Here is a 556,522-nt window from a genome sequence, read left to right as displayed (position 1 = left end):
CACAGAAGAAAAATCGACCCCTATCAACGCATTTTTATGCAGTGCTACAGCATCACATGTGCCATGGGAGAGCCCTGGGATGCAGAGCAGCTCTGGGACGTGCTGCTGTCACCCTCTGGGTGGGCAGCCCGAAACTCAGCACAGCCCCAGCCCTGGGGTCCCACAGGAAAACCTGGAAAAGCAGCAGAGCGCTGGTCCTGGGGAGCATCAGAGGAGGCAACAGATGGTGAACCTTCCTGTGTGATAAATATTGCAGGAGAGCTTGGATTTGCCTGTGCAGATGCCTCTCCACAGGCTGGGAGCAGGGCTGAGGGCAGCAGTGTATGTGTGGTTTGGGAATGGCCATGGAACAAAGGTGGAGAGGCCGGGAACACCAGGATGAGCTCCCGGCAGAGCCCAGCCTTGAACAGCGGGTTCTGTTGGTGATGGTGCTCCAAGGAACACAAAAAATTCGGGAATGAGGTTGGGATGTGCTGAGCTACAACTGTCCCAAGTAGAAAGGGAGAGCAGCAGCCATTAGTTCCGAGCAGCTGGCAGGACACAGATTCTTATGGAGTCATGGAATTGCTGAGGCTGGGAAAAGCCCTTTACGGTCACCCATTCCCCCAGCACTGCCAAGGCCACCACTGCCCCGTGTCCCCAAGTGTCACATCCACACAGCTTTTAAATCCCTCCAGGGATGGGGACTCCACCACTGCCCTGGGCAGCTGTGCCAGGGCTGGACAACCCTTTCCATGAAGAAATTTTCCCGAATATCCAATCTGAACCCTCCCTAGTGTAGCTTAAGACTTTTTCCTCTTGTCCTGTCCCTTGTTCCCTGGGAGCAGAGCCCAACCTTGCTCCACCCTCGTGTCAGGGAGTTGTGGAGAGTGAAGAAGTCCCCCCTGAGCCTCCTTTTCTCCAGACTGAACAACCCCAATGGTTTTGACCAGCCCAAGATGACTGTGAGTAGCATCACCTGGAGGAAAATTCCCAGGTGATGTTCCAGTTTCCTTCCCAGCAAGGTCAGCTCTCACCTGTCTTCCCAAAGGTTCCCGGCACCTGCTCAGAGGGGCTGGGAAACATTTTGGGTTCCCTGCTCTCCTGAGAGGCTTCCTGAGGAGCAGGATCACAGATCCAGGTCTGCACTGGGGACGCTCATCCCTGTACAAATGCAGGAGAGACACCTGAGAGGTTTCAGCAGGAGCACATTTGTGCCAAATCCTTGGGAAAAGCCCTGGAAATCAGGGACCACGGATGTTTTGGCTCCCAGCACCATCTGGACAAGAGCTTCCCAGCGAAGGAGGGACTGCAGCGAAGCCAAGCCATCAGAAGGAGGCTGGAAGCTGCCCACTCTGCCAACCAAGCTGCCAAGGATTCGGGGCCAGGAGGGATTTTCTCCCTGTTGGAGCAAAGAGATCCTGATCTTCCATTGATCAACGGGGCTGGATCCAACAGGCAAAGCAAATGAGCTGGCAAAAGCCAGGCTCCGTGAGTTCCAACAGTGCCACAACAGGAGTGGGATTTGGGGGGAATGAAGGCCCAACAGGGACAATCCCCACTCTGTGACATCCGTGAGGTCTGTTAATGCCACACCTACAAGCAGGACTCTTGTGGGAGAAGGTGATGATGAGGTAAGAGACAGAGGTTGACAGCACTGACATGGAGTCAATGGTCTTGAAGGTCTTTTCCACCCTTAATGATTCTGTGATTCTCCAGTTGCTTTCCAAAACAAGGAAATTTCCAAGCTCAATGGCTTTGGCCCAGTGAATAGAATAAATTTTAAAATAAAGCAATTCAGCACTAGTGTGGTTGAAATGTATTAGCGCTGCTGACAGTGCTAATAACAAACGTGATTATTCCAAAGCTCCCCCAATATATCAGGGAAGTGAAACTGCAGAAATTGGCAACCCTTGGGCATTCTTCTTCTCCACCTGCCATTAAATCAATTTGAAGGTCCCATCTCAATCTATCAGAATTAATTATGTGCTTTCAGGCAGCAATTACTGGAAGAAGTCCTTCATTTTGGGGTTGTTCCATCTCCGTACCCACGGCAGCAGGGGCACGCAGGGACCAGGGTATTTGGAGGTGGATTTTGCATCACTCTGGGGCTGCTTTTGCTCTGGAAGGTCTGAAGGTGCTCCTGGACTCTGCCCAAAACAGGGCACTGAGCATCTCTCATCCTCAGCAGGAATGGACTGGAATATTTCAGTTGTCACAATTATGAAGTCCAACAGCTTGATGATCTCAGGGCTGACCAAAAGTTATTTATTGAGGGACTTGTGCCTCTTAAACCTCCCTAGAAGTGTTCCAGACCACACTGGATGGAGCTTGGAGAGGCCTGGTCTCGTGGAAGGTGGAATGAGATGGTTTTTAAGGTCCCTTCCAACCCAAACCACTCTGTGATTCCATGGAACACTGACAGGCTCATTAAGGAGCTCTCTGGGCAGCCTGGTTCTCCCTGCACACACCACTCCAGCAGAAGTGGAGTCATTCCTGCCCAGAAAAAGTCCATTCCTGGTGCACTTTCAACCCATGTCATGTGCTTTGGGGTTTTTGTTGGGTTTTTTTTTTAACTCCTGCCTATTTTTTTCTTTTTTTTTAAACAACCAAGTTTGGAAAGTCGCAGGAAATCAAAACAAGAAATTGCTGACAAGTGTCCCACTGTAATTGAGTGAGAACACAGAGCTCAGCTCTACAGATTCCCAGAAATACAGGCCAGATGTGGCTCTCCACGGTGGCTCAGCCAAACCACAACCACTGAAATGACATCCCTGGGACTGGGAAACTTCCCCAGCGTCCCTTCCAGCCACGCACCACGACAGCCGGTGCCCAAAAAACGCCCAGCCCAAGATTTGGGAAAACACAGAGCTGGCAGCAGAGCCTGGAAGGGCCCTGTCAGTCCCCAGTGCTGAAGGTCTGCAGCAGGAATCATGGAGTGATTTGGGTTGGAAATGACCTTCAAGATCATCTCATTCCATCCCCTGCCATGGGCAGGGACACCTCCCACTATCCCAGGCTGCTCTAAGCCCCGTCCAACCTGGCCTGGGACACTTCCAGGGATCCAGGGGCAGCCACAGCTTCTCTGGGCACCCTGTGCCAGGGCCTCAGCACCCTCACAGGGAAGAATTCCTTGCACTGCTCTTCCATATCAGAGGGACAGGTTTGGTGGCCCAGGCAGTGTCCCAGCACTGGTGCTTTGCCTCCCAGCCCCACAGCATGGAAATGGGGAAGGAGGGAATTGTCCCCTGCCCTCTGCAGCCTCCCATGGGCCATCACAGCTCCCGCGTGCCCTTTGGTCTGTGCTGCTGCTGGGGCTCATCTCACCAGGATTTAACTGAATTTGTGAACTCTGCTCTTCCCAGATGGATGGGAGAGATGTCCACTGACCCATCTGAGTGGCTTTTTAAGCTGTAAGAAATCCAGGCGCGTGGTGCAGGGTGATGGTTTTGCTTCCAAATTAAACAACGGAAGAGCATCTACTGGTTTTGATAAGTTTTTCTCCCAAAGTGGTTCACTGAGCATGGCGAGGAGAGGGGAAAATCCCTCTACACCTCTTAAAGGAGGAGAGAAACGCCTTGAGGCTCCATCACCAGAGCCATGGCGCTCCAGATCTGCCACGGGCTGGCACAGGGATCATGGATGTGCAGAGGAATCTGTTTGCAGAAAACACACAGGTCGGGCGAGGCTGGGCAGATCCTGTTGGTGAAAGGACCATCTGTCCCCAACGTGTGATTTGTACCAACCTGATGGTGTTTGCAGAGCCAGCCCAGCTGCACTGCTCAGCCATCTGCTCTGCAACAGAGGGGAGGGAGGGAATCCATCCCCCCCTAACCTCAGGGTTATGTTCTTCATGTTCAACACTGGAGAAGAAAACAAAGGCTGTGATTTGAGGAGGCTGCATCCACGTCCCCATCTCCATATGGAGCTCCAGGGCAGAGCACAGCCTGGCTGCTGGGATTTCAGGGCCTGAGGGATCACTGCAGCCCCACCACGCCACTGCAACCCTCCTGACGGGGGTCAGACACTCTGGGTGCCCCTGAAGACTTTAATTTGGAGTATTTGACCATAAATAACCCAACACTGTCCAGGTGTCCCAGCTGTGGCCTGTATATCCCGTGCCATCCTCACTGCCCTCAGCACCGGCGATGGATGGAGAGCTCAGCCTGGTGTAAAGGATAACCAGGAGGTGCTGTCAGGGCAGAACTTTCCAGCATGGAAAAGCTGGAAACAGACTCACTGGAGCAGGTATTGACCCTGCTGGGCCTTTTCCCCATCCACAAGCCAGTGCACCCACAACCCTTCCTCCCTCATGGCCCTGGGCAGTGCCTGGTCCCATCCCAGCCTGGAGCTGTGTCATCCCTTCCCCAGCTGTGTCCTGGGGGAGGGACAGTTCCAGGAGCTGCCTCTGAAATGTGACCAGAAATGTTCCTCTGCAATCGATGTGTTCCCACTTTCCCATGGTTTTTAGGCAGCTGGATTTAAGTGAGGCAGAGGGGGTCATGTTTTCATAAGCTCAGGTGTGTGCATAGGTAAGAAATCCAGGCTTTGGGTGGATCTAAGGAGGTTTTTTTGCAGTATCTCCAGCCCAGCAAGGATGTGGAGCTGTTGGAGCAAGTCCAGAGGAGGTCACCAAGTTGATCAGAGGGATGGAGCAGCTCTGCTGTGAGGAAAGGCTGGGAGAGTTGGGATTGTTCAGCCTGGAGAAGAGAAGGCTTTAGGTGACCTAATTGCAGCTTCCAGTGCCTGAAGGGGCTACAGGGAAGATGGAGAGAGACTCTGGACAAGGGCCTGGAGTGCCAGGACAAGGGGGAATGGCTTCCCACTGCCACAGGGCAGGCTTAGATGGATATTGGGAAGAAATTTTACTGTGAGGGTGGTAAGGCCCTGGCCCATGGAACAAGATGGTCTTTAGGGCCCCTTCCAAGCCAAACAATTCCATGATTCTATGATCAGACTTTGCCCACACCAGGATTCTGGGAAGGTGGGTGGTTGCTCCTGGAAGCTCCTCGAAGTCAGGCAGGGGTAGTCCAGGGAATCCCATTTCTAACGTGGGCATCCACTCCTCTCCACCTGCCCTGGCAGGTACAGGGATGCCTCTTTGATTCCCAAAGTTTTCACAACCTCTTTCTCCTGAAAGACCTGCAGCTCTCATCTAAGTAGAAGTTCCCAAACCAGCAGTGAGGTCTGTGGGTAACACCATCCCTCTCAGAGCCAAATCCCTTCCCTGCAGTTCCCAGGGGCTCCTTCCCCGCTCTTCACTCAAGGAAAACCTCCTGCCACCATTATTGCTGTTCTTCTTGCTGAAAGACTTAACTCCCTGTACAGCAGAGAAGATTTATTCCCTGTATTCCATGGGAGAGATTATCTCCAGCTGCTATTATTCCCTTATCAATAATTCACCGTGCAGCCACACTCCGGCTCATTCCCAACTGCACGAGCAGCCAGGAGCGATCCCAGCTCCTCAGATATTGCTGATGCTCTCAGCAAAGCAGAGCACCACAAATGAGTCACACTCTGGAATCTTCTCCTTCCAGCTTCCCATGCAGGGGAGCAGCTCCACGGAAGGGCTGCGAGCCCGTGGCGTTGAAATAAATCAATAAAGGGGAGATAATGAAACTCCATATTTCAATCTTAGAGGAGGAGCTCGTAAAAAGGGACTCTTCATGTGGGAAATCCAACACAATGAGGTGGTTAGAGGAGAAAAGCAGACACGGAACTGTCTGAGAATACAGAGCACACACCAAAGCCTTGATCAAGACTCCCCCGTCAGAAGGACGAGCTCCTTGCTCTTCCTATTTATCTCCCACAGGATAACAACTGTGCTGCAGTTTTGGGATTAAAACAGCACCATTTCACTGGGTTCATTTATCCCATACAGTGCACAGCACATATGCCTCATTTCCCACTGGAGAGATGAGCATCGGGATCATTGGGATATGCGATCCGGCCTCGGCACCACCAGCCTCCCATCACTGATTGGAACTCCACCATTAGGGAGATTTACGGCTCTGAGGATGCACAAGTGTCATCCGTGACTAAATCGGGCACCGGCTGTGAGAGGAAAGATGATCTCCCCCTTCCCAGTTGTCACTGGGAAGCTCCAAAAGCCACAGCTTGGATGAGCCGTCTCGGATGTCCGAGACATCTGTGCAATCATTGACTGAACCTTTAATCGTCCAGGCTGGCTTCACTCTGGAACACCAGCTCAGGGAGCCAAGCCAAGCAGCACTTGAGCACTCTTTGATCCAGCCAGGTGGATCTGCCTCCCAGGGATTTATTGGCACATGGAAGAGATGCCTCCCGTTTCTCTCTTTACCTGCACGTTTCAATGTATTGCATCACAAATCACATGATCCCAGAGTGGTTTGGGTTGGAAGGGACCTTAAAGCCCATCCCATTCCATCCCTGCCATGGGCAGGGACACCTTCCACTAGCCCAGGCCCCATCCAACCTGGCCTGGAACACTTCCAGGGATCCAGGGGCAGCCACAGCTTCTCTGGGCACCCTGTGCCAGGGCCTCAGCACCCTCCCAGCCAGGAATTCCTTCCCAATATCCCATGTAACCCTGCCCTCTGGCAGTGGGAAGCTGATCCCTGTGTCCTGACACTCTATGGGACAGCAGGATGCTCTCCAGGGTGCTTTGAGCAAGGCAGAGGAAGAGTGGTAGGAATATAGAAGTTTGGAGAAGGCCAGTGCCACCAGCACCGGGTAAAGCTGAAGAAACAAAACCCAAAAGGTTGGAATTCATCTCTCCTAAAGGGGCTATAAGAGACCTGGCGAGGGGCTTTGAAAGGGGGCCTGGAATGACAGGACAAGGGGGAATGTCCTTAAGCTAAAGGAAGATGGATTTCAACTGGATGTTAGGAAGAAACTCGTAAGAAATTGAAGTGCCCAGCAGGGAAGTTGGCTCCAGCAGCTTATCTTGAGCCTCCACTTATCGCTGCGCTCGGACACGCTCGGACAGGCTAATCCAGGAGGAGATGCTGCAGTACCCAATGCACTGCAGGAGATGACAGCAGCTCCAAGCTAATGGATAAGGCTAGAGACGGTGTGACCAATGGGATGAATCAATCAGAGCTGTGCAGCTTCAGGAGAAGAGAGAAGAGGAAAATAAAAATCAAGGCTTAGAGTTTTTAGCCCCTGGACTCAAAGGAAAGGCAGATCTGGGGCTCCCAACATAAAAACAAGTCCAGGACAGGCCACGGAGATGCTCCAAGGGCTGGAGCCCCTCTGCTCTGGAGCCAGGCTGGGAGAGCTGGGGGTGCTCACCTGAAGAAGAGGATCCAGGGAGAGCTCAGAGCCCCTGTCAGGGCCTAAAGGGGCTCCAGGAGAGCTGGAGAGGGACTGGGGACAAGGGATGGAGGGACAGGACACAGGGAATGGCTTCCCAGTGCCAGAGGGCAGGGATGGATGGGAGATTGGGAAGGAATTCCTGGCTGGGAGGGTGCTGAGGACACCAACCTCATGGTACCTGTAGCATTTTGGGATAGTTGAGCTTTCCTGGATGGTCACACTGGGGGCTGTGAGGGGAGATGGTGGCTCTCCAACACTCCAGGATGGAGGAAGGCTGGAGGAAGATTCCCTGGGATTTATCTGCTCTGTGGGCAGGTAGTGAGGGAAAGATGGAGCAGGGGCAGCCCCTGGAGTTGTGCCAGGGCTGCTCCCTGTGTGGATTTGTGCCAGGTTTTCCTGCAGGCTGTTGGCAGAGGATGGAGCCAGCACGTTACGAGTGCTGCAGCACTCGATGCCCAGTGCTGCTGTGTGTGCTGATTCCAGCCCAAAGCTTGGGAAATTATTTCCCTCTGGGCTTCTCCCACCTCCTCCTGCCCTTCCTGCATCCAAGGGCCACAGGGATGCAGCTCTGTAGATGCTGGATACAGGAATGGGGTTCACCAGCGACACCTGGGGATGGCAGCACCTCCAGAATGTGCTTTCAAAAATCAAAATAAAATTTAAAAAAAATTTAAATCACTCAGTTAAATCGACTAAACACATACAAAGCCCTGAACTGATAGCACTTAAAAAGAGCAACCACCTCTCCTAAGCACAGCTCTCACTCACCCCAGGGAGGGAGAAGTGCCAGAAATCACCTCGAAAGCACATTCGATTCTCAGTGGAAGGAATTCAGCTGCTCTGCTGATAAGCAGCCATATAAATCTGTAAGCTGGAGAGGTAGATCATTAAGGGGAAATGTTTAGAGAAATTAAATCCTTTTCTGCTGCTTCTTATGCTAATAGGGAAAAGCAAGCTGATTTGCAGGAGGGCAACATTTAGCAAAATCAAATTCATCAACGTCCCCATCTGTTCCCGTTCTCGTGCTGACTTTGTCAAAAATCAGCTTTCCTTCAACCAACACCCGCGTCACTTGGAGCCAGTTCTGGGCAGATTTGTAAATAAAGCACTTCTGCAAAAAAATACAGGGGAAAGGCCTGATAAATAAAAATACATGTTGGGATTGAAGGGATTGAGGAGGTGGCCAAGAGACTAAAGGGACGGGGAATGACTAATCAGCCCAGCTGGGAAAACAACCCAGAAGCCAATGGAGAGTTAATGATACCAGAAAGGGGAAATCTCCAAAACAGGATCCTGCATCTCTGCCCCAGCTGCTGTTGTTGCTCCTGGATGAAGCAGGAGCTGGAAACAGCTCCATGCTGGAGCTGCTCTGCGTGCAGGGACCAGCAAGCTCCTCCTGCAGCTTGTGGGGGTCTGGAAAGTTCTCCTAAAATGCCACAGAATCATAGAAGAGAATCACAGAATGTCCTGAGTTGGAAGGGACCCACAAGGATCACAGAGTCCCACTCCATGTCCTCCTGTTTGTTATGGGAAGCAACACTAAGCTTGTTTGTGATGCTGTTCTGCCTATTCCCAGTTACTGGAGCAAACAGAATCAATACAGTAATTTATGTCAATGTCACTATGAAGAAAGTCTTGTCTCAAAACTCAGCAATGAGGGATTTCACAGAGCCATAGAACTGTTGGGACTGGAAATGACCTTAAAGCCCACCCAGTCCCACCCCCTGCCATGGGCAGGGACACCTCCCACTATCCCAGGCTGCTCCAAGCCCTGTCCAACCTGGCCTTGGACACTGCCAGGGATCCAGGGGCAGCCCCAGCTTCTCTGGGTACCCTGAGCCAGGGCCTCCCCTCCCTCACAGCCAGGAATTCCTTCCCAATATCCAACCTAAATCTACCCTCTCCCAGCTTAAAGTCATTCCCTGGGTCCTGTCCCTCCATCCCTTGTCCCCAGTCCCTCTCCAGCTCTCCTGGAGCCCCTTTAGGCCCTGCAAGGGGCTCTGAGCTCTCCCTGGATCCTTCCCTTCTCCAGGCTGACACCAAACTTAAGTACCAAGGCTGCCTTCCCATATTCTCCCTCCGAGGCAGGATTATTCCATGTGCTCCCACATCCCATTTATTTGGCGATGTGACGCATGCAGGCATTTTCTGCCGCATTTCCAGCAGTGGGAATTCCAGGTCCAAGGTGGGCACGTCCCCATGGATCACACTTGTCACATGGCATAGCCCAGGTGGCATCAGGTGGTTGTGCTCCCCCAGGACACCCAGCAGCAGAGCCCAGCCTTCCTGGCAGCTCCGGCAGGGATCCCGCTGGGACACGCACGCCAGGTGTGGGCACCGAGCGGATTTGGCTCCCGGCACCGCGGCAAACAGAGGGGAAAAATCCCTGACATGCTGCCCTGAAGAGAAAACTGGGGTTTATGTTCATTCACAGGGCAGAAAATCCCAAGATCTGCAGCTGCAGCTCAGGCAGAGCCCCAGGGCAGGACTGGGCTCTGCTCACCACCTGCCCATTCCAGAGCCTTCCTTCCCCTCCGAGCCCTGCACAGCCACAGAATTCCAGCAAGGAGCACACGCAGACGAGCCCAGCTCTCCCTGGAACAGCCAAAACGCTGCTCCTGCCCTGGAATTCTCCCATCTCCTGCCCCACAGAGCCAGCACCAGCAGCCTGCTGCCTTCCCAAGCTCCCTTCTGCACTGGCTCCCTCTTCCTGGTCCAACACCAGACTCAGTGGGAAAAGTCAGAAGGAGCCCGACAGAGCTGGGCAAAGGAAATCCCAACAGGTTTTGAGGATACACCTGTGCGTGACCTGCCATGGAAGACAGCGTGCTCTGGACAGCTTCCATGGAATCGTGGAATTGTTGAGGTTGGAAAAGCCCTCTAAGACCGTGGAGCCCAACAATTCCCCCAGCACTGCCAAGGCCACCACTGCCCCATGTCCCCAAGTGCCACATCCACACGGCTTTTAAAGCCCTCCAGGGACAGGGACTCCCAGCCTGTGCCAGGCTGGACAGCCCTTTCCATGAAAAAATTTTCCTCAATATCCAACCTGAACCTCCCCTGGCACAACTTGAGGCCGTTTCCTCTCATCACGTCCTTTGTTCCCTGGGAGCAGAGCCTGAATCTCACCTGGCAGCCCCCTCCTGTCAGAGAGTTGAGCAGAGCAATAAAGTCTCCCCTCAGCCTCCCAATGTCTCATTGTTCACTCCAAGGCCTGGAAGTCCAAGTGATGATCTCAATCTCCACAAAATAAATCCATCTGTGGAAAGCATAAAGGAGAAGTTGGAGATTTCCCTGTGCTGTCGTTACCTCAGCCAAGCCTCATCCCGCTGCCAGGTGCCTTCCTGCTGCACTTCCTCTGGCTCACCTTAATTATTCATTTCCTGGCATCCTTCCACTCAGAAAGGTCTCACCAATCCATAAAAACTGCTTTTTCCATTTGTTTGGTCCATGCCATTGTGGGCATCCACAGGGTCAGGTGACACAGCTGAAAATATTTACATTTCCTGCTTTTACCACCCTCTTTTAAGCCATGAATTAACTTCAGGTGTCTCTGTAGAAGTGAAAATTCCTTCAGGGAAGCACAGATCCCAGCAATCCTTCTGTAGCATCCCCACGTTGCCACCACGTGGCCGGATGGCTCCTTTCTCTTCCTCTCCTCCTGGCCACTCCACCTCTTCCACAACTCTCTGGAGTAAAGTTGGAGCAGACCTTTAGGAAACGTGCTCCAAAACTCTTTAAAAAATATTTAATAATAATAATAATAAAAATCTATTTAAGCACACCCAGGCTGGAGCAGATCTGTTTGGAGCAGCGTGAGGAGCATTACCTATTAGTCCTAATTATCCTAAACTCCTAATTATCCTAGACAAAAGCAAGGAGTGATGCCCCGGAGCTCCTCCCGAGGCAGGAAGAGGGAGCCCCACCTGCACATTCCCCACCCTGACCTGCAGCCAGATCCAGCCCGAATTTCACCAGGCTCCACCCGGCTTCTCCCTTTCCTGGGTGTGCGGGAGACAAATGAGGCATTTCCAGCGACCGCAGGAGGGATTTCAATCAGGAAATTTTGCAAAAACACCGATTTTAAAGGTTTCTTTATGGTACCTCTGACGAGGGGCTGTGCTGGCAGGTTCTCCCTCGCAGCGAGGTCTCACTACACCACCCCACGGTGGTTGGAGTTTCAGTGCTGGCTGCAGAATTCCAGCGGAGCATCCGAACCAACAGCTCTTCCCCCGGGGCCAGCAGGGTTTGTTGTTGCCTCTCCTGCTTAAGAAAACAGGCAGAAAACTCCAGGGAAAGCTCAGATCCCGGGCAGAGGGGCCTTGGCTCCAGCGATCGTTCCCCACGGCGCTGACAAAGGGATGGATCGGGAAAGGGATGGATCATCCTCGCTGAGGGCTCTGACAAGTGATGCATCAACCTGACAACTCCCTCAGCAAGATGTCACCACACCCATCAGCCCGACTGAGCTAAAAATACCGGGATTACACCCAGAGGGTTGTCCCTGAGCAAGAGAGATTTCAGGAATGTTTGGCTTTTGTTCCTCGTCACGCAGGGATTTCATTGATCGGTTCTCGTGTTGTGGCATCGCGGCTTGCAACAGATCCTGCAGCACCTAAAAAGCTTTGGGAATTCTGGAGACAGGCACATGTGCTATCCTAAGGTGGAGGGCACATCGGGTGTCATTCCTGCTCCTGGGCACACACAGAGCCCACAGCAAAACCAGCAGGGAGGGAGGATTCTGTGTAAGACCACACTTCAAATACTTCCAAAATATTTGACAAGGAGATGAGAAAAGGAGGAAGATAAGGCTACTTATCCTTGGAGAACCATTTATCCCAGAAACCCAGAATGGTTGGGTTTGGAAAGGACCTTAAAGCCCATCCCATTTCACTCCTGCCATGGGCAGGGACACCTCCCACTAGCCCAGGCTGCTCCAAGCCTGGCCTTGGACACTTCCAGGGATCCAGGGGCAGCCACAGCTTCTCTGGGCACCCTGTGCCAGGGCCTCCCCACCCTCACAGGGAAGAATTTCTCCCTAATATTTAATCTCAGTCTGTCCCTACTAAATCTACTTCTCCAACCATCTAAGAAATCAGATCCTAATCCAGTAAACAAAGTTCCTCTTACTTTCTTCATGCCCAGGCTCTCCCCCATTGCCACAGGAATGGGAATACCACAGGGAAGGGACACACCAACTGAAGTTGGCCTCTGGGAATGACATCCTGTATCCCTGTGATTCCAGCCACAGGTGAGAAGAAATCTTTACTCTGAACACACATTTTCCTTGAGCCTTGATACATCCACATGCCAAGGAACTTAAAGGAAAATCTGGAGAGAATCTTCCTGAGGAATCAGTGCTCACACAAAAGGGGGGAAAAAAGGACACTGAGGTCCAGGCTCAGCAAAACAGACTCTGGAAGGAAAAGCACAGCTAAGAAAAATATTATCTTTAATAGTGAGTTTGCATTAATGGTTTCTCATTTCGGACTCTTAAAACTCCTCAATAGAGACAAAATTTAATTTAGAAAAAACCTTTTAGAGACACACACATTTCACTGGTGCTTTCCCCCCCCTCTGATGTTCATAGGGATCTCAGAACCTGCCCTCACTTCAGGACATCACTCACACATCAGCCACACCCACCTCAACCCCTCCTGCCCAGGGATTCCTCCTGGCTTCCAGGAACGCACCTGGGGAAGGCAGAATTCCTAGGATCTAGAAGTTATCCTTCTGGATCTGCCTTGCAGTGAATCTCTTCTAGAAAGTCACAGAATTAATCAAGGTAGGGAGTTTGGAAGGTAAAGAAAAGCTGATCCGAGAGTGGACAGCAGGGAATCAGCCACAGAATAAACTCAGGGAAGGGCCAAAGGTGATGCTGTCCAGGTCAAACCAAGAATTCCACATGATGCAAACAAGGAACAAGACACCTGCAGGAGACAATTCCCTCTTCAACCTTAAAATTGAGATTGTATTTGGTGTTTCTAAACCAGTGCTGAACACTGAAATTTCTCCTTTCCCATCAATCATCATCACAACTGAAAACACTGATTTCCAACCCAAACCTGCAGCTGCCTTTGGCAACCTGGGAAACACCAACTGCCAACAATTCCCAGTTGTTTCTTTCCCATCAGGCAATTCCCAACCATTTTAATATCTAAAAATCCTTCAGTTTGACTCTTCCCTTGGCTTTTTCCTTCTGCCATTATTTCCTGTTGGATGTTACACACTGAGTGGAAGAGGAGGGGGGTGAGGTTTGTACGAGCATCCACCGAGTGCCTGTGGAATTCTCTGTTCCTTACTCCTGCTGGGGAGGAACTAAGAGCATTATTGCACTTTTCCAGGAAATTCCACACGTTCAGAGCTCCCAGACCCTCAACAGCCATTCCCAAGGGCAGAGATGGAGGGAAGGGAAGGAACAGGGAGCGGGCTGGCTGTTCCTCAGCAGTACTCCGAGCATTCCTTGTCTGGATTTGTCCCCTCCCCAAGAAGCCTCTTTCACTTCAGAGCTCCCACAAATTGGAATTAAGCTTCCCACTCCAAGATTAATCCCACAGTGTCGATCCCTTCAGCTGCTGGGGTTGGATGCAGTGTGGGAGGGCCAGGGGAGGGGCCCATCTTCAGCTCCAACAGCACTCGCACGCATTTTACGCGACTACAGAAAACAGTCGCCCAAAAAATGAACTTTAAACATCATTTGTCAACTCCAACCTACTTTTTTTGCTACACAAAACCACATTTTATTACCATTTCTGGCTAAGCCTGGCATGAGTGAAAGCTCCTTCCCAAACCATTGGAACCATCTACCAAAATGAGGTACCCAAGCCAGTCTTGACTAAAAAAAAAAAATCACTCAGTGCAGCTTTAGTTTGAATTATTATTCAAACCTGACTTTTCTTGAAAACTTAAACATTCTTTTAGCTGCAGGGTTACACTTTTTATTCATGGAAGCAGCTGTTTCATCACTAAGCAGCAAGATCCTGACCAAAAAATAAAACGAAACCAACAAAAAGACACAAACACAGGAACCCAAAGCTGGTGGTTATTTTTTTACTTGAAGACTCTCCAAAAAACAAAATTATTGTTACAGGTCATTAATTGATGAATGAATCAAATGAATCAGGCCTGGTCCAGGTGGTGATATGGAAAGGGCAGTCTGCTTTTTACAAAACTGATATTCAAGCAACATCAAAACACACAAAGGACAGGCTCTTACACTCAGGTTACATTGCTCAGCCTCAGTAAACATCTTTGGAATAGAGATTTTAAAACAACAACAACAACAAAAAAAAAAGTCAAGGAACTTAAATATTCACAGGACAAAACCATAATTATTATGGAAAATATGAAGGGTGAGATTAGCAGAGATCAGCAAACACAGGCTGCCTGTGGATAATCCAAGCAGGAGTTGCACACAGAGGCCGGATTCCAGCAGCTGGGAACAGTCACCTCTAAGAGGCAGCTCTGGGGTTTGGTTCTGTGCCTAAGGCAGGGAGAAGTGAGCAGCAGGCAGAGGTCAAAAGGTAAATTAGGGCTGGAAGTTCTTGTTCAACCAGGAGCCCACAAGTACAGCACAACAAAGGAAAGGCTGGGTGTTCTTTTAAAATGAAAAGTCAGCCAAAAGTCATCAGGGGGTCCTCTCTATATTGCACCAAGTTTGGTTGTAACTGAAAAATCAGAAACCCCTGCACTTAGAAAAGCTACATTTAAATATATCCCACACGGAGTGAGCAAAGACAGCTCAGCTTTTAAAACAATTCAGCGCTTTTTCCTACCAGCTCCAACATTTCTGTCTTCTCCAGCCCTCTCCAAACTGAGAAATCACCACTGATCAAAGGCAGTGCTACTACTTCTGCTTAGTATTTATTTATTTATTGCTTCATTTAGGAGTGACAAAGGCTGAGAGATGGAAACTTCTAGAGAATTTAAGGCAATTCCACAAAACCAACACCTTAAGGGCATTTCTGGCACACAGTGGTCTTCATTCCAACACCAGGAGAGGTTTTATCTTTAAAAAAGGACAGGGACACTCCGATTTTAGCCAAAAAGACCCTTTCAAACATCAGTTTATCTTTCTAACATACAGCACTGAAGTCAAGTCATTCCAGAGCACCAATGTAGAGAAAATAAAAAAAGAGAGAAGTCAGATGAACAATTAAAAAAACCCCCACTAAATAACTACAAATAAAAACTAAAAAAAAAATCTAACTACAAATAAAAACTAAAAAAAAAATCTAACTACAAATAAAAACTAAAAAAACCCCTAAATAACTACAAATAAAAACTAAAAAAAACCCTAACTAACTACAAACAAAAACTAAAAAAAAAAAAACCCAACTACAAATAAAAACTAAAAAAACCCTAACTACAAATAAAAACTAAAAAAACCCCTAAATAACTACAAATAAAAACTAAAAAAAACCCTAAATAAGTACAAATAAAAAACAAAAAAACCCCTAACTAACTACAAATAAAAACTAAAAAAAAAAAAACCTAAATAACTACAAATAAAAACTAAAAAAACCCCCCCTAAATACCTACAAATAAAAACTAAAACCTCAAAGTTAAACCGACAAACAAAAAAAATACCAGACACAGGCTTGTCAAAAAAAAAAGTCTAAATGTGCTCAGTCTTAGGCTCATCCTTCCCTTAAAAAACTTCGGAATTTAGTTTAAAAATATGGAAAACTCTTTACAACACTGGTCCAATGGGCATGTGCATTCTTTTTATTTCTATACAGAATGAAAACAAACACCATACAGACAAGAGTAAACCACACCTTTTTTTTTTTTTTTTAAAGAAAAAAATTCAGGTTTAATGTTCCAAAATGGTTTTGTGAAAACGTGGCGGGGGGGGGGAAAAAAAAGCTTCCGTAAAAGAAATAGGAAGGAGTTATTTCAATTTCAGGCCAGGTACAGCCTGCATGGATTTGCAGCAAGATTTGACTAAGAAATGATGGATTAAAACCAAGCAGAGTGCAGCTGGCACTAAGGAGGAGGAATGGAGAGGATTTGCACAGAGAACCCTGCGTGTAAACTATTCCCACGTGGAGTCACAGAGACAGACAAGACTTCGAGGTGCTACTTGTCATTTGTTCCTAGAGAAAAACTACTTTGCCAAGCAGCTCACAGAGTTTTCTACAGCCTTTTCTGGAAGAAATTGATGCAAGCAGCAGGTTTCTGGTCAGCCAGAGAATCCCACTACGGAGCGCTTGTGCTAAGTTCCATCAGCTCTTTGTAAGAAAAAAGGTTGGGGGGGTTTGTAGCACTCATTGTCATAGCAAAAAGCAGTTTTTGTCATGATAAAAGCCTAAACCAAAGGAATTTTAGTTCCATAACTAAAGGAACTCTTCCCCTCAGCATTTCTTCAGGGCACAACTAGAGATTCATACTGAGAAAACAGCATAAAAACAGGGAACCCTTTTGGAATGCTGCACCAACAACCCGGTCAGTGCATTTTCCTTGCTAATGCTCCCTTAATGCAACGAGTACTCTGGGTTACATTCTCTTCAAAATAATCCCTAGGGAACAAGTCATTCCAGAAGCCACAGCAATCATTCCTTGGCACTTCCCTGCACACAGACAGGAGAAGTTCCAGCCATTTGCAACAGCAAGTTTTCCTTTGGAATACCTGATGCCTTTTTTTTTATTATTATTTCCTCCCAATTCATGACATGCAGCAACGTTACCAAGCCAGGAGTCATTTTTCTCTTCAAGCTGAAGGATTTGACTTTGATCTCCCTTTGAGTGGATGACTCAAACACTAATCTTGATGCAAGTGCAGCTAAGACTTCTCCAGTGGAGCAGCAGTGGGCACTGGGCGCTGCCGGACACCACCTGGTGACCAGTCTCTCTTGCTCCCCTCCTTACCCTCTGTTTCATCATCTGAGATGTCTCCCTCATCTTCTTGTTGCTCTTCATACCTATTTTTCAGCAGCTGAGCTGACTCTGGACCTTGTTTTCCTCAAGGAGAAAGGAAAAATACACAAATAAATACCACTCCCAAGTAAAATCCACTTTTTAAACATCACAGGCAAGCATGGCAACACTGAGAGCTCCACTCAGTTCTCTCTCCCTGCCCATGTGGAATTTCGTGTCTTGCAGGTATGAAAATGCTCTCAAAACACTTTTTCTCTCCCTATAACCAGTTTATTAAAAATACCCCAGCTTTACTAAACAGAAAATCCCAACCCACTCTAAACCCTAAGGGTGAAGCATCAATCCCAAATGCCAAGTTCTACACTCGGCATCACATCCTACAGACACCAATATTTCCTTAATAAGAATCTTTTCTACAAATGACATTTACCAATCAGTTTCACTGAATGAAGTTTGCTGTGGGCTTACTTGACTGAGGGTGGAGCTGTGGTGGTCTGTGTCTTTTGGAGGGACACATGCAGTCTGCCAGGAACACCATCATCTGAAAGCAAAGAAATCCAAGCTGAAACTCCCAAACATTCTGCACGTTGGCATCATTTAGGCTGGAAAAGACTTTTAACATCGAGTTCAGCTGTTTATCCAGGGGGTGGATCCCATCCAGCCTCACACTTGGCGTGACCATTTCCCCTCGGATTATGGGGGTTTCATCCTGCTCCCCATCCCTGTGTCCCAGCTCAGGATACCCCAAAACCCCAGCCCAAAACTGAGGTGGAGGCAGCACGAGTGTAACACAGTTACTCCCAAAGGCTGCACTTACAAGTCCCAGGACCATTCCTAAGAACAGAGTTGCCAAACCAAAAACAGCATAGGAGCCCCAGACTGGTATTCCAAGATTTTCTGTTAAATAGCCATGGCCGTGCTGGAATTAAAGACAAGAAAAGCATTTCAGGAAGAGCTCAGCATCATACTGGGGGGATAAAATGAAGAAGAGATGTAAGCAAATACCCTGATCCACATGGACAACTTGAACAATGCTGACATGCTGCTCATCCTGAAACAAAGCAGAGAAGAGTAACTGAGAACTCCTTTAAATCAGCCTCAAACCTGTGTGAAACAACCTCAGCTTGTACATGGACAGCCATAAATTCCCAAATTCCTTTAATTTGGTTCTGCTGACACATGAATTTCAAGATAGTTTTATGTTCTAAGTTCCATCTGGACCAATGGTCAGTGAGAAGCCAGCTGGAACTCTAGTGAAGATATTAAGGATGAAGCATCAGGAGGTTTTATTAAAACAAAAAATTAAGCTATTAGAAGAAAATCAGGTTGTAAGAGCTGAGAGATCTTCAGACACTTAAGTTTAGTGTCTGAATACAGAAAATAACAGAGACCTTGTTAATACTAATTTAATACCCAGTTTCACACATTCCTTGGTGTGGGATAATACCTTGTAAGAGAACCACCCTCACAGCCAGGAATTCCTTCCCAATATCAAACCTAAATTCCCCTCTGACAGTTTGAACCCCTTTTTCCTGTTAGTTCCTGATGGAGAATCCCTCTGTGACTTCCTTGTAGACCCCTGCAAAGAGTGGAAGAAATTTCCTAGGATTTAGCTGGGCAAACCCATCTCAGTGCCACAGAAACCACACAACTTCAAGGGTCAGCAGGTTACCTACAAGAGTTTAGGAAACAATGCAGTCACCAGCAATCACTTTAAGCCTTAAGGTAAACCTTGCTGAGGACATCTCTGCTATGGTGACAATGTTCAGGTCACCTGTGCTATGGTGACAACCCTCCCACAGCTGAGGAAGAATTAGGACACCCACCCACCCACCACATTCACACAGCTCCTGTCCACACAGAGCTGGGAACAGGGAGCAGGACACACCTCAGGACATCTGGCAATAAATTATTGCAAAAACCAACCCAAAACTTACAGGAAAGAGGAAGGACCAAGCCAGGAGGACACTGGTTCAATGGATTTCCATTCCTCGTCACTGATGAAATTAATGAAGGCAGCTTTAGTCCTTGCTCCCTGGTATCTCCTGAACTCTCCATCTTTGCAGCTGTAAAACAACACCACCACCACCAAAAAATCCTTTATTTTATATGGTCCAATATATGCACCAAGCGCAGCATTTGTTTCCACCCAAAAAATTCCCTCCCATCACCTTGCCTATTTTTACATCTTCACTTTTTCAGTGTCAATTCTTTTAGCTGATATTGCCTCTGAAATATTTTCCAAACACCTTGACTAACTCCAAGTTATTTCCAGAACACTGACTCCATGAATACCTTGGCTAGCTTTAGGCTGTGATTCCATAAAAAAAAAAAAAAAGAAGATAATGATCTTCCTTAAGCCCTTGCCACACACCTGCACTGAAGATCAACCTACAGAGAAACAATTGCAAAACAGAAACACCCATGAAAAGGCAGAATAAATAAGGCCTGAAGGGAAAGGAAAAGAAATCATCTGGCAGCAAAAGGTCACAGCAGGTGAGACAGTGGCTGTGTCAGTGAAAAGTAGCTCCCATTCTTAAAGAACATAATAAATCTCATTTATTTGCCCCCCAGAAAAAGGAAAAAATGCCCATTCTCACCTCAAAAAATCTCTGCTGTGTTGAATACTTACTGATAGATAGTAGGGAGAGCTGTGATGATAAATCGTCCACTTAACCCTATAAGAAAAGTTATTTTGAGACTATTTTGAGTATGTTTATGGAAAAAAAAAAAGAGGAAGGAAATGTTGTAACACCCCAAAATACAATGGCATCCCTAGGTATCAATCTTTCAATGAAATCCAACACAACCTTGTGCATGTCAAAGCAGCACACACAGTCTAAAAAACGTCCCTGGATGAAGAACAAGGAAGTTTATCCATGGGGAAAAAGAGAGATCCAGGGATAATTGCTCTATTGGACTGTTTTGGCTGTAGCTCTTCAGAGAGAGACGCTCTCCTTTGCACACATGATCTGCAGCCTCCAGCAACCTTAAGGAAAATAATCCAAGTGAGGAAAGTTTCAAAAGTGATTCTGTAGAAAGAGATCAGCATGGGGAAAGCCACATTTACAAATCCCACACAGACAGGAGAGTTTCAGCAGGGGGAGAGCAGATTGTCTGCACTCCCTTCTACCAACCAAGGGAAGGACTGGAATGGCAAGGCTAAAACCTTGTTTTTTGCTTAAAAAGTACAGCAAAAAATCTTCTTGATATCTTCCAAATCGTGCTCTGGAGAAAACCTCTAATTCCTTTTATCTATTATAGTCTATCCCTTTTATTTATGCTATTTATTCAATTATATCTATTTTATCTATTATCTGACAGTCTCCTCCCTGTGAGGGGAGCTGGAGGTTCCTGTGTGAAACCTGGCACAGGGTGCCCAGAGAAGCTGTGGCTGCCCCTGGATCCCTGGAATTGTCCAAGGGCAGGTTGGACAGGGCTTGGAGCAGCCTGGGATAGTAGAAGGTGTGGTAGGGGATGGAATGGGATGATCTTTAAGGTCCCTCCCAACCAAACCATTCTGAGATCCTATTAAGCAAGATTAGGCTGTTTAGTCACACAGCAATGTGCCTTTGGTAGAGATGAGTAAAAGACTTTTAGTATCCCTATTAATTCTGTTTGCTTCCCAAAAGCACACACTGGAGATGAGCACCCCCAAATCCCTCAGCACCCCGAATCCCTGAGGGGGTCAGGAGCCCCCTCCAGCCCCTCTCACCCGGCTGCTCCGTGACATCCACTTTGGCCACGTTCACCCCCAAGTCCTCTCCCCACTCGGCGAACTTCTCCCACTCGGGCTGCAGGTTCTCGCAGGCGGGACACCAGGGCGCGTAGCTGTGGGAGCAGCACAGCCCCGTCACCACACACCCCACACACATCCCCACAGCCCTCCCCGGCAGCGCCGCTCCCCACTCACAACTCCACCATCCACTCGTCCTGCAGCAGCTCCCTCCACATCCCGTCCGACAGCACCTTCACGGGGCTCGGCCTGCCCCGGGCGGCGGCCGCCAGCGCCAGGCACAGCAGAGCGCAGAGCGGAGCCCTCAGCGCGGCCCGACACCGCCCCAGCGCCGCCATCTTGGCCCCACCCTTCCGCCTTCCCGCCACGTCACGGCCGGGCCCGCCCTCAGAGGAGAGCGGGGGAGGCGGGATCGGGGAATCCTGCAATGGCTGGGGTTGGAAGGGATCTTAAATGCCGGCTCGTTCCACCCCCTGCCATGGGTTGGGATACTTTCCAGTAGCCCAGGGTGCTGCAAGCCCCGTCCAGTTTGGCCTGGCATAGTTCCAAGGATCCAGGGCCGGTTGGGCAACCTTGTGCCAGGGGCTCACCACCCTCACACAGGGAAGGATTTCTTCCCGTATGTCGTAAATTTCCCTTCTTTCAATTTGTACCCATTTGTCCTTATCACAGAGTCATTAAGATCGGAGAAGATCTCCGTGCTCGGTGAGTCCAAGCTGTGCCCGATGCCCACCTTGTTACCCAGCCCAGAGCACTGAGTGCCACGTCCAGTCGTTCACGGGACACCTCCAGGGATGGGGACACACAACACCTCCCTGGGCAGCCCCTTCCAATGTCTCATCACCCTTTCTGTGAGGAAACTCTTCCTGATGTTCAACCTGATCCTCCCCTGGCCCAGCCTGAGGCCGTTCCCTCTCCTCCTGTCCCTGTTCCCTGGCAGCAGAGCCCGACCCCCCCGGCTGCCCCCTCCTGTCAAGGACTTGTGCAGAGCCACAAGGTCCCCCCTGAGCCTCCTTTGCTCCAGGCTGAGCCCCTTTCCCAGCTCCCTCAGCCACTCCTGGGGCTCCAGCCCCTTCCCCAGCTCCATCCTCTGGACACTCTTCAGTCCCTCAGTGTCCTTCCTGAACTGAGGAGCCCAGAACTGGACACAACACTCGAGGTGTGGCCTCACCAGTGCCCAACACAAGAGAGGAATCACTTTCTTAGTCCTACTGGCCACACTGTTGCTGATATAAAATCACAATCCCTACAGTTCCTGGTGAACAGTCCCTCTCTGGCTTCCCTGTTGGCTCTGGCTCCTTCAGATAAGGAGGTCTCCACACGACCTTCTCCAGGGTGAACACCCCCAGTTCTCCCAGCTTGTCTCCATAGCCGAGGTACTCCAGTCCTCTTTCAACTTGGTGGCCTCCTCTGGACTTGCTCCAACAACTTAGGTGAAGAAATTCCTGGATGTGAGGGAGCTGAGGCCCTGGCACAGGGTGCCCAGAGAAGCTGGGGCTGCCCCTGGATCCCTGGAAGTGTCCAAGGCCAGGTTGGACGGGGCTTGGAGCACCCTGGGCTAGTGGAAGGTGTCCCTGCCCATGGCAGGGGGTGGCACTGGATGGGCTTTAAGGTCCCTTCCAACCCAAACCATTCCATGATTCCATAATCTTTAGTTGCTTATGGCAGAAAGTAACAGCACCTGAGTGCTTAATTCTCAAGCAGAAGTCAGGAAGAAGATCAATGTTAACAAGCAGACAAATCCCACATCATCTCACTCCTGTCTCTCCGAACCTGAAGCATTTCCAGGGAAGGAACCTCTTTTTTCATATGCACATACTTTCTTTACCACAAATTTTTTCCCAGCTCCCGCTCGGGAGCAGCTGTGATAATGTCACCTTTCCTTTCCTGCCTGGATAATTTCTTTCCCTCCCCCCTTTGCCATAATTTCCTATCCCACAGTTCAGATCCTTGGCAGCCATTGGGCGGTGCAGGAAAAAAAGAATAAATCAGCATTTGGGGTTTTTTAAAATTTTATCTTATTTTGGCAACTTTTCTCTGGTACAACGTGTATGTTCCTTTCTCTAGGAGAACAGGCATTATTAAGGACTTGTTATTCATTGATTCAGCACTCAGGAATAAATCACTGCTTGCAGCACTCTGCTGACTGCTGTTTTAGGCATAATTGAATTTTTGAAATGTGTTATTGATAATCCATGAATATTCCATTCTGCATCAGCAAATGCAAAGAGCTGTCTCTGGGTAACGACTGGACTCAATGATCCTAAAGGTCTTTCCCAACCTAAACAGTTCTGTGAATTCTGTGATTATCCCTGATAATTTGAGATGTGGTGAGGAATAAGTGCATTAAAGTGTGCTGGGTAACCATGTGTAAATAAATTTACCACTGTGAATAGAAAGATTTCTTCAAAGGCACACCGAGCTCCCTGTGGGAACAGCTTGAAAGACCCTGAAAATTATGACTTCATACCTCCCCTGCTTGGTTCCAGGAATTATTTTAAGTGTAATGACTGCTCTGAATTACTTTTATCTCCGTTTTTAATATTACATTGACATTGCCTTGTTTCTTTGTATAGTTTTGAGAACAAGAAAGCCTTGACCTTATCTTTGAGGCATCTTCCTCCAGCCTGTTCCCCTCAGCCCTCCCAAGCTGACAGGAGAAATATCTGCCTCATCTGTCAAGGCTCACAGCAGAATAAAGAGAGTTAATAACCAAGTGACCTCAAGAAAGAACCACATCTTTCATTCTTTCCTTCCATGTTCTTTTTCAGCGCTGCCACACAGAGGCAGAGTTGAGGCTGCTTCTAAAGGGAAAGAGTGAAGGAAGAAAATCCTTTTTGGTTAGAGATTACCTGGATTTCCTGCTGGGGACACCCTGTCACTTTTCAAGGTGTTAACATGGAAGGCTTTTTCCTTGTCCAAGAACTCGTGGTTTAGGTTGTTTTCCTAAGGTAAAGGGGATTTTCTGGTCAGTTTAAACCTTGCCACCACAAATGGATCAAGGTTGGGGTTACAAAAACACCACCACCAAAGAGTCTTTAAATTTCATGAAAAGAATTGTCCATTTCAAGTGAGCACTAGTGATGCACAGCAAGAAGCACAAGCCCAGATAATTGTTTGACAGAGGGGAAATTATGAATATCTTAACCAGGTCTAGTGGAAGGTGTCCCTGCCCATGGCAGGGGGTTGGAACAAGGTGGATTTTGAGGTACCTTCCAACCCAAACCATTCTAAGATATATTCTCCTGACCACAGAGCAGTTGGGTTTTGATAGAGGATGAAGGATGATGAAATAAGAGAGGCCTGTGTCATCAAGAAATCATCTTGATGATGTCTGTGGCTCATAAAATCAGATCCCACAGGTAGGAGTGGAAATGGAAAGCTTCCTTTGGGCTTTGCTTTCTTTTGAGCTGAAAATAAAAATAAAAAGACTCGAACACTTGAATGCCTCGATGTTGTCCCCAAAGCTAAAGCCACAGAGATGAACAAATTCTCCAAACTCAATCCATTCTGTAAGTGCTCAAAACCACTTCAAAAAATTGCACACCAATTGACTCACTGGGTTTCTTTTTTGCAGAATGTTGATTCATTTATATTTAAAATGTGAACAAATTGAAGCAGTTCTATTCTTCCTTATTTTATCTTTCTTTTTTTCTCCATTTTTTAAGCACCTTTACGTGTCCTGAGGATGAGCTGAACACGAAACCAGATGAACGAGCTGCAGGAGCCCAGCAGTTGCCCACCTGGGGCTGACCTTTTGAAGGACCCCTTGAAGAGAGCAGAGGGTTGGCCAGGTAATGGTTCCAAGCTCTGCAGTCCCTGGATCAGGTACAGCATCAGAGCCCTGACCTCATTCACAGCTCCTGCATTTATGAAATGCCAAGAGATTATGCAGAGAGCTTTCCTGAGTGTGATCATGTGAGGCAGGAGACATGAAGTCATTGTCCTAAAGCCCAAGGTGAAACCAGGCTGTCCCAAAATGTCCCAGCCAGGCCTGGAGCTGCATTTTGTAGTGCTGCAGGAAGAAAAAATGATCCTGGGTAATTTTTTTAGGTGGTTTTGCTAAGGTAAAGGGGATCTTGTGGTGGGTTTAGTCCTTCCCACCAGCACAGAAGCACAATTTGATCAAGGTTGGGGTTACAAAAATACCAAATGTCTGTGAATTTCATGAGTTGTCCAGTTAGAGTGAGCTGTTTCCTGGCTTCAGTCTTTTGGGAAAGTTGGCATCTAGAATTCCACTCAGAGCAGTTTTCTGGGCATCAGCATTAAAAAAATCAAAGTCAAGATGTAATTATTTCTCTGCAGCTCAGGATTTCATTCCAGGAACTCGATCCATACACCAGTGCTCTTTTCCTACAGAAAAATCCTGTATTTCACAGGAAATAATTCACCCTGGCCTGCCTGGACTGAAGCCCCCCAGAGGTGCCAGTGACTTCTCAAGAGCCACACTGGGCTTGGTGCATGTGAACATTCCCCACTGTCCATGGCTGGGAAGGATTAACAGAATCCTCTCCTCCTGCTTGGAAAAATCCCACTGGGAAGCACATTCCCATCCAACAGCCCTGTTCCTTCTGCTCCACGGCACCTGAGCTGCCTCAGCAAAGTTTCACTGTGTCCAAGGGTTCAGGTTTTTGGGAGCAGAGAGTTTCCCATCCTCAGCTCTGCCTTTACACAATCAGTTTGCTGCTTCCCACTTTGGAAAACCACTTGGAAGACCTTGGAATTATTCTCACAATCCTCTCTGCACTGAGAAACCCCAGCAACTGCTAATTATTCAGTAATTAAGTGTCTCTCTGGGGTCGTAATTGTGAGTGTGGCCTCTCCCTGCCTCTGTGTGCTCGTTAGGTAGCAGTTTCCTCAATGCCCAAACAAATTCTCTCTCTCCCATTTGATTGGATTACAGAATTGCTTGAAACTCTGTGGAGATGATTAGGAGAAGTGTGGTCCTGCGCAGGAGTTACCATGGGAACTCAAGTAGGGAGAGATCTTTGTAAACCAGAAGTCAAGCAGGTTGTGTTTCAGACAATTAATATTGCCTCGTTCATTTGCTTTAACTCTTCTGTGCTCTGTTCCAAAGTAGTTTTTATCTCTTTCTCTGTATTAAATTCTGTGTCACGGAGGTTCTGCTCCCTTGAGGATTCATCCCTTGTTCTCCTGCAAGGCCACCTTGCCTTCAGCTTCCCCTTTTGCTTTGCTTTTTGGGGCTGGGGACATCTCTGGGGGCATCCAGTGGGATTTGGTGTGGGATTGGGACACACGTGTGGGGAGAAGTGTCAAGGCTCCCATCCTGTCACTGCAACCAGGACTGGTGGCTGGGCTGAGCAGCTCTCATTGCTTCTCCTGCATGAACCCCTCTGCTCTCTTTTCTAACACCTTGGACTCCTCCAATCTTCTTTTCTTCTAATTCCAAGTTTGGCACTTTAGGGAGGAGCAGCTGAGAACTGTCCCAGTGCCAGTAGCTGTCCCTCTGCTCTCCTCTCTTTCCAAACCCTCTTTTTCCAGCCCCATCCCATCTCCTGATTTCTCTCCCACCTGCCCTTTCCCAGCATCCTGCCATCCTCTGTTTCTCCCCTCACAGCACATTTCATACCTTAAAAATAATTAGCAAAGGAATGTCCTTATTTTCCTTCAGACCTCTGCCTGGCTCTGTGAGCAGGAGGAATTCCCCTACCAAGGGAATTCAATATTCATGTCTTTAAAAAGCAAGCTCCTCCTCAGCCCCCTCCCCTGTGTGCTGCTGACCTCCCTCCCCATGCTGGATATGAAATTACTCATTTTCCCAGGGGCTGATCCATCACTTTGTTGTTTCAGCTCCTCACAAACAATATTTCTGTCCAACCACAGGCAAAAGCTGAGTTCAGCGTAAAACTACTTCGTTTTCCAGCTGCTGTTCAGATCACAGGGCCTTAATCCCCCTTTTTCCACCATCCCACCTGCAGCCACACTTCATCACCTTGGAAAAAGCAAGGGCCAAACCACCAAATTTCCCATTTCTAATCAAAATCCAAGAAGAGTGAGACAACCTCAGAGGACCCCGGGGGAGAATTAGCATTGCATGAGGCAAACCTCCTCCTTTCCCCAGCTCCAGTCTCCGACTGCTGAACGGATTTTGGCAGAAACCTTCCAGAATATTTGTTCTGAGGCAGCCTGGAATACGTCAGCGGGCGAGATTTCAGCTCAGGGAGATGAGAAGAGACTGGAAGCACGGGCTTGCAGTGGGAATTGTTGGGCAGCCAGAAATGGAGGTGTTGGCACTTCCTCTGCCGATTTTGCTGCAAAATATGAGTGTGCAGAGCAAAGAACATGGGCCGAGGACCCTCTCACACACCCACCTGAAGAGCCAGATTAAAAGGACCACCTCCTGCCCTCCAAATCCTTCTTTGTCCAGATAGAAATCCCTTCTGACCTGCTGGTTTTCCATCCCTTTGCACCAGCCTGAAAGATGCTCTTGGTTCTGGGAGACAGCAAACGTTGTGCTGATTGAAACCCATTTTGCTGTGTTACAGTGACAAGAAACCTGTTGCCCTGAGGCCAGCACAGGAATCTGCCTGAGGGTGTCCAGAGACATGGACGGGGAGATGATATTAAGACTGTTTTCTTGTAAAATGTCACTTTTGCAGGAGGAAGGTCTGGGCAGGTATTTTTGTGCTGATTTAGGAGCTCCAGCAGACAATACAAGCATGGGCCTTGTCCAGACAAGACCAAAAAGAGGCCTTATTTAACTCCCCAGTCCACAAAAACATTCCAGCTAGGCCCAGTTTCTATCCCTAAAGATCCATGGGGCAGGGGAGATGTCAGCACACCTTGCATTTCCCTGTCACCGAGGAAAAGAAAGCCTGTCTAACCTGAGAAGCTGGAGAAAGAACCAGAAAGTGCTTATTGTGGCCAGTGCTCCATGTGGATGCATTCTCAGACACCTGCAGACCAGTCCCAGCCTTGTGCAGGCACAAAAGATCAATCCTGGGTGTTCACTGCAGTCCCTGAGGCTGGAGGGATTTTTCTGGGAAGCTGGTGAGGACGTGATGTTGCTTTTGAAGCCAAAAATAATTCTTTCAGATGACTTAATCTGCAGCAGGCCCTTTGTTGCACTGTAACAGATGATGCTGACGAGAGGCAGGTCACGACCTTCTGGAAGATTCTGTTGGATTATTAGATCAGATTAGATTAGATTATCTCCCTGGATATTAAGGTCACAAGGGAAGAGAGGGATAGGCTGATTTTCCATACATCCCCAGGCATCCAGGTGCTTTTCACGGGGGATCACCTCACTCCTGCTTTTCTTTACATCCCTGTTTAATTTACTTCAGCCTGCTCTGTCTGGGCATTGATGCCAACCTCTTTCTAGCCATGTCCTCACTGCTGGGATCAAACCCACAGTGCTGGCTGGCTGCTGGCAGAAAGCCTGCTGCTGCCTCATTTTAAAAAGGATTTTAAATCAAATTGGTATTTTTCTCTTTAAACAAGACATCTCAAATGGAGAGCTCAGCTTCAAAGAATCAAACAGAGCAGCACAGAAAGAGCTCCAGAGCATCTGAGGAGGCAGAGAATGACACTCCCGACCCTGGTGAGGCCAGCAAGGCACACAGAGCTTCCAAAGGCTTCGGCTTTGAGCACAAGGGAACTTTTCTCCTTGTGACTCTTCTATTTTCCAGCAAAAAGAGAAGCACAGTGGTAGCATGGCAAGAGAACAATACTGTTCCTCCAGAAGGAACCGTCATGTCCAGCCAAATGTCTCCTCATTGACACTGCTGGGCTCGGAGTCAGGCTCACAAGAGGATGAACAGCACATCGTGATTTTCCATTGAAAATTCTCCCCCACTTTTCTCCCTGGAAAGACCTTCTGTGAGTAGCCCCATTGCTGACTGGTGCTGATGGATATTCGCTCTCCTGGGCTGGGATTAGGATGGCAGGAACTTGCTTGGACCCCCAAAAATAACTTGCCATCCAAACTCCCTGAGACTGGAAGAATTTAGATCTCACCCTGGATTTATTATTTACATTTGTTTTTCCTGGCCACGTGATTTTGCCTTTATGCAGTGGGTGTGCATTTGCCACACTTTTTCTACCAGACAGCTTGTAAGGTTTGCTAAAAACTTCTCCTGCTATTTTTGTCACTAATATTTCCTTTGACGCCGTGGGGATTGCAGTCCCAGGCCCCGGGGAGCTGCGAGGCACAGGCTGTGATAAGGATGGACGTGCTGGCTCATTCACAGGAGGGCTTTTCTTGTCACACTGTCCCTTCCTCTGCTGCTGTCACTGAAGGCCCGAGGGGTTACACTGAGCTGCCTGCAGAGAGGAGCTGGCTGAGCTTCATGTCCTCTGTAAATTCTAATGGAAACCTATTTTCACTAACAAAATATGGATTTATTCGCTCCTTTGCAATAAAAACAGAGTCACTTTAATCTGCTTTCAGGGCATAATTGAGTCAGTGACTCTGTAATAAGAGCTCAGGCTCCTGTTCCTCGGAGGGAGTACTCTCTGGCACATTTATCCATATTCCTGCTGGGAAGAGCCCTGAACGACCTGCCCACGCTGTAACTGCTGTGTGGGCTTATGCAAAATGTTCCTTCACCCACCATCCCTGCCTGCCTCTGCCTTAAAATGTCATTGAGAAACCAGCCCAGAAACCAGAATTAATGGAGAAACTTCTCTGCCAGGAGTCTGCTCCAGCCTGGACATGCTGACCTGGAGGTGGCAATGCCAAATGTGCTGCAGAGTTTGAAAAGTGATGGGGATGTTGGTTTGGGATTCAGAGGAAAAGCATGGGGACATCTGGTTATATGAGTTCATAAAGTCAGTGAATGGTTTGGGGTGGAAGGGACCTTTAAAAGTCATCTTTTGTTATGACTTTCCATGGACAGGGACACCTCCCACTATCCCAGGCTGCTCCAAGCCCCTCCAACCTGGCCTTGGACACTTCCAGGGATCCAGGGGCAGCCACAGCTTCTCTGGGCACCCTGTGCCAGGGCCTCCCCACCCTCACAGCCAGGAATTCCTTCCCAATCTCCCATCCATCCCTGCCCTCTGGCAGTGGGAAGCCATTCCCTGTGTCCTGTCCCTCCATCCCTTGTCCCCAGTCCCTCTCCAGCTCTCCTGGAGCCCCTTTAGGCCCTGAAGGGGTCTCCAATGTCTCCCTGGATCCTTCTCTTCTCCAGGTGAACACCCCCAGCTCTCTCAGCCTGTCAGAGGAGCTCCAGCCCTTGGAGCCTCTCTGTGACCTCCTCTGGACCCACTCCAACAGATCCGTGACTTTCCTGTGCTGAGGACCCAGAGCAGGATATGATATTCCAACATGGTGAGTGTAGGACTCCTGCCCCACAGGAACAGAAGATGCAATGATGGGAGAGAGTCTGGAGGACAAACATCAAACACAGGAAAAGTGGGACCCAGGGGTTCCTATCAAACATCTAAATCAGAGGCTGGAGCCAAGAGGAAGTTTGATAAAATGGGTCCATAAAGGAGCAGCTTTTCCTAGCACTCAGGCTTGCCTCTCATTTCCATTGATTTATGCTTTTCCTCACATCAACAACAACCCCTTGTGCTGTTGGAACCAAGCTGAATCTCCAGACAAGCAAACAAACAGGCAGTAAAACCCTCCCCAGGAGAAAGGGGTTCATTTTCTGGGTACACAACGCAAGGCAGCAATGGCAGGAAGGGGAACTGGCACTGCCATGCAGCTGAACCCTGCTCTTTAGCAAAATCCATCACTCCTCTCCCCTCTCTGTGCCTGAGCAGTCCCAGGAATGCAGCACCTCCTGCACAGACGTGTCTCATGCTGCCTCTTCTGCTGCAGCATCTCCTCCTCGCCTGTCTGCCGCCTGCAGTGGGATAAGTCAGGTTTAATCACTCCCAAGTCTTATTCATCCAGTGTTTGTGGGGTTGCAGCAGCAATTTGGTGCAGATGGGTAATTCCTGAACACTTTAAAGGTGTAGATTTCACCAAGTTCATAATAGAATTATAGAATTATAAAATCATGGAATGGTTTGGCTTGGAAGGGACCTTAAAAACCATCTCATTGCGCCCCCTGCCATGGGCAGGGACACCTTCCACTAGACCAGGTTGCTCCAAGCCTCATCCAGACAGCCTTAAACAGGTATGAGATGGCAGGGGGATGGTTTTAAAGCAGAAAAGGGTAGATTTAGGTTGGATATTGGGAAGGAATTCCTGGCTGTGAGGGTGGGGAGGTCCTGGCACAGGGTGCCCAGAGAAGCTGTGGGTGCCCCTGGATCCCTGGAAGTGTCCCAGGCCAGGCTGGACGGGGATAGTGGAAGGTGTCCCTGCCCATGGCAGAGGATTGGAACAAAATTACCTTTAAAGTCCTTTCCTAACCAAAATATTCCATGATTTTATGATTCTGTGTCCTTAGAGCCCCTTCCAGTACCTAAAGGGCAGCTGGAGAGGGACTTTGGACAAGGGCCTGGAGTGCCAGGACAAGGACAAATGGCTTCCCACTGCCAGAGTTCAGGGTGAGATGGTTTAAAGCTGGAGATTTCTGGAATGAGAAGGGGGGAGGAGACAGCTGGGACCCAGCTGTGGGAACAGCACAGGGCACAGGAGAGCTGAGAGCCCAGCCCGAGGTGTGACATCCTGCTTTGTCACCTTGTCACCCTCACATTCCCAGGCACACGGGGCTGGTTCCCTATGCTGGCACCGGTGTCACGATCCCCATCCCGTTGTTCCGCACGCAGCTCCCCGTGGAGAAAATCCACCCTAATGAAACGCTTCCCGCACTAATTGGATTGCCACTGCAAACAAAGTCATTATGCTGATTGTCCTTTGCTTTTGGAGATGAGACAGTGAGTGGCAGCTCTCACTCCTGGATCCCTGTGCTGCAAAGTCAAGTCAGGAGAGGAAGAGCTGGTGCGTATGAGGTTCAGGAGGCCACCAGCTCCAACTGTTCTGCTCCTGCTCCAAAATGGGGCAGGGGAGAGGCTCTAAAGTGGACAGGGGACTTTCCAGGAGCATGTCCCAGCTGTGATGGCATTCCCAGTGAAAGGAAGGAGACAGATTTGTCTTTACAAACAAACTGTGGGTCTGCTGCTAGGTAAAGATAGATACAGAGAGATGAAAGAAGCAATGGGAAGAACCATAAATTCCATAAGAAAAGAAAAAGGAGGGTATACATTAGAAGGGAGTCTGTATTAGGTGATTTGGGGAGCCTGTACCTCTCAGCCAATGGAGAAAGAGAGGGAAATGTGGCTGGGAAGTTAGGATAAATAGGAGGCTGTGTCCTCTAACAATCTGAGAGACCCCAGGGAAATGCCCCATGGCCTCTCCCTTTATTCGAACAAAGTTACAGGACTCCTCTGTCTCCTTTTCGGACATAAACCTCTGGTGTTTGTGGATTAATTTTCCTGACACCAGGCACAGCGTGCCCTCCCAGTCCTGGCTGAGTGACAGACACTTCCCAATCTGTGGCTGGAGAGCTGCTCAGGGAAGGGCTGGCTGTGTTCCCTGCTGGGAATGCAGAGATCTCCAGCTGACAGGAATGAATGGTGGGAGAAGGAGCAGGGGAAGGATGGGTACCAAAGGTGTGTGTCAGCAGCAGAGGTGGGATCAGACCCAACCTCCTCTGAGCTTCCTGGTTCTGGAGATCTGGGCTGAACTGGTGCCAAAAATCTGCTCCTGCCTGGTGGAAAAGAGGTGAAGGCAATTTTAGGACACTCTTGGAACAGCCACAATTCCAGCAGGGCTTTGTCATCGTGGTTTGATCAACAGCACATCTCTGCCTGTGCCATCTCCTCCCCCTTTTGTTTTTCAGGTTCTTTAGTCACACAGGGAAATGTCAAGCTTTAAAAAAACTCACAGAACCAAATCCCAAGCCCAAGTGAAAAGGAAAATGCAGCTGCAATTCTGAGGTTGCCTTTCAGGTTCGCTGTGACTGAAATCCTTCCAGCAGTGCCAGTAGGCCACAGGAGGACAAAATGCCATTGGAAATCAAGGTGCCTGGTTGGATTTGGGACTGGTGAAATACACAGCACAAGAGGAAATGGCCTCAAGCAGCACCAGGGGAGGTTTAGGTTGGATATTAGGAGAAATTTCTTCATGGAAAGGGTTTTCCAGCCCAGGGTGGGGCTGGAGTCCCCATCCCTGGAGGAATTTAAAATCTGTGTGGATGTGGCACTTGGGGACACTGGGCAGTGGTGGTCTTGGCAGTGCTGGAATAACAGCTGGACTCAATGATCTTAGACCATTTTTCCAACCCAGATCTGATCCCAGTTCCCAGGGAGGCAGCAGGGAGCTCAGTGCTGGTTGCCATCCCAGCTCTGGGATCAGTCTCCCTCTTCCCTTGTGTGCCCATGGCCAGAGGCCAGTGGGAAGAGCAGAAACCCTGGTCATGGCCAGCTGGCAGCCAGCAGGAGCTTCCCAAGCCCTGTGGTGCCAGAGCACAGAGACAATTTCTTCCATGTCCAACCCAGTGCTGCGAAGGACCATGTCCCTCTGGAGCTGGGGCAGAGCCAGGCTCGCTCCTGTGGAAGCAGCACCCATGGGAAGCAAGGCCAGCCCTGGGAAAGTTCAGCTTGGGAGATTTTAGTGGCTTAGATGGGATGTGGGGCTGTCCAAGCCCAGTTTTGACAATGAGCAGAAGCAACCTGGATATGTTGTGTCCTTATTCCGGTGCTGCAGGAGCCTGTAGATGCCCCGACACAGCAGGTACAGCCACTGCCACTCCAGGACAGCTCTCCAGTGCTGTGACAGATCCCAGTGTCCATCTTCAGCCCCTCCATCTCTCCACAAACCAGTGCAGCCAGGATGGGCTCATCCACATTCCATCCACTCTCCCCACCAGCAGCCAGATGGGGTTGGGAAGCGGGGCTGGGTTCAAGCTGCCAAAAGGCAATGCAGCAATGCCAGGAGGAGCCTTTGAGGAAATCTGGGATCCCAGCCACTGCTGGAATGCTGCGCCTGGGCTGCAGTGTGACATGTGGAGTCCCTGTGTGAGGTGAGGCCATGGCTGGGACAGCACCTCCCTGGTGCACTGTATTCCAGAGCCTCTGGGCAATGTGGAGCAAACTGGGGAAATCCTATCCAAAGACCTTTGGGAAAGCCAAAAGTTGGGAAAACAGGGCACGGAGGGGAGAATTCTGGAGACTGTCCCAACAGATAAACTGTACAGGTGAGGAAACACACAGCTGCTGGGAGAACACCCAAGGAAAAAATCAAAGATACTGTCCTGCTGTGACAGCATCATCCTGATCAGAGGGAAGGAGCACCTCTCCTGTGAGGAAAAGCTGGGAGAATTGGGATTGTTCAGCCTGGAAAAGAGATGGCTTAAGAGTCACCTAATCACAGTCTTCAGGTACCTGAAGGGAGCCTACAAGAAAGATGGGAGAGACTTTTGACAAGGGCTTGGAATGACAGGACACAGGGAATGGCTTCCCACTGCCAAAGGGCAGGGATGGATGGGAGATTGGGAAGGAATTCCTGACTGTGAGGGTGGTGAGGCCCTGGCACAGGGTGCCCAGAGAAGCTGTGGCTTCCCCTGGATCCCTGGAAGTGTCCAAGGCCAGCTTGGACAGGGCTTGGAGCAGCCTGGGACAGTGGAAGGTGTCCCTGCCATGGCAGGGGGTGGGACTGGATGGACTTTAAGGTCCCTTCCAACCCAAACCACTCTGGAATTCTGTGATCTTAAGCAGACAGCTGGAGACATGAACCACGTGCACCACAGGATGAACAGCGTGGCCATTTCTCTGATCCTATCCAAATGTGGCTCCTAGTTGGGAACTGCCTGAAAATTTGGGGGAAAAGAGAAAGTTTAATACCCACACCATTCAACAATGCAGAGGCAATGCAACCCCACTGTGCTGTTCCCAGGGGGGAGAGGAATGTGCTGGAGACCTTTTTGATCTAATAAAAGCAGTGCATAATGATACCCAACGGCGAGGAGCTCGAGCCAGAGAAAAATTCTGGCTGGAAATGAGATGCACATTTTTAGGGGAAGGAGATGAATCACTGGAGCAGCCTGCCCTGGGATGGGATAAACGCTCCAGCACACGGAGCCTCGCAGCCCCACCTGGATCTCAGAGGGAGATGTTTGTGAGGAGCTACTGGCCGTGGTTGGAGCACATCAAAACCGCTGCCCTGAAATCCGGGATGTGTGTTTCCCATGGAAAACAGTCCTACATTGGATCACAGGTTTGGGTTGGGAGGGATCTTCAAGCCCATCCCATTCCGTGGGCAGGGACACCTTCCACTATCCCAGGTTGCTCCAAGCCCTGTCCAGCCTGGCCTGGGACACTTCCAGGGATCCAGGGGCAGCCACAGCTTCTCTGGGCACCCTGTGCCAGGGCCTCACCTCCCTCACAGCCAGGAATTCCTTCCCAATCTCCCATCCATCCCTGCCCTCTGGCACTGGGAAGCCATTCCCTGTGTCCTGTCCCTCCATCCCTTGTCCCCAGTCCCTCTCCAGCTCTCCTGGAGCCCCTTTAGGCCCTGCAAGGGGCTCTGAGCTCTCCCTGGATCCTTCTCTTCTCCAGGTGAGCACCCCCAGCTCCCCCAGCCTGGCTCCGGAGCAGAGGGGCACCAGCCCTTGGAGCATCTGGGGGACAAATCTACACAACCCTTTCTTTTTCCGTGCTCTATTCCCATACTCTGTTTCCCTAACACTTCTCCTGGCTCCCCACACCACACACCAGGATGTTACCCCACACTTTAACCCATGGATTTGAAAAGAAGGGGCTGTGTACACCCAGTTTGGGTTCAGTCGATCACCAAGCCACGCCTCTGTTTGCTCAGTGGCCCAAGATTCCAAATCATCACATCTTAATCCAGTAGAACACGGGCCCAGGGAATACATTTGTAACACTGTCACTTAATTTATTCACACAATCAGATTAGTAAACGAATGTGTGCCAAGCCCTGTCTCTGTTACAGTCCATGGATATTTCTCCCTGCATCTGGATGTCTGACAGTTTGTTTACATGATCATAGACATGAATAACTTAAATTATTTGGCTTAGCACCCTGAGCAGCCTCTATTTTAGCTGCCTGCAGTGGAAGCTCCCAGTGAATTTTAATAAGCCATTAACAATGTGTGCAGGATTTGTTGTTGTCAGCGGAAGGACAGGGGGACAGACACTTGCTGAGGGGTACAAAAGGATTCATAATTTCTTTTCCTGTATAGTTGAGCTGCCTGGAAAGGTGGGTCATCCCACAGACCCTTCCCCAGCTCCTGAGGGAACAGCTGTGCCAGGGAGGGTTAGGTTGGATATCAGGGAAAGGTTCTTCCCACAGAGGGTGCTGGGCACTGCCCAGGCTCCCCAGGGAATGGGCACAGCCCCGAGGCTGCCAGAGCTCCGGGAGTGCTTGGACACCACTCCCAGGCACATGATGGGATTCCTGCAGTGTCTGTGCAGGGCCTGGAGTTGGACTCCATGATCGCTGTGGGTCCCTCCAGCTCAGGATATTCTGTGGCTCTGGCAGTGGGGCAGGAGCTGTGCTGTCACTTCTCAGCTTGCTCTCTTTGAGGAGACTCATGAAAAAGTAAAAGAATCATGGTCACTGCCCAGTTCTCTTCCATCCTCCTGGCAGGTTCCTCTCCAGAGCTGGCTCATGTTGCCCACAATCAGCGGTCTGGAGTTCCCTGGTTTGGAGCTGAAGCATCCAAGCCATCACGTGAGTGTCACTGGGCCTCTGCCAGCAACTGGGTTCCAGCAGCTCCTCAGGGCCTTGCTGCAGCCTTGGGAAGCAGCTTTGCTCCAGACTCCTGCATGCAGGAGAGTTTGTGGCCATGGGGAGCCACATGTGGTGGTGGCTGAGTGTCCTGAGGAGTTATCTGCTCAAAAAGAGAGAAAAGCAACTCCAGATGTTCAGCCCTGGGCTGGGATCAGGTTTGTGCTGTCCCAAATGAGGGAGAGGCACCAGCAGCACATCCCTGTGCTCAGGATGGAGCAGAACTCCCCCTTCCCAGGCAGCTGCCTGTCCCCCAGTCTCATCCCGGTGCCAGTGTCTCCTCCCAAGAGCAAAGATCATGGGGAGATCCCACATCCCACAGATCCCGGGACAGCCAGCAGCCCCCAGCTCTGGGGGTGAACTGGAGCCCAGCACCAATTAAAGGGAACCCCAGCTCCCTCCTGATTCCTTCCCTGCTCCGTCCTGTGTGGAGCTGTAATTAGGAGGAACATGGGCTCGATTCCAGCGTCCTCCCAGGGGGACACTCCGTTCATGTGGTCCTGGCAGCTGGCAGGGAGTGCTGGCAAAGCAGGTTAATGAGGAGTGACAGAGCACGGGTGGGTGTGGGAAGGGCTGCACTGGGAGTTTGGGTTCTTCATCCCATCTGATGGGCTCCAGGAGAGGCCACGAAAATCATCACTCTATGCTGGAGCCAGGCTGGGAGAGCTGGGGGTGCTCACCTGGAGAGGAGAAGGCTCCAGGGAGAGCTCAGAGCCCCTTGCAGGGCCTAAAGGGGCTCCAGGAGAGCTGGAGAGGGACTGGGGACAAGGCATGGAGGGACAGGACACAGGGAATGGCTTCCCAGTGCCAGAGGGCAGGGATGGATGGGATATTGGAAGGAATTCCTGGCTGTGAGGGAGGTGAGGCCCTGGCACAGGGTGCCCAGAGAAGCTGAGGCTGCCCCTGGATCCCTGGCAGTGTCCAAGGCCAGGCTGGACAGGGCTTGGAGCCACCTGGGCTAGTGGAAGGTGTCCCTGCCCATGGCAGGGGGTGGGACTGGATGAGCTTTAAGGTCCCTTCCAACCCAAACCATTCCGTGATTCTACGTGCAGGGATGGCAGAATTTGTCTAATGGCCAGATCAGACAGCAGCAGACCTGGAGGACGGGATTTCAGACAGAAAGGCATCATAAAAAAAAGGGATTCTATTAGAACATCTCACCAGGGAAGTTTTTACCAGAGCCAGGGGACCGTGACCAGCACGTGGGGAAATGACCCACACAGTTTTCCCCAAGCCCAGGAGCTCCTAAAAAACCTTTTACAACCAAATCCTGACCTTGAGCAAAGCCACATCTTAACCTCACTCCTTCCTCCACCCCAGTGAGTGCAAAGCAATGTCCCAGCGGGAAAAGCACCCACCTGGACACAGGTGACACTCGGGGACCACATCCGTGGTGCCAGGGGGTGTGAGACACAACCCCGCCGTGGCTGTGCCGTGCCAGCCCTGCGGGAGGACAGGCAGGAGGCTCAGAAGGAGCGGCTAAAACGGGATTTGCGCACTCTCCTATTTTAGCAGTGCTTTAGTCAGAGCAACACGTACTTCCCGGATATTTTTATCTGTTGCAGTTGGGGAGCGCATCTTCGGGAATGCGGCTCCTTACGCAACATCCCCAGCACGCCGATGTCCCCCAGCCCCTGGGGGCTCCATGCTCTGGCTTCCCGTGCCTGGAGGGGGATATGGCGAGCTCGGGAAGAGCCTGGAGAGAAGCAGGAGCGGTGCATGGCCTCGCTGCTCCGTGTTAGAGGAAGGAAGCACCTTCCTGGTGTTTGTAACCTTTGGAATTTGAGGTGTTTGCCCCTGCAGAGATGGTTTTGGAGGGGATCTTGGCAGGAATCATCCTCCACATCGATGGAGAAGGAACTACTGCTCCCTGAGAGTTTCCCTTCACCTATAAAACCCTCAGGAATGTTGACAGAGCCACCTGTGACTTCAGCCTGACTCTGGCTTTCCCTGCTGCCCTTCCAGAGCATCCCTGGAGGTGGAACCTTCTGCTGGGCCCCTTCCCTTTCCCTATCACCATATTTTTGGCAAGAGATCAGCTGAGCTGCCTCAGAGGCAGGCTCAGGTTGGCAGCCCGTGCAAGTGCAAATGTGGATGGAAAATGGGGTGTTTAAGAATTAAAACCACCACCAGTGGGGCCTCTGACTTATTCCTCTGCCTGGAAATTAAAGCTTCCTGGGGATGCTTGAAATTTGGCCGTGAGAAGTAATTTGTCCTATAAATACAGTGAGTCAGTGAAGCTGGGAATTGTTGTGTGGAAGAGCTTTCTTACCTCCAGAGTCATCCTCTTCTGAAAAGGCAAATGTCTTGTTTATTCCTATCTTGGATAAAGGGTTTTCTTTAGCTTATATTATTTCCTGTGAGTCAGGGCACCGTGTAAGGTTGTGTCATGCTCCAGTGGGTTATTTATGTGAGGGGTAGATGATGACAACCATTATTTGGGAATTAAGGAATTGTATTTAGTCCCCAAACAGCTTTCTTGCTGCACAAAGGCACAAGCACAGCTGTAATGAGCACCAGGAGAGAAGTTCCTCACCAGGGCTGCTCAGGGCTAAAGAAACATCCTAAAAATTGAATTAATGGCCTGTTTTGAAAGCCAGTGTAAAGGTGATGGAAGCCATTTGATGCAGAGCTCAGTGGCCCACAGAGTTTTGCCAGACCTTGGGAAATATTTTCAAAATTCAGACTAAATGAGGGCAATTTATGAAGTTTTTAAAAAAACATCAATCCTCTGCATGAAATGTGGGATGTACCAAAAATGTTGCCCACAGAATCTGTGGCTGCCCCTGGATCCCTGGAAGTGTCCAAGGCCAGGCTGGATGGGGCTTGGAGCCACCTGGGCTAGTGGAAGGTGTCCCTGCCCATGGCAGGGGGTGGAACTGGGTGGGCTTTAAGATCCCTTCCAAACCATTTTGGAATTCTATGAAAGCTTTTCCATTTTTGTTCTGTTTAGATAAACACTGAGGCTCCCCTTAGCTTACAGGAATTTTTTCCACAGCCAGGCAGCATTTGCAGTGCGGGGACATCTGTCAAAAATGATTCATTCCTTCCCCTCCTCTCTCCGCTGGTGTTTTCCTCCCAGCTATAGTAATACTCATTTTTCTCTCTTAATCTTCCTCACATTGCTGTGTTTAGGGTATTCCGTGCCCCAGCAGGGGGTTGGTGAGGACAGAGATGGGTTCCCCCTCACATGGAGGGGGACCAAGAGCATGGCATGGGGACATGCCTGACAGCCACCTCCTCTCCTGGAGAGCACAGAGCCCTGGAATCCTGGAATGGTTTGGGTTGGAAGGGACCTTAAATCCCATCCCATTCCACCCCCTGCCATGGGCAGGGACACCTTCCACTAGCCCAGGCTGCTCCAAGCCCCATCCAACCCCACCTTGGACACTTCCAGGGATCCAGGGGCAGCCACAGCTTCTCTGGGAACCTGTGCCAGTGAGGTGACACAGCCAGCCTGGCACTGCCTGCAGCACTGTGTGACTGGGCTGGATGTTCCCAAACCAGCACAGACCTCCTCCATTATTATCACTTGGAGTTATGCACAAGAATGCTCCAAGGGCTGGAGCCCCTCTGCTCTGGAGCCAGGCTGGGAGAGCTGGGAATGTTCACCTGGAGAAGAGAAGGCTCCAGGAAGAGCTCAGAGTCCCTTGCAGGGCCTAAAGGGGCTCCAGGAGAGCTGCAGAGGGACTGGGGACAAGGGATGGAGGGACAGGACACAGGGAATGGCTTCCCAGTGCCAGAGGGCAGGGCTGGATGGGAGATTGGGAATTGGGAATTGCTGGCTGGGAGAGTGGGGAGGCCCTGGTACAGGATGCCCAGAGCAGCTGTGGCTGCCCCTGGATCCCTGTGAGTGCCCAGGGCCAGGCTGGACATTGGGGCTTGGAGCCACCTGGGACAGTGGAAGGTGTCCCTGCCCATGGCAGGGGATGGAACAAGATGAGCTTTAAGGTCCCTTCCACCCCAAACCCTTCCATGACTCTCTGATATTTAATTCCCCTCGGCCCAGCTTTGGAATCCACATCCCCAGAGCCCCTTGCCCCACGCTGGTGCGAGGGTTCAGGGAAGCAGCCTCTGAGCTGATATAAATAGGGAGCTTTTGGCTCCTGTTTCCAAGCGCACAAGGCAGAGCCGGCTTTGCTCCATTCCGATGGTGCTCAATTTTCCCCAGCTCGGTGACAGAGAAGACAATGGAGAAGTTCTCAGGTGCTGGGATCCATTCTCTGCCTGCCTTCGCCTCGGTAATTTCGTCTGCCCACCTCCTGCTCCTCCTCCAGCAAACCCCCGCCCCCGGGCACAGATGGAGCTGCAGCATCCGCCAAGGAGGATTGGGAGAGAAAGGGAGCTGGGAATCTACTTCTCCTACCTGCACATCCCTCTTGGAAAGCGGGATGCTCTGAGGAAAGATGTTTGCACCGGGCCTTGCAGCACAACAGGATGTTGTGAATCCTCCTGCACTCCCCACCTCTCTGCTCCATCCCATTCCTTCCCCAACCCTGACCACATCCCACCTGAACCTCCATGGGGTCTCCAAGTAAACAGCTCAACCGAGATCCAAGTCCCTGAGCCACCAGAGGTCACTTGGAGAAGGGTCACTCATTCCCTTTGTGTTCACTGCTGGACACACTCCCAGCCCAGAGCTCACCACCCATGGCCACTCCTGTGTTCTTAAATGGACACCGCTCCCGTTCCAGAGCATCCTTCCCAAAATCACTTTCCTTGTTCAGTCTCACTCCAGCAGCTGCTGCTTGTTTCGATTCCCATTGCAGATGGGATCATTTGATCTCCAGATTTCTCAGTGCAGCCAAGTCAGAGCTTGCAATTTCCTTTCAGCTGCATTAAGTTCCTGCATAATTTTCAATTCACTCCTCTTTTGTGGGGGATGAATAGAGAAGGGTGTTCTCTGTCAAAGAAGGTTTATTAAAATGCAAATAAACTTCGAGCTGAAGGTCCATTTCCACTGAAAATCACATCAACAGGGAATATTAAATTGGGTCACAAGAAGAGCTGAGGAGCAGAATAAGGAGGGGACAAAACATCTCTCCCACTAAGAGACTTTTATCTGTGGCTTAAGTCATCACCCCAAGCTCCAGGTAGCCAGAGCTGGCATTTCCCATGCCAGGTGTCCTACTTGTCTCCTTGGAAAAGTTCAGGCCAGGTCAGCCACTTTTGAGGAAGGAATAAAAGCTGAAGGGAGGGTGGACACGTCCGTGGTGAGGACTCTTGGGAGCCTTGCCAAATCCAAGCAATGGCACCTCCCCATCCACGGCTGAAGCTGCCCAGAGCTGGCACCCAACAGGCTGAGCAGGGTGGGAATGGCCATGGATTGTCTTCCAGGGGGACTGGAGGGAGCTGCTGGTGATGATGAGGAGGGAATGAGGGAGGAAGGGACCTGAGAACTCAGAGGGGAGCAGTCTGCATGTTCCCAGCTTTCCCTCCCCCCATCCAGCTGCAGCAGCACCTCTGACCGAGGTCACATCTCACCAAGGACCACCAGTGATGCCCCTGGAGCAGCACCCATCTCCCACCAAAGTGCCTGGAGAGAGACTCTGGACAAGGGCCTGGAGTGACAGGACACAGGGGGCAGGGATGGATGGGAGATTGGAAGGAATTCCTGGCTGGGAGGGAGCTGAGGCCCTGGCACAGGGTGCCCAGAGCAGCTGTGGCTGCCCCTGGATCCCTGGCAGTGTCCAAGGCCAGGCTGGACATTGGGGCTTGGAGCAGCCTGGGACAGTGGGAGGTGTCCCTGCCCATGGCAGGAGTGGGACTGGATGGGCTTTGAGTCCCTTCCAACCCAAACCATTCCAGGATTTTATGATTCTCTTTCATGGCACACAGACCCAATTCCTGCCATCCCAGGTGCCCACTGCCCAAAATAACCCCCTCAAAGCTTTCCAGCACCCAGTCCTGGAGGATCCACAGGGAGGAGGGAGAAGGGACCACATCCTGGGAGGGTGGGAGCTGGTCTTTGCGGGGGATCCAGCACAATCCCTGCCTGCAGGGACATTCCCAGCACTGCTGGCCCCCAAGGAGCCGTGTCACTTGTTGACTGATGTCCCTGTGGCCATCTGCAGCCAGGGAGGCCAAAGCCGTGACCAGAATCCATCCAGGTTGCCATGACAGCAGGAACAAAAAATTAAAAAAATATAAACAAAAAAGGACAAAACCCCAAATCTTGGGTATGGCAGAAGGAATGTCCAACGAAATAAAAAGCCAGGATGATCTCAGTGCTAACACAGACCTGGTGGAAGCTCCTGGGAGAAGAGGGAGGTGTGTTGGCACAGGGGTGGATGATGGATGGATGCAGAGCAGTCGTGGGAGGAGGAGGAGGAAGGCGGGCGCAGCGTTACCAGTTTGTCACTCTCCTTCAGGGAGGAAAAAAGCCCTTTAGAGCCTTATGGGATGTCTGGATGAGGTGGAGGCACTGCCACAGCCCAGACACTCAGAGAAATTCCCTTTTTTACAGACAGGAATGCTGCACTGTTTCCTTGTTCTTTCCCAATCGCTTGTGCCTCACCACTGGCTCTGGACAGCCAGTGATTGGAAGAGCCCAACAAAGTGGGTTTGTTCCTTACCTGGGCTTTTCCAAGCTCTAAAAGGACTACACTGACTCATTTTCATTCCCTCCATTTTCTTTTTCAGGTTGATTTTTCCAGTACTGTTCCCCACACCCCTCTCTGCTCCCAGCAGTTCTGCACTGAGACACAAAGTCATGGAATCACAGAGTCCCAGAATGGTTTGGGGTGGAAGGGACCTTAAAGTCCATCCCATCCCACCCCCTGCCATGGGCAGGGACACCTTCCACTAGCCCAGGTTGCTCGAAGCCTCATCCAGCCTGGCCTTGGACACTTCCAGGGATGGGGCAGCCACAATTTCTTTGGGCAAAGAAGTCCACAAACCTTTCCTTTTCCTGGCATTGTAGCAGCCCTTTCAAATGGAATGGTTGGGGGTGAAGTCTCCATACAAATGATGCCCTTTTTGATTTGCTGGAACAAGCCTTTGGCGTTTCCTTCCGAAAAATCAAAGCCAAAAGCAGGGAGGAAGAGCAAGAGTCTTCAGAAAAGTGTCCAGCAAATCCCATGGAGCACTGATGTCCTGGTGTCCACGTTTTCCTCTTTCCATGGTCCAGACCTTGCATTTCCCTCAAGCTCCTTGAGGAAGCTCAGGCTGGAGAGCTGCCTCAGCTCCAGGGAAAACGGGGAAAGGTTTTCTTGGAGACAGCTTGATCCCTGCATCAGGGGACTGTCAGGTGGCATTCCCTTGGCAGAATCCCAAGGCCTGGAGGTCTGTCTGCCTGGAGCAGCACCCCAGCCAAGGAGTCACACAGCTCTTCTCTCCTAAAATCCTGCTGGATCGCCAGCACAGCAAGGAGCCTGCAGGAGGGAAGTGTCAGCCTGTCACAGAGAGGGTGCAGCGAGGACAACTCAGTTCCTGTGAGGTGATCCAATAAAATGGCCCAGAGGATGTTTTCTTCCCACATCCTCTCCTCTTCACCTACTCCAACATCTGCCTTCACCATGTCTGAACCAGACGGGATGCACCTCTTCCATCCCTGACTCCAGGCTGGATGTTTGGGTGCTGGACCTCCTAAATGCACAGAGAATGTGCCTGTGGTTGGCATTAACCTCCCCAAAGAAGGATTTTCCACTTTTTTTGGAATTAACCTCGGCATTGGAACAGCGGGAGGTGGAAATGGTGTGTGAGAGCAGCAGTGCTGGATATCCATGGACACATACTGGTGAGCTCGATGTTGTCCCAGGATGTTTCCACTGCCACCTGGGATGAGATCAAATCACAAAACCATGGAGTATCTCAGTGTGCCAGTTCCTCTCTGTTTTGCCCTTTTATTGAGATTTAAAATGTGACTTTGCCAGCCAGAGGTGAGTCTGCAGGAGGAGTGGGCCGGCAGGAATGGGAACATGCCTGGTTTGCTTCCCTCACATCTCCTCAGCGCTTCCACCACCACCTCCTTGATTCATCGGAACGTGTCACTGCACGGCAGCAGGCTGCTGGCAGCACCCACACGAGGGATCCGTGCTGGGAACGGGGGGAGACGCGTCGGGAAGCAGCGATTCCTCTGGGAGGGGCGGGCATGGGATCAGGGACAGCGATCCCACCCAGAGCTGGAGCATGGGATCCACCACCCCATCCCAAAGGGGCAGCTGTAGGGTTTGGGAAGGGTCTCCCTGCTGCTGTGCTTGCCACAGCCTTCAGTTTAGGAGCTGTTGGCTCTGTGAGCATATCCATATGGAAGGGTTGATCCTGTGCCTCTGGCACAGTCTGGCCACCATTGTGGCTTCAGGTCAGGTCAACTTTTGTCTGCCAGGACCTGACACCCAGCCTCCAGACCTGGGATCTGAGGCTGTGTGACCCTAGGGAGAGGGATATCTCTCACAGCACCTGCCCAGGACATCCTGCCCTTTCACCCTTGTTTTCCTTCTGGAGAGAATCCACCTCCCGTGCTGGAGATCCTGGAAGAGAAACACGCGGTGGCATGAGCAGCAGCAAACCCAGGCCAGGCTGGATGGGGCTTGGAGCAGCCTGCTCCTGTGGAAGGGCAGTGGGTTGGGACTGGATGGTCTTGAAGGTCCCTTCCAATCCAAACCATTCTGTGATTCCAGTATTCCATGAAACTCATGCTGAGGAATGGCAGCACCTTCTGCTGACCTCGACAGGACATTCCCAGCCTCTGGTGAAGGCTCTGCAGCAGGGGGAGTGTCCTGGAGCCTGGGCTTCACCTGAAGGCCACTTGGAGCAACAGAAAAACTCATCCTCTGGGAATCAGCCCATCCATCTCATCTCAGCTACCATCAGACATCCACCATGAAGACACCCACACCTGGGCAAGTCTCCCCAGGCTCCCTTCCCGAGCCCCTGCCCGATTTCAGCTCTCCGATTTAGGAAGAGGTGATGGAGCCCTTGGACAGAGGCACCAGTCAGGGCTGCCCCCTCCAGCAGGACCTGCACACCTGGGAGGGAGCCCCTAAAACACTCCCGGTGTGTCCCCCCTCCAGGCTGCCTCACACAGAGCTGCCACTCGCACAGGCAGCTTTCCCAGCAGCCCAGGGTTTGGGTTTAGTGGTTTATTTAGTGGTTATTTCGAGCAGATGGACACTGGCACCGGTTTCATGAGTGTCCCTTGTCACGCCATCACAGCAGGTGTTAAACAGCTGCTCCGAGCACCTCCAGCTCATTCTCAACGTAAATCCCGAAGAGCACCGGGAAGCGGATTGACTCCCAAAGTTATGCAAAACATCTAACATGGAGACAATCTTCCCCTGTCATTACTGGAATGTTAAACACCGTTACATAATGATTACAGATTCCAGGTCAGATCCTCCATACGTCACGGAAGCATGGAGTGTTTTGACATTTATGGGAATACTTCTTATTTTTAGTTAGTTTGGTTGCCATGGCAGCGAGAAGAAATCTGCACCAGACTCAGCTATACATTAGATTTGAGCCTCCCACTTGATACATCCAAAAAAGTTTTCAGCTGCTTTCCCCCAAAGTTGTCAGCTAGAAGCTGCAAGGGGTGGAAGGAGGCTTGGAAAGAAAATATCCCACTCCATCATTTAATGGGAAAGCTGCTCCTGAAGGCCTCTCTAACACCTGGGTGACTGCAGGCACTCGTTGGCAGATCGAGTTTTATTATTATGTTTCGATATAATTTAGATTTTAGAGTTTAGAACTTCGGAATTTTGATTTTATTTTAAGGTATCTCTGTACTTCAGAGGTTAGGAGATCATTTTGAACGAGCAACTTTCTGCTCAAAGGAAGCAGAAATTGTCAGGAAATGGGAATATCAGAGAATCCCAGAATAGTTTGGGTTGGAAGAACCTTAAAGCTCATCTTGTTCCACCCCTGCCATGGGCAGGGACACCTTCCACTATCCCAGGCTGCTCCAAGCCCCATCCAACCTGGCCTGGGACACTTCCAGGGCAGGTCAAACAAGCCTTGAGTTGTTTGTGAAGCCACAAAATTTTGGACAAAGCTTCCTTTTCAATGCTGAAGACACAGGGAATGTCCTACCTTCAGCACATCTGAACCTCCAAATGTTCCAGCTGAGTCTTTGGGCAGCAGGGAAAGGAGGATGGAGACAAACCCAGCCTGTGGGAGGAAGGACAGATTTTTCTGGTGGGATGAGTTTAATGGTGCTGTTCTCCAAAATGAGTCACAGGCTGGAGAAGTGGGGCATTAATCCCAGAGGAGATGAGTAAGTGGGCAGGCTGGTCAAAGGAGCATCACAATTTAGACTTGGAGCTCTGCTCTTCCCATGTATTAGCAACGGTTTCTGCTCTCTTTCGATAAAAATCAGAAATTTTCCACCAGCTCCTGGGAGAAAAAAAAATAAATAACTTAAAAATAAATGATGACACCCTTGAAAGTAAGCAGCACATTGAGATTTACAGATTTTTTCAGTACATCTCACTCTGAGGCATCATTTGAGCTTTAACTTCTCCTCTTCCACAGTCAGACATCCCCAGATCCTGGCGTCTCGCCAGCCTGCTCATATTTAATGGAGCAATTTTGCCACCTTATTTTCAGAAGTGATTTCCAGGAGATGTTTTTGGGAAGCATTATCCCCATGGTCACAGCTGGAATTCCTCCAGGGAGAACAACCTCCTCTGACACCTGCGGGTTTATCCTTACCCTGTGCTACCAATTAAGTGCAGGATTTAATAAGCAAAGCGTGTGCTCAGCGATTGTAATTAAAGTCTGATAGAGGAAAAAATCGTTAAATATTTCAATCAGTTACACAGTTAATGTTGCCATTAGGGTTTCTCAGGATACAGCCTCCCTGTGCCAGGGCAAGGAGCAGCCTTGGACACCTCCAGAGGTTTTTGGGAAGGCTTTGAGCAGTTATGAAGCTGGGGTTGTTTCACACCCACTCCGTGTGGGTGGTGATGAGCTTTGCTGGTGTTGCTCATCAGCCAAACAAGCCCTGGGTGTCATTGTTTGGGAAGCAGAGAGATCCCTGAATCACAGAGTGGCTTGGCTTGGAAGGGATCTTTAAAAGCCCTTCAGTCCCACCCCTGCTGTGGGCAGGGACATCTTCCACTGTCCCAGGGTGCTCCAAGCCCCATCCAACCTGGCCTTGGATACTTCCAGGGATCCAGGGGCAGCCACAGCTTCTCTGGGCACCCTGTGCCAGGGCCTGCCCACCCTCCCAGCCAGGAATTCCTTCCCAATCTCCCATCTAACACTCTGTCGGTTTATATCCACTCCCCCTTGTCCTGTCCCTCCATCCCTTGTCCCCAGTCCCTCTCCAGCTCTCCTGGAGCCCCTTTAGGCCCTGCAAGGGGCTCGGAGCTCTCCCTGGAGCCTTCTCCTCTCCAGGTGAACACCCCCAGCTCTCCCAGCCCTGCTCCAGAGCAGAGGGGCTCCAGCCCTCGGAGCATCTCCGTGGCTCCTTTGGACTCATTCCAGCAGCTCCACGTCCTTCTTGCGCTCAGCCTCTTTGCCTGCCTCCTACACAACAGGAAAAATTCTGAGTGTTTTGCCATTGGGAAGCTTTCCTCTAACTCCCATAATCCATCTAACCCCAGGAAACCTCATCCCTCTCCCAGGCAGCTGCAATTCCCTGCCAGCAGTGAGGCAGCAGAGCTGGCATCGCCTTCAGCCTGCAGCAGCTCTGAGTGATGGGAAGGAACCTGTCCTGGGCAAAGGGAAACTGATTCTGGAAAACTGGGCATCAAAATGTTCAAAATGCTCAAAAACTGGAAGGTCTGGCTACAGGCACAAAGCATTTCCTGGATCCCTCATGTTGGTGACACGGAGATACAATGGGCAAAGATGCCACCTGCATTCAATGAAGTCGATTGTCTAAAATAATCTGGCACTTTTCCTTGCAAAGAGGAGACCTCAGAAACAAATGGGAAGGGTTTCCAACTTTCTGAGCTCCTGAAATGGTGCCTGGGGTAAATGATGTCAGCAGTAAGAAGCTCTGAGGGTCGCTCTGGGAGGCAGTTCCTGCCAAAACTCAGGGAGACCTGGAACCTTTCTAGGCATGCTGCCAGCATTCCTGACGATGCTCTTGGCACCAGAGAGGAGAGTGACCTCAGCACCTGTCCTGCTTCCAGGAGCTGGCCCCAGTACAGGGAAATCAGGATATGCTGAAAGCTCTGGATGACCTGAGGAAGCAGGACAACAGCGGGGATGCGGATTTCAAGGTCGTGCACACAGGGACTCACAAACAAGGATTTCTCCCGTCAGCCAAGAGCTCATCCATTCAAAATGATGGAGGAGGAGGAGGAGAAGGAGGAGGAGAAGGAGGAGGAGGAGGAGCAGGGTGTATTGGTTGGTAACAGGAGGAATTGTGATCTGCCAATGTCTTGGAGTCATAAAAAGGCAACTCCAAGCTCTGGCCGCATCCGCTGAGATGTTCCCAGGGGGCACAGGGAGAGTCTTCCAGCACAATGGGTTCTGCAGGAACACCAGAGGCTCCGTGGTACCTCCAAGCAGGAGAGGAAACACATTCCCAGAGCCTGAAGCAGGTTTCCCACATGGCAGTGGAAGATCTGCTTGCATCACACACCTGAGGCCTTTTCAGCAGCGTGGGAACACCTCTGGGAAGGCTCTGGTGCTCCCAACCCTCTCCTGTGAGGAACTCTGAGGCCTTGTCCACTCTGATTTATCCCTTCAAGGTGTTGTGGGTGTGGGATGAATAAAGAGACTGCAGAGTTATTGTCTTGGTTCATTCATCTATTTTATTTATGAGCTCTAGACCAGCTCAGATATTTATTATGATTCACCAAGAGGATCCAACAGCACTTAGAGAGTCTAAATGACTTTAATTTATCTCAGCCCAGCTGTGGCTTCCACACTCTCCAGAGCAGAGGTTGGTTACAACAGAGGATGCACCAACAGCAGGAGATGCAGCTGCTTCTACAGCAAGAAAATTCAGGAGAATTTTCATCATGGAAAGGGTGGTCAGGCGTTGGAAGGAGCTGCCCAGGGAGGTTTGGAGTCCCCATCCCTGGAGGTGTCCAAGGAAGGACTGGATGTGGCACTCAGTGCTCTGGGCTGGGGACAAGGTGGGGATTGAGGTTGGACTCGATGATCCCAGAGGTCTTTTCCAACCTCAGCGATTCCATGATTCTGTGTGAAGGTGAGGCTCCTGGCAAGAGCCACACGAGAAAAGCAGGAGCCAGCTGAGAACAAGACAATTTCTCCATCCCTTCACTGATTGTGGCCATGGCAGACAAACGAATGCTGAAGCTGGGTCAAGTAATTATTGCAGGTTCAGAGCTGTGCAGCTCTCGGGGCAGTGACAAGTGTGACAGCCGTAAATAAAACACAGCCAGGGCGTGAGCAGCACTTGCTTCTCGCTGAGGGCTCCAGCTGCAGTGCCAAGAAGAAAACAGCTCAATGTTTATGGCCAAGGGTTGCTTCCAAAGGCACTGGCTGCATTCCTCTTTCTGCCCATTTCCATGATCAGCGGGATCACTCCAGCAGAAAGGGCAATCCTAGACCTGCCAGGGTGAAAAATGGCCACAGGAAACAAGAGGCAAACAAGGAATGATGGTTTTACTTCAGCAAAAGGGCAGCTCGAGGAGGGAGAGCAGGGAAAAAAATGACCAGCTCTGAGCAGAGACACCAACAGGGAGCAAATGAGGAATGTCCAGCACAGCCCAGGGAAGCCACGGTCAATATGGAGCCAGCAGGAGCCTGAGGAAGCAGAAAGGAAAGAACAAAGCACACCAGAGTGGAAAAGAGAAGCACTCAGAAAATCCTTTTCTCCTTATCACTTGTCCTTCCTTATCAGGCTGAGAAATGGTGGTGCCTTCCTTGGGCATTCCAGCTCTTGGGCTTCCCTCTGCCTGAATATCAGTGTGGGAGCTTGCAATTGCACCTGCTCGCTGAATCCCAGGAACTGCATGGACCCCCTGGAGAGGGGAAGGAGCCCCTCAGTGTGTCCTGCCAAGTAGGGGACACACAGCCCGGGGTGCCCCCCAGTACTTTTGCCATCTCCACCACCATGGAAATGGGTGCCATGGGCAGGGACACCTCCCACTAGCCCAGGAGGCTCCAAGCCCCGTCCAGCCTGGCCTTGGACACTTCCAGGGATCCAGGGGCAGCCACAGCTTCTCTGGGCACCCTGTGCCAGGGCCTCCCCACCCTCACAACCAGGAATTTCTCCCTAATATCTGCTCTAAATCTTACCTCTTTTAGCTTAAATTCATTCCCTGTGTCCTGTCCCTCCATCCCTTGTCCCCAGTCCCTCTCCAGCTCTCCTGGAGCCCCTTTAGGCCCTGCAAGGGGCTCTGAGCTCTCCCTGGAGCCTTCTCCTCTCCAGGTGAACATTCCCAGCTCTCCCAGCCTGGCTCCAGAGCAGAGGGGCTCCAGCCCTTGGAGCAGCCCTGTGGCTCCTCTGGACTCGCTCCAGCAGCTCCACGTCCTTCTGATGTTGGAGTCCCAGTGCTGGACACAGTCCAAAGCCATCATGGGAGGCACAGAGCATCTGCACCAACAGGCAGCCCCAAATGTGCGCACAGAGAGAGGGGAATAAGAGATACTACAGAGGCATTCCAAGCAATCCTATTTTTCCATTGGCTGAACAGGGCCCGCTGTGCCGCTCTGTTGCCAGGAGAGTTTAAGACCTCAGCCGACCTTCAGAGCGAGCAGGGTTGAGAAGCAAAGCCACGGGAACCCCTCGGGGCCCCTGTCCCCGCTCTCCAGTGGCGGATCGTGTCCCCACGGGGGCGTCCCAGGCTCAGGGACCGCGTCCCGCTCCCCACGCAGGGCATCACCGCACCAGCATCCCTCCGCTGCGATCCACGGAAAGCCGTAGGATTACCGAGCGTGATGCGTTTATCGCGCACGTGGGGCTACTCTCATAATTACAACTACAGCCTCACGACCGCATCCCTCAGCAGCTCCCTTGCCACCAGCGCTCCCAAAGTCACCTTGTGCGGTCAGAGGGGAAACCGCAGGAGCGCCCCTGGATCCCGGGAGAGGGATGCTGCGGGCACCGCTGGGTGTCCGCGGGGAGGGCGGGGGGCTGTAGGGCGGGAAGCCCGGGGGTGCAGTGACGCTTCCCGGGAGCCGGGGGAGGGAAGAGGAGCGGGAAGAGCAGCAGGAAGAGCAGCGGGAAGAGCAGCGGGAAGGGCCGGGACAGGCGCTCGCCCCGCACCGACCCCGCAGCGCCGCCGCAGCCCCGAGCGCAGCCCCCGCACCGGCGCCGCGGGGCGGGCGGGCGGGATGACGGACAGGGGGATCAGCCAATCACAGCGCGTAGCGCACCCCCGCGCCGGCGGGCGGGCCAATGGCGGGCCGGGGGGCGGGGCCCGGCGGCGCGCGCGGCGGCGGGCGGCGGGCGGGCGGCAGTCGGCGCCGAGGCGCGGTGCGGTGCGGGTCGCTCCTCTGGCTCCTGCCGCGGCCGCTGGAGCCGCGCCGCCGCCCTCCCTCCCTCCCTTATGGAAGAGATGGAAGAGGAGCTGAAATGCCCGGTGTGCGGCTCCTTTTACCGGGAGCCCATCATCCTGCCCTGCTCGCACAACCTGTGCCAGGCGTGCGCCCGCAACATCCTGGTGCAGACGCCGGACTCGGAGTCTCCGCAGAGCCGCCGCGCCTCGGGCTCGGCCGTCTCCGACTATGACTACCTGGACCTGGACAAGATGAGCCTGTACAGCGAGGCGGACAGCGGCTACGGCTCCTACGGGGGCTTCGCCAGCGCTCCCACCACGCCGTGCCAGAAGTCCCCGAACGGGGTGCGCGTGTTCCCGCCGGCCGCGCCGCCGCCCCCCGCCGCCCTGGCGCCGCCGCCGCCGCCGCGCAACGCGTGCCTGACCTGCCCGCAGTGCCACCGCAGCCTGGTGCTGGACGAGCGCGGGCTGCGGGGCTTCCCCCGCAACCGCCTGCTCGAGGGCGTCATCGACCGCTACCAGCAGGGCAGGGCGGCGGCCCTGCGGTGCCAGCTCTGCGAGAAGGCGCCCAAGGAGGCGGCCGTGATGTGCGAGCAGTGCGACGTGTTCTACTGCGACCCGTGCCGCCTGCGGTGCCACCCGCCGCGGGGACCGCTGGCCAAGCACCGCCTGGTGCCGCCGGCCCAGGGCCGCGTCAGCCGCCGGCTGAGCCCCCGCAAGATCTCCACCTGCACCGACCACGAGCTGGAGAACCACAGCATGTACTGCGTGCAGTGCAAGAGCCCCGTCTGCTACCAGTGCCTGGAGGAGGGCAAGCACTCCAGCCACGAGGTCAAGGCGCTGGGAGCCATGTGGAAGCTCCACAAGGTGAGCCCCGGCTTCTTCCAGCAGCCCCAGCCAAGTCACCTTGCCCCACACGTTCCATCTTCCCCAGCTGGCAGGGTGGGAGCATCCTCACCCATCCTCTCCCATTCCCTGTTGCACCCTTGCTTGAGAGGAGCGCTGCCCCTCGGCGTGGGGACATTGGCATCGTGCAGATGATGCTCCCCGTGGCTCCCCAAATCCAGCCCTGCCAGCTGGACCCCGCAAGCCGAGGACCTACCAAAGGAGCTGGCAGGGCCCGGGGGCGGGTCGGGGACATCTGCGCCGCAGAGCTGGGAAAGCAACAGGGAGCGATGGGTTCGGGAGGAGGAGGGAGGCGTGAAATCCACCGCGGGGCCGTGGGAGCGGGGAGCCTTGGGGTGCCACCTCCTACCGCACACGGAGTCACCGGGAGGAGGAGGAGGAGGAGGAGGAGGAGGGGTGGCAGTGGGCAGCCAGGAGCCTGTCCCTGAATACCGATCAGCTGCTCCCGAGCGCACTCACTCCCACACGCCTCCATGCTGGAGGAGAGGGTCCCAGCGCTTGAGGCAGGGATGTGGCCATCATCAGCTTCGGCTCTATCCATCCCTCTCCCTCCCTCCCTCCCTCCCTCCTCGCACCAGTGACCGAAGGAACTGGGGCAGAAGTGACTGGGACACGGGCGGACAGGGCACAAGGGGATGGGCGCCATTCCTTGGATGAACATCGGCATAATTGGCCCCCACTCCAACAAACTGGAGCAGGTGGGGGGACCTGTGACAGGGAGCTGGTGGGGGGGTGACCTCCCAGTGGAAGGGACTGGGCTGGATCACTTTCCAGGAATATCTCGGGATGCTCTGGCAGGTTGTGTGGCAGCGGTGCCCATCTCTGGGCTGCACCCCGAATTGGGTCAGTGGGTGCATGCAGGGACAAGCTGTCGCTTGTCACGATGCCCCAAAAAGGGAGGTGACCTCATGATGCTGTGGGGAGAAGGGTTTGGTGGTGCTTGTTGCTGCTGGAAGGGGCTTTTCCTGACCCTCTTTTGCTGGGAGCGGGAACAACTCCTCTCTGGATTTTCCGTGCTCTTATGGGGATGTGCCAGAGCAGTTTGGTGCCCCTGTCCGTGTACATGGGGTGCAGTCACTGATCCCAGAATTGGTGGCATCCAGCTGGTGTGGGATGCCCAGGAGCAGCACAGCACAGGGAACTGGGGACTTGCTCACAGGAGCACAGGGAGGCAGAGGATGGAGTCTGGATCTTGTGATGTGGAGCAGGTGGATGAGAAGCAACAGGCAGAGATTGGAACAGGGAATTCCACCTGAACGTGAGGGGGAATTTCTTTACTGTTCAGAAGCTGTGGCTCCCTGGAAGCATCCAAGGCCAGGTCAGATGGAGCTTGGAGCAACCTGGGATAGTGGGAGTAGGGTTGGAATAAGATGAGCTTTAGCTTTTCCTTCCAAATCCCTCTTCCCAGGGGAGAGCTTTAGCCATGCACTGTTTCATTGATGTTGCTGACAGATGTGGAGCTGTAACATTATTTCCAATGATGAGTTTCGCACAGTTGCTCTCGGAGTTTTGGAAATTGGACAGCGAAGTCTCACTTGCCTTGGGTGAGCTGTTTCTGCAGGGGTTCACTGGTGTTCCCTGGTGTTTGCTTGCTTTTTAGGGAGGCGAAAAGAGTCTGTGGAGTTAAATGTGGTGTTAAGGAATAATAGAAGGAGTACAGAATATTCTGTTCTATAAGAATAGAAGGATTTCAGGAGCAGAGCTCAGATTGCTCCTTGAGATGCCATCCAACAAAATCAGGGGAAGAGGTTATTCACCTTGATTTTTGTTACCAGAAAAAATAAAATACAATGAATCAATGGCCATGATTTCCAAGCTTGATCCTGGTTGGGACTGGGAGTTAGGAACTGAACCACCTGTGGATTGGAGTGGTGATCCTCTTGCAAAAGTATCTGGTGTCATTTTTTGAGGGGACAGATTTGCTGAAAGGGCGCCTGTCCCTTTTTTAGCTGATTTTTTCCCTGTGATGAGCAGTGTAGTGATAGCTACAGCTCAGCTCACAGGAGAGGATCATGGAATGATTTGGGTTGGAAGGGATCTTAAATCCCATCCCATTCCACCCCCTGCCATGGGCAGGGACACCTCCCACTAGCCCAGGCTGCTCCAAGCCCCGTCCAACCTGGCCTTGGACACTGCCAGGGATCCAGGGGCAGCCACAGCTGCTCTGGGCCACCTGTACCAGCCCCTCCCCACCCTCCCAGCAGGGAATTCCTTCCCAATATCCCATCTAAACCAACCCTCTTTTGGTTTACACCCATCAGCCAGCAGCTCCTGAATTCTCTTGTGCCATTCCAACACCTCTTGGTGTGAATATTCTTTGGGATGCTCTTCCCTTCTGACCCAGGGAGGCTGTGATTGTCCCCACAGCCTGTGCTGACCCCAGAGTGCCTGGATGAGCTGTTGTTCCTGAAAGCAGCAGCCTTCACGCCTCAGTAGGTGATTGCCAGGCCCAGGGCAATCCCTGCTAAGTGCAGCGTGCTCCCCTTGGAACCAGATCCAAAGGGCTTTTGCACAGGCCTCTTCGGGAACTGCCCCAGTTTTCCCTTTCCTCTCTGAGGTCCTCCCAGAGGATTGTTTAAAACAATCTGTGCTGAGGCACAATCAGTTGTCATTCGGGGAGCTGGGATTTCCAAGCTGGACACAGATTGTGGCAAATCCTCTCTCTCCCTGTCTTCCTTCCAGGACAGTTGTTGGGAGCGGGGTGAATATTGAGAGAAACGGGTTTTTAGTCAGAATTGTCCCAGTTTTGCACAGATGTTGCAGCTGTCTGGGTTTTATCCTGACAAGCTGGAATGCTGCTTGGCGTGCCAGAAGCAGGAGCACAAGATGGAGCTGCATCATTTATTCCTTGCGCATCCGAGTCCCTCTTGTTTTTTGCTGGAGATGTGTGGAGAGTGCAGGCTCAGCAGCTCGATGCTGTGTTTTTATGGACAGATGGATGCCTGGATAGATGGGTGCATGGATGCATGTGTACAAATACAGACGGACTGGGAGGAATCTCCAGGGGCTCTGCTGTCTCCCACAGCCCTGAAATCCCACCCAGTTGATCAAACTCGGTCTGAAAATCATTTTACTGTTGCTGGCTCAGGTTTAAAAGGTCTCCCAGAAGTTTGTGGATTCTATAGCAGATTTAAAGCAGGTTTGAAAGGTTTTTGGGTTAGGAAATGGAGAGACAGTGATGCAGAGCAGTCATTCCTGCCTGTCTCTCAAATACTGAGTGTTACCCATCACTCTTGTGTCTGATTCTGCTCTGGGAGTCCCTGGCACTTCTCACCCCGTGGCTGGACACCTCCCTGGGCTGGGTCACGCCTGCCAGAGGCTGCTTTTGTCTTTGCCATCCCTATCCCAGCTGCTGCAAAGGTGAGCCTGCATTTACCATGCACAAAACAAAAGCTGAAGAGGTCAGGGGTCCCATGGTGAAAATCTTCTGCTCTTTCTGGGCAGTGTAGGAAGAAGCTTCCCTCTGCTTTGGGCTGGGATCACAGGGTTTGCCTCTTCTCTCCGCTCTCATCCACATTTCCTTTTGCTTTGTGCATCCAGGGAAGGGCAGCAGAGCTGGTGAAGGCTCTGGAGCACAAGTCCTGCGAGGAGTGAGGTGGAGTCCCCATCTCTGGAGGGGTTTAAAAGCCCATCTCTGGCACTTGGGGACACGGGGCAGTGGTGGCCTTGGCAGTGCTGGAGGAAGGATCAGACTCCATGGTCTTAGAGGGCTTTTCCAAACTTAATGATCCCAAGATTCTAAAGCAAGACTCCAGGGTTGGACCACTCTCTCCTTGAGGAGGAGGTCAGGCACCATGTCCAGGTTCTCTTGGAGAGAAGCAGGAACAGGTCTCGACTTTAGTGGAAGGTAAACAGTGCTCTCTGTTTTAATTTTACATGGGATTTAACTGCCCAGCTTGGGGCTGCCCAGGCTGAAGACACAAACTCTCCTTGGATTGCAAACCCCTGCAGCATCCCTGCCAATCTCAGCAGAGCCCAGCCCTGGGAATTTCCATCCCACACCGTGTGGGGTCAGCAGTGATGGTCAGCAGTGATGGTCAGCAGTGATGGTCAGCAGCTCACTAGCACAGGTGTCACCTGGAGCTCAGCCCCTCCTGTCCCAGCACAGATGGGATGAGGGATGCAGGTGATTCCTGTGAAGAATCAAAAATCACACACTGGGAGTTTATTCCAGCTCGTTTGCACATGTGGGAAACACTGCCAGGGCCTCTCCGTTTGTGCCCAGGGGACACCAGGGATGAGCAGACAGGGTTTTTCCGTAGCTCACTTGGCCAGGGCTCTGTGCTGGCTGCCAGGAGAACTTTTGAGGGGAGATTGGGACACTGGGAATGTGCTGCTCTTGTGTCTGTGGGAATTCCTGTAGCCCACAGCGCTTGGGGAAGTATCCGGGGAGTTGCTGTCTGACCAAGATCTGTTTGCATTCGCAAAGTAAAATATTTGCTGTTGAAAGAGGAGCAGGGAGAATCCTTAATGCTCTCCTCTGCTCTTTCCCAAGCCTTGGTGTGATGGCCTTCCTGAATCCCACCACCCTTTTTCCATCTGCAGCAGCAGGAGCCATCCTCTCCTTCTCCAGCAGTGCCCAACAGCCTTCCCACCTGCTCTGTTCTTCTGTGGCCAAATCCAAATCTGTGGCCAACAGGCTGAGAGGCTTTGAAGTCAGAAAAAGCAAAGAAATGTCAGGATCTGGAGCAAAAATCTGATGAGGAGCAGCTGGGGAGGCTCAGCCTGGAGAAAAGGAGGCTCGGGGAGACCTTCTGAGTCTCCAGAACCCCCTGACAGGAGGGGGCAGCCAGGGGGGTCGGGCTCTGCTCCCAGGGAACAGGGACAGGAGGAGAGGGAACGGCCTCAGGCTGTGCCAGGGAATGGTTAGGTTGGATATTGGGAACATTTCTTCATGGAAAGGGTGGTCAGGCATTGGAAAGGACCTCCCAGGGGAGCACTGGAGTCCCCATCCCTGGAGGGATTTAAAAGGTGTGTGGGTGTGGCACTTGGGGACCCGGGACTCAGTGATTTAAAGGTCTTTTCCAGCCTAAACCATCCCGTGAGTCACAGCAACTTGTGCCTGCCCGGGATCAGAGGCGATGCTGCCTTCTCCTGTGAATTTATGTGGGTAAAAGCTTCCTGTCAGGCAGCTCTTTCCCCTGCACTCACTGCAGTAAATGGAGTAAGGAGCAACACCCTGCTAGTGTGGTACAGCCAGTTCTCCAAGGGGCTCTTGGAGCCCAGCAGGCAAGAGGTGACCTCTGGGTTATTTGCAGATGGAAATGGGCCCGGGGTCATCTCCCAGAGTGAGTGTAAATCGCTGCAGCTTTTATTCCATTCCAGTGGGAAGTTTACATTGGATATGAGGAAAAAATTCTTCCCTGTGAGGGTGGGGAGGCCCTGGCACAGGGTGCCCAGAGAAGCTGTGGCTGCCCCTGGATCCCTGCAAGTGTCCAAGGCCAGGCTTGGACGGGGCTTGGAGTAACCTGGGACAGTGGAAGGTGGCCCATGGCAGGGGTGGAATGAGATGAGCTTTAAGGTTCCTTCCAACCCAACCCATTCCATGATTCTGTGTCCAAAAATACACCACCCTGACAGAGTGATGCTGTGCTGCACCATCTGGCTCAGGCTCTCCACAGGCTCTGAAGCATCTCAACAAGCAGCTGGAGCTCTGGTGGGGTCCATCTTCATCCACAAGGTTCCTGCACACTGTAAATATCAAACCTTTTCCGTTCTCTCTGCATCTTTTTCCTTCTCTTGGCCACTTGATGAATGAAGGAAACCCCCCCCTGGATCTTGCTGCGTTTACTGTGGTGCATTCACGAGTCAGGTGATGGGGGGGAAAAAATCAGCCCAGGGACTAATTCTTGTCTCTCTTTCATGGAAATCTCGGCAGTATCCATGCCCAGAGATTCCCCTGTCACCATATCCCTAGCCTGGAAAAGCAGGAGAATTAGGAAGCAGAGCAAACAGAGCACCTGGTGTTAAATAAATGACTCAAGAGTGTGGAAAGGCTTTGCTGTTGATTTACCAGGCTTCACAGGATGCTTTTGAAGAGCTGACACTGGTGCAGGGTGGATCTTTGTTGGGAAAATGTTCTCAAGAGCCTTTGGGGCTGCTCTGCATTGCTCATTCCTGCTCTTCTACGTAATCCAGCACCTAGAAGTTTAGGTTTTTAAAGGGAAAACTTTGCTTGGTGTCACTTAGAGAACACCAAAATGGGTTGGGTTGGAGTGGACCTTTAAGATGATCCCATTCCACCTCCTGCCATGGGCAGGAACACCTCCCGCTATCCCAGGCTGCTCCAAACCAAATCCAGCCTGGCCTTGGACACTGCCAGGGATCCAGGGGCAGCCACAGCTTCTCTGGGCACCCTGTGCCAGGGCCTCACCTCCCTCACAGGGAAGAATTCCTTCCTAACATCTCATCTAAGTCTTTTGTCTTTTCTCCTCTTGCCACAACCTCTTCCCACATGACCACAAAGTCCTGTCTGGAGTCCTGCAGTGTGCTTTCCAGCAATCCAACACATGCCCCTGGGAGTCATCTCCCTTCCCTTTCCTGAACTTGGAAGGAACTTGCAGCAGCCCTTGATTAACTTGTGTTGCTCACACACATTCATTTAATGCAGAGTGCCTTCAAATTGCATGGCTCTTCCCAGCTGTATGAAAGAATAATTAAAGAAGAACTCAGCTGAAACATAACAACTCTCAAAGCTGCTCTTTTGTCAGCCTTGGTCCTTGCTTTGTTTGTTCTTGGGGCGAGGTTTTTTACCTGTTAAATTGGCTTATAAATAAGCCAGCTCATTCCCTACTCATTCAGCTCGTCCTGCTGGGATGAATTGGATAAATATCTATGTACAGCAAGCACATAAGCCAGAGAGAGCTGGGGGTATAAATCTCTGGTGACCCTGGCTCAGGTAATGTCCTGGAAGGAGAGGCAGAGGCTGGTGTGGAATTGCTGTGACGAGTAAAAGCTCTCAGGGTGGGTTTCTCAAATTCCCTGGAAAGAGCAGGATTGGATGGTTTGGGGTCTGGGACCACCACTGAGGGGTGGATGAGGGTCCTACCAGGTGGCCATAAATAGGGAATGTATTAAACTCTTTACCAGGGGAGACAGAGAGATAGAAATAAACAGAAATGAAGCCCAGCTCTCACCCATTCCAGTGGCACTGATGCCATGATGGTTTTTTGCCTTTCCTTTTATACCCCTTTTATACCTTTTTATAACTTCTGTATTCTTAGTGTTTCTTAGCCTACATTCTTGGACTTATCTGTCAAGCTAAGAGACTCAACATTTTAGAAGCTTTGTAGCCAGGGATCAGTGTGCCCCAGAGCCCAAGGTCCTCTCCAGAACACATTCTGTAACCTGAGATAGAACCATCCAGGGGAAGGCTCCTTGGGGAGGGGGGCTCACTTGAGCCTCTCATTGGGGAATCTTTGATAGATCTGCTAATTAGTAACACCTCTAATGTGATACCAGATCTTTTGGGGGTGAGCATTTTGGTACATTCAACCTGGACGTGGTGCACCTAAAGATCCTTAAAATAAATACAAAGATAAAACCCCTTTTTTGCTTCTAACCATGTTTGATTCTTGGTTTTAAAACCAGGAAAAGGCATCAGCACCTCCCTGATTCATGCAGGAAGGGAGACCAGAGCTGAGAACAGCAGGTCAGAGAATTCACCTTTCCTATTGAAAGGAAAATTTTGTTTGCAGTCTGAACCAACTCATATTTTGCCTTCAGAATTGGATGCAGCTCTGGGGACAGCCTGACCTGGAGCTGGCTGGGAAAGCTCAGCATAGGCTCTGCTCAGAGCAGAATTTTTAGGGAGAAAGAACAAGACCAAGTTCAGTTTGAAATTTTCTTGAGCCAGCACCTGGCTGGAGCAGCAGGTGAGGGCAGAGGGGTGACTGTGAGGGCGATTCCAACCTCAAACACCTCAGGCACAGCACGGACTGGGGTTTGGGCCACGTTTTTGTATTTATTAGCCATTAAATTCCCCGTGTCACAGAAATAGAGGGGTGTTAATAGGAGCCCGCTCAGTGCTGTAGCAGCAGAAATTGCCCTGGGAGGGATCTGGCAGCTGAGGGATTTCCCATCAGTGCTAATTACCCTTTCCTCTTCACAAACCTTATAGGAGTTGATGGATTTTTTTTTTAAAAAAAGCTGGGAATTGGATGTTAATAAGGCAGGCATGGATGTTGCCTGGAGTGCTGTGTGCTGGAGCCACAGTTGCCATTCCCGAGAGGAGCGGCTCGGATGCGCAGCTGGGATGACGGGAGCACGGCTCCGCAGAAGCAGATGCAGCAGCAGCGAGCCACTGGAGTGGAAGAGGATGTTTGTGACTTCCAGTGCCTCCTGTGGAGATCCCAGCCTGAGTGCCCTCACTGGGGCTGCTGCCTCCTGCTTGCTGTAAAGCCTAAATACCTGGGAAATACCAGTTAAATTATTTGCACCAACCTTGAAAACGTGGAGAATCTTCCAACCAGTGATCCCTACTTCGTTTTTCTTTTTGGGCTTTTGGACCCTTGCACTTTCTTCTGGTTTTTTTTCCCTTGCTCCTGGCCCCTCTGGATGTGCATGGGCAGTTCCCTCCCTGTTGCTGTTCCCTGTGGCAGGATTGGTGTGTGTGTGAATTAATGATGGGTTATGGCCTTGCCTTCAGCTCGAGGGGGCACAGTGCATCCACGGCATCATTCCTGAAAGCCTGTGCTGTGCAACTGCTTTCCACCTGCAGCTCTTGGGGTTTTCCCAGGTGAAATCCCTCTGTTTTCCCAGATAACCAGTGCCCCTTGAGTCAGGATGCATTAATTCGCTGCATCTGTTAACTTCACCATTTTTCTTCTCCCTGCTTCCTCTCCCTGGAAGTTTTCCAAGCCAGGCTGGACAGGGCTTGGAGCACCCTGGGATAGTGAAAGGTGTCCTTGGTCGTGTCAGGAGGTGGAACAAGATGGGATTTAAGGTCCCTTCCAACCCAACCCGTGCTGGGATTCTGTGATTCCCAGCCCACACTGACTGCCCAGGGTCTCTGACCTGGGGGCTTGGCTGTGCCAGTGGGATTCCTGCTTGGGAAGGACCTTTCTGTCTGCAGAGGCAAACTCAGAGGTCTGACTGTGATGCCAGGCATTTTTAGAAAAACACCCCACTCAAAGCAGGTTTCTCTGGTTCTGTGCTGTGGTTTCTCCATCAGGGGATGTAAAGCTGGGAGAAGGTGAGGGTTGTGCCAAGCTTTGAGGTGGATTATTCCTAACAAGGAATAATCCATCTCAATTCCTTATTGATTTCAAGGCACAGACACTGCTTTGGGGGTAGAGCCTCTGTTCCCTTCCTGTCACCCAGAACACCCAGGGATCCAGGCTGGAGCAGGGGAGGAGTGGGAAGATGCTGGCAGGTGCAGCCCTGGCTGTTTACACTTCAGCAGGGGAGGCAACTGTGGCAGCATTTCCCTGAGGATGCTGGAAAGGGAAGGGGTGGGCTGGAGATCAGTTCTCCCTGCCAAGGATTTGCTCCGTCCTCCTGGGCAAATAATTGCACAAAGCCCCTGTCTGTCCTCTCCCAGGAAATGTGTGTTTAACACCAGTTCCCTTCCTCCAGCCCAGCAACCCCACCACGGTGGGGTGATGGGAATTCCTAACGGAGCATGTGGAGATGAGCTGGGAACTTCAAAAACACTCGTGGAGGAGCTGTGAGGGCTGGGTGAAATCCCCTCAAAGGCACAACGGGAGCATCAGCCTCCCTCCTTGGGAAAGCACTTCCACCCTTGCTCCGACCCAGACTGAAGTCACAGAGGTTTGAGGGTGTGACTTCAATGCTTTCTCAAGCTGGGGACGTCTGAGATGAGAAGCTGGGGAGAGCCCTGGATGTGCAAACAGCGCTGGCTGAGGGCTGGTGGTGTCCCTTGGCTCCGCGACAGATGCCACAGTTCCCCTGGGAACTCAGCGCTCATTCCTTGGCAGGGTACAAGGCAGAAGTGCAGAACAAGCTTCAACTTCCACGGCAAACACGCTGAAGCCTCGGCCCTGCTGTCTGAGGGAGCAGCCACAGCGTTTGTGATTGTCCCGGCGCTCATTCCTGGCTGCTCCTTTGTAGTTCAGCCAACTCCCTCTTTCTTGTGCCATTTCTGCTCCCCAGCCAGCTCTCTGTGAGGCTGTTCCCTGAGAGGAGCAGCAGTGGTGGCTCACGTCACGCTGTCACACCGAGCCCACGCAGCCCAGGCGTGGCTCAGGCTGTGCTGTATCCATCCTGCCCCAGCGCTTCTTCCATCCTGACATTTTGTTCCCAGAAAATGGGGACCTCAGAGGGCATTTGCTGAGGTCTGCGCCGCCAGCAGCCCACACCTTGGTGAATCAGAGCGAGAGCTCAGACACAGTTTCTCACCTCTGAGATGATTTCTCACCTCCCCCGGAGCACAGCAGTTAAAACTGGTGAATATAGGATTTTTTAAATTTTTCTTTTTCATTTTTTAATGTTGCCCTCTGGCAGCGGGCGCTGCACCTTCCCCCTGCCCTGCTAGTGACAGATGCCAGCCCAGACTGAGGGGCAGGGAGGTCATTTGCTGGGATTGGCTGTGGGAATCGTGCTGCACTCCTGGAGCTGTGGCCAGATGAGCGAGCACTCGATCCATCTGTGGCTTGGGCTCTCCATTGATTTCCTGCCGTGGTGCCAGGCTGTCAGATGGGGAAGGACAGGCCACAGGCGGCTCCAGGGAGGATCTTTCCTCCATTCCTGGCTGGCAGGTGCTTTGCCCACATCCTCGCCAAGTTGCCAGCTGACCACTGCCTGTTGCAGCAGGTTTCTGGCTCGTGTTGCCATGCTGTGCCATTTGATTGTGCCAGATGTGGCTGGTTGGGCTGGGATGTGATTCCTGGATGAGCTGGGAGCAGTAGGAAGGTACCAGAGGAAGGCCACCGTGCTGGGCTGCTTTAGCCTGGAGCAAAGGAGGCTCAGGGGGGACCTTGTGGCTCTGCACAAGTCCCTGACAGGAGGGGGCAGCCGGGGGGGTCGGGCTCTGCTGGCAGGGAACAGGGACAGGAGGAGAGGGAACGGCCTCAGGCTGGGCCAGGGCAGGCTCAGGGTGGACAGCAGCAGGAATTTCCCCATGGAAAGGGTGCTCAGGCCTTGGCAGGGGCTGCCCAGGGAGCTTTGGAGTGCCCATCCCTGGAGGTGCCCAAGGAATTCCTGGAGGTGGCACTCAGAGCTCTGGGCTGGGGACAAGGTGGGGATTGAGCACAGCTTGGACTCGATGGTCTTGGAGATCTTTTCCAAGCTCAGTGATCCCAGGATTCTCTGGGATGTCTCATCCTTGTGGGAAGCCTGGAGGAATGTGCTGCAGGGTGGAAAGGGGGGAGAAGGAAAGGGGAAAGGAGGTGGGATCCCACCCACTCTCAACATTCTCCATCCCCACCTCGCAGGGCTCCAGCAGCTGGGAGGCTTCAGGGGCAGAGATATTTTGTTCAGTTTGTTCCAGACAAGGTTGGATGGGGCTTGGAGCAACCTGGTCTAGTGAAAGGTGACCTCAAACATGAGCTGTGTGTGAGCTGGGGGAACACCTCCTGTGCTTATGGGATGTTTCTTCAGCCGAGGGGGAAAGGTGGGATGCTTTTATGGAGCTGTTGCAATTCCTGGGCTCGTCTGCAGCTTGGCAGAGGCAGTGATGGGAGGGTGATGCTGCCCAAGGTCATTTGTGGCAATTAGCACAGATTGTCTTCGAGGGACCTTGTGCACTCAGCGTTTGGCGCCTCAGTTCATCTGGTGATGCATCCAAAGGAAAGTCAGGGAGTGATTTATGTCACGACTGCAGCAGGCTGTGTGTGGTGGGATAAAAGCCCTTCCTGCCATATGCCACGGGTTTAGCTTCAGCAGAGCTGGGAATTGTTACGTGCTCATGAATCATGTCAGGTCCCAGAGCTTTGGGTTTCACAAACCTGACGGTGACCCCAGGAGGGAGGGACAGACTTTGTAGCAGGGCCTGTTGTGATAGGACAAGGGCTCATGGTTTTAAACTAAGAGAAAATTGATTCAACCTAGATTTAAGGAAGAAATTATTTATTGTGAGGGTGGTGAGGCACTGGAGCAGAGAAGATGTGGCTGTCCCATCCCTGGAAATGTCCAAGGCCAGGTTGGACAGGGCTTAGAGCAACTTGGGACAGTGGAAGGTGACCCTACCTGTGGCAGGAGATGGAATGAGATGAGCTCTAAGGCCCCTTCCAACCCAAACCATTCTGGGATTTATTCAGAATTAACATCAGATAGGTCGTGGCTCAGTTCCCTCCCAGTGAATGTGTTACAAACAATAAAACAAGCGTAATTTAAAACAAAACCTACCCGTGGGGTTTGTATTTATGCAGCCGTTCCTGAAGAGGTCACATCCCAGCAGGGCTCCTGAACCCAGGAAAACATCCACTTGCCTTGTACTGCCCCAAAATACAGCTGATTGAAATTAAATATAATGAAGGTTATGGGGCCAACAGCATCACCTGGTGAGAGCATGTGCTGCACATGGAGTTCAGGAGGCCTGTGCTGATTTAGCCTGATTCAAACTCCACTCTAAAACGTTCCTAAATGTACTTCCCAGGGATCCAGAGCAGAGTTTTGTGCCTAATCTCCATCTCTGGGGAAAAGCTTTTAACCTTGGTAAAACATTTATGAAATCAATATTTATTTTATTGCAGCCATTTGGTCTAAATAGTTCACTTGGTTTGGGGTCTCCGAGTTGATTTGCAGTTACAGTGGGAAGGAGCCAGGAGATCTCTGAGTACAAGTAATGTCACCAAAGTGTGTCCAGTGTGGGATTTAAGGCCTGGTTCTGCCTCCTTCATTTCTCCTGGACGTCAGGAATATCTGTGGTAACTTGAAGTGATTGATTCCTTCAGCGTGAGGTTGGTGGAGTTTGACTGGGAGCATTTCTGTGCAGTTGGTAGGTAATTTATGTAACACTTTATGTAACAACTTGCTGCCTCCACCATTCTGTGCGTGCATAAATACATCGACCAACGTCTTCTGAAGGAGAATATTTTAAAAGCAAGGTGGCTGTGGTGGCTGCACAGCTCTGCAGCGAAAAATAGGTATTTATTCTGGGGCAGGCTTGATCTAGAGATGGTTATTTTTGATGCCTGTGTTCTGAGTGGCAGATAATATGGTCTGTAATTAAATCCATGAGACACTGATGGCCCTAGATGGGATATGGACATAATCCAAAGGCTGGAGCCCCTCTGCTCTGGAGCCAGGCTGGGAGAGCTGGGGGTGCTCACCTGGAGAAGAGAAGGCTCCAGGGAGAGCTCAGAGCCCCTTGCAGGGCCTAAAGGGGCTCCAGGAGAGCTGGAGAGGGACTGGGGACAAGGGATGGAGGGACAGGACCCAGGGAATGGCTTCCCAGTGCCAGAGGGCAGGGCTGGATGGGAGATTGGGAAGGAATTCCTGGCTGTGAGGGTGCTGAGGCCCTGGCACAGGGTGCCCAGAGCAGCTGTGGCTGCCCCTGGATCCCTGGAAGTGTCCAAGGCCTCTTTAGGGTTCATCCTGGGGCACACAGCTCCCACCTCAGTGGTTTTCCACACTGGAAGTGCCCGTGAGAGCTCGGAACTCAGGGAGCTGTTGGCTCCTGGTGCTGCTCCGTGTGCTGGGAGTGTTTCTGTTGCTTTGCTGGGAGCCCCTTCCCTGGGCTTGAGAGAAAGATGGGAAGGACAGGCCTGGGCAAGCTTTGCTTAATGAGCTGCTTTTCCCTTCTGTATTCAAAACTGGTTGTAAGTTTAAACAGAAACACATTTAAATAAGGCAAAGCCTTCAAGGGAAAGGAACAGGCCCTGGCATTCCTGTGGCTCAGCCTTCACCTTGGAAAAGCCAAGGAAAAACTGGGAAAAGCTGCTGGAAAAAGCCCAAACTTCACATTTTAGAGTTCTATACAAACCCCTGGTACTCTGTGACATTCGTGTGCAGACCCTTTGTCCTCACTTCCCTCGTGAGGAGCCACCAGAGGCTCCTGGCAGTGCCAGTGCTCCGAGGCTGGAGGTGACAGCCCAAGGGCTGCCCCGGAGCTGGGCAGGACAGACAGGACAAAGGGCAGCCATGGGACAAATCCAGGCTTGTCCCGTGCCTCTGGATTGTCAGTCCAAGGGGTCATGGCAGGGACACTCAGGCTGACCACCTGGGAGCTAATTAAAGCTCAGGGCTAATGAGCTCAAGCTCAGTGGGCTAATCCCTCTGGGCCAGGTCTGCTGTGCAGCCAGCTCTGTGGGGTGGGCATCCCACAGATGGGATGAGAGGAAACGGCCTCAAGTTGCACCAGGAGAGATTTAGGCTGGATATTAGGAGAAATTTTTTTCCCCAAAAGGGTTGTCCAGCCCTGGCACAGCTGCCCAGGGCAGTGGTGGAGTCCCCATCCCTGGAGGGATTTTAAAGGCATGTGGATGTGGCACTTGGGGACATGGCTCAGTGGTGGCCTTGGCCTCCTCAGCACCATGTTCTTTTAGAGCTGTGCCTGTGGCTCCTTTCCTCCTTAGCCTGGTTTTTCTTTCTTTTTTTTTTTTTGTCTTGGAAGCACTTTCCCCTAAAAAAACCCCAAACCTATTACTGAAGTAAATGTGAATTATCCCCCCCGCTCCCATCTCCTGGTGTTTCCTGGATTCTTCATTTCGTCATAAACGATCGTGACTGATTCTGTGAGCCCATTCCTGGCTTCCCTGGTGACACCAGGATGTATCACTGCTCCAGCACTTCGGATTCCCTCCAGTTGTGGGTATGGAGCCCCCTCGCTCCTCCTTCTCTGCAGAAACACTGACAAGTTCTTCATTACTTCCTAACTAGCCAGACATCCCTTCTTATTAAAGATTCATTTCTTTAAAGGCAGTCATTATCTCAGCTCTTCCAGGATTATTGACTTATTCTTCTTCCTTTTTTATTCATGGATCTACAACCTTCTCCTCATCCATCCAGTGCAGTGCTTTCCCTGCCTCTCATCCTCCTTTCCCTGCACCCTTCCTGATCTCCTGCTGCCTTCAATGCTTTTATCACTCAGTGCCTCTCTCTGGGGTTTATTTTCCTTGGGAATCTCAGTGTAGGCTCCCAAAGGCCACTTCAGAACATCTTCTGAGCTCCAGGGAGTGGGATTTCCAAAGAGAGCTTGGGTTTGTTTGCCTGAGGTCACTTCCAGCCCCCAGCCAGAGGAGGAAAAGGGGCCTGTGAAATTCCTCCTGCGCCCTGTCTCTGGTAGGGCTTCTGTTTATTCTCAGTCTAGGAATGAGGTGTTTTCCCATCTCTGTTCCCTCCGTGTTTTGGAGTCTCTCTAATCCAGGCTGGATTTATGGGTATCTGCAGCACTAAAAACAATCTGGTTGCTATCACATTTTGGGATTAATCCCAAATCTAGCCCTTTGCAACCTGGGAGGCTTGCATCCAGATGTAGGGGCTCGGAGCCCAGTGCCTGGAAGAAGGAGTTAACAGAGCAGAAAAGCTGAATTACTGTGTTTTTCCTGTGATTTCCTGCGTTTGAGGTGAGAGCTGAGCTTCCTAGGTGTGTTCTCCTGCCAGCATCCACCCAATCCGGCTGTGGTGAGCGGTGCATTCCCGGTGCTCCAGTATCCATGGTGATGGGAAGGATTTCTAAAGCCCTGCTTTAAAGGGAATGTGAAATCCTGGTCCTTGGACCTTCCCTTTGGTCTCTTGCAGAGAACTCCCAAGGGCAGAGCAGGACTGAGTGAAGCCCAAGGGGTCTGGCAGTGGCCCTGCTCTGCTTTGTCCCCGCAGTGAAACCCCAGTGGGTGACAAGGTGGGAGCAGCTCTGCTCAGGCAAAGATGTTCCTGGCAGGGAAAAGCTCTTTTTTTTTTTTTTTAGTGACACAGCTTTGGTCATAGAAAACTTCAGATTAGGAGGGATCTCTGAGGGCTTGAGTCCAGCCTTCTGCCCAGAAGCAGCAGCAGTAACTGAAGGAGAGTTTTCCAGAGGGATTTGAGTCAGAAGGGACCTTAAAGCTCATCCAGTGCCCCCCCTGCCATGGGCAGGGACACCTCCCACTGTCCCAGGAGGCTCCAAGCCCCATCCAGCCTGGCCTTGGACACTTCCAGGGATCCAGGGGCAGCCACAGCTGCTCTGGGCACCCTGTGCCAGGGCCTCCTCACTCTCCCAGCAGGAATTCCTTCCCAATATCCCATCCATCCCTGCCCTCTGGCAGTGGGAAGCCATTCCTTGTGTCCTGTCAGCTCTACTGCTGAGATCTCCATGTCTCTCAGGCTGCCTGGAATCTTCCAGAGGCTCCTGGCTGAAAACACAGATTTGAAGTGATGCTCTCCGGGGACCATTTCCTATCTTTCCCATCCTGTTGGAGGGGGAAGAAATGAAGCAGAAAGACCAGGTCATCCATATTTTCCTCCTTCCTCCTCCTGCTGCTGCTGTGTGACTCCAGCAATCTTATTGAAAGCAGAAAGCATAAAATTAGTGATAATTAGCTGATGTCCTGCTGCTGAGATATTCCAGTGGCTGTGCTGAGCAGGTGGATAAATCAGCTGGGCAGAGCTGCCGTTTCCTAGAGATGTGAGGGAGAGCTCAGGGAGGCTGCTGGGAATGCTCAGGTCCCTGAAATGTGTTTTGCTGATGGCTCTGGGCATCCTCCTTACGCAGAACATCTCGGGAGGTTCAACGTGTGGCTTTTGTGCTCAACAGGAGCTCACCGGTGCACACAAGCTTTAAAGCCCTGCCCAAGAGCAATGTTTAGTGAAACACCAAAAAAGATGTTTTAAGAGAGCCCACATCCTCCTAAAAACGTGTCAGGGAAGCGGAGAGAGGGGCTCGCTGTGTACTTGGAGGTCAGGTCGGTGGCGATGGATTTTCCTGAGGAGGTGATGATGGTGATGGTGCACAGGGATTTATTTGGTCAAGTCAATGGAAGGGCTCAAAGGAGAACACAAAAAACACCCCAAAAAAGGTGCTGTGAGCTGTCCTGGATGCTGGGGAAATTCATGTCAGCCCATCCTCATCTGGAGGTGGTGGTGTGGGGTACCCAGGGATGGGGGCGATTGCAAACTGTGGTGGAGAGCGGCTGGAAAATGAGACCTCAGGGAAAAGCCACAAGCTGGGCATGCACTGAGAGGAGAAAAGGAGGTTGAAGAGGAGGATTGGGGTGGTCCTCAAGCCTCAAGCAGGCTGGTGGAGGCTTTGTGTTCCCATGGGTGCAGCAAGAAGTTCGGCACTTCAATCCTAGCAGTGGAAATGGGGTTAAATTTACCTTTCTCCCGCTTCGGGATTGGGAGTTGTGGCCTATGGGCAATGGCCTGAATAGTGACCCCAAATACCATCTCCTTCCACAGGGGTTAGCCAGCGTCCCATCAGGAATGGGAAGGATGGCCTGAGGCTGATTTAGATTTGAGCCAAGGATGGAAATGACCAAGTGCAGGCTGTAATCATAAAATCACGGAATGGTTTGGGTTGGAAGTGACCTAAAAAATCTCCAACCCCTTCCATGCTGATGCTGTTCCACTTCACATCCCAGGCTGATTTTCACCGTGGCAGATGGTTAAGAGAAGCAGCCAGAAGGAACACACACGGAATTCCACATTTTGTACTTTTGTAGGACTTTGCATGTGGCCAAGGTAAGATTTGAGTGGGAGAGGAGAGACCTTTGGTTTGGCTCCTTCCCTTGGGAAAGGCAGACAAGTTTTTGGGTACAGCAGCCCATCCTTGGAGGCTGCAGCACCGAGGATTCATTAGGAAATGCCAGGAGATGAGTGCAAGGCCACTTTGTGGGGATGCTGGAGGATGTTTGTGCTTCCTCCTGTCCAAGGGAAGCTCTGTGTATCCACAGCCGAAGGGAATGAGATGCCATCTCCCATCTGCGCCTTTGAAAAACCTCCCTTGAGCTAAATCCATGAGTAAATTGTGTAAAATCTCAGTTCTGGGCAGCAGCCAAAGAGGCAGAGGGCTGTGAAATGAAGAGCTGTTGCTCAGGGGCCGGGCTGGGATCTCAGAGAGCTGTGGTTTGGATGGCCAGGGACATCCTGCACAGGGGTGCCGTGGCTGTGGGACCTGCCTGGTGACAGCCAGGACATCAGCCTCCTGCTCCTGCTGCCTGCAAGGTGGGCTTTTGCCTTTGTGGGAAGCACCTGAGGCCTCTTTAGACTGAGTGCCCACCTCACTGCCCCAGAGCTGGCACTGGGAGAGGTGCCCAGTGTCACACTGGTCACCTGTGGCTGAGCAGGGATGGATTCCAGAGCTCCGGGATGCCACATCAGGGCCAGGTTCAGGAGGAAGGGGCTTCACTGAGCTGCCCTCTGTGGAGGGACTTCATAGAATCCCAGAATGTTTGGGTTGGAAGGGACCTTAAAGCCCATCCAGTCCCACCCCCTGCCATGGGCAGGGACACCTTCCACTAGCCCAGGGTGCTCCAAGCCCCGTGCAGCCTGGCCTTGGACACTTCCAGGGATCCAGGGGAAGCCACAGCTTCTCTGGGCACCCTGTGCCAGGGCCTCACCACCCTCACAGGGAAGAATTCCTTCCATGTATCAAACCTAAATCTTCCCTGTTTCAGCTTAAATCCATTCCCCCCTATCCTATCCCTCCATCCCTTGTCCCCAGTCCCTCTCCAGCTCTCCTGGAGCCCTTTTAGGCCCTGGAAGGGGCTCTGAGCTCTCTCTCCTTGGAGCCTTCTCCAGGCTGAGCACCCAACTCTCCCAGCCTTGATGGTCACCACCCAGCCAGTCACAGCCATGGGATGTATTCCTTTCCCTTACTGCCTCGGTGACTGCTCAGAACTGAAGAATCCAATACAATTTGCATTTCTAGGCAATTAAATGTCAAAGCAAAGTCAAGATGCTGGCGAGCTGTCAAGGCTGTTTATGGCTGTGCCTGACTCCAGCACCCAGATGGTAATTAAAGGCTGTAGAACAAGACAAAAGGATGGTCAATACACTTCCCTGCAGGAAGAGGAGTTGCCCCACAGGGCTCTCAGCCCTGGGTTAGGGCCAGGACTGGAAAAAAAAATCATTGTTTATGCAGTTAATCAGGTTTAAATTTAACTCCAAACATTGTAATCAGATTTAAAGCCTTAATGCAGTAATGGGATGGGAGAGCTGAAGTGTGAGCAACCACCGGAGCGGGGAGGCACTAATGGGATTGGAGGCAGATGGAGTTTTAAGGCAGAAAGCGCCAGATCTGCAGTGTGCACATCCCTGGGTGTTGGGCAGGGCCTGGACCACAAGCACTGCCTGGATGGAGGTGGAGGAGAAGATGTTGGGCCCTCACATGCGGTGGTGACCACATCTGTGTGTTCCCGTGCTAATTATAACCCAAAATGTGGGTGTGCCCATCCCCTAACAGCCTCATGGCCTTGTTTTGTCCCCAGCACCTTTATCCTGTACAGGACGCAGATCTTCACCCCTGAGATCACACCCTAAGTCTTTGCTTCCGTGTTTTTTTCATCCACCATGGAGAAAAACAGGGTCTAAGGAGGCAGAGTTTGCCTGCTGGGACTTCCCTCACCACTTACAGCAGCAGCCTCCAGGTTTTTCAAAGTAAAAAGATGCAGCACTGGTTTGTGTCCTACAAACCCAGCAGGACCCAGCCCTTTCCCTAGCACTGACCTGACTGGAAGGGGTTGAGGTTGGAAGGGGTTGAGGTTGGAAGGGGTTGAGGTTGGAAGGGGTTTAAAGCTCCGTGACCTTTTCTGGCAGTCGTTCTCCCCGTGCTCGTTTGTTCTGCATAAGTAGGAGCATTTCACAGCAATCCCTGAGGAGCTCATTTTCTTCTGGATGAACTCAAACCCTCCAGCATTCCTTGGGCCTGAAGGAGAAGGGAGGTCAAGTGGAGCCGTGGTGTTTTAGGGAGATGACAGCAGGTTGCTGAGGAAGAGAGAGGGATTTGCTGCCTCCAGGATATAATTAAGGGTGGCCATGTCACCATCAGTGTTTCACATCCTACTTCTCATGTCATGGGAATCCTTGGGAAGAGCTGAGATGTTTGACCATGGCTCAGTGTTCCCTGAGTGTTGTGTGGGAGTCTGCTTTGGTGTTTGTCATGGAGAGAGGTTGCTCTCTCTCTAAATCTTTTTTTTCTCCCTAAATTCTAAATCTGGTGGGAATCCATAGCAAGAAGCACAGAATGGTTTGGGTTGGAAGGGATCTTCAAGCCCATCTCATTCCAACCCTCTGCTCATGGGCAGGGACACCTTCCACTGTCCCAGGCTGCTCCCAGCCCCAATGTCCAGCCTGGTCTTGGGCACTGCCAGGGATCCAGGGGCAGCCCCAGCTGCTCTGGGCACCCTGTGCCAGGGCCTCCCCACCCTCCCAGCCAGGAATTCCTTCCCAATCTCCCATCCAGCCCTGCCCTCTGGCACTGGGAAGCCATTCCCTGTCCTGTCCCTCCATCCCTTGTCCCCAGTCCCTCTCCAGCTCTCCTGGAGCCCCTTTAGGCCCTGCAAGGGGCTCTGAGCTCTCCCTGGATCCTTCCCTTCTCCACGTGAACACCCCCAGCTCTCCCAGCCTGGCTCCAGCCCTTGGAGCATCTCTGTGTCCCTGTGGATGGCTGCAGACACCAAAGGGATGCGTGCCAGCAGGGGAGGGATGGGCAGCTCTGATGGGCTGTAACGAGGCTGTGGGAGGAAGCAGGGAGATCCTTTGGCTGGAAAAGGCACAGTGAAGATCCTTCCCAAGGAACACGCAGCTCCCTTTACCAGCTGTGCCCAGCATGTCTGGAGGAGCCCCATGGTGGTGGTGGCATTGTCACTGTCCCTCGTGGCTGCCCTGAGGCACGGTGGCTGTCGTGTGGCCGGTGGCATTTCCGAATCACCCCGCACTCAGCTCGTTTGCTGTGTGCCAGTGCCACCGTGTTCCCAGAGATGAATGAGGCTGGGGACAGGTCACAGCTGAGCAGTGACTCCTGCAGCTCCCTCCCCCCTGTGAGGCTCAGCCCAGCAGTGTCCTGAGCTGCTGGAAATGCTGGGAGCTCTCCTGGATCAGCACCCACGGCCACATCCCTGGGGAGCTGGGCTGGTTCTTGGCTGGAGGTGCTTTACAGGCAGAATAAACACAGAGCTGCACCTCCACTGCTCTCCAGAGGAGCTAAGGACACTCCATCCTGCACACACTCCTCCTGGATGTATGGAAAGGGATGTTTAAGCACTCCTTGCTGTTCCCCAGCCCTCAGAGGGAGCAAAGCCCTGCATGGTGAAGGGCAGTGCTGTGGGCACTATCACTGCAGCCACCAGGGCTGTTCCTGGGCTCCTGTTCCTCCTAGGCTGGAGTTTGGAGCCCATTTCCCTCATGGCTGGGACAGCACACACCCCTCTGCCCTGGGATGCTCCTCTGTGTGGGACATTCCCACCAAGCTTCCTTTTTCAACTGCAGCTGCTGCTGGAATAGGGACAGGGAAGTGAAACGAGCAGGGCTGAACCCATCCAGAGAGGTCCGGAAACAAGAGAGGGGATGGGAACGTGTCCAGCCTGCTGAGAGCTCCCTGTGCCCTCGTGCCAAGAGAGGAGAATCGCAGAGGGGAAGGATGGAGCACCCAGTCCTGCTCAGGGATCCTTTGGAAAAGGGGCGGTGGCAGAAATCTGTGGGTGAGAGCAGAGCAGGGCACAGTGATCACCCCACAGCTCCATCAGCGCACCCAGCACTGGGAGAGCTGGCCTGGATGCAGCTCCTTGGGGATGGGCTGCTCTGGAGGAGGGTCTGGAGTGGCACCACAGAGCTGCACTGAGGCTTCCTGCTTGAGCTGAGAAAATTTTGGGGTCAGGCCTGGCTAGAAAGGGTCGGTTTTTGTCAGAAATGAGGGGAGTGTGTAAGTAGGTGTCATCTGAAGGGAGCTACAAGAAAGATGGAGAGGGGATTTTTTTATGGAGTGACAGGACAGGGGGCAATGGATTCACACAGACAGAGAGTAGGTTTAAATTGGGTATTACGAAAAAATTCCTCCCTGTGAGGGTGGGGAGGCCCTGGCACAGGGTGCCCAGAGAAGCTGTGGGTGCCCCTGGATCCCTGCAAGTGTCCAAGGCCAGGCTGGATGGGGCTTGGAGCAGCCTGGGATGGTGGAAGGTGTCCCTGCCCATGAGCAGGGGGTTGGAATGAGATGGGATTTAAGGTCTCTTCCACCCAAACCAGTCTGGGATTCTGACATCACTGGGGCTGCCTGCTGCCATCAGGCACATCCTGGCAGATTTCCTTTCTTGGGAATGATGAGGGGCAGGACACGTTGCAGACGGACATCCAGGACAAAACACCCAGAAGAAGAGCCTGTTCTGAAGGGAACCTGCAGACATTTGGCTTCCTGGTGCCCTGGAAAGCGAGATGCACCTTACCCAGAGCTGCTGGCCTTTGCTCCCCTTGCCAATGTAGAACCAGCCCTGAGGAAACACCCAGGAGAAACCCAGGGAGGTGGGTTATTGCCATGGAGTTACCCCCTGGGCTGCTGCACTGCTGCTGGGGAAGTCAGCACACAGCAAATATCAAGAGCGATATTGCTCATTAGTGCCAGCTAATCAAGGCAGTGGATCCAGTTACAGTCAGCCTCAGGAAGCAGAGGTCAGCTTCGGGAGGAGGTCAGAAGGACCTGGCTCATCAAGGAAGATCTCCCCCATCTCAGGCAGCCACGGAAAGAGCACTCCTGTTGTTCTTAAGAAACAACAAATTCCTTGCTGGGCTTTAATTACAGAGAAAGGCCATTAATGGAGCTGCATTTCCTGAGCAGGCTGCTTAGCAGCAAATCCCTCTCAGAGCTGATCTCTGCTCCTTGTGCCATTTTCCCTTCACTCCTAAGCCTCAGAGCCCTGGATTCCCCTCACCACGGTGCAGCAGACGTAAGGGAATAGGTATTAAAGACTCAGCTCGTGTCCTGAGCTCCAGGGTCAGCTCCAAGGGTTCCCTTTGTTTCCCTAGCAATGCCCTCTGGGGTGCAGAGCTCGTGTCTCCCTCTAGGTCACCCTCCCAGGGTCCAGCGGTCACCTCTGGCTCAGGTGGCCACTGGGCCAGTGGAGTGGCACACACGAGAAATCCCAAGCAGCCACCTCCAGGGACATCCCAGGGCACAGCAGAGAGGGAGCTGCCTCTACAGGAGGTTTGGAATTAAACAAGGGGCAGTGGAGGAGGCTGAACAAGGAAACTGGATCAGAAGAACCTGGAGCTGCTGGAGCAAGTCCAGAGGAGGCACAGAGATGCTCCAAGGGCTAGAACCAGGCTGAGAGAGCTGGGGGTGTTCACCTGGAGAAGAGAAGGCTCCAGGGAAACCTCAGAGTCCCTGGCAGGGGCTCCAGGAGAGCTGGAGAGGGACTGGGGACAAGGGATGGAGGGACAGGACACTGGGAATGGCTTCCCACTGCCAGAGGGCAGGGATGGATGGGAGATTGGGAAGGAATTCCTGGCTGGGAGGGTGGGGAGGCCCTGGCACAGGGTGCCCAGAGAAGCTGTGGCTGTCCCTGGGTCCCTGGAAGTGTCCAAGACCAGGTTGGACACTGGGGCTTGGAGCAGCCTGGGATAGTGGAAGGTGTCCCTGTAGGCTGTACAGCTGGAGCTGAGTTCCTGGCTGCCACCTTGCCCTGAGCTATCCCATGAGGAACAATGGGAAGGAATTTATTCCCACCCTGCTTGCATGAACCAGCCCCTAGCAAAGCTGGGGGCCTTCTTGCCAGGGCTCAGATCCCAAAAACAGCCAGACTCCACATGGATTTGGAATTCTCCTGACCTGCATTTCCACCCTGTTGTGTGTGTGCAGGCCTGCAGCAGCTCCTCTCAGGGACACAACCGAATTGTCTCTCCTAAAACATGGAGAGTGAACCTCATCACCAAGTCACCCAACAAATCAGTATTTGTAGTTTTTAGTTCCTCCCCTTACCTTGTTTGCCCCTCTCTGTACCCGTGGGAGAGCAGCAGCTCCCAGCTGAGTTTTTCTCAGCATCCCTGTGACAGATCCTGCAGTTCTGTCTGTGCTTTCAAAGGGACCTGTGTCGGGTGTTGGCAGGGAAAAGCTAAGATCGTTTGCTGTTGAGCGTTAATGAAGCAAACCAGGGATTAATTGGACAAAATCAAAGGGCTGTTGCGAGGTGCTTACATTTCTTCTCCCTAAAAATCGAGGTAAAGACTAGATCCTATATCAAAGCAAGGACAGAGAATCTTTAATCCATCCCCACAGTCAGGAGCAGCCCAGGACATTCCATAACTCCGGTATTTGTTCAGTCCAAGGACCAGGGACAGCCAAGAAAATCACAGGAGTGATCCACAGTGAATGTCCCTGAGGGCAAAACTGGCCTCTCTCAGCTTCAGCCAATCTGGAAGGTTGGACTTGATGATCTTGGAGGTCTTTTCCAACCTTTAATGATTCAGTGACTCATCAGGTTGCAAGGAATCATCCTAGAGCTGCCCTTTTCCAGGGGGATATGCTAAACCAAGCTGGATCCCACTGCAGTGCGTGAGGTGTGCAAGGTCACTGGTGCTTCATTGGAATCTGATAACTTCATCTGGTGTCTCCAGGGTGTTGGAAGGGTGTTATCTCTCAGGCCACTTACTTGGGTTTGTCTCTTCTGCTGGGGACTTTTGCGTGCCTGGTTCGCCCCTCAAAGACGTAGCATAAAAGAGCAGGGGTGCTGGAATTTGGGGGTTCTCCTCATCCAGGCCTCTCCCAAATCCTGCTGAGGAACCACTGCAGGCTGCAGAGCACCAGCTGGCCTGGCCTGGGAGCCAGGGAATGGCAGGTTCAAGTGAGCACAAGGATTCACAGCAGGAGCAAAACTTTTTGCTGTTCATTTCAGCACAGAAGAAGCAGCGTGTGACCCGTCCCCTCAGCATCGCACGCACTCCAGCCAAGCCCTCATCCACACGGCTCCTAGCAGGAGGTCTGGAGGCCAGACTTGTTCTTTCACAGCTCTGACATAGCTATTATATGCCTTTAAATCCATGCCAAGAGAAGAATTGCTGGTTTTACCCTAAATCTCCTGCTTCCAGCAGCGTCCCCAGTGCAGGCCTCGGCAGCCAAGTCCCAGCGGGGCGTTCTTAAAACATTAAAAGTCTCCTTTCAGGGAGGACCCCCAAAACCTAGGGCTGGTCAGGGTGTGGGGTGAGGGGCTCTGGGCAGCCAGCTGGGCCTAGGCAAGGACAGATGGATGACAGACATTGCCAGTGCTGCAGGATTGTCACTGTGACCAGGCTGAATAAAACACTAAATCCAGCATGGCCCACAGCAAGGCTGGGAGCAGGCAGAGCACCGTGCCTGCCCAGGGCCAGGGAATCCCACATGGGAGAGGCAGTGAAAGGGTTTTAGTAAGGTCATGCTTGAAAAGAATATATCCTTGTTTTATTTCCAGGCTGGAGCTTTTGAATCAGTTCTGCCTGCCGAGGGAATACAGGGCCCTTGTGTCTGCCTGAACAAAGCCAGGCCGGGGCCATCTGTGCACCCCAGTGACAGCTCGTCGGGGCTGGGGGCTGCAGCTCTGCCTGGGTATTGCCAGCATCACCTCACAGGAGTTTAGGGCATCCTAAGGCAGCAAAAAAATCCCGCAGACACGGGGCTTGGGTCCGGAAATGGACACAGATTTAGCCACGTGTGGAAGGGGTTGGTCAGGGCAGGCATCCTGGTGACATCCAGGCTCCTGTGGGACAGGCAGGTGTCCACAGCTCTCTCTCCCCTTTGCAGGGACATTCCAGGGGCTGCTCCTGGGGATCTGGCCATGCCCAGCTCTCCCCAAATCCAACCAAACACCCGCAGCTCCTCACTGCAGGGGAGGACGGGTGCGAGGTTTCACCTCGATGAACAGTAACTCTGGTGGGAATAAATAAAAACCACCTGGGCTGAGCTGATAAAGCCTCCAAATTCTGAGGGATTGGCAGTGATTTCTGCTCTTTGCTGTTGCGTTATCAACGTTATCAAAAAAGTAAGTGGCTTTAACAAAATCCTACCAGCTGGCAAGCATCACTTCGGGTTTGGGGTTTGGCATGGGGCAACCCCCACTGCACGGCCTCCCCCAGCTCTGCCTGGCAGAGGGGGTGGGAATTTTTTTCCCAGCTGAATTCCCCACTGCCTTCGTCCTAGCTTGGTCCATGGTCCCTTCTGGAGCAAGATTTCCCACTGCCAGCTTTGGGAATGTGAGTTTGCTGTGTTACTGCACAGGGATGGGGCAAAGGGTGGGAAACAGAAAGGAGGGGGCTGCAGGAGGACAATTCCCTGTGCACAAAACACAGTCTGGGTCCCCAGGGGTGCCCTCAGCCCTGCAGAGGGGTGAGGGCTGATGCTCTGCACCCATCCTGCATCCCAAACCCACCCCATCCCTCCACTGTGGAAAGGATGGGCTGGGGGTCCTTGGGGAGCTGCACCTGGGTGTCACCACCACGGAGGTCACACACCCCAATGTGTCCCCACCTGGGGTGTCCTCCCTCCTCAGGTTCTGCCTGGGGTTTTCCCAAAGGGAAAGGGCTGCATCCTTCCCCCAGGAGGACCCACCAGTTCTAGGATTAACAGGAGTGGGTGTAGTGGCATCCCTGCCTTTTCCAGAGGCACAGGGGCTGCTCTGCACAGCCTGGAATTAATTCCCATGGCAATAATGTTGCCCCCAAGATAATCCCCTGTACAGATGCCTGCCCCAGAGATCCAGGCCCTGGGGAGGATCATCTGCTTTGCACATCCCAGCTGCTCTCCAGGCTGGGCAGGGACAGCAGGAGCATCCAGCCCAAGGCACACTTCCCTCATGGAGCTGCTCTCCAGGCTGCTCCACCTGAGGATCTACATTTCATCTTCTTCCTGAACACCCCAGATTCCCCAGCATAACTGCAGTGAAGGAGGAGGAGAACCAAGGCCACTGTTGAATGCAGCAGGGGAGTGGGATCCATTCCTGAAGATTCCTTTTTCTCCTGGAGTTTGCACCCAGGAGCTGTGCTCACAAACCTGGCTCTGTCTGTGTGTCCTGATGACAAATTCCTGCTCTTCCTCTGTTGCTTGATTTGCAGCTTTCTGGCAGGCTGGGAGAACATCCTTCTTGTGGGAAGCCAGGAAAACTGAGCTGGAGCTATGTCCAATGCTCAGCAGCAGGATGATTGGAAGAGGGATAATTCAGACCCATGGCCTGTTCCTGTCACCTGTTTTGGCTCAGAGTTACAGATATCTGCAGCGGAGATCGTAAAATCACAAAATCATGGAATGGTTTGGGTTGGAAGGGATGTTCAGGACCATCTCATTCCATCCCACTTCCACTAAACCAGGTTGCTCCAAGCCCCATCCAACCTGGCCTTGGACCAGAGAGCCGGAGAGGGACTTTGGACAAGGGCCTGGAGTGACAGGACAAGGGACAATGGCTTCCCACTGCCAGAGGGAAGGGATAGATGGGATATTGGAAGGAATTCTTTCCTGTGAGAGTGGGGAGGCCCTGGCACAGGGTGCCCAGAGAAGCTGTGGCTGCTCCTGGATCCCTGGAAGTGTCCAAGGCCTGGCCCCTGCAGGATCCCAGGACACAAGGAGCAGCCCCTCCAGGATCCCAGGACATGGCACTGTCTGACCCCTCGAGTCTCAAGGGCTAGGTCAGCCCAGGCTGCAGCTCCTGGTTTCTTTCCAGAGGCAGCCTTGAATCCAAAAGTCAAGCTCTCGTGACTGGAGCCAAAAGCCAATTAGCAGCAGTTTAGCTTCATCAACTTCCTGACTGAATGCAAGTTTTAATTAAACATCCCATTTTAATTAGTCAGGCATCACGTACAGGGAGCTGGCCTCAAGATTCAAAGGCTGCAGGTCCTGTGCTTTAATTAAAGGAGACTCGCATGAGTTCAACTCCAGCATCTGTGACAGCTCCTCATCCTTTGGAGGGCAGGAGCAGAACAGCTGGGAACAGCTCCTTTCCCTGCCAGGGTATTCCTCTCCTCTTTTACTTCCACATGGATGCTCCAGTGGAAGAACTGGCTGGGAGATGATTTGGTTGGAAAGAGTGAAGAAACAGGGGCTGGTTGCAATGCTTGGGATGTCAGAGCAGGTACTGGGCTCTTGGTGTGATGCCAAGAGCTCTTTTGGGGTGAGGTTTGGTGTTGGTTGACGGCAGCTGAACACGAGCCCAGGTGTGCCCAGGTGGGCAAGAAGGCCAAAGGCACCTGGCTTGTACCAGCCATGGTGTGGCCACAGGGCCAGGGCAGAGATTGTCCCCTGTGCTGGCACTGCTGAGGCCTCACCTGAATCCTTGGGTCAGTCCTGGGCCCCTCATAACAAGAAGGATTGAGGGGGCTGGAGCATGTCCAGGGAAGGGAACAGAGCTGGGAAGGGGCTGGAGAATTCCTGAGGGAGCTGGGAAAGGGGCTCAGGCTGGAGCAAAGGAGGCTCAGGGGGGACCTTGTGGCTCTGCACAAGTCCCTGACAGGAGGGGGCAGCCGGGGGGGTCGGGCTCTGCTCGCAGAGAACAGGGACAGGAGAGAGGGAACGGCCTCAGGCTGGGCCAGGGGAGGTTTAGATTGGATATCGGGGAAAAATCTCTTCATGGAAAGGGTTGTCCAGCCCTGGCACAGCTGCCCAGGGCAGTGGTGGAGTCCCCATCCCTGAAGGGATTTCAAAGCCCTGTGGATGTGGCACCTGGGGACATGGGGCAGTGGTGGCCTTGGCAGTGCTGGGGGACAGTTGGGCTCCGTGATCTCAGAGGGCTTTTCCAACCTCAGCAATTATGTGATTTTATGATCCTGCCCAGTGCCAGAGCCCGCAAACGAGCTGGGGTTTGAAATGGGAGCAGCTTCCTCACCCCTGCTGGTGTCCAACCCCAGTGAAGTTCAGGCTTTTCCCGGTGTTCCAGGTGCAGCTGTCACACCCATCCAGCACCCAGTGCCTCCGAAAATAACAAGCCCAGCTCCCTCCTCACCTCCAAGTCAGTGTGGATGAGCTCCATCACTGGCAGCTGGGTTGTACAGGAGGAAAAGCAGAGCAGTTCCAGCGACGCAGAGTTAAAATGATGCTGTTCTCTGTTCCTTGGAGCCTGCTCAGCCCTGCTGAGCCCTCAGCCCATCTGCACCGGCTGCTCTCATCCCTGTGCTGGGACAAGGGAGAATCAGAGAGTGACAGAAATCCCTTTGTCAGCCGTGCCTGGGAAGGAGGAGGGTTATGGAGCTATTAGTGAGCACAAAGAGGGGACAGATTCTCTCCTAAGTGCTCTGGGGACAGAGATTTAAATGCTTAGCTGCCATTAATGCTAATGTGAATCAGAGGTCTCTTCTTACTGCCCTGGAACAAGAGCATTGAAAAAAAGAGGGCAGCTTTCCGCTAAGGACAAATTCCCTTGATTTTAAGGCGCTGGTAAATGGGATTTTTCTTCATTTCACACTCATTAATTCCCCTGCCTGCTCTAGTTGAGGGTTGGGCTCAGCTCCACTCCAGCACATGGGAGCTGCCAGGCCCACTAGATGATCCCCTGGATGGTGTCCCCAGAGCAAGGTTTCTGACCCCAAAAAAGCCACCATGATTTTGTCGTCACGTGGAGATGCCAAGTGCAACGTTCCAGTTTTTTGCAGAGAGGGGAAGTCCTTCCAGCATGTGTCAGAAATACTGACAGATCTTGTTTCCTCTGAAGGACTCCAGTGCCTAAAGGGGCTCCAGGAGAGCTGGAGAGGGACTGGGGACAAGGATGGAGGGACAGGACACAGGGAATGGCTTCCCAGTGCCAGAGGGCAGGGCTGGATGGGAGATTGGGAAGGAATTCCTGGCTGTGAGGGTGGGGAGGCCCTGGCACAGGGTGCCCAGAGAAGCTGGGGCTGCCCCTGGATCCCTGGAAGTGCCCAAGGCCAGGCTGGACACTGGGGCTTGGAGCAACCTGGGATGGTGGAAGGTGTCCCTGCCCATGGCAGGGGGTTGGAATGAGGTTGTTTTTGAGGTCCCTTCCAACCCAAACCATTCTGGGGTTCTGTGATTCCTCCTGAGTCTCCCACTTAGATCACACACTTGTGGGAATCCTGTGACTCTTCCATCAGTGTCTGGTGATTAAATCCATCTCGGAGCTGCCAGACTGCCTGGCTTTGCTCCAGGGGTCACGGGAGGCACCTGTAGGAATTACAGACCCAATCCATCATTAATTCCCCCCAGAGCCTCTGGTTATGAACGTGGTAACAGCCACCAGCAGGACTCTGCTTTTCTGTGGCACCTGGTTGTGGATCACATTGTCAGTGCCCTGGATGAATCCACCATGGAATTCCTGCGGATCCCGTCGGGTGCGTGGCATTAATTAACCTTGTTAATGATGTTTCACAGCCCCCAGCAGGGTGGCTCTGGCCAGGAGCAGCAGGGGTGCAGCAGGAGGGCTGGGCAGGTGTTTGTTTCAAAGGGAGTGAGTCCAGGAATGTGTTTCCACTCCGGGAGAGCCTCAGCATGAGGGGGACCCATCCTGGAGATGGGGACGAAGCCAAACCTTGGAGCTCCTGTGTCCAGTGAGCAACCTGTGCCCACCTATATGTAGGAAGTGGCCTTAAAATTATGGAAAAATTACATTTTTCAGACAGATGATGCCCCTCCCTCACTGGCACTGCAGGCATCAAGAACAGCCAGAGCAGAGGGAAGGGCTGAGCTGAGAGGGGGGTATAGTGAGACCACAGGCAGGGATGCTCTGACGTGATGAGCCATCTGTTTTTGGGAGGCTCCAAGCTTTCTGCACCGTGGGAGCAGTTGTGCTGTGAGTCTGTGGGGAAAGAACTTCCACGGACAACACACACAGGCACCACAGAGCTCTTACTCAATTTAAGCCCATTTTTAAGAAGCGTCCCCATTAGGAAAGCCTCAAATAATTACGTTGATCTAAAGATCCCCTTTATGAAATTCATGTTAATGGGGAGGGCGGGGGGGGAACCTTCTACAGACTTCAAAGGAAAAAAAAACCAACCCAACATGCTGCAATTTTAATGAGGAGCTTGTAAACATAACCAACCCCTGCTGATTTTTTCCACTAATTGCCTGTGTTATCAGGGACCGGGGCCCTGGAGCAGAACAGCTCTCAGCAAAACACCTTGCTGGGCTTGGGGCATCTTCCCAAACCCAGCGGGGCTGGAGCCGTGTGGGGGCTGAGGAGGGTGATGGAGGCTTTGGAAGAGGCAGGGTTGCGTTGTCCCTGCGGGGCTCTGACCTTGGCTGGGGGAGGGAGGAGGGATGGGGGGACCTGCTGAGCTGACTTAGCAATCCCATTTTTATTAGAGATGCATTCGCTGATTAGCTCCACATCCTAACGACTCGGGCGCCATAAATTACAGAGGAAATGCAGGAACCACTTGGGTGAGATTAACATCTCCTGGGGAAGCAGCAGCAGCAGCCAGGTCATTTTCTGGGCCCTTATTTTCTAGACCATTAAAGGGTTGCCGCTGGCTCTCCTCGGCAGCAGTGCTGGGTTTTGTTCTTGATTTCAGCCCAGCAGCACCTCAGCGGACCCCTCTGCCATCTCACTTCCCATCTCCCACACTGGCACAGCACCACTGGGAATGGGAGCCAGCCCAGTGCCCACATCCTGATCCCAGGAGGGGTGGGCACGGTGGGTTTTTGGAGATTTGGGGACATCAGCCACCTTCCCAGCTCCCTTCTGTGTCTGCCACAAAGAAAGATCCCCCCTCAAAAGCCACGGGGTGTTTGCAGCTGATTTGCAGCCCACAAAAGAGGCAAAACCTCTCCCAGAGGAAAATCATTGAGGGTGATTTGCCCAGCTCTTGAGATAATCACTCCTGCTGGAATCACGGCACAAGGGGAAGGTCGGGAAGATTCCTGAGTGAGTGTCCGGGAAGTGCCGTGAAAATGAAAAAGCTTTTGATGAGCATAATGATTGTTATTACCTCGTTCTGCTGCTGGCCGGGTGTTCCCACCCCAAAGGGAGAAGGAGCAGTCAGTATTTTGCAGGAAGAACCTTCTCTCCCTTCGCTTTCAGGAGGGTGTGGGTGATTTTCAGTGTGACTCGGGTGGCCTGGCCCGTGTTCCCAGCAGCCGTGGGTCACATCCTACAGGAGTTTTGGTGATGCCCTGGAGGACACAGATCCAGGGCAGGGAGTGACTGGCTCACTGTGAGACCCAGGGTGGGTGTGGCTGATCGCCCAGGGAAGCCCGTGGAGGAGGTGGACATGGAATATCTCCTTCCCGAAGCCAGGACATCCATGATGATGGTTAACCCTCCTTCTCCTCTCCTTGCACTCAGAGACACACGGACACCTCGGCGGGATGCAGCCCACCCCCAGCCCAAATCCCACACAATCCAGGGGGGTGGATGAGTCCTGGGCATGGAGATGACCTTGCTCTTTGTTTGTCCTGCAGAGCCAGCTCTCCCAGGCCCTGAATGGTTTGTCAGACAGAGCCAAGGAGGCAAAGGAGTTCCTGGTCCAGCTCCGCAACATGGTGCAGCAAATCCAGGTACTGTGTCTCCAGGCTGAGAAACTGCCCCTTCCCACCAGGATGAGCCATCCTCCATCCCTTTTCCCAAGCTTGGATTGGTGGGTGCTCTTCCAAAAGAACCCACACCTCACTTTTGATATTACCCCCCCTGAACCCTCCCCAAAACTGCTGCTCCCGGCGTCGTGGAGGGAGCAGCAGAGTCCTGAGCCCTTCCCATCTCTACCATGGGTAGATCCAAACCTGTTCCTCGCCTGCCACCACCACGTTTTCCACGATCCAAGGCCGTAAGGATCCCACATCCAGTGCTATGAATTAATTAGTGGGTGGCAGTGGTGCAGCTGCACATGCAAGAATGACCCGTGTGGCACCATTAAAAAGGAAAATCCAGTTTTCCAGCTGGACTGGGGACGTCCCCTGGGCTGTGACTCCCTCTCTGCCCCACAGGAGAACAGTGTGGAGTTCGAGGCCTGCCTGGTGGCCCAGTGTGACGCCCTCATCGACGCCCTCAACAGAAGGAAAGCCCAGCTGCTGTCCCGGGTCAACAAGGAGCACGAGCACAAGCTGAAGGTGAGCCTGGGTGGTCAGAGAGCTTCCTGCAGGGTTGGCACTGGGTGGGAATGAGGATTGGGATGCTGTTTGTTGGGGAGGTCACTGGGAAGCCACTCCTTTTCCACATGAATTCCATCTTGCTGCAGGTGCCCAACCCGCTCCCAACGTGTCCCTGAGCAAAGTGTTCCTTCCTCCAGGTGGTTCCCACTGAAGTATTCCATTATTGGGTTCATTCCTAGTCCTTAGGTCAGCAGAGCCGTGTGTACAGCATGGAAGACGACTTTGTTCACGTCCCATGTTGCTCCCAAGCTTCTGGAATGATCCCGCAGGATGCTGAGTGCTCGTAACTTCTGCTGAAGTCCTGGGCCACTTGGTGTCACGAGATGTCACCAGGAGCAGGGCTGGCTCCCATTTCTGTGCTTTCGTGGCCTCGGGGGGGTGGTGGCGCTGAGATTTTTGGTGTTGGGGGAGCAGAGGTGCCGCTCAGTGGGAGCTGTGGGAACGGGCTCCTGGTTTGTGCCGTTCCCAGTGTCACCACGTCTGTCCAGCTGATTTGGGGCTGAGAAGGGAGGGAAAGGACCAGATCTCACCTGGGAGCAGTCAGAGGTGCAGCCATGGCCAGAATTGCTGGACAAGGTGGTTGCACCCTGGCCATCAGTGATGGGGTCCAGCTGAGGGGTGTCACACCCACATCTGTGATCCCAGGGTCCCTCTCCCGAGGTCATTTCAGTGTTCTGCCTGGAAACTTCTGTGTCTCTTGACCTTGCTTTGGGCCACCCAGGAGGCTCCCAGAGAGATTCCTGGAGCTGCCTAAAACAAGAGAGAAGGCCACCAGTCCTCTCTGAGTGCAGACCATGGGCAGCACGAGGGCATTTCCACGGGGAGAGGGACAATGGCAGCTTTGTGGGGCCGAGCCCACCATCAGTGCTCATTCCCAGCAACAAAGCACAACCCCAAAGAGCCACGGCACAGAGGGGACCCCCAGTGCCTGGTGGGCTCCCCTTCCCTCATCCCCCTCGGGCCATGGTTAATTAAACTCTCACAAAGCCGGGCAGCACAAAGCAATTTCCCTGCTCAGCACAACCCCGGGAGGCTTTTGGCTGGAGGAATGGATCTGCATCCCACTGCTTGTTCCTGCTCCATCCATGGATCTGCATCCCATGGATCTGCATCCCACTGCTTGTTCCTGCTCCATCCATGGATCTGCATCCCATGGATCTGCATCCCACTGCTTGTTCCTGCTCCATCCATGGATCTGCATCCCATGGATCTGCATCCCACTGCTTGTTCCTGCTCCATCCATGGATCTGCATCCCATGGATCTGCATCCCACTGCTTGTTCCTGCCCCATCCATGGATCTGCATCCCACTGCTTGCTGCTGTCCTGTGGCCTCCATCCCGCCCCATCCACCCTCGTTATCAGCTGGGCTTTGTCATCAGCCAGGCCTGGTCCTTCAAACAAGAAACAGCCCCTGGGTTCCTGACTGGACTCTTAAATCAGCCCTGGAGCCTCCCTCCCTGAAGCTCCTGCAGTTCCACGTGCCATGGGAAGGGCAGGAAGGGCTCTGTGGTGCCCTGGTAGATCATGGAATGGTTTGGCTTGGGAAGGACCTTAAAGCTCATCCAGTGCCACCCCATGCCATGGGCAGAGACACCTCCCACTATCCCAGGTGGCTCCGAGCCCTGTTCAGCCTGGCCTTGGACACTTCCAGGGATCCAGGGGCAGCCACAGCTTCTCTGGGCACCCTGTGCCAGGGCCTGCCCACCCTCACAGGGAAGAATTCCTTCCTCATATCTCATCTAAAGTTCCCACTGCCGTGGGTGAAGCTGCAGTGATTTACACTGAGATGACCCTGGGCCCATTTCCATCTGCAGATAAGCAAGAGGTCACCTCCTGGCCTGTGCTTCATGTGGAATTGGGACCCAGGGTGAATCCTGCAGGACCATGGGGCTTGTCCTGGGTGATACCCACATCAGCACAGGACACTTTTGGCCGCTGACTCGGGCTGGGAACTTCACCCCTTCCCACAGAGGCCCATCCAGAGCCTCCAGGCCTATCCTGTGTGTCCACTTGTCACTGCCCTGTCCTGGAGCATCTCACCCGAGGAGGTGAGTGGCCAGAGTGACCAGTGAGCCTTGGCAGTGGCCAAGGAGCCCTTTCAGATCCAAGCTGGTTGCTCCAGCAGCCGGCAGGGAGCCGCAGGGTCCTGGCTGCTGTCCTGGAGCCGCTTTCTCCGTGGGCTGCTGCTCCTGCCCAGTGGGATATTGGCCATCCTGGCACCGTGGCAGGCAGGAGGAGAGGCACAGCAGGGGACAGAGCTTGCCCCTGGCATGGGGCCACGGGCGCCTCTCAGGACACGGCCCAAGTTCCCATCCCAAGTTCCCATCTCCGTGTGGCGCCTGGATTTGGGGTCGGCTTGGCTTTGGGACTGACCTGCTTTGTCCTGACACACATTCCGTGGAGGCAGGCACAAATCCAGGCCTGACTCTGGGCCAGCACTAATTACTCCAGAGCAGGGAGAGGCTTGTGAGGACACGAACTGGGAAGGGACATCTCCCTGCCTTTCTCCAACCTCCCACTGCAGTCGGATTCAAGGCTGAGAAGAACCTGGGCTTTAAAAAACAACATCTGGAGCAGCAGTGGGGCCAGGGGCCTGCTCCACCTGCAGGACAGACCTTCCTGTCTGTCCTTCTCACTGCTGGTCCCGGTTTTTAGAGGAGCAGTGGGGTCTTTCCCGAGGGATGATGTCCTCCAGCACAGGCAGGTTTGTGCAGGGGACACAGAGGCTTCCCTGTGGTGTTGTCCCAGGAAGAAATCTCTCCTCAGCCCACCACACACAGACTGAGCTCTGGGTGCACCTCCTTAAGCTCTCAGCAGCATTATGGACCATTCCAGTCGTTTTCCAGCCTTCAGGCCATGGGATGCCTTGGCTCCATGATTTCTCCAGGCTGCTTTGGCTGTTCAGGAAAACAGCATTTGCCACATTTCCCAGGAGAGCAAATTACGTAGGAAACGCTCACCAGGGGCTCCTGTCCATGGCACTGGATCTCCAGAGGTGAGATGCTGCTCCTTCTTCAAAGGTTGCAGTCAGGATTTTCCAGGGGAACTCAGTGTTCCTGTTGGATCAGGTTCCTGGTGGTAACAGCAGCTCTGCTTTTCCCAGCTCCAGCCTGAGCCTCCTCTCCCGAGTCACCATGGAAACACCCACCTGGAAAGCTCTGCTTGGGGGATTCAGCACAATCAAACCTTGCCAGGATCTGTCCTGATGATTTTTCCATTTGGGATTTTTCCATCTGGGTGTGCAGCTCCGTGGTGGAGCACAGCAGCACCTGGGACACCACCTTCCATCCCCACAGCCCTGCAGGTGACCCAGGGTGAGGAGGCTCCTGTCCTCCACGTGACATTCCCAGCAGGATTCATCCCAGGCACTGGGAAGGTTGAGTGCCTTGAAATGTTATCCACCCCAGTACTAAAAGAGAGGAGGAAGACACTTAAGTAGAGCTGAGCATAGATGTTATTGCCTTCCAGGAGCTGGATTAAAATTAAAATGTAAATTATAGTCAATGTCATCTCGGGAAGAAAAGCTCTTGAAAGAACTGTCCTATTTTAAGGTCGTGGTGAACTGCTGTGAGAGCACAAAACCCCCTTTTTATAGGCTGGAATTAGCAGCCAGGTTCTGATTGTTGCTTTATTTAGCACCTAAAGGGGGGTAAAAATGGTATTTGGTAAAAATGACTACAAAGAAAATGTGTGGAGCTTCCCAAATCCCCTCAAAATCTGAGCCATTGAAGAGCCCGGCTGGGGTCAGGCTCTTCTCCCAGATAAAGGGGAACAGCCTCAAGTTGCTTCAGGGGAGATTTAGATTGGATTTGAGGGAAAAGTTCTTCATGGAAGGGGTTGTCCAGCCTTGGAACAGGCTGCACAGGGCAGCAGTGGGATCACCATCCCTGGATGTGTTCAAAACCCATGTGGATGTGCCAGGTTTTCCTGGGAATCTGGTGAATCCTGCGAGTCCTTCGAGGCCTCCCGAGGCCGCCCCTCAGCCCAGCACAGCCCCTTGCATGAGTCCAAGGCTTGAGGAGCTCCCAGATTTCCCTTCCAGCTCTCTCCATCAACAAACTCTTCATTACTGGGGTAACAGGGGCTCCCAGGGAGCAGAAATCCCTCATGCATGAGGAGAATCCCAGGATTCTGCAGCTTAAGGCCACTTGGAAAACTTTCTGGCTTCACTGACCTTGCTGGGTTTAGACCAGGCCTTCAAATGTGTGGGAGATGTTTAGGTCTTACTTCTCAAACCTTTAATTTTACTAATCAAAGTCATTAAGTGTGCATCCCACTTCTCCTTTAAAGCCACAAAGCCCCACTAGATTCCAACCAAAGATCCCTCTTTTTTTGCCTTAAAAACAGTTCGGTGCTGGTGAAGGCAACGTGGATTTCTGCTCTTGGCTTTTGTGCTGTAGAGATGCTGAAATTACAATGCTGTTTTATGGCCTGGTTCTCCAGATGGATGATGCTGGATCCCTGAGGGGATCACAGAGTTAGAGAAGGGCTGGGACAGAGCTGCAGCTTTGGATTCACCTGGAACAGGCTGCCCTGGGCTGCCTCCCTGTGAGCTTGGAGTGTTTCCAATGCTGGAGACTCCACAGCCTCTCTTTTTCTGGTCTTTGACCACCTTTATAGAAAAAGAAAAAAGCTTTTATTATGTCTGCACCCAGCAAATGCTGTTTCCTGGAGACTGGTGCCTGGCTGGAGGGAGCAGATGGCAATTCTGCTGGAAATACTTGGAAAGCACCGGCTCCGACAGGGAGAGGTTCACAAATTCATTATCCTGGCCAAACCAGACAGAGATTTAAGCTGCAAAGAAGATAAGAAGATTGTCTCAGCAATCCCATCTTTGCTGCCTTCCTGGCAGCACGTGCATTTCCCCACAGAGGGGTCTCACGTGAGCGAAGGATGCGGCTTTTCCAGGCGTTCCGGCTGGGATTCCCATGTTCCCGTCCGCAGCCCAGCAGGCAGGGAATGCAAAACCTGGCTCTGGCTTGCTTGGTGCAGTCAGGATGTGCTCTAACAGCAATGTTGGACCCCACAGACTGGTTTTATCTCATGGTCTGCAGGTGGGAGACCCAACATCCACACAGCCAACAACAACAATCCTTCCAGGAGCAGGACAACCCCCAGCCCCTCTCTCTGAGCAGGAGGGATCAGATGAAGCCAAAAGGCTGCTTTGAACCCCCGCTGCACCTTCTGGCTCCTGCCCTGAAGGACTGAGCAGCCCTGCTGGGAAAGGAAATCCAGGGGCTTGCCCTCTGTCAGGAGGGTCAGGGTAGGAGTAGGATCTCCAGGACCAGCTGGTGGCTTTGCTTCATCCTTACAGGACCTAAAGGGGCTCCAGGAGAGCTGGACAGGGACTTGGGACAAGGGATGGAGGGACAGGACACAGGGAATGGCTTCCCAGTGCCAGAGGGCAGGGATGGATGGGATATTGGGAAGGAATTCTTTCCTGTGGGGGTAGGAAGACCCTGGCACAGGGTGCCCAGAGCAGCTGTGGCTGCCCCTGGATCCCTGGACGTGTCCAAGGCCAGGCTGGACATTGGGGCTTGGAGCAGTCTGGGACAGTGGAAGGTGTCCCTGCCCATGGCAGTGGGTGGGATGGGATGGGATGGGATGGGCTTTAAGATCCTTTCCCACCCAAACCATCCTGGAACTGCACTCAAGTGTTAGAAACTGGCATTCAAGGAACTCCCCACTCTTAACAGCAGTGTTGGAGGCCAAAACCAGCATGTGCAGGTCCTGCTGCACAAAAGCTCCACCTCAGAGCCATCCAGCATCTCCAGAAGCCTCTGGCCAATGTCCTGGTCCAGAGGAGCCATATGGGAGCTCCCTCTGGTGCCTTGTCCACCCTGCACACGGGGTGCCCTGGCTGCACCCCTGCCCCAGCTCCCGGGCTTGCTGCAGCCTCCCTCTGCCACAGCCTGGAAACACCAGGCTGGGATTGCTAAAATCAGCCAGGAATGGCTGCTCCCTAAAAATCTGGAGCTGTTTTGGAGAGTGCTTAATGGCATTTCACAGGAGCAGCAATGTTGTTCCAAGTCTCCCAGGGAAGAAGGGACAGGACAAAGGGAAGCAGCCTCAAGATGCACCAGGGGAGGTTTAGATTGGATATTAGGAGGAATTCCTTCATGGAATGGGGTGCTCAGCCCTGGCACAGGCTTCTCAGGAGTCTCCATCCCTGGAGGGATTTAAAATCCACGTGGATGTGGCACTTGGGGACGTGGGGCAGTGGCAGCCTTGGCAGTGCTGGGGGGAACAGTTGGCCTGGATGGTCTTGGAGGGCTTTTCCAGCCTGAATGAATCTCTGCTTCTAAGCTGCAAGACTGGTAGTTCTTTTCTTCCTGCTAGGTGATTAAGTAGAGGTGATTAAATTTTAATTAAGCAACACGTGATGGCATTGATTGCTCTGCAGGAGCCACCCCCCCTTTGAAGCCCAGGTTCCTTCACCGCAGGAGCCTGACGTGCTTCCTTTGCCCTGCCCATCCCTCAGACAGGGATGCTGGAGGGATGCTGGCAGGAGGAGATGCTCCCCAGCCCAGGGTGGGCATCCAGGAGCTGCTGAGCCTGTGGAGCAGCAGGCACTGAGCTCCCAGGAATGTTCATCCCTATTTATTGCAGCTTTTCCCATCCCGCTGCAGCTGCAGAGCTCATCCTCATTGTAACACTCCACGGAGCTGCACAGCTTTGTTCAGTGCTAGTGGAGAACTTTGCACAGCTTTTTAAAGCTCTTCCAGCAGGAGAAAATAAAAAATCTTCCATGAGCACTTGAGCGCATCGCTCTAAGAATAAAATCTCTCTTCCCGAGCTGCTCAGCCAATATCCTGCAGCAGAAATCCTGGAGCTGCAGGATTCAGTGTGAAGGAGCAGCCAGCCTTCAAATAAATCCTTGTGGCATCCAGCCTGAATCCTTTTCCTCCTTGCTGTGCTTCAGGGAAGGTCAGCAGAGCCCTCAGGCACCAGTAAACCACAGGCTTGTGCTTCTCTGCTGGGATGCTGGAATGTGATCCCTTGGGGAACCAGCCATGGGTGCAGGAAGTGCCTTAATGTGGAGCCTGGGCAGCCCCAGGCAGAGCTTGGATTTATTGATTTATTTATTTATTTCTCTCCGCTCCCTGGCACTTCTCTCCCTCAGAACTCATCCCCAGCCAGTGGAAAAGATGAGGGAATTCTGCAGCGTGGTCCATCTCAGCTGATGAGCATCTCAAACAGATCCTCAGGGATGAGGCTGGGGGAGTGGTGTGTTCATTCCCCTTGGAAACAGCAGCTTCCAGGGTTGCTCCTCATCCAGGGCTGTTGAGTGCAGCTGCCCCAGAGCCAGCCCCACGAGCTGGCTGCATTCCAAGGGTGGATAGGGCAGCTGTGGATCTATGGAAGTTGGCATTTGCTTTGCATGGAGCTCACAAGCTGCCATTTGGAAGCTGGCTTAATTAAAGACAGGGCATGGAGCTGCCCTGCTGCTTTGAATAATTATGTGTGTTAATGATTTGGGGCTAAACAAAGCTTGTTGGAATAGGTTGCCCAGAGAGATTGTGGACTCCCCATCCCTGGAAGTGTCCAAGGCCAGGCTGGATGGGGCTTGGAGCAACCTGGGATAGTAGGAAGTGTCCCTGCCCATGGCAGGGAGTGGAACAAGATTAGTTTGCCATTGGAAGGGACCTTAAAAACTTTCTGGGATTCTGTGTTGTTGTTCACCAGGTTTTGAAAGATCTGGAATTCAGTGTGTGAGTCTTGGCCAGTTCTGCCTTTCCCTGTTCCCTTGAGTCCCTGTCACCTTGCCTTCCCTGTCCCCTGCAGGTGGTGCGGGACCAGATCTCGCACTGCACGGTGAAGCTGCGCCAGACCACGGGGCTGATGGAATATTGCCTGGAGGTCATCAAGGAGAACGACCCCAGCGGCTTCCTGCAGGTCGGTGTGGGGGAATGCTGTGCTTCCTGCACAGCCCGGGGGAATGCAGCAGGGTTGGGGGCTGCTCCAAGCAGGATGGACCCAAAAAATCAAGGCTCAGCCTCTGATCCCCCTCCATATCCACAGCAGGGCAGGAGCAGGGGCAGGGCAGGGATATTTCTGGAAGGGAGGGTTGCAGCAGGGATGGTGCATCCCTGGAGCAGGGATCACAGCGTGCTCGTGGCTCTCCACTGAGAGACCAACACACAGCCCTTGGGAGCTGCATCCCACCATTCATTCCTGGGCTTCCTTTGGCACTAACCCCTGCCATTAAACAGCACCCAGCGCTCCGGGGATCCCTCTTCCAGCCGAGCCTGCAGTGAGGAGCGATGCTGGAAACCACAGTGACATCCCAGCCTTCGGCAGCCGGCCTGGGAGGCAGAGGGAAGGGGCAGAGCGGGGTGGGGACAAGGCATGGGGCTCATCCCACGGCAGCTGAGGCTGCTCCTTCCCTGCAGATCTCAGATGCTCTCATCAGGAGGGTGCACCTGACCGAGGACCAGTGGGGAAAGGGGACGCTCACGCCCCGCATGACCACGGACTTCGACCTGAACCTCGACAACGCCCCTCTGCTGCAGTCCATCCACCAGCTCGACTTTGTCCAGATGAAAGGTAAGGATCTTTCCAGTGCCTTCCCAAAGCTCAGCTCTGCTCGTGCTGGGAGCTTCCCTGCAGCTCATCCCAAGGGAAAGGGCAGGAAAGGAGTTTCTCATCTTCTCCCAACAAGACTGGGCACTCTAGAGCCAGAGTTATGCCCCTTCCTGTGTGTTTTGCATCCCTGGGCCAACCATCTGCCTCCCAACAAGACTGAGCACTCTAGAGCCAGAGTTATGCCCCTTCCTGTGTGTTTTGCATCCCCGGGCCAACCATCTGCCTCCCTGTCTTGGATCCCTGGGTAGTTGTGTGCTGGACCAGGGTGCCAGGAGCTTGGCTTTGCCTGGAAAAGCACTCCTAGTGCATTAAAAAGTTACTAGTGCATTAAAAAGTGCTCTGAAAAAGTTATTAGTGCATTAAAAAGTGCTCTGCAGGTTGGGACCTCTCTTTTGGGAGCAGAACAAGGCTCTTCCCAACCCTTTCCTCACCCCTCCATGCTCGCTCAGTGCTGAGCAGCATCTGTCACAGACCAGATGTCCCTCCAGACAGAGCCAGGTCACTTAACCTGGGCTCTGCCCTCCCTCTCCTCACCTCACTGTTGGTTTAGATCACCATTTTGGCTTTCATTTCCTCGCCGTTCCCCGTTCCCTCTGTGCTCCTTCTCTCATGCCACCGAGAGCTGCTGCAGCCCATGAGAAATTTGGGATTTGGCAAGCCCAGGGAAGCTGACAAAGGTGCAAAGGGGCTGTGACAGAGGGAGGCTCAGGAGGACACTGGACATGGGCTGCACCTTCAGCTGCCTGGAGCAAGAGCCACCAGCTGCAGGTCTGGCACTGCCCTTCATTCCAAGCACGGCTGGAATTCCTGGCCCAGGAGCTGTTTGCACCCACCAGGGTGTCTCAGTGGCCAAGGACACGAAGGATGTTGGCCACACACATCCCCTGTCACCACAAGGAGCGTCCTCAGCTGATGGCCCCGCCCCGCTGGTGCTGAGGAGCTGCCCGTGCCTGCTCATCGTTAGCCGGGCTGTTCATTTGAAATGTCAGGAATATTTTTGGATTGCAAACCCATGGAGGGCTGGATTGCTGGTTCACACTGCTGTCTTCCTGCCCTCCCTTCCTGCAGTTTAGCCCAGAGGGTTATTTTTAATTAATAAGAGCAAATCTGCTGCTGGTTCAGCCGCCCACCCTCCTCTTACCAAATCTCCCTCCTCCTCCTCCTCCTCCCAGCTCACCCTCGCTGTGCAGATCAGTTGTTGGTTTTGTAGGCTTGCAGAGGAGTGGGTTTGGATCCCAAATCTGTGTCACAGCACTGGGGGAGGGAGGGTAGCACCGGAGGCCTCAATAAAGAGCAATGAGCAGTAGGTACAGGACATCCCACTGCCAGCCTGGAGGTGCCTGAGGATTCAGCCCAGGAGGTGGAGGAGTCACAGAGGGTGAATGCTGAGCCTCTGCCAGCAAGTCCAGCTTTTTCCCAGGCATCCATGGCTCATCCCTGTCTTGTTTGGGTTCTCCATGTCTGGCTCTTGTCACTTCAGGCAGCGAGGATGAGGAGGGTGGGCGAGCAGCTCTGTTGAAAGGTACATCAGTGGACATCTCCCTGTCACACTGCCACTCTTGCCGAGCTTTTCAGAGCAGGAGTGGGCTGGGGGACACACGTGGAGCTGCCTATCACAGCAGAAAAAAACCCTGGCGGTCCTTTCTGTGCCCTGTGCAGCTGATGGGAGCCAAAGGAGGTACTCAGCCCCCCAGCTTTGGTGCACTGAATTTATTGGATGGAAAAGCAGGGCTGTAGATGAGTCCAGACCCAGCGTTCTGCAGAGCCTGAGGGAGAACATCCCAAGTTTGGAACTGGCTGCATGAAAGGTCCAGGCAGCTCAAAACAAGTGCATTGTGCTGCCATAATGCTCCAAAATTAATTAGAAAATGGGAATATAGAAGAAAAGCTTCACCAGGCTGAAGGGGTAGAGGAATTTGGTGGAACTTGGTGGGAGAACAATCCTTTCTACTTCCTCCCCCGCCCCTCGAGCTGCCTTCACACCGAGGCAGTAAATACCCCTTGGATTTCTCACCCCGTAGCGCCCGCAGCTAGGGTTGCACTAATTGCACTAATTGGTGATTAGTCTCCTCCCCAGTGCCGGCCCCACCCATCCTGCAGCTGGAGGAGTGCTGCACCCACAACAACAGCGCCACGCTGTCCTGGAAGCAGCCGCCTCTGTCCACGGTGCAGGTGGAAGGATACATCCTGGAGCTGGATGATGGCAACGGTGGCCAGTTCAGGGTAGGTGCTGGGAGCCAGTCCTGGGGAAGCCCCTTCCTGCTGGGAAGGGGATGCTGCTGCCTCCAGTGGTTCCCTGCCACGAGGTGACCACAGAATTTGTCCTCGTGCTTCTTTGCAAGTGCCCTCTTCCCTGCTGGGGTGCCCAGGGAAGCGGATGGTGCAGACAGGCTGCAGGATTTTGGGGAACAGGGGTGCAAACGCCTTTCCAGTGGCCAAGATGACTTGGAAACACAAAGAACCCATCCTGAAGCTCTTGTTGCCCAGAGATGCTGTGGCTGCCTCATTCCTGGAAGTGTCCAAGGCCAGGTTGGATGGGGCTTGAAGCAATCTGGGAGAGTGGAAGGTGTCCCTGCCCACAGCAGAGGGTTGGAATAAGGTGATCCTTAAGGTCCCTCCCAGCCCAAACCATTCCATGATTCCATGAAGCTCCATATTTTTTGGTTGCTGAGTATTTCATGTAAGGTATGCTAATGGCCATGAAAGCCTCCTGGTTTGCCAGCTGCCAGCAAACAGAGGTGTTTAAGGCCTGAGGGCTTTTAAATTGCTGTAATTACACAATTAAAATATGATTTTTCTCTGATCCGACACGCTGATAATTATCCTGGTGTGTTCACATCCACTGAGAGCAGGCACAGGGACCAGCTCATTGCACTCTGAATTTATCCACAAGGAGCTCAGGCAGGCAGGAGCCAGAGCAGAGTTGAGGTACAGGAGAGGTGACATGGGTGGGACCTGGGGAGAAGGGAGCAGGAGGCTGGGGGTGGGGACAACAAGGTCAGCGCTTGCTGCTGATAATATTCCTTCCCAATCTCCCATCCATCCCTGCCCTCTGGCACTGGGAAGCCATTCCCTGTGTCCTGTCCCTCCATGCCTTGTCCCCAGTCCCTCTCCAGCTCTCCTGGAGCCCCTTTAGGCCCTGCAAGGGGCTCTGAGCTCTCCCTGGAGCCTTCTCTTCTCCAGGTGAACACCCCCAGCTCTCCCAGCCTGGCTCCAGAGCAGAGGGGCTCCAGCCCTTGGAGCAGCTCCATGGAGATCTCCTCTGGACTCGCTCCAGCAGCTCCACATCCTCCTGATGCTGGAGCCCCAGAGCTGGAGGCAGAGCTCCAGGTGGGATCTCAGGGCAGAGCCCCCCTCACCTCCTGCTGGTGCTGCAGCCCAAAGCAGCACCCAGGGACAAATCCCGTTTTGCTCAGCTTTAGCCCCATCCAGCACTCACAGGCCTGCCCCGGGGAGCAGAGCAGGGTGGGATCCTGTGCATCCCCAGTCCCTGGGGGTGTTTTCCCAGCCCTGGCATTCCCTGTGGTTGCCTTGCAGGAGGTGTACGTGGGCAAAGAGACCATGTGCACGGTGGATGGGCTGCACTTCAACAGCACCTACAGCGCCCGGGTCAAGGCCTTCAACAAGTCAGGAGTCAGCCCCTACAGCAAGACGCTGGTCCTCCAGACTTCCGAGGGTAAGGAATCGCAGCAGATCCCGCCCGGCGCGCTCGGACTCGGCTCAGGACACCCCAGCTCGGCTCCACTGGCCCTCCCTGAGCACTGACCTGAGGGGAAGGGACCACCACCTCCCTCAGGAGCCTCCAACAGCGCCAGAATCTCCCTCTCAGCCTTTTCCTTTGCAGGGGATGTTCTTTGGGGAGGTGTTTAAATTCGGGGTTATGTGACACAGAAGGGAAGCTCAGGTATTTTCAGTGATCCCATTTAGGCAAAACACTGCCAGCCTTGCTCCTGAGGGCTGTGCTTGGCTGCACGGTGCCATAACCACAGGATTCAGCCCCTGGCAGTGCAGGACAGAGAGCAGAGGGAGCGTGGAGCAGTGTGGGTGTCCTTCCAGAGCCAGGGATGCACAGGAGCCCCACAGCAGCGTCTGCATCGCCCCCACAGCCACAGGTGCTCAGAATATTAAACACCCCCTTGCAGGCTGCCACGGAATCTCCCTGCCTGGCTTTAAGTACATTTGTCACACCAGGCACTTAATCCATTGTGGAAAATTGGTTTATTCCTTGACGTGCAGGTGGAGAGTGGCAGGGCTGGCTCCGAGCTGGGAGTTGGGAGCAGCAGGAGCTGCAGCTATGGAGGAAGGGATCAGCGCCCACCAGCACGTCTGCTGCCCCACAGCCAGGCACAAAACCCTTCTTTGGGAGTTTTCCACGCTTGCTGGAATCCCTTTCCCTTGCTCCCAGACGAAAATCCTCTTTTCCAAGCCGTTTGAGGATTTTTTTCACAGCAGCATCCAGCTGACTGGCAGCTGGGATCAGAAGGGAGCACACACAGCTCGTGGGGCTGCTGGTGGGGTGGAAGGAGGGTGAGAGCTTTCCTGCCACAGAGCAGCCCTGGGGGCTTTGAGCAAGGAGAAAAACGGGATTTTTGCTGAAAAAGTAGAAGACAAAAGCAGAGCAAGGCTATGCAGAGTGTTTCTCTTGCTGCCAGCAGGAGATAACCATTCCAGTTTGGAAAGGGCAGGAATGGGATTCATTCAGAGGTAGACCGGACAGCAAAACTGTGACAAACTTCTCACAGGAGAGGCAGGGATGTCAAATCGCAGCACAGAGGCCTTGGCACATTTGTCAGACACATCAGTGCCTGTTTGCAGACTGAGCACCAGCAGCAAAGAAGCTGCAGAAGTTCCTCTGGAGATCCAGGGATGGGACAGCCTGGATCCAGCCCCGTGCCAGGTTGGCCAGGACTGCTCCCAAAGCCTGAAGGTCAACAGCTCCCACTCCAGCCTTGGCAGGAGACAGCAGAGCTTCGACTTCTCATCTCATTTGTGTCTCACACGACACATTTGAGACACAATTTCCTCATCAAAACCAGCTGGGCTTTAAGTTCTCAGCCAGGAGTTCGCAGGGTCCCCACTATGATCTTCCCAGCTCTGATCTCCTCTCAGAGGTGTTCTCACTGTCGAGCCAAGCTCAAGCCCAGCTCCAAAATATGCAGGAATCTGGGAGAAAATAGCTGCTTGTGGTCCCAACAGGGCCGTGCTTGGGGTCTGTGCTTGGTCTGTGCCACCAAGGAGAAGTTCTACTCTCCTTGGCTGCATTCATTCAGCCTTTTCACTTGAATGAGCTTTTGCATTTGTTATTCCAGCACGAAAGAAAGAGGGAGAGAAAGTCAAACGGGCCTGGAGCATTTTGTGCTCTTAGAGGCTGCCTGAGCTCTTTTGGATTCCAAGAGAAATAAATCCCATCTGTGCCTTCAGCTTCCGGATATCTGAGTGACTTGTTGAATAGAGCTGCCTCGCACATCACAGCCCTTGGTGAGGCTTTTATTCCTGCTTTTACAGCAGCATCAGGCCTTTTAAGAGCTATTTAGTCTGAAGTAGGCTTAGCTTTCCCCTTCAGCTGAGCTCTGCAGCTTCCTGCAAAGTGGTTGTGTGGGAAGAGAGGACAAAAGAGGGACGGGCTCGATGTGAAGAGAATATCTCTCTGAACGTGGCTGTCCTGCTCTAAGTGCTTGTGAGGAATTCTGGTGTTTAAGGGCTGGTCTGTAGTTGTGGCCCATGAGATCTTCATCTGCAGCCTGTGGAAGGGAACTGGAGCCTTTCTTCTGCCTTCCCTGAGCAGAGGGTAGTGAGGAGGAAAATGTCTGGCAGGGCCTCAGCATCTGAAGAGAGCAAGGATGAGAAGAGGGGAAAATTGTGTCTGGGGCTCTGCAGGTGGTGCCTCTGTGGTCCTGCCCAGCCAAACAGCCACAGGGAGCCAGGCAGCACTGGTGGAAAATCCCATGGGAAGGCAGCACGAGCACGAGTCTACAGCAAGAACATCTTCCCGTGGTGAGAGGCATCTTCTGCTCATCCCAAAGGAAACTATTGCAGGTCACTCTTCAAAGCTGGTTCTTGGTGCCACCAGCAGGACAAGGTGGTTCCTGGCTGGGAGAGGGTCTGTGTTCCAGAGCCCTTCCCGTGTGCTGGGGCTTCCCAGGGGTGAAATCCCTGTCACCAGCACAGCCAAGGGGCAGCAAGGGCTGAAGGTGACGTCCTTCCCTTGAACCATGTCCCCTCCTGAGCTGATGCTGGGCTGTTCCACACCATCCCTGGGAGTGTCTCTTGTCCTGTCACATCTTAGCCAAAGGCTCCAAGGCTCTGCCTTAACCTCCATTTCTCCAGCACCTGAATGAAGCTCAGCTGCAGGCTGGGAAGTGAGTCTGGAAGGAAGTTTCCAAGGTGGCCCAGGGCACAGAGGTGTCCCAGAGCTCGGCTGGTGGCAGCACTGCTTGGCTGTCCTCACCTGGGAGACCTTGGCTCTCTCCCAGCCTCCTCCTCCTCCCTGAGCTGGGCAGCCCCTGCTCTCCTGGTCTTGCCTCATCCAGCAGATTTCCCAGCCTCTGGCCAGTCTCCTGCTGACCTCTTCCCATGTTCTGTCCAGCAAGCTGGACGTCAGGATGAAGGACCAACTCACTCTGGGTGGAGATGGAAAAGAGGAGCTCAGCGGTGCCTCCCAGGCTTCTCTCCAAGCACAGAGCTTCCACCTCCCTTCCCCAGCCAAGTCAAGCACCAGAACCTTTTCCTTCAAGCCCAGCTCCTCATCTGGAGCCCAACTTTAAATTCCTGACCATCCATGGAGTGACCCTGAGCAGCAACCAGGGCTTTTTAACCAGCAGCTTTTGGAAAGGGGGAACAACCCAAGGGGGAGCAGCCTGCAAGGAGCTACAGGGATGTGAGGGGCTAATTAGGGAGAGTCATGAGCACAGCTGCTCGTGGTAGTAGTTCCTCTCGCTCTTAGAGGTTAGAGCCCGTTCCTCCCTAACCCTGAGCTCTGTTTATTGAGTGTTGTGCAATAATTTATCTCCTCTCACCCCACTGACGCCCTTTGCTTCCTCAGCCTCGGCCGCAGCAGCAGCGAGTTGCAGAAGTTACAACCCACCATGCAAAAAAGAAATGTTCCCTTTTTTATGTGTTGTAACACAACTCCCAGCTCAGTCCATACTCACAGCCGAGCTGGGAAGGCTGGGGATACGGTGTGAGTGCGTGGATGGTGGATTCTACACTTTCATGTTAACATATCCCTGGAAAAGCTTAGGGAAGAAACTGCAGGAGGTGACTGTGGTAGCAGGGAACAGAAATGACCCAAGGGGTTCCCTCTGCTCTGACATTTTGCTGTGAATCCCACGAGTTCAATTCTTGCTGTAAGGCTCAGATGTGTTTTGACAGGTACAAAGGGATACCAAGAACACAACCTCCCGAACAGCCCTTGAGTAAGGTGGGTGCTTGGTGGTTCTTAGGGTGATAGAGCTTAGCACAGCCCTGCAAAATGCCTTTCAGTGTCACCAGCTGGGTTCTCCACCCCTGATGATTGTGCACAAAAGGGTTTGGGATGTGTCAAAGCACGATGGGACGTGTGCATGGTAACCTGTGAATTTTTTTAGGTGCCTTACTGTGAAGAGGTGCAGGACCCCCCTTTACAGACAAGCCAGTTGAATTTGTCACGCTCACAGGGGGACACTTGGGAAGATGAACACGTTTTCCTTGCTGTCAGGCTGCCCTGAAGGGTCTCGCTGGGCTGCCCAGCACCAGACATTCCTGCCCTGCTGCCGGAGCGGGGTCCCTGCTCCTCTTCGAGGTCCGGCCCGGGCTCGGGAGCGGCGCTGCCCAGCAGAGACCCCATTTCTGATCTGTAGTTTGCATTGATCTTACGTTTAGACACGCAGTCAGAAGAACAGACCCTCCCTTTTCCAGTGCCTTTGGAAAGATCGCAGCTTCGTAGAATGAGTCCTTTCTCCTCCACCCTTAATCTACAACCCAGCTTCTCGGGGAGATCCTACTTTGAGCTAAGATCTTCGGCCCACCAGCTGAGCTTGCATTCTTCCTTACAGTCCCTGAATTCAGCCGGTGAGCTGAGCACCTCTGGCGTTGCCTCTTGGTCTGTGCTTCTGGGCATCTCCAAACTATTTGTTTGTTCTGTTCCGTTGTGTTTGTTTTTCCCATGACATGCGGATGGCAGCGAGAATTCTTTCTGTTTGTCAGGGGCCTGCTCCTGCCCCCAAGGGGGTGGTCGGTGGTGTGGTTCTCCTGGGGTGTTTCAGCTGTGCCAGAGTGGGCAGTGTGAGGTGTAGGGTGATGGAGCAGCACAGTAATTCCTTACCTGGGTGCTGCTCTTGGCAAGACTGACGTGGCTGAACCCTTCGGTGATCATAAATCCCAGAATGGTTTGGGTTGGAAGGGGCCTTAAAGCTCATCCGCTTCCAACTTCCTGGTATGAGCAGGGACACTTTCCACTAGAAGATCCCTCATCTCTAGTTTGTATTGAGCTTGTTTCAAGGGATAATCAGAAAAGACATTCCCTGGGTGAAACCTGTGGAAATATCCCTGTGGTTTCCTTTCACTATGAAGATTTGGTGTGTGAAATTAGTTTGGTTGATTAATTCTAAATCCCCCCCCTCTTAAGAAAGAAGCAAGTCTGGGTGCAGGCAAGGTCTAGCCCAGAGAGGTTGTGATGCCCCCCTTATTGGAGGTGTCCCAGGCCAGGTTGGACAGGACTTGGAGCAGCCTGGTCTAGTGGAAGGTGTCCCTGCCCATGGCAGGGTGTGGAATGAGGTGATTTGTGTCCCTTCCTACCCAAACCAGTCTGGGATTCTGTGATTCCAGCTCACAGCCTGGCTTAAGGCCTGGAGACGTGGGCTCTCTTCCGCTCAGCTTTGAGCACTGGGCTCGGCTTTTCCAAACCCAGACGTGATCATTCCAAAGCCGTGTTTCCTGCGGAGCAGAGGACACCGCTCCCGTGGTTCAGATCCGTGTGCCCGGAATCGCAGGCTGCGGTGGGATGTAGGCAGGTCAGGCAGAGTGAGGGATGGATTTGGGCAGCCAGCGAGGAGCCACAGGCACAGGGATCTCTCAGAGCTGTTTTCTAACCAGTCTTTGCACATCTTCTGTTGCTAAAGATCCTGGGCCCTGATTCTTCCAGCACTCTGGATTTACACCACTCCAAAGGCGTTAATTCCCGGCTTTCTCTGGTGTAAGCCCAGGAAGAATCGGGGCCCCCGATTGTTTGATTTCCATCCCATAACACGGAATGAGGAATGCTGCAGCATGACCCTTGCCAGAATAACCGGGGGGGCACCCTGCAAATTTTCTTTTCTTTGTGCTTTTTATGTTTGATTGCTCATCGTGCTGCTGTGAGCTGATGGCTTCCAACGCTGTTTTGTTACGGACGTTCCTTCCTTTGTGTCCGGTGTTCCGGGACCCTTCCGTGCTGGCTGTGAGCGATACCCGTGTCTGCACCATGGACCTTCTGCAGCCCCACTCTGGGGTGGGGGGACAGGGAAAAACGGGATCCTGAACGCCAAAACAGGGTCTGTGTGTCCCTCACGAGAGCTTGGAGCAGAGAGATGCGCAGAGACCTGGGAAAGCGAGGTTTGAGTCGGAACACGGGGCAGGATTCATTAAAGCAGCCTCAGGAGGAGCCTCTTGGCACAGCACAGAGCACAACCACAGCCGGGTGCTTTCCCACCAACACCCAGGGCAGCAGGGGGAAAACCAGGCACAGAGCCAGGCAGGGGTGGCCCTAAAATCCAGCACCCTTCGTGAGCACCCTCCCATGCAGCACCAGCACGGGGCTTTGTGTTGGCATCTCCTCCTGGTGAGAACAAGCTCCTGGATCAGGACAAGCCCCTAAGTCAGGAAAAACTCCTGGATCAGGACAAGCTCCTAGGTCAGGAAAAACTCCTGGATCAGGACAAGCCCCTAGGTCAGGAAAAGCTCCTGGATCAGCACAAGCCCCTAAGTCAGGAAAAGCTCCTGGATCAGGACAAGCCCCTAGGTCAGGAAAAGCTCCTGGATCAGCACAAGCCCCTAAGTCAGGAAAAACTCCTGGATCAGGACAAGCTCCTAGGTCAGGAAAAACTCCCGGATCAGGACAAGCTCCCGGATCAGGACAAGCTCCCGGATCAGGACAAACTCCTGGATCAGGACAAGCCCCTAGGTCAGGACAAGCTCCTAGACCAGGACAAGCTCCCGGATCAGGACAAGCTCCTAGACCAGGACAAGCTCCCGGATCAGGACAAGCTCCTAGACAAGGACAAGTTCCTGGCTCAGGACAAGCCCCTGGATCAGTCCCCAGCTCCCATGAGGTGCTTGCAGCCCGCAGTCAGGCACAGGAGCAGGAAGGGCACCCCAACACATCCTGCCCATGCAGCTGATGAAGCTGCAGCCCTTTGGTGCTAGCAGGGGTCTGAGCCAGCTCTCAGCCCCCAGGGATCCCCTTTCCAGCTCCACTCCCACCCAGACCTCACACCCATCAGGAAGCAGCCTGGCAGAGCTCAGTGGTCCCTCTCCACTGGACTCACCAGTGGCTGCCCTTTCCTCAGTCCCTGTCCTTCAAGGAGTGATTTTTCAGTCAATTTAGAGAATTTTTACCAAGCAGCCAAGATACTTCACCAAGGCTAAAATTTCCTGCCTCCTTTCCGGAGAAACGCTGAATAATTGGGCATCCTGAGCAGTCAGATTTAAACAGTCCACACTCAAACTCCCAGGCTGTGCTTGCACCCCTCTCCGTGCCCTCTGGCTTTTAATGAATCAGGTCTCCTGTGGCTGCTGGATGCTTAATTAACAATGAAATGCTCACAAGTGTTTGTCAGGAGGTTGTTGTTCCTTAGCTGTGATGTGTGAAATGTAGTATCTCTTTATAGGATGCAATTTTGACACACAAGGATCGCCTTACTCCCAATTAGGCAAGTATCTTAATTACAATTAACTGGCACCTCCTGCGTGTTGCTTCATTCTTTTTGCTTTTTTACTTCGGCGACTGAGCAGCGTTTCTTGCTCGTACCCTGCTTGCAGAGCACTCTCGGATGTCACAGAATCATGGAATTGTTGAGGTTGGAAAAGCCTTCTAAGATCATCAAACCCAATCATTCTCCAGCACTGCCAAGGCCATCACTGCCCCGTGTCCCCAAGTGCCACATCCACATGGCTTTTAAATCCCTCCAGGAGTGGGGATTCCACCACTGCCCTGGGCAGGAGGCAAATCTGGAGAAGTTATGATTGCTGTAAAGGCATTTTAAGTTTTTCCCCCTGTATGGTTTTAAAGAGAAGCCTGAGATCAGTGCTCTGGAAGTGGCCCTGTGATTAAGAACTGATCCTTCTGCTCTCCTCCTCTTTTAAACTGAAAGAGGAGAGGGTTAGATTGGATATTAGGAAGGAATTCTGGCTGTGAGGGTGGGGAGGCCCTGGCACAGGGTGCCCAGAGAAGCTGTGGCTGCCCCTGGATCCCTGGAAGTATTCCAGGCCAGCTTAGGGGAACCTGGGCTAGTGGAAGGTGTCCCTGCCCATGGCAGGGGATGGAATGGGATGGTCTTTAAGGTCCCTTCCAACCAAAACCATTCCATGATTCCATGATTCTCAGTACATATCCCCGCTCATTAAGGCCACGTGAACGTGGGCCAAATGCTGCGGATGCAATTAGCCCCTCTGCAGCTAATTAAAGCAAGGTGGCTGCTGCTTGCCTGTCCTCTTCAGACTTTCTGCAGGGCCTGTCCTGCTCATTCCCCCAAGAGAAAGACCCTGCAGCCCTGTGGGATTCCCTCCTCACCCTGCACCCACCCACATCCCCAGCCCCTCTTCGCACCTCTCACCCCACCTTGATCCAAAACGCCGACAGATCCATGCTCTGGCTGGAGTCACAGACAAGCAGGAATGGTTTCTCCTTCTTTCCCCTGCCCGACCTGACGTGCTGTTTTCTCTCCCGCATGCCTTGCCCTGGGAATGACCACAGTTGACATTAAAAAAATGGTGGCAGGTACGGCACCCCCGTGTGCGGCGCGGGGAGCGCGGGGCGGCCGCGTGCATGGGCGCTGTCTTGTGAAACGTTCCAATAAACCAATGAATCCGTCTCACCCGAGTGTTTTTATTTTTCAAGCCGTCAGAGTGTTTTTGTGGATGTGTCAGTTGACGTTTTCAGCTGGAGGAAACCACCTGGGGAACTGGGCTGGTGGCTTGTGAATGAATCCCCGTCCCTCTGTCTTGTCGAGGACGTGACACTGTATCTGTCAGATTTGCAGAGCCGTGTGCATTTAAACCAGCAGCCCTACGGAATCGTGGAGGTTTTGGGGCCTTTTCCAGCCTTCCCATGAGTTCTTGTCTTAGGTGTGGCTCGTTGCTTGGCAGGGAGGTTTCTTGGTGTGATGTGGTGTCTCTGTAAATGAAGACCTTTGTGTGTGCTTTTGGTTCCCAAAAACAGCCCTTAAATACTCACATGGAGTTCATCTGCTGCTCCTCGGTCCTCTCCCCACACTGACCTGACCCTGCAAACTAAGTAACACTTGGTCCTGAGAGTAAGTTATGTTCCAGGCCAGGTTGGACGGGGCTTGGAGCAACCTGGGATAGTGGAAGGTGTCCCTGCCCATGGCAGGAGGTTGGAACGAGATGGGCTTTAAGGTCCCTTCCAACCCAAACCATTCCATGATTCCATCATTCTGTTAGAGCTTGGAGACCTGGTGAGGATCACGTCTCCTGCAAGGGCCAAATTTTAGGAGACCTTGAGGATCCTGCAGGCTCACGAGCCAAGACATTGGGAGCCACGGAGCAGCAAGAGCGAAACTCCTCCAAGTCCTGGCCGTAAAACCTCAGCCACAGTGGCAGCTGCAGCCACAGGAGCTCAGAGCATCCCTCCGTGGTGGAAGTTGTCCTCGGTGGTGGAAGTTGTCCCTCAGTGGTGGAAGCTCCGTGTCCTGCATGCAGCATGCCCTGTCCGTGTCGCTCCGCGCGGCTCCGGCGCGTCCCCACGGCGCTAACCCCGTGTTGTTTGTGTGTTCCAGTTGCTTGGTTTTCTTTCGACCCCGCCTCTGCCCACGCTGACATCATCTTTTCCAATGACAACCTGACTGTCACCTGCAACAGCTACGATGACAGGGTGGTGCTGGGGAAAACGGGCTTTTCCAAAGGGCTCCACTACTGGGAGCTGTCGATCGATCGCTACGACAACCACCCCGACCCGGCCTTCGGTGTGGCACGCATCGACGTCCTCAAGGATGCCATGCTGGGCAAGGACGACAAGGCCTGGGCCATGTACGTGGACAACAACCGGAGCTGGTTCATGCACAACAACTCCCACACCAACAGGTAGGTGGGCTGGGACAGGATCTTCCTCCCGGACACCACAGCTCAAGGAAAAGCCCATGGCTTTGCCAGTGGCACCTACAGGGATGACATCAATCCTGGTCACCTCTGTTGGAGGATGTGCCCTTCCCCAGTGGGGATCAGGCCCTGCCTGCCTGCTGCTGGCTTGCTCCAGTGTTCCTTCCCTGTTTACCACCACTCTTTCCATGGTGACTCTTCCTGTTGGCATCCCCTTCCCAGTAACATCCAAAGCTCTGCAACCCCCGCAGCAACGTTTGCCTCGACCCGTGTGCCACAGCTCCTGCTCGTGTTCCACATGGGACTGGGGACTTGGCCTGGGGAGAGCATGGGGTCACCTTCCTGCAGCCCTGAGGGCCATTCCCTGATGGATCAGCAGGTTTTGATGTGGGTACTGTGGCTTTGCTCTACAGTTCCACGTGCTTTCCCCCATGGTTGTGTGGCTGTGGCTGCTCTCAGGGTGGCTTTTCCCTTGGGGACATCATGGCAAGAGGAGAGCAGCTCCATGGGAGGAGAGGGTAGAGGAGGAGGTTCCCAGGGAATCACGAGCATGGCTGGGATGGGAGCAGGTCATGGCCTGGCTCCTGGGTGAGCTGTGGTGTTCATCATCATCAGTCCTTGAGCTCCATGGCCTGAACCCCGAGCCTGGAGCACGGGGGACATGGAACCACCGACCTCCTCCTCCCACAGAACCGAGGGCGGGATCACAAAAGGCGCCACGGTGGGAGTGCTGCTGGATTTGACCAGGAGGACTCTGACATTCTCCATCAATGAGGACCAGCAAGGGCCTGTGGCCTTTGAGAACCTGGAGGGCCTGTTCTTCCCCGCCGTCAGCCTCAACAGGAACGTGCAGGTACGGGCTCGGTCGGGCTCTCTGGAGCAGGGCGTGACGCTCCCAGCAGTGGGAAGGGGTCACCTTGCTGTCACACTGCCCCTCCTGCTGCTGTCACTGCAGTTGCTGCTCAGGAGCAGGAGCAGGAAGGTTTTCGTGCAGCAAGGGCGGCTTGGAAGGAGCTAAACTTGCACCCTAAACCACCTGTGAGTCTCCAGGATCAGGACAGGCCTCCCTGCAGCCACCAGCTCCTCGCTCCAGGTTTCTCCCTCAGGGCTGCTGAAGCACCAGGGTTCTCCAGCCCTCCTGGGGGTGGGGTTTGATAACTGTGTTTGGTGATGCTCCCCAACAAGAGCCTCTGCAGCTCCTACGGCTCTCCCAGGACCTGGATGGGAGCATCACCAGGGAGAAGAGCACCTTTTAGAGCCTGTTTTCCATTTTCCCTCTCTCCCAAGCTCTCAGCTCTCCTGAACATCACCAAGCGGTGACACCCTGAGCAAATCCGGTATTTCCATCTTTCATTTCTCTTCTCACTGGTCACATCCCTGCTGTCCCTCTGTCTCAAGGAATCTTCCACACCCTGGCTTTGGCACCTCCCCCCTGCCACTGCCTGCACCTCCAACCCTGCACAAGTGCCCAGGCACATCCAAGGACACGTTGCACATAATGGATCATCTCAGGGTTTCGAGCATTTGGCAGGGTCTTCTGCAGTGGGTGTCAGAGCTGGAGAGGGACTTTGGAACAGAGCCTGGAGTGACAGGATAAGGGAATGGCTTCCCACTGCCACAGGGCAGGGTTGGATGGGATATTGGGAAGGAATTCTTGGCTGGGAGGGTGGGCAGGCCCTGGCACAGGGTGCCCAGAGAAGCTGTGGCTGCCCCTGAATCCCTGGCAGTGTCCCAGGCCAGGTTGGACAAGGCTTGGAGCCACCTGGGCTAGGGAGAGGTGTCCCTGTCCGTGGCAGGGGGTTGGAATTAGATGTTGTTGGCGGTCACTTCCAACCCAAACAATTCTGGGATTTTATGATCACCTCTGTGCAAGGGCAGAGGCACCAAGTGGCCTCTCTAAATGAGGGATCCATGGATTAGGACATGCTCTGCTGTGTCTGTCAGGATCCAGGGCTTACTGCGCTGTCGCCAAGGCAGTGACAGTTTTCCAGCAGCACTGGGACAGAGCTGTGTTGGGACCATCCCAAACTTTGGGAGCATCCTTGCCAAAGTGTGCCACCCCAAGGGTCTCACGGGCAGGGGAGTCTGCCTGGCTTGGAGAAGGGCTGAGAAATGCTTAATTAGGCAACACTAAGGAAGCCCATGTTGTCTATGCTGGGTTTAGGGGTGCTGTATTAATTTGGTGTGATAAAAACGTCCTGCTGTGTGCTGGGTTTAATTCCTGCCTTAGTCCTATGCACAGCCATGAGGGACAAGGCATTTCTGGAGCCCCTTGGCTTTGAGAGTTCCCTGGGCAAGGTAGAGCCTAAATCCCCTGACAACACAGAAATCCCATGGGATGCTGATAAAAGGCTGCTAATTAAGCCAAGCCATTTATTATGCTTCTTCAGAGGTATATGACTGATTGAAAACAACTCTAATTAGGAGGGAAATCACTGCATTTTAGACAGTTTTCTTTAAATCTGTATGTGAAGGGGGAAATGCTGCTGCTGCAATAAAAGGAGGAATTGTGCTCTCCTCCCGAATGGAAGCATTTGTGGAGGAAACTGAATTCCCCCTGTGCCACTCACCAGTGCCTGTGTGAGCACGGCCCTGTCCCCACATCCTGGTGCTGCTCAGCTTCCCCACCACAAAGGTCCTTCCTCCCACCAGCAATCAGCCACATCTCCTCCACTGTCCCTGTCCACTCTCTGTCCCCGTCCCCACTCAGCTCAGGCCCTCTCCAAGATCTCCTGTAATGGCTTCACTGTCCTTCAGGCCCCCATCCCCTCTTGTCCATCCCACCTGCACAAAGACCCAGCTCCTGCCATGTCCCACCTCTCTGGCAGCCAACTGTGAGATATGTACACAGCCAGCTGGGAATGTTTGGGGCTTGGTACCGCTGGTTCCAGCAGTCCCAGTTCATGCCAGCAGCACAGAAAAGTGAGGAACAAACCAGGTGCAGCCACTGCCACAGTCCTGGGGACATCCCTGCGTCTCCGTTCACATCCTGCCTATCCCCAGTGCTGCTCCTGCCCTCCCTGGGGACAGTGTGCCAGCTGCCACACCACGAGCTGTCCCAGCAGGCACACTGGGACACAGCTGAGCCCCACGTCTCTCCTTGCAGGTGACGCTGCACACCGGGCTGCCGGTGCCTGAGTTCTACGCTTCGCGCTCGGCCATGCCATGAGGATGCTCCCGGAGCCGGCTGCCTCTTCTCGGGATGAGAGGAGCCAGCCTGTTCCCTCCTACAGGACAAGGCCGGCCTGCCCAGCTGCCGGATCCCTGCTCGGCCTCCGGGTCCTGCCCGCTCGCCAGGTCCCTGCTCGGCCTCTGGCCGCAGACGGGGAGGCAAATGGGGAAGGACGATCCTGGCTCTCGGCTGTCTCCGCTCTCCGGCCTCCGCGCTGTCCCGTGTGTGTGCGCTTCGCTCTTTAGCTCTCTTTGGCTGATGAAGTACCTAGGTAGCCTGAGCTGTTCTCCTGTGTCCGCTTTTAGGTTTGGTTTTCCTGATTTGAGTTGGGGTTTGGGGGGGGGGGCAGTTCCGTGTCTCTTTCCCCTCCCGTGGGGCCGGCCGGAGGGACCCCACCACGGGAACGCTTCCGCCCACGCCCGCCTGGTTACTTTGCAGGATATTTCTTTCCCCTGTGGCCTTTCTTGCAGAGCACCCTCGGTCATGTGTAGAGGTGGGTCCTGGATTACCAGTCAGTCTCCATGTCCTTACCAAAACACCCCGCTCTGTCCCGTGTCCCCCTGGGGCGTCTCTGTGGGGCAGGGGGTGGCCATCCTGTCCCCAGGTGCTCCGGGTGCTGGCAGGCCCTTGGTCGGGTGCCAAATGCCCACGGTGGGTTCTCCAGGGCTCACCCACACCTGGGTGCCAGCACACGCGCCACAGCCATAGACCGGAGAGTACTCGCCCGGCTCTTCGGAGATTAGTGTTTATTTTTTTATAGTTGCCATATAAAGCCTAGCCTTAAATTCAACTGATAGTGTCCTTCCAATCACCGGAGAATTCATTCTGCAGTGAGGGTCTGACAGAGAGCCCGGAGGTGGGGATGGGATGGGGAGGAAGGAGAGCTGGCCACAGCCCTGCCACGCACTCAGGAATACGCGCCTGCTGCCGGCAGCAGTTCCCGTCGGCCTCCATTCCTTACTTGACTTTCTGGTAATTCAGAGGCAGGAGAGGAACGGTGCCAGCCCCATCGCCGAGCCGAGAGCGCCTGCATGCACGTGTCCCCTCGCTTCGCTTTGCGGTCCCTGCGGAGCCGGGACGGGCAGCGGGATCGCTGCCGGCTGCGTGCCAGCGTTCCCAGCCTGGCCGGAGCACCGCGGCTCCGGGTGGGACGCAACGGGAGCGCCGGCCCAGCAGAAAGACAAGTGTAAATAGCCCATTCCTTCCCGGCGTGCCCTCCTCTAGGACAGTCCCGTTCACTCCCTTGTTGCTCTAGCATTAAGTTTTCCTAATTTATTGGATGGGTGCTATCTCGTTGACTCCCACCGAGGAGTTCCCCCCAGCTGCCGGAGAGCCACGTTGCGGGACAACGCCGGGCAGCTCCTGGGTGGATTCCTGAGGAGCCCCCGTGGCCGGCTCACCTGGGGCTCCTCTCTCAGCCGTCATCCCCCGTTCTTTAGGGTGTTCATGGTGCTTCTTAGAGTCCCAGTGATTGTAAGACGTCGTCCCCCCGTTGCGCGATGGTAGCTGCACACAGCCGCTGTACTGACGAGAAGTGTCATGTTTGCTGTTCTAATAAAGGACTTTTACGAGAGAAGGGCAGAGCTTCCAGAGCATCTCTGTGCTTCAGTTCCCATCTCATCCCCCCTGGTGCACATCCCTCACTGGCCTTGTCCAGAGACAGCAGCAGAGAACGGACAGGACTCAGTCAGTGGGAGGGAGCAGGGCCAGTTGAAGAAATTCCTGGCTGTGAGGGTGGGCAGGCCCTGGCACAGGGTGCCCAGAGAAGCTGTGGCTGCCCTGTCCTTGGAAGTGTCCCAGGCCAGGTTGGACAGGGCTTGGAGCCTGGGATAGTGGAAGGTGTCCCTGCCCATGGCAGGGGGTGGAATGAGATAGATTTAAGGTCCCTTCCAACCCAAACCATTCTGGGATTCTCTGAAACCCAGAGCTGTGTCAGCACTATGAGATGACTGAGGGACAGGGCGGGTCCTGTGCCACCATGTCCCCTTCCTGGCACAGCAGCACCCTCTCCCTGTGGTGATGCCTCAGCCAGCAAGGTCATGGAGCAGCAAGAAATAGGAGCTTCTGTTTCCCACCCTGTGACCAGGAGGTGGCCCAGGAGGGAGATGGGTCACTGTGTTACACCCCTGGGACTTGTGGGGAGCTAACCCAGGCACAGCCAGGAACCCCAAATCCAGCAGCCCCACATCCCACCCATCCTTTTCCCAACCCTTTCCTGAGTAAACTCCATCCCTTCATGAGAAGTGGTGACAATTCCCCATTCCCAAGATGGGTACTGAGCTGGGACAGTGGGAGAGGGGAGGGTGCAGCTCCCAGCCAGGGCTCCCCACTGTGCCTGCAGCCCATCAGCAGGGAAACTGGGGGGGCTGAGGGGTGACCCTGGGATATAAGGAAGGAGAGGGGAGTGAACCAAGGCTGGATACAGAGTACCATCTCCCCAGGGAGATGAAATAGAGGCAAAAATGCTAAGGGAAGAGTGGAGGGGGAGCCATTTCCAAGGGAACAGCACGGACAGTTCTCCCAGGGCCGTGAGAAGGACCCGCTGCTGGGATATCAGTGCCTGCTCTGTTTGCCCAGAGTGACTCAGGAGAGGTTTTCAATGTGCAGCCTCTGAGCTCATCACGGGCTTGAGTCCAGGGCTACAGAAGAAAATGCTAATGCATGAAGTGCATCTCAGAAGGATGCTTGTTCCTTCCAGAGAGGGAATGTGCCCAGGACACCAGAGATACAGGAAACTGCATCCTCCCTGCAGCATGTAAAACCAGCCTGTAAGTCATGTACAGCACCGGGAACAGCCCAGGGCCAGAGCATCCGTGCCAATAGGACAAGGGGGAATGGTTTTACACTGACAGAGGGGAGATTTAGGTGAGGTATTGGGAAGAAATTCCTCCCTGTGCGAGTGGTGAGGGCCTGGCACAGGTTGCCCTGTGGCTGCCTCATCCTTGGAAGTGTCCAAGGCCAGGTTGGATGGAGCTTGGAGCAACTTGGGACACTGGAAGGTGTCCCTGCCCATGGCAGGGGGTGGAACTGGATGATCTTTAAGGTCCTTTCCAACACAAACCATTCCATGATTCTGTGATTCTATTACTCTCTGGATGGAAGCCTGTGCATGGATCTAATCTAATCTAACCCTGCCCTCTGGCACTGGGAAGCCATTCCCCCGTCCTATTACTCCAGGCCCTCATCCAAAGTCCCTCTCCAGCTCTCCTGGAGCCCCTTCAGGCCCTGCAAGGGGCTCTGAGCTCTACCCGGAGCCTTCTCTTCTCCAGGTGAGCACCCCCAGCTCTCCCAGCCTGGCTCCAGAGCAGAGGGGCTCCAGCCCTTGGAGCATCTCTGTGGCTCCTCTGGACTCGCTCCAGCAGCTCCACATCCTTCTGATATAGGACCCCAGGGCTGGAGGCCACTCTGCACGTGGGGTCTCACCTGAGCAGGGCAGAAGAGCAGAATTCCCCTCTCCCCTGCTGCCCACCCTGCTGGGGATGAGCCCAGGACAGGGAAAACACAGCCTGGAAAGCCTGCGGAGCCATGGCTGGAAGAGAAGGAGAGGAGGAGGAGGATAAGCAGGAGGGGGAGGAGAAAGCGTTGCGTTGGAAGCTCATATCGGATATTTTTGCCCTTGGGAGGAACCGGAGGCAGGGCAGGGCAGGGTCCTAAGGGCAAGGCAGGACACTGTGGGCGGCCACGGTGCGGGAAGCAGCTGGGAAGAGCCCGGAGCCGGGGGGAAGAGATCCCACGCCATTTCCAGAGGGACTGCAGGCGGGCAGAGAACAGTGAGGAGACGGGAGGGGAAAGGGAGGGGAAAGGGAGATGCTGCGGGGGAGGGCGGGAGGCAGTCGGGCAGGGAAGGACCGTGACACGGGGAGGGGACCGTGACACGGGGGGGATGCCGTGGCACGAGGATGGATCGCGACACGGGGGGGACACATTATGACACTTTCCGGGTTTTCCCTGCGGGCCCGTCGGGAAGCACCTTGCTTGTACGTGTTCCAAGAGCAGCTGCCCCGCGGGCGGGGCCACGCGTGGGGCGGTCCCTGCGAAGGGCAGTCGCTGCGTGGGGCGGTCCCTGCGTGGGTCAGCGCTGGCCGCGCCCGGACCGCTCCGCTCCGCCCGCTGCGGGTGCGCCCGGGGGCCTGCGGCTTTCCCCCGGCTCCGCGCCCCCTCCTCTGCACCGTCCCGAGACACCCCCTTTGCACCTGCCTGGGCTCCCCCGCTTTGCGCATCCTTCTGAGACCCCCAGGATCCCTCCCTTTGCAGACTCTCTGTGCCCCTGGAGGTCCTTCCTTTCTTTTGCACACCCCTCTGTCCATACCCGGGACCCCCCCTCCCTTCGCACACTCCTCTGTGACTGTCGGGGTTCCCCCTTTGCACACCCCTCTGAGACCCCCCCCCCCCCGGCCACGTTCCTGGAATCCTCCCTTTGCATCCCCCCTCCGTGCATCCCCGAGATTCCCCCCTTTGCATCCTACTCCGTCCGACCCCGGGGTTCCCCCCTCTGCTGCCCCGGTGGCGGCCGCCGCTCCCGCCCCACGCGTGGGCGGCCCTTTGCGGGGCCCGTCCCCATCCCGTCCCCTCCCGGGGCGGTGCCAGCGCGGGGCGGAGGCGGAACGCGGCGCCGGAGCCCAGCCCGTGTGTCCGTGTCCCCCCTCCCCGTGTCCCCGCAGCCCCGCCGCGATGTCGCGGCCGCTGTCGGACCAGGAGCGGCGGAAGCAGATCAGCATCCGCGGGATCGTGGGCGCCGAGAGCGTGGCCGAGCTGAAGCGGGGCTTCAACCGGCACCTGCACTTCACCCTGGTCAAGGACCGCAATGTGGCCACCCCACGCGATTACTACTTCGCCCTGGCCCACACCGTGCGGGACCACCTGGTGGGGCGCTGGATCCGCACCCAGCAGTACTACTACGAGAAGGATCCCAAGGTGGGAGCGGTGGGACATGGGGGGAGCCCCTCCGTGCAGGGCGGGGTGCTGGGAACCCCCCACGGTGGGTCCTGGGTTGTGGCTGGGGTGGGATCCATGGGAACCCCGGGGATGTGAACCCTCCCTCCGCGCTGGAATAGCGGGATTGGCGGGGCTCGGTTTTTCGTGGATTTAGGGCTGTTCCGGTAACTTTTTCGAAGAGGAGGGACTGGACTTTACCAAACGAGGCCACTGTCCTTTGCTTTGCAAAACAAACAGAGCGCGGCTTGGCCGGGAGCGGGGTGCAGGGCATGGGAACGCCGTTTGTTGTCCCGCGGCGCCGGCGTGGGTGCTGTCTACCAAAACCAACTCCAAAGCCTTCCCGGGGAAATTATTGGAAAGGCTTAAAGGCACCCGAAGCCAACCACAAACAGGTCTTGTTTAACACAAGTGATCCCAAGCGTGAGAGATCCGGTTTGTGCAGGAGTTGCTGTGCTGCTGCTCGTGCCGCTGGCTCGCTCCGGGCTCTGCCGCGGGGGGATTAAGCCTTAATCCCCCTCCTGACACCTGGATGTCCCTGTCGGCATCAATTTCCTCCCTGCCAGCGCCTCGCTGGGACCGTGCCAGCCGCGATAGCTCAGCACTCCCCCGTGTTGTGTAGGGGTGAGAAAAAGGAGCTTCTTCCAGGCTTTGGAGCCGGGACTCTCCCGTCCAGCCGAGGCGTGCTGGGTGCTGTCTGCCTGGAGTCGCTGCTCCCAGCTCTGCTGGAGGGAAACCAGGAATCCCAACGGATCCTGCGCAGCACATCCTGCCCGTGGCAGGAGCGTTGGAACGACACGATCTTTGTGGTCCCTCCTAATCCAAACAATTTAGGACTCCAGGATTCTATCCCACCTCCACTCCCGGCCCGACCCCGCGCAGGTCCTGGGGAAACGTGTCGAGTCAGCGACTTCCCCCAGCCTAAATCCTTCCTTAAAACCTGCCGGTGCTGACGCCGGCGCACGGCTTACACAAGGCCGGACCGGCCGCATCCTGTGCCCGCGGTGTCGGCGGCAGTGTCCCCTGCTCCAAGGGGACAGCAGAGGAAGCCCCATGTCCCCGCAGCCACCGCCTGGCCCCGGCAGCTCGCTCGGTTTTCCGGTGGCTTTGCAGCCCGGAGTGACGTGAGGAAACAGCTCCTCTTTAAAATTTAACTTTGTGCCGCCTCCGGCGTGCGCGGGCCGACCATCCTGGAGCTGTCCCCGCTCTGGGACAGGGCAGCGGGGCTTGTCCAAATAAAACAGCCTCTTCCCAGTTTGGGAAAGAGCAGGAGAGCAGGGCAGGGGCTGCAGGGCCACCCAGGAGCCACAACCCTGAAATTCCTGGTGCAAACCACCCTGCTCTGTTGAGAGCTGGGTTGTTTCCTGTTTGTTTTTGAGATATCACCCAATAGCAGCTTTTGGAGTCCAGGGGAGCCTCCTCCAGCCCCGGGAAAGGTGACCATGGGGTGGTTTTCTCTTCCAGAGGATTTACTACCTCTCCCTGGAATTCTACATGGGGCGGACGCTGCAGAACACGATGATTAACCTGGGGCTGCAGAACGCCTGCGACGAGGCCGTCTACCAGGTGAGCATCCCACGAGGGGTGAGGACATGGACTGGGAGGGCTCCGTGCTCTCCAGCTCTTGGGAATGTCCGTGTTTTACCACACCGGCTACAAACCACTCCCTGAGCCACTTAGGGAATAAAGGCTGCTCCAGAGCCTGCCCTTGAAAGGCCAGGAGCTGCCCAGCCTGGGAGCTGCGTTCTGGGGAATGCAGAGGGATCCCATGTCCTGGAGGGAAACTGGTGGTTCTGTGGATGAGGCTGTTCACATCCATGTCAGTGGCAGGGAGGAATGAAACCTCGAATTAAGCCCAGCTGGGTGCTTGGCACCAGGTGGCACCGGGGTTACCAAAGGGTTTTGGGTGGCTCCTTTTGTCCCCACCCTGTCACCTCTTGTGTCATCAGAGGTGGCCAGAGCGGTTGCACAAGAGGAGGAACAGCTTTTGTTCAAACACTTCAAAGGAGAGGAACTTACTTTTAGGGGGTTTTTAATTTTTTATCCCCACTTGTTGTGACCAGGGGACGTCAGGGCTGGGCAATGGACCAAAGGTTTCCAGCTGAGCTCCCCGAGGAGTTTTGCATAGGCAAAACCACTTCCTCCTACAGCATCCTAGGCTGGAAAATTTAAATTTCCCTGGAAAAGGGGTGTAGATGCTTCTCACCCTAAAGGGTGATGCCTGGACTTGGGAGAAAGGGCACTGGGTGCCTGTTCCAGAGGACGGAGGTGCTGAGGGAGCTGGAACACTGCACTTGGATCGCATCCCCAAGGGATGGGGGTGCTGGGGGAGCAGGCACACGGCACCCAGGTGCCATCCCCAGGGGATTGGGGTGCTGAGGGAACAGGAAGACAGCACCCAGGTGCCTTCCCCAGGGAATGGGGGTGCTGGAGGTGCAGGAATATTCCACCTAGGTGGCTGCCTCAAGGGATAGGGGGTGCTGGGGGAACAGGAACCTGGTGCCTGCCCCTGCAGGACTGCAGCCATGGAGAGAGGGAGCAGGCCTGGAAATAAGCCCTCAGAGCCCTTGGAAGTGTCTGGGACCCCAAAAGCAGCATTCTGTTTATAGCTGGGTGCTCCCCACCCCCAGATCTTGCCCATGGCAAGGTCAAGGGTGTGAATGTCCCTTGTAAAGCCTGGTGGAGTGACTTTAAACATGGCAGATGACCCCTGACATGGCACGGATACACAGCTGAGGGGGAGAGAGAGCAGCTGCTTTGGGTTCAAATCACAGTGTCCCACCCACGGGGATGGGTCTTGTGGAATTGGGTGCCTTTCCAGCCCTCCTGGAGCCCACCTGCAAGGGAGTGTGTGCCAACAATGCCTCCCCTCTGCGGGGCTGGGCACCCTGAGAGTCTCCAGCCCCTCTCTTTCTTCTCATCTGTAGCTCGGGCTGGACATGGAAGAGCTGGAGGAAATCGAGGAGGATGCTGGGCTGGGCAATGGTGGTCTGGGCAGGCTGGCAGGTGAGTGAGCCCCTCCTTGGCACATCGCTGAGGGTTTTGCATCCACTGTGGGAAGTACCTAATCCTGGGGGGTTATTGCTCCAGCCTTTCCAGCACAGAGCAAGGTGCTGGGTGGCTGCTGGCCCTGCCTCCTGTCCCTGTGGGGCCTGTGGCTGTCCCAGGGAGAAGAATCCATCTCCCAGGGATCCAAGGGGGGCCCAGCTCACTGCTCTCCTCTCTCCTGGGCAGCCTGCTTCCTGGACTCCATGGCCACGCTGGGGCTGGCAGCCTACGGCTACGGCATCCGCTACGAATACGGCATCTTCAACCAGAAGATCCGGGATGGGTGGCAGGTATGGATGGAGATGTGTGGCCCTTGCTGTCCCCTGGCACAGTCAGAGCCCCTGGTTCACCTCCTCCCCCTCAGACTGGGGTGTACAGACACTTCCCCTCAGCTTGGAGACTGCTGCTGCTGTGATATTTAAAATTTAGCAGATATTTTCTTGAACAAATTTAACTTCTTAAACCAGTGCAAGCTATAAGCATCCATCCCTCATCCCCATCCACAGCACATCCTACCCAGGGCCACCCTGAGGGCTGCTCCGTGGCTGCCTGGAGCAGGTGAGGATGGAGCAGTTGTGTCTCTGCTCCTCATGGAGCAGGGGTGGAAGAGGCTGGTTTGGAAATGGAACATTAGCAGTGCACTGAGAGAAACCTTGGGTTTGTCCCCATCCCCATGGAAGGCACCCAGAGTTCAGGGTGGTGCCTCCAGGCTCACCCTGCAGTGCCAAAATCCAGGTTTAGGGCAGACAGACTCCGAGCATCCTCCCCTTTGCCGTGTACAGCTGGAGCCTTTCCCAGCCATCCTGCCCCAGCCATTCTCCAGGTGGGAAGATCCCCGGGGCTGGGGGACCCTGTCACTGCTCCGGGTCCCTCTGGCAGGTGGAAGAAGCCGATGACTGGCTCCGGCACGGCAATCCCTGGGAGAAGGCCCGTCCTGAGTACATGCTGCCCGTGCACTTCTACGGCCGGGTGGAGCACTCTGCCTCTGGTGCCAAGTGGATCGACACCCAGGTAAGGGCTGGGGACAGGAACATCCCTTTCATGGCTTGTCCCGTCATTTGGGGAGCTCTCCCTGGCTGGCTGCACCCTGGGAATGAGTCCTGCAGAATCCCTGCCGGGAAGGTCGGGCTGGGATGGAAAAGGCAGTGGTGGGGCAAGCTGGGGAGGAGATGGACATAGGGATGGGGATGGGTTTGGCTGCTCCACATCTGCAGCCAAACTCTCCATCTGTGGAAGTGTCCAAGGCCAGGTTGGAGGAATCTGGTCTAGTGGACAGTGTCCCTGCCCATGGCGGGGGGGTTCGAACTGGATGGACTTTAAGGTCCCTCCCAACCCAAACCATTCTGGGATTCTACAAAATACCAGAAGCAGCTCCAGCAGGTCTGTTTGCCATGTGTAGCCCTAAATTAAGCTGCTCCTGACCTTTACAAGCCCCTCTCCATGCCTTGAGTGCTTCTGGCAAACACCAGCCAGCAGGCAGAGCCAGAGGGGTGTCCCCGTGCAGGGGTACCAAGCACATCCCCATCCGTGCAATCCCGCTAAGGTGGACACCACCCTGAGCTCAGCCCTGAGCAGGAGGCTCTGTGGGATGGGAGGGCTCCAGGGGGAGCAGGGGGGAATCCCAGCCCAATTCCAGCTGCCATGGGGATGCCACAGGTGGTGCTGGCGCTGCCCTACGACACCCCCGTGCCCGGGTACATGAACAACACCGTCAACACCATGCGCCTGTGGTCAGCCCGCGCTCCCAACGACTTCAACCTGCGCGACTGTAAGTGGGAGCTGGCGGGGTGGGGAGAGGTGAGGGGGCCCCACGGCCTCCTTATCCCTCCTTATCCCTCCTTATCCCTCCTTACCCCTCCTTATCCCTCTGCTCCTCCCCAGTCAACGTCGGGGACTACATCCAGGCCGTGCTGGACAGGAACCTGGCAGAGAACATCTCCCGAGTGCTCTACCCCAATGACAACGTGAGTCACAAAGTTTTAGGGAGTCCCTGTTTTAGGGATGGATAAAGAGTGCCCAGATGGAGGGGGATGGGGAGCAGCCCCTCCCTCCAGGATGCTGCAGAGATGTTTTTAGTTGCGTTTCAAGCTGCCTGCAGTGCTTGGATGAGGGTTGCTGCCTCTTACCAGGATGAGTCTGTTCCCCTGAGCTTTGCCTGGAGCGAGTGGGGATGAGCAGGTCCTGCTGCAGAAATGTTCCTTGAGTCTGAAAATGCAGCATGAAGGCAAACTGCTGAACACTGCTGGTGTTACCCTGGTTGCCCTTTGCAACCCTGGGACCAGAGGTTGTGCCTCAAATTGCACTTTGCACCCCAACCCTCTTGCTCTGGGAGTTCTTGCCAAGCTGGCACAGAGATGTGGTGGGATGCACAACCCTTGCCTAGCCACAAACCAAGCTGTGGAGCAGGACAAAAAAATAGATGGGAAGCTCTCCTTGCCCTGCAGCCTGTTTGGGGCAGGTCCTGATGGTGTTTTTCCCATTTAATCCTCCTCCAGCCTTCCCAGCTGGTGAGGAGAGCTGGGGACACTGCAGCTCCAGTGGTGAGGTTGTCTTCTGCACCTCTTCCTTTGCAGACCAGCAGGTTGATGTTTTGTGCTGCATGAACAGTGGTTAAATCCTTGTCTTGGAAATAGCTCCTGGGTGTTAGAGCTCCTATGGCTTCCCTTCCCATTGTCCTGGTACCTTTCCTTGCAGCCAAAAAGCTGAAACCACGGAGAACAGGTTTTGACAATGCTCAGCTGGGATTTAACCTGTTTGTACCAGCACATCCCAAACCCCTGTGCTGGAATCTGGGAAGCAAGAAGAGTTGGGGATTACAACTGATGCTCGGGAAAGCACAGAGGGGTCACACCCTGGGATCACCTTCCCCCAGCAAGTGCAGTGAATCCTGTGGGAATCCTGCAATTCCCTGCTCCTCTGCCCACAGTTCTTCGAAGGGAAAGAGCTGAGGCTGAAGCAGGAGTACTTTGTCGTGGCTGCCACCCTCCAGGACATCATCCGCCGCTTCAAAGCATCCAAATTCGGGAGCACAGACAGCGTCCGGACCGTGTTCGATTCCTTCTCTGACCAGGTACGAGCCAGGGCTGCTCTGACCCGTGCCTTGGAGCTTGTTTCAACACCTCCCAGATGCTGCAGAGGTTTGAAGACCCTCCATGGGGTTCCCAGTGTCCCCCCAGTGTCCCCACGTGCCACCCTGCTCCCCCAGGTTGCCATCCAGCTGAACGACACACACCCCGCCATGGCCATCCCTGAGCTGATGAGGATTTTCGTGGACATCGAGAAGCTGCCATGGGATAAGGTAGGGACACCCCACCTGGCCCCTCCTCCACTTGCACCCACGTGCCCATGGTGGAGGAGCCAATTTTTGTGGCTGCTGGGAATGACGTGGAGCAGTCAGGCTGGGTTTAACTGGTGGGGACTGGGAGGAGCTGGCTGGGCTGTGCTGCTGGGTGTGGTGGGAGGACCATGGATGGGTTCTGGCACCTGAGGTGCTACTGAGCACTGGCTCTTCCCTGCCAGGCCTGGGACATCACCAAAAGGACCTTTGCCTACACCAACCACACGGTGCTTCCTGAGGCCCTGGAGCGCTGGCCCGTGGACCTGGTGGAGAAGCTGCTCCCCAGGCACCTGCAGATCATCTACGAGATCAACCAGAGACACCTGGATGTGAGTGTCTGCGAGCGTGCTCTGGAGAGGGGGACGGGGATGTGCTGTCAGGACAAGGGGCGTGCACAAACTGATGATGCTGGGTGTGTGGCTGGGGGATTCCAGCTGCTATTTTGGGCAGCTGACGTGTAGGAAAGCCCTTTCCCACCAGCACGTTGCCATGCTGCAGTTAGGGACTGTCGAGAGGCCTCACCTGTTGCATCAGGGACTTGGGAGCTGGCATTTCTTTGCTTCCTAAATGCTAAATTCATCCTGGGAAAGATGATGTTGGGAGTGCAGAGGAGATGGTGGTTTGACCTCCTGGTCTGGCAGTACGAGGCTTTTGCCAAAATTGCCTCACTGGCCAAGTGTGTGTCCCCAAACCCCTCTTGGTGGGGACTTGGGGGGGTCCTTCTATCCAGGGACATCTGTGCCGGGAAAGGGCACCCTTTGGAGGGGGTTTGCACTGTCACAGCAGAGTAAAAGCCACCGCTCTGGCTGATGTCAAATGCACTGGGGACACTGCCATGGCCCCTCCCCGTAAGCCATGGGGTGGGACATCCGTCAGTGCCACCACCTCTCACCACCTCTCCGGCTCCACCGGCAGCACATCGCGTCCCTGTTCCCTAACGACGTGGACCGGCTGCGGAGGATGTCCCTGATCGAGGAGGGGGGCATCAAGAGGATCAACATGGCCCATCTCTGCATCGTGGGCTCCCACGCCGTCAACGGTGTGGCCAAGATCCACTCCGAGATCGTCAAGACTCAAGTGTGAGTGAGGGGAGGGAGGTGGCGGTGGGTCACCTTCGCTTTGGAAGGGCTGGTGGTGCCAGGTGGGCGAGGCTGGAGCTGTGCCATCCTTGCCCTCGCAGCTTCGAGGATTTTGCGGCGCTGGAGCCGGAGAAGTTCCAGAACAAGACCAACGGCATCACCCCGCGGCGCTGGCTCCTGCTCTGCAACCCGGGGCTGGCGGAGCTCATCGCGGAGGTACCGGCGTGGGGGGAACGCGCTGCACCCACTGACCCTTCCCTGCCGAGCCCAGGGTGCCCTGAGAACCTCAACCATTTACATCTTCTGGATGGTTGAGGAGTTGAGGGTAAAGGGAGGGGATTCTGCCCCTCCGCTCCGCTCAGGTGAGACCCCACCTGCAGAGCTGCCTTCAGCTCTGGAGTCTCCAACAGCAGAAGGACGTGGAGCTGCTGGAGCGAGTCGAGAGGAGGCCATGGAGGTGCTCCAAGGGCTGGAGCCCCTCTGCTCTGGAGCCAGGCTGGCAGTGTTCAGCCCGGAGAAGGCTCCAGGGAGATCCCAGAGCCCCTTCCAGTGCCTAAAGGGGCTCCAGGAGAGCTAGAGAGGGACTTGGGACAAGGGACAGAGTGACAGAAGGAGGAATGGATGTAAACTGATAGAGGGCAGGGCTAGATGGGATATTGAGAAGAAATTCTTAGCTGTGAGGGTGGGGAGGCTGTGGCACAGGGTGCCCAGAGGAGCTGTGGCTGCCCCTGGATCCCTGGAAGTGGGATCCAGATTTGATGGGGCTTGGAGCACCCTGGGCTAGTGGGAGGTGTCCCTGCCCATGGCAGGGGGTTGGAACTGGACGATGTTCAAGATCTCTTTCATCCCAAACCATCCCACCATCAGCACGTGCCCTTGCTCCTGTTGCAGAAAATCGGGGAGGACTACGTGCGGGACCTGAGCCAGCTGACCAAGCTGCACGAGTTCGTGGACGACGACCTCTTCATCCGGGAGGTGGCCAAAGTGAAGCAGGTGAGGGGATGCAGGCAGGGGGAGCAGAGAGCAGGGGCTGATGTTCTCTGGGGGCTGACGTGGTCCCTGCCCTGGCCCAGGAGAACAAGGTGAAGTTCGCGCTGTACCTGGAGAAGGAGTACAAGGTGAAGATCAACCCTTCCTCCATGTTCGATGTGCACGTGAAGAGGATCCACGAGTACAAGCGGCAGCTGATGAACTGCCTGCACATCATCACCATGTACAACCGTAAGGCACCACGCCCCGAGGGCACAGCTGTCCCAGGGCTGCACCAGCACCCCTGTGCCCCCCCATCCCGCAGTAACACTGCTGTTCTCTCCAGGAATCAGGAGGGATCCTGCAAAGCTCTTTGTGCCGAGGACAGTGATCATTGGAGGCAAGGTAAGTTGGGTCAGGAGTTTTAGACATTTTGGAAAAAGTCCTTGGAAGCGCCCTGGGGGGTTGTGGGTGCAGATGTCTCATGGGGCCACGTCGCTACTACTCCCTGACAGGAGAGTGCAGCTGGTGGGGGTCAGTCTCTTCTCCCGGGGAACAAGGAGCATGACAGAGGAAATGGTCTCAAGCTGTGCCAAGAGAGGTTTAGATGGGATGTTAAGAAAAATTTCTTCATCAAAAGGATGGTCAGGCATTGGAGCAGCCTTCTCAGGGCAATAGTGGATTCCTCATCCCTGGAGGAACTTAAAAGCTGTGTGGATGTGGCACTTGGGGACATGGGTCAGTGGTGGCCTTGGCAGTGTGGGGGGAACAGTTGGATTCGATGATCTCAGAGGGCTTTTCCGACTTAAACAATTCCATGATTCCATGATTCTGTGTCCATGAAGTTCACCAGAAAGCGCTGGAGTATCACTGGTTGGCTTCAGCTCGAGCACAGCACTGAGTTTGGGTGGGGTTTGGACAACCATCTGCTGTCTGTGGTCATGGAAGCCCCCAAAAACGTTGTGGGGTAACACGTGTTGGATTAGGTGATGGGAGCAGGGATGAGCAGGTTGTTCCCTGGACATGTGGGAGCTGGGTGTGCCTCACCTGCCCCTGCCACCAGCCCTCCTGGCTTACCTGTGGCTTTTCTCCCAGGCTGCTCCAGGATACCACATGGCTAAAATGATCATCAAGCTCATTAACGCCGTGGCTCAGGTGGTGAACAACGACCCCATGGTGGGCAGCAAGCTGAAGGTCATCTTCCTGGAGAACTACAGGGTGTCCCTGGCAGAGAAAGGTACCCTGGGTGGGACACGCTGTGGGGAGGTGACGTCCCTCTACCCCATGACTGTTCACCATGGTCCTTCAGCGGGAAACAAACCCAGAGCTGGTCACCACAAGCCCCTCGTGTCCGTGTGTTTTGTTGGCAGTGATCCCTGCGACCGACCTGTCGGAGCAGATCTCCACAGCAGGCACCGAGGCCTCAGGGACGGGCAACATGAAGTTCATGCTGAATGGGGCTCTGACCATCGGCACCATGGATGGAGCCAACGTGGAGATGGCCGAGGAGGCTGGAGAGGAAAACCTGTTCATCTTTGGCATGAGGGTGGAGGATGTCACGGAGCTGGACAGGAAAGGGTGAGGGCTGAGGATGCCACAGGGCTGCCACCGCAGGTACCTGGGCAGCACCACCTCATACCCCTCTCCCTCCAGGTACAACGCCCAGCTCTACTACGACCGGCTCCCCGAGCTCAAACAGGCTGTTGACCAGATTAAAAGTGGCTTCTTCTCCCCAAAAGATCCCAGCCTCTTCAACGACGTGGTCAACATGCTCTTCCACCACGACAGGTGAGGCCCGGGGTGCCATCCATCCCCGGGGCTGGGTGTCTCCCATGGCCACATCGGGGTGGGACCACATTGCACATGGGTGGTGCTCCCCAAGGCATGGACTCTCCATGGATGGCCCTTGTCACATTAATGCCTTTGGGTACGCAGCCCTTCCAGATGATTTTAGGCATCTCAAGGGCTTTCCTGGCCAGAGCACTGGTCAGCCACGGGCATTGGCATGGGAGAAATGCTTTCCCTGCGTGCCCTCCCAGGGCATCCAGGGTTCTCTGCCAACAAGACATAGGGAAGGGAAATTTGGCCGGAGACTTTGTGTTGGAGGACGCCTGTCAGAGACTGGATTAGATCGATGGCCCGAGCCGGTTTTGGGGTGCTTAGGACGCCCCAGTGTGCGTGTGGTTGGGGTCAGGCCTGGCTTTCTGCTGAGGCAGTGCCCAGAGCCCCTCAGCCTGGTAGAGCTGTCAATCATGGCACCTTGGTGCGGGGGGGGGGGGGGGGGGGGGGGTGCTAACCGAGCCTCTGATTGGTCGGATTGCCAATCAATCACACGGGGCAGCATCAAGCAACATCTGATTGGTCGAGCAACCAGAAGTCCCGCCTAGGGGGCGGGCCCAGGCAGGCCGCGGGTATAAAAGGGGCTGAGGGGGCGCGGCCATTGCGGGGTTGTGAGGGTTTTTTGGCGTTTTTTGGCGTTTTCAGCTTATCCACGCTGGAACCCAGGAGCTAGTAGCTGTAAATGTGTTTTTCTGTACCTTTTCTGTCGTTCTCTTTCCTCTTAGTCCTTTTTTCATGGAGCTTTTTGGGTAACATAACATCTTAAGGTTTTAAAGGTTTCTCGGTTAAACGGGCTAAGTAAATGCTAAATAAATTCTAAGTAAATTCTTAATACTAAAGTCGTGCTAAGTAATGCTATGATAAGTGGTTTTACATTTAATTCGGTGTTGTATTTACTCCTTTTGCCAACGTTTCCTTAATTTTTTCTATTTTTGCCGGTAAACTTCTGCGTGATTTTTCACCTCTTGAGAATATCTGGTGGGGGTTTCTTCTTTGCACCAAAACAGAGTAAAGGAACCTTGAGTTTAACCCCTGGGTGTAACAACGCCCTGGATCAGGCAGCCCACCCTGCTCCCACCTTCCCGTTTCTCCTGCTCCTGACTCTTTCCTACTTTGCAGGTTTAAAGTCTTTGCAGACTACGAGGCTTATGTCAAGTGCCAGGAGAAGGTCAGCGAGCTGTACCTGGTGAGTGCCAGCCCGGGGACAGGGCAGGGCAGACACAGCATCCCATCCTGGAGAAGGGACATGCACAGAGATGGGGTCCTGTGCTGCTGCAGGGGATCCCAGAGCCTCCCACCCCATCCCACCCCTCTCCTTGCAGAACTCCAAGGCCTGGACCAAGATGGTCATCAGGAACATCGCGGCAGCCGGCAAGTTCTCCAGCGACCGCACCATCAAGGAGTACGCCCGGGACATCTGGCACGTGGAGCCCTCGGACCTGAAGATCCCCCCGCCCAATGAGCCCCGGGACGCGGGGCAGGACAAGACCCCCAACGGGACGGCGGCGTAGGGGCCGGAGCCAGGGGCCGCGAGCACACGCGCTGTAAAATTCTCTGCTGTCCGAGTCTCTGTGTTGCTGCTGCTGGCTTTCCGTAGGGGTGGGCAGAGGGGGAGGGGTTTTTATAACGTAAGTGTCGTGTGGAAAGTGAAACCACGTCGCCCTGTTGCTTTGCATTAGGTGCTAAAAAATAAAAAAGTGCCATTGGAGTCCGAAGGGGGCTGCTTGCTGAAGCCTAAAATTAGGGCCGGGCTTGCTTGCACCAATGCTCACGCAGGAAGAGGGCTGGCCTGGGGTGGGGTGGGCAGCACAGCTGGACACAGCTGTCTGGGTGCTGCTGAAGCAGGATAGGGAGGTGCCAGCCCTGAGGCACCCGTGCCAGGCCCATGTACCCCCAGCAATGTCCCATGGGATGCTCCCGGTTGCGGCTCTGGTGACCCAGACCACATCAGGGTCTCCATCCCTCGAGGAACCCGCAGTATCCTGGAGGCAGAGGGTGACTTAAAAGTTTCTCAATAGTTTTTATTGCTTACAGCAGTAAGTTCAGTGCCATGGGGGGGTCCTGGAGTGGATTTGAGGGAGCATGTGATCAGTGCAGGCAGCAACTGGCATCACTTCACGTTTAAGAAGTCTCTGCAACAAGATGTAATAAATCTCACACTGTCACTGACCCTCCTGTGCTGTGTCAGAGCCTGATTTGTGATCCCTGCATGCGGGGCTTGGAGCATCTCTGCAGGGCAAAGAGGAGCTGGTGTCCCCAGGGCCACCTCCCCAAGCCACCCAGCCCGAGGACAGGCTCAGGGCATTGGGGAGTGACTGACGTTTAGAAAGTGATGCCAGCAAACACCGTGGGGAGGGGAAGGAGCAGGGAGCAGGCAGCTGTGTGCTTGCAGCAGGACAGGAGGCACCAGCGGAAGAGGAGGCCAAGGCTCATCCTGTGCCCCCCCATTTCTGGGGAGCAGCACTTACTTCACCAGGGCAGGCAGCTCTGGGTGGAAGGAGATGTAGTCGTGGCCCAAGCCCAGCTTCTCAGGAAAGGTAACGAACTTCACCTTGGATTTGTCCTTGTAGGCTTCGCGTGCTGTCTCATAGAGCTGCCACGGAGCAGGAGCGCGGTCACTGGCACGAGCAGGGGACCCCACACCCCTTCTAAGGGCTGGCCGTCCCCTCTCTGGCCACTTCGGCCCCCCAAAGCCAGGCTCGAAGCCCGGGTGGCAGGTGCCCACCTTGAGTCCCAGCTTCGGAGGCACGACTCCGTCATCTTCTGCGTGCAGGATGAGGAGGGGGCAGCCCAGCACCTTCACGCTGCAGGCAGCAAGCACAGCTTGAGGACTCTCCCCGGAGCCAACAGACCCACAGGAGCCTCCCCAATCCCTGTTAAAATTCCCACAGCACCCCTCAGAGCCATCCCTGGCATGCCCACCTGGGTGATGCCCATGCTGCTTGTCCTGGCACGGCAGCACCAAGCACCCTAATCACCTTAACCCCCAATTGTGGGGTCACCAGGTTTCAAAAGCACCCACAAATCAAACTGAATTTGGGCAGGCTGTGTGTGCTACAAGGAACAGGAGCAGGAGGTGCCCAAAAAAAGGCTGGTGGTTTGTGGACTTTGCTCAATAATCAAACTGATACCTGACATTATGCAAATAAAAAGTCACTCCTGAAGTATGGATAAGCTGGGTAAACACAGAGGAGCGCAGGGATTTCAATGGGGTGAGGGACACCTCTCCTCGGCCAGGCGGTTCTGGCATCATTCCCACAGCCCCTGGGGACGGCTGTGCCCCTTCCCACCAGGAACTCACTTCTCATCACTGCGGAAGAACATTCCTGCCCGAGCCAAGGAGTCCAGGATGAGGTACTCAAAGCCCGGGAACTGCCGGTAGATCTGGCAGGGAGAGAGTTTGGGGGTGCTAAGCCATGGCTTGGATTCCACTGCGAGGGGGGAGACCCAGGGAGCTGGGGCTGACACTGCTGGGGGACCCCACAGGCAGAGCCTGTCACCAACTGGGGACCCCAGAGGCCGAGCCCCCTCCTGTCACTGCTGGGTGAGCCCCCAGGCAGAGCCCCCAGACTCACCTTGGTGAGGGGGATGTTGGCGGCCGCCTCTCGGATGTTGGTGTAGGGAGACTCCAGGACGACAGCATCAGCCTGGACCCCTGAGGGCAGAGTGAGGTGGGAGTGGGCATGGCTGGGGGGGCTGTCCCCCCTGCCAGGCTGCTGCCACACTTCCCTCCCAGGCAGCAGTGGGGCCAAGATGTCCCCATCGCAGTAAGGAGGACAGGGAGGGCTCCTCATCTCCTCTGCAGCCCCAAAATCAGGCCAGGGCAGTGCAGAGCCTCAGGGTGACACTGCATGGGGACAACCCCTCCATGCTGGCCCTTACCTCGCTCCTCCTGCAGCTTCCTCACTGCATTGGTGGCAATCCTGTGACAGGAGAGGTGGCAGTGAGGGGGAGCAGCAAAGGGGGGGATGCACAGCTCCCTCAGATTCCCCCTTGTTGGCTGCGTTTGGCTCTGCAGGGGCCTCTACCAAGCAGCTGCTCCAAGCCCTTGGTCCATCCCTGGGTGGCACCAGCCTGGCAGCAGTGTCACAGGGCGGGCTCTGATGTGCCACCATCCTGCCTCCTGCACCTACCCTGTCCCCAAGGAGTGTCCCCAGAAGACGATGCTGCTGTTCCCACTCCGTGCTTTTGCCCAGTCATAGAGTGCCAGGACATCTGTGGTGAAACCGCTCTCTGTGGGGTGTCCACTGGAGTCCCCATAGCCTGTGGGGGACATGGCTTGGTGTCATGACCCTGGTGGGGACAGATCCTAAGAGGGGGATCACCCAGTAAGAGGCAGAAGGACAACTTTACCTCTGTAGTCAAGAGCCAGGATGTGGAAGCCAGCAGCCCCCATCGTCTGTCAGAGCAGCACCAAGTTATGTCCTGGCAGGGGATGCACCCCAGGACCCCCAGCACAGCCTGTTCACTCTGCACAGGGTCCTTCTGGGGTCCCCAGAGCCAGCAGGAGCCTTAATCCCAGCAGATCCCAGTGTCCCCACAGGGCACCACTTACCTTCAGGAACTGGACACGGTGACTCGCAGCCCTGATGGGGAAAACGGGGTTAGGGCTTGGGGAGACCCCAAGGGACCCTCATTCCAGCGCCAATGTAGGTGAGGAACCAGGGTGACCTTATCCCAGGAGGGAAGAGCTGGATGCTGTGGGCTGGGTGGGTTTTGACCTTCCCCTTTATTTTCTAGGGATTTTCCTTGACTGCTGGGGTCAGAAACCACCATAGCAGCCCCAACCCCACAGCACTGCTGGCTGCTGCATCAAGTTTGCTGCTTCTCACCTCAGAGCAGCCACTGCACCTGTCCTGCCCTGCTGCAGCAGCACCTCAGGCACTCACCTGGTGCCCCCATTGCCGTGCAGGTAGATGATCACGGGGTGAGCATCAGCAAGAGCCTCCTCGTACCAGCGCTGGTCCTTGCCCTGCGCCTCGGCCCCTCTGCTGCCTGGCACCGTGTGCCTGGGGGGACAGCGGGGTTACCCCAGGGGGTTCCACCAGGACGCTGCTGTCCCACATGGAATGCTGTGGGGATATCCTGCTCACCAGATGCCGACGGTGATGCCCGGCTCGGTGGTGAGGTGCAGGCTGATGGTGTTGCTCACCAGCAGCTCCGGCCGCCGAAAGTCCACGAAGAAGGGGAAGGCCACTGATGGAGAAATCATCATCATCCAGAACCCTCCTACCCAGCTGCTTTTATACAATTCTTTCTAAATCAACGTGTTATCTGTTTGAAATGATCAAGGGCCATGCTGAGCCACGCGAGCTCAGCCCTCTGCCGCCTCCTCCCACCCGAATTTCCAGCCCCGCTGATGCTGAGCGTGCCCAGGCGTGTTGTAACTCCAGGCAGCAAACAGGGTGAGCAGCACCACGTTATTAGAGCTTGCAAAACACGGGAGAAGATCCCTCTGTGCCTCTTCTGCAAGCCCACGGCACAGCGGGAGTCGGATAAGCACTGTCCCGGTGCCACCCAGGCACCAGGCGTGGTCCCAGCCGTGTTTTGGGGGGGCTGCAGCAGCCAGCTGAATCCCTGCAGGGGTTCTCCCGGCTGGGACAGCCCCAGGATACTCACAGAAGTTCAGGTAGACAAATTTGGTGAGCACGCTGGGGAAGAGGCGGACGAGGAAGGGCACGGAGATGTAGGTGAGGAGCGGGGCCAGGAGGAGCGTGCGCAGTCCTGGGAACCAGGAATGCTGGGCTCTGCAAGGGAGGCATGTGTTAGCACATCCCCCACCCCCATTCCAAGGGTTTTGGGGTGCAGGAGAGCAGGCTCCCCATTCCCAATCCCAGCCATGACAGTTGGATACAGCTTTTTATTACAAGGGCCTGAGGTTGGTCCCAATCCCTCTGGGAATGGGAACTGGATCCCCACCCCAGTGCTGTGTTTGGCTTTTGGGATCGGAGTCAAGGTGTCAGAGCAGCCCCACTGTGACACAAGGTGACAGAGGCCCTGATTTGGTCCCCCACACTCTCCCACGGGATGCCTAGAGACAGCAAGGGCGGCTTCCCACGGGACGCTGGGAGGCAGGAAGGGCAGGGAACGTGCCAGGGCCGGGAGCTGCAACTCAAACCAGCAATGAGGAGCAACCGATACTCTGTGGCAACACCCCGAGTCCTGGCTGGAAAGGCACAGTCACAGACATGTCCCCAAGCCTGGCATTAAGAGCTTCTGCAACACTCCAGGGACAAGGAGGAAGGTGGGAAAGGGGCCTGGGGGTGATGTCCCCCAGTGCCACCAGTACCACTTCCAACAGTGTCCTGCTCCAAAGGGCTGTGGGGACACAGCCAGCTGCTCTCTGCAGCAGCAGGACACAGCCCCAGCCCCCAGGAGGGGAAAGGAAAGCCAAGAGCTGCAGCTTTCCTGGCATCAACATCCCCCATGGGCATGGGGGATTTAGGGCAGAGGTTTGTGATGGGAGCCAGGCACCGCTCAGTCCCTGCCAGCACACACACAGGGTCAGCGTCCCTCCTGCAGAAAGCACCCGGTCCATTCCCTGCCCTGGGAATGCTGCAAGACCCTAAGGAAGGATTGCAAAACGGGTGCCAGGGCAGAATGGCACCGGTACCCAGGGAACAGGCACCCTTCCCGGGACGGTGTAGGGTTGCACAAGCCGTGCTGGAGTTAGGGGCAGCTCCACAAATCCCCCAGGACGCTGGCACGAGCAGTCCTGCTGCACACCGGTGGAGTGGAACGGGCCCGGAATGCCCTGGAGAAGCGGCAGGGAATTGTCAGGAGCTGCTCTTGGTCTACACCCAGCGCTCGAGTGCGGCTCACACGGCTCTTGCCCAACACCGGCTGCAGGTGAGCACTGCCCCGTCCCGACCGGGGCACAGGCCCGCCGAGGGCACCTCCGACAGCTGGCACGGTGGCCACACGGGACAGCAGGGTGACAAGCCACAGCACGGCATCGGGGTGGGACACAGCCACAGGACAGGACCGTGGCCGTGGCAGGGTGACATGGGGACATGGCCACAGCCCGGAGTCACCGTAATGGCAACATGATACGGGGACGTGGCCCACACGATGGGGTCACGGCAGTGGCAGGCTGGCACGGCCATGGCAGGGGGGGGCCGCAGCAAGGTGACCAGGGCACGGTGTGACGGCCCCAGCGGGGCAGCACGGCCACGGCACAGGGACAGAGCTACGGACAGCGGGGCGCGGCCGCGGACGGGGACACGCGGTCCGGGGGAGCACGGCGGGGTCCCCACGGCTGCGGGTACTCACCGCCCGTGCCGGGCCGCGCCGGGCCTGCCTTCCGCCCGGCCAATGTCGCCGCTGTCGCTCCTGTGGCCGCTGTCACCGTCCCCGCCGCGGCGCCGCATCGCTCTGCGCCCGACAGCGCCACGGGGCCGCGCCCAGGCCACGGGCCACGCCCAGGCCACGGGCCACGCCCACGCCACGGGCCACGCCCAGGCCACGGGCCACGCCCAGGCCACGGGCCACGCCCACGCCACGGGCCACGCCCACTTTATGGGCCACGCCCACTTTATGGGCCACGCCCGTCTCTCGCCACCTGGCCACGCCTCTGAGCCACGCCCCTGTCACGCCCACCCGCGCCTCGGGAGCGGGGCCTGGGCCATCCGCGGTGTCCCCGCCCGCGCCACGGGACGGGGCGGCCCCGGCCGCGCTGCAGCCCCTGTCCCCCAGAGCTGGGTGGGTCCCAGGGGTCTCTGGCAGGGCTGCGTCCCCCTGTGCCCCAGGGCTGGCCGGGTCTAGAGGGACCCCAACAGGGTGGCAGTCCCGTGTCCCCCCCAGGAGGTCTGTAGTCCCCTGTCCCCCAGGGATGGGCAGAGTTTAGGGAGGACCCCAGAAAGTCTGCAGCCCCCGATCCCCCAGGGAATCCAGAATATCTGCAGCCCTCCGTGACCCAAGGATGGGTGGGTTTAGAGGGGACCCTAGAAAATCTGCAGGCCCCTGTCCCCCAAAACAGGCCAGGGGGAGCATGAGGCCAGCAATAAGGTGGCACACAAGGAAAAGCAGCCTTGCCCCAGGCAAGGAGCACACAGGGAAAGCTTCCAGGTTAAAAAATAAAAATAATAATTAATAAAAGGTTTAACACCAAACGTGGTGTCCCTAGGATTCAGCCAGAGGGGTGGAAACATGCTGCTGCCTCCCCTCTCTGCTGAGCCTCCCACCTGCAGCTCTGTCAGGATGAGCCAGCTGGACCTTTTCAGGATGATACTTCCCACCAGGAAAGAAATATCCCAATTTCAGCGGAATTCCCTGTGAAAGCCTGCCAGGTGCAGGAGGATGGGCTGCTGGAAGGCACCCACAGCTGGGCCATCACTTGCATCACCTCACCTGTCAGTGGGGCCCACAGCAGGGACCTCCATAAATCAACTATGGGATGGCTGGGGGCAAACCTTTTCCCAGAGGAGCAGCCACCCACGCTGGCATTTGGAGTTGCTTTTATCCATCTGCCTTCCAAAGTAAGACCTGTGCTGCTTTTCCTGAGTTGGAATTGTGGAATCCCACAGTGGTTTGGGTTGGAAGGGGCCTTGAATCCCATCCCATTCCACCCCGTGCCATGGGCAGGCACACCTTCCACTAACCCAGGCTGCTCTTACCCCGTCCAACCTGGCCTTGGACACTTCCAGGGATCCAGGGGTAGCCACAGCTGCTCTGGGCAGCCTCAGGGCCTCTCCACCCTCACAGGGAAGACTTCCTTCTCAATATCTGAGCTAATCCTACCTCAGCAGCCCTGAATGCAAATCCAAAGACAAACAGGTCCAGTCAGACCGGGGCTGTGGGCAGGCGGTTGCGTGTTCCCCATCAGCAGCTGTTGCAATAAGGTGGCACAAGCCAGCCCCGAGCTGCTCTTGCCGTGCCACAGGGGCAGGAAATGACCAACAGACCCCCCTGGTTTCATGGGCAAGAGCTTTTCCCTTCCACCCCCGATTTTTCCCCCTTCCCAGTGGGTGCTGGGGCTGCAGCTGGGACAGTGAGTTGTCGTGAAGGTGACGGGAGAGGCGATCCCCAGCAACTCCACTTTGATGCCCACAGGAATGGGCAGGTGCCAGAGGGGTCTGGAGTTCCTGAGGGCTGGAAAGGGCTGGCACCGAGCCAGGGAAGTGCAGAGTGCTCACTGAGATGGAGCAACCACCCACATATTTGTTGCCATAAGGAGCCAGCACGGCAAACACGAGGGTTTCCTGGGCTGAAGGGAAAATCCCACAACGGAGTCGGGCAGGATCAGGCCCGAGAGGCGGTGCTGGGAATGCGATTGTGCGGTGGGAGCAGGACGTGGGATGGCAGCAGCGAGCCGCCGCCGAGGAGCAGCGATACCGCTGCGGCTTAGCACGGCTCGCCTTTGTTTTGTGCAAAAAAAATAGCAAAGTTTGGGCTTATGTCATTCCAAACTTCTCCCGGCACCAGCTGGGAGATGGGGAGGTTCCCTCCAGCTGGTTGGTTTGGGGTTTTTTTTCCTACAGCGTCTTTTCCTTTTTCCCTTTGTTCATGGTTTTGCTGATGGTTTCGTAGCTTTTTTGCTGATTTTTCGGGCTATTTTATGGCCCTCTTCCCCCTGTCCTGGCCGGGGTGAGGGGTTCCTGTGCCCAGCACGGCACAGCTGGAAAGACCCCAGGAATGCAGGAGCAGCTCCCAGCTCCCCCCCCCAGCTCCCCGTGCGGCAGCCGGACTTTTCCTCGCCCCAGAACAAAGCACCTCATTGTTCATGGAAAATGGGAAGGAAAGCGTGACGGAGCGGCCAGAGCCAAGGCGGGAGGGTGTTTCTGCAGGAGCCGGGCACCCACGGCCTCGCACAGGGGTCACCCTCTGCCTGCGCAGCCGCTGACCCTGATTTGGGGTGGCTCCGTGCCAGCCCCGAGCCAGCCGTGGATCCACTGGCAGCCGATGTCCAGCAGTCCCGGTGTTTCCCACGTGTCCCGATTTTTGTGGCGTGTCACACGTGACAGTGCGGGTTGGTTGAGCCGAGGTTTCCTTCCTCCGAGCTCGCTGCAAATGCCATCCTGGAACGCAGCTGCTCGCTGCAAAGGGGGGGCTCCAAAAATAGGTTGGCGGGTTCCTTGTCTGGCACGGCTCCGTGGCTCCCTAGAAACACGCTTTTCTCCTGTGGGAAAACGAGGGGGAAATAAAATCAGGATGCCTCTGCTAACAGCCGGCCCTAAAAAATGAGTCAGGAATTTGCGCTGGGATGATACCCAGCGCTCCTGAGCCGGGGGGGGCTGCACATCCCTGTGGGATGGGGACATGGGGACATGGAGCGTGCTGCCTGTCCCCATCGCCCACCCATGCACGCGTGTGGCTTTGTTGGGTGACAGGGGGGATTTTTCGGGGCTGTCGCTTGGATTAGCGAGGCACCGGCGAGGAGGAGGAGGAGGAGGAGGAGGAGGGTGAGGGGGATAAAGGTCCTGGCACTCGCCGGGCTCGCAACAAAACAAAGCACCAGATGGTTCCAACTTCAGCATAATACGCAGAGAAAAAGTGTTTGAACAGAGGATGGAAAAGCAAATGTGGAAAGAGAGGGAGAAAGGAAAGAAAGAAAGAAAAACCCTCGGCAAGTGTCAGAGCAGAAGAAAGCGGTGGAGAAAAATGGCAAATGTTAAAAACCAAGACAAAAAGCCCGTGGCCGGCACAAAGCCGTGCCTGCTGACATCTGTCCGGCAAAGCCTCTCGCCAAGGGCCCCTTCCCTTTGGAGTCACCTTGCCTTGCTTCTGTCACCGCAGGGACACGGCCACGTCCCTGGACAGGGCTTGGCTGGGTGCTGGGGGATGCTGTGCCATGTCCCACAGCCACAGCGCTGCCCCTGGGGCAGGTGGCAGTGACGTGCAGCAGGGCTACCCCTAAATATTTTATTCCAATTTTTTATTACAATGTTTTATCACAATACTTTATTACAATATTTTTGAAGCTCTTTACACTGTTACCTCACACCTCCCAGACGTCCTTGTGTGGTGGCAAACCCAGCCGTGGCTCTTCTGTGGGGTTTGAAGCCTGGTTTCCGATCTGAGCAAGGTTTGTGCAACCCCCCGTGCGAGGCTTTTGTGTTCCCCTCGCTCCTCCCCACGAAATATCTTGAACCCGCAGACCGGAGCCGCCGTGAAAAAGGGAAGAAGGCTAAAAAGTCATCTGGCCCCTGGCATTTTCACCCCAAAAAAAGCAGCAAAATAAGCTCATGCAATTGCTCGAGAGCGGACTGCAGCGTGGGTGGAACCTCTTCTTAGCCACCAGAGAATCCACAAGCCTTGGGGACCGCCGGCTTCCTGCGGCTCGGCTGGCGCTCAGCAGGAGCGTGGGCGGGCGGTGGCTCCAGCTCCAACCGGGACTGCCGAGCTTTAAATAAGGCTTGGAGTTCTGCTGGTGCCTGTGGCTTGCGTGTCACTGCTCCAGGGTTCTCCCCCGGGATGGCTCCTGGGGCAGAGGGGAGTCCCTGGTTTTGTGAGTCCCCCCCAAAGCGAGTGAGGGGCACGGGTGGGAGAGTGCAGAGCCACCACCGGTGCTGGGGTGGTGGAAGGGCTGGATGCCAAGGGCACAGCAGCCGTCCTGTGTCACAGTGACACACGGAGACTCGGGTGGGATGTTGTCCCCCAGGCCCAGAGATGGTAGGGGGCCAGGGTGCCATGTCCCCAGGGCAGGGGACAGTGGGGTGACATGGTACTCTGGAATGGCAGGGAGCCAGGGTGCCATGTCCCCAGGGTGGGGGACAGTGGGGTGACATGGTACTCTGGAATGGCAGGGAGCCAGGGTGCCATGTCCCCAGGGCAGGGGACAGTGGGGTGACATGGTACTCTGGAATGGCAGGGAGCCAGGGTGCCATGTCCCCAGGGTGGGGGACAGTGGGGTGACATGGTACTCTGGAATGGCAGGGAGCCAGGGTGCCATGTCCCCAGGGTGGGGGACAGTGGGGTGACATGGTACTCTGGAATGGCAGGGAGCCAGGGTGCCATGTCCCCAGGGTGGGGGACAGTGGGGTGACATGGTACTCTGGAATGGCAGGGAGCCAGGGTGCCATGTCCCCAGGGTGGGGGACAGTGGGGTGACATGGTACTCTGGAATGGCAGGGAGCCAGGGTGCCATGTCCCCAGGGCAGGGAACGGTGATGTGTTGCTGTGACCTTCAGGCGTGGGACAGCCCAGGTGACGTGCCATTGTTTTTTTGGGACAATGAGGAGCTGCAGGGCCATGTCCCCTGGGGTGCAGGACAGTGTGGAGCCGGGGTGATGCCACCCTGGGGGACAGGACAGTGGGGAGCCAGGGCGATGCTACCTTGGGGTGTAGGACAGCAAGGACTCAGACTGATGTCCCCCTGGGCTCAGGTGATGTCACCCTGGGGGACAGGACACTTGGGAGCTGGGGTGATGCCACCCTGGGGTGCAGGAGAGCAGGAAGTTGGGGTGACACCGGCTGGGAGAGAGGATGATGGGGAGCCGGGGTGATGCCGCTCTGGAGTGCGGGGCAGCAGGGAGTCAGGGTGATGTCCCCGGGGGGTGCAGAATGATGGGAACTGAGGTGATGTCACCCTGGGGGACAGGACTGTTGGGAGCTGGGGTGATGCCACCTCGGGATGTGCGATGACAGGAACTGTGATGATGCCACCTGGGGGGATGGGACATTGAAGAGCCAGGTGATGCCACCCTGAGGTGTGGGACAGTGGGGACCATGGTTGTGCCACCCTGGGGGACAGGACAGCAGCGGGCTGGGGTGATGCCACCCGGGGTTGCAGAACAGTAGGGAGTTGGGATGATGTCCCCTGGGGTGCAGGATGATGGGAACCGAGGTGATGCCACCCGGGGGATCAGGAAATTGGGGACCCAGGGTTACGCTGTCCTGAGGCGCAGGACAACGGGAAGTTGAGGTGATGCCACCGTGGGGGGATATCACAGTAGGGAGCTGAGGTGATGCCACCACGCGGGTGCAGAACAGCGGGGACACGGGGGTGTGCGGGACACCCCAGCAGACCCCCGCAGCTGTCCCCTGTGCCGGGAGGCGTTCCCGGGCGGTGCCGCACAAAGGCCGCCGGTCCCCCCGCCCCGGGGCCTTTCCGCACCCCCGGGGCCGCCCCCGAGGCTCGGCCCAATAAACGCGGCCGCATTTGAACGCGGCGCCTCCCCCGGCTCCGCAACGCTCCGAGCGCTTCGCCAGCCCCGCCGCGGGCACCGGCAGCCGGTGAGGCCGGGACGGGGGCGGCTGCGGTGGAAGGGAAGAAGGGGAAGGGGTAGCACCGAGCCCCGGGTGCGGGGGGAGCGCTGTCCGCCCCGGTCCCTCCTCCGCGGGCGGTGCCGGGGCGCAGCCCGCCCCTTCCCGTCCCTTCCCGGCGGGGCCGGCCGCGTGTGCGGGGCGCCGGGACGGGCCGGCGGGGAAGGGGCGCAGCGGCGAGGTGGGTGCCTGGGGAAGGGGCTCTGGAGGGGAGGGGTGCTGGAGGAAAAGGGGGAAATGCTGGAGGAATGGGATGCTGGAGAGGAGGGGGGGTGCTGGATGCTGGAAGTGGGGGATGCTGGGGGAAGGGGGTGATGGGGATAGGAAATTCTAGCCAGAGGGTTCGCTGGCGGTTTCAGGGCTGTCTGTGAGTGGGTGCCACGCCAGAGCCCCCAAGGTCCCCTTTGCGCTGGTGGCAGTGGTCCCGCGGGGTGACAGGCACCAGGTGCCGCTCGCCCTCCTGCCAAGGGCACCCCATCCCTGTCCCCGGAGGGATGCTCCAAACGCTGGGAGCGGGTTCTGCACCACTCTCGCCGGGCTGAGTCCTGGAAGCAGCCGGCTGTGGCTGGAGGAATTAATAACAGCAGTTGTTTTGTCATCGGCAAAGCTCTCGCTGTCACCAGGGTGGCAGACAGCATCTGCTGTCTGGCCACCAACCGTGGGCCCGTCTCCCTTGGAGCATCCCTGTCAGGATGGAGCCGGGAAAGCCCAAACCCACAGCCTAGGAGGTTCCGGTGCTGGGATTTTGCTGGCTGGGTGGGTGGGTGATAGTTTGGGGGTGTATCCTGCTCATCTTCCTCATGCGCTCCCCAAAACGGAGCGGAGGGAAGGCGCTGGACGCGGTGTCGCCGTGATTCAGCACAGCCCGGGTTTGTCGGAGCCGGCGCGGGTCTGAGCTCCGCGGGAATTACCGAATCCCTCATTTCCCGGCGCGCGAGGCGTCGCTGGATAAATTACCGGGTCGCTTTGTTTACTTCTGAAATAATCAGCTTTGTGCCTCCACCTTGGGCTTTATCGCACCCGGGGCTCCCCGAGTTACTGCAGAGCGACTCCAGCCCGATTTGCAAAATCAAACCAGATGGGCGCTTTGTTTTTCCTTACGGAGGGAAGGCTGGGAGTGAAAAGCCCTATTACAATGCAAATACCGGGCTGGCGTGAATATTCAAACCGCTGCGCTGCTTTTGAAGCTCTTTACATAAATTTATAGTGCTTTTATACGCCATCGCTGCTCTGCTAATCGGGAGTGGAGCTTGGTTAACAGAATCGCTGCTCTCTGCCAACTTTGGAGGGTCTGGGGGTGTTTTGGGGTGCAGGGGGAGAGGTGGCATTGAGGGGCAGAGGGAAAATGATGAGCGCGGTCAATGGGGAGGAGGAACCGCCAGCTGTAAGGCTGACTCTGGTGGTGACCCTTGAAGAGCTGGGCGTGCTGTCAAGTGATTTACTGACGTTTAGGTGCTTCATTGTCCTTTTGGGTTTTGTTTTTCCCTTTGCCTTTGGTTTCTCGGTGTGACCCTTTGTGGGGCTGCTGCTCCAAGAGGGGATGGGGTGTTGCAGGGTGGGCTGAGCTGGAAATTGCCCTGACACGATGTGGGGATTTCGGGGTGGACACAGGGACAGGGTGCCGAGCTCTTTCTTCTCTCTGGTGACCAGTGACAGGATCCAGGGAGCGGCTGGAGCTGTGTTGGGGGGGTTTAGGTCGGATATTAGGAAAAGGTTCTTCCCCCAGAGGGTGCTGGGCACTGCCCAGGCTCCCCAGGGAATGGGCACGGCCCCGAGGCTGCCAGAGCTCCAGGAGCGTTTGGACAGCGCTGCCAGGGATGCCCAGGGTGGGGTTGTTGGGGTGTCTGTGCAGGGCCAGGGGCTGGATCCATGATCCTTGTAGGTCCCTTCCAGCTCAGGTCATTCCATGATTCAGCAGAGCCGCTGAGCTGCAGCTGTGATGGATGAGATGGTTCATTAGGGGCAGGGGATAATGAGTGTGAGACAGCCTCAGTTCTGGCTTTCCAGCAAGGGCTCAATAGTCTGGTTTTGGTGGCTGCTGGGCATCTCATAGAAACCCCAGCATTAAAAACTGGGGTCCTGGTGGGTTTTGCCAGCTGTGTTCACATCAGCCCGGTTGTCACAAGTGCAGTGGGAAGGGAAAGTTGCTTTAAAGTGCCCGAGTGTGGCTGTGTTCCCCAGGACAGGGGGGACGCTCTGGAGCAGTGACATCCCAGGGAGTGGGCGCTTGTGTTTTGGAGATGACCACAGGATGCTGCCCTGCTGAGTAATTACTGCTAATTGCCAGGCCCTGGTTTGAGGCGAGGCATTTAAGAGCAGCAGCAAAAACAACGTTTTCCTCGCTGTCCCTTGGAGGTGATGACTTCCAGGTGATGGAGGGCAGCTTGGGATAAGGACAAGGTACCCATAGCCCTGGTTGGTGATGCAGCCCATGGGGGCATCCGGGCAGAGCAGCCCCAAAATCTCCCTCTTGTGCAGCAGCAAATGTGATTTTGTGTTGGTCCAGGGGAAGGGGGTTGGCATGAGGTGGCCTTTAAGGTCCCTTCCAACCTAAATAATTCTGGGATTCTATAATTCATACTGTTTTCAGACCCCCTTCCCCCCTCCCCCCCCCCCAAAAAAAAAAGTAATTGTCCTAATTGTGGTGGTTTTACCTGCTGATGCCATTGATTGACCAGGTAATCTGTGTCTTCATTAGCTCCAGGCTAAAGTTGATATTGATTCCAGGCACTTAATATGCGAAGCGGCAATTACTGTTTAAGCCTATATTGTTTGAGTTAAATTTAGCTGAGAATTCAGTCCTATCAGGCCCCTACATTGTGTGCTGTGAAGGTTATCTGGCTCTCAGGAGGGGGGTGGATTTAAAGGCAGGAAAGAAATGCCGGTGAAAACTTCCTCTTCTCATCATCTCGGAGCTCTTTGCTTCCCCGGGCTTGTAATAAGGAGAACAGAAACAAGGAATAATGTGGTGGTGACTCTCCTAAATCCGCACTTTTCAGCGCTGTCTGCTCAAGCTGGTCATTCTGGGGGGACTTGAGACAACACAGAAGGCCAGCAATAAATCTGAACAAAGTGATGCCCTGAGCAGGGACCGGCCCCTCTCCTCCTCGCGGGGGACCGGGGAGCCCCCGCTCAGCTGCTGCCCGCCTGCCCCTATTATCCCGGCCGCCCTCCTGCATCTCAGCTGCTGGCCCATCTGGAACAGAGATGAAAGGCCGGGCTTTAATTCGGGCTTTGTGTGCCTCTGGTTTGTCCCCCTCCCCTCTGAGCCCCTTCCCCGCCGCCAGTCGCCCGTCACGGGTGCTGGAGGTGGCCGCGCACGCCGGGGCTCCGATGCCGCTGACCTCATTATTTTGACTGCTGGGCGATGCCAGGCGGCCTCGCCAGCTCCTCAGGTAGGAGGCTCGGGCGGTTTTTTCCCCCGCCGTGGAAGCGCTGCTGAATAATTCAGGCGGGAGGAGGCATCTTGGGTCACCTTGCGCAGCCGGCTGCGTGCGGGAGCCGCCTGCCTAAGATGGAGGTTGTGCAGGATTGCGGGATCGCCGGGCTGCCGGCAGCTCCCTGCGCTGACTGACTGCAGGTAGGCACCGGCCTTGGCCCGCTCTGCTCCTTCCTGGTGGTTTCAGTGCTGGGAAGCAGAAAAATCCCTTCCCCAGGCTGTGCGGGGCTGCTTGTGTCTGAGCTCCGGCCGTCCCTCGCCGTGGGGATGCGTGAGGCTGCCACAGCCACGGTGCCCTCGCCAAAAGCTCACCTGGGCTGCAGGGCGGGGGTGGTGCGAGGTAGGGACCACGCACCTGATGCTCTTTTCCTTTGGGGATTGTGTTTTTATTGCTGGTTTTATGGGCTCCCCGATGCTGGACTTGCCCAGGATGTGTTTTTGGGGCTCTCTGCTGGTGTGGCACTGAGAGGGGTGATCCCAGTGCTCCAGCAGCAGGGATGCTCGGGGATGTATTGGGAGGTGGCATTTAGCTCTCTGCACTAACTGGGGAAACTGGTTCTGGCAGTGTAGCAGTAGGGTCAGGTGCTGGAGACATCTCTGGGGGGGCAGGAGGTGGCTGACCCTGAAGATAAGAGGTTCAAAAATGCTTGGGAAGCTCTGTGGGTTGGAGTCATCTTTGCTGGAGGCGTGGCTGTGAGTTTTGGGGCCGCTGGAATGTGCAGACAGGGCTCCCTGACACTGGGATCTGGCCCTGTGGGTGCAGGTGGGAAATGGGGTTGCCAGTGTGGGAATGGAAACAAGTTTGTTGCCTTCCTCCTGCTCGCAGGCACCTGAGTTTTTGGGTGCTGCCTCCTCGTCTGTGCCCCAGGTCGAATGTGTCTGTGCCCTCCCTCCTCCCCACAGAGCTTGGGCACCGTGAGAAATCAGCTCAAGAGGGATGTGGAGGGGAAAAAATGGGACAGGGAGGATGTGAGGCTCAGGTGGAGGGATTGTGTCCACTCTCTGGAGTGTCCATGGCCATCCTTGTCTGTGGCAGTGCAGGAGGGACAGCCTGGCTGGGCTGTGCCTGTCCCCTGGGCTCTGCGTGCTGCCTGGCACCAGCCCTGCCTCCCTCAGCAGATGTGGGATCCCGAGGATGCTTTGCCTTGGCATCTGCTCCTGCAGCCAGTGAAATCAAGGACATGGCTGCTGCAGTGCCTGCCCAGGAGATTTCCTGGTTGCTGGGCTGTGGTGGGGCAGCAGGGTGGAATTGGAGCAGCTGGAGCAGCTCTGCGTGTTCTGGGATGTCCAGGAGTGCTGCTGGTGACACAGGCAGCCACCAGAACCCTGGGAGGAGGAGGGGAGGGGGCTGCTCCTTGGCAGGGTGGGATAGGGTTTGGGTAGGACCCCCCGTTTTGGGAAATGTGGCTAAAAAACCTGAGCAGCATCACTGAAACAGAATTCCCAGGGCTGGCTGGTGCGGGGTTGTGGATGAGGCTGGCCAAGCATCCCAGGATGTCCGGTTCGATCCTTGGGACACCGGGTCCCTGTAGTGCCCGCTGTCACTTGGTGCACCCAAGGATGGTGACAGAGCCTGTTGTGCCCCCAGGGTGGTGGCACGTCCACTCCAAGGCTGTGTCGTGGTGCTGGGTGACACTGCTGCCACCCCCAGCCGGTGAGGAGCCCTGGGCCAGGCTGGGCAAACAGATCCAGCCAAATCCTTCATTTCAGACTGGAAATTTCCCTCTACTCCCCTGCCAGAACAGCTCCTGGGGCTCTGATCCTCTGTTAGCAATGCATGAGAGGGGTGAAAACTTGACTTGGAGGGGAAGATGTCGCCCTGAGGTAAATTGGGTCTGGGCTTTGTGTGCCTGGTGCAGGACACCAGAAGGATTTTGGCTGTCCCCATGCTGGGCTCAGCTCTGCTCTGGGTTTGCTGCCTGTCAGCAGGGTTTGACCTGAAATACCTGAGGGGGAGCAGCACAGGGAGTGCTTGGCAGCCGGACCTGATCATGGAGTTTTTATGCAACCTAAAGCATTCCACGATCCCATCTTTGTTGCAGGGGGTTGTGTTGTGCTCATGGAGGGGGTGGGCAGGGTGCCTGGCTGGCCTGAAGGGTTTGGGTTGGGGTCTCCTGCCCTCCCCTCCTCAGTCAGAGCCCCTTGCTCTGCTCCCTGCAGCTGCTGAGCTGTGCTGCCGGGCTGCTCGTTGATCTCCTCACCAAAGCATCACCTGCAACACCTGAGGATCGGTGGAGCTCAAGGGAACAATTTCCCCCTGCAGCACCTCAGCTGCTCCAGCTGAGCCAAATGAGCTGCTCCTGGAGTTGGGAATGTGCCACATGGGGCTGGCCCAGCCACCTGGGCTGTCCCCTCCCCAGGGCTTGGCTCTGCGGGCTTTTTCCCCTCGGTCTTTCTGCTGTGTTACTTCTTCCCCCAGTGGGATGGGAGAGGCAGGAGCAGTGGGGGAGCATCAATGCGACCAGACACGTCCCCAAACAGCCTCGTGGGCAGCTCCTGTCCCAGCCCTTGGGGTTTTCTGCTGTCCCATGCCACCGATGGTCACCTGCCCTGTCTCTTCCCGCAGGTGAGCGTGGCAGGCTATGGGATGGATGAAGCTGAGCAGGACCAGTATGAAGCTCGCCTCAAGGAGCTCTTCGACAGCTTCGACAGCACAGGCACGGGGTCCCTGGGGCAGGAGGAGCTCACTGACCTCTGCCACATGCTGCACCTGGAGGAGGTGGCCCCGGCACTGCAGCAGACGCTCCTCCAAGGAAACCTCCTAGGCAGGGTAAGAATCTGGGGAGGTGAAAGGGGGAGGGCTGAGGAAGCAGGCAGCACCTGTGTGCGTGGAATGGCCTTGGGAAGAGACTGATGTCTATAATTTGTGTATGTCCAATGTTCCTGAGGCTCTGGCGCTGCAGGACCTGTGGGGTCCGGTCTGTTCAGCGGGGTGGGCACAGGGCAACTTCTAAGAGGAGAATTGGTGATAACAGGGAAGGGAGCTGCTGTGTCTGCCCTCACTGGAGGTGGTCTGAAACTCAGAAACCACCACTTTAGGCTGAGCCTCGTGCTTTCCCAGTGTCCAAGGCCAGAGCAGGTGCCAGGTCCTGGCTGTCCTCGTGCCAGCGCTCGGCTCACGCAGCGCCCATTCCCCCGGCAGCCATTCCTGGTGCTGCTGGCCTGGGTCACCTCCCCAAACCAGCTCACCAGGTGCTTGACAAACTCTGAGCCACTTGGGATGTGACAAGGACCTAAATCCAGGGCTTGAGCCTGTGATTTACACTGGCTTAAGCTGTAGTTAGACCGGTGGGGCCATGTGCAGTCACGCACATTTTTCTAAGATGGAAAATATTGTCCCGCTCAGGCAGTCGCTGTCTGAGCCACCTTTGCTCACGTTACCTGGTGTTGGTGGCTTCCCAAAGCCCTTTTTCAGTTGTGGTTGTCCCTTTATGGAGTTAAATGCCAGGGCATTGAGCAGAAGCTGCTTGCCCTTGGGGGGATCTCTGCATTCAGCCTGGATGTCCTTGTGCTCTGCATTAGGTCTTTCCCAGCACGCTGTGCTCAGACTGCATTAGATCCTTCCCTGGAAATCACCCTGAAATCCCATCACTGCTCATTAAAATCAGAAAAATGTGGAACAGGGCAGCCAGGGCTCTCAACAGACAAGCAGCCATCGCAACTCCAATTTCCAATCAAACTGCAGTTTTCACAAACAAAATGATTCGTTTAACGAACAAAGGAATTTTTCCTTTTTCCTCCTCTTCCTCGCCTGCCCTGGGGCCATAGCTCTTCTGCTGACAGTGAGTGGTGCAGGAGCTGGAGCAGGGATGGATCCAGGCAGAGGTTGCTGACCTTTGGAGTTGCAGTGTGGCATTTTCTGGAGCACCAGAGACTTTCTGTGCTGCTCTGTCATCTTGAGCAGCCAGCATTCAGGTGCTGTTATCAAAGAATCATGGAATGGGTTGGGTTGGAAGGACCTTAAAGATCATCCAGTTCCAACCCCCTGCCATGGGCAGGCACACCTCCCACTATCCCAGGCTGCTCCAAGCCCCATCCAACCTGGCCTGGAACGTTTCCAGGCATCCAGGGGCAGCCACAACTTCTCTGGGCACCCTGAGCCAGGGCCTCACCACCCTCACAGCCAGGAATTCCTTCCCAATATTGAATTTTAGTCTATTTTCCTTCAGTTTAAAGCCATTTCCTCTTGTCCTATCATCTGGCTTTGCCACTTGTGGGATGGTAGCATAGAAAGAGAGGAAGGGCAGATGTGGCTGTCACAAAACCCCCCCCTGTTAAAGCACCCCGAGTGCTGGGTCACCCTCACCCCATCCCAACCCGGAGCTCCATCCCTGCAGGCTATCCCAGGGCACGAGGCATCCTGTTTTATTTCATCCCCTCCTTTGTCTTTGGGGATGGTTCTCCCTTCCATCCTGCCACTCCAGCCTCAGGATAATCTTTGTCTGCTGCCTCTGCTCCCATCTCCCCGGCGCTCGTGCTCGTTGGCAGCAGCAATGGCCCATGTCTAAGCATGAGCCACATTTAACAGCCCTCGGATCCTTGGGGTTTCCTAGGAAGCTCATGGGGAGAACAGCACAAACATGTTGCTCCCTGAGCACAGACTTCTTGCACCTGTCCCGCCAGCCCCTCGCCGCAGATGGTCCCAGCCTTTGTTTGCCTGCACTTCCAGGGGCCGGGATTTATGGCAGGGCACCGGGGAGGGGGGCAGCGGGGGAAGGTTTTGTCTGCTCAGGGGCAGCTCGGTGGGGCCACGTGCTTGCCTTTGTGCCGGGGGCTCTGCTCCAGGGATGAATGTTCCGGGATCAAAGAATCACGGAATGGTTTGGGTTGGAAGGGGGCTTTAAAGATCACCTCGTTCCAAGCTCCTGCCCTGGGTGGGGACTGGGAGCTGAGCTGGCATCCGGAGAGGGGCTGGATGTGCAGCCTCCCCCGTGATGGTTTGGGGGTTAATGGGGTCTGGTGTGGGGGTGTAAATCCTGCCCTGACTCGTGGCCAAACCCCTGCAGAACTTTTCCTCATAGGATTGTGTGCAGAGGTGATGCTCTCAGCAATTCCTGGGATTCCTCAGGAAGGCTGTTTCCTCTCACCCTTGATGGCAGCAGTGAGGGGATGGGTGTGGGTATGCCCGTGTGTCTGCCTTCTCTGTGCCCTTTAATCAGCAGCAAACTGGAGGTGTCCTGGGGACAGTGCTCGTGGGCCTGGGTGATGTGTGGGGATGGGAATAGTCCCTGGCAGTCAGACCCTATCCCTGGAAGCATCCAAGGCCAGGTTGGACAGGGCTTGGAGCACCCTGGGATGGTGGAAGGTGTCCCTGCCCATGGCAGGGGGTGGAATGGGCTGAGCTTTAAGCTCCCTTCCAACCAAACCATGCTGGGATTCTGTGGAGTTGGGCACCTCTGGGCCCTGTGCAGGGACTGTCCTTGGCACTGTCCTTGAGCAGGGATGGGGAGCTCAGGTTTCACCTGCACCGCTGCATTGGCAGCCTGCAGCAAGGACGCCGTGGCCTGGGGTTTCACTTGTCAGCTCCCTTCAGTGCCACGGCTCGTGACCTCTTGCAAAATATCCTCACCCTGTGCCCGCAGTGACGCCGTTCCCCTTAATGCACTGTGGGGTTTCGCATGCCAGGCTTGGGTGCAAGGCTGCCCTGTTCTGATGTTCCTGCAAGATTGGCCTGTTAGGACCCGAGGGAACAGCTGGAGCTGTGTCAGGGAAGGTTTAGGTTGGATACCAGGGAAAGGTTCTTCCCCAGAGGGTGCTGGGCACTGCCCAGGCTCCCCAGGGAATGGGCACGGCCCCGAGGCTGCCAGAGCTCCAGGAGCGTTTGGACAGCGCTGCCAGGGATGCCCAGGGTGGGATTGTTGGGGTGTTTGTGCAGGGCCTGGAGCTGGACCCCATAATCCTTGTGGATCAGGATATTCTATGATTCTGCATCTCCCCCCACTAGACGTGTCCCTCTGCAACCTTCTGGCTGCCTCTGCTGGAAGGAGTTTACAGACAGGGGCAGAGCTTTGGGAATGGGATTGTGGTTGAGATCAAGGCCAGGGAAGCTGGAAGGAGCTGCTGCCGCCGGCCTGTCCCGGCTGTGCCAAGAGCTTTGCATGGCAGGGACACAGCGGGGAGCAGCAGGTACCTTGGCACAGGCACACAGCTCTTTCTAGTGCTAATCAGTCACGGCTTCAGAGGGAGCCGGCTGTGCAGAGGCGTCGGGATTTCTCAGAGGACCTGGGGTTGCTCAGCAGCCACAGCTTTGGTTGGTCCCTGATTGCCGTGGGGAGGCTGGGCTGGGCTGGCAGTGCCTCTCTGTTGGTGCATTTGTCTTGTTTGCCTCTGATTTACTCATTCTGGGAAAATTCGCCTCGCTGGGGACTCGACCTGGCTCTGCAGTGCTGGTCTGGCTGTGGGGTTAGCAGGGATGTGTGTGCTGTCCCTGATGCTGGGCAGGCACGACAGCACATTGTGCCATCACCTTCCAAAGCCCCCCATTGCCTCCTGGCTGGTTGGGATCAGCCCCAAATTGCTGGGAGACCCCCACGAGCAGATCCACAAATTAGCAATACCGAAATAGAATTGTGGAATCAGAGTTTGGGTTGGAAGGGATCTTAAAGCTCATCTTATTCCACCCCTACCACTATCCCAGGTTGCTCCAAGCTCATCCAGCCTGGCCTTGGACACTTCCAGGGTTGGGGAACCTGTGCCAGGGCCTCCCCACCCTCACAGGAGGATTTCTGCAGCGTTCGTGGCTTTGCTGCCCCAGGGCTGCCTTGTGCTCAAGCCCAGCTCTAATTTTATCAGTGGTGTTTCTCTAACTCTCTAAGCACTCTCTGTGTGCAGGCACACCACATCCAAGGTCAAACGTGCACCACAGACTGGTTTTGCTGCTTATCTGGTGTCAGGAAAACCTCTGGCCCATCCTGAGGAAAAAATCTCCCCCCTCTGCCAGCTGGGACTCCACCTCCAGAGTGAGGAGGGCATTGGGGAGTGCCCTGTGCCTGTCCCTGTGCTGCTGATTTGCATTTGAAATCCTGCTGTGCAGCACAGGAGGATGGCCATGTCCTGCTCCACAGCCTGAGCTTCCACGGGCTCCTTTGGATGCCGTGCTCGAGGTGAAATCACAGTGTGGCCACAGGGCCGGGCCCCTCTGTCCCTGTGCAGCTGAAAAGGGCTCAGCTCTTCCTCCTCCCTGCTTCTCGTTAGTGCAGACACGACTTATGGGGCTCATTATGCAGAGCAGGTGATGTCAGTGGCACTGCACACCTGCCCAGGTGGTTTGACTTTATTCAATTCCATGGGGTTGCGTGAGGGATGCAAAGTGGATTTTGTTTTCTTGCTGCTGTGAGGTCCCATCCAAGGCTCTGCCTGCTGTCACAGTTCCCTTCCTGAGAGGATCCCATGGGGAGGGAACCTGTAATTCGAACACCCTCATCTTTTATTCATCCTCATTTAGTCTAAATGTCAAGTTTGGTTGGGTTTTTTTTTAATGGGGGAAATTCTCCTATCTCTGTAAACTGTCCCTTTTGAAGTACACCAGGGTCTGAGAAGGGATGGCAGCAATTAGTATTCAGAGGAAAGCATTCCTGATGAGCTTCTCTGCTGAACACGGTTTTTAATTGTGTTTAAAAAACATGTTTAAAAATGTTTAAAGCCTCAGGGGTGATTGGCAGGACCTGAGCTGTGGCATGAGGTGCTCACCTGTGACCCCCTCCCTGCCAGGGAGCTTGTTGGCCTTTTTTTGAGCTGCCTAGATCCTAAGAAAACACTGGGGAACTTCAAACCTGAACTTTGCTGCTGGTTCCTCCCCCAGCAGCGTGAAAAATCCCTCTGACTGCAGCTCTGGCTTCGTCCTCTGCCAGCCAGAGCAGCCTCACTGGAGGCTCTGCATTTCTTTAAATACAAAATCTCTTGTTCCATGCTAAAGATTCTTCCAAGATTTATTTAGCCAAAAGAGACGGTGGCAGCCAGCTCTGCCTCGCCACTGACCCATGTCAAATAGCTTCTCCAGCTGTCCCTGGGTTTCCTTGTCCCCCACGGCTGGAATTGCTGACATTCCCCGGCACGGCTGTGGAGGATGCTGCAGCCTCTCTGTGACTGTTCCTGCCCGGAGGCAGGAGGCCTTCCAGGAAGGCACAGATGGAAAAAAAGGAGGGGAAAAAACCCCCTCAGTGGTGGGATCATCCCTCTGTTTTTCCCAGCTCCACTCCAGGCCTGCTATTCCTGGTCCAGCCCTTGTGGAAGGAGCTGGGGTGGGGCTACCCGGGAAAGGGAGGGATTTTTCTGCCATCCACATTGGGAAGTGGTTTTTGAAGCTTAATTAGGGCAGTGGAGCATTTCCACAGTGGAATATCTCATCCCTGGTCAGGAATGGTCTCACTGTAGGAGCCACTGACCTTGGCCGGGTCACTTCAAGTGATGGAGATGCTCCCTGCTCCTTTGGCCGTTGTTTCAGCGTTTTGCTTGATGTAAAAACCCAACCAGTGCATGAAATCCGTGGCTTTGGGCCCTACTGTGGTAGCAGTGATTCTGCCCATGTGCCCAGAGGTGCTGGCTGTGTCTTCATGTCCCTTGCTGTCACTTCTCCAGGGTTCCTTTGTGCCCCTTGCCAAGGCCATTGGCACAGGGGCAGTGATCTGAGCAATTCCCACTGCTGCCCATCTTCCTGCTGGATTATTGGCCTCATATTTAACTCCCTGCACCAGCTGATTTTCTCTTTTCTTCCTTTTTTTCCCCACAGGTCCACTTTGATCAGTTTAAAGAAGCACTTATCCTCATCTTATCCAGAACCCTGTCAAATGAAGAACACTTCCAAGAACCAGGTAAATACTGAAATTACCTAAACCAGTACATTTTCATTGGCAAAGTGGTTGTGGGTGGCTCTCACAGAGGAATTTAGAAGAGAAAGTGCTTTTTAGGTGCTGCCATCCAAGCAGAAAAGGCTGATCTTGGGAGAAAGGGGAGTTCAGGTCTGTTGTGGAGCCTGAACAAAAGTGTTTTCAGAGCCACTGGGCATCTTATCCCATCCCCAGGATCTAAATGCCCAGAGAGGCACAGGATGGCTGTGAGCAGACAGCTGCACCACACTTCAGATGCTCAGGATGTCTCATGGCTGTGACATGGGCTCAGGTCTCTCCATCCCACACCACTCCTGGTGGCCAGGGATGCTTTAGGAGCAGGGAGTTGTGGCCAGGCAGTCGAAGAGTTGGTTTCCTGCTCCTGCTGGGGCTTTTTCCCAGCTGGGGCTGGTGTTGGTTTTTATTTTTTTAAAGTCCATTCTGTTTCCTTGTGTCTGAGATGAGCTGGGTGTAGGAAGCTTCTCTGTATTTCTCCCAGGAAACAGGCAGGCTGCTCCAGAGGTGTTCCTGAACAAGTGAAGCCCCTGAGAAACCAGGCTGGGGCTGGGCAGAGAATTGCAGAATGGCTTGAGTGGGAAGGGACCTTCAAGCCCATCTCATTCCATGCCCCTGCCATGGGCAGGGACACCTTCCACTGTCCCAGGTTGCTCCAAGTCCCATCCAACCCGGCTTTGAACACTTCCAGGGGTCCAGGGGCAGTGCTGTGAATCCTCAGTGTCCTGGTTTTTCCTTGCTTTGTTCCAGTGTGCCTTGAAAATGTGGCTTTTTAGGCTTTCCTTGGCAGGAAATACAGTTGCAGCTTCAATGTTTTCCCCCCTTCAGGGACTGGGAGCACTGGGAGCTGTGGTGAGGGCTGAGCCCCTGCAGCTCCAGCTGGTATCACACCTGTATGTAAATCCCTAATCCTGTCTTTGGAGCAGCAGGGGAGTGAAATCCCCCAAGGAGAAAACAGCTTAGCAAAGGGGGGGAGAGAGGAGCTCCAGGTTTCCTCTCCTGGAGCATCCTACTCTTGGGAGAGCAGCCTGCCAGCAAAATTACAACTTTCCCCTTTAAATAGGCTGCAAAAACCACAGGGTTGAAGAGCTGTGATTGATGGATTATTTTTATTTTCCACCTCTCGTTTCCAAAGCTCTTAATGCTTCGAGAGGGGTGATGGCAGCTCTTGCACCCGGCATTCCTTAATGGAATTTCCAAGTGCAGGTCAGGACGTGCTCAGGAGCTGGCACAGGGCAGGAGGCAACCCCAGCACCCTAGTGAGCCAGAACTAATCCAGCATTCTGCATTTATGGGGGAATCATATGGCTGAGAAGCTCCAGCTTGATTGAAATGTAAATAAATCTTCCAGAAACGGCTAAATTTGGGGTTATTGCAGGGGAAATTACAAGTGGAGCTGGAGAGCCCTCCTTGGGGACACGTTTGTCAGCTGGGGTTGGAGTGGCAGGAAATCAAAGGGCATGGGGTGCAGGTAGGGAGCCAGAGCCAGGCAGGCCTGGGAGGCATTTTATTTTTAATGCGTTTTGACAGGTTGGTTAACGCCAAAGTCTTTGCTTCTTTTAATTTAGATCAAACTGGAGATTTGGAGAACAAGCTGCTTTGTGCTGTTGGTGTCAAACTGTCAGGGAGTGTGGAAATGCTGGTGTTCCAGCCCGCCCCAGGCTTGGGACAAATTGAGTTAAGAGCTCTAAATCATATCATTTAAATGAAAATTTAATTTGGCGGGGGGGATTGGAGTGGGGGGAGATTTGCAGGCTGTTTGCTGCGTCTGGGGAGTTTGCTCTGGAAGGGAGAGGCTGTGTGCAGTGAAGCCGTGGTTTTATCCAGGGATTTGGGTGATGGGAAGGTCACTGGGGAGCACTGGAGGGCTCGGGGGTTTGGTCTGTGTGACATGGCCGAGGGGATCCCACATCCTTGTCCCCATGGATGCTCCCAGCTCAAGGAGCCAGGGGGTGACAGGAAGGACACAGAGTTGTTGGAGCGGGTCCAGAGGAGGCACAGAGGGATGGATGCAGCCCCTCTGCTGTGAGGAAAGGCTGAGAGAAGTGGGGTTGTTCAGGCTGGAGAAGAGAAGCTTACAGCCCCTTCCAGTACCTGTAGGCAGCCAAAAAGAAACATGGAAAGGGATTATTCACAAGAGCCTGGAGGGACAGGACAGGGAATGGCTTCCCACTGCCAGAGGGCAGGGATGGATGGGATATTGGGAAGGAATTCCTGGCTGGGAGGATGGGCAGGCCCTGGCACAGGGTGCCCAGAGCAGCTGTGGCTGCCCCTGGATCCCTGGAAGTGTCCAAGGCCAGGCTGGACATTGGGGCTTGGAGCAGCCTGGGATAGTGGAAGGTGTCCCTGCCCATGGCAGAGGTGGAAGGAGATGATTTTTAAGGTCCCTTCCACCCAAACTGATCCTGTGACGGGGCTCTGGGGTCACAGCAGGACCCAGGGGCTGGGGACAAGGAACCAAAAGTGCTGCAGTTCCTGCAGAAGCAGCCGATGGGGTTTCCTCATTTCGGGAGGAAGCGGCAGCTGGGAGCAGTGCTCAGGCTTGCAGAGAGCAGCTGATATATTTGTATATTTATATATTTGTATATTTATATATTATTTTTTTCTTCTTGGCAAAGAGGCTAAATTCCCTTTGCAAAGGGAAGACTGGCAGGGAAGATGGTGCTGCAGGCGCTCTGCCTGGGGAGCAGCCCTGGAAACCAAGGCAGGCAGAGCTCCAGTGCTGCTGTCATCAGCTCTGTCCCCTCGAGGATGTCAGTGTGGGGACACAGACCCAGCTGTGAACCAGAGCATCAGCTGGCTGGGCAAAGCCTGGCTCTGCTGGGAAGAGGGATGGGGAGATTCCAGGAAAAGCAGAAAAAGGCTTGAATGGGGTTGAAAATAATCACCATTTTAGCTCTTGGGACCTGTGGGACCGGGCTGGGTGCTGCTGCCACCGCTGCTCTTTGTCCATGGGTCACTGCAGCAGTGAGGGGGCAGCTTGGGTACAGTAAAATAGATTTGAGAGTGGGGAAAGGAATGAAAACAAACCAGTTGTGTGGGTGATTGGGGGGGGGGGAAAAATCAGGCTTTTTTCCTCCCCATTATAGCAAATAAAAAGTGCGTGGAAGCTGGGCTAGGGAGGGATTACCAGGGTGGAGTGCAGGATTACAGGAACACCCAGGAGAAATTAAAGAGCAGTTTGACGCCATCATCCCTATGGTCACGAGGGGGTTTGGGTTTTTTCCTTCCCGGTTTTTTCCTCCTCCTTTTGGAGGCAACACAAGTGCCCTCCCAAAAAGGAGCTGGTGGGGATGATACCCTTTGGAAGGGCCCCCATCTGTGGGGATGAAACCAGTGCCACGGCCCAGACAGGGGTGGTTGAGGCACAGACAATATTTTTGGGTCAAAACCCGTTGATTTTGGGTTGTGGTGACCCAGCCATAGCTCCTCTCTTCCTCCACTGCTGAACCTGAGTTACGAAATAGGGACTTGAAGGAGTTCAGACTTACCTGCTGCCTCAGGGGATTAGGATTTAGCAGATCCTGGCTGCCCTGTGCTTTGCCCAGCAGCTGGAACATCCCTCCCTTCCAAATCTTAAGCAGCAGGGAAATTAATTTCACCTTTAAACGCCGGGATTGTGGGATGAGGGTCTTCCTGCTCTAAACCCCCTTTTGTCTGCGCTCCAGGGCTTTGATGCTGGGCCCAGGGAAGGGGAGCCTCCTCCTCCTCCCCATCTGAGGGCAGAACAGGATTTTGAAATGACTTATCTGGCGCAGAAAGGCAGAAAATCAAGTGTAAATCTCCAGCCATGGAGACGTTTCAGTGCTGGGATGGGAGGGGGGAGTGAGAGAGGGAATTGATGGTTTCTGTCCGCGGCGCTTACATCAGAGAGGTCTCGTGAAATGCAGGCCTGGGGGGGCTGTTTTATTTCAGGGGGCACTGTGAGGGCCACAAACCCTCTGGGCAGTGGGCAGGAAGGTGAGAGGCTTCTTCTCTCAGCCTCCTCCAGCCTGGGGGCAGTTCAGGGGGGAGATCAGACCCCAGTGTCCAATTAGGCACCAGCTCTGGAGTGTGGGTTTTACTAAGCCCACGCCTTGCTGAGGGCTGTAGGAAGCAGGGAGGGCTCAACCTATTTTATTTTTCTCTTCCCCCCCCCCCCCCCCCCCTTCTTGGTGATTTGTCAGCCACACAATAGTGGGGGTCTGAGCAGCAGCATCTCACCTTGGTCTTGCAGGGAGGAGTGGGTACCAGAGCATCCTCCCCCTCTGTTCAGGGGGGATACTTGGCATTTTTGGGGATAAATAGCACACAGGGCTGTCTCATGGGCATCTGCCTCAGTGAAAGGCTTGATTTTGACATCTTCCTGCTCCTCCTGTGCCTCTAAAAACACACGTGGGTTGAGCAGCTCTTTCCATCTGAGGTTGGACTTGATGACCTCGGAGGTCTTTTCCAGATTTAATGATTCTCTAATGCTTCCTCCTCAGTTTTTGGCTGGGAATGAGAACCTGTTCCGTTCAGCTCATCCTGCATTCAGGAAGCATGGCTGGCTGCTTTTTCATTTTGTGTGTGCTCAGCATTCCCTAAATATTGAGAATAGTGGGGACATCAAGGGCACCAGCTGCTGTGCTGGGGGGTTGGGTTGGGACAGCAGGAGATGGAGAGGCTTAGAGGATGCTGCAGGTGTGGGAGGTGTCTGTGTACACCTGGTTGAGAGGTGATGGTGCTGGAAAGGAGATGGATTTGTGCTTCCAGGGATGGGGCTGCAGGATGTGGTAAGGGAAGAGTGGTAACCCAGTGTTAACAAGAGCAGCCTGGCTCTGGAAATGAGATTTCAGGGTGCCTGAGCTGGGATCCCCTCAGCAGCTGGGCTCAGGCACAGCTGGTTTGGAAGTTGGAGCAAAGCAGGAGCAAACTTTGTTCTCCTCAAGCTGTGAAGGGTCACCTTTCCCTCCTGGGGATGTTCTCGAGCTTCACACATTTTTAATTACAAAAGGCAAACAAGCTCGCCCGTGGTGCTCAGAGCAAAGAGAAGAGAGAAATCAGCTGCCAGCCTGCAAATGCTTAAAACACAGAAGTGGGGAGGTGCTCCTGTTGTTCCCATTCCCGTGCTTGCAGGGGGCACAGCGTGAAGGCACTCGTGTTTCAGAGAGTCACAGAGCGCTTTGGGTTGGAAGGGACTTTGAAAACCATCTCATTCCAACCCCCTGCCATGAGCAGGGACACCTTCCATTAGACCACTGAATTTCCAGCTGCAGCAGTGGGTAAACACAGTCAGTGTGGAGGGGTTGGGAATGGGATTCTTCGGGAAATCCAGGAGGAAATTTAGCCGTAGCTTCACTATTGCTGAATTCCAGCTTCTTCCCCCTCCTCCATCTCTCCAAAGACAGATGGGCACGGAGGTACAGCTCTGTCTTAGGAATAATAAAAATGATTCCTGAAGAAAAACAAAGCTCCCAACCCTCTCTTGTGCGGGAGGGAGTAAAATAACTGGGTGAATGAGTAGCCACAAATATTAGCATTTCAGAGAGAGCTGCTGGATGGAGATTGTTCACCACCGGGCAGGCTTTAATAGGAGTGATAAGGTTTGCTTTTGTTCTGGGGCTCTTCCTTAATCAGCCTGTCTCCTCCTGATTTTTCTATCGGCGCACTCCATCGCCCAACTTTCATGTGCTGAGTCCCAGCTGCAGCAAATCTTGTTAAAATGGCCTTGTTCAAACACGGGTGCTGGGTTGGTTCCCTAGAGCTGCACCGCGGCTGGATGGAGTGCGGGGCTGCAGGAATCAAAGCGCTCCTCGGCCTGTGTATTTTATAATTCATTGCATAGCTAAGTTGTGGAATATTTTTCCCCCTCTAACAAGCTCGAAGCCTTTTCTTCCCATATCTAAAGGAATATTATCCGAGGAGGCATTTGGGTAGGGGGGTTTGGAGACCCGCTGCTTTCCGTGTGTCCTTTGTCAATGGTGGAGCAGCTTCCCTGTGCCTTATTAGTATTGTGCTCTTGCATTTCTTTTATATCAGAGCCCTCTGCAAATAAAATTTTCAAAAGCTGCTGCTCTTGCCACTGCAAGTGGCGGAAAATAAAAGATGATGGAGTCCTGGGGGGGTTTCGGCAGTCAGGTTAGCAAACACTGAAACAAAGCGTGGCACGGAGCCTTCCCCTAATTGAATCCCTGGTTAATTTGGTCCTTCGTTTAATTTGCCCCCTGCTCCAGACGTCAGAGGATTCTCACTGAAAACAGCCCAAAACGTGCTTATTTATTTTTTTGTTTTGATCCTCGCCTGCGAGTGCTCCCGGATAATTCAGTCTCCAAAGGCAGGAGCTTGCTGCGGGAAGCTGGAGCCGGGGAATGTGGAGCCCCTGTAATTAGATGATGACTCCAAAGGGTTATTTAGATCTTGCAGTTGGCTTTGGCTGCTCAGCACAGGCTGGGACCTGCCCCACCATCGCCCAGATCAGCTGCTCCTGTCGGCCCCCCTCCAGACTTGCCCAATTTTTTTCCACTTGCCCGGTTGTTCGGGCATTTTTAATGGAGCTGAAATTCAAATCCACGGAAAGCAGCGGCGGCCGCCCAGGTGTCTGCGGGATCTGGAGACTTGAGCTGCCACAGTGCAACTCTGTCCCTAATTAAACCTGCCTGGTGCTGCTAATGCAGATTAGTGCAAGGAGGAGAGGCCTAATGGACTTTCCATCCAAGGCTCCTGGCAAGGTTCAGGGGTTTTACCCCCCCCCCATCCTGTTAACTTGATCTGGGAAGTGGGGAAAGGTGAGGAAGAGAAGAACAAGCTCTGGTTCCACTTTGTGACAGCTTTTGTTGGCAGGGAGCAGAACCAATTCGAACCCATCGGACCAAAAGCCCTGGTGAGGGTGGTGACGATCCATGGAGCAGCCGCTGGCGCTTGCCCACCGGGAACGGTGGTGGCAATCGGGTGCTCAGAATTCCGCCCAACAAACCAGCCCCGAGAGAGCTCCAAAATCACATTCCTGATGTGTTTTGTGCTCGGATTCCCCAGATTCCTCCCCAGAAGCACAACCCAAGTACATCAAAGGTGGCAAACGCTACGGGCGCCGTTCCCTGCCGGAGTTCCAGGAGTCGGGGGAGGACTTTGCCGAGGTGACGGTCATCGAGCCGCTGAGCGAGGAAGCGCATCCCGCACACATCGCCTCCAGCCAGGAGGTGAGCAGGGAGGGGATGGGTGTTGGGGTGGCCTTCTCACCTCTGGACATTGCTGCTCCCCACATCCAGTGAGGTTTGGATGTGCTTGGAGCCTTCCCAGTAAAGGCACTGGTCACCGTCCTTGCCTGTCCCTAGGATGGGTGTTGGGCTGGCCTTGTCACCTCTGGACACATGGCTGATCCCCACATCCAAAGGGGGTTGGGATGTCCCAGTAAAGGCACTGGCCACCCTCTATGCCTGTCCCTAGGGATTAGCCATGCCAGGCAACGTCTCCCTTGCTCCGTGTGCTGTGGGAAGTCGGGAAGAAGCCAGGGGTGACTTGCTCCTGGCGCCGCTGGCTCCTGGCTGGAGCGTGGGCCAGCAATTAAGCGAGGGCTGAGCCACTGCCTCCGTGGCTAACGAGGTGTGGGCGGGGAGCAGACGGAGCATGTCCACATCCATTAGGGCAGCTGCCAAAATCCGGCTGTGGCTCCAGCAGAAGGGATGGGGAAAAGGGGTGGTGGGCAGCAGAGCCCAGAGCCTGCAGCTGCTCTGGGACAGAGGCATCTAATTGCTCAAAAAATCCATATTCCTGGTTTTGTGCTCCAGATTTGTGGCTCTCTTTGTGCCAGTGCTTTCAATCCCAGAATCTCCTCTTGCTTCCCCAGACAGGAAAGCCAAAGGAGCCGAGTGGTTGGGGTTGGTGCTGTGTGTTAGTGTACGGCCACAGCGGCTTTTCCCTGGAGCTGGGCTGCTTCCAGCCTGCCCTGCTGTGCCAAGTATTGTTGATTCAGGAGCATGTGGTGGGATTTTTTCCACTGGGAGGGAGAAGCATTGCTGCCTTCTCCCTGCTCTGTCTCCTGGCTTCACTTGGAGTTGGGAGCCTCTGCAGCCACATTTGCAGGGGGACACCCAACCCTGTGTGGAAAAGCAAGGGAGGAATTTCCAATTTCTGTGATTTCAGTATTGTTCCTGAGCTTAAAAATGATAAAAAAAAACCCCAAACCAACACCTCAAAGAAAAGCTTTTCCACCACACCCAGCTGCTTTTCCCTACTCCCGGTGACCTTTGCTCACCGCCACAGGGATGCTCATCCATCTCCTGGTGTTGGCCACATGGGCTGCCCTGACCTTGGAATCGATGTTAATCCGCCCACGCTCCCCAGGGAAGTGATGTCCTTGGTGGAAGAGGCTACTCTAATCTTACCCCTCAGTTTTAGCTGTCACGGAGGTGTAAAGGGTAGTCTATTAACAAGGTCAGTTAATTAACCCAGCTGGTGTGCAACCAGGCTGTGCCGTGGGGGCTGGATCAGTCTCCTGCTGGGAATGCTCCTTTTGGGCTGGTGGGATGGTTAATTCCCTTGCAACTGGAGCAAAAAACAGGCTCAGCTTGTGAAATCCCTACTTTATCAGCACTGCTGTCTCGTTCCCTAAAGTAGATCCTCTTGGTATGCATGGAAATGCTGGAAGCTGCTGAGGGGTCCCAGGGGAGTGTTGGAGGCTCCTGATGCACTGACTCCTTGGGATTTGGCCCAGGGAGCAGCGTTTGCCCGGTTCTCTCCTGTTGTGTGTACAAACACGCCGCTGCTGCCAGCGTTCCGCAAGCCTGCCCCCGGCCCGGGCTGTCCCTGGCCTGGGAACTGGGACAGGGTGCCTTAATTGGTGCTTGCTCCCAAGCAGTGCCAATTAAAAGGGCTCAGGCTCTGTCTGAGAGGTTTCCTTCCCTCCCTCCCCTCGTAAACATCAGAGGAGAGGCTGGGAGGCTGCTCTGGGCTCGACTGCCCAGGGAGGCTCCCTGACCTCCATCCCCAGGGATTTTTTCAGGTGCTGTTGGATAAAGTAATGAGCAGCTGGGTCTGGGTTTGGCACTGACCCTGCTGTGAGTACAGGGGTGGTGGTAGGATCCTGAGGGTCCCTCTGGCCTGCAGGAGCTGGATGCTGGCTGTGCTGCCTTCCAAACCTCACCATGGAGCATCTGTCACCTCTCCTTCCCCAGCTCCTGGCTCTGCTCTGGGAAAGGTCCCTCCTACTTGCAGGTTCATGCAATCCCAGAATGGCTTGGGTTGGAAAGCACCCTAAAACCCATCTCATTCCAGCCTTCTGCCATGGGCAGGGACACTTTCCATTAGTCCAGGTTGCTCCAAGCCCTATCCAACCTGGCCTTGAGTTTGTAGACTCTGCTGGCACATCCCAGTTCTGTCTCTTCAGTGCCTGCTGGAGCTTCTTGCTCCCATCCTCTGTGTTTGCTTCTGCACAGAGTTGTTTCCAGCATGGCCTGGCCTTGGAGCAAAACATTCTGGGAGCCTCAGGTTGAAACTCCTGGGGTTTGGGTCCTCAATGTGAGACTCCCAAAGTGGGACTGCCCTGGAAAGACGGGATTTGTGGATAACAGCTCAGGATAGAGGCTGCCTCCAGAAAAGGTGCGTTTCTGGTGTGGCTGGTGCTTTGGAGCTGAAGGTACCTGGCAAAGCGAGGTGTGGAGATTTGACAGCTTTTTTGGGGTCTCTGCTCGGGCTGCTCAGCCCAGGGAGCTGCTGTGTGGATCTGGGAAGAGCGGGGCCCACCAGCACTGGGGCGAGGGCTCGCCTCGTGGCGTGCGGAGCAGCGCGGGCTCGGCGTGCGCTCCTGATCATCATCTTAATTAGCAATATATTCTGGGGGAGAACAAAGGTCTGTCTGGCTGGAGCAGATGGCAGGGGGGAGAGGTGGCTGCTGCCTTGTTCTGGGCAGAGCAAACGGCACAGGCTGCAGATGCTCGCCCGGCCCCGCGCCGCAGCATTCAAAGCCACGGCCATCTGCTCCCCAGGCCGGCCGAGCACGCGCCTCCCGAAGGATAACGCATTCCTGGGATCCCCGTGTGTGTGACCCGTGGCCAGCTGTAGCACTGCCGGGGCTGGGGGACAATGAGTGCCTGACATCGGGATGTCCACCTCCCCCCATGCCTGCCCCGGCCCCTCTTTGTCCCCTCGCTGGCGGTGGCCGACCCCGAGCCCCCCGCGCACAAAGGGACCCCCGAGCCCTGCACAGGGAGGGAGGGAGGGAGGTCACACGAGCGCCCCGGGGTCGCTGTCAGGGGGTTGCCAGCCCACAGCCCCCTGGCTTTGTTCTTTCTTCAGGTTGTTGGTGTTTATGGGGTTGTTGTGGTTTCATGGAATCCCAGAATGGTTTGGGTTGGAAGGGAGCTTAAAGCTCATCCCATTCCACCCCCTGCCATGGGCTGGGACACCTTCCACTAGCCCAGGGTGCTCCAAGCCCTGTTCAGTCTGGCTTTGAACACTTCCAGGAATGGGACAGCAGCAGCTTGTCTGGTTTTGCTGCAAGTCCTTGAAGTGAGGGGGTTCTGGTGCTGAATTAATCTGATTCTATATAAAAGTATTGATGTTGCATATGCAAAAAGACTTGGACGCAGAGGATCTGCCTCCTGAGCATCACTGCCCGGTTCCCCTCAGTGTCCCAGCTGTCTTAGGTGAGGATGAGGATGGGTGCCTGCACGGTGGGATCTCTGGGACTCAAGCAGACCCTCTCTCTGCACAAAGTTTTCTGCATTTTCAGATGGAAATTTCACAGAATCCCAGAACGGTTTGGGTTGGAAGGGACCTTAAAGTCCATCTCGTTCCACCCCCTGCCATGGGCAGGGACATCTTCCACTGTCCCAGGCTGCTCCAAGCCCTGTCCAGCCTGGCCTTGGGCACTTCCAGGGATCCAGGGGCAGCCACAGCTTCTCTGGGCACCCTGTGCCGGTGTTTTGCCATCCTCCTTGTAAAGAACTTGCAGGGATGGGATTTGATGGCACCTGTTGCCTCAGCTCCTGCTTTCCGTCCCTCAGGGGATGTTGCGATGCTGCGGCAGCAAAGGGCCCTTGCCTGGTCCAGCAGCTGAAACGGGAACAGCAGCAGAGCTAAAAAAAGTCCAGTGACCTAATCCAGTTTCCATGGCAACGTTGTAGATTAATGGCTTTTAGCTGTAATCTGAATGAGATGTATTGAACTTTTCTGTGATGATTTAGAGCCTCTTTATGTCCTGGGTGACTTTGACTCCAAATCCATCAGTCACGTGCAGGCAGAAGTATCCACTTGTACCGCTGCAGAGGCAACATCTGCCACTGCTAAAGCAGAAGTTAATGTTGGAGAGCATCACGTGGGAGTAAATACCCTGGGCTGGTACAACGTGTAGTACATGAGGAAATCACCTTAAATGCTGTACTTTTGCTCCTGGTGCTGCCTGAGCTGATGGGATGCTGCCAGAGGGAGCGGGATGGTTTAAGACCACCAAAGAGTGGGTTTTTTCCCCTCTGTTAAGCTCAGTAAAGAGCTTGTTGACAGCATAGCTCTCTCCTGTTACAGAGCTGCAGTTAGTGGAGGACTTCTGGATTTGGCTTGGCTGAATATGGGGCAAAATAGGGGCAAATAAGGTTCTGGAAGGAAAAGATAACCCAGCTCTGTGCAGCCCATGATCTTCCCTGCATCCCCATCCCCTCGACCATCAATACCTCAAAGAAAAGCAGCATGGTTTGCTTGGAAGGGAAATCCTCTGCCTCCCTCCCCAGCACCCTGCCAGGCTCTGATCTGTTCCCTCTCCTGGGTCATTTGTGGGGCTTTAGGCATCTCTGTGGTTTCTCCCCACCGGAGAGCCACACGTGCCAGAACAAGGCAGGATCAAAGAGCCCTGGATTCCCAGCCCAGCCTGCAGGGAACAGGGAGATGAAAGCCCAGCGGCATTGCTGGAGCCCTGCAGCTCCTTGGATGCTGATCCCAGAGTCCCTTTCATTCCGGGGATGTCTTGCAGTAGTAATAACTTGGGAACCTTTTGTTTTCTCCCCAGCACTGGAAGACGCGAGGCAGCGAGGAGTACGAGGCCGAGGGTAAGAGCAAAGAGCAGCACCTGGATGTGCTTGTTCTCATTTCAGCTCTGAAGAGGGATCAGAGGAGCACGTGGAGAGGGTCTCTGGGTGTGTGGAGCATCCCAGCCCGGCTGGTGCAGAGCTCAGCAAGCTGGGGCATCCCCCTAAGCTGGGGATGAAAGCTGACGCAGGGCGCATCTTGTGCCGCACCCCCTCTGCCCTCTTCATCCTGCTGTGGGTGTTCCTGGTCTCCCTGACCTCTGTCCTGGTCCCCACTCCTGCCCCGGGGGGCTCTGGCTGTAGTGGAGCCCGGTGGGCACTGGATGTCAGCAGGGACCAGTCATTAAATGTTCCCTAATTGTCACGGAGCTATAAAGTCATGGAATGGTTTGGAAGGGACTGTAAAGCCCATCCAGTGCCACCTCCTGCCATGGGCAGGGACACCTTCCACTATCCCAGGAAGTGGATAGGAAGTGCTCCAAGCCCTGTCCAACCTGGTGTTGGACACTTCCAGTGATGGGAAATTTCTCTGGACACCCTGTGCCAGCGTTTTACCATCTTCATCATAAATAACTTCCTTTTAATTAGGTCAGCACCTCTTCCATATTTCATCTGCTCTCTAACCCCTTTCCCATCCAAAGGGGACAACTTTTTTCTCCTAGAGCTGCTTTTCCAGCCCCAGGAGGTGGCTTTGCAGCTCCCTTGATCCCATAACTGCCCAGGGTAGCAGGGTCCTTTTTCCATCTCTGCTGGTGGCTGAGGCAGCAGAGCTGCCCTTTCCTGGCCACCAGCCCATGTTGACCACTGGACTCCTCCACATTCCCAAAGATCCTCCTGGCCACGGTCCCAGCTGGTCACTCTGCACCTGGTCAGGCACTGGGAGTCCCCATCCTTGGAGGGATTAAAAGCCGTGTGGATGTGGCACTTGGGGATGTGGGTCAGTGCTGACCTTGGCCATGCTGGGGAGCACTTGGTCTCAACGGTCTTAGAGGGCTTTTCCAACCTCAACAGTTCCATGATTCTGTGGACGCGAGGCTCCTTCCCCTGGGGTGGCACGTGTGAGTGGAATGCTGAGCAGAACCTCCCGGTAGAGTCCGATACTGCTGGGACCAGTATCCATATCCTAAAATCCAAAGTGTGCTCTGAGTAGGATGAACTCAGACAAATGATCCTTTGGGATCTGCAGAGCCAGGAAGGAGCTCTGCCCATCACAGCAGCAGGTCCCCAGTGGGGTGCAGAGCCCCCAGGTGTTTTGGTGACCACTCCAGACCCCAGAGCAATCTCCTCCATTTCCAGGACAGCTGCGCTTCTGGAACCCCGATGACCTGAACGCCTCCCCTGGTGCCTCACCGAGCCCAGACTGGATCGAGGAGAAACTTCAGGAGGTCTGTGAGCACCTGGGGATCACCAGGGATGGCCACCTGAACAGGAAGAAGCTGGTTTCCATCTGTGAGCAGTACGGGCTGCACGCAGCGGCCGGGGAGGTGAGCGACCACATACGGACCCGTGCCACCACTGCCCCTACCTGGGCCCCCCAAAATCCCTCCTGGGATTCACCACGAGCACAGGTGGCTACTTGGAGAGGAGTTTCCAGCTCCAGCTCCTGGTTTTCCAGCAAGGTTTTTGGTGCCAAACCATCAGGCTGCTGTAGGAGAAGGCAGCTGCTAGCTCGAACCGTGGCATGCGTGTCTCCTCATGCCATCACAGAGTGAGCTGGAGTTTAAAAACATGGCTGAGATTCCAAGCATTTCTCCTTAATCCTAGGAATTTTCTAGCTGGACAGCAAATATGGGTTAAATATTCATAGGTGGTTGCTTTTGACTTTGTGAAGGCCTGTGGGCTCTTTCTGTCCTGCAGCAAGAGCCCACGACAAAATGAAATCTTTATCAAAAAAAAAAAAAAAAGGCTCTTTTCAACTTAGGATTTAGTTTTATTAAAAAAGTCAGATTTTTTGCATCTTAAGATAACGTGCTTGTAATAATTTCCTCCACAGAGCATGTTTCTGAGCAGGTATTCCTTTGCAGCATCCACAATGGAATGTTTTCAGGGTATTAAGGCAGAAAATGGAAAAGATAAACTGTAGACAAAGAAATAATCTGAACATCTCCAGTCCTGCTTTTGAGAAAGCAGCGTGGCCCGAAGCATAAAACAGATTTATGATAACCTTGCAGTGTCTTAGGGGGTTTTTTTGCCTGGTCACTTCAAGCTGCTTAGGGTTTGGCATCTGTCTCAGTACCTTGAGCTGAATTCCTGAGGTCACCCTGTCTCGGGAGCAGAATGAAATGAGGGTTTTTTCATGCTGCCTCATTAAACAGCGGCTCCAAGATGACCAGGAGCTTTTTTTCATGGTGCCTGCAATTTTCCATATGGAGGACATGGAAATGGGTTAGGCTGAGGTACCAGGTAACTCTTGCTTTGCTCTTTTTGGAGCCTTGGGAATAGGATGTTTTCTCTGTGCTAGATTTTTTTTTGGCCTTTTACACCATTTCTGTCTCCTTGCAGGTGCTGGAAGAGGTGCTCCATAACCTGGAGCAAGATGGGACCATGAGCATCGAGGACTTCTTTTATGGCCTGTTTAGAAATGGGAAATCTCTGACACCTTCAGCATCTACTCCGTACCGGCAGCTGAAACGGCACCTGTCCATGCAGGTGAGACAGTGAGAGGTGAATCCTGGGGTCAGAGGAGCAGGAGAATTCCTGAACAGTTCCCACCCAGCCTGTCGTCTCCTCTTCCTCAGCATTTGTCCCTGGAGGGGTGGCTGTGAGGGCTTCCCTACCCCGTGGAGGTGGTGGCAGTGAGCTGCCCACGCTGCTCCAAAAGCAGATTTCAAATTCCCTCTCAGGAAAAGCTCATTTGGGGGAGATAAAACAGAAAACACCCTCATGGTAAAGGGGATGTGGCTCCCCTTTGAAGTTTTGTGGCTCGGAGAGGGCTCTGGCAGCCTGTGGAGTGCAGTGTGGAAATGGTAGAGACTGGCAGAGTTCCAGAGTGGCTTGGGTTGGAAGGGACCTTAAAGCTCATCCCATTCCACCCCCTGCCATGGGCAGGGACACCTTCTGCTATCCCAGGTTGTTCCAAGGTCCATCCAGCCTGGCCTTGGACACTTCCAGGATGGGGCATCCAGTATAAACTGGGTGCAGGGGGAAGCACTGCCTGGGATAGGCTGTGGACATGCAGGTCCCACATCTCTACTCCAATTACTGCTTTTTTTCTGAGAGAGAATTTGAAATCTGCTCCCTGTCTTTGCCTGGAAGCTGAGGGCCATACCCAGAGCACGTCTGCAAATGCTCCCTGCAGCTCTTTTAGGGAAGGTGACACTCCAAACCAAAAATGAGCAGTGGAAAACCCTTCTGGAGCATTGAGGCCAGCTCTGAAACTGCTCCTCCTCGGATTCATTTGCAGTCCCGAGGGCCTGGTTGTGCCCCGGTGCTGTGAGGCCAGCAGCGGCGCTCCCGCCGGGTTTTGGCTTGGCAGCGAGGAAAAGCAGAGCTTAATCCTTAATCTCTGGAGCAGTGCAAGGGAAATTCCATTGATAAGCCCTTCTGGGCACTGCCTTTGCCCCGTCACACCCTCATCCTCTCTCACAGTCCTTCGACGAGAGCGGGAGACGCACCACCACCCCCTCGGCCATGCCCAGCACCATCGGCTTCTCCCTCTTCTCCAGCCTGGATGATGGGATGGGCTACGGCTGCGTGGAGGGGGTCCTGGACTGCTGGCACCAGGAGGGCATAGAGAACAGCCAGGAGATCCTGAAGGTAACCCCCAGCTCCATCTCACCCGTGGTTATGTGTATTTTTTTCTCCCTGTGTCAGCAGCTGAGTTATTTTTTCCTTTCCAAAATCCCTGGGTTTACTCCTTTTAAAACTTCCACGGGGAAGCTGTGGCTGCTCAATCCCTGGAAGTGTCCAAGGCCAGGTTGGACAGGGCTTGGAGCAACCTGGGACAGTGGAAGGTGTCCCTGCCCGTGGCAGGAGGTGGAACTGGATGATGATTAAGATCTGTTCCAACCCAAACCGTTCTATAATTCTATAAAAACTCCCAGTGCTAGAGACAAGAGTTCTGGGAGTTTTCCAGTCATTTCCTTTATGGTACATCCCAGAGAACAAGAAGCTAATGATAAAAATACAATGGGCTTTCCAGCGTAGCTTGAAGAAGTCACCTGTATTTGTTAGGAAGCAATTTAATTCCTCTCCCTCCCTGAATAGCTGTGCCTGCAAACCTCTCAGCACTGGGGTGACCTGAATTATTGCTCGTGCTGAGGTGGAGAACAGCACTTGAAACCCTGCCCAGTCCTCAGTGTTCCATTAGACAGAGCAGAAGGGTGATGGGGGTGAAATTGGGTACCTGAGTAATTCCATCCCTGTCCATCTCGTTAGAAGCTGTGGAGGGGAGAAGAAAATTTCATGTGACCATCCCTGGATTGCCAGCAATGTGGACTGTGGTTCTCCTGGCTTTTAAATAGCCACGTGGAAAGTGAACATCCGGGCTGTAATAACCTCTGCCACTGCTCAGGATTTAAAACCCACTCATAACCCCACACAATTTGAGAAGGTGGGACCACCTTCACCAGATTTGTGTGTCCACCTTCACCTTGTTGCTTTCCACTGGAAAATTCCTTTGTACTGGTGTCACTGGGGTGGTGTCTGCAGTGTTTCAGCCCCACCACAGGGGCTTTGCTTTGTGCTCCTGCAGGGTTGGGTTGAATCATGGAATCATTTAGGTTGGAAAAGACCTCTAAGATTGAGTCCAGCTGTCAGCTTAGACCTTGTTCACCACTAAACCCCGTCCCCAAGTGCCACGTCCATGTGGGTTTTGAACACTTCCAGTGAAAGAAAATGCCTTTCTTCAAGGCTTGGAGCAACCTGGAATAGTGGAAGGTGTCCCTGCCCATGGCAGGGGGGGAACTGGATGGGCTTTAAGGTTCTTTCCAACCCAAACCATCCTGGGATTCTGTGAAATTCCAAGCACTTGCTGATGATAACTTGCCTTCTAAGAGGTGGGATCCTCACCATCAATCAAACCCTTCCTGCAGAGCTGCTTCTGTGTTGCCTCTGCTGCCAGAGCTGGTGTTGTTTACACGAACATCCCCAGCCACCTCCTGGCAGCAGCTGGTCCATGCAAAGTCCAGTGTCGTTAGATCCTGCAGGGAATTACTGCATTTCATCAGGCCTGGGCTTAATTTCCTGCTGGTCTTGCAGCACAACCAGGACACTTCCCATCCCCACAGCTGGCAGCAGCTCTGTGTTGTAGGGAGGTGGCAGAGATGTCTGGTTTATTGCCCCCGGGGCGTTTGTGACAGATTAATTAGCGAGCAAAGATCTCTTCTGAGCCTCGTTTCATCCTGTCAATCCCTGCACAAATGTCTCCAGGCTGCTGCAGGAAGCTCGTTCCGCTCTAAGGACCCATTGTTTCCACAGGCTCTGGACTTCAGCTTGGATGGGAAGGTGAACCTGACGGAGCTGACGCTGGCGCTGGAGAATGAGCTCTTAATCACCAAGAATGGAGTCCACCAGGCAGCCCTGGCGAGCTTCAAAACAGAGATCAGGCACTTGATGTGAGTCTCAGGGATTACTGGATGTGCTGCTTCCCTCTGTGCCTTGCCAAGCAGGAGCTGAGGGAGCAGCTGATGGATGGATGGTGGTGCTCCGAGGGGCGCTGGGGTGGCACCGGAAGGCTCAGGTCTCTGATGGAGTGCTCAGAAACTTCCAGCTGTCTTGTTTTGCCTGGGAAAAGCACTCAACCCTCCAAGGATTGCAGAAAAATGTAGTTGAAGAACAAAAAAATGGAAGCAGCAGGCTGTTCCCAGTCTGGGGATGGTCTGGGAGTGGTCACTGCTGGCTGCAGTGGTCATTGATGGCCAAGGAATGCACAGCTTGAGGCAGAGGCTGGTGGAGTTTATCAGTACCTTAAATCCAGACTGATTTGGGGCATTACAGAGGTTTTGCCATGTGATAGACGTGGAGGTGAGGTACAAACCCACCGTAAATCCCAAGGTTTTTCCTTTCAAAGTCAGCACAGCTTGGCCTTGTGCTGGACTTGCCATGCAGGTTTCCCTGTTGAAAAAGAAGGCTCCAGGGAGAGCTCAGAGCCCCTTGCAGGGCCTGAAGGGGCTCCAGGAGAGCTGGAGAGGGACTGGGGACAAGGGATGGAGGGACAGCACACAGGGAATGGCTTCCCAGTGCCAGAGGGCAGGGATGGATGGGAGATTGGGAAGGAATTGTTCCCTGGGTGGGTGGGGAGGCCCTGGCACAGGGTGCCCAGAGCAGCTGTGGCTGCCCCTGGATCCCTGGCAGCGTCCGAGGCCAGGTTGGACATTGGGGCTTGGAGCAGTCTGGGACAGTGGGAGGTGTCCCTGCCCATGGCAGAGGCTGGAACAGGACAGTCTTGAAGGTCCCTTCCAACCCAAACCATTTCAGGATTTGAACTGGGAGCTGGACCACAGCTGAGGGTCTCAAGTGTTGAGGTCTCAGGATCTTGTGGGGATACCAAGACATGTCCAGAGCTGTTTGGGTACAGGTTCAAAGCTAGTGACTAAATGCAGTTGATGAGACCCATGGTTATCTTTCCAAGCTTCTTCTCTTGACATTTCAAATACCCTTTCTGGGGGAGCAGTGTGGGCTGACCTAATGCAGACTAGCTCTGCTCTGCCTAGGGAGAGGTTTGACCAAGTGGCCAGGGAGAAGGAGAAGCTGCGGTCGGACCTGGAGAAAGCGGAGAAGCTGAAATCCCTGATGGCCTCAGAGGTGGACGATCACCACGCCGCCATCGAGCGCCGCAATGAGTACAACCTCAGGTAGGGCATCCCAAATCATCCCTCCCTCCTTGGTATCACTTTCCTGGCATTGCAGGGCCTTGGTGACCACCCAGCCTCACCCCAGCAGCGTTTGCCACCTGCTCCCTCTAACGAGCCCCTCTCCCCTCCGGTGCCTCGGCAGGAAGCTGGACGAGGAGTACAAGGAGAGAATCGCCGCTCTGAAGAATGAGCTCCGCAGAGAGCGGGAGCAAATCCTGCAGCAGGCCAACAAACAGAGGCTGGAGATGGAGCAGGAGATTGAAAAGCTGAAGACGGATGAGAACTACATCCGGGACCGCCTGGCCCTGTCCCTGAAGGTAACAGGGACTAAACACAGCTGAGATTCCCCCCAAAAAGCAGGGATACCCTGGGAGGGGGAGTGACTCTTGCAGAGTAGTCCTTGTTGAGAGCGTGAGTTTTGGGCTGTGTTTAGCTGGCCAAAAGTCATTCAACCAGCAAGATAGAGGCGTGTCCATGAGAATTGGTGTTGGGGGCACCTCGATGGGTTGTTCTGTAGATTCCTAATCTCCAGTTCAAATCTCTGCTGCCATCAAGTGCAGAGCGTGCGTGTGCACAGCTCTCAGATGAGCTGTCCAGCCAGGAGACAAAACATCTTGATCAAGTTTAAAATACTGGTTTAAAAACAAATAAACAAAATAACCACGTAAAGCAAACTTGCTATTATGCCTTTTGATAATTTCTCTAAATTCCAGTGCTCACACTGGGCCGTGGCAGGCGTGGGTTGTGTGTGGATGGATTCATAACTCCAGTCATCACCTGAAGCTTGGAATAATGCCATGCTCCGACTTGATTGGGATTACCCTTATTTCAACACATGCTGATTTTTTTCCTCCTCCAAGTGCTGAGGCTGTTGTGGGGTTTTTTGTTTGGTCCAGGAGAACAGCCGCCTGGAAAACGAGCTGTTGGAAACGGGAGAAAAACTGGCCGAGTGTGAAAGTCTGGCAAGCAAACTGCAGAGGAACTTGGAAAATGTCCTGGCTGAGAAGGTAAATCCTCCTTTTCCCTGTGGGGCTTGCAGAATTAAATCTCTTTCAAGTTGCTGCACTCAAGCTGCCAGTTTAACTGATATCCAGAGGCTTTTGGGGTCCCTATCCAGATTATCCACGCTCAGCCTGCCTTGGTGACATGGACTGCCTTGCAGCTGAGGAAAATAAAGATATTCCACTTTAGCTGTGATTTTATTCTAATTAAAGCAGGGAGCCTTAGAGTGAAGCAATCATCCTGCAGATCTGCAGGAATTTTTTTTTTCCCCCCAGCACAGAGTTTTGGATAGGCCCAACTTGCAGGTCCTTTCCAGGGAAGATGATGCAGGAGGAGTGAGGTTTTACATGGCATCTCTGCTGGAATTAGGTGAAAATCGAGGTGAACAGCTGATCATGGCTGTATTACACTGAACTTTTCAGGATATCAGCTTCTCCAAAGATGTTTGAGTTTGTGCATCCACAGCCTGAGGTTCATATATTGGGATTTCCAGCCTTCTTTAAAGCTTGGGATTATTTGTCACACTGAGATGTGCAAATGCTAAGGTAGAAAGCTGTGATCTGGAATCAGTGAGCATGAGAGCTGTGCTAGATGGCAGACAATGCTTTTTGGGAAATTACTCATTCCCTGCTAGGAGGAAAGTGGAGTTTCTTTATTTAAAATAAAAGTCCAGAGTGGAGAGAGGGTGCAGGCTGCAGGACTGCTGGGAATGGCATCCGTGCTGTACTGAGCAGGGCTGTTGGGTGGGCCAGTGGATAACTGGATATTCCATTCCTATGTTCCAGTTTGGTGACCTGGATCCCACCAGTGCAGAGTTTTTCCTGCAGGAGGAGAGACTGGCCCAGATGAGGAGCGAGTACGAGCAGCAGTGCAGGGTAAGTGGAGCTGAGACCTGGCTCCTGTGTCCACCAGGAACATCATGAAACCTTTCAGGTTGGAAAATCCCTCTCAGACTGAGTCCAACCGCTCCCCCAGCACTGCCAAGCCCAGCACTAACCATGTCCCCAAGTGCCACATCCTCACTGCAAACAGCAGCACAAAGGGTGTTGGAAAGCTCTTCCCACAGAGGCAACTGGCTGAGCTAAGAGGATGAGGTGCCCCCAGGGTGGGCTAGGAGAGGCTCCATGGAGCCCTGTGAATTCAGAGTTGCAGGAACTTAGAGGAGAAATAAGATACATCCACGTTTTACTGGTTTTCAGACCAGAAATATTTTTTTAAAAATAACCCTGAGAATTGAAAATTTGCTTTCTCCTCCTCAAATCTTGTATGGTTGAAGCACTTTAAGATGAGCCTGCAGGTTATCTATTTACACATCTGCTTTCTGATGCCTGCGGTGGTACCAGAGAAGCTGTGGCTGCCCCTGGATCCCTGGAAGTGTCCAAGGCTGGGTTGGATGGGGCTTGGAGCAGCCTGGGATAATGGAAGGTGTCCCTGCCCATGAGAAGAGGGTGGAACTGGATGGGCTTTAAGGTCCCTTCCAACCCAAACTGGTTTGTGATTCTGTGATCTGCTCTGCAGGATCCTTTCCATTCAATAAAGGGCTGCCTTTGCAAAAGGCTGTTGGATTGGAAACAGCGTGGAAGCTGCAGTTTAAAAGCAGAAATTGCCTAGAAATAGGCATTGAATTGATACAGCTTGATAGGCAGCTGCTTTTTCTATTTTTGAGGATGGGAGATATAAATCAGTGCCCAAGGTTCACTTCCTGGGCCTTTCAGACCTGCAGGATTCTGTGTTTGCACACTCAGGGAGTTGTTTTCCTCAATAACTGCTGTTCCTGGAACGGGGTGCAGGGCACTTGGCACAAACCCTGGCGAGGTTCCGCTGGCGGGCGGAAGGACCAGATGGTAAATGCAGTAACGAGGGGATCTCTTTCCTAATTTGATCTTTTGCTTCTGGTTTGATTTTTCAAGTGGATGGTATTTGAGGAGGCATTTCCCAACTGTTTGAAAATGTTTGAAAAGCTGCTTTTTAATAAAAGGTCACAGGAAGAAGGAATGAAGGGAAAGGTCCTGGAGCGTGTTATGCCCTCACCGTTGAGAGTTTGGTATTGGAGAATCATCAGAGAATCCCAGAATGGTTTGGGTTGGAAGGGACCTTAAAAACCTTCTTCCACCTCTTGCCATGGGCAGGGACACCTTCCACTATCCCAGGCTGCTCCAACCCCTGTCCAACCTGGCCTTGGACACTTCCAGGGATCCAGGGGCAGCCACAGCTTCTCTGGGCACCCTGTGCCAGGGCCTGCCCACCCTCCCAGCCAGGAATTCCTTCCCAATATCCCATCTATCCCTGCCCTCTGGCAGTGGGAAGCCATTCCCCCTTGTTGTTTTGCTGATAGAAGGATGCCTATGGCACTATGGATTATTGACAAGTCTTTCCCTGCTGTAATTCCCACCTGAATGTCCCGTGGTGGGACTGGGTCGATGCTCAGCTGCTTTGGTTCCTTTCCCTCAGCCTTTTTTTCCCCCTCCATCTCAGGAGCTGCAGGACCAGATCGATGAGCTGCACTCAGAGCTGCAGGAGTACCGTGCCCAAGGCAAAGTGCTCAGGCCTTCCCTGAAAAATTCCCTGTCAGAAGAGTTTGACATTGACATGAAGAGTCATGGCAACGGCGGGATTGAGCCTGACCAAGGTAAAAAAGTACCTCCTGTAGGACTGAGATCTGTGCTGTAGGTGTTTATAACATCTTAGAGGTAATTCCATGACGACCTTCCCAGTGAGTTTTGGTCACCACCTCCTATTTTGGTGTTTAATGTTAATTTGGAATGCGACTGCTGAACTGTATTTAAAGCTGAAATTAATGCTTGCAGTTACTTGGCTGTGTTTGTGATGGGATTTTGAGAGCTGCTAAGCAGTCCTAAAATGATGAAATCATTCTGTTGAGAATTATATATATTTAGGTATTGTATAATTAATGTTTTTATAGGTCTATAAATTATAACTAATTACTTTTTCTAAAGGACTTGGTTCAGAAGACTGCAACCCATTAAATATGAGCATAGAGGCAGAAATGGCCATCGAGCAGATGAAGGAGCAACACCACAGGGATCTGCATCACCTCAAACAGGAGCTTGAGGACACAGTAAGTGTTGGAATGAGATGGTGTGTAAGGCCCCTTCCCACCCAAAACCAGTTTGGGATTCTATGATCCCAGTAAGAAATAAAGCTGAGCACTTGAACATTCTTTCTAGGGAAATCAATATAAGATGCTGAAGTGTGAATCAAAATATTCAGTAGAATGAATATATAAAACTAGATGGAAATATTGAGGGAAACATCCCTGTAGAACATTCTGTGGAAAATGAAACCAACCCATCCTGTTTTCCCTTCTCTAGGTGAGCCATTATGAAAAGCAGCTGGATGAGACAAAAGCCCACTGGGAAAAGGAGCAGGAGGATATGAGGCAGAAGTACACTGAGGAGATGAATGTCATGGAAAAGCAGATCACTGGCCTTAAAAATCAAGTAGCAGAGCTGCAGGGAGAGGCAGCAGCGCTCAGAGAGCAGCAGGAAAAGCTCGACTGTAAATACAACGAGGAGAAAAACAAATTACAGATGCATTTCGATGAGGAAAAAGCCAATCTGCAGGAACTGTTGAGGCAGGAGCATGAAGATGATGTCAGGGCCAGACTGGAGCAGGTGAATGAGAAGTTCAGGCAGGAACGGGAGGAGCTGATCCAAAAGAGTGTCTGGGTGGAAGAAAAGATGAGAGTTCTGGTGCAGACACTGCAGGAGGAGAAGGGGGAGCTGGAACGTGGCTTCCACGAGCAGCTGAAGAGGCTGGCAGAGGTGCACGCCCTGGAGAAGGAGGACCTGCAGGAAGAGCTGCTGAGGAAGCACGAGCAGGAGCTGGAGGAGGAAAGGTGAGTGTCACCTCCGGTGGGGACAGTGCTGGAGCGTGGTGACCGGGGTGAACCTAGTGCAGAAACACTTCCCTGGTGTGTCATTCCAAGTGTCCTGACTGCACAGTGCTGTTCCTGCTCTGCTCTGCAGCACTGGGCTCCTCTCCAGGGTTTTTTCTCTTCTGACCTTTCTCAAGCAGATATTTAGATTCATTTTTAGCTCGCCCAGAGGCAGCAGTAGTGTTAAAGCATAACCAGGCGTGATTAAGTCGAGTTCTGTTTGGGATCCCTGTGCTCCACAAATCCCTGCTTGGTCCTTTTAAAACTTGTGGGTTTGCAGAGTTCTTTGCTGAAGAAGGAAAGGGGTGGCTGGGAAGTGCTTTTAGCCAACATTGAGTGTCAGAAGAAACTGAAACCATCCTGGGGTGATGGGGGTGAGAGCATCTGCCCCCCAAAAAATCTGAGCACAGGAACAGAAGGGCACATATTGCACAGGCAACCTTTTCTGAGGACATTTCATGAGCTTTCACACTTTTCCAAGGCAGTTTTTCTTTTTGAAGTTTCACCAAATTGCCTCCGTTTTAACTTACGGCTTCCAGAAACACCCATCCAGTAGTCAGTGAAAAAAAAAAAAAAAAAGTGAATTTCCAACTTGTTTTATTCAGCTTAAAAATCCACTTTGATCTCTGAGGTAGTTTAGTAATATCTTATGTTAACCATGTCTAGGGAAAAAATGGCAAGTGACTATAAGAGAAGAGCATCTCATGCACAAACTCAGTTTTCTGTGGACACACAAACACTTGTGAATAAATATGAAGAAACCCTCCAGAGTCTGGAAGGACATTACCAGCGAGAGCTGCAGGAACTTGCTGAACAGCAAAGAGAGGAGAAATCCCAGTGGGAGTTTGAAAGGGAGGAAATTGCTCAGGAGGCCGCTGAAGCCCATGAGCAGCTGAAGGAAAGCTTGGCAAGTGAAAAGGCTGTTTCTTCTGCCCTGACCCAGGAGAAGGATCTCCTGGAGAAAAATTTCAAGGAAGAAGTGAACAAGCTGGTGTGTGAGAGGGAGCAGCTGGAGAAGGAGCTGCGGGAGCTGAGGAATGCTGCCCAGGAGCAAGAGGAAAAGCTGAATGAGAAAATAGCCCAACTCCAAAATGACCATAAAAAAGAGCTAAAGGAGAAAGATGAACATATATCCACAGTGGAGGAAAATGGGAAGCGGGTTAGGGAAAAGCTGGAGAGACTGGACAGTGAGTATAAGCGAGAGAAAGAAGAGCTCAATTCCAAACTTCTTGCTTTGGAGAGTTTAAACAAAGGCATTTGTGAGAGAGCAGAGACAGAAAAGGCTGAGATGAGTTTGGAAATCTCAGCCCTCCAAGGGAAAATACAGAAACTGCAGTGGGAAACACGGAGTTTTTCTGCCCTGCAGAGCCATTACAGGGTCCTGGAGAGTGAGTATGCGAAAGCCAAGAGCCAGATCGCTGCTTTTCCTGGTGCAGCTCCTCTGGGAGACGATGGGGATGTTCTCCAAAACCTGCAGAAGGTGCACGAGCAGGCGGTGAAGGAGAATGTCAGGATGGCAGCCCAGATCCTGCGGCTGCAGCACCGGCTGCAAGCGCCGGAGCCCCTGCAACCTCCCAGTCCTGGCTGCTCCCACTCTGGCTCAGAACCAGAGGAGATAGATCCCAGTTCTGAAGGGTTGCCCAGTGATTGTCAAGATGTAGCCATGGGAGCAGATTTCAGTGTCCTTCCACCTTTGGAGGCTGATACTACAGACCTGGAAGAAATGTCGGAGATGGATTTGGATTTGGAGGAGGGATGTGTGACAGCCAGAGCTGGCGACCACCCTGAGGTACAGGGGTGTTGGATCCAAGGAAATCAAGCAGCTCCAGATGCTGATGGCAACCAGGATTGTGACAAGAACCAAGAGCTCCTTTTTTGGGTGCCTCTGCTGCCAAAAAAGAGAGATCTGGAGGAAGTTCCCAGGCCAAAAATGCTACACAAAAATGTCAAACAGCAGAACATTCATCTGCTAAATCACAGAATAGCTCCCAAAAATAAAGGGTTTGTTTCTGATGCTTTGAAGCTTCAGGTAGAGCTGGAGAAGGCTGAAGAACTGAGTGAAGCCTCTCTCCTGCTGGATCACACTCCTGGGGCAGCAAATGGTGACCTGAAGAGCGTAATAGCTCAGCTTTGGAAAAGGGTGGAAGAGCTGGAAGACCGATCCATGGCACAGGCTGAACTTCTGTTGCTACAAGAAGAAATTCAGGTAGAAAATGAGGATCTGAAAGCTGAAATGATACAGCTAATTGAAAAAAATAAAGTGCTGGAAGACAACCTGCATAGGCTGAGAAGGCTTCATTGTGAACAAGAAGAAAGCGAGGTGGAAAGTGTCAAGTTTGAAGAGGAAAACACCAAGTTCCTCCAGAAAGTTAAAGAAATGGAAGATGTTAAAGAACTGGAAGGTGTCCAAGGACAAGGTGCTCAAGGAAACACAGATGGGCCCAGTGACATGAGAGGTGGGAAGCTGGAAGAACAACCCACTGCATTTATGGGCCAGCAGGACAGGAATGCCCAAAGCGACGGCGCGGTGACAGAAGCGGGCAAAGCAGGAATGAGGGATCTCAACCCAAAGGTGAAGGAGAAAGCTCTGGGTCACCCAGAGGAGAGGAAGGCAGTGACCCAGGGCTTGCAGAGCACGTGCACTGAGCTGCAGCAGAAGGTTGACCTGCTGAGGTAACGTAACCCAACGTTAGCCACTAACCCAGCGCTGCCTTGGCTGCTCCTTTAACCACCGTAGTTTAACTCTGATTTAGCTCTGAGTAGCAAACAGTGCTGTGGACTCCTAACTCCTCTAATCATGGATACAGACCACTGGGATAAATAACTTGTGTGTCACTTACTCCTCTCTGTGCCTGCCACCTAAGCAGGAGCACCTGCCAGCTGTCCTGTCTGTGGATGTCACCGTCGCAGTGTGTAGCTCGTGGTCCAGCACGGGCCCATCGTATTTCCATGTCCAAAATCCATGGTAACACTTCCAGAGTGCTTTGTAGCTCTTACTAATATCACTCCACTCGGTTTGTTCCCTTCCAGAGCTGAATGTTGCTCGCAAGGCTAAAATTGCTCCTGTTTTTTCTCAGTGTTTCGGGTTAGCGCTATGGAATGATGGTAATTTGAAATGCTAAAAGTGCTTCTGTTTCTCTCAATATTTAAATTAATGCTAGAAAATGATAGGGACTTTTTTTTCCTCAGTTAGGAACCCCTCAGGAGTGTGATATGCTAAATATAGTTACAAAACATGTATTTGTTATATTATATTATCATAGGTTTTACCTCCTTGTTTTTAACTGCTGTATTTCAGCAAGATTTTTTTTAATGGATAAAGTGGTTACAAGTAGCTTAATTATTGTTCAGCACCAGCTTCCTGCAGGAAATTGTTCTTTCAGGTGTCCCACCATGGCTAAGTTATTTCTGTGCAGTCGCCTGGGGGCAGAAAAGGCACTTTCCCAACCGTGCTGTTCCCAGAATTCTGAATTCCAGATGGGGAAACAGCTCACTCTCCTGGCAGTCTGCACATTGTGGTGTTAAGTTCAAGGACTGAAAGATATGTAAAATATTAGTGTGAAACTTCAGATTTTCACTCACTTGAGCTGTACAAAAACAAGCCCAAAACCCCAGGGTTTTTTTTAAGTTCGTTGTAAAAATTCAGAGTTTTTTGAACAAACTGGGGAGCGCTCTTGCTAAATTCATGGAAAATATAAATACACCATTTATACATAAAACAAGGCAACTGTAGCTTTGGTTTTGGAGCATTACAGGTAGCTCTGACCTGTGGGACTGTTTTCCTCCCCAGATGTCCTACAGGAGCTGCTTTCTCACTTGTCTCGTGTCTCTGCCACAGGTGTGAGGCTGAGAAGCTCCGCGAGGAAAACGCCGTCCTGAAAAACGAAGTGACTTTATTAAATGAAGAAGGGAGTGCTTCCAGCCTGAAACTGAGGGAGCTAAATGGATCCAGAGAAGAAATGAGGTGAGAATTCCATGGGGAATGTACCCTGTGATGCCTTCAGGCTGTGGCTGTGCCACAATGGGTTCATCCCTTCTCTCCAAGCTCTTTTGTGTGTTAGGTGCTGTACAAATCCAAAATGGGGTTATTTCATGGTGCTGTTGGACATCCAGCAGCCTGACAGGTTATTCCTCATCCTTTTCCCTGCCCCAGCTTGTCCTGCCCATTCCCAGAGCCAGGCAGGGGTTTTAGCTGTAGGCATTGAGGAGGTGACCCAGTAACACACACGAGCACAGGACCTACACAGGAGCTGACCTGATGCAATTATTTGTGCTTCAGCAAAAGCAGGGAGAGGCTCATCTGACAGATTATTCCAGTGGTTGGGTCTTTGGCAAGTGCAGAACCCTCCATGATCCTGGGATTATTCTTCCCCTCTAGGAAAGACCCACTAGGGGCACCTTGAGAGGTGGAGCACTTGTCAAGTTGATGCAGAACAGGGATGCTGAGCAATGAATAAATAAATATCCACAATTACCATTTCTGGTGATGTTAAAAACAGCCCATTTTTGGAATCATTAAGGTTGGAAAAGACCTCTAAGACCATCAAGCCCAACCATTCCCCAGCACTGCCAAGGCCACCACTGCCCTGTGTCCCCAAGTGCCACATCCACAGGGCTTTTAAATCCCTCCAGGGATGGGGACTCCAGCACTGCCCTGGGCAGCTGTGCCAGGGCTGGACAACCCTTTCCATGAAGGAATCTTTCCTAATATCCAACCTAAACCTCCCTTGGCACAACTTGAGGTGATGTTCTCCTGTCCAGTCTTGCAGTTCTGTATATTAATAATTGATTTTAATGTTAATGAGCTTTCATTTTTCCATAGGCAGAAGATAGAGGCTGTGAGAAAGGAGAAAGTGGCTGTGCAGAAGATGGTTGACAACCTGAAAAAGCAGGTGTGTGGCCTGAGCCCAGAACCTTCTCTGTGGGAATCATAACTGCATCAAAGCTGTTCCTTGGGTGGTCACAAAGGCAGCAGAAAACGAACATTTTTATAAATTTAAACTTGTTGATAACTGTTTTATTGCCTCTTTGGGATTGATTTGAGGCTTGTTTGACCTGCTCATAAAACAACAGCTGTAATTGTGTCAGCTTGCAGGCTTGAGAGCACTTTCCATAGTCAACGTGGAAAGTTTATTTCGTAGAAATATAAAGTTTAAATCTTGTGTTCTGTAGTTTTTGTGTGATTCTCTGCAGTAGCCCATGGGAAATAGAGATTGTGATTCAACCTCTACTCGTTTCCCAGCTGGCTGGGTCTAGGAATGCTGCCAGTTGTATTCCTGTGGCTGCTACTTTTATTTTAGGGGTGGCTTGTTAGAAGGTTTGAGTAGCTTTTACATCCATGTCATCTTGGTATTGCTTAGGAAAATACTTGCTCAGAATAATCTACTGGGTAACCCTCAAAATCTACCTCAAAGGGAAAGGGGGAACAGTGGTGTGCTGGGTGACTGATTTAACTGGTCTAATTAAGGCCGGTTATGAGAAATTAACTGGTTGGAGTCAGTGTTTGAGTGACACTTGTCAGATCTTTAATCACCTTAATAGAAAGGAAATACCCAAAATCTCATTCCCGGTGTAAAATCACTCAGGTGGCGGATCTGAAGACCAGGAACCAACAGCTGGACTCTGAAAACACAGAACTGAGCCAGAGGAACTCTAAAAACCAAGCAGATGTGCAGGATCTCAATCAACAGCTGGCAAGGGTGCTCAAGCAAAAGGAAAGGGAAGAGGGAAAGTGTACCCTGGAGGAATGGGAAAAGGAGAGGCTGCTGCTGAAAGAGGAACTGGAAAACTCCAAAGCAGAGGTACAGGATTTGATAGGACAGTTGGGCTTCAGGTGTTATGGAATTGGCATCCTTTGGAATTGTCCTGGGATGTGCATGGGATTTCAAAGCTGAGCTTTGCTAAGTGCTGGCTTAAACACAGCAGCAGCCAAAAGCCAGGAGGGAAAAATGTGGAGGTTTGTCTTGAAAACACAGCTTAGTGATGGCAGATGTTTCCCTGCAGTTTCCAGCATGGCTGTTGTTCATCCAGTGCCGTCCCAGCTCTATCCAGTGGCTGCAGCATCCTCTACTTAAACTTTGGTGCTCTGTGAGTCCCCTAAATTGAAATCTGAGCCTTTTATTTTTTTGCAGTCATCAAATATGGTGTCGTCTTTGGAGATGGAGGTGTCAAAAATGAAGGTTCAAGCTCATCTCCTGGAGCAGGAGAACCACATCCTCAAGCAGGAGCTGGAGAAGACAAAACAGGTGTGGCATCTTACTGCCCATAGAAGGTGTGGCTGCCCCTGGATCCCTGGGAATGTCCTTGGAGCAACCTGGGGTAGTGGAAGGTGTCCCTGCCCATGGCAAGGGGGGAGACTGGGTGGGCTTTAAGGTCCCTTGCAACCCAAACCCTTCTGGGATTCTATTTGAGTGCCATCAGATTGATTTTCACCATCTCTTCATGGATGAAAATAGTTAATTTCTTTAAAGAAAGTTCATAAAAGGAAGGGAATGTAACTCCTCTTTGAAACAGTTCCCAGGTGCAATGCACAATTCTTCAAAATAAGGTTGGATTCACTTAGACTTTGCCAAAAGATTTTTGGGAATAGTGGATCTACAAAGAGAAGCTTTGGTCAAGATAAAGATGAAAAGCTCTAATCGAGGAATAGACAGGGCAAATGGGACCCACAGGAGAACATTTCCCTGTGTAACAGGAGATACAACCCATATTAGCTCCATTTAAGGAGTGAGCTCTTCCAGCATGTCCTGTCAGGGAGAATTCCTGTTGCTAAACCCATCTGGAGATATCAGAGTCTCACAATGTCTGAGGATAATTTCCTGGAGAGCTCAGTTATCTCCTGTACAAGCACAGTTCAATTGGCTGTAAATATATGCTAATAAACACAGATAATGAAGCCTTCAAATGAGTCAGTTCCCTGATTAGGGCTCCACAAAGTCATTTTCTGCACAGTGTAAAACACTCAGTTGAGGCACCCAGTGCTCAGGGTAGATAATGGTCTTAAAAAGCAAAAGCAGCTGAGGCCTATTCAGAGAGGAGTGGATTGTGGCTGGAGTGTAATTACAGGCAGGAGATGGAATGAGGAAAGGCACTGATAAAGCACTGGGTCAGCTGGGAAAAGGACTGGAAGTCAGCAGTGCAGTGGTTTTCCCTCTGTGTGTTTTAACACAGGGTGATTTAGGTGGGATATTGTGGAAAAGCCCTTCCCTGTGAGGGTGGAGAGGTCCTGGAACAGGCTGCTCAAAGAAATTGGCTGTCCCTGGATCCCTGGAAGTGTCCAAGGGCAGGACAGGGCTTGGAGCAGCCTGGGATAGTGGAAGGTGTCCCTGCTTATTCCAGAGGGATTGGAACTGGACGACCTTTTAAAGGTTCCTTCCAACCCAAACCATTCGGGCATCCCATGATTTTCATGCCAAATTTTGCAACAGCACAGAAATGCAACTGTGAGGGGTTTGCTTCCCACAGCTGCCCAGATGTTCTGATCTCTCTGACCTTCAGAATGAAGTTTCAAGTTTAATTACTAAAAATGAAAAGCTGCAGAAAGAGAAAGAAGCCCTGAGTGAGGAACTGAACAGATGTGTTGATAAGGTAAGAACTGCAAATCCACATCACTACATGCTGTTAAAATTCTTATATCTTTATCTGTATCGCCATAACCTATAAAACTTCTCTGGATAGATTTTTCCTTACCCTCAAGCTGGATAAAAGCTTAATTGCCACTGCCTGGTTTTTATTCCTAGCTGGTCTTAGAGAGGAAAGCTTAAATTCTGGAGCCCAGCTTTACTGTAATTTGATTATGTAGAAAATTCCAAACATTGCAAGGAAGAGAGGCCAGGATATAAATATTGCAGCAGGACAAGGAAGACAGTGTTCTTGGACTTCTATTGCAACTCTGCCATAGTGTAACTCTGAACTGGAGCAGAGGAGTCTGCACACTGTAAATAATAATCCCATTGTGTGGAAATTCAGGGAGCTTAGGGGTTTTTTGCTTTCCTGTGTTTTCTTTCCTTCCTTCCTTAGCTTTAATTCCCTCTAGGGTAAGCCTTGAAGTCAAACTGAGTCCAAAAAATTCCTGAGTGAGGGATGGTTCCTGATGTAATCTCATTGCAGGTAGCTCAGGTCAGCTGCTTGGAGAGTGCAATCAGCAGCTTGAAGCAGGAGCAGGAATCCTGGGAGCAGCAGAGCCAGGCCCTGAAAGCGCAGCTCTCCGTTTCCCAGGACAAGGTATAAAGCAGGGATTTATGTTATAACCCTGGATAAAGGCATTTTGATCATCTCTTGTAGTGCTTTTTCTCATTAAAGCCCCCTTTTGATGTCACGCAGCTGAGACTGGCTGCTTTGAGGGGCTTTCAAAGTGGTGCTCTTAAAGGGCAAAAGGAAACTTGTTAAACATGAGGGACTTTTTCTCTCTGCAGCCGAGTTACCTTTGCCAATTCCCTCTGCCTGGTGGTTCCTAAAATACTGCAGAGACTCTGCTCTTGCTCCTCTGTCCTGGTGCAGGCTCATCCTTCCTCAGGCAGGGATGGGATCAAGTGGTTCCCTGCCTGGCTGAGCATTCCTGGAGTTTCTCCTTGGCCATGGGCTGCCAGGAAGAATAAATAATTCAAGGGAAAGCTTCTTCCCAGCATATTGCAGTAAATGCTCAGGGCTGAAAGATGTTTCTGGTGAATGCAGCACTGTGGCTCTATTCAAAGTGGATGGCTGCGAGCTTGGAACAAAAAGTTGGAAAATCATTTGGAATCATAGAGTTTTAAGGTTGGAAAAGCCCTCTAAGATCGAGTCCAACCATTCCCCCCAGCACTGCCAAGGCCACCACTGCCCTGTGTCCCCAAGTGCCACATGTCCCAGGGATGGGGACTCCACCACTGCCCTGGGCAGCTGTGCCAGTGCTGGAAAACCCTTTCCATGAGGAAATTTTCTCAAATATCCAATCTAAACCTCCTCTGACACAACTTGAGGCTGTTTGCTGTCCCTTGTTCCCTGGGAGCAGAGCCTGACACCCCCTTCAGCTCCACCCTGCTGTCAGGGAGTTGTAGGGAGCAATAAACTCAATTTAACATTTTCAAAGGGGGATATCAGCGTTTTAACTTCACTCCTTCCATCAGAGATCCTAAATACGTGGCATACCTGCTCCACACAGGGAATCCTGGCCTAGCAAAAGCCAAGCTGTGCTCCTGCTCCTTACAGGTTCAGAGCCTGGATGAAACTCTGCAGAGCACCAACCTCCAAATGTCCCGGCTGAAATCCGACCTGCGGGTGACACAGCAGGAGAAGGAAACTCTGCAACAAGAGGTGATGGCATTGCACAAACAGCTGCAGAACACCAGTGAAAAGGTAAAGGGCTTCAGGGCTCTCAGTAGGTGTAGCTATAATTATTGTATATTGGGTATAATGTGCAGGTTTTAAGCTGATTTTTAAAAACTGTGTTTTAAGTATCGAACGTAAGCACAGGCAACGATCAGTCCCTCCCCTGAGTCTCCATTCTTCCCTAAAAGAAACCTTTTACCAATAAAACCCCCAAGTCTGTGGACTATGTATTCATTTACACCTATCAACTATAAAAATTAACCAGCTGGTCATTGACAGAGGATCTAATTTTCAGTGCAACTTGGGTTTGAAAGGTACAGAATTTTACCAGCCTCTCAGCTAATCAGGATTTGTAACTGAAGGAGGTTGTAGACAGCAGTCTTGGGATTGCTGTTAGGAATTCAGCTACTAATTTGGCTTATTTGCCATGTAATTAAGGAATATTTAATGTCCATGTGGAAGAGAGGCTGTTTCAGAATTGTACAACAGGAACTCAATTACTGCTATTACTGAATGATATATAATACTGAGTTCTGTTTGGCTCTAAAGAGAGCATAAATTGCTTTTTTTTTTTGTGTGTTGCCGAGCTCTGTGCACTCCTTGGGCACACAGCTATTACCCATGATTTTAGCAGGGAGAAGCACTTGGGGCTTTGCACATGGGATTTCTTAGGGGAAAACAGTGAGTGGGCCGGGAGGGAGATGGGAATGCTGTGGCTTTGGAGTCTGCAGTTACTGAAAATCCACCTAAAACCCACCTCTTCTCTCCATCTTGAGAGGCATCTTCCGTCAACTTTGTGCATCCCAGCAGGTGAGAACACCTCTGTGAGATGCATCCAGCTCAGCCTTGGATCTGCTCATGCCTGAAAGTTACCTCCAGGCTGTTCCAGACTCAGTCTGCTGACACTGAGTCCCTCTACAGAGGTGCTTTACATCCCTCTGTGGTTGATGCAAAGTAGTAGAGTGCTGGCTTGCTGTCCCTTGACTTGCTTTCAGAAACATTAGCTCTGTCTTTAACACTGTAAGCTACCTGGACTTTCCCTCTGGGAGGTCTTAATCAGTACAAAGACCAGAAATCCACTCTTGATGTTTGTAAAGTGGTGCATGTTTCTACATAGGCCACTGAAGATGTCCCTCTGCGTCCAACCCAAGGACTTGTTTGATTTCTTTTAAAACGTTGTGGTTTGTGTTGCTGAGCTCTGTGCACTCCTTGGGCACACAGCTATTATCCATGATTTTAGCAGGGAGAAGCACCTGGGGCTTTGCACATGGGAGTTCTTAGGGGAAAACAGTGAGTGGGCCGGGAGGGAGATGGGAATGCTGCGGCTTTGGAGTCTGCAGTTACTGAAAATCCACCTAAAACCCACCTGAATAGAGCAAATGTCTGCTTCTTTGTTTAAGGCCTAACCCTGCAATTCTGTCTGTCTTAAGAACCGGGTTCTGGAAGTGGCTGTGCCTCCCTCAGGGCTGCAGGACCAGCGGGGGCCAATCCACTGGGATGAGCTGGAGCAGCCACCGGAGCAGGAGCAGAGGCTGCTCAGGCAGGAGAACGAGAGGCTGCAGAGGGAAGTGCAGAGCACTAAAACAGACCTGGCTCACTCCAGGGAAAAGGTAACCTGGGCAAGAGGACAGATCACTGGAGGGTTGGGTTGGGAGCTCTGGAGGTCACTTATTCCACCCCCCTGCTCAAGCAGGATCACTCAGACCACTCTGCACAGATCACATCCAGGTAAGTTTTGAGTATCTCCAGAGAATGAGACTCCTCAACACTCTTAGGGGATTTCTTTTCTTTAAAAGACAATCCTGATAATTCTGAAATCTTATTTAAGATTTCAGTCCAACTTTGAGTTAACAAAAAGATTCTTAATATTCCTAACATTCTTCTTGTGCAATTTCTTGGCTCGCAGTATTCAGTGGATTATGGGGAGGAGGAAGGGAAAGAAGGCCAAGATCTCAAAGCAAATATGTCAAAAATACCCCAGAGTTGCCCAGAGAAGCTGTGTCTGCCCCTAAAGTGTCCAAGGCCAGGTTGGACAGGGCTTGGAACAGCCTGGGATAGTGGAAGGTGTCCCTGCCCATGGCAGGGGGTGGCACTGGATGGGCTTTAAGGTCCCTTCCAACCCAAACCATTCTGGGATTCTCTGAGTCCAGAATCAACTGGTACTCGGTATTTTAGATGAAGTGGAATTATCTGGGACATCCTTCCACATTTGTTCATCTCTGATCTCCTCAGATCCGACAGCTGGAATCCACAATCCTTTCCCTAAAGCACCAAAAGCATCAAAGCCAGTCAGGGATTGTCAAAGCCATAGAGCAGGAGAAGCTGAGCTTGAAGAGAGAGTGTGAACAGCTTCAGAAGGAGTTGTCATCTGCAAACAGGAAGGTGAGTTTTGGGTGGCAAACACACAAATCAGTGCAGCAGTTTTGATCTCTCAAGAGCCCAAGGGATAGGCTGTAACTTTCTTCTACTCTGAATTTTCTGCTCTTTGCTTCTCACAGTTCTGTGTCTCAAGGAGCTGACAGGGCTCTGTGCATCTGCTGTGAGACATCTCTTGTAGCAAAGCACTTGTCTAAATACTCCTGGTTTTTAGACTTGAGTTGTCTTGGTATTCAATGATTGATGAGGGGGAAAAAAACAGATAAAATGAGAAATTGCTGCTTTTCTAAGGAAACTTCTTGTCTCTGATAGATCAGTCAGATGAATTCTCTTGAACGTGAACTGGAAACCAGCTCAGAAAACGAAGGGCTAAGAAAAAAGCAAGTCAAGCTGGATGATCAGTTAATGGAGGTACTTTTCAATCACAGTTGACTGTGGGTCTCTATCACTATCTCACTGAATTTATTTTATTTTAAAACAACTTACAGATGTGTAGTAACAGACAAAACTAACTGAAACTAGAAGAATTAACCTCTCCTAATGTTTAACCTCATCTTTCATGACCAAGTTGTGTGGCAAACATCCTTCTCTGAAGCGTGTTGTGATTACTCATAATTCACATACGGCTTCAGATATAAAATCAAATAGCAAAGAAATTTGTTTCTGTACTTGGGGCAAGGCTGTGACACTTCCCTCTTCCTTCCTAAAACATGTCACCTCAAATTTCCTAATTACTGTTTGTGTGATGCTGCTCTTAATGTAGAAACCTGTTCTTATTTTCTCTGGGAATAATTTGCTGAATTTAAGTCTTATCTAAATCAGGATAAAATAACAATTTACACAGCTTACTGTTAATTTAAAGGCACCAATGACAACTTCAGTTGAGATTCTTCTAAAAGCTGTTGTAAAAGTTCTGCTGGAGGTGGAACATGCTGGATATCAAAACTTAGGAGTCCTTGGTTATAGGAATGGGCAGCCTTACTGTGTTTAGTGTGTCCCATAAGGTCAGCCCTGACCTCCAAGTTTTCTCTCAGCAGTCTTGTTTAAATTTGATAGCCTGGATTTGAGTTTAAAACATGATACATTAAAAAAACCAAACCAAAACCTCCATTTTGACTTGTTCCATAAGTCAAAGCATCTTTTAGATGAGGCTTCTATGCCACTTTATAGAGGGCTTCATGTTTCTTGTCAAGACAGCAAATGGGAGCCATTAGGCTGAAAATCCTATGTAATTAGTAACAAAACTGTAAAAGCCTAATTAGGAAATAAGAGATTTTGACAAGTTAATGAAAAGACTGCTTATATTCCCAGTGCATTTATTTATATTGTCTTAATTAAGCTTTGGGAAAATGCCAAGCACTTAAACCCATAAACACCGAGCCCGGGATGGCATTTTCTCCTGAAATGTGTATTTCAAACAATCAGGATTCTGTTCCTCCTGCTAACCCTTTCCCAGCAGGTGTGTACAACATTCCCTCAGTGCTCTGTGACTTCTAACGCTCTCTTTTGTGCCTATTTTCCTTTTGTCCATGGCTAACCTGGCTAGAACTCAGTGGTTGGAACTAGCAGAGAAGGGGGCACTTCTCTCTCTGAAATAGTGTGCAAAGGTAGAGCAATAATTTTTAATGTACCACCATAGCATGGAGAAAACATTCCTTTATTTTTTTTTTATGGATTTCTTTTTTTTTTTTTCTTTTTATTCCATGCATCTTTTAAGTAAAGAAGCCACTGTTCATTTCATTGTCAATTTTGGACAGCTGCACTGGGTTCTTTGTGGCCGGTGTGTTGTGCAGTGTGGTTCTGTACTCCAAGGAGCTGCATATTCCTAAGGGATTGCCATGAAAATGGACAGCAATCACCCCACTGCATTCCAAAAGAATTAAAATTGGGAGTTGAGAGAATGAAAAGTGGCTTCCTGCTAACCCATTGACTGTGAGGCTTGAAGGTGTTTGCATATTTACCTCTGGTGCCTGCATGCTTTTCTACCAGACTGTCCAATGTTTCCTTAAATTAATTTATTTCTGATCCCATTGGGCATCATCCTGATAGTTTAGCAAGTTCATGATTGTTCCATTTTCTTCCACAGAGGAATACAGCAGGGCTATATTGTTTTCATTGTTGGTTCATTAGTATTTATTTTTAAGATGCTGTTAACACTAATTTACTGTTTCCTCATTAGTTACTCATGTGCTTCACAACATGACAGGAACCCTGAAAGAAATTCCACCAAAAGCTCATTATTTTCACTGTTTATATTGTCAGGAAAGGCACAGCTCCTTTACAGACAAAGAGAACCCCTAAATAGCTTTAAAAAGTACAAATCATTTTATTTTGAAGTATTTATAAAGCTATTTTCTGTTTACCTGGACCAGCAGAGATATAAGATGGTAACAGGGCCAGAAGAGCTGCACCACTGTGCAAAATATTTAGAGACTAAGTCATTAACTGAACTATTATTCCAAATTGATAATTTTGCCCCTTTTGAAAGGAAAATTAAAACCACTTTTGAAAGGAAAATTAAAACCACTTTTGAAAGGAAAATTAAAACCACTTTTGAAAGGAAAATTAAAACCACTTTTGAAAGGAAAATTAAAACCACTTTTGAAAGGAAAATTAAAACCACCAAGAAGATAACCCTATACACCTTTTCCTAAGGGAACAGAGTAATGGTTTTGATGTAACAGGTGACAATTTATGATGTGATCAACTGGTGACCTTTATGGGAAGAAATTATTATTGTTACACAAATTCCAACTGCAAATGAATTTTTCTGAACCATCAGGGATTTTTACTGTCCAGTTCTGGTCCTTTTTAGTATCATTAACGATTCCAACTGTGAGTTAACTTACCTGGGTTTTACTTTAGTCTGTGAAAATTCTAAATTATTTCACATGACTGTCTTGGCTCATAATATCCCCACAGTCAGGAGTGAACATTAGGAAAGATCTATAGGGTTTTAAATACTGAATTCTGAATGTAATATAACCAGAGATAAATGTTCTCTCTCCCTCCTAAAGACTAGAAACAATCAGCACAACTTCAACCTTCCCCTTCAAATGGGAAATTGGAAATGGGAAATTACTATTACTTAAAGTCCACCATAGGCCAACTAAACTTTGATAGGAATTCATCCAAAATTTAGTGATTTTTTTTTTATAATTCAGGCCTGAAATGATGAATCAAAGCCCAGCTTCCTTTCAGCTTCAGCGCTGCATGTGAAATCCCATCTTTTCTTTCGTTGGGGGAAAAGCTGCCTGCTCACCATCTATCACTGAGTCCAGGCTTGTTTTTCTCACCCACGAGAGATCTGAGAGCAAGCTGCTGCCTGGAGCAGCCCAGGCAGAGGGGGCAGGTGCTGATGGCTGGGATTTTTGCCTCCCCAGATGCTCCAGTCCGGCGGGATGCGTAGCCAGAGCCCGCGCTCCCGGGAGCTCCAGCAGCAAGGCTGTGCCCCGGTGCCCAGGGAACAGATCCTGCAGCTCCAACAGCAGCTGCTCCAGGCAGAGAGGAGGAGTCAGCACCTCCAGGAAGAGCTCGAGAGCAGAGCCTCAGGGACAAACATGCAGCAGGTAAGGTGCTCCTTGAAAGTGAAAATTTTTAAGGTATTTGGTTTAGTTGTCTTGGGTTTTTTTTTTTCTTCTGAGGAGATCCATCCTCTGTTTATGCCAGTTCAAAAGTTGAACTTTGATGCCAGCAAGGATATGTGCAAAAGATGCTGTTCAGCATGGTTAGCCTGAGCCAGAGCTTCGTTTTGAAGTCCTCTTAACTTTTGAGTTAACACATTTAACTGGCTTTTCTCCTTCTGCTCCATGTGCAGTAAGTGTTTATAGGGTTGGGGTTTGTTTGTTTCTTTACCTAATGTCCATGTCTGGAGCTGTTATTTTTAAAATGCACCATGCCAGATATTGCACAAGCATCCATCACATAAAACCCTGATTTGGGCTGTTGCTGTCACATGGAGTTGTGTCAGTTGTAGCAGAGCAGAAAACAAATTAATCCTTTTTATAAGGTCAATCTTCCTGATTTGGCCATGAGACAAGACACTGATACTGTTGTACAGAAACTTCAGCATTGGCATTTCTGAGGGAAGACCAATTCCAAGGAAGATTAATTCATCCACTGCCCATGTTGGGCAGAATCACTTTTAGTGTTGTTTGGATTTTTTACCTTGTAAAACAGAATTATCGGCAATAGAAAGGTTTGTACCTCCCATATAAAAAATGCCAAGTGATCCTTTTCTTCAAAAAGTAATTGGATCTCTAAATCTCTAAAGCTTTGGCTCAGGCCATAGGTCTTAAAAGAATATTACAACTCTATCTTTTGAGAAAAGATAAAGCTGTAAATAACCTAAATGTATATTTAGTATTTTATCTCTCTTAGATTTATTTAGATTAGATATTTATTTAGATTTATACTTAGATAAATAAATGAGATAAAATACTATTAGCTATTTATTCATCTGTTAGCAGGAAAAAAAAACCCCTCTTATATTCTAAACTTAGATTACAGTTAAACTTTAAAATAATACCTTAAAATAATAACAATAAGACCAAAACGTTGAAGCTCAAAAATCTCTGAGCATAGTAATAGGGTATTTCAGGAAAAATAAAGATATTATGGAGAGAGTCTTGGCAGTAACCAGTTTTTGAAGTTTCCAAAACTTGGAGTAAAAATTCTTTTTTAAGAAAGGCATCAAATCAAAATGTTTCTTAAAAAAAATTTTTAAAAACCCCCGAACCTTAAAAGCAAACAATTTAAGGTTAAGTAGAAATAAATTGATTGTAAGGTTCCTTTCCAGAAGTGCATCACCACAGGCTGAGGTACTTGGTCCCATTCCACTGAGAGCAAAATGTGCAGTTTAAATTAGAAATCAATCAAAGCCACATTGCAGCAGGGGCAGCTGCAAATGAATGTGCTGGGATTGCATTAGGAGTGATGACTTTGTAATTTAGCTTTTGAAATCAATCTGCAGACGAGTCACATCCTGGAACTTGTAGTTCTAGAGATGAATTGCTCCTGCATTTCCTGGAAAAGCTTTGTCAATTTAAAAATACTTACAGAGAGGCTTTGCAAATATTTGCTGTCAATGCACTAATGCACTCAATCCTTTTTTTTTTTTTCCCTTTTTTCCTTAAAGTGAGTGGATATTCTGGTTTATAACACCCCTTTTTTCATGGACTTTACTAGATAACTTTCTAAATCATTATTAAAAACTCACATTTATAAACATTTATAAACAAAGCCAGATTTATTTCAGTTTGTCTCCACTTTGCTGCTTCTCATAAGCACCTCCTGCTTTCATCTCTGTTGATTTTTCTTTGCCATCCTGGTTTTTAGGGTTTAACATTTAGTTGAGCTCATTTCCCTTTCAATGTCCCCTTTAGCACCCTGAAAACTTGCATCCTAATCCCTCTCCATCATCATTTCACCAGTGAGTACAAGGTCAGGTTATCTCCATGCTTTCTGTGTAAAATTAATTATTTAGTTCTGCTGCTGCTTTGCATTTTGCAGCTCTCTTAGATCCTGTGTAATGAGGTATCCAAAGTTATCCCTTTATTTTAATGGAATTATTTTGTGCTTCTCCTGCTTTGCAGTTTTCATTGCCTTTTAATCCTGGTTGTTTGTGTTTTTTCGTTCATTTTGCAGTCAGTCCTGAGTTATTTTCATCCAAAGGCTGCTGTTACATGTTTAAATTTCACTAAATTAAATTATAACTCCTGAACTGTTTCTTACTGTGTTAACCTGTCTGGACTCTTCTGAATTCCCAATGACTGTTTCTGCTGTGTCCAGTGCTGTGATTACCTCACGTTCCTTGCTCAATAACTAAATTTGGGAGCCTGTTAATGACCCACTATTTCCCAAAGTTTGCCTAGAACCGACTAATATTTGAGTTGCTCAACTCCCCGTTTGCACAGCTCTTTATTTCAAATTTCATATCACCTCTGACCAGCTGCTTGTTCACTCTGAGGGAAAAACAACAAGGTTGAAGATAGAAATGCAAAGTTTTCAAAGGAGGTTCAGTTGGGCTTCATTTTTCCCAAATGCTGGGCAATCTGTGAGATTTTTATCTATAATAAATGAGATTTTTTATGTTATATATGCGATTGTTTAGAGAGAAAGGAGGGCGATTTCCTCTAAACAACTTTGCTAACTTAATCATTGCCACTGATTTTTTAAAAAACACGGATGAGAGTCTTTAGATGTAGAAAATGCCCCCTCAACCTCCCAGCTGTGTATGTGTAGCACTAATATTCATATTTACAAATATAAAATATAAAGTACTCTGCATGGTTTTTCTGTGTGTGTATTTTTTTTTCTGTCCTGTGTTGCTTGCTTTGCTTATATTGGTGATTTTTTTTTTTTTTTTTTTGCTTGAAGTGTACATGTTTGGAAGAAAAACCTGGATATCAGGGTGAAGTATTCCCACTTGCCTTCTTTCTCTAGGCCTTGCTACCGGAGCAGCGAGCAGTGCATGCAGATTCCTACCGGAGGATCGGGCACCTCTGACACCTCTGGCTGCTTTTGATCCCATTCCTTTTCCATGATAAACACACACAAACACACAAACTGGCATAAGCTGAGAAACTTGAGGATCAAATTTATTTTTTCCCCCCTAAAAAACAGCAAAACAAACCACAAAAAAAAAAAAAGTCTCCGCAGTGTTATTTTCTTATTTATTTGTCTAGAAGCTATTTTGTGAAAGCTCAGAAGCTTCCAGAAGCTTTTTTTAACTTGTTACAAATGAGTTTTATTTATGTTATTTAAAATGTGCAGTTGTTCAGAAGGGGAAAGAGCCTATTTTTCTCAAAAGGTACTAATTTTATATGAGATTTGAAGAAAATCTGAGGTATTTATACTGCATTTTTGTATAAGATGTATAAAATTTTTAACAGGGAAAGATGACTTTTTTTGGATGTAAATGAAAAATAAAATCTTTTTTTAAGCATAAAGTGTCTTGTCTTCATAGAAATCAATAATTTCCACTTCAAGAATGACCAAGTTTTAGACAAAATACTTATCTTTGCTAATGAGGATTGTTATATCACCACTTCTGGGAAAGATCTGTGGTGGGGATGTACTAGAGTACAGAAACTCTGCTTTTCTTTAGCAGATGTACCTGAAAACAGAAGAAAATGGGAGATCTTCTACTGCTGTGGCCATGAAGTAAAAAGGCAGTGCAAAAAAAAAAAGGAAAATTATTGTTTTTTGGATGAAATTCTATAGTTTTTGTCTCGAACTACTTGAATAAATCAGAATTTTAATACTTTAAGAGTTCAGCGAAACACCTCTTTAAGGCCTATGACTTTTTTTAGTTGAGGCCATGAACCATTTCAGCTGTTTGCTTGTAAAGATCTTTTGGCTCCTATTTTTACTGACCTTAATGTTACTACCTGAGCTGACTTCTCCCATTTAACATGAAATAATATGAAGTGAGAACATTTAAACCAAAAAAACCAGGGATCACAGAGATTGAGACCTCTTTTTAATTCTTCTTTTCCACATAACTACTCACTCAAGGTTCCTGCAACCAGTGGGAAGTGGAATAGTGAGTTCCAGGGTTTTGAATTCCAATCAAATTCCTTTAATTCAGAAAAATATCCACTCCACCCACACTGCAAAACTGTTTTCTATGTGCCTCTACTGTCAGTTTTTTCATAAAAATGATTTATCACATAGCCCCATACACAGATTTGAGTTTCTGTTACAGCAAATAAGATGTTTGGGCTTAAATCAATCCCCCAAGGGGATCATTTTGTAGGGGTTTAGATGAGGAACTCCCTACCTGAAGCAGTTTTTCATTTATCCTCCTCCACAGGTGCGATGGGTTTGGGTTTGAGGGTGTTTTATTTTGGGTTGGTGCTTTCTCAAAGTTAATCTCCTCAAATGACTTCCTAGAATTTGAGTAACAAGCAGCATTAAAATAAAGTCTCAGTTTTCCTGCAGTCAGTGTCTCAAGTTCCTAAATCCAAACAAATCTTTTTGTAATTCCTGATGTTCCTTATTTATTTGGGAAAACTTCCCTCAGGTGTTGGTGTAATGGTCTCATGACCAGAATTATTATGCTTTTGGTTACAGTGTCACCTTGCTGAAGAAAAAGAGGAAAACCAGTTTAGGGTCATGAAAACTAATCTAAAAAGATGTAAAAAATGAAGTTTGAGATAATGGAATCCTACTTTTTTTGGCTATTACTCGATTTCAAGGTGTCTTTGGCATGGGAGAGTTACACTGTCAAACATTACCTTATGACCTCACCTTATTTTTATTCTAAACCCATTGGATTGGCATTTTGTTTCCCACGTTCATCAGAAATTTGGCAGCACCAAAGAACAAGAAAAGGAAATTACCCGGCTCTGACCATCACAGAGAACAAGACAGAACTTAAAATTTTATATCATTTTTCCTTGATCTGGTAATTTCAAGTGTAACTTAGACCTGGAAAACCAATGCAGTGCTGAGAGTGTCCTTTTAAGTGTTGCCCATAATATTTTGCTTCAGTGAAGGGTTTATTAATTTATTTGTCTCTAAAACAGACTGGAGTGTGGAGGGCTAGCTATTTTCTTGAGCATAAAATGGGGAAAAAAATAGACTGGTGAATGGGAACTGATCTTTAACTGATTTTTCACGTAAATGTTGCTTTCCAGGGGGGTCATGAGCAGCTTCTAAAAATGATGGAAGAGCGGATGATGGATGTGGAGCAGAAACTAAGGCTTGTGAAGAGGCTTCTCCAAGATAAAGTAAATCAGCTGAAAGAACAAGTAGGTGTTCTTAGACTTCCTCAAACCTTCCCCATTCCTTCTGTAAACCCCTAAGTGGGCAAAAGCTGCCAAGCTGTTGTTCAGAAGAAAGTTAAAAGTGGTTTTATTTAATGCTTTTGAGCTCAATTACAGCATGTTTGCCCAAAGCTTCATAAACCTCCAAACTGGGGACTGAATCCACTACTCATTAATTTCCTAAATCAAGCAACAAAAATAAAATTTCAGTTGAGGATCCTAGCTGGAAAAGTTGCTTAGAAAAGGAGGAAAAATATTTTCCTGAGGAGAAAATCAAGTATTGATTCCTTTGAGGCCTCCTGCCCCCAAATACATCCTTTGTTTGATGTGGTTTTGGGGTTTTTGGAAGTACCTCTGTGGGATCACTAGGCTTGTGGATTCTCTTGTGCACTAAATTGATCCTTAGAGGATAAATGCTGTAAAGCAGAACTCACCTGACAGGATGGATTTGAAACCCTCTATTATCTACCCCATCTCCTTAAAAAAAAAAAAATCTTTCCAGTCTCAAAATACTCACAGCATCTTTAAAGATGGGTTTTTAATGAGGTGAAAGGGTTTTCCTTTGATATCTGAGTTCACAATTCACACATTCACCTAGTGCCCCACCCTCCTTTGGTGCTTTTATTTGTCATTTGCTGAGTGCCCCTGTCCCATTCCCAACGCAGCTTTCCAAGAACACAAAAGCAGACGCGATGGTCAAGGATCTCTACGTGGAGAACGCGCAGCTGCTGAAGGCTCTGGAGGTGACGGAGCAGCGGCAGAAAACTGCGGAGAGGAAGAATTATTTACTGGAAGAGAAAATTGCCAACCTCAACAGAATAGTGAAGAACTTGGCATCGCCCTCCTTCAGCCCAGTGTCAGAGATAAGGTCATAGCAAAGCTGTTCCGTGCGTCACAGCCCCGTGCACTTTACTGAAATGGGACTATTTCAGCTTCTCACTGCGTTGCCTTCTTTTATTGAATGAGTTTTACTTACAAATGCCTCCCAGGAGAGCTAATTTCCCAACTGGACACTGCCAAATGAGGATTTTGTTGGTTCTCAAACTGGTTTTCTCCTAAGTTTTGCCTAAAGGTAATCATCGCTATGTAAAAAACCCCGAACATTTGTTTTTCTAGGTTAACTTATTTTGATGCCTTGGGTTTCATTTAAAGTCTAAATTCTGAATTTCCTATACTGGATCATCTAGATTGAAGCCAAGGCCTAAAGCAGCAAACTCAAATTATTGAACTGAAAACTTCACAATATTTTCAGCTTTCTAAAATACTTCATGCTCCAAACCTAGAAATGCTGATGGGTCAGTCTTCATCACTGTCAGTAGAAATGTTGAAGGCAAGGCTTTCCTGGTATGGTCTGTGTCCTGTAAACTGATTCTGGCTTCCTAATTATTCATGGGGTTATTCTTCATGGCTGTTTCTCTGCAGAGCTCAGAAAAAGAGGTTTATTTAAAATACATAACTAGACTACTGCCTCCAACTAAGTGGGACAGTATTTCAGCTGAAGAAATTTCCCAGCTAGCAAATAAAGACTTGTTTTTCTTTAAGCTGTGCTGCCAGACAGCTCTGAGTTATAGAGGCCTTACTGGTTTTGTGTATGGAAAGAAGTTATACTAAACCAAGGAAGAATCACTCAACAGAAGCAAAGAGGGGGAGTTTTGTTTATGTGATTTGTAAATTCAGTAAAGCAGTGCAGTGTATTTATTAAACAGCTGGCAGAAGAATGAAGAGGGGCACTTGGATGATTCTCTCAGTGGGATCCTGTTGTTGGAATCCTCACGAACGTGGAGCTTTGCCATGAATGCAGCATCTGCTTTGACCTGAGGAATCGTTTGGAAAAGTCTTGTCTTTTGTGTTAATCCTAGAACAGGATCTGTCATTAATTGTTAAGCAACACATGCAGTGTGGTTATGAAGAACTCAGGGAGTAACAGCCTAAATCAGCTTCCTTCAGCTCTAGATGTGGGTATTAAAGTCAGTAGAGGGAGATAAACACGTTAGGGAAAGCAGGATAAACCAAATTGGATTTGGGGTGAGTATTACCTGGGTGCTCCTTCCCCAACCTGCAGAGGAGCAGCGAGGTTTGCAATGAGAGGTGGTACCTCCTCTGGGATCAGTCGAGGAGGCTGGGAGAATGCAGATTTTTTGGGAACACCTTCTTTACAGAGGGGTTTGGCAGAGCAAGCAGCTGGATAAGAGCCTGTCTGCTCAAGGGTTTGTTGTTAACCATCCCGCTCTCCCTCAGACCAGTTAGACACAATTAAACACTGTAAATCAAACTGGGGACGGGGGCCATGCTGAAATACTTGAAACTGGACCTCTTTAAATACACGTGATTGAGGAGGGGGAGGAAGAGGTGTTTTGTCTCAGAGACCACTGGCAAGGTGATAATTCTGTCAGGAGCCAAAAGTCCTGCAGAAACTGGGGTAACACTGCCTGCAAGCTGTGGAGGACCCTCTGGAAAATGAGTTTGACTGTGGACTGATGTGGCTGTAGAGGATGTTCCCTGTGTCTCTGGGGTTACTTACCGATTTTGGAGGGTTTATGGACTGAATTAGACGCAGGGTGTGACCCTTTCCTCCTTCTTTTCCTCCTCCATTGCTTTGTGCAGGCAACAAAGTGGAAATGGAAATAGAATCATGGAAGAATCATGTCAGAGCATCACACCGTCCTAAATTATTTCACTGCTGTGCTCTTCTAAATGCACGCTGTGGAGATTTCTCCACGTCATCCCAAATTCAAGGATTTACAGATTTTTCAGAGGCTGCAAAAATCTTTTCACAAATTGGAAATGTCTCAGATTGATTGAAATCTCAGGGTTTAAAAAGCTGGAGTAGTGATTTCTTGTTACTTCTGCTATTAATCACCACATGGTCTGAGTTATAATAAATCTCTGTGTGGGTACCAGGGCTGTGTGTTTGCAAAGTGGGAACAGAGCACATCCTAAACCCATTTTGCTGTGGAAATTAGCAAAGTTCCAAAATAATTCCAGGAAGCAAAAGAAATGAAGTTCAGAACTGTATTTGCAAAAAGTATTATTATCTAGTACATTTTAAGGCTACTTCATACCTTGACCTTGATTTACTTCTGTCTGTGACCAAAGTTTAAAAGGAAGGAATGAATATTTCGCTTAAATTATTGTGCAATTACTCTCACATTGCTCAATTGTAAAAGCTGGACTACTTAACTAATTCTTTTAATCTCCTGGCAGTTACCAGGCTTTTATAAACCAAACATACAGTCATTGCTAGAGCACAGCACCAAAAAGGGAGAAGGGCAGAAACAGGGAAATGGGACTTTTGGCTTTTCCTTTTCTCCCCTATCCTACCTTGCTCTACTTCTCTTTCACTAAACTTCAAAAAAACCCAACTTATCTACAGGAGAGAGGAGGAGGAAAATGTCCTATTGGTAAATATTTTTGAGGCAAGCCTCCAGTTTCAGTGGAATATTTGTGTGAATTAATTCTCAGAAGTGCCTTTAGCCTTCCTGTACTGTACTGGCTCGGTTGCTACAGGACAATTCAGGACAATCCCTTCCCAAAGGGAGGGATCCCAGAGAAAGGCAGTGCTGCTTCCAGACGGGTGTCACGTTGTTTCTTAATTCATTGTGTCAGCTCAGAAGAGAAGCAGCTGTTTTGCAAAGTCCAGGCTACTGAAAATAAGCATAGAAACACGTAATTTATGAAGCATTAGCAGCGTTTTGTGCATGAATGTGTCTCCTATGCAGAATAGGCAAAAACCAAAGTATTTAATGTTATTGTTGCAGTCAAAAATCACTGAACTTTTAGGCCTTGTTTTTACAACAGGTCCTGCCATGTCAGATATGAGCTACTTCATTACCAGAAGGTGTTTTAAATGTTTTCATCTCTTACTTTATGAAACACTGTGAAAATAAAGGCACATAGACATTTCAGGTTGGGGGGTTTTGGAAGGGGACTGACCCCAAGTTAAATGTAGGTGTACGAAATTCATGCAGTTGAAGTGCTACTTGTCAATTCAGAATGATTTAAAAGTCTGTATCATGGCACATGCCCCAAGTAGTACTTTAAATACAAGGAAAATGGAATTGTTTGAATTCTGATTGGGGAAAGAAAAGGGATTGTAACATATTTCATTTTAGACAGGTTATGTGTTAGGTACAGCAGGGGGGAACAGTCTGGATCTATCAAGAGTGAAATCCTTTTGTTTACTTCCAGGAAATGCCATCCCTGTCACTCAGGTTTTCCATCATTTACCTGTTCAGTCTCCTGTTTGGTGTCATTTCATGAAAAACTACTTCTGTATAAATGAAAACAAATGTATATTTTTTTTTTCTGTTGAATTTGTTTTGTTCTGGTGTAATATATTGTCCTGAGAACATCATGTAAAACTGAGAGATGAAGCAACTTACACATTATTTATAATGAGCAAAAAAAATACATTAATGTATGATGCATACTTGTGTCTTTTGTTTTTTATCCAACATCAAAATCATAGAATAATTTGGGTTGGGAGGGACCTAAAACCCATCCAGTTCCATTCCCTGCTATGGGCAGGGACACCTTCCACTGTCTCAGGTTGTTCCAAGCCCCGTCCAACCTGGCCTTGCACATTCCAGGGATCCAGGGGCAGCTGCCAGCTTTCTTCCCATGGATGTTGTAAATATTTCAAGTAGTATCTGCAAATTTGTCAGAGGCATACACACTAATAAAAAGGACTGTTTGACAGCTCTGAAAAGCAGTTTCTTCCATTATGAAAGTATGACATTTAGTAAAAAACTGACAGGGAGTGAACACATCTTGGCATATGTTCTGCTGAAGTTGCATCCCTGCTCTTCACCTTTATATGGAAAGTATTGTGGGCTTGTTGCAAGCCTTTCACAGAATCATGGAATGGGAAAGACTGGAGGGGACCACAGTGGGCTCCTGGTCCAACCTCCCTGGTCAAGCACTGCTGTGTCCAGTTCTGGGCTCCTCACAAGAAGACACTGAGGGGCTGGAGCGTGTCCAGAGAAGGGAACGGAGCTGGGGAAGGGGCTGGAGCCCCAGGAGCGGCTGAGGGAGCTGGGAAAGGGGCTCAGCCTGGAGCAAAGGAGGCTCAGGGGGGACCTTGTGGCTCTGCACAAGTCCCTGACAGGAGGGGGCAGCCGGGGGGGTCGGGCTCTGCTCCCAAAGGACAAGAGGAAACGGCCTCAAGCTGTGCTAGGGGAGGTTTGGATTGGATATTAGGGAAAATTTCTCCATGGAAAGGGTTATCAGGTAATGGAAGGGGCTGCCCGGGGAGGTGTTGGAGTGCCCATCCCTGGAGGTGTCCAAGGGAGCACCGGACCGTGGCACTCAGCGCTCCGGGCTGGCCGACGAGGTGGGAATCGGTCACAGGTTGGAATCGATGGTCTGGGAGGGCTTTTCCAACCTAAGCGATTCGGTGGTTCTGCCACTGTGATTTTGTCCCTCTGTTACTCCAGGATCTCTGTTTTTCCGGGATCTCTGTCATTCCGGGAATTCCAGCTATCCCGGCATTTCTGCTCTCCCGGGCTCCCGCCGCTCCCTGAGGGGCCGCGCCCTCCCCGCCGCGCGGGGGCGCTGTGGCCGCGCCCCCTCCCCTGCGCTGCCCCGCGGCCGGCCCGGAGGGCGGCGGCCGCCGCCTTCCCACAACCCCCCGCGCGCCCGCCGCGTCCCCTCAGCGACCCCCGGCCCGGCCCGGTCCCGATCCCGATCCCAACCCCGCTCCTGGTCCCGGCCCGGCCCCCGGGGGCGGCCGGACCCCCCCCCCCCCCCCGCCCTGCGGAGCGTGGAGCGGCGCCGGGCATGCGGGCGGTGGCAGCGGGCCGGGAGGTGGGATGCTGTCGCGGAAGAAGACGCGGACGGAGCTCTCCAAGCCGGGCGAGGTGCAGGGGAAGTACGTGAAGAAGGAGACGAGCCCGCTGCTGCGGAGTGAGTATCGGGGGGACCGGGCGACACCGGCGCGGGGCTCCGGGGGGCGCGGCCCGAGGCCTTTGTGTGCGGCCGGTACGGGTCTGGCGGGCCCTGGAGCTGCGCGGCCTTGGCGGGGTGAGGGGGCCTCATCCCTGTGGGTGTATGTGGGGGTTATTCCTCCCTGTAAATGTGTGTTTAATCATGCTGTGAGCTCTGGGAGATAACAGAGGGAAGTTAAAACTGAAAGGAAGCCCAACTTTCAAAGCGAGCTCTGCATGCGTTGTGCCACCGGGTGCTCAGCGTACCCAAACTTGGTGGGTTTTTGTATTTTCTCGGTCCTGGGTTCCTCCGTTTTAGCAGGCCGGGGTTCAGACAATCTCCAGGCATTGTTTTTACATGAACCGAAGTGATCGTAAGGTCAGGTTGGATGAGGCTTGGAGCAACCTGGGATAGTGGAGGTGTCCCTGTAGCACGGCTTGGAGCTGGGTGAGCTTCGGGGCACCGTTCCAGCCCAAAGCAATCTGCGATTCCGTGATTCCGTGACCCTGCGCTCTTTCCAGAATGGAGTGGTTGTGTTCCCGATCTGGGCGCTGTGGAATGAGATAACTGTCCCGCCAGGCAGTTGCATAAAATCCCTGCGGAAGCAAACGCTCCAGGTCCTAGCCATGACTCAGCCTGGTGAGGTCACCTGGGATGCAGGGATCTTCCCGTGGCTCTGATGCCACAGCCCTGTGCACAAATACACACTGAAAGTGCACTTAGGTTTGGTTTTGTTGGTCTTTGAAGACAACCCGAGACTGAAATGGGTTTGTTTACACAATAAATAATTGGATTGATTGCTGACACCTTCTGGGGTGCACCAGATTTTAACCATAAATTGTAAGAGTTTATTAATAAGGAGTAATTAATAATAGGCATAATCTCATTCTATATGAAAGTTATGATTTGTATTGACTTACCTGGCAGGAAACTACTTATTTATATCATGTTGAAAGTAAAAGTAGGGAGAGGAGGGATGTTTCACTTACTGAAAGGAGGCAGTGAAATTGTAAAGGGGAAAGTGAAATATCTCTGTGATAATTTGAGAACTTAACGTCTATGGAATGACAGCATTTTTCTGGCTGAACTTTGTGACTCTGGGATTAGGGGGGGTAGTGTGAATTCTGTTTCTGTTCTGAATTCCTGTGGGCATTAACATCTTGTCATTCCCAGTTATGGACAGCATTCCCAATGAAGCAGTAACCAGGATATTTGGATTTTCTTGACCCTTCTCATAGAGAGATACGAACCCTGACTGATGTAGCCACAACACAGTGCGGGTGGTTTGGGGTTTTTTTCACTTGTGTGGGTTTTTTTGATGGGTTTGGGGTTGGTTTGTTTGTTGTAGCTGCAGTTCTCCTGGCAGAACTGCTCTGTCCTGGCACCAGTCTGCTGCTGTTGCGGGGTGTGCTGGTTTCTGCTGCACCAGGACACTCTGCAGCATTCCCATCACATTTACATAGGCAGTAGAGGTGCCTTGAGTGTGTTCTGCACGTGAATTTCTCAGTTTCAGGGTGTAAATCACCGTGGCCGCTCAGATACTGTATAGGCAGAATTCTTACTTCTCCTCCATGCTCTCTGTCAGATCTGATGCCTTCATTTATCCGTCACGGTCCGACCATTCCAAGACGAACTGATATCTGCCCTCCCGACTCCACATCCTCTGCCTACCTGCCGGGGGGAGATGGAATTGTTTCCAGGAACCAGAGCTTCCTCCGAACTCCGGTGCAGAGGCCGCCTCACGAAATAATGAGGCGAGAAAGCAACAGACTGTCTGCACCTTCCTACCTTGCCAGGAGTTTGGCTGAGGTCCCGAGGGAATACGGCTCCTCCTCGCAGTCCTTCCTCTCCGAAGCCAGTCCCGGGCTGGAGAACGGCGACGCCGGAGCCCGGGGCTATTACTACGATCATTTCTACGATGCCCAGAGGAGACGTCAGCTGAACGACCGCCTGCACGAGGACTACAGGTATTATGAACACAACAGTGATCTTTTCCAGAGGATGTCCCAGAATCATGGGAGGCACACTTCAGGTAAGGATTCGTTGTTGCTTTTGTTAAAAATACGGTTTTGGTTGAGAGTTCGGGTGCAGAGGTGTGTCTGGATGATCAGGATCGTGTTTGAGGTGTGTAGGACAGAGCTGCTTTTTCATGGCGTTTCTGGGATCTAAATAATTAGAATTGAGAGTTTGATCACACATACCCAGAAAGGAAAAACAGACTTAAACCAGGATTATTTTACTAAGTAAACTGAGTAAGGTCAAGCAAGTTTGGGTTTTTTAATGCCAGGCATATGTACATCTCCTCTGCACATCATTTGCTGGCTAGCAAGGAATTTTATTCATTGAGGGACATCCCCTATTTTCATGCTGTAGAGAATTAACAAACAGCTCTAAATTATATTGCAGCATTATTATTATTATTGTTATTATCATTAAATTTTAACTATCATCTTATTATTTAATTTCATTGTTTGGATTTGACCTCAATAATTAAAATAATTTCCTATAAATAGTAAAAGGGAGGAATGACTGCTTTGTGTAATTAGCAAATTGGCATCTAATTAGTGCTGAAATTGACTTCCTAGTCCTTGCCTCCTTTCCTTTAGCTTTTAAAGTTGTTTGTAAATATGCCTCTTCCCCCCTTACTTTGACTGCAACTTGCCTTTGTTTTCTAAAACAGAACAGCATAAGAAAGAAGAATCCATTAAATATTATTTTTCTGAAATACTTAATTCTGTATTTGATATTACAAAAGCTATGCCCAAGGAGGAGTTTGAAACAAACATTTCAAACCTGTAAATAATGTACCTTCAAGATGAAATTCGTTGTCACTTATAATCTGTAAACAAGATAGCAATTAGTGTCTAATAAAATAAACCTCCTGTCTAGAAAAATAAATCTGCGGGGCAGAACATCAACTTTTAATGCTACTGACCTCGTGTGTGGGATTAGAACCTGTCAGTGCTTTTGTTTTCTTCAGCACAGAAATACTTCCATGAAAAATGGAAACTCCAGCAGGGAAATTCTGAAATGCTGGGGTTTAAGGCCTGCTACTTCAATCCTCCTTTTATTTTGTTAAATGTTAATATATGTGATCTACTTGGATTTTGTGTGCAAACCATCCACCTCTGCCAGTTGATGCTCATCCAACAGTCATTAAACATTTACCTGGTCCAGGTAACAAGCACCTGGTAGTATGTGCTGGGATATTTTAGGGAGGAGAGGCAGGAGGGGAGGATTTCTCAAACCAATCCATCAATTTAACCTTCAGAATTACCACAGTAGCTGTGTCTGCTGAGGAGATTTCCAGAAATGAAGCTGTAGCTTGGAAGTGGAGGTTAATATATCAAATTTTTAAAAGAAGGGCTCCACAGCCATATTTTTCTCAATTGTAGCAACATCTTCCTAAACAGATTTTTTTTTCCTGCTCTTTGTTGACCTGTGCCCTCTTAGCCCTGGAAATCATAAAGAAGCTGCTCCTGTTTGCTTGGTTTTGTCATTCACTCTCATACTTTAACATTTAATAGTTTGAACAAATTCTACACAGGTTTGTGATGGGTGAGTATTTAATGTCATGCACTTGTAGGGAGAGACAAAGGTGAGCCTTTCAACTGCCAATGTTTTCCCTTTCCTCAGTTTTTTTTCATCTCCATATGAACTCTTAAAATCCTCTTTTCCTTTTTCTTAAAGAATTATGTGGCCCAAAAAAAGAAAATTTTAGATTTTGTTACTTCCTTCATCTCACTGTTAAGCTTCTTTTTATTTGAACCTTCCATTGCCTTCAGACCTTCAGTGTTTTCCTTGAGTTACCCAAATCTCTCTGTAATTCCTTGTTTCTTTTTCTTGCATTTCCAGAATACTGAGCCTGTTGCTTTCACTGTCTTTGTCTAAATTAACTTTTTCTTTACACATCCCCATTGGTGTTTCTCTTCATTGAGATAATTGATGGCAAAATTGCCTAATGCCTGCAGTTCCAAATGAAAAGTCTGTTTATTAGCTGGAGTTTGTAAATGCTGCCTTCTCCCCTTTCCCTCCTCTCCCTGCCTCCCTCTAAAGGTCCCCTTGGCCAGTTCTGGTGTGGTGTGGGTGGATTCCCAAGGAGATGTTGCCTGGTGAACACAAGGTGTTCTTGCTTTGATGATATTTCATGGTGGTCACACTGAGATGATTTTTGGGAAGCTGCAGTCTGGAGGTGAAGAAGTGCCTGTGAATTTCAGCTTTCATTCAAAATCAAGATTCTCCTCTTTGTAATTTGGAGAGAAGTTCAAAACGTTCCTACCGAGATCTTCAAAGTGTTCAGCCAGGTCTTTAGGGAAGCCCTGTGGTTTTTCAGCAGTTGATGTTTTAGCAGTGCCATGTCCTTCCATAGGCATTTCTCCTTGAAGTCATGTTTTCTCTCTCATTGTGATTCACTTCTACCATGTCCTCCTTTCCATATTTTCATTAAATTTGTTTCTAATTAGCAATTCAATGCTGCTGATTTTCCTGACCAGTGTTTTCAGTTGAGATACCTCCTAATTTTGTATGTTTAGCTACCTCTGTGGCATTTCTTAGATTTTTAATTTTTTTTTTTTATTAGTGTCCTTTTCAAACTTTTAATTCTAAGAGACTTTACCTGTCTTTCCTCGCCATCTCTTTCCTCTCTTCTAGGTTAAAGTTTTGGGGAGGTCTGTGGTTGAAGTTATACCTACAGTGTAGATTGGAACTAACTTGTAACCAAGACCTCAGAGTTATTTGTACCTGTGTGAGCGGTAAGCTGAAACATTCTTCTGTGTCTTCTGTGAAAATTGCTGAGCTTGAAATCACACTGTAAAGGCACTTTCTGGTGGTGGATTGTGATGAGTTCACTGGGATGTCACAGGAGAAAAACAGTCAACAGAGAATCCAGTGTGCTTTTGGTTCGTCTGTTAAGCTGTACCCCTTAAAAATTGCAAACTTGTTTAATGTAAGAGCAAAATAGATACAAATGATGGCATGAAACCCATTTAGAGCTGAAATAGCACTGGTTTTATTTTTCTGTGTGTACACTTCTCACATTTTTAAACAAATGGCAGTTCCTGCCCTGTTCTTCTTTTGTGCTGATTTTGCAGTAATTTTGCAGCATAATTCTTGAAGCTTTCAGAGTTCTTCCTGTCATTTCCTATTTGTGAGTTTGTGCTTGCTTGGAACACCCCATTCCCACCAACTAAAGAGGTGCTCGTGCTCAGGAAGTTCCTTCAGATGCTCTGGAGTGGGTTAGGAAGGCCTGGGACCTGCAGACCTGTCTAAACAGGACAGTTACTGGAACTTTGTGTTACTTTATTATTACTTACTCCTTCCAAATTAAACAGTTTGTTCATCTTCTCTTCCTGCTCTTCACCCCGCTCTGATGAGGGGAAGGGAGAGGATTTTGGCATCTTCAAAAAAGGCTCTCAAGACAATTGGGCTAATTAAAGACAAATACTGTTTTGTAAGATTTGTTCTCCAGCACTTGGAAATTTGGGTGAAGCCACATGTGGGGAGTTCCTGGGCTCTGAAGTTTCTCTGCCAGCATCAGGGCATTTTCTACCCAAGTGAGGCTTTCTCCTGTGGTTTTACTCTTTCCCCTTTATGCTGGTGATGGGATTTCTCTCCTGTCCTTCTTACCTGAAGAGCTGCCCTTAGCTGGCCTGGAAATCTTTGCTCCAAAGGGCTTGGACTTCTTTCCAGGCAGGGTGCCCTCAGAGTAAAGCCCTTTTACTGAGCTGGGAAAGCACTGACATCACTTCCAGTTCCTTTGTTCCTTCCCAAAGGAACAAACCAAACACAGTTTCCTTGAGTGAAGAACACACTACAGATTATTCTCACTTGTGACTTTATTGGCTTCAATTACATTTTTAAGAGAAAGAACTCCTTGCACTGATAAAGTGCATTGCAATGTGGTGCTCAAAGGTAATTAATTCAAGATCTTAAGTTGTAGATTTTAGAAATGGAAGGAAAATTAAAGCCTCAAATAATTTTAATATTGATATTCCTTAAAAGCAACATCTGAACCAAAAAATACCCCATATTATATTATATTATATTATATTCAGAATTTCCAAATGAGGCTTGACAAGCTCAAAAGAGACATTTTGAAAAGGTTTTACAAATGCATACATTTAAATTAACTGTTGGCGATCCTTGAGGTTTGATAATGCCACTCCAGAGAGTGCTCATCCTTAAGCAGAGGAAAGGAAACATTTGGAAAAAGTGGATAATTTAAGCAACTGTGTTCCTTGGGAAAGCAGGAAGAATGAGGATTTCTGTCTTGTTACAGCTAAAAGAGTGTGTGAGCAAAAAAATCCTGAGAGTTACAATGAACTTGTTCAGTGTATCTTGTGGTAGGGATCATGTCCTCCATGCCAGGAAAACACCAGGTTTTACACTGGATGTTTGTATAAAAACTGTTCAGGTTTTATATTTGGGATACATACATCTGGTGCCAGCCCATAATCCAGGGAATATCCCTGGTGCTTGCAGGAAAATCCTGTGTGCAGCTTTGGGCTGCTGTGAAAATGCTTTAGAGCTCAGACTTTACCTGGAATTTAAATACAGAAAATGTCATTCCTGGCAATTTGCCATGGAAAAGGCAGTGTTCACAGTCCATGGATTTAGGCTGTCTTGGAACTTTCTTCTTTGGGTTATACTTTGGAAAAGGTCACATAGGAATTTACTCTTCCAAGTGTTGTTTGGTCTTATTGTTGATACTTACAGGTATATTTATATATATTAAAAAGTTGATTTTCCTCTTCTCTTACTGTTCAGAACTATAGGAGGAGCTTTTTCTCTTATGTGTGTATCCATTCTCCCACAAAGGAACAGCTGAGATTTATCAGGAAAGCCAACAGACAATTTCTTTTGATCTCTAAAAAAGAATTTTATATGAGAAAATGTCTAAATTGCACTAATTGTTGATTTTCATGCCACACTGGGTTGAAGGCTTTATGGCCCTATCAATATCAACATCTTAAAACTTCCAACACAGAGAATATTCCAATATAATCTGTGATTTAAGGGAAAAATGATAGTTAAAACCATCAGTTTATAAGTCTAGACTTTGATTTCACATTCATGGAACACTGTTCAAAACTGGTAATTTCTACATCTGTATAAATTTATTTTAATGGCTCTGCTATTAGAATGGCTCTGTTATGGTATGGCTCTGCTTCTTCATGTATGAAATCAACGTGGCAAAAGGAATGGAAAAAACATTTATGGCCTGGTGTTACTTTCGTTCTTTGCATCTTGGAAATTAAAAATAAGCTGGCATTGGGAGAATCCATGTGTCAGGAGAACGTGGTGGTGCAGAGGTTGGCACCTCTTCCAGCTGTTGGGAAGCATTAACCTTTACCCCAAGGAGTAAATATAAATATCTATGGATTTGAGGCCAGAATTTCAGGAGGAGGAACTGTAAGAAAAATACAGGGATATGCAGATTTTAACAGTAAACAGAAAAATACGGATTTTTGTTTTTCTCCCCTCAGTCAAGTTTGTGTTCAGATCTGGCAGTGTTGATTTAACAGTCACTATTTACACATCCATGAAATTACAACCCAGAGGTTCAGTTAATTGGGGGAAATCCTGGATCTGTTTATCCCAAGCACTGCATTTTCAAGAAGCTGAAATGTTTGTATTTTGTCAGTGGCATGAAAACCAAACCAGTGCCTCCACTGTAGCAAGGGGCTGAACCAGCTTCCCTGCCCCAGTCCTTCCAAAGGTCAGGAAGCCTCCAGGATGTGTCTTTGGAATTAAGGTCTAGGTTGTTCAATCCTAATTAAAGATGGACACAGCCATCAGCTTCCCTTGATAATGCTGACAAATAGGTAAGTACTGAAACAAGAGGAAATCCTTTAAGGCCAAACAGCTCAGAACATGGCAATGCTGGAAAAAGATTTATGGATGAGGATAAAGCTTTAAAGAAACTCAGGAGGATGTTTTTGAGGGGGGGTTTAATTTATTTTTTATTTATCCAGTTGTTTTGGAGCCTTCCTGTAACTTTATTTTGGATTATTGTTATATTTTGTTAAGAAATAGCTCACCCAGATTTCAGGCTGTCATTTTAGATTAGAGAGACTCTGCGTTTCCCTTCTCTCAAAAAATAACCCCACAAAAATGTTATTCCTGAAAAAAAGAAGGAGGGGGTGTATTCCTGTCAGTAAATGTGTGAGGGGGTGATTTCTGACTTCTAAAAAAGTGGGAAAAGTGACTCCCAAATCCCTTCTGCTGGCTATGGAAAATAGTAACACACAAACTCTGGTGATAATGGGATTGAATAGATCTATTTGGTTGTGGGATGAAAAGATAATTGGAATTGTCTTTAAAACCAGACAGTGTTTAACTGTAGAACTGTTTAACTGTGAGTGACTGGAGGGAATTACTTGAAATGAATTTTAAAAGAGAGTTGAATTTAGCCCAGCACATCCAGGACGTAGCGAATTCCCAGGGATGGAAAGAACCTGCAGAATTCTTGATTATGTCACTTGGTTTTTGTGGTTGGGTGTCTTGGGGGTGGTTTTTATATGAGTTTTCTGTACTTGCTCATCTAGCTTTTATTTCACCCAGCTTCCCGAGTATCCCTAGGAAGGGATGGGAAAGGAGCTGTTTCTGTAGTCACGTCTCACCATCCAGCTGCTAATTTGTAAAAGCTCTCTGTGTGTTACAACAAATCACATAATTCAAAGTGCTACTGAGCAATCTCTTAAATTTAGTGATAGGTAAATCCCAATTGTGCTCTGTTTCCAGGGAAAAGGTGGGAATTTAATCAGCCACTGATTCCTGTCAGCTCTTGTACCCCCAACCCTGCTTGTCTCTCCTCTCTCCTTTTACCTTGTCCTGTTGCTGTTCTTGACTGGTTCACCTGAAAGGCTTTGTTGGGACTCAGTGATTTTTCTGGATGGTTTTCACTTCTGACTTTAACTAGAAAAAGAGCTGTGGGGTTTTTTTTGTTGATAAATGAAGCAGCTGTAATAATTTATTAACAGAAATTAAAATTTCTGTAAATCTTGAACTAACCACTGATCTCCCTTTGTTGTAGGCATCGGGAGAGTTGCTGCTACATCTTTAGGAAACTTAACAAATCATAGTTCTGAAGATTTACCTCTTCCTCCTGGCTGGTCAGTGGACTGGACTATCCGAGGAAGGAAATACTACATAGATCACAACACGAACACAACCCACTGGAGCCACCCTCTGGAGCGGGAGGGGCTCCCGCCGGGCTGGGAGCGCGTGGAGTCCGCGGAATTCGGGGTCTACTACGTGGATCACATCAACAAAAGGGCTCAGTACAAACACCCCTGTGCTCCCAGGTGAGCCTCCCACCTTCCCTGCTCTGCCTGGGTTTCTTTGTCCACTTAGGGCAGTGGAGCTGGGTTTGGATCAAATACAAAAAATCCTTATTTTCAGCTTTGCTGGTTCTCAGTAAGGTTTTTAGAAAAAGTTGGGGGTTTGTCTCATGTTTCTGAAGTTTAGAAGCAGGATATTGCTCCTAAATCTAACAAAGCAGCTCTTCAGCTGTCAGTAAAACATCAGAGTTGCTGAGAACAGAATTGAAATGTAAACTGAAAGGAAGCTTGATCTGATGTTCCTGGAGATGCTCTGAACATGTGAAACATGAATTAAGTCTTGTCTGGAATTAAAATGGATATTTTAGCTACTCATAATTTCAAGGTAAAATAAAATTAATACACACCAAATCCAATATTAATTGTTAATACACACCAAATCTAACAGTTAATTGTTAATATTTAATTAACTGTTAATTTCTCCTGCTCAGTCTATTCTGCGGATACCCAGGAAGAGAAGGTTCTTCAGCTTGTGGCACAAAAGATAAATAAATACATAGGGATACCTTTATATGGAATAACTCTGATCAGCTGCTGCCTGAATACATCTGTTCTAATACATTAGCTGGTGGATTATATGAATCAATACTTTTTAAGAACAGCTCCAGGGCTTTGTTGTGCTCTGGTGAGTGGGGCTGAGGTGAATTCTACCACAACAGCAGCAGCAGGTTGCTCGGTGCGGGCCAGCTGAGGCAACGCCCCGTGTGAGGTTGCACACCAGCCTTTGCACTAATTAATGTCTGTGTAATGTTAATAACTCCATGATTGCAGTGGAGGTGACGCTTGTCCCTGTCCCTTGCAGCGTTCCCCGTTACGATCAGCCGCCCCCCGTGTCCTACCAGCCGCAGCCCGCGGAGAGGAGCCAACCCCTGCTGGTCCCTGCCAACCCCTACCACAGTGCTGAGATCCCTGACTGGCTGCAGGTCTATGCCAGGGCTCCTGTCAAGTGAGATTCTGCCTTTTTTTCTTCTGCATTTCACACTGAAAGTGAAAAAAAATTTGAATTTCCACGACTGACAGTGGAGCTTGTGCAGTATCTGGTTTTTAGCTGCATCAGGGCTGAGGTTGACAGCCTGAGGGAGTTGTACCAAATGTTTACCACATTAATTTGCTTTGTTTCAGGCATTACTTGAAGTGATCACTTCTTGCAGCTCACACAACTTGCAGAAAGCTCTGTCAGAGAGTGAAGGATGTGTTTTGCTTTCAGAGTATTTACAAGAGCAGTACCACGTGCTCAGAAAATATGTGAAACATTTTTAGGGTGTAACTTCCTCATGTCTCTTATATTTCTTTTTTAAACAGCACAGCTTTTCCTTCACCCTTAAGAATTTTAAATCATAGAATCATGAAATGGTTTGGGTGGGAAGGGAAGTTAAAAAACATCCCATTCCAACTCCTGCCATGGGCAGGGACACCTCCCACTATCCCACGGTGCTCCAAGCCCTGGCCAACCTGGCCTGGAACATTCCAGGGATCCAGGGGCAGCCACAGCTGCTCTGGGCACCCTGTGCCGGGGCCTCCCCACCCTCACAGGGAACAATTTCTTCCTGATAGCCAACCTGAATTTATAAAGCCATTCCCCTTGTCCTTCCCTCCATCCCTGGTCCAAAGTCCCTTTCCAGCTCCCTTGGAGCCCCTTTAGGCCCTGGAAGGGCAAATACACGCTGACATCTATATTTCTATTCCTATATTTCTGTTCAAGAAATTGAATTAAAAACTAAGTGGTAATAAAAAGTCATTTTGTCACATAAACTGCTACAGGAACAGGGAGTTTCCTCCAAAAAAAAGGTTTGAGTCAGCATAAACAAATGAGATTTTCTAATGGGTGCAAGCTCTGCAGAACAGTTACACTGAATAGAAAGCAATAAAACCCCAAATATGGTTTAATAATTATTAAATCATGTACTATTTGTAGGGAGAATATGGGGAAACTCAGTTTTACAGCAGCGAGGCCAGTCTGGAATTGCAAATTCAGGCTGAGATGTGACTCCCACTAAAAAAATTTCCCTATTTTTATTACCTGCTTCTAGTAACTACAGTTTGAATGAGTTTTATTACTTCTTGTGACTGCTGGGTTTCCCAGCAGCCCATAAAGATCTAAATTGCCCTAAAATCCCCCAGTTCACTGAGGCTCCACACTTAGTTCCTGTAGCCTGTAGGATTTGTTCCCTAGAAATACTTCCAGTTTTTGCCTGCAGCTGCATTTTTTTATTTAGCTCTTTGGCACATCCAGACAATGTAATTTTAAATAGTTCAGTCTGTGTTGTGTGGATTCTTTCGGATATTTGTCTTCAAACTTGAGAAACAAATATAAGACAAACAATTACTCAGGGATTTCTTTCTATCAAGTAGGCTGAGACAAGGTTTTAATTATCAGCAGAGTTTTGCACTGAAATAATTTGGTTTATTTTCTTACGGTTTCTTACTTACCCCTGGCACTGTAAATCCATGTAGCTGTAAAGCCCAGTTGTTTTTGTTGAGAAAAGTAGATCATTATGGCAAAAATAGGGAATATTAGGGGTTTTTCCAACAAATTTCTCTAGAGGAAAAGAATTAGGGTTAGAAAAAGCTTAATAGAGAGTCCAGTAAGTGTTAGCCAAAATAGTCCCTACTTTATAGGGAAAAATTCCTGGCTGGGAGGATGAAGAGGCCCTGGCACAGGGTGCCCAGAGCAGCTGGGGCTGCCCCTGGATCCCTGGAAGTGTCCAAGGCCAGGCTGGACATTGGGGCTTGGAGCAACCTGGGACAGTGGGAAGTGTCCCTGCCCATGGCAGGGGTGGCACTGGATGGGCTTTGAGGTCCCTTCCAGCCCAAACCTGTCCAGTATCAAGGAATTTTTGCTCCCTTGAGGAATCCTTTTCCCCTCTCCTGGCATCTCTGGGGTTTTGTTTGGAGAGCCCAAGTGCAGCTCTCGGAGTCTCACGCTGCCGTCAAGACTCCAAACTTGATCTTAACCCTTGGCTCAACTCTCAAATGGGATCTTTCTCCCTCTTCAGGTATCCCAATCTGGGAGCTGTTCCCACGGTGGCATGAGGGTGAGGACCCCAAAATTCCTTCCTTGCAGAGATCACATGGTTCAGGTTCTTCCCCACCTCTTTTGGAGCTGGGATCCGAAGGCAGGACTTTGTTCTTCCAGCCCTACCCAACTGTAGGCTGTCGAGATTCAGGGCAAATCAGCGTCTCTTGTGTTGACACCGTCCTGGTTTGTATTAAATCCTTGGTATCCACTGGGAAAAGCCCAGGGCATGGGATATTCTGGCTGCCTGCTCTGTTCTAGTAACCTCCTGTTTCTCAGCCAGGGGTTTATTTGGCTCCTCATGACTGGGAAAGGAGAGAGAGGGAAAGGTGTTGTTCCTGTGATCTCAACAATCCCAAGGTGCTCCCAAAGGTGGCTGTACCTGGAAACCTTCAAACCCCTCTTTGTCAATACAGAGCTCAAACTCCAAACAGCTGCAATTTGTTATTTCTCTTTTTTTGGGGGAGAAAACTGATTTTAGCAGTGCAGCCCTGTCAGGATTAGGGATAACTTCAGTACAGCAGCTGTTCTTTAGGAAGTTTATAGAAGCTGTGCTCAGTTTTAGTTAAATTCTTAAAATTCCTCAGAGCCTCTTTGGAAGTCACCTGCACGTCCTGGTGCTTCTGTGATGCCTCTGGAATGTGACCTTTCAGTGGGGAATGCAGTTTATTTCCATAAATTCACTGGTATTTCAGCTTCAGCCTTCACTCAGGTGAATCCATCTTCTCCTGTGCCTCAGCTGCACCAAATAATTCCATTATTCCATGAGTTTCTCCTGTTCTGTAATAATCAGAGCAGTCAGCTCCCTATTTCCAAGCTAAGGAAATCAGATTGTGAGTGGATTGTAATGAGGGAAAAGCAGGAAAGGAGGGTGGAACCACATCAGGGCTTGCATTAAATATTTATTGTAGATTATTGCTGCTAATTAACCAAGAGGGGTTAATTGGAGAGGTTAAGCAGCCAAGAACACTCGTTACAGCTGGATTGGGAACAGTTGGTTGGGAGGGAAGGCTGGCACTGTCCCCATCCCCTGGGAGGTACCTGCTGAGCTGCTGGAAGAATTCACTTTTCTGTGTTACTCCGATTTTAACAGATGTTTTACGGTAAATGTTCCAGGTGTCTTGTGAATGGAATTGCTGTTCAATGCTTCCAAAATGCATTTCCATAGAATTCCAGAATGGTTTGGGTTGGAAGGGGCCTTAAAAACCATCCCATCCCACCCCTTCCACTATCCCAGGCTGCTCCAAACTCCATCCAACCTGGCTTTGGACACTGCCAGGGATCCAGGGGCAGCCCCAGCTGCTCTGGGCACCCTGGGCCAGGGCCTGCCCACCCTCCCAGCCAGGAATTCCCAATTCCCAATCTCCCATCCATCCCTGCCCTCTGGCACTGGGAAGCCATTCCCTGGCTCCTGTCCCTTCATCCCTTGTCCCCAGTCCCTCTCCAGCTCTCCTGGAGCCCCTTCAGGCCCTGCAAGGGGCTCCGATCCCTCCTTGGAGCCGTCTCCTCTCCAGGTGAACACCCCCAGCTCCCCCAGGCCGTGTTTTCCTCTGGTTTATTCTGGTCAGTTAAGGGGATCTCCTGTATTCCTGGAGGTTTTTGGTGTGTTAGCTGGGACTGTGCCATTTCCCTGTGATGTTTCTCCAGCTCATTTCCACTCCCAACTCCTCATTTTTGTGTCAACCACGTAAACCAGGCTAATTCAGATTTGCTCAAGAACCAGCCTGGAGAAACCTCTCTGCTCTCCCCCCAGGTACGACCACATCCTGAAGTGGGAGCTGTTCCAGCTGGCCGACCTGGACACGTACCAGGGGATGCTGAAGCTGCTGTTCATGAAGGAGCTGGAGCGCATCGTGAAGCTGTACGAGGCCTACAGGCAGGCGCTGCTCACCGAGCTGGAGCACCGGCAGCAGCGGCAGCAGTGGTACGCGCAGCAGCACGGCACCAACTACTGAGCTCCAGCCAGCTCTGACAGGTTCTTCTCACACCCACAAACAAACTCTCAAAGGAAAAGTGCTTTTGTTGAAAAGGCAGCTTATTTTTGTTGACGTTGCACCTTTGTTATTATCCTCTTGAATATTTTTCTACATTTATTATGTGTTGTTTATAAAAGTGGAAATTGTTTGTTAATCTTTTTTTTCCGTACCGGGAGTAGTTTGTTATCCTGAGAAACCAGCAGTTTGATGGGTCCCCTGATCCTTGATCTCTTTCCTACCAGCCAGCTGCAGTATTAAAAGCTGGCTATGTATTTTTTAAGGGCAATAGATGCAACTGTCATGTCCTGGCTTCCAAACGTTGTCCAAATCCAGATGCCTCGTTCGGGGTATTTCCCTTGGGATTTGGGATCCCTCTCCTGAGAGAGCTCTGCTCTTTGTTTACAGCTTTAATGTACAGAACACCAACCCTGGGCCTGTTCAGTCCCACCAGGAGCTGATTTCACCCTTCGGATCCGAGCGCTTCACTGAAGTGAAGCCTGAGTTGCCTTATTTTTTACTTTAGCTCATTAGTACTCCAGACTTACTCCTAATTTTCACACAGATTACTCAGAGGGGGAACACCTGTACCTTCCTAAAGACCAAGATCTCTAAGCAGAGTGGTTTTGATCCTGCATTTCCCAAAATCTGACCCGCTCCAGTGGAAAGGCAGTAGCTTTGTCTGACCCACTGTGCCACCCCACGGGGAAAATCAGGGATGTAACAGCAATTACTGTTTTTTTAATGAGCTTTTGTCTTAAAGCTCCTCACTTGGGGAAAATAAATTGTCCGGTTACCCTCTCCAGTAATTTCATTTGGTTCATTAATTGTCCTGATATGTTATTTATGGGTTCTTTTCAGTGCAATAAACACTGCAGACAAAAAAGTACATTTCTTGTAAATCCTATTAATTCAATAAAAATCATTTTGTTCGATGAACCAAGGGTTGTGTGACTGAGTTTGTGGCCTCTTAAAACATCAAATAAACCATTCTTACAAGCAGTAAAAGCCACATGGGCTTGAGACAATCAAAGCTCTTGGTGCCACCAAGCTCTGGGTCTGTCAGTGGGTGAATTACCCTCAAAACACCAACTCTGAAATCCCAAATCAAACCAAAAACAAAAAATCCCAGAGGAGAAGCTCTTGCCTGGCAAGTGAATAACTTTTCCCTGGAGAACCAACTTCTTAGGAACCAGAAGCAAACTTTAATAGTCCTGACAATAAAAGAATAGAACTGTACCACACGTCCTATGCACTATCATGGATAAATATGTACAGAAATACAGTGAAACTTCCTCCAACACAGCTACAAAGTGACACTTTGTGCAGACAAACAGCAACGGCGGCGTTCCTCACAGCACCGTTAACAGACCATAGCAGAAGTGCCCTTACAGTGTCTGATAAAGCAAGTTAATACATTTTAATCATGTTTATGTCATTGAACAGTTAAACGAAGGAAAAAACCGTGGTTACATGTTACAACTTGTTCAAGTACCTGAAATAAACTGGCTCTTGGATAAGCTTCAGCCTTTTTAGTTGCGGTATCACGTAAATTATCGTTTCCTCAGTGGTGACTAATTAAGAAGGGGGAAATAAGGCTTCATAAACGAGCTGGGAGTCGCTGGCTATGACAAACCAAAGCTCTGGGCTGCGGCAGTGCCGTATGTACACAGGGACAGGACACATCCATGCTGGCCCTGCCCCGGCGGGGCCGCTCCGCCTGCTCCCAGCGGGATCGGGGATGGACACGGGGTGAGGATGTCGATCCGAGGAGGAGACGTCCGTGCCTCGGCCATGCACGGCTGGGAACAGGCCGGGACTGTGCCCTGTGGGGTTATTCCCTACACCTTCTTCCTGTCGGCGCCGTCGGCGGGCTCGGCTCGCTGCGCAGGAAAGGCGTGGTGGTACAGGTGTCTGTGGGTGGCAGCCGCGCTGTACAGCTTGTACAAGGCCTGGGGAGAGAAACACAGTCACTGGGCAGCCCCTTCCCACTCCCAGGGAATCCCAAACCCAGGGAATCCCAATCCATTCCAGCCCATCATGGCCCCTGCATGTTCTGTGCACCAGCGCGGTTGGGTCAAGTGTCCAACACACAAAAGGCTCCAGCTCACGGATTTAGGACCTGAGGGAGTGGCTGGAGCTGTGCCAGGGTGGGTTTAGGTTGGATACCAGGGAAAGGTTCTTCTCCCAGAGGGTGCTGGGCACTGCCCAGGCTCCCCAGGGAATGGGCACAGCACCAGAGTTCCAGGAGTGCTTGGACAGCGCTGCCAGGGATGCCCAGGGTGGGATTGCTGGCGTGTCCAGGCAAGGGCAGGAGCTGCCCTGGATGATCCCTGTGGGTCCCTTCCAGCTCAGGATATTCTGTGACTCTACAATTCCAATTTTTCGAACACCTCATGCCCCTAGAGCTGTATTAAATCCATTATTCGGACTATGAGTGAGGGATTTGGGGGTTGTTTTTCCCTTCATGTTTCACGCAGTTTCAATTCCTGCAGCCTCAGCGTTTGCTTTCCCCCCTCAGGCAGCTCCCCGAGGTGATCAGGGTGTGACGGGTCATTGTCCCCATCGTTCTTCTGCAGATAATGCGGATTTTTTCCTTCTGAATTTACTGTCTTCCGTTTGTCCTGGAGCGAGGCCAGGCTCAGAACAGGCGGGAGCGGCTGCGGGGCTGCCCCGGAGCTGTGCTTCCCACACGGAACCGATGGCACAGCACCCACAGGGCTGGGACCAGGCTCCGGTCCCATGGGGGTGACAGGAGAGTAACACTCCCCATGTCCCTCCCTGCCTGTTCCCCACCTTTGTCCCAGAGAAAGCGGCACAGGGGGTGCCAGGCCATGGCTCTGGCTGCAGAGGATTTGGTGTGACCATCACAGAGCTGACGTTCCCATTTCAAATGAACTTGTCGCTGAGGGAGGAAAAAACCAACCCAACTCCCACCAGTTCCTGCTGGGGACCGCTGGCAGGCCAGGATTAGCTCTGGAAAGGGTGGGAAGAGGCACCTGACCAGCAGGAACCCACACTGACAGGGTGACGTGTTCCTTGTGGGCTCAGGGGCTGAATGAAGCAGGAGAGGCTGAAGGGGCAGTGAGGAGGAGGAGGGTGAGGGCTGAGATGCCTCCAGAGGTCTCCAACAGGACGCTGATCACATCCCAAACAGGCCTTTGGGAACAAAGTGGCGTTTTGGGATTGTTTGGGAACACAGTGGACTGGTGGAGGAGACTTCACGCAGCTTCTCTGCTTGTCTTCCTTGAAAATTCACCTTCAAGCCCCATCTAAGCGACCTTGCAGCATTTTGTGCTGTTTTAGAGGGTTTTGTGCTGCCAAACCAGTCCCACAGTGCTCATTTTTACTTGGCAGGCTTTGTTCAACACCTCATCCACAGCAAATCCCATGTTCTGCTTCTTGCTGGGGTTGGTATCCCTGGGGTCTCACAGGGCTGCCCTGGCTGCTGGGAGGGATGAGGGGTGGGAGGGTTTTTAACAGCTGGAATTTCTTCTAAAGGAACTCTCCACAGAACCCAGTGGCTCAGGAGGTGGCACTGCCAGCTGGAGCTGGCAGCCTTTGGTGACACAGAAAAACATGGAAAGGTCTCGTGTCACACCTCAGCCAGGCTGGGGAGGCCCTTGGACACAGAGCTGGAATAACATCCATGTGCAGGAAGGTTGCCTTTTTTTTTGGTTTAGGCAGATCCTGGTGAGGCTTTGCCCAAGGAACATTCCAGGGGCTCACACTGGGATCCTGCAGTGCTGGGCAGGAGGAGCACAAGGAGCCGGGCACACGGAGCTGCTGGGGCTGTGATCATAAACCAGAATCCCAGAATGGTTTGGGCTGGAAGGGACCTCTAAAGACCATCCAGCTCCAATCCCCCTGCCATGGGCAGGGACATGGTTGGCTATCCCAGGCTGCTCCAAGCCCTGTCCAGCCTGGCCTGGGACATTTCCAGGGATCCAGGGGCAGCCACAGCTTCTCTGGGCACCCTGTGCCAGGGCCTCCCCACCCTCCCAGCCAGGAATTCCTTCCCAATCTCCCATCCAGCCCTGCCCTCTGGCACTGGGAAGCCATTCCCTGTGTCCTGTCCCTCCATCCCTTGTCCCCAGTCCCTCTCCAGCTCTCCTGGAGCCCCTTTAGGCCCTGCAAGGGGCTCTGAGCTCTCCCTGGAGCCTTCTCTTCTCCAGGTGAACACCCCCAGCTCTCCCAGCCTGGCTCCAGAGCAGAGGGGCTCCAGCCCTTGGAGCATCTCTGTGGCCTCCTCTGGACTTGTTCCAGCAGCTCCACGTCCTTCTGACATAGGACCCCAGAGCTGGAGGCAGCTCTGCAGGTGGGGTCTCCCCTGAGTGGGGCAGAACCTCTCACGCTGGGAGAGCAGGATTGTATTCCTTGTGCTGCCCAGGGAGATGCTGGGAGATGAACTGTGCCTCCCAGGTTCTGCATTCAGCTTAATCCATTATGGGGTGGTTTTTCCCAAAAAACAACACCCACAGCACTTCCAGCAGCACGGAGAGGCCTGGCCAGGCTGTCCCTGCCTGCACCTGCACAGTTGGTGCTCCAAAACAATCTGGGGTTTGGGTTTGACCTCCTGGCACAACAGGAAAATCCCCCAACAGAACTGCTGGGAGAAAGATGAAAATCCCCATCGTATCCTCTGATACGTTCCTCGTTCCCCACCCAAATCTCTCTCCCACTTGGCTCCCAGGAGCGCCTGGAGCGCCGTGCCCACATCCACACCCTTGCCCAGGCATCTGGATCACAGGGAACAGCCAGAGCCAGCCAGGCCAGCAGCTGCTGCCCCAAGCCCTTGTGACTCCCATCCTCCACCAGGCCAGACATGCTTTTGGGGCCAAGATGCTTTTCCCAGGAGCCCAGGGCCTGGCTGGCCCCAGCAGCATGCGGAGAACAAGAGCCACTTACCTCATTGGTGCTTCCCTGGGAGAGGCATTGGGAAGGGGGAGACAGAAAGAGAAAGAAACAGCTCTGTGTATCACAGGTGTCCATGGGGTGCTCCCAGGGGGGCTCATCCCAAACTGGCCCCCTCTTGCAGGACCCCTCACTGCTCCGTCCATCCCTCCTGCACCTGGTCCCACTGCCGTGGGACAGAGCCGCTGGCTCGTGGTGGGCACGGTGACACTGCCCAGCCCAGCACCTCCCCTCTGCCACAGCTCCTTCCTGGGAGAACTTTCCCTCTGCTTGGAAAGCCATGGGGGCTTGTGGCAGCCAGGAACAGCTCCAAGCACTTTACCCTCTTTGTTTTCCCCCAGCTGGACATGCTGCAAGTGGGCAGCACCTCTGGTTTCCTGCTGTGTCCTGTTCTTGCTGAACTCCCACTGCTTCCTGCACTGGGATGGGCTTAAATATTCCGGCATATCCCAAAGGCTCCTGGGAAGTGCCCCTGGGCAAAGAGCCACTGCAGGGGGCTTTACTGAGGGTGCTCAGGCTGCTGGGGACAGGGCAGCGGGGATGAATCCAGCTGGAACACCAGGGATGTCTCTGCTGAGCAGCACCACTGCCCAGCTCTGCAATGAAGGAACATCAGTAAACGTTGCCTTTATTTCCCCCAAAGCTGCAAGGTCAGCTGCAGCAGCACAGGGAAGCAGGGAAATGTGCTTGCTCTCCATGAAAACCTCACTGGTGCAGGAAAAGCAGGGAGGGAGCAGGTGGAGAAGGGCCCTTCCTGGCAGAAATTAGACCTGGGATGGCTCCTGAGGGATGAGCTCCTCCAGCTCTGCCGTGGGAAGGGCAGGAGGGCACTGCAGCCTTTTGGCTCTTTGGGCACAGGGATTGTAGCCCTGGGCGAGGTGCAGGGGGTCAGTGGGAGTCTGTGTGGGCTGGGCTTTCCCTTTTCTGCTGTGGGAACAGGGAAGGGCTGCAATGGGAAATCAGGGTCTGGTGCCAAAAAAAGGAGAGCCAAGAGCTGGCCTTTACCTCTGGCAGAGCCAAAATCCCTGCCCTGAAGCAGGGGAGAGCGATGGCTGCTCCTGTTTAACACCCACAGGCATGCACACACCAAGCACACACACCAGGATCCTCCCCAGGGGGATCCAGGGCAGAGCTGCCCATTCCCACAAGGCTCCACCAACTCACACTGGTGACGGGTAAGACAAGTAGGAAAGAAAAAGGCAGAACAAAAGAGCTTGCTGGGAGTTTTCTCAGATCTACACAGCTTGTTTTCCACACTGGACAGGAACTGGAGGCTCAGGGACACAGCTCCAGCCTTGCTCACCCCGCCTGTGCTGCCCCATGACCTCCCCCTTACAAAAAACTCTACAAACTGATCTGAAAACAATTCCTCTGCCCCTCCTCTCCCCATCTGGAAGGTCTAAGGAATGGATTAGAGCTTCAATTAAAACAGGGCACAGATCTCCCTGCACTGATCCCAGCACAAGCAGCTGGATCTAACCCTAAAAGCCAAAACCATCTCCAAGGGGAGGAAAATCAGGAAAACTCAAGGCTTAAAAAAACCCAGTGGGGTGCAGGGAGGGTGCTTTTAGTGTGCTGGTTTGAAATCAAAAGCTCTTTAGCCTACCTGGTCCCACAAGGCTGCGGCCACTTGGTCTATTACTGCGCCCAGTTCTCTGTACTCCCCAGAGTATCTGATATAAGCCCAGGTACAGAGTGTGATAAGTGTCAAGCCCAGAATCATGTTGCACAGGCTGGCTATGATGTCCAAGCCAATGAAGCCGGTGACGCCGGCCAGCACGTAGGTGATGAAGATGACGACGAAGAGCGTGGCCGGGGTGCGGGCGGCGTGGAAGATGTTCTTGCTGTCGTTGTGTTTGATGTACTGGATGTAGAGCTCGTCGATCTCGGCCTCCAGCTGCTGCAGGTAGCGCCGGCTGAACTCCTCCCCTCCCATCTTCTTCACCCCGCGGAAAAGCCGCACGGCCTCGTCCTTCAGCTCCACGTGCTTGGCCTGCAGGTCGCTGGGAGCCAGGAAGGGTTTGTCCCCTCCACACACCTGCGTGGGGAAGGTGGGGAGAGCACTGCTGAAATGGCACTGCTCCCACAGGGAAATCACTGCTCCCAAAAGGAAATCACTGCTCCCAAAAGGAAATCACTGCTGAAATGGCACTGCTCCCACAGGGAAATCACTGCTGAAACAGGGAAATCACTGCTGAAATGGCACTGCTGAAACAGGGAAATCACTGCTGAAATGGCACTGCTGAAACAGGGAAATCACTGCTGAAATGGCACTGCTCCCACAGGGAAATCACTGCTGAAATAGGGAAATCACTGCTGAAACAGGGAAATCACTGCTCCCACAGGGAAATCACTGCTCCCACAGGGAAATCACTGCTGAAATGGCACTGCTCCCACAGGGAAATCACTGCTGAAATGGCACTGCTCCCACAGGGAAATCACTGCTGAAATAGGGAAATCACTGCTGAAACAGGGAAATCACTGCTCCCACAGGGAAATCACTGCTGAAATAGGGAAATCACTGCTCCCACAGGGAAATCACTGCTCCCACAGGGAAATCACTGCTGAAATGGCACTGCTGAAACAGGGAAATCACTGCTGAAATGGCACTGCTCCCACAGGGAAATCACTGGTCCCACAGGGAAACCACTGCTCCCACAGGGAAACCACTGCTGAAATGGCACTGCTCCCACAGGGAAATCACCCCTGACACAGGGAAATGGCACTGCTGAAACAGGGAAATCACCCCTGACACAAGGAAATCACTGCTGAAATGGCACTGGTCTCACAGGGAAATCACTGCTAAAACAGGGAAATCACCCCTGACACAGGGAAATCACTCCTGAAATGTCACTCCTAACACAGGGAAATCTAAAATTAGGGTTAGGGGCTAGGGTTAGGGAAGGAATTCCTGGCTGTGAGGGTGGGGAGGCCCTGGCACAGGGTGCCCAGAGAAGCTGTGGCTGCCCCTGGATCCCTGGAAGTGTCCAAGGCCAGGCTGGACACTGGGGCTTGGAGCAACCTGGGACAGTGGAAGGTGTCCCTGCCCATGGCAGGGGGTGGAACTGGATGGGATTTAAGGTCCCTCCCAACCCAAACCCTTCTGGGATTCCATTAATCCATGACAGGAGAGCCAGGAGACAGGAAGGAGCAGGAAGGGACACACTCAGCACCACCCACCTCTTCCATCCTCTTGCTGTAGGTGTCTTTGGCAGTGGCAACTGCTGCTAAATTGTTGGCTTCTGCTGTGGCCTGTAGGGGCAAAAGGGGCACAAAGCTTAGCTGCAGAAGGACAGGGTTAAGTTGTGCAAGTGCAAGGCCCCCCGTGGACACAGCCAGGACACGTGTGTGGCACCCAGAATTAGCCAGGGGGGCTCTCCCAGCCTCCAACTGATCCCAAACAAACTCATCCCACACTGACACATCCAAAAGCCTGCACAAAGAGAGGATTCCTACCCTCCAAGCCAGAGCAACGAAAACTTTGGCTTCAGCTGTGGGAACCAGCAAGGCAAGAGATAAAAAGACTCAGCCACAAGTAAACAGCTCCAGCTGCAACACCCGGCAAGGCCCTCTGGCTCCGGCAGCCACTTCCCATGTGTCACCTCCCTGTGTGGCCCCATGGATGTCATTTACCTGCAGGAATCATTCCAGCTGAGCTGGCTGAAGCTGTGTGCAGCCAGCAATTCCCCACAGCCCATCCCAGGTGTGATTCCTCAGGCATGTGAGGCTCGTGGCTGCCAAACGCTTCCCAAAGTGCTGTTCCTTGGGTGGTTACACTGAGGCATTTGGAATAAAGTCACAGCAGACCCACTGTGCTGCACTAGCTGGACACCTCTGCCAATTCCTGGGGAATTAGTGGCACTTACACTGCAGGAATTCCCACAGCTCCCACTCACACATACCTGCAGCATCGACTTGGGGTGTGGCAACTCCTCCCCTTGGTAGATCTTTATGTAGGCCTGGAAAAGCGCAGGGAAAAGGAAACCATGTGGAATGCAGCACACAGGAGCACCACCAACCACCCCCACCCAGCTCCAGACACAGCTGTGGCAGGATTTAGAAGCAGGGAAGAGGAGGATGTTCCAGCACAAGATGGCTTTGGTCAGAAAATGCCACTCCTTGGGTGGCCCGGGTCAGTCAGCAAAGGCTCTCCCTGCTCCACTCACTCCCAAGTATCCCTCCCAAAGGATCTGCACCTACCTCAGTCCTTCCCTGAAGGAGGAGGAGCCAAGGTAGCCCTGGAGAGTAGGTGGTGAGAATTACTCACCAATGTCTCGAATGGAAATGTCCCAGTAGTCATGACAACAAAAATAAGCTTTTTCCAAAGGCAACTGGAATACAGGCCTCAGCTTATCCCCCTCCAGCCCTCAATTCTCCAGGGGAGGAAAACAGCTCCTCCCACTTTCTGGGCTCGCTGTGGTCAAATCCATGACCATGAGGTGTTTGCCCTCTGCTGCAGTGTCAGCACTGTCAGTGCTGCCCTGCCTGCTGCTGCTGCTTTCCCCTTTAGCTACAGCAAAATTCCACAGATGAAGAAATCTACTTTCCCTAAATAAATACCTTAAAATACTCCACAAGGCCTCGACAGGTGATATGGTTTCCATTGATCTCCTTAACGTCCAGGTTCTCAGGACTGAGAAGCCAAGGAATCAAAATCTTCAAGTTCTTGATGAACTCATCGTCTATTTCTGGAAAAAAGAAAAAAAAGGCATCACAGAATCCCAGAATAGTTTGGGTTGGAAGGGACCTTAAAGATGTTCCAATCCCCTGCCAAGGACATGGAAGGTTCTTCCCCCAAAGAGTGGAAGGAACAGGCTCCCCAGGGAACAGTCACATTCCCAAGGCCGCCCAGAGCTCCAGAAGGGTCTGGACAAAACTCTCAGGCACAAGGTGGGATTTGTGGTGTTTCCATTAAATTAAACTGTACAGGACTGAAGGTAGAAAAAACCAGTGCAACAGCCAGGCATTTGGCAGGTGAGGAAAGCAGGAAAGATCCCCCACATTTCTTCCATCAGAGCACAAAAAGCTGAGTACAGCTCTGAGGAAACAAGAAAATTGTGTCAAGAAGCTGCTGACAGCTCCTGTCTGCACACAGCACATGTTCCACACTCCTCAGCACCTGAGATTAAGGGGGAACTCCAGGGATCAGCTCAGTTTCCACCAGCCCATCTCCCTCCTGCTTAGCACGGAGTTTGCCAGGAGAGCAAGTCTGAGCCAGACAAAACCAGGGAAAAACTCACGTCTTTGCCTGCTAATTTAAGTAGCTAATGGTCCACTTTATTGCTACGATTGCAGCAGCCTGGAACCAGCCACAAGGAGTTCACAACAAACACCTAAAAATATCCCCAGCACGTGGCTCCTTTCAGGGTGAAGGATCTCACCACAGCTCTTTTCTCTCTCCCCCTTTTTTTAACCTGCTGAACCAAGCCTGCCCTGTAGGGAAACCACTGATCAGATAAGCCAGGCAGATTAAACATTCCCTGGAAAGCCTTTCAAAGTGAAATAACGTTCTGAGAGCTTGTGGAACCAGCCTTCCATCCACCACAAGCACCAGCCTCGCAGCAACCAGGCTGTGCCTGTGCAGGTGAGGCACAGGAATTAACTGCAGGCTTAACACCACATCCATAAACTTCCAGTGTCATCCCTGCCCTTCCCAGTTTTCCCATCAGTGTTCTGACAGTGGGTACTGCCAGCAGCTCTGAGGCCTTGTCAGCCTCCCACGCCTTTTCTCCCTCCATGTCTGTCTGCTGCACTGGGAAGAAGCAGATGGGGGTGTGCCCATCACTGAGAGGAGGATCCAATTCCTCTCCCAGAAGTTTTTTCATGGGGCTTTCAGGAAGAAGCAGGACAGTCTGCCAGGGCTTCTAAGGAATCAGGTTAGAAACCAGAGCTTTGCCCTCGTACCTTTCAGTTTTCCATCGAAATTGGGGTTGGTGGCGACTTTGAGGCCGGGGTGAGGTAAGAGGAAGCAGGAGATTTTGGTGAAGCAGGAATGGATATGCTTCCTGACATTCTGCAGCTCCTCATGCTGATTGCCTGACACCTGTGGGGACAATGAATCACAGAATCCCAGAATATCTGGAGTTAGAAGTGCCCACAGGGATCATCCAGCCCAGCTCCTGGCCCTGCACAGACATCCCAACAATCCCACCCTGGGATTGTTGTCCAAATGCTCCTGGAGCTCTGGCAGCCTCAGGGCTGTGCCCATTCCCGGGGGAGCCTGGGCAGTGCCCAGCACCCTCTGGGGGAAGAGCCTTGTCCTGAAATCCAACCTAAACCTCCCCTGGCACAGCTCCAGCCATTCCCTCAGGTTCTGTCAGTGGTCACCAGAGAGAAAAGCTTGGTGCTGCCTGTCCACTTCCCAAAGTTTGGGATCAGGGAGTTTCCTTCTGATAGGAATATTGGGATAATGCTGAGCCAGCAGTGCTGGCAGGAGCACAGGATACTCCACACTGTGGCTGCTTACAGTGGGGGAAAGGAACACAGAAGATCCCACAGGCATGAGGACAAAGAGAAGGAACTGGAGCATCTCTGACCACATGCCCTGGAGCATGTTATTATCATTTGGAAAAATGCACGTCCATGTATGACTGGAATACAAAAACATTTGGCATTTCCCACTAGGGCCTTCCTCATCTCACATTTAATTAGGTTTCTCCACTACCAAATCATCCATGAATTTCCTGACTGATCCCAACCAGTCCTTGCCCATCATTTTTATTGTCCAACCACCTAATGACCAAAAAATCATTCCCAGTCTCTTGGGAATCTGCTGACTCCCATTGCTGTCCACTCTCCCAGAGAGTCCCATGGAGCTGGGCTTGGGCAGAAGCCTGAACGTGGCAAGGAAATTCACCCTCCCCAAATGCCTCCTCTGGGATTTTAATGCACTGAGTGTGACCATAACCAGCACTGCAGCTCACACCTGACATCCAGTGCTGCTGCCACCCGGCTGAACAGGAAAATTATGGAATCACAAAGTGGATTGGGTTGGAAAGGACCTTAAAGATCATCCCATCCCACCCCCTGCCATGAGCAGGGACACCTTCCCTGATCCCAGGGTGCTCCAGAACCAAGAGCAGGCAAAACGTACCTTCAGCCTCTTCTCCAAAAATCTTGCACCACCATCAGATCCATAGGAAAACTCATAAGGGAAGCTCCAGTCACGAACAAGGAATATAAGGGACTGGAAAACACAGAACGGTGGGGTCAATTACATACTGCTCAGAGCCCACAGCAGTGGCTGAGCATCCCCCTGCACCCTCACCCCCATTTCACACCACACCAAAACCTATCCCTGAGTCTTTTCCCAGCTCCAGCAGCATCTCTCACCTTTCCTGGAGGAAATAAGAGGTCCCTGTGTGCATGGCACTGAGACCACTCCACTGTCTCACAAGGAAAAGGGGGAGCAGCCCCCAAACTGCTGCACCAGTTTGAGTCCCTGGCTGGGAGAACAGCATCAATCATCTAAACTGCCCAAGAAAAGGGATTGTTGCTAACCAGGACAAAAGGCAATGAGCTCCCTAATTCCAGCCACATTTAGTTCCATCCTATGGGAATTCTACAGGCTCATTTTTTCAGCCTTTTTCACTGGGCAGCCTTCCAGACAGACTTTTAATGAGAAGCAGATGCAGAGGAATGAGAGTGAATAAGAAATCATTGGCTTTTGTAATCTTTATTGAGGCATTCAAAGTTCCTGGGCAATAAATAAATAAATACCAGAATGGTCAACTTGGAATCTTTAAAAACAAACAAAAAAAAAGTTTTCAGAAAAAAAAAAATCAGGTCTCCAGTGCCTCATCTGTGCAAGGGAACAACATCCCATGTAGGAAATAAAGGGTTTGGAGGGGGAAGTCCTGAATGCCAAAGCCCAGAAGAGTCTGGCAGAGGTGCCAGGGTTCCTCTCATGCACATGGATAAGCAGGTCAGCAAGTGGAACCCATTTCATTGGAATTTCCCTAAAATCTGTCTATGTTTAGAACAAAAATCTAATGGAGGGAGGGGAAATATTTCTGCTCTTTATTTCTCTTCTCAAAAACATCAGAAAAAGTTAAAAAAGAAGGAGAGAACAGCGAGTTGGCTTTTTTGAACTGCAGGAGAAGCCACAGTGACTGTACCCAGTGAGCTGGTTCAGGACATGCTGTTCTCTCAAACACCATGAGATGCTTAAGAGACATGTACCATGTTTAGGACTTTTCCACAAACACATTACGCACGCCTTGAATCGAGAATTATTGCTTTGTATTTCTGAAGTAAAATTGTTGCAGGCAGGCTGTGTTTACCATTGCCTTTGTGAAGGCCCCACACTCAGGGCCAGCCTCTGGCAAGGGCTCCTCAGTGTGAGGAGAGGAGGGAGACAAAGGGAAATGTGAATTTTCCACTGCCAAGTCTCACTTCCCTTCCAGCAGGATCAATGCCACTGCAGTTTTACTGTGACACTTGGAGAATCACAGGATCCCAGGATGGTTCGGGTTGCAAGGGACATTAAAGACCATCCAGCCCTCCCCTGCCATGGGCAGGGACACCTTCCACTGTCCCAGGCTGCTCCAAGCCCTGTCCAACCTGGCCTTGGACGCTTCCAGGGATCCAGGGGCAGCCACAGATTCTCTGGGAAAACTCTGCCAGGGCCTCCCCACCCTCACTTTTCCTGCTTTCTAATCAACACATTCATGTCTAAAAACATGTTCTGCAGGAGCCAGCCCATGCTGGATGTGGACAGGAGATCATTTCTCACCTGGCCACAGCACCACTGACTCTTCTACCACATTTATCACACCCACAAAGGTTTCCAGCATCGTTTGATAATTTTCCCCTGATCATTAATGAACATGACATTGAATCAGAGAGAGCCTGGGGGGATCCCGAGGAAACACTTCTGAAGGATGATGATTCCCTGTTACAATTAGTTCCACGTGCTCTGGCATCTATCAGTTAATGAGTTTTTAATCCATTAACAATGGATTAAAGCAGACAATGCTGACTTCATTTGCTTTTCAGCAGCATCCTGGAGAGATAAGGCTGACAGAAGGCGACGGATCATGGCGAGAGTTACCTTTATCAACCCAACTCGTGCTCTTTTAAAAATTGATAATGGGATTGTTTGACAAGAGTCACCATCCACAAACTGTGCGACTTGACAGCAATTACAGTGTTTGGGAAAATCAGAGCCTATTATCCAGCCCTAATGATTTAAGCATGTTTAAGTTTCCCCTCACAGCCTCCTTTTTACTGATGAAGTAGGAAGTATCTCAGTTTCACTGGAATATTTGGCTGCATTATCCCCACAGTTTTTAAATAAGGAGCAGGAATATTTATTTAATGTCTGGCTTTTTGCTGTACCATGTTACAACTTTCTTCAAGCTCTTGCCTGTCATATATTTTTACTGGTAGTTTTACCATTTATCAGTCACCAGCCCACACCAGAATCCAACAGAATCAATTTGTCCATTTGTTGTATTTTTTAACCTTTTAATTTTATTTCCACTTCCTGACCACAGACACCTTATAAACCCCTTAGTCCTTCCAGGACAACAATTCTCTTTATATGTTGGCAAGCAAATGTAAAATAGCTGCAACTTATTCCCAGTTACTCTTGGGATTTTTACAGCATGCTTTGTTTCCCTGCTGGTTTTTACTTTGGGAAGTTCACAAACCCTCATCCAACCTAATCAAAGCACTCCTGTCTTTAAAAACAGGCACCAGCCTCACCTACTGTGAGTGCCCAATGCTTTCTCTTTTTTTTAACAGCAGCTTTTCACAGGTTGGGGAACAGCAGGATGAACAGATGTCCCTTACTTGAAGTTAAAACCCCACTCAAACCGAGTTTTCCCACAGCTTTGCTAATCCTTATCCTTTCATTTTGCCGGGAGCAGGGATTCCCAGGGCAGGTGAGTTCAAACCTCTTAGAACAAAGGCTGGGCAGAGTTCCTGACTACAGAGAGTGACAAACCTGCTGCAAAACCAGCTGCTTTCCAAGCCTGGCAGGACAGTGCAGAGCTCTTGGGATGGCAAAGGTTCAGAGAGAAAAGAAAGAGGGATGTTGGATGTACTGGGAAGCAAGGAAGCACAAAGCCGTTCCTTGGAGCAGCTGAGCCGATCCCCAGGCAATCCCATCTCCTCCCATCCTGCAAACTGCAGTGACACCTCGTGGTGAAGCCAACGGGCTCCGCGACAAATGAGCTGGCCTGGATGCTTGGACTCACCTGGAAAGGCTTCTGGAATGTCTCCTCCATGGCCAGCCGGCCATACTCGGTGAAAAGCTGGAAGGAGAAGGACAGAACAGGACAGTGAGTTTGTCACTGCGGGACACAGGGGCACCAGCACCAAGCTCTGCTGTGTGAGCAGGGACAGGACCCAGGAACAGCTGGAGCTGTGCCAGGGGAGGTTTAGGTTGGATTTCAGGACAAGGCTCTTCCCCCAGAGGGTGCTGGGCACTGCCCAGGCTCCCCAGGGAATGGGCACGGCCCCGAGGCTGCCAGAGCTCCAGGAGCGCTTGGACAGCGCTGCCAGGGATGCCCAGGGTGGGGTTGTTGGGGTGTCTGTGCAGGGCCTGGAGTTGGATTCCATGATCCCTGTGGATCCTTTGAGAGACTTCTATGATTCTACAAAGCAGTGAGGGACATTTATGACGGGGGACTAACAGCACCACGCACAGAGCTGGACACAGAGTGGCTGTGGGCTGCCAGCTCCCACCCCAGAGGCACACGGAGCTGTTATGGACCATCACCCTGCTGAGCTCTCGTGAGAGATCCCAGCCTGGAGCTTTTGGCTGCCAAATCTGTGGAAAACGGCTCAGATCAGCTGCTTGCTGCTGGTTTCATACCAACCAGAAACTTCTCGTGCTCCAGGGGGCTGCTGGAGCCCTGCTGCCTCTAAACACTCCAGGAACGAGCGGAAATGAATTCAGAAATAAGTACTTTCCCTGCAAACCCCCGCTGTGCAAAGACTCTAAAATCAGCCTACCAGCAAGATTTGAAGACTCTCCAGTCTCTCTGCACTCTAGTTTCTAACTGAAGGCACAATAATGTGTTTCACAGATGCCTAAAAATGGGTCAACTTGTTAAACAGTCATGGCTTAAAATCCAAACTGAAAGATCAGAGCTACACTGAATAAATTCAGTGTTTAAAAAGTGTTATTGTTAATAATATTTATGGACTGAAATAATTCAGCCTTCAAATGCTGATTTTTCCAGCTGACTTTTCTTTCCCTTCCTTAAGCTCCTGGAAAAGCCTGCCTAATTAATCAGTCAATCACCTGAACAGAAGAGAAAGCAGAAGGTAATTCCAGGAAATGGGCAGGACACCTGTGCCACAAAAATCCCATTAACTGCTTGTCTCCAACAGTCATGGCTGGAATCACCCTTAGAGGGTCCCCTGTACTGAGCCAGCACCAGATGGCAACATCCAGGCTGATAATTCACAATCACAGAACAAAATCTCAGGATGGTTTAGGTTGGGAGGGACCTGAAATTCCACCCAGTGCCACGCCCTGCCACAAGGCAGGGACACCTTCCACTATCCCAGGTTGCTCTGAGATCCATCCAACTTGGCCTTGGACACTTCCAGGGATGAGGCAGCCACAGCTGCTCCGGGAAACTTGTTCCAGTGCCTCACAGTAAACAATTTCCTCCCAACATCCACCTAACCCTGCCCTCTGGCAGTGGGAAGCCATTCCCCTTTGTCCTGTCCCTCCAGGCCCTTGTAAACAGCCTCTCCATCCTTCTTGTTGGCCCTTGAAAGGCCATAATTAGGTCACCCCGAAGCTCCTCTTACCTGCAAGTGCTGCAGATCATCCTCCTGCACATTCTGGGACAAGTTATAAACCTGTATTTAAATAAAAAGACAACTTCAGATCACTAAGAACAGCCTGTCCTTGGGGCTAACACATGGTTGGTGTGGCTAAAGCCTACGACAGCCCCATGGGGACACGGGCAAGGTCCCAGGTGGTGCTGGTACAAGTGGTAGGAAGGGAAGCCCTGTCAGGCTCTGTGGTTGCTGGGCAGTGAACTCCTCCAGCCCAGAGGTTTCTTACCTGGATGGAGCTGATCATGGTGCTGAGGGCAAACACGGTGGCCGAGTCCCTGAGGGTGGACTGGCTGTCAAAGGTGCCCTGCGTGTCCATCAGCAGCACCGCGACCTGCGGGGCACAAAGCTCCTGTCAGCACTCCCAGGACCTGCACCCAGGCAAACCCACCCTCGTGGGCCACGGGGTGAATGGCAGCTGAGTTACTGTGCTGGAGTCTCACTGCTTCTGCCTCAGCCTCGTAATTGGTGGGGGACAAAGGAAAAGCACATCCCCAGCCACTCCTGACAGCAGGGGGACTCCAGCAGGCAGCAAAATTAATGCTCTACAAGGCAGTGAGGGAACAGCTCTGCTCCTCAAACAGCTGCTGTCAGTGCAGAGGAGGCTCTGCCGGAGTCTGCATCAGAAACCAAACACATATTGCACCTCCCTAACCCAAACACACTCAGCCAGCGTTAGGAATCACACCCTGAACGACTCAGTGCCACTTTGGTGCCGTGCTCTGCATTCAAGTGCAGATAAATATTCCTGCCTATAAGCTGAATTTGCAGGGTACTGCAAATCCACTATGATCACTCTGAATGAAGAAACTCCACTTTACAGCTGCTGCTCCAGGAAAGGGGAGCAGTTTGCAAGGACATGAGATTCAAGATCTCTGGGAATAGTACAGAAATAAACTCTGGGATGCCCAGAGTTGAGGGACATTTAGACAACATATCAGAGACACTGGACACCACATCACCCACCTCACTGTGTTAAACCCATCCATGCTAAATTAGGGACATGGCATTGAAAACCCTCCCTAAACTTGCCCAGCCACCTAAGACAAGGCAAGAGAGTCTCAAAAGCTGGAAGAGGAAAATGAGCTGACAGCAACAGAGACACACACACACCTTGGTGCCATCGGGCTTGTCCACCAGGAAAACCTCACTCCATATCTGAATCCCGGTCGTCTCCCGCTCGGAGCCGCCCCTCCAGGAGAAACCAGTCAGAGGCTCGTTGTAATCCCCAACCCAGTCCACTGCTTCCTGCAGGGAGGAGCACAAGTTGTTGGAATTCTCATCTCACTTTGGTTTTACACTTTTCCCCTGTGCTGCCTCCACCCCAGTGCTAGAGAGGGACAGTCCCTACTGCAGAGGGCTCCTTACAAAATGGTAAGAGGTTAAGAACCCCACAAGGGAGGTTTTTCCTTCCTTTACTGCCAAGGCACTTCAAATCCTGGGGGCAGTTTTGGGCCCCTTACAACAAGAAAGACATAGAAGGGATGGAGCGTGTCCAGGGAAGCAAGTGGAGCTGGAGGAGGGTCTGGAACACCAGGAGCACCTGAGGGAGCTGGGAAAGGGGCTCAGCCTGGAGAAAAGGAGGCTCAGGGGGGACCTTTTGGCTCTGCACAACTCCCTGAGGGTGCAGCCAGGTGGGAATTGGGCTCTGCTCCCAGGGAACAAGCAGCAGGAAAAGAGGAAACAATCTGGTTACACCAGGGAAGGTTTGGGTTGGATATTAGCAAAATGTTTTTCACTGGAAGGGTGGTCACACATTGGAACAGGCTGCTCTGGGCAGCGGCGGAGTCCCCATCCCTGGAAGTGTTCAAAAGACACGGATATGACACCTGGGGACATGGTTTAGTGGCGAATATAGTGGTGCTGGCTTAGCAGCTGGGTTCAATGATCTCAGAGGGATTTTCCAACCTAAACGATTCTGTGATTCAGGGCAGCAGATGTGAACACCCCTGCTCCAAAGTTAAGAGTCCATGGGACAGTTCTTCCTGGGGAAGGATCTGCTCTGTTTTATTTTGTGAAGCCCACACCCATGAGAGGCTTGAGCATTCCGAGAGCACCGAGTCCTGTCCAGCTCATGGGAGCAACGAGGAACATCACGCCCTAGGAACGGCCTCCTGCGCTGCAGCCTTACCTTATTGTACATGTACCGCAGCATGAAGTCCATCAGGAATGATTTTCCTTTCCTAAAGGCTCCAGCCACGGACACAGCCACGACCTCCTTATCTCTGACAGCCTCGGAGAGGAGGATGCGGTTCAGGGCGGCTTCATCCAGCTCAAAGGAGTGGTCATCTTTGACAATGAGGACCTGCACTGGCCCTGCCTTCCTCACAGATTCCTCCTCCTCAGAGCTCCACTCGTAAGCCTTGTCTGCAAAACTACCTGTGTGAACAGGGAAAAGGAGAGGCTTTTGGTTCCTTCCTCTGCACAGTGAGGAGTCACCAACAGAGGTGATAAGAGGCCCAATAGCTCAATTATCCATCCCAAAATGGCATCCTCCAGAGCAGATCTGCTCCACCTGGCCACAGCCATCCCAGTGGATGAGTCCATGCCACTTTGGGGTCATCTGACCACGTGCTCCACACAGGCAGAGCTCCCTGCTGGAACCTCTGTTGACAGAACGCATCTGCTGGATTTTATCCTACATGGAGAACAGATCCCTTCAACTTCCTACATAAACAGCACCTGCCGTAACACCTCCCTTAGCCCTTTCTCAGACGGAAAAGTCCAAGTCTCCTGATCATCCCTTCTACCACATTATCTAGGGATCTGCTCTCCTCTGGACACTCCCCACCAGGTCCTTCCTGAAGGCTGACTCAAAAATGGAAGCAGCTCTCCAGCTGAGGTGTCCAAGGACCTCACATCTTTATCAAAGGATGCTGCCTTTGTGTATCCTGTGCCACTGCTATTCCTGTAGCAACACATTCCTGCTCCATCTGCAGCCTGCACTGATGCTCCAAGCGCAATCCGCTGTTCCTACCATCAGCCTCGTCGGCAGCATCCCCCGGGATGCTCCCAGCAGGAACCAGGCCATGCAGACACAGGCCCATCCTGATAAAAGCCACTTCTCCACTCCCAAGTGGAAAGCACACACAAAGCACAGGCACTGCCCACTTTCCCACTTGGAAATGGCGAGGTTCCCTGTGGAGCTGCTCCCCAGGCTGTGGAGGGATCATACAGGAGGGTCTCACAGGACCCAGATGCATTTTAAGACCTGCAGCCCTGGGATTTGCAAAGAGCAGGCTGGCTCCAGTAACTTTCCTTTCCTGGTCTTTCCAAACTTTCCAGCACAGGGAAGAGATGCCGAAGGTGATTAATGTGCCAGTCAGCTCACCTAGAGCCACATGAAACCTCCTTGCCAGCAGGGAAATGAGCACGAGATGGAAAGTTCCCCCCACGTTCCGACAAAAACTTCCTAGATCACAGGCTTGGGCTGTAACTTTCCCAAGTTTTGCCTCAAGCTAAACCTCCTCAGTCTCTGTTTCAGCCCCCGACCTTGGAGACCCAGTTTAGAGCTGTTTCAAAGCACAAGGACTGCGTGTGCACATGCTAAAAGAGAAGTTACAAATATCAAGAGGAATAGGATTTGCCCATTCCAGGCCTCTCTATAAAGAAGCCTCCAGCAGTAACTCCATATTTGAAATAACAGCAGCACTTTTGTGATTTCCTAAGATCCCACAAGGAAGTACCAGGATCATTAAGCCTGGTTGCCAGGGGATTTCTGGTGGCTCTCGGACATATACTATGAGCTTTCTTAGCTCACAGCTGAAAGACAAAGATCTTTTCTTTCCAATGCTTGGAGGTTTTTTAGCTAAACAAAAGTCCCAAACGTTCTGAAAAGCGACATTCTCCACCAGACTGCAGCACTAAAATCCCTTCGAGCACCAGCCCCTGCCCTGTGTCACTGCTTAGGGGCCTCCAGGAAAAAAAATCCTTCCCATTTCAAATCCACAGAGTCAGGATCCAGGCACACATCACCAAATGAAGGTGTCTGAGAGCAGGCACACACCAAACACCTTTTCCAGCACTGAGGCATTCCCAACAGGTAAGGATGGCCAGGTGCCAAAGGGCCACAGGCTCATGTGCTCTTTTTAAGCACTGCCAAGCTGCAAGGGCTATATAAAAGATAGGAAATGCCTCCTCTCTTGTGGTGTTTCCCAAAGTCCTGCTCACCTAACCCAGTCCAATTTTTATTTTCTTCTTCCAGCTGCACAGAAAAGACAGAGGAGAGATCCTTGGATAGGATGTGACTCATGGCAGGGGTAGGAAAAGATTTGTAAATCAAATTAAACCTAAGTATTTCTGACTCTAACTCAGCCGTCAGGGTGCAACAGCTGTGCCACCTTCCCAGACCAGACAAATCCCACCTTTGGGCACACAGACAGAGGAAGTGGGACCAGTACTTTGGCTGGAGCCCCTCTGCTCTGGAGCCAGGCTGGGAGAGCTGGGGGTGTTCACCTGGAGAAGAGAAGGCTCCAGGGAGAGCTCAGAGCCCCTGCCAGGGCCTGAAGGGGCTCCAGGAGAGCTGGAGTGGGACCTGGGACAAGGGATGGAGGGACAGGACACAGGGAATGGCTTCCCAGTGCCAGAGGGCAGGGATGGATGGGAGATTGGGAAGGAATCCCTGGCTGTGATGGTGGGAGGGCCCCTGGCACAGGGTGCCCAGAGCAGCTGTGGCTGCCCCTGGATCCCTGGCAGTGTCCCAGGCCAGGCTGGACAGGGCTTGGAGCAACCTGGGATAGTGGGAAGTGTCCCTGCTCATGGCAGGAGGTGGAACTGGGTGAGCTTTAAGGTCCCTTCCCAACCCAAACTATTCTGGGATTCCATGATTTGTGGTTTTACTTATCCTGCACTAGCAGTGGGTACCAAGATGAGCACAAATCCTTGGATGCCCCTGGCTCAGACAGCTGAATGGATCTCCAAGTCCTGGCCAAGGATCCAAGCACCAGGACAGGGAGAGTCCCTGGCCATCCTGCTGCCAGAGGGAGAGCTCGTGCCAGATCCCCTCTCCTGGTGCCTAAATGGGATCTCCCAGGTCTTCCTCTCCCTCTGCTCTTTCCAGCAGCTGAACCAACAATCAGTGCAGAGGAGAAAGGATTGTTTTTTCCCTTCAAATCATCAGAATCTGAAGGAGACTAATTTTTAAAAGCAGATATTAACAGATTTTAGGAGAATGTCTCCAGGCACAGAAGTGGCCATGGTCTCCCAGGGGACATCCTTGTTTCCATCACCTGAACACCAGGAAAACCAGGCTGTTTGCACAACATGAGCACAACACAAAACATTATGAGCAGGATATGTTGATTTCCCAGTTCCTTGGAGACAGCAGGAAAGAGAGATTATATTAAGCAGGTCTCAGAACTAATTTCATCCCTATCTCTGCTTCTTTCACATAGGATATCTGCAGACAAAACTATCTCTTTCATATTTATTTTCATATTTCCATGTGATGAAACTTCCAGGTCCTGTTTATTAGATTATCCGCCACACTGGAGAGCCAGGGATTATTTTATAAAATGGCTGCACACTGCTGGAAATCAATTATTTTAACTGGTCTTTCTGGCCATAAATGAGTTATTTGCCTTGAAGGAAGCTGTACCTGGCAATGGCAAAACCTCATCTGGCCAAAAAGGAGAGGAAGGAGAGCTCAGCTTTCCTAAACACACTCTTGTTTTCACTCCTTTTCTAACTTGACTCCTCCTCTCTCTCGGCTCTCTCCCGGCGCCCTGCAATTACGTCAATTCTCCAGCTGCTCATTCAGAAATTGTCAGGATACGGCTCCTTTTCCCCATTTCATAACAGCTCATTTCCATGACTCTGGAGCGGGGTGGAAGCCACGTCTCTTTTCCATATGGCGATTCCAAGTGGGAAGGAGAAGGAGATCAGGATTTGCGTTCGTGCTTACTGGGCTGTCAGACAGCATTAAAAAAGGAAGGAATTCTTTAACTGGTCTAAGACTTGCTTTTGACTAAATTAATTAAATTAAAACAGCGTATTTCACATTGTGCCTGTGTGCACAGTGACAGACATGACTAGTGTACTTAACTTCTAGAGAAGAATAAATTAAGTAAATTACATGCCACTAATTATGCAATGTTTGGTGGGTGCTTGCTGAAGCCTGTTCTTCCTTAGCCATGGAAGAACAGGTCACAGAAATGCTGACTGCTTCCCAGAGTCCCACTAAGGAATCAGCCCTGTCCTCAGCTCAGCCTGCACAATAAATACATTTCATTCCAGAGAGTGAAACACAGCCATGTCCCATCATCTGTGCAAACACTGCGTGACCAGAGCCTGAGGAAGCCAATTTGCCAGCCCTGCTCTCAGGCTCTCTTGGATCCCAGGAGTCTCAGCTATCCAAGCACTGACTGTGGAAAGCAGGGACTGCAGCCTGGGCTTCAATTCCCTCGCTGAAAGCACAATCCCAGAATGGTTTGGGTTAGAAAGGACCTTAAAAATTACCTCATTCCACACCCCAGCCATGACACCTCCTGCTATCCCAGGTTGCTCCAAGCCTCATCCAACCTGGCCGTGGACACTTCCAGGGATCCAAGGGCAGCCACAGCCTCACTGGGCACCCTGTGCCAGGGCCTCCCCACCCTCACAGGGAAGAATTTCTCCCTCATATCTAATCTAATCTCTCCCCTTTTAGTTTAAATCAATTTCCCCTTGTCCTATCACTATCTGCCCATGTACAAGGTCGCACTCCTTTTTTATAAACCCCTTCCAAGTACTGGAAGGCCACAGTGAGGTCTCTCTGGAGCTTTCACTTCTCCAGGCAAAACAACCCCAGCTCAGATGTCACACACACAAATACACCAATGTCAGGCAGTGCTGCCATTCCGAGGGCGTTCAAACCAAGTTACTGCACGGAAAGCAAACTACCAAGGAGATAAAATTGAGGTTTGATAGGAAGCTTTAACTGGCCGTTATTTCCTTGGAACAAAGTATCCCTGTATCGGCTGTGTCAGGCTGCTTATCAGCAGCTCTCAGGGGACCAGTTTAACCAGACATGATATCTGTGTGGGTCCTTTTCTGGAGTTTCCATCCCAAACAGATCACACTACCACCAACAGCACCACGAGCCAAGCCCTGAACAGAGCCTGCAGTCAGCCTCCATCCCTCTGCACACTCTCCAGAGAGCTGCAGCTTGCAGGAAGCTTATCTGCCCTCCACAACGGCTCTGGGGAACACAGCCACCCTCTCCAAGCATCTCCCCTGCACTGGGCACGTTCAGCCTGGCTGCTGCTGGCACACGAGCTCTGCTCTCTGTGTCTGTGCTGAACTCCCTCTGCCGCACGACAGCTAGCGATGATCAGCGGGGCTCTGAGGAGGCTGGGAGGGGCACACGAGCTCTGCTCTCTGTGTCTGTGCTGAACTCCCTCTGCCGCACGACAGCTAGCGATGATCAGCGGGGCTCTGAGGAGGCTGGGAGGGGCAGGGAGCTCTGAGCATGCATCAGGAATCCTCTCCTCCTCTCCACGACAGGCTGGCACAGAGCTCAGCACCTGATCCAGCCAACCAGGGAAAAATGGGGAACAAAGCATGGAAGCAATGCATGTGCACTGGAGAGTCAGAGCAGGGTGTTGTCCAGCAATAACCTGCCCTGCTTCTGCACAAAGGATGCACCCCAAAGAGCTGAGCCTGACCTGGCCAGCTGAGAGCTGGCAAATTCCCTCAGCAGGGACTGCCAGAAGGTGTCTAGACAGAAGTGCTCCTGGGAGACGGAGCCTTCCAGAGGGTGGAGCAGGGAAGCCTGGCTGGGCAAAGCCCTTTCTTACACCCATCCCTGCTCTGTGGTCCTGCCTGCACCATGCCCTCTGAAGGGTCGTGGCCAGCAAGTCAGAAAGCCTCCCAAGCTGGGTTTAACCACACACACCCATTCACCACTCCTTTCTGTGTCACAGAATCCCACACTGGTTTGGGGTGGAAGGGATCTTAAAGCCCATCCAGTGTCAACCCTTACACTACGCTAGGTTGCTCCAAACCCCATCCAACCTGGCCTTGGACACTTCTGGTGATCCAGGGGCAGCCACAGCTTCTCTGAGCAACCTGTGCCAGGGCCTCGCCTCCCTCACAGGGAAGAATTTTTTCCTCATCTGACCCTGCCCTCTGGCAGTAGGAAGCCATTTCCCCTGATCCTGGTACTATGCGGTCTTGTAAATAAGTCTCTCTCCATGCACCTCCTGCATCCAGGGCACAGCTGACCTCACAGCCACACAACCTTCCCTCAACTCTGCTCACACCTCTGCTAAGATTTTTGACATCTCAACAGAACCCCAGATACAAGCAGGGGAAACTCCAGGTGCTGCACATCAGCAGCATTCACTAACCAGAACCACCAAGCCCCTCATAAATGACACACCCACCTCTGCCGGGCCCCAGCCTGGCTATGATGTCCCCTTACACCTGGGGCTGGTGCTCTGGGAAAGGCAGAATGGGAAGGCAGAGCCAGAACTTATTAGTGCCCAACGAAATCACCTGCACCTCCTCAGACTGGATGTAATCACAGCTGCCATGAATCTGTGGAAATGACAGATCAATGACAATTCCTGGATGAAGATCCCCCAGGGAGCTGTAGGGTATTAGAAGCAGGTGAAGAAAACTGTCGTGGAAAAAGGAGCCCTGTCCTTCAGCAATCAAGAATGGCAGGTAAATAGAAATGGACTGTTCAAAGACGTGGTGGAGTCACTGTTCCTTGAGGTGTTGAAGGAAAGACTGGATGTGGCACTCAGTGCCATGGTCTGTCTGAAAAGGTGGTGTTTGGCCATAGGCTGGACTCGATGATCTCAGAGATCTTATCCAACCTAAATGATTCTGTGATTCTGTAAAAGGCCACATTTGGTAGTCTCCCTTTGGGATCTCAAGCTGGCCTCTCCAAAGCCAGGGCAAACTCCTACATCTCAGCTGCACAGCTGTGTTAACACCTCTGCCCAATCCAAGCTGCATTCCCACATTGTCCTGTCAAGGACCCCACTCTGCACCCTGGGATGCCTGGAGCAGGGAGCTGAGCGGGGCGGCTGCTGCTGCCAGGCGTCACCCTCACTCTTTGCTTTTTTTGGAGCAGTGGAGATGTGGCGTGCACCTCCTTCCTGCCAGCCCTGAGTCATCCAGCTGGCAGCAGCACAGCTTCAGCTCCAGCGTGGCCAGCTCAGCCCCTTCTCCCTTTGGCAGAGGGAACAAGGGGATGAATGATTCTGCTGATAACAGGAGTGGTTTGGGACCTTCCCACGTGAATGACTGCTGACAGGAGCAAGAGTTTGGATGATAACTGGCCACCAAACCTGCCTGTTACAACATCTCAAATGCCAAAAACCAATGTGAAATTTTTAATTACACCTACTACGTGAAGCTCCAGTGCTTAGTTGGCTCTGAAGCAAGAGCAATTCCTACTGCTGTCAAATTTCCAGGCTGAGCTTTGGAGACACAGGCACACAACTACCTTGGGAGCAAAGCAGAGGTTTTTCTAGAATTTTTTCAGGAAGTTTGAGGTCAGGTTAGACAGTTATGTGGCTGTGCCCATGCCAGCTCATGTATCAGCAATGGCTGAGTCAGAGGCAAGGTGGACACCTCCCATTCCCACCTGTGTCAGTCAAAACACTGTTGGAAGAGCACTAGCAAAAAGCCATTATCTATTTGTCAGGTGCAAACCCTGGGCCTGCTCTCTCTCCCACATTTAAGCCTAGCCAGGCTCTGGTGTAACACAAAATCCCAGAAGGGTTTGGGTTGGAAGGGAGCTTAAAGAACCTCTCATTCCACTCCCTGTCAAGGGCAGGGACACCTTCCACTATCCCAGGCTGCTCCAACCTGGCCGTGGACACTTCCAGGGATACATCTCCAGAACTCCCACTTCCCAGCACACATTTTCTGCGTGATCCTTCATCCTCTCCATCAGCAACAGCCTCCCTTCATCTCCACCATCACTACTGGATTTAGTTTTTTCTGACATTAAATTATGTTTACTCTTTTGTTGCTAAAATTGCCTGAAAATAAAGTCTGGTAAACATGTCATGAAATTTTAGGATGTAACATGAAAGGTAATTACACTCTGCATAAAATGCTTCTGTATATAGAGTGCTTTAAATATGCTTTATGGGCTTGGCAGAGCTCAGCCCCTTCTCCAGAGCCTCCACCCCATTTGGGAGATTTGTGTTCAGTTATTTTCCTGCTGTAACACTTCACTTTCCCTGAACTGATGGCAAATGGGAGTGTTTCTGGCAGGAGCAAAGGAGCTGGGGGCTCTCTAGAGTGAAGTGACTTTCAAAAGTGATCCATGGGACACCTTGTGCCTTGCAGACCATGACAATACCTGCCCCAGCCTCCTTCCCCCACTGCAGAAGGTTCCAGTCAGTGATCCAGGGGAGTTAATATAAAGCCAGCTGCCTCTGAACATCACCCAGGCCCTCAACAATATTTAAGTGCGCTGTTTGTCACCTATGGGCTTAGCAGGGAAAATGCAGCAAGACACAACCAACACCACACGCTGCTTCCCATTCCCATTAATCAGGGAGGCAACCATGGCCAGAGCCACTCGTGGCATGGACATGACATGAGGCATGACAAGGGCACCATGTCACCACTCCAAGGCAGGCTCAGGCTATCCTGGCTCTTCCCCAGAAAGGAAAAGTCAGGCTGCTCTTGCTCCTGCTCATCTGGTGGATCCCAGCTATTCCAATTCCCTTACAATGCTGCTGCCTGCACAACAGCCATAGGAGAGCAACTTTGGATGAGGGCCTGGAGTGCCAGGACAAGGGGGAATGGCTCCCACTGCCAGAGGGCAGGGATGGATGGGAGACTGGGAAGGAATTCCTGGCTGGGAGGGTGGGGAGGCCCTGGCACAGGGTGCCCAGAGAAGCTGTGGCTGCCCCTGGATCCCTGGAAATGTTCCAGGCCAGGTTGCATGGGGCTTGGAGCAACCTGATCTACGGGAAAGTGTCCTTGCCCATTCCGTGACTCTACAACCATATTCAGCTTGCAGTGTTGACTTGTCTCTTCTTTCAAGTCCCAGCACTTCATTTTCTTCTCTCTTTTACATTTGGTTGTGAATATTTCTGGGTTTTTGTGTAAAGGCCCCTCTGTCTGAAACATCTCAGCTTTCACTTGTCAGGTTCCCAGCATTCAGAGTCACAAAGAAATGCCAGAAGTGGAAACTGAAAAGCCACCATAAAAGGCCAGAAATCAAACAATAAACAGAAAGGATGTTAACATGGCTAAAATAAAAAACAACCTACCAAAATCATTGTTTTCTTCCTGGTTTAACCCACTGTGTGCAGTCTAAGATGTGGCAGTGATGATCCCTGGCCTGTGCTGGAGAGGAGACCTTCTCCTAAAATAGTTCCTTGGCCTTTCCTGGCTCCCTTTAGGAGCTCTCCTAAATCCCCTATCCAACTTGAAAACCCTCACCAAGAAGTATCTATAACCTCTGTTAATCCCTTTTATGGTTTTAAAACTGAATTCTTGATAGGTGGATCATTCCAATTTTAACACAAAATTGGCCATGATGGGAAACATGAGATTTCACACGATTTGTTCCAGTCTGTGCTGTTCAAAGGAGCAACTGGGAGCAGGGATCTCACTGGATCAGAGGGACCAGGCTGCTGAACATCTGCAACTGCCAAGCACAAAGAATTTCAGACAAAAATCAGTGTAATCTATTACACCTTCATGAGCTGGCTGGACTTCACCATGCCAAGCAGAACTTGGACTAACAATCCTTATTTTGGGAAAAGCAGGGTCCACTACTCACAGCAAGAAATTACTTGTGATTTTTTTTCACCATAGCTGCCTCACCCATTCAACTGGCAGCAGTTGTGAGGTCTATGCACCGCCTGGCACATTCAGGAAGAGCCTTAAATGAGGCATAACCTTATGCTGACCTTTAGCCCAAGGCTAAATCCTACTCTGGATGCATCACACACCCCTACACCAGCTCCTGGGGATGTGACAGTGACCCAGCTATGACCAGAGGCAATGCCATATACTCACCCTAATTTGTTCTGTGAGCTTTAAAAAAGCAAATTATTTTTGTGAAACAAAGGAGGGTTACACTAAGCAGCTGCCTGTTTCCAGGCCTAAGTAACTAGGACAAAGTTTGATCTGTTTCAAAATAGCATTAATATTTTTAATGACCCATGAGCCCATTTTTAGAACAAAGCAAGGACTTTCTCCTTTCTGCCTTAGTTTCAGGAAAAGCCCAAGCCTCCTCCCTTGCCAGCTGAAAAATATAGCAGTGGAATAGTCACCCCATGGATTGATGTCACTACACAATGCTGCAGTCACTGGATGTAAACACAGCTTTCAAGGCAATGAGGTTTTGTTGTATAAATGGAATGAATAAATTTATTAAAGACAGCTTTTTCTTTTCTTTCCTAGTAAAAACCAGAAGCATTTCGCTCTCTTAATTTCTTACTCGCAACGTCAACCAGCCTGGCAAAGAGCCAGGAAATCCTCTAGGAATAGGTGAATAGCTATGGGATATAGGGAATGATTTTGAGCTGGGGATGGGTGGCAGCAGAAGGTGGCTGATCCCACAGAGATCCACTTGGATCCATGGATGCTTCCAGATTCTTGCAGAGAAGCTAAGGAAGAATTCATCCCATCAGTGACACATCACATTTCCTGGGAGTAGGGCTCAGCAGCCCAGGCTGAGGGATGTGCCTAATTCCCTTGCCGGACCCAGGTTGTACTTCCCAGGATGATGCTTTTTCCGCTTCCATCCGGCATCATTTGCATTCCCTCCTCCTGCTCTCAGGATGTGCAGGGAAGGCACCAGCGTGTGTACGTGTGTGCAATTCCCAACACGCACGGAGTCAGGGCTGACACGTCTGTCACACGCTCCGTGAGACAAAGCTGAGAACGGCACCACATTCCCTGGCAAGTTTTCCCTCCGGTTTACCCAAGGATTTGAGGACCTTCATTAAGTCACAGCTAAACACGGCACCGATCAAATGAGCTTCGCCCATTTTCTCCCCCCTCTATCCCAAAAAGCCCATCACTGGATCAGACACTCCGTTATCCCAACGCTTCCTCAAGCATGCCTCTGAACTGTTAATCATTGCCGTGGGAAATCCCACGCTCATCTACACAAATTAAAATGTAATTTGTGTATCTAAACATCACAGCTCAGCTCACCCGCTCTGCCTGAGGAGCCGGGATACCGCCAGCACCCGTGACTGAGCTCACATGGACTACGACTCCGGAGGAAACGACAAATTACTCTCCTCAAATAACGGGAAATGGCTGGATAAAGTCTGATTTCCTACGGAACAGCGTGTCAGTGGGAGTGGGTGAAGCGATACATTGCTGAGCGTGGTCACAGGGAGGCTGAAGGTGGAGGAGCCCCTTGCTGGGTGCAGCCCACCTGTGGGACCAGCTTGGGCTCCAGCGGGAAGCAGCAGCTGCTGGAGGATCCAAGCGCCTCTGGAGGGAACCGAAGCCTTGCAGGAAGACACCACAGAACTTCCTCCTCCCCGTCACTCCGCTCCGCTCCCTGGCAGTGCTGCTCCCAGCTCCCCCGGGATCAGGGGGCTGTGAGGGGATGGGATTAAAATGGGCCCTGTCTGGAGGGTGACTCGACAACAAAATCCTATAGCTTCCAGAAAGGGGGAAAATCCTCTGGAGGGGTGACAAGCCGGGGTGGCCTTGTGGCTCTGCCTGAGGAAGGTGGGGTGAGCGCGATCCCTGCTCCCAGATGAGCTGGGGTGGGGTGAGCGGGATCCCTGCTCCCAGCCGAGGTGGGGTGGTGGCTGAGGTGACATCCCCCATCAAGGGCTGAGGGGACAGCAGGGCTACGGGAAGGGGTGTCAGGGCAAGCCGGAGGAGAACCGGGGCAGCCCAAAGGATCCCCAGGGAGCTGCCGGGGCTGTCTGGCCCCAGGCGAGTCAGGGGGTCCCGTTGTAGCCAGGCCGAGGGCGGTGACCAGCCCAAGCCGGGACCACCTCGCCTCAGGAGGCCCCGGAACGAGGGGCGCCCCAGCCGCACCCCCGATTCCCCTCACGCTGGCGGGGGGGGGGCACGGGCGGACCCCAGGCCCCTCAGGGATAGCGCGCGGGGTCCCACACACCCGTGTGTCCCCTCGGCACCCGGCAACCCCCTGCCCCGCCCGGGCCAGCCGAGCCCCCCGCCCGCGTCCTCCCGCCGCAGCCCCGCCCCGGCGCGGCCCGCGGCCGGCTCAGGCCCGGCATTGTCCGCGCTCCCCCCGCTCCCCCCCGGTTCTGCCGCCGCCGCCCTACCCCAGCTGCTCCTGTCCCGGCGGTTCCGGGCCATGGCGGCGGCTGCGGGAGGCTCCGTGCGCGCTCCGAGCCGCGCTGCGTCTGGCGGGGCTGCGGCGGCGGCGCGGGGCGGGCGGGGGAGCCGGCGGCGGCGGCAGCAGCAGCAGCAGCAGCATCCCCGCCCGCCGCTCGGCGCGGCACCGCGGCACGGCCCGGCACGGCCCGGCCCGCCGGGGCACCCGCCCACGGCACCCGCGGGGCAGGCCCCGGGCACCGCCGCTCGGGGTGCGCACGGGCAGGGGGGCCCGCGGGCGGGGCGAGCAGCACCCCCCTGGGTGCTGAATATCCACCCGCCCACCCGCGGGGGTATATGGGGGGCTCAGTACGGATAGGAGGATCCAACAGCCGCGTTAGCCCTGCCCGGGCACTGGGATCGTTGGGGACATCCACACCGGGAGCATTGCCAGGGGCACCCATTCATGGGGGTACGGATGGGGGGCTCAGCAGACAGGATGCTCCAACATCCGCGTTATCCCTGCCAGGGCACTGGGATCATTGGGGCACCCACACCTGGAGGTATATCCAAACCTGGGGGCACTGGATACACTTGTAGGCACCCACACCCTGGAGACATCCACGCCAGGGCAGGGTCCCTGGCTCATCTGGGGCACTGGGCACCCCTTTGGACACCCACCCATAAGGGGCCATGGCTGGGGGACCTGGCCCAACCAGGATGTGGTGAGTGCACAGGAACACTTGGGCTGGGAAATCACCACAGGGTCCTGCCCTGGGGTGGGGTCAGCCAGGCCCTGCTCCCCCAGTTCCACCTGTGCCTGCAGTATCCACAGGCAGCAGGAGATATTCACTGTGCATGTGCAGATGTGACACAAAGGATGCAGCTCAAGGGCTTGTACTTAAGACACCTCTGGGGAGGATTTAAGTACAGCACAGTTGATAACAGAATCCCAGAATGGTCTGGGCTGGAAGGGACCTTAAAGCTCATTTCATTTCACCCTCTGGCATGGGCACGGACACCTTCCACTAGCCCAGGTTGCTCCAAGCCCCAATGTCCAGCCTGGCCTTGGGCACTGCCAGGGATCCAGGGGCAGCCCCAGCTTCTCTGGGCACCCTGTGCCAGGGCCTCCCCACCCTCCCAGCCAGGAATTCCCAATTCCCAATCTCCCATCCATCCCTGCCCTCTGGCAGTGGGAAGCCATTCCCTGTGTCCTGTCCCTCCATCCCTTGTCCCCAGTCCCTCTCCAGCTCTCCTGGAGCCCCTTTAGGCCCTGCAAGGGGCTCTGAGCTCTCCCTGGAGCCTTCTCTTCTCCAGGTGAACACCCCCAGCTCTCCCAGCCTGGCTCCAGAGCAGAGGGGCTCCAGCCTTTGGAGCATCTCTGTGGCCTCCTCTGGGCTTGCTCCAGCAACTCCACATCCTTCTGATGTTGGAGAACCCAGAGCTGGAGGCAGCTCTGCAGGTGGGGTCTCTCACAAAAGCAGAGTAGAGGGGAATAATCCCCTTCCTCAACCTCCTGCCCACCCTGCTGGGCATGAGCCCATGCTGTGTTTGGCTTTCTGGCAATGCCAGCCACAGGGAGCTTGCCCACTCCCACCTGCTCCATGTGAACCAGCACAGGAGTGAACACACTTGTCCTCAGCTACTGTTTGCCCACACTTGTGATGCCAACAAGCTGCTGGAATCAACCTGACTCTGGAGCCACAGCCCTGTGCTGCTCTTTGGAAGACATGGCACAGCAGTCAAGGAACAACTGATTAAACTGGAAATGTGGTGGTCACCAGAGGGCCAAAATTTGGCAGGATAGGTGGGGAACTGAGCCCCAGACTGTATCTGCAAGAGGAGATTTTGGGAGGGTGCTGATCATTTCTGCACTCTGGCTCACAGCAGTCAGGGAAAGCCAGTGGCCATCCAGCTTCGTTGGATTCACAGGAGCCAGCAGGATCTGCTCTTCATTCCTGACAGCAGGAAGAACGTTCAAAAATGAACCAATTTTCAGTTCCAGGCATCTGAGCTGTACCAAAGCCATGTGTTGTTGTGCTCCCATTGATATGCTGATACTTAATTCCTGAGTGCCTCCTCCAATACTCTGTGACTGCCTCCCGTTGGCCTCTTCCCTGTGTTTACAGCATCAGAAGGAAACATATAATTTTGGCTCTCTGAAGTGCTGGCTCTCTCACGTGGCACACAGCTGAATCCTGCCCACCCCTGCTGGGCCCTGCGACCACGAGAAGCTCACTCAGCTTTGCAGAAGCTCCATTAGGATTTTTATAAATAATCCCTGAGACTGCACGTGCCTGTTGCTGCTTCAGTGCAGCAGAGAAGAGACAGGTGTTGTGAGGAGGGATTTCTTACGTTGGACACTCTCAGAGGGGTTCAGATAGGTTGAAAGAGAATAAAAGAAAAGCAGCTGGGAAATGGATAGGGGAGGGAAAAAAAAAGAGGATGGAAAAGGAAATTTGTTCATTTGAAAGTCTAATTAAACTGAGATGGGCTCAGGTCCTGTTTTCCTCATTCTCTTTGAAAATTGCTGCTAAGGTCAAGCTCGTACTGCCCCATTTACTGGCATCTTCTCCTTTTCTCTTGCCATTATGGCACGTGGTATCCCAGTGAAAGAGAAGTGGAGAGGTTTGATGCTGTGCTGTGCCAGAGGGATGGTCTGCATGAACTACCAAGGCCTTCTCCTGCATTATTTCCTATGATCCCAAGTCAAGGGGATGATCTTTTTTCCAGAGAGTGACTCAGCATTTGCTCATTTTCATCCATCCCTTCTCTCCACCGATTCATCCTTCCTTTATTTTCCCAGTTGCAAACAGCCCTTCTTAGGAAGCATCTTTACATTCTTGCTGCTGAATGGTCATGGACTGGAAGGATTCTTGAGGAAAAACGATGCTAAATGGGGGAAAGGCAGAAAGAGAAAATACCCTGCAGAGGGAGAGCTCAGCCAGCGGTTCAACAGCGGGAGATACAGCGGTGGAAAGGCCTCAGAATTTTGGACAAAACCTGGATTTAAATCCATCCTGCATTCCGCTGGCAGGAGCTGTTTCATAATTTACCTTGATTTCAGTGTCCCACTTACCCAGGCAGCATTTCCAGTTGCTTTTCATATCCCCGGCCCTTCGCAAACAGAAACCGGGTGCGTTGTGCAACGCTTATGTAAGAGGTGCCAAAGAGACACTGCCAAGGCTCTGCTCTTGCTCAGGTGCCACCACGGACTCGCTGGGACTTGCTGCTGAGGGAATCACTGCCATCCACAGGCGTTTTCCTTGGACAAGGCGCTGCCTGAGCCCCCGGGTGACACATCTGTTCTTGCAGTGGTTATCCGAGGTTCCAGGATGTGTTGGCTTCCTCCCCGCAGTTTTTATTGTCACTTCGGCCTTCTTGGGCTTTGCTCTTTCACTGCTTCTGCTAAATTGCATGGGAAAGTCAAAGGGATCAAGATGTCAAATGTGTCTGAAGAGCATTGCAAGGGGATGTCTCCCTGGTGCTTACACTCTCTGGCAGGGATTCCTCATCACTGCTTTAAATTTCTATACCCTTATTCTAGGGTTAAGAGGCCTCAATTCCTTGGAAATACCAAAAAGGGATAAAACAGAATCAGCTTTTTCCTTGGTCCTGAAGCTACAACCTTCCTAACATCTTTCTGTTGTTGGGTTTTTTTCCTTACTGAAATATTTTAAGTGAAGCAGATCTTTGTTGCTTAGGAAATCCTGCTATTCCTGCAGTTCCCATTTCTCACCCTGAATTGTGCTATGACCGCCTACATTTACATGGGCTTTGCAGCCAAAGGAATTAGCTTTGCTGCTTCTGTAAACACGATGGCACACTAGGACTGCACAGAGGTATTTCACTGTGGAGGAGAGAGAATTCCAGCAGTTAATTAAATCACTTGTTTAATCAATCAGAGTGGAGGTTCTTCCTTCTGGAAGATGCTCTGTAAACTGAAGGAGCTACTTAAGAATAAAAAAACCACGGACATAAAGAACCATCAACTCAGGCCTGGTTTTACCTCGGTGGCTGCCTTTGCACTATCTGACTGTGATCCTCTTATTTCTCTTCGTTAGGAAAAGGTTCTTCCCCCAGAGGGTGCTGGGCACTGCCCAGGCTCCCCAGGGAATGGGCACGAGGCCCCAAGGCTGCCAGAGCTCCAGGAGCGTTTGGACAGCGCTGCCAGGGATGCACAGGACAGGGGAGAACTGTTGGGGTGTCTGTGCAGGGCCAGGAGCTGAACTGGATCGTCCTCAGGGTAACTCCATGATTCTACAATTTAGAGGTCAGCAAGATCTCTCCTAAGCCAAACTTCCCATTTATTTCCGATACTGTTTTTAATTTGTTCCCTCCCCCCTGCACCGGCAGGCAGATGGACACTATTGAAAACATCCTTCCTCACCAGCCTCTTTTTCTGTTTGCAACGTGGCTTTAGTGAGCCCAAGCCAAAATCTGTGCGTGCCAAGTTTGTTTCTAGGATTTCCCCCTGAAGATACACCTCAGCCAGGAAAAGGCTTCCAGCTCCTCTAGGCAGAACCAACCGAATCCACCTGCCTGGATGATTCAGCAAGATCCTTGCAAAATGTTCCAGCCAGGTTTGTGCACCTGGGAACGGGAGAAGCAGCCGGGTTTCCAGGCGCTGCTCTGAATTTCCCTTTTTAATGCTGTTTTTCATGGAATGGCCACATTTTCCTGCATCCTTGTGCTGAGCAGTTGCTGTCTGGTCTCACCTCTGCCCTCCTGTGTGTGCACGTGGGAGGGAAGGGCATCCAGCTGGTTTCCTTCCTTTGAATGCAAAGAGCACAATCAGCTGCAAAGTCTCCTGAGATGCATCTACGTAAACGGGGTGACACAAATATAATGTATAGCCACAGCGCCCCTCTTCCTTCCGTGAAAAACAAATCCTGGCACACGGGGCTGAGCTGGGTCTTGTTTAATTCTCCTGCTCCTGCAAGGCACACAAGGCTCCTGAAAAGGCTTTGCTCTCCCATTGGTGTCTTTTCTCTCTTCCCAGAGCATCTCAGCTGGATGAGATCCTCAGTCTACAGCAGACTGATGTTTCCCTGAGCAAGTGTAACTCCCAAGCTGGAGATAAGAAACATCCAACAGGCCTGGATGTCTCCTCCTTCTCTTGCCCTTGGCTGTGTTCTCTCCATCCATTTTGCCAGGACTTCTCCCTCTTTCTGCTCTTTATTTTTTCCAGGCATTTTTTGTACCTGTCATCACGTGCCCACATCTGCTGCCATCCCAGCTGTCCCCAAAGGGCCATTCCAGCAGCAAGAAACCATTCAGGATCCCACAAAACCTGCCCTATTCCTCCTATTCTGAATTCCGATAGCAGAGCAGGTGAAGCAGCATTGACAGCCCTGAAAGCTGCCAAAGTGATGGCAAGAAGCTTTAGGAGGTTCAGCATCCTGAACTGGACTCAGGGCTGGAAGCTGCCCACAGAAAGCCTGGGAATGGCTCCACTGCAGGCCCTTCACTTGTGGCCGTGGGTGAAGCAACAGTGTGTGTGCCATCAGAGAGGAAAACCAGCCTGAAAAACACAAACCACAAACTTTAAAAAAAAAAAAAAAAAATCAAATCATAGGGAAGGTGCTGCAGCAGTTTTGAATGCATTCCATGTGGGATTGTTCGACTGTGTAAAATTAAAGATATTTTAGCAGTCAGATAAAGAACTAGGGCTGAAGTATTTTCTCTTCATGCTGCTGTTTCATACTTCAGTGTCCTATTTGCCAATGAACATGCATCCACAGGCACAGCACATTCCACTGCTTTTAAAACCACCTTTATTATCTCATTCAGTTAGAAATCTCTACAGCTCTGCATCCACTGTTACCTGGTGAATCTCAGAGTCTCGTTAAAATAACCTTGGCTGTTCTTCCTCCTCAGACTACAACACAAACAGATCACATTCTCCAAATCCACGTAATGCCTTATGTAAAACCACTTAACATTCCTTTTAAGGCTGGGACCCATTCAGATGGAAGATGCTGCATAAAAGCACATTCCTAAACAAGCTTGACCAGAAAAGCAACGTGGTCTGGGGTGGAAAATGCACTGGGAATCGGTGTGGGCTCAGGAGTACGGGCCTGGCAGGGCACAGGGTCCATGTCTTGAACTGAAAACTTTGCACAACTTGTTAGAATCATTAATTAAATCATTAACATTGGAAAAGCCCTCTAAGACCATTGAGCCCAACCCTTAACCCGGCACTGCCATGATCACCACTGCCTCATGTCCCCAAGTGCCACATCCACACTGCTCTTAAAACCCTCCAGGGATGGTGACTCCACCACTGCCCTGGGCAAACAATGCCTGACCACCCTTTCCCTGAAGAAATTTTCCCTAATATCCAACCTCGACCTCCCCTGGCACAACTTCAGGCAGTTTCCTCCATTTTCCTGCATTTTCCTAATCATGAAATGGTAACAGTAGTACAGTCCCAGTGCTGCTTTTATCTGTGTACACCTCCCAGTTGTGCTTCCAGCAGGGACTGAGACCCAGCTGGCAAAGGAGGATTAAAGCTCAGCACATGAGATGGGCTCTGAGAGGTCACTCTTCACCACTGGCAAGATGGGATGAGAAGCTGCACCTCCAGGTGGGAAGTGAAACTTAACCCAGCAAGGACTAAATACAGGAGCTTTTGCAGTAAACTGTAGCCCCTTGGATCTAAGGGATATTCTAGGAGTCCAAGTCTTAATGCACCATCTGCCACTGGAAAATGAAATGTCCTTTTTGCTGTGCTGTCATCTGATGGCTTGTCAGGAGCAGCAGAGTGAAAAGCAGTGTCTGAACCCTCAGCTGAGGAAGGGAAAAGAAAAAGGACACAAACAGCTCCCTATCAGGAGCACAGGAAGCTGATTTATGAGGGGAGAGGTAATTGCTTTGTTAAAAATCACTTGAGGAAATACAGCTCTCTAAAGGGTAAATAGTTCCTTACTTGTTGGGGGTTCAGGAAAACTTAGGTATTTATGTTGGAAAGGACATCCAGGATGCAGAAGGCTTGGAGAGTACAAGGGGAAACTAAATGGGAATCTCGCCCTGAGCTCCCCTGTTTTGGGGAGGTGGGGCAGGTTACGTTTTGCAGCCCCAACGAGCCCATAAATAAATCCCAATAAACCCAAAGGCCACTATGCAATTCCCAGGAGTCTGCACACGTTGCCTTTGAGTTTAACCTAAAGCACCACAGATCCTAATGAATTCTGCTACAGAGCCTGTGGTTTGAAGGAAAAGCTTATGCAACCCACACCACTCTGTCAGGTACTACATGTGGGATTTCTAAATGTAAGAGCAAGTTCAAAGCCCAGGCTCCATTTTAAACTGAGGATCAGTGCCTGGCTATGTTGGCATTAGAATACATTGGACCTGCTTGGGCTGTGTGGCTGCCAGAGAGGCAGAATCTGCTCTGAAATAACCAATCCTGGACACCAAAGACTCGTACATCTGGCATCCATTTGAATTTTTTCTACCTAACTTCTGCAGACGTATTTCCTGCACTGAGTATGTGGTGGTTTTTACACCTAGAAAATCACACCTCCTTTCAGGCCCTAATGACTCTCCGTGCAGTGAGTGCTACTTTGAATTCCAGCATTCCTCTGCTCCCCATCCCCACCTTTGGGCTTCTTAAGTTGTTTAGCATTGATTTCAGAGACCATAGGTGAGCTTTGCCCAGAATTTCAGCTGCTTCTCTGAAAATAATTGGGAAAGGCAGCTATAAATGCTTTCCACTTTGCAGTTTCACAGAAGCTTCTTTTGACTGAGGGAACCCAGGGAGACAAGTCCCAACAAGTCCGAGGTAATTCTGGTGTGACTTTCATTGCACTGGCTGCCCACAAAGTTGAATGCCATGGTACCTGATTAGCCCATGAGAAGGATTACACGACGTGGCTGCAAGGCTGCAATCCAGATCAGTCCTACATCCTCCTTCCTCCTCCTTTTCCTCCACATCTCGAGCCTCTCTGGAAGCATCCCAGCCTCTGGTGTGAAAGATGGAAAGCTTGGCCTGGTGTTTGGTACAAGCATATGTGTGGCTATAAATATATATAATATATAGGTGGTGTAGCCAAACTGGGGCCTTTCTTCCTGCCTCAAACAGAGGGGTACAGGCTAAAAGTCCTGCCTGTCCCCACACGTGTACTTCCTCAATGAAGGCCTGTTGGAGCAGGGTCAGAAGAGGCACAAAGATGCTCCAAGGGCTGGAGCCCCTCTGCTCCAGGCTGAGGGAGCTGGGGATGTTCAGCTGGAGAAAAGGCGGCTTCAGGGAGACCTCAGAGCCCCTTCCAGGGCCTAAAGGGCGTCCAAGAGAGCTGGAGAGGGGCTTGGGACAAGGGTCTGCAGTGACAGGACAAGAGGGAATGGCTTTAAGCTGAAAAAGGGTAGATTTAGGTTGGATGGGCTATTGGGAAGAAATTCTTGGCCGTGAGGGTGAGGCCCCAGCACAGGGTGCCCAGAGAAGCTGTGGCTGCCCCTGGATCCCTGAAAGCGTCCAAGGCCAGGTTGGATGGGGTTTGAAGCAACCTGGTCCAGCGGAAGGTGTTCCTGCCCAAGGCAGAGGCTCGGCACTGGATGAGTTTTAGGGTCCCTCCCAACCCAAACCACTCTGAGATTCCATGAGCCCCGGACGTGGCGGCCACAGGGTCGCGGGCAGGGCAGCGCCCGGTAACAGCCCCACGGCAGCGGCTCCCCGGAGCGAGGCCGGCAGGAGCAGAGCGGGGCCGAGCCTGAAGCGGAGCGGGCGGGGAGCGGGGCCGAGCCGAGAGCGGGGCCGAGCCGAGAGCGGAGCGGGGCCGGCGTTGGCCGCGCCGGGGCGCTGCGGCGGCGCGGAGGCGCTGCCGGCCCGTCCCGTCCCGTCCCGACCCGAGCGACACCCGGCTTGGCTCGGCCGCGGAAGGAGAACGAGAAGGAGGAGGAGAAGGAGAAGGAGAAGGAGGAGGAGGAGGAGGAGGAGGAGGAAAAGGAGGAGGAAAAGGAGGAGGAGGCGGCGGCGGTGCTCCCCCTCCCTCCCTCCCTCCCCGGCGGGACAAAGGGCTGCGGCGCGCAGGTAGGAGCCGGCTCGGCCTGGCCGCCCCGGCGGACGGGCCGCAGCGCCGGCGGCACCGCAGCTCCCTCCCCGCCCGGCCCCGCTCCCCGCCCGCTCCGGCGCTTCCTGGTTGCCCCGGGGAGCCCCGGGAGCCGCGGAGGGCGCGGCTGCCCGCCCGCCTTTGTCTGGGCCGCCTGGAGCCCCCCTGAGCCGCCGCAGGAGCCATGGGCCGGGGGCCGCCGCGTTAGGAGCATCCCGGGGCCGGCGGGGACGCGGCGCTGGACATGGAGCCGGCGGCGCGGGCCAGCGGGGATATCCTGAGGCGGAACCCGCAGCAGGACTACGAGCTGATCCAGCGGGTGGGGAGCGGCACCTACGGCGACGTGTACAAGGTGAGCGGCGGGGGGGGCCGCCTCTGGCAAAGCCGGAGGATTCCTACTTGTGTGGGAAAGGATTGACTGTGAGCGAGGTGAGGCCCTGGCACAGGGTGCCCAGAGAAGCTGTGGCTGCCCCTGGATCACTGGAAGTGTCCAAGGCCAGGTTGGATGGGGCTTGGAGCAACCTGGGCTAGTGGAAGGTGTCCCTGCCCATGGCAGGGGGTTTGACTGAATGATCTTGAAGGTCCCTTCCAACCCAAACCAGTCTGGGATTCTGTGCTTGCAGCACCAGAGAAGAGTCTCTCTTACCGCCGCCCCTTCTCGGAGGTTTGAATTGGTGAATATCGCGGGCGATACTTCCCCACGTTACTGCCCAAGGAGGTAGAGGATATCTCTTGGCTATACCTGTTTGCAGAACGCATCCAGTTAAAGCACCTGATTAAAAGGGTGCCACTTTATCCTCGAGGTTAATAATAGCCCGTGAAAGGCAGAAGCAGATTAAAGCTCTTCAGAAGCTGGAACAGAGCTCCAGTACGAGGTAGAGTTAGTGCAGCACATCAAGTAGATGCTCTTGGAATGGTGCATACAAAAAGTGACCTTGACCATGACAGGGAATTGGAGCTGGGTGATTTTTTAGGTTCCTTCCAAGCCAAACCATTCTGGGATTCTGTAATTCCGTTCTGGTGTGCACATCGCCAGAACCACGGGCATGGGGGGCAGGAGGTGCAGGCAGTGGTGTGTTCTCATAGGAGCTCTGTCCACAAACATCAGGGATGTTCCTCATACCTCAGGGATGCTCAGCAGCTTTTAGGTCTGGGTGGATTGTAAAGAAAGCCTTAAAGGTTTCAACCTGTGCTTGGCAATGTGCGTGTTCAGCTGCATGGAGAGGGAGGCTGTGTGATGTTCTCCTTTGTAGTGCTGTTGAGTGTGTTTAAAATAGACCTGACACAGCCAAGTGTGCAAGGGAGGGTGTGTTACTGTGCCACATGAAAGGCAGCAGTAATTGCTTCTGCTGGGGGAGGGCTCTTTGCTAATGCTCAAATTGAAATTTTATAGATGGATCCTGTTCCCACCACCCCTTTGAAATGGTTACTTGTGACCTCAGGGAGTTATTTCTAAAAGTTTTTGTGGTGCGTATTTACCTTCCTCTTTTATTTTTTTTTTTTCTCCTACAGTGTTGTGCACAGATCAGTGAACTTCTTTCCTAGGGATTCTAGCAGTAATCCTTTAAAAGAACATTTCAGCTGTCATAAATCTGGAACTCAGCATACCTTGAGCTGCTTTGTTTGTGTGTGCCTGCCCAGTGCAGGGCAGCATGACAAGAAATAACCAGGCAGCACGACAAGAAATAACTAGTTGTATTGCAGGGAAATGTTTTTGTGTCATCTCTTTGTGGAAAAAGAAATATTCTGCTTCTCATTATCCTGGTAATTAGTGGAGAGCTGTGCTGACATGTCATCCAGCTTCCGGTTCCGGAGCTGGGTTGGATGCATGGCTCTGCTCCGTGCCATGTAAACACATCCATCCCCTTTAAACAAAAAACCCACAACCCTCTGCCCCCCCCTCCACTCTGGGCTATGAAGAATGTGCCTTCCACTCCTGAAACGGTTTCAGATAAGGAATAAACCCAAACTTTCTCCTCGTGCAGCCTGGTAAATTTAAATCAAAGTTTTTGGCAGCCGTTTCAGACGTTGTTAGGAGTCTGAAACAAGTATAAAGTTAATGAGTTTAGAGTAGTTTGAGAGGCTGCATTTGTTTCTAGGTCATTGGTTTGCTCTTTGTTTTTGTAAAGGCCTGCAACAGGGAGGAACTCTATCAAGGGAATACTGAATCAGATGGCACTGCCTCTTATGACAAATATGCACAGCAAACTTATTTTTTAAAGTCATTGATGTTATGATAATCTTAAAAGGTAAACCTTTTTTTTCTTGAAAGGACTTAACATATAAACATTGTACTTTTATTTTTCTTAGTCCCTGGTAAGTCTCAGTGCAGATGGCACACCTTGTACTCGTTGAGGGCTGTTGGAAGTGTTTATAAAATGCATTTATTAGTGAATATCCAAGTGTTTCTATGTTGCAGAGCTCAGGAAAGGTTTGCTGGAGAGTGCTCTTAAATTAAAATGGAATTTTCCCCTCACCTCTTCAAGTGGTTTCTCTGCTCCTTCACTAATAATGAGTCACCAGCGTCTCCAGCACGGTTGTTTTTGGGATGTCTAAGCCAGGCAGCCTCTCTGATTGTGGGACATCTGCCTCTTCCTCAGATGCTTTTTGGTGGTGGTGGTTAATGCTTCAAATTCTTCTTGGGGCATTTGGTAGCTTTTAGAGTAAATTGGCTCTTTTTTGGATGGTGAAGGCAGAGGTTAAGCAAATATTTCTCTTCACTATTAGGTTACAGAAGAATATTTAAGGCTTTTCCAAAATTCTCCTGCCCACTTTGCTTTTCATTGCTACCATGAAGGCTTAAACAGAGATGTGTTTTCTTACTGTTTGTGGGGTTTATTTCTCTTGTCTGTCACATGGCACACAAATGGTTGATTGTAGGATTGCTCCTAAGTGCTGGGTTGTTGATGTTGTTTTAATATCTTTTTTTCCCCAAAATGCATTTCAGGGCTGGGGAGAAACCATCTGTAAATAAACTCTTGTCTATTCACAGCCTGTGTAAATAGATCCAAGTTTGGGTTCAGCAGTCTTGGAAGTAATTTCCATTACAATCCTAACTTGTTAGTTGTCTCATCTGTGGTGGGAAAGCTTTTTTCTTTTTAATAGAGGATATTAATATCAAACCAGTTCTGATCCATTGGAATAATTTATCCCTTACAGCATTGCACCAAGGTATCTTGAATTACTGACTTGTGAAAGAGGCTGTAATAACAAAGATGAGAACTGGAACTTAATAATATGCTGATTAAAAACCAGTCTTTTTTTGTCCCTACTCTCTCACAAATCTACTCTGGCTTTCCTGGAAAGGTCTTCCCACTGTGGTTATAAAAATGAACATCTCGAAGCAGTGTTTAAAAATGACATAAATTTGTTCTGTTTGCACTCTGAATTGCTTCTGTTTCCTGCTGAAATAGATGTTGTGTGTGTGTGGTTAATGGAGAAACACCATTTGACTGGAGTCTTGGAGCAGAAAATTTTAAAAAGCTGCTGGAGACTGTAAATGGATTTTAACCTCCAGCACTAGGAAGTGGCTGGTCAGATCCCATCCCAGGTAAATTCCCAGTGTGGTTAGATGTTTCCCAGGATGGGTTTTCACACCAGCATGACCTGTGAGTGAACCTGCAGCTTTTCAGTAGGGCTTTGTAGTCCTGATTTGTTTGAGGCTGGTTTGATAACAAGGTCACGCCATCAGCTGTATAAGCACGCGTTTCTGCAGTCCGTGGTATTTTCTGGAGGTACTTGGAATAGCGTAAGACTGGCCTGTTTTGCTTAACTTGTGGAATTTGGTTGCATCAGAACATCCAGTCATTTAGTTGTGTGTAGTTGAGGATCTTGGTGTCCTCAAGGGACTTTGGAAAACAAGAGTTGTATTTGGGGGATAATTTGCTGCTGCTCATCCTTCCTGAAATTTCCTGTGTGGATTTTTTTATTGGAGTATTTCTTAATGGCTCTGAATAAGTTTGGTGGGGAGATTATGGGGAAATGTTCAAGTGTCCAAGGCCAGGTTGGAGGGGTCTTGGAGCAACCTGGGCTAGTGGAAGGTGTCCCTGTGCATGGCAGCGGGGTGGAATGGGATGAGCTTTAAGGTCCCTTCCCATCCTAACCATTCACAGGGCTTGGCTTTTTGTGTTTTTCATTCCAAGTGCCCCAAACAGAGTTTTAACTGATCCTTGGTTCTGCAGAGGGGAACAAAAGGGTGGTTGATGTAAATGGATGTAAATTCATCCTTGTTGAATGCTGTTGTTTGGCAGCTGAGCTGGAAGGCCATGGATGTGCCGGGCCCAGCACTGGGCCGGCCGCTCCCGCGGGATGAATAGCGGGATGTCTGTCCTCCCCGATGATCAAACATGACCTTGTGCAGCAATTCTAAAGCTGGCTTGTTTGGGGTTTTCCAAGCAGGATTGTGAGCAGTGCCACAGTGGCTTTCTTTAAAAGTAAGCACAAGGGACAAGGAATGTACCAAATTAATGGCAGAAACTGCCTGTAAACAAGAGAGGCATTTTTATTGAATATCATGAAAATTTCATTCTTTCTGGAGTCACCTGCTCAGTCTCTCTTCTCTTGAGATTATTATCATTATTTTTTAATCTCCTTCACCAAATAAAGGCATTAACTTAGAAGAAACCTCCAGTGTTTTGCCACTGATTGCTGCTGGAAAATAGTGAGCAGTGAAATTGGATTGTGGCACACACAGACTCTGCTCAAATTCAATTTAAACAACAAAAAGATTTGTTTTACTTTCTTTGTGGTTTTTTTTTTTTTTTTTTTAAGGTTGCCATGAAAGTGTGACTCTGTCCAGTTTGAATCAGGCTTCAACCCTGCTTGTGTGGTCACTGCCTTGTTCTCAGAGCTCTGGATTATAATTCCTGGTGCAGCCAAAGGCTGTTGAGAACCTGTATTCAATGCTTAGAAAATAATTCTCAATGTTATTCTAATCTCTAAGATAATAAAAGTTTATCAGTTAAAGTGTTTTACTGCTTAAGTCAACAGGTTAAGAACAGAGTATTAAAGGGTTTTTTTGATACCAGAGAAGAGTTATGGCTGTGACAGCTTTTAATCACATATTCCCAACTTTATACAAATATGTTTTGGCAGCTGCAGACCAGTTGGGTTTGGCCATCCCTGACTCAGCACTTCTGTCCCTGGTGAATATAGGTTGCTTCCACGTATAAATGACCATAAAACATCTGTCATGTGGGGGGATTCCACTCTTCCTCTGCAGATCAAAGCCTTCTGGTCAGCAGTGTTTGCTATAGCCATGCCTGAACTCCGTGTGCTCTTTTTTCCATGTGAAGGGTGTTTGGAATGACATCAAACCAGTGCTCTTCAGTTTTTTCTTATTGCTGTGGAGTTCCTCTTCTGGGAAATGGCACACTTTTGTTTTAGGATGCAGTCAGTAGGATTTCTCTTTTGAGAGCTAAGATGCACAGTAGCTTGTTGACACCCTCTGTGAGGATATTCAGGAGAGGAAGGTGAAACCTTTGCATTTCCATTTGTAATGTTTGTAACAGCTTTTTATATTAAGGATTTGGTTTTTGATGTGGAATGTTCCAAGCTGCTTGGCATTAAATATTACATCCTGTCACTCATGTTTCTCTTTACCAGGAACTGTAGTGACAGGACAAGGAGTAATGGGCTCAAAGTGAAAGAAGGGAAATTTAGGTTAGATATATGGAAAGAATTCTTGGCTGGGAGGGAGCTGAGGCCCTGGCACAGGTTTCCCAGAGAAGCTGTGGCTGCCCCTGGATCCCTGGAAGTGTCCAAGGCCAGGTTGGACATTGGGGCTTGGAGCAACCTGGGATAGCAGAAGGTGGCAGGGATGGAACTGGATGATCTTTAATGTCCCTTCCAACCCAAACCATTCTGGAATTCTGTGGTTTCTGTTAATGGGAAGTTACATGGTGGGAGTAGTGTTTCCCCTATGGTTATTTCTCCCTGTCTCTTACTTTGAGGAGCAGGCAGTCTCCAAAATCTTTAAAATAAGGTCTAATTTCTTCTCAATGTGAGATATTCATTAAGAGGAAGCAAACAGTGCAAGTCACACACCACCCACCCCTCAACAACAGAGACCTGAGAGGGAAGAACAGATCAAAGATCAGAACATTTGCCTGCCAGGATCTGCTTCCTTTCTCTCCAGAAGATGCAACGGTCATTTTTATTGCCAACATTAGGATAACTTGGAAAGCATCCAGGATTTCTGGGATGAGTGGCTGAGCCCCAGTTCTGTCAGAGAGGTGCGTGGTAGAAGCTCACAGATCATCCCTGTCAGAGGGAGCAGCTCTTCCTGTCAGCAAGGCCGTGACGGAGTTTGGCAGCGCGTTCCGCTTACACCAGCAACTGTCCGTCCTCATTCCAGCTGGAAAAACAACCTTCCCTGCTACCTTTAGCTGTGTTTGGCACCTGCTGCTTGCTTAGAGCTGGGAGTGAAGAGGAGAGGCAGCATCAGCCCAAAGTGTTTCCAGTTCAGAGTGATGCAAAACAGGTACATCTCCATATTCATGAAGTTGTTCTTCAGCTCAAGGCAATCTCAATGCCTTGTGGTTGAGATTGCCAAGGCTTTTCACAAGGACATGGAGTGATAAGATGAAGGGGAATGGCTTCACACTGACAGAGGTCAGGGTTAGATGGGATATTGGGATTAAATTCTTGGCTGGGAGGGTGGGGAGGCCCTGGCACAGGGTGCCCAGAGAAGCTGGGGCTGCCCCTGGATCCCTGGAAGTGTCCAAGGTCAGGTTGGACAGGGCTTGGAGCCACCTGGGCTAGTGGAAGGTGTCCCTGCCCATGGCAGGGAATGGAATGAGTTGGGTGTTAAATTCCCTTCCAACCCAAACCATTACGGGATTCTGTGACTTCCTCACACTTTGCCATTTCATTAGGTTTTTGGATTTTAAATTTCCAAAGAAGAATTCTTTCCCAGTTTCTGAAGGATTCTTAGGAGTAAGAGCACTCAGCAAGGTTTGGTGGACACAGCAGCCTTTGATTTCGGGAGTTATGCTGGTCCCAAATCCGTTCTGGATTTCCAATAAAAAATCACATATGGGGGCTGGATAAACTCTTCCTTTCTAGGTGGACAAAAAATTGTGAGTTTGGCACATAGAGGTTTCTGTTCTGCTCTTCAGCTTTCTAAATTCTTTCACGCAAGTGTTGGAGTGATTCATTTCATCCAGCACAGTGGATATTGTCAGCAGTGTCCTCCTCAGCCAAAGCTTACCTTTTTCCATGATGGATGGAAAACACTGTGTGGAGAAGCTGCAGCTTGACTGTATCTCAGGAGCTTGAGTGAAAGAGCACATGAGAGGATGAGCAACAGAATTGCTTCCAGGATTGTCCTCTTCCAGTACTTTCACCTAGTCCCTTATCCTATGTGTTGCTCTGTGTATTTCTACTGACTTCTGTTCTTCTAAAGATAGTAAAAAGATCACACAAATGTAGTCAGGGATACCCTCAGAACATCCCAGTCCTGGTGTCCAAAATTGCTGCATTATTGATCCTTCAAAATGGCATCTTTAATGCCAGATTTGATATCTTGGCACGTTGGAATTACTCCTCCCCCAAGTGTATTTTTGTGTCTTCTGCATGAATATAGTGTCTGGGAGGTTCATGTTTTCATAGAGATGAGGAAGATTTGGCTGGAGAAAGAATGTCTGAAAAAAGAAAACTGAATGAACCATATTTTCAGCTCAGTGTGAAAAAGCTGGATTTGTAGGGGGTTTGAAATGTGAATTTTGAGACATTCCAGAAAGGCAAGTGCTGCTTCTCTTCAGAGTGAAGAGGTTATTGCAGAGGGACTCTGTTGTCTTATTGATAAGAAATCATTCCTAAGGGGATCTTTTTAAGTAGCTTTGTCTTGTGCAGCATTAAAGGCATAACTTCTTCTCACAGTTGAGGGGATGGTCCACCCCAAAAAGCTGTATTTTTGTCCTGTTCTCAGCTCTGTGTGTGATTCTTTGCTGATCATTGCTGTTGAAACAATAAAGAATTGAGTTATGTTTGCCTTAACTTGCTGTTTGACGTACGGACAACGCAAGATCAGAGTTGAGTTATAAACATCAGGCTCCCAAAGATATTTGGGGGATTTAGTCATTAATCCTGTGGGAAGATATGTGGTAAAGTCTCTTGTAGAGGCACGGAGATGCAAACATGGTAGGTAGAAAGAGTAAAAGGGGGTGCCATACCATCTTCTATGGGTGTATTTTCTTTTGATAAAACTAAAAGAATTAAGCTTTGACAGGAAGCAGTGCCTGATGGGTGCTCATTGCTCTCAGTGATGGAAGAGCTTCAGGTATTTGTGTTTTATTTATGAGGCCTTGGGAAACAACAGCAGCTGAAATTTGGAAGCATTTGGTCTACAGTGAGTAAAGGGAGAGTATTTGATGTGTCCCTTGTAGATATTCACAGCCGAGACCCCAGAGAGTCCCCAGATGAGCAGTTTCTGATGAAACCATTTCGTTTTCTCAGGCATGTGTGTGATTAAATTTAAAGTACTGGTTGAGCTCTGATCCTCTGATTCTTGGTTAATTATGAAGAGGCAGGAATAACTTCTGGATTAACACAGAGCCTTCTAAACTTTGCCAAACAATTCCTGTCCTGAGAGTCTTGTTTTTAAATGTGGCTCACAGTATCAAACAGGACAAAGGGATTCCTGAGGATGGATAAGGAGATCTTGATTTTTTGGTTTCATGATCCATCAAGCAGCTGCCTGTTCAGGGCACATGAATGTGGATTTTTCCTTTTTCTCATTCCGTGGGTGTTGAGGTTTGTGTAAATCCTGCATTGGGATGTCTTGACTGTGCTGGCTCGAGGCAGCTCCAGCAGGGATGGAGGAGGAGGACAGGCTGTGGCTCTGCTCCATGAAAGCATTATATGAAATTCCCCATCCCTGGAAGTGTTCAAGGCCAGGTTGGACGGAGCTTGGAGCAACCTTGTAGTGGAAGTGTCCCTGCTCACAGCAGTGGGGTGGAACGAGGTGGTGGTCAAGGTCCCTTCCAACCCAAACCATTCCATGATTTTAGAAGGAACTTTCCCTGCGTGCTTTGTTGTGCTTCCTCGAGCGGAGCCGAGGGATAGTTTTGGGAACAGGGAAGCAGCCAGGCTGCACAGAGTCTCTACCACGGTTTCCTCTGGCTCTCTCAAGCACATTCCTTAGTGGTGTCTGGCTGGGGAAGGCTGGTCCATGGAAAATGCACACAGCTGCTGGAGGGAGAGCGTTATGTTCGTTGGAGATGGGAGCAGTGGGAGAGCCGAGGGTCCGGCCTGGGATGGAGGGATGGGCCCTCCCCAGGGATCAAGCAAAGGTGAATTAAAAACCCTATAGAAACAGGATCAAGAAACTAGAGTATAAATAGACAAGAGGAATGAGGCAAGATGGAAAATGTTCTCAAGTGTGTTAAAATTTAAAAATACTTCTTTTAAAATTCCACTTAAATCATCAGGCCCAATTTACCAGAATATTCTAATTATGTAATAAGATATATTACTTGAGAGCACGGTTTTGGTTCATCTTTCAAAGTGAAGTGAGGAAGTCACTGGCCAAGTGCTTGAAATCAGGGGACTGAAGTGAAACTGGAGCTCGATCACTGTAGGTGAAATTGTAGAAAAAAGATTCTTATTTTCAAGTGACATCTTGACAAAGTCTTGTTTTCAGGTGGCATCATTTACATGAGTTAATCAGTTAAAATTAAGAAAACAATAATAAAAAAAATCAGACCAGTTTTTTTCCTCTGTTCTGGCTAAAAATAAAGTGTGAGAGGATGAGATAACTTGCACGATTTTCAGTTATCCTCTGTAATGAAATGGCAGCATATTTCCTCTTTACTTCATCAGCAGAAGTGCAAAACCTGTTTTATCTGTAACCTTTTTCATGTACCAGCACATTTAGAACTTCGATTTTTCCTCACTAAAAAACCTACTGAAATGTCATTTCTGTTTATTCCAACAGAATTCCAGGTTCTGATTTTGAATTTTCTCCTGAATTAGAAATATTGCTGGTCGCTGTTTTATCACCATAAAATGAAGACTGTAAATGAATGCTGGGGTTTATTTTAGTAGAAACAGCTGTCCTGGTATCAGAAAGAAGCATCAAATCTTACCCATCTCCCACCCCAAGAAGGTGACAATTGATGCAGTCCAGATGCAAACCAAAGCTTAATTGTAGAGCAGAAAAAGAATCTTCCAGCTTCTATTTTTAGCTAATTTCCCTTTAACTTCTTCAATTATACAACTTCTTTATTCATTCTTTCTGTTCTGGTCACTGTTTTTTTTAACAATAACAACAATAAAGAGCAAAACACTGACCTGTTTTCTTCATCAAAGCAAATTTATGGCTTGTTCCTTTTAATTTTGTAATTGTGAGTTCATCCTGAGGAACTGAAATTTTAAGGAGGTGATTACTGAACAGCTTTGTTGGAGGTAGATTTTTCTCCTTAAATCTACATTTTCCACCTGAATCTCTCTAGAGTCTATCAGGTAAATTGTGATAAGGAAAAGGAGTTGATACAGATTTTTGCCTTTGGTTTGCAGGGTTTCATATAACACTTGCAATCTCAAAATTCCATTTTTTTCCCTTTAAAATGCCAGTGGTGGCTCCTCAGTTTTGCCTTTCTGAAGAGACACATCTCACTGTGTTAGCTTACAAAGCAGTAAAAAATACCTTTTTCTTTGGTAAAGAAGTAAATGCTGGTCTTAAATTCCTTAGCTTTTAATTATAAAAAATCAATCCATTGCCTTTTCCTTCAGAAATTTGTTTTTTCTCTGCCTGGAAAACCAGATTTTTTTTTTTTTTTTTTTTTTTTTTTGTCAGTGAAAAGAAGACACATAGATATTTTCTTTCAAATATTTTGTTTGTCACATCTCTTAGTTCTTTCATCTCTAAGGAATAAATAAATTCCCCCGCAGCTGATGAAATACATAATCTCTTAATGTTACTTGGGTTTGTACTCCATAATACTGTGAGGGGTTTTTTTCTGTCATGGTCTATGCATTCAACATAGGAATACAATAAAATTATTTTACATTCATTCTCCCTATCTTCTGGTGAATAAACCCTTTTAAAATCCATCTTGGTTCATAGTTTAATGTATTTGAAGGTATATTTTCTTTTTTCTCTCTCTTTTCTTTTCCCTATTTTATATTCTGGCCTGTAAAGCTGTTGAGCATCTGTTCATTTTTAAGTATATCAGCAGCTCCATGGGCATTCTTTGATTTTCATGATCTTATGTTCAAAAATGTTTATTATTCCCCAGGAAAGCAAGCTATTTCGAGTAGCTTTTCAAACCACTGTAATGCACACAGTTGTGACTTGAAAAGGTTCTTTTCTGCTTTGGTTTTTGCTCCAGCTGAGTCAAAATTGGGGCCTTTTTTAATTTATTTTTTTTTCTCATGTGGTATTTGTTTGTATCTTTTGTGCTGCATTAGTTGCTAAACAGTATTTCTGTGGTCAGGGTCTGTTTCTAGCTTTAGCTTTCCAGTTTTACAAGGATGATGCCAAATATTTTGTAAAAGATGATCTGCCAAGAAAATTTCAGAGGAGAATAACCAACCTCTGCTTGGAAGCACATAGCTGACTTCTTCTGTTATTTTTTCCCCCTAAATAAATGTTAGGATGTGCATTGATCTTTGCTTCGTTATTGTTATCTTTATTGCCACACTTCTTTGTCCTTCAATAATTATCACCAGGGACGAGAATTAAATGTTTTAGTGGCTACTGAGACCTGCAAAATCCCTTTGCTGATAGAAATCCTCAGTCTGGTTTTCTGGAGAATAAAGGGAGTTGGCCTCGCATCATTAATGAGCTGTTAATCCCTTATTGCTTGAGTTAATTGGCCTTGAGTAAGAAAGTGTCAGAAGTCTCTGAGTGAAAGGTAGGTTCTCCTGCTCCCAATATTCTCTGACAGAGATAAACTATCTGAATTTCACCAATTGCCAGCAAGAGTAAATACATTTAAGCCTTATTTGCATTATAGCTGTGATCAGGAGTGCCAGTCTGGATCTGGGATTCAGGTTTTAATGTGGAATTTATTTAAATCCTGGGTCTTCTGCATATTCTGGGTTCTGTCCTTTTGACAGGGGAAGCTGGAAGTGCTGTAAATGTGGAAATAAGGAGTGACAGCTGGGAATTTTTCATCCTGCCTTGTGCTGCTGCATGTTCTGAGGGATGAGAACTGGCAGTCTCCATCTGGAGATCACCAACAAAATCAATATTTGTCCTTGCACGATATTCAGCTCAGAGATCCAAAGTGATGGCTCTGATGCCACTACAGAATAAACTAAAATTAGCATGTAAATCTTCATTTTGGGTTTATCCCAAAAAGTAATGACTGCTGGTTGTAAGAGATGATTGTCTTTTAGTGTCTTGAATCTATAAAGTCTCTGTTTGGGAAATAGTTTCTGAAAGCCTCTGTGCCTTCCACTATAAAGGAGCCTGGTACTGCTCTCCATCTCCAAAAACGCAGCTGGAAGACTGCAGGGGGAACAATTACCTCGGGGTCTTTTCTGCTTCCTAAAAGCCACACAGCCCTGAAAATTAGGAATGGTGTTCGGGTGACTTTTTCCAGCAGCAGAGAGTAGCCAGACATCTGCCACAGATGTGAGCAAACCTCCAGTGAGGAGTGGAGTGTCCCAGGGGGAGGGACAGCTGGAGCACCACTCCGTGAGGAAAGGCTGAGAGATTTGGGATTGTTCAACCTGGAGAAGGGAAGGCTCTGGGATGACCTAATTGTGGCCTTCCAGTGCCTGAAGGAGCCAAAAAATACGGAGAGAGACTTTGGGCAAAGGCCTAGAATGACAGGACAAGGAGAAATGGCTCCCACTGCCAGAAGGCAGGGATGGATGGGATATTGGGAAGGAATTCCTGGCTGGAAGGGTGGGGAGGCCCTGGCAGAGGGTGCCCAGAGAAGCTGTGGCTGCTCCTGGATCCTGGAAGTGTCCAAGGCCAGGCTGGACATTGGGGCTTGGAGCAGCCTGGGACAGTGGAAGGTGTCCCTGCCCATGGCAGGGGATGGAACTGATCAGTCTTTAGAGGTCCCTTCCATCCCAAACCATTCTGGGATTTTGAGATTCTGTGACAGTTGTTTCTGATTTCTGGCACAAATCAGCCTATCCAGTAAGTTTGGCATTAACATTTGCCAGAGTTGTCCTACTTCTTTCGGGGTTTTTTTTAAGCTTTCCTCCTTTGTTCCTCTTACATTTTTAATCCATCCCCAGACCTACAGCATTTGTTACAGAGACGCTCTCAGCACCAGGCAGGAGGGTCTTACCCAGTCTCATACTCTCTCTAGGTTTTCTTGGGATGGGGCTGTGGGGAATTTTGGCTTGGTTTTGCTTATTTTGTCTTACACAAAAGAGGGATAGAACCCCCCCAAACCAAGAACTGCACCTGGGTGGGTTTGGTCCAGGCACCATCTAGGAGGTAGAATCCATGGATTGTGTGCCATTGCTAGGAGTCTTCTGAGGGTGCTTTAGGGTGTGCTGGTCCTGGGAGAGGAACCAACACTCTCTCTACTCACTCCAAAACTGGAAAGCAGTAGTGGGAGCTGGGCAGAGGAGCTCTGCAGCCACACTGGGGCCTGGATAGTGATTCTTCCCCTTGACACCATCCTGACACCAAGGTATGGATCTGCTCTGAGCAGGTCTGGCTTGGCTCTGTCCTCTCTGCTTGGCTTAACCTGCAGATTTCTAAGGATTTTTTTAGTTTCGGAGAGTTTGGCTTCTTTTACAAAATGTTTTCCTAATGTACAGCACTGCGGCGTCCTCCTGTATAGGATGGCAACTTCAGGCTCACACAGTGAAGATTAACTCCTGTTGCTGTTAATTTCTGAGTAGTTTTCTGGGTTTAACTGACATTTTAGGAATCCTCAGCTCTGTAGTTGCGGTGTTAAACTGACTTGGCAAAGAGGTGGCTTTTGAGAAGAACAAACATCTCCTTTCCAGTCATTAAGAATATATTGCTGATACTTGTTTCATCTGCCTGATAGTTTTCCAGCTCTAGTTATAAAGCGTTTTTTAAATCTGTTAAATTTAGGTAAATCACAAGAGTAAGCAAAATTGTGTCGTTAAATATAATAAACACTAGGAACATTTATTTTCAATTCTGCATTAAGACATAATTCAAATTCTGTTACAGTCCAGCACATCACCATCCACCAAGAATTCCCTGTTTTCATGGTTTTAGGGCAGCCCAGGTGAGAACCATTTCTTGTGGTCACTTCAGTTGAGTGAGAGCTCTTAACAGTGGTAGATGTGAATTCAGAGATGTAGAAAGGTGAATTCAAGGGTCTGTCTGATGGTGCTGTGAGATGTGGAAAGAAAAACGCAGCCTAATGGGAGTTTCTGAACCACACAGAGCAGGTTAAGAGTTATAAAGTGTAAGAGGTCAGAAACTGGAAAGCAGAGGAGCTTCTGTTTCAGTCACAGGGCAGGAGGTCAGGTACCTTTTGAAGGGATATTCAGTAACTGGGGACAAGCAGGCAGCACTTGAGACAGCAGAATGTCGTGGCCACTGGTGAGTGAAGCTTGGCAAGGGCTGAATAAGCTGGGGAGGGATGGGAGGGCTGCCACAGGAGCTGCAATTATGATTCAATTAAATGAAGACACGCTCCAACAAACAGCTCCTGTGCTGAATGGGGCTGTTGATCCAGGGCTGAAGATGAGACAGTGACGCTGGGGAGAGGAGAGGATTTCACCATGGAAGTTGAAAATACTAATTTGGAGCCTGTGAGAGGGATATTGCTGCATGAATCTTCCCTTTCTCTTCCTCTGTGGTTAGGAGAAAGTGGCTGGAAAAGGACACTGAGCACAGATTCAAATGTCCAAGATTCCCCCATTTTTGACCATCTCACGTGGCTCAGTACCATGGACCCCCTGGGCTGGAACTGTTTGGCTTGCACTCTTGAAAACAAATAAAATACAAGTGCAGAGTGCATAACTAGTTCTGAAACCAGTTTTCTGTGTTATTTCTGGTCATTGGCTACAGAAAATGTCCTACCCAGAGTGTTTTTTCTCAGGTGTGGTGTTGGGTGTGCGGTGGGAAGCGTCACACACAGGGATTGCCACGGGTCTCACCTCGGGTTCCATTGTCCCACAGCAGCTGTTTGGGAAGAAAGTCAAGTCTTAATAGGAAAACCCAATGATTTTTTGTGTGTAATACTACAAAACTCTCCCAACTCCCCCAAAATAGTCCTACTAACAGTGCTGTCACATTAGTGGGGTGGGTGTGCACGGTCACTACAGCAACTCAAGGGGATATTAAAAAAAAGCCCCAGAGGATGAGTATTTGTGTTTTGTTTTATTTTGAACACAGATTCCATGTGATGTTCTGCAGTGTTAGTATTCAGCTGCTAAAATACTCTGGAAGAGCTGTGCTCAGTGGGATGCTGTCACTCATCCTCTGTCAGGCTGTGGGACAGCTGAAGAGGTGACCAAAAGGCTGCTGCCAAACTCTTCTTTCTCAAGAAATACACTCTGTAAATGACATTGAGCAAAATAAAATTTGGCTGTGGTTCACCTCATTCAAATATATCCTTGTTCTGATCCCATTCTTGTGTGGGTCACGTTGGAGCTTTGCAATCCTTCTGCCAAAATCCTGTCGTTTTAGTTTCCATTCTATAGGGAACACGATTTTCAGGTTTGTCTCATTAAATAAAATTAGGATCAGTATTAATAAAGGGCAAAAGCTCTGTCTTCCTCTTGGAGAAAGTCTTACAGCAAATGTCCTGGGAATTTGGGATCTACTTCTGTCATGTGGAACTGGGCCACGTTGTTGATGGAGATGTGGACACCAACATGGAGTCTTTCAGCCTTTAGAGTCAAATGAATTCTTAGGAGACTTCCTTACATATCAAATGGATCAAGGCCAGGAGAATTAAAGACAATAAGACATCTAACAAATTTTATCTTCCTTAAAACTGAAATATCAGATTGCAGAAGAGATCATCTAAGTTCTTTATATATATATGTTATCTTTATGTGATAAATGTGTATAAATGATGATTTCCTTTGTCAGTAATAGCTCATGAGGTACTGAACAGGTCTGGATTGCTTGGCTCCCCTGGCCTCTGGCTGCTTTTAGCTAATTTTAAATTGAGACTTGAAATACTGAGGAAATTTCAAGGCATGAGGAGGAGGCAGATATTTTGCTGTTGGGCTTGGCAAATGTAAATAACATGAGTAGAAGAACTGTAATTTCTTAGCCTGTAGTTCCCCCTCTGCAGTGCAGAAGTATGTGAATAAGACAGACTGATAGATCATTAACTAATTTTTCACATCAGGGACTTATATTTTTGTCAAATACCATTTCTAGTCAAATTTCAGGTTTGATTCACAAACCCAGTGACGTTGATGTGGTGCCTTCCTGTCTGTGACTTCCTTGATAACTGCACAGTTCTTTTTAAAAACAACCAGAACGATTCAAACTGCAGTCACTCGTGGGAAATGAGGATTTATTTAACTAACACATCCCAAAATGATCTGAGGAATCCTGATCTGACAGTTTTCATATCTAGGTGTGTACACGGAGAACCAGTTTTTAGCCCTCGCCTTCTTGCATTTTTAATGAGAGCAGTAATTCATTATCGATGGAGTGTTCAGCTGACAGGTGGGAAAGGGAAGGTGGAGCTCTGTGTACCTGTGCAAAGCTGCTGCAACCCAAGAGGAGGGAACAAAAGCCTCTGGGGTGACATTTGTGGGTGGGTGACGTCTCTAGGGAAGCATTTTGGGTGATTTGCTGTGTGCTCGCAATGCCAATGTCTAGACTGGAGATCTAAAACCATTCCTTATCTGTGAACATCCACACCAGGCTTTTGAGGGTCAGGAAATACTTGGGATTTTGCCTTTGGTTCTGCCAATGAGAGGAGTTAATGATCACGTGTGGTCTGGGTGTCATCAACTCAGGAATGTGTCTGGTGGAAGATTAAAGCTGTGGGACCAGAAAACACAGTGGCTCAGACAACTTGATGTGTTTAGGTCATAAATATCAACCCAGTGGGAACTTTTCTGTTCCAGCAGGCAAAGTTTGATGATTGAAACCCAAAATAGTCCATGTCCAAGCTATAGATTTCTATATAAGAGCTTTATGGTGATACTGGAAAGCAGCAGGACACGATTTAGTTGGGATTGTGTCGTGTGTGAGAGCTGAGAGCCAGGAATCGCAGTGATCCCCAGCCTGAACCTTCAGATCCCAGCCAAGCAGACCTTTGGCAGACTCCATCCATTCCTTCAGGCTTCAGCATGACAGTGGCAGTTACTGCTTGTATGGAAAAGGAATATTTGTAAGGAATACGATCCTTTTAGTACTCCAGAAGCGAAGCTGATATTCTGGAAACGGTGCAGGCGACTTTATCTGCACAGCTGAGCTGCTCGTGGATAAAAGTGTGCATAGTGGAGCATCCCTGGCTTCACTGAGGCAGAGTGTGTGTCCCTGCTGGGAACATCCCTGTTTCCCATCACTCCTGTAACAGGACCAGAGCAGTCCCAGTCCTTCATCCCACTGGGATCCTGCCTGCTCCTTCTGGGTGTTGAAGGACACCAAGGATTTTGCTGTGGTCTAAGAACACCTCGGTAGGAAGGTGCTTTCAGAAGTGGTGAATGTTTCCTTTGTGGTTTGCAGATGACGCTGAGTGATTTGGTCTGCAGATGTTTGGGTCCTTTGTAGGGTTGTTCAGGTTCTGTTTGAGATCAAGTTGAGTCATATTTGTGTCCTTGGCCTGTGTTTTGACACCCATCTCATGTCTTAGCACTGCAGGACTTTGAAGGGCTGATCATTGGTTTTGGTTTGGTTTTTTTCCTGGCTGGAAAGCCTTTCCCTGTTTGATAAGCTTGATAAGTTTTGATGAAACTGAGGGGTTAATCCTTCAGGTTCTTCATTTCTCTGTTTCTAAGACAACTTCTTGCCCATGCACAAGAGAAGAATGTTCTGTAATGACTCCCTTCACAGGGCCAAATTTCCTCTACATCCTTATCTTAAGTCCAAATTGATTTAGCTTAACCCAGTTTTCCCTCCATTTTCTGTAATCCACCTCTTCACCAGATTTCAGCTGTTCAGAAGATTCTGCAGGTTTGTTAGGCTAAAAATGAAACAATTGGATTTGGATTCCTGTAACTCCTGGATGCTCAACAAAAGGGGAACGCCACAGTGCCTAATTAAATCAGGCTGTATGTCCAAAATAACAGTTTAGCTCTGGTGATGGTGTCTGAGTGCTTTAGATCATTAAAAAGTGTTAATGGAATCCCCTCTTAAAACTTGCTGTATCTGAGATTCCTGCAAATGTTTTCTTCCAGCACTGAATTCCCAGTGTGAAGTTTGGAGCATATCCAGAGAGGACAGTTCTGAAAAGGCTTAATTGGAGCTGCTGCTTCTTCTTCCTGAGGATTGTGGGGACCAAGGTCTGCTGGAAGGAGTTTGTTTCCAGAGTGAAGTTGTTGCAGGGAGCTGTGACTCATCCTGGTGCATCTGCAGTGCCTCTTTGCCCCTCTCAGTTCCACTTTCGGGGCACGCTTGAGGTTTGGCACTGTGAGATGGGTGAGCCCCTGATGCATCCTTGGGTAGCAGAAACTTCCCTTAAAAATGGTGTTTGAGAGGTGTGAACTCTCATTTCTAGGTTTAGGTTGGACCTCAAGAGGAATTTCTTCCTGGAAAGGGTGGTCAGGCATTGGCAGGGGCTGCCCAGGGACGTGGTGGAGTCCCCATCCCTGGAGGTGTCCAAGGAAAAACTGGATGTGGCTCTCAGTGCTCTGGGCTGGGTGACAAGGTGGTGACAGTCACAGGCTGGATGACCCTGGAGGGCTTTTCCACCCTCAGCAATTCTGCAATTTGCTGGTTGATGTTTTAAAGTCTGGAAAAGAACTGCCAGGAACACTTCACAATTCCAGCCAGGCTGGTGCTGTGCTAATTCCAAACCCAGATTATCCTCACCCACATTGGTCTCAGCTTTGCATTGTATTTATATCAGACAACATTGTATTTTTGCACAATCTTTAAGACTGTGAGGTGCCTTTGAATTATAATTAAACGTATTTTAACTCTCTTGTTTCAGGCTAGAAATCTTCATACAGGAGAACTGGCTGCTGTAAAAATAATCAAGTTAGAGCCTGGTAAGTTTTACATTCTTTCCTGTATTTTTGAATCGCATTTTCATTTTTTCCATGTGTTTATTTTCACCCACTGTGAAGTTCTAGACAAAAGAAGTGTTTGGGGTTGGTTTTTTTTGTAATTTCAGTGGTTAGATGACAGGAAGCCCCGCAGGATGTACCACTGCTTTTGGCTGTGTCCTGCTCGCTATTTCCTTGTTTGTTCTTATCTGCCTGATCAATTGCTGCATAAAGAGATGTTGCAATCACAACGTGTTGTTAGTACAAAGAGAAGGTTAGGGACAGATGGTAAATTGGGAGCTCTGAGACAGTGAGGAGCTGGTGGGCTGTGAGAGTTGAAAGGGGGAAGGGATCAGGCAGCGATGCTGATTCCCACCAAAGGTGCGCTGGGAAAACCAGAGCCCTGTGCTTTTGAATGTGTCATCTTTTCTCTAACCTGTGCTGAGGGAGGAGGATGGCTTCTACTGTCACTTCCCCATGGAGTTTCTGCCACTCCTTCTAAAAGCAGGAGACCCAGGAGATCTCCCTTGCTGCCCAGGAGATTTGCTGAGCTGAAGTTCAATCTGATCCTCACAGAGAGTTGAAATCTGAAATTGTGTCCTGAGTGGAAATCATAAAATCCTAGAATGGTTTTTATGCTGGAAGGGTCACAGAATCCCAGAATGATTTGAGTTGGAAGAGAACTTAAAGACCATCCAGGGCTGAAGGGCCTGAGGGGAGGGTTAATTTTTATTCCTGGTTGGTTCTGTGCAGAAAAAGAGATGGGTTTGAAGGCTGAAGGTAGAAAAACGTGGGGAGACTTGGGGGAGAAGTGAAAACCACTGCCTTTGGGTGACTGTGACTGCTCACCCGCCCTTGGCAGAGCAGGGCTGGGTTTATTACGTGGATTGCAGTGATAAGGCTAATTAGGCAGTGGGAACACAGTGGAAATCCCTCGAACCCTGTGTGAAACGCTGTGGCCAGAATTTGGGGCAGTGGGGCTGTGGAGAGCAAACCAGTTTTCCCAGCAGGGCTCTGATGGGGCAGAGCAATGCTTTAGTGGCAGAAAAAGGACAAAAATAACCCACTGCTACCTCAGTGAGAAGCTTCCTCCAGCATTGTGTCACTGCAGCTGACCCAAGTGAAGTATATCTGGTTTTATTCTGAATTTGGAGAGTTGTTTTGAAAGCTGAAGTGAAGCAGAGGCTGAATCCTTTGTCGATAGAACTGAGGGAGGAGCACGATCCCTCCTTTCTGTGGTGCTGCTTAAGCACTACAGTGATAAATGCAAGCCTCTGGGCCAAAGTCTGAGAACCCCATCTTAATTAGCACTGATGGCCATGTCTTATGTTTAATTATATCGGTCTGATCACCACAGGGAAGCAATTTCTTCTAGTTTTGTTGGTTTGGCTTGGTTTTTTTGATCTGTCTTCTTTTAAACGTTGTCAACCTGATCTCCATCCATAGCATGTACACCCACAGCCTCTTGGCAGGGATCTTGTTGGGTGTTTTGTTTTGAAGGAGGATTATTTACTTGTTTATTCCTTTTTAGCCCTAATGTTCAAAATATTCCAGATTTTAAAAGAACTAAACAATTGACTGCTACACACTCCAATTTTCTGACTAATTTTAAGGGCTTTGAGTAGTTTTTTAGGACTGTACTTGCAGTGCACTACTAATTCCTGGACCAGGTCAGGAGCTGTTGGAATTACCTGTGGTGTTTTCCTAGGAAGGGCAGCCCCCTCCAAACACCAGCACAAGCTGCTGTCACACTGTAGGGCACAGCTGGAAAAAAAATGATAATAAATTCTCTAAATTAGTCACCAGAGAAATAGGCTTGTGAGTTATATACAGCATCTTCTGGAGAGGAGGAGGAGGAGGAGGAGGAGATGTCTCATCCATGGGAATTAATCAGCAGATGGAAAAATACGAGCTCCAAACTCAACACTTGATTAATACATAGACAGGGGAATTGGGAACAGAAGACAAAAGACTCTTGAAACAGAGAGTGCTCCAGAGGAGGTGAGGAATGTGTTGAATGAAAGCTGAAGGACCTGCAGACAATAAAATGGCAGGATTTGAGGAGATTCAGGATATTGCTGGCATAGCTGGGGTAAGTCCTGGTTTGTTCCTGTTCCTCCCTCATCTCCTGCAGGTAGTGAGTGAGTAGGCAAAAAGACTCCAGCTTAAAACAGATCCCAGCATGGATCTGTATTTATTTCATCAGCTCTTACCTTTGTCTCTTCTTCAGACAAAGGAAACAAACTCAGCTTCGAAGAGTGCTGCCACTAATTTATTTGAATTTGGGGCAGTTCTCTAGGGCTGCTCCCACAGTCACTTGAGCTGTGCTGCTGGAGTCAAAATAGTGTTCTTCCCTTTTTTTTTTTTGGCATAGACTTTGGAGAGCATTAGGCAAAAGTATTATGGCACACTAATGACATTTCCCAGCATTCCCTGAGTACAAATGCTTCAAATAATTTGGGAGCCAATTCTATTTCTGAAACTAATCCAACTGTACTCAGCAGCATAGCAGCCAAAGCTGTCTGAAACTCTAAAGCCTCTTCCTTCTATGGGTTTAGCAGATGAATCGAGAGGGGACTCGATACAAAGAGGGAACTATTTGCCAGTGGGGTTTTCAGCCACGGAACTTTCTCCCTGGGAGAATATAATAAAAAATATTCTTTAATATGCCAGTGTCTGTTTTAAATACTGCTGTCATGATAAATAATGCCCTGTGTCGTGCTCCGAACCTTCTGCAAGGTTACAAGAAGAATCTCACTGCAGGGTTGTTGGTTTTTTTTTTTTTCCCGGTCCAATGATTGCATTTTCCATTTGAGATCCCAGAAATAGCCAGTTACCTATTTCAAGTTGGATCTGAAACTGGACATGGAGCTGTAGGAGGCAGAGTCATCCAGAGGTGTGTGGTGTTGTGCTCGGTGCACTCCAAGCCAGGTCTGGTTCATGAGGTGTGTGTTGAATCCCATGGTTCCGCTCAGGAAGGTGATTTTCCACACAGGAGCACGGCCACGGGGCTGAGTCAGGGTCAGATGGGGGTCTGGTCCCTCTGGACCATGAGAGCAGCACAGCAGAGCTGCACTGTCAGTCCAGGGCCCTTGGGGACTGAGGCAAGGCAGCCTTGTTTTCCTTATAATAAATTCCCCAAAGATGACATGAGTATGGAGAAGAACCAGCCTGAGGCTGATGTAAACTAAGCCCAAGGCTGATTCAAGCTAAGCCTGCTGGGCTCGAACTCTTGTTGGCAGCACCTGGGGTTGAAGAAATATGAAAATAACTTCTCATTACCACACACACACCTTCCCTGCCTTGTGCTGTGCAGCCTGATTGGGTTTGGGATCGTGTCTGAGGCCAAATGCCTGAGGTTCCAAGTGTTCCAGAGCCATTAAAGCCTGGACATGGCCTGTGTGTTCCATTCCGTGTCCCACGTGGTGCTGCCACAGCCTCAAAGCTGCTCAAACCCACTTTGGAGCAGCCACAGAGCAAAGCAGAGGCAGCGTGGACTTCAGAGCCAGAGTGCCCAGCATTTTAATTGTATTTAACTTGTTGAAATGGGGTCAGATTTTACTTTGCATCCTTACAATGAATTTATAATCCACTGTTCTTCTTAAGAAATGTGTGGGTCCAAAGCAGGATCCAGGTAGTGCAAGTTTTCCCTTAAAACAGGGTTTCTGGGATGTGGAAGGTCAACAGAAGGGGTTGTGGGGAGAGAAGGAAGTGCTACAAGTAGGGAAGAAGCTGGAAGGTCACACATTTTAGTTGGAAAGTAATGCAGAGTGTGACACTTGGGGTGAATTAGGAGAAAAATAGCAATAGTGAAGAGGGAGAGTGGAAATGAAAGACTGAGATGTACAACAGTGAGTAGGTAAGGCAAGGAGAGAGGGGAAAAAAACTGCTAAGAGAGAGGAATCCCAGAATCCCAGAATGGTTTGGGCTGGAAGAGACTTCAAAAGTCACCTTGTTCCATCCCCCTGCCATGGGCAGGGCCACCTCCCACTGTCCCAGGTTGCTCCAAGCCCCATTGTCCAACCTGGCCAGGGACACTTCCAGAGATCCAGGGGCAGCCACAGCTTTTCTGGACACTATCAATTAACATGTTGACATGGCTGCTCATAAATAGGACCCCCCAAGCAGGGCAGAAGAGAAAATCCACAGGGAAATTGTTCTGGTGTTGGACCACACGCTCCAAGCTCTGGTGTGCTCCCTGCTGTGGAGCTCGTGGCAGCACATCACCATCGGGGATTATTTTGTATCAGCAGAGAGATAATGAGGACCATCGGTGGTTAGCAGTTGGCAGCTCCATGCCCAGCAGGAAAATCTGCTGGTGGAAACATCACTGGTTCCAAAAGAGCTGTTTCCTGCTTGGAATCAAGTTTCTGAGTTTCAAGTTTGGGGAATTTAAATTCTTTCTGTCAGACTGCAGGTTTCCATGAGTCCTGTGAAAAGCAGTCTGGATAAACCAGCATATAAAAGACTTATATACAAGATACGGATGAAACTGGATGACAGATCATTTTGGGAAAGCCATCCCTTTCATCAGCACAGCCTGAACCTTCCTGAGGTTCAGGAGAGTGGTTTGGAGTGAGTGATTGGGATCTGTTGAGCACAGAGATGTTGGGAAGTCAGCACAGACCTCACCTGTGTGAGAGGCTGGGAGAGCTGGGGGTGCTCACCTGGAGAAGAGAAGGCTCCAGGGAGAGCTCCGAGCCCCTTGCAGGGCCTAAAGGGGCTCCAGGAGAGCTGGAGAGGAGCTGTGGCTGTTGCTTGGCTGTGGAGTTTGTGGACTGGGGCAAATAGTTGTCATTCCCATAGGGATTCCTCTCCTTGTTTGGGAACTCAGGGTATTGAAATAAGAAATGTTTGAGGAATGGTCCCCACAGAGGCTGCGATGGTGTGACCCTGCTCTTTGTCCTTCAGCGTCCCTTACAAGTGTCCCTCCAATCCTCTTGTTAAATGTCATCTCACTTTTAAATGACAAATGTTAACTACAGTGTTAAAAATCCCAGATCTTCGTTATATTATTAAAAATCCCAGGTCAGGCTGCCTGGAGAGGTTTGGGAGTCTCATATCCATGTCCATCAGCGTGGTGGGGCCTGTGAGGGAGTGGACAGGAGTGCAGCAAGGGTGGCTGCACCCTGAAGGTCTCACCTCTTCAAATGTGCCTCTGTCCCACCCTCTGGTGACACTGGGATGACTCTGAGTGCCATCACTACTCTCCTGCTGGCCTCCTGTCCCTCCCTCTGCTCCCACACAGCACCAGCCCCGTGATGCAGCTCTGAAGTGATGCAGAATGAACCAATTTAAAACGAAAATGAGGAATTTCTCCCCCAGGAATCACCTTTTGGACAGCAAAAGGATTCACCGCTTTTCCCAGGGATAGTTGTGACAAGTGACCTGGGGTCTTCTTGCAGGATGGGACCACTCAAAGCAGTGGAGCACAGGAAAATATGTGCAGGAATAAATTTGACTAAAAACCATCAGGATCAGGAATGCCCAAAGATCCAACAGTGCTGTGTGATAGGCACTAGAGCCATCAGAGCCTTCCCAGGCTGTAGGATCCAGGATGCACATGCTCTCCATCTAGGAGGACGTGGCAGGATTTCTGTACATTCCAGCTCTGCACAGAGTTACAGAATCATGGAATGGTATGGGTTGGAAGGGACATTAAAAATCAGCTCGTTCCACCCCCTGCCATGGCAGGGACACCTTCCACTAGCCCAGGCTGCTCCCAGCCCCAATGTCCAAGCTGGCCTTGGGCACTGCCAGGGATCCAGGGGCAGCCCCAGCTGCTCTGGCAATTCCAGCCCAGCCCCTGCCCACCCTCCCAGCCAGCAATTCCCAATTCCCAATCTCCCATCCAGCCCTGCCCTCTGGCACTGGGAAGCCATTCCCTGGCTCCTGTCCCTCCATCCCTTGTCCCCAGTCCCTCTCCAGCTCTCCTGGAGCCCCTTTAGGCCCTGCAAGGGGCTCTGAGCTCTCCCTGGATCCTTCCCTTCTCCAGGTGAACACCCCCAGCTCTCCCACAGGTGAGATCTGCAGGTGGAATAATTCACAGCTGTCCATGTGTCACCACTTTTCTCCACGATCTCCCATTTAAATACAGATTTATCATGAATTTACCAGCCCTTACCTTGCTTAACTTCTGGCATGGGCTCAGATCCCACCCCTCATGACAGGGCTGTGGGTTCCAGCGGCCGCCATCCGAGCAGAATATTCCATTGTGGAATATTCCCACGTGTCCCGCGTGTCGCTCTCTGCAGAAGTAAAATTCCCTGCCAGAGGAGGCTGCAGTGACTCAGTCCCTGCTCGTGGGCCTTGCAGCCTTCCCTGATGGATGTTCCCTCCTGGCGTGCCACACATCCCAAAACTGCGAACATGTGAGCAGGCAAAACCGAATTTTCCCAATTCCCTGTTATTCACCATCAAATCCCTGATGGCTAAAACAGATTTCTTTGTATGGATATTTTGTCACCTTTGGTCTAATTCTTTTTATCTTGCTGTCTCCTTCTCAGTGAAGTATTTTCTACAAATTCTGTCTGGGTTTTTTTCCCTGCTATCCAAGGATCTTTAATTTTTGCCCTATTCCAGTGTCTCTTGCCAAGATTAATACTCCAGCTGCCTGGAAACTCTGAATTCGTTTGTTTTGTATTCATTCTTGTCATCTTTGAGCAGCTATACATCTCCTCTCCTATCTCTGTGTCTCATCTTTCTGAATAATTTCCTACATATTTTAGCCAAACTTTGCTCATGGATAACTTCTCTTCTTTCCATCTGTTTGCTACTTCTCTATCAGCTCCCTGTCTTCTTTCTTCTTTCTCTTCCAAATCCTTTTCCTCCCCCTTTCTCTATAAGTAACCCCTATTTCTTGCATGAATTCTTCATTTATTAATAGGAAATCACAAGATCGTCTTTGCTGTCTCCCTCTTCTACAGGCAGGATCATTCCAAGTCATTCCTGGTGGGTTTTTGTTGAGTGTTTTCTTCATTTTTTTTTTCATTTGTTGGAGATTTCACAGATTCCCATCCCTTCACATTCAGCACTGTGATATTACTCCAGTAGGAGAACCTTTTCATCTGTCCAGGGAATGTAGGTTAAGGCAATCTAAACCCATTGCTAATTATGCTGTTATAAAACTGGGAATGGATTATCCCTTCTCCCCACTTCCCTGCTATCTTTTATGTGCATGAAGGTTGTTATCTTTTCACTGTCAGTCCTTTGCTAGCCTGAATCTCTGCATTTCCTTCAATTTCCCCCCATTAGTCATGGTTCCTAGAACTGCCTTGGCTGGTGCCCCACACTCAGAAGCACGATCCATGTGCTATCCAGGGGCAGTTCCAGCTGCTGCCTGCAAGGTTTTGCTGTTTTGGGGATGCTTCTCAACCATGATTTTCACATGGGTCAGGATTCAGCTGTGCTGAAAGGCTGCAGCTGACATTTCAAGGATTCTTTGATTTGAAGAGGCCACGGGGATTTGGCATTGGATCTTCTGAACTCGTGGTGGAGAAAGATGGAATTTTTTCAGTGTGGGGTGGGAGGATTTTGCTTTCGACCTTGTTTAGATTTGACTTTCTTGAAAATACTTGAGTAGTTTGAAAAGGCTCCAGTTGTTGACTGAGAATTCAACAGTTTGTTGGAGAAATGGGAGGAATGAATCCATCAGATTCAAGCTTGAATTAAAGGATCTTATGAAAATGAGTGAGAGGGACTTTGAACAAGGGCCTGGAGGGACGGCACAAGGGGGAATGGCTTTAAGCTGGGAGAGGGTAGATTTCAGTTGGATATTGGGAAGGAATTCCTCCCCTGTGAGGGGGGGAGGCCCTGGCACAGGGTGCCCAGAGAAGCTAGGGCTGCCCCTGGATCCCTGGAAGTGTCCAAGGCCAGGCTGGATGGGACTTGGAGCAGCCTGGGGGTAATGGAAGGTGTCCCTGCCCACAGCAGGGGGTAGAACTGGATGGGATTTAAGATCCCTTCCAACCCAAACCATCCCATGCTTCCATGATTCTCTAAACTCAGAAATCCTTCACTCACAGTGATCATTTATAAGCAGGATGTGTGAATCCAAGCAAAGTTGTAGCTGCAAGGTAACCCCTAAACCAAGCCCAGTGTGAAATCCGCGCTAAATTTATGGAAGTTGTGTTGCCTTCTCTCTTTTTCATTGGTTAAAAAAATACTACTGATGTTTATAAAAAGCCTCTTGACATTTGAAACTTCTCTACTACTGTTTTCCTGCCCCAGTGAAGTGTTTCTCCGTATAATTCAACATCAAGAAGCCCTTGAGGATTTACTTAAATCGGTCAGGGGTGGATTCTCGCGAGTGGGTTCCCTTCTACCTTCGTTTTTCAGAGTTATTTTCTTAAATAAAACTCTGGCAGTCACTGAGACATAAAGGTTGTGATAATTTCTGTTGTAACACACTGGTACTTTTTTTGCCAGCGCCACTGTTCTCAGGGAAGCTACCTCAAAGCTCAGCAAATATAAACATCTATTTTAAAAGAGGTTATTAAAAAATATTAGCTGTGCTGTTACTTAAATAAACACATGAAGAATTCAATTTACAGCAGTGCTTGAGTCCTCTTGGACTTGTCAAAATCATCTAAATTAAAGGGAGCAGGATAAAGCACTTCATGTTTGCTGGGTTGGACATCCCTGACTTTAATATAGGAGGGAGTTTTACTGGGGAAACTTTAAACAAAAGTAAACATCCCAGAATAATTTGGGTGGGAGGGGACCTTAAAGCTCATCCAGTGCCACTCCTGCCATGGGCAGGGACACCTCCCACCATCCCAGGCTGCTCCAAGCCCTGTCCAGCCTGGCCTGGGACACTGCCAGGGATCCAGGGGCAGCCACAGCTTCTCTGGGCACCCTGTGCCAGGGCCTCAGCACCCTCACAGCTGAGAATTTCTTCCTCATATCCCATCTAAATGTCCCTTTCTTCAGCTTAAAGCCATTCCCCTTTGTCCTTCCATGCCAAAGGATGAATAAAGTTAATAATATATAAAATACTACAGCAGAGCTGCAGGGTTTGAGTTCAGGGTTCTGGGGAGAACATCCTCTACTTGGAAGTTCTCTCAAGGGGGTTTGTTCTCTACAGAAACACAAATATAAATTGCATCTCTGAAATTACTGCTTTTTAATTTATAAAAATTTACCTCTTTGTATTAAAGTGGCAGAAGCATGCCCTGCTCATAATGGATTTTTCAGTAGATGCTTTTTTTTCCCCCAAAAGATACTTAGGATGTGCCAATGTGCACAAGTGTCATCACCCAAAACCACCCTCGTGACGAGGCAGCTCTGAGTCAGCCGAGTGGGCGTGCAGGCCATATGCTCCATCCAGGTCCCTTGGGAATGAAATATTCCTAATAACCAGCCTGGGGAATGTAGCCTCCACTCTTTCCAGGCAGAAGACTCTGGAAGTAGCTTCCAGCAGTCCTCGCTGCTGTCGTCGTGCTGTGAGCAGCTGGGTCAGCTCCAGCTGGGGCTCTCTGATGGATACCCCGGGGCTGCTCCAGGGTTCTTCCCTTCCCTCCCTGGGATCCCTGGGCTGCTTCCCTGGAGCCCTCTGAACCCACAGATCATGCTCAGGCCACCAGGCCAGCCCTGCTCTGTTGGTCTTCAAGAAATATTTGTGCCTCATGAAAGCATGGAGTAAGGAATTCTGCTGTGGGGATGGTGGATAACAGGTCGCTGTGCTCGGAGGGTTTTGGCTGGGATCCAAGCCCTTGGCATGTTTTCCCAAGTTCTGTGCATCGCTCCAGACCTCCCCAAATGTTCAGCCATGCATGATGTAACCCTGGCTGCTTCCTGTTTTTCAGGAGATGACTTTTCACTGATACAGCAAGAGATATATATGGTTAAAGAATGCAAACATTGCAACATAGTCGCCTATTTTGGGAGTTATCTCAGGTAAAACCCCACTTTTTATATCAATATTCCTGCTGGTTCTCTCCTAAAACAATCCCAGTCTGGTTTAGTCCTTGAATCCTCTTGAAATCTTCTTCCAGAGGTTGAATTGCCCTTGGTTTTGTTTTTTTTAAGCCAACCCAATTGGCTTTAAAAAACAAAAGTGACTAATAGTTTGTTTTCTCTGCTGGCCAAAAGGCTGGAATATTTTTATCACTAGGAACAGAACAAAACTTTTCCCTTGGAGATTCTTGCAACAGACCCAGTCCCACTCACACATTTATCAGTTCTAATATAAAAGCAGATCGTTATTTCTCTAGAGCAGAATTGCCTTTGGATCTTTTATTTAATTATAGTTCTCTGGGCTATGAAAGTATGGCCAGGGAGTTAAAAATTTGAACGTATGGCCAGGGAGTTAAAAATTTGAGCTGCTGGTAATAATATTTTTCACAGTTCTGGTGTAACAGAGGCAGAACCAAGGTGGTGTCAGCTGCCTGCACCTTCCCATGAAATGTTATACAGGAAATTGGGGAATATTCTCCATTTCTGTGGAGCTCTGTCATTTATCAGTTGCCTCTGTGGGAATAAAAACCAGCACTTTGCCTGTTTGGTCTTTTTTTCCTACGAGGCTTCATCTTTCGGTTTCTTGGAGGGCTGCATTTAAATAATCCCTACAGCCCAAATGGACTCAACTGGAATTAAATGGCTGAATTTCTAATTCCCCATTTTGGAGGGCATGAAGAATTTTTTAGATTTAATGAGGTAATTTCAATTTAAGATTGGAACACAGAGTTTAGTGTGTTAATTTAATTTTGCTGATAGCAGCTAAACCTCAGGTGTTCTATTGTAGAGTTAAAGCACCACCTTTTACGTTTGATAATGTTTGAACATTTCTCAGGGACTTTGGCATGAAATTTTCATTTTTATTGGTGAAAATTTATATTGATAACCTGAGAATTTCTATTAATAACACGAGAATTTCTACTAATAACAGTGTAACTGCTGCTCATGTATCAGAATGTGTATTTTTAACAGAGAGTGATCAAGACCAAGAGACAATAATTTAAATAATGATGATTAACTCTGTTCTGTATCCACATCAGTCAGCCTCTGATGCCTGTGTTTTCATTTTGTTTTGGTAGCCGTGAGAAGCTGTGGATATGCATGGAATACTGCGGTGGGGGATCCCTCCAAGACATTTACCATGGTACTTGGGCACTTATTTTCACATTTTTTTACCTTGGGAAGTTTTCTGCAAAGAAGAAAAATAACTAATAACTAATAATAATAAATAATTCCCCTACAGGGAACGGTTGGCACTGGATGTGGGGGGTTTTGGGGGGATGAACTGGGGGTTTTAGCTACGGTCAAGAGATTTTGAGAGCACTTTTCAGATATGGTGACCAGCATTTTATGGCAGAACAGTTGGATATGGACACTGTGCATGGGCTGAGGAGGCAGTTTGTACTGGGAAATCTCAAAAATTGATCTTGAAAGGGGAAAAATTACTCTTATTCCTGCCCCTGTGAAATACCACCTCACTCTTGTATTATTTTCTTTCCTGAAGTTTCATCTGGAGTTGTTGATGCTGTAGAAGAATTTATTGGAGTTGTTGGAAAAGCAGCTGGAGACTTGCTCTGCCTTTAAATGATAACACTGAGTTTTTGGATGCCAGAGCTCTTTCTGCTTTATTTCTCAACTACTTAGTACAAATCCTTTAAAACAATTCCAAGCCCCTTAGATAGTCCCTGATATGAAACATTCCTATTTCTAATATTAAAATATTAGCAGAAGTCGCTTTTTGTTTCCTCACAATACAAAATACTGCAAAATCACTTGTAAAATAATAATTAGGATCTGTGAAAACAGGTTTTCTTCTCACTGTGGGTATTGTCTTCTGTTATGGTGCTGTTTGGGTTGGTTTTTTTTACAGAAAGCCTTTCTGTAAAAGAAGCAAACAAACCCCTCTTTTCAGCTCAGTGTACAATACAGATCATGTAAAACCAGCCTTTAACTTTTGCATGGACAAACCATTTTTTGGCTGCTTCACAATGTTATTTATGTGCTGTGTCTTGTAAATTGACTTTTGAATCTTTATTTGCAGTAACAGGACCTCTGTCAGAGTTACAGATTGCTTATGTGTGCAGGGAAACGCTACAGGTACTGTACTTCTGCAGGTGCACAATCAAGTGTTTATTCCATGTAAATAAAGCAGATACAGGAAATTATTTCAGTTCCATCACTTCCACTGGGAACCAAGCAGAAACCAGTTAACCAGGGGTAACCTGTTAGTTTCCATACTGTAAATAAAAATTAGCAAGAAATCCTAGTGTAATATCATGCAAATACTTGCTTAAAGTTTGAACTGCCTGCCTGCCCTGTGGTGGTAAATTTAATGTTGTGTGGGGGTAAAATACTGCAAGCAGATAAATAAAATTCCCTTTTGTTTTGGGACTGCTGATAACTGAGAAATACAAGGCAAAGCACCCCTTATCTGCAGATCTCAAATGTCTCAATTTCCAAATAAAATACATTGAGAAAATTAAATTTATTCAGTGGGACTGGCTTTGTAGGATGTTAACAAATGGCACAATAACTCATTGTGTCTTTTATTTCCAGGGTCTTGCTTATTTACACATGAAGGGCAAAATGCACAGAGACATAAAGGTAACTTGGAACCTTGAGAAATTCATCTTGCAGTTCCTGGTGCAGGAAAAATATTCCTGATAAAGATTTTTAATTTATTTTGTTTTAGGGTGCAAACATTCTACTAACAGACCATGGAGATGTTAAATTAGGTGAGTTCCCTGAATTTTGTAATACGGATTCAAGAGCCCTGTGGATGTGGCACTTGGGGACATGGGGCAGTGGTGGCCTGGGCAGTGCTGGGGAATGGTTGGACTCCATAATTTAAAGGTCTTTTCCAACCTAAATGACTCCATGATTATTTGGGGCAATGGGTGATGATTGAAAGTGATGACAAAGTGGGTATCCATGGCTTGGCTGTGTAGGAGATGAGAAGTTTTGTATTCTCTCAAGAAATTATAGATAATTTCATTATTCAACCACTGAGCCTTGAAGCCTCCCAGATTTTCTTGGAATTTTCCAGGCTGGGATTACCTGGCTATCAGTGTTTTTATCCCTGGCCAGGGTGCCAGTTGTCCCTGCGAGTCTCTGAGGATCCCCTGTGTGGGAGGGCATCTCCAGAGCCTGGCAGCCTGTGGAACAGTGGGATCTGATCCTGGCTCTGTGTGGGGTGTTGGGCATTTCCACAAAGGTGCAGGAGAGGAAAACTCCGAGGTGTACAGGGAAAAGCTGCCATGGGATTCTCATCATCCCACTGGAGTCAGGGCATTAGTTGTGCATTAGTTCAACACCTCCACACCCCTGTGGGGAACCAGGAATGCTGTGTTGGGAAAGGACAGCTTTTTAAAGAAGGAAAAAACCAGGAGTACAACCCTGACACTGAGAGGAGATTCCGCTCCCTGCATTAAACTTGGGATACACAGTGGTACCTCCCTTTTGCCTGCTAAGCTGGCTGGATTTCCCCAGGTTATCCTCCAGCTGTCATACCACCAATCAATCAAAATAAAATGGATTTAAATGATTTTTGGCTCTCCAAGACCACCTGATGCTTGGGAGTTCTGATGCCAAGGGATGATTGGCCCCTAGACAGAGTCTCCAGGGCAGAGAACAGATGCCCCATCACAGTTCCTCCATAAATAACACACTAAAGGTACTTTTTGTACCTTTTCATCTTACCAAGGATGATGCTATTTTTCCTCTAGAATTGAATATCCACAAATTCTGCTTGAGGTATTTTGAGATGGAAAAATGATCTAAGAGAAGAGCTGTGTGTACAAAGAAAACTCTTTGATTTGAAGTCATGTCAGTGAAGGCATTAATGATCCTATTATTAATCTTTGTTTCCCTTAATGAGTTTTTAATTTGGATGAGACCCATGATTGTTCTTTATCATAACACAGTAAGATTGGGGTGTTAAACTGGGATTTCTAAGGCTCTGATGATTTGATTTGATTTTCCAGCTGACTTTGGAGTAGCAGCAAAAATAACAGCCACTATTGCAAAGAGGAAATCCTTTATTGGCACCCCTTACTGGTAAGAAACCACTTTGATTGCTGTGCTGCAGAGCTGAGTCTGTATTTATGCCAAAAATTCTCAAACACACACATATGTGTATAGAAATTGCAATAATTCCCTTTCTTCCAAGTAAAATGCCCAGAGGCTAAAAATCTGGGAAGCACTGATTGGAGCTGATCTGTTGCTGTAACAAAAGCTATTTGGTATTTGAGGCAGGGTTGTTGTTCCTCCCAAAGTCATTAATGCAGAATATTCTCCTTTTTTGGGGAGATCCCAGTGGTTATTTAGTTTCTCAGTCTTATATTTTTAATGACTAGAATAGTGTCTCTCTGATTTCTGTGCAGAAGGGAAACGAGATTTTTAAATTCTCTTTTAATCATCCCTACTGATTAATGTCTGCACAAGGCAACATTTAATATGCAAATAATCATTGTAAATCTTGAGCTGGGTTAATATGCAAATTTAGCTGGGTTTAGGCATCACTGGGATGCAGAGGAGCTGCCTGGGGAGGTGTTTTTGGGCAAACAGCTTCAACCAGACAATGGCTTTTAATTGTTGCGGCCCCGCTGGAGAAGGAGGGCTGAGGGCAGGGAGATGATCTGGTCATTAGATTTCCTGGGAATGCTGAGCCTGGTGCTATTCCCAGCCCCTGACCTGGGGCAAAACACCTCTGGGTGCTTCCTGAGGAGCTCTCCGGGTGGATTCCCCCTTGGGAAGGGGGGTTGTGTGCAGAGGTGCTCTGGGTGATGCCGCGTTGGTTTTCCAGGATGGCCCCCGAGGTGGCAGCGGTGGAGAAGAACGGGGGGTACAACCAGCTGTGCGACATCTGGGCCGTGGGCATCACGGCCGTCGAGCTGGCAGAGCTCCAGCCGCCCATGTTCGACCTCCACCCCATGAGGTTTGTGCTTCTCTGCCTCCAGCACCTCCCTGAATCCCAGCAGGAGCTGTCAGGATTCAGTTTAACCTTCTCTGGAGCTCAGAGCTAGAAACTCACACCAAAATTCCTTCTCTGAATGTTTGTTTTCGTGTCTGACTTCAAGGCATCAGACTGCAGCTAAAACCTTACATTTGGAATGGAAATTATAACCGAAACCTTGAAATTGAAAAATTTTCGGTGGCACCTGGCCTAGGGGAAGGTGCCATGGGCAAGGGGGTTGCAATGAGATGAGCTTTAAGGTCCCTTCCAACCCAAACCATTCTGGGATTCCGGGATCAGGAATCTGATTAGGAACAGGGGCAGATTCACTGGTGATAGCAAACCACTAGGGAAGCCATAGCCTAATGTTTAACAGGATTATTCATGGCACTAAAAATACTTTATTTAAAGATCAAATCGACAGATTCCGTGTATCTCTCTTTTAACACAGTGCAGATTCTAATCCAGTTTCACCAGTATGGTTCTCACCAGAAAGTGTTAAAGTATTCAGATTTTTAAATGAAATTAGTTTACTCTTTTACCATATTATATCATTACTCTTTCTTTCCCTTTAGGGCTCTCTTTTTAATGTCAAAAAGTAATTTTCAACCGCCAAAGCTAAAGGAAAAAGCAAAATGGTAGGTGGAACTCCTTCCTTTGTTCCATATTTTGTTGGAATTACATGATCCTTAAGGTCCCTTCCAACCCAAATCATTTCATGATTCTATGATTTTATAGATAAAGGGAAAAAATATTCATTATTATTGAAGAAGAAACCCTTCTTTGGTGCTCTTTGTATGTTTTAGAAGAAAACCTTTCCCCTTAATTCCTGTCATGGGGCATTTCCTGGTTTCTTTACTCTGTGATAAATTCCTGGTGCCATGCTTGGTTCATTTCCTGTACCAAAATGTTTTCCATGCAAGTTCCATGAATCAAGTGGGGTTTTGTCCCCATTTTGTTAACTTGGAAATGTCATTATTCAAACCTGAGGTGAGATACCTGGACAGCATTCTGCTTTATGACACCCTCTTGTAATCTGCTTAGCAACTGTCTTAAAATCAATAATACCTTGCAAAATTCAACATAAACCCTCCTTTTTCTTTAAGGTCAGCAACATTCCATAATTTTGTCAAAATAGCACTTACAAAAAATCCAAAGAAGAGACCGACAGCAGACAGACTCCTCTCTGTAAGTGATTTGGGGCATTTGGTGAGCTCAGGAAGGGATCTCTTGCTTCCAAAGGAGCAACAGCTCAATAGGAAACCAAAGGGGAACCATTTTCTTTAATCTTACTACACGTGGAGTGAAATCTGAAGGAAAAAGATGTTGATCAGCTCTTAGCAAGTGGATTTTGTTGAGTGTTTTTACACAGTTTTACACAGTTTTTGGCAGGTACAGTTACAGAAATTGGCTTCATGTTCTCAACCTTGGCCTTCCTGCATGTGGGTGCCTCAGCCTTGGAGCTGTGTAGAAGTTGGACTTTCCTGACTCCCAGAAATTTCAGCAGCCCTTGATGTATCTCTGCTTTCCCACACTCCGAACTGCTGATGTAAAAAATGAAATTCAAGTGTAATTATTGGTTTGACTCGAGTTTAATTCCCGGTTTACAAGTGGCCCAGAGTGTGGTGTTTCCATGTTTATGTTACCAGGAAGTCCAGCCATGAAGGCATCATGGAAAAAAGTCAAACCTCCAGAAAGCAGAAAAGAATCAGTAACTGTATTGAATGTTTGTTACTGAGAGTTACCCATTAATTGCATATCAAAACTTCTTCTTTTTGTGTTCTTTGCTGTGGTTACAGCACAGCTTTGTAGGGCAGCCTGGGCTCTCGAGGTCTTTAGCAGTTGAGCTGTTGGACAAAGTCAATAACCCCGAGAACCACACCCACTATGGGGAAGTTGACGATGACGATTTTGAGGTGAGAACATCTTTTATTCTCTGCTTTTTGTTGAAACTGCACTTTAAATGCCCTGCTTTGCTTTGGGAATCGAAGATTGAAGCTCAAACTGCAGCAGCTGCTCCTTGTTCTTGTTGGTTTGGTTGTTGCTGGTGCTCTTCCCTCACGTCTCCCTTCCCACCCCTGCAGCCTCACTCCGTTATCCGCCACACGATCCGCTCCACCAACAGGAACATCAGGGCAGAGAGAACAGCATCAGAGATAAACTGTGAGTTCCTGCTCTGCTTTCCCCTTTTTTTGGGGGGTGATTTGCCTCTGGAGGATGTCGGTGTTGTCGTTTCCCAAAAATCTCTTCCCATTTGGGAAGCAAACCCAGGAGAAGCAGCACGTGAATCTTCAATAATAATTCCTGAAAACTAAAATTAATTATCTATATAATATACTACTCAGATGAATCTAAGGTGAAATGTTGAAAGTAGAAATGGTTTTATCTCCAGGTTTGGTCAAAAGTCTTTGGTAGCACCAACACTGGCAGCTCCTCTGCACCGTGTGTATCACACTTTGCGGAATTTGCTGTTCAAGAGTCTCTTTCTTCTCTTTCACATGCATTTCAAAGTGACAAGTGGTTAAAGAGTTACGTTTCTGTGACTTGGTATTTGCTTTTGGCCTTTCTTGTGGGTTTCATATTTGCAAATTCGAGCATTCAGACAAAGAGGCTGATAGTGAAGTGCTGCTCGTTTGAGAGGCAAATTCAGTGTTGTGTACCCGATATTTACGTCTGTTCCTACCTGAATTTCACTGTAGTGAGCACTGAAAGGGCTCTAGTGCAAGGTTTTGTGTATTAATTATGAAATTATAATATTTTGTAGTTGATAAGCTGCAGTTTGAGCCTCCTCTACGCAAAGAAACAGAAGCTCGGGATGAGATGGTAAGGAGGAGTTTGGGGGTTTCTTTATTTATTAAAATCACAATCTCGTCACTGTTTTGGGGTTCAACCCTTAGCAACTTGCTGGAAAAATACTTTTAAAGTTCCCTAAGTGACCTTTACTGGATTTTTCACTATCAGTTTTTGTTTTCCTGTTCCTTATTGCTGCTTGATCTGGATATTACACCATTTCCAGGTGCTGCTTAATAGTCTAAGAAGAAAAAAAAAAATAATTTATAGATTGTAAGATGTTATTTCACTTTGGAATTTGATTTTCCTGCTTGTAGATCATTCTGCAGGGCTGGGGAATCCTCAGGCCTCTTTGTGTGTGGTGGATCAGGTACTTTAAGGCACTTTAGTTGGACAAGGAGGGGTAAAAATAACAATTTCTGCATTTTCAGGTTGTGGCAGCTGGCAGTGACTTTGCTTCACATTGGAATCCTTTTGTTGATGGTAGCAACAAGTAAGTACAGATCAAACCATCTTTCCTTTCTGTGACTTAATATGAAACTGAAAGAAAAATGAGTTGTGTTAAAAAAAAATCAAACCATAAGCCCTGATCCACTTTAATGTTGATCATTTAAGGAGGTGTTACCCAGCGTGCAGCCCTCCTTCTGCAGGTGCTTGGTCAATTCTCTTGGAGAGTGACTTTTAATCTCTTTTAACCACCACCAGCAGCTTGTTCTAAGTTTGTAGGTGGGAAGTGTAAATGCATGACCAGGACAGTGACATAACACAGCCACAGTGAGTTTCCTGCAGCAGAGCTGAGTTCAGGATCCTGCTCTGGCCTCACACTTCTCTTCTGAGCTGTGGCTGTGGTTGTGACATCCTGTGCCAAGGCCTGTGCACAGCCCTGAACTCGAGAAAGGGAAGGAGAAGCCAGTTCTGAATGTTGAGTTTTACCAAGCTCAGTAACACTGCCCAGCTCCTCCTGCTGTGGGGTCTGATCAGCGTAATTTAGAACTCAGCCACGGAGTGTTTTGGGGTGAAATGTTTTAGGGAAAGATGTGTTTATAGCTGGTTTCCCTGGGATAAAGCAGGCCTGAAGTACAGGAGCACAATTCTCTCCAAGTTAGGACTGAATTTTTTTTAGGTGTGTACCTTCCTTTTGCTGCAAAAGACTGGACTCTGCCTTTAAAGGCAATCCCTGGATTTGCAGTCAGGAGTGTGGAGGTTCAGATGTAGGGAAAGATGGTATCTGGGCTCAAATAATTGCTCAGCTCCAAGAGCCTGTTTCCCATCTTTATTTGGAACTGAGCAGCAGACAGTGAATTTCTTTGGCTTTTTTTTCTGCAGATAAAAGTCTTGCATAAGCTGTCAGCTGACACTACAGCCCCCTGAAAAGCTGGTGGAGGTTGCCAGGATTTGAGCCTTTTGAAGCATCCTGGTTTTCCTGCTCCCAGTCTCATTGTAGCAGGAGTTTGGGGGCTCCAGGCCTTCACTTTGGGGCGCTCTGGGCTCTGCCTCTCCCTGCCCAGTAAAGGCAGTGCCTGTTTTTCTCCCCTCCCTGAGCCCTGGGTTTGTTTGTGTGACCCTGCTGAGCTGCAGATTGAAGCCTTGCTGGGAGTGCTGGATTTTCTGCAGACAGCTGGAATCTGTGGGGTCGAGGAGCAGGGAGGGAGGGAAGCTCCTCCTGGCAGAGGGACTCAGGGATTCGATCCTGTTCCTGTGGCTTTGTCTGTACCAGGCTGTGCTAAAGCTGCAGCCAGCATTCCCAGGGCTGTAAATCAGTAAATAGGTACGGATTCATTTGGAAGGAGGGCAGGCACAACAGTCCTGGATGGTGAATCCGTGCTGCTCACTTGGAAACCGCTTCCAGTTGGAAAGATAAACAGGAAATGCATAACTCCTCTGTCCCAGCAATTCTGAGTAATCCCTGGGATGTCCAGAGAGGATGTGTGCTGGGGGGTCCTGGCTTTGCAAGCCCTTTGGCTTTTATCAGAGTGAATGGTGAGGGATATCTCTGACTTAGGAATTATTTGACTGGAAAGGGGAATATCAGGATGTGTACCTGGTGGTTGAACTGATTCCTTGGTTTTCTCACTGTAGCATTTTTAAATTAATTTTTTATAGATTTTTCTGCATTATGGAGGTTTCCATAGAATCTCAGAAAGATTTGGGTTGAAAGGGACCTAAAAGCCCATCCCGTGGTCAGGGACACCTTCCACTGTCCCAGGCTGCTCCAAGCCCCATCCAGCCTCGCCTTGGACACTTCCAGGCATCCAGGGGCAGCCACAGCTTCTCTGGGCAACAAGAACCTTTCAGAAAGAGAGGCTTTTTCTCCTTTAAATTTTTTAGTAGTTCCTGCTGCTTTCCCTCAGAAGTGACTTGTAGGGAAATTTCACATTAATCCAAATTTGGCTGCGTTTTCCTGGTCATTGCCCTTTAAAGACACAGCTTGAAAATTGCCATTTTGCAAAATTTTATCAGGGTTTTTTTTTCCTTCAAGACTATATTTTCAGTGTTGCTTTGATCCTCTAGTCACAATTTCTTTTTTTGTTGTTGTCCCTGGAGTAGCTTTGAAAGAAAAATTCCCACTATAGTGGGAAACAGTCTGGGTCTTTTGTGTATATGTATAAATAAGGAAACTTCCCTTTAAGCCTTTTCTTCATTTGTCTCCTAGTAACTTCCTCTGTTCTTTTTTTTCTCTTTTTATATTGTACTGTTGTGAGACATTTCAACAATATTTGAAATGCCAGGTAGGGAATCAAAAGCTGATGGTGTGAAAGAGAGATCCAGTGATTTTTCGGGGGTAAGAGGAAAGAAAGGACCTTACAGAGTGGAAAAGGGCTTAGTGCAGAGAATTATTTCTTTTAGAAAGGGCTGGGAGACGCTTGTTGTGAAACTCGGTGACATCAGGGATGGGTTGAGTTGCACGTGTTGACCTCAGAGCAGAGCTCTTAATTTTATAAACATTCTGCCTTAGGGGACTGCTCACAAAATTTGGCGATGGGAGTGAAGATGTTGAAGAGTGAGTGGATCTCTTTCCTGTACAGTTGCTCTGCTCCCAAACCTCTTCCCTCCAAATGCTGCAGGAGGCTTTGCCACTCACCAGCGAGTGAGGGCTGGCTGCTCTCCCAGGCCTAACACGCGCTTGGCTCCTTCCCTGATCCTCAGGAGAAATCCCAAAGCTCTGCTTTCTCTCCTGCTCTCCTTCCTGAGTTATCTTAGAGTCCCTGTGGAAGTGCCTAACACTTAAAAGCGAATTTTATGTTGGTTAATGCATCAGCTGTGAGCAAGGGCTGGTTGTGATGGGACGTGCAGATGACCCTCACAGCTCTGTGCAGCTCCTCTGGTGCTCAGATGTTTGTCTGATCCAGCAGCAAGGCTGCAAACTGGAATCACACAATCCCAGAGTGGTTTGGTTGGAAGGGACATTAAAAATCATCTTGCTCCACCCCCCTGCCATGGGCAGGGACACCTCCCACTGTCCGAGGCTGCTCCAAGCCCTGTCCAACCTGGCCTTGGACACTTCCAGGGATCCAGGGGCAGCCACAGCTTCTCTGGGCACCCTGTGCCAGGGCCTCCCCACCCTCACAGTGAAGGATTTCTTCCCAATATCCAACCTAAATCTACTCTTTTCCAGCTAGAAACCATTCCCCCTTGTCCTGTCACTGTCCAAAGTCCCTCCAGCCTGAGATCCAGTTCCTGAATGTATACTGATTGGCAAACTTCAAATATCCTTCCTCACAGATTGCTCTATAACACTGATACTTATGAAAGGAGTTTATTAAAAACTAACACTTCTAACGAGATTAATGAGCTTCTCTCCTGCTCTTGGACTTCTGGTTTAACCCTGTGTGTGCAAAGCTCTGCTCTGCCTTTTCTGTGCCTCTGGTTCATCTCGTTTCCAGTCCTCAAGGAGTTCTGAGTTTGGTTTAACTCAGACAACTTCTGCCCTTTTCATTGCAGATCGACACTAAAGCGAGCTGGGCCGCCCCCGCTGCCTCCCAAGGTGAGAAATGTGGGATTTAAGGGATTTAGCCAGCCTGGGATGGCCTCTTCTGCATTCTGCCTGTGATTTTCCATCAGAGAGGAACCTCTGAAATTATTCTGCTGTCAGATGTCTTATTTTCATACAATCATGGATCTCCTGAGCTGGAAGGGACCCACAGGGATCATCCAGGGCAGCTCCTGGCCCTGCACAGACACCCCAACAATCCCACCCTGTGCATCCCTGGCAGCGCTGTCCAAGCGCTCCTGGAGCTCTGGCAGCCTCGGGGCCGTGCCCATTCCCTGGGGAGCCTGGGCAGTGCCCAGCACCCTCTGGGGGAAGAACCTTTCCCTGATCTCCAACCTAAACCCACCCTGGCACAGCTCCAGCTGTTCTCTGGGTTCTGTTCCTGCTGACCAGGGAGCTTTTTATCTTTCTTATATTGTGGTGCCCAAAACCTCACACACTTTTCAGAGGCTGACATGTTTTTATGTCGGAGCAGTCTGACTTGAATTCAACTTGTCTGAAGTTTATTCTTCCCAGGTGCCGTTCCCAATTCCTCCACCATTTCCCAAGTAACCATTCCCCTCTTTGGTTCCTTGCAGCCAAGGATGAACAGTTACCCCGAGGAAAACCTCCCAGATGACGACAGATGCCAGACAATAAAACACTTCCCAGACTCCCAGAACAGAGCCCCAGCAGCCCACAGGAGACAGAGTATCCCAGTTTGTGGGCCCCAGGCAGATTCCTGCCCCATGGGGATGACCAGCAGCATCAGCAGCCCTGGATTGCTCACAGCCAGATACAGCGACCTAGGTAAATGCCTCACCTGTCCTAAAGCTGACTGGCACCCTGGAAAAGGAATTGCTTCCAGAGTCAGCTGTTCCCTAGATAATACTTTAAAACAAGCTGATCATGAGGTGAAGTTTTCCCTTTTCCATGTGTGGTTCTTATTAGAGCTGTGCCTCATGGTGGGAATGTTCTTCCCGAAACAAGGACACTCAGCCAGTCAATCCCATTACTGTGTTGCCTGCAGGAACAGGAGAAAAACAATGAATGTGTGGGGAGGACCTTGCCACAGCTTTATTCTCAGTGGAATTTGTTCCAGGGACTGTTTGGATAACGGGAAGTGTGTAACTCAGCAGGGACAGCTGTGCTGGGAAGGGTTCAGCTGCCTGAAATGTGCTTATGGAATGTCAGAGCTCACTCCTCCCCTCCTGCTCAGCACAGGGGAGGAGATTTTTCTATTTCACTGTGTCAAATAAGCTGCAAACCATGTCTGGGCTCCTTTTCAGGCAATGGGAATGGGATGCTGAAACACATCGAGGAGCATGCAGAAGGACCTGGACAAATCCCTCAACTGCCACGGAAAAAGGAGAAGAGAGATTTCCCTGTAGGTGTTGGGACTCTGGGGCTGATCTCGCTGTCGTGTCCTCGAGCTGGTTTTGTGCCAGTGCACAGGAGGTGTTTTATGATCTTTCCTTCTTCCCACAGAAACCAGCAATCAACGGTTTGCCTCCGACTCCGAAGGTGCTGGTAAGAAATCCCATGTGCAGTGGGAATTACGGAAACCTCCTCTCTCTGGTGTGGAAGGTTTATGCTGGAATAAGGCACCAGCTCATCTGGGGGGATTTTCTGCATCTCACAGCCAGTTCCTTTTCCAGTACTGAATCCACACTATTTGTTTCCATGTTTTTAAACCTTCCAGTCACTGTTCAGTCTGGATGGGAAGGGTTGGAGGCTTCCCTGGCTCTGTGAGTTGTGATCTCCAGTGGCAGCCCCTGCTTAGGAAGAGAAGTGGGAAAAGGCAGTAGTGATGAGAGGGTGTTTTTGCCTGTTTTCCCTTCATGTGCTATTTTATAAGCACTCAATATTCATGTTTGTTATATTCAGTAAATAATAGGCAATAGTCTTACAATTATAGAATAATTTAGTTGGAAAATCCCTCTGAGATCACCGAGTCCAACCCTTCCCCAGCACTGCCAAGACCACCACTGCCCCATGTCCCCAAGTGCCACATCCACATGGATTTTAAATCCCTCCAGGGTTATTGTTCTTACCCAGTAGGTACTAAAGCTGTTGATACCATTTTGAGCCCTCTTTGCATTTTTGAATGTCCAGGGATTCAAATTAAAAGCAGTGGAAGGCTGTGTGTAATTCAGCTGCGTGTGAGTGGCCAGGAAGTCAACTCCTTACACTCTGAATTCGTTTCAGGTTTCAGTTTTGGTGTCTTTCAGATGGGAGCCTGTTTTTCCAAAGTATTTGATGGTTGTCCTTTGAAGATTAATTGTGCAACTTCATGGATACATCCAGATACTAAAGGTAGTTATTTTAGGTCTGGTGATGGGGAAAGAAATCAATTTGTAAACTTATTTTAGGTTTGCATTTGAAACCTCCCAAAGTGGGAAGGGAATAATTCCTTTCCCTGATTTCTTAGATCAGTACATCATCTTTGGAACTGAAGAAGGAATCTACACTCTAAACTTGAATGAACTTCATGAAGCAACCATGGAACAGGTGAGTTCTGGTGGGCTGAACACACGGAATAGATCTGGGGATATTATGAAGCAATGAAGTTTGGCTTTGGAGGGAAAAGGTGGATACCAGGCTCTGGGGCTTAAATGATTCCCATCAAAGCCAGTAATGAAAACCTGACAATTATTTGTTCCCTGACCTACCTGTATTTTTTAGTTGCTGCTTGTGTAACTCTGCTGTTAAATCTTCTTCTCCTTAGAGAACAGTTCCCTGTCCTTTGTCCCTCCGTTCCATCCCCACTAGATGGCACATTGCAGCTTCTTGGATGCTACCAAAGCCCTCAATCGCTGAATTCAGCTGCTGTTGTTATCCCCAAGAAGCTTTTCCTGGGATCTCTAACCCTTTCCAAAGCCACTTCATGCAGTCATGGTCTTAAATCTGGTATTTTAGAGTCAGGATGTTCTTGGAATCTCATTCCTTGTATGTTTTCCTAAATTATTTAATCTAACAATCTTCTCTGGGCTTTTCCACGTGGTTTTTTGTATCCCACTGAAAGGTTGGCTGTGCCAGTGGTGGGTAGGGAGAACATTCAGTGCACTTCAAACAAAGTTTCCTTTTCCAGGAGAGCATTCCCAGCTGGCAGAGGTCAGGTGTGACCACCTCAGACCCCAGAGGCTTCTGCCACACCACTTGTTCCCACATTTCCTTTTATCCATTTGATGATTTCTCCCCTCCAAATGCACATTCTGAACTGCTTCTCCAACTTCTAATTCTGCTTGCATCTCCCAGAGGGCTTCCTGTCTCTCCAAGGTTAATAGCTCCCAATTCCAGGAGTGTATTTTTATTCCATTTGTAGCTTTTCAGTGGAAATACTGAATAAAGCCAGAGCTGTTCTGTTAAATAGGAAACTGCTGGGAGATACTCAGGGTTTGTGTCCAAGCAGTTGGATCTTCTCTTTCTACACTTTCTCCTGCACCTCTTTTCTTACTTTGCACATGGGAGTGGCACACAGGACAAAGTGTTCTGGAATCATGGAATGGTTTGGGTTGGAAGGGAACTTAAATCCCGTCCAGTCCCACCCCTTGCTATGGACAGGGACATTTCCACTCTCCCAGGGTGCTCCAAGCCATGTCCAGCCTGGCCTTGGACACTTACTCCAATATTCCATGGTCTGTCTGTGCAGGGCTAAGGGTCCAAAATAGTGAATAAACAGGAAGATGGGATTTTCTCCAGTGTGGATCCCTGCAGGAATGGTGGTAGAGGTGGAGCAGGCAGGGAAAATCACAGCAGAAAATTCCTGTATGTTTCTATTAATGGAATTCTTTTCTTTTTTCCAGTTATTTCCCCGAAAGTGCACCTGGCTGTACGTTATCAACAACACCTTAATGTCCCTGTCAGGTGAGTGTAAACAGAGGAGAAATGACTGCAGTTATAAACAAACAGGAACATTTAAAGTCATGGTTGAACACAAGGTATTTTGGTCAGCCTGGAGAAGAGAAGGCTCCAGGGAGAGCTCCGAGCCCCTTGCAGGGCCTGAAGGGGCTCCAGGAGAGCTGCAGAGGGACTGGGGACAAGGCCTGGAGGGACAGGAGCCAGGGAATGGCTTCCCAGTGCCAGAGGGCAGGGCTGGATGGGAGATTGGGAATTGGGAATTGCTGGCTGGGAGGGTGGGCAGGGGCTGGGCTGGAATTGCCAGAGCAGCTGGGGCTGCCCCTGGATCCCTGGCAGTGCCCAAGGCCAGGCTGGACATTGGGGCTGGGAGCAGCCTGGGACAGTGGGAGGTGTCCCTGCCATGGCAGGGGTGGGATGGGGTTTAAGGTTCCTTCCAACCCAAACCATTCTGGGATTCTCTGGTCCTTAAACAAAATCTGTGTCCATTTGAAGGACAATGAGGTGGCTTTCAAGTACTGCTCATCCAGCAGTTTTGCTGCTTGGATACACTGATTCCTGGGCAATCAGTTGTCCTGAATAGAACATTCCAGACAGGAATCAGGCACTGTGGGATGGAGGCTGATGGTAGCACTGTGCCTTTAAACATGCAGAATTTGTATAGCAACACTTGTCTTGATTTATAGATAAGAAAATATCCTGATATAATTAATTGTTGGTTTATAATTACAGCCTTTTAAAAATGTTTGCATAAAACTAACTGTAATGAAATGAGCTCTGATCTTCTCTATATTCATTATCATTTTTATGTTATTTTCTTTTTCTTCATCTCTGGACTTGACCTACCTGACACCTGTTTTAGAAGGTAATTTTTCCATACCTCCATTTTCCTGAACCTTGCAGTTCTATGCTGGAGGACTGGCTGAGATGTTAACTTTGCTTTTCTCTCTTACAGGGAAAACATTCCAGCTCTACTCCCATAATTTAATAGCATTGTTTGAACAAGCCAAAAAAACAGGATTAGCTGCTCATATTCAAACCCACAGATTTCCTGACAAAATATTACCAAGGTACAAATCTTTCACTTACAGAAAATTATTAATAAGTGAAAATAGCCATAAATTGTGTTGGGGCTGTTGAGTTGGTGCATGAAGGGCCCTGACATCTGTTGTTGATGCATTTTTTGGTGATTATTGTTCCAGGAAATTTGCCTTAACGACCAAGATCCCTGACACAAAAGGATGCCACAAATGCTGTATAGGTGAGCAGACAAATTCAGCTTTGCCATTTATTCCCCTGGCCTTTGTCCCTGGCCATGGCATGTCTGAAATTCATTTCTTTTTAAGAAACTTGGAGTTAGTTCTTTGTTCAGACAAAAGGCTGAGGGAATTGGGGTAGTTCAGCCTGGAGATGTTCCAGAGTGACCTAACTGGGGCATTTCAGTGCCTGAAGAAGCTACAGGAAAGATGGAGAGGGACTTTGGACAAGGACCTGGAGTGCCAGGACAAGAGGGAATGGCTTCCCAGTGCCAGAGGGCAGGGATAGATGGGATATTGGGGATTAAATTCTTCCCAGACCCCTGGCACATCCACAAACAGCCTTTTCCCCTTGTCACCTTGGCTCAAGGTATGATCCAGTTCCAACTTATAGTGAGGAAAACTTGAATATTTTCCGCCAAGAAAGGATCAATAGGAATAAAAATTCTGGCAGCCCAGGGAGGGCAAAGCCATCAGTGCAGTTTGAAGTGCACAGAAGGGGTTAAAGCTTGTGAAGTTGTGGATTTTCAGCTTGGGCTGCCTACAGAATGTTTGTCCTTTCCAATACTGGCCCTGGTGCTGTGTGAAATCAGAGTCATGGAATTACTAAGGCTGGAAAGGCCCTCTAAGATCATCCATCCATTCCCCCAGCACTGCCCAGCCCAGCACTAACCCACATCCCCAAGTGTCACATCTGCAAATTGTACCTTTCCACCCCTAAAAATGAATATAAAGTGTTCAGCTGCACACTTGGAGATCCTGTTTAGCTCATCTGAAGTGCCCACAACAGCCACATCTACAAATAATTCCTGAAGTCAGGCTGCTCCTGTGCCCAACTGAGCTTAAAAAGCCACCCCCAAACCCTGTCCCATGTATTCCATGAGCTATCAGAGCTCCCTGGGGGCTTCCCACCTTCTCTGCCTGGGAATTGCTTTATTTCAAGGCCAGTCTGACCCCGAGCTCTCCCTCCTGGCTCCCACAGCCCCAGGGAGAGGCACTGCAGCTTTTCTGCCCACTCAGCGTGTGGCCTCTGAACTGGGACTCCAGGAATGCAACTGGTTATTAATTAAAGCTGTAATTGAATTTATCTGGAATGTAGCACAATATTAATCATTGTGGATGTTGGGATGGGAAGCCACAAGGCAACAGTGGGAAACTGATGGAACAAGATGGGCTTTAAGGTCCCTCCCAAGCCTAATCATGCCATGGTATGATTTTATAATGCTATTTCTTAACTCATTTGTAAAGATAGTTGTAGGGTTATTTTTTCAAGTATACTTTGAACTTGCAGGGCTTTAAAATTACTCTTTTCTGGGCTTTTTTATTTTATGTAGTACGAAATCCATACACAGGCCACAAGTACCTGTGTGGTGCATTGCAGTCTGGAATTGTTCTACTCCAGTGGTATGAGCCAATGCAGAAATTCATGTTAATAAAGGTAAGCATTTACTTTTAGTTTAGTTGAATAATTATACAGTTGCTGAAATAACCTTTCCAGAGTTTGTGATGGAAAGTACACCTCGGCTTTTTGTGGGTTGTGAGCACTTGAAAGTCTGGCTGGACACATTTTGACTCAGAAAATCTTGTGACTGAAGTAATTTAAGTAATATAAAAGTCATTTAAGTGCTGGATCAAGCCCAGCACTGGCAATAACAGACCATGATCCACCTCTGCCCAGCCTTCAAAAGCACTCTCAGCAGCAGTAAAAATTCTGTATATTTAGACTGTGCATGTTGTTGCAGAGTCATTTCAAGGTAAAAGCAAATTCGCAGAGGCCTGATGATGTTTTGTTTTCCCAGCACTTTGATTTCCCCCTGCCAAGCCCCCTGAATGTGTTCGAGATGCTGGTGATCCCAGAGCAGGAGTATCCCATGGTGTGTGTGGCCATCTCCAAGGGCACAGAGCCCAACCAGGTGGTGCAGTTTGAGACAATCAACCTGAACTCTGCGTCCTCGTGGTTCACAGAGATCGGGGCAGGTGAGGCTCTGGGTTCCTCTTCCAGCTATTTTGTTGTCTGGGAATGTTGGATATCCCTTCCTTGCAGTCATTTGGAGACCCTTTAGGCTTGGCAGCTTCTCTGCCTAAAGCAGATGGAAGCTGATCCCAGATTGTCAGAACCTGAGGGGAGCCAACAGGAAAAGCTGGAGAGGGACTTTGGACAAGGGCCTGGAGGGACAGGACACAGGGAATGGCTTCCCAGTGCCAGAGGGCAGGGCTGGATGGGAGATTGGGAATTGGGAATTCCTGGCTGTGAGGGTGGGGAGGCCCTGGCACAGGGTGCCCAGAGAAGCTGGGGCTGCCCCTGGATCCCTGGCAGTGCCCAAGGCCAGGTTGGACAGGGTTGGAGCAGCCTGGGACAGTGGGAGGTGTCCCTGCCCATGGCAGGGGGTGGGAATGGGATGGGCTTTGAGGTCCCTTCCAATCCCAGCTGTTCTGTGATTTTGGGATTCTCAGTGTTGTGCTGACCTGCCCACATCAGTACAAACTGTCCTTACAAAACACCTTTTATTTTCTAAATTTCCTTAAACACCCATCAGACCCTGCTGATTGGGTTCTCCTTTGTGGTTCCATTCTGTTTCCCAGGATCCTGCTCTTTCCTCTCCTTTCCTGCATTAAAACTCCCAGAAATGGATTCCTGTCCATCTTCCAGCCCTTGTGGGAGGGTTGTTATCTTCAGCTGGCTCTTAAAAATTACAGATTTGGGTTATTTTTATCTTTAAATATTGCTTTTTAGCAGCTCTAGGAACAACTTCATTAGTAAAAACTAGAAAAAAACCTATTAAACTAGTTTATTATAATCACAATAATCTTTCCAGATGTGGATTTATGGGAAAAGCGAGGATTTTTAGGAATTATAATTCCCTTGATGGTTCCTTTTGTTTTTTGTGGTGCCTCTCTATGGAGGAAGCTGTGCTGAACTGCAGCATGAAATGTATTTTATCCAGTAAAAGTTGTGTTTTCCTATTAAATACCTGCCTTGAACAGAGAGCTTTGTGCTTCTCCCAGAACATTCTGGGATCTTAGAGCCTTTAAAATATCAGAGTAACAACTATCACCATGAAAAGAGCTTGGGGGGGGGGGTGCTGAGTCTTTTGATGTGCTATAAAATAGAAAATAATCCAGTTTATTTTTCCCCAGGCAATCAGCAGTTGGATGCCATTCATGTGACACAGCTGGAAAGAGACACTGTCCTGGTCTGCCTGGACAGTGAGTAACACAGAACTCTCTTGGATCACTGACTTACACCTCGTGCAAAACTTGGGTTGCCACAGTTGTTGATTTTAACTCCACCACGAGTTCATTTTCCTCCCTACATTATTAATTTGTGTTGTAATATTTCCAAAAAAGATAGCTTGGATAAGTGGGATTTCACTCTGGTTTTTGTGATTCCATTTCCCCTCTTCATGTGTGCATCACTCTGGCAGGAGAGTCTAAAACCACAGCAAGTGGTACAAAGTTTCCTGTATTTGAGAGAAAGATGCTCTTGGGTTCATTTTAGGCAAATGCTGTAGATGTTAAGTTTGGGTATTTCTTTGTGCCTGAAAGATTAAATGAGTATTTTACACTTAAATCCTTTTCAGCAGTGGGTTTTAATGGTGGTTTTTCTCTTTCTCTTGAGAATTTGTGAAAATAGTGAATTTACAAGGGAAATTGAAGTCAAGCAAGAAATTGGCTTCTGAGCTGAGCTTTGATTTCTGCATCGAGTCAGTGGGTGAGTGATTTGGTTCTCTGGTGTCTCTCAGGGGTTTAAGAACTCACTGTTGAAAGCCTGACTGGTTTCTGGTCATTTCCATAGCAATGAGAACAAAATTTGGGGAGGAAAAAGTGGTTTAGTAATCCATAAATCTGTGTTAGTCTTCTAAAAGTTAAGATTTTATTTCAAGTAATAGCACATCCATTTTTTTATAGTCAGGGTAATACTATTTGAATCTAACTCTCAAGCTGCTGTCTTTAGACTAGGACAGGAGCCTTGCTTCTAAAACTTGAACTGTAGCTGTCAAACAAGAATTTCTGCTGTAATAACCTTTCAGAATCACAGAATTAAATCACTCAGAGCTGGCAGCTCTGTGCTGTCTCTGTCCCTAAATGGAAAACTCCCATTTTCCATCATCTGTTTTGAAGTAACTGTAATAATTCAGGTGATGTGTCATTTCCAGCAACTCACAGTTGGCAGTGTTTGTTTACACACTTCCTGGAGGGCTCTCCAGAGGCATTAGGAAAACAAGGATCCAGGGAATGGGGTGTGATTTGTGCTCCTTTTTTTGCAGTGTGCCTTCAGGACAGCGTGCTGGCCTTCTGGAAACATGGGATGCAGGGCAAGAGCTTCAAGTCAGATGAAGTAAGTGATCTCCAGCCTCTCCAGGTGTCTTTCTTCCTGTTCTTATTTACCACTGGATCCTTTGGCTTCTCTCTCTGCTTCCCAAGTGAGAATGTTCATGTTCCACAATGCTTAACATCCATTTATCCATTTCAGTCCTGTACTTTGCATTAAATTGCATTTGAACATTTCTTTCCTTCCAACTCAGACCAATAAATGTCATTTTGCTGTTGAAATGGATCTCAGTATCTGCATTTTTCTGCAGGTGACCCAGGAGATATCCGATGAAACCAGGGTTTTCCGCCTGCTGGGGTCAGACAGGTAATCTCCCTGCAGAAACAGAAACCTTTTGTTTTATTTAAACCAGCTTTTCTAGTTCCCAGCTGGGCCTGGCTTCCAGCCCAGCACAGCTCTGTCTGTGGGCACCAAGTGTCAGGGAGAGAGGAGAGATGCTCTTGGCTTGCAGGGTGCCCAGTGCTCTTCTGGAAAAGCCTGCTCCTGGCTTGGATTGTCCTGGTGAGCTGGGAATTACCTTGGCAGCACTCTGTTAAAGAGAATCTTTGCTGGTCTAGAAATAGCAGAGCAAACTAGAACCCACTTGGGTTTTAATCACAGTTATCCAAGTCCACACATTATCCATAACATCCAGCTGAAGCCTTCCAGCTGCCCCCAGGTTTGGAACCTGAGCAGAAGCTGGCCCAGGCTCCAGGCTGGACATGTTCACTTGTGCATTCTCAGCCAGCCAGAGGGATAAATGTAGGAATAGATAGGGATGAGTCCAGCAATCACTTCCAACCACAGAATCCCAGACTCGTTCGGGTTGGAAGAGACCTTAAAGGTCATCTTGTTCCACCCCTGGGCAGGGACACCTTCCACTAGATCAGGTGGCTCAGAGCCTTGAGCACCTCCTGCTCTCAAATCCCTGATCTCTGCTCCCTCACCTGGCCTTGGAACTGCCAAACCCTTTGGTTTGTATTTTCCATCTCTCTACAAATGGAGCAGGAGTCTTTCCTGCCATTCCAGCAAGGAGATGTGGAATCACCTTTTTACCTTGGATCACCCTAGAGCTGCTCGGGTGCAGAGGTGAGGATCAGGGACAGAGGCTCTTCAGAGACTTCTTTTGAAAACTCTTTGAGGAAAGCAAAAAGCAGAGATAAGTTTAATCCTAAAAACAACAGGAACTGGCGCAGAGAAATGCTCAGCATTTGGAAGGGAGAGGGGAGGTCAAAGGCCCAACCACACCAGCTGATGGTCAAAGTCCAGCATTGGTCAGTGTGCCAAGATGGGGAGAAAATAATTTTCCAGAGCAGCTCACAGGATCATGATCCAGCAGGACAAAGGCAGAGATGAGGGTGAGTGATCCCTATGAGCTCATCAGGTAATATTTAGGAGGGAGGAGAATTGTTGAGGTTAGTGGCTGATGCTTATCCTAAGATGTAGGAGGGATAAACATATACAGGATCATGGAATTACTAGAACGGATTGGGTTGGAAGGAAGGATAATCCAGTTCCAACCCTTCCACTATATCTCGTCCTTCAGTGTTTTTATCAGAAGTGATGCTGGAAATTGAGGGAACTGTTAAAAGAGTGAAACACCCAAGATACTTTGGGGAACCTCCATCTCCAGTCTGTACAAACCCCTGAGTTTCCTCCTCAGGAGTTACACCAGGAGCTGGTTTTTGCCCCTAACCACGTGGATCCCCTTTGTGTTTGGCTGCAGAGTGGTTGTGCTGGAGAGCAGGCCCACGGAAAACCCCACAGCTCACAGCAACCTCTACATCTTGGCTGGACATGAAAACAGTTACTGAGCAACACTCACCCACCAGACAACAGAGGGAATTGGCCACACTGGAACCCAGGAGCGCCAGGAAACCGGGACTTGCCGTTTCTTGTCTTGACACCGGAATTGTGTTGGTTTTTGGGGTGGGAATCAATCCATTTTTGCAGCTGGGAACAGCTGGTTCTGTCTCTTGCCACTGTGTGGTTGGTTATATCGAGTTTGCTTAATAAAAGCTGAGATAAAGAGCCCTTTACTCATTAGTTCTAGGGAAACAGAGCCTTGAAACATGTTCTGCAGTAAAGGTGCCATAAACTGTTAAATATTTTCCTTCCCTTGGATTTTCCTTTTATTCTGTAGATACAGATCTAGTGCTGGCTGTTGCCCTGTTTTATACTGAGTCTTATTCTTAATAAAACAAAGATTTGTGTAGGAAGTGGAAGTATCTGCAAAGCTTTTTGGTTTTAAATCTGCCATTGGGTATGGCTTTGTATAATAGACTATTTAATCCTTATTTATTAATCTGCTGCTAGGATGGGGTAATGTCTAACTTTTAGCAAAGGAAGGTTGCAGAGCAGCTTACTTTTTTTTTTTTTTTTTTTTTACCATTGTATAAAGATTTGATGATTCTTTTTCCTTGTAGGGAGGTAGTGCATTACTGAGGGGTGTGTTACCGTGTTGGGTGATCTTGTAAAAAAAAAAAATGCATTTTTGTACAACAAAGTATTTTGTACTGATTTTTCTGCCTGCAGAATTGCCATAAAAGGGATTTTCTTACTTCCTAGTAGGGTGTGTGTACAAAAAGTAGAATATTGATATCAGACTTGTTGCTCCTGGGTGGCTGAGTACAATATCCGTGTGTGTGTGTGTGTGTGTGTGTGTGTGTGTGTGAAGTTGACTGGCAGTGTGTATTTTTTATATATATATTTATACATATATATATAAAAATGTACAAAACATATATGCTTTATTTTCATAAATTAGGGATAAGCCTTGTGACATGAAGTGGAAATTGTAGCAGGTCATCATCCTTAATGAATGAAAGTATCATGTATCCAACTGCCCACGACGTGTAGTTTATTTATGCTATTCCAGAGGGGAGCCTGGAGCCACAGCTGAGCCTGAGCAGCATTCCAGCTGCTGCCAGCCAGTGCTTTGGGAATGGCTGCTGCCCCAGCTGTGTAGTGTAAATAAACATGATAAGAACCAGTATTCTATATCCAAGCTTTGATCACTTTCTCTCTGTTTGGTCACCTGCATTTTTTTCCTTTCTCTTTCTCCATTGAAGAGTCACATCAGTTCCTTTTGTCTTCCTCATTAATTAAAATTCTTGAGGTACCATTAAATATAGACTGACTCCAGGAGAGCATCTGGTTTTACTACCTCACATTACCCTGCTGGCTTTGATGTGAACAGTCCTTGGGCAGGTGCAGTAGCAGCTCAGAAACATTTGAATTGAAGGGGTTTTTAATAAAATGCTGCAGGAGGCAGCTGCCTGTTCAGCTCCTGAGATCTGCTGCCTAGGAAGGAGAGGCTGGAATTGCCAGGTCATGTGAGCAGAGCAGTAAAGGGGTGTGACAGCTGGGAGTGCGTTGGTGCTGTGTTGTCTGCGTTGGCATCGGGCTCCGTGATCCATAATTTAACACGGAGGGAATTGTCTGGGCCCACGTGATGGCTCAGGGATGTCTCGTTACTCAGGACAGCTGCAAGTTGGGAAGGTCCAGAGGGGAAAATAGCCCTGCACACATTTAGCATTTTAGCCACTGTCATTCAAAACTAATTCTTGCTGGCTTGACATCCAAATCAAGTCGAGCTTTTCAGTTCTGACACTGTGTCAAAGCTTAGTAAGTAGTAAGTGTACAGATAAAATTTAAAAATCAGTCCAGGGAGCATGAAAAATGTGCTTGAAGGGTGGTCAGCTGGAATTGGATCAGCAGTATTAAAAGCAGGACGTGTGATTTTTGTCTTTTAAAGGAGTTCTCTAGTATTGAAATTACTTCTCCACAGGTAACAGTGACTGGTGATTAACCTCAAATGGTGCCACTCCTGGTCTACAGGGACTTTAAAACAAAAATTAAGGCAAAGTGAAGCACCAGGTGTAGATATTGTAGAGCAAACACTTTTTAATTTACCTCATTCACTACAGAAGGTAATTTCAGCTTCATCTTTGAAAACACTTAAAGGAGATCTCTAAAAGACTAGAGAAACCTGTAAATAAAATCTAAATATTTATGGAGAATAACTGGAGTAAATAACTCTTAGGTCATGACACTGTCATGCAGAAATAACGAGCTGAAAGTATTTTTCTTTGACATGAATGACTGGTGTTTTGCTGGATCATAAAGAATAAACTTTAGGAAAGTCCTCATTTAATCAAACCTTTTTTAGCTGTTGAAGCATTTCTAATGGCATGCTGTGAAATGCTTTCTGCTGGTTTCATAGACAGTGGCATTTTTTTGGCATGATCTGCAAGATGCTGTTTCCTAGTGTAAAACCTCACTTTTGTTCCGTACCACAGAGCAGATTTGTGTGTTCCATAGTCAGCCCTGCCAGCCTCGGTGACTCTGATCAGTATAATTTGTGTTTGACTGTTTAATTTAGTCTGGTATTGTCTGTATCTTTGTTTTTGTGGAATTTAAACCAGGCTTGAGAAAGCCTAATGGGAGGAGCTCGAGGGTCATGAAGCAAAAGCTTGCTCAGCCCCTCCTTCCTTGCTTATCAAAGTTTTAATTATTGGATGCACGAGGTCATGTACCCGACTTGAAAGCCTTAAAACAGGCTCCCAGAGCTCTTGGAAGTACAAACAGCATGGGAAGAGCAGTCTGTGGATTAATCTCTTTGGATTTCCTAACCAAATTCCTTGCAAGTGAAAAATACAGCTGGAATTGTGCTGACATCTCTTTAAAGAAGAAAGGTACAACGCATCAGTGAGCCACGGTGTCTCTGGATGGAAAGGACAAGACTGGGAGACTCTGAAATGCGCTTTTTTTATCTTGTTTAGTTGTTAGGTGTAACTGAGACTCATAACTGCACTCGTTCAGTTTGTGTAACCAGGCTTTGTTCCACAGGAATTTCTGTTGCCGTTCAGTCTATGCCAAATAAACTGCTTTATTTGATCCGTGGTGTGGTGACTTGCTGGGAACAATACCTTGTCAGAGGAATCTCGGGAGAATCCAGACGGTCTCCAGGTTTTGTGGCCGCTGTGGGAAGGGCCTGGCGCCGCTGTTCTGTGTCCTGCAGACTGCCGGGAGCCAGCAGCAGCTCGCACGGACAGCGGGATAGCACAGGAGGGAGAAATCGGAGTAGCTGGGGCAAATTATTCCCGGCCCTGCCCTGCTGCCAGTCACCTGGGATCACCAAGGAACCACTCAGGAGTTGACTGGCTGGAAAAGCAGAGGCTGCCTGCGTTGTTCATGGGAGGAGAGCAGGGCCTGGTGGGTTTCAAAGGGCTGCTTAGAGTTGGAAAACACACGGCTCAGCCTCGGCAGGATCTAGAGCAGTTTACACCTTGTCCTCAGGCTTTGGCTGTTCACTGCAGGTGCTTCAGGTGCTGTACCTGTATCCCTGTATCTTCAGGGATCTGTTGAGGTAGAGGGAGAAGGAGGTTGGAAAAATAATGGAATGAATATGCCTTTGGGCAACACAAAGAACTGCCAGTCACTGGTAAATAAGTGCACAGCAATATTCCTCCTCTGCAGAAGATTGTTATCTCTGGGGGTCAGTCTTGGCAGCTGGAATGTGAGGACTGCACATCCCTGATGGATGTGGCTTGGGAAGAAAAATAATGAGTGGATCTTTGTTCTGAGTGGGGAAGCACCTCCGGAAAGGACTGGGGAGGGAGGAAGTGTGAGATGGAGTGGGATGCCCACACTTACATTTAGATCTAATATTGGAAGCAACTACCACCACAAAAGGCCACCTTGGTCCGGGGATGAGGAAAGGGATGATGATCCAGGGACCCAGACGGGGGCACCAGGAAAGGGAACAGGAAGGTCAGGGATGGCAAAGCTCGACGGAAAGGTGTGGCTGCTGGCAGGAGCCCATTCAGTGACAGATACCTGAGATACTGGAACCGTGCAGTGGGGAGATGTTCCAGGGAAACCTCCAGGTGCCAGAGGGAGGTGAGGGCGCTGCTTGAGGCTGACAGACCCTGTGGAAGGCTCCCTCTTCCAACCCTGCAGGAAAACGGAGTCAAACCTAGAGATCCTCTGGAAAAGCAGAGAGGAGCAAAGAAAACGCGATCATGGCAGGGGGGTGGAGCTGGATGGTCTTTAAGGTCCCTTCCAGCCCAATCCATGGCGTGGTGCCGTGATTCCATGAACACGGCGCTGCGGGGCACGAAGCCCGAGGGGAATCGTGAGGCGCGGAGTCAGCGTGGGGCAGCAGCCACAGGGATGCCCCGCTCTCCTTCCCTCACCCCCGGGGACCGCCCCGGCCCTCGCGGTGTCCCCGGGGCGGTTCCTGGGGCCGTCCCCGCCGGGGAGACTCCCCCGCCCGGGGCCCGCCCCGGCTCCGCGCTGAGGCGGCGGCGGAGGGCGGCGGGGCCGCCCCGGCCATGGAGCGCTACGAGAAACTGAGCAAGGTCGGGGAGGGCTCCTACGGCGTCGTCTTCAAGTGCCGCAATAAGGACACGGGGCAGATCGTGGCCATCAAGAAGTTCCTGGAGTCCGAGGAAGACCCGGTGATCCGGAAGATCGCCCTGAGGGAGATCCGCATGCTCAAGGTGGGCGGCTGCGGCGGGACGGACCCCGCTGCCGGCACGGGCTGTGCCCGCCATGGCGAGCCCCGGCGCGGGGCGGCGAGCCCTGAGGGAGCTGCCGGAGACGGGGCGTGAGGGGACAGGGAGTGAGGACATCCATGAAGGGACACCGTGAGTCTACGAGGTGTGAGGGCAGCAGTGAGGGGACAGAGTGTCGTGAGGGGACGGGGTGTGAGGGCAGCCGTGAAGAGACGGGGCGTGAGGGCATCTGTGAGGTGATGGGGTGTCGTGAGGGGGTAAACAAAGAGGCGGGTGTGAAGAAGCATCATAAAGTGCCCAGGTCAGTCAGTTCCTCTGGGAGAAAGCCGGTGCCAGGGAATGTCCGACCCGCTTGTGCAGGGATGGTGATGCCAGGTGATCCTGCCCAGGCCAGGCAGGTGCGGGTGGGAGCTGGGACACGGCAATGAGCTGGGACACGGCAATGAGCAGCCGCCAGGTGCCTGCGGGCTTCTGCAGGAGGAGCATCAGCACGGTCAGTCACGGTGTGCCCTGCACAGAGGGATTGATCCAGGCTCCGTCCCCCATGGAGGCAGTGATGGCCTGGCCGGTGTGGGCACAGCTCTGCCCTTGGTGTATGTCACAGACCCCTCTGCGTCCAGGAGATTCCCAGAGCGGTTGGAGGCGGTATAAAATACATGGATAAAAAGTGAGGCTGGACAGCATGAGGAGGGGGACAGCCAGGGGACCCAGCTCTCCCTGCTCCCCCTGTTGATAAATCTGCCCCAGTTCCTCCTTAAAGTGCCCTTTCTGAGCCCCTGGTTGTGCTGTGGATCCAGCTGTGGATTGAATGCCAGGGGCTGTGTAGGGTCGAGTATTCACACGTGGAAGCGACAGCAGAACTGGCACCAGTGAGCCCAGGCAGTGCCTTGTCTTTGCTGATCCTTTCCTGACTTCTCTGTGAGAGTTCATCCTCACACAGCAATGGGTCACTCCTTCAGCCTCTGGCTTTATTTTCCCGATGACATAAACACACGGGAGCATCTGCAGTGAGTCACACCCCAGGTCTATCAAGCACGAAGAGATGGGAAGAGACCCGGGAGAAAGGGAGAGAGGATCGGGTAAGGTTTCCTTTCACACTCCCAGCTTCTGGGCAAGGATTCTGCAGCCAAAGGTTGTGCCCGCTGCTTCACGCTTAGAGACATTTGCAGACTGCTGGGACTCTGTCCCATCTCTTTTGGATCTCGTGTGTTCATTTGGTCTCCATAGTTTCCTGAGGCTTTAGAAATGTGTTAAAAAAAATATTTCCTTTTATTTGTTACAAACTTGCTGCTGGGGGATGGCAGACAGTACCCTCAGCTGTGTGTTCCAAGAAATGGGAGCTGTTCCCTTTGCACTTTTTCCAGGGTGCTTGTGATTTGTACACCTGCTATCCTAGGAAAACAATCATCTAGGAAAAAAACATAATTAATTTTCGGTTAGATTTTGGGGAGCAGCAACCTAAATTTTTCTCCTATCCAAAGTAAACAGAGGACATGTAGCTGCATCATTTCAGTAAACAGTGCTAGAGAGACATTAAGATTTAAGTGGTGTTAAAAATCTGAAAAAGAAAATAATAATTGCAGAAGTCCCTTGTAAAGCCGATGGGAACTGCATTGTCCTTAAGGATCCAAAGCCACTGCAGCCAGGCACAGCAGGATCTGTGTTGGGGCACTGTTGATTTTGACAAGTGCAGACCTGCTTGGCTCTTTTCAGCTTTTTCTCTGTAAATAGTAACAGTTTTTTTGTTTGTTTGTTGAGGCACTTCCTGGCTTAGGTAACTCCTGTTTGTCAGAGATGGAGTGAGATTGTGTTTCATCAGTAAAAAATGATGGGCCTGCTAAATCATTTTTCTGCACAGTAAACACCTTGCAGACAGAGGGATTTTTGTGGCCAGGAGCCAAGGGAGGTGGGGGCGAGAGTTTGCAGAGTCTTAAAACCGTAGAATCCCAGAATGGTTTGGGTTGGAAGGGATTCCAAAGACCATCACATCCCACCTCCTGCCATGGGCAGGGACACCTTCCACTATCCCAGGTTGCTCCAAGCCCGTCCAACCTTGGGATTCCCTTCCAGGGATCCAGGGGCAGCCACAGCTTCTCTGGGCACCCTGTGCCATGGCCTCAGCACCCTCACAGCCAGCAACCCTACATTCCTTCCCAGTATCCAAGAACAAGGGTAAATGGCTTCCCACTGCCAGAGGGCAGGGTTAGATGAAATGCTGGGAAGAGCTTGTTGCCCACCCATTTAGGTCAGCCCCCAAAATAAGTACACAGAGGCTGAGCTGCAGCTGAGCTGTGCTTCACCTCGTGCTGTGCTTGTAGAAAGGGTTCATCTTAAGGAATTGTGACCCTGCAGGAAAAATCTGTCCCCCACACCTTCACCCTGTGCAGTCCCTGACCAGTCCACTCCCTGTGTGTTGCAGCAACTCAAACACCCCAACCTGGTGAACCTGCTGGAGGTGTTCAGGAGGAAGCGGAGGCTGCACCTGGTGTTCGAGTTCTGCGAGCACACGGTGCTGCATGAGCTGGACAAGCACCCCCGCGGGTGAGTGGCCCCTCTCCCCTGGCAGCTCTGAGCACAGGGGCCGGGGTGTCTGTGTCGTTGCTGCCCTGTGGCTTTTCAGAGGAATTTCATTAATTACAGGAGAGGTTTCTCAGCCCAGTGCCCAGGACTGTCTCTGTTACTGTGGTTTGACAGTGACATCCACAGGAATGGCGTAGGAGCTTTGTTCCCTCACAGTCCTGCTCACCACGGAGACGGGAGTGCTGAGCCGAGCATTTGGGAGAGCTGTGGCTGCCGGGGGAGCAGCGAATCCCAGGGCTTGGGAGCAGCTTGTGTCCTGCTCCTTTCACTGCTCCCATCACTGTGGGCACTGGGGCAGGGTCACTGGGCACCCAAATACAGAATCAGAGACTCGTAAAGTTGTTTATGTTGGAAAAGCCCTCTGAGACCATTGAGTCCAACTGTTAATCCAGCACTGCCATGTTCACCTCTAAACTATTTTCCCCAAGTGCCACATCTACACTTTTGAACACTTTCAGCCCTCCAGAGTGAGGAGGAGTTCCCAGGAGCTGTGCCTCCTCTCTGCAAAAATTCTTTTTCAAACAGGTGCTTGCACCAAGCGTGAGCTACACACAGGATTTGTTCTGTAACACCTGGTAAAGGACACTCCCACTAAATACATGGTCCCTCATTATCCACGGTGCCTTGGTGCTGTGGAAATGCTAAGCAGAAGCCCATAAATCACTTCACAGGCCTGGGGCTAAGTGAATTGCTTGCAGGAGACTGGTTGGGGCTTCAGTAAAAAGAGCCTGTTATTTTTTCCCTCTGTCCCAGATGAGGAGCTCCGGGAGAATGGAGCTGCTGGTAGCACGTGGCTTTGTGAGCTCTGAGCAGCTGTCACCCCACTCTGAACCTGTTCACCTGGAATCTGAAGAGCGGGTGGATAACTCTCTTTGAAGGAAATGCTTCCCATTTGCTTACTGTTCCTCAGAACAACTCCAGTGTGAAGGAGCATGTGACAGCTGGCTGCGTGCTTTGCTTTTCAGCTTTGCTAGGGCAGATGGTCAAGTCTTTGTGGTCAGGTTAAGATGGGTGGGCACGTGCTGTTTCCAGCTCATTTGACCAACTCTATCCCCTTTTCAAGCTGTCAAAGCAGCACTCCCATCATTCTGGGATGTTTCTGGAAGGAATCTCTAGTGTTGCCACAGCAGTGTCAGCAGAGTGTCAGTGTCCCACTGACAGGAGAAAGTGAAAGCCAGGCTTGAAAGAAAAACCCAGGCATGCATTGTTTTGGTTTATTTTTTTGGGTAGTATTTTTTTCTTTATTAGGGATCAGAAGCTTTTCAGAATTAAACACGTGAAATAAAATCGTGTTTGAGTTTGAAAATGCCAAGATTGTCACCTCTGCCTTTCCTGAGGTTGTTGAAGATCATTACAGCCAGCCAAGGAAGTTTAAGGACTGTTGCCCAGTAACTGAAAGAAAGGAGAGGAGGGACCTGGGAAGTGCTTCCAGCCGTGGGAGGGAAGGAGGGGGATCCAGACCAAAGCAGAGCTTTTATACTCTTGTCTGAACACCCTTCCCTGGCCCATTTTTCACCTCTCCGCTCTGGACAATCAGTGCCACGGCAGCATTCCATGTGTCTATACCATGGATACTCCAACAGTTCCAGCCCTGAGAGTTGCTGAGGGAGAAATTCCTGCTGGCATTTCAGGACTGCCAGGAATGGTGGATGCTAAACACAGCCATGGGACAGGATCTGATACGGACTCACTTTGCTGTGTGGTCACAGTGGCAGCCCATGCTGGCTGTGACAGTGGTACCAGACACAGTCACACTTCAGCTGCCATAAATCCTCGTGCCTTGTTGCACTGACCAGCTTTGGAAGTGTTTCCTGACTTCCCTGATGGTTTTGCTGAGAGATCCCTGTACAATGTCAGCGCTCATTTCCCCTGTAATAATGGAGTTATTATTAATGGCCAAAATACAGCTGTGTTTTTTCCAACAGGGTGCCAGAGTACCTGGTGAAGAGCATAACCTGGCAGACCCTGCAGGCTGTGAACTTCTGCCATAAACACAATGTGAGTCCCCTGACCAGCACAAACGATTGCTGGAACGTGGCCTTGGAGGAGAGGGGGGTTCTGTTGGCACTTTCCTGATTCCAGAGCTTTCATGGGATGGAGTCAGGGGGATTTTCCTGTTTTCAACAGGAAACACATCTGAAACATTGGTGTATACCCACAACAGCTGCCTTCACTGTCACACAGGCCCCTTGGGCTGGCTGTCAAGGAATGATTTGCTCTAATGACCTTAGACAAGCTTCCAGGAGGAATGGGAATGTATCCTTGTGTGATCCCTGGGCCCTGCACTACCGCTGACCTTTAGGAACCTGCCTTACCAGCTCATCAGCTGGGACCTGAGCAAACTGCTGCTGATTTCACAGAAAGTCCTTCAGCTCGCTGTCGTGGGGTTGAATCGTGGCACCAGTGAAAAGATTTCAAAACTTAGACACAGTAAGCCCATATTACAACCCCTCTTCTGCTCTCTGGAGGGAGACACGAGTTGTGTACATGACAGATGCTTTAGTGGGAACATTTTCAGAAGCAGGGAAGGAGAAGGAGCCTTTTGGAGAAGCTCTTTAGGCAAACTTAGCTATAATTGTCTTTGGTTTTGTTCATCTGCCAACATTTGAGATTTAAGAGTGGAGGAGGAGATGGCCCTGGAATGGATGTTTTGTCTTTGCTGAAAGAATTATGTCCAGTTGAGCAACAGGAACTTGGCCACAGGTCTCTCCTGCTCCCAAGATTTGTTAGTTTGCATCTTTTTTCTGTTCCCCTGCTCAGTCTGAAGATTTAGTGGAGTTTGAGGGCAGAGGGAACAATGAGATGCTGCAGCCTGACCTGCTATAGATCACAGGTAATGAGGTTTTATGCAGCTGCCCTTTCTGGAACTCCCGTGACAGTGATTTAGTAAGCAGCACTGCAGTCCTCAGGAGGAGACACAATAATTCACCACCAGCTTGGCGAGGAAAGTCCAAGGTGTTTGCTCTGAGGTGATGATGGGAGAGGGACAACGAGTGAGACCCCAGTGAGTTGAGTAGAGCAAAAGAAATAAAGGTCTTTGTTAGTTTGATCAGCAGAAATTCTTTGCCAAGCCAAAATTCGGTTGTTGTGAAGGACAAGATCACCTCCAAAGAGTCACAGAATTGCTGATGTTGGAAGGGGCCTCTGGAGATCTTCTCATCCAACCCTCCCAGTCAGGCTGGCTCAGCTAGAACAGGCTGTTCAGAAAATTTTCCAGTCAGGATTTCAGTATCTCCAAGGCTGGAGGCTCCACAGACTCTGGACAATCTGTTTGGGTGTCTGGCCATGCTCTCAGTAAAAAAAGATAAAATAAATTGGTTAGGTTTAAATGGAATTTCCTGTGTGTTCAGTTTGTGCCCAAGGGCTCTGTCCTTTCACTGCACCACCAAGAACAGCCTGGCTCAGCCTTTACTCCTTCCCATCAGGTATTAATGCACACTGAAGGGTTTCCCCTGGAGCCTTTTCTCGACGGTCCCAGCTCCCTCATCCTCTCCTTGGATGTCAGACACCCCAATCCCTTAAATTTCAGTGGCCTTCACCAGAGTCACATCTTCCCTCTATTGAGGAATCCAAAGCTGGACACAGGTCTGGATGTCTCTCACCTGTGCTGAGCAGAGCTCTTGCTGAGCTTTGCCAGCAAAATCATTCACCAGGAGCTTCCCACGGGGTTCAGGGAGCTGACTCTGTGTTGTCCAGGTGATAGAGAGCTGGCAGCTGAAGCTGGGAGCCTGCACAGTGTCTCTTCCCAAAGGTGCGCTATGGACAGGTCATTGTCCTGCTGTTCAGAAATCCTTCCATCTTCTCTTTCAGCAGGAATAACTGCCTGGCACAGTGTGCAAGGGGGTGTGGCTGAATTTATCTGAGGGCCGGGTTAAATACTTCTAACCTTGCTTTTTTTTCTGCTTCCAGTGCATCCACCGGGATGTAAAGCCAGAAAACATCCTGATAACAAAGCACTCGGTCATCAAACTCTGTGACTTTGGATTTGCTCGAATACTGAGTGAGTGCTGACTCTTTATGTACCCGGAGAGTAGGATGAGCCATTCCAACACTCACTTGTCTGTGTCTGATGCACTGCAAACCATCCTATGTACAAGGCTGTGTGTTTTCCCAGGGAAGCTCTGCTGCAGGCTGGGTAGAGATTCCCAGACCTTCCAGGGAGGGAGCCCAGACACCGAGGTGACATCTGTAAACAAGCTGAGCTCCCTGCTGGCGCGGCTGAGCCGCTGGGGGTGCTGGCACTGGGAGATGGAAGTCGGCCTTGGGCGTTTTGGAGCTGCCCAGCCGTTGTTTATGCGGTGCTGGAGACACAGCTGGAGCTCCCTGGCAGGAAGAGCCCCTCTGGCTGCCTCTGCAAACAATGGCTTCACATTTTCCGTTGTAAATAAACCCCCTAATCTGTTTTTTTTTAGCTCCTCTTCAGACAAGCCACATGGGCTCTGAGAACTGCCCACTGGCTGCTGCAGGGCCCTGCTGTGGAACTCTGCACATTTTCATTTGGAGGAAAACATGGTCTTGATTTTTGCCAAATCCTGAGTGTTTCCAGAGTTGGGTTCTGCTGGTGGCCAGTGACTCACCCTGCTCCTGCAGCTCTGGCCTGCCCAGGAGGTGCCCCAGCATGCAGCAAGTGATGAGGGCTGGTCTGCATCGCTCTGATCCCACGTCCTGTTTGTGTCTGTCTCCCCTGACCCCGACCCAGCTGGTCCCAGTGACTACTACACCGACTACGTGGCCACCAGGTGGTACCGCTCCCCGGAGCTGCTGGTAGGGGACACCCAGTACGGCCCTCCCGTGGACGTGTGGGCCATCGGCTGCGTCTTCGCCGAGCTGCTCTCCGGGGTCCCGCTGTGGCCGGGCAAGTCGGACGCGGACCAGCTGTACCTCATCCGCAGAACGCTGGGTGAGCGTCCCCCTGCAGCCACGCCTCTGGCAGGATTAAAGCCTGCCCAGGAGGGATGCCCTCTCTGGTGGGAATGCGGAGCAGCCAGGGGGCGAATTAGCAGATCTCTCCCTTTAGAAGGCGCTGGTTTATTTGACGTGTTCCTGTCCTTAAGAAGGAGCTGGGTTTTCCTGGCCTGAAGTACATGTGTTAACAGGCTCCCAGTGGACCAGGCTGAGGAAGCAGGATCATTGCCTGCAGGCTGCCTGGAACCATCCCTCCACTCTCTCTAGCAGTGCTGGCCTCTGGGAAGCTGGGTCTGGTGCTGGGTAAATTAGGGAAGATGTGGGATGTGTTTGGCGACCACTGGATGTCCCTCCTGGTCCCTTGGGGTGGCTCAGTGACTGCTGGGATAGGGGAGCACAGGAACTTCTTCAGCTGTCTCCACAGTGACAAAATCAATGAGGTGCCTGTATCAGAAAGGACCAGGAATGCTTTCCATAAGGGTTTGAAAGATCCAGGTGTTTTTCAGGGTTTGGTACCAAGCAAAGTGGTCAGTGAACAGCTGGATTTGGTTCATCCCAGCTTTGGAGGTCTCAGAAGTGTTGTCAGTGCCTGTTGATGGCTGTGTGCCTGGGAAGGGGAGTGTGAACATCACAGCTTGTCTGCTCCACGTGTTTGTTGTTATTCATCAAGGAATTTTAGGAGGCACTCAGTATTTATTTGTTAAACAAAAGAGCCATTATCCCCTATAACACTTAAATGAATTCAGTCCCATTGATTCTTTTCAATTTTGGTGTGTAACATCTGATTTCTTGGGTGACAGCGAACAACCCCCCACTTTTAACTGAAATTAGTTGGAATGAACAGAGAGTTGCAATTTTAACTGAGCAGCTTATAGAACTACAAAGGTGGCTAATGGCTTTAAACAGATAAGCTCCTTAGCTGGAAAAATAGTTCATCACTCATTGCTTCATCCTCCAGAATTCATTAATGCCAGTGTTAAGCAGTTATAATTTATTTTTAATGATAGGGTTTCAGCCAGAAGAGATTCCCATTGGATTGTTGGATCCAGGTGCTGGACTAAGGCAGTGTTCACAGAGCAAAGCTCCTTGATTGAAGCCGTGCCATTATGGGAGTCAGCATTGTACTGGCTCCTTTGCTACAGATTTGATTTTAACATTTTCCTCGCTCTGAGCTGCTCTAAGCTTCAAAACCGCTGCCTTGGGGAAAAACTACAGCAGGTTCAGGTGGGGCTGTGTTCCACAGCACCCTCAGGAGTGTCCAAAGAGAATTTCACCCAAAAGGAGTTAAATTTTCCTGAAGCTGGAATGCTTGAGGCCCTGCCTTTCCTTCAGCACAGTCACACGGGTGTGGGATCACTGATGGCCAAAATGGACACTAACTTTCACAAAAGAACGTTGCCTTGGTGTTATTCCACCTCTTCAGATGTTCTCTTGGATGGCGTCAGCCCTCTTAGAGGATACAACCTTGTTCAATGCAGGCATTGAAAAATTAAGCAAATTAATCCAAATTTGTTTTGTTTTGTTTTTTTTTAATTCTTGATCGAAGGGGATCTCATTCCCAGACACCAGCAAGTGTTCAGCACCAACCAGTTCTTCAGTGGGGTAAGAATTCCAGACCCGGAGAGCATGGTAAGAGCTGCCTCCAGCTGCACTTCCCTCCCTTCCCCAGCTTGCCCAGTCCTTTGCTGTGCAGTGTTTTTTTCCCTATTCAAAAGCTTTGTCCTCTACTTTGCCAGTGTGCACCAGAGTATTATTTGGAGGTGGCTGAACCTCTCATGACATTTTAACTTACAGCCTGTGTAAAAGCAGTCAAAAAAATCTCTGCTGCTTTCCTCCATTTCTGGAGGCACATCCTCAGTGATGCCAGGCTCTGAGCACATGGAGGGATGGAGGCATTTCGTGAGGAACAGCTCATGTTCCTGTGGAAAGCTGGGTCTTGGTACCCTGATGAATGAAAAGTTTGCCAATATGAGTCCACTCACTGGTTTTTTTCCCTCCAGGAGCCGTTGGAAATGAAATTCCCCAATATTTCATATTCTGCTCTGTCTCTCATGAAGGTAAGAAAACTCCAGCTTGTGGAGGAGCCCTGCACTGAGATAAACAAATGTCATCTGGTGTGAGAGTTTGGGACTGAGTTATCAGAGATTCATTGAAAAACAGAGCTGGTTTGCTACCCAGTGTGATTGCACCTGTTCCTTGAGCCACAATTCCTACTACAGTTGTGGACTCCCCATCCATGGAAGTGTCCAAGGCCAGGTTGGACAGGGCTTGGAGCAAGCTGGGATAGTGGAAGGTGTCCCTGCCCAGGGCAGGAAGGTGGAATGAGATGATCTTTAAGGTCCCTTCCAACCCAAACCATTCCATGATTAATTTTTGCAATTGTTGGATAATTAGCTGCTCCTCAAGCTTCGTGCTGACTCTGAAAAGCCACTCTTAGAATCCATTAAAAAAATTATCAACACGTGTACCTGTGGGAATACTCGTTGGCTGTGGGGAGCAGGTGGACTTGTGCAGACCCACGAAATGAGTGTTTTGTGTGATCCTCCATCTTCGCTAAGGGCTGCCTTCGGATGGACCCTGCGGAGAGGCAGACCTGTGAGCAGCTGCTGCAGCACCCCTATTTTGACAGCTTTAGGGAGGCAGCAGAGCTGGGGAAAGAACATGAAAAAAGCACTCGGAAACCAGCCAGGCTGACTCGGAAGCACATGCCAGGGGTAAGGTTTCCATACTGTTTAATATTCCGTGCCTAAGGGGGGGCTGGTTCATTTGTTGGCTCCAGGGGATGGGCTGTGCTGGCAGCTGAGGGTGTTGGACTGGTCTTGGTTTTATCCTGAGAAGAAAACAAACCCCCTGGCTAAAGAGTAACTCATACAAACTGGATTTTGCACTGCGGCTCCGTGGGGCACTGGGGATAAACAGTGCAGCCCTGTGCACGATAAGGTTCATCCAGGAATGTGCATTCCTGACAAAGAGCAGCAGGAGGGCTGAACAAACTGGAAACACTCATGTGGCTGGTTTAATTTTGGATACTCTGGTGATTTTTAATCCTGAATTATGGAGATAGAATAAACACCACTTTTGTTTGTAACTGCTGATGGGACACGATCCCGTGCTCCGTTCCACACGTTGCCCCACGCCCTGGGTGTTTCTGCAGCTGGAGTTGCCAAGCAAATGTCTCCCTGCTGCTCTGGCTTTTTCAGACTCCATCCCAAGTCCCCAGATCCAGCCCCACAATGCAACTCATTCCACAGTTCTTTCCTCCTGTGAGCAACATTCCCCAGGGCAGCTGTAATGCCGAGCTGGGAAGTTGGAGGTGAGGGATGGAGAAGTGCTACAAAGTGTCAATCCTGATTTGCCTCTTCCATTTCTATGGCCTGGGATGTAACAGCACTATTTTTCTTGCCTAAAGAAATTCTTTAATGAGTGGCTCTCCTTGCAGTCCCATCACAGAACCCCAGATCTATGACTCTCAGCTTGAGAAGTACGGTAGGATTGAGGATTACAGTAGGAATAGTTTTATAGCTCATATTCCAAGTGAAAAAGGAAATGCGTGCTTTATTCCCATTCCAAACAAATACACACAGTGTAACTTTTCCTTTAGTTACAGCACCTGCCTCAGCTAACCAGCAGCAACATTCTCCCAGCCCTGGACAGCAAGAAGAACTGCTGCAAGACAAGGAAAGCAAAGTACCACTTCCCAAACATCTGACCAGGGGACAGATCAAAATTCAGTTGTTCAAAGTCATCCAGGATTTATAAACAGAGGATACTCAGTGGAAAACCAAACTACTAAAAGTCACAACATGTAGAGTGGTGTGTCCTCTACTCTGGGCCACTGATGGAGGGGAAGTGATGCAGAAAGAACTCCAAGCTCATCTCAGTGTTCTGTGTACAAAGGCAAATACATTTTTCTTTAACTGCTGATTGCCTCCTGGTTCAGAATTACCCCAATCCAGTGCTTACAGTGTGAATGTTAAAACTCTGGCCTGTCACCCCCATTTCAGAGCTGGCAGGAGAACTCAACCTTGCCAAATACATCAGGCCCTCCTGCTTTAGCCCAGGCCCAAGTCCCTGCTCTGTGAGGAGCTGTGACTGTGCTGCTGGTTGGGTGGAAGATGTGTTGGTGCAGCCCAGGCTGAGAGGGGCTGCCTGGCTGCTCCAGGGAGTTCTCAGCTCCAGAGATAAACCTGGCTCATTCCTGCACTTACAGAGCTCAAATGTTTCAAAGTGCTGGCAGTGGCTTCCCAGGCTCAACAGGCAAGGCACCCAGGAAAACAGAGCAACAATAACCCTGTTGTTTCTTTAGTCTTCCCAGAGCTTCTCCTGCAAGTTTCTTCCTTGAATTCTACTTCTGGTAAGAGTGAGGGCACTTGCTTGTAGTTACAAAAGTGTTTTTATCAAAACTAATCATGAATGTAATTTATAACATTGGCCAGACACAGGCAGGAATTCTACCTAAGTATTTGTATTAGAACGACTGGGGTTTGTGGAATCTCAGAATATAATACTGTGTTGATCTTGAAAAAAAGAAATGTAGCTTCTTTTTCCAATTGACTGGATACTGAAAAGCTTTCAGCAGAGAAATTCTCCAGCTTTCCAGCATCCTGTGAAGTTTTCTTTTCTCATGCAAGCTAGCTGAAAACAGTGTAGAGTTTTTGTAAACCACGACTTTATCTCACAGGTGCAAACTTGTTATGCACAGTCTTGTTATGGTACACTGAAGAAAACATTTTGAAATGGGTGTCATAGCATTCCACCAATCACTCTGAGAGCTGGATGGTCAAGCGACCAATAGCCTTAGCCATTCTTGCCATCCAAGTTATATAAACGAGTTTGTAATTAATTAAATAATCCCATTTTATCCTGGACTTGAATTGTGTGTCGTTCTTCTCGCCGTCCCCGGTGCAGCAGCGACATCTGGTGACGTGCGACGCGTACTACAGCCGCAACTGCATTCCCCGGGCCGCGGGGACGGAACCCTGAGCTGAAAAGATGGGGCACAAATCCTCAAAAGAAAGCACGGTATTTTCTGCCTTCAAATCCGTGATAACGATCGCGGGAGCTGACATAAGTGACGAGGCTCTCTGTGAACTGCTAAATTGGGCAGTAGAACGTGACTTTGTAGCAGACCCTGACACTGCCTTTAGCCCAGAAGCTTGGAAACTGTTAGGGGATAAGTTAATTCATGAGACCGTGTTCGGGGATAAGACCGTAGTCGACTTGCTCCATACGTGGGGGTCCCTATATGATATAATGCAGAAGTGGACAGCAGGAGGAGAAGGAAGAGAATTACCAGGCTCTGACAGATCTGAGGGTGAAGGTTCAGAAGGTGACTGATATGTGGAAAAGACTCCACCGCTGGAATAAGTAAAGTAGGTATGTTTATTCCAGTGCTGGGACACACGGGGGATAATTCCTCCAAAGCCATGCGTGCCGACAGCTGCATTCAGCTCGGTGTATATCGGGTTACAAGTTCCATAGTCATTAAGTTTCCCAATACACCTATACATATTCATTACTCGCCCCGCCTAGCCTCACTTCGTATTACAATGAGCCCAAAAGTCATTTACATCTGTGCTGTGCTTGCGCAGGGTCGTCTGGTGCTCGTGGGCAGGGGTCTCTGGGATGAAGTAAAGGGTCTTCCTCCTTGTGAACTTTTCACCTTTCTTCCCTGCGCATGCTCTTTTTGTCTCTGGCCCAAGTCCAAACTTCAAGGCTGGTTTAAGTTAGTTTTAGGTTTGAAAACAGGATCTTTGGTCAAGATTCCTTCCCCTTATCAATAGTCTTATATCTTCTCATGCAGCTTTGGTAGGCACAGTAAGCGTTGAGCCAGCTGCATGCATTGTTTTTAACAAACAGCTTCTTAGCAAATCATTTAACCTCTGCTTCCCCCCTCCTCCCCCTGATTCAGGACGATGAGTTATCTGAGGGAGGACTGATTCAGGACAGCGCAAGCACAGGCAGCGTACCCGCTGTGTCTCTGATACCGTCGGAGCTGGAGAAAGTCGCGGAGACTGCGCAGGGCTCCTTCCCCTCCCCGCGCGATTACGCGCCTCCTAAATATACCTCTCCACGCGAGTTTGTGATGTCGAAATACCCTTCACCCATGGAACAGCTCGCAAAGAAAACCAAACAACGCGAAGAGCTGGAGTGCCCCCCACCCTCCTCCGCGGCACAGCCGCCCACTTCAGTTACTGTTGTGGGACCTGTCCTTCCTACGGCCCGCCTTTGCCACCAGCAGGCGCGGCAGCCGGGATTCTGCCGCAGTCGGGAGGGGCGGGGGGTGTCCTGGCGGCGTCGGTCTCGCCGCCGTGGGCCGCTCCACAGTCGGCCCTGGCACTGCCGCCTGCCCCTCCACACGGGGCCCGGGCGGCACCGCAAGGCCCTCCCGCGCCGCTCCCGGGAGCGCCCATGGCGCCCTGCTCTTCCACGACGACGCTTCCAGCGCCTCGGTGCTCTGCACCTGCGTACACAGCACCCGGCCATCCGGCACATGCACCAGCACCGGCTGTTTCCCGGTGCAGCCGCCTATGGCAGATGTCTTGGCGGCTCCGCGGGACGTTTTGCTGCAGGTGGCAGCGCTGCCGGAGGTGTTGCAAACAGCTACAGTTCAGCCCTACGTCACTGCAGCTCCGCTTAACCTCTTGGGGGCGGGATGTGTTGGCAGCTTGTGGGGTGCGGATTGGGATGCATTTTTGATGGGGGTCACGGTGCAGAAGGATGCACAGTATCCTACACTGCCTTTGCAGTGGCTAGTAAACAAACCCATCTGGGAATCGCAGTGGCCCCTACCAAAAGAGAAATGAGTTGCCCTTCGTAAGTTGGTTCAAAAACAATTACAACAGGGACACATTGAGCCTTCTACCAGTCCCTGGAACACCCGTTTTTGTAATTAAAAAAAACCCAGGGAAGTGGAGATTGTTGCAGGATCTCCGAAAAATCAGTGCAGTGATGGAAAGTATGGGGTCATTGCAGCCTGCTATGCCCTCACCCACCATGATTCCAACGGGGTGGGAAATCCTGATCATTGATTTGAAGGATTGCTTTTTCACAATTCCATTGCACCTTAATGACAAACCAAAATTTGCTTTTACTGTGCCTGCAGTTAACAATGCTGAACCTGTGATGAGATATCAATGGAAGGTTCTACCTCAGGGCATGAAGAACAGCCCGACTATCTGCCAATGGTATGTTGCTCAGGCTTTGTCCAGAGTCCGTGAGCAGTTTCCTGAGGCACACTGTTACCATTACATGGATGATATCCTGGTGGCAGCATCCACCCAGGACGAGCTGCTGAGCTGGGAAGGGGCTGGAACACCAGGAGCGGCTGAGGGAGCTGGGAAAGGGGCTCAGCCTGGAGCAAAGGAGGCTCAGGGGGGACCTTGTGGCTCTGCACAAGTCCCTGACAGGAGGGGACAGCCAGGGGGGTCGGGCTCTGCTCGCAGGGAACAGGGACAGGAGGAGAGGGAACGGCCTCAGGCTGGGCCAGGGGAGGTTTAGATTGGATATCGGGGAAAAATCTCTTCATGGAAAGGGTTGTCCAGCCCTGGCACAGCTGCCCAGGGCAGTGGTGGAGTCCCCACCCCTGGAGGGATTTAAAAGCTGTGTAGATGTGACACTTGGGGACATGGGGCAGTGGTGGCCTTGGCAGTGCTGGGGGAATGGCTGGACTCCATGATCTCAGAGGACTTTTCCAACCTCAACAATTCTCAATGACTTTTATTTATCAGGAATTATGAGGATGCAACTCCAGAGCTGCACAGAACTGCTTTAGTCCATGTCGGCACATGTTGTAGTGGGGATACTGCAACATGCATATATCAAACCAGGAGTCCCATGGAAAGGAAATATATATGGACGGATTCTATGGAGGAACCGTGGGAAGACTCTTGGCTCTCAGAGCCGCATATGGACATTTATCTTAAAATGATTCTTGAACAACGATTTGTAAATTTTAGCTTGATTCAAGCTCAAAAAGAACTGAAACACTTCCTGGCATGGTTGTTTAAGAACTTTTTCTATGTTTCTTGGGATTTAATTCTTAAGAAGGACCCTTGGTCCCGTGACTGGAACAGTTCCTCGGCAGAGCTCCGGCCATGCGGCTGGAGAAATAAACATCTCTCTGAAACAGCTATCAAGAATCTGTCTGTCCAAATATATTTCCTTTCCACGGGACTCCTGGTTTGGTATATGTATGTTGCAGTATCCCCACTGCAACAGGCACACAGCAAAAGCATGCCCAAGGCTGCACCCAAGAGCTGCACAAACAGCCATGTTCCCTTCAGCAGCTCAGTGCTCCTGAGGAGGTGACCCTGACTGCCTGTAGATCATTCCTTTTAAACCAAACAAAACTCAAAAGTGTGAAGAACACAAAAAAGACCCATACCTCTTTTGTTATTAAATCAGCACCCACCGACTGGGTGAGATACTCCCAGAGGGAACAGCAGCAACACCACACGCTGACCGCACACACCCCGACATTCCCCTACTGCCACTCTGCACTTTGCTTCTGTGCAATAAAATGCTGAAAACTTCTAACTGAGGTATTCAGAGCTTCCTAGAAAAACAGGAAACAGATGCCTATGTGCAGAGGCCTGCCTTGTCTGTTGTTGATCCACCACCGAGTTTAAGCTTAATAAAACTTAATTGCATAATTTCTTAAAAGGTCACGTACAGCTTTTGAGGCTGGACTGAGAAAGCTGGGCTTACTTCCACACTGGAAACACAGCAGTGTCTACAACTTCATTTATGCAACATAAGATAAATGCTAGGAAATCACATACATCTCAGTTACGTGCTGTTGTGTTTATTCCAAATCCAGCTCCAGCTCCAGGTTCGGCAGCGCCTGCTGAAGGACCCGGAAAGTCTTTTCTTTCTCTCTGATCCCAGGAAGGTCACTCAGATATAAATATTCAAGGTTCCTGTAAATATTTAAAAATAATATGGGCAACTACTGTTGAACTGTGCTGACAGAGAAATTAGAGAAATTATTCTACTGCAGTTGTTTTGAGTATTTTAAATGGTGACTGATTCTACTGGAAGTTTGTTTCTGAAGTGGATGCTTGGGGTTTGTAGCTGCAGTATCCAACTGCATCCCATTCCTGAGCACCCAGGTCTGCCCCGAGACCCTGAGGCACCAGATGATGGCGTGACAGGAAGCAGTGTGAGGTGGAGGAAGCATTAAAACCTACAGGACACAGTCAAATCCTGCCCTGCAAAGCTGCTGCAGGAGAGGGGTCAGCAAGAGAAGCCAAGGTGGTCATTAATTACTTATTCTTGAGCCAAACCCAGCCACCCCACAGCCCCACAGGTCTGAAACGGCCCTGAAACAGTGAGACTGCAGCCCTTCCACCCACCACAGTGCCAAAGAGCCCGGAGCACGGTGCTGTGGAAGCGCACGGCAGCTCACGTACGTCAGCTTGTGGAGTGCAAGGATGCCTTTGTCTGTGACATTCCCACAGGAAATGATCTTCAGCTGCTGGAGACTCTTCTGGAGGTTGCTGGTCTCACTGAGCCTCTGCAGACATTCATCCTGTATGTACATGCACTTCTCCAGCTTGATATCTGTAACGTGCTCCAGGCCATCTGCAAAGGCAAAGGTGAGGATTTGCTTCAGAATTCCAGGACCAACCTGTGCTGGTTGTTAAGTTATTTGATAGCTGCCCCTAAAACCACCCAGCAACACATTCCTTTATACAGTGGGGCTACGAATCTCCAAAGTCCCTTTGTGGTACTTCAGATATAGGAAAACCTCAGGGTTTGAATAATTTTGGTAAGATTTACAGAGCTTTGAAATGGGCAAGTAACAAAAAACCTATACAATTTTGGGTACTAAACTATGACTCTCACATAGGAATGTGCTAATGTCAGAAATTCGGGGTCCCCTCCTATGAAAAAATAAAACAGCCTGTTCCCCCTTTTGGTTTCTGTTATTTAAAGACCACCTGAAACACTTGCTTAATCTCTTATTTTGTAAGAAACCGAGAGCTTGCTTTTTGTCTTTGAAGACATCATAAATGCCTGGAGAATGAGCAGAATTACAACTTCAGAGACACCAAAATCATCCCCTGGTGCAGGCAAAAAATAGTATTTATAGTGCTTTTTGCTATGAACTCATCGAAATTTGTGGCACTTCCTTAGTGCTACGGATGCTTCAGGTAAAAGCTGAAGTTCCCAATGTCTTTCCAATTCATACCACACCTCCAGCAAAACCTTAGGGACTGATAAATATTTGTAGAGTCATTTTAAAGGGGAAAAAACCAATTAAGATTTATCTGTATCTTGTTAAGGAAGGAGAAAACAGTGCCATTACTGATATTTTGGTGCAATTAAAATGAAGACCATTAAGAATAATCTCAGGGTGTACATTACCCAGGTAGTCAAATCCTCTGTACATGATGCAGGAGTCGGTGGCATTGATGGCTTCGATCTTGTACTTGCCCAGGGGCCCCGTGGGGAGCCCGTTGTAGTCCTGCTGCCACTTGGGAGAGCCCTGGTACCTCACCAGGGCCCCGCAGCGCAGCAGCCACTCCGAGGCCGCCCGGTCGGGGCCCACGGCTCGGATGCGCTCATGGTCCACCCTGCACGACACAGAGAGCACCCACAGCACGGCTGTAATTACTGTAATTACTGCACGGCACACTTACTGCATGGACGACACTAAAGCTCCCCAGCAAATACCTGGTTACGTGCACAGTCAGAAAAGGAAGGATGTAATTTACTGAAAATGGTTTACGGGTAATTTTTGGATTGTGTGGTGCTTAGTCTGGTGTGGGGTTTTTTTTAACTTAAGTGGTAGATGCTTTTTGGTAAAAGAAGAATACAAATACAACCGGACTTAACTCTCCTGACTGTTTCCTTCCGTGTCATGAAGGACGAAAACTGTGCTACTGGTTAAGGTGAGCTCTGGGGTCAAAGAAGACCAGGATTTAGGGATGGGATCCGTGTAGCCGGCTTGCCTTGGCCGTTCCAGGGAAGGGGCGGGGCACACACCTTCCTCTGGAAGGTCACAGCTTTGGAAGGGGAAGCAGGTACCGAATGACGCCTTGCCAACAACCAACATGCAATCTGGGGGGAAAGAGGAGAGTTAATGACAGAAAACGTTTTCTGCAGTATAGGGACTTGATTGTTCTTCTTCACAAACCGCGCAGAAAATTTGAGGGATCTGACAGTTAATTATTAACCAGCGACTCACTCTTACTTGTTGAACACGGCATTCAGCCATCCCCAGAAGGCTCTACAACCGCCCGGCGGCGGCGGCGGCTTCCTCAAGAGCGTCCCCAAAGCCATCATCACCTTCTTGCAGACGGGAGAGGGGAAAAGGGAGATGTTACTTGGAGCGCCAGCAGCAGCAGGGAGAGGCCGTGCCGCCGTCAAGGCCTGACCGAGGCTGTGAGCCCGGCGGGGCCCACGGCTGCACTGGGGGAGCCGTCACCGCCCCCCGGGCTGCCCCCAGCGCCGAGCGGCCGAACCTTGCCCGGAGGCCGGCGTGGCGCTGCCCTGCCCGGCGGAGCGAGGAGCAGGAGTAGCAGGGACAGCAGGAGGGGCAGCAGCAGCGACAGGATCAGGAGCAGGAGGAGGAGGAGGAGGAGGAGGAGGAGGAGGAGGAGGAGGAGGCGGCGGCTGACGCGGCCCCGGCGTTCCCTCCGCCCCCAAGATGGCGGCGGCGCTGAGGGGCCGCGCGGGTGGGCTCGCAGCGCTGTGGCGGCTCCAGAGCCGGCGGCTCAGGTGAGGCCGGGGCACAGCGGGGCGGGCCCGCCTCACACCGCGCACCTTCCCCTAGCCCTGTCTGTTTCCCTGTCCTAGGCCCTAACCTTATCCCTATCCCTGTCCGCTGTCCCTATTCCTTTCCCCTATCCCTTTCCTCTATCATTTTTTCCTATCCTTTTCCCCTCCCCGTATCCCTCTCTCCTGTATCCTCTATGTTTGCTATATCACCTTTCCCTATCCCCTTTTCCTCTCTCCTATATCCCCTATATTCTCTATAGTCCCTTCCCCTGTATCCTTTATCTCCTATCCCTTCTCCTTTCCATTTTATTCACCCTTGTTTCCTCTATCCCGTTTTCCTCTCCCCTATATCCCCTTTATTCCTTGTATCTCCTTCCTCTATATCTCCTTCCCTTATATCCCCTTTTCCTATCATTTTCCCTCTCCCCTTTCCCCTCTCCCCTCTATTCCTTATATCCCCTTCCCCATCCCTATCCTTTTCCCCTTTCGCCTGTGCCCTTTCCCTTCCCCTGTCCCTTTCCCTGTCCCCTCTCCCTTGCCCCGGGATGTGCTGATGGCCGTGTCCGTGTCCCCGCAGCTCCTTCGACGTGGCCGTGGTGGGCGCGGGGATCGTGGGCCTGGCCGCAGCCCGGGAGCTCATCCAGCGCCATCCCTCGCTGGCCTTCGCCGTGCTGGAGAAGGAGCAGGAGCCGGGTACGGAGCGGGGCAGGTGACAGGGACCGACAGGAGGCTGTGCCCAAGGACACGGTGCCAGAACCTCAGTGTTCCGTGGATATTTGTGTGGAGGGATCAGCTTTTGGGCAGTAGCTGTGCGGGAGTACCTGCCCTTGTTGTTGAAGTGGGTGATGGATTTCCCTTCCTGGAAGTGTTCCAGGCCAGGTTGGACGGGGCTTGGAGCAACCTGGGATAGTTGAAGGTGTCCTCTTCCCATGGCTGGGGGTGGCACGAGATGATCTCTGAAGTCCCTTCCAACCCACACCATCCTGGGATTCTATGACTCTCCCCCTGCCTTTGCCCTAACAGGGAATTTCTTCCATTCTCCCAAGGATGTGTCCTTCAGTGGAGAAGCAGAGTTATCATCAGTCTGTGCTTCACTGCTGGGACTTCAGTTCAGGAATTTTAAGTTAAAAAATCCTGAGCGTTGCTGCTGCACTGTGTGCGAGCTGCAGGTGAGACTGCTGGGGCTCCAGCAGCACGGGAATGTCAGGAGAGAGGACCAAGAGGGGTGAACAACTGGAACAAGGAGTAGTGCAGGTTGTGGAAGGGCAAGAGCAGGTCCTGCATGGAGCTGGAGGAATCCCAAGGGATAGACATCAGTGATTGATTCCAAACAGGACCTGTGTGCCCAAGCTCCTGTCTTAAATAGCTCCATCAGCCAGGCTGTAAATTGCTCTTGAGATGTTCCATGAATGATACAAAATGACTTTTTATCCCCGAGACACACACGAAGTCCTTAACAGCTGTGTGAGTGCCAAGCAGGAATGACCTTTGGGCATCCACACGTTAAGAGGGAGAAGAACCTGACCAAATTACTTCAGTAAAAATGTTTGTGATATTTTTCATCTGTATTTTATCTATTTGCAAAGAGGAAATAGCAACCTAATCCAGTTCACAAATACTCAGAAATCCTCCCAGGCCTGCCAACATGTCCAGAGGAATTGTGAATTGCACAGATATTATGTTAGATGAGGACTTAAGGGATGTATTTCATGGTAAAAATTGGATTTTTAAAATTAATTTTAGCCTGTAAAACATTTTGAATGATTAGCTTGTTCTTGAAGGAAAAACTTGGTGGTTTTGGGAGTTTTTTTCCCTGTTGATCCAACACATTGCAGGCTGTGATGGATTATCATTAACCAGGGCTGGCTGTGTCAGTGTTTCTCTAACCTTTTGAGGCCAGGGGAAGAATTAATTGTGCAGTTCATTAACTCGTTTTTCTGACAGCTGAAGTGATTAAATGGGAATAAATGTGTTCTCACAAGGTCTTTTTCTTTCTCTTTAGCTCATCACCAGAGCGGACACAACAGTGGTGTGATCCACAGTGGGATTTACTACACCCCTGGCTCCCTGAAGGCCAAGCTCTGCGTGCAGGGAGCAGCCCTCTGCTACAAATACTGTGACCAGAAGGGAATTCCCTACAACCAGTGTGGGAAGGTACAGGAATTCCTGCGATTCCCTACTTTACCCTTGGAAGCTGAGGCTGTGTAATGTATGTTACAACACAGGCCTGGCTGTGTGGGTTTTTTCCACACTCTCCAAGTTGCACATAATTTTATACATAAATGTATAAATGTACATAATCCCCTCCTTCCCCCAAACCATCCCTTCCAGCTGATGAATCTCAGTTTGCTGTTGTTCCTCCCAGAGAAGCTTTTTCATGACTCTCCCCATCCTTCATGCTCTGAACCATTTCTAATTTAGTGTGTCTTTGGTACGAGGTGAGAGCCAGGACTGGGCAGAGCATTCCAGGTGTGGTCAGACGCAGTGGAACAGAGTTCTCCTGTATCCATTTCCTAGTTGTTCCTAACACTCAGTTCAGGTTTTCCAGCTCTCACTGGGCATTGAGCTGCTGTTTCCACAGGTCTCTCTATCCTAACCCCAAGGTTTTGGCCCTGAGTGATAAATTTGAAGTTGAATTCCATGGTTTTTCTCGGAGCAGGAAACTGTCCGTGCTCCCTCTGCTGCCATGCTGGGCACAGGGTGGCACTGTGGATCTGTGCAGCAACACACCCGAGGGGACAACCTGCTCCCAGATCAAAGCTCCCGTCCTGAAGGGATCAACTGGAGCCTGGGTGACGCTGAATTTGTGTATTTGTACCAACGGCAGGGTGGCAGCAGGAGCAGGGAAGGGCCCATCCCCTGAGCTGGCACTGCTGGGGCACCTCAAGTCCTGGGGGTGGTTGTGGGCTCCTCACAACAAAGACATTGAGGGGCTGCAGCGTGTCCAGAGTAGGGAACAGAGCTGGGAAGGAGCTGGAGCCCCAGGAGCGGCTGAGGGAGCTGGAAAGGGGCTCAGGCTGGAGCAAAGGAGGCTCAGGGGGGACCTTGTGGCTCTGCACAAGTCCCTGACAGGAGGGGGCAGCCGGGGGGGTCGGGCTCTGCTGCCAGGGAACAGGGACAGGAGGAGAGGGAATGACTTCAAGTTGCACCAGGGAAGCTTTAGGTTTGATATAGGGGAAAATTTCTTCATGGAAAGGGCTCTGCCCAGGGCAGTGCTGGACTCACCATTCCTGGAGGGATTTAAAAGCCATGTGGATGTGGCACCTGGGGGTGTGGGTCAGTGGTGGCCTTGGCAGTGCTGGGGGAATGGCTGGACTCTTAGAGAGCTTTTCCAACCTCAACAATTCCATGATTCCATGACATTTCCCTGGCAGTGTTCATTCCAGGGGACGTGATGGTGAATTACAAGCTTCACCTAAAGCAGCCCACAGGCTGTGCAGGTGCCTGTGTGCCAGAGCTGAGCTGGACCTGGAGGGATCATGGTCTGTGCAAACCTGGCACAGGTAATTCACAGCCTGGATTAGTCTGTGATAGCTGTGAGCAAACTCCGTGGTTAAATGAAGTGAAACTGGTACCGTTCCACTCAGACCACATCAGAACACATCCTTACTCTCTTACCGAGGGTCTTTGAGGTTTGTACACCTTGAGTTGACTTCAGTTTTACTTTTGAAAGCATCCCAGTGGTTCTTTAAATTCATATTCTCTTCTTTCACGTGCAGACTTGTAGTATCAGGGTGCTTCTAGCAAATATTATCAGTTGATGGTAACTTAAACTGCAGTTTAACATTTATTTTTTATTTCTCCACGGTATATTAGTGCTTCCTCAGCAACAGAATTTTGTGCACCTAAGGACACCAACCATTTTTAACCTACTGGATTCATTGTTCACTCATTCACTACTGCTTGAGCTTGATGCCAAACCTGCCCTGGCTCTGTTTTGCTCACTGCTGTGCCTTTCCTTCTTTCCCAAAGCTGATTGTGGCTGTGGAACATGATGAAATTCCAAGGCTCAAAGCCCTGTATGAGAGGGGGCTGCAGAACAATGTCCCGGGGCTGAAACTCATCGGGGCCAAGGAAATCCAGGAGAAGGAGCCCTTCTGCAGGGTAAGGGGTTGCCATACTTTTAATGACCTTGTAAGAGCTCTGTTTCTCAGGTGATAATGTTTTTTAATTTAACACAAATATTTTTGTGGCCTTGAGGTTCAAGTTCAGAAGAGCCTGAAATTTCATTCCCATCTGGATTTGGATCAAGCCAGTTTCAATCCAGTTGGTGTGGTTGTTATGTAGCGCTTCTCAGCCTGTTCATTTTCACAGCAGGAGAAATGTGTGGAATTCATGGAATACAGATTTGTCATTGATTAATCTATCTTTGTGTGAAAGGAATACCTGGATATAAATTCCCTGTGCTGTTTCACTGTAGGTACAGACAGAAATTTTCTGGGAAAGAATCTTTTTTAATCTTTTTTTTTTTTTTTCCTGTAAACATTTTGGATCTGCTCCCTAAAACATTCTTGGCGTGTTCCAGATGCATCTGAGCATGTGGGGAGACAGCAGCACTCGCTTCTCATGGCAGTGCAGATATTCCAGATGAAATATTCCAACCTTCACTCTTCCTCTGTGTCTTTAAAACCCTTCCAGGGTCTGATGGCCCTTGATTCTCCCTACACTGGGATTGTGGATTACAAACAAGTGGCCCAATCCTACGCCAGAGACTTCCAGGAAGCAGGTGGGACAATCTTGACTGGTTTCGAAGTCACAAACATGGAGATGGCCAAAGAAAGTTCTCCAGAAAGTGAAGATGGTAAGGCTGGATTTTTTTCCCCTCCATTTACTGCAAAGATTTTGTTCAAAATGCAATTGTTTTAACTGAAATGACATTTCTGAACATTTCTGTCTCCCAGGGATGAGAAAAAAAGGCAAAATTATGTTAGTGAGAGTATTCAGCAAACTCACTTGGAGTTTTTTTTGGCAGGCAGGTCACCCTTCAGCTGAAACATTTAAAGCTGATGGAAGAAAGTGAGAGTAAAATTGAGAAATAAGGTTGTTCTCTCCTCTTAAAATTAGATTTATCTGGATCTTGCATGTGTATTCTTGTGATTGTGATTTTCCTTATCCTCAAGGCAGGTTGGGTCTGTGCTGGCACAGAGAGGGAAGAATAAAAACCCTGTTAATTAATAAATACAGTCATGTCCAACAGCATTAATTATGACAACAGTAGTTGTTCCATAGCTTGGAAGATATTCCAGAGGAAAATTCCTTCCTGGTGACAAGGTGCTTGTTCTGTCAGTTCTCTGTTACTTGTTCCAGTAATTCCTTCTCTTGTCTAATTCCATTTCAGGACTGAAATATCCAGTCATTGTTAGGAACAAAAAGGTAAGAATGAGACAGAAGTTTTAATTCCTTCCAGGAAGCTGCTTCTCCTTTGCTTAAGATTTTTTTCGGGTGGATTAATCATCTCTAAATAAAAAAGGTTCAAAAATGGTTTTCAGCAACACGATCAGTTTGCTAAAACAAGTGCAAGCAGTTCTTAACAACGAGGATGTTCAAATCTAATAATAATGATGATGATGGTGATGTAAAATAATAAACAGTAACTTTCTGCTGCCTAACGTTTAATGTCCCTTATCTGCTTCACTTGCACATCTGATGCTTGATTTTCCAGGGACTCCTTTTATGATTTGTTCACTTGGTGACAAACACCTACTTTCATGTTTACTTTTGGGCTCTGACATCCATAAAATGATAAGGAGGCTTTTAGCATCATTTTATTGTCATTTTATCATCAGAACTGCTTCAGTGAAACAGGTGCATGACAGGTGCTGTTCCTGCAAATCAGAGCTGCCCAGGAACTGTGGTTGTAACCCCTGCACCTTCAAGAGGGAATATCTGGAACAAAAACAACCTCACAACCCCTCTGGTAGTTTTTAAATTTAGTTCTGCTGCTTTTTTCTCCTATTTTTGCTCTTTCATTTAAAAGTAGCTTCTAAAATCTGTTAGATTTTTCCACCAAATACTGATTTTTTTTTTGTGCAAATATTTTTCAGTTGAAGAAGAAACCTGATAGTATTTAAAAACAAATACTGTGAGCTAAATAAATAGATAATAGCTTGTGATTTTATTTATTTATTTATTTATTTAGGTGACAAGGTGTTTAATATTTAGCAGCTCTTCATTACCTGTGTGCTGTGAATTTGTGTAGCTGCTCCCACCCTGTGGAGTCAAATCAGTCAACAGCCTTATATAACTTATTTATATAAATGGTTGTGGGGTTTTTTCTGGGTGCTTTTTAGTAGATACATTGAATTTTTAAGTGTTTTTTGTTTCCCACAGGGTGAGGAGATCTCCTGTGGGCACATTTTGACCTGTGCAGGGCTTCACTCCGACCGCCTGTGTGAGATCAGTGGCTGCAGCCCCGAGCCCCGGATTGTCCCGTTCCGGGGGGATTATTTGGTGCTAAAGCCAGAAAAGTGTTACTTGGTTAAAGGAAATATTTATCCAGTACGTACCCCCTGGTTTGTCTGTCACAGTGTGCCCTAAGAGCTGCTAAAAATACAGAAATAGGGCAAAATTCCATGGGTATTTCTGTCAGACAGTGATGCACAACACCAGGCTGGAGATTCAGTTGGTTTGTTTTGGTTGTAGTTTTGGTTTTGGGTTTTTTTTTTTCTTAATAGGGAAAAGATGGAACATCATGATGCCACATGTCCAGAAAACTCTGAATTCTTTCTGTATGTCCTAAAGTAAATCCATAGGCAGCATTCAGAAGTCAGGGAGAGATGACAGGAAATGATGATTTATTATTTAAATAATTATAACAGTCTTTTTAAATCTCTTTATTGATAATCTGGACAAAGGGGTTGACTGTACCCTCAGGAAGTTCACAGATGACACTGGAGATCTTTTCCAACCTAAATGATTCTGGGATTCTGTGGTAAATTATTTGATAGAGGGTTTAATCTTTTGTGCTAATACCCAACATTCAGATTTAAGTATTTGCCTTTCAGCTTCCTTTTTGAATTAGCTGATTTTGTCATTAAAAAAATAGATGTGGGAGAAAAAGGACAACCTTCCTACCACCTAATACAGATAAACAATGGGATGAGGAGGAGCAATCCCAGACAGAAAATATAATTATAAAGCAAGAAGAGAGAATTTCTAGGGCAGCATTTTAGCTAATCCTGCTGTACATTGTCTTAGTTTTCATATTCCCAAAATCTTTTGTCAGGCAATCACATTTATAAGGCTTTCCTGTTTCATCTTCCCCAACACATTTAAATCCTGATGTTCTGAATATGAGCTTAGCTTTGCCTGCTAAACACTGAATCTTTGGGAAAATTGGAATGCTGGCATTGGTGTTTGTCTGACCTCTTCTCACCTGGGTATGGTTCAGGATCCTGTCTTGGAATGGGAGGGAGGAATTGGAATAAAAAAACCCCCAAACCTGCAGATACTTGTTATTAATATTAACCAGGCCTGCTAAGTTCAGGTTGTTTTGTACACACCAGTGAGGGTTTCCTAATATTTTGTATTCTGTTTTTAATTGCTCCTGGTGAATAACATCAGGGTGCTGTTGGTTTTGTTGTGGTTTGATTTATATCCTGAGAAATCATGTGGGCTTTTTTTTTTTCCTGTTGTTTGTTTTCCTTTCCCCTGAGATTCAGCTTTACCTGGCCCTGCTCTGTTCTCCAGTGTTTTAATTAATGACATGCCACAACTGCACAATTAACAAGCAGCAAAACCAGCTCAGAGCCAATTCTGTGGTTCTGTGACTCAGAACTTCGTGCTGTGGTTGGAAATAAAATGGCAGATTTGCTGTTTGTAACAGCTCTGATCACTCTCGTGCCCCACTTCAGGTTCCCAATCCTCGGTTCCCATTCCTGGGAGTCCATTTCACGCCCAGGATGGATGGCAGTGTTTGGCTTGGCCCTAATGCAGTGTTGGCCTTTAAGAGAGAGGGCTACAGACTGTTGGACTTCAGCACTGGAGACTTTCTAGATGCTGTAAGCTACAGGTAATGCCTCGTGTTTGTGTCTGCTGAGTGCTCTTGTTGAAATGTGACCCATGGAAGCCACTTCCTGCTGAAATTCCTGCTTTTCCCATGGTTTTGGTGTGTTTAAAAACAGTTGTGCTGATAAGGGTGGACTTGCCCAAGACATTTGACTTCATGTGGTCTCATGTTTGAATTTTCTGCCAGGACATGTCTCAGCCTGTCAGGGAATGTGGCTGCTCATTGGAAGGTGCTGCTGGAGCTATTCCAGGATTGGTTTTGGTCCAGTGCACTGTGATAACTTAATCAACCTAGACAGCATCATTAAATACCTGCAGAGGGTGCTGGGAAGAGAGAAAGGCTGGGGGAGCTGAGGGTGTTCACCTGGAGAAGAGAAGGCTCCAGGGAGAGCTCAGAGCCCCTTGCAGGGCCTAAAGGGGCTCCAGGAGAGCTGGAGAGGGACTTTGGACAAGGGATGGAGGGACAGGACACAGGGAATGGCTTCCCACTGCCGGAGGGCAGGGCTGGATGGGAGATTGGGAAGGAATTCCTGCCTGGGAGAGTGGGGAGGCCCTGGCACAGGGTGCCCAGAGCAGCTGTGGCTGCCCCTGGATCCCTGGAAGTGTCCAAGGCCAGGTTGGACATTGGGGCTTGGAGCAGTCTGAGATGGTGGAAGGTGTCCCTGCCCAGCTTGCTCCAAGCCCCATCCAGCATGGCCTGGAACGCTTCCAGGACTGGAATTCAGAGTTAATTCAACGCCACAGCTCTGTGAGCAAGGTTTGTTGAAGCAGAGAAGGGCAAACATGTATTTCTCAAATAGAAAGCATTATGTGATTCCTGATTTCGGGAATGGGAATTTGTGCCCTGCAGTTGCATTTGCTGCCTTCTTCAACAGCTGGACCTGGTGCATTTTGAGGCAGATTTTCCCTCACTGCAGTTGTTTCTCCCCTTGCAGTGGGCTGTGGAAGCTGGTGCTGAGGAACGTGTCCTACGGCCTGGGGGAGCTGTACAGAGCCTTTTCCCTCAGCGCCCAGCTGAAGCAGCTGCAGAAGTTCATCCCTGAGGTCACCACCAATGATGTTCTCAGGTAAAAGCAACTTCTCCTGTTTGGCAAATCTCTTACTTAAACAGCAGAAAACGTGGCATGGGTTTATTCCCTTCCTCCAGCAAAATACGATACCAAAGCATGGAGCTGCCTCCAGCTCAGGGGTCCCAGCACAGGAAGGCCGTGGAGCTGCTGGAGCAAGTCCAGAGGAGGCACCAGGATGACCAGAGGGATGGAGAAGCTCTGTGGGAGGAAAGGCTGGGAGAGTTGGGATTCTTCAGCCTGGAGAAGAGAAGCTTCGGGGTGACCTCATTGGGGCCTTGCAGTGCCTGAAGAGAACCTGCAGAAAGATGGGGAGGGGCTATTCACAGGGCCTTGGAGTAGCAGGACAAGGGGGAATGGCCTCAAACTGACAGAGAGTAGGTTTAGATGGGATATTGGGAAGGAATTCTACCCTGGGAGGGTGGTGAGGCCCTGGCACAGGGTGCCCAGAGCAGCTGTGGCTGCCCCTGGATCCCTGGAAGTGCCCAAGGCCAGGCTGGATGGGGAGCAGCCTGGGCTAGTGGAAGGTGTCCCTGCCCATGGAATGGGATGGGCTTTAAGGTCACAGGTTGGACTCGATGGTCTCAGAGGTCTTTTTCCATCTCAATGATCCCATGACTGCCGGACATCCCCCACTCTGCCTCCTGAGTGTTAAACCTCCCCCAAAAGGCTCTGTCTCCACTCTCATCCCTCCTCACTGTCTCCCTGGACACCTTCTCACGGGAATTGATTTCCTGCCTTGGGATAACGTTTTCCTTCTGCTGGCGAGCTCCTCCTTGCTTTTGCAGGGGTCCCTCTGGCGTGAGAGCTCAGGCTCTGGACAGCGACGGGAATTTGGTGGATGACTTTGTGTTCGATGGAGGCACTGGGAACGTTGGGAGCAGGATCCTGCACGTCAGGAACGCCCCTTCTCCCGCCGCCACCTCCTCCCTCGCCATCGCCGCCGTGATCGCCGACGAGGTGGAGCGGCGCTTCCAGCTGTGAGCGCCCGCCGGGAACGGGCACGTTCTGCCCCTCTGGAATGTGGGGCTCTTCCTGAAGGACACGGAGCCACCAGGCAGCGTGGTGCTTGCCAGGGCAGCACCGGCACTTCTGGGCAGTGCCAAAGCAGCCTTGGGAAATGTTCTCCTCTGCCCAGAACTCCTCAGTGTGGGGAGTGAAGGAGTTGCGGTGCCCGGTGTGGCGAGGAAGGTTTGGCCACCGGAGCAGGACCAGCCCGTGGGAGGGTCTCCAACCACGGGCAGAGCAGGGAGAGCCTCTGTGGTGGGATTATCCACGTGGATTTCTCATGCCTGTGGTCACAACATTGCCTCCTCGCAGGTGGTCTGAAAAGCCACAGGCATGGGGTGGCTCTCTGTGTGCTCTGATTGCGTTTAAATTGGAGTCTGCAGTCCTCTAGATTACATGGAAGTAATGGAATAGAAGGATAAGCTCTGCTTAAGGGCCCTGCTGATAGGGAATTAAAGGCTTTATCAGAGATTGAGAACAATATTCAGAGCCTTCGACGTGAATGTAGAGTATTTCACAGAAAAATAAGCCTAAAGAAGATTCCCAAACCCAAGTCAATTTAGATCTGCAATTCAGATACTCTGTCTGATCACTGTCTCTGTTTTTTATAGAGCTGAAATGGAAATATGGACATAAACAACCACTTTTCATTTAATTTACAGCTGGGAAATCAGCACTGATCAGAAACTTCATCAGTGGGTTTGGCTTTCTTCTTACCTTTGAATGCTGGTAATGCAAAAGGAGCTGATCTTTGTCCAGCCAGTTGAGCAATCCAGGGAAAATGGTCTTTGTAACAGCAAATGTGAAGGGAGGGAAGTTCCCGAAACCTGCCTAAATTGAGTCATGTTTGATATTGCTTCCCTTAGAGCCCAAACAAGGATGAGTCAGGAAGGCTTCCCATTTCCCCTGAGCACAGGGGGAGCTCAGACAGTGCTGGTGATTCCTCTGAACTCCCGTGGTACTCAGTTTTTATCAGAGATACACCTGGAGGAGTCTGTGTGGAGACAGATGTGAAGTAAGCTCGTGCTGAGGATCTGGGAGTGTTCTGCAGAGTTGCTGTAAAACAGAATTTAGTGGCCTCAGGGACAAAGTATTGAGGATTTTATAGCAGATGCTCACAGGATGTTGGGTAACACAGATAACTGTAGCCAGTTTGTACCAGGCAATTGGACATTGATTTTTCCTTCAAAAGTTCATTTCTGAGCTCCTCTGATGGGACTGGGTTATCACAGGAGGGCAGCTGTGGGCTGATTTTTACTGTACAGATTGGAGACACTTTTTTGAGGGAAAAAAGGGCTTAACCTGCCTTTTTTCTGTATTTTTATTTTTCATTAATTTTTTGTCCCGTGGCATCTACTTCACCAGAGAATTGGCTGCTGGAAATTCAAATAACCTTTTTCAGAGCAAAGCTTTGGTCACTTTAGGCAGAGATTCCGCTCTTCCAAGTCTTCCAGAGCCACAGGGTTGTGTAAAACTTCCCACAGTGGAACAATCCCACCCTCCCTCCCTGCCAGAAGTGTTGCCTATCAACAGTGAATCCTACAAAAGGATTGCAAAAACAACTTCCTCCCACACGAGGTGTGGTCCTGACATGTATTAACAGCATAAAGAACATTAAAATGCAAAGCAGACAGAGAGCAGGGGCAGTCCTAAGTCAGCATTTCCCTGTGCAGCCTGTGGTGCTTTTTCCTCTCAGGTGATGATTGTTTGGGAGTAAAGTTTATTTGAAACTGAAATTATGACTCTTGATGTAGCATTCTGTGAAGTATAAATCTTTTCAGAGATAAAGGTTTTACACTTTTGTTATAAAAATAACTTCAGAGATGATGATATCAGGGTTTCATGCATCAATCTTGTTGCTCACAAAGTGTGGAAATGTATTAATTTATTTTCCAAATGGGTCTAACTCACTTTGATGATTTCATAAATGTGCCTTTTTCTATTATGATTAAAATAGTGTGGTGGAGTTTTTTTTAAATGCTGTAAGGTCTGTGTATTTCTGCTGACTCAGAGAAGAGTTTCACTGGAATTTGCTAATTCTCAGCTGAATTAGGCAGGATATCGCTCTGTGTAACAGGAATTACTTCAGGAGGGGGACACATGACCAAACTTGTCTTCCTAAATTACCTTATCTGTGCTTTTCACACCTCACAGCTTTTCCTCACTCGACAGGACTGGTCTTTAAGGCTGATCTGGGCCTGTTGGGACACGTGGGATGAGAATTCCTGAAACTCTGAATAAATATTTGGACAAACACAATTTGTTCCCCAAAAGTATTACAGAATCATAGAACCCCAGACTGGTTTGGGTTGAAGGGACCTTAAAGCTCATCCCATTCCACCCCCTGCCATGGTAGGGATGCCTTCCCCTGTCCCAGGCTGCTCCAGGCTCTGTCCAGCCTGGCCTTGGACACTCACAGGGAGCAATTCCTTCCCAATATCCCATCTAAACCAGTGCCCAGCAAGGTCAGCCCTGAACTCTGGAAGGAATAGGAACTGTGGGTCTGTGGGTTGTGCCACCGCTGTCCCATTATTACTTTCTTCTTTTTGCTCACAGTTTTGGTTTGAGGAACGAGTGTCTTCCCACAGAAATGAATATTTTGTTGGGAGCCTCCCAGGCTGCTCTGGTGTGGCAGGAAGGTCAAGCCACGGAGCAGAAGGAGCTGTTGCTGCCTCTGGAAGCATCAGGCTCCTCCAGGAAATCTGTTACAAAGATGGATTGTGCTTTTACTGACAGAAAAGCCCTTTGTTTTGCTGATTTAATTTATCCATTCCCTTTGTGGACAGGTCTTAAAATGGGGAGTGGAGGGGGTATTTAAGGTATGAGATTCGAATATGATGCTGTTGGGAGGGAAATGAGGGAAAATTTGGCTGGATTTGGGTGATGGGTGGGTGAAGGGAATGGTGACGGTGTTCTCTGGAGTGGGGAGGGAAACTGCCTCCAGAAAGGGAGGAATGCTGCCTCCAACCAGGGAGAAGAACTCCTTCCAGGTGTGGAGAGAAACTGCTGGCAGGTAGGAAAACATCCTCCAACTAGGGAGGAAAACAGCCTCCAGGTAGGGATGGAAGCAGCCTCCAGGTTGGAAGAAGAACATCCTCCAGACAGGGAGGAAAACAGGCTCCAGGTTGTGAGCAAAACTGCCTCCAGGTAGGAAGAACAGTCTACAGATAGGAAAACAGCCTTCAAGTAGGGAGAGAAACTCCTTCCAGGTAAGGAAACAGCCTCCAAACAGGGAGGAAAACTGCCTCCAAGTAGGGAGCAGAAGAAAATTCAGATAAGGATGGGAACAGCCCCCAGGCAGGAAGAGGCACAGGTCTCTAGGAGGCCTCCAGGTAGGGAAATAACCTTCAGGTAGGGAGAGGCACATCCTCCAGCTAGGGAGGAAAACTGCCTCCAGGTAGGAATAAGAACAACATCATCCAGGCAGAGAGAGGCAGAGCGTCCACGTAGGGAAAAAACCAGCTTACAGGTAGGGAAATAGCATCCAGGCAGGGAGAATAACATTCTCCAGGTAGGGAGCGGAACATCCTCCTAGGAAGGGAGAGGCACAGCCCCTGGGCAGGGATGGAAGCTGCCTGCAGGTAGGGAGAGAAAGCCTTCAGAAAAACTGCTTCCAGGTAGGGAAACATCCACCAGTTAGGGAAGCACCCTCCAGGCAGGGAAGCACCCTCCAGGCAGGCCAATCTCCCCCGGGCCGGGCGAGGCTCCGTGCCGGCAGCTCCGTCCCCGCTCGGCTCCCGCAGTTCCGGGCGCTGCCCGCAGGGGGCGCGCGGGGCGGGCGGCGCAGGCGCGCAGGGCGGCGGCCGCGGGCGGCGGCGGCAGCGGGGCCGCAGCGAGCGGGGCCCGGCCCGGCCCGTCCCGACCCCCGCCTGGCGCCTCCCCGCGCCCCGAGCGGCCCCGAGCGGCCCCGCCGAGCCCCGAGCGGCCCCCGCCGAGCCATGGCGGCCCGGCCGGGCGGGTGAGCAGCGACACCGCGGCGGCCTGGCCCCGATGCGGAGCGGCCGCCATGCAGCCGCCGCCGCAGCCCTACGAGTTCCTGGGCGAGGAGAACGGCCCGAAATGGCGCGGCCTCTTCGTGCCCGCCCTGCGCAAGGTCAGTCCCGGCGGCGAGCGGCGGCACCTGCTCGGACCCTGCTCCGCGCGTCCCGGCGCTCCGGGCAGGTGGAGCCCGGGCCCCCGCCCTGCCCGCGGGCAGCGCTGGGAAGGGCCCCGGAGCCCCCCGCGCCTCCCTCAGGGACGGCCGGTGCCGCTTCGTGTGGGGATGCTGCAGGTGATGAGGGACCCGGCGGGCGCTGCTTCTCCGTCATCTGCGCTCGCTAAAGTTCGCTCTCCGCTTTAATCGGGGCTCTTGCTTCCAGGGACTGATATCCCGGACTGGTTTGGGTTGGAAGGGATCTTCAATCCCATCCAGTTCCAGCTCCTGCCATGGGCAGGGACACCTCCCACTGTCCCAGGCTGCTCCAAGCCCCGATGTCCAGCCTGGCCTTGGGCACTGCCAGGGATCCAGGGGCAGCCCCAGCTGCTCTGGGCCCCCTGATAACGTTGCTGATGTGCAGGGGATTGGCATCCTTCATCCCCTCCTTCATCCCTTCCTTCATCCCCTCCTTCATCCCCTCCCCACGGCATTTCTCCTGACAGCGTTTCCAGGCTCTTTCCCGAACCAGATTCCTTCACTGAGCACTCACCTGAGGTGTTTCTGACACTCAGGTGACGCCTGTGAGAGCAGACACCTGTGGTGCAGGGAAAAGCCACCCTGTGACACATCTGCCCGCTGCACAAATGAGAGAAACCTTGTGGGAAACCACGCAGGAGAGGAATCCGTATTTTTAGGATGTGTTTGCACAGCAGGGAAGCTCCCAGCCCACCCCCCCTTCCACAGGACACCCCCAGTAGCGGAGGAACTGGGTTAAATTGAGGCTGGAGGGAGCAGTGTCCTGCTCTGTGTTGTTTGCAAAGGTTGAGGAGTATTCCACAGTTCTGCCCATAAATACCTGCTGATTTGGATCTCTGCTGCTGGGCAGGACTGGGGTGCGAGTACTTTAGGCAGTGCTGAGTGGTTTGTCTCTTTCTTCTAGGAATAGATGTAGTGATGCTGTTGGATAATGATTCTCCGTTATTTTTTTTTAACAGAATAAAAGATTTGCATTTGTTTTGGGTCCCTGTCTAAGTAGTCTGGTGGCTGGCATAGAAACCACTAATTGCCTGTCTGAAGAATCCTGGATTTTCTGCTCTTTCCTCTAAAATCTCCTCCTTGTAGTAGCTGCTCTCCAGTGTCTTAGAGAATGCCAGGCTGTTCTTTCCCTGATCTCTCTGGAATCTGACTGAAAGCAGCCCCTTAACACCAACCAGCATCTGCCCAAATGTGAGGTAAAGCTGCAAAAGGATTTCCTTAAAATGTAAAGGTGTTTTCATCATCCTAAAATACAAATGCTGCAAAAGTTGGTGGATTCATGCTGCTCTTACCATTCTTTCTATTTGTGCATTTGGTTTTGGTGAAAAGAGCAGGAATTCAACTTTCTAAAGCAGAGGAAAGGCAATTGTGATGCCAACGACTGGCTATAAAAATGTGTATTTGCTTATAGCCAGGTTTTTTCTCCCTGGGAAAGTTCCTTGTCTGCAGGACCCACCCTGGAGCATGAAGCAATCGGGCTGTAATGTGCATTTCTTGTGTGAACACACAGTATCAGTGAGTCAACCCAAAATTGTATCATTGTCAGTTCTGGCAGTCGTAGGGAAGCACTCTCAGTTTTAATACATTCTTTAAAAGATACTCTTTCATATAAGGAGATGTTTAAACCAGAACATTTTATCACTTGGATAATGAGATTTTCTGAGAGAACTATTCCACTGCTTCTAGGAGAGCTGAAGAACCAAATCCAAAGTGTGAAAGCCTCAAATTTTCTGTTAATTTCCCAATTTATTAAACATCATCACTGCTGTTTTCAGACAGTCTGTGATTTTGTCCTGAAGAGGTTTAAAAATCCACTTGTTGGCCAGCTGAGATCTTTCCAAGCAGGTTGCTTTGTGATGAAAACCTTACAGAAAGTTTAGTAATTTCTTAGTTAAACACCTGGAATAGAGGGGTTCTTTTATCTTTTAACCTGGTTTTTTTATTGTCCTGGATGTTATTTCCCATTCCTGAAAACATTTCTTTTTAATGAGCACTGCTTGAAGGAGAGAGAAGCTGGTAGCAGAAAAAGAGGAAAGGTTTTGGTTTTCCTAGTGCATGTTAAAGTGTGAAAAATATTTAATTCTAAAATACACAAAGATGTGGAGCTGGATAAGGAGCCCGTGCAGTTCACTAACAATAAAGAATATTTCCTTGCTGCTTGGATTTTAAGTCCAGAACATGCTCTGAAGAGCTCCAGTCTCTTCATTATGCACTCAGCAAGTTTAAGGTCACTTCTTTTTGTCAAACCACTTTTAAACTCTTGCTTTACTTTAATTCTACGCAGTGGACACTTTAAAAAATGGTAAACCACATCAGTTCGTGCTTTAATATGTGAAAAAAAGATGAAAATCTGTCTTTTAAACAATATTTTATGTGCATTTATACTCTTTAAGATTAGTAGAGAGTGCCAAATTTTACGCTACTGAGAGTCTTTTTAGGAAAAACCCAAAGCTAAATGGTAAAATATCTTTAAACCAGAATTTATATATTTGTATGCCCCCATCCTTAGCACTGGCACCTGGGAAATCTTGCAAGTTGGAAAATTTAAGGCAGTTTCATGTATTGCCTCTCTTCCAGCTGGGAGATGGACAAGCACATCCTTGCTCTAAAACACTTTATTTTCTTCTGCTGCTGTGCTGGAAATCTAAGTAGGGAGTGAGGGTAATTCGATATAAAAGTCCTTTCAAAGTAAATGAATCAGAAGAAAACAATATTTTTACGTGGTCACTGAGGTTTAGTGACTTGAGCTGCTGTTTGGAGCTGGTAAATCACCTCAAACACATCCAGGGGCTGAGCCTGATAAAAGCTTTTAACCTGGCAGCTGATTTGAGTTATTAAGGAATCACAATTTCAGTAATTGTGGGAACACTCAGGCAGCTGTTCCAGCAGCAATCACAGAGGGTTTCCAGTGCTGGGTGGGTTTGGATCTGTGGATGTGACCGTGGCAGTGCCAGGAGTGCTGGTGCTTGGGGAATGCTGTTGTTGGGGGCTTTCCTTGGGAGTGGGATTTCTCCTGTGGTGCTGGCAGGTTTTGCTCTCCCCATTTTTCGTTTCTCCACATTTGGGTTGGTTTTGTTTTGCTTGGTTTGCTGCTGTTCTGGCCCCGTGGCTTTTGTAGGGAAAGATATTGAATTGTGAAACCCTTTTCAAAGCTGCATTTTGGTTTTGGGACCACCTTTCCTAGCACAGATCCGGTGCCAGAGCTTGTCCTTGCCGAATTCCAGGTGGAACCCCCCAGAGGTGAATTATTTTGCAGGTTGAGAATGGGATTCCAGTCCTGTGTGAATTTCAGAGGCAGCAGCTGAGTGTTTCACTGCCTTCAGCCTGCTGGAGGTGCCGGTTTTAATATCCTGGGTGTGCGTTGCATAAAGGGTTTTTGGGAATTGTAGTTGAAAATTTCATTCGTACCAAATACCTTCCATTGCTACCTGGAATAAACTTCTGTTGTGGGCACTTGGAACAGGTTTTTAAAATAGACCAGGTGACCCCATAGAATTAACGTGTGTTTTTGATGTTAGTGGGGAATGTGTTGTTGGATTTGCAGATAATGGATTTATTTACCTTAAAATATTCTTGTGTGTCCTGAGCTTACGTTTTACAAGGGCCTGTGCCAGGACACAGGGAATGGCTTCCCACTGCCAGAGGGCAGGGATAGATGGGATATTGGGAAGGAATTCCTGGCTGGGAGGGTGGGGAGGCCCTGGCACAGGGTGCCCAGAGAAGCTGTGGCTGCCCCTGGATCCCTGGCAGTGCCCAAGGCCAGGCTAGACATTGGGGCTTGGAGCAGCCTGGGACAGTGGAAGGTGTCCCTGCCTTGGCAGGGGTGGAACTGGATGATCTTTAAGTTCCCTTCCAACCCAAACCATTCCAGGATTCCATGATTATCATTTGTGTGTGTTCTCGCAAATCCACTGGCAAATTAAAAGTGTGTTTCTGTAAACAAGAGCTGTGTGTTCAGTTGCTTTGCTCTTTGATTTTTCTAAACAAAGTTCACAAGCATCTCCCAGGGATTCTTGTTTTGGGTTTTCTCCATGATGCACAAACAGAGCCTGTCAAACAGTTAATCCCCACGGCTCTGCAGGCACCACATGTCGGGATAATCCTGGCACTGGGCACTATTTGCATTTTCTAAAACAATTCCACCATTGCTCTGGACCACTCATCAAATTTCTAGAGCATGACTAAAGGGTTTATTCTTAGCAAATGTTGCGTAGACAGATATAAAAGACCATTTTGAGGACTTTTTTTTGAAGTTTACATTAGTTCAGTGCTTCTGTATTTTAAAACATGTGGGAGTTACTCTGTGTGATGTGTGAGGTTGCAGGGTTGGGGTTAAGGTCAGGAGCTGCAGGGGTGTCCCAACTTTATTCCATGCATGTTTTCCATGGCAGGATCAGGCTCCCCTTGGGTTAGAATTATTTAATGTGTTATAGCCTCATTATAATGGATTATTATTTAAAGCATTCTAATTTCATTAGCATTCATTATTATTTAATGCATGATAATTCCAACAGGAAAGTTGCTCATTAAAAAGTTTTAAAATAATAGTTACATTTAGGTTTGAAATCTCTTAGGTCATTTAGCCTCTCATAAATATCTTTATTTGAGCTCAGAAGTCTGGACCTTTGCAGATTTGCAGTTGCTGCAAACATGAATTTGAGTGATCTGGGCTAGTGGAAGGTGTCCCTGTCCATGGCAGGGATTTGGAATGTGATTGGCTTTAAGATCCCTTCCAACCCAAACCAGTCTGGGATTCTATGGATGCATCAGCTTGGAAACAAAGGGGAGGCTGGTCCTTTTACTTAAATCCTATTATTTCATGCCTTTTTTCATTTTTACAAAGTTCCTGACACAGGAATCTGTGCTTGGCAAAAGGTAACAGAAGAGTTTTTGCAGCCACTGGTGTGAGACAAAGGTGGACTTTAGGTCCCAGGTGTTTAATAGGAACGCTGTGATTTCATTTGGCAGCTCAAGCAGGAGAAACATTTCCTACCTGTGTTGTTCAAGTGGAAATGGGAATTAGTGTTTGCCTTGGCAAAACAGGCACAGGAATTAAAAACCACCGGAGCCGTTCGCTGCCATGATTCACCTCATTGTGGTGCCTTTACCCCCTCAGGACTGGGCTCCAGCCCCAATCCCAGTGTGTGCTTTTCCCATCTTCTCATCCCACCTCACCTGTGTTATCCTGTGAGCCACCTCACCTCCTGAAGTGTCTCCTGCCCACCTCCTCCTGCTCTCCCTGGGTTTTCACCTCTCTCTTTGCACAGTGCAGCCCTTATCTAATCTTCCAGAGGAGCTGTGGAGTCTGTTATTTGCTTTTCTAATTACCTCACTGATTCCCTCTGTGCCAGCCTTTCACATGAGTGGTTCCGGACGGTTACTCATGTGGAAAACGTGGCTTTCCTGGATCCATGGCCTCTGTTCTCCCTGATATTTTAATGTCATCTCAATGACCAGCTGTTTAATGGAGAAATTACTCTGAGGGTCTGCACTGTCTCCACATTATAGGAATTCTTCCCTGTGAGGGTGGGGAGGCCCTGGAATAGAATTGCCAGAGCAGCTGGGGCTGCCCCTGGATCCCTGGCAGTGCCCAAGGCCAGGCTGGACATTGGGGCTGGGAGCAGCCTGGGACAGTGGGAGGTGTCCCTGCCCATGGCAGGGGTGGAACAGGATGGGCTTTAATGTCCCTTCCAACCCAAACCATTCTGGGATTCAAATTCCAGGTCTGAATAATTCAATCTACCTCACTGAGCCGTTCTCCTTGGGAGGGGTGGGATGTGAACAGTGGGGAGAGGGAGCCCATGAGTGCTGAATTCAGAGCCCAGAGCAGCTCCCAGCTCTGCGTGGAAGAGTTTTGGGAGAACTGGGAGCTGTCAGCATTCATTCACATGAGGGCACAGCCACCTCCACGCTGGCTGGGGTGTTTCCCTCCCCTACCACAGAGCAGAGGCTGTGCTGGGCTCCCTCAGGGTTTATCTCAATTTAAACAAAGCATTTTATGTGGATGGATAAAATCCAAACACTTAATTTTCCGTCAGTTTTTAAGATTAAGATGTATATATAGTTTGTGTACATGTAAACAAACCCACATTTTGGGTTCTCCTTGACTCTGTATAAAAGGAAACAACAATTAAGTGGAGAAAGAAGAATTTGTGTGTATCTGTGTTGTTCTTTATGTGTTTTTTCTGTGGGCACCAAGCAGCCTTCCCAGGAGATTTTAAGACAGTCTTTGATGCTGTTTCAAAGTCAGATCCATCATTCCTGCTTTAATTTACCCTCCCCTCAACTAGAATATAGTGTAGGAGAAAATTATTTAAATAGCTAAAGATGAGAAAAAAATTACATTTGCACCAAAGTGGTGGTGTAAGATGGTTTTTTAATACCTCTGTACAGTCAATTTAGGGATAATTTTACTTTGCTAACCATGCTTCAAGTTTTTTACAGTAAAAAACTCCAAATGCTGTATGTAGATAAAAATTCTCTTTTACTTAAGAGACTGCTTCATGCTGTTCCTCTCTCAGCATGTTTTAGTCTGATTTAAGAAAGACAGGCCAGCCAGAAATTGCTGTACTGGAAATAAAATCAGAAATTCGTGTGGTTATTTTTAAAAAGTTGACAGTGCATTTTTATTGGGGATTTCTCTTCAATTTAAATCTTTGTGGTTCTTTCTAAAGAATTGTGCTTGAAAATTGGGAATACCAGCACTGTCCCCTTTCACTGAGTAAAAGCAGCAGATGCCTTTAGGTTGCTCCATTTGGTTCCCTTCTTCCTCTGGAGCATCATCCAGATGAGGGATTAAAAATGCCTTTGGAGCAGATGTTTTATGTTTCTCATGGTCAGGGTTATCTTTAGGAGAGAAAAGATAAGAAGGAATTAAAACACAGACATTTAAATGAGAAACTTCGTGTTCTGAAATCTCAGGTAATACTGGAATTCTGTTTTCTGAAAATGTAGTTTGGAATATGAGTAGAAAACTGGGATATTTTTGCCAAGTCTTTCAGGAATACGGATCCATATTTTTTGTGGTGGAATGTGCCGCTTACAGACTCGATGTGCACGTCATGGATTTGGGAATTTTCTCTTCTTGGGGTTTTTTTTTAATGAAAAATCTCTTGTTTTGCTCATGCGCTCACTGTGGAACAACTGGAGCTTTCTGGATGTGTTTTTACTATCAAAATACATCTATTAAGTAAAAATATGTTTAGCTATTTTAGCCAAAGCCTCAGAACAAGCTAAAAAGAAGTTCCTTGCAGTTTTGACTCTGTTTTTTTTCCCCTCAGCTTTTTGTCATTTCAAATGGAACCCTTTGATCATTGCTTTTATACTCTGGTCTGAGATCCCGAATTCCTGTGTTTCAAAATTTACCCTGCAGTTATATTGGTTAAAAAAAAAAAAAAAAAATCAGTTTGTTTCTAGTTTTAATACCATTTATCTCCATGAAAAGTTTTCATCCTCATCTTTTCTGAACAGACTCCTTGCTCGGAGGATTAATAAAATCTCACTGAGAATGAACTTTGAGGAGAAGTTTTTGAGGATTTTCATCAAATAAACATTGGAGTGGTGGAAGAGTAGGGAAAAGCTGAGGAGCAAGAGAAGGAGCAGTTTAGGAGTTTCAATGTAAAATAAAATTATGTCCCCCAGAAAGGCCTTAAGGCCAAGTTTAAATGCCACTCTTGGACCTGTTATTTAATTTCTGTTCCTTGAAACAGCTTGGACTAAACCAAGTGTGAATGACTCTGCAAAAATTAGTTAGTCCTGCTAATCCTAATCTCTCTTTAAGGACTTTAGACATTCTGCTATTTCAGAGATAAAATAGTAAAAAAATCTGGTTTCTGTGCTCCCTTCTGTTCATGTTCGTGCAGCAGAGCTCTGCCTCATCAGTGCAACAACTTGTGGATTTTTAAAGGGTCTTTTGACCCTTAAAAGAAACCATTACCAGACAAAATTCATCCTGTGTAGCTCTGATGTGTTTATTCCATGCCAGTTTATATAATTGTGCTCAGATATTTCAGTGTGAACCTGAGATCAGTGAATATCCCTTCTGTAAGAAACATTCCCAGTAATTCCTCCTGCTTTTTTCCATATATTCAGTGCTTTATCAGTCTCTTCTTGCTTTTCCAGTCCTCTCAGTCAGGATTTAGGGAGTACTGTAAAGAATAAGTGGTCTCTCCTTGATCCAGTGGCATCTGATTTGATCAGCTGGTGCACAGCTTTTATTAAAGTATTTTTGTTTTGCTCTGAAAAACACTGCCTTGATACAAAATTGGTTTTTTCTTCTCAGCATTTATGTCAGAATAACTTCTCTGAAAGCCAGGGAGTGCAGAAGCACCTCTGGGACCTTTCAGGATGCTGCAGGCAGACTCATTTCAAGTGGCAGCTGATCTTCTAAATCCTCTGGGGAGAGTTGTCTCAACCAAGAGATGCTGGGCTTTGTTGTTGGTTTTGCTCCTTTCAAAGGAAAATTGACTCCAGGACTTAGAGAGGGCCACGGAGATGATTTGGGGGATGGAACAGTTGTGAGGAAAGGCTGAGCATGTCGGGGTTGTTCAGCCTGGAGAAGAGAAGGCTCCAGGGAAACCTCAGAGCCCCTTGCAGGGCCTAAAGGGGCTCCAGGAGAGCTGGAGAGGGACTGGGGACAAGGGATGGAGGGACAGGACACAGGGAATGGCTTCCCAGTGCCAGAGGGCAGGGATGGATGGGAGATTGGGAACTGGGAATTCCTGGCTGTGAGGGTGGGCAGGCCCTGGCACAGGGTGCCCAGAGCAGCTGGGGCTGCCCCTGGATCCCTGGAAATGTCCAAGGCCAGGTTGGAGGGGCTTGGAGCACCTTGGGATAGTGGAAGGTGTCCCTGCCCATGGCAGGGGTGGGAATAGGATGGTGTTTAAGATCCCTTCCAATCCAGGCAGTTCCAGGATTCCATGGTTTGTGTTCCTAATACGAAGCTGAGATTCCCTGTCACTGTTTAAGGAGAGCTCTGTGCTCCTCTGCTGCTCCTCAGCTGTGCTGGACATCCTTGTGCTCCCAAGAAAGTTTAGGATAATATGGCATGAGCTGTTTAGACCTGGGAACTGAAGTCAGGTACAAATGAAGTCACTTTTGTGCAGTGAAGTCTGAAACAAATGATTGGAGGGAGGAGAAGGCTGCAGTTTGACCCAGGGAATGGGAGTTCCCATCTTCTCCTAATCTTCCTCTTCTTACTGTTCTGTTCTTGTCAGTTCTCTGGAGCATCATTAAGGGTTCACTGCAGGGACACAGAATTTCATCTGATTTCCTTGCTGGGTCCTGCTCTTGCTGTAGTGGTGCTCTCTGAGAGACACGTGGCAGGACCTTAACTCGGCACTTCCTGGTTTTCCATTGTTTTGTGAATTAAACTCTCATGTTCAGGAAGAACACGAAATGCCCTGGCTATTGTTGAAAACCTGCTGTCTTAAGTAAGAGTTTTCAAGGAGTGGGTTTGGTTTTCTTGAGGATTCTTTCTTTCTTTCAGGATCTTGTATCTATGTCAGCTGGGAATCAGCTGTGTAAAGCAGAGATTCGTTTTTGAGGCACAGAAAGAGAAATTACATTTACAGGGCTATAAAATAACTTTGTAACAAGACTGGGCAGCTGGATTCAAACTCACAGAGGTCAGGGTTCAGTGGGATACTGGGAAGGAATTCCTGGCTGGGAGGGTGGGGAGGCCCTGGAATAGAATTCCCAGAGAAGCTGTGGCTGCCCCTGGATCCCTGGAAGTGTCCAAGGCCAGGCTGGATGGGATTGGAGCACCCTTGAATAGTGGAAGGTGTCCCTGCCCATGGCAGGGGTGGCACTGGATGATCTCTAAGGTCTCTTCCAACCCAAACCATTCTGGGATTCTCCTTAATTTGGAGGAAGCCCTCAGAGCGCCCCCGGTTTTGGGAACTGCTCCATGGGCTTTGGGAGGGGCTGTGCCTGTAATTCATCAGAATTCAACCCAAGGATATTTCTGTCTTGTCCCAAGAAACTGCCACCCCGTTTGTCCTGTGAGTGCCAATGTGAGTATGTCAGATGACTTTTTTGAAGTGATTTACATGGAATTTGTATGGGGAGAGGAGGGAATTTCCCTGGATTGTATTCCTTACGAATCTTTTGGCTATAGTTTGAGATCTAGTGAGCGCTTTCCTGATTGAGAGGCTGCCAGGGAAAACTGAGTATGGAGACCAACTCCTGAGTGCTTTTCTTTTTCTTTTTAAGGTGGGGTGGTTTGACTGGGGGGATTTTTACTACAAAACAGCCCTGCTGACCCAGGATGAGTTAATTGTAACCCTTTTTGTGTAGGCACATGCTGAGGTTGCCTGTTTTGGGTTGTCTGGTCTAGTTTAGCCTGGAAAACCAAGGCTGGGATTAATCTTCATGAAATGAGATAAAAGGAGTTATCCTGCCTTGCCTTGAAAAGAGGTGTAAGTCAGCTTTTCCTTGCTTTTCTTCTGGTGGGGCCGTGCTGCTCCTCTGTTCAGTCACCCAGGTAGGGTGAGCTGTTGCTACAGGTAGTGACTCCATCAGTCACTCATTAGGGTTGGTAACGTCACTGTAGTTACTCATTCAGGAGATGAGTAACTCAGAGTTACCCACAGGGATTGTTTCGCTCCAGTGTTGGCAGAAATCTGCCTTGGCTTGAAAGTCCTTCCCACCATAATGGCAAAACATGGAGTTTGTCATTCCACAGAGGTGCCAGCTTGGCAGGAATAGGAATTACCACCTTAACTCCATAGGAAAACTTGTGAGAAATACTAAAAGTGTGTGAACTTGCAGCACTGGAATCCAGAGTTATCCTGCTTTTGCTGGGATTTGTTTTTAGGCACAGCTTTCCATTAAAAAATCCTAATTCTTTGAATTCCTTTGGCCAGGTCCAGCAGCAGGTTCACCCCAACCTGTCGGCAAAGGAAGATTCCCTCTACTACATTGAGGAGCTGATCCTGCAGCTGCTGAACAAACTGTGCATCGCCCAGCCACGGACTGTGCAGGATGTGGAGGTAGGGCTGCAGGCTGGAAAACCAAGGGTTTGCCTCTGGAATCGCTGAAATTAATTAGGATATTTTGGGCAGTGCAGGTTGGAAGCCCAGAACTTGTTAACACAACTTTGTGGCTGCCCCTGGATCCCTGGAAGTGTCCAAGGCCTGGTTGGATGGGGTTTGGAGCAACCTGGGATAGTGGAAGGTATCCCATGGAAGGGATGGAACTGGATGAGCCTTAAGGTCCCTTCCAACCCAAACTATTCTGGGATACTCTGATTCTATTTAGATTTTATAAGCAAATTTAATAGGGAACTCATTTTCTTACCCAGTGCTTCAGAAGAGAAATTGTGGGAATTTTTCCTTTCAGCAATATTTTTATAAAAGCAAAATGCTTCGAAGGATTTTCTGCTGCTCGAATGCACATTGGATTTAAGAATTTTTCCTACTTTTTTGACATAAATATGCAAGGAAAAAAATTAAATAGTGCAATGAAAGATTACTGTTGTCAGGCCTGGACTGTGCAGCTGAGGGAATAGAGCTGGATGTTCCTGGGACTTTATTGGACTCACTGAGGCTCTTGTATTATTGCAGCTGTCAGCTTTTGTGTCATCATTCCAAAATGAGGGTTTAATGGAGTCTGGAGGGAGAAAGTGGCTTCCATGTGGCTGTGACCCGATAGAGCTTTGCAGAGTATTAATTTTACATCAATCTTAGGTCCAGGATTTTCAGCCTGATCCAAAATGAAATCTTTGTGTGGGATTCTCTGTGTGTGTTGTGGAAATGGAAAGAATTATATATATGTATATAAAAATAAAAATGATATGTGTGTCAAAATTATTATATACATCTATTCATATAAATTATATGTGTGTCTCATGGAAATGAAAGAAAATTATATCTATAGGTAAATATGTATTAGATATCTGTATAAAAAATATGTATTGGCAAAATAACTGCCCAGAGGGCTTTAGATTCTTATTAGATGCCCTTTATTCAACACTAATTATTAATTTTGGATTAGGATTTTTTTTTTTTAATACTGATGCATAAAGATTATAGTATCACTAAATAAAAGCAGAATTTAATAGCTCCTTCATAGCTCTTGAGATTGGATCTGCTCCTCAGCTGTTTTTAGCTGTTAAGGGAAAACATGAGAGCTATGATCTCTGAAGTTTATCATGCAGATATTTACATAACAGCCTGGAGCTAATGGAACTGTTTGTTCAAGATGTTGTACTCAAGTATTTGCAGGATCAAGGTCTAAAAATCTCAAATTAGAAATGTTTTATAAATAGAAACAGCCCTTCAAATTATTCCTAAAGAAAACAGTGGGAAGCAGTGCTGGGGCACAGAAGGCCTGTGTTAGGTTGGATATTGGGAAGGAATTCCTGGCTGGGAGGGTGGGGAGGCCCTGGAAGAGAATTCCCAGAGGAGCTGTGGCTGCCCCTGGATCCCTGAAGTGTCCAAGGCCAGGCTGGACCGGGCTTGGAGCAGCCTGGGATAGTGGAAGGTGTCCCTGCCCATGGCAGGGCTGGCACTGGATGATCTTTAAGGTCCCTTCCAACCCAAACCAGTCTGGAATTCCATGATTCTAAGCTGAAGGATGGCTGAATGCCACCTTACCTCCATTTTTGGGATGATCTCCTGGTAGGATCCCGAGGAAGGGTCATTTGGGGGAACCATCCCAGCACTGTCAGCTGCTCTTCAGGAGGGAATGTCACCCTGTGTTAAGCTGGCAGCTGATCAGAAAGTTGGGCATTAATTGGCCACCTGCAAAGACTTAAAAGCTGCCTCGAAGAAAATTTGCCTCTCTGAAGACCTTGGGCCTCCTGTTAGATCTTGGAACGTGCAAAAATCTTTTAATCAAAGGGACACAAATATTTCCCCGTTTTTTTCCAGCTCATCCTTCAGCTTTTTATTCCTGCCACAAACTTCATCTGATGTAGGGCAAGTTACACTCTTTTCTCAAATAGGAACAATATCAACTTGGGGGTTTTTTTGTAGCCTGTAAACTGTTTAGTACTTCCTGATGGTGTTTATATTTTGGGCTCCTGGTCTCACAGAATCCCAGAATAGTTTGGGTTGGAAGGGACCTTAAAGACCATCCATATCCAACTCCCTGCCGTGGCAGGAACACCTTCCACTAGAAGTGGAGACTGAAAACTTCTTGCTGCTCTTGTAAAGAACAAAAAGGAAGAGGCATTTTAGGAGATTTGAAGGAGTTCTTGGTGCTCAGGGAAGGGAGGTTGTTGGGGATTGCTGAAAAGAGAGAAGCCGAGTTGGGGAAGGAGAGAACAATTAGGAAAATGTGTTGCAAACACTGAGGAGGAGGATAATTGTCTGTACCAGAGGGGAAGTAATTTGCTGTGCTGTATTTTATTTAAACCTCTCTGGTGGCTGTGGTTGGTCTCAGTGCACTCTCTGTTTGGGCAGGAGCGGGTTCAGAAGACGTTTCCTCACCCCATAGACAAGTGGGCGATCGCTGATGCTCAGTCGGCCATCGAGAAACGGAAAAGAAGGAACCCCCTCCTGCTCCCTGTGGACAAAATCCATCCTTTACTGAAGGTACCTCTCACCTTTATTGCCCCCCAGCATAACCTTTAATGTATTTCTTTAATTTGTTTGAAATTAAAGAAGTTTCTCTTCTTGGCGGAGGGAGTAAAGAGTCACCATAAAACTGAATTTGTTGTAGGTGTAATAAAAGGAAATCCTTCAATTCATCATGTTCAAGACATCAGTGTGTTAATCTATTACTCTGAAAGATGATTAGTTAGTTTTTAACATAAATAAAACTCAAATACCTTCCCTATTTCAGCAGCTGCTTTGATGCCTTTATTTGTTTCAAAATGCTGCAGAAGCCAAAATAGAAGAAGAGGGAACAAGTAGATCCTGTTCCTTGTGTACTGTCAACCAAGATGTGTGTCAGTGTCCTTTCAGTCACTGCTGAATGTCACTGGTGCCTTGGGTTTAAAAGTCAAGAGATCTGCAAAGGTGTTTCCAGCTGCTGAGAACACTTTATTGGAGCATAAGCAGAAATTAAAGCACTTTTCCAGGTCTCCTTGCTGTGTTCACATATACAACATCTCAGCTCCTGAGGGTTGGTGAGAAGGGAAGGGGTGTCAAGAGAGAAAACAGCATTAAATAAGATCTTCCTAAACTGGTATTCTTTGGTGAAATCTGGTTTAGAAGTGTGAGAACAGGCCCAGAATCTGATTTTTAGAGGATGCCCCAACACGTAATGAGAACACATCTGCCTTATCCAGATGCACAAACTCACCTGTATTTATTGACAGGTAAAAGGCTGTGTGGTGCAAGCTCTGCAGAACATGGAGCATGTTCCCAAGGATAATGTGCCACATTCATCCTGGTTTTTTTCTGTTCAGACTTTCATTATTAAAGTTTCATTATTTTATGTAGTGCAAGGATGCAGAGTGCTCAGTTGGCATGGCAGGGGGTGGAAGAGAGGATCTTTAAGGTCCCTTCCAGCCCAAACCATTCCATGATTCCGTGAAAGTGGAACCTACTCTGTTCTCAAGAGTCCACATTAGGGCCAGAGTCCTGCAATAAGCACAGACAAAAATGGAAATTAAAGTGCAGGAAGTGTACTTTAAATTTAAAGTATATTTAAAGTATACTTAAATTTAAAGTACACTGAAGTGCCTTCCTTAAAGGAATTCTATTTTTAGGACTGTCAGTTTTAGAGGAGGGATTATTTCAAGTTCTGTAGCTTTTCCTCTTTTAAAATACTGCAGAATATCACAGGTATTTACAAGCATCTCCTTCCAGGCAGATATTCCAATTTCCCTTTGATATCCTCAGCCCTGGGTGTTCCATTACTGTAAATGATCACCACAGACAAGATCCATTTCAGTCGAAAATTCAATGTGTTAATTGTCATTCTAGATGAATTTCTGGAATAAATACCATTTGTTTTCTCTTGTTTTCACTTTGCAGGAGGTCCTGGGCTACAAGGTGGATTACCATGTGTCTCTCTATATCGTGGCTGTCTTGGAATACATCTCAGCTGACATTTTAAAGCTGGCTGGAAACTATGTTTTCAATATCCGACACTTTGAAATCTCCCAGCAGGACATTAAAGTATCAATGTGTGCTGATAAGGTAAAGAGTTGGGATTAAAACAGTATTTAGAGGTGATTTTTTTTTAAATTTAGTTGATTTGGAAGGTGTATTTAAAGGAGAATCAGAGGGAGAGCCTGGTTTTACTCAAAGGCAAAGCTTCTCTCAAAAATTGAAGTTAAGTCAAGTCAAAGGCAAAGCTTCTCTCCTTGTTCGTGGTGGATCTGTCACAGCAGAAATTTAAGTTAAGCCTGGCTAAGTTTTGGAACAGCAGGAGCTCTTAGAAGCAGTGTAAGGACAGAAAATGATGTTGTCCTTCATTTCTCTGTTGTCACGCCCTCCTGATGTCACTTTGTCATGGCAGCTCTTCTTCATAACACAGAAAAGACCTTTAGTTTTCATGCCTATTAAAATGAGAAACATTTTTGTTCAGTTTTATCTTCAGCAGGAGGTTTTGTCCAAGGCTTATGCAAGATGCCTTGTTTTCCAAGTTGATTCTGCATGAATTGTAACTTGTTTTCTAGGTCATACTCACTTCCAAGGGGGAAAATGGCTTTGGCAACTGCTGCAGCCTCCTGCTGCCAAAGTTGAAATATTACTCCCTTGTGAAAGTGATCACAGAAAGGATTGTATTAAAAACTCCAAGGATTTCTCTGAACACACTGAAATAGCTGAGCTGGAGCCAAATGTGAAAATCCGGCTGGGTGTAATTCTCTGGATTTCTTTGCCAGGTTTTGATGGATATGTTTGATCAGGATGAGATTGGGTTGGTTTCTCTGTGTGAGGACGAGCCCTCTTCTTCTGGGGAGCTCAACTACTACGACCTGGTGAGAAATGAGATTGCAGAAGAAAGGCAATACCTGCGGGAGCTGAACCTGATCATCAAAGTATTTCGGGAAGCTTTTCTGTCCAACAAGAGACTGTTCACACCTCATGTGAGTCCTTTATTGATGGGCAATGCTAATTGCTCCATTAGCAGCCAGAACTTATCCCTTTTGCATTAACTGTGCTGGAGGTGAAATCAAATTTGATTTATTGTCTGTCAGTGAATAATGAGCATTTTTTGTGTGTGAAATCCAGTGGGGGAATTGCCATTAATAGCATGGGAGTGGAGCCCAATGGACACAATTCCCTGTCAGATGCCAGCAGTAGCTGGATTCTTTGGGTCATTTAGGTGATAGTTTCATTTTTGCTTAACACAAAAATGAAATCATCTACCTGCACGTGCAGTGAATGCTTGAAGTGACATTTAAAGGCTATCCCTTATCTGTAGAAATTCCAATTAAAACAGCCCTTGGCTGTGGATTCTCTAACTGTGAGGGGAATCTCTGTTTGATAAATGATTGAAATATTTGATTGAAATTGTCTGTGTGGCAAATTCTGTTCTCAGGGGGAGTAAGGAAGGATTGGTGGGACAGGGAAAAGGGGACAGGCCAGCAGAACCTCAGCTGGGGTTTTTAGGTGATACCAGCAGGTTAAAAAGAGGCAGCAGGAGCCATTCTCATTCCAGCTGGGTGTGGAAGTTCCTCAGGAGCTGATGGAATGGTGCGGATGTGGGGACAGAATTCCAAGGAAGATGATGGGAGGAGAAGGGAACAATGTTTGGGAGCTAAGGAATATTCTTTTGGGGATGGGGATGGGAAATTCCAGGATTGCATGTTCCCACAAGAGGGTTGCCATGGTCTGGGCACTGGCTGGAGGTCAGTGGGAGGTTGGGCCAGAGAAAATTCTGAGCAGGGAGTTCAGAGGGGGAATCCAGGACACTGGAAGGGGCTCCCTCGTTGGGTGTGTGGATTTGAACACTCTCCAAGTAGAATTTGGGAAGGAAGCTGCCAATTCCTGCTCTGTTCTCAGCTGAAGGAGCCCAGGAGCTGCTTTAGTTGCACCTGGGGTTTAAAGGATCTGAGCTTGGAGCTGCCATAAATTCCTCCTGTAAATCACCTCCTTCCTGCTGTGTTCCATGGGACAGGACCGAGCAGAGGGAACAGTGACAGCTGGGAAGGCCAGGAGTGCCTGTCCTGGGAGCACAGCAGCTCCTGGGAAGGATGCTGTGGGAACTGGGCAAGGCTGGATGAGCTCAGGGAAGCCTGGAGGGCTGGGAAGACCGCGGAGTTTAACTTTCCCTTGCTTTTTGTTGGCTCCTCTCTGTTTACCTCCTGGTTCAGACAAAACCCACTCGGATATTTGCATGCTCCAAATAAATGATCCCAGCCAGGTACTCAGCCATGATTTGTGTTTGCAGGACATTGATGTGATATTCAGCAACATTTCAGACATCCACGAGCTGACAGTGAAGCTTTTGGGATTGATTGAGGACACTGTGGAAATGACAGATGAAAGCAGCCCTCACCCTCTGGCTGGCAGCTGCTTTGAGGACCTTGCAGAGGTTTGGTGTTTCATTGGGGTGGTTTGGGGTTTTTTTAAAATTAAATCACTCCAAAGGGGGTTTTAATTCAAATATATTGTTTGACATCTGGAATGGGAAATGCCTCCACAGAGCAGGGACTCCAGGAAGGATTGAAGTATCAAACCAGCAGTTTATGGCTCAGGATTGTAGCAAAAGTGCTGTTGATACCCACTGACCTCTAAAATGGATATTAAAGAGTAGGAATAAGAGAAAACACTGCCCAGGGATTGGGTGTGGCTCGTACTGGAATGTTTATTAATTATTCTTTCAGTTTGTTTTGAGTGGGCACTGAAATACCAGAAGGAATTTTATAGAATTCTGAACTACTCCATATTAAAACTATTCTGAAATACAGAAGGGAGTCCCAAAGCTGAAGTGGGGTAGAGCTCAGTTTAGTCAGAATTCCAGAGCAGAGGTGCAGAATGACTCTGGAATTCAGCAGGGAGGTGCACAGGGAAAAATCAGGATCTGAGAGGCAAAAGGACAATTCAGAATACACCACATAAGTTTTATTGTCAGGAAAGAAAACTCTTGGAGTGGATGACCAAGGTAGGGATGGAGGTTTTGCTGTCTTTGGACATGGTTTAATGGAATCTGCTTTTCCTTGGAATGTGTATTAATCCCAGTTTTTGGCCCTAAAACATGAGAGCAATCATGTAAACCACTATTACAGAGGAAACCAATGAGTTGTTCTGAGCTGACAGAGAATAAATCAGGTGAACCACATGGTGAATGGCAAGTTTTTGGTTTTATTTTAGAATGTTTCTTAAAAAAATAACAATAAAACTTCTATTTCATTTTTATGTATCTTTCATTTTTATGATCTGAGGATTGCATGAACACCCCAGCACCACCTGGAAAATTATGACATTTTTGTGGCTGTAAGAAATAGTGATTTTTGAGCTCAGGTGCCACTCACTTAGGAAGAGACCATAAAGATAAAGTTTTCTTGGCATTGCTTCAACAAACCATTCATATGTAGGAAAGTCCAGCTGACCAAGTCTTAGCAGTTATTGAAGCATAATTGCTTCATAATGATAAGGAGAAGTGTTTGATCAATGGATTAAAGTAGTTATAATATTGAAACTGAAAATAAAACCCCTTAAATTTGAAATACTGCAGCATTATCCTGGGGAAAAAATCTGATTTTATTGCAAAAGCTGCTGTTAGTCATCCTGTGCTTTAATGGAAACAAATCCTTTTCAATGAGTGAAAATCTCATCTGAATTTTCATTCACTGAAAAAACCTGAAGAGGAAATGCAGTACAGATTATTTTTCCAAGCTCTTTATGAAGGTAATATGTTTGAATTTATTAATTCAGTTAATATGGAGCAAGACCTGCTTAATAACTGAGCTGTTGATTTGATCATCTCCCATGGTGAGATCATCTTTCTGTCAGTGTTTGCAAAAGGAATCATTAAAGAGAGATATGAAAGTGAAGTGTTTATTTGCTCTGCTTATCTCACTGCCAGGGTTGTTCACTGAGTGTTTCCATTATGAAGGTCCTTCAGCTTCTTGGGAAGGATAATTAAAACCAAACAACCCCTGCAAGCTGGAATCTTCCTGCTTTGTCTGGTTTTTTTCAGCATCAGGTCCCTGAAAGGTTTAAAAACGTAAATATTGTCGTGGTTTTGAGATAAGGAAGTGTGGGGAAAAGAAAACATTCATTTCATGTGTGGGGAAAATAAAACATTTTTTCCTGGTGTGGAGGAAATTCAGAAAATTGATGCCTGACACATCTAAGTGGGAGATGGGTGGTGGCTGGAGAGCTCAGAACAGGGCAGAGGGTTTCTCCCTGCTTTGAAGGGATCTTCACAAGGCAGCTGATAAAACAAGGGTATTGTCAGTAGATTGTAAATTTGTTTTCTGGTGTTTGTGTTTCCATAAGAGGAGTTTTAAGTATCCACAAAGGAATAAAGGTGGGAAGCAGTGCACACACTGAGGGGGTGAAATGGGCAAACAGCAGTCCAGGCCCTTATCCTGCACTGAGATAATTTATATGGGCATCAGGGTGATGTCTCCATAGAATCCCAGCATGGTTTGGGTTGGAATGGCAGGGACACCTTCCACTGTCCCAGCTTGCTCCAACCCTGTCCAGCCTGGCCTTGGGCACTTCCAGGGATCCAGGGGCAGCCACAGCTTCTCTGGGAATTCTGTTCCAGGGCCTCCCCACCCTCATAGCCAAGAATTCCCAATTCCCAGTATCCTGTCTAACCCTCCCCTCCTTCAACCAAAGGCCATCGATTTCAGTATTCCAGAATTCCATATTTCAGTCACTTTTGCAGCATTGCAAGCATAAAACTCTTTTTTTAATGATTAATCTCTTGGGGATGATTCATAATGCAGTTCATTTCAATCTTCATGTTCATAAAACAAACCCAAAACATGAAAATACTGATTGAAGTCTAAGTGGAAGAAACTGAAACCATTTGTAAAATGCAGTAAAAATTCCAGAAGACAGCAGAGAGTCAGGAAATATTGGCCTGGCTCCTCCAATGGATTTGCACTGTGGATTCCACTGTGACTTGAGACTTCACCAACATTCAAACAAGCCTTTTCTGGTGGTTGGTATTCCCAAATCCAGCAGCCTGACAAGCACTGAGGTGAAAAGAGGGATGTGATAATGCAGTGACTCAGGAGTGAATCAGCCCAGGGAGGCTGCAGGGACTGGGATCAGCCTGACAGGTCCTGGCACAGCTCAGCTGGGAGCAGCCAGAAATGATTCCTGAGCAGTTAGAAAGGATTCCTGCAGGGATTCCTGTGCAGGCAGAAATGATTCCTGAGCAGGCAGAAATGATTCCTGCAGGGATTCCTGTGCAGCCAGCTTTGCATCCCATCCTGCTGTAGCTGATCCTGTGGAATCACAGCTGGATACTCCAACCAGAGTCATAATTTTTGCACCTGAAACCCTTGATATCACTTGAAGACTTTCCCCTGAGACTGGTTGCTTTGTCCCAGATGAGATATTTTCCATGGAAAAGTGTCCCAAGTTTCCACATTGTCCATCTTTATGGTAAATTGCCATTCCATGTGAAATGGGGTGAAAAGCAGAAACTTCTCTTGGTTCCCACTGCTTCAGTACAACAAAGTTTGTGTTGGCCATAAAGATGGGGAGGTTGAGGAATGCCAAGGAAACATTGGGCATTTAAAAGCTGGAAGTGAAAAAAGGTTGTGGTTTACTCAATATTTGCTTTGCAAAATCAGTATTTTCTTGAAAAGTTCCATCAGCTTATTAAAGGAAATTATTGTACCAGCTGGGACAGAAATATCTTGGGTCCTTCACTTCTGTGTGTAATTCTGTGTTTTTATTTAGGAGCAAGCCTTTGATCCATATGAAACCTTGTCCCAGGATATTCTCTCTCCACAATTTCATGAACATTTTAATAACTTGATGGCAAAACCTGCTGTGGCTCTCCACTTCCAGGTGAGTGCAAATGAGAAATACTCAATGGCTTTAGTTCTCCTATTTCAAAGGTTTGAATTCTGTCAGTAATTCTTTCCTTCCAACTTAGGAAGAGATTCTCAAGGCCCTGCCCTTTCTTCAGTGTGAGATATTTTGACTTTGCCTCTTGCTGTAAAAACAGGGCACAGCTCTGACCCATCCATGAGTGTTTTGCAGGTTTTTTTCTCCTCACATCTTGTTAGAGAACAGAGGGTGAATTCTCACACTGCCACTTCTATTTTGCCTTGTAAAGCCAACCACAGACACATAAACACCATATTTTCATTTTCTTCCTTGCATATCCAAGGCCTCCTTCAGCACTGAGGCTGTGACTGGTGGTTTTTCTGGAATAATTCTTCAATAATTTCTTAGTCATTGCTGCCCAGCAGGATAATCTGTGATTCTTTGTTTGGTTTATTACTTCCTTCTGCCAGTGTGGCAGATTTATTAAAGATGCTGCTCAGGCTGAGCTGCTGTTCAGAAATGCTCTTAGAGAAGCTGCTGAGCAAGTGGTGGGTCACTGGTGCTCCCAGTTCAGCCCAGTTTAGTGGTGCTGGGGTTCACTGGGGCATCTCTGCAGGATGAGATTCCTCTGAGCCCTTCCTCTCCAGCTCTGAGCCCTTGGTGAGCTGGATCATCTCACTCTTAAATATTCCTTGGCGAGTGAATAAGGAAGGCTCTTTGCCTCCTTCCCTCCTAAATTTAAAGCTCAAAGATGGAATTAAATTCTTTTATTGCAGATTAAATTGATACTCAAGTCAGGTGTCAGTGAATCTGGCCTCCTTTCTGACCCTGAGGTAATTCAGTTTCTCCTCAGCAGTTATGCTATGGAAGATGGCAGGAATTTCACCACTGTTTGGAAAATCTCTCCTCATCTTACAAGCTGAATTATTGCCTTCATTAACTACTGGGAATGGGGAAAAAAAATCTCATTTTTTAAGTGATAAACCTGTGATTCTCAGTTTCTGAGGGTGATACTGATACTGATTTCTTCAGTACCTAATGAGGCCTCCATATTTCTGTGGGATATTGGACTTTATGGAAGCCCAGTGAACATTCTGAGTATTTCAGTGTAAATAATCCTGGTTTTTTTCCTTTCCAGTCCACAGCTGAAGGATTTAAGGAAGCTGTACAGTACGTCCTGCCCCGCCTCATGCTGATCCCGGTCTATCACTGCTTGCACTACTTTGAGTTGCTGCAGGTAAGTGGAGCCACACTCTCATTTTTCACTGAAAATAATTATTAATATAGAGAATCTGAGCTCTTAAATAGGTGATCACGATTTACTCACTTCCTCTGAAAAATAAAAGATATGAAAACATTATTTGACATGGTTCACTCAATTTCTGAAAAGTAAAAACACATTAAAAAAAATCTTAAAAAGCATCTGTTACTCTCATATGAACACTTGAACTACATTTTATTAAACAAATCTGTATTGAACTTGAGTTCTAATGTAGTTAAAAATTTAATACACAAATCCAATTCCTTCTTTCCATGAGTTCTGAATTTTTTGTCCATTCAGAAAAAGCTAAGCAGGATTCAGGTCAGAATTCTCAGTCTCAGGTCACACTCCAGCTCAATTTATTATTTCAGAATAATCCATTCTTAATATTCAACCATTTGTCCTGAGTCCTAAATGGGAATTAGCTGAGGATAATATAAAAAAGGTTCTGTTTGCCCCATTATGTGGGGAAATTTTGTAATACTTTAAGGGTAAATGAATTATTAACTAACAGGGATGAACTTAAATTAAATAGGTAAAACACCCTGTGGCTATAGCTGACATTTGGAAATAGCAACAGGAATTAGTCTTTTAGGTTCTCAGTGTAAAATCTGATGCTGTACAGGTGAGTTACAGGGATTTCCTTTGTGGTTTAAAGGATTTACTTGTATAAAGGAGGAAAAGGAAGGATTTACTTGTCTAAAGGAGGAAAAGGAAACTTTGCATCATAGAATTTATCTATGATCCAACCTAAATATTTCTAGGAATTGTGTTAATACCAGGTCTGTAATTAATATTTAGCACAAGTTCCTTTTTTCTTCTTCTTCTTAATTCCACTCTTGTTTTCATCATGTCTGCTGTGATTTTTTGCACGATGTTTTCCTGATTTAAAGAAGTAAAAACAAGGGGTGATGTATTTTGACCCACCTCCAGTGTATGGATTGCCAGAAAGGTTTAAATCCCAGAATGGTTTGGGTTGGAAGGGACCTTAAAAATCATCTGGTTCCTACCCCTGCCGTGGGCAGGGACAGCTTCCAATACATCTAACTGTGTATGATTTCAATAAATCTTCAACTATTAAGCATTTCTAGTGATAGTCAGTTTAGAAAACAGTTCAGAAAAGCTTAAAAAAAACCCCAAACAACCTTAATTTTCTACAATTTCCTGACAGGAGGGTGGGGACAGGAGAGTCGGGCTCTGCTCCCAGGGAACAAGGGGACAGCACAAGAGGAAACAGCCTCAAGCTCTGCCAGGGGAGGTTTAAATTGGATATCAGGGAAAAATTCTTCATCAGAAGGGGTCTCTTTCAAAATAATGGGAGTTCTCTTTCCATAATCGTAACCTGCATGGGATAATTCTCTGGAACTTCTGAAAATCTTTCAGGTTGAAAAGCCAGAATTGGGTCAGTGACCTGCCTCGCGCTGAAGGTCAGGCTAATTAACAACCCGTTGTGTCTTAGAGCTGGGAAAGTGCATCAGGATGAAATCGAAGGATGAAATCACATGCTGCCACAGCCCTGGGGGAATCTGAACCTTTAACTGGTTTTACAAGTGTAAAAAAATTTGTGGTTTTCCGCTTTTTAGGGAAACATTACCACAGGTGCCCTATTGAGCGCAGTTTTCCTCCTATCTTTGATGAATATAGCCTGGCAAAATCACTTTGTCGTGTTTTTATTTATTTTAAAGGCTAATACAGCAGGATGCTGCATGAAAGATGATTATTTTAGCACTGAAAACATTTAAATTTAACCTTTCTCCACAGTGTGTGAGATTTCTGAGGAGTATCTGATGCTTGGCTGTCTCACAACCTTGTGAGCACAGAACAGAAAACTGAACTATCGCTCTGTAGGTAATGGTCAGTCCAGAGTGTTTTGTTGTGTTCCCATTAGTTACAGGTTTCAAATTTGAATTTTATGTTGTACTTTGGAAACATCCTGAATTTACAGCAGGGATTTTTAGAAAGCAGAGTGGTTTTAGGGATAGATAAAGTATTTCTTCAACAATATTAATATATAACATTAAAAACTGGTGGTATTGCTTCTCTGTTACCATTGCATTTGCCTCTAGGAATGATGGTTGAAGAAGACCAAAATGAAAGCAAAAAAGCAACAAACCACTCATATTTTCACAGTTTCAGTAGGGAGAGAAGCTCAGATTGAGACTTTTACTCCTTGAGAAAGTTACCAAAAACCCCTTGTGAACTGGGAGGTGAATAAAATAATGATTTACAGGAGCACAGGCCTTGATTTTAGCTTTTTTTTTCCAAAAACAGCAAAACAAAAATTAATAAAATTGAAGTTTGAGAAGCCTGACAATTCTTTCAAGCTGTAGAACTTCTCCTCTTTGGTGGAAAAACCTTCAGGATCTGCATCAGAGCCTCCTCTTTGCCTGAGCAAAGGGATCAAGGTCCTGTACGGAAGAGGCAGTGAATCCTTCCTCCTCAGAGGCGCAGGATTATCCCTAATTCCTGCACATGACTCGCTGTGTTCTCCTCCAGCAACATCTGAAATTATCACTCAGTTGCTTCTCCCACCTTTAGGATTCTGCATTTCACACCATTTTCATGTTCTTTGCGTTTCCATGGCTGGTAGCAAGGAAAAGCAGAATTTCCAGAGGCAGACATCTGATTTTTCCTTCCCTGTACTGTTCCTCAGCTCATGAAATTCCCAGAAATTGTTTGGGCATGGAAAACTAAAAATTTCAGTAATTTAAACAACATGGGAGTGGACCAATCTGGTCAAATCCTCTTCTCTCAGTTACTTTTAGAGGAAGCTGAGGGATCCTTGCTGAGAGAACGTAGTGGGGAAAGGAAAAAAAGGATTCTGCCATGCCAGTGAGTGTAAGTAAGATTTCTCTTTAAGTCTGGAGGTAAAACAGAGTTTATTCAAAACTGCATGGCAAGTTGTCATGATTTTAGCCAGCAATTTATTAGCTTGAATTTTCCTTTAAAAAATTCACAGAATCCCAGACTGGTTTGGGTTGGAAGGGACCTTAAAACCCATCTCATTCCAGCCCCTGGAATGATGTGAAAAGGGTTAAAAAGAAAAATCTCTTTTATTTTTTCAATAGTTTTTTAGGTACCACCTTAAAGAACCAAAAAGAGGAACTTTTGGGCTTTGCCCAAAGCATGTTGCTACTAAATAGATGGAGATTATATGAAAATCTGTGGAATTTCTTAATTCAGGAAGTTTCTGCTGAGCAGTGGAGGTGGATCTAGCCTTTATAAAAAGGAAATATATCTGTTCTCACTGTCTTTACATTTTGCTATAGTAGCAAATCTTGAATTTCAGACTTCCTTTTACTGTTTCTTTGCTCTGTGCAAAATTGATATTTCTTCTTGAGTTTGCTGAAGGTGGCAGAATTCAGGATGATAAGAATCAAAGAGAGTCTTGCTCCTTCTGTCTTAAATTTGGATTGTTGAGATGGACTCATGGAAGGAAGATACACAGAGTTACATAAACCTGTTGCTCTCATATGAACACTTGAACTACATTTTATTAAACAAATCTTTATTGAACTTGAGTTCTAATGTAGTTAAAAATTTAATACACAAATCCAATTCCTTCTTTCCATGAGTTCTGAATTTTTTGTCCATTCAGAAAAAGCTAAGCAGGATTCAGGTCAGAATTCTCAGTCTCAGCACTGAATCCTTGGCTATTGCAAACCTTCAAACTCTTCAATCAAACCAGTTTGAAACAGGATGTTGTTGATGAGATAGCAGGCAAAATAATACCTGGCAATTAGCCTGAAAGGGTAAAGGGTAATCTTTCTGAATTTGATGAATATCCACTGATTTTTCCTGAACCTCTGACAAATATTTTAATTTCATGCACATCTGCTTTCGAGTGGGGCTCTGTAAAAAGTCACTGACTTGAAATCACCCAATTTCACCGAGTGCCACAGGTAGCACCGCGTGAGAAGGTTTTTCAGTCTTCTTCCCTTGCTGTAAATGAGGCAAATCTGAAAGAAAATAATGGTTTGTTCTGTCCCAGCAATTGCAGGAATGCAGTGAGGATGAAGAGGACAGGGAGTGCCTGAAACAGGCCATCACTGCCCTCCTGAACCTGCAGTGCAGCATGGAGCGCATTTACAGCAAGCACTCCCCGCGGCGCCGGCCTGGGTAAGCACACACAGAGCATCCCTGCCTGCCCACAGCTGGCAGACAGGGAGATCAATCACCTTTTCCTGTTAGAAAATCTGTGTATTTCCTTTTCAAGGCATGTCTTGTTGCCAGTTTTCTTTGTAGATGGAGCAGCAGCCCAAAACCTTCACGTCCCACTTGTAAGAATAATGTGAATATTTGACTCCTTCCCAGCCAAAGCAGTGCGTGGGGCTTATTTGGAACTTGATTAGGGCATTTTGAGGGCAAAAAAATCATGATTTAAGCAATTAGTTTAGTTGATTGTTTGAGTCTTTTGGGATGGCAGATATGGAATGTGCCTGTGGTGCCTTTCTCTGTTCTTCCTTCAAGGGAGCCGGTGTGTCGCTTCTATCACCGACAGATCAGAAGCAAACACTTGGCCATCAAGAAAATGAACGAAATCCAGAAAAATATCGATGGCTGGGAAGGCAAAGACATTGGCCAGTGCTGCAATGAGTTCATCATGGAAGGAGGACTGACAAAAATCGGGGCCAAACACGAGCGCCACATCTTCCTCTTCGACGGTTTGATGATCAGCTGCAAAACCAACCACGGGCAGTCGCGGCTGCCCGGCTACAGCAGCGCCGAGTACAGGCTCAAGGAGAAGATTGTCATGAGGAAAATGCAGGTGGTGGACAAGGAGGACACGGCAGAGTACAAACACGCCTTCGAGCTGGTGTCCAAGGACGACAACAGCGTCCTGTTCGCCGCCAAGTCCGCCGAGGAGAAGAGCAACTGGATGGCGGCGCTGATCTCCCTGCAGTACCGCAGCACCCTGGACAGGATGCTGGACTCGGTGCTGCTGCAGGAGGAGAACGAGCAGCCCCTGAGGCTGCCCAGCCCCAGTGTTTATCGCTTCGTGGTGGAGGACTCCGAGGACAACATTGTTTTTGAGGACAACTTGCAGAGCAGGAATGGCATTCCCATCATCAAAGGGGGGACGGTGGTGAAGCTCATCGAGAGGTTGACCTACCATATGTATGCAGGTACCCTGAGCTGTATTTTTATTCTTACATGGGTGATGAAGTTAATCCTTTTCTCTTCAGTTTGCTGGGCTTTTTTCTGCTTGTAATTAAATGTAAAGTAAGATTTGCAGGGAGTAAAATATGTTATTAAATCACCTGGCTTTGCTTGGAAAGCTCTAAGGAAATTTTGGGTATGCAAACCCTTCATCCTTTAAAAAAACACAAAAATATGTTTCCATGTTTCATCATGGCTAAAGCAGTGGAGCTGTTACAGGCTGAGTGTCTGTGAAGGAAAAAAAAAGTTGAAGGTGATATTTTTTATATTTTCTGTATTTTTTATATTTATTACATTCAGCCTGCCACCCTGTGAAGTATCTGCATTGAAATAGATGCAAATCACAATCAGCATTTCTCAGCCTTTCCTGTGAAACAGTAGCTGAAAGGCACAAAGTGAAACCTTGAAGGAGTTCTTTGAAGTGCTGATGTTGAGGAAAATGTTGGGTGTCAGTTTTGGGGTGCAAGGGGAAGCTGGTGCTGGTGGGACAGGTGTTAGTTTTTGTTCAACTTCTCCAGTAGTACAGCTGCATGATCAGGGAGAGTCATTCCTCAGGGAAGGCTGAGACAGAGTTTTTACGAGAATATTGGATGTGTAGTTCAGTATTTTTCAGGCAAATGCACCGAAGAACTGAGTGAAACTTCCCCAAGCAGTGGAATTTGTGGTGTTTTTCAAATACAGTGCTTGACTTACAACCTCAGTATCTTTTCTGCACGTTAAACTTTTTCTTTGTATTTTATTTCTGATATTTTGCAACTAGATAAAAACCCACTGCCATCATTTTCTTATTCTGTCCTCACAGATCCTAATTTCGTTCGGACTTTCCTGACCACCTACCGCTCCTTCTGCAAGCCCCAGGAGCTGCTGAGTTTGCTGATAGAAAGGTGAGGAGTGATCCTCCTTTCTGAAGGCATGGAAAAGTTTTGGAATCATAGAATAGAATCCCAGAATGGTTTAGGATGGAAAGGAACTTAAAGCCCATCCAGTCCCACCCTCTGCCATGGGCAGGGACACCTTCCACTATCCCAGGTTGCTCCAAGCCCCATCCAGCCTGGCCTTGGATGCTTCCAGGGATCCAAGGGCAGCCACAGCTTCTCTGGGCCTCCCCACCCTCACAGTCAAGAGTTGCTTCCCAATATCCCATCTAACCCTCCTCTCTCTCAGTATGAAGCCATTTCCCTTGTCCTGTTACTCCAGTTCCTGATGAGTTTTGTGCATTCAGAATACTCGAACATCCCAAGTTGGAAGGGACCCACAAAGATCGAAGATTCCAACTGCTCCTTTCCTGCTCAGGATCCCAGTGTCGAGTTTCATGTGTTTTGGTGAAGTTTGTAAACCAGTAACTTTAAAACAATGATCCAGGTTTTCAGTGCAAGCTTCCTTTTCCAAGTTTAAATGACTTACCTGAATGATGTATGAGCTGCAGCACCTGGTGTGCCTGGGCTGTGGGTGGTGATGTTGTGAACTGCTAAACTGGCTCGTGAGAGAGTTGAGTGCACCCAATCTTGATGGAAATAAGGACAGAAATGTTCCAGGCAGTTTGTTTGAAGGCACAGACTTAAGGTAAACAGCATTTTAATGCAGTGTGTTAAAGCTGCTCTTAACCTCTCGTCTAATCTTCCCTTAATCAAGCCAGCAGGTCCTTAAAAACCTTCTATCCCAGTCTAGACATCTTGTGATGAGCAGAGAACCAGCGAATTAGCAGGGTGTGGAGCTGCGGAGGAAGGAATTCCAGGCGAACTGGATGGCAGAGGAGCGCCTGATTCTCCCCACGCTGAATTTATATAAATAAATTTATATAAACTGCAGCTTCTCTCCACGTGCTGCACAGAGGGGCTGTGTTTTGTCTTCATTGCCATCAGCTCTGTGGTGCTTTCCCCCCAGGTTTGAGATCCCAGAGCCCGAGCCCACGGAGGCAGACAGGCTGGCCATCGAGAAGGGGGAGCAGCCCATCAGCGCCGACCTGAAGCGCTTCCGCAAGGAATACGTCCAGCCCGTGCAGCTCAGGTCTGTTTGCCCTCTGCCCTGCTCTGGCAGAGGCAGGCTGGAGTGCCCTGATTGCACACAGCTCCTGGAGACACTTAATCTCTGGTGGAGACTGCTGTGCTGTCGAGTAGGGACTTAGCCACGTCTGCCAGCAGCCTAATATCCCAAATCGTGTCCTGATTAGTCCCAGCGACTGCTGGAGCTGGCCCAGCTGGGATCCCCACCCACAGACACGGCGTGGCTGCTCTGCACAGCGCCTGTGGGTGAGAGATGTGGAGCTCAGAGCGGGGCTGGCCACGCTCTCAATGCATTCCTTGTTCCCAGCCCTGTGAAGATAGTTCCTCTGTTCCCAGTTTTCCAGCCCTGCTGGTGTTTCACTCCCTTTCCCAGCCCCGTGGATGTGTTTGCTCACAGACAGGGAGACTCTTGTCTGTGCTGCACATTGCAGTGGGCTGCAGTGAATCTTCAAGGTTCTTGCTGACCGAGCTAATTTGGGGAACAATTAAGCATTTCTAGCATGAATGAGGGTAATTGTTGCCCTGATTGGGGATCGAGTCAGGAGGAGACACAGATCACAACCAGTGTTTGCTCGAGCAACTTTTATTCCTTACACTGATGAGTAGTATCAAGATGTTCCTATTAATAGCACATTAATATTACTATTAATAATATTAGTTATATTAATAGCAATTAATACTATTAATTATATAACCAGAACTCTGCTACCACACATTCCTGTTGGAGCAACAGCAGTTGACTCAAAGTGAAGGGTCCAAGGTGTTCAGAAAGTCACTTAGGGGTCCCATTTTTATCAGACACCCATGTGCATACATATATAAAAGATTAAAAAGATAAATATGTGTGCAGCCCTGTAGTTTTCCTCGACACAGAGCAGCCAGCACCTTCTTGAATGTGATCCAAGTTACACAATCTCAGTGTAACCTTGATATCCTGTGTGCTGCTGGCCTTGGACAGCTTACCAGGCCTTTGGTGTTCCCAGTTTATCAGCTCCCTTGGGTTCAGCAGGACCAGCAGCCTCCACAGTTATCAGTTCCTGGGAGAGCTGCCTCTCAGCTCGTGCTTTCCCTGGTTTTGCTGTTTTCTGGGAGCTGTTTCTGATCCATACTGTGTGTTGAAACAGTAGCTTGAAACTGTCTTACAGCTGAAAATAAGTGAGTTTGAGCTGCTGGGTGGATACACTGAGCACTTTGTACATTCCAGTGTTGTTAAAAGCATTGACCTCTGCTTCAGAGACTCTGGGATTTGGGAAGAAGGTGGAGAGTTGAAGGTGTTTATCCCTTCCTTCCCTGCTTCCCTCCACTCCAAATCTCGTAGAAGACACTGTGGATGTGTGTGCAGAGCCCAGGTGTGGAAAGGGCTGGGACACAAATAAATGCATGTGAGGTCATGGGAACAAGGAGGTGCTCAGCTGCAAGTGCAGTCAGCAGATCCAGGCACTCTCTGGCTTTCCCAGTGTTCTCACCATGGGATCTCAAGGGCAGAGATGGATTAGATAAGCTCCTGTTACAGGAAACGTGGGTCAAAACTTTGCCTCTTGGAAGGTGGCATTGATTTCCAGCCTGAATGATCCATTTGGGCAGGAATTCTTCCATGGGATAAACCTTATTCTTTACCTTGCACACTGGGAAGAGGAGAGTTAAGGAACTTTATCCATGTGGATGTCCTTCATTTGTCCTCATTGATGTAGGGCTGATTTTTGCTCAGGTGATAAATTGCACCTGGATAAATCAAAAGTGTTGAAGGTGTGAGCTCAGCTTGTTTACTTGAAGAAGAGGCAAACCAGGTTTTTATTCTGATTTATCCTGAGCGCAGAAGACTGAAAAGCAGTTGGAGTTCACTTTTAGAGGTTGGTTTATTGGTGATTTGTCTAAGAAAGAGTAGAGAAAAATCAAGAGGAAGTTTAAGGTTGTCCTTAAAGGATGGATCTAGTGCTGGATCTAGTAAGGCCTTTTTGGTCATTCAAAAATTGTATAAGTAACAAAAAACTTCGAAGCTGACATTTGTGTGTGGGAAAGAAACAATGACAATTTTACTTCTTAACAAATAGGAGATCCTAATTAGCTTTTTCATTAAAAAAAAAAACCACACCAAAAAACCCCAGGAAATGACATTAGAAATACCAATTTTATCTGATTCTGCTAAGTTTCTTCCTCTTCTGAAACCATCTCAACACTGGAATTTTTCATATTAGATTTTTAAAAAGCACCAAGCTATATCTATGCTAAAACTATTCTCTAAAACTTACAAATTAGGTTTTAAACACCTGCCAAGCTCAGTCTTTGCTCTTCTCCTTTGCCCGTGGGTATTTTGAGAGTCACCAACTACACGTTTCTGTAATTGAGTTTGTAGGATTGTGGTTCATTTCTATGGGATAAGGCATGAAAGTCCTTAAAAAGAAACGAAATTTTTTTTCCTCTTTCCTCAGAATACTGAACGTTTTCCGGCACTGGGTCGAGCACCATTTTTATGATTTTGAGAGAGATCTGGAGCTGCTGGAGAGGCTGGAGACCTTCATTTCCAGTGTCAGAGGTGCAGTAAGGGGGGTCCTGTTCCCTTCCCACATTTTGGTACAGCTTCCCAGCAGTGTGATGCTGATAGTTTTAGGCCTGAGAATATCTTTACACACATGAGTAATTTTAATGCCTTTAATTGAGCTGTTTATGAGGCTCCTCTTTACATGAGGAAGATTTGGCCTGGAGCCTAAACAGCTGCTAAAAATGACTTCAAGCATTAGGATAATACTTTAAATATATTTCCTTCTGGACAGCATGGTCATCCTTGTCTGACTGTGTAATTCAGGCTGTCACCCTCCCCTTCTTCAGAGAGAATTCCTTCCCTTTTGCTTACTGAGTTGTTTCCATCTTGATTTTTCCATTCTGAAGTTCCAGCTGAAAATCATTATCCTTTTAGAAGAGGATATTGGGCCCATTTGGTATCTCTTCTTTATGAACTAGATTTTTTTGGCAGCCTCTGTGGAGGGCAGCAGTCAGTTTTAATCCTTATCCAGGTAATTCCAGGTTTTCCTTTTCAGAGTGCCAGGCCTTACATTGGGCAACATAATTCTGAGACAATTAAAAGACCCTGGATACAGAGTCACTTTTTTCCACACCAAAACTGTCAGAGGATGTGGTTAAATAGAACTGGTTTCACATGTGTTTATTTGTCAGCTGATACAGGTGCAAAAACCCATAAGAAGAAAATAGAGAAATACAAACCTGATTAATTTACATGCAGGAATGCAGAATTCTGAGTGTATATTCAAATTTTTGGGAGTTGGTTTCACTTAATTACCAAAAGTCATTTAAAAATATAGAATTAGAGAATGGTTTGGGTGGAAAGGAGCTTAAAGCTCATCTCCTTCCACCCCCTGCCATGGGCAGGGACACCTTCCACTGTCCCAAGCTGCTCCAAGCCCTGTCCAGCCTGGCCTGGGACACTTCCAGGGATCCAGGGGCAGCCACAGCTTCTCTGGGAATTCTATTCCAGGGCCTCCCCACCCTCCCAGCCAGGAATTCCTTCCCAACATCCCTTCCAACCCTGTCCTCTGACAGTTTCAATCCATTTCCCCTTGTCCTGTCCCTCCATCCCATGTCCAAAGTCCCTGCAGCCTTAGCTCCAGTTCCCAAATGTACATTTATTTATAAACTCCAAATACTCCCTCCCCAGAGATTGCTCTCTAACACTGACATTTGTGAAAGAACATGGATTTCTTAAAAACCAACACTTGTAACAAGATGAATGCACTTTTCCCCACTCTTGGACTTGTAATTTAACCCTCCCCTCCGTCAGTTTAAAACTCAACGTATTAAAAAACTTGTGTGGGTTTGTTTGTTTGGTTTTTTTATAATGATTTCTCTTCCACAGGAAAGTCCATGAAGAAGTGGGTGGAGTCCATTGCTAAAATCATCAAGAGGAAGAAAGCCCAGGCAGACGGGGTCAGCCACAACATCACCTTCGAGAGCCCCCCGCCGCCGCTGGAGTGGCACCTGTGGCGCGTGGGGCACAGCGAGGCCCTGGACCTGATGACCCTGCACCCCATCGAGATCGCCCGGCAGCTCACCCTGCTCGAGTCCGACCTGTACAGGCAGGGCTGAGCTCTCACTCCCTTCATTTCCATTATTTCACCAAGAAAATGCTCTTTGTTCACACCATCGGTCAAAAATACCCCGTGACTTCCAGAGTTTACAGGAAGAAGTTTCCTTGCTGTCTGCTCGATGTTAAAATATGCAAAGGAGTGGAATAAAGAGGTTTTATCTCCACATCAGACTTGTGACAACATAAATGCAGGGAGGATAATTCAGGAGTCTTACAAAATTCAAATTATAAAACTCCTCTCCTGCTTCAGTGATGGGAGGTTTTGTATTAAAACCAAGCGGTTGCTGCAAGTGCTTCACCTCCCTATTTTCAATTTGTAACTCTTTTTAAGTTGTTTTCTTGCCCTTTCAGAAAATTAAACTTACTCCTTTGTCATTTTCTTATCTGAAAATGCTTCTTCAAAACCACCCAATTTCAATTAAGATAAAAATGTATTTCCCTCTGTACTCGAGCACTCATCAAAAAGTTCTTTTAAGTTGTTTTGTATTCGATTGGGTGGGATTAGATTTGTGAAATACCAGGTCGTGATTAAGGGAAGAAATAATCTTTTAATGCAAACACAGAAATGACAATTTTTATTTGTACTGAGCATTTTGCCTCCTGTTTTGTCATTCCCAGGGCTGTGCAGCCTTCTGAACTCGTTGGCAGTGTGTGGACCAAGGAAGATAAGGAAATTAACTCCCCAAATCTCTTGAAAATGATTCGTCACACTACAAATCTCACTCTTTGGTTTGAAAAGTGAGTGCAGTGCAGTGGCATTAACCACTTTTACCCTGGATATACTTGGGGTTTGCTGGTTTATTTTACAGGCTCTGCCAAATCCTCCCTTGACTTTCTAACTCGAACATATGTAAGATGTGATTACATAAATTTGTACTTGAGATTCTGGAAAGAGAGCCAAAATCTGCGTGCTGGATGGGCTTCCTTGGAAAAATTTGATTTAATAACTCACAAAATGTCAGGTTTTATTTCTCAGTGTTTCTCAAATTCCATCTTTTGATCAGGTGCATCGTGGAAACAGAGAACTTTGAGGAGCGAGTGGCTGTGCTGAGCAGGATCATAGAAATCCTGCAGGTTTTTCAAGACCTCAATAATTTCAATGGTGTTCTGGAGATTGTCAGTGCTGTGAACTCTGTCTCAGTGTACAGGCTGGATCACACATTCGAGGTGAGTTTGGGGCATGGAAAAGGAAATGAAATCAGAATCCAGACCTGGGTCTCACACAGTTCTGGAGTGAAATCCATCGTTGGCAGCAAAGCCTCCGTGGAGTAAAACAGAAAATGAAGAATGTGAATAAAATGGTTTGAGTTTTGTATGTCTCTGAAAGGCAGCACAAGGCCTTTAAGTTAAAATCAAATGTTTAGTTTTTATTACAGACCAAATTTTGTAAATTTAAAGTTAAAATAATAATCTGTTTTCAGTAATCTCAGGATGCACATGACTGAATTGTTGGGCTGAGAGTGCTGAAATCCAGAGCAAACCATTGACACAAGAAGTTCTTTGAAACCTGCATTTTAATTCCCAGATTTTGCTCAGAGAGCCAGGGAATTGCCTTGTATTTGCTAACCATGCTGTTGAGAAGATGTCAGATTTCCTTCCCTATTTTTTTTTTTATTTTGACAACTCAGGCACTACAGGAAAGGAAAAAAAGAGTTTTGGATGAAGCAGTAGAATTAAGCCAAGATCATTTTAAGAAGTATTTAGCTAAGCTGAAGTCAATCAACCCCCCCTGTGTGCCTTTCTTTGGTAAGTGACATCAAATTTTTTGTGTGATGTCAGTCTGAAGTTGAGTCTGCTGCAGATGTGTGGTTAAAAACTGATTTTTTTAATCAGGAATATACCTAACAAATATCTTGAAGACAGAAGAAGGGAATCCTGACTTCCTTAAAAGACAAGGGAAAGAATTAATTAACTTCAGTAAGAGGAGAAAAGTGGCTGAAATTACAGGAGAAATTCAGCAGTATCAAAATCAGCCTTACTGCTTACGGATTGAGCCAGAAATGCGGGTGAGCAGCCATTAAATATCTCTCTGGGGATTGGAGGGGGGGGGGAATGCCAAATAATCTTCTTGTACTGGACCTAATTTTGCATGAATAGTGATTATCAAAAGAGGAGGGAGCAGTGGCTGGCAGACAACAAAGAACCACACAAAGGAGTAGCCAAAAGTGGTGAAAAACTAGATTTTAAATCAGTGAATTATGAGTATTTCATTAAAATTTTCTGTGTATGCTTATTTTTTAAATATTACTGGTGCTTTCTTCATTCAGAAATTCTTTGAAAATCTCAATCCCATGGGGAAGATACCAGAAAAAGAGTTTACAGATTATCTGTTCAACAAGTCCTTAGAGATTGAACCTCGGAACTGCAAGCAACCACCTCGATTTGTAAGTTTTTCCCTGGAATTTCATGGAATCAGAGAATACCCTGAGTTGGAAGGGACCTAACAGGGATCATTGAGTCCAGCTCCTGAGTTATTTATTTTAAATTAAATGGCTAAACTGGCCACTATGAAAATCATACATGGTTAACTCAATAAGCCAGATATATTTTCTTCAGAATTCCTTATCATGAGCTGATTTTCCAACTAAACTTGATTTAAAAATACATCTGATGTTTGTCACTACTAAAATATATTACCTTTGCCTTATTTTAAAACTCGCTTTTCCCCCCCAAACCTGAAATATTGCTGTTAAATTTGTATTTCTTACCATATAGTCATATGATAAAATATGGAATAACAGTTCTCATTTCACAATATCAAGAAGTCTTATATTGATACTAATTTAAATATGACTTCTATACATGAAGTGGTTTTGGCAGCAGTATAAGTTAATTTCTGGTTTTCTTTTGTGCAAATATTTGATATTATTGCAAAAACTGAAGACTTTACCAGGTGCAACCTTCTTGCTGAAGAAAATCCAGTTTAATTTAAAGGAGTAGAATTTTTTTGGTTTAAAACAAAACAGCTCCTGGAGCCCAGAGTTCTTTTTTAAGCAGGAAAATCACAATTTAGAGCACTTGTTTTTTATATGTTGTAATTGCCTGAGGAACTGGAGACATGTCTAATTTTTTGGGAGAGCTATAAATCATTTTTGCAATCTCTTGTTAGAGGAATGAGTAAGATGATGTTACAAATGTGGCAAGAAAATGCCAGGAATTGCTGTTGCAAAAATGCTTCTTGCAATAATTTTATTAAAATCTTTTCTGAAAATAGGAGTCCATGTTGCCAGCCTGTCAGCTGGGCAGGAATTCTTTACAGCTCATGATTTCCAAAGAGAGAATCTTATTGGAATTTCAGGAAAATCCAGTTGTGGGTGCTGTAATGTGCTGGACTCCACTGCAGGATGGGGACATTATTTCACCTTGCAAGGCTCAGCTTTGATCTGTGCTGGGTTACACCCAAGCCTAACCAGGCTGGGTTTGTCCACACAGTGACCTGGGTGTAGGAATTTTGTCCTGGATAACCTGGAGGACATGGACAATGTGTTTCCTTGGTCCTGGATGTATGGAAGGGCCTGGTGACCCTCTGTGGTTTTGCTGTTTCTGTGGTGCTGCTCTGAGGCTCTTCTGCAGCTCTGTGGGGTGCTTGAAGTAAATTTCCCTTTCCCAAGGTTGTGACTTGCTCTTCCCAGTGTTCTGTCCTGGCTGGCAGCAGAAACTGGACTCTTCCTTCTTCATACTTGTGGGGAAAAAAAGATTCATTCAGCTGCATCCATAACTTGCAGGCAAACTCCTGCTGTGTAAATAACAGCGCCCCTCACATCAGTTGTACGCCTGTACTGCTCTTAGAGGTGTTCTTGGGAAATACTTCTAAAAATACCTCACAGAGCCTTGGGAATGTTGCAGTATGGAATGGCAGCAGTGCCTGGGAATGCTGCAGGGTGCAGTGGCAGCAGTGCTAACAGCTTCCCTGTCCCCAGCCTAGGAAAACAACGTACCCCCTGAAATCCCCTGGGATAAGGCCCAACACGGGCAGGCACGGCTCCACCTCTGGCACCTTGAGGAGTCACCCACTGCCACTGGAAAAGGAGCCCAGCAAGATAAGTTTCAGCAGGATCACAGAGTCAGAGCATGAAACGACAGTGTCGGCACCAACCTCCCCCAACACCCCGTCAACGCCGCCGGTGTCGGCGTCCTCGGAGTTCAGCGTGTTCTTAGACATTGATCTCAACAGTTCTTATGGTAAATACATTTAATGATCATTGTTGGTGTCCCTCAGGCTTCCCAAATGTATTGGCATGTGTGCTAGTCTTTAAAAAAATAAATTGCAAAATTTAAAGTAATTAAATTAATTCCCAGCATGACTTAGATTCTGCACTTCAGGAATGTTTTACACGGGAAATTTTCACTCACGTTGGCAGTAGATAAACCTCGGGGGTTTTCTGATCTCTAAGGTTATTCAAGCATTTATGTGCTGCAGTGCAGTGGTTCTGTCTGGAAATTGTTGAATGGATTTTTTTTATTTCCCAGGTAACAACAGCATCTTCGCTCCTGTGAACTTGCCTCAGTCGAGTGAGTGTTGGAACTCTGTTAAATATTTAACTCTGCCTTCCCTGGATTCAGGAGAGCTCAATGGGAGTTAAAATCTGAAAGCTGGGATGAGAATGTGGGCTGCATTCAGAAGGGCTCCTTTTAGATCAGATGTCCAGTAAAGAATGTAAAGCCTAAAATTTAAACTGCTGGTTTAGTTTTGGTTTGGTTTGGGTTGGGTTTTTATCTCCAGGCTCTCACTTGATTTTCCTTCTATTTTGAATGTCCTTGATGATTGCTTTGTTTGACTAAAGCTACAAATGAAGCCATTTGATAATCTCCACTTAGTGAAAATAACTGCTCTGTTGCTGGGAGAGAAGAGACAGTTTTTGTACCACACCTGTGAGGGATATCCTGCATTCATCTGTGTTTTCAGCTTTTCTTTTTACTTATTCCACATGCTTTTTTAAAAATATGATTAATTTAATTTCTTACTGGAGAGCACAGGCCTGATGCAGACACAGAGCTCAGTGCACTCCTAAGACGAAAAGCAAAGGCGTGACAGAAATCACAAAGACAACTTGGGGGTTGTGTTGTTTCTTAATATGAGGATTTTTTTCTCCCTCTATAGAAACTCACTTGGAGTTCACTTGATTTATTTTCCTGTCCCTCAGCATTGCCTGCTGACTGCTGATGCCTATCTTTGATGCTGGACATAGGAGAACACTTTGTGAGGCCTAGATCTGATTAAAGCAATCAATTAAAGAATTTCATGCTGATGAAGTTACTGGTTCATGTTGCTGTGGAGGACAAAGATCTTATTTGAGTTGCTTCGAGTTTGGCTTGATATTCCAGAGTGTGTTCCTCAGATATTGCACAAGGAATAAAAAAATCTGCTTTTCCCTCTCCAGAGACTTTCTTCAGCTCCTGGGGGAGTTTCCCTAAACTGAGTGATGAGCCTCAGAACCCTCCTCCACTTCCTCCACGAAAAAAGATGGATCAGGATGCTTCCAATGCTAAGGTATTGCTGTCCTGCATTGAGTAGCTTTGAGGATAAATCAGGGAATATCTAGAATCATTTAGTTTGGAAAAGACCTTTAAGATTGTCAAGTCCAACCATCGATCCAAAAAGGGCCTCTGTCAGTCCAGAACACTTTGAGATGCAGAGCTCCAGTTGCCCTTTTTAAAGTTTTGGATTCACTCTGCTAGGAATTTCAGGAACATAATGGTCATATTCCCATCAACGGTACAGCTGTCGTGTTTCTGACAGCACCACTAGCAGAGGTCAGGAGCATTCATCATCTGTCCAAGATTGGCTCTTTATCCAAACATCTGGACAAGGGAAGTGGCTTTAAACTGAAGAAGAGTAGGTTTAGATGGGTTATTGGAAAGGAATTCTTGACTGTGAGGGTGGGGAGGCCCTGGCACAGGGTGCCCAGAGAAGCTGGGGCTGCCCCTGGATCCCTGGAAGTGTCCAAGGCCAGGTTGGACAGGGCTCGGAGCAAGCTGGGCTAGTGGAAGGTGTCCCTCCCCATGGCAGGGGGAGCAATGGGATGATCTTTAAGTTCCCTTGGAACCCAAACCATTCTGGGATTCCCTGCTCTCCATTTCTTACACCTCCTTTTTCTCCACGATTCCACAGGGAAATTCCAAGCCGGATGACGATCCTCCAGCAATTCCACCTCGGCAGCCGCCGCCTCCAAAGATCCAACCTCGAGCTCCTGCTTACACCACCCCCCTGGAGCAGCCCCTGCACAGCCCTCCTCCTCCACCCCCCCGGGACCCTCTCCCCGACACCCCGCCCCCGGTGCCACTCCGGCCGCCCGAGCACTTCATCAACTGCCCCCTGAACCTGCAGCCGCCGCCGCTGGGACGCTTCCCCCGGGATCCCGAGTGGCTGCGGGAGGCCGGCTCCGGCCCCAGCTCTCCGGGCACCCCTCCCAGCACCCCCTCTCCCCGGGTCCTGCGCCGCTGCTGCGTCATCAGCGCCAGCCACAACAACCTGGCCCAGCCGCCCGTGCCCCCCGTGCCGCCCCGGCACAACTCCAGCCCTCAGCTACCAAAACTGCCACCAAAGACTTACAAAAGGGAGCTCTCCCACCCTCCTTTGCACAGACTGTCTTTGCTAGAAAATGCAGAAACTCCTCAATGACCTTAGCCACAGTAGTCATTGACACTGGAATAGTATTTGTAAAGTTCCTCTTTTTTTTTTTTTTTATTTATTCAAAAAAAAGAAAAAAAGGCAGTGTATTTTAGTATTTTCACAAATTATGCTCTTAAAGTGCTGCTGATAAAAAAAAAAAAGGTTTAAATTGGAAAAGAATTCAGACTACACACACTCCAGCCTGTGTGGTTGGACAGCATTACCCTCAGGTGAGCAGCAGCATTGCCTTGGTTCACGTCCTCAGTGCCGACACTTCTGCCAGGACACAAAATAGACCTTTTGCACTGTAAACGACACTAAGTGAATTTAAACTGACATCATTTAATTGCACTGAGCCAAAAAAAAGGTGCGTCTGTGGAATTTTTTTCAAATTTGAGCACTAGTGGCCTTTTTTTTAATTAAGGAAACCCAACAATGGGATGATCACACTAAACGAGGCTACAGAGCGTCACGGATTTGAAACCTCCGGCCACTTGCCTTGGTGTAAGGCTGGAGGTTCCTGAGTGACAGCTCCTGTTCTGGAATATTCTCATGCCATGTCTTAATTGCCATTGATTTGCTGCTGAAGACAAAGAAAAAACAGGTTGAAATCTAAGTACCAAAATATTCGGTTGGTCTTGGTTATTTGGAGAAAGGATGAAGGAGGAGTACCCGTCTCGGATACTGGGGAGGATCCCGAGTACTTCACGTGCATCCTGTTCAGATGTGCCTTTTTTGTTTTGGTAGGCGAAGGTGTCTTAAGCTACAGAGTTTGTCTACTGTTGTGGAGAACAAAGCTATGCGCCTGTACAATTGTTTATATTGTATATTTACAGATATGCTAATCACATGTATAAATTGAAGTTGACTTCGAGGCCTATAACACAGTCTGCTACTCCTGGGATTGCATCCGGCCAGCAGCGTTTCCTCTGGCTTGGGAACAGTCTTGCCTTCCAGACCTAATAACTCCTCCTTTAGATCTACACTTACTCGTGAATCCACTTTGGAAATTGGTAGCATTTAAACCAGCAAACACTTAAAGCTTTATTAAACTTTTTAAACTGATAAGTGAATGGAACTTTTCTTTGCCAGTCAAACTCCCGTGTTTGAACTGGTGCGAGAGTGAGTCGGTTTTACTGGTAGTTCTGTAGCAGCATTTATAAAGTGGCCTTCACAAGCCACATTTTATTTACTGGTTTGTGGCCTTCTACTGTGCTTTGTATCAGAGTTCTTAACAAGATTAATAAATCACCCCAGTCTTAATTTTTAAGAACTTGAGCAGTGCGTGTTCCTTGCAATGACAAGGTTGGGAATTGCATTTTTGACAACACAAAATGCCCCAATTTTCCATGCTGCTGGTGTCACTTTGGCTCTACTTCTGCCTTTGAGGGTTGGGCCCATCCCAGGCTTCCAAATCAGACTCCAGTTCCTCATCGGTCTGCCTAAACTGCTCCCATTGCGTTGGGCATTCCATTTGGAAAATTCTCCTTCTGGGAAAGGAGAGGAGAGATATGACTGAGGAGAGATGTTAATTAGAAACACCCTGAGTTGGAAGGGATCCACCAGGATCATCGAGTCCAACTCCTGGCCCTGCACAGGATCACCCCAAGAATCCCACAGTTTTCTCCTGGGAAGATGTATTTATTTTTCCATCTGTCTCTCGGACAGTCTCTTTCTACTGCCTGTCCCCTCCATGCTCCGTCCCTGAGGAAGAAGAGAGGGGTGGAATCCATCCACACAAGGGGCGGAACACACATTCTATGGGAAAGCTGCTTCATTTTGCTAAAATAAGGTTCAAGAAGTCCCAAATTTGAGATGCATGAACTGGGAGTGCAGGTAGGAAATGGACAATGACTTGAAAAAGTGGAATTCTTTAGCAGATTCTTTGCACTCTTTTAAAGTCCCCACCGGCAGCTATTGCTAAACAGTAATATTTTTTCAGACTTTTGTGTGTTGTTGACGAGGAAAAAAATTCTCTCCCACATTTTAGAATGTACAGATGTCAGCTTTATGCCTTCCTGTACAAGTGTTTATGCTAGAACCATTTTGAATATTCCATAATAGAATATAACACTGCCATGGAAAATGGTCAAAGGCAGCGAGATTCCCACCAGTGTGGTTCAAGGAATGCCAAGAGAGCAATAAATTAACATTTCAGTTACTTCATAATTAGAGGGATAGGTAAAAAAAACAACAAAAAAACTGCTGGAGGGGAAAAATGTGAAGTTTAGGTTTGAAGTTAGCTTTTGTGGGAAAAGGCAATTCCCTCAGAAAACAACTTCTCAAGGAAGATGAGCCTCCCTTCAAGAGGAATCTGCCGACCACCACGAGGCCTCTCATTGGTCTAAAAGAAATGAAATAAACTAATAAAAACCCCTTTCTTCCACATATCCAAGGGGGGTGAAAATGTATTTTAAAATGTTGATGCAGAATCGATTCAGTTGCTTGATTAAAACCTTTTTTGTGAGTTTATTAAAACCTTTTTGTAGGTTTGTTAAGATCTTTTGTGTAGGTTTATTAAAACCTTTTTCACAGGTTTATGAAGACCTTTTCCCATAGGTTTAAGACCTTTTTGTACATTTATTAAGGCCTTTTTAAAATTTATTAAAGCCTTTTTGTACGTTTATTAAGATCTTTTTTGCAGACTTACTAAGACTTTTGTAGGTTTATTAAAACGTTTTTTGTAGGTTTATTAAGACCTTTTGTAAGTTGTCTAAGGGTGGTTTATAAGAAAACCTTCAGGAGGGCTCAGGCTGGAGCTGCTCAGGAGGGATGAGGGAGCGGCTACAGGGAATGAGGTCCTGAGGGCTCCGCGCTCCTTCAGGGACACGGCTGGAGGAATCCTGGAATCACTTCAGCTGGAAAAGTCTCCATGCTCAAGGAGCGGAGCTTCTCCCACCGCCGAGGGCGGGCAAGTACCGCCGTCCCCTCACGGCCCTCCCGCCATTTCTTCCCGCCGGGCGGGACGGGGCGGGGCGGGACGAGGATGAGGAGGGGCCGCGCCGCCTCAGAGCCGGGGCTATGGCGGGTTTCGTGAGGGAGCTGGAGCGGCGGGACGGGCCGGCGCTGCGGCTGGAGCAGCGGGCAGCCGGCGGCGTGGGCTGCGTGGTGTGGGACGCCGCGCTGGTGCTCGCCAAGTTCCTGGAGACCGGCGCCTGCCCCCTCGCCCGCCGCCACGTCCTGGAGTTGGGTGCGGGCACCGGCGCCGTCGGCATCATGGCAGCCACGCTGGGGTGAGCGGGAGCCCCTGCTCGGCGCTGGCATCTCCCTCAGACCCTTTCGATTCCTTTAAACCCTGTTTTCTATGCTGTGCGGAGCGTCCCCAGCCATTGCGTTATTCTCTAACCCCGTGCTTGTGTTACAGGGCGAACGTGACGGTCACGGACCTGGAGGAGCTGCAGGAGCTGTTGATGGTTAATATTGAGAACAACAAGCACCTGGTCACAGGGTCCGTCCGAGCCAAGGTACTGAAATGGTTTGTATGAGCCTTTGTTTAATGTCTCTGTTTAGCTTTAACGGGGCTCCTGGGTTCCGGTTGAGAAAGAGTCGGTTTAGATGGGATATTGGGAAGGAATTCCTGGCTATGAGGGTGGGGAGGCCCCTGGATCCCTGGAAGTGTCCAAGGCCAGGCTGGACTGGGCTTGGAGCAGCCTGGGATAGTGGAAGGTGTCCCTGCCCATGGCAGGAACTGGAACAGGATGGTTTTTAAGGTCCCTTCCAACCCAAACCATTCTGGGATTCTGCACTGTCTTCATTAAATTGCTAAGTTACTTCAAAACACTGCTGTGAGAGGGAACCTTAATATGAGAACACAGTAGTTAACTTTATGCTCAATTTTTTAGTTGTATGTGTTATTACTAAAGCTTATTTTCACTTTTTGTTGGTTTTTTCTTGTTCTTTTTAGGGGTGAAGATGTAACGGAATTTCAGCCTCCCCCTGATTATATACTCATGGCTGATTGCATTTACTATGAGGAGGTAAATGAGGACTTTGCTAAACCCCTACAGAAAGGTTCCTTGGGAAGGGGGTGGAATCAATGTGTTCAGTATGAGGAGTATCCAGATAAATATTGTGCTCATGTCATGGTCCCTGTGGTTTAGAGGAATATGTAGAACAAGACTGGAAAAGGCATTTTTAATAGATGTAAGGCCATCTGAGATAGAACCAGAGACTATTTTTATATTAAAAATCCCAAATTGGATGTTTGTTCCCCCTCTTTGTCTTTTTTTTTTTTTTTTTTTTTTTTTTTTTTACATTGGGAATGGTGAAGCAAAATGTGAACTGTTGAAATCATTGGTAAATGAAATTTAAAAGGGCTACATCTGCTGTTTGGGTTCTCCTCACACTTTCCTTGGGAAGGCACGAGGGGAGAAATCCTGCTCTAGCTGAGTGGTTGTTGTGGTCTGCCTTGTGTCCTCAGCTGGAGCTCTGTAGGATGTGCACAGAGAGCTGAGGGAAGCTGCAGGAAAAGGGAAATAACCTGAAAAGCCCCATGTCCCAGTGCCCTGCCAATGGCTTTAGCAGCCCCTGCCACTGAGTCCCCTGCCTGTTGGTCCCATTTCCCTGCATTGTGGTCTGGATCTGAGCCATACTCCAGGAATAACTGAGAAAACTCAGTTTTGAAGCACACCAAGTAATACTCATTGTTGTGTGCCTCAAGGAACATCCCACTCAGCAGTGTGGGATGTTTCTGGCTTGGAATCCAGTTCAGTTTCCTTGGTCAGTCTGTGAAACTCTTCTCCTGTGAGTCCCCCTTTCTCCTCTGCTTCCCAGCTTTCCCCCCCATGTTCTTCTTGTCCCAGTTAAAGTACTAAAAATAACTCCCTGGAAAGCAAAACTGGGAAGTTCTCTCTTGGGTGAAGACTTTAGCTAGAGGGTATTGTAATCAGTGAAATGAACTTGAAATCCACGTGGGAAATGTTTAACGTTTTTGGGCAGTCCTTGGAACCGTTGCTGAAGACCCTGAAGGACCTGACTGGCCCTGACACTTGTGTCCTGTGCTGCTATGAACAGAGGACTATGGGGAAGAACCCTGAAATTGAGAAAAAATACTTTGAAGTAAGTGGTTTTTAACACATTTTTCTTTTAGGCTGTTCCATTGAAAGCAGAGGGAAAATGCAAAGTTTTGCTCAGGAACTCAGAACTCTCTCCTTAGTGATAAAGCTGCTTCTGGAAAAATTCCTTCTCTCTACTGAGAGCCCATTAATAGGTGTTTTAATTGAATATTCCAGCTGATCTTGTGTGCAGGTGAGGAAAAGCAACACAGGGAAACACCTGTGTGGGGATGATGGTCAGTGCAGATTAACTCTGCACCTGTGGTGGCTGTTGAAAAGCAGCTCTTGTGCTGGATTATATGTAATAACCATAATACTGCAAAAAAAGGGAAAGGGTTGAGAATTCCAGGGGCTCGGTAGGTGTTAATCAAAGCACCTGTTTGATAATTAGTGCCTCACACTCTTGTGGGGCCCTGGCTGTGAGGAGGGCTGAGCTCTGCGTTGCTGAGGTGCTGCTCCCACAATAAACACAACAGGTGTTGGTGTTTCTGGCTGATTTCTGCTTTTTCTGTGATTTATTTCCTTCCTTGGCTTGCCAGGTTTAGCCCAGGCAATCTGAGCACATCCCAGAGCCGATGCTGGGGGGTTTTAGCCTGGTTTTTTTCTCTCCCTTTCAGTTGAGAAGGTGGGCAGGCAGGCAGGTGCTGTGGTTTGGCTTAGCACTTCAGGGATTAAAGGAAGCAAAATCATGGATTCACAGAATTCATTTAGGTTGGAAAAGTCCTCTGAGATCATCAAGTCCAACCATCCCCCAAGCACTGCCAAGGCCACCAGTAACCCATGTCCCCAAGTGCCACATCCACACATCTTTTAAATCCCCCCAAGTGTTTCATCACAAACTTAAATAGATTTTTCTGGAGCGTTGCAAGGTGTCTGTAGCTTTGCGTTGGTGCTGGAGTATTTAAGATGAGGGTAAAGGGGGGGAATGTCTGGAATGGTTGTGGAGGCCTTTGTGGAACTGTTCTGTGGGTTCTCTGGTAACCAGCTGCTTCAGAGGGACTTCGAGCTGGAAAAAATTCCCCTGGATAGGCACGACGAGGAGTATCGGAGCGAAGACATCCACATCGTGAACATCCACAGGAAGCAGGTGGTAGGTCCACAGAATCCCAGAATGCTTTGGGTTATTGGGAAGGGACCTTAAAGCTCATCTTGTTCCACCCCCTGCCACGGGCAGGGACACCTTCCCCTGGAATGGTTCATGGCACCAGTGCAGCAACTGCTGCCAGGAATTCCCAGAGCTGCTGTTTCCTTGGCACAGCGTGAGCGTTCCAGAGGTGGAGCTCCAGACTGACTCTGAAATGCTGTTAGGGGGACCCTGTGGAACCACAGCCCCCATCCCTGCTGTGCAGAGGAGCTGCTTTGTTCCCAAACAGGGTGCTCCAGGTGTCAGCCTTCTTCTTCAGCATCTCCTTTGAGCTTCACACTTCTCTTGCTTCCATGCTCTGGTGGGGTGAGATCTCCAAACTGGAGTTGGGGGGCACCAAAGTAATAAAAGTAAAATGCCCAGTGCTGCTTTTGGCACTGTGGGCTGTGCCACCCTCTCCCCAAAACCAGGCTCTAGATGTGATGCTCAGCCAGGATTGCTTTGATCATTTCTGGGTTAATTGATGCAGCGTGAAGAAAATACTTTGCATATTGTGCTGACATAACGTGCAGGCTCAGCTCTTGAACAAAACCAGGCCACTTAAAAATCTGTCATCTTTGTGAAAATCTCTTGACAGAGTTTCCCATCGTGAGGTCTCTGACCACAGGATCTGTCCCCTGGCGGAGCTCTGGAGGAGGTGGAGAGGGGATGGGGTAACACCACAGAGGGACTGTCTGCAGTGTGGTTGTGACTCATCTGCACCAAGCAGCTTCTCGCTGGCGGACTTGGCACGGGGCTCGGCAGCCGAGGTCTCGGACAGCGCCTTCCGGCAGGACAGCTGTGGGCTGGCCGTGTCTGCGGGCGCGGGGAGGTGGGGAATGGAGCCGAAGCGATTCCCGGAGCAGCGCGGGAGGCGTGTGCCGGTGCCTCTGCTGGGCAGCTGCTGTGGGAGCGGCGCTGCCGAGCGCTCACCGAGCCCATCTGCGGGCACCGCACCGAAACCTCCGCGAGGGGAAAACCGGGAGCTGCTCGACCGGCCGGTCAATAAAACTTGGGCACGGGAGATGGGTGTTGGATGGTGGGTTGTTCTTTCATCCTGCGGTTCCTTTGTCATTCCCAGCGCTCCTGGGAGGCTCATTCCAGGAGCTGGGTCGTGCACAGATGAAATGTGCCTGTGCAAAATCGTTCTGCCTTTTTGTTTTCACCTGCGCTTTTCTGGTGTAAAGAACTGCAGCGTTCAAGTTTGACACCTTCAAGTTATTCTGGTGAGCAGGTTCCTTGTGGCTGTCGGTGTTTCTACCTCTTTGAGCACAGTGGTGGCTTGGAGGAGGGATTTTGCAGGAATTCTCACTTTTCTGTGGTGGATGCAGCTGTGGAAGTTGGGTCTGTGACAGAGGCACGAGTTACTGGGGCTGGGTTTTCTCCAAAAAACTGGTGGGTTGGGAAGAGTTTTGTTTGCAGGCTCCCAGGAGTTTTCTGCACCTGCCCCAAGTTCAGGCTCCCTTTTTCTCCATTAAGAGAATTCCTTGCAAACTTCCCACATCCTAAAACACTGTCGTGGCTTGCTGAGTGCGGCAGCAATGATTAGCGAACGCGAGAACCTAATTTGTCAAACCACGTGTGTTATTTGTTACCTCGTTATGAAAAGAGCTCCTTAATTACCCAGTGGCCTGCAGGAAGGGATTTACTGGAATGTTTATACCAACATGGCTTCCCAGGTAGAAGCTCTCACTCCAGAAAAATCAGGAAAATACCCCAAATCCCAGCAGTGGTGGGATGATGTCCCAAAGAGCAAAGGGATGGCATCACACTGGGACACTCTGGCACCCTGCTTGGTGGTGGGGGTGATGCAGAGAGGAGCAGCCTTTCCCAAGGGTTTGGAGCTGATGGAATAACTGTTTTATCTACAGGACGTGTGGTATCAGCACTTCCTTTTGCACAGGGCTCGGATCCCTTCTTCAGAAGAAAAAGGGAGGAAGTTTGTGCTTTTTCTTCCCTGCTGGCTGCTGCTCTGCTGTGCCCTCAGCTTCGGGCCTACAGCACTCGGGCTGTGACTGTCCCTGGGTGACAGGGACCTCGTGGGAGGGGGCTGGGCTCTGTCACCCCGTGCGTCACCTCCCGTCACTGGCTGCGCCCAACGAGGGGATGTAAAACCCAACTGCTGCTGCTGCTGCTCCGCAGCTGTGGAGAGGAAACCGCCGCTAACCAGGGCAGCAGGGAGGGGCTGCCTGTCCCCAGAGCCACCACGTGAAACAGCTGCTTTTTGGGGAGAAAAAAGGGCTTTTGGAAAGGGGGATGGGATCCTCCTGGGGCTCAGCTCCACCGTGTCTGGAGAGGCTGGTGGCTGCCTGCTCTGAACTAGGAGAGGGTGTGGAGCCCTCATGGAAAATGGGATGCGAGGGAGGTGGTGATCCTGATTCTTGCCAACCTCTCTCTTCTCTCACCTGTCCTGTTTGTCCCAGTTGGATTTGTCCTGATTCCTTGGAGAGAGAGAGAGAGTGTTTTGGTGCCACTTCTGTTAAACACGGGGGCTCTTTGGAGAAGTCTGGTTGTGACAGAGTCAGGCTCTGCCCGGCCTCTGGGGCACAGCAGGTGCTTTGGAGAGCTATCCCTGGCAGTCCCTCCTGCCATGCCAGCCCAGATCTGTCCCAGCTTCTCCACATAAGAGAGCTCATCCCTGGGCTCTACCTTCAGGCTGGCTGTGGTGGGAACCAGCAGCACCAAATCCACCACATCCCAGCTGAGTACCCAGCCTGTGCCTCACCTTGCTGAGATTTGGTTGCATCCTTCCAAGAGAGAGCAGGAAGGTGTTGCTGCTGTGCTGCTCCTGTGCTGCTGCTGTGGGAGCTGGTTTGGTGCCACAGCAGAGATGTTTGGGAGTCTGAGGCATTTGCCTAAAGTCATGCTTAAATCATGGATAATTTTCTGGCATGATTTCAACACCAGCTCAAGTGATGGGAAACTGTGTGGGCTGTGGGTGCGGAGGTCACGCGTGATTTTCCTGGGAGAGCCGTGATGCTCCTGTGCTGGGTGAGCCCACAGCCCTGGAGGGTGGCTCTGCCCTGTCCCTCTGGTGACAGCAATGGTAGTGCCACCATCCTTTGGTCCCTCTGGGCCTTTGCTAGGCTGCTCACTCACGGCTATGACAGCCGCTGGAACTGTTCCGGTTCTGCTTGGATCGAGGGCGCGCAGTCCGGGAGGGAGCACAGCGTGCGATGCCAGCTCAGCACCAGCCACATAAATCACTGATGGCTTCTTGTCGTGGTATCAGTCACAACCCAGCTCAGAAACTGTGGGACCTGTGATGCTCCATGGCTATTTTTCCATTTTCTAGGAAAAACAGGAGTAGCTGCCAAAAAGAGTGCCCCAGTCCAGGTCCGGCCATCCATGAGTGATTCCCGGTGCTGCAGCAGAGCCCCCTGGGCCTGTGTGGGGCCAGGACCTTCTCCCACAAATCCCACAGGGCTCGTGGCTTTGCTTGGGAAAGTGTCCTCCCCAGCTGTATAATCACTTTCCGTGGCATGTAAGCCTGGACAAATGGACTCTCCTCTTAGAAAATGATACTTCTTGCCTGCAGCATTAAGACAGAGTGTTGGAAAAGGGTTTTTATTCCTGTGGATCTGCTCCCACCAGCTGCGGTGGACTCCTGGTACATGGGCAAACAGTTAAACGGTGTCTTGGGTTGATTCTGTGGCTGCTGCTGCCGTTGTGCCATTTCCTGAGGAGCTGAGGAGCAAACAGCACAGTGACAACGGCACAGTGCCACCGGCACAGTGCCACAGTCACTCACTCAGTGACAGATCACATCTGGGGGCTCTCCCATCCCTGCTGCACCTGCCTCCCACTTCATGGGGCCCTGGGAGGTGGGCAGTGCATGGAGGGCCTGGATCAGGGGAAATGGCTTCCCACTGCCACAGGGCAGGGTCAGATGGGATACTGGGGAGAAGTTTTTAGCTGTAAGGGTGGGGAGGCCCTGGCACAGGGTGCCCAGAGAAGCTGGGGCTGCCCCTGGATCCCTGGAAGTTTCCAAGGCCAGGTTGGATGGGGCTTGGAGCAGCCTGGGATAGTGGAAGGTGCCCACAGCCAAGGGTGGAACAAGATGAGCTTTGAGGTCCCTTCCAACCCAAGCTATTCAGGGATTCCATGATTTCAAACACCAGGTGTTTTGGCAGCCCAACCTGGGGGATGGAGATGTTCCTTGGTGACAGTGGTGGTGTGGATGTGGCTCCTTGGCCTGGCCCACGCTGCCAGCACTGCCCCATGAGTGCCCATACGGTGTGAGGGATGCAGGAAGAGGGATCCCAGCCTTCCCCTCCTGAAATGGTGTCAGTTTGATCTGCTTGCTGCCAGTGCAGTGTCCTGTCATCCCAGGGTGGGGAAGCCGTGGGACTGTGGTCTTGTGGTCTCCTTTCACATCCTGAAACAAAAAAAGTTTCTTTTCTGAGGCCATGCAAACTGTGAGGTTTGTGCAGCACCGAGGCCCCAGAGTGCCTGTTCCTGCACCCATGGGCAACCAGAGCTGTGCATTCCAGCCCTGAGTCCGAGTGTTTGGGCACTCCCAGTCCCAGGGAGTGACCAGGACCTCCAGGGTGATGGTGATCCACATTTGTGTCCTTCTTTTGAGGATCAGCTTCTCCCAGCCACCATCCCGTGGGAAGTGGAAGAAAGATGACAATGAGCAGAGAAAAAGCAGTGGCTGAAATTGTCAAACTATTTTGGCCTGTGGAGACGTTTTTGGAGGCTGTTTCCCAAATTCCCCTGTGGGATGGATGTCTGAGTCCAGCCTGGGTTTGCCATGGGAGGTTTGTCCCATCCCTGAGAGCTGTGGGACCTCGTGCCCAAGGCTGTGTGGTCCACAGGCAGCACCTCCATCTTCAACCCTGTAATTATCCTGTGCCAGTAATTCCTGCCCTCACCAGCTCCCATGAGGAAGGTGGGGGCAGCCGAGGGCTTGTTGGGGTGACTCTGACCAGGAGGCGAACCAGGGCTCCCACTTGGGCGTGGCTGTTTCTTTATCCCTCTTGTGCTTCTGGGTTTGCTTTTTTGGGGTTTTTTAAAAAGGAAACCTATGAAACGGGAAAGGCTGAGGAAGTGAGAAAGCAGCAGTGGGCAGGAGGGAAGTGGGGCTGCCTTGGGGAAGCAGCCGGGCTGGGATGTGGCCCCTGGTACCCTGCCAGCGCTAGCTGGGAAGTGCGGGACGTCCCCGTGTCCAGCTGCCAGCAGGACGGGGAGGACGCGTGGCAGAGCCCTCTCGTTCACACTGCCATGAGTTCACCCCTTTCCTTCCTCTCCCTGCGACCAGGCGGAAAAAAGTCACGTTTTTCCCGCTGTTCCGTGTCTGCCCTGGAGAAGGGTTTGCTGAGGGTGATGCAGCGCTGGCAGCCTTGAGGCCCCATCCCGGCACGTCCCCATGCCGGCATGTCCCTGTCCCTGCATGTCCCCGGCCCTGCTGAGCCCGCGCTTCCCATTGTGCCCGAATCCTCTGACTCATCCGTCTCTGCTCCGCTCCAGCGCAATCCCCGGCGCGTGGCCGCCACCGGCTCACGGCGTTTCTGTTCCCCCTGTGGGGCAGGGATCGGCCGCTTCTCTTCCCACCCTGCCCGGCCTCCGGAGCCCGTCCCGCCTCCAGCTCAGCAGCAGCACAATCCTGGCCTGACATCCTTGGAGCAGGGGCTGAATCCCCTTCTGGTTCGGATCTCTGCGTGCCAAGAGGGAAAACATCCATTGCTGGATGTCTCCCTGGCCGCTCCCTGCCTCTCCATATGCATCCATGCCCGCGTGCTGGCACCAGTTTCCATGCCCAGCGTGGTGCACGGACCCATTCCCAGTGCAGGCTCCGGGAATCTGGTCTGAAGCCGTGGATGAAGTTGTTGGTGACAGTTTCTGTGGGTCTTGCTCCACCTGCCCAGCCCAGCAGTGCCAGCCTGACCCAGCTGATGCCTGGTGGCCTCTGAGGGCTGGCAGGGCCATGTGGAGGGATGTTGTCCACACTTCCCTGTGGATTCCCAAGCTTGAGCCACCCTCCATGAGTGCAGGATCCCACAGGTTGCCTTAAATAAAAAAAAAATTAAAAAAGAACTAACCTGGAACAGCTGCCCCCAGGCTGCTGCTTCATCCTGCCGAGCATGTTCAGGTGCTAAATCCAGCATGGCTGGGTTTGGGGCAGGGCATCAATTTTTTGGGGAGTGCACAATTTTTGGGAGAGTACATCACTTTTTTGGGATGTGCATTTTAGGGAGAGCAGTGTGGATTCAGATGTTGCTTCCCACAGCTTTTTCTGGTGCATGCAGAACCCAGTTTTCTCAGGACCCTGGGACATCCAAGAGCCCTGGCAGGAGAAGAACTCAAGTGGGATGGGGCAGGTGGGCTCTGTGAATCCCACAGGAGCTGGGATGTTCCCACAGGAGTCAGGAAGTCCCCAGGGAAGCCAGGAGGATCCCTCCACCCACACCATGGCTGAGTCACTCCTGCAGGTTTGGCACACGCAGGAGTGTTTTGCACCCACCACTCCATGTCCTCCATCCCATTTAGGTGCCCAGTTTCCTTTGGATTTGAGTGCAAGGAAGGAGTTAAGCAGCTACAGGCTTGTGTGGATTTGGGCCAGATATTTAAAGATCCAGGGCTGGGAAGGGAAAGGGGAGGTGTGATACTCTCCAAACGCTCCCTGCAAACACCTCGGAGGCTCCCGCTGCCGGTGCTGTCCCTGCACTCCCGACAGTGGCTGGTGGGGGAGAGGCAGAAAATGCCTTTCTCCTATTTTTAGCTCTTCCACGGTGTCATTAGAATAATCTGGGATTGGAGAATGTAGCTGTGCAAAATTGCCTGGGAAGGTAGAACTCAAAATGCGAAGGTTTGGGATGCTGCAGGGTAGAGGTGATGGGGATGGAGAGGAGACACGTGGCAACGGTCCAGTGGGAGCTGCCCAGGGAGTGCCGGTGGTGGCAGGGACGATCCGTGCTGATGTGACACAGCAATTAATAGACACGTCCTTAATTACATCCCAGGAGAGGGGGGTTTAAATAGAGATGAGGCGCCTCCCAGGGTGGGTTATCCAGGCCAATGGGACGTGCTCAGCCCTGGGCCATTGCTGGGGACACGTTTGCAGCCTTGTCAGTGATGCCACCAGGCTCCTTGCCCTGTCTGTGACAGTGTCCCCTCAGTGCAGCCCTTGCAAATGCTGTCTGGAGCCCAATGTGTCAGGAATAAAATACATCAGGAAGAGCTGAGCTAAATGGAGGAGCTCAGCAAGGCCTTGTCAGGGAATGTCCTGCTGAGCCAGGACCAAACCAGTAGAAACTACACCCAGAATCGGCTCCCTCTGAGCTGGAGCTCGTGCAGGAGCCACAGCCCTGGGCACTGTCCCAGCTCACAGCCACCCTCCGCCCCACACGGGTCACCCGCCCTCCTCCTCCTCCTCCTTTGCCCCTTGGACAACTTGGCAAAGTCCAAAGCTAAACATTAGCTCAGGTCTCAGAGCAGCTGCCAGTGGTCAGTGTGCCGCCTGCAGCCGTCCCCTGGCCGGTTGGACCTCGTCCCCTTGGACTCAGCCTCTGCTTCCACGTGTTTCTCTCCCTCATTTAAGGCACTGCCTGGTCCTTCCGCGGCCGCCTGGGGCCAACCATCATTTATTCACCTTATACCCAGTCTGTGCCCAGAAAAGCAGCATCTCCCTAGCACATCCTCCATGGTCCCCACCAAAGCCCTTCCTCATTGTTCTGCTGCCTTTGCACCTTCCAGTTCCCCTTGCCCCCTCCTCCTTTCTGTCCCTTGAGTTCAGCCTGCCAAAAACTGCAAATCGAAACTGTTGGGTGTTTCTTTGGCTGCACCCCGTTCCTGGTGGGGGTTCACTGGGACCATCCTGAATTTGTGGTACCTCCATGCTGAGTCTTCTTTTCTTTTTGGCAAACCAGATCATGGGAAAAAACTTGGGACCCAGGTTGGAGAACATCCTTCCAATCCCCAGGCATCCTCCATGCCAGGTTGGAAGTGGACCAGAGCATCTTCCTCTGCAGCCAGACATGAAACAGAGGTCAGAGGCTCATGGTAAACCCTGAGCAAGTGGGTATTAAGTCTTGGAGGCTGAGTAGGACCCAGTGGGTGTTTGGAGTGGGGCCTTGGAAGATGGTACCACAACCAAGCCAACTGGGAAAATGGGAAAAAAGAGTCACCCCCAGCAGCGCTATGACCACGAGTCCCAGACCACCTCCCCTCCCTCATGCCTTGCCCAGACTGGCTCTCAGAAGGTCTTTTTCTGGGAATAAGCCCCACTCAAGACAGGGATGGCTCCTCTCCACCCCCAGCGTTGCCACCCCACCCCACCCCAACCATCCCAAGGGATCCCGTGGCTCCGTTTGAACGCCGCTGGAGTGCTCTCCTTGCACGGTTAATTGGATTTGGCTGCTGCGACAGAAGGGCCGAGGATTAGAATGAAGGGGAGGAATTACAGGCGGGGGCGGGAGCTGCCCTCGGGGTCTTTTGTCCCCGGGGATTATTGGCAGGGGCTGACGGACAGGGTTGGATGTCGTGGTTCGGGAAAGTCGCTGTGATCACAGGCGGTGTAATCGTGGTCGGTGTGATCACTTTGTCACAGCCTCGTGGGTGGCCCTGGGGTGGGTGTGGGGGACGTGGGATTGACCCCCTCCATGGACAAACCTCCAGCTCTCCTCAGGCTCAGAGCTCAGTGCTGGAAATGCAGGATGCTCCCGGTGCCTTTGCAGGAAGGAGGCTGCTCTGTCCGCATCCACACCCAGGGTTTGCCCAATGCACTGGGCACAAACGTCTAAATAGTGTTAAACTAGCAAAAAAAAAAAAGCTTGGTGGTGCCAGCACTTGGGATTTTTGGCAATTCCCGGCTTGGGGAGGACACTGGATCTGCTGTGGGTCATCTGGGAGCTGACAAAGCAGCCAGAGCATGGTTTATCCAACCAAACCAAAATTCAAAATCCAGTGGAAGCGAGAAAGCGATGTAGGACAGAGCTAGAAGTCACCAAGTCACCTCCCTACTCAGAGACCACCTAGGCATCCCCTGGAATGAGGCAAATTCAACATGTTGTGGCAGTGTGGGAATTCCAGAGGCAAATTCTGGGGGCAAATCCCGAGGACTTGGTGAGGCAGCAGGAGCCAGGTCAGACCGTGACACCACTCACCCTTTATTTAGGCAGGCCACTGCCATCCTCTCCCTCCTCCCTATTTATTTTGGGAGACTGGAGAGAGCATAGCTCATCCTTGCAGCCATACTGGTCATGCAGGACCCAAATCCATCTGGGAGGGCCGGGAGAGCCGGGAGCTGCTCGGGGCAGCCGGAGCTGTGCAAGGCAAGTCGGAGCAGTCCGGGAACAGGAAATACCTGCTGCACCTCATGGCAGGGATTACGGGCGTGGCCGCCGGGGTGTGGCCGCCACGGACAGAGAGACTCTGCTCCCAGACTCTGCTCCCTGCCTCTACTCCCAGACTGCTCCCAGACTTATGAATTCAGCCATTAAAAAAGGAGGACGAGTGACCAAAGGATGAGGAGTAGTGCAGGTGCCCTTTGTAGCTACTTTGCTCCAGGCGCTGGGCAAAGTGACCACCATGGCCCAGGAGCTGTGGGAAGAGGGAACACACAGGCACCAGGCTGCCTGAAGATGGCCAGAAATCTCCTTTTCCACCCAAATCGCCTTTTGCCCCCGAATTCCCAGCTTGCAGCCAAACCCTGACATCAACAGGTTTGGCAAAGCCAAGAATGTGATTCACTCAGGGAAAACTGGGTGATTCCATAGGGATGGGGTGGCAACATGACGGGCTCTGGGCACAGTGTGGGGTCTGTAATGAGCCTGACAATCTTTGGTCAACGGGATTTTTCCCACAGGAGAGGGGAAAGGTTTCACGCTGCCCAACGTGGCGCTCGGCGTCCACCGTGCAGGAGTTAATTGGGTTTTCTTTATGCTAATTGCAAGGGGAAGTGAAGAATGCCCTTAATTAATTGGAGGGCAAATCAGCCGTGCAGAACGGGCCGGATTTACCAACCCATGCACAAAAATCTCGGCTCTCCCTCTTGCCATAGCAACGGGAAAACGCAGGGGATTCTGCTTGTTCAGCCAAAAAAACAGCCGGGATACCCTCCTGTGTTACCCTCACTGGTGAACAGGTCCTTCCCAGGGAAAATTAAGACTCAAAATAAGATTTTTGGGGATTAAAAGACTCCTGGGGAGGTGCAGGGTGCAGGGAATGGTTGGATTTGTCTTGTGCTGAGGGCCTTGGTGGGGTCCAATGGGACTTGTCATGACTGGAGGCATCTTGTAAGACCCAGCGTGGAGCCCTGGGAAGAATGTTTGTTCCAGGACAGATGTGGTTCACTCCAGGTTCTCCCACCCTTCTTCCCAGCGTGACCTAAATCCATTTGTATGGGAAGAGGGGTGGGATTAACATGTTCCCCTCTGCATAAATAATAATAAAAAATCTGCCCTAAAAAAATAACAACATTCACTCTTGTGAATCAAACTTTGGGAGCAGAGGAAGGCTTTGGAGAGACCCCAGAGCTCGCCTCCGCAGCCGCTCCCAGTGGGAAATTAGATGTTTTCTCCACTTCCATTCCAAGCCTGAAACATCCCTGCCGAGACAGCTGGTTCCACAGGTCCAAAAAAAACCCCGTGTGAGTATGAAAATCATATTGAAAAGAGCTGAAATTTAATTAGGTCACATCCTTGTGATCTGGTGATGCAAATCAGCGCCTGGCACACCGAGGCTCTGCCTGGAAAATGTGACAGCGGTTAATGAGGAAAGCACGCCGGTGGGATTTCCCTCCCAAGCTGAACAGCTGGGGAAAACATCAGGAAAACTTTGTATCCCTCTGGATTGCTGTCAGGTGAAACCCTCCTGTGGGGCTGTTTCGGGCCTGGAGCAAAACGGGGGCTCCCACCTGGGGCTGCAGCACGGGCGATGCTCGTTGGCATCAGGATGGAGTCAGTCACTGGATTGGCCCTGTAATTCCAACTGGAGCTTTCCCAGGGAGGCCAACGGGCACTGTCAGCCCCCCAGCTGTGGGATGCGGGTCAATATTGACCCTCTGGTTCATCTGCACCCACTGTGGGTGCCATGGATTCACGAGCGGGTGCCAAAGTTTGTGCTCCAGTTTGTGGTGCTGAGATTGACCCCCCAACATGTCCATGCTGGGGCTGATCCCTCCCTCCTTTTGGGGGAAAACCCAGTGATTTTTACACATGCTGTCCAGGACATATGCTGGGTGTAAATCCATGGGGAGAACTCCCCACAGGAACCCTTGGGACTTCTCATGATCCATATCTTTTGTTGCCTCTGGGATCAAACAACTCTCCACTTCCAGCTTTGGCTCTGGAAAATGAAAGGGAAACCTTCTCCCAGCCCCAGCAGCAGCTTTTCCACCACATCTCTGTGATCCAGCCTCCTGCAACCCCACTTGTGATGTCTCAGATATTTTACACACACTTGTAAGGCTCAGTTTGGGAGGAGAGAGCCAGGCCACAGCTCCATTGCTTGGCAACAGATTTCCTTCCCAAAAATCCCACCCCAAACCCAAGTGTTATATATAATTCAGTGGGAAGGCCTGCAGGCAACGCCCTGAGAATGCTGTCGGGGCAGCCTGAGCTGTGAGAGCTTTGTGGAGGGGATATTTTGGGAAGAGGGGAGTTGGTGCTGGGAAGACACGGCTGGGTGATGGGGAGGTGCTCCCAAGATTTCACACTCGTGTAAAGAAAGGGCAGAAATGCCCAGATGCAGTTCCTGAGTCTCCCACAAACCAAGAGAGGATGGTGTGTCTGCCCAAAAAATCCCATGACAGCACTTGGAGCCACATCAGAGCCTTTTTTTCCTTGCCATGACCCCCCAGCAGCCCAGAGAAGCTGTGGCTGCCCCTGGATCCCTGGAAGTGTCCAGGGCCAGGTTGGACGGGGCTTGGAGCAGCCTGGGATAGTGGGAGGTGTCCCTGCCCATGGCAGGGAGTTGGAACTGATGAACTTTGAAGTTCCTTCTAAACCAAACCATTCTGGGATTCTATACCGTGTGGTGTCATCGGGTTTATCTGATCCATAAAATCTGGGATTCATTGAACACAAATATAGACAAACCTTTCCATTTATTTATAAATATATATATATAAAAATACAAATGAATCTTTGCAATTGGAGCCAGCAGCAGTCTTTGGGTTTTTTTCCCTTTCCCTAAGCTCACCCCCAGCACAGAAATTGATTTAGATCCAATTTCAATCCATATTTAAAGGCATTTCCATCCAGCTCCGGGCCTGAGCACGGCCCCACGCACAGACTGCAGCCAAGCTGAGCACATTCAATGTTGGCTCTGCTGCAGAAACATCATCCCATTCTTTTTCCAAGAGCTCCAAGCTGACAAAGCAGCTGGCCTGGAAAGATGCTCAGGGAGCTCTGGCCCTGGATCACCCAGCCCTGGCTGCTGGGAAGAGCTGCTGGTCCTCCTGGTCCAGTTGGCCTTTTCCAGCTTTATCTTGAGGGGGCAGCACAGATCCCACCAAAGCTCATGGAGAGGTTTTGGACCTACTGGAGGATCCCAAATCCCCAACCTGATTCTTCTCCTGGAAAATGGATCCTGCAAACGAACACACCACATGCATCCCCCTTCTAGCGCAGACGGGGCCTTTGCCAGCACAAGCAATGCCAGCACAGCTGGAGTCTGGATTTCCTCGTGTATTTGGGAAGCAGCTTCATATCTTGCATTAATTGCTTTGTTAATTACCATCATCTCCCTCCGCAGCGTCTCTGGGGGAGCGCTGATGATGCGCTCCTTGGCCACGCTGGATCACTGGGGTTTTTTCCCAACCCCGTTTATTTATTAGCTGGGATTACCTTCCAAACTAACCGGATTGAATATTTTTGTTCCACTTGGGCAAGACTTTATTGACCGTGGAGAGGCAGAAATCTCTGCCACACACCCACGGCGCGGGCGGAGACGCCGAGGTCAGGACAGGGCAGCCGGATCGACGTCCCAAGCCCAAAGGGACCTGGGGAAGCAGCAACTCGGGCATCATTTTTTCCTCCGTACTGCTCCCAAAAGCCTCGCTGTTGGCACTTAACTGACTCCAGACACGCTGTATGTGCACGTACATTCCTTGGCCATGCGATCAGACCGGAAAAGATTGCCTTCAGCCCAGGAACCGCAGCGGGAAGGAGGCTGGGAAGAGCTGTGCAGTCACCGGGGCGGGAGCGCTGCAGCCTCCAGAAAAGCTGCAGTCAACACTTTTTTTTTTAGGAGACGTGGTGCTAAAAGAGGAACCGCTGCGGGACGCGCGGATGGAAAGGCTGAGATGGGTGGGGGGGGGCGGGGGGAGGGAAGTGCTGTTATTTTGGCAAAATCCCTCTTTCCTCTTGCAAATCTCCCTGCGGGAGGACTTTGCGCAGCACGAGCGCCTGTCCGCGCGTCCGAGCCCCTCCCAGGATCCCGCTCCAAGGAGCCGGCGTCTCCCAGGAGCCTGGGCTGTGTTAGGGACCGCTCCCACCGGCACGGCCGAGTCCCAGGGTGGCCGAGAGCACCTCCCCCTGCCGGGCTCACTCCCAGACCAGCGGGGCAATGCCCAAACCACATTCCAGGTGGGAACCGTAGCCAGATCCAGGCAGCATCCCCGCGCTCGCGCCACGTGTCTGGAAGGCAGCATAGTCCCGACCCTCACAGGGAGAGTCTTGCTCCAGTCCCTCAAACCTCGTGTTCCAGATCCCACTCTGCTCCCACTAAGCAGCCCCCCGAGCTGCCATTGCGAAGCTCAGCATCCCCAAAACCTGACCACGATCAATTTTGGCAACACCTGCGCGGCCGAGCGATCGTGTCGCAGCTCCAAGCACGGGGTGCTCGGGCAGGAACATGCCGAGCTCTGCGCTTTGCCGAGCATCCCCGGAGCGGGATGGGATGCTCGGGAGCTGTGGCAGGAGCGGGGCTGAGCCCCCAATTCCCTCTGGATGGAATGCGCCTTCCATGCTCCAACAGCCCCACTCTGGAGCGGCTGCGCCGGGCGAGGAGCGCGTCAGTCACTCACCGGTGCCGCACCGGAATTTGCATAATTCCAATTATGTTTCCAAAACGGGGAGCAGGCTCTGACAACAACTCTGCAGTGCCTTGAACAGAGAAGATGGAAAATCCTTGTCTCGGACCTGGTGGCCCTGCAAGCACCTTCCGCTGGCACCGAGTCAGCGGTGGGATCGCGGCGTGGGAAAGGATGCGGCAATCCAGCTTTTGCCATTGAAACCAGTGGATCTAAATGTGTTTGAGGAAGAACGAGCCTCCCCCAGGCACTGCTCTGCCTCTCTGTCCTCTTGTCCCTTCATCCCCCACCCCCTGCCTCCCCCAGGGGCATCCCAGCTACCACAGCTTCTGCCTTTCCCAGTTTTCCCTTCTACCTGGAGGCAAAAGAAAAGCAGGAATGATGGAGCCGGCTGTGAGTGCCGTTGGTGTGTTGAGCCACTGCTGCCTACGAGGCGGGCACAGCAGGATATTTAATCTCTGTGAGTCACCTCTCCCTCCCTATCTGCCATCTGCAAGTGCTCCGGCCTGAACTGCAGGTTTGGGAACGGGCTGCTCCGGAGCCACGCAGCTGCGGCTGTCCCGGAGCCTTCCCCGCTGCCGCGGAGCACATTTTTGGCAACCTGGGAATGCCAGGGAGCTGGCAGATGTTAAACGAGTCCACGAATCCCATGCCTTAAATAGCACCTGGTTTCCCAAGGGCGGATGCTGGGAGGTGGGATAGAGCCCAGGAGGAAGCTGCGGGTACCACAAGCCTCCTCTGCAGAGCACGGAACCGGCGGCAAAATACTCCGGGTCTGGTATTTAACTGCCCGCGGTTAATTAGCAATCCAAGGGAGGAGGAAGCTGCAAGGAGAGACGTCAATTCATAAACCCTCAAGTGTTGGGAAGCTCCAGATTTTCCGAAGGCCCGAAAGCAGCCCGGCTGCTGAATAATGCATCAGGCTGCCGAGAAGTTGGCAAACACCGGAACCAGTTAATCCACAGATCCCTCTTGGATGCCAGCAGTCCTCCAGTGTCAACGTGATTAACCAGTTTCACTACTGGGAGCGTTTCCGGGAGCTGGAGAGCCTGGAGAGGGGAAGGAGGAACTGTGGAGCCCCTTCTCCCCCATGGCAGAGCGAGGCTGGGCAGGCACTGGAATGGTGAGGAGGGAAAAAGCAAGTGTTGTATTAGAGCAAGAGGTTCGGGTCAGGGAAACCCACAGGCAACTCCAAACCAGGTGGAGAAGCTGCAGCTCATCCTGGTGGGGAGATGCATCCTCCTCCAAAAATCATAATAATGGCCATGATGGAAACAATAGCGGGGAAGTTTTGGTGCTGTGGTTGAAAGTGTAACCTCACATCCAGGGGAAAATGCAGAGCAGGATTTCTCCATGAGGCATCAGCCAAACAGGTACAGCAGGAGCAGAGATCCTGAGATTGCAGGCAGCGTTCCTTAAAGGAGAACACATCACTGCCCTACTCCCTGCAGTATTCCCAGCCCTCCCTAAAGAGGCCAGAACGCTGCAGCCAACGTGGCCAGGAGCAGATCCAAAGCAGAGCTGCAGGGGAGCAGCAGGAGCAGCCCAGGAGCATTGCCAGCACCCAGATCCCAGCCTGGATGGTGACCCTGGCTCTCAAATGTCACATATTCAAAATGTTTGGAGGCAAGGGCTGGAGGACTTCGGATTCATTAACGAGTCCAAGGTTGTAAGATGAGCCAGAGATCCAGGGACAGCTCGTTGGCAGCGATTCAACTCCTTCCACAACTCAATGCCAGACGCCAGCGGCTTCCACACCAGCCCTTGCTGAGCTTGGCTCTTCTTCCAGTGAGCAGATGCCGGGGAAGCTCATCCCAAACCTTTGTGTCAGGCAGCAAGGAGCCACCGAGCACACCAGCAGTGTCTGTCCTGCTGCTGCCCCTCACCTCCCTGCCCAAATGCTTCTATTTTCAGTGCTGATGTGAAACTTGGTCCAGTCTGAGTCATCACAGCCCAAAAAAGTCATTATATTGAAAATATGAGTAGCTCCAGAATATACAGGATGGAATTTGGACTTCACAGACATTCTTTGGAGGCAAAGGTAAAGCCAACTCCCTGCTCGCCTGCCAAAGCTCCCTCGCCGCGGTGCCAGGCGGGTGCTGGGGTTGGTTACAGCCAGGGCAGCAGCCTGAAAGGCACAAGTACGTGATAGGAAAAGCTTCCTGGAGAGCTGGGTCAGGTCCAGCCTAATCCAGCCCCTGTGGGGAAAGGCATCCTGGCAGATGTTGAGCTAATGGGATAACTGCGGGCGCATCCCGCTCCGCTGGTGCGTGGCAGCTGGAAGTTCCCAGCCACGGGGTCGTGCTGCTCCACAGGAGCCCCCCACTTCCTCAGGGAAAATGGACAGAGCTCCTCAGGGCAAAAAACCCAAATATTAACAGCACAGGGACTTTGCAACCCCACGTTCCACACACGAAGTGCAAAGTCTCCCTTGGAGCAAGCGCATCAAGCCAGCGGTGCTGCCCCGTTAGGAGCTGTCAGCACCAAGCACAGCAGACCCTGGAACTCCCAGCCTTCATGGAATGAGTTCCTTCTCCAATACCAGCTTTGCATGAATGGCAGAGATATTTTGGGGTTGGATTGGCCCTGGAGGCTTCCCTCTGCTCCTCTCTGTCCCCTGCAGCGATGGTCCAGGCAGTGCCTTCCTCTGATGGACCCTCGTGGGATGAGCAGTGCTGAAGCTCAGCCACACAAGGAGCAATATGGTCTTCTCAAATAGTCCAGGGTAATCCTGGGAAGTTGCTTCCCTTGCTTTTGAGGTCTGCCAGCCAGCCCATCCCATGTCCTACTCTCCTGTAGCTGCAGAGGCTGCTTAAGATTTTCTCCTCTTCCCGCCAAAATGTGAAATAAAAGTGCATTCCCATAAAACAGCTCAACCATCATTGGGTGCAATGCAGCGTTTGCTGCAGCTTTCCACAGGTTTTCATGCCTTGCAATGACAAGAGAGAAAACCTGCCCTCCTGCTCCATCAGAACCTTCGGGGTGAAGCCAGTGCTTACCCCCGTAGTTCAAACAAGGAATCCATTCTAGGCACAAGCATGGGGATTATTTTAGGAGTTCACAGAATCATAAAATCCCTGAATGGTTTGGGTTGAAAGGGACCTTAGAGATCATCCAGTTCCACCCCTGCCATGGGCAGGGACACCTTCCACTTTCCCAGGTTGCTCCAAGCCCTGTCCAACTTGGCCTTGGACACTTCCAGGGATCCAGGGGCAGCCACAGCTGCTCTGGGCACCCTGTGCCAGGGCCTCACCACCCTCACAGTCAGGAATTCAGGCTCTTTTCTACACCTTGGCTCCCTCCTCTTTTCTGTTTAACCACTGAGGGGAGTTTTCACCCACTGAAAGGCAGCTGGAGCACAGGGGTCCTGTACGGATCCAGGAGTTGTTGGTGGCACCCCTGGGGGTTGCTCTCACCTGAAAACCCCCAAGGGAAAAAAAAGTAGTTTAAGTGTTACCAATTTCCAAGCATCACCAATTTTGATCTCACAGGACACCCACTAAACCCTGCTGAAGCATTTTTCCTAACTAAAGCTGTCTTGGAAGATGCAACTAAAAAAAACAGGAACAGAGGAGTGAAGTGCATCCTCTGCAAGGGAAAACTTGAGGCAAAGCAAGGGCCAGAGCCTGTTAAACCACTGTGAGACTCAGCAGTGACTCACATCTTGACTTTTTTTCCCCCCTCCTTTCTTAAGGAGGCCAGAGATACCTGTTCTTAAGCAAGAGCAGAGCCACTTCCTGGACAACCCCCTGCACACCCCATTTCCCGCCTGTAAAAACCACCTTCCGCAGAGCTCCCAGGGCTCTGACTCACCCCTGCACCTTCCAGAGCTGACACAGGGTGAAAATTATACCATCCTGCTCTTTGGGTGCTCCCATGTTTGAAAGGGAGATGAACTGTGGGGCTCCACCCCAGCCTGAAGCCCTGAGAGCCTTTGCTCAGACATAATTCCGAAACACGAGCGGTGCCAGAGCACGCGCAGGACCTCAGAAGGGGAACTGAGTCAGTCAGCAGAGGTGACACTCACTCACCAACAACCCCTGGGAGCTGATGCTTCCCCATGAGATGAGGGGAAAGCTGCTTTTAAACTTCCAGAAAGCACCAAAGCTGAGGGGATTTCAGATTCCCCACGCTGAGCCTGTCAGGCTGGACAGATATCAGAAGCAAATCCAAGATAAAAAGCACAGCCGTGTGTTAGAGGGAAGTCTGAGTCACAGTGCTCACACCGAGGCTGCTTCCACATCCACAGCAAAGTCTCTGCTCCTGGCAGTCCATTTTTTCCCATTCCTAAATCCCAGATAGAGAAGGGCTATCACCTCAGGTCCACCAGGCTCTCACAGCCCTTGTGCCCAGCTGTTCTGATAATGTTTGTAAAGCCAGACACATTCCTTTGGGAGGACTTGCATTAGCAGGGATAATTTCCAATTACGAATGGTGGGCACACTTTTTCCAAGGCCTGTCCATGAGGACAGGGCCCTGTGACTGGGGGCAGAGCCCTGCTGAGGGCTGAGTCACGGTGTGGTCCGGACTCGGGCTCACCACGCTCCGATGGGACGTGATAAGAGCCGGCATTTTGAAATGTGACTCACTGCTCCAGCGAGAGACACACCAGTTCCCCCTGCTCGTCTCCCAGCTCCGAGGAGTTTAATTAAGTCAGAGTAAGTTCATTTACCCAGCCACACCCTGGACTGACAGTCAGGCACACAGAGCTGAACACCCTGGCAGCGGAAGGCTTTGGGGAATCACGGCTGCGGTGGCCCCACGGCCCCTGTGCCCACCTGGCTGGATAATCATGGAATCATGGAATGGTTTGGTTGGGAAGGGACCTCAAAGCTCAGCTCGTTCCATAGGCAGGGGTGCTGCTCACTAGACCAGGTAATGATGCTCCTGAGGATTCCCAAAGCTTTGCAACAAGGAGACAGTTGCAGGGCTGACACCCGGCCTGGCACCTGCAGCTGTGGGAGCAGCCTTGGAGCCCCCGCCGTGCCCTCGGCCAGCAGAGCTCCGGCTGTGACCCTGCTGCCTCTCCCAGGGGATGGCAGCTGTCACAGGATCCATATCCCGCTGCTCCCAGCCCCCCGCAGCCCTAGCACCTGCCCAAGTCCTTTTATCGGCTCACTCGTGTCCTACTCAGGCACCGCAGAGTCCCAACGTCACATCTGTCACTCCACAAACACCCCTAGTCACTCATCGGCCCTTTTGTCCATCCCTGCGTATTCCGCACCGGTCTCACGGCTGCCCTTTCCAAGGAATTTCCTCCCTGGAACACGGCAGTGACAGTCCCTTCGTGCCCTCACCTTCCCGAGTTACGCGGGGCCGGCACCGAGGCTGGAGAACCCTGACAAGAAAATTTGCTCAAGCGGGAATATTAAAGCAGCATCCTCCTTTTCCACTTATAAAAATAGTCTCTCATCTAATTCTCAAAGGAATTACAGCCAGGCTTTCAATCTGGGAGATCCAGAACAGAGCCCTCTTTATGCCAGCACAACGCCCAAGTCTGGCACCAGATTGCCCCTTTCTGCTTCTCTCATAATTCAATATAAGTAACATACCAGGAGAGCTCCGCTGTATAATTGCTTTATTTTCTGCTTATTAGTTCTTTACCAACACTACAGCCATATTGAGAACACAAAATTCCTGGGTACTTCAGTCAGGGAGATCACAGGCCACAAACTCAGTCACTTGGTCGGACACGATTTAACGCCATTCAAAACTTACTCCATAAATTCACACGAACACAAATCGATGCACTTGGAACTCCAGACTGGTTTGTTTCGTACAGAATTCCCACTTTTTCCTACCGGCAGCCACTACCTCGTGCTGAGGTCCAGCTACAGCCTAGAAAGGACATATTGGAAGTGAAACCTGTGGGTTTTTGTTCAGTGGCAACGGCCGTTTCTTTCTGACGGCTCTGCCCCACGTTCCAGTAACATTTTCTCCCCCATCTCTTCCTCCCCACTCCCCCCCCCCCCCAAAAAAACATTAAAAAAATCCAGAAGCAAAAGCAGTTTCCTTTCACCTACAAAACAGAATAACAAAGTTATTTCTAAGGGGATACAAAATTGTGAAGTTAACTTAATGCGAAGGCTGCCCCAGCGCTTGGAAACACAGGAAACCAACTCAGACAAAAAATGAAGGTATTGAAGTTTTCATGTTGACTGAGAATAGGTTTAAGAAAGTTCAAGAACCATTAATAGAGCTTCAAGTTTTCCAGTTTAGGCATTTACTTTGTGCTTGGCTATTTTATTGATGCTCCAGAAGAAAACAGTAACCATATTGTTGTAATTTTAAGTTTTTATACCACCACACTGTTCATTAAGTTACAGCAACAGGAAAAAAAAAAATAAAAGCTAGAAAATAGAGCAATGATATTCCAATGGCAAAAAGCCTTGGATTAAAATAAACTAATCTCACTTCCTCTTCTTTAGGGCTGAGATGGAAGAGTTATTTCTACATTAAGCTTCTGCAGACTCTCTCTAATTCACAAAGTCCATCAATGCTCTATCTTCTAGCACCAAGAACCCATCCAGTCCCATTTGCAACCCACATCCAGAAAAGTCTTTTTTTGGAACCATACTCTAAGAGGACTTTGAAGTGGTCCAAAGCATTGGATTTCAGAAGTGAATTCAGGATTTTTATCTTCCCATACATCTTTGGTAAGAGCTCCATGTACAATGTACTCAGCATGCAGAGTCGCCACTGCAGCAATGTAGTGTAATGCCCCCAATTCCATGTAAAACTTATATTCTTGAAAAGAGAAAACAATTAAGGAAAAAAAGGAAAATAAAAGCCATTTTCTTCTGGTTTTGTAGCATACATTCCTAGAATTCCCCAACGGAGTTTTAACTCCTGGAAGAAATCAGAAGTTAATCCTTAAGGCTGAATAAGAACCAGCTGCTTTAACAGTTTGTGCACCCAGCGTTAATTAATACTTGATTGAGTTTTTATGCAAATACTCACTCTGGGTGGGGTTTTTGATTGGCCAGTCCCAGCTACAGGCTGTGACATGGCTAACGAGCTGCTTGCCCTTTAAGAACTAATTATGGAAGTTTACATTCAGTGTCAATTCTCTCTCTCTCCCCTCCCCGCTCTCATTAGTAGTTACTCAATGGGCCTCAGACATCCAACATAGTTCCCTTTCCTACAGGACTACAGCAACAACCAGGACACAGCGAGGCTCCAGCCACTCGCAGGAGCTCAGTCCAGGCTTGGAAAACTAAAGCAAGAAGTGATTTCCTCAAAATGGCCCTTCCTGATGTCAGAACCCCCAGGCTCGAGCAGAGCTCAGCACGGAACTCGCCCCTTCGCAAAGCTCCAGCATGGAAAAAGAACAATAATAACAACAACTTCCTTCTTTCTGTTGGAAAGAATCAGGAATCCTTTAAAGGTTTAGGTACTCTCCAGCTGCCTTGAGATGGAAGCGAGAGGCAAGTCAGTGCTGGACTTTTGCCAAAACATCTGATTTAAAGTCAAACTCATTGCAACATTTTATTGCTGCATCTGCTGGAAAGAGCCTCGGCCCGGGGACTGACACCAAGTAGTAAAAAACTGCAACCAAACCTCATTTAAGACAAAAAGCTGCCCAGTGCCTACCCTGGAACTACAGCACCGTTCATGCCTTGTTTGCTATGTGGTGTGGGGAGCTGGTTTTGCATCCCTCCTCATGCATGATGTATGGGTCAGAACTTCCCAGCTGACACTCCAAAGCAGTTCTTACATTTCCCAGCGCCCGACACGCACTTTGAACATGTTACAGTGGAATTCCCACTCTCTGCCACTGCAGGCAAGAATTCCCCTCATTAGCCTGAGCCGTGGAGCCAGACTGAGTCACTGTTTAGTTACAGATTAACAGAACTTTAAAAAAAGAAGTCCTTAATATAAAAAGACAGACTGCGGTTTGATTTTAAGCAACAATTTTCAGTTTACTAGATGAAGTCGACCTAGCAACATATCCTGCAGGAATGCAAAAAAGTAGCAATCTACAGCAAAGTGAGAGAAGAGAGAGAGAGAAAAAAAAAATATATATAATCAAAAAAGTAGACCCAGAAAGCATACACTGAAAATGGACCCCCTCCCCCAACATCCCCCAAAATAATCAAACCAGCAAAGGGCTATCGAGAGGAAAAAGGAAAAAAAAAAAACCAAAAAAAAGTTACTTAGCAAGTCTATAATGTGTCCTTCCCCTGTTTGCTGGAAGTCTGCCATAGCATCTAGTGCCTGTGTTCGTGTCACATTCGGAGGTTAGAGCATCCTAACGCCAAGCAGGAGGAGTTAGAACAGGAATCCAGCCAAGGGTGCAGGAGGAAAGGGTGGCAACTGGAGAAAGGTGATCATAATCCTATGGATGCATTTTTGTTTTTACTTTTCAGTAGAGAATCATTCTTCTGGAAAGCCACGTGGGTTTTTTTTTTTTTTTTTTTGTTTTGTTTTGTTGGTTTTTTTGTTTTTTTTTTTTTTTCTTTAATTCTTTGTAGACTAAATAGTTCCTCTCCCATTAGGATTTATAATTGGACGTTAACCACGTCAGCCCTTCGTAGAGTCCATCCCCCGTCGTGGCACAGGAGGGCTGCACATACCAATTCCTATCCCTGATCCGGGTCAGGCCCAGTTTCTCCTGGATCTCGTGGGGTTTCATGGCGTCGGGCAGGTCCTGCTTGTTGGCGAAGATGAGGATGATGGCGTCCCGCATCTCCCGGTCGTTGATGATGCGGTGCAGCTCCTGCCGCGCCTCGTCGATGCGGTCGCGGTCGGCGCAGTCCACCACGAAGATGAGCCCCTGCGTGCCCGTGTAGTAGTGCCGCCACAGGGGCCGGATCTTGTCCTGGCCGCCCACGTCCCACACGTTGAACTTGACGTTCTTGTAGGTGACGGTCTCCACGTTGAAGCCCACGGTGGGGATCGTGGTCACCGACTGGCCCAGCTTCAGCTTGTACAGGATCGTGGTCTTGCCGGCCGCGTCCAGCCCCAGCATCAGGATCCGCATCTCCTTGTTCCCGAAGATCTTGGACAGCACCTTGCCCATCTCGGCGGCATCCAAGGGAGGGCGAGAGGGCGAGCGCCGGCCCGGCGGGGAAGGGCGGGCGGGGCTCAGCGCGGGCCGCGCATGGGGCGGCGGGGAGGCGGCTCCGCTGCTCCGCCGGGCCCGCGGCGGCGGCTCCGCCCGCTCCTGCCTCGGCTCCCGCCGCGGCGCCTCAGCTCATGGGTGCCGGCGCGGTGGCGGCGGGAGGATCCTGAGGGCCGGGGAGCGCCGGGAAGTGCCGGGAGTGGCCGCGATGGCCCGGGAGCGTCCCGGCCGTACCTGAGGGCCCCGCGCGCCGCTCCCTCCGCCCGCGCCGCCGGAAAGGGGCCGCGCGCGCTCGCGCCCGCTTCCGCCCCGCCGCCGCCCCGCGCATGCGCCCGCGCGCCCCCGCCACGCCCCGCCGCGGCCCCGCCCTCCTTCCGCCCGCGCCTTCCCGCCCGCCCGGCGCGCATGCGCCGCAGCCGCTGCCCCGCCCCCGGGAGCGCCGCGGGGGGCGGGGCCGCGCCGCTGATTGGGCGGGGCGGGGCGGCGCGTGCGCGGCGCGCGGAGGGGGCGGGGCCGCGGTGGGGAGAGGCGCCACGCGATCGCGCGTCAGAGCGGGGCGCGCGCGGGGCGCGGGGCGCGTCTTAAAGGGGCAGGACCCGGCGGGACGGGGTGGGGAGCGGCCCCGGGACCGAGCCTCTGTGAGGGAAATAAACCCTGCCTTGGGATGGGCGGTTTGTACAGCGAGGGTGGGCAGGCCCTGGCACAGGGTGCCCAGAGCAGCTGGGGCTGCCCCTGGATCCCTGGCAGTGCCCAAGGCCAGGCTGGACACTGGGGCTTGGAGCAGCCTGGGACAGTGGGAGGTGTCCCTGCCCAAGGCAGAGGGTGGCACTGGATGAACTTTAAGGTCCCTTCCAGCCCCAGCCGTTCCGTGATTCAGTGATGCATCATCGGGTTTATGACTCCACGTTGTCCTGGGTCACTCCCTGTGATTCCAGCGGGTGAAACTCCATGGATCACCGCGCGGGACACGCAGCGTTCGGGGCACGTCCCTGCCCTGCTCCCCGGGACCTGTGCCCCGGCACGCCCAGCGCGGGCAGCGCAGCTCCTGCACACACACGTCGGGCCGGTCCCGCCACCGGGCCGTGTCCCCACCCCGCGCCCCGGGGCTGTGCCGGAGGGCTGGGACACGGGCACGCTGCCAGGGACACGGGAACGCTGCCAGGCTGCTCCTCCGGGCCTGGGCTGCTGGGGCAGGGTTGCCCACCCAATTCCTGCCGGGAGAGCCGGCCTGTGCCGGTGGTTGCTCCTGAGCTCGTCGAGTGAATGGAGGAAGCGGCGACTGGAACACAAATCCAGCAAAATCGTGGAATCCCAGACTGTGTCGCGTTGGGAGAGACCTTAAAGCCCATCTCGTTCCACCCCCTGCCACGGGCAGGGACGCCTTCCACTGGGATGTACTTGATCACTTTGGGGTCTCCTCTTGGAGAGCGCAGTGTGCATTCCCTTGGGATTGTGCAGGATTGACTTCAGCATATCCTCCCATTCCCTTAAAAAATACCAAATTTTGAGTTGATTTATGTGGCTGATGTCCTGGCACATGGAAAGCAGTCCCTCTTGGAGCTGCCAGGGGGAATGGCTTGGTGTCTTTAGGAGAACAGGAGGTTTCCTAGACTACAGAATTATTAAGGGATCAAGCTCTTCTCTCTGGTGAGCAGGGACAGGAATGGCTGGAGCTGTGCCAGGGGAGTTTAGGTTGGAGATCAGAGAAAAGTTCTTCCCTCAGAGGGTAGTCGGTGCAGTGCCAGGGGTTGGATCCATGATCCCTGTGGGTCCCTTCCAGCTCAGGATTTTCCATGATTCTCTGATGTCAATAGGAGTTTTCGAGGAATGCTTTGCTCTTTCCTGCAGCAAGCCAAGAGGGAGGATGCCAAGGAAAACACGCCATTCATGGCCTCTTCTGATGAGAGGCTGTGCCAGGGTACAGCCTGCTGACCCCAGGGCTCAGGAGTGTCCCTGCCTGCGCCGGGCACTGCCAGAGTTCACGCTCTGGTGATTAGACCAGATAATGCTGCTAATTATCATACTGGATTGGGATTTGCAGCAAGCCCTGATCCTGCTGGATGCAGCTGGTTCAGTCTCCTCTCTCACTAACATGGGATATTTATCTAAACACAGAGCTAAATATTTGCAGGGCTTAAATTAACCTCAGGATGTGGACATGAGTGGGTTTTCACTTGGCTCTGCTCCGTGTGACCATTTCCGTGCTGGTCAGTTCATTAAATCAGGCAGCAAGAGACCACGAGTGGTCAAAATAGTAGAGAAAGGTGATGTCAGGAGCTTTAAGGTCCTGCCTTTGCCCATGAGCCGGAATCAGTCACTCTTCCCTCGGCCTCGGAGCAGCTTTTTGTGCTCTCAGGAAATGACTTTTGGTGCTTTTGTTCTGACAGTGCAAAGTTGAGGGGAGGGTGTGACCGTGCTGAGGTTGTTCTGCTTTCCTTTTTAAGAGCTGAGAGGTTCCTTTGGGGCTTTCTCGTAGGATCTGCCAGCTGAGGAGTGTGGATCTCAAGGATTAAGTGAAAATAAAGCACAGGTGGTGGAACACGGGGCTGGGTCTGGGATGCTCGGCTGTCCAGGCTGTGTCACCCACCTCTGGGTACCATGGAACCCCATGGAATGAGTAACTGCAGGGTGGGGAAGTTCCCTTTCCATCATCTGCTCCCCCTTTTGCACCCAGACATGCTGTTCCTTGGGTGTCTCCTCTTCAATCTTGACTTTGTTCTCCTTTGTTGGAGACTGTGTTGTCCCTCATCCTTGGGGACTGGGTGCAGATAGAGCTTGGCCCCCTTTGCCTTTGCCCATTTCACCTGGCAAACAGCTTTCCTGAACTCCTTCTGTCCTTTCTCTCCTGGAAAAGTGATGGGACCTGTGCAACACCTGCAGAGGTGCCCAGGGTTTCTTCTTTGAGCTGCTCCTGCTCTGAAGTCGTGTGAGGATCAGGCCCTCCCACAGCTCAGCAGCACTTCCTGCTCTGCTCCTCTCCCTGCAGGACTCCTGCCTGTCCGTGCTTGATATCAGACACAGGACCCTGCTCCAATCCCTCTTATCCCTCTGCCTGCTCCTTTCCCAGTATCTCTGGGAGGGCCCGTGCCTGAGTCGGGCTGCTCTGGGCTGTGGTCGCAGCTTCTGCCTCTGCATGACCCACTGAGAGCACCCAAAATTGATCTTCCTGTGATCATACACAGCTCAAAACCTGCCAGAGGGAAGTGATGAGCTGCACATCTTCCCACAGAAATCCCAAACTGATATGGGGATGTGCCCTGAGTGGCTCAGGTTGGAAGGGACCACAATGTGTCACCTGGTGCCACCTCCATGCTCCAGCAGGGCCATCCCAGAGCACAGGGATTGTGTCCAGCTGGTTCTGGAATGTCTCCAGGGAAGGAGACTCCTCTGTGGACAATCTGTTCCAGTGCCTGGTCACTGCACAGTAAGTTGTTCTTCCTCAGAAGAGAAATGGGATTCACTCGGCCAAATGCTTTTCCACCTGTGCTGGGATTTATTTCCAAGGATCCTCCCTGCCCTTCCCGACCTCACAGTCTATGCACCAGGGGAAGATTTGCCACGGTCTGGCAAGGCTTTTGAAGGAATTATTCCTGCTCTTTAGGAGGACAGATAGCAACAAGACATTTGAGCACTCAGCACTTCGGGTAGTTAAGATCTCAAATTAGTCACTAATAAACTCTGTGCACGTCAATCCTGGCAGCTCACGTTTACCAATCCCGCAGGGAATGGGGGAGAAGCTGGAGAGAGAGCACCACCTACTTTTGGAACATTTCAGTGGAGAGTCCTGTTGGTTTCCGTAAGTGAACAGGAAGGAGGGTAAACAGGAAGCAAATGGAAATAGCTTCAGTAAAGCAAAAAAAGGCTTTGCTGTCTGAGGAATCCCACTGCTGTGTCCCTGCAGAGCCCCTGCAGCTCACCTGGGAGAGCCAGGACATAACACAGCCTTTAAAATGGGAATTTGCTTGGAAAGACAGGTTCTTATTTTTAAGAGAGCGACTTAAGCAGCGGTGGGTTGGAAATGTGTCACCACAGATGAAGTGTGATGGTCTGAGCAAAGCAGGTTCTTCATCTCAGCCATGCCCAGCCTGAAGAAAAAGGATTTAAATCTACTCCGTGTAACCACCCTCAGGGAAAGAAATGCACCTCTGGGCACTATCAATTCCATATAGCACAGTATTACACTGCTGATTGATTTTCAAGGTCAAATACCCAAAAAAAGCACTTAAAATACCCAAATATGTTCTAAATCACCTGAAAAATGTGAGCTCTTAGGAGGAGTTCCGTTTCAAACATCTGCTTGAGAATTAAAACCCTTCTCAGGTCCTTGGCAACCCCCAGTGAGTTACTGGGTAGCCTGCAGGAGTTAAATATTTTAAAAGTGAGTTAAATATTTTAAAAGTGAGTTTAATGTTTTAAAAGTAAGTTAAATCTTTTAAAAGTGAGGTAAATGTTTTAAAAGTGAGCACTGGCTGACAGTGTGTGTCAGTGGATGGGGTGTCCCGTGTACCTGCTGGGGATTTACAGCCCAGAGAGTAAAAAGCAATCATGGTTATAAAGTGATTAGGGGTTACAGCCTGGGGAGAAGGGCAGCAAATACCTGTGGGACCTTGTGGTAACTCAGCTGGGCCTGGCTGCTCCTTATCTTTCCTTATCTTTCCTTATCCATGAGGAACCCGTGGGCAGTGCAGGTACCAAGGTTTGCATTTATTGCTTTCCATGGATTTGCACGGCTGTGTTTCCATGGTCTGCCCCCACCAGAGGTCCAGGTGCTGTCACAGCAACGTGAAACACCAAATTAACCGAACCTTGAGGAAACTGATACTCATCAATCAGAGAATTTCTATCTCTTTGAATATAAATCCGATTCCAATCGTTTTGGACCATCAGGCCAAACCTGTTTTAATGTGATGCAGCCCATCTTTCCTCACTCCCTCTTTTGACAGAGATGGGAAAAGCCTCTGTTGCACTGATCCTTCAAAGACCTTTGTGGCTTTCCAAGGAAGGAAGAGGGAATATAAAAACGCTCTGGGTTTAGTATCTGTGTTAGATAAATTCTCCTGTTGTGGAAACAAATGACATCCTTGATATAACAATGGCATTCCAGGGGTAGATTTGTCCTGGAGGGATCTGAGACAATGGGCCAAGTGTCCTCTGCCAGGGTGAGTCAGGAGAGAGGCGCTTTCCCAGAGCACTTGGCCCTGGTCATTGCAGCCTGTGGGCAGGGAGGGGTGGGAATGGTTCCCAGGAATGTCTCAGCCCTGTTTCCTGTGATTCTGGATGCAACAGTGGCTGGGATTGGCAGGAAGCTGAACCTGAAACCTCTGAAGGTGTGTGTGTGCTACAGGCAAAGGGGCATCAGAGAGATCCCTGGGATCTTCCCATCTGTTAATGAAATGGAGGAGTAGAGGTGGGAAGGGGTGTTGGAGAACATCCTGACTGCAGCAGGTTTCTGTGAGCCTGAGTGTGCTGAAACCATGCCATGAGGATCCTGAAGAACCTCTAAAAATCCCACAGGTATCATCAGGAGAAAGCCCTGTCCTGGTCTCTGGGTATTCCTCCAGCCCCCTGTGGAAGTGAGGAAGAGATCCTCCAAAGCAGGCTCCCAGCAGGAAAACCAGTTTGACACCCTGGAGAGGAGAAGCTCCAGGGAGACCTCAAGCCCTTTCCAGGGCCTAAAGGGGCTCCAGGAGAGCTGGAGAGGGACGTGGGATAAGGGCTGGAGGGACAGGACCCAGGGAATGGCTTCCCACTGCCAGAGGGCAGGGATGGATGGGAGATTGGGAAGGAATTCCTGGCTGGGAGAGTGGAGAGGCCCTGGCACAGGGTGCCCAGAGAAGCTGTGGCTGCCCCTGGATCCCTGGCAGTGCCCAGGGCCAGGCTGGACATTGGGGCTTGGAGCAGCCTGGGACAGTGGGAGGTGTCCCTGCCCATGGCAGGGGGTGGTTTAAGCTCCCTTCCCACCCAAACCATTCAGGGATTCAATGCTTCCAGGATATTTGGGGGGTTTTGTTCATTTTAAGTACATCGGAATGTCCTTACAGGTACCATTGGCAAACCAGCTGGGTCCTCCTTTCCCAGGGTGTTCTCGGGAGCAGACAGAGGAAATGAAGGCGAGAGGAGGATACTGCCTGACCAAACCTCCAAATGCCAAAATCCTGGATCACCACCAATGCAACACCAGCCTGAAAAATCCTGAACCTTAACAAGAGTAAGAATAATTTGAGGCCCATGGTGGGATTTTGGGGTGTCCTGTGCAGGGCCAGGGGCTGGACTTGAAGATCCTTGTGGGTCCCTTCAGCTCAGGGTATTCCATGATTCTCTTCTGTGATTCTGTGGTTGCCTGGCCCTTGGAAGGGGGAGTTTTGGAGCTCAGTGGGATCCCCAAGCTGGTTATATTTAGGGTTGTATCCTGGCTTAGTTGTAACTCTCCGCACAAAGCCACAGCTCCTGTGGGGGAGCTCAGCGAGATCCTAGAGCAGCTGCTCCCGCTGGGCGGGATACAAGGGCTGTGGGATGAGCTCCAGGGGGCAGGGCACCCCCTGAGCTCAGGGATGAGCTCCCGAGGTGTTCCCAGCTCTGAGGGGGCTCATTTTCCATCTTAGGTGTTGCTTTGGTGCTGCCCCAGGGCACAGCTCTGTCAGACCCTCCATCTGCATCCTCACTGTGCCTGGGCTCTCCTCAGTCTGCCAAGCTCGTTCCCATCAGATTTTCTCAGGGAAAACACGGATTTTCATGCCTCTGCTCTCTCAAATCCCTCCTGCTATATTTTTTTTCGTGTGATGAAAAATGTATGTATTTGTGGCAGGAAGAAGAATCCCTGTGTCAGTGGCAGGAGGAGGGGATGGGAGAGGGTTCCTGGATGTGTCCGGTGTTATTTCTGTGGGGGTGGTTTGCCTTTCTCCCCTGTTTGTGGATGTCAGGCCTCCCTCTCCTCATGCCTTGACCCCTAAATCATTATCCTAAAGTCTTTAACCAAAACTCCAGCTGTCACCAACAGCTCTTCCTTAAGGAGATAAAAAGAGCCCAGAACAAGATCTGGGATCTCTCCTGTGCAGCCCTGACACCCTTAAGGCTTCAGCCTTGTGCAGCACTGGGGAAAATCTTATTTTCCTTCCCTGAGATGGGATTGCCCTGGACTTTGCTCCAGTAACTCGGGGCGGGCTGGAAGAAGTGCTCAGACACCTCCCAAGTGGGTCTGGCAGGGCAGGAGGTGTGTCCCTGCTTGGGCAGGACACCCTTGCCATGACCTCTGCACTGGAGAAACACAATGCCATGAGCCATCCGTGGAGAGGGACCAGCCAGTTATTCCCATGGGGTACCTGGGGCAAGTCTCTTTGACAGAGGCAAAACACAGAGTTAAGATGAAAAGTCCTCAGTGAAAGTGTTCCTAGGCAGCTGCCTGTTATGGCAGGGAATGGATAAAAGCAGGAAGCTCCTGAATTTTATTCCTTTCCTTAGGTTTTTGTTATTTTTATATCCTTTGCTGGGAATCATTCAGCTCCTTACACCTGCAGTGAGCAGGCTGCCTCTCAGACATTCTGCAAATCCTCCTGAGCTCTCTCTGGGCACATCCTAGAACAGGACCACGAACTTAATTTTTCAGCCTACAACAGCATAACCTGGCCTGTCTAAACCCAAGTATTGTGTTGGATGCTCACTTGAAGAACTAAACTTTGCTTCCTGTGCCTGCTGCTCCTCCCACCGTGCTGCTGCAGCATTGAGGAGTTCCCGAGGCCAGAGGAGCCGGTCCCGGAGTGATGGGGAGCGGAGGCAGCGGAGGGAGCAGCCGGGCACGGTGGCTTGTGCCTGTAATCCAAGCTCCGGGGAGGCTGAGGCTGGCGGACCGCTGAGCCCGGGGGTTCTGGGCTGCAGGGGGCTGTGCCGAGCGGGCGTCCAAGCTAAGGCCGGCATCGATATGGTGGCCCTGGGGGAGCCGGGGGCCACCAGGTCGCCTAAGGAGGGGTGAACCGGCCCAGGTCGGAGACGGAGCAGGTCAAAGCTCCCGTGCCGCTCGGTAGCGGGATCGCGCCTGTGAGCAGACCCTGGAGCACAGCCCGGGTGACAGGGCGGGACCCAGCCTCTTTTGGCATCTTTGTCCCCTGGCCCCAGCCTCTTTTGGCATCTTTTCCCCTCGGACCCAGCCCCTTTGTCAGCTCTCTGTGCCACGGGGCAGCCACAACAGCAGGGAAAAGCAAAAGCACTCCTAGGGATGCTCTACCTGCAGATGCCGCGCCAGCCGCGCCCACCCAGGCGTGCTCAGGTTTTGGTGGGGTGTGTTGGGATTTCCTTAGGGATCGCAGCAGATGTAACTGTTAAACTGGGAAATGCCGGTTTTCTGCAGGATTTCCCATCGTGTTTCTGGCTGCGAGTCGGTCCCACCCCTCCCTCAAACACTGCCGCTCCAGACCGAGGCATCCCAGCTCCCAGGAGCGTCTCATTATCCTGCTCCGGCGGGTATTTACTGTCGCAGCTCATTTGCGTCCTCGGCTCTGAGCTTTGCGCTCTCAGGAAAACACTGGTAAATCGGGAAGCTTTGCTCTACGAGGAGTTTTCCAAAACAGGGAGTGGGACATCCCTGATCCGCTCTGTGCGGAGCTGTTCCAGAGACAGAGCTCCGTGCTGTGCCTCGCTTGGCTTGAAATGAAAACAGAGCAGCAGGATGTGCCTCCTCTGGCTCCAAATGAGGAGTTTGGGCTCCTTCAGCAGCGCAAACCTGCTCAGGAATCATTCCTGTCTATCCATGCGTTTTTAAACATAAACCAGAGAGAGCTCAAGGACGTTCCCTCAGTTCCCCACTGCCACTGTGTGGCCAGGCAGAGCTCGCACAGGATGGATGTCAGGGAATCTGCAGAACTGCTGGATCAGGTGGCTTGTGGATGGGATGCGAGTGCTGGGAAGGCTGAGGTTGGGATTTTGGGCTGCAGTAGTTGTGCTGGTGGAAGTTCGGTGTGGATATGGTGCTCCTGAGGGAGCTGGGATCACCAGGTTGCCTAAGGAAGGGTGAACCGGCCCTGGTTGAGTTGGAGCTGGTCAGAATTCAGGTGTTGATCCATAGTGGGATGGAGCATGTGGATATTCCCCGTGGCACAGCCCAGGCAGAGCAGGACTGCTCCGTTTTGCCTGGGGAACGGGGCAGAGAGGGCTGGGGATATGTCAGTGCTGAGGCATGAACAGCACGGAGATAGGGGGGAATCCCAGCCAGGACAAGGGGGAATCCCAACCAGGAGAGCAGAGCAGGAGCCACATCTCACAGGGATTTCTTCAGCGAAAGAGAAAGGAACAGAGGGAAAAAATGAGATGCTTGTAAAAGGAGAGGGAGGAGACACAAAACCACTCTTAAAGAAATTCCTTCATGGGACAGATGCCCCCGATCCTAAATCCCACTGTGAATCTCTGGTAACAAGCCCCGAATTGTGTAAGAAATGAGGAACTGGGGTTTGTGCTGATGATGGGGAGGGGGAACTCTTTCCTTGGCCTGACTGCCTCCTCAGCAGGGAAAACTGAGTATGTGCTGGGGGTGAGAGGGGGATAGAGGGAAAGGGGAAATAGGAGGGGAAGGAAAAGAAGGGGAAGGGGTAAAGGGAAAGAGAACAGGGAAGGAGAAGGGAAGAAGGGGAAGGAAAGATGGGGAAGAAGGGAAAGGAGAAGGAGGCAAAGGGGAAAAGGACAGGAAAAGGAGAGAGGGGAAGGAGGAAGGAGGGGAAGGAGAATGGGAAGGGATAAAGAAAAGGAGAAAGGGGAAGAAGGGGAAGAAGTGGAATGGGAAAAGAAAAGAGAAAGGGAAAAGGACAAAAGGGAAAGAGGGGAAGAAGGAATGGGAAGGGGGAAAGAAAAGGAGAAAGGGGAAGGGAGGAAAAGGGAGAAAAAGTATAAAGGGTAGGAATGAGAAGCAGAAGAAGGGGGAGGAAGAAGAGGAAGAGAAGGAAACAGAGAAGGAGAATAAGGAGGAGAAAGAAGAGGACGAGAAGGAGGAGGAGAAGGCGAAGTAGGAGAAGGAAGAGAAGGTGGAAGAGACAGCGAAAGGGAAGGAGGAGAGGGAAGAGAAGGAGGAGGAGCAGGACAAGCAGGAGGAGGAGCAGGAGCAGCAGGAGGAGGACCGGGAGGCGGGGCAGCAGCAGGAGGAGGAGCAGGAGCAGCAGGAGGCGAGCCGGGGGCGGAGCGGGGCGGGCTCCACACAAACCATCTCGGCGGCGGAGCGGGCTGGCAGCGCCGGGCGCGGTGGCGCGCGCCTGTAGTCCCAGCTGCCGGGGAGGCTGAGCCCGACGGATCGCTTGAGCCCAGGAGTTCTGGGCTGCCGTGCGCTGTGCCGAGCGGGCGTCCAAGCTAAGGCCGCCATCAATATGGTGACCCGCGGGGAGCTGCGGGACACCAGGTTGACTAAGGAGGGGTGAACCGGCCCAGGTCGGAGACGGAGCAGGTCAAAGCTCCCGTGGCGGTCAGTAGCGGGATCGCGCCTGTGAATAGCCACTGCAGCGTAGCCTGGGCAACACAGAGACACGCGGGCTCCCCTTTTGCCGCCGCACGCCACAAAAAACACCCAACACCCAACGCTCGCCCCCTTTTTGCCCTCACCCGCCCGCACGCAAACACCGCCTCCTGCTGACACCGAACACGCACCGCACCCCGACCCGCTCCCTCAAAACACACAGCGCCGCGCTAATCTCCACCACAAATCCCACCCTCCAACAATACATGCAAACAAACGCTGCCCCAAGGGGTCCCGCGGGATCCCTTTGCTGTCCGACACGGACACGCGTGGGCTCCTTTCCCCCGCTCAACACAGAGAGACGCGGGACCCCCTTTGCCGCTCCGCCCTCAGCCCGGCACCACTCAGTCCCACACGGCACCCTCCCTTTTTGCCCCCTTTTGCCGCTCTCTCCCGGGGCTCTTCGGTCACACGCACACCCTTTTCTGCCACCTCCTGACCCGTTTTGGTCATCCGCGGACCCTTTTTTGTCACCCCGGGAGTCTTTTTCGTCACTCTCGGACCCTTTTCTGTCACCCCCGGGTCCCATTCGCTGCCCGCCCGCTCAGAACCCCCGCGCTCACAGCGCCTCCTCTCGGTCGCGCGCGGCACCGCCCCGCCCGGCTCGGCCCATGCGCGGTCGCGAAGCGCCGAGGATTGGCGCCGGGTGCGACCCGTAGCGCCCGTGGGCGCAGGCGCGGGGTGGCCCCGGACGGCCGGGAGCCGTGAGGGGCCGGGAGCCGGGATTAGTGAGGGGCCGGGAGCCGGGATACCTGGGGATCTCGGCGGGCGGCACCGGCGCCATGAAGTCCCGCTTCAGCACCGTCGATATCCGCGCGGTGCTCGCCGAGCTGCGGCAGAGGTACCGGCACTCCCCGCCCGTGCGGCCCCGGGGAGCGGGGCCCGGCCCCGTGGGTCCTGGTCCTGCTCCTGGTCCTGGCCCGGTTCTTGTTCTGTCCCTGCTCCCCCTTCTGGTCCTGGTCCTGGCCCGGCTTCCCTGCCCCGCCGTGGCCTCAGGGCTGTGGGGGCTCTGTCTCTCCATCGTGTCCTGCTCTCACAGCTCTGCCCCTCAGCGCTGCCCTGCCTGGGCTCTGCATAACCCCCTCACCCATCCCCCGTCCCGTTCCAGCCCTGCCTGGAAGGGCAAGCACACCTTCCACTATCCCAGGCTGTTCCAAGCCCTGTCCATCCTGGCCTTGGACACTGCCAGGGATCCAGGGGCAGCCACAGCTTCTCTGGGAATTCTATTCCAGGGCCTCCCCACCCTCCCAGCCAGGAATTCCCAGTTCCCAGTATCCCATCCAGCCCTGCCCTCTGGCACTGGGAAGCCATTCCCTGTGTCCTTTCCCTCCAGGCCTTGTCCCCAGTCCCTCTCCAGCTCTCCTGGAGCCCCTTTAGGCCCTGCAAGGGGCTTTGAGCTCTCCCCAGAGCCTTCTCTTTTCCAGGCTGGACAACTCCCACCCAGCTGGGAAGCTGCTCCCACCCCTGTGGAGCTCTGACCCTTCCTGGTGTCCGGGGCACTCCGCATGTCCAGCCCCACTCTGAAGGGAGTGACTGACACCCCCCAGGCCAGTTCAGTGCTCATACTGGGATTACTGGTGCCCTGTGCTCACAAAGGTGCTCTGGTGCAACCAGTACATTTTGCATCCCTGCCACAAAGAGGAGGGCTGGCAGGAACCGGCAGCTTTCTGTGTTTTTTTCCATTAATATAAATTTCTCCGTCTAATTTTCTCCCTCTCTTAATTGCTGTGTCTTCAGAGCAGTTTCTCCATCTCTGCGTGGTTTTTTGCTTCCAGCTTGTTCCATCAGTCTTCCTTTGCTGCCCTTTTGGTTACTGCTTGGTGATTTATATAGCTTGCTAATTTATCAGAATTTGGTAATTTATCAGAACTTGCCTTTCTGTGTACTTTAATTGCCACTGGGATTTTTCCAGACAGTTGTGTTTTGGATTCTCCAAAGCATTCTGTGTTTCCCTTTTGGCAGCTTGTTGGGAATGAGAGTGAACAACATTTATGATGTGGATAACAAGACCTATCTCATTCGCCTGCAGAAGTAAGAGCTTTAAATATCTTTATTTAAAAATTCTTTGGAAATGCTCTGTGAAAACTAGATTTTGTTAATTGTCTGCAGTAATTTCTGGCTTGTTTCCAGTGAAATTCTGCTGTTCTTTGGTAAAATGCAGTAATTTTTACCCAAAAAGCTCTTAGGAAATAGGATATGGAGTGTGAAACCCTGCAGACTGGGGGGTGGTGAGGGATGGCTGCTCCTGTGCCACTTGGAATCACGGACTATCCTCATTTGGAAGGGATCCAGAAGGATTTTGGGGTCCAGCTCCTTTGTTTTGCCCCCAGGCCGGACTGCAAGGCCACGCTGCTGCTGGAATCCGGGATACGCATCCACATGACGGAGTTTGAGTGGCCAAAGAACATGATGCCATCGAGCTTTGCCATGAAGGTAAACTCACCAGAGTTTGGGTTTTGGTAAAATGGCTGGATGTCAGGAAGGAATGTTCATGTTCTGACCTTGGAGACAAGAAAATAGGGAAGGATTATCCCGGTGAATCCTGATCCAGCGGATGGCTGAAGACAAGGGAGGACGTGGACTTAGGATCACACCGTTGATGTTCAGTGCCTGAAACAGTGAATATTTAAATTTATAAAAACTATTGCTAAGCTGCTGGATATCTTCTGGACCTCCCTGGAATGTTGCTCCAGTAAAATCCTTGTCATTCCAGTTGGATTGTCTGAACTTCTGGGTGCTGGATGCAGCACCCTGTGGTACAGAGTCCTCTGTTCAGTCTCCTGGGTTTTGGGGGTTCAGACCTTGCTCCAGGCTGTTAGGCTGGGCTCCTGCAGGTGGATCCACAGGTAGATCCACGGGGATACAGCTTGGGATGACTCCCATGGATCTGCTTATCCCCTGGCTGCAGCCAGAAATGACTCAGCAGAGATTCTGTGGGGTGGCTTTCCACGGCAGAGATGGATACAGGGATAATCCCAGTTCTTACAAAATAAACTCTTGGAATTTGAACTAGCTGCTCCCTTGAGCTAAAAAAACAGCATGGAAAAAATGTCTTAACATTAAGAATTGGGATCAATTATATTTATAATTATAACAATGAAGGTGTGAATGAAGGTGTGGCGGGAACCAACTTTTTTTGTTCTTACGATATTTGAATTCAATAGAAGGTGGTTGGTGCCACGTGAGGGCTCTACAGCCCAGCCATTCCCAGATGTTTCCAGCATGTCCCAGACATCTTTCCCACCCCTGGCAGTGCCGGAAGCATTTGAAGACGCGGAGGTTGGTGAGCGTGAGCCAGCTGGGGATCGACCGCATCGTGGACCTGCAGTTCGGCAGCGACGAGGCCGCCTATCACCTGATTGTGGAGCTGTATGACAGGGTGAGTGAGGGCTCCAGCAGCGTCCCCCGAGGCAGGGACACGAGGGTGGCCTCACTGAGGGTCCCTGTGCTCCCAGGGGAACGTTGTCCTCACTGACCACGAGTACATCATCCTGAACATCCTGAGGTTCCGCACGGACGAGGCGGACGACGTCAGGTTTGCAGTGCGGGAGCGGTACCCGGTGGACAGTGCAAAAGCTGCTGTGCCTCTGCCAACTTTGGACAGGTAATTTCAATTTCAGAGCTCTTAAATGGTGTTATTTATCGGGATAAACCCAAATTTCTTGGAGCTGTGAAAAGCTTTGGGTAGTTCCTCACGTATTACAGGCCACTTTTAGTTTCTTTTTTTAAGGCTGGAAATGTTTTGTAGCTTGTAAGCACTGCAGTGTTGTTTTGTTGTTGTAAAACACATTATTCTTTGGAATTGCAACTCTCCCTTGTCCCCTGCAGGTTAACTGAAATCATATCAAATGCACCCAAAGGGGAACAGCTGAAGAGGGTTCTCAACCCACTCCTTCGTAAGTAACTGGGCTTTGTTAGAAGATGAAATGGGGTCAATCAATGTGTGTTATGTCATGCTGGAAAATATGAATAACTTACCATAGAATCCTGGAGTGGTTTGGGTTGGAAGGGCCCTTAAAGCTCATCTCATTCCACCGCCTGCCTTGGGCAGGGACACCTTCCACAAGCCCAGGTTGCCTTGGGAAACAGACATTTATTGTTTCCAAGCCCACGGCACAGAGCTGAGCCTGCCCACGGTGCTGCAGGGATGAGAGCTGCTGCGAGTGGCTCTGGTGGAGCTCTGGTTTGGGGCACTGTGCACCGTCCTGGTACCAAACAGGAGCTGTAAGTGTAAAGGTTTTCCTGAGCACAGAACCAAATCTGTCTTGTGTGAGGTGGTCAGAACAAAATTGGTTTTCCTCCTGACCTGGCAATGCTGATGAAGCAGAGAATTCCCTGAACAGCTCAAATCACACCTAAGTGTTACTTTCCCCATCTCTTCATTCTCTTTTTCACCAGTTTTCCCTCTCTTTCTCTACCCTGGTCTGCTAAATAATTGCTATTACTGTATAATAATAATAATAATATTACTGTATAACACTGTATAATTGCTAATTATTGTCCCCCACTGCTCCCAGTTTTGCTGCATCCATGCTGGAATTTGGTATTTCTGATCCCATCACGGAGGAAACCTTGGCATCACCATGGTGTTACTGATCCAATTACCAGGCACAGCTGCTCTGCTCTAAAATCCCCACAATTTTTCTCTTGGTGGGAATTTGGCTGTTTCTCACCTCCTCCTCCTCATCCACCCATGAAATCCACCCATCCTTCCTGCCCTTTCCCTGATTTTTGGTACTTCTCACTCTTCTCACACTCTTGTGTCCAGGTTTTTTTCTAAATGCAAATTGTGAAAATTTTCTACAGATAATCTATTATTTCTTTTCTTTTTTTAACAGCTTATGGGGCCACTCTCATCGAGCACTGCCTTATAGAAGCTGGATTTTCTGGAGCTGTCAAAATAGATCAGCATCTGGAAAATAAAGGTATAATATTTTAAAGGCTGGGCCACAACTATGGGGATTTTTATGTCTGTGTAGTGGGTTTTATTTTTTTCCCAGAGAGGTGAGTAAAACTATAGTTCTGACCATGTGGTTTTATTTTTAAATGTTTTTAGCTTGAGGACCAGCCTCGTTTACATTAAAAGTCTTGATTTGTGCATGAATTGGAGGTGAAACATGAGGTTTTATACATTATGAATGGTTTTATCATGAGACACCACCTCACCCATGAGGTGAGTTCTGGTTGTACAAAGGATGTTTGACAAGGAGAATTAACATCAAAGTCTTTATTTGTAGGAAACATTGGGGATTTGGTACAGTGGCAGCTTTACATTTATTGGGAAATCAAAGATTTGGGTAATAAAATCAGAAAATATTTTCCTGCAATCTTATTTTCCTCGTGTGCTTTATATTTGCCATAAATCCAGAGGATTTTTTCCTTCCTACTGGATTATGGTGCTGAAAAAAATAACTTCTCACAGCTTCTGCTTTATGCTTTGCCTCTGCAGCTTTAATTTTATAAAGTGCTGGTATTTGTGTGGTCTTTTTTTTTCCCCCTGAAACTTGAATAATTATGTCCTAAAAGCACCTAAATAGGTTTTTATATTAAAAATTTCCCAAGTGTAAAACAAGTGCCGAGACTCCTGTTTAAAATGAGCAATAATTGCTGGAGTGAAGCACCAGGGATGAAATATTTCTGCTGTTTTATTTTTCTCTTTAGAAAACCTTGAAAAAGTTCTTTCAGCTCTAGAGAAAGCAGAAGAATACATGGCCCTCACTGACAACTTCAGTGGAAAGGTGGGTCTGGGGAGGGTTATCAGTTATTTGGGATTGCAGAGTTAAACTGGCAAGCAGGAATTCCTCAGGATGTGCAATTCCTGGTGTTCTCAGCCGTGGATTTTATTCCTGGGTGTCAGGTGGTGATGTGGAATAAAAATTGCTTCTTTCCACGGGGTGGGCAGCAATTAAATAATGCACAGGCAGGTTGTGTAAATCCTGGGAGATTTGCACTTGGGCTTTAATAAATAATAATAAAGTAATAATTTACTTTATTACTGTAATAATACACTAATAAATTCTATAATAAATTCTGCACATAGACTCTGCATTTATGGGGTAATCCTGAGGGTTGGAAGAAGTTCACTTCTTTTTCCAGAAGAAATTGGAGTCAAGACAAGCCAGTGGGGCAGGGATTTGCTCAGGCACAAGGTTCCCTGCTGGAATTATTTGCTGTCTCATGCTGATTACACCTAGACCTTTTGGTATCTTTTTGATACAAAAATGATATTTTTGTATCTTTTCAGGGTTATGTTATCCAGAAAAAGGAGAAAAAGCCAAGCCTGGAACCAGATAAAGCAGCAGAAGATATCTACACGTAAATATTTGAAGTATTTCTTCCCTTTATTTTTCTACTAGTCTGCATCACAGAAATTAGTTTTCAGGTGATAATATCAAATGTGTATTTTACAGATATGAGGAATTTCATCCTTTCTTGTTTTCTCAACATTCAAAATGTCCCTACTTGGAATTTGACTCATTCAATAAGGTACAGTGCTTTTGCTGATGCTGTACTTAAGTGCTTTAATTGACTGCTGCTACAAAGAGTAATTAAAACGTAGTGCAGAGGTTGTTAATGAAAGCAGAGACCTTGGAAGGGATGATTAATTTTATGGATAAACGTTTGATGAGAAAAGGCCAGCTCCAGCAGGGCCTTTAGGCTGCAGCTGGGCAGTGCTGTGTCCTGAGCTCAGATCCTGGAGCTGAGTGTGGAACCTGTGAGGGAGGTGGATGTTTCCAGCCAGAGAATCCCAAATGCTTTGTTGTGGAGAGCTGGAATCTCAGTTGTCTCTGGAGTAAACAGTTGTGACAGACATCACATTTACACTTTTCCTGTTACTGCTCTGAAAGCCTCAGGCCCCTGATTTGGTGTTGTCCTTCCTGGTCCTCCACTCGTTAACATCTGGAATCATTAATTGCCTCTTGTTCCCGACCTTGATCTCCAGAATTCCCATTTCATGTTCCTGCCCTGCTTCCTGGCTGAATTCCTGTCATCTCCTTCACTGATCACAGAATCCCAGAGTGGTTTGGGCTGGAAGGGACTCAAAGCCCATCCAGTGCCACCCCTGCCATGGCAGGGACACCTCCCACTGTCCCAGGCTGCTCCCAGCCCCAATGTCCAACCTGGCCCTGGGCACTGCCAGGGATCCAGGGGCAGCCCCAGCTTCTCTGGGCACCCTGTGCCAGGGCCTGCCCACCCTTCCAGCCAGGAATTCCTTCCCAATCTCCCATCCAGCCCTGCCCTCTGGCAGTGGGAAGCCATTCCCTGTGTGCTGTCCCTCCATCCTTGTCCCCAGTCCCTCTGATGATCTAAACAGCCTCAAACCTTCCTCATCTTGTGCTTTAAGCACAGCTGGAACACCAGGAGCTGTTCTTAGGCATTCTGGGTCTTTGTGGGTTTTTAACTGACCCAGTGGAGCAGCAGGAATTCGGGGCAGACAGATCTGTCTGTGCAACCATTTAATCTGAACCAAAGCAGCTTCTTTTGCATCACTTCTTAGCAAAAATGATGGGCCATAGTTTGGCCACTTATTTACCTGTGTGTTTGCAGTGAGACACAGCCCTGAGTGTCTTGCTGAACTCATCCCAATGGGAAGGGAAATGGAGAAAGCTCCTGGAGGTTGTGTCAGCCTCTCTCACCTCTTTTAGTGCTTTGCAGCCACTTCTCTGCAGGGACCCTGCTCTGCCTGCTCTGTCAGGCCAGCCTGGAGATTCTCCAACCTGATTCTCTCTTGCAGGCAACAGACGAGTTCTACTCCAAGCTGGAGGGGCAGAAGATTGATCTGAAGGCCTTGCAGCAGGTGTGTCCTGATCCAGGACTGGGGCAGCTGGGATGGCTCCCGGATTTCCTGAGGCTTCACTTGCTTCTGGCAGTGATTACCTGATGCCATTTATATTTATGTTTATGTTTATATCTATATCTATATCTATATTTAGTTTTTTTGCCATCTTGTTTTTGAAAGGAAAAACAAGCACTGAAGAAACTTGAAAATGTCCGCAGGGACCATGAGCACAGACTGGAAGCTCTCCAGCAGGCTCAGGTAAGACAGATTTGGGGTTTTAATTAACAAGATGCATAATCACAGAACCATGGGATGGTTTGGTTGGGGGGGAGCTTCAATCCCATGCAGCTCCATGGGCAGGGACACCTGCCACTATCCCAGGTAGCTCCAACCTGGCCTGGAACACTTCAGGGATTGGCAGGACTGGAGTTGGATGTTATCCTGGGCCACCACTTCAATCCAATCTTGGATTCCAAGATTCCACTTCAATCCAATCTTGGATTTCTTCTCCACTACTTCCGTTTATTCAAAACTATTGCTGAGCACGTGTTTAGCTCCAATGGCTCCAACCTTCTCCTTTCCCTAAGGAAGCTGATAAGCTGAAAGGAGAGCTGATAGAGATGAACCTGGAGGTGGTGGACAGGGCCATCCAGGTGGTCAGAAGTGCCTTGGCCAACCAGATCGACTGGACCGAGATTGGGGCCATTGTCAAAGAGGCCCAGGCCCAGGGGGACCCCGTGGCCACGGCAATCAAAGAGTTAAAGCTGCAGACAAACCACATCACCATGCTGCTGAGGTGAGTGCACTGCCCAGTGGCTGTAAAAACCTCATCTCACACTGGATCAGGAGCTTAGAGATTAAAAAAAAAAAAAAAACACCAAAATATCTTTTTTATAGCCAGAAGTTTTGGTGTGAAAGCTGGGACGTGGCAAAGTTAATCCATGAATTTTTAGTTACCTCACTTTCAGAAATGTACAGAATAAACTTGGTTTTGGTTGGTTCCTTAGACTGGAAAAATTGGGCTCTTTATCTTCTGCTCTTGTTTTCTTTTTTCCTCCAAATTTTGGCTGACTCCAAGACATAAATGGGTTGGAATGAGGGGCTTTCCTGTGTCTGCACAGTGAAAAGGGTTTAGAGGCTCCTTGGACCCTTTCCAAACTTCTGAGAGAATTAAATTAAGAGCGCACTCCACCAAGGATTAAAAATTAACCAGTTCTCTTATCTTAATCATCTAATGCCATGTGTTTTTAGGAACCCATATGTGTTATCTGAAGAGGAAGAGGAGGAGGACGATGCTGATGTAGAGAAAGAAGAAACAGAAGAACCAAAGGGAAAAAAGAAAAAGAACAAAACGAAACAGTTGAAGAAACCTCAGAAAAACAAACCCTCGTTGGTTGATGTTGATCTCAATTTGTCTGCCTATGCCAATGCCAAAAAGTAAGATTTTTTTTAGATAATACGTGGATTTGTAGTAGAAATTTCTCTGTGTTTGCAGTTGTTGGTGATAATATTGCAGGAGGAAGGGCTTTGGGATATCTTGTTAAAAATAAGAGTTAAAAATGGAAATGGCAGCTTGCCCTGAGCTCTGGGATGGGAATTTCCCTGGTCCAGACCCACTGGTGCAGGGCAGCTGGTCTGTGGCTGTCACATTGATTGAATTTTTTAATTAATTGAGTCAAATTCTGCACATGGAACAAAATGCAGAGGCCTGGGATAAGTGGGATAAGGATGAAGGAGTGGATCTGCTGGGATTTCAGGGACAAACACTTGTGTTTCACAGGTACTACGATCACAAAAGACACGCAGCCAAGAAAACTCAGAAGACAGTGGAAGCTGCAGAAAAGGTATTTTTTTTTTCCCTTGGATTCGAGAAGATATTTAAAAGGGAAATCCCTGCCACTGCTAAGTGGAAAATCCTGACCTGGTCTGAGCAGCCCTAATGAGATGTGAAAGGGAAAAACAACCAGCCAGGGTTGTTCTATTCCTGACATTTTGAGCTCAGTGGAGGATTGCAGATCCCTGAAGTATCCTCCTTTTCCACCAGCAGCATTGGGAATACTCAGAACAGGTGGAGATACTGACAGACCAGGACTTAGAGTGGACAATCAGTGGAAATCCTTCCAATCCAAGAGCTGATCATTTTGGGGAGCAGCTCTCTGGGGTGGAGTTTTAAGGGCAGCTGTCTGACAGGAGCAGGGCTGGGTGGAGCCTGCACTGTGATAAAGTCCAGAGCCATTTCCTACCAACTTTCCCAGTGTTCACTCGGGAATTTTGTGATTCCTGCTGGATGGTGCTGGTGCTTTCTGTCCAAACAGGCTTTTAAATCAGCTGAGAAGAAGACGAAGCAAACCCTGAGGGAAGTTCAGACAGTCACCACCATCCAGAAAGCCAGAAAGGTCTATTGGCAAGTACAGCTCCCTCGTCCTTCTCTCATGTCCTGTGTCAGGATGAATCTTCACTGGCTTAGAAGTGGAGCTATTTCGGATTTCTGAGCACTGCACTTTGCATTGAGTCTCCCTACAGCTGCTGCCTAAAGTCAGAGAATCCCAGAATGGTTCCCAGGGATAATAACCCAAAGAAGCTGTGCCTGCCCCATCCCTGCAAGTGTCCAAGGCCAGGCTGGATGGGGCTTGGAGCAACCTGGGACAGTGGAAGGGTGTGGTCCAGTGGGACTGGATGAGCTTGAAGGTTTCTTCCAACCCAAAACATTCTGGGCTTCTGTGATTTAAAAAAACAACCAACAAATGAAACAAAACCCCAAAGCTTTTAATCACCTAATAACTGAATTATTAAAATAGAAATCAGTAGGAGGACTGTGGTGATGGTGCTTCTTGTGTCATCTCACAATCTCACTGCCAGTGATGCTGTAGCTGTCCCATGCCTTGTTTTTATGGCCCAGGCCTATGGATGGAAGTGAAACTATTTGCAGTGTCATAAATTGCAGATGCTGAGATGGATATTCTGAGTTTGGTATCAAAAGCTACCTGTGCAATGTCCTGTTAGTTCCAGGTGTTTCTCACACCGTGGATTTGCTGGAATTTGGCAGGTTTGAGAAGTTCCTGTGGTTCATCAGCTCTGAGAATTACCTGGTCATTGCTGGCAGGGATCAGCAGCAGAACGAGCTGATCGTGAAGCGCTACCTCAAACCAGGTGGGTCCATGGAGGGGATGTGTGGGTTTCCCTCCTCTTTCCCAGTTTTGGGAATGTCCAGCAGTGACATGGGAAGGTCTCTCTGCTTTGTTCTTGAGTTGGGCCTTGGATCAAAGGGAATTTTGGTGATGGGAGTCCCTGTGGTGCCATGAGGTGAGAACAGGTTGGATGGGCTCTCCTCAGGAGCAGAGGAGCTGATTCTCCCTGGGACAAGGATGGACTAAAAGGCTTCTGTGTCCCCATCCTGCTCCTTGAGCCAGACCAGCCATTTCCAACTAATGTTAGAGACTTCCCTGGCTCCAGGGATCCGTGGATCTGACTGGAGTCTCCTGTTTCCCAGGGGACATCTACGTGCACGCGGATCTGCACGGAGCCACCAGCTGCGTGATCAAGAACCCCTCAGGTACCCGTGGGACCCTGGGGACAGGAGCTGGCGGTGCCTTCCCTTGGGATGCCAATCAGTCCTTCCTGGGAAGCTCCCAGGCTGGCTTAGGGCAGTGCAGGATTTACTGGCTCGTGGTGTGCTGGGTGTTCCCCAGGTGAGCCCATCCCGCCGCGGACGCTGACGGAGGCCGGGACCATGGCCCTGTGCTACAGCGCTGCCTGGGACGCCCGCGTGGTCACCAGCGCCTGGTGGGTCACCCACAGCCAGGTGAGCACAGCCAGGCAGGAGCTGTCCAGCCACAGCATCCCAGGGAACTGGGATGTGGCCACAGACAGGAGCTGATGGGTGTGGGTCAAACTTCTGTGTGAGAGTGGGGAGATCACACCAAAGTCATGGTGGTTTTATTCCCTGAGTACTCCTGGATATATCCGGGGTTTGTTTCCTGAGTTACTCACCCAGGACTCCTAAAACACAGTGCTGGTGTGGGGTGTGATTGGATGGAAACGTTCCTTAGGAAAATTCCCTGCAAGGGAGAGGAAGAACCCCTTGGATGTGGAGTCCTGCAGAGCTGTTCCCAGGAGCTCAACTCTCGTTGAACCAATGTTTCTCCTGGTGCTGTTAGTACCTGATGCTGCCCTTCTGTCACAGAGAATTTTTTACAGTTTATCATGATTTTCTTTTAGGTTTCTAAAACTGCCCCCACGGGAGAATATCTCACTACTGGGAGCTTCATGATCCGAGGTGAGGCACAAAGGAACAGTGGGAATGGGATGTTTTCCCAAAGGTGCTGGGCTGTCCTGCAGTGGCAGCCACCCCCTCCCTCCCTGTGAACAGCCAGCAGATCCCACTCTTGACCCAGAAATCTGTTGGGAATGGCTTAGACTGAGTATCAGGCAGCTGCAGCAGCATTTTGAGCTGAGCCCTGGGCAGAAGTTCATTAACTCAGCTGCTTCTGAGCTCTCCTGTTCTCATCTCAGAGATAAAATCAGCCCCAGTGTAATTTTTGGGTAGCCTAGAGCCTCTAATAAAAATGAGTTTTTGAAGTACATCCTGCAGCATGGCTGCTAAACCTCCTCATGAGACTCTGCCTTTGTTTTCCAGGGAAAAAGAATTTCCTTCCACCTTCCTATCTGATGATGGGCTTCAGCTTCTTGTTTAAGGTACAGCTGTTCCCGTGCAGCTCCTGCTGGCTTTTGTAATTTGCTTTGAGCTGCAGGAGGCTTATTTTCTGCGTCTTGCTTATCAGTATATTCCCCATTACTTCTTTTCCCACTGGGATAAATCCCATAAAAGGCTTCTTGCTGATAATGACTCTGCTTTCATTTCCGTCTTAGCCCAGTGTGCACTGTCTGCATTTCAGACAGACTCTGGACATTCCTGCCTCTCCCAGGTTGTTATCCCAGCTCTGTTTGGAGCATGGGCTTGTTCAGGGAATCTGGGAGTGCAGCTCTGTGTGTCACCCTGACTTTTGATGTTGGCACACTCGGGTTTAAATGAGCTGGTTTCATTTTCTTGCTTTTTGATGGAAGAAAGTGTTAAAAAGGGAAGAAACAGCTGAGCGAGGTGTTCTGTGAACATCACCAGGCCTGACACAGAGGCTGCTCTTTTTTAGGTGGATGAAAGCTGTGTCTGGAGACACCGGGAAGAGAGGAAGGTCAAAGTCCAGGATGAGGACCTGGACACGGTTTCCAGCAGTGCCAGTGAGCTGGTGGCTGAGGAAGTGGAGCTTTTAGGTACAGTGGGAGGGACTGGGTGCTGTGGGTGCTGCTGGGAGCATCCTTCAGGGTCTGGGCGATCCCAGATTTTGGATCACTGATAGGACAAGGGGGAATGGTTTCACACTGCCAGAGGGCAGGGAGGGATGGGATATTGGGAAGGAATTCCTGGCTGGAGGGTGGGGAGGCCCTGGCCCAGGGTGCCCAGAGCAGCTGTGGCTGCCCCTGGATCCCTGGAAGTGTCCAAGGCCAGGTTGGATGGGGCTTGGAGCCACTGGGATAGTGGGAGGTGTCCCTGCCCATGGCAGGGGTGGAGTGAGATGGGCTTTAAGTTCCCTTCCAACCAAAACCATTCTGGGATTCCATGATGGATCAGTTTGGTTGTTTCTGTGTTTTCCTGCCCTGTGTGCCCCAGATGGAGGAGACAGCAGCAGTGAGGAGGATAAAGCCGAGGGTGAGGAAGCTCCAGAGGGTGAGGAAGCCACAGCTGAGAGTGCTCGTGAGGAGGGCGTTGCTGAGCTGGAGCAGGGAGGAGGGAACACTCCTGCTCCAGAGGCTGACTCCGAGGAGGATGAGGGAGAATCTGAGGAGGATCATCCAGAGCCAAAGAGGGAAGTGAAGGAGGAAGAGGTGAATTACCCAGACACCACCATCGACCTGTCACACCTTCAGTCCCAGAGGTGAGAGAAGCAGCAGCTGGGGGCACCTGAGGGTCTCTAAAACACCGCCAGGACAAGGCTGGGATGAGCTGCCAGCCCTTCTTTCCATGCTCAGCAGTGGGAATGCTGCCTCGTTTTCCTTTCAGGGCTGCTCACACCTGAGACACTGAGCCCTGAGCTGCCTGTGCTGTGCCAAGCTGGTGCAGAGCAGCTGCTCTGTGTGAGGCTGTGGGCTGAGCTCATCTCCCGGTTGTCCCTGGGATTCCTTGGGGGGTGCACGGAGGAGGCATGGAGTGAGTGCACATGGGGCTGTGTGCGTGGGCAGCTGCACATCGGGGCTCCCTCGGTGCCCAGGCTGTGTTCGGTGCTTGGTGTGTGTGAGGGGAGCTGGCAGAGAGCTAAGGCATGTTTGGTAAAGTGAATCCCAGGATTCCTGCCCTTTCCAGTCACCACAGCTGGGATTGCCAAGCACTAGAAAGCTGAAAGTGTTACAGCCAAGCTGCCCAGGTTTGGGCTGTGGTTGGTGTGTCCATGGTGAGCTGCCCTGCATCTGCTGATGAGCTCCTGTTCTATCTCCCCACAGATCCCTGCAGAAAATCATCCCCAAAGAGGAAGAGCCCAACTTGGTAAGACCCCAGCTCCAATGGGTGGCTCAGAGCAGTGGGAGCTGCTGGGCAGGGTCTGCTCTAAACTGCCTTTCCCTCCCCAGAGTGACAGCAGGGCCCAGGGCCGGAGACATCTCTCTGCCAAGGAGAGGAGGTGAGAGCCAGTGGGTGTTCCAGGGAATCCCAGAATTCCAGGATGGTTTGGCTTGGAAGGGAGCTTAAATCCCATCCCACCCCCTGCCATGGGCAGGGACACCTCCCACTGTCCCAGGCTGCTCCAAGCCCCATCCAGCCTGGCCTTGGGCACTGCCAGGGATCCAGGGGCAGCCACAGCTTCTCGAGGCAAATGCCCCATTCCCTGCCCAGGTCCTGGGCACAGGGCACGTCTGTCCCCACTCCCAGCCTGGGCTGATCCATGCCCATTGTCCATCCTGCATTTCCAGGGTGGGATCCTGCTCCTGTCCTTTGGGAATGCTGGCTGGGAACAGTTTCTTGTGTACTGTGGGCTGAAGAGGTTTTTCTGAGAAAGGGGTTGTTTCCAGTGTTCTCTGGATCCCTGTGGCAGGGAAGCAGGGTGGGAATACTGTCAGGAGAGCAGCAGCCTCTCCTGTCACAACAAAGCAGGGTGTTGTGGTTGTTCTCCTCAGAGAAATGAAGAAAAAGAAGCAGCAGAACAACTCTGAGAACTCGGAGCTGCCTGAGGAGAAGCAGAAGGAGACAGAGACAGAGACCCAACCTCCGGCTGCTGCCAACAGCCACAAGGCTGCTCCAGCCCCTCAGCCCATCAAGCGGGGCCAGAAGGTGGGCAGGGACCAGGGAGACCCTGGGCTGAGCTGTTGGCATGGAAGTGTGGACAGAAATCCCAGATCTCCCAGACATCCATGGCTGCCTGGTGGTTTTAGGCTCGTGGTGGTGCTTTGAGTGGTTTCAGGATGGTGGTGGGGGTTAGCACGGAGCTCACTGGAACCAGTCCCTTGGTTACTGGTGAGCTGCTCTGAAAGAGTTTGGGATACTGGGAAGGAAAGTGCATGTGGGGTCAGCAGCTGTGGATGCAAAACTCTGCTAAAAGTCGTCATTTCTGAAGCTGTTGGTGTTTCCTCCTGCAGAGTAAAATGAAGAAGATGAAGGAGAAGTACAGGGACCAGGATGAGGAGGATCGGGAGCTCATCATGAAGCTGCTGGGGGTGAGGGGTGGAGTTGAGCCTTCCCAGGGGTGTGGTGGCTCTGGTCACCAGCCCTGACCAGCTGTGTCACCACAGTCTGCAGGCTCCACCAAGGAGGACAAAGGGAAAAAAGGGAAGAAGGGGAAGACAAAAGAAGAGGCAGCAAAGAAGCAACAGCAGAAAACCAAAGCCCCCCGTCGTGCGGCTGGAGGGGGCAAGGAGACCCTCCCAGCAGGAATCCTGCTACACGAGGCACAGGAGCCAGCCCTGGATGAGCTGCAGGAGGAGAAGGTGAGGAGTGGGATGGGAAGGTGGAGCAGGAGGATGGGAAGATGAGGAACAGGGTGAGAAGGTGAGGAGCAGGAGGGGAAGGTGAGCAGCTCTCTCCTCTCCTCACCTGTCCATGTCTGTCCCTTGCAGGGGCTCTCCTGGCTCTGTGTAGCTTTTCCACCTGGGAGGCTGAGCAGCTCCCCATGGATTTTGAGCACTGTGGAGAGCTCTGTGCCTGTTGCCAGGGCTCAGGGAGCCCACTGGATTCCCAGAGCAGCCCAAAGCCCTGCAGCAATCCATGTGCTCATCCTGCTCCCAGCACAGCCAGAACTGGGGCTCGGAGCAGTCCCGAGGATCCCGTTCATCCAACACCTCCCCCTCAGCTGAGCTGTAACCGAGCTCCCAGCCCTGTTGTTGGGATTTGGTATCTCTGAGCCCCATCTCCCTCCTCCCAGCTTGGCGTGTGCCAGGCAAATTAGAGCTTGGGAAGAAACACTCCACCCTCCCACCACAGCAAAGTGCTGCTCTTAGCTTGGCTGTGGAACGAGTTCCGTTCTCTTTGCAGGGAGCATGGGGCTTTCTGGGGCCTGCTGATTAAAGAATTCATTGGGGACGGGGGAGGAAGAAGCAGCTCTGTGGCTTTTGAAGCCCTGATGTGTCCTCTGTTTGTGTGTGCAGGAGGAGCAGGACCAGGAGCAGCCAGGACTGGAGGTAAATGCTCAGTTCTGTAAGTGCTGAGCTGGGGGCTGTGTTCCTGCTGGGACTGGGACATGTGGGAGCCCTCCAGGAATTTGAACGCACCTTAATTGTATTTTTAATGATTAACCTCCTTTTCTTCCTGCCCTGCTCATCTCCACATCCTCCATAAACCCAGAGCTGGCTCCATGGATGTTTGCCCCTGGTTTTTGCCTTGGTGGCTCTGGGCTGGAGGATGACACAATGAGCAGTGCAGGCTGTTCTTTAGTTCAGAAAGTTTATTTACATATAAAATTGCTTCAAATGTTTCTGTAATTACAGGCTCTGGGTGTTGCCCAAGGCTGGCAATAAGTGAATTCCTTTAAATTCCTTAGTGGAGGAGGATAACGGTGTCTGCTGGGGGAAGCTTTGGGTGACCCTGGAACTCCATTGGGAGGCCCAGAGTAAGATCCAGCAAAAGATGTGATTTTAGTGATCAGAGAGGATCAGTCACAAATCCTGGCTTGGCAATTCCTTGCCAGTGAAGTGATCACGGAGCCATGGAATGGTTTGGGTTGGAAGGGACCTTAAAGGCCACCTATTCCCACCTCCTGCCCCATGACTCCACAGGGAGGGCTGAGCACAGGGCCTGGGTCCAGTGGAGCTCTTTGTCCCCCAGGACAGCGAGGCCCTGCTGGACTCCCTGACTGGGCAGCCCCACCCCGAGGACATCCTGCTCTTTGCTGTCCCCACCTGTGCTCCCTACACAGCCATGACCAACTACAAGTGAGTGGCAGCACCTTCCTGGGAGGGGATGTGGTGAGAGTTTGTTTTATTTACAGAAACCTCTCCTTTGGGCAGGTATAAAGTCAAGCTCACTCCAGGCACGCAGAAGAAGGGCAAAGGTATGGTCTGAGAGCCCTGAATCCTTTCCTGTGCTCTGCCTGCTGAAGCCAGCCTGCTTTTCCAAGCTGTTTCACTCTTCCCTGTGTTTTTTCCAGCTGCCAAGATCGCCTTGCACAATTTTATGCAGTCCAAAGAAGCCAGTGCACGAGAAAAGGACCTGTTCCGCAGCGTGAAGGTGAGGCTTTCGCTGCAATTTTTCTTGTACAAAGCAGCAGCAGCAGCAGCAGAATGTCCACAAGTGCCATTTTGGGGGGAAATGCTGCCAAAATGGAGTGTCCTGTTGGGTTTTTTTGTTAGCAGTGCTGTGTCAGTTCTGCTGGGGAAGGTCTGAGAGTCCTGCAATGGTTTGGGGTGGAAAGGATCTTAAAAACCTCATTCCATGGGCAGGGACACCTTCCACTAGCCCAGGTTGCTCCAAGCCCCGTCCAGCCTAGCCAGGGACACTTCCCAGCTTTTCTGGGAAACCTGTACTGCTGAGGCTGGGAAGAACCATCAGAACCTGAGCCTCAGTGGTAGCACTGGGCCTTTTGTTCCTGCATTGTCACTCGTCTGACAAAAGCAGCATCTTCCAAGAAACCCTCTGGGTCTGGAGTGGGAATTGCTGGGGCAGGGGGAGGTGCTTGCACTGGGAGTTGAGGCTGGAGATGTCCTGTGCCCCTCTCTCCCAACCAGGTGCTCACCAGAGCCAAGGAAAGGGATCACACTCATGCTCCAGGCCAAGGAAGGGCTTTGGAAATGCTTTCCTGCTGTGGTCACTTTCTCTTCTTTCATGTTTCCTAGGACACGGATTTGTCAAGAAATATTCCCGGGAAGGTGAAAGTGTCTGCACCTCACCTGCAGAACATGAAGAAGAAGTGATTCCATGCTGGGGGTTCTCACCCCCACCCAGCCCCGGGGCTGGGGCAGACGGACACAGACCCACAACTAGGACTGATCCAACACCCAGGGCCTGCATTCCTGGTGCTTTAGCTGGACTCTGATACAAATTGCAGATAAACATGGAAGTAAATTGCTGGCATTTGGTCAGGAATGTCCTCCCCTGCTGCTGCTTCTCTGTTGTTCCTCACTGCTGGGCAAACGCTCTGGAATTTGGGGCAGGAAAACTCCAGGGTGTTCAGTTCCTTCCTGCCCCGTGCCTGTGGCAGGGCCTGCCCTCCAGGAGGGCAGTTCCAGTGGAGAATGCTTCCTTTGGGAAGATGGAATTGTGTTTTCCCCCAAATACTCCCTGGCTGTGGAGAGAGGGAAGGTGCAGGCCCAGATCCCCCCAGCCCAGCTGTGTCAGAACGCTGTAGAGGGGAGGAAGAGCAGGGCTGGGAGTCAGGATAAACCCACGGGATCTCTCAGGAATTACAGCACAGGAATTGTTCTACAAGTCAAAGTTTTTAATTGTTTTTTGAAGACAGCTTAAAACACGATCCCCCCTTCCCCACAGCAGCACGGCCTGGCCCTGTCCCCCATGTCCCCACAGAGCTGGGTCAGCCGGGGCAGGGCTGCCCCTCTCCGTGTCCCCACAGCCAGGGGCCATCCCTGGGGCAGCTCCAGGTGCAGGGAACAGGCACGAGCACTCTCAGTTACACTCGCAGGGCAGAATATCTGCTACCTAAGGTTCACAATTGAAGTTCCACAACATAAAAATTCCAAAAAAAACCAAACTACAGCCAAGCAGAGAGTAGTGGTGCTTTAACATCTCAAGGTTTACGACAGTTTATGGACCGACAATGGGACAACTTCCAGATCCTGCTTCTCTGACCTTAAGCATTTGTAACAAAACATGAAGCTGTGGACTAAACACGACCTGCAGCCTCCACTAAAGCAACACTCCAGAGTTGTGGTGTGCTCAGCATTCCCAGCTCCTGTCCCCATGGACCCCCCCCCGCTCTCGGGGTTGGCCTCACCCCCTCAGGGTGCACAACCCCAGACCTGGTTGCAGCTTAAGCTCAGGCTCTGTCTCCTCTGGCATTAAATACATTTATTGGAACATCTCACACAAAAAGAGGTTCTCTCTAGGCCGTTCACATGCACGGGGGGGGGCGAGAAGCGACTACCTACACACAGAGAGGGTTCAGCACACACCTTTAATGGCTGTGGGCGGGGCAGCCCCGCGCCGGCCGGGGCTCAGGAGCCCGAGGTGTTGTTGCTGCCGAAGCGCTGGTTCACGCTGTGCAGCAGGTGCTTGGGCAGGCAGTTCCAGGAACTGGCCAGCATCTCCTTGAAGCAAATCACAGCCTCGAGGCACAGCCTGGGAACACAGGGCAGCTGTCAGCAGGGATGGGGCTGCACGGGGAGCTCATTCCTTACAGCTGGGGGTGCTGTCGGCAGTGCCAAAGGTGCTGAGGGGAATCCTGCTCCATCCTCACACCTGGCTGCTGCTCTGGCAGCGTTTGGTAGAGGAAATGCTTTCCAGTATTTTAGGAACATGAACAGGTCTAGTGGTAACCCTGCCCCACTTGTCTTAGAATCACAGAATGTTTTGGGCTGGAAGGATCTTAAATCCCATCCCATCCCACCCCTGCCATGGGCAGGGACACCTCCCGCTATCCCAGGCTGCTCCCAGCCCCAATGTCCAGCCTGGCCTTGGGCACTGCCAGGGATCCAGGGGCAGCCCCAGCTGCTCTGGGCACCCTGTGCCAGGGCCTGCCCACCCTCACAGCGGTTTCCTCCTGCCAGCTAAGCTGGGACACGACAGTTCCACGTTGAGGTCTCGCTTTCTTACCTGACGAGAGATCTTGGTTGTAGGGAGAACACAAGGATTTCGTTACTGTGAGCCTGGAGGGTGGGAGAGAGAGGGAGAATTGGTTCTGTGGGTTCACAGCAGGAGCCAAAGCAGCCCAGGCTCACACAGTCATGGAATCAGGGAATCCCAGAATGGCTTGGGTTGGAAGGACCTTAAAGCTCATCCCATTCCAACCTGCCCTGGGCAGGGACACTGGAGGAAGCCTTCAGGTCTCCCAAGCCTTCAGACATCTGCACTGAGGGGCTTTGGACAGGAGCAAAGCATTTCCCTCTCAGGCTTTCTTTGTGATCCCCACGAGATCAGGATGCTGGAGTGATCCAGCACTGCAGATCCCATGGGAAAGGAAAGCTTAAAACCAACTCACAGCTTTGGAATGGGCCAGAAGGTTGTTGGCACAGCCCCCAAAGATGATCACCTCGCCCTCCTCGCTGGCACAGGCCGTGTGCCACAGCCTGGGAACAGAAAGCAGCACTTCATTAACCCAAAATCCCAGCTCCTCATCCCAGCCAGGCCAAAGGGGGAAAACCAGGAAGCATCACTGCTTTCAACTCCTTAACCTGGCTAAGATCACTTCCCAAAGCAGAGGGAGGAAGACTCGTGTTTTCCATGCCACACTCGTGCCTCACAGAGGTTTTGGGGCTTTAAATTGCAGGTCACCAACTCCTATTTCCTCAGCAGGAAGCCGAGAACAGCCCTGGGTGTGCACAGGATGAGCCTCTGGCCAGGACCTTGGTGACACCGACCTGTTCCCGGTTTGCTGGCAGAGCAAGGACACTGGTTCCAGTTAGCTCTGGTGCTGGCACTCACAGTTCAGAGGCCTCTGCAACCACATCAAACCATAAATCCCAGGATCAAACCCTAAATTCTGTGTTTCCTGCTGTTTCACAGGCTGCTGGCAGCACCTGCCCTGTGTGGCACTCACTGCGATTCTGGGAGCACACAACAACCTGCACTTCTGGGACACATGGAAAAGGAGAGCTGTGAGGAGAAACCAACATCCTCTCTCCAACAGCCACCACCAGGTGATCCCACACCCCTTTTGTAACAAGTTTCCAGGGAATTGTCTGCCATACCTTGGTTTTTCGGAGTAGTTGTGCTCAAACTGTACCCACTCGTTCTTGCTGATACAATAAATCCAGGCATCACCTGAAAACAAGCAAAATCCCAGATAAAGCCAGGATTCTGTCAGTCCTGTGAGCTGCTGCAATAAACAAATACTCTGGTGTAGCACAGCCCATTTCTGCTCTTAGATAAATCAAATAGTTTAGGAAAAAAACCATATAAAACATTGGCTCCTGTTTGATGACAGGTGTTTAATGTAACAGAGGTTTATGGGGGTGGGGAACTGTAAAGCTGTTACTAATTGCAATTTGCATTAGATAAAATTTTTAGAGCAGATGAATTGCTGGAAGTTTTGGTGTCTCCACACCCTCAGCAACTCCTGCTCTGTGGAAGAAGCTGTTGGATCCATGAGGAGTTGGATCACAAGAACACAGGAGGAATTTAGAAGGAATTCAAGGCAATCATTCAAGCTCCTGTGCACAGCTGTTCCAGAGCACAAAGCCATCACCAAATCCCTTTGGAATGACTTACTCAGGGGCTGCTTGTCCGTGGTGAATCCTCCAAAGAGAAAGAGGTGATCCGAGGAAATCGGTGTTAAGGAATGCCACGATCGGCCAACAGGGCAGATGCCTTGGGTGAGTCTGGATTGCAATAAAAACACCCCAAATCACCACGAGGGACAATAAAATCCTGCTGCTCTTTCCTGCTCTGATTATTGTTCAGCTATCTGCAGGATACTGCAGTGACCCAAGGACAGGTTTAATTTCTTTAGACACAAAGAATTTTACACAGCTCAAGTCTGAGTACCCACATTTCGTTCCACTCCCACGTGTCCAGGTTCAGGTAGTAGAAGTCGTTCATTCTGGACTCCTACAACGAAGCAGAGCGTGGTTCAAATCTCCTGATGAGGTTTGGGGTATCACAGGTTAAACTGGGCTGGGCTTACCCTGTATCTGCCTCCAAACACGTAACCCCTGTTCCCAACCGTGGCACAGGCGTGAGCGGCTCGAGGGGACGGGGTCTTACCCTGGAAAGGGACAGGGACATCACAGATCAGTCACCAGAAGACAAGAAAGGCTCAACTCAACTCAGATTTAAGGCCAGCAAGGAACAGAGTGAAAAAACCCAGCCAGTAAATCGTCCTGTGTGCAGACTTGGTTTTTTGATGGATGGGAGATGAGAGAACTCGTTAAAAATGGGGTTTATTTTTTCCCTCTTGAAGTGTATAAATTTTGCTTTTAGCACAGGGTTCAGCCACAGAAGACAGACTGTAAATGAGACAGTGACATAATAAATCCTTATATCCATAAATCATGAAGTGTCCAAGGCCAGGTTGGACACTGGGGCTTGGAGCAGCCTGGGATAGTGGAAGGTGTCCCTGTCCACAGCAGGAGTGGGACTGGATGAGCTTTAAGGTCCCTTCCAACCAACTATTCTGGGATTCCATTAAACAGAATTTTTCTTGAGTTTCTGAACTACTTGAGACCTGTATGAAGTAACCAAAGCAATTCTTTCGCAGTCTGGAGTTCCTTGTCTCATATTTCATTTCCTCCAACCCTGTGGCAACACTACCCCATTTCCCTGTTCCTGAACACTCCTGGGACACTCCAAATGTTTGTATCTGCAACTAGGAGTGTTTAATTCTCTCCTGACACAATTCAGCATCCCAGGGACAGGTACCAGCCATCACCTGGCAGTGAGGGTGACAGCAAACCACACATTTCACTGTCCTGAGCTCCCCGGGAGCACAGCGCAGCTGAAGCATGAACCGAAGCAAGTGACAGGAAAAAATGGATGAAGACAGATCAAAATAAAAGGCAAATTTCCTCTTTTTGGAGAGTGGATGTGTCTAAATGAATGGCTTAAATTCAGTGGGAATGGCTCCAAGAACACTACTGAATAACATTACTGAGCTGTGACTTAATTAACTGACAGCAGACCATTAATTACCGTCGTTATGGGCTGGCTCCAAGTGAAAGTTTCAAGGTCCAGAACATGCACGTGGTCGTTCCATCCTCTAGGAAGACCTGAATTCTTTAAAAAAAACAAACCATAAAGAAGCAACAAGTTTTAATAAGCACTGAGTAAATATTAAAAGCTGCAATAAAAATGACTTCCAGGGTTACTTACCCAAAAAGAGGTTTCATCGAATTCAAACGTTCCGCGTTGTTTCCCTTCAGGAAAATAGCCATAGCCTCCAAAAAATATCAGCCTGGAGGAAAACATGGACCAAGAGCTGTGAGAAATTCTGTCTCATCTGTTGTTATAAAATATAAATATATAAAAATACAAACACAAATATAAACACAAATATAAATACAAATATAAATATAAAGGCTGTGCTCAGAAAACCAGGGGAGTTCCTTTGGTTTTCCAGGTGTGGGGCTCTGTTTGTTGCCTAACCGACCCTCCCACCCACATCAAATCCCTCTGGAGCTGTTTTCCAGCCTCAGGATTCCAAGCTTTGCTCCACTTCCAGATCTATGAAGCTGTCAGGGTGTGCTGCCTGGTCACTGCACTTTGGCCTCTGCCACACTGTTCTCCTGGGGTTTAAATGGGAATTACCTCCAAGTTTTATCTTTGGGGTTTAGCCTGTATTAGAAACTGGCACGGCTTTGCCAGAAATTCCTACAGGATTATGGAGTGACAGAAAACAATCTGCACCACCTAATTAACCACCCACAACTGCAGCCGTGCACAGATTTACATCTAAACTGATCCTATCAGGTGTGGTGATGATGAGCTTGCTCCCCACATCAAGGACCTGAAAACCAGCACTGTGGGCAATTCCACAGATTCACAGAGTATCCCCAGCTGGAAGGGACACATGAGGATTTTCCCACCTTTCCTGAGTCTCTGCAGCAAATCCCACAGAAAATTTCCTGACTGGGAGCTCTCTCCATGGAGTGGCCAAAGAAGCACAGGAGTTAAACTCCAAAATCACCAGGATGGTTTGGGTGGGAAGGGAGCTTAAATCCCATCCAGTGCCACCCTGCCGTGGGCAGGGACACCTTCCACTATCCCAGGCTGCTCCAAGCCCTGTCCAACCTGGCCTTGGACGCTTCCAGGGATCCAGGGGCAGCCACAGCTTCTTTGGGAATTCTATTCCAGGGTTTCCCCACCCTCACAGCCAGCAATTCCCAATTCCCAATATCCCACCTCTCCCTGCCCTGGCAGAGGGATGGCAGTGGGAAGCCACTCCCTGTGTCCTGTCCCTCCATCCCTTGTCCCCAGTCCCTCTCCAGCTCCCCTGGAGCCCCTTTAGGCACTGGAAGGGGCTCTGAAGTCTTCCTGGAGCCTTCTCTTCTCCAGGTGAACATCTGCAGCCAGCGCCACAGGGACTGCATGGAGGAGGAGGAGGAGGAGGAGGAGGAGGAGGGAGAAGCCAGCAGAGAGCAGAGCTCTCCCTGGGGCCTCACCTGTTCTTGTACACCCACACCCCCAGCTTGTCCTTGGATGAGGGGGGCACCCCCTGGCACTCCACTCTCACCCACTGCAGCACTTTGTCCGTGGATCTGGAATTTAACATGTAGAACTGGGAAAATAAAAAGAGTTTTTTAACTCACACAGCTCAAAGCTTAAGTCTGCTGTTCAAATAGTAACTTTTAATTAACATGTGTTGGTATAGAAACAGTAATAAAGATAAAGTTCTTTTCCTAGCTGTAAACCAGAGCACTGAAAACACTGGGAACAAAATATGGATTTGCAAATCCTGACCCTTTTTGCAGACTCAAACACTTTTTACACCACTAACAGGGTTATGGACACTGAGTTTCAGCATCCAAAAGCTGTTGTGCAACACAATAAAGGTGTGTACAGAGTACAATTGTCTTACAAGTAAAAAATGGTTTAAAAGTTTACAAAGTGGAGGGTTTTACAGCATCACCCCTTCTCTGCATTTATATAATTGTACAGGAAGAGAACCAGCTGCTACAGTTACATAAAAGAACTGAAATGTCAGAATGCCACAGCAGGAAGGGGAGAAGTCACACCTTACAAATGAGATTTGCTTCAAACTGTCTGCAAAAATTCCATCAAACTCCTTCTAGTTTATATTTACGTATGAAATAGATCTTATATTCAAATATATAAATAATGTATTTATAAAGGCCAAAACTATTTAATTTAGATCACACTGCCAGACTATCAGAAAGTATCATTAGTTAATTCTAGCTGACAGGGCAGTGATTGATCAAAGACTGGATTTGATGATCTTGGAGGACTTTTCCAACCTTAATGGTTCTGGGACTCTGGGACTATCACAGACTCCAGGAAAGAGAAACATTTCAAGCCACCCCAGACCAGTTCCAGATCAGTTCCTGACATTATTTCAGGCAACTCTGGAAATTCCCATCTTAAAATCAGCAAACTCAAGAGGCAGGGACACAATCCAGTTGGTAAGGGGAATTGCACAAGAACAGAACCAGTGCCAGGTCAGGGTGTTCCTGCAGGGCTGTGAAGCTTCCAGGGCACAATCCTCATGGGAAAGGATGGGATGAAGGAATTCCTGACCTTGTTTGTGTTGCCCCGTGCGTGGTGACCCCCGAAGAGATAAACCACTCTGTCCACACACACGGCACAGCTGCCAGACATGGAGGGGGGAACATCTCCCTCTGTCTTGCTCTTCTTCCTGGAAAAACAGGCTGGAATGTTTCACCTGCTCACAGTGAACAAGGACGGGTTTATCTGGAGGGTTTTACTCACAGCAGGTCGCTGTGGACATTCAGTTCTCAGTTCTTCCCACCTTTTCAGGTGTAACAATTCACAAAACTACCCTGCTATGATGGAGGGGTGGGGGAAAGGCAGTTTAGTTAATAGATGGGTTTTTTGGGGGTAGGAATCCCATCTGCCCAGCTCAGGAGTTTGGAATGCTCAGAATCCTCAGGCAAAGAGGATTCACCTGTGTAAACTGCAGGTTTCACTTTGCTCCTGGATTTTTCCTGTTTGTAAACATCTTAACCACAGAGAGGAGATTCCAGCCCATGTCCAAGGCTGTCCCTGACCTCAGGGAGGGCTGGGAGGACGGCTGAAATCCCACTTCCTGCAAAGCACTGAGGAGCTTCTTTGGCTGCATCAACCTTTAAAAACAACTCCTGGAAAGGCCAGAAACTCAACAGGGATCCCCTGACCACCACTGGAATCAAAAGTGGTACAAACACAATTTCCAGCTGCTCCATCCTATCCCAGGAATCCCAAAACACCTCCCAGTGGTGATCACACACTCCTATCCGGGCTGCCTGTCCCTGCTGCCTCTCCTACTTCACCCTAGGAAAACTTTCTTCATGTTTTCACAGAAAAAAAACCAACCCAAATCTGAAATCTTTTACACATTTTTGCAAGAGTTTGATAGTGGGAACAAAGAGGTCATGGAACTCTCCCTGCTCAGCCCCTCAGTGTGCTTTCCACACCAGTTTAAGGATTTATCTAATTTTTTCCCCCAAATTAATGATTTACTGTACCATCTTCCAGTTTCCATGTTGTAGATCCATATTTCATCCCTGGGCAGGTAGAAGTCATAAAATCCCCGGACCTGGGCGTTCTGCAGGACAGGTCAGAGAAGGAAAAGCAGTGTTAGAAGGATGTTTGACACACGGAATTACAGACTCCTGGGAATGTTTACACCCCTCTGGGACCTAATCACAGCACAGATCACAGCAGGAGCAGTGCCTGTACTTCCCACACTCCTGTACCTCCCACCTGCACGGAGAGCAGGAATCAGCCTAATTCAGCACCTGCTGGGGACAATCAGTTCCCAGCAGAGCCAGATGGGGGTAAATGAAGTTAAGCCCCTATTTTATAGCCCAAGCCAGGGAGCAGAAATGAGCCAAAAGTTTCTTTTTCATTCCCCCACCCCCTCCATGACAGGAGTTCATTTACTGAATTCACTGACAATGATTTTGTCACTGAAATGATTTTGTGGTGCTGCAGCACACGCACCCCCAGTGTGACAACCACCACCCTGGGATCCTTAACACCCAAAATACAGTTGTGTAAATAAAATCACCACTCCTAGGGTGCACAATTCCAATCACACAATATTCTCTTCACAAGCTGCCAAAGGCAAACAACACCCCAAAATCCGTGTATCTGCCAAGGTTTAACACTCGTGATTGATTTCAACGTTGCAAAACACCCTGATGTCGTGTTACAAATTGTTCACTGGAGCTGCTGTGTTGCGGGGGAGGAATAATTTCCCAGAGTCACTCCCAGATTGATAGGACACAATTCCCAGCGCGGTGGGTGGCTGTTCCAGAGGAGCTGTACCTTGTATCCTCCCCAGACGTACATGCAGCGCCCGTCAGTGACGGCCACGTGCCCGCTGCGCTCGGCGGGGCTGTCGTTCTCCAGCTGCTCAAAGCCGTCCTCGGCCGGCGCCGGCAGCTCCTCGTCCGCCGGCAGCTCCTCGTTCTCATCGGCCATCTCGGGACGTGCTACACACACAGGGACACGGAATTCCTTCAGCTGGATCACCCAGTTCAACCCCTGGCCCTGCACACACACCCCAGCAATCCCACCCTGGGCATCCCTGGCAGTGCTGTCCAAGTGCTCCTGGAGCCCCGAGGCTGTGCCCGTTCCCTGGGGAGCCTGGGCAGTGCCCAGCACCCTCTGGGGGAAGAGCCTTTTCCTGAAATCCAACCTAAACCCACCCTGGCACAGTGTGGGGCTTGGAAAAACAGGGAAAAAAAAGCAGGAGAAACTACACACTGTTGCTTCTGATGTTTCACTGGGAAAAGTTATTCCATGAGTCAAGAAAGTTCCAGGTGGGGACTCATCAGTGGTGCTCAGTTTATGATGGTTTCAGTTGCCAATGTGAGCCAAAGTGACCATTAAAAAAAAAAAAAAAAAATTAAAATCTTATCTATAAATACTTTAATTGATCTGCCCGGAGAAGCTGTAGCTGCCCCTGGATCCCTGTGAGTGTCCAAGGGCCAGGTTGGACACTGGGGCTTGGAGCAGTCTGGGATAGTGGAAAGTGTCCCTGCCCATGGCAGGGGTGGGACTGGATGAGCTTTAAGGTCCCTTCCCAACACAAACCATTCCACGATGTCAAAAAAACCCAATGCAAAAGGGAATAAATGTGACAGCTTTGCCTACAACAGCAGCAAATCCTGGAGCTTTTCAGTGTTCCCCACACAAACTCTCAATGCAGGACAATGTCACCTACTCTATGCAAAATTCCACAGAACCAATGTTCCTGCTCCAAATCCATGCAGAATGCCCAACCCCAGACTGTCCTGGGAAGATCCAAATCTCAGGGACGCCAAACAGCCCAAGGTTGTGCATCCAAAGCCAGGGAAAAGGACCTTAGTGAGACAATCACACCCTGCACTCCAGGGTTGGATATATTCTGGCTTTGATATTCCCCATCAACACTCCCGAGGGACTTTTGCTGTTTAATTTTAATCACTCCCACGACGGAGACGCCGCACCACCTTCGAGAGGTTATCTGTGAGCTTTAATTACGATTTCTAATTTAGATTAGCAAGCCTTGCCCACAGCTCCGTGAAACCGGCCTGCTTCGAGCTAGCGGTGTCTTCACCGCCTCGGAGAAGTAACACATATATAATATTTATATATAATATATACGTATAATATTATATGATTAATTTTACCCCTCAGACACGCTGGGCCGTGTCCCTTCAGCCATTTCCCCCTCAGCTCCCCGCAGCCCCCGCGCCCTGCGCGCTCTGCCCACCCCCCTCACACACCGCGGCGAGCAGGCGGGGGCTCCTCACGACACGTTCTCTGTCGCGACATGCCCGAGCGCAGGGCGGGCCCGGCGGGCTCCTCACGACACGCTCAACTGTCGCGACATCGCGCCCGCAGCGCCCGCCCGCCGCCGTTACCGGCCCGCGCCCGCCCCGGCCCCTCAGAGCCGCCCCGGCCCCGTCCCGCTCCTACCGCGGCCCCGGCGCTGCCCCTCCGCCGTCCCTCCCTCAGCCGCGGCCGCGCCGCAACATCCGCCGGGCGGGCGGCACCTTCCGGCGGCGCTGCGCAGGCGCGGGGCAGCGGCACCGCGAAACCCGCTTTGGAGCCATCGGAATTAGCCCGAAATTCACCCTGGGGCCATCGGAATTAGCCCGAAATTCACCCTGAGGGCACCCGCACACCCCGAAGTTCATCCTGGGGGCATCTGAACACCCCAAAAGTCACGCTGGGGTCACCTGAACTACCCCAAAGTTCATCCTGGGGGCATCTGAACACCCCAAAATTCACACTGAGGGCACCCGTACCCCCCAAATTTAACACTGGGGGTTCCTGAACTACCCCAGAATTCACCCTGGGGGTACCTGGACTACCGCGAATTAACATTGGGCGCATCTGAATCCCCCAAATTCGCATTGGGGGCATCTGAATAACCCCAAAATGAACATCGGGGGCACCCAAACCACCCCAAATTCACACTGGGGACACTTGAACCCACCAAAAATTAACACTGGGGGCATCTCAACCTCCCAAAATTAACATTAGGAGCATCTGAAGCCCCCCAAATAACCATGAGGATATCTGAAGCCCCCAATTTCACACTGGCAGCACTTGCACCCACCCCAAAATTAACATCGGGGACTCCTGATCAACCCCCAAATTAACCTTGGGGGCACCTGAACCCACAAAAATTAACACTGGGAGCACCTAAACCCCCCAAATTCATATTGGGGGAACTTGCACACACCAAAAATTAACACTGGGGCACCCAAACAACCCCAAAATTAACCCTGGGGGCACCTGAACCCCCCCAAAATTAACAGGGGAATCTGAAACCCCCGAAATTCACATTGGGAGCATCTAAAGAACCCCAAAATTAACCTCAGGGGCACTTGAACCTCCCCAAATTAACCATAAGGGCACCTGAGAAACCCCAAAATTAAACTTGGGGGGCACCTCAGCCCTCCCAAAATTAACCCTGGGGGCACTTGAACCCAACAAAATGAACCTGGGGGGCACCTGAGCCCTTGCAAATTAACCTTGGGGGCATCTGAACCCACCAAAGCAATCCCAAACCCCCAAATCAAACCTTGGGGGCACCTGAATCTCCCCGAAAATCAAACCTTGGGGCTCAAGGGGGCATCTGAACTCCCCCTCCCCAAAAAAGGAGGGGAAGGAGTTCAGCACATAAAATGAGGCTGTTAAAATACCCAGTCACAAAACTGCCTTTTTGATACAAATGTGCTCCCCCCAAATCTCTTTTCCCCAAGTAATTAATTTTTACAGATTGCAAAATCATCAGAAACTTGTCAAAATGCCTCTTGATTCAACTCTCTATAAAATTTTAATGACTGTGCTCCTGTTAACTAAATATTTGAAACAGAAAAATAACCAGTACTACATTTGCCTTTTTTTTTTTTTTAAACAATAAATAAGCAACTTGGTTGGTTCTTTTTTTAAACAAGAATGAAATAGAAACTTTGCACATCCAAAATACAATATACAACTTATTTCCAAAAGGACTTCCTGATGGCAGAAACATTAAAACCAGGTGATGAACGGAAGTTTTCCTATAGAGACCAGGTGATGTTGCTCGTTGCAGCTTTTTCTTCCAAGTTCCACAATTCCCTGATGGATTTTCCTACTTGGAGCATGAGGTGTGGGGCTCCATGGGTGGATTTTGGTCAGAGGCTGGTGGAATCAACATTTGGTGGTGGTGGTGGTGGCAAATTCGTTACCTTTAGGACTGACAAACAGTGAGTGTCCCCAAGACACCAAGCTGAATTTATCTTTTTGGGAAGGCTGATGGGATAAGGCCAAGGAGGATTTTTAGACTTAAACCATGTTTTATCCTGCTGAAATGCATCATGTCCCCTTCCAAAAGAACAGGTTGCGTGGGCTGTATGGTCAAGACCACGACAGCAGAGGTGAACAATTATCTAGAAATGAAGTTGTATCAGTTTTCCGTAACGCAGGAAACAAGAGATTCCCATAAAAAGGATTTGCTGTCAAACTTCACTTAAAAACCCAGCTTAACACAGAGCTGTTCTGGAACAGCAGCAAAGTTCACTACCAAACCACTCTGAGGTGTCCCATTATCTCCCTGCCCTGGTTCATGTGGAGTGGAGCTGGCTTTGTCTCTCAGTCTCAGCTTTCCTCTCCTGCCTGTGGGTCATGGCAGCCCAAAAGGTGATTTTTTTCAGCACTTCCTGCAGAAGTTTGGATGGCAAGCAGGGAATTTGGTTCTCCAAGAGAGCTGCATTCTTCCCAATGCAGTCAAGACACAGCCTGAGGAAGGAAAACAGAAAAAGGAAAAAAAAAAAATTCAAGTAAATGGTTTATATTCTAACAAATGACACCTAATAAAAGCTGGTGATGTGCACTAATTACAGGTGTTAATTACAGGTGTTGTGGGTGCACATGCAGGGAATTACACAGCACCAGTGATTAAACTGCTGTGCAGCATCACACACTGAAGGGTTCAAGAATTTCCTGAGGAGGCAATTGGGTATTTTACCCCATTTCTGCAGGAGTACGTGGCTGAAACACCACCTGGGATAGTGGGAGGTGTCCCTGCCCATGGAACAGGATGGGATTTGATGTCCCTCCCAACCCAAACCATTCTGGGATTCTGTAACTCCAACTCACCTGAGCAGGGAGTAAGGTTGAGTCTGAAATATCAACAAATCACTGCAGTGACCCTGAACAACAGAAAAATGAGAACCATTAGAATGGCAAACAGCTTCTCTACCTCAGGTATTTTCTAGATTAATGTCACATTTATTACCACGTGCATGACTTACAACTGATTATACCTGACTAACTATTTAGAAGGAATCTGAATTACAAATTCCTTTTTATTCTCTCCGTCCAGAAAGCCTCAGGTGGGGACTCCTCAGTGCAATCAGTGGTGTGTAAATTATAATAATTTTCTCAGCGATGTGTAATTTATAATGGTTTCAGTTACCAAATTGAGCCAAGGTCTCAATCTGGTTTTTTTTTTTTAATTAAAATCCTATATAAAAATATATTTATGAATTGATTTGCTCAGAGATATTTTGGACTCCCTGTTCCTGGAAGTGTTCCAGGCAAGGTTGGAAGGGGCTTGGAGCAACCTGGGATAGTGGGAGGTGTCCCTGCCCATGGCAGGGCGGTAGATTAGATGGACTTTAAGGTCCCTCCCAACTCAAAGCATTCCACGATTTTATATCAATTATAACTATCCCAGTGATGGGATTTATTGTTCAGTTTACTGACCGTGTCCATAAAAAGCAAATCATCTTTGCTGCCACCAAACACCATCACTTCTCCCTCCTGTCCAAGGCAGGCTGTGTGCCACAACCTGGAAATAAAACCAGAAACACAATGAGTGCCCAAGAAACAAGGAGTCGTGTGTTATCAGCAAGACCAAGCCATTATTTCAGAGGTAAAAAATAGTACCTTAAAATATGTCACTTGTTTGTTTAATAATATAAAAGGAGAGAGCAATGTGACTCCCCACCTCATGAGAGTTATTTTCATACAGACCAATGTATTTTGTCATTATTTGACTCTTCTGTACTCTGGGCATATAAACTTTGTCTTACTTATCACCACAGTGGAAAATTTTTAGACAACTCTACAAACCAAGCTTTTGCCAAGCTTTTCCTTTGGCAATTTTCCACTTTCTTTGATTCAGAAGTACAAATCTCATGGCTTTCAGACTGGGGGGTTCTCAGTACTGACACAGATCCCAGAGCACTTGGATCTCCAGTTATCCTGTTGCAGTCTCACACTTCCCCAAAAGATTCCTGGGATCACTTTCTGTGAGTCGATGACTTACATCACACCAAGGAAGTTTTATGATACACAATAAAGACCCCACAAAAGCAAAGCCTGACTTTATAATCTTGTTTTCACAAAGCTTCTGCCCTTTCAGCAGCCACCCCTTGTGAGATTTATTTTTCACCATCAGATTTTTCTGCTGGTCTATCACCACTTCTGATCGGTTTTAGAGCTACTGAACCAAAATCAAATGCACCACTGAAGTTTCATGCAAAAATAAACGTTCCCCCTTTCTTTCTCCATTCACATCAGTCCTTAGGAGGTACCTCACCTTTTCCCTTCCTCATACCTGTGGACAGATCTGTCTCTGCCTGATCTGCATTAGGGAAACTCTGGGCTTGGTCACGGAGAACACTGGGAAGCCTTTCCTGCCTTGATTCTGGTGACATCCTAGCTCGCAACCTGAGGCTTTTCCTACTGCCTGAGAGTTTCTGTCCTCCCATGGGCTGCTCTAACTTATCACCTAAACATTCTAACAGAGCACATTATTGAAATCACACAGGGCTCTTCCAGCTACAGCAACAGCATTACATGGGAATGAAAACATTGGGAATCCAGGAGTTAAACAGTTTGTTCTCTATTTAAACCCAGCATGCAAAATGTTGGCTGAAGTACAACTGATGGACAGAAAGAGGAACAGTATTTTCTACCAATTCAGCATCACCCGAGAAGGCAGTTTTTTTAGAAATTACTACAACTGAAGGTTGAAGGAAATTATTCTCTTCAGAATTTAGGGAGGGATTCAGAGCTGCAGAAGCATCAGGAAAATACACCAATGAAAAGTATTACAAAAGAAGAGAAATATATAAAAGAAGTACACATGTATGTACTACTGCCCTGCACTTTAAGTCACAGGAGCAACTGAACTGCCTTAAAGCTCTTCCAGCTGCAGAGACCCTGCAGTAAATACAATTATGGCAAAAGTACTTCACACTTAACAGTTCAATGTACAGACAGGTTTTTTGTATGGCTCCTTTGATCCAGGTTTCCAGGAGCTATTCCAAACCCACCTGGACACATCCCTGTGTCACCTGCTCCAGGTGACCCTGCCTTGGCAGGGGGTTGGACTGGAGGATCTCCAGAGGGCCCTTCCCACCCTAAGATTCTGTGAGTTCCTGAACAAGGTTAACGAGGTTTTGGGGTTTGGTTGAAGGAGGGGAGGTCCTTTACTTCTATAAAGATTGAGGTCAATGAAAGGTGCTCAGCCCTAAAACCCAAATCCCAAAATCCTCAGGTGGTGGAGACCCATGTTTGGAATTGAGGGAGCTCAGAGACTCCTGCCAGGATGTGACCCAAAGGCTCTGCTCCCTCAGGAGCCAGCACAGCCAGGACACAGCTCCACTCCTATCCCACTGTGGGATCTGCCCTGGCATTGCCTGGGAACCACCCCGGGGGGCTCAGGAGCTCCTGATCCCAGCCCCACTGCAGAGCAGGGCACAGAGGTTACTGAGCTGCTGCTCCTGGGGCTGCTCCCCAGCACATCCCAGCCCTTCCTGAGCCTTTTCCAGTAAAAATCATGTCACAGGGAAGGTTTAGGAGATTAAAGAACTGAACACGGACCCCTGGCTGCTACTGATGTGCTGTATTTAAGGACTCCTCAGCCCTTAAATAAAGATCACAAAAAGAAAGTATCAGTAATCATAAAAAGAAATCATCAGTTAATCATAAAAAGAAAATATTCGGTGAGGCTGAGATCTGAGTTTATTTGGGCTTGAAAGAGTCTGAAGTGTAAGAAAGCAGAGAAGTTGGTTTAGCTGTGGCTGTTGTACTTAAAAGACAGCCCAGAACGGTATAAAATGGGAAAAAAATGAATGGAGATGAAGATATTTCAGTAACAGACACAAGGCAGGAAGCAGACCAGAACTGGACATTTTTGTATCAGAAAAGAACGACAGAAAATTGTGCTGAGAATTCCTGGGTGAATGCAGAGAATGAATTCAATGAAAACCTGAATATTTACTATCTAGAGCAAACCAGTGCAACAGCATTGAACTTAGAAACACAGATAATGCTTCAAACACTGTTAACACTCAGTTTTGCTTTTGAACCCTGAAATTTGCATCAACTTTTTCATGGTTCTCTCCTCCCCTGTGTCTAAAAATGCATCAACATTAATCAGCTTTTATTATTCTCCTTGGTTATTAATTCCACAAATTTTTATGGTTTTGTTTATCTAACAATAATTTGGCTACAGAGCACCAGGTTAGTTGGACACCCAGATCCTTCATCACAAAAACATCTTTTCATGCAAGTAAGCATCAGTGATAACAGAAACACAAATACAAAATGAGGTATGAAGGCAAATAAGATGTTAAAGCAAACTATTCAACCACACTGCATAAAAATACTGTTCAATACTTTAAAAATTGGTTAATTTTTAAACCTAATACAATTTCAGCACACAGGATTTATGTTTCTGTACCTAGGCCTGCTCTTAGGCAGATGGGTGAGCTGTTTCCATCCATTTGTTGCAATGCTGTGGATCCAACCATCACCTACAATGTAAGAACACTCATTAGTGGGGTTTTGGGGACCAAGAATTACCTTTTTTTTATCCACACAAACAGCTCTGTGTTCTAAGAGCATGTTTTTTATTTAGCTAACAGTAACATCATCACTTCATGAAGCTGCATCTTTTCCCTCTTTGTAATTTAGTGTTGTCACAGAACCCTCACTGCACTGAAATCTGGAATTAAAACACACTTAATCTTTCTTTTGGGTAAACTGAGAAAATCCTCCCAGTGGATTTATCTGTAAAATTATTATTATTTTTATTTGTCTTAAAACTATTTTTGCTACTTCCAGGTTTTTTCATGAAAACAAGTTGCCTTTTCTACAAAAGGAACTCCTGTAAGACTATCCCACACCCTGTCTGCATGAGTTGAAGTGCACAATGGAATAATAATCTCTACATTACTTACTCAAAGGAACATTATCAGAGCTTAGTCCACCAAAAAGGAAAAGTCTGTCATCCCCTATGGGAGTCAGCGTGTGCCAGGAGCGATCTCTGGGTTTCTCTCCACTGATATTAATCCTGGGTGAAATAAAGAAACAAAAACCCCCAAATTTTCAAATGAAGCTGAAAATCAATTTGGCAGAAAATTTCAGTTTGTCCTAGAACAACTTTGGGTATTTCCCCAGTGAAAAACCAGATTAAATACCCAAATAAACTGCATGTACATGTAGGGAAACAGTTAATTGAGAAAAAATTTCATGAATCCTCAGGGGCCTCTCCACTCCAAGGAAAATGAATTTAAATGACACAAGAATCGTGGCTTTGCCTTTCATCCCAAAGCCACCAGCTCTTCAACCTTCAACTTTGAAATAAATATTAGTAAAGAGGGGATTTCCTAAGTACAAAACAGATGTAGGTTTATTAGAATCTCATATCATCAAAATGCAGATTTGAAATCTGTTCCAGCTGAGCTGCTTTGAAATTGATTTTATTTTAGCTGGGTTTGCTTGAGAATGTGAACAGTAAAGATGCTGATATCCCAAAAAACCAGTTTTGGTTGTTTTTTTAACTCCACTTTCCTGAGGTAACACCTCACACACAGATGTGAGCTCAGCCTGAGCAGTGCAGACACCCATCTGAATTCCCTCTGCACCCAGTGAAGAAATCCAGGTCCTGACAAACCCAACTGGGATTTATTGTCCGTGGCTCCCTCTGGAGCAGCTGCCCCGTGCCCAGAATTGCCTTGGGTGAGGACTGGAGGGATTTCCCTGCTGGGAATTGCTGAGTTTTCCCTCTGGAGGCAAAGGCTGAGGGATCAGAGAGAATTAAACAGGGATTGCGAAGTGCCCTGCTAAATTTGGCACTGAAGTTGAGGCCAAGTTGCAATGTTTGTTTGAATCCAAGTGCCTGCTTTGGAAAAGAAGCTTCTAAAATTGGCCAAGGGGCAGCCTGGGCTTTGATGGTTAAAAAACCCCATAAAACAGATACTGATCAGTGATAAAATTTCAATTTTCATGCACAAGAAATGATCCCACTACCAGAAATAACCTGATATTGAACGACAATTTAGTAGAGCTCAAGGTAAGGAAAGCAACTTCTGGGTAGTGGCAGCTAAAATAAATCTTGCAATCTCCTGCTGGCTGATAATCCTGGGTTAGTGGGTTCATATTATGCAGTTCCTTAAGAAAGCTGTGTAGAGTTGAGTAAGAAAAAAAACTTGGCTGGTTAGGAAATAAAATCTTAATTTACTAATAATTATTTATGGGCTCCTTTTGTGATTAAGAGATGAAATACATAACGAATAAATATGAACACTTTATCTCCTGTGAGGTGCCAACAGCAGCACACACTGTGAAAACTCTTTTTTCTCCCCAATAGCTTAAATCTTTTTTTTTTTTAGTCTTAAATCGCTCTTTTCAGTCTCTCAAAGACTCTTTGCAGAGATGCTGCAATAGCTGAACAGAAGATTCCTAAATTTACAGGGATCCAAGTCTATACCAAATCATGGATAAATCTTACAAGCTATTCTTGGATCACAATACAGAAATAACTTGAATTTTGGAAAAATCTTCATTTTTTAGGATTTCCTCGTCTTTTATGGAAGAGGCCCTTTCCCAATTTGTGCTGTGATTAGCTCAGCTACAGACAGTAAACCCAGCATTCAAAAAGCCCTCAAACCTGGAATTCCATATGGATAAATGTACCCAGCCTGAAAATGAGGGTGTTAAATCACTCCACGCTGTGCTTTAAACAGCGTCATCAACGCTTTGGTGCAGAGCAGGAAAAGCTTAGTAACCACCATCAAATTAAATTCAATTGAAATCACAACCTCGCAGCTGTTAAAGCAGTCCCCAAACCCTCATTCTCCTCTTGGAAAAGCTGCAGGAATAGGCTCTGGAACTATTTAACAATATGTTTCCATCTTCTAAATTCAGTTTGAAGTGTTACAGAGGCAAACCTACCTTCCAGACCAAGTCCAAGTGTCTAAATTCAGGCAGTGCAAATCATTCATTCTGGTTTGCTAAAACAAAGAAATAAAATCCCAGTCGGGTTATTTTAAGCAAACAATAAACAAAGCATTTCAGTGAAGCCTTCCTGGGACAGAATATTCCAAGTACCAATATTTTGAAGAAATCTGTACCCATGTGCCTTAATATAAATCTGAATTATGTGGCAGATGAAAAGCTTTTCTCCTCACAAAAACCATGCAACTCTCAGGAAAGTGCCTGTCAGGAATATTTCCAGTCATGCAACAGCACTGTGGGGCCAATTTTAGCTTTTAATAGTGAAGAACTTTGTTATATTTATCCAATTCCTGCAAATGTATTTAACTTCCATCCACAGAACTCCTGGCAGGGAAATGCAGAAGGTGTTTTACTCTCCTATTGTTGCCTCATGTTATTTTTCTTGACATCGTGATCAGAAGTTTGTATCCTCCTGTCTGGCCACTACTCCTTGGAGTATCCTGGTAGTGCTGTACTCAGTATATTCCCATTAAAAGTCCATCATTGTCTGTGCTTTTCCCTCTTTTCCTTTTACAAAGTGATCACCAGCAAGGACAAGGTTTTAGGACCCTTTAGCATTTGCCATAAAATCAAATCAGAAATCCTTCCACTTGCTTATCTGCCTGTGATTTGAGATGGAGGAAATCTCTGACTGCCTTGGGGGTGGTGAAGGTGATAGAAGGATTTCCTTGCTTGACTGGCAGCTGTGATTCCCCTGGGGACTACAAAAAACATCTGGGAAGTAGGGAAATGCATCTTGCCTTACCTTCCAACTCCTTTTCTCCCTGGGCAGTCCATAGATCTATTAGAAAAAGCCTTTCTCCAGCTTGCAGATCCTCTGAGGCAGAACTAGGCTGAAAGCAGTGGTTTTACCCCTAGGAGGGAGTCTGAGGGACTTCCAGAGCTGTCCAGCAGAGCTCTGGGAAGTCTCTCAGGGATTTTGGGGAACAGCAAGGTTTTCAGGAATGCTACGGCCTCCTCTGCCCAAGTACTGCAAACCCTGCTGTCCTGGGAAGGGAATGGTAACCAGCATTTTGGGATGCCTTTGGAGAGGGCAACAGGATAAAGACAAGCAGATTGTGAGGGTTTGGGGCATTGCCTGAGACATTTAATCCCTCAAGAGGGTGATTAAAAACACCAAAGTGTGGTCCAGCTGACAGCCAGGGGAACAGATCTGTCTTCCATGACAAGTCTATCCAGTTTCCTGCTCCTTCTGGTGGCTTTGAAGGGGATGAAGACCAAAACATCCAAGCAGAAAGCAAAATGCGCTTGGGATCTTCTGCACTCCTGGGGAAAACCCAACATCCTGGCCTCTACAACTGAAAATATTCAATCATATTGGAGTAATTCGATTTGATATGAATGGTATCTAGCAAAGAAAGCTGCTGTTATGTTGAAATTTAAGGTTTCAAGAGGATCCTGTTTGAGACCTCCTCGCTGACCTTCCTTTCCTAGGCATTGGGTAGAAGATGGAGAAGTTCTCAGTTTCATGGTGCCTGGGAAATCAATGTATTAAATTCTTTACATTCTCATGATTCAACAGCTGGACAGATGCATAATTACAGCAACCTCACTTTGAATTCAAAACACCACCAGCTGGACAAGATTCAGGCCTTTAACATGGCTTTAACAAATAAAAGCACCTTTCCACCCAACCCTTCTTTGAGAAGCTGGAAAGAACACAAGTTTATGGGATCATCACTTGCCACACAGTTCTCCTGCATTTCTGTTTCCTGCTGTATTTAATCATTCTGCTGCCAATCCTAAAATGATTCTCAATTGGCTTAAGAGCACCAAGCCTCCTAAGAGGGTTTGCATTTCCCTTTGAGCTACGAGGGCTCCTGAGACATCCTGCTTATCTCGGGCAAGTTCATTTCTCTGCAGCCCAGTGCACGTTAAGCAGGACCTGCTTTGTCTCAGGATGAGCACGATGAAAGGCTTTAAGGGTGACATTATTCACTGCTGGGACAGGGAATTCTGCAGCTCTCCCTCCTGCATTTACAATCAAACAGCTATTCCAGCTCCAAGCTTTGTCAAGAGAAGGATTGCAGCTCCAGGAATCTTCTGAGCTTTGCTGACAGGAGGGGTAACACAAAATATAAACATGCTTACATTAAGGCACCAGATGTGTGAAGAGCTGCTGCAAAGACTTTGGTTTATTACTTCATTCTCAACATGAAAATTTTCCACTTAAATCAAACATAAGACTTGCATCAACTTCTGGACTACCTCTCCTTCCTTCCCACTTTCTCCCATTCCTGTTTTGCCAGGGGCTTACCTGAAGGAACTGAGTCCACATAACACTTCTGAGCCTGTTTTCAAATGATTCCTGGTACAACTGATTCTCATCATCACCATCATCATCATCTTCTTTTACCAGTTCTAGCTCCAAGTTTGGAAAAAGGTGCCCTTTCCTCCCAGAAAGATGAATAGGAGAAGCCTCATGACACTTCCTGGCCCTTTCTGGTTCCTTGCAGAGCCTTTTCCCTGGGAAGATTTGTATTATGGTGAACTAGAAGGAGAAGGAGGAGCAGAGCAACCCCGTATTTGCTCCTTAATTTCTGGAGAAAAGCAAAACTTCATCCTTTGGGGAGGAATTACTGCTGGCGTCAGGAAATTTAAGTGTTTTTCTGCTGTCTTTAGCTTTCTCGTTTCATGACTCTCATTAATTCCTCAAGCCCCACTGAATGTTCCCTCACCTTTTTATGTTTCCTTCCATTTATTTCTAGGATAGAAAATGGATCAATAATAATCACCAAGGTGAAAATTACACTCGCTGCTCTCCTACAGAATTAAATACAGCTTTCCACAATTTCACTCTTCTCTGACACACTTTCCCAAGTGGTTTCACTGAAATTTGGCAAGTTTTTAAGGAAGCTGAAGAGAAAAACCTTTTCAGATCAGAGCCTTCTGAATCCTGTAGTGTCAAACAGAGTTAAACAGAAGCCTGAGGGCAAATCCTCTGAGGGCAGATCTAATCATGCAGCAGCACAGTGGAGGAATGACAGGTGAGCTCCAGCTAAATTGTAATTTCACTTGCAGAGGCTGCATGAAACCCCAGCTTGAGTTACAGAGCAGTTCAAGAGTGCAGCAACCTTGAGGTGAGCACAGAGCCCTCACTGACAAATCCCTGAGGGAAGGAGGCTTTGGAAGTGTTCAGGAATAACTGGCAGGGCAGGAGGGCCTGGGCTGCACCTTTGCATCTTCTCAGCTGGGTTCTTTCCCCTCTCAGCTCCCTGAGTGGGGAGCAGGACTTGGCTGTGGTCAGCAAGGGTTCAGTTACGAGCACAGAGAACAGAGCAAGTGCAGGGCAGAGGCACAGGGCTCACTTAGAGCATGGATAACCCTGATTTTTCAACCTCTTCTCCAATCTCTTTATTTCCATCAGTTATTTGCAAACCCAGTTTGTCCAGACCTACAGCTCTGGAAGGTGCTGAGTGCAGCTCTCTCAGGCTTGAGCAACAATTCCAGAGATCAAAGGTCACATAATGGCAAGAACAAACAGGATCAATTTTCATTACTTTCTTTTCTGTTTGCTCTGGAAAGGCACTTAAATAAAAACCTCCTGCAGTTGTGGGAAGCCATTGAGACTGGAAAGTGGCTGGACATGGTGTGGTCACTCTGCCCCTGTTTGGTGGGTGGGGCTGGTTTCTGTTTGAGCAGCAGGAGTGGAAGCACTGCAGGTTTGCCAAAGCAATGTCACAGCAGGAAAAACAGGGAATGGGGAACAAAGTGCAGTTTTACACTGCTGTTTGCCAGGACGTGGGAATACAGGGCGTGAGGCTGTGGCAGCTTTCCAAGGTGGAGTTGGCACACGTTCACCGTGGGGCATTCCCAAACTAATTCCTTCTCTTGTCTAGAACAGAACTACAGGAACTCAGCACTGGGGGCTTTCAGAAGCTTCTTCACTGTCACTTTCTGGAGTAGAGATAGAAAACATCCAGGCTCATCCTCTAGCTGAGTAGGATTAAAGGCTCTAAAATCAGCTGTAGTGAAAAGAGCTAAAGACTTAAATTAAAAATAAAATACAAGAGTGCACAGTAACTTAAACTGGGAGGGTTTTAACTTGCCTTACAGAATCTCTTCTTATATTAATGCTTCAGCAGAGAAGAACTGAGTAGAAAATCTCCTTTAATTAGCACTGGAGAATTTCCAAGTGTTGCCGAGAGGTTTGAGTATCTCCTTGCTTACCAGGGGTGGCTTCATGTTTTTTAGGTACAGATAATCAGGGGGGTGATGCCTATGGCTTTTTTAAAAGAGTCAGGAAGAGTTAAAATCACACAGCCACAATCCAGGCCTAAATTAAATATGCAGAGATTGCATCCTTTTGTCTATTACCTCTTCCAGACATCTGTATTTCAGTCACTTATGTGCAAAAAAGGGCAAAATTAAATTATAAAGCCAACTCGAATCTGTTATTTACCATGTAGTCATCTATGTTTTACCTTTTTTTGGGACAATCATTAACATTACAGACAGATATACTCTTCTTTTTGTAGAGGGTGATGACAAGCAGCATCCTGGATTCAAAGCCCTGAACATCCAGGTTAGGCCAAAGACATTTGGGATTTTTTTCCTACTACAAAATGAAAAAGAAATAACTCCCAGGAAAATAATATGACTGCCAAGAAAATATTTAATTACCAGCACTCGTCCTCCAAAGATGTAACCTTTATTTCCCAGCACAGCACATGTATGAGCTGCTCGAGGCTGAGGTGGATCTCCACCCTGAAAGAACCAAAATAACCCTTCAGAACATCAGCAAATCTCCTGGACAGTTGTATTTTCTGATGTACAAATCATCAGGAACTGCCACTAAAACCTCTGGAAATCACATCTTAAAATTTGATGTTATATCCACATGTCAAGAAGTCCTCCCAGTGTAAATCAGAACTGAAGGTGGCAAAACTGGCTTTTACTTTGCAATGGTAATTTTAGTTTTTGCATTTGGTTTTATAGGAATTTTAGAACATCTTGTAAAGACCATAAAATACTGTCAGACACTCTTTAAAATATACAATTTCTACTGAGTTGCTACATAAACTCACCTGGATTTTAGGAACTTTATAGAATATTTTCATCTCCTCTCATCTGTGACAGGTTATCCATGTTAATTGTACATGGATACAGTTTTCCAAATGCATGGGGCCCCTCTGCTCTGGAGCCAGGCTGGGAGAGCTGGGGGTGCTCACCTGGAGAAGGATCCAGGGAGAGCTCAGAGCCCCTTCCGGGGCCTAAAGGGGCTCCAGGGGAGCTGGAGAGGGACTGGGGACAAGGGATGGAAGGACAGGACACAGGGAATGGCTTCTCACTGCCAGAGGGCAGGGATGGATGGGATATTGGGAATTGCTGGCTGTGAGGGTGGGGAAACCCTGGAATAGAATTCCCAGAGAAGCTGTGGCTGCCCCTGGATCCCTGGAAGTGTCCAAGGCCAGGCTGGAAGGGGCTTGGAGCACCCTGGGATTGTGGAAGGTGTCCCAAATTACTTTTGCCAGCATCAATGTCTAGAGCACAGTAATTATTCAAAACTCAGTAAAATCACAATTATGTCAAGAGATGAGACTAAAAACCACTCACTCGAATTGTTGGTTGAGACCATGTCTGTGTGGTTGTATCAAAAACATGAACATCATTGTGCCATCCCCAGAATATCTGTCCTTCCTAAAAAAGAAGAAATTAAAAAAAAATATTTTATTTAAAAATCTTTCTGCTTATTGAAGGATACAAACCTAGAAGGGATCTGTTAAAACAGAGAATAAACTAAAGTAGTTTTAATTTCATTAGAAGATGTGGTGATATTTTTAATAATGCTGCAGCAGCTTAGACTCAGTTGAAGGTCAGCAGTGCTCAGGGATGTTCAGGCTGGTGACATCTGAAAATTGGCTTTGGGCCCCAACATCAGACACTGCAGCAGACAAATTTCACCTTCTCAATTTTATTGTAACACACTGAGAAATAAATAGATTGTAAAAATACTAATTCCTGTATGTCAACCTTTACCATTTGATATCAGGAGCTTCCTGTCAATGCTCTAATCAGTCATCTTTGTATTAATTAGATGAAATTACTGTAGGAAAGTTGATAATCCAGGTGCCTTTCTGGAGAACAAATTCAATAAATTAACTAAGAGTATTTGTCAGTTAGACTTGGGAAGCTACAAATACCCTGGTGTTACTTCAAAGAAATAAATCACATAATTTTCTGGGAGTTCAAACTTTAAATTATACTTTCAGATTGAAATCCCGCCTTTTTCCTGCTTTGACAGCATTTAATTCATTGCACTCCAAGCCCAGCACTGGGAACCTGGAATATGTGGAACAACCACCACTCCCAACGTGCAATACCTGGAATTTCAAATCTTAAAAGATTCCCAATTTGCATTTCTGCTGATGCTACAAATAAAAGAAAAACCAGACAAATTTTCATACTCATCAAGGATGATGAACAGGATCTTTTTTTCCTCAATCTGAAAGGACAAATCAGTGGCAATGGGGACAAATCTCTTACCCAAAATGCATCGTGGACGTCGAAACAATCACTGAGCTCATTGTGCTTCCTGCAGCCATAACCCCCAAAATAGATTAGCCTGAAACAACAACAAAACCAGTTCACTGAGCTGCTCTGTAAACAAGATTAAGATGACTAAGCTGTAATAATTAATATTTTGGGTTACTACTGCACTAGCAATAATATAAACAATGAAAACATTTTGTGTTGTACCTGATGATGCAAACCCTGATGAGGTGAAGGTCACAGCTACACCCTCAACAAACCTGACTGAAACTCACACAAGGAAATAATTCAAGACACCTCAAAGTCTCTGTTCCTCTCTCCAAAGTTTATTTGAAGTGCTGTTTTCAGGCAAAAATGGGAAATAACACCCAGGACAGTGAAATGCCCCCTTCTGCTCCAATTCCTGCCCTTCTCCAGTGAAATTCCTGTGTTCCTGCTGTATTTTCTTGCCAAAGGTTGTACACAGATGTTCCCAATGTTTGTCCCACAGATGCCTGGGACATAAAAAAATCTTTTTTTTTTGTCTTAAAATGAGATTTTTCAACCAAGCACTACTGAAATCTCCCATGGCAAGGATCCTCACACACTTCCCAGGCCAATATTCCACCCAGGAAAGGGCCATCCGTAAGTAATCCATTTTAAATGGAAAGGTTCCACTCTATCATCTAAAAGAGGTGATTTTCTCAGCATGCAGATGACCCAATACTCTGAATAAATGCATTTGGTTTTGAATGATCTCATGTTAACAGCTGGGGAGTTGTTCAAATATCTGTATTTTCCTATCTCTTGCAGTTAAATGAGAATTACAAAACCAAGATACAGCACCCAGGGGCACTGCACAGCTTCTGCAAAACCTCTTTAGATGTGGAGTCCAGAAAGAGATAAATCATTTCCGTTTGATAATGTTCACTATATATCATATTCTGACTTGTTTGTAAGAGCTTTAATAACAAGTCACTGACATGGCACCTTCTCGTGATCACTTATGCCTCATTATCCAACATTTTCCATAATAAACACAAAACTTGGAGTATTTCTGTTTAGGCAAACTCTGTTTATTTTCTAAACACGCTCAGTCACTTTTGCACCACAAATGTCCAGGCTGACTCAGTTCTTGCAAGACAAAGAAAATCACTGAAATGCCTTTGGAACTGTCAGCTGTTAAAATCCTTGAAAAGATACTAAATGTATTTATTGCAGGTAATAATTTAATGCTTAAAATAATGAATAGAACAGAGAAAGTGATTTCTATACTGATTTTTAATGTGTTAAAACCATGAAATAGTGCATAGTGACTTTCTAAAGTCTCAAAGCATTCCACAAACTTTCCCTAAATATTCCAACCCTCTCCTGAAGTGGGGTTTTATTTACCATTAATTCAGCTCACATGTGAGGAAATTCTGGTACAAAGCTGTTAGAAAATCCTACAGCAAGTCAAGCTAAAAATTAGAGTTTCCTGCATCCCAAACCTCTGTTCTCTTCACTTTTTAACACTTTCTCTCTGCAATTAACACATGTTAAATATTTTTCACATGTTACCTGTTCTTGTACACCCAGCAGGAAAGTTTGTCACGTGGTGTGGGAGGTTGACCTTTAAAATTTGTGATTTTTTTCCACCTGTAGGTTCCAGTTTTTGTTCTCAAATTGACGTAATACAGCTTGAAAGGAAAAAAAAAATTACAATGTTTTCAGCATAAAGCACAAATCACCACCAGAAAAAACAACCCACCACCCCCAGAAGTCAGGAAATAAAAGAGGAACTGGCAGTGAGCTTACAATGGCAAACACACCACAAAAACGAAGTTAAAGGGGGAGAATTGGCAGCAAGTTTGATGAGAGGCTCCATTTCACTGATTTTCTAGTCAGGAATGAACTCTGACTTCATTTATATTAAATGATAAAACAACTGATTTCAGCTACTTTGTTAATTCAGTTTTCAGTTACAAGGAAAAGTGGTAGCTCTATTTTAACCTTAATTATTACCTGATCATTTAAGGCAGTGAATTGCTATCAAAGAATAAAAATAAAAGTTATATTCAGAGATTACTCTCAAGGTTGTCAAAATATTTTTTTTAAAAACTAATTGGGAAAGCACTCGCATAAATACAGAAAGTTTTAGAAAAACAAAGCTTTTCCTCAAATTTCTCTTTAATTCAAATACAAATACATCAGATAAACAACAAGGTCAGTATTAGTACTTATTAAAATCAAATGTTATGGAAAAAAAAAAGACTACAATACCCGATTACTGTATCCTTTATCATCAAATCCCCCAAAAATGTACAGCTTCCCATTGATGCTCGCCCCACAGCTCCCTGACATGGAGGTGGGTAACTCCCCTTCCATCAGGTGCATTGTCCTGCAATTTAAAAAATACATTAAGCCCCTTCAAATCTGCCAAAATGTAACAATCCCAAATAGATTTATTCAGAATTTTTACACTTAAAGGGTGAAAATACAGTTTGGGCCATAACTAGGATTAGGAACTACAGCTGAAGTTGGGCTCCTGTGGTGGAAGAGAATTTCCAGGTGCATATTGTGTGTTTATAAAACATTTTGATTTTCTGAAGGTGAAATTTAAATTAGAAGAGCTTTAGTAGAGCTGACACATTAATTATTCAAAGTCTGGAAATACTATTAACTCCAAGAATTCCTGAAATGAGAATCTGGCATTGCTGTGATTCAGAAATGGAAAACTGAGGCTCCCTGCTCCCTCATTCCTGCTGTGCCCTGCACTCAGCTACACGTGTACAGCTGTCTGTGCTGAGAAGAAGCAGATCCTGGTTAAATATAACCCTGAAAAAAAAGTTATATTTAACCCAGATCACTTTCCTGATCCCAGTTCCCTGTGAGCACAAACTGCTGGACTGGGACATCAGGGAAAACCAAGGGAGGGTCAGGGGGCTTTGGGCAACCCTGTCCCACAGGAAAGAGACAGCAAAGCATGGTCTGTGTGTGGAAGGAATTGGGGGAAAAAAGAGAAAAGAGGGGGGGAAAGGGGGGAAAAGTGGGGGGGACATAGGGGAAAGAAAAGGAGAGAAAGGGGGCAGGAGAAGGGGGGGGAGAAGGGGGGAAGGGGGAGGGAGAAAGGAAAGTGGGTAAAAGGAGAGGGAAAGAAGGGAAAAGGGGGAAGAAAGAAAGAAATGGGGGAAGGAAGAAAGAAAAAGGGGGAAGAAAGAAAAAGGGGAAGGAAGAAAGAAAAAGGGGAAGGAAGAAAGAAAAAGGGGGAAGGAAGAAAGAAAAAGGTGGGGAAGAAGGAAATAAAAAGGGGGAGAAGAAGGAAATAAAAAGAGGGAGAAGGAAACAAAAAGGGGGGGAAGAAGGAAACAAAAAGGGGGCAAGGAAAGAAAAAAGGGAGGAAAAAAGAAAGCGGAGGGAAAGAGAAAAAGGGGAAGTTCTGAGTTATTTTTGAGTTGCAATGTATATGGAATTAATACCAAAAATAATACATAATTGTAACCAGATCAAGAGCCCGAGTTCCCAGTGTTTAACTGTTCTAACCTAAAAGTTAATGCATGAAAAACTAAGGCAAAATAAACTGCCAAGTAAATGCACCTGTGCTAACAGAGCCTTGAGCCAACCATTTCCAAGGTTCCCTTGAACACAATAATTAAGACTTCAGCAATGAATGTGTTTCCTGGAGTTAATTTGCCAGCACAGCTCTGTCCTTCAGTGTTTACATTAAACACCTGCTATTTAACGTGAGCAAAGTCACTGAAGCCTTTTCGCTGCAGATCAGTGACACCTCTGCAAAAATCAGCTTTAGGTAATAATTAAATATAAATGGTGCCACTTGCCATAGCCCACTGTCCATGTCATAGATCCAGAGCTCATCGCTGGGCAGATAAACTTCATTTTCTTCAATTGACTGAAAGAGGAACGTGCAAATGTTAAATCAGTTCTGCTTTCCACACCATACATCTGAACACGAAATGCCAAGCCATGTTACTTAGCAACACTGAATAATCTTAAGGAAATCAGCTACCAGAGCAGAAGTCACACCCCAGTGTTACTGCTCTGAGCATAAAACTAATTTATTTTTAAAATAAACAACTGAATTCCTCCTCGGGACCGCTCAGTAAAGGCACAGATTGACCAACTTAACATTTTGCCAAAAAAAAAAAAGATGTGCAACAACATCAACCAGATTTGAAGCTGCTGAATTAAAACTCGTTTTAGATACTTTTAATCAGGAGCCATTTCCATTGGCATAGTGGAAAAATGTAGAATAAAAAAAATAGAATATAAAAAGTGGACTGAAAACACAAAAAGTTACTTGCAGCAGCTGAAGGGAGGAACTTGAAAGACCAAAATGTCAAATATACAGGAGAAAATTAATTCCTCTGCGGAAAAAAGATTTATGAAGACTCATGAACAGAGATCATTAAGAAAGAAAAATAATTTGGGAAATAATGATGAGGAAAAACAACAAACAGGACAAGGAAGCCCAAAAAAATGCAATACTCATGCTGAGTAACAACTACAGCATTAATTATTGCCTTGGCACTCAAAAGAAATTAAAGCCTGGCAGTGAGTAAGCAGCCAGAGTCAGTAAAGAAATAAAAATAGGATCAAAATTAAACAAATGTGAAGAAGTTAAATACAAACCTGAAATGTAGTTAGTGACAATTCAGTTACTGATATTGATTGCCTGCCTTCAACTGATGTTTTATCACAACTTTCTCACTCTGCCAGGTGCCAAGCAGGCAGGTACATCCTATTTTTGGTACATTTATTCTGCCAGGTACCTCTGCTCTGGTGTTAAACGCTCCTGGCAGCTTCTGCAACGTGCAGAAGTTGACTCAATTTAATCTGGATATGTCAGAGGTCGAGAATTTGCTCCAGAAGCAGCCCTGAGCAAATACACCGATGCCAAAAATAAAGTTTGCTGGGCCGGAGTCACCAGCAACACGTGAAAAATGATTTATCTGAGTAAAGGGCTGCTTAAAGAGGAACAATTTTCATAATATTCCCAACAGATAAATACACAAAACTACTCAGAACATTTGCAAAGTTTATCTGCTAAACTTAATACACATTTTCTGTTTTAAATGTCCCATGAACGCACAATTTTTTATTAAAAACCCCTTGAAAACATAGTGCTCGTTAGTTCAACCTCAGCTTTAAAGACCAGAGCACAGAAAACTATTAAAGATTACCAGTGATTTGGGGGATATTTAGTTATACAGAGTATTATGGAGTTTAAATCCAGGACTCTCCAACTAGAGTTCTTTGGTCGAGTATGGAAGGACAAGCTTTGAACATTTTAAAGTTACCTTAGCCAACGAAAAATATAGATAGGATAGACTATGAAACATGTTTATAGAAATAAGAGTTTCCACCTGATAAAGACCAGGAATTACACCAAGCACAGATATTTTCAGTTTTATGGCAAATGTGCACAGACAGATAAGATGAACAGATAAATGTAAACAGAAAAATAACAGATAAAACTAAGTGGATGTATTTAAGGTAGTATCATTTTTAGCTTTCTTCTGGGTTGAATTCATAGAGCTAAAAGACACGAGGATTTACTTATGACAGAATCAGAAGTGTTCTTTCAATGAAAAAAAAAAAAAGTGGGTTTTAGCCTGCCACCAGCTTGTTTTCGAGGTGACAGCAGTGCTTTCTACAGGAGGAAAACACAGTGTACGCACCACACAGCTACTAATAAATAAAAAAACGCGGGGACTCGGCAACAAGAACATGAATTACATCCTGGAAAAACTGAGCCACAAATGACAGCCGTTAAGGCTTGAAGGGAGACGCGCTCTGCGCAGAGGAACGAAAGGCACGTTGGAAGGGGACGGGAGCGAACCGGCTCCACCAGCCCGCCCCACACGTGCTCCGTGACGGAGGCGGCTGCAAACGGGGCAGGAGGAGGGCGCTGATCGCGGACTCCCCGCGCAGGGAAGGGGCCGCGGGACGAGGCGCTCGGAGCGGCCCCCGCCCGTCCCCTCAGCACCGTCCCCGCCGTCCCCTCAGCACCGTCCCCGCCGTCCCCTCAGCGCCGCCATCCCCTCAGCGCCTCCCGCCGCCATTCGAAAGGCGCGCGGCCGCCGCAGCCAATCAGCGCCCGCGCCGCAGCCCCGGGCGCCCACCGAGGGCTGAGGGGCGGCGGGGGTCCCCCCTGCCCCGCCCGGGGCTCCGCTCCCCGCGCCCGGAGCTCCCTGCCGGCGCTCGCTCCCGGCTCCCGTGCAGTCCTCGCCCGCCTTACCACGTATCCTCCCCACACGTAGAGAAAGTTCCCATCCACCACGGCACAGTGGCCGCTGCGCTCCTCGGCCACGCAGAACTGATCCGCGGGGTCCGCCGCCATCTTGGGGGGGGGGGAGGAAGAGGAGGAGGAGGGAGGAGGAGGAGGAAGCGGCTCGGCTGCCTCAGGGCTCGCGTCCCGCCACCGCCTCCTCCGGGTGAAGCTGCGGCTCCGCCGCCGGTCGCTCTCCTGGGGCGGACGGGAAGCGAGGAGGGTCCAAAGTGTGGGGCGGCACCCGGTGCGGGTCGGGGTGGGAGCGGACGGAGAGTACTGCGCTGCCCCCGGTGCTGGGCAGCAGTGCCGGGCTGAGGTGTGAGGCGGAATAAACCGTGCGGGAGGATGTGAATAATGCGGGAGGATGTGAATAATGTGCGCGAGAGGAGGAAAGAAGCACCGAGAATAGGAGAGCTAAGCACAGACCACAGGGCAAGAAGGGAAGGAGGAGCTGGGTCCCAAAGTGGGACGGGGTTTAAGACTTTGGACAAGGGAGTGATGGACAAGGGGGAATGGCTTCAAACTGACATAGGGCCGGTTTAAATGGGATATTGGGAAGGAATTCCTGACTGTGAGGCCCTGGCAAAGGCTGCCCAGAGAAGCTGTGGCTGCCCCTGGATCCCTGGAAGTGCCCAAGGCCAGGTTGGATGGGACTTGGAGCAGTCTGGGATAATGGAAGGTGTCCCTGCCCATGGCAGGGGGTGGAATGGGATGGGCTTTAAGGTCCCTTCCAACCCAAACCATTCCATGATCCTGTGGATTCTGTGATAAGACAACCACAGCAGAACTCCCTGTCTCTGAAGGTGAGACAAGCCACGCTCCTGCCAGAAACAGCAGATATGAAATGGTAGCTGATATTAATTAAACAGTTGGGCAGTTCCAGTTCTTACACTGTTGTATCAGCAACTGGGTCAGTTCCAGCTGAACTCTGTGTCCAGCTGGAATTAATGGAATTCAAAAGTAAACAGGTACAGCTCTTCAGAGATAGGAGAACTTGTGAGAAATGAGCACTTTTGCATATTATAAAAGGGCACCAGAAAGTAATTGTAAAGATTTTCTTGTGGCAGTAGGGCATACACTTCTGTTGGATCTAGGAGGGAAGACATTAATTATTCCCATCAATAATTGATAATATTAATCATAGAATGTCCTGAGTTGGAAGGGACCCACAAGGATCATCCAGTCCAACTCCTGTCCCTGCACAGGCACCCCAACAATCCCACCCTGAGCATCCTGGAGCTCTGGCAGCCTCAGGGCCGTGCCCATTCCCTGGGGAGCCTGGGCAGTGCCCAGCACCCTCTGAGGGAAGAACCTTCTCCTGATACCCAACCTAAACCTCCCTGACACAGCTCCAGGTATTCTCTCACTGGTGACAGAGTGATCAGCACCTGTCCTGAACTCTTAAAATGAAGCCACGTACTGACGGTGCATTGGGATGGTGGTTAAAATGCAGGAGTCAGCATTTGGAAGAGGTAAGAAAAACATGGGAAGTAGACAAACTATCTGTAGATCTATACATCAGGTAGAGCTGCAATGTGCTGTCTCTGGAGATGTGGTTTTGCCAGTAGAGCAGTGACACACATGAAAATCAGCTGTTTGTCTGTGTAACAAAACAATTCCATGGATCCAGGTAGATGTGCTGGCTGATCCTGGACCACTGGGCTCTCTCCAGTCACTCTCCAGCTGCTGTGATGTCCAGCAAAGCCACGGAAGGCGACGGAGACAAAGATCTGGGCGTAGCTTCCAGAGCTCCAGACATATGGCTCAGTGAAACACAAGGCTGCAGCTCACACTGGAATACTTTTATATCTCTGGTGGGAGGCTCCAGGCAACCTAAGAGAGCCCCCAAATCCAGCAGGATGCTGTAGGAGTGTGCTTTACATTCCCTGTTTGGTCATAGCTTTAGAGAAAGCTATTTTTGGACGAGGGGCACATCCCTTCTCCAGGTGCACCTTCCCTTATGTGGCGAGACATGAGCTGAATGGCAAGATCAGGTTTTCTTAGAAGGAGAATAAGCAGTAATTTTAGCAAATGAAGGTACTTATGTAAGAATTGGGCTTATAATTTGCACCTAGCTGTATGCCTGCGACGAGAAATGAATCATATTTCCTGCCAAAATAGCTGAGACCTGTCAGATCTTTGTCTGAAGAGAGTAGCAGCAGCTTCACCCATGAGCTCACTCCCCGAAGAGGAGTGATTATAAATTATGCAGTTGAGAATGGACTATAGAAAATAGCTGACATTTTTTGTCTGTCTAAATCCCTGCAGTCTTGCAATCCAACTCTTTCAAGAGTTGCTTTGTGAGCCTTCTGTGGAATCAAGCTGTACTTTGAAAGATGGAGATGAGCGTTTGAATGAAATATCAGGTATTTTCCATCTGGAGAGAAGGCAGCTACCCCACAGTCCTGGAACTGTGCCTGTCCCTGGATCCCTGGAAGTGTCCAAGGCCAGGTTGGACAGGGCTTGGAGCAGCCTGGGCTAGTGAAAGGTGTCCCTGCCCATGGCAGGGGGTGGGATGAGATGAGTTTTAAGGTCCCTTCCCATCCAAACCATTCTGGTATTCTGTGATTATGTTAAAACAGCCCTGGAGACCATCCCATGCTCGCAGGACCAATTCACAGCCAGATGTATTTGATGGATGTTTTGTAGCAAGAAAACCTGAAGTAGGAGAGACTCTGGAGTACTGGAGAGGCAGAAGAACCTGTGCTGGGCCTACAGGAAAAGAGGAGGGGGCAGAAGAGTTGTCATCTACCATACCTGTAAAGGACTGTCATGGGTTAGCATGGCTCAGTTTAAAGGCACAGAAGTAAGTAACGAGTGTTTTGGACCAAACCACTACAAGGACCAAAGTGATACCGTGGGTAATTGTATTGGATAACTTGTGTCAGTCGCAGCAAGGGTGTTTTATGGAATCACAGAATGGTTTAGGTTGGAAAAGCCCTCGATGAACATGGGAGTCTGCCAAGGCCACCACTGCTCCATGTCCCCATTAGTCACATCCACACGGCTTTGAAATCTCTCCAGGGATGGGGACTCCACCACTGCCCTGGGCAGCTGTGCCAGGGCTGGACAACCCTTTCCATGAAGAAATTTTCCCAATATCCAATCTAAACCTCCCCTGGTGCAGCTTAAGGCCTCTTCCTCTCCTCCTGTCCCTGTTCCCTGGCAGCAGAGCCCGACCCCCCCGGCTGCCCCCTCCTGTCAGGGACTTGTGCAGAGCCACAAGGTCCCCCCTGAGCCTCCTTTGCTCCAGGCTGAGCCCCTTTCCAGCTCCCTCAGCCACTCCTGGGGCTCCAGCCCTTTCCCAGCTCCCTTCCCTTCTCTGGACACGCTCCAGCCCCTCAGTGTCTCTTGTCATGAGGGGCCCGGAGCTGCCCTCAGGACTCGCGGTGCCCCAGCCCTGCCAGCCCAGGGGACAATCCCTGCGCTGTGGCCGACCCAGGCCGGCTCCCGCCGCCGCGCTGTCCCCACACGGGCACGGCGGGGCCGGGCCGGGCTCCTCCCGCGGCGGGGCCGGGCGGGGCTGCTGGGGGCGGCCCGGCCGCGTTTGGCGCCATCGCCCGCCATGGAGCCGGAGCGGCTGCGGCGCCGCCTCAGCTCCGCGTTCCGGCTGCGGGGGCTCCTCCTGCGCCCGTGAGTAGCCCTGGGCCCGGACCCTGCTCCGGGAACCGCTCCGCCCGCGGGGATCGGCCCCGGGCGGGCCTCGGGCCCGGCGTGCGGCGTTACGGGATGGGGTCGGGGCCGCTCCGCACCCCCGCGGCACCTCCTCGGGACGAGGTGCTGCCTTTACCTCCTCTTCCTCCTTCCCCCGCATCGAGGCCTCTGGAGTCTTCTCCAATGCCTTGTTTTGCCTGTCCTGCTGCTGTGGGCCTCTTCTGTCCGTCTATCCATCCATCCATCCATCCATCCATCCATCCATCCATCCATCCACCATGACCGTGGGTGCCACCAAAAGCTGCCCATGGTCTCCCCTTGGAGCCCTCCCTGATGCTGGTGCTGGGTGTTTGGTTGGGTTTTTCTGTCTGCCTCTGACCCTGACAACTCTGGGATCTCTTTCTGAGTTCCACTTGCCAGTCTTGTGCTCAGCATTCTTTGTTAGAGGAAGAAATGGCATTTCCAAATGAGGAAGTGGCATTTCCAAAGGAAGAAATGCTATATTTCCAAATGTAATAGGATGTGTTATTTAAAGATGGCAAGGTCACTGAAAAGTGATTCCTGCTTGCAATGGAAGGTGTCATGATTTATAAGAGACTGGGTCTCCATCGCTCTCATTTTCCTCTTCTTTCTCGTGTGTTAATATCAATTAAATTTTGTTTCTGTTTTGGATGGGATGTGATTATTTTGGACAGTGCCCTGATACTTTCATTAGTGAGGAGCACAAGTCCAGAACTCCTGACTCCACAGTTCCATGAGCTGAGACATTTTGAAGGTCAGGCTGATCACCAAAATGCCAGTTTGGTTGGCCAACAGATGACAGTAATAAGAAAATTGTTATCTTTAATGTGAAACTCTAGTCTAAGGATGAGAGAAGAACCAGATTTCTAATTCTTGTGTTATTGAGAATTAAAATAACTCCAATTTCAAAGATACTGATCAACTGGAGCAGGTCCAGTTGCTTATAGGCTGTGGCTTGTAAGGGAAGCAGGAAGAGCTGGAAGCTCTGCTCTGGTGACATCCCAGCTTCAGAGCTGCATCCAGGTTTGGAGTCCAAAATGAGAGGGACGTGGAGATGCTGGAAAAGTCTGGAGAGGCCACGGAGCTGCTCCAAGGGCTGGGGCCCCTCTGCTCTGGAGCCAGGCTGGGAGAGCTGGGGGTGTTCACCTGGAGAAGGCTCCAGGGAGAGCTCAGTGCCTAAAGGGGCTCCAGGAGAGCTGCAGAGGGACTGGGGACAAGGCCTGGAGGGACAGGACACAGGGAATGGCTTCCCACTGCCAGAGGGCAGGGATGGATGGGAGATTGGGAAGGAATTCCTGACTGTGAGGCCCTGGCCCAGGGTGCCCAGAGAAGCTGTGGCTGCCCCTGGATCCCTGGAAGTGTCCCAGGCCAGGTTGGATGGGACTCGGAGCACCCTGGGCTAGTGGAAGGTGTCCCTGCCCATGGCAGGGAGTTGGAATGAGATGCGATTTAAGGTCCCTTCCAACCCAAACCTGAATCCTGGGATTCTGTAATTAGAGGGTCAGAGAATCTGACATGGAGAAAATGTGAAGGATTTGGGTTTATTTAGCATCAAGAAGGGAAGACTCATGAGGAGCTAATCCCAGTCTTCCTAAAAGTGAGAAGTGTTCTCAAGGTTGCACAGTGACAGGGCAAGAGGCAACGGGCACAAGCTTAATTTAATTCTTCATTGTAATAGTAATTAAACTTTGAAGTTGATGGAGTAGAGATGTGGTGGAATCTCCCTCACTTGGCTCCATGGGGCCCTGGACAGCATAACCCAAGCCCTGCTTTGAGGAGAAGGTTGGACCACAGGGTCTCCAGAAATCCCTTGCAACATGCAATTTTTTGTATGAAGCTGAGGTTCTCCACTTCTTTCCCCTGATATTTTCAATCCCAACGATTTTTTTCTTTGACTTAAACCAGTGAGCTATTATGCAGTGCTAATTGTTTCTACTCTTTAACCACGAGCCATGTGGTGATGATGTGCACACCTGCCAAAATCAGCACAGTTTGTGTAAACTATTGAATATTAATTGCTTTTTGTGCTTTCTCTTCTGGGATTAGGGATGCCCTGAAGTATCTCACTGAAGCTTTTCAGTCCACCAGTGAAGAAGAACTTGACGATGTAATTGAAAATGTCATCGATGCAGTTGAAAAACAACCTTGTAAGTAAACAATTTCTTTTTCTTAAGCAAGTTTTCCTGGAATTTCTGATGTTATCTAGACAAAGACAGTTACTGGCAGCAGAGGCACTGAGGTGTCATTGCAGTGTAAGGGGTTGACTGAGATAAATGTATTTGTTGGCCTTTTATTTTGGTTAAACACTGAAGTTTGCAATGTCAGCAGAAGACATTTGTGCCATTTAAAGAGTTGGCAGTGTAGAATATCCTGACTTTTCCAAGAGTAGTAGAATTTTTTAGTGACAGTGACTGAAAGTTTGTGTGGACATCGTTGTACCTAAAACTATAATTTTAAATATTAAAATGGAGAGAGACTATTTACATGAGCATGGAATGACAGGACACAGGGAATGGCTTCCCACTGCCAGAGGGCAGGATTAGATGGGATATTGGGAAGAAATTCTTCCCTGTGAGAGTGGTGAGGCCTTCATACTAATTCCAATTCAGTTTAAATCCATGAAAACAACAATGTGCCTATCTCCAAAGTTCTGTTGGAACACTTATGGCAGCAATCCGTGTGATAATGTTCTGGAACCAAATTAACCTCCAGAATGTGAAAGCTCAGCTCTAACACATTTGTGATATATTTGGCAGCTTTGCATAAACTGTAATGGTCTTGTTCTCCATGTTTAGGGAATTCAGCGTGGGCACAGTGTGTGTGTGTTATTTTTTTCCCCTAGGAATATGTCCTTTTGGTGGCAATATTAAGTGATCCTTCTGTAAAACAGTGTGTGCCATTAGCTTACAGAAAACATTCTTATTTGTGTGTATTCCTCTGAGGAGACTCAACCATTTAATGTGAAATACTTCAGACCTGCTTCCTTCCTTGCTGCAGTTCTAATCCTCGGGATTTTTCCTTCCAGTGTCATCTAATATGATTGAGCAGCCCACAGTGGAGGCAGCTGTCCAGGAATGCAGCCGGGCCCCGGATGAGGCGATGTAGGGTGACGTTATAAATTTTTTTGGAGGTTCTGGGAGCTGGTGTCATTTCCTTATTCCTCCTGGGGAAATGAATGCCAGGCATTTTCTGCAGCGCTCCACGTGCAGTCATTGCTCTGTCCTTTTGTCTTCCTGCTGCTGCCTTTGCTCCAGGTTCCTGCTTGGAGTGTTTGTTCTCATGGATGGGCCTCCAGGGGGTTCTAAACATAATCGGACGTTCTGGAATTCAGCTGCTGGAATATCAACCTGTGTGTGATACAGGTTGAATATTAACCAATACTTCTGTCCATGCCTTTATTTGCTTTGCTCTACATGAAAGTTATCTCAGGTTGGTTTTGTGCCTTTCTTTTCTGAAAGCACTTTAGAAGAGTTTTCCTCTGGGGTGCCCGTTCCTGCTTTTTTGTTTAGTTTTTTGAAGCCCTGATTGATTTCCCTTCTGTGATAACAAAGTGTGGAGCAATTACTGGAGTTTCTGAGAACTTTGTGATCCTGATGGATGTGTTTCCTTTAGTGTTCGCATCGTGATGCAGAGCATCAAGAGAGATGGTTTGCTGGGCATGTCAGTTAGATACTGTCAGCCCTTAGCCTCTCAGGATGGAGAGAATTTGGTTTTAACTTTTGCTCCTTGTCGTTGGAATCTTTATGATGCAGATGGTTTGAGTGTGATTTTTCTTTGTGGTGCTTTTTTATACTTAATGTATTTTTTTTTTTTTTTGCTCCAGAAGTGAAGAGAAATCTGTATGTACAGATTCTCACTGGAGAGTCCTGAAGGGAAAAGCTCTACAGATCACAGGAACAAGTCTTTTTAATTATTTAACTAGAGGATGCAGGAGAAAACAGAATAGAAAATGGAATAGAAAATAGAATGATGCAGGAGAAATGGTGATGATAGTGAACAAAACAAATATCATTTTAGCCAACATATTTGTTACTGTTTGTTTCATGCCCTTCATGGAATCACAGAATGGTGTGGTTGGAAGATAACATCCAGTTAATGCTGTAACTGTTCTTATTTCAGAGAAAATGTTTTCAACATTATTGGAGCCTTTGACATCCCACGTTACATCTATAATTCAGAAAGAAAGAAGTTTCTGCCGTAAGTCTCCCATATTTTAAATTTCAAGCACTTCTTGTTTTAAGAACAAAGCCTCTATTTCTATAGGATAAGTCTGTTTTTAATCTTTCCCTCTTGGGTCTGTTCAACTGAAGCCTGAGTGAGAAAGGTAATAAATGTTTAAGACCATAAACCAAGTTTATGCCACTTAGTGAATAAAAAAGGCACTAAGGCTAGGACATACATCACTAAAGGTAGTTTGGGGTTGGTTTTTTTTCTCACATTGGGCTGTTCAGATTTATTTTTTTAATAAATTTGATCTGTCTGTTGCCTGTATTTATTTTTTTAGTCTGTATCCTGCAGCTCCCTGAAGCCCTGAGGGGTTTCTAAGGAGAGCTCCAAACGGTAAAAAAGAAAAATTAGGAGCAGCTGGTGAATCTGGGGGTTGGAGAAACTGGAGGAATAATGCTTTTGTTCACAACTGCTTAAAGGCATTACTGCTTTTTTAAAAACGGATTTCTGCAGAGGCCTCTTTGGGTGGAAGGATAAATCTCAAAGCCTGTGAGTTAGAGGGGAATGAAATGGATGTAGAAATGCAGAAACACAGGATCCTGAGCAGGAGTGTCCCTCATGGAGTACCTAAATCATGGTGTAGCTTTTGCAGCCTCCCAGACCTTTTAGATCAATGAGTCATTTTTATGTGTGGAATGTCCCTTTTTTAAAATGATGATTGTGTTAAACTCCTCGCAGCCTGTCCATGACTGACCTCCCTGGGCCGAGTTTATTTGGGACTGCCAGAGACAAGGCAGAGCTGTTCCGGGAGCGCTACTCCATCCTCCAGCAGGTCAGGAATCTCTGCAGGTGTCCACAGGGATGTATCCTACATCTCCTTCCAAAAATACATTGTGCTATTGCACCTCCCTGCCTCATAAACTCTCTGCCTTCCAGGTTGGCACAAATAACTTCTTTTAGCAGCATTACAGATGCTTTCATGACACACATTTTTTGAGGCTTAGTGTTATTACCTGGTGTTATTGGTCATCTGTTTCTTAGAAGCAAATTCTTGTCAAAAGGACTGAATTACTAAAAGTTGCTGGATGACGTAGGGTAAGAACTTTATGAAGAATTTTGTATAGTGGTTTTGACAGTGCTCATGTATTTTTAAAGTGAATCACTTCAATTTTGGTTTCTGCAGAGGACTCATAGACATGAGCTGTTTACTCCTTCACCAGTCGTTGCTCATCCTGATGACAGCAAGAGCAAATTCCAGGTAAAAAATGGAATTCTTTTCAGTTTTAATCCAAATAATCACAGCAGTTCTTTATGCTAGCAGCCCTTACTGGGAATCTTCTCCCAAGCCCCATTCAGAAATATGGCTCTGATGTTTGTAATGAGCCTGTATCCCCTGGTTATTTAAAACCATGTCCTGTGTGGGGCTTTGTCTTGCTGGGGAAAAGGCACCTGGAGAGTTTGATTTAATTCTGATTGGATTCTTTGCCTTTGATCCCAGCTAAAGACAGTAGAAACTCTCTTGGGCAATACAGCTAAAGTGGGAGAAGTGATTGTGCTTGGGATGATCACTCAGCTCAAGGAGGTGAGTTGCTTTTTATTGTGGAGTCTCTGGTCACTGCTCACTCAGTGCTGTAATATATTAGAAAATGAGAAAACTTAAATATCTCACATTTGTCCCATTCTAAGAGACTTTCCCACAAGCAGTTGGTGCCAGCGTGTGTGGAAAATGTCTTCGTCTTCTCACTACAAAATTTTTATGTCAGCAACCAGAAGCAGTTAGGACTTTTTGGCATGTCCCTTCTTAAAGGCAGGAGCTTCCAATGGCTGTGTTGGGACTTGCCAGTGCCCTGGACTGGGATTTTAGGGAGGGGTGCACCAGCAATCCCAACTGCAGCAGCTCCCAGGGAAGCTGCTGAGATACACTTATTATAAACTACATTATTTCCAGTTCTTGCCACCTTAAAACATTAAAACCAGCCAAATTATTTCTAATAGACTGATAGATGCTTCTGATTGGAACATTTGTGTGTTTGGGTGTATTTTGCTTTATTAATGAATCCTGTTTTTTAGGGGAAATTTTTCCTAGAAGACCCCACAGGAGTGGTTCAGCTAGACCTTAGTAAAGCAATATCCTTTTCCTGTGATGGAAGAGCTGGAGGAATTTCCTGCAGACCTGCAGAATTTTGAATTGAACAGTAAATCAATGCTGACCATTAAAAATTATATATTGAGAGTTGCAGCTCTCTCTTTCTCCTTCGTTTCCAATCCCTTGGCTGCTGCATCTCCTGCCTTTCTCTTGGACGTGGTCAGTGTTCCTCCCCATGGAAGCAGAGCCTGTTCCTGTTTGTGGGCTCTCTCTGGACTTACCTGCTCAGGTACCAGGGATTTGCCAGGCTCTTCAGGCAGCCTGTGAACTTTCAGTGCTGTCCAAATCTATTACACCAGCTGCAAAGCAAATTTTGGCTAAAAAACCTACTTTAAATCTAAGAAAAATACATTCCTTAACCTTCCTGCACCAGTTCCACAGTGGGTTATATACTGAATCCTGCTTTGTTTTGGCAGAAGGTAAAGCACACTGGGGCTTTTTTTTTTTTTTTTAGCTTGTAATAAATTATTCTGTCAAAGCTGTGGCTGCCAGATGTGGCTGAGCAGACAAATCTCATGCTGGTGACCATCAGTGAGTTTGTGACTGAGATTTTTGGCACTCAGCTTTTGCTATGACCCCGTGGGCTCTGGAGGCAGAGAGCAGGAATTGGAGGGTGTTGGGGCATGGGAGGGTGTGGAGCAGCTTTGAGGATTGGAGCCTGGCTCCAGCATGCTTGGAGAAGTTATGACTGGATTAGGAAGACAGCCTAGAATAACCAAAAGAATGATTTAACAATCTGAAAATGCTGCTTTGTGCTGGCAAAGCTTTGGTCCTTTAATGAGGCTTCTCATTAGGATGATGTAAGAGCTTGCAGTTTTGGAGCCTTGTTTTAGCAAAAAAAAGGCTATTTCTGTATGTGGAATGTTCCTCTGTGCAAGATACATAATCTCAGTCTGTTTTCCAGGGTGTTTTGTGTTTGCAATGTAGAGAGTAAGCAGAAGCTGGGAGCAGAAATGAGAGTGGGGATAAATATCACCCTGTTCCTTCTGTTCCTGACACTGGGATGGTCCTTGGGACATGGGGGCCCTTCCAGGACAGGGCCAGCAGAACAATTCCTGTTCCCCTGCATTCCTCCCTTCCTCCCTGGTTGGGCTGAGGGAGTCGTCAATGTGCCTGTGCAGCAAATCCATTCAGAGGAATGTCTGGGGTTAGAAAAAAGTTGTTTTCTTGCTGAGCCCTTTTTCCATCTGGATCATTCCGTGGTCTGGTTCTGGAGCTACCACAAGAGAGGGATTGATGGAGGCTGGGACTGGCAGTGCAGCACAGCTGCCAGCTCTCTGACTAATGTCTAGGACATGATGCTGTTAGAAGAACTTAAGGGTTATTTTGCTGTTCCAAATCCTCTTAGGTTGGTATGAAGATGAAGTTTTTCATGTGAACGCTTTTGGATTTCCGCCCACTGAGCCTTCTGCTACCACGAGGTACAAAGCTGACTTTTGGCAGCCTCTCACCCCATGTTTTCTTATGGGTTTCTAAGTAAGATCATTGTTATCTCATAGTTTCTCTGACATTCGAGTATGTTATTTTTCCTCCTCCCCAAATGCTTTAAAATGAATATAAATTTAAGGAAGCAATTCTGGGACTTAGAGGCACTAAAGCCTGTAGTGTTGGCAGAAAAACTCTTCCGAAGGCCTTTGGGTTCTGCATATTAATGGAAATTGGGATGTCAGGCCTTCTCAATTGCAAAGCCAGGTAACTGTTACATGGGAATAATAAATTCCTTGTTGCTGAAAGAATGGATCCCTTGGATAGTGGAAGGTGTCCCTGCCCATGGCAGGGGCTGGAATGGTCCCTTCCAACCCAAACCATTCTGGGATTCTCACTGGAGTATTTTAATGATGCAGAGCCTTCTATGGGAATATAAACTTCTTTGGAGGGCCTTCTTCATCTTCAGTAAAGGCTTCTGCAAAACTGAAGCAGCTGGAGGAGGAGAATGAAGATGCCATGTTTGTGTTTGTGTCTGACGTGTGGCTGGACCAAGCAGAAGTGCTGGAAAAGCTTCACACGATGTTTTCGGGTAGGTGAGCGTTGCTTTCACTCTAAACCTTGTGTTCATAATTTGTTTCCATAAATTCTTAGTACCAGTAGTGTTTTGACCAGTAGCATCCATGAATTGCTTCTTTGTGTTGCAGCAGTTTTGGAACAGCCTGTCCCTTCTGCCTCGGGCAGAGTGGAAGTGTGAGAGAGTGACTGCTTTAAAAACAACCCAGAATTCAGGGTGGGAAACTGCTCCTCACCTGAAGGGAGCTGGACACAAATTAGCACAGTCATGCAGAAGTTACAAAACCAGTTCAGTATCTGGATCAGAACTGGCAAATCCTTGGGGCAAACTGGGCCTGCCCCAAGACTGCAGGGGCTGAGGGGATGAAGGGACTTTGGTCAGTGAGATTCGTGTGCTGCGCTCACCTGGCAAAGATGCAGACCTTGCATTTGCTATTTTGAGACTTCAATAGGCAAGTGATAACCTTCATAATTAGAAACTAAATGAGCAGCTGAGGGGGAGAGCAAGGAAAATTATTGATGAGCCATTTCTCTGGTCTAAGCAATTCTGTTCTATTTACCAGCCCCTTTGAAAACCAGTGAAGTAAATCCAAGTGTGATGCTGTGTGCTAGGAAAATGGAGAGTAACTGGGATGTGAGATGAATGCCTGAGTAGCTGTTTCTATTTTTATTTCAGGGATGGGAATCAGGTTTCTTTTTTCCCTGTTTTGCTCTGAAGCGGGTGATGAGTGAGGTTGTGAGCACTCATCAGATCCTCAAACTGCTCAGGCAATTCCAGTTACTGTTGCTTTATAATGCCAAAAGGGAAATTAATGTTGGGAGAGCCCTTGAACTGGAATGATCATGGAGGTTGACAGCAATCCATTGCTGCCTGCTTGCTGTTTTCCTCTTGAAGGGAGTAATACATTTTTAAATGGCATTATTTATTAGAATTGCACTTTGTATAATTCTCTGGGTGAGTCAGTAGTTGGATACACACAAACAGTGCTGGGACTCAGCCTGGAAATGACAGAGGGCTCCCTCAAAGTGACATTTGTACATTGCCATCACCTTTTTAAGCTAAAACCAGCCCGTATCAAATCAGTCAGGTGTATTAATAGCAGCAGAGCTTGAAGTGCTGTTCCAGTCCCTGCTTCTCATGGAATGGGCTAAGTGCTGGAAGATGCTGAAGTGAATGGATACGCTCACAGATCCTCTCCTTTCCCAGGTTATTCCTCTGCACCTCCCACCTGCTTTTTCTTCTGTGGAAATTTTTCATCTGCGCCATATGGAAAAAATCAAATCCAGTCCCTGAAAGGTAGGGAAGTCTCTGTAAACAGCCAGACATGTGCATTAAATTAAAATAATGATGGCAAACAAACAAAGAGAGCAGAGAATAAACCCTTATTTTTAAAGTGCTCTGCAGTAGAGGGGAGATTCATCCAAGCTGGTTTTATTTCTAACCAGGTGTTGTGTCCTGTTTTTCCCTGACTCCAGGTTCTTTGAAGGCTCTGGCAGATATTATATGTGAATATCCCAGCATCCATAAAAGGTACAGAGCAAGGCGAAATCTGTTTTTTTTGTGAAGCCTTTAATTACTTTAAGAAGCTGAGAGTTACCCTATTTTCTCTGTCTTGTGAGCCAGCTGTGATCAGATAACAAGCTGGTTTTGTAACAGGCCTGCAGGTTTGTTTTGGGAGCAGGGTAAGTCTGATTTTATCTACAATAGCTTGGGCATGGAAACTCCTAATGAGGGAGCCAAGGAGCCCTGGAATACTTTCCTGGCTCCTGATCTCTGAATTCAGAACACCAGACCTAGTTTTTAGGATCAGTTTATGTAAAAGAGATTTGTTGAACTTTTCTTTTTTTTTGCAGTAGTCGATTTGTGTTTGTCCCTGGTCCTGAAGATCCTGGTCCTGGTTCTATTTTACCAAGGTCAGTTTGCTTCACTTCCTCAAATCTTGGCATTTTCAGTTCAGTAGTTAAAGAAGGAAAGAATCTCTGTTCATACATTTGCTATTTATTTCAGACCCCCCCTGGCTGAAAATATCACTCAGGAATTCAGAGAGCTGGTGCCATTTTCAGTTTTCACCACAAATCCCTGCAGGTAACCATGTAACTGCTAATTTTTTTTCTTAATAATTTTTTTACTAAATTTTACAAATACCATTTTCAAAATCTACAAATTTTGGGAAAATTTGCCTTAAATTTTTCAAATTAATAGAATTCTTCACTTGGATTAATTGTAACTAGCTTTAAATACATTAAGACATCAATAAAGCAATGATGAAAGGAAGTAATGCTAAAAAAAATTGATAACTGTGTATAAAAATCCTGCTCAAAAGCATGTTTTTTCTGAACTAGAAGGGAAAGTATAACTTTAATTCAAATTGCTTTTTTCACTCGTCTGTATTAGAGGGAGATCAACTTTATAATGCATCTTCCTCATTTTTAGGTTAACTTTATTGAATTTCACTGCTGTTTTCCACTCAGGATTCAATACTGCACCCAAGAAATCATTATTTTTCGGGAAGATTTGGTCAACAAAATGTGCAGGAACTGTGTTCACTTCCCAAGCAGCAACATGGACATTCCCAACCATGTGAGTGAGTCGTGTTCACCACTTTTTGCCAAGATTTTTGATTTTATTGATCAGCAGGGCTGGATTTGGGGGGCTCTGATCTCCATTCTCACAACCCATTGCACGAGTAACCCAGAGGGGTTGTAAGAAGGATTTACATATTTAGTACTCTTACTTTTCTTTACATTTTGACAGCAAAATAACTCAAACCAGGATACTTTTAGGTGGTATTGAGTCATTCTGTCACACTGCAGCTGCCCTGGAATGCAGAACTTCAGAACTTCACAGCCAACTGTGTGTGCACCAACCATCAACGTCCTGCCAAGAAACACTGATTCCTAAAGGCAAATTTTAACACAAATTACCGTTTTTTAAAGATTTGATCAGTTACCCAGTGCCATTTGCAGTAAAGCAGCAGGTCACTTCCTCTAAAATTCATCTGCTTGCTTTGTCTCCTCACTTAAAACCAAAATTCTGCTTCTTACACATCAGCACAGCGCTCGGGGTCATGGTTCCACTCGGTGAATCCACAGCAGGAGCTGATGGCATTTACTGATATAATTGGATGTGAACGATCCAGGTAGTCCTGGCTCATTGCAGTGATGGATGGAGTCTGGGTTTATTTATTTTACTGTGATTTTTTTTGTTTGCTTGACTCAGAAGGTTGTTTTAGCTGTGTCTCTGTGAGCACCCTGTGGATGCTGAGGTACCTTGGTTTTGTGGGCACATTTGCTTTCCTGACACTTCCCTGTCCTCATACAGGGCTTTCCAGGAAGGAAACATGAAGGAAATGTAGAATTGCAACACCCTTTGCAGGTTGTTTTTTGCATACTCCACTTTTTCTCTGCCTTTTTTGCCTATTTTAATTCAGCCATCAGTGTAAAAAAAAAAAAGAGAGGGAAATTTTGTCACTAAGAAAGGAAAATCTTCTGGGAATCAAATGATTTCTTCTGTTCAGGGAAAAGACTTTTGAAGTGTGGGTCTTGTGGTTAACTGGTACTGTGAGGAAAGCAATGAAGAAAAAACCCCTAAAAAATTAAAGTTATGGCAATGTTGGTAAGGAGGAACAGGTAAACAGATTCTCCTGGAGAGTCTGACTGATGAGATAATTCTGACATCTTCAAATACTGCCTGATATGCTTTAAAAAGGCCTTTGTGTATTAAAAACCCCACAATTCAAGAAAGGAAAGAGTGCTGGAGGAGAGCCGCTGGTTTAATCTAGAAATCATTAATGATCAGAAGGAATGAGACACAAAAAACACCCAAACATTTCCAGGTTCAAAAAGCTGCTTTATTAACCCACACTGGCACATGCAGGGATGAACTGGGCTTGCAGAAAACGGTTCAAACCAAGTGTTTTTGGGTTTTTTTGCAGTTTGTAAAGACCATTTTAGCCCAGGGGCACCTGACCCCGCTGCCGCTGTACGTCAGCCCCGTGTTCTGGGCCTACGATTACGCCCTGAGGGTTTATCCCGTGCCAGACCTGCTCGTCATCGCTGACAAACACGACCCCTTCACTGTCACCAACACCGAGTGCCTCTGCATAAACCCTGTAAGATCCCCTGGGCTCTCACATCCCAGCTGGCCCTCACTCCCTGCACTGAGTTTCACTCACACAAATGGGGTTTTTCCCCTTCTCCTTCACAGGGTTCGTTTCCCAGAAGTGGATTTTCCTTCAAGGTGTTCTACCCCTCCAACAAGACAGTTGAAGACAGGTAAAGAGATTCTTCTTATGTGCTGAGTTTCTGATTATCAGGATAAAATCACAGGGAATTGGTAATACAAACAGAGTGAATGTTCCAGCAGTTTATGCTTCATACTTAGGCAGTGTAAGAAACCCAAATGCCCAGGACTAAAGTAATAAATTTAAAAATTACAAATGTCAGTGATGGGAAGTGCAATCCAGCAGTAAAAGGAGAGATGACTGCACTGTATGATTTTCAGTGATTGAGACCTAATTGGGAAGCAGATTTGTTTCTAGGGATGATGGTTGTTACATAAATTAATTAAATTTAGGAACAATTTTTGCTTCATTTCATGATAATCATCAAGTCCAGAAGCCACTTTCAGGCCTTGATTTCACATATTTTTAAATCTGCACTTGTTCATTCCACTGACTGGAAAAAAGCCAGCTGCAACACCAAAAAGTATTTTAAAAGTATCAAAGGGCTTACAATGGATGAAAATTTGCCTGTTTAAAATAATGATGGTATAACCCATTAGGAAAAGCATAAATTTGTCTTCTCCTTGTTGGAGAAGCCTTCCCAGGGAATTAATAATGGATCAGCCCATGTAACTTTCACTTGAATATAAAAAAAACCCATACCATGAGATACTTTAGGTTTCTAAATATTTGAAAACATCATCAAGTCTTTCCTAGATAAAGAAATAAAATAGCATTGTGAACTATTTTAAAAGTAAACCTACTAAGTACTGCTTTTCTTTGGTATTTTCAGCAAGCTTCAGGGACTCTGAATTTCTGTGGCACTGAAAAAAGGCAGTGAACCCATGTGAAGCCAACCATAGCTCTTATTTTTTACATGCCTTGGTATGATGTATTATGGACTTTTTATAATAAATGTCAAAGTCAAAACCGATTTGTTTTGTACACAAATAAACTTTTACAGGAAAAGAGACTGGTGTCAGTTTAGATAAATTGTCAAGTCTGAGTGAAAAATGATTGGCAAAGCACAAAAATGGTAAGTGGAGGAGCCAGCTGTATCAAACAGGAAAGGAGCATCTTTAAAAGGAAGAAGTTAAAGATAGGGAGAACTTGGATAGCTGATTATCTGCAGGACATACTGGAAATGGGGGATAGGATTTTTCCTTGGATGGGAAAGGCCCAGGAAATATCTGTGAGGTGTTCTTTAATGCAGTATCTATTTGAAGATAGTGTTACACAGGGCAAGAAGAGGAAGGAACAGCAAGGACATGGTCCTTTAGAACTTCTGGAGAAGGCTGGGAGGAGATCTTGATGGAGGAAAGTGGGGAAAAAGTGAAACTAAGCCAAAACTTGCTGAAGGTGCTTGTGGGCATGGAGACCAGAGTGGAGCTACCCCAAAGTGCCCACACCAGGTGTGGAACAGAGGGGACCCTCACCACAGGAGCTTTGTTTCACAGCCCCTGCCCACCGTGCTGGCATGGCCCAGGGCAGAAACTAGGAGGGGACAGTGGGACACGGACTCTGAGGGGACAGCGGGGCTGGGATGGGAGCTGGATATGACACGAGGTGTGAGCTGGCCTGATGAGGATTTAAAAGTGCTCTGCAAGGGGATGGCAGTGCCAGCTCAGAGCTGTGGGATGGGATGGAACATGAACTTTGCAGAGAGATGAAAAGGTGATGGTGGAAAAGCAGCCCTGCTGATGACAGGGGTGATGGCTGCGAGCCACCACGAAGCCACTTGAGGGGAGGGAAAAGGCGAGGCCGCGGCCCTGAGGGACAGCCCGCCATGGTGTTTGCTGTCTCCACGGCAACGCCAGCGCCGCCATCTTGTTTACCGTCACCACAGCAACGCCCGCCATCTTGTTTGGCGTCCCCACAGCAGCGCTCCGGCCGGGCCGGGCCGTGCCGGGGCCATGGCGGGCGCGGGGCGGCTGCATGACCTAAACCTCAGCGCCGAGGAGGCGGAGCGGCTCCAGCGCGCCTTCCGCGACGAGCGGTTCCGCACGCTGTTCGCCGAGTACGCGGCCGAGCTGACCGACCCCGAGCAGCGCCGGCTATACGAGGAGGAGGTGGCGGCGCTGGAGCGGGAGCGCGGCGTGGAGGTGCGCTTCGTGCACCCGACGCCGGGCTTCGTGCTACGGACGAGCCAGGCGGGCTCCCGCCGCTGCTACATCAATGTCTGCAGCAACGCGCTGATGGGGGAGCCGCGGGCCCGCGCCGAGCGCGGCGGACAGCGCTGGGAGCTGCCCTACAGCCTGGCCCCGGGCCGCGAGGAGCTGCGCCCCGCCGGCCGCCGCCGCCTCCTGTACGACGTGGTGTTCCACCCGGCCGCGCTGCGCCTGGCCGCCCGCAGCGCCCGCTTCCGCCGCCTGCTCTGCGATACGGCGCTGGAGGCTGTGGAGAGGCACTGCGGGGTGGGGCTGGACCGCAACAACGCCACCGTCCTGCGAGGAGTCTCCTACAAGGGCGTCCCGCAGGCACCCATCCTCCGCTCCCCGCTGCCCGGCGGCGCCCCAAAGCCACCCGACGACGGAGACTCCCCGCTGCCGCCCTTCCCCTTCCCGCCCGCCCCCGGAGGCTCCTCGCCCGCCGCGCCCCCGCCGCCCTCCGGCCCCACCACGCCGCGCTGGAGCATCCGCCACCGCTCCTACGTGGACCTGCAGGACTACCGGCACTGCCGCGACTCGGCGCCCAGCCCGGTGCCGCGGGAGCTGGTTGTGACGGTGGAGCTACCGCTGCTGCGCTCTGCCGAGCAGGCGGAGCTGGAGATTCGCGGGCGGGAGCTGCGGCTGGACTCGCACTGTCCCGCCTACCGCCTGCGGCTCCACCTCCCCTACGACGTGGACGAGCGCGGCGGGCGGGCCGCTTTCAACCGGGCCCAGCGGCAGCTGCAGGTGACGCTACCCGTGGTGCCGCCGCCCGGCCTGCGGGAACCGCCGGCCCCGGTCGAGGAGCAGCTGGAGGGGGCCGAGCCCGCTGCCGAGGGGCCGGCAGAGGCAGAGGCGGCAGAGGCGGGCGGCGGAGCGGCTCCTCCCCCGGAACGCGGCCCTGGCGGCGCGGCCCGAAGCACGTGGGGCGGCGGGGAGCCCGGTGACCCACCCGCCGAACCCCCCGCTGACCCACCCGCTGGTCCGTCTGCCGAGTCCCTCGCTGAACCAGCCGCTGAACGCCCCGTAGAACCACTTTGTGATCCACCCGCTGATCCCCTCACTGAACCCCTGGCTGAAACTCCCCTTGATCCAACCTCTGAGCCCTTTGCTGACTCCCCTGCTGAACCTGCCACTGATCCAACCTCTGAACCCCCTGCTGAATCCCCCGCTGATCCAACCACTGACCCCCGCTCTGAACCCTTCACCGAACCTGCCACTGATCCCCTCGCTGGTCCACCGGCTGATCCACCCGCAGAACCACCCACCGAGCCCCCGGACCTGCCACTGCCCCGCTCCGCTGCTGCTTCCCCCGTGGCCAGCCCCGAGCCAGCCATGCCCAGCGGGAACACCCCTCCGCAGGCCTCAGAGGGCCACCCCAGCGAGATGGCCACGTGCCCTCCCTTCCGTGCCCGGCAGGACGAGGCGTCCCTCACGCTGCTCCTGCTCGTGCCCGGCATCCAGCCCCAGAGCCTCCACGGGGACGTGGGCACCCACCACTACAGCCTCAGCTTCTGCACCGACAGCGGTGCCTTCGCCCTGTTCCTGCAGTTCCCTCCCGCAGCCAGGCTCGTGTCCCCCGAGAGCAGCGTCAGCGTCTCTGCCCACAACGCCGTGGTGGGGCTCGCCAAAGCCCCCGGCAGCACCGGGCTCTGGGAGAAGTTCAGCTTCGGCCTCGACCCCTCAGCTCTGCAGGTAACAGTGGCACGTTCGGGGTGCCACCCGCCCCGAGTGCCGCTGCTGGGTGTGGCTGCTGTTTGTTTGAGCGGTGTCTCAGGGAGGTGTGAGGGTGAGTTCAAAGCTGGTCGTGACGGAAGCTGATTCCTCCGAGAGATGCTCCCGGATGTCAGTGCAGTGACCTGATTTGTGCGAGTCTTGTACGAGCAGCTCCAAGGTCACACCATGGAGCTGACACCTTCATCCTTGGAATTGGAATGACTTCTGCCTCTCATACAAATTTTTTTCTGAGGGAAGTTCTGGTGATGAATGAAAACGTCGCCTATGTCCTTTTATGTCCTTAGTGTTCACTTTTAAAGCCCTGTACATTGCTCATGCAGCCTGTTCACATGAAGAAAGATCTTTATGATACACCAGATTTACACACATGTGCATACAGTGTCAGGAATTGTAGGGGGAGTGTCCCTGCGTCCGTATTTTGGGCCAGAATTCCCATTTACAGCCACAGGAACCCCCATTAGTTCAACCAGAGCAGAGCAACAAACAGCAGCTGTGAACTGTCCCAGTTTGCTGGGGTAAATCTTCATCTTCTCTGTCTGAATATGATTCTAGTTTAGTATTTTATAGTTTTATGGTTGCTGGTCTCCCGTGATGGGAGAAAGTGGGGTGGCTGCATCCAGGTGACAGTGCCTGCTGGGAGCTGGCAGTGTCCCCAGAGGGATGCCCACCTTGTGACACTCTCTGTCCAGAGCCGCTCACACAAGTTTTGTGGAGAACCACATTACTCTGTGAGCTCAGATTTTCAGACAGTTTCTCATGAGCAGGGATTAAAGTTGCACAGTTCTTGTGTAACCTTCCAGCCATGGGATTTGGAGTTTGGCCTGAGTTGAGAGCAATAAAATCCTCTGCAGTTTGGATCACGTGCAGTGGGAATGCAAGTCCAGGAAGCTGGCAGGCTTCAAGTGTATCCACTGGGATAGACTTGGCTTGGAGCAGCTTAATTGCTCCATCCCTACAACTAGAAATAACTTGTGCATGATTTTGAAAGATATTTATCCAATTAGTGTTTGCGCAGCTGAAACCACATTTAATTTCCCATTTAGCGGCCGCACACCTTTTGCAGCAGCAATTCCTGTGAAGCAGGAGCTGATCATTTCGGGGAAGTATCAAAGATGATGAATTTATGGAGAACCACCCACGCTGAGCTGTTTGCAGAGCATTTCCTTTGCTTTTACCAGAGCAGGAGCCTGCAAGTCTGTGCAAGTGGGGCCGCAGAACGCTCAGTGCTGCTGTTCAGTGCTGTGATCTGGCACTGGCTGCTGCTGCTGCCACGTCAGAAAAGCCACTGTGTAAACTCCTGCCTGTTTTCTGTGCAGGTACAGAGACTGCCCAGGGCACTGGTGGATTCACCATCCCTGGAAATGCTCAAAAAACCTGCGGATGTGGCACTTGAGAACATGTTTTTGCTGGTGAACATGGTGGTGGTGCTGGGTTGGTGGCTGCACTAATAGTTGGAAGTTTGGTCTATGGATTTGTTACTGCAAGTGGAGGAACATTTTGTGATTGAAAGTTGTTAAAAGGCCACCCAGTAATGAGATTTTGGCTTTGTGAGTTATAAAAAACCCTCGAATGTGCTGATTTTATTATATATTGCAAAATGTTTTGGGTGGAGTAGGAGAAAGAGATTGGGCATTAGTCATCAGCTTCCCAGCCATTCATTCACAGCAATCTCCAAGAGATTCTCCTGGCCTCTAGTCATTTTGGACACTGGGCCTGCAAATTGAAGCAGGAGAAATAAACTTGAAGTCATTTGTCCTGTTTGCTTTTTTTTAATCTGTGCTATTTCCCCCAAGTGCCTGAGAGCTGCACTCGCTCAGAGTGAAGCGAGAAAAATGAATATTTAATTAGAGCCACTATTACATGCTGCCTTGTGGCCATTATTTGTTCCTGGTCGCTTTTCATCTACTTATGTTGATGTCTCCCAATTTGTCTGATGCCACCTTGGGGGTTTTTCTGCCTTGAGTCTCGTTCTATAAATCAGAGCTGTGCCCTGAGACCCGGAACGAGTTGCATCAGTCATTGCAGAGTGCACAGAGCAGTGCCCTGTCAATGCCTTCAGGGAGCTTTGGGGGCTGAGGCGAGCAGGAATTTTATCCTGCACCTCCCAATCTGCTTGTTGGTCATCTCCTCTCCCACAGCAGCGTTGCCAGAGGATAGTGCCTGGCAAAAATCATGGAATGGTTTGGGTTGGAAGGGATCTTAAACCTCATCCAGTTCCACCCCTGCCATGGGCAGGGACACCTTCCCCTATCCCAGGTTGCTCTAGGCCCCGTGTTTTTAACAGCTATGGAATTCCTACTCTGCTCTATTCTGGGAAGTTGCTTCTTGCTGGAGACCCAGGGTTGCTGTGTTGTTCCATGGAAGAGATTCCTCACTGGGTTAGTTCAGAGTCTGCCCCTCATTGGTACCTCCTGCCACGGTGGCTGTTCAGTGCCCTGTGAGGCTGCCTGCCCAGCTCATTCCCATCAACTGCCAATTCCTTCTTGGAAGTTGGTCTGATCCACATATGAGTTGAGCTTGTCCTTAGAACACCATGCTTGAAACAGAACTTCAAGGGCTGCTTTTCCTTTTGTAGTGAGCTGTGGCTGAATCCCCGTGCTGGAAGATGATCTATTTAGAGCTCAGTTTCCATAGATGCTGAGCAGTTGGAATTCCCACCCCAGCAAGTGCCTCTTTTCAGGAAATCTTTACAGTGCCCTGGTCCTCCCTGGACTTTAACTGAGTAGTTTCACTCCTTGGCTAAACCATAATGTCCACACTGCAGTTGGACTTGATGATCCTGGAAGTCTTTTCTGTCTTAATGATTCTATGACTTATTACGGTGACTAGAAATCCTATAAAAATAAAGATTCCAGAACTTTGGATGTTGTGGGCTTAGGGTCACGTATTTCAGGGGTTTTAAAGGCATCTTTTGTCACTGCCCTGGTGCTCAGTCACTGCACCAGAGACCACAGTGCTGATCCTTCTGAAGGGCTTGCTCCAGGCCCTGTTCTTCCAGGAAACAGAGCCTCATGACCTGAGGAAGCTGCCTGATTTCCCCACTGCTCTTTGCCTCCAAGTACCAGCCATGGGCTGTGCCCCCTCCATTACTCTTCACTGCAGTTTATCTGCTATAACCTTCTTTACCTTTTGCTTAGATCCTGGGAATTCAGGCCTAGGAAACTCCTGCATCAGAGAGCTCCCCTTCATTTCCAGACAACACAGCCTGGGGAGAAAATGACGAAGGAAGAATGGTTGGGAGTTAAATAACCATTAATAAAATTTGTAAGCCTGCCAGGCAGGGTTTCTGAGAACATGTCCCAGTGTGTCCTGGTTTATGGTAGTGCTGGAGCTGGGCAATTATGGAAATTGTGCCTTTGGAAAGCACTGTCTTGGAATGTTTGGCTTCCTGGGGTTAAAGGCTCGATTCCTAACAGGAATAAAGAGCAGTTTTCTGCGGGTGTATGGAGCTACTGAGACTAGGGGGCTCAGTTCTCAGAGCATGTGAAACACATTTGGCAGATAATTCATTCTGCCAGCAGTTTTGGGGTCGTGTCTGTTCATTTTCATGGGGTTAGAAAAAGACTGGTTCATGCAGGAATTCCCTGTCAGGCCGATTCACACCCTTCCTGCCCTTCTCAGAGGCCTGGAATGGGTTTGTTCAGAGGATGTGTGCTCAGTCCCCTGATCAGTGCTTCCCGCCGGGTACCCCTTGCTGGGCAGGGAATTGCAGCCAGCCCATCCCTTTTCTAAAAAAAACCCTGTCAGATCTTATGGAGAATATTAGGATTTAACTCACGTAAACCCCCCTGGGGCTCCAGGGAACAGCAGGGAGCAGAGGAAAACAGAGGAAATATTTCCTCTGGTTTCCTATGCATTGCTTTTTTTTAACATTTACAGGCTGAAAAATATTATACGAAACATTCCTGAGGAGTTCATGGCTGGAGCTAAGTCTGAGTTATGCTGTGTGTGAGGGATCCAAATGGGAATTGCTCAGAGATAGGGAAGTTTTGTTTAACTTTTCTGGGAGTGTTGAGGCCTCCACGCAGGATGTTCTACATGGATGTGATTTTTCTGCTTGGCACAGCCACCAGCGCCTGGTGAAGGAGATCCTTTGGAAGCTCCTGGTGCTTTTTCCTTCAGAAAGCAGCTGGTAAAAAAGATGTGGAGATGTTGGAGCAGGTACAGAGAGGCCATGGAGATGCCCCAAGGGCTGGAGCTCCTCTGCTCTGGAGCCAGGCTGGGAGAGCTGGGAACATTTGCCTGGAGAAGGGAAGGATCCAGGGAGAGCTCAGAGCCCCTTGCAGGGCCTGAAGGGGCTCCAGGAGAGCTGGAGAGGGACTGGGGACAAGGGATGGAGGGACAGGACACAGGGAATGGCTTCCCACTGCCAGAGGGCAGGGATGGATGGGAGATTGGGAAGGAATTACCTCCCTGGGAGAGTGGAGAGGCCCTGGCCCAGGGTGCCCAGAGCAGCTGTGGCTGCCCCTGGATCCCTGGAAGTGTCCAAGGCCGGGCTGGATCAGCCCAGATCACCTTATCCCATCCTCTTTTGGTGGCACTTAATCATCACAGAATCCTAGAATAGTTTGGATGGGAAGGGACATTAAAGCTCATCCAGTTCCACCCCTTCCATGGGCAGGGACACCTCCCACTGTCCCAGGCTGCTCCAAGCCCCAATGTCCAGCCTGGCCTTGGGCACTGCCAGGGATCCAGAGGCAGCCACAGCTGCTCTGGGCACCCTGTGCCAGGGCCTGCCCACCCTCACAACCAGGAATTCCTTCCCAATATCCCATCTAAATTTCCCTACATCACTTGGGTGGAGCTGTAGGTGGCAGAGTTATATTGCTCCTTGCACTGGGAGCACGTGGAAAAGGCCATGGGCTGGAAGTGCTCCTGTGGGCTGTCCTTGTGCTGGGTGAGCTCAGAATTAGGGCTCTTGTGGATAAATGTTTTCCTTGGTTGAATACTCAGCCGAGCATGAAACCCTGAGAGCCATGTTAGGAAGTGTAAGACATGGATGTTTTAAACCTTTGCCACCTTTCAGGGAGAAATCCATCCCAGAGAGCAATTTTGCCCTCATTCCCAAGGTATCTGGAGTTGTTACACAGTTTCTTTGGAAGTCAGGGTTATAATTTTCAATTTCCAAGCTACTATAAAGAATTATTGTAATAGTCAGGGGTCACTTCTAAGAAGATGCTGCTGGAAGCTGGGGCTGTTGTATGTAATCCTGCAACAGTTTATTTTTGCTTCAGTTAATTCTGCGCTCAGCACTTCAAGACTCTTGGCAAGTTTTTTGGGAGGTCAGAGAAGGACAAAGAAGGAGAACACAACAAACTTATTATTTCACGTTTTTCAAAGTAATCTCTTTCCCAAGCTACATTAAGGACCATAATTAGTTTGCTTCTGCTATAAAACAAACTAATTTCTGAATAGTCTTTAATTGGTAGCTGCATTTTGGGAATAACGTGACTACACAAAACAGTTATGTCAGGAAATATTATTAACCTACTGATGAAGCTCATCAAAGCTTCTTTGGAGCTGTTGAATCTTTGCAGCCATGAGCACCTCGGGAAAGTTTTCATTTCATTACATGCACCAACACTTTGAGCTTCAAATTCTCAGGTTGAGCTGCTTTGTGCTGGGACCCCACAGACTCAGAGATCAGGAAATCCGTGGATCCAGGTCCTTTTCCATACTGGCATGACTTGTTGGGTTTTGACCAGAGAAGCTGTGGCTGCCCCATCCCTGGAAGTGTCCAAGGCCAGGTTGGATGGGCTTTGGAGCAACCTGGGATAGTGGAAGGTGTCCCTGCCCATGGCAGGGTTGGAACTGGATGGGATTTAAATCCCCTCCCAACCCAAACCATTCTGAGATTCCCTGATCCTCTCATTACAGGAGCCACAAAAATAATTCAAGCATGAAATCTGTCCTGCTTTTCAAACTTGCAGCCTGCGTGGGAGGTAACTCTGGATGGAAACTGTCTTCAATTTGGATAAATTAAGGCAGAATAAACCCATCTGAGTGCTGAGGGCAGCCGTGAGGGGACCGGCTTTGCGCTGTCGGCGCTGTGAGACACAAGGACGGGTTTGAATGATGAAGTGTTCCAGAAACCAAAGTCATCCCTGCTAACGTTTATGTTAATTTGGTCTCAGTTTAGTCACAGGGAAAAATGAATGTGTACCAAACAGCAGATGACAGTATGTGCAGGGAAAAACAAATTAAATTCGAAGTTGCTAAGAGAGTATCATAAATACCAGAAAATAAACTGCTCAAATTGAAGAATTATTTTACAGGGTCATTGAAATCAGCTGCAGATGGTTGTCCTCTGTTTGCTCTGGCTTGGAAAGCAGAGCAGGCTTTAGAATAAATTCCTGAACCATTTTTTCCTAAGGTCTGTGCTTTGATAACATCTGCAGTAATATAAATGCCTCGGTGTGTGCTCCCCGTGAATGCAAAGTCTGAGTTACAAGTGGCTGGCTGGTGGAGCAGGCTAATGATAATCACCTTATTGAAAACAAACACATCCCAGGTGCCATGATTTATGGCAGGCCACGGCGTAGGGATGGGATAAAATGGTAAATATTTATGGGAATTCGGGGATTGGGCTGGGATGACACGTGGTAGAATTGGTTTGCAGTAACGAGTCAAAGTTAACGGAACATCACAAGCAGTTTTTATCCTCATTTAAAGTACTGATTAATCGTAGAATCATGGAATATCCTGAGTGGGAAGGGACCCACAGGGATCATCCAAGGCAGCTCCTGGCCCTGCCCAGACACCCCAACAACCCCACCCTGGGCATCCCTGGCAGCGCTGTCCAAACGCTCCTGGAGCTCTGGCAGCCTCGGGGCCGTGCCCATTCCCTGGGGAGCCTGGGCAGTGCCCAGCACCCTTTTGGGAAGAACCTTTCCCTGATAATAAACCTCTCGTTCAGTTTTTCTTTTTTAACAATATTTTCTGTGAAGAAAACAAATTCTTTTGCTTTTAATCAGGAAGAAAATCTCCAGAAAGGTTCAGTGGGTTTGTTGCCAAATTACAAAGTCCTGATTGCGCTGAGGAGGAATGGGTGTCCCTCACACAGCCATGGGTGCCAGATGCAGATTCAGAGGGAAAAGAGATTATTTTCCTCATTTTATGTAGGAAAAGTAGGATGGGACTTGGAGCAACCTGGTCTAGTGGAAGGTAATTAAAGGTCCTGAAATACATCCCATGGCAGGCAGTTGGAACGAGATGAGCTGTAAGGTCCCTTCCAAGCCAAACCATCCCATGATTCCATGACTTTTATTTTTCAGCTGGGTGAGGAGGGTTGTGCTTTGCTCTCCTTGGAAGTGCAGGCAGGGCACCAGAGCTCGGCAGTGTTCCCAAATCCCCTCCAAGGGAGGCTGAGCTGTCTGTCTGTGCTGTGTGGGCCAAGCAATCCGAGGCAGAGCTGGGAATTCTTCTCCTGAGCTGCCCAAGGATCCAGTTCAGGAGCTTGTGGGAGTTTTGGTGCTGCACAGATTTTGTGTCTGCAGCCCCTGCCTTGTTTCTGTGCTCTGACACCTTCCCCTGAACTCTGCAGAGTATTTCCACAAGCCTAAAGCTCTGGCAGATCCCTCTCTGGGAGGCAGGAGAGGATGCAGCACAGGGGAATAAGAATTTTAGGCTTTGCATGCAGAAATGCAAGGAGTAGCTGTTTTCCGAGAGGGTTTTCTGTCAGGGCAGCTCTGCTGCACTTTAATCTCTCCCCAAACCATCCCAGCATCCAGTGTTGGCTGTTTGCCTGGATTGTAATCTTCCTGGATAGAAAATGAATTCAGTCCTCTGCCTTGGAAAACCAACAGTATGTATGTTATGACTTTCCATATTGTGATTTCTAATTTAACTAGTGGAAAAAATAGGATTCTGGCTTATTTTTCCAGTCCTGGTTTGTTTGGGTTTTTTTTTCCAAGATGACACTTAAATTTTGTACCTCACACACAATGTGACATCTGGCTGTGCATAAGGCTCCATCCACAGGGGGCCAAAAATGTGCAGAATTGCCTTTTTGCTTCTCGGTCTGCAAGATGTCAGTGATAATTGAATTTAACTTTCATTGGATTGACAAGAGGGTTGAACTGGACCGAGAAATTTAAAAGTGTTGACTTAATGTGGAAGGTTTGCAACTTCTCCCTGTTATTTCCAATTAAATAAGGAAGGTAATTCCTAGAACCTAAACTACTCCTCTAGGTCAGACCATTTTTATTGTGTCTGTCCTTACCCTCAGCCTACACAAGATGATGCAGGAATAACACAAGGACAGGGAAAGCTCTGCAGTTCCTATGAAACAGCCCCTCCAGGATATATTTTAGGACCTTTAATTACCTGCAATGGATTTAAATCTTTAAACCTGTAGCAACACGTTCCAGGTTGTTGATGAAGTGCATATGAACAGCCTGGAAGCACGCCCCAGGCTGTGTCTCTGCCTGTGGATACCTCTCCTTTTTTTTTTTCCAACTCTCTTGTCTGCTGGAGATCTGAGCAGCCTCGGTGGCTGGGTGTGAAATGGATACAGCCCTGAGTGTTCCAGATCTGATCTTGGAGCAGAGATCCTGCAGTGCCTCTCCAAGGAGGTGTTTGTGTTTTCCTAAAGACAGACAGGAAGCAAGCCCACAGCAGTCTGACACCTTCGTGGTGTTAAGACAGGTGAGGACAGGAACGAGATTGGTACAAATAATTTTTCAGAGAGGGTCTAAATCTATATATTAGTCACCCATCCAAAGAGAGAAATAATATTTTTTATATTTGATATGATGCAGATTTGTAATTTCAAGCAAAATGTGCTAAGCACTGATCTTAATTCATTTCACCTCATTCTCTGAATGTCTGACTTAGAATTTCTCTGTCAAGACATGAGTGTGGTGTGAAACTCTGTCCTGGCTTTCTTTGCAGTGAGTTTTTAGCCCAAATACCGCTGAAGTTTAGCACAAAAAGAACATAACGTGCTGTTTTCTCTCTTTTTCTTTAGGAAAGGTTGTTTGTCAGTGAAGAGAACGTTGATGGATTTCTAGGCACTGCTTTCTGCCCTTCCCCTTGCTCCCAATCAGCACTGGAAAGCCAGCCATTAATTGAAGTGCTGGATGTTACTGAGGACAGAATTCAAATCAGGGTGGAGGTAAGGATCTCTGGGAGCAGCACAGGCTGATTTATGTTCTTCAGCAAGCTCCTATCAAATCCCACTGAAACAGCTTTGTTCCTGTTTTGTCCTGAGGAAGCAGGGGAAACCCAGGACTGGGGTTGTTTGCAAGTGTAAATGTCAGTTTTCAGAAGTGTTTGTGCCATTTAATGTGACCAAAGGATTGAAACTTCCTGTATTTCATTTGGAAGATGGAGAACTGTGATCCAGTCATTTTAGAAAGTGCTTTTTCTTTGCGGGAATAGTTCACTCTCTCAGCCTTGTACTGGTAGACAAATCCTAGAGGGTTTTGTCTGGGAAAAATTCTGTCTCATCTTTATTCAATCCATGTATTTGAATACTTGGTGGGTTCCTGTTGTGTAGATAATTAAACATGAGGCTATTAGTCTTACACACTGGTCTCAAATTCAATCCTTGTAGTTTCAGGCCTCATTCAGGCTCTGTTCCTCTGTCTAGAACAAGACAGGCTGTTTCTGGGATCTGCCACGGGATTAAACTGTCCTCCCTTGGCAAAATAGATGGGCAGATGAAGAAACCAAAATGTTAATTTTGTGAGGAGGAAAATGTGAGGTAATCCCCCCATGTTCACTGGGATTTCTGGGCAGGCATCGCATCCAAAATTCAGAGGAAACTTTTCTTAAAGGAAACATAAAAAGCAGGAACTATCAGGTCACTGCAGTGGCCATGAACTGGGGACTGCAGATGAGGTTAATGTGTAGCTGGTTTATTGGGAGGCAAGTTCAAACAAAGCACATGACCTCTGGAACTGGGCTGGAGGTCCGAGGAGTTTCCTAAAGATAGTGGATCCACCTTAACTTTCACAGCTGGTGTGGGTTGTACATAGGAAAATGAAATTCAAAGTGTTGGAGAGCAGATGGGAACTAAGAAAGGGCAGCTGAGATACCTTAAATCATCCCACTCCTGCTCCTGTGTGGGGCCAGGAGTGGGGATCGATGATTCTTGAGGGTCCCTTCCAACTCAGGGTATCCAGGATCGCGTTCATGTGGGAGAATTGTCCCATTTGGAAAGGCCTGACTGGTGTTTATGTTTCCTGCTGGAGTGAGCAGTGGTTTGGGAGTGAGAAAGATTCTGTCTGTGGATCCATGAATCCAGCTGCTCTTGGATAGGTCCCTACCTGATCCTGACTCTCCAGTGGCAGGGACCTACAAATTACCAGCGTTTTTTTGCCAAAACACCCAGTAATGGAGAAATTGGGGAACTGCTGTTTGGACAGCACCTCTCCCAGTTCCTCCTCTCCTGAGGTAAACCGCAGTTCCTGGATTAGCTCCTGGATTAGGCTGGGAATTTCCCTAATTGCAAGGTTCCAACCTTGCAACAAGAGATCCCCTGGCTATTTCTCTGGCTGCTGAGATTTGGAAATCAGGCTGGGTGTGGTGAGCGGCCACTGCTGCTCCAGCTTGGTCTCTGCCCAGTCCCATTTCCTAGAGCAGAGGAAACCCTGGGGAAGCAGAACGACCTCCCTGCCACTCATTCCCACGCACCAGACAAGAGCAGGAAAACCTCAGCACCCGCTCACTTGGCTTCTAGAAGGAGAACCATGGAATCACAACCTGATCTGGGTTGGAAGGAACCTTAAGGATCATCTGCTTCCACCACCCTGCCATGGGCAGGGACACTTTGCACTATCCCAGTGGAGCTGAGCTGTTGGAGAAACAAATCTCTCCTGTCTTCGTGTGCACAGTTTGTTCCAGCTATAAAATAATTAATTTATTTCCTTGACAGCCACAGGAACGCGATGCAGAGGGAACACTTGGCAGCTCAGGGGGAGCCCTTGCTGGAAAGACCAACAGCAACTACCCTGAAACAAAGGCAGAAACAAACTGTCCTGCAGCTGAGGAACGTGCTGCAGGATCCACCCCAGCTCCCACAGCTGAAACAATAGGAAAAGTAGGCTGTGCTTCACACCATTGTTTGCAGCATGAACCTCCTGACACCAGTTCAGCGATTCCTGGCGGATCTGGGAGAAAGGAGCCCGATTTAGAAAGTGCTGCTGCAGCAGGAGATACGGCCCCGGCCCCAGGCTCTGGAAAACAAGGAAAACTGATGGCGGGTCGGGATGAGGAGCCACCCCCAGAGCTGGGCAGCAGGGCAGGCTCCCCCATCCTGCGGGAGGTGAACCCCGAGGACGGGAGCGTGCGGATCCTGCGGGATCACCGAACGCACTGCCCCGTCGTGTTCCACAATTCTTTGCTCTATGAGTTGGATTAGTTTCATTATTTTAGAATTTCTTTCTGTTGTTTGATGCTTGCTCTGACTTCCATGTGCTGGTGGATGACTTCAGGGCTCAGAGAGGTTCCCACTGAAACTGGTGCAACATCAAAACCTTATGTTGTTAACAATTTTTGGAGTTTAACAATTGTACGGAAATAATTTTACTTAAAAGAAAAGTTGCAGTTGGAGGTGACTTCGAGCTCCTGGAAAAAAAATGTATCTTTATTGTTTACATAAATTTTTTATTCTCTTCCCACGTTTCAGGGATTATTTGTATATATCCTTAGTCTAACAGCTCCCTCGGGAATTGAGCAGTATTCATCATTTTCCAAACCTTTCATTTGGTGCTAATTGCAGGATTAGACTTGCAGTGATTCTTAGCAATCAAATGAAATTTCTAATTATCCGGAGAAGTTCTAATTAGTCTCCTAGAAATAATCAACATTTATACGCTGCATTCCATCCTAGTGCTGTGCTTCAGATCTGCAGCACCCAGATATCCCCCAGCTGAACAAATGCCATTGCACAAGAACATCCTCTGGGTGCATGTCTGCTCTGAAGTATTTACAATTCGTGAAATGGATTCTCTTTATCCAGATTAGATTTATTTTCCACAGTTTCCTTCAAGTTTCAGCGTTTCTCACCTCTCTAAAGCACAATAACCAAGAGAACACATCTAAGAATAAACTTCCTGTTCCCCTTTCTCACTGCTGCTGAACCAACTTCTGTTTTGAGTGCCACAAGGCACAGGGGTGCTTTAGAGGAGTTAAATTTGCCTCGTTTCAGGGCTGCTCTGGCATTGCTGCCACAGTTCTCTGTGAAACACGAGTTTGGGTGTGTGGTGTGAGCGTTGCTTTCCGAGCTCAGCAGAAGCCACAGCTGCCCAAAACACCTGCCTTACCCTCCCTGGTGGCACATCCTGCTGGAGCTTTGCTGGGCTAAGCTTAACCCCATCAGCTTTTTGGGAGAGGTCCCTGAGGGTGAGGCACCAGCACAGCTTCAGCACCAGCCCCAACCCAGTGGAACAGAACACGGAGCAATCACCGTGCAAAACTGTAGTTAAACAACCCCTGGAAAAAGAAAAAAGCAGCATTTTCCTTTCTCTAACCTCTTTCTCTGTTCTACAAAAGCTGCTGAGGTGCTTCTGCCACAGCCGAGTTCAAAGAGGAGTGGCATTAAAGCAGCCGGAGCATTAACAGACGGCTCTGTGGCTCCAGCTCAGCCCCTTCCCACCACACAGCAGCAGTTTTTACACAGCTAATTTGAAAGCAACTTTTTAAAAAAAAATCCAAACAAAAAAGGTGGTGTGCCACCAATTTGCTACTCTTTTCTGCCTCAATTAATGAGTATCATTAAAAATTTAATGAAATTAAATGCGCACTGCTAAAAGGGGTGATGGCACATGTCCAGCCCTCGGGATTAAAGAACAGAAACTCCCCCCTCCTTCCCCTCCTGACTTTTTAGGAACACAAGATGACATCATCTTTTTGCTGACGATCAAGAACTTCTCTAGGCTTACAAAACAACAGAATTTTTATTTTGGCAGAACTAAAAAAATCATATATTTATCTACTATTGTTTTATAGTAAAAACAATGAAATTTTATTTTTTTCATCCTTCATATATTCATTGACACAGCGCAACCGAACCGGGACTCGGGGATCGGGCGTGAGGTGACCCCGGGTGGGACCCCAGGCACCACCAGAGCTTTGAAGCACCAAAAAAAGATGCACTTAAAAGTGTTCTCCACCTCCTCCTCCTCCTCCCAGCAAACACAGCAGCAGGTCACTTTTTGCGTAGGGGCTGCAGCACGTCACCCGTTTCCAAAACGTGGTTGCCAAACATGAGAGATTACTGTTTTGGGACACCTTTAACAAGAATGTTTATTCATATTAAAGCAGAAACCAACTCATAAATGCTGTTTATACACGTGTGTGCCTGTAAAAGACACAATGGGACAACTCAAGAAGAAAAGGCGGCTGCGAGGAGGATCCTCACTGGAGTCTGCGGTAACTCTTACAGAGTTCGTGGTCCCTGATGTCTCCCCACCCTCCGTTCTTGACGTGAGGGGACAGGGGAGCCATGGAGTACCTTTTACTGACACTCATCACCTCGGGAAACAGGTACTGTTGGTTGCTGTTCAAGAGAGAGTCGATTTTGGCACTCTGGGTGGACGGTCTGCAGGATTTCTTGTGGTGCATGCCACAGTCCCCCGTGTGAAAAATCCTGGGGATTTCGGGAACCAGCACTTTCCAGAACTTTGGAAGACAAGAGACAGTCAAGTGCTGCAGAGTCCAGTCCCAGTTGTAGTCATCGTAGGTGCAGAAGGCGTCCGTGCACTCGATGAGCTTCTGGTACGTGTCTCTGCCGAAGGCCATGCCCATGTTGTGCTCCGTGGACTTCCACGTCTTCATCTCCACCTTGTCGGCGCGGCCGGCGAAGCCGCCCCGCACGGGGCTGTAGGTGCCCAGGGACACGAGCTGGCACTCGGGGCACTCGCGCTGGCGCAGGGCCCAGAGCTGCTTGAGGACGTGGTAGAAGTCGGGCGCCAGGTAATGATCCTCCTCCAGGAACAGCACGGGCCCCGCGTGCTCCCGCAGCGCCCGCACGCGCTCCCACACGAAGTGCAGCTTCCACCACCAGTGGTGCTTGGTCTGCGCGAACCGCGCCTCGCGGTAGTGCCCGAACGAGTCGGGGAACTCGGCGTTGATGCAGCCCAGGCGCAGCGCCGCCGCCTTGCCCACGTCGCGGGGGCAGTCGCGGGGGTCGTGGCCCGGGAACTCGCGCGGGTACAGCTGGATGCTGAACGGGAAGAACACCTGCAGCACCGGGCAGAAGTCCACGCGGGCCGCCAGCCGGTTCAGCTCCTCGGCCCACAGGTCGTGGCTCAGCACCAGCAGCACGTTCTCCACGCCCGCCGCCCGCCGCAGCGACTCGAGCAGCAGCCGCAGGTGCTCGGCGCGGTCGTGCACCTGCACCACGAGCACCACGTCGGGCCGCGCCGGGAAGCGCCCGGCGTTCCGCACCGGCTGGTCGAAGTTCAGGCGGTACACGAGCGAGCGGTAACTCAGCGTCGCGTTCTCGGACAGCACCTCCGCCGCCACGGCGGCCGACGCGTTGGCGGCGGGGCGGCGCGCCACCGGCGGCGGGGGTTCGCTAACCCGCGGCGGCTCCCCGGTGCTACCGGGACCGCCCCGCTGCTGCTGCTGCTGCTGCTGCTGCTGCAGCTGCTGCTGCTGCTGCTGCTGCTGCCGCCGCCGCCCGCCGCCGCCGGTGCCCCAGAGCGCCAGGGCGCAGAGCGCCAGCGCCAGCGCCAGCAGCAGCACCTTGCGCTTGTAGACGCGCAGCCGCATCGTCCCGGCGGCGGCGGCCCCGCTCCGCCGCTCCCGCCGCCGCCGCCGCCGCCGCCGCCGCTCCCGCTCCCAGCGCGCGCGCGCTGCCGCCGCCCCGCGCGCACACGTCGCCGCTCCCCATTGGCCGCCCGCCGCGGCCGCCGCTGCCCCGCCATTGGCTTCAGGAGCCGTCAATCAACTCCGCGGCGCTTCCGCCGTGCATGGGGGCCGCGCAGCCGCCGCCGCCGCACCGCGCGCTGATTGGGCGGTGCCGAAAGGGGGCGGGGCCAAGGCCTGAGGGGAGTGGGGGGGCGGGAAGGGGCAGCGAAATCCTTCGGGATGGGGGAAAAAAGGGAAAATAACTCTGGAAACGCAAGGACAACACCGGGAAACCATCCGGGATTCGCGGGAGTAACATAGAAGATAAGGGAATACTAGGTTTGAAAAACAGCACGTTAGAAATCATTCTGCAGTGGCAAGAATTAGGTGAAAAATCAGTCTAGAAATGCAGGAATAAGATAAAATCACTGTAGGATTGGAAGAATAAAATATTTCTAAGATTGAAAGAAAATACTTCTAAGATTGAAAGAATATAATTCTAAAATTGACAGAATAAAATAAAATCATTCTGGATTTGAAACATTAAGATTATAAACCCATTCTAGAATGGCAAGAATTAAGAAATTCTCTCCAGCATTCAAAGATTCAGATATTAATTCCAGACTTGCAAGTATAAAATGACTCCGAAGTTTTCAACATTAATATAAGAGTAAAATAATTCTAGAATTGCAGGAACAAGATAAGGAAACCATCCTAGATTGGCAAGTATAATATATACAGAAAGATAAAATAATTCTAGAATTGTTAAGGACAAGGTAAGAAAACCATCCTGAGTTGACAAAAGCAGTAAGATAAAACTATTCTGGGATTGCAAGAACGACACAATAAAATAGTTTTAGAATGGCAGAAAAGAAGAGAAAATTGTTCTAGAATGGTAAGAACAAAAGAAAATATTTACAGATTTGAAAGAGTAAGAGAATAAAATCTAGAATGGTAACAAAAAGAAGTTCATTCTAGGATTGCAAGAATAGGGGTTTTTTTTTTTCTAGATTTTCAAGAATATATGAAGAAAATAGTTCTAGAAAGGCAAAAATGCAACAGGAAAAATGTAGAATTGCAAGAATATTGCATTTAAAATCCCTGGAATGGCAAGAACACAAGAAAATAATTTTGAAATTGTGAGGATAAGGTAAGAAAATAACTAAAACTGCAAGAATAAGGTAAGAACATAATTCTAAATTTTCAAATAATTCTATGATTGCAGGGATAACACCTCATAATAACAGAATTTCAGGAATACAAGACATTCTAGAATGAGGAGAATAATCCGTAAGATATTCTAAAATGATGAGGATTTAATAAAATAAATCTAGAATTACCAATTATGGCAAGAATTCCTCTGCTAATTTTCCACAGGCAGCACCTGGATAAACACATCCCTGATGGCTTGGCTGAGAGCATGGAGGGACAGGAGCCAGGGAATGGCTTCCCAGTGCCAGAGGGCAGGGCTGGATGGGAGATTGGGAATTGGGAATTGCTGGCTGGGAGGGTGGGGAGGGGCTGGGCTGGAATTGCCAGAGCAGCTGGGGCTGCCCCTGGATCCCTGGCAGTGCCCAAGGCCAGGCTGGACATTGGGGCTGGGAGCAGCCTGGGACAGTGGGAGGTGTCCCTGCCCATGGCAGGGGTGGGATGGGATTTAGGGTCTCTTCCCTCCCAAACCATCCCGGGATTCTGTGATGGCTGGGAAGCAAACAGGGCTCCAGCAGCCTCCTGCCCTTCTCCACACCATTCCAGCAGCTTGCAGTGGATTAAGGGAAGCCAAGTCACTGTGGGAACGACATTCCCACAGGGAAGCACAGCTGGCTCCCCTGGGAGGTTCTGGGTCACTGCACAGACACTTCCAAATCTGTATCCAGAATTCCTGGAGTCCCACAGGAGCCCTGGATTCCGTGCCTCCCCTGATCGTGTGCTCCACCCAAAAGGTGTTTTTCCAGGAGGAATCCCTGGGATGCTGCAGTGGGAATCTTTCTCCCTTTGCAGCAGCATCAGCCCGGGGTTAGCTCTGGTTACATGGGAAGGGTGTAATTCATAGAATCATGGAATCATTAAAATTGGGAAAAACCTCTAAAACTGAGTCCAGCTGTCCCCCAGCACTGCCAAGGCCAGCACTGCCCCCCGCCCCCAGGGGCCACACCCACAGGGCTTTGAAATCCCCGCAGGGATGGGGACTCCATCAGTGCCCAATGCCAGACCCCCCTTTCCATGAAGAAATTTTCCCTAATATCCAACCTAAAGCTCCCCCAGCTGGCACTCACTGCCCCTTCAGAAGTAACAGTGCAACGTGCTGCCTCCAAGCCATCACATGTTCCAGGGCATGGGATTCCTAAAAACTTCTCAAGGGACCTTTGTTCCCTGCTGTTCCAATCCCCCAGTCATGGAGCAGCTGACAAGGCATGAAATAAAAGAATTTGTGGATATGCTTAACATTTTGGTGTCTTCCCCAAAAAAAGGCCAGCAGTTAATTCCTGGAATAGACTGGATGGAAAACTCCTCAGACAAAACACAATCCACAAGTTATAGAAGGGCTTCAAAATTTAATAAGTCAACACAGTGAAACAAATTCAAGAATCGGTAAAACATGAGGATTAAGAAACAAAGTTTCAGGCACGTATTTAGAAAAAAGACATTTCTGGTATCACAAAGAGAGAAACCCCAAAAAACATCTGCTCTGGTAAAAACCCAGCAGTGCTGGTCCCTGCTCCAAGTGGGAATGTTGTAACAGAACCTTTAAAAAAGAAGCACCTGGAATTACATAACCGGGCTGGATGTGATTTCTCCTCCACAGTAAAAAAGTTGGGAAGGGTGGAGTGCAGTCCCTGCCCGTGGGCAGAGCTCAGAGCCTCACGTGTGGGTAAGCTTGGGATAAACTCACCTCCTCCTTCCAAGAGGGAACCACTTATCCCACAGAACGCGATACTCTGAGCAAAGCCCTGGGAATAGGAAAAGGAAAATACATTCTAAGGAAGGTTCTCTCCAGCTAAACATTGCTTTGTGTTCCAGCCAAAGGAGATTCCAGAGGGGGAGAAGAGTCAGGCCAGGTCAGGCTGTGTGTCCCCTCGCTCCCAGAGGGATTTGTCTCCGCAGGGAACGCCGGTGACACCGCGGGTGGGAACAAGCAGGAAACACCTCCGGGCTCCTCCATTCCCAGGCACAACATCAGGCAGAGCTTTGGCACCGGCTCGTGGTCACCCGTTGCTCTGGAGGTGCCTGTCCAGGAATTGGGAATAGCAGTCCAGGGAGCAGAAGTAGCAGAGGATGGGAGCTTCCGTGCCTCCCATGTTATCCACGAGCACCACGGTGTGGGCCACATGGTGCAGGTTCATGGTCACCGTGATCTGGATGAAGCTGCTCAGGCAGGCGCTCCCACACCGGCACGTTTTGGCCACTTCCAGATCCTTGCAAAGGTGGGAAGGGAGGAGGTGACAGCCGTAAGGGATTCTGTGGGATGAGAGGAGTGAGGGTGAATTCATCACAGAGTTATCTGTGTCACTCAAACGCAGTGACAGGACACAGGCACCAGGTGGGAGATGCTATTCCCAGGGCACAGACATGGAAAACCGGAGATTTTGGACTGGTTAGGAAGGAAATGCCACCTCCCAAGGCAGTCCCTAAGGATATGAACTCCAGGAGACACCACAACAGGGAGCTCACAGCAATCCCGACATCCTGGGCCACAGCCAATTAGGGAATTAAAGATTAAGAGTAATGAGAATTAGAGAATTAAAGGAAGATTAAGAATAATGAGACAACTGGGCACATTCTGTTCTTCCCTCACATTCCCCAGGGAGATCTCTGTGTTTCACCCTGGCCTGACACAGCACCCACGATTTACTCCTCCCTCTCTCACACCGAGGAGTAGCAGCATTGAAAGACAACTCAGAGAAAGCAGGAGATGAAATGAGCCTTTTGCAGCAGCACTGCCCTGCAGGCATGAAATTAAAAGTTCTCTTGCTCCACAGCTCTCTCCATCCATCGTGTCAGCAATGACATCCAGAGTCAGGAACGGGAATTGCTCCTTTTGGAATTTGCAGTGGAGCAGTGTCGAGTTTGGGGTACAAAATAAATGATTCCCCAGCAGAATTCTGTCGGGGTAACTCAAGTGTGGGTCTCAGCAGTGCCCAGCTGGCACTCCAAACTCAGCACAGATCCCACTGACTCACATCCTGCCTCCACCTACACGTTCCCAGTTCTTTCCACACACCGTCACTCACACAGCCAAGACTCCTGTGGGGCTTTTTTTTTCACCACCTTAATTTCAGAACACCCTTTTTTCCTGGTCAGGGAAAGCATAATCAGAGCTCTGGCACTTTCCCAGAATGAAGACTGATTTCCAAACATTATTTTTGCATCTTCTCCTTCTGTTTCATCCCTTTCTCAAGGTTTTTACAGTAACTGGAATCTGACCAGTGCTGAGGGATTAAATCCTCTAGAAAAAAACCCCAGCCTTAATATTTACATCAAACCCACTGCAATTTATATAAAGTTGGGAAAGGAAACGTGTGGGGTTTAATTATAAAATCAGCAAGGTCAGAAGTGGGTGATTTGGCCCAGAACATGTGGGTGGCTCAGCTCCCTTCAGGGTGTGCCCGTGGATGCCTTTGGTGCAAATTTCTGCACAATTACCCCGGGTTTAGGGGCACTCCCCACCCTCAAGGCAGGAATGGGCACAGGACGGAGACTGGGAACACTTGAAGCCTCTCTCTGCCCCCTTTCTGTGCCAAATTTCTGTCTTTGTGCTCCCTTTCCACCCAGAGCAGGGTGGGAACAGCAGCAGCAGCTGCTGGTACCGGGAGGATTCTGGTACACGAAGGATCAGGGGTGGAGCGATGCAAGTGGTGTGGGGGAAGAGGAAGGAGCTGATAACAAACAGCAGCCTGGGAGGATGGTATTTCCTTGGTGAAATAATATTTTTTAAACTACCTCAGAGCTGGGCTTCTCTGAATAAGCCAGAACACGCTCACTCCAACACCAAGGGAAATGAGGAGCTTAAGGAAAACCTACGGCAGGGAGAAGCCTGCAGAAGTGGCTCAGGGTTGTAGAACTGATTCTCTTTTCCCAAAATTGGCCAAAAATATTTTGTTCATCCCCCTTTGGTGGATAAAAACACTTCAATCTCTTGTCTTTCCCTGAATGCTTCCAAGGCACCAATTTCCTGCCTTATCCCTATGATTTGACATGGGGAATTCAAAGGGATTTCAATCTTATGAATTTAATAGGTGAGAAAACAGGCACTGAGAGGAAAGAGCCAAGTGAGGGAAGGTGAGGGTGGACAGGTGTGAAGGAGCAGTGCCAGCTGTGCCCCTCACTGCCCTTACCTGTGATTGACGGTGGCCCTGGCAGCACACTCCAACAGAGTCAATGGGATTTTCAGCTGGATGTTGGGAACCAGCGGATTGGGCTGCTCAAAAGGATTCCCAAAGAGATCCAGGTTCTCCAGACAGAGTTTCCTGAAGTCACTGGGCAGGAAGGGCAGCTTGTTGCGTGCTGCCGACAGGAAGCGCAGGTGGCTCAGCTGCCCGATCCTGCAGGGCAGGCGCAGCAGGGCGTTGTCGTCGAGCCTCAGCTGCACCAGGCCCCGCAGCTGGCAGAACTCAATGGGCAGCGCCTGGATCTGGTTCTGGCTCAGGTCCAGGAACTGCAGGGATTTCTGCAGGCTGGAGCTGCACAGGGCCCCGCTGAAGGCCTCCAGGTGGTTGTCGTGCAGGTCGAGCTCCTGCAGACACACCAGGTCCCCCAGGGTGGCTGGCAGCTGCTTGATGTGGTTGTGGCTCAGGTCCAGCTTGCGGAGCTTCTTCAGGCACAGCACCCTCGTGTCGATCCTGGCCAGTTTGCAGTACGAGGTCTGCAGGTGCTCCAGGGAGAAGGGGAAGCTCTTGGTGAGGGGATAGTCCCTCCTGGAAGTGATGATCATTTTGGTCTTGGGTTTCTCCACGTCAGAGTTCTTTGCTGGGACCAGAGGTGAGAGAGGGAGAACTCCGGTGTCACTGCCTTGGTGAGCCAGTCTCACGGCTGAAAGGAAAGTCTTTAAATTGATCACATTTGCCTGCAGGGGAACACAAGGCTTGAGTTAGAAGTTCATTATCCTGGTTATTAACACTTTCTGAGCTGTTTTGTGTCACTCAGCAGGGCAATGGGATGGGAGAGGGAATGGCTCTGTTATGAATAATCCGGATCAAACTGTGCTGCAGCACCCAGGGAAGGAACAACGCATGGAATCCACAGCTGAAAATAAAGAAAAAAAACCCCTGATGCACTGCAACCTCCCTAAAATCCACCAGGATAAGGAACAAACACACATGGGGAAATAAGAGGTCTAAAATCTGAGGCAGTAAGTCCTGGAAGTTGCTAGGAAGAAAAAGGATGGAAGCAGGGGTTGAATTCAGCATAAAGGAAGGTGGAAAGCTTCAATGCAGGTGAAGTCAGTGCTCGTGGCCACACACAGCTCTGCTTGTGCCAGCAGCAGACAAGAGGCAAATTATTTGCAAACAAAGATCAAATAATGCTTTAGGTGGGATACAATATAATAGCAGTAAAATCCCAGGATGGTTTGGGTTGGAAGGGACATTAAAGCCCATCCAGTGCCACCCCTGCCATGGGCAGGGACACCTTCCACTGTCCCAGGCTGCTCCAAGCTCCATCCAACCTGGCCTTGGACACTTCCAGGGATCCAGGGGCAGCCCCAGCTTCTCTGGGCACCCTGTGCCAGGGCCTCTTCATCCTCCCAGCCAGGAATTCCTTCCCAATAACCCATCCATCCCTGCCCTCTGGCACTGGGAAGCCATTAAAGGCTCCCACTGACTCTCAGGAAGAACAGAATTATCAGGTGACTTGTATTTAAATAAAGATCCAGAAAGCTGTGATGCATCTGTTGTACTGATTTAATTCACTTTTATGAACATTTGTGACCAAATATTTCTCTTCTAGATTTTCCAGGAAGTTTCTGCTTGAGCTGATGTGCAGCTGACAGGCACTGAGCTCAAAAGTGAATTCTAAAATAAAACCCACAATGCAGCCATAGAAGCAAAACAAAAGAACAGACCTGGAATTCTGGCAGGGCTCTGGGAGCCCAGAGGTTGTCCCTGTGTTCCCAGCTGTGACCTGCCCCAGCCCAGTGACACATTTTGCACCTCAAAGACAATTCTGCTCCTAAATGTGTTTGTTTAGACCAAATGCTAGAGGGTTCAGGACTAGAGCACATAATATGCTATAAGCACCCAGCACAACAAAACAAAGATATTGGAGATAATCCTGGATGGAAATGTGAGATAAAGACAGACATTAAAAGCCAGACATAATTGACTGCATCTGTAAACTGAAATTATCATTTTTCTTAAGCATTCCAAGCACAACTTCTGCTGTGACACCTTCCAGAGACAGGGAAGCTGCACAACAAACACCATTGTATCCAAGAGAGGTTATCCAGAGAAGCTGTGGCTGCCCCTGGATCCCTGGAAGTGTCCCAGGCCAGGCTGGATGGGGCTTGGAGCAGCCTGGGATAGTGGAAGGGGGGAAACGGGATGGGATTTAGGGTCCCTTCCATCCCAAACCATCCTGGGACTCTAAGACCACCAACCCTCATTATCTCAGCCAGTCTAACACACACATTTAGCTACAGGATTTCCCCTAATTCCAGGAGGATTTGTGCCATTTCCAAGATAACTAAAATGGGAATTAAGTCCAAAAAGTCCTCCAGACTTGTAAGGAGCAAGTGAAATGAATACTGAACAACAGAATGAAGTTACAGGCTGGATTTCTTTGCTCTCAAGCACAAAGCACAAGTTCCTCCACAAGACCTCCCTAAGGGCCATGCAGTAGCTCTCAACCTCTTGTTGAGAAACCTTGAATGTGTTGAGGAAAATACTAAGACACATCTAAGAAAAAAAAAAAAAGCCAATAATTATTTGGAAGAGCTCAGGATGCAATTTCCTGCCACAAGCCTGAAGTCTCAGCCACAGGGATTTTGCTGGGAAAGGAGTTTAATGTGTGCTGATGCCTCCCAAGTCTCAGAGCTCCATGAGCGATGCAAAGGAAATCGGAGCTGAGGCGGATCCAGGGAAGCAGGCTCGGACCTGCTGAAGGGAAATAAACCGCACCAAACACCCAGACTTTATTATTTCTGCTCCAGGGTTGGATGCTCTGCACTGATGTTTCCCAACTCAATTCCTCACTTGGCTGATTGCAGCAATCCAGGGCCTGGCAGAGCACAAGCAGGGGGATTTTCCCAGGCAGCTGCACATAACCAATATTCCCATTCCCAGTATTTGGAAATCTCTTTCCCACAAAGTTTTTGTCCATTTTTGAGAGTTAAGAAGCTTTTCTGTAATGAAGTAATAAAAATCTGGCAGAAAACTACAGAAGAGTTATCAAACATCTTAAATTTGGGTTCTGGATTTGGAGAGCTCAAGAGGAAGCTGTAATATTTTGAGATAAACTTTTTGATTTCTCACTCTCACTCTCAGCAGAAAAAATCAGAGTCAAGGAAACAGAAGTTATTCTGGATCTAATGCAAGACCCTTAATGTTTCCAAAATACAGAGCAAATGGGCTTGTAACAGGAAAAAAATAACTGGGTTGGTGTCCTCCCTTTCCATTTAACCCTTTAACAGGTTCATAAAATTAAGGCTGCCTTCCTCAGCTTCAGACAACAGAAAATCAAAAGGATTTTCCAAGCCAGCAATCAACATTATTTGCTTTTATTTACACAGCCTGACTCTAAAGCTTTAGGTAAGAACTCAGAGGCTTTAGAAAACCTGTCCCACTTTTCTCTCCTATGGGGCTACAAAAGATTCCTGCAACAGGCACAGAAGAAAAGGACATGACAATTTAGTGTTAATATGTGATTTTTTGGGTGAGTTTAGCATTGTTAAAAACACTTCACAGCTTCCAAATCCTCTATGAACTCTAAATAAATACAGTGTGGAATAAGGTGAGATGGTGCCTGTGCCCTGCTCCCTGTGTACTTTGAAAGGCACAGTGGGCACTGATGTTTGTCCACGAAAACAAGAGGATATTCTTTTATTTTCCATGAGAAAGCCTGTCAGGAACAACTATTTAATGGAACTTAAGACCAAAGACCAATACTCAGAGGAGTGAAAAAAGTTGTTTCGAAAGAAGCTATGAAGCAAAACATGAAAATGGACTTCTGAAGCAGAAGAGGAGAAAGAACACAGCCCAGAAAAGAAGGAACGGCTTCCCACTGCCAGAAGGCACGGTTAGGTGGGATATTGGGAATTGGGAATTCCTGGCTGTGAGGATGGAGAGGCCCTGGCACAGGGTGCCCAGAGAAGCTGGGGCTGCCACTGGATCCCTGGAAGTGTCCAAGGCCAGGCTGGACATCGGGGCTTGGAGCAGCCTGGGACAGTGGAAGGTGTCCCTGCCCATGGCAGGGGTGGCACTGGATGGGCTTTAATGTCCCTTCCAACCCAAACATTCTGGAATTCTAATGTCCCGTCCCCCCTTCCCGCGGCGGGGCAGAGCCTGTTGAGCCCCGGCTCTGTCGCTGTGGCGGTGCCGGAGCCTCCCGGCCCCGCCGTTCCCGTTCCCACCTTGCTGAGGCACAGATCCACCGCGGGCTCCCGCAGCCGCACCGTGGCCTTCCCCTCCTCCACGAAGCGCGTGAAGAGCCGCTCCACGTTCTGCTGCACCTGCGGGCACAGCGGGCTCAGCGGCCGCCCCGGGGCACCCCCCCCCCCCCCCCCGCTGTGTCCCGCCCCCCGCCGCCGTCCCCAACCTTGTACCGAGCCCCGCCGCGGTCCCGCGCCGTGCACACCATGAGGTAAATCCCTGCACCGGCAGCGCCGGGCGGGCGCCCGAGCGACAGCAGCGCCCGCGCCGCGCGGCCGCGGCCCCGCAGCCCGTAGGTGGGCAGGAGCCGGCTGAGCACCTCCACCTCGCACTGCAGCCGCATCCCGATCCCGGTCCTGGTCCTGGTCCCGGTCCTGGTCCCCCTCCCGGTCCCGGTACCGGCCCCGGCCCGCGCACGGCGGGCAGCGCCGCCGGGGGCCTCCCGCTCTGTGCGCGCACAGGCGCCCGCTGTGGTGCCTGCCAGCCGCGGTACCAGCCCGCCGCGCTGCCCGGATCCCGTCCGCTGCACGGTGAGGGGCGCGGGGCCGCCCGGAGAACGGGACCGCGGAGCGGGAAAGGAGGGCGGCAGCTCCGGCGGTACCGGCGGCAGCGGCCGCACCGGCAGCCCAGGGCAGCCCGAGCGCCGGCCCGCAGCGCCCGGGCCGCTGGCACCTCCTGCTGGAGGCGGATGGTGCGGCTTGGCGGGAAAGGGCGAGAGGGGCGGCGGGAGTGAGAGGGTGTGAGGGGACACGGGGGGGATGTGAGGGGACACGGGGGGGGTGTGAGGGGACACGGGGGTGTGAGGGGACACGGGGGTGTGAGGGGACACGGGGGTGGACACAGGACTGAGGGGATAGGGGGTGAGAGGGTAATCTGCGGCAACGTGGGCGGGAGGGGATATAGGGGTGTGAGGGGGCATGGAGAGTGTGAGGGGACACAGGTGTGAGGGGACGCGGGCGTGTGAGAGAACATGGAGTGTGAGGGGACATTGAGGATATGAGGGGATGTTGAGGATGGGAGGAGGTGTGGAGGTGTGAGGAACACGGGTTTGGGAATGGACATGGAGGAGCTGATGGGACACAGAGGAGCTGAGAGGATACAGGGGTGTGAGGGAACATGGAGGGTGAGGAGACACGGAGGGTGGGAAGGGACATGGGAGGTGAGGGGACATGGGGGAGTTGTGAGTGGACACAGAAGAGCTGAGGGTGTTGCCGAATCTTAGGGACTCTAAACATGAACAACGAGTCAGCTTTAGAAAGAGGACATTGTTTATTCTGCGCAGGGCACAAGGTGGAAATTCTCCACAGATCGAGCACGCCAGGGAATAAAAAAGCAAAATAATTCATACACTAAAGTTTACATAAATCCACCCATCTAATCCCCACTTCCCGCCTACATAATGTACAGTCACAGCCAAGCACGACATAAAATACAAATTTTTCCATAAACATCAAGTATAGCACAATACACCTGGTGACATCTGTTGGCATTGAAAAAAGAGGCTAGAGGAGAGAATGGTGCCACCAGCAACAGGGAGCAAAGGAACGGACAGAGAATTCAGCGTAAGGACATCGAGGGAACAGAGGAGTTGAAGGGATGGTGGGCATGAGGGGACACGGAGGAGCTGAGGGGACACAGAGGAACTCCTCCGTTCCCAGGCACCAGCTCTCCCTGAGCTGCTCCCTACCTTGTTTAAGAGTTCGTTTGGAGCTCCTTGGAAGCAGCTGCAGGCACTGAGGAGATGCCAATTAGTGTCAGGGCAGTTAATTTGGAGAGGGGCAGGAGGAAGCAGGACTTTAAACTGCTCCAAGGCCTGTTCCTCCTGCACTGGGAAATACAGGGAGCACCTGAGCTGCTCAGCTGGGCTGCTTTAGGGTGCAGAGGTGAATTTGGAGCTGATTTCTTTGGGGTGCTCAGCAGACGCTGGCCATGATCTCTGCACGTGCAATCCCAGCTGCTCAGCCAGGATGGAGCCTTCCTTAGCTCCCAATAAATCTCAAACCACTCCTTAGCTCCTCATAAACCTGAAACCAGAAGGTTGGCACAGCAGCCTCCTGAGAAGTGGCATTTTGACAGGGATTTTTTCTGAACCATTAACTTTTGTTTGCTGGAGCTTTCCCTGCAAAGCGCTGGATCCGCATCCCGACACGTTCGCGTGGGATTCCTCAGCGCCGCTTCTCGCCCCAAAAATACTCTGAAAAAGGAGATTTGGCCTCTCTAGGTACACTCTGGCCTGGAACAGAGAAAGCCTTTGGAAAGGATTGATGCCAGTCTTATCACATTCATGTATATTTTAATTATGATTATCAGCAGAAGTCATAATTAATGGCAGTGGAATATCTCCATATTAACAGCTATCAGGAGCAGCCCACACAATTTCATGGGAGTGACCTCAGTGCTTTTGTGGGAATCTCAGCCCAATTGCCAGCTGTCCAAAGGCTCCTTTTGCCAGCACTGATCCAACTTTCAGCAGAACTGTGCAGCTCAGTGATATTAAAGTCAGCAAAACTCTCAAGTATAAACCCATTTCCCAGGTTTTTTCACGAGGGAGTGTTCCTGAGGTCAGCCCTGCACGGGAACAACTGAGAGAGCCACAAACGAGCCACCAAACGTCTCACAGGGGACACCACCAGCAGCACAGGTGTGAAGGGACTTCTTTGTGCCCCAGAACTGTGAATCCACAGCCCAAGCCACGTGCACACACTGCAGATGTGAAGTGTATTTTTACTCCCAGCAAGCACCTGGGAATGAAAAAACCTCAGCCCCAAAGCTTGATGTCTAAACAGCAACACAGAAGTTCTAAAGCAGCTGTCGAGAGAAACAAAACACAGCAAAAACAAAGCAGAAAGGGAGCAAAAACTTGTCACGCTGGCCGTGTTTCCGAGGGTGACAGGTTCTGCCGTGCTGGGAATGCAGCACCAAACACAAAAATCCTACTGCAACTCCTGGATCCCACAGCAGGAAGGACATGGAGATTCCCAGTGGGAATCAGGGATGCAGCACTCGGCTGTGTTCCCATCACTCCCTCAGGAATAGCCAGGTTTAGCTCATTCTGTCTGCCCAGAGAGGGGGGATTTGCCCCTGGATCCCCTGGAATGTTCCAGGCCAGGCTGGACACTGGGGCTGGGAGCAGCCCGGGACAGTGGGAGGTGTCCCTGCCCGTGGCAGCGCTGGCACTGGATGAGCTTTAAGGTCCTTCCAAGCCCAAATCGTTCTGTGAGTCTTAGAGCCCTGAAATTCTCGTGACAAGAGCTTAAGGTCCCTTCCCAAAAAAACCCCATTGCACGACTCTGCAGCTTCTGGAGCCCTGGGTCCATGGAAATGCAGTTTCAGAGGAGCTCCGAGGAAATGGTGTTTTGGGGAGAGCAGAGTGGCTGGAACAGAGGAACAGGATCGGTCTCCTCGAGCAAGCCCTTGTGTCTCAGGGAGCGGGATCGGCTCGCTCCTAACGCACCTGGTGACTCCCAGAGCGGGGGATGCAAACGCAGCCCTGGTCCGAAAGAAACCCTGCCCGGGAAGGCGGGCTGGGATTGGGAGCTGGCTGCGGGAGCTCGCTGTTAAAGGCGATCTTTTGGCTGTAAAGGTGCGCCTTTGTCTCTGTGCGAAGCACCCGGCCGTAGCGCCCTTTGCGCTGCTGTCTCCTGATTTCCTTAAGCTTTTATTAAACGGTCCCTTTTCTTCAACTTTCCTTCAAATTCTAGAGTGAGGCTCATTTTGGCAGCTGCGCGTGCGCGGATCCTTGCGCGTGCGCAGATGGCAGGGGTGCGCGGATGAGTGCGCATGCGCGGGCGGGGACGCATCACCGCCGATCCCTCCGCGGGCAGGACCGCATCACAAATAGTCCCTCCTGGCGGATCACTCCGCGGGTCCTCGGATCAGTGCGCATGCGCGAGCGGGGACGCATCACCGCTGATTCCTCCGCGGGCAGGACCGCATCACAAATAGTCCCTCCCGGCGGATCACTCCGCTTGCGCATGCGCACAGCCGCTGATCCCTCCGCGGGCGGGCCGCATCACCGCTGATCCCTCTGTTCTGAACGGGATTGTGGTGTTGGCTTTTTGCACGTTCCATCATTGTTAGGAATGGATTGTGATGTTGGTTTTTTCATGGTCCTTAATGTGAGAAAAGCTTTGCCTGGGTTCTGTAATGTAACGCTGTAGAATGTCTGCAGTTTGGGTGCTCAGTTTGGGAAGGATGGGGGGGGGGGGGTCTTCACAGTCCTGGAAAATTTTATCAGAAGAAAAGAACCCGGAACCAGACGGAATGGAGCCAAGGAAAAAGATAAGACTGATAAGATGATACTCAGCAACTCCAAAGAATTAATGAATGATGCATGATGGTGATGAATAAAAATAAGCGATGTACTTTTAAAGCCGATCTTTTGGCTGTACAGGTGCGCCTTTGGCTCTCTGCCGAAGCACCCGGCCGTACCGCCCCTTTTGCTGCTGTCTCCTAATTGTCCCTTTTCTTCAACTTTCCTTCAAATTTTACAAATAGCGAACCTCGTGTTTCACAATTTGGTGGCCCGTACGGGGATAAGGGCTCAGCTCTGGGATCTCCCGGGGAACCCAGAGCAGGGGGGGGCCCCCGCCCGCTTTTGGCGGCCTCGCTTTGTGCTTCCCGGCGGGGTCAGGGGGCTTCGCAGTCAAACACCCGGAGCGCAAGAGAGGAGACAAAGCAACAAGAAAGGAAAGAAAAGGCTCCCTGAGGAACCGCGGTAATTAAACACGTAAAATCTTGGGCACCAAGGCTCCGAGAAAGGTGAGTATTTTTTCTTTCCTCTTTTTGGGGGGATAAAGGGGATGAAAGTGTGTGCATGAGACGCGGGCTGGTTACCCCAGAGCTGCGAAGCGAGTGTGGAGCCTCTGAGGCTGCGGCTCTGCGCTGCCGCGAGGGAAGCAGTCAGTAAAGAGGCGAAGCCAAAGATAAAAGGAGTGAGAGAAGCCCCGGGTTAACTGGGACGGGCTTTCAGGGAAGGGATTGGAGTCCTTGAAGGAGGGGAGTCAAGAATTTCCTAGTATGGGATCCGAGAAATTTAGGGTTTAAGACTGCCGGATTGAGGGTTCAAGAATTCGAGACATCCGGGTTTAATTCTGCTAACTGGAGGGTTAGTTCCGAGACATTTGGGTTTTGAGGCTGCTGGATTGAGAGTTGAAAAAAAAAAAAATTCAAGAAACCCAGGCTTAATTGTGCCAAATTGAAGATTACTTCAAGAAAGCTGGAATTTTGGGCCCAGGGGTGAGCATTGGCCAACAATTTGAAATTAAAAGGTACCTAAGTCTTGTGTGGTTGTGACTGATAGCGCTTGAGAAAGAGAAGTTGGAACAATAAAAAGGAGTGAGTGAGAATGAATGAGAATGTATGTGATAAAAATGCTAAACCTTGAAATAGAACTTTATTTTCTGGAAGGAGGCACATTTTATTAAGAGGAGGGAACTGTTGTATTCTAGGAGAAGAAAGGGGAAAGAGGTGGTGAGGTTTGAATAGTTGTTTTGTTGGTTTTTATTAAAAAGGTGGGAAACAAAGGCCTGGGAAAGATAGATAAGATTCTGAGAAAATGGGACATAAAACTAGTAAGCAAGAGTCAGGGAATAAAAAAGGGAATAGAGGCGTGCCAGCAGAAATAGCCCAGGAAAGCCCTTGGGGAGTGATGCTGGCTAACTGGAATACAAACCCAAGGACAAAGGAAACGAGCAAAGTCAAAATGATCCAGCTTTGTATGTTTGGTTGGGCCGAGAAGGAAATAAGATCCGACCGTGTCTTCTGGCCCAGACATGGCTCTTGAAGTCTGGATCCGTCAGGCTTTACAAGGATTTGTAAATTCAAAAGAACTCGTTAACATAGAAGAAAGCAAGTACGCTTCATGCTGGGTGGGAAACAGAGTCTAAGGGAATAAGAATTTTAAAGTTGTCCGAGACCCAAGGAAAGAAGCAAAGGGAAAGCAAGAAAGAGAAGGGCTGGGAGCCCCTGGAAGCATCGCCCCCTCCATTCCCGCCTACCTCACCCCAAGCCCAGGCTCCTGCGGCGCCGCTCGCAGCTGCAGCGCCGCTCCCGGAGCCCGAGGTCCCGCCTGTGCCGGCTCTCAGGCACCGCCCGTGGCTCCACCGCTTGTCCCGGCGGCGGCGGCTCCGCCGGTAGCCCCGCTGTTCCCGCCGCCCCCTCCAGCCCCTGCGGCTCCAGAGGTAGCGCAGCCCGCCGCTTTCGGTGTCCGTGTGCCCGGCCCCAGCCCGGCTCTCCGCTCCACACCAGCCCAGCCCGCCGCTTTCGGTGTCCCTGTGCCCGTCCCCAGCCCGGCTCTCCGCTCCACAGCTCCCAGCCCGCCGCTTTCGGTGTCCCTGTGCCCGTCCCCAGCCCGGCTCTCCGCTCCACACCAGCCCAGCCCGCCGCTTTCGGTGTCCCTGTGCCCGGCCCCAGCCCGGCTCTCCGCTCCACACCAGCCCAGCCCGCCGCTTTCGGTGTTCCTGTGCCCGGCCCCAGCCCGGCTCTCCGCTCCACAGCTCCCAGCCCGCCGCTTTCGGTGTTCCTGTGCCCGGCCCCAGCCCGGCTCTCCGCTCCACACCAGCCCAGCCCGCCGCTTTCGGTGTCCCTGTGCCCGGCCCCAGCCCGGCTCTCCGCTCCACAGCTCCCAGCCCGCCGCTTTCGGTGTCCCTGTGCCCGGCCCCAGCCCGGCTCTCCGCTCCACAGCTCCCAGCCCGCCGCTTTCGGTGTCCGTGTGCCCGGCCCCAGCCCGGCTCTCCGCTCCACAGCTCCCAGCCCGCCGCTTTCGGTGTCCGTGTGCCCGGCCCCAGCCCGGCTCTCCGCTCCACAGCAGCCCAGCCCGCCGCTTTCGGTGTCCCTGTGCCCGGCCCCAGCCCGGCTCTCCGCTCCACACCAGCCCAGCCCGCCGCTTTCGGTGTCCCTGTGCCCGGCCCCAGCCCGGCTCTCCGCTCCACAGCTCCCAGCCCGCCGCTTTCGGTGTCCCTGTGCCCGGCCCCAGCCCGGCTCTCCGCTCCACAGCTCCCAGCCCGCCGCTTTCGGTGTCCGTGTGCCCGGCCCCAGCCCGGCTCTCCGCTCCACACCAGCCCAGCCCGCCGCTTTCGGTGTCCCTGTGCCCGGCCCCAGCCCGGCTCTCCGCCCCACAGCTCCCAGCCCACCGCTTTCGGTGTCCCTGTGCCCGGCCCCAGCCCGGCTCTCCGCCCCACAGCTCCCAGCCCGCCGCTTTTGGGGCCCGCCCCGGCCCCGCCCCTGCCCCGCTCCCGATGTCCGCGGCCGTTCCAGCAGCCCCTGCCCCCGCTGCGCTCTCTGCCGCGGCTCCATTGAACCCGGCTTCGGCCCCTTAATAAAATGTGCCTCCTTCCAGAAAATAAAGTTCTGTTTCAAGGTTTAGCATTTCTATCACATACATCCTCATTCATTCTCACTCACTCCTTTTTATTGTTCCAACTTCTCTTTCTCAAGCGCTATCAGTCACAACCACACAAGACTTAGGTACCTTTTAATTTCAAATTGTTGGCCAATGCTCACCCCTGGGCCCAAAATTCCAGCTTTCTTGAAGTAATCTTCAATTTGGCACAATTAAGCCTGGGTTTCTTGAATTTTTTTTTTTTTCAACTCTCAATCCAGCAGCCTCAAAACCCAAATGTCTCGGAACTAACCCTCCAGTTAGCAGAATTAAACCCGGATGTCTCGAATTCTTGAACCCTCAATCCGGCAGTCTTAAACCCTAAATTTCTCGGATCCCATACTAGGAAATTCTTGACTCCCCTCCTTCAAGGACTCCAATCCCTTCCCTGAAAGCCCGTCCCAGTTAACCCGGGGCTTCTCTCACTCCTTTTATCTTTGGCTTCGCCTCTTTACTGACTGCTTCCCTCGCGGCAGCGCAGAGCCGCAGCCTCAGAGGCTCCACACTCGCTTCGCAGCTCTGGGGTAACCAGCCCGCGTCTCATGCACACACTTTCATCGCCCTTATCCCCCCAAAAAGAGGAAAGAAAAAATACTCACCTTTCTCGGAGCCTTGGTGCCCAAGATTTTACGTGTTTAATTACCGCGGTTCCTCAGGGAGCCTTTTCTTTCCTTTCTTGTTGCTTTGTCTCCTCTCTTGCGCTCCGGGTGTTTGACTGCGAAGCCCCCTGACCCCGCCGGGAAGCACAAAGCGAGGCCGCCAAAAGCGGGCGGGGGCCCCCCCCTGCTCTGGGTTCCCCGGGAGATCCCAGAGCTGAGCCCTTATCCCCGTACGGGCCACCAAATTGTGAAACACGAGGTTCGCTATTTGTAAAATTTGAAGGAAAGTTGAAGAAAAGGGACAATTAGGAGACAGCAGCAAAAGGGGCGGTACGGCCGGGTGCTTCGGCAGAGAGCCAAAGGCGCACCTGTACAGCCAAAAGATCGGCTTTAAAAGTACATCGCTTATTTTTATTCATCACCATCATGCATCATTCATTAATTCTTTGGAGTTGCTGAGTATCATCTTATCAGTCTTATCTTTTTCCTTGGCTCCATTCCGTCTGGTTCCGGGTTCTTTTCTTCTGATAAAATTTTCCAGGACTGTGAAGACCCCCCCCCCCCATCCTTCCCAAACTGAGCACCCAAACTGCAGACATTCTACAGCGTTACATTACAGAACCCAGGCAAAGCTTTTCTCACATTAAGGACCATGAAAAAACCAACATCACAATCCATTCCTAACAATGATGGAACGTGCAAAAAGCCAACACCACAATCCCGTTCAGAACAGAGGGATCAGCGGTGATGCGGCCCGCCCGCGGAGGGATCAGCGGCTGTGCGCATGCGCAAGCGGAGTGATCCGCCGGGAGGGACTATTTGTGATGCGGTCCTGCCCGCGGAGGAATCAGCGGTGATGCGTCCCCGCTCGCGCATGCGCACTGATCCGAGGACCCGCGGAGTGATCCGCCAGGAGGGACTATTTGTGATGCGGTCCTGCCCGCGGAGGGATCGGCGGTGATGCGTCCCCGCCCGCGCATGCGCACTCATCCGCGCACCCCTGCCATCTGCGCACGCGCAAGGATCCGCGCACGCGCAGCTGCCAAAATGAGCCTCACTCTAGAATTTGAAGGAAAGTTGAAGAAAAGGGACCGTTTAATAAAAGCTTAAGGAAATCAGGAGACAGCAGCGCAAAGGGCGCTACGGCCGGGTGCTTCGCACAGAGACAAAGGCGCACCTTTACAGCCAAAAGATCGCCTTTAACAGCGAGCTCCCGCAGCCAGCTCCCAATCCCAGCCCGCCTTCCCGGGCAGGGTTTCTTTCGGACCAGGGCTGCGTTTCCATCCCCCGCTCTGGGAGTCACCAGGTGCGTTAGGAGCGAGCCGATCCCGCTCCCTGAGACACAAGGGCTCGCTCGAGGAGACCGATCCTGTTCCTCTGTTCCAGCCACTCTGCTCTCCCCAAAACACCATTTCCTCGGAGCCCCTCTGAAACTGCATTTCCATGGACCCAGGGCTCCAGAAGCTGCAGAGTCGTGCAATGGGGTTTTTTTGGGAAGGGACCTTAAGCTCTTGTCACGAGAATTTCAGGGCTCTAAGACTCACAGAACGATTTGGGCTTGGAAGGACCTTAAAGCTCATCCAGTGCCAGCGCTGCCACGGGCAGGGACACCTCCCACTGTCCCGGGCTGCTCCCAGCCCCAGTGTCCAGCCTGGCCTGGAACATTCCAGGGGATCCAGGGGCAAATCCCCCCTCTCTGGGCAGACAGAATGAGCTAAACCTGGCTATTCCTGAGGGAGTGATGGGAACACAGCCGAGTGCTGCATCCCTGATTCCCACTGGGAATCTCCATGTCCTTCCTGCTGTGGGATCCAGGAGTTGCAGTAGGATTTTTGTGTTTGGTGCTGCATTCCCAGCACGGCAGAACCTGTCACCCTCGGAAACACGGCCAGCGTGACAAGTTTTTGCTCCCTTTCTGCTTTGTTTTTGCTGTGTTTTGTTTCTCTCGACAGCTGCTTTAGAACTTCTGTGTTGCTGTTTAGACATCAAGCTTTGGGGCTGAGGTTTTTTCATTCCCAGGTGCTTGCTGGGAGTAAAAATACACTTCACATCTGCAGTGTGTGCACGTGGCTTGGGCTGTGGATTCACAGTTCTGGGGCACAAAGAAGTCCCTTCACACCTGTGCTGCTGGTGGTGTCCCCTGTGAGACGTTTGGTGGCTCGTTTGTGGCTCTCTCAGTTGTTCCCTTTCACAGAGCCCGGCATTTCTCCCCTTTTCAGTTTCATCCTGCAGAGCTTCGTTCCTGCTGCCGCAGCGTGTTCTGAACCCTCCGCTCGCAGCCTGGGGGTGCCTTTTGTGCTGCTCCTCCGTGGGGCTGCCTTGAGAGCGGAATCAAGGTTGGAAAAGACCTCGGAGATCCCTGAGTGCAACCAGCACCACCACGGCCACCGCTGACCACGTCCGCCCATGCCACAGCCACAGGTGTTGGAGCACTCCCAGGGCTGGGCACTCCAAACCTCCCTGCGCAGCTGTGCCAAGGCCGGAGCGCCCTTTCCATGGAGGAATTTTCCCAACATCCAACCTGAGCCTCCCCTGGCCCAGCCTGAGGCCGTTCCCTCTCCTCCTGTCCCTGTTCCCTGGCAGCAGAGCCCGACCCCCCCGGCTGCCCCCTCCTGTCAGGGACTTGTGCAGAGCCACAAGGTCCCCCCTGAGCCTCCCTTGCTCCAGCCTGAGCCCCTTTCCCAGCTCCCTCAGGAACTCTCCAGCCCCTTCCCAGCTCCGTTCCCTTCCCTGGACTCGCTCCAGCCCCTCCGTGTCTCTCTTGTCCCAGAGCTGCCCCCAGCACTGCAGGTGCCCCAGCAGTGCCAGCACAGGGACGGGCACTGCCCCGGCCCTGCTGTCACCCCAAGGTGGCACAGCCCAGGTGCCCTTGGCTTTGCCCACCTGGGCACACCCAGCTCGTGTCCAGCTGCTGTCCCCAGCACCCCCAGGGCCTTTCCCAGTTTTCCAGCCCCTCTTCCCCCAGCCTGGAGTGTTCCACGGTGACCCAGGTGCAGGAGGCGGCACCATCTCACTCCATGGTGGGCTTTTAAAATTCTTTTCATTCTGCCACTCCGAATGCTTATGCAGCTGCATCTGGGCTGGAAAAGTCACTTTTTTACTGGTGTAGCTACTCAGGAGATCTCTGATAACTCTGTTACCCAAGAACAGGGAAGGATGTGTGATGTCCAAGCCCCTGTGCCAGCAAATCCCAGTTTTTGTGGTGTTTGCTCTCCCCCAGCACAGTTTGATGAGATTTGTCGAAAACAGCTTTCCTGGGACACTTTCCTTCCCTTGGAGCTCTGTGCCAGCACGGGAGGCTGAAGTCCTGCCTCAGCAAACGGTGCAGGGCTGACCTCAGGAACACTCCCTCGTGAAAAAACCTGGGAAATGGGTTTATACTTGAGAGTTTTGCTGACTTTAATATCACTGAGCTGCACAGTTCTGCTGAAAGTTGGATCAGTGCCGGCAAAAGGAGCCTTTGGACAGCTGGCAATTGGGCTGAGATTCCCACAAAAGCACTGAGGTCACCCCCATGAAATTGTGTGGGCTGCTCCTGATAGCTGTTAATATGGAGATATTCCACTGCCATTAATTATGACTTCTGCTGATAATCATAATTAAAATATACATGAATGTGATAAGACTGGCATCAATCCTTTCCAAAGGCTTTCTCTGTTCCAGGCCAGAGTGTACCTAGAGAGGCCAAATCTCCTTTTTCAGAGTATTTTTGGGGCGAGAAGCGGCGCTGAGGAATCCCACGCGAACGTGTCGGGATGCGGATCCAGCGCTTTGCAGGGAAAGCTCCAGCAAACAAAAGTTAATGGTTCAGAAAAAATCCCTGTCAAAATGCCACTTCTCAGGAGGCTGCTGTGCCAACCTTCTGGTTTCAGGTTTATGAGGAGCTAAGGAGTGGTTTGAGATTTATTGGGAGCTAAGGAAGGCTCCATCCTGGCTGAGCAGCTGGGATTGCACGTGCAGAGATCATGGCCAGCGTCTGCTGAGCACCCCAAAGAAATCAGCTCCAAATTCACCTCTGCACCCTAAAGCAGCCCAGCTGAGCAGCTCAGGTGCTCCCTGTATTTCCCAGTGCAGGAGGAACAGGCCTTGGAGCAGTTTAAAGTCCTGCTTCCTCCTGCCCCTCTCCAAATTAACTGCCCTGACACTAATTGGCATCTCCTCAGTGCCTGCAGCTGCTTCCAAGGAGCTCCAAACAAATGAACTCTTAAACAAGGTAGGGAGCAGCTCAGGGAGAGCTGGTGCCTGGGAACAGAGGAGCAAAGGACAGAGCTGGAAAAAACTGAAGTGCAAACAGCCCCTAATACCTCTGAAAGGAGAGAATTGAACTGTGGAGAGAGCAGCCCTGCCAATATTCTGATTATTTAGAGAGAGGGAGGTGCGGCTGCTTGGGTTCCACAGAGGAAATTGGTGGGAAAGGCTGGGACTGGCTTGGGAGGTTTGAGGAAGTTCCAGCTCAAAGCTGAGACAGAACCAGGTGGGGTGGACCTGGAAAATTCAGTCCTGCTTTTCCTTTCCCGGCAGGAAAGGGGCAGTTCCAGGGCAGGGAGCTGGGATTTGGTGTTTCCAGAGGCGCAGCTGAGCCTGGGCAGAGCCGTCCCTGCACCCTGGCTGGGGTGAGGTGTGCCCTGAGGGAGCTGCATCACCTGTGTCCAGGGAGATTCCAGCCGGTGCCCTCCTGTCCTGCACATCCCTGTCACACACATCCCTTTGCTGCTGTGCTCCCGGAATTTGAGGCACGGGAAGGGCTCCCTTCCCCCTCCCCTGGAAGCCATCTCAGAAGCCCGAGTGGCTTCTCCTTTCCTGCCTTCTCCTTGTCCTGCTCATTGTCTCTGCTCCCTCTGGTGTTCCCAGGCAGCTGCTGGCTCTCCTGAGCCAGTTCTGAATTTTGGATTTCTTTTCCCTGCATTTCCCACTGGGGAATGCCATCGGCTGCCTCGGGAGAGGAACCAGTGCAAGCTCCACCTCCCCTCCTCATGTCACCCTTGCGCCAGCACCTGAGGCCAACTCCGAACCCCTTTTGACTTCCAGCCCCCACGCTTTTCCCTTTCCGGTGATTTCCAAGTCATTAACTCATTCTCAGGTCATGGTTTGGGGATTTCTTTTCCATCCGTTAAAGCTCCTTTCTAGTTCAGGAAGCTGGAAGTTGGGGAGGATGTGACACCTGGGATTAGAGCCCCCATTCCAGCAGCATCCATTGCACCTGAACGTTGTGCTCGAGTCCACTTTAGACTCAGCCCAGCTTTGATTAAGTCTACCAAGGCTTTTGAGGCCATGAGATGTTGCCTGGAAATCAGAAAATGCCAAAGGGGACTGGAGATCCGTGTTGGAATCACGGGATCGCTGCTGCAGAGGGGAGGTGGAATTCAAAACCCCTTGTGAAAAACGAGGTTCACTCTCCTGTGAGAATTTAAAGGGTTTAATGGAAAGACAACAAGAGACACATAAAATAAAGCAAAGGGATAACGGCCGAGTGCCTTGGCGCTCCGCCAAGAGCACACCTGATGCCCGAGGTGAGTCCTTTTTATACCATTTTTACTGTCTGTTCTCTATTCATATTCAAACTTTTCCAGGAATTGATCTGCATGGCCACTCCTTGGGTCCGCCTTTATAGAGCATGCGTGGTCTTCTGCCTCGCGGTTTTATTTATTTTGATTCTTGGGGTTGGGCCCGCTAGGTAAGAGTCGATGGTGGGGTGGATCTCTTAATTCCTCAGACAGTCAGGGCTGATTGCAGCTTTGGGCCTCTTTGCCCCCCGGGCAGAGCGGTGATAGCGGCTCCGGACTCTCCTGGCCGCCCGTTCTCCGGGCAGAGCAGCCTTTGGGCCCTTTTGTTCCTTGGACAAAGCGTTGGTCAGCAGCTCCTCGGGGCTCATCCTCTGCTCGCTGGGAGGTTCTCTTACCTGCTCACACTTGCTAACATTCTTGCTAAAAAGAGAGAAAACCACATCCACACAGCAAAAAGCATTTCTAACATTATAAAATACCTACTTTAATACTTGCGAGAAGCCAATATTACAATATATGTTTATAACAGAGACCCCTTGGGGCAGCGTTTGTTTGCATGTATTGTTGGAGGGTGGGATGTGTGGTGGAGATTTGCGCGGCGCTGTGTGTTTTGAGGGAGCGGGTCGGGGTGCGGTGCGTGTTCGGTGTCAGCAGGAGGCGGTGTTTGCGTGCGGGCGGGTGAGGGCAAAAAGGGGGCGAGCGTTGGGTGTTGGGTGTTTTTTGTGGCGTGCGGCGGCAAAAGGGGAGCCCGCGTGTCTCTGTGTTGCCCAGGCTACGCTGCAGTGGCTATTCACAGGCGCGATCCCGCTACTGACCGCCACGGGAGCTTTGACCTGCTCCGTCTCCGACCTGGGCCGGTTCACCCCTCCTTAGTCAACCTGGTGTCCCGCAGCTCCCCGCGGGTCACCATATTGATGGCGGCCTTAGCTTGGACGCCCGCTCGGCACAGCGCACGGCAGCCCAGAACTCCTGGGCTCAAGCGATCCGTCGGGCTCAGCCTCCCCGGCAGCTGGGACTACAGGCGCGCGCCACCGCGCCCGGCGCTGCCAGCCCGCTCCGCCGCCGACAAGAGCTTGTGCAGCGGTGACGTCACGGAGGGCCCGCCCACGGCCGTGACGTCACGGAGGGGGGAGGAGAGCGGGCTCGCCCACGGCGCTCGCGGCGGTGACGTCACGGGGCGGGGAGCGGGATCGGCGGTGACGCCGCGGTCAGAGCGCGCGCGCCGCGCGGTGCACGCCGGGAGGCGCCGTGAGCGGTATAAGGGGAGGCGGCCGCCGCCATCTTTCTCTCGGCACCGCGCAGCCATGGGCCACCAGCAGCTCTACTGGAGCCACCCCAGGAAGTTCGGGCAGGGCTCCCGCTCTTGGTCAGTGCTGCTCCCTGCGCTCCCCGGGTTGTGGGTGCCGCCTCACCCCCATGCCTCGCTCCCTTTCCCCTCACATTCCCAACCCCTTCCCCGGCGCCATTCCCCGCCCTCCCTCACCCGCCTCTCTCTCTGTTCCCCTCACAGCCGCGTGTGCTCCAACCGCCACGGCCTCATCCGCAAGTACGGGCTCAACATGTGCCGGCAGTGCTTCCGCCAGTACGCGAAGGACATCGGGTTCATCAAGGTGAGCCCCGCGGCAGCGGGAAGGGGCTCGGCGGTGCCGGTTCCCGCTGACTCCTCTCGTCTCTCTCGCTCTTCTTGCAGCTGGACTGAGCGCCGGGAGGATGAGGCGACAGCCAGGAGCTCCCGAGGCGTCCCAGGGCTTTCCTGATACATCTGCAGCGTCTTGGCTTAGTCTTATTTAATAAATGGTCTCCTAACCCAGCTGATCCGAGCGTGTTTTCCTTCTGTAGAGGTTGTAGCGGCTTGTGGGGGTTCTTCTCGCTACAGTGCTGCCCAGGAGTGTGGGGGGCTGCCCTGCTGTGCTCGGCTTTCCAACCTCCCACTGTCCCGGGCTGCTCCAAGCCCTGTCCAGCCTGGCCTGGAACACTTCCAGGGATGGGGCAGCCACAGTTTCTCTGAAGGGAGCGAGTTAAAGACACACTTGAGTGTGCCAGAGGTCTGGAATTAAGGTTCGCAAGTCCTTTAAAGGGGATTATAGTTGTCTGGGTGTTCTTCTGCTATTCAGTGCCATTGCTCTGCTCACACGTGGATTGCCAGATGCTGATCCCTCCTGGCTGAGTGCTCTGCAGATCCTGTGGGAATCTCCAGGAGCCTTTGTTTTGCCCCCATGGTTATTAAATCAATGAGCAGGGAATGGGAGCAAACCCAGGTGTGCCCATAGCAAAGCTGGAGGGCTGTGGGATTATCATGGAATTCCAGGATGGTTTGGGTTGGAAGGGACCTTGGAGTCCATCCCGTTCCATGGGCAGGGACACTTTCCACCAAATCAGGTTGTCCCGAGGCCTGTCCAGTGGAAAGAGTCCCTGCCCATGGAACGGGATGGGTTTAAGGTCCCTTCCAACCCAAACCATTCCACGATTTGGGAGAAAATGTTACTGTCACCATGAGCTCACTGAGAGGGGATTAAACCCACAGTGAGGTGCAGGAGAGGAACAGCGACTCCCGGGACACTAAATAGGATCAATTCATGGTTAAAGCCTAATCACAATCAAAAAGGGATAAATGTTTAAATCCCACTTTCTCAGATTTCTGTCTCTTCTCTGCCTTGAGCTGCTGCCATTGGACTGGGCAGGTTCCTGGGAGGGTTTCTCACTTTATCAATGTCCCAGTTCCCTGCCCAGCTGGGAGGAGGATGATGGTGAGGAAGCAGCTCCTTGCACCTGCTCCTACTAAATCCATCCACGTGTGGCACAGGGATGTGGATTTGGCATCCTTTAGGACAAGCTGTAATTCCTTTTTACCTCATTGCTGCCTTAACCAGGTATTTATTGCCCAATATACAATGAAGATGAGGTGACAAAACCTTGAATTTCCTGAGCTCAGCGCTTCGTTTCTCCCCAAAGCCGGTGGCTCCGGAGTCTCTGGAGGTTCGTGGATGCGAAGCTCGAACTTATTTGGATGCAAAATGATTTATAAAGAGCTGCTGATTCCCCTGAAGAACAGGTGAAATCCAAATCCACTTCGAGGGCTTTGCATTAATAGTGAACAGCTAATAAATGTTTTTCTTCAGGGAAATAAAATGTCCTGCTCGGAGCCAAGGAAAAGACAGTGATGCCTCGGCTTTGGGAGAGATGAGCTTCCAACTGCTGGAATTGAGTTTGTAGGGGATTTGCACTGCTGAAACCCCACCAAATTGCAGTGGATTATGCACCAGATAAAATCTACACCTGTCAGAGGCCCCGGGAGGAATTTTAAAGGCTTTGGGTAAAACTTTGGCTTCTCAGCTCATCCCGAGGCTGGAAAAGGAAGCTGGCAGTGCTCGGGTAGGAAAGCAGTGCCATTCCTGCTGGGAATACCTGTGCCTCCTGCTGTCCCTCCTGTGCTTATGGGACCTGGCTGGGGGTGATCTTCAGCCTCCTTCCCTTCTCCCAGCATCTCCAGGTGAGTTCCGGGTGGATCCCAATCATTTGGATCAGGAGTTCCCCTCCCCGGCTGTGAGACTGGGATAACACTTTTAGCTTGACATTCCCGAATTCCTGCAGGGGTCGAGCTCCGCCTGGGGAAGATTGGAGGCTGCAGGTGATGCTTGGAGTGACACCGAGTTTAGGGCTGTCCGGAGTTCCAGAGCCAAGCTGAGGGAAAGAGACAAACCCAAACATGGAAAGGAAGGAAACCTGCAGAGGGTGGGAGCAGGGATAGGCAGCCTGAGAGGATACAGGGTGTTTATCCGAGCACACAGGACCGGGAAGGACCCTGAGGGAATTAAATCTGCCCAGGGCCATCAAGGGTGACAAAAAAGGCTTCTAAAGTTGCCCTGGTGATAAAAGAAAGAGCAGGGAAAATGGGGGTCTTCTCCTGAAGGGAATGAGACGGAGGGCTGGAGCCAGGCTGGGAGAGCTGGGAATGTTCACCTGGAGAGGAGGAGGCTCCAGGAAGAGCTCAGAGCCCCTTCCAGAGCCTAAAGGGGCTCCAGGAGAGCTGGAGAGGGACTGGGGACAAGGGATGGAGGGACAGGACCCAGGGAATGGCTTCCCACTGCCAGGGGAGTGCAGCATTCCCAAAGCCAGCGCAGCATTCCGGCTCCAGGAGCTGCTGCTAGATGGCAGCGTCTGCCTGCAATTCCTGCTCCTTGCTGTGTCCGTGAATCCCAGCTTTGCTCCGCGAGCTGGAGCATGCTGGTTTGTCCTGCGGATTCCCTGTCCTTGCTTTCGTTTGAAAAATCCCAATATTTTGTATCCTTGATGCTGGACAGCAGGATTGAGGCAGAGCCGAGCTCTCCCCGCTCCCATTTGAGTCTTGGGTGACATTGGAAGTAAAATTCCAGCTCCTGCCTTTCCTTTCCTTCTGGTTTTGGTCCCTTGGTGTCATTTTGGGGTGAAACTTTAAAATCCCACCCAAACCAGGCAGGAGCTGTTTATCCCTGCCCAGGTTATCCCTGATTTCCTCCTGCTTCTTCACCAGCCCGGGCAGAGCTCTCCTCATCCTCACTGGCACCCCGAATATCCCTGACCTCAGGGCTTTTATCCATAAATTCATTTTAGAGGAGTCCAACTCAGTCAGTGACATTTGGGTGTCACTTCATGGGGCCAAAAGCTGCATTGAGCTCGAGGGAAGCATCGCTCCTGCATCCAGCACAGCGGATTTGGATAAATCCCATGGATTTCTCCCAGCTGATTCCCGCAGGTGAGCAGCACCAGGCTGGAACTGCAGTGATGCTCACAAATCCCAAATTCCTTTATAATTTTATTTATTCCTTTAGCACAGTCCTTTGCCAAACCTTCCCCATCCCAGTGCTGGGATGAGCCCCTGGGCACAGGGGGCTGTGCAGGAAAACTTTTCAGGAAGAATTTCCCCATGGAAAGGGTGCTCAGGCCTTGGAATTGGCTGCCCAGGGAGCTTTGGAGTGCCCATCCCTGGAGGTGTGCAAGGAATTCCTGGAGGTGGCACTCAGTGCTCTGAGCTGGGGACAAGGTGGGCATCGGGCACAGCTGGGACTCGATGATCCCAAAGATCTTTTCCAACCTCAGTGACTCCATGATTCTGCTCCGAGTGTTTAACAGCATCCAGGAAAGGCTGGGCAGATGGGATCAGCCTGTGTGGTGAGCTGAAGTGCTTCTAAATAAAACATTCCCAAAGGCTGGCAGGAGGCACCAGCAGCTCGAATTCACGCCTCTTGCTGGGAGTGTGTTCCTTGCAGACAAGGTTTATTTATGGCCTGGAAAAATCTATTTCCATCCCAGTCATTTCCATAACTGAGTATTTATGCCAACAGCCACAGAATGCTCCTCGACTCGACGGAGAAGTATTTATTCAGTTAGGAACGTTTACTTGTTTCGTGGGAAAACTGCCTTAAACAAACTTAAAAATCCAGTCGGTGCCTTGCCCATTAGTGGGATTGCCGTGGTTCCCCCGGCGTTGGCTTGCTGAGCGATGGATAATGTTGGAATTATCATTCCGGCTTTAATCTCAGAGAGAGTCGGTTTAGATGGGATATGGGGAAGGAATTCCTGGCTGGGAGAGTGGAGAGGGGCTGGGCTGGAATTGCCAGAGCAGCTGGGGCTGCCCCTGGATCCCTGGCAGTGTCCAAGGCCAGGCTGGACATTGGGGCTGGGAGCAGCCTGGGACAGTGGGAGGTGGCCCTGCCCATGGAAAAGGGCTAGAATGGGATGAGATTTAAGGTCCCTTCCATCCCAAACCAGTCTGGGATGAACAGGCTGCCCTGGGCAGGTGTGGAGTTCCCATTCCTGGAGGGATTTAAATCCATGTGGATGTGGCACTTGGGGACACGGGGCAGTGGTGGCCTTGGCAGTGCTGGGGGATGGTTGGACTCGATCTTAGAGGTCCATCCAGTACTACCCTGGGCAGCGCTTTCCATGAAGGAATTTTCCCCAATATCCACCCTGAGCCTCCCCTGGCCCAGCCTGAGGCCGTTCCCTCTCCTCCTGTCCCTGTTCCCTGCGAGCAGAGCCCGACCCCCCCAGCTACCCCCTCCTGTCAGGGACTTGTGATTCTGCATCCCTGGAGAGGCCGCAGCTGCCCCTCCTCTCCCTCTGTGCAGCTCCAGCTTCATCCCACAGCCCTGCTGAGCTGCTCCCTATGGATTTGTGTCATTTTCTTCCAGCATGAGGTTGAAAGAGGCTTCTCAGGTGCTGATGGAGGCTTAAGGTTAAAATTTCTGGGAGTGAGGGGCCCTTGTTGGTGTCTTGAAAGCTCCTGTTTGTGCTGGTGAAGAAATCCAGCTCCAGATCCGCCGGTGGGATGCTCCCCCAGCCCTCAGCATGGAGAGTTTGTAGGTGAGCTCTGAGAGCGGAAATCCATGCCAAAGCTTGGGATTTCTTGGATGTGATCCCATAAAGAGCTGGAATCCTGACTGGTTAAAGATTCCTGCTTTGCAGAGGGGCTTTGATCATTCAGCCCTATCTCCTTGCTCCCCTCCATCCTCCTCCTCCATCCCCCTCCCCTCCCCCCATGCCTGTGGTGGCTCTGCAGAGCTGAGATTTTGTGTGGAAAATGGGAGGATTTGAGCTGGGATCTCACCTGTGCTGCACAAACCCCCCCTAACCAAGCACCTGGGATCCTCCCACGCCTGCAGAGCCTTCTGGTGCCTCAGCGACTTTGTGCTTCTCCATTAACTCCCATGAAAAGATGGGAAAAGCAGGGAAAACCCTGGATCCAGCCCTACCTGGGGCTTGGCTCTGCTCAGGACTGAGGTTTTTTTTGTTCAGATGATTTTCATGGAGCTCTGGGACCAGAGAGAATATTTTTCTCTCTCTCTGTGTGTGTGTGCAGGCATCATTCCTCACACTTTGAGGGTGGTAAACACCACCCAAACCCTGGAAAAGAAATGTTCTGTGGCTTGGGAGAGTAGAAATCCCTCTGGAATGATGTCCTGAGTTTATGGCCCCGTGTCTGGAGCCCTGGAGTGCTCACAGGAGTCGTGATTCCCTTGCTGCTTCCCGGGGTTTGATGGAAGTTGTCACAGCAGCTGGTGACACAAAATCGATCCCAGCTCTGTTATCCCCTGCAATATCCTCCATTATTCCCTGCTGGAATTGCAGCCAAGGGCTCAGCTCTGCTGGGCTTGTGGAATTTGGGCTCCCATGGCTCATCCCTGAAAGATTCTGTGGGATAAAGTGGGGCCCACAACTCCGGGTGTTCTCAGGGAAATATTTTTGGGTCTGAGTGTGCATCACTCACAGAGCTCGTGATGAATTTTGGGTGGATGTGGGATGTTTCCAAAATTTTGGGGTTGTTTGGGTTGGATTTGAGCGGTTGGGATGGCGAGGGGTTGCCCCATCCCTGGAAGTGTCTCAGGCCAGGTTGGACGGGGCTTGGAGCAGCCTGGGACAGTGGGAGGTGTCCCTGCCCATGGCAGGGGTGGGATGGGATGGGATTTAAGATCCCTTCCAACCCAAATCAGTCTGGGATTCCACATTTTCATGATTCCATTCTATCCCAGAGCCTGGCCACACTCCCTGCTGCCCCCACACCGGCCCTGATGCGCTTTGGGATTTCACATTTATAGGTTTTGGATTTATCTCTTTGCAATCGAGGGGAAATCACGTCAAGGGATCTGTTTGGTTTGCAGAGGGGTTGTCCCAAAAACACTGGGACAAAAATACTGGGAAGGGGTGGTGAAAAGGATAGAATGATGCCTCCCTTCCCAAAGGGTGTCCACAAAAAAGACACAAAAATTTTCCCTTTTTGGGCTGAGAACTGATCAAAGTTTGGCTGAAAACTCCGTTTTTGAGGTAAGGGATGAAGACCTGACAACCAACCTTTGGATGTTTTATCACAGAGCAGCAGTTTTATCTCATCCCTGCCAGTGCCCGCTTTCAAAATACACATCAGGGAGATGATGGGACTCTCCCACTTGGAGTTTTGTGCCCTAAAAGGGTGTCCCCCTCTCCTTTTGGGGCGACTCTATGTCCCAAAACCCCACAGAGCACCTGCAGTGTGGCCAAACTGGGATTCTCCCTTTCCTCAGCCTGGGTTGCACTGTGAGTTCCAGACCCCAAACCTGTGTCTTGAGTGCCAGAAAACGGAATAAAAGACCAAAAAGTTTAAAAGAACCATAATTTCCTTGGTGCTTTCCTCCCCCAGGGCTGAGCGGGTGGGCAGGGATTGGGATGGGAAGGGCTCTGAGCATCCCAGTGGGATGAAGGGGGCTGGCTTGGGGCTCTGAAATGGGATTTCGAGGGCGTGAACTGGCTGGTGACTGAACATGAGGGAATTTTTTTCCAGATAAATAGATGAGCACGTGTCCAGGTGTGTGTTTCTCCTCCCAGGATGAGCAAAACCTCGGGATATGAGTCCTGGGGTGACCTGTTTGCTCCCAGCCTGGAGAGAACTGTTCAGTGTCCTGCCCTCACAAGGTAACTTTAATTACTTTAAAACAAATCCACATTCCAGGCTTTTTTGGGGGGGCTTTGATGAGTGGATTTTCCTCTCTGCAGAGGGCTGAGGCAAAGCCAGTAAATAAAAGTCTGGATGGCTGCGACTGGAAAGGTCTCGGAGCGTCGGGAGGGAAGGGAATGGATTGATTTATGATTTTAACAAGCCTGGCTGGGTCGGGAGTCGTGCCTGGATGGGTTTAAAAGCAGGAGGAGATATTAATCAAAATTAAAGCTGCTCTAAGCCGCTCTCTGAGCCGCTGGGCCGGGTCCTGCCTAATTGATTCCAGGCCTAAAGCAGGCCTGGCCCTGCAGAGCCAGCCTGGAATGAGGGGCTCGGGCTTGGTGCCAGCTGGGGAAGCAGAGGGCTGGAACAAGGGGAGTAATGAGGAATAACTGGGATCACTCGGAGGCGCCGTGCTCCTGTCCCCTTGGATTAGGCCGTGTGGGAATGATTAATGGGAACACGGAATGAGGAGCGGAGGGGACATTTGTGGAGCTGCAGCTGAAATCCCAGCCTGCCAAAGGTCAGGAGCGCTCGGATAGGGAACTCCAGCGCTGGAAAATGATATTTGGGGCACAAGTGTGGCTTTGAGCCCTCAGGGCTGGCCTGGGTTGAGCTGGAAAAGCCCCACTGAGCTGCTGCCTCACCTCATTCCTGCATTCTGAGGGAAAACTCCTCAAAAATGCTGTGCAGCGGGGTGTGGATGGAGCTTCCCCCCACCTGGGTGAGGTTACAGAGCAGTTTTGGCTGGAAAAGGCCTCCAAGATCGTCGAGTCCAAGCTGTGACCCATCCCCACCTTGGTTTTCCCGACATGAGGAATCTCTGGATGTTCCCCGAAGTCAGGGAGGGGCAGTCCCTCCTTCCATGGCCTGGGCTCTTGGGATGGTGTGAAAATTCCGGGAGGCTTTAATGCAAATCTCCACATCTTTTCATACGGAATCCATGTTTTACATATGGAAAAGAGGAGGAGCGGCTGAGGGAGCTGGGGAAGGGGCTGGAGAGTTCCTGAGGGAGCTGGGGAAGGGGCTGGAGAGTTCCTGAGGGAGCTGGGAAAGGTCTGGAGAGTTCCTGAGGGAGCTGGGAAGGGGCTGGAGAATTCCTGAGGGAGCTGGGAAAGGGCTGGAAAGTACCTGAGGGAGCTGGGAAGGGGCTCAGTCTGGAGCAAAGGAGGCTCAGGGGGGACCTTGTGGCTCTGCACAAGTCCCTGACAGGAGGGGGCAGCCGGGGGGGTCGGGCTCTGCTGGCAGGGAACAGGGACAGGAGGAGAGGGAACGGCCTCAGGCTGGGCTCAGGTTGGATGTTGGGAAAATTCCTCCATGGAAAGGCATGTCAGGCACGGGAACAAGGGTGACCTAATTTTGGCCTTCCAGTACCTGAAGGATCCAACGAGAAAGACGGGGAGAGACTTTTTACAAGGCCTGGAGTGGCAGGAAAAGGGGCAATGGATTCAAACTGACAGAGAATATGTTTAGATGGGATATTGGGAAGGAATTGCTGGCTGGGAGGGTGGGGAAGCCATGGAATAGAATTGCCAGAGCAGCTGTGGCTGCCCCTGGATCCCTGGCAGTGCCCAAGGCCAGGCTGGACATTGGGGCTGGGAGCAGCCTGGGACAGTGGGAGGTGTCCCTGCCATGGCAGGGGTGGGATGGGATGGGATTTAAGGTCCCTTCCATCCCAAAGCATTTTGGAATTCTCTGATGACTCCATGCTGGATTTCGGCCGGATGGATTTGGGCACATCTGATTATTTTAGGGACACCCTTGGTGGGGCAATGCCAAGCTCCAGAAGAAACAAGGAAAACGAGGATATTTCAGGATGTTAATGCTTGATTTTGTCACCCTCTCGTCCCATTCCAGGGAAAGGGCAGCGTGCCGGGATCGGGAAGAGCTTCAGCTGCAGCCTCGTGCTGATGTGGGATATTTTCTGCTCTTGGAAAAGCCAATCCTTTCCCTGCAAAGCACAACGGCCTCGGCAGCGAGTGACAAACCCGCCTCTCACGTGCACAGCCGGTTTTGAAGGGAATATCAAAGCTGCCAGATCCAAAAAACACCGGGATCGCAGCTGTGGAAGGAGCAGTGATCCTGTTTCCTCCCTTCCCAGGAGCTGCTCGGCGAGGGAGGCTGAAAAATGCTGCTCCATCCATTCCGTCTTCCCAGAGACTGACGGAAAATGCCCCGATCCAGCCTGATTTTTTGGGAGAAAACCCAGCTGGATTCCCACAGCTCCATCAGGAATTGGGAGTGCAGAAAGGCACCAAATCTGCTCTAAAGAAAGGGAATTTCTTGGAGCTGGAATTGCTGATGGGGGTTAAGCACCCCGCATCCCAATGGGATAACAGATAAGGATGGTGCTAAGCAGGCAGGTGCTAATTAGGGTAATTAATTACTGCTGCCTCCGGTCATTAAGGGCGGGGAGGGGCTCATCCTAAAGGATCAGCTCCAGGGAAAAGGAAATGCCCTTTAGAGGGATGTTTATTGCTTCCCAAATCCTTCCTGCTTTTCCCAATCCCAAATTCCCAATCCCAAATTCCCAATCCCATTCCCCGAGGCTCTCTCATCCATCGCTCCACCAGGAATGCCCAAAAAACTCCTTTGGATCCAAAACCCAACAACTCCTGATAAAGCTACCGGTCAAGTAGATTTTTTTCCCAGCAAAACTCCAGGAGAAGGGAGAGGAGGATGGGAAGGGGTGAATTCCAGGGAAAATCAGGAAAATCAGCCGTCCTGGGAGCCCGGAAAGAGGCCGGGACTGTTTGAACATTCCAACCAACAGCTCCTCAACACAGAAATCTTCTCCCAGTTTTCCTGCATTTATTCCACGCTGGCTCTGCTGGTAGAGCCTGGATCCTCCGTGGCCGCCCTGGGAGCCGGGAGTTTCCATGGATTTTTGTAGCCTGAGCTGAAGTTTGGGTGTTCCAAGGGGAGCAGATCCCTCGGGGGTTCCTTAACGTTCAATTTCAGTTCATTTTAATTAATATTTCTAGCGATTTCCAGCAATGCAGAGTCACCTCCAGATGTTTAAACCACCAGAGGGCAGAGATAGATGGGATATTGGGAAGGAATTCCTGGCTGGGAGGGAAGGGAGGAATAGAATTCCCAGAGAAGCTGTGGCTGCTCCATCCCTGGAAGTGTCCCAGGCCAGGTTGGCCAGGGCTTGGAGCAGCCTGGGATAGTGGGAGGTGTCCCAGGGCAGGGGGTGGGATGAGTTGGGATTTAAGGTCTGTTCCAACCCAAAGCATTCCATAATTCCATGATTCCTTTGCTTGTGAGCTTTTGAAATCCCATTTATATCCAGCTCCTTGGCTGGCATGGAATATTCCCAATGAGATGGAAACAGATACAATGAATGTCAATTCCTTGAAATTCCAAGGGAATTCCAATAGAGCTGGGCCAGGAAAAGGACTTTTGGGGAATTTTGTGGACATTTAAAAAACATTTTATAGGGATGATCCCTAGGGTGAGGGGATGATGGGTGTGCTACATCCAAGGATGGGAAGGGTGGCGGGAATAAATCGGGATGCCTTGGATAGGGTGGGACCTGAGCCTGGCATCAGGAATGTGGAAAAAAGGGTGGAGAAAGTGTGGCTTGGGATGGGGTAAAACCAATTCTCTTCCCAAAGCTGGTGTGGGGATTTAGATGTGTGGGAAAGGGGGAATGGAATCCTTCTTTGGCTTTTCCTTTCCCTATTAAAGTGTCCTTTCCTCAACCCCCCCGTTCTCCCACTTTTCCCCCCTCCCGATTTTCTCCCACATCCCATGGGATTGTGAGGGGCTGTGCCTGGGATAAAAACCCTGCTGGATGCTGAATCCCCTGGATGCCGCGGGCTGGGATTTGGGAGGGCAGGCATCAGTAGATGGAGCTGTTTGTTCACGTTTCCCGGTGATTTCCAGCGCAGCGGGATGCGGAGCCGCCGGCATTCCCGGCCTTTGGAAAGATCCCGTGTCCATCCTGGAGTGTCTCATTCCAGCTGTTGGGAGTGCGGCGTGAAGGCTGAACTTCCCTGCCCGATTTCCCAGGAAAGCAGAATATTCTTGGAATAAATATTTGAAGTATTTCTAGAAAACCTCTGTAGTGAAGGCTGGGTGGGGGGACGAGAGCAGGAGCTTCCCTTGGATATTTGGGAATGTTCAGGTTGGATATCCGGAAAAATTCCTTCATGCAAAGAGTGGTTCGACACTGGAAGAGGCTGCTCAGGGAAGTGTGGAGCCACCATCCCTGGGAATATGCAAAGAAAACCTGGGATTCGGTCCAAGGTTGGGCTTGATGATCTTGGAGGGCTTTTCCAATCAAAATTATCCGTTTTTAATTAATTCATGAGAGAATTTATGAATTTTCTATGAAATAATTACTTCATGCTCGGTCCTGTGCGTCTGGGGTGGGTCCAGGCAGAGGGTTCAATGTGCTGCTGCCGGTGGGATTCCCTTTGCTGCCGGAAACAGCTCCTTAAGGAAAAGGAGTTTTCCCAGTTTAGGCATTTATTTGTGGGATTTTGGGATTGTCTTTTCCAGCCAAAGCATTGGAGAATCCTTTGGAGCTGCTGGGACTGTGGAGCAGCGGAAAGATTTTGGGTGCTGCAAAATACACATGGAATGAGCAAATGATTTCCTTGGAAAAGGCTGCTTTTGCCCTTTTTCCCTGTGCCATTCCAGCTGTGTAATTCCAATGGCTCTGTGGATGGACTGATCCCAAAGGAATTGCTCTAAATACAGGGAAAGGCTTCCCAGAGAAGCTGTGGCTGCCCCTGGAAGTGTCCAAGGCCAGGTTGGACATTGGGGCTTGGAGCAGCCTGGGATAGTGGAAGGTGTCTCTGCCATGGAATGGGATGGAATTCCATGGGATTTAAGCTTCCTTCAACCCAAACCATCCCTGATTTCCAGGAAATACGTGGCAGATGTGCAGGAATGCTGAGGATGAAGTGTTGGGAGACGCCGGAAGATCCAGCCTGTCATAAACCAAAGTGTCCTACTGCCTCCAGCAGGTCATGGATCAAGTATTAGGATTTCTGGAAAGCAGGGAATTATTTCTAATGGGATCCTTCCCCAAAAAAATCCCAAAGTGCTGAGGAAGTTTTTGGGAGGGAAGAGTTGTCTGGGAATCCAGGATGGCTCGGGGGGCTCAGCATGGGGGTGGCAGGGAATTGCCTGGGAGTGGTGCAGGATAGGGTTTGGAAAAACTGTGCCTGAGCTCCCTGATCCCATCGTGCATCCAAGAAAATGGCTTTTCCATCCATTTCTGGGGAGCTGGGAAGCAGAAGCAGGGATTTGAGCTGTGTGCTGCTGATTTATGGCAGAGCTGGAGGGGAATTCCCTCCTCAGTTCAGCACCTGGGGCTGATTTAGGGAATTCAGCAGCCTCAGGGAGAAACCCCGGGAAAGGAAGAGCTTGGAGATGCTCAGGATCCTCCTGGAATCCCAGGATCCATCGCTGAGGTTGGGAAAGCCCTCTCAGAGCATCCAGCACTGCCAAGGCCACCGCTGCCCCGTGACCCCAAGCGCCACATCCACACATCTTCCATCGGTTTTTCCCACATCCCCCAAACCTCCCAGGAAATCCCTTTTTCTGGAGCTGGGAATTGCTGTCACTTGGAGCTGGAGAGGCAGCTTTCCTCAGGAAGGCTGTGGGGGGATCTTCCCTTTCCAGTCCCAGGAATAGCCCAGGTCTAAATTCCCTGCTCATTTATCGGCTTTTATTCCCGAATTCCTCCTGAACGCTTCCCTCTTGGAATGATGCAGACTGGAGGGCGTTTTGCTCCCAGCTGGATAATGTTCCATAATGGGTGTGATCCCAAGAACGGCTGCAGAGGATTTTTCTGAGTTGAACAAACTTTTTTAGGGAGGTGCTGAGCCCTCCCCGTTGCTGGATCCCTGTGGTTTGGAGCTGCAGCCGGATTTTCCAGGGATGGGTTCGGTGTCGACGGGAGAGGGGCTGGAGCTTCCCATGGAAAGGTTCTCTTTGGAGATTCAAGGTTTTTTCTTGGCTTTTCCTGCCTCCAGCTCAGCGATCCCAGCACAGGGAGGATGTGGAGCTGCTGGAGTGAGTCCAGAGGGATGGAGCAGCTTTTCTGCCGTGGGAAAGGCTGGGAAAGTTGGGGATGTTCACCTGGAGAAGAGAAGCTTTGGGATGGCCTGAAGGAACTATGGGAAAGATGGAGAGAGAGGATTTCCAAGGGATGGAGGGACAGGACAAGGAGGAATGGATTCAAACTGCCAGAGAACAGGTTTAGATGGGATATTGGGAAGGAATTGCTGGCTGGGAGGGTGGGGAGGGGCCGGAATGGAATTCCCAGAGCAGCTGGGGCTGCCCTTGGATCCCTGGCAGTGCCCAAGGCCAGGCTGGACATTGGGGCTTGTCCCCACATTAATGATGAGCAGGAGAGATGGGAAAAACCCTCATCCCAGTGGGAATTGTCCCTATCCCGGGCAGTAGGGTCAGAATAAACCCCTTTAAAGTCCCTTCCCTCATCCCAGTGGGAATTGTCCCTATCCCGGGCAGTAGGGTCAGAATAAACCCCTTTAAAGTCCCTTCCCTCATCCCAGTGGGAATTGTCCCTATCCTAGGCAGTAGGGTCGGAATAAACCCCTTTAAAGTCCCTTCCCTCATCCCAGTGGGAATTGTCCCTATCCCGGGCAGTAGGGTCAGAATAAACCCCTTTAAAATCCCTTCCAGCCCAAATGATTTTTCCATCCCGACATCCTGAAAATCTTGGAGGCCTTTTCAGCAGAACTGAGCTCCCTGCTCTGCTCAGCCAAGGATTTGCCCAGAGGGAAGATCCCAGTGAGTTTAGGGATGCTGGCAGCGCTTGAGGCTGGGGGCGTGTGGGATTTCTGGCTGTTTGCGGATATCCCTGTGGATATCCCTGTGGATATACTGTGGATATATCCATGGATATCCCTATGGATATACTGTGGATATCCCTGTGGATTTATCCATGGGTATACTGTGGATATCCCTGCGGATATATCCATGGATATACCTATGGATATATTGTGGATATATCCATGGATATACCTATGGATATACTGTGGATATCTCTGTGGATATATGGATATATCTATGGATATATTATGGATATACTGTGGATATCCCTGTGGATATATCCATGGATATACTGTGGATATCCCTGTGAATATACCTATGGATATACCTATGGATATACTGTGGATATCCCTGTGGATTTATCCCTGTGGATATTCTGTGGATATCCCTTTAAATATATCTATGGATATACCTATGGATATACTGTGGATATCCCTGTGGATTTATCCATGGATATACTGTGGATATCCCTGTGAATATATGGCTATATCCATGGATATATTATGGATATACTGTGGATATCCCTGTGGATTTATCCATGGAGATACCGTGAATATCCCTGTGAATATACCTATGGATATACCTATGGATATACTGTGGATATCCCTGTGAATATTTGGATATATCTATGGATATATTATGGATATACTATGGATATCCCTGTGGATTTATCCATGGAGATACTGTGGATATTCCTGTGGATTTATCCATGGATATACTGTGGATATCTCTGTGGATTTATCCATGGATATACCTATGGATATATTGTGGATATATCCATGGATATACTGTGAATATCCTTGTGAATATCCCTGTGGATATACTGTGGATATCTCTGTGAATATGCCTTTGGATATCCCTGTGGATTTATCTATGGATATACTGTGGATATCCCTTTGGATACGCCTTTGGATACCCCCCGTTCTGCACTGCCCAAAACACCTTCCCAAGAGATTATTTCCTCCTGTTTTCCCTCTTTCCCCTCTTTTTTTGCAAGATCCCATAACCCCAACCCATTCCCACGTTTTACAATGTCCTGAACATCCCGGAATTTTAGGATTGTTTTTTTTTTTCCTCTTGTTTAAAAAGCTCTGTTCATTCCCTGTTTTTTTCCTGCTGTAATCCCTTTTCTGGGGTTGTTTTCCAGGGATCTGGTGGTGCTTTGCCCATTCCTGGTTAAATTACCGAGTGACACCTACACCATTTGCATCCTTAATTATTACCCTTAATGCTAATTAGGCTGCACCTTGCTGTCACTCTCCAGAGTGTCTGTTACAAACACAGATAGGATGCAGCCAAAATATTCCATGAATATCCATCCTTTCCCAGTTTGGAACCGTTCCTTGGTGGTTCTGTTTGCACTTTGGGGTTTGGATGGCTCCACTTGTGGGCAGGGCTGTGAGGCAAAACAGAACCTTTGGCACAACGGGGTTTTTTTTTTTTTTTTTTTTTTTGGGTTGTTCTCAAAGCCAAGAGAAAAAAGAATTCATGGAATTTGCTGTGGAGATGGGGATGGGACGGGTGAGTGGGGATGGGATGCGCTCCTGGAAATGTGCACGGATGGAAATGTCCCTGGAGGAATAAAAGGGTTTTTACTGCGGCTCCGGGGCTGAGCCTTTGGCTCTCTTAATCCAGCTGCTGCCTGAAGGTTGTTCCCGTATCCCAAATGTGGTTTTGGGATAATTGCCTAGTGCCTGGGCACCTGGGATAGTGGAAGGTGTCCCTGCCCATGGCAGGGGGTGGAATGGGATGGGTTTTAGGGTCCCTTCCAACCCAAACCATTGGTGTGGGACTTATTCTGCTCCATTGCTGGACACAGAGATCCCTTCAGCGCCTGAGGTTAATTCCGGCTGGCTGGAAACATGGCACGAAGTGGCTCCCAAAGCTTTCCCTGGTTTTTCTGGGAGGAAATAGGAACACATTCTGGGATGAATTAATGACTCCGTTCCTGCAGGTATTCCAAGGCTGGCTCTGCTCTGGGTCTGGGATGTGCTGCGGTAACTGAGCAGTTACCAAAACCAGAATTGGGCATTTTATTAAAAACAGCTTAATTATTAAATTTTCCCTTCTTTTAATGAGAATGAAAGCTGATATTAAATCCTGATGCCTTTATTCCCTCACTTCTGAGTTCTGGGAACCCTAATCCAGGGCCGCAGGGCCACCAAGAGCCTTTCACCCTCTCTAAATTCCCAGCTCCTCCTCCTGCTTCCCACCCTGTTTCCCATCTTTTCCATGGCACCACAAGGCAGGAGAATCACCCGAACTGGGACAAATCCTGGCACGTGCAGGACCTCCCCCCATGGAGCCGGCTCCTCTTTTGGGATGCAGATGGAGCTGGGATGTGATGGAGGGAATTTGGGAGGTAGGTGGGACTTGCCGCTGATCCTGGACCAGGCAGATCCCGGCTGGAATTGTGGGATGGGTGGATGCAGTTGTGTGCTCACACCTGGATTTTCTCTCACTCCAGGGTTTTTCATTTCTCATTTCCCTTCTTTTTTCCCCCGCCTCCCATCTTGCCTTCAAAGCCGGTATTTATTTCACCCGAAGCGAGCTCCTCATCAAACAAACCCAAGCCACGGATGCTATAATTAGCAGGATATCCTAATTTTTCTTCGAGCCTAATTGGAAGGTTTCTCCCATTTCGGGATAATCCTAAACCTATCCTATTTTATGGCTCATTTGCCAGAAAAATCCCGTGAAGCTCTCGCAGCTTTATCACCCCTTATCAATGGGTAAAGAGTGTCGGAGTGGGGGAGTTTCTGATCTCTGCTCCTAAACCTCGCGGCTGCCGCTGGGAAATCTCCCAGTTTTCCCAATTTCTGCTAATTGAGCAGCATTCCCAATTTCTCCTAATTGAGCAGCCTTCCCTGAGTGTTTGCTGATAACGAGCTGCTAAAAGGGCCCTGAGAACCGCCCCAAAACTCCCTGCAGGGGCTCAGCGTTTCCAGCTCTTCTTGCGGGGGCTGATTTGGGGCTGTTTTGGGGAGTTTTGGGTGGATGCCGTGGATCGTCGGCTGCGTCCACAGCAATTCCCAGCTCCAGGAGGGGGTTTAGCCCTTCCCGCCGCTGCATTAATCCCATTAAATGCCCGCGGTGAGCTGCTAAATGGCCGGGCTTGTTTTCTCTTCCTAATGAGCCCAAATTAATCACACCCGATGGGTTCTCGCTGTTCGTCGCTTTTCTTCCTCCTCACTGACCTCTAAGGCAGGACGGGAGGGGTGGTTGGTAGCCAAAATCCAGCAATGCTGGCCCCAAGTTGGCTCTGGGAAGGGGCTGGAGGGGCTGAGGTAGCTGGGAAGGGGCTGGAGAATTCCTGAGGGAGCTGGGGAAGGGTCTGGAGCCCCAGGAGCAGCTGAGAGAGCTGGGAAAGGGGCTCAGCCTGGAGCAAAGGAGGCTCAGGGGGGACCTTGTGGCTCTGCACAAGTCCCTGACAGGAGGGGGCAGCCGGGGGGGTCGGGCTCTGCTGGCAGGGAACAGGGACAGGAGGAGAGGGAACGGCCTCAGGCTGGGCCAGGGAATGGTTAGGTTGGATACTGGGAACATTTCTTCATGGAAAAGTTGCCCAGTGCAGTGCTGGAGTCCCCGTCCCCGGCGGGATTCGAAGCCCTGTGGATGTGGCGCTTGGGAACACGGGGCAGTGGTGGCCTTGGGGATGCTTGGACTCGATCTTGGAGGGCTTTTCCAACTCGATTCCCTTTCCTCGGATAAAAGCAGCTGCCTAGGGCACGTCGTGGCTCAGTCCCGTGGGATCAGGTCTGCTCCTGGGGCTCTGTTTGCTCCTAGAGCTCCTTCCTGGGGGTTTTTGCAGAGGTTTGAGCTGCTGGCTTTGGTCTAAAAGGTTTTGCAGCCCTTTTAATGTCCCTAAATCGCCATGGGTGAGTCCTGGTGTTGCATCCTGGCAATCCATCCCTGGATTGACAGCCCAAGGAATTTGCTCCTGGCCCGTCTCGAGATCCCTGGCGGCTCTGCTGTGCCCCGCGAGGCTTCTGCAGGGGCTCTGTGCTGAAAACACTTCTGGCCTTGGAAGTTTTTCCAGGAAAGAGATCTGAGCTGCAGAAACTTTTATTCCTTTTATTTTTCCTTGACGGTTTTCTGACTCCAGCAGAGATTTAGGAAGTGCTGCAGCCTTGGCAAAGATCAATGGATAGCCTGGTAAAGAAAGACTCTAAATTTGCTGTTTGGATGATTCCAGGGGGAAAAAGAGAGTTTGGAATATTTAATTTAGTATTGAGCTAAGCTTCATCATAAGGAGGGAGAAACCCCCATCTCAAATGAGAGAGGAACCTTTTGTTTTTTTTCCCTGAAGTCTTTAATTAAAACCCTGAACAATTACATTTGTCCCGCTTAGTGGAATATTGGGGCAGAGGGTGGGAAGCTCCGGCTCTCTGCTACTCCAAAAAGCCAGGCAGATACCTGTGTCTCTCCTACTTTTCCCTACAAAGCTTTTTCCTCATTTTCCAGCCTGGCTGTGTTTGGGACCAGCTTATCCTGATATTTTTCCCTTGCTAACATTGTTTTTGAGCACAAAGAGTTGTTTTTCATCCTCCTCTCAGCTGCCCTTTGCCAAGCACACGGAGAGGAGCTGCCGGAGCAATCCTGTTTTACCTCTCTGGAAATAAGGCAGCCAGAAACATTTTCTCCTTCTCGCTGGTTTAAATTTACAGAAGTGAACAATCATTTTTGCAGCCTCTGAGAGAGAAATGTGGGGGAAACAAACTGATCTTATCGACTTTTCCAGCTGGAGAAGCGCAGGGAACATTACTTAGAACTCCACCACGCTCAGCTCTAATCCCATGAGATGTCTTTGTTGATGCATAAGCTGTGACCTAAAATATTGACTTTATAAAGTAATTGAATCCCCGAATCATGTTTCAGATGAAAAGCACTTGACAAATGGCTCCAGGAAGGAGCTGAGCCCAAAGTGTGGTTGGAATGGGATTTACTCTGCTTGACTCCTGCCAGCCTCTCTGGAGCAGAGCACGGAGCAGGCAGCCCTGCTCCAGGTTTGGGGGGAATTACAGGGCAAGAAGAGGTTCTCCCATTTTTTTTCCCATTTTTTAACTCACAGGAAGAAGGATAATAACTCCTTCAGGCCCTTCAGAAGAGGTGGGAACAGAGCACTTGTTGTGCAGGGTGAACATTTCGGCACAGGGTGATGTGGTGGGGCTTTGTGGGCACTGAACTTGCTCTCTTGATTTGGTTTTCATCCAAGGGGAGATAATATCCAGTTCCTGCATCAAATCTGAGTTTCAGGGGCTCCAAATCTCTGCCTGGCCTCTCTGTACGGCCCAGTGCATCCCAGGTGATCCCACTGCTCCAAGCAGAGCTGCTGCTGGAAGGAGAAGGGGAGACAGAAATGGAGAAAGGATGCAAAGCCAAAGGACCACGGTGAGACTCTGGTATGGACCAGATCTCATCCCTGAGCCATTTCCCTGGATCTCAGGGAGAGCTGGGGCTGAGGGGATGAAGCTGAGGGGTTGAAGCTGAGGGGCTGAGGGGCTGAAGCTGAGGGGCTGAGGGGGTGATTATGAGGTGCTGAGGGGCTGAAGCTGAGGGGCTGAAGCTGAGGGGGAAAGGATGAGGTGCTGAGGGGATGAAGCTGAGGGGCTGAGGGGATGAAGCTGAGGGGGTGATTGTGGGGGGCTGAGGGGGTGATTGGGGGGGGCTGAGGGGTGAAGATGAGGCGTTGGAGGAGGACTCTTGGTGAAAAATGATTTCACCCCAACCCTGCGGCCCAACAACCGTTCCCTCCTCCCTCTGCTCCTCAGAACAAATTCCCCTCGTTCATGGAAGAGGTCACAATTATCTCATTATTCTGCATTTACCCAAACTTTATTTCTGACTCCTAAATCGTTACCTTGCTCATCCCACAACCACTGTTTTCCTTCCCAGCACGTTGACCCCGCCGCTTTCTTTCCCCCGCTCTTTTGCATAACGTTATAACAAGTATTTAAATAACTCTAAAGGTTCTGTCAGCTCTTGCTTTCATATGTCTCTGTCTCCATGGCAACTGGCTACTCTTCTCTGTCTACTTTCCCTTTTTTTTCGGGTTTGAGTCCCTCAGTCCAGCAGCTGGAAGATGGAGTTGGATTCTCTGCTCGTTTTGGATTCTCCCCTTGTTTGCCCTCGACGTTGAAGCGCTGCCCAAGTGTTGGTTTTGCTGCCGTGCCGTGATCATTATTTTCCCTCTTGGCCATTAGTGAGGACACTTGGAGCTGGGAGATGGAAATCTATTTTTCCATTTGTCCAGTGTGCTGGAGGACAGGGAAATATACAGCGGTAATTACTGGGATTTGGAATTCCAGGCTGACATCAGGATGGGTTAAGTTGAGTTCAACTGAACTTTTCTTTGCAGAGTGTCTTCATCCCACACCCCTCATTTGGGGCATGAAATCTCTCGCAGAAAATTTGATGATATTTTTGTCAAGGCACTTGTTTCAATTGAATCTTAATATCCCACATCCCTGTTAAAACCACGAATAACAATCCAGCATCCTTTATGTGGATCTGACAGACCCAGAGCACAGGCTGGGGGAAACAAACTGCAAATCTTCCTGCAAATTGCTGGAATGAACCTGGGAAGGACTAATCCAACAGGACTGTCTGCCACGGGCATGAATTCCAGCCTGTCTGGGGATGGAATGCGTCCTGGCAAAGCAGGAGGGAACAGAAGGTAGCGGTGGCAGCTCGCAGTTGCTGCCAGTCTGCGTTTCCATCTGCAAGGAGCTGCTCTTGATGAGACTAAAAGGCAAAGGAAAGAATTCCAGGCGGGCTGCTCCTTTCCCTTCCCCCAAACACGACGTGCTGACCCCGCTGCTTTGCTGGAGCGGCGTGGTCGGTGACGCAGATGGAGCTCAAAGCCCTGAACAAACAGGACAGCGAAAGCTGCTGGCTTTTTATTGCTGTTTATTGCTGAGAAATGGGCTGTTGGAGGCTTCTGGTCAGCCACAGGATCGTGGAATCATGGAATGGTTTGGGTGGGAAGGGACCTGGAAGACCTTCCACTATCCCAGGTAGCTCTAAGCTGTGTCCAACCTGGCCTTGGACAACCTTGGCCTTG

At 50.0% G+C, this 556,522-nt stretch overlaps 22 protein-coding genes across 56 annotated transcripts; 13 read left to right on the top strand and 9 right to left on the bottom strand.

The window, feature by feature from the left end:
* Positions 1 to 15,966: 15,966 nt before the first annotated feature.
* On the bottom strand, positions 15,967 to 21,241 carry TMX1 (thioredoxin related transmembrane protein 1). The gene is made up of 8 exons (XM_048307982.1): positions 21,068 to 21,241; positions 20,870 to 20,985; positions 19,787 to 19,832; positions 19,092 to 19,220; positions 18,160 to 18,205; positions 17,972 to 18,073; positions 17,623 to 17,695; positions 15,967 to 17,238 (listed from the first exon to the last, which is right to left on the bottom strand). Exons 1-8 carry the CDS (start codon positions 21,226 to 21,228, stop codon positions 17,060 to 17,062), a joined length of 852 nt encoding a protein of 283 aa, XP_048163939.1. The 5' UTR covers positions 21,229 to 21,241; the 3' UTR covers positions 15,967 to 17,059.
* A 30,662-nt stretch (positions 21,242 to 51,903) lies between these two features.
* TRIM9 (tripartite motif containing 9) lies at positions 51,904 to 112,322 on the top strand. 9 transcript variants are annotated; one of them, XM_048306185.1, is made up of 13 exons: positions 51,904 to 52,798; positions 85,011 to 85,106; positions 85,533 to 85,655; positions 93,484 to 93,594; positions 94,092 to 94,245; positions 96,362 to 96,507; positions 97,822 to 97,960; positions 102,145 to 102,333; positions 105,129 to 105,170; positions 106,214 to 106,237; positions 107,256 to 107,559; positions 108,265 to 108,427; positions 110,681 to 112,322. In XM_048306185.1, exons 1-13 carry the CDS (start codon positions 51,983 to 51,985, stop codon positions 110,741 to 110,743), a joined length of 2,370 nt encoding a protein of 789 aa, XP_048162142.1. In that variant the 5' UTR covers positions 51,904 to 51,982; the 3' UTR covers positions 110,744 to 112,322. The 9 variants fall into 9 exon arrangements, with proteins under 9 accessions (XP_048162142.1, XP_048162141.1, XP_048162144.1 ...); XM_048306184.1 differs by having other exon boundaries at positions 96,350 to 96,507; XM_048306187.1 differs by lacking the exon at positions 102,145 to 102,333 and having other exon boundaries at positions 96,350 to 96,507.
* A 2,094-nt stretch (positions 112,323 to 114,416) lies between these two features.
* PYGL (glycogen phosphorylase L) lies at positions 114,417 to 128,119 on the top strand. Its single transcript, XM_048307682.1, has 21 exons — positions 114,417 to 114,516; positions 115,408 to 115,660; positions 117,143 to 117,244; positions 118,606 to 118,684; positions 118,913 to 119,016; positions 119,606 to 119,737; positions 120,383 to 120,494; positions 120,608 to 120,690; positions 121,653 to 121,796; positions 121,932 to 122,024; positions 122,246 to 122,392; positions 122,979 to 123,142; positions 123,244 to 123,358; positions 124,034 to 124,135; positions 124,216 to 124,363; positions 124,458 to 124,516; positions 125,207 to 125,348; positions 125,482 to 125,689; positions 125,765 to 125,899; positions 127,070 to 127,136; positions 127,273 to 128,119. Exons 2-21 carry the CDS (start codon positions 115,418 to 115,420, stop codon positions 127,459 to 127,461), a joined length of 2,568 nt encoding a protein of 855 aa, XP_048163639.1. The 5' UTR covers positions 114,417 to 114,516; positions 115,408 to 115,417; the 3' UTR covers positions 127,462 to 128,119.
* Positions 127,947 to 133,343, bottom strand: ABHD12B (abhydrolase domain containing 12B). Of its 2 annotated transcripts, none has more exons than XM_048307683.1 (13): positions 133,223 to 133,343; positions 131,570 to 131,697; positions 131,044 to 131,146; positions 130,840 to 130,959; positions 130,506 to 130,536; positions 130,304 to 130,349; positions 130,084 to 130,213; positions 129,833 to 129,873; positions 129,526 to 129,605; positions 129,252 to 129,334; positions 128,676 to 128,754; positions 128,419 to 128,543; positions 127,947 to 128,179 (listed from the first exon to the last, which is right to left on the bottom strand). In XM_048307683.1, exons 1-13 carry the CDS (start codon positions 133,318 to 133,320, stop codon positions 128,113 to 128,115), a joined length of 1,131 nt encoding a protein of 376 aa, XP_048163640.1. In that variant the 5' UTR covers positions 133,321 to 133,343; the 3' UTR covers positions 127,947 to 128,112. The 2 variants fall into 2 exon arrangements, with proteins under 2 accessions (XP_048163640.1, XP_048163641.1); XM_048307684.1 differs by having other exon boundaries at positions 127,947 to 128,082; positions 133,223 to 133,341.
* A 5,711-nt stretch (positions 133,344 to 139,054) lies between these two features.
* On the top strand, positions 139,055 to 199,981 carry NIN (ninein). Of its 12 annotated transcripts, none has more exons than XM_048306933.1 (30): positions 139,055 to 139,123; positions 145,159 to 145,362; positions 151,321 to 151,402; positions 158,426 to 158,589; positions 163,389 to 163,428; positions 164,704 to 164,891; positions 165,910 to 166,056; positions 166,996 to 167,163; positions 168,826 to 168,962; positions 170,061 to 170,201; positions 170,344 to 170,518; positions 171,098 to 171,208; positions 171,989 to 172,078; positions 173,679 to 173,832; positions 174,161 to 174,282; positions 174,536 to 175,062; positions 175,768 to 177,774; positions 178,940 to 179,065; positions 179,924 to 179,993; positions 180,687 to 180,902; positions 181,233 to 181,346; positions 182,566 to 182,688; positions 183,211 to 183,324; positions 184,288 to 184,434; positions 185,838 to 186,017; positions 186,640 to 186,789; positions 187,096 to 187,194; positions 190,167 to 190,352; positions 195,426 to 195,539; positions 196,220 to 199,981. In XM_048306933.1, exons 2-30 carry the CDS (start codon positions 145,180 to 145,182, stop codon positions 196,427 to 196,429), a joined length of 6,285 nt encoding a protein of 2,094 aa, XP_048162890.1. In that variant the 5' UTR covers positions 139,055 to 139,123; positions 145,159 to 145,179; the 3' UTR covers positions 196,430 to 199,981. The 12 variants fall into 12 exon arrangements, with proteins under 12 accessions (XP_048162890.1, XP_048162892.1, XP_048162888.1 ...); XM_048306935.1 differs by lacking the exon at positions 139,055 to 139,123 and adding an exon at positions 139,259 to 139,334 and having other exon boundaries at positions 182,599 to 182,688; XM_048306931.1 differs by lacking the exon at positions 139,055 to 139,123 and adding an exon at positions 139,259 to 139,334.
* Positions 199,982 to 201,298: 1,317 nt separating this feature from the next.
* On the top strand, positions 201,299 to 216,748 carry SAV1 (salvador family WW domain containing protein 1). Its single transcript, XM_048306012.1, has 5 exons — positions 201,299 to 201,458; positions 203,065 to 203,511; positions 210,514 to 210,784; positions 211,623 to 211,766; positions 215,590 to 216,748. Exons 1-5 carry the CDS (start codon positions 201,365 to 201,367, stop codon positions 215,789 to 215,791), a joined length of 1,158 nt encoding a protein of 385 aa, XP_048161969.1. The 5' UTR covers positions 201,299 to 201,364; the 3' UTR covers positions 215,792 to 216,748.
* Positions 216,749 to 216,994: 246 nt separating this feature from the next.
* Positions 216,995 to 246,863, bottom strand: ATL1 (atlastin GTPase 1). 2 transcript variants are annotated; one of them, XM_048306010.1, is made up of 14 exons: positions 246,751 to 246,863; positions 234,657 to 234,904; positions 233,639 to 233,773; positions 232,755 to 232,859; positions 232,496 to 232,546; positions 230,926 to 230,982; positions 227,817 to 227,909; positions 226,628 to 226,766; positions 225,284 to 225,411; positions 224,626 to 224,682; positions 223,904 to 223,975; positions 222,330 to 222,761; positions 220,718 to 220,732; positions 216,995 to 217,761 (listed from the first exon to the last, which is right to left on the bottom strand). In XM_048306010.1, the coding sequence occupies exons 1-14, from the start codon at positions 246,782 to 246,784 to the stop codon at positions 217,651 to 217,653; spliced, it is 1,677 nt and encodes a 558-aa protein (XP_048161967.1). In that variant the 5' UTR covers positions 246,785 to 246,863; the 3' UTR covers positions 216,995 to 217,650. The 2 variants fall into 2 exon arrangements, with proteins under 2 accessions (XP_048161967.1, XP_048161968.1); XM_048306011.1 differs by lacking the exon at positions 220,718 to 220,732.
* An 8,819-nt stretch (positions 246,864 to 255,682) lies between these two features.
* Positions 255,683 to 310,868, top strand: MAP4K5 (mitogen-activated protein kinase kinase kinase kinase 5). Of its 3 annotated transcripts, XM_048306537.1 has the most exons (34): positions 255,683 to 255,773; positions 255,972 to 256,144; positions 274,818 to 274,875; positions 284,679 to 284,769; positions 285,909 to 285,973; positions 286,871 to 286,926; positions 287,386 to 287,433; positions 287,522 to 287,564; positions 288,813 to 288,885; positions 289,634 to 289,765; positions 290,359 to 290,421; positions 290,890 to 290,971; positions 291,583 to 291,699; positions 291,868 to 291,946; positions 292,548 to 292,606; positions 293,005 to 293,066; positions 295,530 to 295,574; positions 296,516 to 296,558; positions 297,143 to 297,353; positions 297,833 to 297,930; positions 298,032 to 298,073; positions 298,775 to 298,859; positions 298,975 to 299,054; positions 300,350 to 300,410; positions 301,264 to 301,266; positions 301,357 to 301,471; positions 301,604 to 301,662; positions 302,992 to 303,095; positions 303,457 to 303,634; positions 304,796 to 304,864; positions 305,277 to 305,369; positions 305,926 to 305,996; positions 306,241 to 306,296; positions 307,696 to 310,868. In XM_048306537.1, exons 2-34 carry the CDS (start codon positions 256,037 to 256,039, stop codon positions 307,781 to 307,783), a joined length of 2,637 nt encoding a protein of 878 aa, XP_048162494.1. In that variant the 5' UTR covers positions 255,683 to 255,773; positions 255,972 to 256,036; the 3' UTR covers positions 307,784 to 310,868. The 3 variants fall into 3 exon arrangements, with proteins under 3 accessions (XP_048162494.1, XP_048162496.1, XP_048162495.1); XM_048306539.1 differs by lacking the exon at positions 295,530 to 295,574; XM_048306538.1 differs by lacking the exon at positions 255,683 to 255,773 and having other exon boundaries at positions 255,869 to 256,144.
* Positions 310,869 to 312,234: 1,366 nt separating this feature from the next.
* On the top strand, positions 312,235 to 324,843 carry CDKL1 (cyclin dependent kinase like 1). 2 transcript variants are annotated; one of them, XM_048307971.1, is made up of 9 exons: positions 312,235 to 312,475; positions 314,910 to 315,031; positions 316,996 to 317,068; positions 318,980 to 319,070; positions 319,758 to 319,970; positions 321,522 to 321,604; positions 321,976 to 322,032; positions 322,534 to 322,689; positions 323,577 to 324,843. In XM_048307971.1, the coding sequence occupies exons 1-9, from the start codon at positions 312,308 to 312,310 to the stop codon at positions 323,682 to 323,684; spliced, it is 1,071 nt and encodes a 356-aa protein (XP_048163928.1). In that variant the 5' UTR covers positions 312,235 to 312,307; the 3' UTR covers positions 323,685 to 324,843. The 2 variants fall into 2 exon arrangements, with proteins under 2 accessions (XP_048163928.1, XP_048163929.1); XM_048307972.1 differs by having other exon boundaries at positions 312,237 to 312,475; positions 319,770 to 319,970.
* Positions 324,844 to 328,336: 3,493 nt separating this feature from the next.
* On the bottom strand, positions 328,337 to 331,575 carry DMAC2L (distal membrane arm assembly component 2 like). Its single transcript, XM_048307667.1, has 5 exons — positions 331,447 to 331,575; positions 331,176 to 331,270; positions 330,347 to 330,555; positions 329,389 to 329,560; positions 328,337 to 328,896 (listed from the first exon to the last, which is right to left on the bottom strand). The coding sequence occupies exons 2-5, from the start codon at positions 331,265 to 331,267 to the stop codon at positions 328,782 to 328,784; spliced, it is 588 nt and encodes a 195-aa protein (XP_048163624.1). The 5' UTR covers positions 331,268 to 331,270; positions 331,447 to 331,575; the 3' UTR covers positions 328,337 to 328,781.
* Positions 331,576 to 331,595: 20 nt separating this feature from the next.
* Positions 331,596 to 343,762, top strand: L2HGDH (L-2-hydroxyglutarate dehydrogenase). Its single transcript, XM_048307666.1, has 10 exons — positions 331,596 to 331,702; positions 332,280 to 332,395; positions 333,705 to 333,856; positions 335,675 to 335,806; positions 336,341 to 336,503; positions 337,041 to 337,075; positions 338,033 to 338,200; positions 339,556 to 339,713; positions 340,645 to 340,776; positions 341,565 to 343,762. Exons 1-10 carry the CDS (start codon positions 331,632 to 331,634, stop codon positions 341,758 to 341,760), a joined length of 1,323 nt encoding a protein of 440 aa, XP_048163623.1. The 5' UTR covers positions 331,596 to 331,631; the 3' UTR covers positions 341,761 to 343,762.
* A 1,936-nt stretch (positions 343,763 to 345,698) lies between these two features.
* SOS2 (SOS Ras/Rho guanine nucleotide exchange factor 2) lies at positions 345,699 to 387,225 on the top strand. The gene is made up of 23 exons (XM_048307060.1): positions 345,699 to 345,877; positions 356,821 to 356,946; positions 359,362 to 359,493; positions 360,883 to 361,047; positions 361,737 to 361,940; positions 363,248 to 363,391; positions 366,727 to 366,837; positions 367,958 to 368,056; positions 372,072 to 372,199; positions 372,551 to 373,206; positions 374,043 to 374,124; positions 375,125 to 375,247; positions 377,673 to 377,776; positions 379,112 to 379,331; positions 379,961 to 380,080; positions 380,347 to 380,509; positions 380,971 to 381,088; positions 381,176 to 381,348; positions 381,610 to 381,726; positions 383,263 to 383,524; positions 383,813 to 383,854; positions 384,724 to 384,833; positions 385,455 to 387,225. The coding sequence occupies exons 1-23, from the start codon at positions 345,791 to 345,793 to the stop codon at positions 385,962 to 385,964; spliced, it is 3,996 nt and encodes a 1,331-aa protein (XP_048163017.1). The 5' UTR covers positions 345,699 to 345,790; the 3' UTR covers positions 385,965 to 387,225.
* A 1,724-nt stretch (positions 387,226 to 388,949) lies between these two features.
* On the top strand, positions 388,950 to 393,156 carry VCPKMT (valosin containing protein lysine methyltransferase). 3 transcript variants are annotated; one of them, XM_048308340.1, is made up of 6 exons: positions 388,950 to 389,188; positions 389,320 to 389,430; positions 389,860 to 389,932; positions 390,894 to 391,013; positions 391,995 to 392,099; positions 392,731 to 393,156. In XM_048308340.1, the coding sequence occupies exons 1-6, from the start codon at positions 388,977 to 388,979 to the stop codon at positions 392,743 to 392,745; spliced, it is 636 nt and encodes a 211-aa protein (XP_048164297.1). In that variant the 5' UTR covers positions 388,950 to 388,976; the 3' UTR covers positions 392,746 to 393,156. The 3 variants fall into 3 exon arrangements, with proteins under 3 accessions (XP_048164297.1, XP_048164298.1, XP_048164296.1); XM_048308341.1 differs by lacking the exon at positions 391,995 to 392,099; XM_048308339.1 differs by having other exon boundaries at positions 391,995 to 393,156.
* Positions 393,157 to 411,671: 18,515 nt separating this feature from the next.
* Positions 411,672 to 415,217, bottom strand: ARF6 (ADP ribosylation factor 6). The gene has a single exon (XM_048307830.1). The coding sequence runs from the start codon at positions 415,130 to 415,132 to the stop codon at positions 414,605 to 414,607; it is 528 nt and encodes a 175-aa protein (XP_048163787.1). The 5' UTR covers positions 415,133 to 415,217; the 3' UTR covers positions 411,672 to 414,604.
* An 11,103-nt stretch (positions 415,218 to 426,320) lies between these two features.
* Positions 426,321 to 443,998, top strand: NEMF (nuclear export mediator factor). 3 transcript variants are annotated; one of them, XM_048306602.1, is made up of 33 exons: positions 426,321 to 426,501; positions 427,623 to 427,691; positions 427,991 to 428,093; positions 428,914 to 429,039; positions 429,116 to 429,264; positions 429,489 to 429,556; positions 430,499 to 430,585; positions 431,322 to 431,398; positions 431,905 to 431,975; positions 432,071 to 432,146; positions 433,396 to 433,458; positions 433,621 to 433,698; positions 434,028 to 434,236; positions 434,692 to 434,877; positions 435,221 to 435,284; positions 435,756 to 435,844; positions 436,487 to 436,590; positions 436,931 to 436,993; positions 437,130 to 437,242; positions 437,659 to 437,716; positions 438,077 to 438,135; positions 438,588 to 438,708; positions 439,106 to 439,370; positions 439,933 to 439,975; positions 440,059 to 440,108; positions 440,602 to 440,755; positions 441,061 to 441,138; positions 441,214 to 441,408; positions 442,066 to 442,098; positions 442,742 to 442,848; positions 442,924 to 442,967; positions 443,064 to 443,143; positions 443,749 to 443,998. In XM_048306602.1, the coding sequence occupies exons 1-33, from the start codon at positions 426,443 to 426,445 to the stop codon at positions 443,824 to 443,826; spliced, it is 3,219 nt and encodes a 1,072-aa protein (XP_048162559.1). In that variant the 5' UTR covers positions 426,321 to 426,442; the 3' UTR covers positions 443,827 to 443,998. The 3 variants fall into 3 exon arrangements, with proteins under 3 accessions (XP_048162559.1, XP_048162561.1, XP_048162560.1); XM_048306604.1 differs by lacking the exons at positions 442,066 to 442,098; positions 442,742 to 442,848; positions 442,924 to 442,967; positions 443,064 to 443,143; positions 443,749 to 443,998 and adding an exon at positions 441,953 to 442,059; XM_048306603.1 differs by lacking the exons at positions 442,066 to 442,098; positions 442,742 to 442,848; positions 442,924 to 442,967; positions 443,064 to 443,143; positions 443,749 to 443,998 and adding an exon at positions 441,538 to 441,946.
* A 331-nt stretch (positions 443,999 to 444,329) lies between these two features.
* On the bottom strand, positions 444,330 to 454,747 carry KLHDC2 (kelch domain containing 2). The gene is made up of 14 exons (XM_048306605.1): positions 454,667 to 454,747; positions 453,029 to 453,195; positions 452,224 to 452,303; positions 451,277 to 451,394; positions 450,184 to 450,299; positions 448,895 to 448,976; positions 448,715 to 448,798; positions 447,711 to 447,791; positions 447,576 to 447,634; positions 447,296 to 447,405; positions 446,776 to 446,848; positions 446,067 to 446,154; positions 445,682 to 445,734; positions 444,330 to 445,207 (listed from the first exon to the last, which is right to left on the bottom strand). Exons 2-14 carry the CDS (start codon positions 453,182 to 453,184, stop codon positions 445,084 to 445,086), a joined length of 1,224 nt encoding a protein of 407 aa, XP_048162562.1. The 5' UTR covers positions 453,185 to 453,195; positions 454,667 to 454,747; the 3' UTR covers positions 444,330 to 445,083.
* A 1,269-nt stretch (positions 454,748 to 456,016) lies between these two features.
* KLHDC1 (kelch domain containing 1) lies at positions 456,017 to 476,574 on the bottom strand. The gene is made up of 13 exons (XM_048307132.1): positions 476,205 to 476,574; positions 473,785 to 473,855; positions 472,229 to 472,346; positions 471,527 to 471,645; positions 469,982 to 470,060; positions 469,052 to 469,135; positions 468,119 to 468,202; positions 463,433 to 463,491; positions 461,437 to 461,549; positions 460,938 to 461,010; positions 457,949 to 458,033; positions 457,340 to 457,392; positions 456,017 to 456,979 (listed from the first exon to the last, which is right to left on the bottom strand). Exons 1-13 carry the CDS (start codon positions 476,304 to 476,306, stop codon positions 456,805 to 456,807), a joined length of 1,215 nt encoding a protein of 404 aa, XP_048163089.1. The 5' UTR covers positions 476,307 to 476,574; the 3' UTR covers positions 456,017 to 456,804.
* A 3,187-nt stretch (positions 476,575 to 479,761) lies between these two features.
* Positions 479,762 to 493,420, top strand: POLE2 (DNA polymerase epsilon 2, accessory subunit). 6 transcript variants are annotated; one of them, XM_048306205.1, is made up of 19 exons: positions 479,766 to 479,870; positions 481,959 to 482,059; positions 482,938 to 483,013; positions 484,032 to 484,109; positions 484,818 to 484,911; positions 485,263 to 485,337; positions 485,578 to 485,661; positions 486,150 to 486,206; positions 486,596 to 486,644; positions 487,574 to 487,646; positions 488,070 to 488,242; positions 489,434 to 489,523; positions 489,703 to 489,757; positions 490,081 to 490,140; positions 490,235 to 490,312; positions 490,699 to 490,807; positions 492,162 to 492,338; positions 492,434 to 492,501; positions 493,243 to 493,420. In XM_048306205.1, exons 1-19 carry the CDS (start codon positions 479,803 to 479,805, stop codon positions 493,259 to 493,261), a joined length of 1,584 nt encoding a protein of 527 aa, XP_048162162.1. In that variant the 5' UTR covers positions 479,766 to 479,802; the 3' UTR covers positions 493,262 to 493,420. The 6 variants fall into 6 exon arrangements, with proteins under 6 accessions (XP_048162163.1, XP_048162167.1, XP_048162164.1 ...); XM_048306206.1 differs by lacking the exon at positions 492,162 to 492,338 and having other exon boundaries at positions 479,762 to 479,870; positions 490,661 to 490,807; XM_048306207.1 differs by lacking the exon at positions 492,162 to 492,338 and having other exon boundaries at positions 479,764 to 479,870.
* An 854-nt stretch (positions 493,421 to 494,274) lies between these two features.
* Positions 494,275 to 508,408, top strand: DNAAF2 (dynein axonemal assembly factor 2). Its single transcript, XM_048306203.1, has 3 exons — positions 494,275 to 496,291; positions 505,302 to 505,448; positions 507,213 to 508,408. The coding sequence occupies exons 1-3, from the start codon at positions 494,363 to 494,365 to the stop codon at positions 507,696 to 507,698; spliced, it is 2,562 nt and encodes an 853-aa protein (XP_048162160.1). The 5' UTR covers positions 494,275 to 494,362; the 3' UTR covers positions 507,699 to 508,408.
* An 808-nt stretch (positions 508,409 to 509,216) lies between these two features.
* Positions 509,217 to 511,089, bottom strand: MGAT2 (alpha-1,6-mannosyl-glycoprotein 2-beta-N-acetylglucosaminyltransferase). The gene has a single exon (XM_048306211.1). The coding sequence runs from the start codon at positions 511,052 to 511,054 to the stop codon at positions 509,696 to 509,698; it is 1,359 nt and encodes a 452-aa protein (XP_048162168.1). The 5' UTR covers positions 511,055 to 511,089; the 3' UTR covers positions 509,217 to 509,695.
* Positions 511,090 to 513,670: 2,581 nt separating this feature from the next.
* Positions 513,671 to 521,317, bottom strand: LRR1 (leucine rich repeat protein 1). 2 transcript variants are annotated; one of them, XM_048307407.1, is made up of 4 exons: positions 520,890 to 521,317; positions 520,698 to 520,796; positions 516,469 to 517,196; positions 513,671 to 514,591 (listed from the first exon to the last, which is right to left on the bottom strand). In XM_048307407.1, the coding sequence occupies exons 3-4, from the start codon at positions 517,062 to 517,064 to the stop codon at positions 514,339 to 514,341; spliced, it is 849 nt and encodes a 282-aa protein (XP_048163364.1). In that variant the 5' UTR covers positions 517,065 to 517,196; positions 520,698 to 520,796; positions 520,890 to 521,317; the 3' UTR covers positions 513,671 to 514,338. The 2 variants fall into 2 exon arrangements, with proteins under 2 accessions (XP_048163364.1, XP_048163362.1); XM_048307405.1 differs by having other exon boundaries at positions 520,883 to 521,154.
* Positions 521,318 to 535,366: 14,049 nt separating this feature from the next.
* On the top strand, positions 535,367 to 536,015 carry RPS29 (ribosomal protein S29). Its single transcript, XM_048307408.1, has 3 exons — positions 535,367 to 535,566; positions 535,711 to 535,810; positions 535,891 to 536,015. Exons 1-3 carry the CDS (start codon positions 535,505 to 535,507, stop codon positions 535,897 to 535,899), a joined length of 171 nt encoding a protein of 56 aa, XP_048163365.1. The 5' UTR covers positions 535,367 to 535,504; the 3' UTR covers positions 535,900 to 536,015.
* Positions 536,016 to 556,522: the final 20,507 nt, after the last annotated feature.

The sequence above is a fragment of the Corvus hawaiiensis genome, chromosome 6 (genome assembly GCF_020740725.1).
Source record: "Corvus hawaiiensis isolate bCorHaw1 chromosome 6, bCorHaw1.pri.cur, whole genome shotgun sequence".
In the NCBI taxonomy this organism is placed as follows: domain Eukaryota; kingdom Metazoa; phylum Chordata; class Aves; order Passeriformes; family Corvidae; genus Corvus; species Corvus hawaiiensis.
Note: the sequence above shows the minus strand (reverse complement) of the source record. Positions and strands in the feature narration are given on the sequence as shown.

Bases quoted from the DNA above. Each gene is read 5' to 3' on its own strand.
- TMX1 (XM_048307982.1), bottom strand. From the start codon at position 21,228: ATGGCGGCGCTGGGGCGGTGTCGGGCCGCGCTGAGGGCTCCGCTCTGC. The intron at 19,221-19,786 runs GTAAGTATTCAA...GTTGTTTTACAG, and splicing joins GCTCTCCCTACTATCTATCA to CTGCAAAGATGGAGAGTTCA. The intron at 18,074-18,159 runs GTATTTGCTTAC...CTTTAATTCCAG, and splicing joins AGTTGTCCATGTGGATCAGG to CACGGCCATGGCTATTTAAC.
- TRIM9 (XM_048306184.1), top strand. From the start codon at position 51,983: ATGGAAGAGATGGAAGAGGAGCTGAAATGCCCGGTGTGCGGCTCCTTT. The intron at 85,107-85,532 runs GTACTGTGTCTC...TCTGCCCCACAG, and splicing joins ACATGGTGCAGCAAATCCAG to GAGAACAGTGTGGAGTTCGA. The intron at 105,171-106,213 runs GCAAGTATCTTA...GAATGACCACAG, and splicing joins ATCGCCTTACTCCCAATTAG to TTGACATTAAAAAAATGGTG.
- PYGL (XM_048307682.1), top strand. From the start codon at position 115,418: ATGTCGCGGCCGCTGTCGGACCAGGAGCGGCGGAAGCAGATCAGCATC. The intron at 119,017-119,605 runs GTATGGATGGAG...TCCCTCTGGCAG, and splicing joins AGATCCGGGATGGGTGGCAG to GTGGAAGAAGCCGATGACTG. The intron at 125,900-127,069 runs GTGAGGCCCGGG...CCTACTTTGCAG, and splicing joins ATGCTCTTCCACCACGACAG to GTTTAAAGTCTTTGCAGACT.
- ABHD12B (XM_048307683.1), bottom strand. From the start codon at position 133,320: ATGCGGCGCCGCGGCGGGGACGGTGACAGCGGCCACAGGAGCGACAGC. The intron at 130,537-130,839 runs GTGAGTGCCTGA...TTTCCCCATCAG, and splicing joins CACGGCAATGGGGGCACCAG to GGCTGCGAGTCACCGTGTCC. The intron at 130,214-130,303 runs GTAAAGTTGTCC...TGTCCCCCACAG, and splicing joins CCTGGCTCTTGACTACAGAG to GCTATGGGGACTCCAGTGGA.
- NIN (XM_048306933.1), top strand. From the start codon at position 145,180: ATGGATGAAGCTGAGCAGGACCAGTATGAAGCTCGCCTCAAGGAGCTC. The intron at 145,363-151,320 runs GTAAGAATCTGG...TTTTCCCCACAG, and splicing joins AAGGAAACCTCCTAGGCAGG to GTCCACTTTGATCAGTTTAA. The intron at 180,903-181,232 runs GTACAGGATTTG...ATTTTTTTGCAG, and splicing joins TGGAAAACTCCAAAGCAGAG to TCATCAAATATGGTGTCGTC.
- SAV1 (XM_048306012.1), top strand. From the start codon at position 201,365: ATGCTGTCGCGGAAGAAGACGCGGACGGAGCTCTCCAAGCCGGGCGAG. The intron at 201,459-203,064 runs GTGAGTATCGGG...GCTCTCTGTCAG, and splicing joins GACGAGCCCGCTGCTGCGGA to ATCTGATGCCTTCATTTATC. The intron at 211,767-215,589 runs GTGAGATTCTGC...CTCTCCCCCCAG, and splicing joins TATGCCAGGGCTCCTGTCAA to GTACGACCACATCCTGAAGT.
- ATL1 (XM_048306010.1), bottom strand. From the start codon at position 246,784: ATGGCCCGGAACCGCCGGGACAGGAGCAGCTGGG. The intron at 224,683-225,283 runs GTATTTATTTAG...GCGCTTTTCCAG, and splicing joins GCCTTGTGGAGTATTTTAAG to GCCTACATAAAGATCTACCA. The intron at 223,976-224,625 runs GTATGTGTGAGT...TTGCCCCTACAG, and splicing joins ACCCCAAGTCGATGCTGCAG to GCCACAGCAGAAGCCAACAA.
- MAP4K5 (XM_048306537.1), top strand. From the start codon at position 256,037: ATGGAGCCGGCGGCGCGGGCCAGCGGGGATATCCTGAGGCGGAACCCG. The intron at 285,974-286,870 runs GTACTTGGGCAC...CTTTATTTGCAG, and splicing joins CCTCCAAGACATTTACCATG to TAACAGGACCTCTGTCAGAG. The intron at 286,927-287,385 runs GTACTGTACTTC...TTTTATTTCCAG, and splicing joins TGTGCAGGGAAACGCTACAG to GGTCTTGCTTATTTACACAT.
- CDKL1 (XM_048307971.1), top strand. From the start codon at position 312,308: ATGGAGCGCTACGAGAAACTGAGCAAGGTCGGGGAGGGCTCCTACGGC. The intron at 312,476-314,909 runs GTGGGCGGCTGC...TGTGTGTTGCAG, and splicing joins GGGAGATCCGCATGCTCAAG to CAACTCAAACACCCCAACCT. The intron at 319,071-319,757 runs GTGAGTGCTGAC...CTGTCTCCCCTG, and splicing joins TGGATTTGCTCGAATACTGA to ACCCCGACCCAGCTGGTCCC.
- DMAC2L (XM_048307667.1), bottom strand. From the start codon at position 331,267: ATGATGGCTTTGGGGACGCTCTTGAGGAAGCCGCCGCCGCCGCCGGGC. The intron at 330,556-331,175 runs GTAAGAGTGAGT...TGTGTCGTGCAG, and splicing joins CTGAATGCCGTGTTCAACAA to GGTGGACCATGAGCGCATCC. The intron at 328,897-329,388 runs GTACGTGAGCTG...AAATATTTACAG, and splicing joins CTTGCACTCCACAAGCTGAC to GAACCTTGAATATTTATATC.
- L2HGDH (XM_048307666.1), top strand. From the start codon at position 331,632: ATGGCGGCGGCGCTGAGGGGCCGCGCGGGTGGGCTCGCAGCGCTGTGG. The intron at 336,504-337,040 runs GTAAGGCTGGAT...ATTCCATTTCAG, and splicing joins TTCTCCAGAAAGTGAAGATG to GACTGAAATATCCAGTCATT. The intron at 337,076-338,032 runs GTAAGAATGAGA...TGTTTCCCACAG, and splicing joins TCATTGTTAGGAACAAAAAG to GGTGAGGAGATCTCCTGTGG.
- SOS2 (XM_048307060.1), top strand. From the start codon at position 345,791: ATGCAGCCGCCGCCGCAGCCCTACGAGTTCCTGGGCGAGGAGAACGGC. The intron at 361,941-363,247 runs GTGAGTCCTTTA...TTGTGTTTGCAG, and splicing joins AGAGACTGTTCACACCTCAT to GACATTGATGTGATATTCAG. The intron at 381,727-383,262 runs GTAAGTTTTTCC...CCCTGTCCCCAG, and splicing joins GCAAGCAACCACCTCGATTT to CCTAGGAAAACAACGTACCC.
- VCPKMT (XM_048308339.1), top strand. From the start codon at position 388,977: ATGGCGGGTTTCGTGAGGGAGCTGGAGCGGCGGGACGGGCCGGCGCTG. The intron at 389,431-389,859 runs GTTTGTATGAGC...TGTTCTTTTTAG, and splicing joins CGAGCCAAGGTACTGAAATG to GGGTGAAGATGTAACGGAAT. The intron at 391,014-391,994 runs GTAAGTGGTTTT...TCTGGTAACCAG, and splicing joins TTGAGAAAAAATACTTTGAA to CTGCTTCAGAGGGACTTCGA.
- ARF6 (XM_048307830.1), bottom strand. From the start codon at position 415,132: ATGGGCAAGGTGCTGTCCAAGATCTTCGGGAACAAGGAGATGCGGATC.
- NEMF (XM_048306602.1), top strand. From the start codon at position 426,443: ATGAAGTCCCGCTTCAGCACCGTCGATATCCGCGCGGTGCTCGCCGAG. The intron at 432,147-433,395 runs GTACAGTGCTTT...TCTCTCTTGCAG, and splicing joins AATTTGACTCATTCAATAAG to GCAACAGACGAGTTCTACTC. The intron at 435,845-436,486 runs GCAAGTACAGCT...GGAATTTGGCAG, and splicing joins AAAGCCAGAAAGGTCTATTG to GTTTGAGAAGTTCCTGTGGT.
- KLHDC2 (XM_048306605.1), bottom strand. From the start codon at position 453,184: ATGGCCGATGAGAACGAGGAGCTGCCGGCGGACGAGGAGCTGCCGGCG. The intron at 451,395-452,223 runs GTACAGTAAATC...CTGTTTTTCCAG, and splicing joins AACATGGAAACTGGAAGATG to GAAGAAGAGCAAGACAGAGG. The intron at 447,792-448,714 runs GTAATTAATGGT...GTCCCTTTCCAG, and splicing joins GGAGCCAGCCCATAACGACG to GGTAAGACCCCGTCCCCTCG.
- KLHDC1 (XM_048307132.1), bottom strand. From the start codon at position 476,306: ATGGCGGCGGACCCCGCGGATCAGTTCTGCGTGGCCGAGGAGCGCAGC. The intron at 471,646-472,228 runs GTATTGTAGTCT...TTTCCTTTCAAG, and splicing joins ATAAAGGATACAGTAATCGG to CTGTATTACGTCAATTTGAG. The intron at 457,393-457,948 runs GTCAGTAAACTG...TCTGTTGTTCAG, and splicing joins ATTTGCTTTTTATGGACACG to GGTCACTGCAGTGATTTGTT.
- POLE2 (XM_048306204.1), top strand. From the start codon at position 479,803: ATGGAGCCGGAGCGGCTGCGGCGCCGCCTCAGCTCCGCGTTCCGGCTG. The intron at 483,014-484,031 runs GTAGGGTGACGT...TTCTTATTTCAG, and splicing joins CGGGCCCCGGATGAGGCGAT to AGAAAATGTTTTCAACATTA. The intron at 487,647-488,069 runs GTACAAAGCTGA...TTAATGATGCAG, and splicing joins GAGCCTTCTGCTACCACGAG to AGCCTTCTATGGGAATATAA.
- DNAAF2 (XM_048306203.1), top strand. From the start codon at position 494,363: ATGGCGGGCGCGGGGCGGCTGCATGACCTAAACCTCAGCGCCGAGGAG. The intron at 496,292-505,301 runs GTAACAGTGGCA...CTTTTTCTTTAG, and splicing joins TCGACCCCTCAGCTCTGCAG to GAAAGGTTGTTTGTCAGTGA. The intron at 505,449-507,212 runs GTAAGGATCTCT...TTTCCTTGACAG, and splicing joins GAATTCAAATCAGGGTGGAG to CCACAGGAACGCGATGCAGA.
- MGAT2 (XM_048306211.1), bottom strand. From the start codon at position 511,054: ATGCGGCTGCGCGTCTACAAGCGCAAGGTGCTGCTGCTGGCGCTGGCG.
- LRR1 (XM_048307405.1), bottom strand. From the start codon at position 521,059: ATGCGGCTGCAGTGCGAGGTGGAGGTGCTCAGCCGGCTCCTGCCCACC. The intron at 520,797-520,882 runs GTTGGGGACGGC...CTGTGCCCGCAG, and splicing joins GCGGCGGGGCTCGGTACAAG to GTGCAGCAGAACGTGGAGCG. The intron at 514,592-516,468 runs GTAAGGGCAGTG...CTCATCCCACAG, and splicing joins AGGGCCACCGTCAATCACAG to AATCCCTTACGGCTGTCACC.
- RPS29 (XM_048307408.1), top strand. From the start codon at position 535,505: ATGGGCCACCAGCAGCTCTACTGGAGCCACCCCAGGAAGTTCGGGCAG. The intron at 535,567-535,710 runs GTCAGTGCTGCT...TTCCCCTCACAG, and splicing joins GGGCAGGGCTCCCGCTCTTG to CCGCGTGTGCTCCAACCGCC.